Here is a 576716-nt window from a genome sequence, read left to right on the forward strand (position 1 = left end):
ATGAAGAAGAAGAAGGATCAACACATAGATTTGATTTACTGAAAGAGGAAATTCACAGAAGCTAATGAAATATTTGAACAGTTCCTGAAACCACAGAAACAACCGTGTAAACAACTAACTGATGTAAAACCTGAAGAAAATCAGACCTGTTTGGGAAACTTTCATGGTGAACCTTTCATGGTGAACATCAGAGTTTGGAAATGACTGATCTTTAATCTTTAGTTTGTGTGTTTGTCCTTTAAGGTCCATCCATCACATCACTACCTCAGAAGCTCAGTAATGTCAGTTGGTGGGGTTTGTTTGAAGATACCAACTTGACAGTTTTTACTCCCCATCAGAGGAAAGTCTGATTTATCTTCTTTTTTGGGCAGAAAAGGATCTGTGGGCAGCTGACATGGTGTCACTAACTGTCTGAGTTTGTCTTTTCCAGTGCTCATCTGTCCCTCTCAGGCTCCTGCCCTCTTCTGGATCTCTTCATCGCCTTCCCATGATGCTGATTCATAGCAGCACTGCAGGCGCTGACAGGAAAGCCCTGCAGCGCTCAGACACGGGTCCTGCTGTCCACTCAGTCTCTGTTTGTGTTTGTGGGGGTTATCTGTGCTGACCGGTACTGTCTGCCTTTTTTCACCTCTCTGGGTCACATCCCAGTCTGTAAAGCTCAACAGAAGGTCAAACGACAGAAACACACAGAGAACCAGAATAGACTGCTGGGTCATCCCCCACAAATACAAGAATATATAGCAAGGATACACTACTAAGCTAATGGAAACTACAGAAACATACATTAAGATTACAGTATGTAAATAACGAGTAAACTACAGCAGGAGAAATAAAGTTAAGAAAGGCTATGATAAAAAAAATCTAAGATAATCTAATATAAGGCAATGTAAACGAAATTAAGCAAAATTGAATCAGAATCAGAATCAGAATCAGAAAAGCTTTATTGCCAAGTACGTTTTTGGACATACAAGGAATTTGTTTTGGCGTAGTCGGTGCAATACAGTACAAATTAAACAGTACAAACATATCTACAATATAATATAAATATAAGTGCACAGTTTTAAGTGAGTGAGAGTAAATATAGAGCAGTATAAGATGCAAGAGCAATACAACAGTGCAGGTGATCATTGTGCAAGTAAAGCAGTGCAAGTAAAGCAGGAGTCCAAGCTGAGCGTTAATGTAACGCATAGAGTTACAGGTTACAGGTGTCCTGTCAGCAAAAAAAGGGGGGGTGTGGGGGAAAGGGGGAATGTCAGGGTGGTTTCTGGGCTTTGTTAACCAGGCTGGTGGCAGATGGGAAAAAACTGTTCTTGTGGCGTGAGGTTTTGGTCCGGATGGACCGCAGCCTCCTGCCAGAGGGGAGAGTCTCAAAGAGTCTGTGACCGGGGTGGGAGGGATCAGCCAGAATCTTCCCTGCCCGCTTCAGGGTCCTGGAGGTGTACAGTTCCTGGAGCGACAGTAGACTGCAGCCAATCACCTTCTCAGCAGACCGAATGACACGCTGCAGCCTGCCCTTATCCTTGGCTGTAGCAGCGGCGTACCAGATGGTGATGGAGGAGGTGAGGATGGACTCAATGATGGCTGTGTAGAAGTGCACCATCATAGTCTTTGGCAGGTTGAATTTCTTCAGCTGCCGCAGGAAGAACATCCTCTGCTGGGCTTTCTTGATGAGGGACCTGATGTTTGGCTCCCACTTGAGATCCTGGGAGATGATGGTTCCCAGGAAGCGGAAAGATTCCACAGTGTCAATTGTGGAGTCACAGAGGGTGATGGGGGCAGGTGGGGCTGGGTTCTGCCTGAAGTTCACAACCATCTCCACTGTCTTTAGAGCGTTGAGCTCAAGGCTGTTCTGGCTGCACCAGTCCAACAGATGGTCCACTTCCCATCTGTACGCGGACTCGTCACCATCAGAGATGAGTCCGATCAGGGTGGTGTCGTCCGCAAACTTCAGAAGCTTGACAGACTGGTGACTGGAGGTGCAGCTGTTGGTGTACAGGGAGAAGAGCAGAGGAGAGAGAACACAGCCTTGGGGGGAACCGGTGCTGATGGTCAGGGAGTCAGAGACGTGCTTCCCCAGCCTCACGCGCTGCTTCCTGTCAGACAGGAAGTCAGTGATCCACCTGCAGGTGGAGTCGGGCACACTCAGCTGGGAGAGCTTCTCCTGGAGCAGAGCTGGGACGATGGTGTTGAAGGCAGAGCTGAAATCCACAAACAGGATCCTGGCATAGGTTCCTGTGGAGTCCAGGTGCCGGAGGATGAAGTGAAGGGCTAGGTTGACTGCATCATCTACAGACCTGTTGGCTCTGTAGGCAAACTGCAGGGGGTCCAGGAGGGGGTCGGTGATGTCTTTTAGGTGTGAGAGCACAAGGCGCTCAAAGGACTTCATCACCACAGAGGTCAGGGCGACGGGTCTGAAGTCATTAAGCCCTGTGGTCCTTGGCTTCTTGGGAACAGGGACGATGGTGGAGGACTTGAAGCAGGCTGGCACATGACATGTCTCCAGTGAGGTGTTAAAAATGTCTGTGAAGACTGGAGACAGCTGATCAGCGCAGTGCTTCAGGCTGGCTGGTGAGACAGAATCCGGACCAGCAGCTTTCCGGGGGTTCTGTCTCCTGAAGAGTTTGTTGACGTCCCTCTCCTGGATGGAAAGAGCCGTCCTCGGCGTGGGTAGGGGGCTGGTGGGGGTTGGAGGTGCCAAGGCCCCTCTTGAGGTTGGGGAGGTGGGGGTGGTGGATTGTGGCTGCAGCTGTTGGGGGGCGTCGTGGGAGATGGTTGCAGGACTGTCCCTTTGTCTTTCAAAGCGGCAGTAGAACTCGTTCAGGTCGTTGGCGAGGCGTCGGTCGTTGATGGAGTGGGGGGCTTTCGGCTTGTAGTTGGTGATTTGCTTGAGCCCTTTCCAGACAGACGCAGAGTCGTTGGCTGAGAACTGGATTTGGAGCTTCTCAGAGTACAGTCGTTTGGCCTCTTTCACTGCCTTGCCAAACTTGTACTTAGCCTCTCTGTATATGTCTTTGTCCCCACTCCTGAAGGCCTCTTCCTTATCCAGTCTTAACCTTCTGAGTTTAGCTGTGAACCAGGGTTTGTCGTTGTTGTAACTCACCCTGGTGCATGATGGTACACAGCTGTCCTCACAGAAGCTGATGTAGGAAGTCACAGCCTCTGTGTACTCGTCCAGACTGTTGGTAGTAGTCCTGAACAAATCCCAGTCTGTACAGCCTAAACACGCCTGGAGATTCTCCACAGCCTCACTGCTCCACTTCCTTGTCGTCCTCACAACAGGTCTGCAGAGCTTAAGTTTCTGCCTGTATGCAGGAATCAGGTGGACCATGATGTGGTCGGATTGGCCCAGTGCAGCACGTGGGACGGCGTGATAAGCGTCTCTGATGGTGGTGTAACAGTGATCCAGAATGTTGTCCTCTCTGGTCGGACATTTTATAAACTGTCTGTATTTGGGAAGTTCGTGGGTCAGATTACCTTTGTTAAAGTCACCAGCGACGATTACTAAGGAGTCCGGGTTGGTCCGCTCCACACTCAGTATCTGGTCGGCGAGCATGCGCTGTGCGACCTGCACGTTAGCTTGCGGCGGGATGTAAACACCGACCAGGATGAACGAAGCGAACTCACGGGGGGAATAGAAAGGCTTACAGTTTATGATGAAGGATTCCAGGTCTGGAGAACAGTGCTGCTGAATCACTGTCACGTCGTTGCACCAACCACTGTTGAGGTAGAAACAGATTCCTCCACCTTTCGCTTTGCCGGAGAGTTCCGTGTCTCTGTCCGCTCTGTAGAGCTGGAATCCTGCCAGCTGCAGCGCAGAGTCCGGTATTAATCCACACAGCCACGTCTCCGTGAAGCACAAAACTGCCGATGAATAAAAGTCCCTGTTTTTCCCCAACAACAGTTGTAGTTCCTCCATTTTGTTGGGAAGTGAGCGCACGTTAGAGAGAAATATTCCAGGTAACGGTGTTCGTAGTCCACGCTGGCGAAGACGTACCAGCACCCCAGCCCGTTTCCCTCTCTTCCGGCGTTTCACCGCATGAACAAAGGTGAGCGCACCTTTGACCAGAATGTCCAAATATTCCAGAGCAGTAGGTAGAAATGTTGGAAATAACTCCTCTGGTGTAGTAGCCCTGATGTTCATGAGTTCTTCTCTGGTGAGAGAGCTCCGGGTACCATCACAGAAGACCGTTTTAAAGCAAAAAACAAAACAAAACTACAAGAAGATAAACTACAATAATTTTAGCTAATATAAAAGCTCAGATAATGTAAAGGTGAAATAAATGTTGCAAAGCTAAGGTAAATTAAGTTATGCAAGACTGATATAAACTAAGATAAACTAATGTTAACTTAGGTATGGTAAATTACATTATCATAAATTCAAAAATATCAGACAAACAAGGCCAACAAAACAAAGGTCAGATAAAATGTGAACAAATGCAACATACACTAATCTAAGAAAGAAAGCTAAATTAAGGTAAATTACAAACCTTACATAAACAATGCTAAGATAAATACATCTAAACTGAGCTAATCAAGGCCGAGACCAACTAAGTTAAGCTAGAGTGAACCACAGGAAGGTAAACTAGGAGAAGCTGTTGGTCCTTTCTCCAAAAATGTTTCATTGCCCGGTAGTTTGCAACAAACAGATCTAATATGTGCAGTCTGACATAAATGAGCATTTACTTTTCTGCCAGATGATAAACGCTCTTTCAGAGACACGTTGGTAACATCTACAACTATCCGCCAACACCAGAATGATGATACATGCATCATTCTCCACAGCTTACATGGTCCTTCCAACAGTTCTCATCATTATTTAAAAATACTGTAACTGACATCAGGCCACAAGTAAGAGGTGTACATTCTGAAACCAAGGAGCGTTCTGGAGCATCATAGATGCTCTAGGATTGGATGATGTGTGGTTTAACACGCAGCACAATCCTCTTTTATCAGGGCTGTGAATGCAGCAAACATGCTGCAAACAGTGGACAACAATGAACTCAACACAGACGGACACAGGAGCTATTCAGCTTCTCTCTGCACGCAGTGGAAGCTCTCCGCCTGCTGCTCTGCTCCCTGCCCCTGCATAATCCCATTATGTGTAGCAATGACCTGTCAGCATCAATTTGTGTTGTCATGCCATCCCTCCCTCTATGGGCCAGCCAGAGCACTCTTAGCCAATGAGAAGCCTCCCTGCTGATTAGCGGGTGGTGATCTCGTTACGACGCCCTGCCTGCTTTGAGAAGATATGCTGAAAGGATGGAGTGATGATGGATGGGAGGGTGGATACACAGAAAACAAGAGGATTTTCAGGTGAAGGCACACCTGCTGGAGGCCCGGTTGGAGGAGTCTCCTTCTTAAACCGTGTCTTGCAGTGCATTGAACCCAATCTAGAACGAGACTTGCAACCTTATCTGCAATGACTTGACTTTTCAGTCACTGCTGGTGCTTAAAGTTGAGAAAAAAAGTCTTTAGTTTGTTCTCTGCAGTGAAAGGTAGCTAAAGTGGAGTGGACTAAAACTACCCATCCCATTAGCACATAGAACATGCTCAGTCCGGTTCATCTTTAGGATGAAGGACTCTGGTGCTTGAATCCCAGATTTGGACAGCTTAGTTCTGCAATATAAAGAAAGTTTAGAATCCCATTTAATCTAACCTGCATGTTGTTGGGCTCTGGAATAAAACTATAGTACCTGGAGAAAAAACCAACATAGACTGACTCCTAGCTTTGACTCTTGTTTGGATCCTTCCTACTGTTGGTGGATTTTTGCTAACATACACCTAAAGATTACCTGGATTATATTTACAATATTATGATTGATATGTAGGCTGCAGGTGGTGCAGTTGGTAGCATTGTTGCCTTGCAACAAGAAGGTCTGGGTTTGACTCCCGCCCGGGGGTCTTTCTGCATGGAGTTTGCATGTTCTCTCCGTGGGTTCTCACCAGGTACTCTGGCTTCCTCCCACAGTCCAAAAACATGACTGTTAGGTTAACTGGTCTCTCTAAAGTGCCCTTTGGTGAGAATGGTTGTTTGTCCTATATGTCTCTGTTGCCCTGCGATGGATTGGTGACCTGTCCAGGGTGAACCCTGCCTCTTGCCTCTAGACTGCTGGAGAAAGGCACCAGCTCCCCTGTGATCCATTATGGAATAGGCGGTAAAGAAGAAGAAGATGAATATTATAACTGAAATATCCTGATCAATGATCAGTAATAATATTAGCTTGTAGTTTTATTGTCCCCTCCTTGAACCGCCACCTTAACGTGGTGGAGGGGTTTGAGTGCTTGAATGATGCAAGAGGCTATGTTGTCTGGGGCTTAAATGCCCCTGGTAGGGTCTCTCATGGCAAACAGGCTCTAGGTGACAGGTCAGACAAAGAGCGGTTCAAGAACCCCTCATGACAACTACAAAATTGAGGCACGTGACGTCGCCCGGTACGGCGGAGCCGGGATCCCACCCTGGAGCCAGGCCTGGAGTCGGGACTCGTCAGAGAGCGCCTGGTGGCCGGGTTGCTCCTCGCGGGACCCGGACAGGCCAAGCCCGAACGAGAGACGCGAGACCATCCCCCAGTGGGCCCACCACCTGCAGGGGGAACAGTGAGGGACCGGTGCAAAGAGGATTGCGCGGCGGACGAAGGTGGAGACCTCGGCAGCCCGATCCCCGGATGTTTAGGCTGGCTCTAGGGACGTGGAATGTCACCTCGCTGGGGGGGAAGGAGCCTGAGCTTGTGCGGGAGGTCGAGAGATATCGACTAGAAATAGTCGGGCTCGCCTCCACACACAGCGTGGGCTCTGGAACCCATCTCCTCGAGAGGGGCTGGACTCTCTTCTACTCTGGAGTGGCCCACGGGGAGAGGCGGCGGGCTGGTGTGGGTTTGCTTATTGCCCCCCAGCTCAGCCATCTCGTGTTGGGGTTTACCGCAGTGGATGAGAGGGTCGTTGCGCCTTCGGGTTTGGGATAGGTCTCTGACTGTCGTCTTGTCCTACGGGCCGAGCGGTAGTGCGGAGTACCCGGCCTTCTTGGTGTCCCTGTCGGGGGTGCTGGATGTATTCAACTCTCACCTCCGGGAGAGCTTTGACCAGATTCCGAGGGATGTTGGAGACATAGAGTCCGAGTGGACCATGTTCTCCGCATTTATTGTCGATGCTGCTGCCCGTAGCTGTGGCCGAAAGGTCTGCGGTGCCTGTCGCAGCGGCAATCCCCGAATCCGGTGGTGGACACCGGCAGTAAGGGACGCTGTCAAGCTGAAGAAGGAGTCCTAGGCGGCTGACGGGTACCGTGGGGCCAAGCGTGCCGCGGCCCGGGCGGTGGCAGAGGAAAAAACTCGGGCCTGGGAGGAGTTTGTGAGGCCATGGAGGACTACCGGTTGGCCCCGAAACGATTCTGGCAAACCATCCGGCGCCTCAGGATGGGGAAGCAGTGCTTCACCAACATTGTTTACAGTGGGGGTGGGGAGCTGCTGACCTCGACTGGGGACATTATCGGCCGGTGGAAGGAGTACTTCGAGGATCTCCTCAATCCTGCCATCACGCATTCCCTGGTGGAAACAGAGGCTGGGGACTCGGGGTTGGACTCTTTCATCACCCAGGCTGAAGTCACAGAGGTGGTTAAAAAGCTCCACAGTGGCAAGGCTTCGGGGGTGGATGAGATCCGCCCTGAGTACCTCAAGTCTCTGGATGTTGTGGGGCTGTCATGGTTGACACGCCTCTTCAACATTGCGTGGCGGACGGGGACAGTGCCTTTGGATTGGCAGACTGGGGTGGTGGTCCCCCTACAAAAGAAGGGTGACTGGAGGGTGTGTTCCAACTACAGGGGGATCACACTCCTCAGCCTCCCTGGTAAGGCCTACGCCAGGGTATTGGAGAGGAGAGTCCGGCCGATAGTAAGGAGGAGCAGTGTGGTTTTCGTCCCGGCCGTGGACCACTGGACCAGCTCTATACCCTCTACAGGGTACTCGAGGGTTCATGGGAGTTTGCCCAACCGGTCCACATGTGTTTTGTGGACCTGGAGAAAGCATTCGAGAAAGCATTCGACGGCACTAAGTCAGACCTGTTCCAGGTGCATGTTGGACTCCGGCAGGGCTGCCCTTTGTCACCGGTCCTGTTCATAACTTTTATGGACAGGATTTCTAGGTGCAGCCAAGGGCCAGAGGGGGTCTGGTTTGGGGACCAGAGGATTTCGTCTCTTCTTTTTGCAGATGACGTGGTCCTGCTGACCCCCTCTAGCCAAGACCTACATCATGCACTGGGGCAGTTCGCAGCCGAGTGTGAAGCGGCTGGAATGAAGATCAGCTCCTCCAAGTCCGAGGCCATGGTTCTCGACCGGAAAAGGGTGGCTTGTCCTCTTCAGGTTGGAGGGGAGTTCCTGCCTCAAGTGGAGGAGTTTAAGTATCTCTGGGTCTTGTTCACGAGTGAGGGAAGAATGGAGCGGGAGATTGACAGACGGATCGGTGCGGCTGCCACAGTAATGGGGGCGCTGTGCCGGTCCGTTGTGGTGAAGAGAGAGCTGAACCGAAAAGCAAAGCTCTCAATTTACCGGTCGGTCTACGTTCCTACCCTCACCTATGGCCATGAACTTTGGGTCATGACCGAAAGAACAAGATCCCGGATACAAGCGGCTGAAATGAGTTTCCTCCGTAGGGTGGCCGGGCACTTCCTTAGAGATAGGGTGAGGAGCTCGGCCATCCGGGAGGAGCTCGGAGTAGAGCCACTGCTCCTCCACATCGAGAGGAGCCAGTTGAGGTGGCTCGGGCACCTATACCGGATGCCTCCTAGATGCCTTCCTCGGGAGGTGTTCCAGGCACGTCCCACTAGGAGGAGGCCCAGGGGACGACCCAGGACACGCTGGAGGGACTATGTTTCTCGGCTGGCCTGGGAACGCCTTGGGCTCCCCCTGGAGGAGCTGGAGGAGGTGTCTGGGGAGAGGGATGTCTGGGCGTCTCTGCTGAGTCTGCTGCCCCCGCGACCTGGTCCCGGATAAGCGGAAGACGACGAGTACGAGTATGAGTACGAGTTTTATTGTGTGCTAATACATTAACATAAAAACCCAAAACAAGTTTGAAATGAATTCATTAACTTTTGTTTCAAAACAACAGGCTGATTTAAAAATAAATACTCTCAGTAGAAACAGTTTCTCAAGTCAACTCCAGCTTGGGAAAAATTACCAGTGCAGGAAAAGCTGCTGATTTAGTCTAACTGTCTGGTGATTCCAGATTCTGGCAATTTTTTAAAGAGGAACCAGAGAGTTGGGAATCAGGTTCAATTTAGTCCAGAGCAGAGCTGCGCTATAAAGGGACCCACAAAGGTCATCTAATTATCAGCATGTGTAATATCACAATCTGAACTGATAGGACGCAATGATTGCTAGACGGTTATATCTCAGGTTCTCTGCATCAAAATTAGCTTGGCTGAGCCGGGAACTAAGCTCCTCAGGGCCCCTAAATCATCAGGGGCCTCCCATAGATGCTTGAATTTTAAGACAGAGCTAAAATGTTTATGAGAATATTATTTCCTTTGATTTGAGATAAATTAAAAGACTTTAAATTGTTTAAAAGTCAGATTTAAAGGAAATTGGAAAGTTATTTTTAAAAGTGTAAAGAATAATCTTCATACTTTGGTTGATGCATTACCATAATTACCATCTGATGTTTAAAATTTTAAACATTTTAAAATTTAAAATTGCAAATAATAACCAAATATCCCTGATTGATTTTAAGCTCAGCTAATTAAACTCTGCCTCCTCTCCCAGACTCCACCAGACTTGCGTTAAAACGCTGTTAGTGGTGCTGATGCTCCGAACACAACGTAAGGTCCCAAATCAAATTCTGCTTAATATTTTACTGCTGATTTAGAAAAATGTTACAAAGATTCAGGACATGGCTGTTCTAGATCTGAATCATCAGGTTGTTTTCATCATTAATTCAACTCAGTTTTATTTATATAGCGCCAATTCACAACACATGTCGTCTCAAGGTTCTTCACAAAGCGATAGGAATGGTGCGGGTTGTTGGGGAGGTTAGATTAAACTACTGAGTGTTAGAGTTTGACCATTTTAGAATAAGCTATGTGTAGCTGTACTAAGTAAAATAATAAACTGATAAAGTTTGTCCATCTAGAGCCCACTGGTGGCCATTGTTATACTAAAAACCACAAGGATTGGGGGTTCGTCTCTCTGTCAGACTGATTATAACCATTGGAAAAGAGAAGGGGTCGCACAGAAAGCAGAAATTAAAGCTGTTCCACTGATAAACCAGTGCTGGTTCTGAAACTGGTTTATTTATATAGCAACAATTCACAACACGTCTTCTCAAGATAGTTTACAAAGTCAAATCAATTGAATCAGATTCAAGTCAAGTAAATACATTCCAGTTAATCCTAACTATAAAACAGTCAGATTCAGTTATTTATTCAAATTGGATAAAAAGTTTTTCTATCTAAGGAAACCCAGCAGATTGCATCCAGTCAGTGACTTGCAGCATTCACTCCTCCTGGATGAGCATGTAGAGACAGTGGACATTCAAATCATTCTGACACTAAAGGTTTCTTCCAGTAAATGTTTGGTCCTCCTAACTCTTGGTTCACAGACTATGTGGACATCACATCATAAAGCAGGGATCCGGAGGTAGCAGGATGCTCGCTGACTGGTGATACTGGGCTAACTGGGACGTTCCACTCAGGTGTTTATCTGTGTCAGCCAGACTCCGTCCTAATTGTGAAGACATCACACTCCACCTGTATGCTGAAAAGATGAAGTATTGAAGAAAAAGGTCATTTCTCCTGATGTCCAGACAGGAACTGGAGACTAAACCAGCTCCAGTTCGTTACGGAGTCAATCAGCCATCAGTGAATGAACGTGTTTGGCTTCTGGTGCCAATACGATTTGTTAGATGACCTGGAATCAGCTGCACACCTCAGGTTAAAGGTGATTCCAATCTGAAGATGATAAACGTGCCGTCACTCTGCTCCTGATGTCACTTCTGATGCCCTCTGGTGCCCTGTCCAAGACAACCATCTCCTTGTCAACAAAATCATTTCCATTTCTGTTGCTGGTCTGTAGACTGAATTACATCTACATTGGAGCGTTTTAGTTCTGGATCAGAACACCTGAACATGCTGCATATAAGCTGCAGATTTGTAAATAAATAGTTATTTCCTATCAGCAGATCAACCAAGGCTTTATAGTGCTTTGGGACAGATTAGTTTACATGTCCAATAAGTGACGTTTAGTTACAACTTGTGGCTTAGTTGCTTATGACGAAAAACAGAACATAGTATCTCAGAAGTGGTTAAAAAATAACTAACTATGTGTGAAAACTGTTGGACCAACATGCAGAACAATGGGAGCAGCATGGTCGGTTGTCGAGCTTTATTGTATAATATTCAGAATAATAGCAACAAGGAGAAAAACTTATGGATTGTGAATGTGTAGAAGCCAGGGTAGATTGCAGAAGGAACCAGTAGCAAACAATGAAAACCAGAGAGTATAAGTACTGAGGGAAGTGGAGAATGGGCCAATAAACTAGGGGAGCTAATCGGGAGAGAATCAGGAGCAGCTGGTGGAGAAGGTAACTGAGGGAGAGTGACTAATTAACACGGATGAGATGGGAGTGCAGGGAGGTAACAGAAAACATCTAAGCGAACAAAATAAGTAAACAATGACACTACCAAAAAACATAAACAGGAACAAAACAGATCTATAGGAAAATAGAAACTCAAACATTTAACATAGGAATCCAGGAAAGAAATAGATATCTAAACCAGAATCTAATAAACATGAATGAACTGAAATAAAGCATGTGAAGAATCATGGCAGTTCAGTGAAAGAAAGCCCCAAAACCTGACAGATTATGATAAGAACAGCCACAACCCAGCTTCATCTCTTAAGAAAACATGCTTCAAACTTTCTGTGATCATATTTATCTTCCTACAATATTACTGTGTTTAAAAACACTAAATGCCTCAGTTAATATTTCGTTTTCTCCAAATAGGGAAATTCTACATTATTTAAAGACACATTGAGAATAATGTGATATAATCTGATTTTCTGCTGTTTTAATTGCATTTATGGTTTAATGTTACTAACTTAAAGTTGAGTGATAAATAATGTGTGGCAGCTGGTGTGTGTGTGTGTGTGTGTGTGTGTGTGTGTGTGTGTGTGTGTGTGTGTTTGTGTGTGTGTGTGTGTGTGTGTGTGTGTGTGTGTGTGTGTGTGTGTGTGTGTGTGTGTGTGTGTGTGTTTGTGATAGGTCTCTGGAGATGGCCATTGAGTCAATAGAGACCATAATATTGTGAGTTTACCCATAATGCCCAGAGGAAGCATTCGTTAAATTGCAGGTTGATTGGTGCACTGAGTGGACACTGGGGACAAACTAAAGAAAACAAAAACATCGTCTCCTGCAGCCAGGAGGGTGGAGCTTAGGCCCCCAAACACCTTTGATACCCCACGAAGGCAGGAAATCAGCAACAGCAACTGCAACATCAGCTGCAACAGCAACTTCAACAGCAAAAGTAGCAGCAGCAACAGAAGCAGCCGCAGCAACACTTTTAGCAATAGCAGCTGCAACACACCAGCAACAGCAGCTGTAACAACAGCGGCAGCAGAAGCAGCAAAACCAGCAAAACCAACAGCAGAAACAGGAGCTGCAACAGAAACATCACCAACAGCAGCAGCAGGAGCAACAACGACAGCTGCAGTGGCAGAAGGAAGCAACAGCAGCTCCAACAACAACAACAGCAGCAGCAGCAACAGCAAACACAGCAACAGAAGCAGCATCAAGATCACAAACTGAAATAAAAACCTGGCTCCTTCACCAGAGAATGAGTCATCCCTGGGTCCTATGATCTCAAACATGAGGTCACATCAACACAGAAATGGTTCACCAGACACAAATACCCCTTTTCAACTGGTTCCTTAGCCGGACTCCGCTCCACTCTGCCTGCTTTGCAAGCATTTGCATGACTGTTTTTTCCATACCGATACTTACTTTTTTGGTCCCTGCTCCTGAGCAGATCCGACCAGGGCTGAGTAGGGACTACATGTGACGTGAACAGACTGTTGTTCACTGATTGGCCGTGGGACCAGGAGAAATTAGGTTTTCCAACAGGTAGTGCTGGGAAAGTTAATAAAACTGAAGAGTGCCTACAATAATGTTAAGGACCACAAGGGCCGGAGCATGTCAAACCCCAATATAATATTACTATCTACTGTTGGGGCAATCAGGATGCTTACATTATTTAATATTTTTATTGAGTTATAATTCGGCCTGTTATGCGTTGTCTAGTGAATACCAGCCCAATATGGTCGTGGTATTAGAACAATAGAGGGAAGGGTAAATCGAGCCGTGACATTATTGAACAGCTAAGCTCTGCACACATGTGGAATAAATTCACACAATTTCTTAAAATACAAGAATTTATTAACAAAAATAATTAAACTCAAAGTTAACATATTAAACATATTTCAGTTAAACTCTGCTATCCTAGAACAATCCAACTAAACCTACCAGGCAAAATGAAAGAATAAAGAAACTAATGAACTACATACAAATGAAGGAACAAGGGAATCAATAAAAGTGGTTAAAAACAATGACCAATAAAATTGTGCAATATTACCATTCAGTGTTATCTATGTTTGAGAACTAAGGATTATCTTGGGGAACCTGGAAATGAGGTTTGATTAGTCTCAGAACTAACTTGGAACAATAATTGGTTTGCCTTCAAACCACCAATACATAATGCAAGATCAGAAGAGCAGATAAAACATTATTTTAATAACATAAAACTTTAAAGAATGATTTGCTCAAATAAAAACCAACCTTCTGGATAATTAATTCTCAATGCTGTTTAAATAGCTCACATTTAGAAAATTTCAGTGTTCTGAAAATAAGAAAAATAAAGGTTGGGTCCAGATGAGCGGTGAGCAGCAGCAGCTGGGACCTTCCCAGGACGACTGTGATGGGATTCTTTCTGATCCTGTTTCCTCTTCGGATGAGGTTGGCTGCTGGGCGACATGATCGGACCCGGGGGAGTACTGATCTGGTTCAGTCCTGATCCATGAGGCTGTGCGGCAGGTCAAACGATTTTACCCCAAAGAGCTGTTGGAGTCCACCGCCTCTGATGTTAACATCATCACATCTTTATCTGCTGTTAGTCAAGCAGTCCATCAGAGGAGTTTCACAGAAGTCCTGACGCTCTCAGGGATGGGTTCACTAACGTAGATGATTACAGAACGTTTTTACACTGATGTGCAGTAACACTGACACATCATCAGCTGTTTGTGCTGATTAAAACACTTTCATCTGTTTTACATTTCAGCAGATGAATAAAATTAAACATATATTTGTTCTTTTTATAGCTGATCACATGATCAGATTTTACTTCTGCAGCGTTGAGTCAACTTTGACGTTTGTCCCTTAGGTTTTATCACCTGATCCAGTTCCAAAGATTTTTATTCAGGTGGTTGTGTTACATTTCAAACTGTGATTTAATATTTGTAATCTTATTTTATGTGATGGATGTGCACAGAATAATCTAAGTTGGTGAAGTGAAATGAGAAAAATATAAATGAAAAAGAAAAAGTGAAAAATTTACATGTGCATATGTATCCACGTCCCAAAATGTTCAGCAAAGATTGCACTCAAAGTTTGTGCAGTCTTAAATATAACATGATCTGTCTGTTTAGTTCTCTGAAAGGCCCCAGAGGCTGCAGCACTACCAAGCAGGAGGCATCACAAGTCAGGGTAGGGTTATGAAAATATCCAGATCTTTGATGTTCCCTCAGAGCTCCATGAGATCCATGATCTTCACATGGAAAGCACACGGTACCACAACAACCCTGCCAAGAAAAAACCACCACCAGAACACACAGACCGGGCGAGGAGGGCGAGGAAACCAAAGGTCACCCTGGAGGACCTGCAGAGTTCCACAGCAGAGACTGGAGTATCTGTCCACAGGACCACAACAAGCCTCTATATGGCTATGCTTTATGGAAGAGTGGCCAGAAAAAGCCATTAATTAGCGTTGACAGCAAGAAGGTGTGTTTCAGGTTTGCCAAAAGGCACTTGGGCAACTTCCCAAATTTATGGAAGTAAGTGCTCTGATCAAATGAGACTAAAACTGAACTTTTCAGCCGCCAATGAAAACGCTGTCTGGCTCAAACCCAACACATCCCATCACCCCAAGAAAACCATCACCACAGTGAAACATGGTGGTGGCAGCATCATACTGTGGGGATGTTTGTCAGCAGCAGGGACTGGGAAACGGGTCCGATTCGAGGGAAAGATAGATGGAGCTAAATACACGGATATTCTGGAGCAAAACCGGGGTCAGTCTGCCTGTGATCGGAGACTGAGATGGAGGTTCACCTTCCAGCAGGACAATGACCGGAAGCATACTGCTAGAGCAACACTCAAGGGAAACATTTCAACATGTTGGAATGGCCTATTCAAAGTCCAGACCTCAATCCAATTGAGGTCTGGACCATCCAAACAAACTGCAGCAAAGAAAACAGATAAAATAAGAAGATTTTAACCAAATTGGTTTTACTTTGCAGCACTGTAGGAGACCACGACAATAAGAGCTGATTTTCAACCAAACATTTCTTTCTGCAGTTATCAAACTTCTGGTTCACTTCATGTCAGTGAAGTCTTATAAGCTGTGGTTGATCTGAAGGAAATGCAGAAGAACAGGAGCAGCAGGATCTAAGTGTTAGCTAGCTGCTGTGGGATGTTGTAGTAAACCCCCAAGGAGACCTTGTCCTGCTGCCTGCAGGACTTAAAGGATCTGCTGCTAGAGGCTCTGAGCCTGATGACTCATGACATCTTGGAGAATCCTCTCCCTTATAGGTCAGAGGTCAGCAGAGATCTTCAGAGCATCAGGTTGGAGAAGACTGATGTCTGAGTTAGTTTGGGATATTTTTGGATGCATCAGATCACACATAACGGATCAACCAACAAATATGAGATGAAAGATCAGGAGATTAAAGAAATTATCTGTCAGCTGAATATTCTTTACTCTTCACACACAACACAAAACAACACATTGAAATGATCTGGATAATATTAAATCTAATCATTATGAACTAAACAATGACAGCAAAATCGTCACTAATCTGCAGTTTAGCTGAAACATGACTGATGTTTTGCTCAGTAAGAATCAGGCTCAGTTTTGGTCCCATTTAGGTCCAATAATTCAGGGACAGAAATACCTGAACTACCTAAAAGAGCTAAAATAAATAGTCTCTGACTACACTATATTATTGTTGTAATTAAAACTGTTCTTTGTCCGGTTATGTAAATCAATAATCTGTAGCGATGGGGGTTGTACATATTTTCATACCTGCTTATCCTTGCAGACTGGGTGGGGTGGGGGGTGGCGATGGTTCCTATCTCCAGAGGTCACCAGACCGTCACAGAGACAAACAACCCTGCATTGACACACTCACTCCTAAGGACAGAGAACATGCAAACTCCTGGAAGAAAGATTACTGGACCTTCAGGGTATCACTGTGCAACCATAAAATTATAAATATGTTCTAGAAACTTGATTCATAACAAACTTTAGTTTTAGCAACAATCCCTCAGATTAATGTAGAAGTGAATTATTTCACTTTGTTAAACTGCAGCACAGAAAACAGATAAAATATTTTTATTATAAATAAAATAAAGGCTTTTTAATCAAGTTGGTTCTACTTTCAGCTCTTCAGGAGAATATGACATAAGAGCGGATTTTCCTGTAAATTCATCCATCTGACTTTTTCTCTCATGTTTGGCTTTTAATATTAAATCCTGTCATCAGGTAAAGCTGCTCGTTCTGAACGGGTTCTCTTCTGACCATCTGAAAGCGTCCATAAACTCTGATTTACTGGATGAAAATCTTCCCTAAATAGAAAAATATTAAAGAGATGCCTGAGAACCATCCAATCACAGCGTCTCTTCAGATAAACAGGAAGGTTGTGGAGGCAAAGCTTTTAAATGATGTGGTTCTGTACTTAATAAAATGAAACTGGGTCCGGTTTTATCTGGGAGATGAAATGGAGATAATGGGTATGGAACAGAATGGATGTCTCATCATGGAGGGACACTCAGTGTGTCCCTCCATGCAGGTTGGTGAAAACCACGCAAATGGCTGAAATATTTTCAATTTCATTTAAAATCCTGCAGGAGAAGAAATCCAACCGATCCATCAGGGACAAAGCAGCTTTATCTGGGTTTTCTCATCTGCTCAATCCTCCCACTGTTTGGTTCTGATATTCATTCTCCTTCAACCCCGAGTCTGAAATCAGACTAACTAAACGCTGCTGTTGCTCTCCTTCCCCATCAGGTAAAACTGCAGAGAAAACCTCCAGTTTGGGTTTTCAGTCAGAACCACTCTGAGTTGAAGCCATCTGAGGAACCAGCAGCGAGTAGATGGTATCGGGTCAAACATGCGACCCAGCTGAAACAGAGGGCCGCATACAGCCGCAGGTCCCATCATGCACAACGCCACCAGTGTTCCTTCTGAGAACATGGGAGGAAATATTTGACATTCCTGAAGACAGCAGCCCTGGAGCTGGAATGTTTCCTAGAATCTGCGGCATTCTTTACTCTCTCTCTGGGTTTTGGTTTGGATCTTCAGTTCTCTGGGTCTGGGACATGATGAAGGTTCTGTATGTAGTTCTACAAAGACTTTCTAATTGGACCAACCAGTTCCCAGAGACCACCCTTTCTTTGGACCTGAGGAGTTCCTCAAACATAAACACTGTTCAGAAGAAGGTCCAGCAGAGGCTGAACTTCCTGCTGCAACACAGAAATACAACTTTCCACAATCTGGCAGTTTTGTCTCTTGGTGTCGGGGTTAAAAGTCCACTGGAGACATTCCTCTAACATGAACTTATTTTCCCTCTAACCGAATCTGATGGGTTACAATCGGATCCATTCATCCATGGAGCTGAGACATGGCCTCCATCCTTTACCCAACAATGCTGAGCTGTAGGACATGGAGGGAGATTGTGGAGCTTCCAGGCACCAGAAGAGATTTCTGATCATTTTAGTTATGCTCCTTCCAAAAACTTTTGTCCCTGAAGGAGAGGAAATGATCTTTTTGGTGCCAACATCTCAAGGTAGAATTCAGAAACAATCAAACACTTGTTCACAGTCTGACTTCGGTAAACTTTTACATTTTTCCTGTTATCGAGCAGATTTTAAACGCAGTGTTGCTTCAGCTTCAGGCAGAACTGCTGTCATCTTGTTTTTAACCCGTAAATTTAGTTCAAGCTACAAACCCCGAGGAAAACAATTTTAGAGCCTACTACACCTTTAAGGGAAATTATTTCATTATTCATTATTTAGTTCTGGATAGATTCTAAAACTCTAACAAAAAGATTTGATTTAATGTCCAATATTCTGCATTTAGTTTAAATCTGTTAAAAAAACTGTCTGATTTTTGTCACCGTTTCAATCAATCTGGAACCAATTTTATTTACTTTATGTTGTACAAAAAGGTCAGGAAAGGTCACTACTGATGTGGAGAAGTTTCAGACCGTTTCAGTACTCATTTCTGGATGTAGCAGCTGACTGCGCTGGTGACTCTGGTTCTCTGAGGTTCACTGGAGTCCATGTGGACCTGCTGATCAGAGGGACATGTCTCCTGAAGCGATTTCTAACATTAACACACTTCTTCATCTCTTTGGATCTTTACACCATACCTCACTTATCAGTGTAAGTAAAACGACCGCAGCTCTGCATTAGAGATCTTTAAATTGATCAATGATTCTGTGACAGATTGGTTGGTCTTGGTAGATCCACCTTCACCGCTCACCAAGTAACTATAACACAGCAGAACCTGAATGAGACTTTGTTCTAACTGATGCAGTCAGGTCCAAATAGAACTGTTTCTGGTATTCATCGTTTAACTGAAAAGAAATCAAACATTTTAATTATTTTATTCGTTTACAAAAACATCTTTTTTTACAGAAACAAATTAGAAAAAGTGAAAATGTTCAATATGGCAGAGAATTATTTTTTAATTACGCTTCAAAATGTTTCAATGGTTTAAAAAAAAAGAAAAAATCACAATTTTTATTCATCTTTAGTAAATATTTGAATCTTCCTGAAATTGACTTTTTTTGGGAATCTGGACGGAGATCTTTCCCTGAGACAAATTCAATTCTTGGAATATTTCAAATTCAAACAGTCAGATTTGAGAAAAAAAGGAAAGAAAACATAAATGAAAACACTGAAACAGAAATTTCCAACAATTAGATCCGTTTCAGAGATACCTTCAACAACACAGGGAGGGTTTAAAGGCACAGTTGGAAAACTCGCAGGAAGAAAAACAATCAGGAATTCATGTTTCCGATTCACATCCCATCGGATTCAGAGCCAAAAGATCCGAACGAACACGTCCGGGTTTAAAAGCTTTCAGCGGCTCAAGTCTCCGGTCTCTGCGGACCGATCTGCTGCTCAACTACCCGCTTTAACATCAATCATCAAACCTTCATCATGACTCAACAATTAGCGATTCAATACAAAATACTTCCATTTGCTGCATTTTTACATTAATGTTAGCTCAGAAGGTAAATATCTTCATGAAAAGGGACCAGAAAGAATGGTTATATATTCAAACTGGGTCACTCAGAACCTGAAAGACTTCCGTGTTCAGTCGAAAGACCAAAGCAGTCACGGTTTTAGGGATGTCTCTAAAACTCAACTTTTAACCCCCTCCGTCCTAAATTTCAGACAGCAGCTTCAGCTGCATTACAGGAGAACAATATTAAAGAATATTTAATTATTCTGAACCTACAGACCGTGCGGATCAACGCCTGAAAGTTTTCTCTGTCTGGGTGATGGAGAAAAACATGGATTCAGATGTTTTTCCCTGAAGACATAAATGGACTCAGATCCTGCAGGACATCGGGTTCCTTCCATACACACTGACTCAGCTATCTTCCCTCTGCGATTTGTTCCATGAAGCTTTGAGGCAGATTTTCCCTACTGGACATCTGTAAAATCCAGCTCACTGTTTTTAAATGTGGCTCAGTTAAAGAGTACAGAAACGTGGTCATGATGGAGATCTTATTCAGGAACCTGCAGACGTGAAGAACCACATGATCCGAGATGAAATCATCTTGCAGGTGCAGCTATTTTGTAAAAGTGTGATGAAACATGTTTCAGCTGCCAAGTTTGGATCTTTGGGTTCAAACTGCAACAGGAAAGCGGCAGAAAAGTTGCATCTAAATCAGAAATTAACGAGCCGGACCGACGCCGCTTTGTGAAGATCAAACACAAACTGCTGGAAACTAAAAGGAAAGAGTTTAGTTTTGTACGGATCGGAATGGATCATCAGAAGGAGAACTTGTTGAGATGTTGAATCTGACTGATGAAGAGGAACCCAGCTGAGTGGTTTTCAGTTTAAGACCTCCTGTCTGATCCGGAGAGATGACCTTTGACCTGGAGAACACCTGACTGGGCTTCAGGTCGGCGGTGGTCCGTTGACGTAGTTAAGAGTCAGGTGGAGGGACCGTGGCATCCTGTTGCTACGGTGACACGGAGGCTCCATGGCAACCCAGATCAGGCTGGCCAGAAGAGCAAGTACCACAGCCAGCAGCAGGTAGAGGAGCGCTGATGAAGAGGAGGAGGAGGGTCCGCTGTCAGAGGTGTGACTGTGAGCACAGAAGGAACAGGTCCTGGTTTCAGTGTATTTGCATTAAGATAAAGTTCTGGTTCTGTAAATAATCGAATATGAGTTTGCAAAGATTCAATCTGTTCCTTTACCAGAGAAATTAAAAGGAGAGCAGCTCCACTCACTGGTCCTGAATATAAACTTTGTTTGTTCTGTAGTTCCAGTAACATCTGAGTGTTTGTGTGTTTTCTTACCTCTGCTCAGAGAGAAGCAACTCCGTTTCTTCACAGCAGGACAACTCATCTTCATCCTGAAGAACACAAAGCTTCTGGTAATAACCCTGGATTTTATTTTCTGAGGAAAATCTGTCAGGATGCTGACTATCTGATGAACATGGTGCATGAGTTCTTCTCTGCCTTCTGGGGAGGAGTGATGCTTCCTGCTGAAAACGAACATCTTTAAATGAAAGCTGCTGGACTCACCTGCACAACTGACTTCTGAAGCTGTGTCACGTAATCAGCAAAAGCTTTTCCTTCCAGGTCCAGGGATAATTCAGACGGGACAGGAAGAGGATGCTGTGCGTTTTCATGACAACGCCGACTGTTGGGATGAAGATATGACTGGTTCACTACATCACTGTGGAGTCCGTCCTCATGGTACTAAACACAGCAGAAACATGAACGGTCAGATGGAGGTTCTTGATTGGACAGATTCTAACAGACTGAGGTTCCTGATTGGACAGAGTCTAACAGTCAGATGGAGGTTCCTGATTGGTCAGATTGTAATGGTCAGATGGAGGTTCTTGATTGGACAGATTCTAACAGACTGAGGTTCCTGATTGGACAGAGTCTAACAGTCAGATGGAGGTTCCTGATTGGTCAGATCGTAAGGGTCAGATGGAGGTTCTTGATTGGACAGATTCTAACAGACTGAGGTTCCTGATTGGACAGAGTCTAACAGTCAGATGGAGGTTCCTGATTGGTCAGATTCCAACAGGCTGAGGTTCCTGATTGGACAGATTCTAACAGGCTGAGGTTCCTGATTGGACAGATTTTAGTCTAATGCAGCTGAGGAATAATTATTTAATTTCCTGCTGATTCCATTTGCTCAGTTACTAAACAAATCCATTCTAAATTAGCTGATGTTCGATTCATTTTACTGTTGACATAATATAAACCATTAGCCCAGAATAAATATGACACAAGGTGCTACCAGTCACTCACAGATTTTCTCTCTCTAGGACCGAGGTCTGCAGACCGCTTGGCTACTTCATGACCTTAATCAAATTCTTCCACAGACTATCATGCTGGAAGATCCATGTATGAGTCATCTTTAGGCTTCTGGCTTCGACGGTTTTGTTGGATTTTATAATCTATTGGGTCCATCCATTGGCACCATCAGAGCAGTAATGTCATCCCACACCCTCAGCAGAAAGACAGTCCTACTGAATAATGCTTCCACCTCTGTGCATTGAGATGTTCTCTGGGAACCCAAAACAGGGCTGTAGATGTGCCTTCCACAACAAGGGGAGAGGAGATATAAGTCTATTATGTTCTAGTGAGCTACCACTGGTGTTCCTGGTCACTGTGGTCCAAATGTCTTTGGATCCTTCCCCGGCTCCACCTGTGCAGCTGTGGGCAGATCCCTCACCTTCGTTATGATCATTCTCACCCCATGAGCCAAGACCCTGCATGAAACTCCAGCCTGAGGACCGATGCTCATTATCTGATTAACGTTTGGTACAATCACTAAGCCAGTGCTACAGTGCTGGTAGACCCAGCTACAAAGAGTCAAAACAATCTGATAATCAGGAATTTCTCTGTCTTTCCTTTCAAACACTCAAACGGACAGCACCGAAGGCATTACTGAATGACTGGACCTACAGGAGCAGACCTACGGGAGCCTGAGTGTCCAAGAAAGGTGTGACCGGGAAAAAAAGAAGTATGTGTTTAGATGTAATGTTGCTGGAAAATGGGAAACAATCACTTGTTGGCGCCACAGAGCACTGATGGATTTTTCTGGACTGATGAAGGCAACAGCCCTGCTTTTTATTTCCTTCTCTTAAGATCCAGCAGAAACAAAACCTGACCCTAAACCAGGTGGAAGAACATGCTCTGCACATTTTCTGGAGTTATCCAAGAAAATCAGTCATCTGAAGTTATCTAAACTAAATCAACACAACAAACCCATCACGGATCATGTGTTCACATACAATGATGCGTTCAAGGAAGAGTAAAGCCTAAACCAGTGTAAAGATCCTTTAGCACCATGACCTGATCACCATCACAGTGATCATTTATTGGCTGGTTTTGGAAATGGAGTTTATTTCCTCCCCAGTTTGTTTTATATATGGTTTAACTGGTAATTAACTGATCAGATGATGTGCAATAAGCCACAAAAAAATAAAACAAAAACACATGGAGGACGCAGCGAGGGGGGAAGGAAGGAAACAGCGAGGGAGGAAGCCGTGATAGAGGAAAAATGCCACCATGGAGGAAGGAAGCAGCGAGGGAGGAAAGAAGCAGAGAAGGAGGAAGGGAGCAGCGAGAAAGGAAGGAAGCAGAGAAGGAGGAAGGAAGCAGCGAGAGAGGGAGGAAGCAGCAAGGGAGGAAGGAAGCAGAGAGGGAGGAAAGAAGCAGAGAAGGAGGAAGGGAGCAGCGAGAGAGGAAGGAAGCAGAGAAGGAGGAAGGAAGCAGCAAGAGAGGGAGGAAGCAGCAAGGGAGGAAGGAAGCAGTGAGGGAGGAAAGAAGCAGAGAAGGAGGAAGGGAGCAGCAAGAGAGGAAGGAAGCAGAAAGGGAGGAATGAAACAGTGAGGGAGGAATGAAGCAGAGAGGGAGGAAGGAAGCAGTGAGAGAGGGAGGAAGCAGCAAAGGAGGTAGTAAAGAGAGGAAGGGATGAAGGGAGGGCAGAGACTTTGTCTGACTTTACAGCGACTGTTAAATTGCAGACAGACTTGATGCATAAATCAGGGCTTTATGGATTCATCGGGTGGGCTGAGAGGCACGGCGCTGCACACAGGAAGAGGAGAATAAATAAATGCTTTCAGCAGTAATAAGAGAGCGGGGTACAAAATCAAGGCTAATGGGGAGAGAAACAGGAGAGGCTAAACAGAGGAGGACAGACATTCAGAGCTCCATATTTGCAGAGAAATCCTTGAAACTTTCATCAATTACAGAGAAAAATGCAGATATTGACCCGAAAACTGATTTATTCAGTCTGTAAGATGGAACTTTTTTATTGTTGTATAATCTCAGGCTCTGGATCCTGTACCAAACTGCAATCAGAACTTCTTAGGCCTTTTCTTCTTGTTACTCCTCCATAAGGCCCAGAGCATCTGACTAATAGTCGTCCTGTTGACAGATTCTCCCATCTGGAGGCTTCAAACCCGAATTATCCAAACCAAGGTAAAAGTCCAGTCTATTTCAGGTTACCAACTCAGATCAAACACATATTCCAAACCCAGGAGTCAAACCAGATATTCTGGCTTCACTAACAGAACACCATCACACTGACTGGTATCAGAACCAACAATGGATACTGAGCACAAACCCTGTCTGGTTAAACCCAAAATTATGTTCAAAGTCCTGAATGACGACTTTAAACAACCCAAACTAACTCCACCACTTAGACTAGAGCTAAATTATGACCTGCTTCAGAACCAGCATCCTGTTGGATCACTGAGCTAACTGAAAACAGGGAACCCACCTTCACGTCTCCATCGGTCTGCGCTGCTCTGGAACAGGAAGCAGTGTTCTGTGAAGGGGCGGAGCTCTGGACCCTCAGCCACGCCTTGACACGCCCTCCGTCAAACCTCATTGGCTCGTTCGCGTCTTCTTCAGGAGTTGAGGTGTTCCATTGGTCCTCTTCCCGACTGGTGATGACAGGTGAGAACAAACCAGGTTCTGTTTGGTCCAGCCCGTCCTGTGGACCCTGCAGAGACAGAGAAAGAACTATGGCATAAAGTCCATTCTTTAAAATGATTTTCCACAACAGTCACTGTAGATTAAATATCTTCTAACCAATGGACCAGAACCATCTGTACTGTAAAGCTTCCAATCTGAGGCTCTCATATTATTCTGAATTTCTGTGTGTAAAATATAAGGCGATTGATTAGAGACAACCACCCTAAATACCACAGCACTGCCTTAACAACAAACTCTACATCCTGTCATGTAATTTCAGCCAAAAAATGCTGAACATGACATTTTCACAGTTTCATCTGAGCATGTTTACAGCCCTGATTAAAGCCTTAGAGAAAGCAGCCTTTAAAAAGTCAATACGAGTCATTCTAAGAAAATCTGGTCTTTGTTGCTCAGATGATGTGTTTCTGCAGCAGAATAATCTCACACTAAAAAACCTGAAGAAAATCCAACCTTTGGAAAAGAGCATTTATTCAGTAGGAGAAAAATTCAACATTAGAAATAATTTGAAGGACGCATCTCTCTGATGTTCTCCTCTCTTCAGGGTTTCCACAGGATTCACGTCATTTGACTGAGATAGTCATGGAAGTAGATTGGCCCACCAGATGTTTAGAAGGTTAGATCAGTGTCTGCTGATATCACCTCATGGTCCTGCTAAAAGACAAAGATGACCCGTCTTCAGGTTTCTGCTAGAAGCCACCACGTTTTTATTTCCAGTCTTCCGGTATTTCAAAGAGTTTATGTCTCCAAGCGCTCCAACAAGCAGATCCGCAGAATCAGAATCAACTTTATTGCCCAGATTTGTGAGCACAATCAAGGAATACAACTTTGCTGTTCATCACTTACATCTTATATCAACATCAGTTCAAACAACCACATGTGTGTGAGGAAAGATCCCTGGTCCTGGTCCAGCCGTATTTGTCCCATTTCCAGTTGGTTCAGATGTTTTACTTATAGCTCTGACTCTAGAGAAGAGAAAGTTTCCTGCTGTATGAAGATCGGCACACACCTGCCTTAGTTGAATGGTAAATGGCCTGCACTTGTATAGCGCTTTATCAAGTCCCCAGAGACCCCAAAGCCCTTTACACTACAGTCATTAACCATTCACACACTGACAGCGGTGAGCTTCATTGTAGCCACAGCTGCCCTGGGGCACACAGACAGAAATGATGCTGCCTTTCACAGGTGCCACCGAGCCCTTGAATGGCATGTACTCCTATGTTTCCAAAAAATGGAAATTCATGCATTATTAATTAAAATTCCCATTGATTAATTAAAAAAAAACAAAAATACTAAAATGTATTTTATAGATTTGGGACACAGATTCATGGGTATTTTCCAGCTGATCAATGCTCTCAGATTAAATGTGGGAAATGATTCAGAGTGAGATTCTGCTGCTGCAGTAAAAAAATTCATTTCATTTAAACCAGGAGTTTTAGCTGGAGTGAAGCATGTTGTAAGTGTTGTAAATACAATTTAAAGCAGTTTGAGGAGGACTTTAACAGTCAGACCAGCTTCTTGTCTCAGATAAACACTGAGGCTGAGAAGCTGGGAATGATGGACACCAATTTGATGTTCCTGTTGAGATCCAATCAGCAGCCAGGTCAGTTTTAACTGTTTTCTTCCGCTTCTGATTTCCCAGATATTAATATATTTACAGTTAGGTAACCGATGATCCTGAGATGACTTTAAAACCTCTGTTGTGGTTCAGTCTGTCCCCTTCTATCTTCTCCATCTGACGTCTGCTGCAGCTAGACAGTGAAGGAGCCTGACCAACACAGAGGCGACCGCAGCCACAAAAACTGATCACCTTTGAGCTTCTGCCAGTCACAAAATCTAAAGTCAATCTAAGCTCCTGGCTGGTCCCAAGAACAGTCCATGGCCTTGGAGACAGTGAAGGAGAGTATGGGCAAAGCAAGTCAGAGATAAGGTGGAACAAGGCCATCAAGACATCTAAAAACAAATAAAATAAATTTAAAATCTGTGCTGTAGCAAACAGAGAGCCAGTGAAGAGCAGCAAGAACAGGAGGAATGTGTTTTGGTCTGTGTGATCCAGTCGCGAGATGAACAAGGCAAGAGATGGAAGCCTGTCTACCCAAAAATACAGCTTGTTACAATAATCAAGGTGTTAATGTGCTTCTCAAAATCCTGCCTGGACAACGTTGTCTCGATTTTAACAATTAGCTGCAGCTAGAAATAGTTTGTTTTTACAACAGAGCTGACTCTGGTGTCAAATCTAAGGTCATCATCCGATTTCATACTCAGTGTCTGAAATCAGTGGATTTTAAATATGGAGTCAAACAAACAAGATTCACATGGCGGGCGTCACACTTGGTCGGAATAATACGACCTCAGTCTTTTTATCCTTGAAGCTCAAAGCATTTCGGGTCGTCTAAGCTTCGATTTCATTCAAACTTCAGACAACCATCAGCAAAACGAAACAAAGAAATTCAAATGTCCTCAAAATGGAGCCCGAGAGCAGAAGATACAGAGAGGAAGATAGGGTCCTAATATAGACCCCTGAGGCATCCCACAGCCGACAGACACTGAAGATAATACAAACTAATTTATGCTGACATAAACACTTCTGTCATTCAGGTAAGACCAGAACCACTCCAAGGCTGGACCTCTAATAGCAACACAAGAAATTAAAAAGGTAATGATGCACTGTGTCAAAGGCAGCCGTAAGAGCAGATGTGGTGCAGTGAAGCTAAACCAGACTGAAATGCCACATGGATATCATCTCTCTCTAAAAATAAACTGAATAATGTAAAAGTAACTTTCTCCAGTATTTCTGAAGGGAGTTTGGAGGAGTTTGGAGATTGGTCTAAAATAAAAAAAACATTGATTGATAAGGAGAACATCATGTTCTCCCTCATTCCTATAACAAATGTCTCATGAAACTGTAAGGCAACCAGACCCACTCAGCTGTATCAGCTGCCAGAAAAGGCTCTGGTTGGCTGAGACGGATGCATGCCTTACTGAGATAAACAAATAAACTGATGAAATTAAAAGGATTTCTGCCTGCTAAGCTGAATCTGAATGAATCCCAGCTCTTTATTAATGTGGTCACAGTTTCAAGCTTTCAGGCTAAATCCTAAAAATGAAACAAACTTTAGCTACTTTTTACTTTGACTATAAAATTTAAAGTCATGTAACTCACCAGAGCTGCTTCCTGGTTTGTGATGTCAGTGCTGATGTCAGAGCGAGAGTCAAAGGAGCTGAGGTAGCTCCACCTCTTGGTTCCCTCTCTTTGACACACACCTGCACAGCAGAACAATCCTGAAGGTGTCTGCAGACCCCAATTATAATATTCAAAGGAAATTCAAGGAAAAATGTTGGACACCAACGTAGCAAATGAAAACTAAACATAAAATGCAATGAGATAAAACAGAACCATGTCGGGAAAAAGTAACTGGGTCTTTAGAGGTTTGTGGCTCTGCAACTGGACCAGAACATGGTTTAAGCCAGAACTGTGAACGTAATATAGATCCCATTGTCCGTGAAACACCTATGGACCCTCCAGGAGGAGCTTGAGAGTGTCACGGGACAGAGGAACATCTGGGTGGATGGATGGATGGATGGATGGATGGATGGATGTCCCAGATAAGGAGGGGTTAAATAAATGATTGTAAAACAGATTTTATTGTATTTGGAGAAACGTTCCTCCAATGGGATACAAGAATGTAAAAACTGAAGACAGAAAGTAAACTGATCAACAGGTCGACGGTCTCATGATCATGAAACCATTCTGAGATTTTTAGCTGTGATAGAAACACTGTGAGGCTTCCTACCTGTGCAGGCACTGAAGTACGAAGAGTCTGCATCATCATGAGAGACCGAGCGGCCAATGTCCACCGAGGGGTCCCACTCCAGTCCCATGTTGTCATGGGAAGGAGAGGGCGGAGGTGGTGAGGGTCGATGGGAGAGGAGGGTTGGTGCTGGATTCACTGACTGTCTGAAATCTGCAGGAAACAGCTTTAGGAACATCTATGGGGTCTTTTTGTCAACAATCTAGAACCTAAAGTCACTGAAAATAAGGTTCACCTCTGAGATGGGATGAAACTGAAGGGAGGTCCAGGTCGTATTTCTCCAAAACTCTGTCTTCATGCACAGATTCTGAGGGACACCCGGAATCTCTAGCCTGGGACAGCATCCAGTCATCTTCAAAGACCTGGAGAAGGAGGACAAATCATCATCAACTCCTAAAATTAATTCAGATGTTTTAAGAACGTTAAGAAAACATCAACTCAGTTAAGTTACAATTTAATGAGTCCATTAATAGGTGCCACAGGGATAAAACAATTTAGTTTGGACTATATGAACCATATGAACAGCAGGCATTACATGATTGAATAAAGCTGAGTCTAAGCTACTAGTTGGTTTATTTTTACATTTCTTTCCAGCTGCAGATCCTGAGAATCCAGTGAGGAAGCATGAGAACGCCATCAGAGACCTTCTACTTGTGTCATTTAATCAGTTTACCAAACACAGATGAACCAGATACCTTACTGGTTCCCCAGTCAACAAGCTCAGCTCCGATGTGAAGCCATTCCCAGTTTCAAGCCAAAAGGACCACTGGGAAAGATCTGAGTGACTGCATGAAATGTTCAATCAAGAGTCTGATGGTTACCAGTCTCATGCTGAGGAGCCGAGTGTGTGTCCGTGCGATGTTGTTGTAGACGTGGCTGCAGCGACGCAGCAGCTCCAGCAGGCGGCTCTCCACATGCTGAGCATCAGCCGACTCGCTGCGCTGGATGAGCTCCTCACCGCGCTGCAGCAGGTCGTTCACACGACCCGAGTTCTCGCACACAGACTGCTGGAAGGACTGAGCATACAAAGAGAAGTCACTCGAACTGAACCCACATTCAGTAGAAAATTATGCTAAGATCAGAAAATAACAGGTAAACTGAAGAAATTTTACCCCAGTTCATGATACTGCTGGGTAGGTTGGTTCTTTGGTGATGATTGGGGTTATTTTTTAACCAAATAAATATTCTCCAGATCACACCAGATTCTCTTATAATTTGTTGGAAGTTCTAGCGCAGCCAGGATGTTTTCTTAGAGGAAAAGAGTAACAGCGAGGCAACAGTGCACTTGTAGAGATGACCATAGATGTGAACCTCAGTAACCTGAGGTCAGACAGACCTTGATGTCGTGTATTTCAGAAATTGTACAAAGAGCATAGACTGTTCTTGTTCACCAGTTAGAAGTGATCTGTTCTCAGGTCAACTCCCAGGACATATTGTCAGGATTTAAGCCATTAGCTGAGATAAGGGTAATGTTCTGATGCTTTGTGAAGTCAACCAAACTATTTACCTGAAAGCTGCTCTAAAAATCATTTCTTCTGTGTTTTTCTCCAAACAAAACATGCGCACACCTGAAGCTGTCTCAGCTTCTCGCAGTTGTTGCCAGTCATGTGATCTATCTGTGTTAGATGAGCATCCAAGTCAGCCAACCAGAGCGCAAGCTCCTCCCTCTCTGCTTCAAACTCCTCCCACTCTGAGACAAAGAGCTGAGAGAGGGAAGAGGAAAAAAGTATGCACTTTAAAATACAATATAACACATTTAATACAAAAGCAACTGGTCACGAAAAGCTTTTGAATATAAATAATTCTAACAAATACATTAATACATAGAGGAATGTTTATTGTTTTGTTAATTAGGCCTAGATAAGAAACATATTCCCATCAGGAATTATATTATTATGAATGAATCAAAATTATCTTGAAACCTGAGAAAAACGTAATATATATGGTTTGGTTCCAACAGTAACATTTTTAAATAGTTCTAATTTAAAAATCAGAGGAAGATTTGGAGTCAAAGATAGTCCAAACTTTAGATCAAACTCATAAATACTGACCTGCAGTTGTCCTGCAATCGTTTCCAGTTTGGAGTTCACAACGTCCAATCGTTGGCCACATTCCTGAGCCGACCCCTGCAGCCGAGCCTGCATGGTGCCCTGAAAGAGCCGGGTCAAGGTGCGGTTCCTTCGGGTCAGGCTGTCCAGCTGGATGAGCTGAGATCCAGCCTCACACCGCAACCTCTGAACACGGTCACAAAATGCACACCATCGTCAGCATACAGCAATATTCTCGGCTCTTCTCATCATAGGCTTGAATGCAACAATTTGGGCTTTTAATTATTAATCTCAACTGTTCTTTTCCCAGAATATAATAATTTCACATCATATGAAATTTTTAAATCAAGAATTTGGGGCATACATTTTTATTTATTGCAGATTTTCTCTGACCCAATTTCTTTAATAGTGGTGAAGGTTCTAAAATGTGTTTCTAATTTGATGAAGACAATCTGGGTGGCTAAAAATCAAGTCAGAACCATTAACATCCTACTTGTCTTTCTCACCTCAAACTTCCTCAGCTCCTCTTTGGAGGTACTGTAGGTTATATTGGCAAGGTTGAAAGTGATGAGGGCCTGCTCAGCCAATCGCAGCCAGGCATCTAGGTGGGCATGTTCCTTCATAAACTCGTGCCAGAGAACCCATTTTCTTTCCAGCCTGCAGAGCAGAGGAGTAAAGAAACCCCAAGACCTGTAATATGTTCTGAAATAAAACAGTGAAGCTGCATAAAAGGAAACCAGTTTAAAGGATCGAACTATGTGAAAAGAAATGGAATACATCAGGTTTTCCTTGTACAAATTCCAGAATTTTCCAGGATGTACAAACTGGAAGATTAGATAAATCACACAGTGAAGTGAAACAATATTCATATTTAAAGCAACAATGGATTATGTACAGAAACACTTTGTGTTTTGTTGTTTTTTGCTTCCAACAACTGTGCTTCTACAGAAATACTGAAATTTTTGTTTATTGGTGAGTCTCCCTCTAATCAGGGTGTCCTGACATTTCTTAATTGTACATCTTTAACATTCCTCTGGACTCCAATAGTAGGACCACTACACTTCACTCAGTATGTAGATGATCTGTACAGGGATTTCTTAAATGCTGCATTCTACATTGTGCAGATGACAAGATGGCGCCGACGATGGCAGCCTCGGAGCTTCGCTCTCTCTTTGTTTTTGTATTTTGTGTGTTTTTATGTTTTTCGAGCCACAATCCTGTGGTCTCATTCAGTAGAGAGAATCTTCTCAGGCAGAATCTGCTTTTATATAAACGAAGGTTAGTGCAGAGACGTAAAAGTGCTGGAGAAAAACATGTAGTCCTGATCTGGAGTCGTTTTCCATAAACTGTAAGCCGTTTTATTCACCGAAAGAGTTTTCCTCGTTTATAATAATCGGCTCATATTTTCCACCGCATGGCTGCACTTCTGCTGCTGAAAAACATCTTGCTGAGCTGATTACAGACGTGGAGAAAAAACACACGGACTCTTTCATCATAATACTGGGAGATTTTAACAGAGCAAACCTCTCCAATGAACTCCCCAAATACAAACAGCATATTAAGTGTCCCATCAGAGACAAAAACACACTGGACCATTGTTACACAGCTTTAAAGGACTCATATCATGCTGTTACCAGGGCTGCTCTGGGTTTTTCAGATCATTCTCTTATCCACCTCATCCCAACCTACAGACAGAGACTAAGAGCTTCCAAACCTAAGGTTCACACTGTTAAGAAGTGGACTGAGGAATCAAAGCAGACGCTACAGGCCTGCTTTGAATGCACAGACTGGACTGTTTTTGAAACTTCAGCCACTGACTTAAACCAACTAACTGATGTGATGACATCATACATCAGTTTCTGTGAGGACATGTGTGTGCAGACCAAGACCTTCTGCACCTTTGGGAACAACAAGCCATGGTTTACTCCACACCTCAAGAATCTGCGCAGGGAAAAGGAAGAAGCTCACAGCAGTGGAGATTGGACGCGGTACAGGCAGGCCAGGAACAAACTAACAAAGGAGATCAAAGCAGCTAAGAGAAGCTACAATGAGAAGCTGAAGAACAGCCTTTCTACTGGTGACACTTCAGCTGTATGGACTGGTCTGAAAAACCTGACTGCCTATAGGAGCCCCTCCACCCATCCTGAACAGAGTCGTCTCCTGGCCAACCGTCTGAATGGCTTCTACTGCAGACATGACAAGAAGCCATTCACACCTCAAATCATCTCCTCCACATCCCATTCAGGAACAAGTTCTTCCCACAAAGCTACCAACCCCCTACCTTCAGATCCTCTGCCTGCACTAAAGATCTCCGAGGAAGATGTACAGGTCCTTCTCAAAATATTAGCATATTGTGATAAAGTTCATTATTTTCCATTATGTAATGATGAAAATTTAACATTCATATATTTTAGATTCATTGCACACTAACTGAAATATTTCAGGTCTTTTATTGTCTTAATACGGATGATTTTGGCATACAGCTCATGGAAACCCAAAATTCCTATCTCACAAAATTAGCATATTTCATCCGACCAATAAAAGAAAAGTGTTTTTAATACAAAAAACGTCAACCTTCAAATAATCATGTACAGTTATGCGCTCAATACTTGGTCGGGAATCCTTTTGCAGAAATGACTGCTTCAATGCGGCGTGGCATGGAGGCAATCAGCCTGTGGCACTGCTGAGGTCTTATGGAGGCCCAGGATGCTTCGATAGCGGCCTTTAGCTCATCCAGAGTGTTGGGTCTTGAGTCTCTCAACGTTCTCTTCACAATATCCCACAGATTCTCTATGGGGTTCAGGTCAGGAGAGTTGGCAGGCCAATTGAGCACAGTGATACCATGGTTAGTAAACCATTTACCAGTGGTTTTGGCACTGTGAGCAGGTGCCAGGTCGTGCTGAAAAATGAAGTCTTCATCTCCATAAAGCTTTTCAGCAGATGGAGGCATGAAATGCTCCAAAATCTCCTGATAGCTAGCTGCATTGACCCTGCCCTTGATAAAACACAGTGGACCAACACCAGCAGCTGACACGGCACCCCAGACCATCACTGAATGTGGGTACTTGACACTGGACTTCTGACATTTTGGCATTTCCTTCTCCCCAGTCTTCCTCCAGACTCTGGCACCTTGATTTCCGAATGACATGCAGAATTTGCTTTCATCCGAAAAAAGTACTTTGGACCACTGAGCAACAGTCCAGTGCTGCTTCTCTGTAGCCCAGGTCAGGCGCTTCTGCCGCTGTTTCTGGTTCAAAAGTGGCTTGACCTGGGGAATGCGGCACCTGTAGCCCATTTCCTGCACACGCCTGTGCACGGTGGCTCTGGATGTTTCTACTCCAGACTCAGTCCACTGCTTCCGCAGGTCCCCCAAGGTCTGGAATCGGCCCTTCTCCACAATCTTCCTCAGGGTCCGGTCACCTCTTCTCATTGTGCAGCGTTTTCTGCCACACTTTTTCCTTCCCACAGACTTCCCACTGAGGTGCCTTGATACAGCACTCTGGGAACAGCCTATTCGTTCAGAAATTTCTTTCTGTGTCTTACCCTCTTGCTTGAGGGTGTCAATAGTGGCCTTTTGGACAGCAGTCAGGTCGGCAGTCTTACCCATGATTGGGGTTTTGAGTGATGAACCAGGCTGGGAGTTTTAAAGGCCTCAGGAATCTTTTGCAGGTGTTTAGAGTTAACTCGTTGATTCAGATGATTAGGTTCATAGCTCGTTTAGAGACCCTTTTAATGATATGCTAATTTTGTGAGATAGGAATTTTGGGTTTTTATGAGCTGTATGCCAAAATCATCCGTATTAAGACAATAAAAGACCTGAAATATTTCAGTTAGTGTGCAATGAATCTAAAATATATGAATGTTACATTTTCATCATTACATTATGGAAAATAATGAACTTTATCACAATATGCTAATATTTTGAGAAGGACCTGTAAATAGACTCTTTCAGCGCATGAAAACAAAGAAAGCAGGAGGACCTGATAACGTCTCCCCATAAAGCCTGAAAGCCTGTGAAAATCAACTCGCTCTGATCTTCACAAGGATCTTCAACAAGTCACTGGAGAAATGTGAGGTCCCCTCCTGCCTCAAACGATCCACCATCATCCCGGTTCCCAAGAAACCCACCATCCTAGGATTAAATGACTACAGGCCTGTAGCCCTGACGTCTGTGATCATGAAGTCCTTTGAGCGGCTGGTGTTGAAGCACCTGAAAGACATCACAGGCCCCCTGCTGGACCCCCTGCAATTTGCTTACCGAGCAAACAGGTCGGCACATGATGCTGTTAACTTAGGTCTACACTTCAACCTGCAACACCTCGACCACCCAGGGACGTACGCCAGGATCCTGTTTGTAGACTTCAGCTCGGCCTTCAACACCATCATACCAGACATCCTCCACCAGAAGCTCACCCAGCTCAACGTCCCAGCCTCCACCTGTCAGTGGATCAACAGCTTCCTGACAGACCAACAGCAGCAGGTGAGACTGGGGAGCATCTTCTCCCGATCCAGATCAATAAGTACTGGTGCCACCCAGGGGTGGGTTCTATCCCCACTCCTCTTCTCCCTCTACACAAATGACTGCACCTCATCAGACTCGTCCGTGAAACTCCTTAAGTTTGCAGATGACACCACTGTCATTGGACTGATCCAGGACGGTGATGAGTCTGCATACAGACAGCAGGTGGATCGGCTGGTACACTGGTGCAGTCAGAACTACCTTGAACTGAACCCACTCAAGACTGTGGAAATGATGGTGGACTTTCGGAGAACACCACCCCTATACACCATCCTCAACAACACTGTATCGGCCGTGGACCACTTCAGGTTCTCAGGAACCACCATCTCTGAGGACCTGAGATGGTCTTCACACATAGTTCAGAAGAAGGCCCAGCAGAGACTGTAGTTCCTGAGGCAACTCAAGAAGTTCAACCTTCCACAGGAGCTGCTGGTCATCTTCTACACTGCTATCATTCAGTCTGTCCTGTCTTCATCCATCTCAGTGTGGTTTGACTCATCCACAAAACAGGACAGGTCCAGACTGCAACGAATAATCAGGACTGACCTTCCCTCCATCCAGGACTTATAGAGGTCTAGGGTCAGGAAAAGAGCTGCCAAAATCTCTGCCGACCCCACACACCCCGCACATAAACTGTTCAGAGCTTTACCTTCAGGTGGCGCTACAGAGCACTGTTCACTAAAACCAGCCGCCACAAAGACAGTTTCTTCCCCCAGGCTGTTTCTCTGATGAACATTCAATAGAGTACAAAACAACAGCATACAGATGTTGCAAATGCACCTTTTTTATTAGATATGTGAATATTGTACATTGTAAATTGTAAATTTGTATATTCTGTAATGCAAAAACAGAACAAAAGAGCAAGTGTACCAGAGGCATATTCCTTGTTTGTATGTACGAACTTGGCAATAAAGCTGATTCTGATTCTGACACCATTATCTATCGTGATCAGATTAAAACCATATAAGGGACCAAAACTGATATGTTGTTAATGTTCAGAGGAATGAACATGGTGTCTTATTCCAGGTGAGGAAACTCTGTTTTGCACTTATTGGGTTTTGGTAATCTGCTCTTTATGAATGTATCTGGCCCCTACCTAAAGAGCTTTGATACCGTTTACCATTACTTACGAAAGACTTTAAATTGTCTGAAGTGGTTACCATGGGGAGGTTTGAGTTCATTTCAATATGATGAGGGGCGAGTTCTCTTGAAAAGAGCGATTGATATCATTCCTGCTGCTTTTGCGCATGGTTTCATTGTTTATTTTTAGATGATGAACATCAGTTATCTATCTTTATATCAGATATGTCTTAGTAGCGTGTAGCTGTTATGTTATTTAACTGCAGTTTGTTTATGTTCAATGAATGGAGAGGCAACATATCAACCAACTCTGAGAAGATATTTTTGTCTCATGTTGGATTCTAATTACAGTATATTTTAAGCAGCACCCTAAAGCTGCAATCCATAAACTGGGGCTCATATATATCTTTTTAAACTGTTCATACGCTTTCATTTTAAAAGTTTCAGAGATCAGACACTGCAGATGAGTCAAAGCTGTAAATTGGATGCTGTACAGTATGCCTTTTTAAGATTAAAACAAGCAAGGAATGTAGTTGGAATGTTCTGCAGAAACATCAATAAAAATCCACTCACGGCCCACATCTCAGCTGGTCTCCATCTTGGTTCCAGCTGCTGTCCATTCGATACATCTTGTCCTCCAATGGAGAAGAACTGGAAATAAAAGGGTGCTGGATCAGATCCAGAAGCAGCTCTGGATCCATGGCTTCCTCTCCATGTTCAACGTTGCCGTTATCAAGGCTGCAGAGAGTGTATCCGTGGCGTTCCGAGGAAGGAGGGTTTAGTCCAGGCATCATTGCATCACCCTTTAATCTACCTGATGGAACACAAGCAGAAAATGGTAATTTTATTGACTAATTTATAGACAGAACCGTAATGGACTGTAACGGTCCATGTATTCATACAAAAACTATCCAGTACAGTCATGTCTGTTCGGTACCGAACAAATACAGCGTGGTTTTCTACGAGAACACACGCAGAAGGTTTATGAACTATGTGCTCAGTGCAATGTTCTGTAGGGCAATTTTAAAAGGTGACATCAAAACAAAACAGGGAGGACTCCACTCAACTCAGGTTTCTCCTGCAGCTACAGTGGACCGAACCAGAACTCTATGTCAGTGTACACATTTTGTTTAAACAGCAATAAGGTTCATGGCTCATTCTGTGCTTAACTGAATGATTCCCCTGAAACAATGCCAAGCAGAATGTAAACATCACTGGTTCTGGAGAAAATCAGCTAAAGTCCAAATCCAGCTGTCTGGAGCGTTCAAGCAGTCCAAAACACCACACAGCAAGAAACGCAACAACACACTGGTACCGTTCAGAAGCCTCTCTGGCCAAAGGGATTCTCAACAGCTGATCTTTTATGGTGCCTTCAAGTACATCTGGTACACTGGATTGTCTAAATATCAAAATAAAGTCAATTTAAAGCCGTTTTATTCTCAAATGTCCGAACAGTCTTTAAAGTGGCTAAACAACATTAATAACTCTTATGTGGTTTTACTGATGCGTTATCCACACATCCATCTAACCATCCATCCATCGTCTCTACCTGGTTATGCTTGAGCAATTAAAGAAAACAAAAAGCTTTTTCTTTTCTTACGATTGAAGCAAACCAAAACTAGCAAACCAGACCGTTACATCCATAGCTGATAACTGTCTGTATGCGTCTGATGACTCAAACCACAACATTTAACGTCAACAGCAGTTCAAGACGTTCGTGGGGAAAACTTATATGGGCCGCTTACATGACATTTTGGGAAAACTTTTATTATTTGTTATAAATTAGTTACTCTGTGTGGGGATTTTGTTTAAACAGGTTGAGCTTGGGAGACGGATGAACTGAAGAGGTGAGCTATGAACAGCTGTTGGTAGCTGATGCATTTCATGGAACTCTGAAGGTGGAACTTGGATCTGGAAATGGTATTTTGCTAAACTTACCGATTTTTAAGCTGCTAGTTGGAAAAACTGTTGGGTGTACCAACAGATGTGCATGGAAAACTCAGCGTTTGTATTTTTCAACACAGCAGCAACATGTTCACTAAATTTGTGATTATTAATTATTTTTTACAAATATTGCTGTTCTTTCAGCTGTTTTTACAAGCTTTAAATGGATTGCAGGAGTCATTTTGGATTTTGAGGTCAGGGTTAATGAAAACCTTGAACTTTCTGCAAGTTTTCCCAGTTTGGAGCAATGCATCTTTCAACTACAGCCTTTAAAATACTTCAGCTGTCAACATAGATCAAAATGATTCTTTTTTGGTTTGTTTACATTTTTCTTACCTGGAAACCATTTTATTTATTGAAGTGGTGTTTGTCATAAAAACTTTGGAAACCTCTGCTCCCAAACAGAAAGTTTACTGTTTTTGGCAACCCCTAGAGGCTCAAGTCCATCAGTTTATCCAAAGATGTTAGGAATGAGCCAGGTCTGCTGAAGGTTTACTTAAATTGATCACCTTCAATTAAAATGCTGTTAGTTTTTCTATTAATATTGTGTTTGTGATCTGGAGAGTCTGCGGTGGAGAAGACTGATCCAGATTAGAAAACCTAATCGAACATTTAAAAGGAGAAATTCTGCTGAGTGCAGCAGCAGCAAAAGTAATCTATTAAAGACCTGAAGAGACAGTCAACTATGGGAGATTTTACAGCTTAGGACAGATTTCGAGATTTTCTTTGCAAACAAACGGGCTCTACTTGCTGCTGCAGACACTTCCTCCAGAAACAGTCTTTTCCAGATTAGTGTCGCCTGCAGCAAACAGGATTCTTTGGGCATCGGAATCAGAAGACAAAACTTTACCATGAATATTAAAGAAACCTGTTGCCAAAAATAGATCCAGTCCAGCCAGAATGTGCATTTGACCTGAGATTTCAAGCCTAGGGGTCAGCATTTCTACAGGTGACTTTATCAGATCTGTTTGTTCTCAATGAGTTAAAAAGCAAACATGAAGTCAGCGTGTTTAATGGCACCTCCGTTTGTTTTTAAACACACAAAAAGGAAGCAGGGATTTACAATTATCACCTCCACACACTGAGTCAGAGAGCTTATTGCTTATTCATGAGATTCTGTGGATCTTTGAGTCGCAGCCAGAACTGTTCTCAATGAAAGGAGGAAGATATATTTACGTTCAGTTTCTGTTCACAGTCTGGGTGTAATTATCTCCTGATTTACAGATGCAGCAGCTGATTACACACTCAGCTTCACAGGCTGACATCAGGATCTGCCTCTGCAGCTCTAACACTGTCCACACACAGATCTGGGTCAGCTGACATCTCACTAAACTCATTTCATTAACATCTACAGCAGGGTGTAAGGTGAAAGAAGCCTCTAAAACTGAAACTGTTGCTGAGACTTAAGCAAATAACAGGCAGGTTGAGCAAAGTACAGCAACGTTGCTCCAGTTTCTCCTTTAGAGCTTCTACTCTCCGTCATGTCAACAGGCTGGATTTACAAATGTTGGGACAGGAGTCAGCAAACACAGGCTGTTGTTTATGGTTAGTAAACTAACTAATTGCACTAAACTCTAATCGAGGAGGCAAAGATTAATAGAACAATCAAAGTGTCAGATGTAGAGGAGTAAAACATAATATCTCTGGGCTTTGCATCATGCTTTACATGTTCTCTGGAGAGATGAAACACCTCTATGTCTGGTAATCTATAGATGAATCAATGAGTCAGGGTTTGGCAGCTGTCAGGAGAACAGCACTTCTACAGTCTGACTGCATTACATCAAGTGTAAAGTTTGGTGGAGGGAGGATGATGGCGTGGGGTAGTATTTCAGGAGCCGACTTCAACCCAGTAGAATGAACTCCTTTGGGATTAATTGGAGTGGAGACCGACTCTCTCGTCCAACATCAGTGTCTGACCTTGTGAATGCACTTCTGGAAGAAAGGTCAAAAATTCCTACAAATATAGAAGATCATCTGGAAACGTACTTTAGATTGATGGGATGAGGGACGGTCAGTCTGACTGTGGTTCTTCACACACACTCCACTAACGTTCCAGCATCATCTCTAGGAGTTTTCCATGAATCCCAGTTTCATCTGATCATCCACAGTCCATCACTGCTTCTCCTCAGCCAGTTTATTTAAGTCTTCTTGATGGTTCTAGTTTGGCTTCTCTACACTTAGTCAGTGCAAAGATTATGTTTGTTTTCAGCAAACACTCCTGTCTTCTTCGTCCTCAACCTCCAAACTTCTTTCTGTGCCTCAAAGTTTTTTGTTACATTTCCTTTATTACCTTTCATCCCATCCCTTCATCCCCATGTTTTCCTTGTCTCCTCCCATCCTTGGGCAATAAAAGATAACCGCCATGACCCCTGTGTGTGGGTGTGAGAAATCTTGTGTGTCTACCTGAGAACTTTCAGCTTACCAGACTCATAAATCAAGTGCTTCCTCTGGTCCCACAGGGGGCTGATGGGGCCAAGGCCTTATCCTCCAGACTCTTGGACAGAGAGTTTGCGTGAGACAGTGGAAGTAGAAGAGTGTGGAGGGAAAACGGCAGTTATGAGACCCTGGCTTAGGCCCTAAACCGATGACAGACCACAAAGATCCATGGTTCACTTCAAGAGATGTTGTCATTTTCTTCACAAAATATGATGAGGCAAAGAGGAATCCACTTATTTTCTATGGATAAATGAGGCATCATAGGGAAAACAGTCTTATTTTTTTCCATTATTGATATTAGTCAAAATATACTTTTAGTAGTTAAAATAACTACTGGCAGGATATTTCCTGTTAGTATTTTCTTTTTAAGATTTCACCTCAAGGTGCTGCAATGGCACCTTGAGGTAAAACCAGGTTCTTAGGGTGAGGAAAATGTTTTTCTAAGTGCAGCGTTTTACATCTGATTAGCAGACTGAAAGAATAACAGGGCAGCTGTTGGCAGAAGGCTAAGAAATGTCTGGAGATTTTAAAGGAATTTAAAATTAAAATGACTAAAGATGTCATTAATTAAAGATTAAAGCAGTTATTTGTGTTACTGTATTAGTAATCTAACCCACATTGGTGGACTGCTGTTGAGGAGAATGCATGAAACGTTTCATTGCAGAATAAAGTTCAGAAGATGCATATTGTTATGCACGTGCTGGGGAGGGCTTATGCTTAGCCCACATCTGTTACAGTACTGGAATTATTACAATATGATCAGAAATTACTGGCTCATGGATTTGAGAGGTTTTTAAAATATGAGCATGAAGGTGGAAAAAAGTCAGGTACCTGAATAAAAGCTCAGTTCTCTCTAGAGGACCTCAGTTTTTACCCGTTTGTAATTAACAGAATAAAACTTCTCCTTGCATAAAATTCTGTTCTGATCTGGGAGTTTATGTTGGGAATTTTTATGTTGGGAAATCTGCTACAGTTTTATGACCAACGGGGGGGATCAGCATTTTCCTTCTCAGTACAGCAATAAATCTTTAACAGATCATTTCCATCCTCCTTTCTGGCAAGCAACAGATTAAATGGAGCTCCTGGCTACTGAGAGACTTTATTCCTGCTCAGATGATGGTGTTTATCCCCTCCCAGCATCTGTTGAACATGTGGACACCCTCACCCAGACACAGTGTTTCTCTCTGTGTGAATGAAGCTTCATTTTGCACATCTAGCAGCAGACAGAGAGCGAGCATGTTGATGAGTCACCATCAACTTGCAGCTCAGCGCCACACTGCATGCTCACACTGCTGATTCAGACCTCCGTTTTCATTCATCACCGTTCTCCAAACCTTCTGCTTCCAAAAACACACTTCAGTCCTGAGCTTCGTCTCAGTTCATGCACTCCTGGTATCTGTGAAGGATTCCTCTCTCTTTGTACTCCACAATATTTCACACATTTTACTCTCAGGCCACTGAGGCCACTGAGTCTAAAGATCTATTATTTCCTCCGTAGTGAGTTTTACCAGGGAAAATCAGGCACCTTCAGAAGAATAAATATTACGTTTAGATAAAATGAAGCAGAACGTTAAATACTCATATATTTTAGGATAAATTATTAAGACTTAATGGTGCTGTGTTCTGGAGTGATAAGACCATGCACACAAAAACCTTTTTTAGCAGACTATTCCTAAAAAGAAAAGAGGAAGAAGTGTTATATCTGGAGTTCACGCCATCATCTGACTGTTTACAGCTTCAAATTAAAGCTTATTGCGAGCTGATAACTTCTGGGTGACCATAATGCTCGGCACCATGTCTGGAGAAAACCAAACACAGCATATCAGAACAAACACCTCACACTGAAAAAGCACGGTAGTGGACGAATGATGTTATGGACTTGTTCTGCAGTCACAGGAACTGGGAACCTTACGGTCATTGAGTGGACCATGATCTCCTCTGCAGATCACAGTATTTTACTGTCAAATGTGAATCCGTCTGTCCAACAGCTGAAGTTTGGTCCTAAATGGGTCATCAACAGAACCATGAACCCAAACACAGCAGCAGATATACAACAGAATGGATGAGAAGGACGAAAGTGCTGCAATATGTTACCTTGAGGTGAAACCAGGTTCTGAGGATGAGGAAAATAAATTTTTTTGGACCTGATGTTGACATGGAAAGGAAGGAAGAGATCAGGTTGAGATGAAAACTTAGACTCTAGCTTTTACAGCCAAACAGTTGAGAGCAAACGAACGTCCAGCAGTTTACATCTGATTAGCAGACTGAAAGAAAAACATGGCTAAGAAATGTGATCGATTCTTTGTTGCAACCACTTAACCAGCTTTAAAATGTAAAGCACAACAACTCGACAGTGAACCCTGCAGCAGGTACACAGTAAAACTCGGCTCGGCCAAGACTCGCGTCCCTCTAATAGATTAAGATGTATTGTGTGTCCTCCAACATGGCTGACAGGAACTTGGCTGATGTCATTTAAAAACACTATTGCAATATTATTTCTGCAAATTATTGTATTTTCCCCTCTTCGAGTACGCCTTTTCTCTGAATCACATGTGAGTCCACCTGATTGGCAACTATTTGCATGCAGATCGCGAGTGTACAAAGCTTGGAATAAAATGTGTAAATCTAAACCAAATCAAAGGGAACTTTACTGTGATGTTCTCCAATTACCTTTTTTAAAAGGCAGCGATTCAAAAAGACTCAATAGGTTTATATCTAAAAAATGATGCATTAAATATAATTTCCTCTGGTAATTGTGAGGCAATGAAAAATTAAAACACTTCCTTTTGACAATCATTTAGTTGCAGGCTGCAGCAGACAAAGACATCCTGAGCTTTTTTACATTTACTGAAATCTGAACATTTTTAGCTGTTGGCTAAAAAGACGCTTTTTGGCCATATCTATATGTAATGTAAAAACAGAACAAAAGAGCAAAGTGTACCGGAGGCAAATTCCTTGTTTGTATGTACGAACTTGGCAATAAAGCTGATTCTGATTCTCCCCACCATCTTCCTCCTCCTCCTCTTCTTCTTCATCCTCCTTTGCCCCCCAGAGTCGGCCTATTGTCTTCTCTAAACAAAAGCAGCCAGAAGGAGCACAAAAGTCGTTCTGTCTTCCTGAGGGACCCAAGATGATGTCAGTGCTGCTGGTGGGGTTGGTTGTGTGTGTGTGTGGGGGGGGGTAATAAAATGAAAATGAGATGGGCCGAATCTTAGGAAGGTATAGAGTTTAAATATTTGACAGAAAGAAACTCGGACAGAATAGCCACAAGGGGAAATAGAGACATCCTGTTTTGTACCTTCTGCCATTTCAGTTGGCTCCACCTGCAGATCTGCCTGCATGTTTTGTTTGAGATCTAAGGAAAAAGGAGAGTGAATTAAACCATTCATTAGCAACAGCTCCAGGCTAATTTATCCACCTTGGTTACTTCAGTGTTTCCTGTGTTGATCTGAGAGATTCAGGTCAATTTCATTAGGAAAAATACATTATTTTAAAGAGAGAAGACCAATTTATAACTTATATCAATGTCTCCAGTTTGGTTGCTATATGAAATGGATATACAGCCACTAAAAAGTCTAGAAAAATGTTTTACAAACAAGAGAAAACTGAATTCCTCTAACATGAGCATTTCGCCCCCAGTTTCCATCCAGAAACAGACATGTCAGACCAGATGGAAGCAAACTGTCTGAACACTGAAAAGGAAGTCTATTCAAGCCTTTCAGCTCCACAACACAATGACAGCCATTAATGTGACCTGCAATAACATGTGAGAGCTGTTCATAATACACAACAGAAAATCAGCAAGGGTTCATACTGGAAACTGTTTCACTCACTGTAAGGTGAGCCACGTATCTCTGCAGAGCAGCTTTCACAGGGAGGATTAGCACTACGCTGCTCTGGTGAAATATGAGCCGGCCTTAAATTAAAACTAAACTATGAAAATCTCATGCCTTGAAAAGCTTCAAGTAAAGCAGCCCAACATTATTTCTGTCCTAACTTCTAGAATAATATCAGATGTAAGTTCTGAAGCTTAGTGGATCATGTTAAATTGAGCTTCAGGTTAAAGAAGACTTTGAACTTCCTATAGGAGTCAGAAAAGCTTTAACACTGAGCAGATCCTAATCTGATGACCCAAATACATTTAAAGTTTCTCTTGGTTTAAACTAATTAAGCTGGAAGTGGCAACAATGTCTTAGAGAAAGGTGTTGGAGTTCAACCCTAGAACAGAGAAAATCAGAAATAAAAAAGGTAATCAACTTTAAAACCAGAGGAGAATGTGACGAAATAACGGATTCACTGCTGCCTCAAGGAATCAAGGATAAACTGTTATTTTAAAAACCGTATCTGTCTAGCATAATTTTATAAAGTCACCAATTTCCTGATCAAAGTATTAAAAGAACTCATTCAGACTGTTAATCATACTGTTAACAGCTTTTAACAACTCATTTAACCAATAGTTCAAATTAATGGCATTAAATCATGGTAGGCTACCCTATAGTTATATAGTATATTTTGGCTGAATAATAATGTTCAAGAACTTCATTTTCCACCAACACCCAACAAAGAGCCATCTTTTCTAGATTTTCTTCATCAGTACATATTAAAATAATCTAGTTGTCCATAGTAGACGTACTGGTAATGGTTTAAAGTTGTATTCTTTTATGTAGACATTTTAAAAAACGTTTGGTATAAACCTTTTATGATGTTATCAAAAGACATTAGCTCCTATATCTTACCCACCCATTCTCAAACCACAGTTTACAGGCAATATTTTTCCATTTTCTCCATCAATGACAAATGCTTAAAAAACCGAAATACTTTTAATCCTTTTTTATTTTTCCATTTAGAAACTAAATATTTACACCGTACTCCATTTTACCCAGATATAATTTCTTTGTTAAATTAACACACTTAGCTGAATTTCCTACAAAATGGGGAAATACGAACTGCACCATCAACCTGGAAAGAATATTCCCAACTGGGACAACCAAACTCTTGCCTTTTTTCCCTCTTGATTCAGGTCAATTCAACAGAGCGCTCAACTTTTTTAGGAAACCATTAAAGTTTAATAGCGTAAAAAAGGGAAATGCAGAAAGGAAATGTCTCCAACGTAGTTTTTAGCACAAACCTCATCATTTCTAAACATCTCAGTTATCTAAAACTTTTTTAAAAAACCACAGATGGTTTTAAAAATCTCCTTTTAAAAAAGCATGTTAAAAATTTCATTTTAAATAAAGTTATTTTTGTAACATATAGTTTTTAATGTGCAAAGGGACCAAACGGGAATGCCGATCCAAGTCAGGACCTGGCACCAAGCAGGTGCTGCTGGGTGCCATTTTTAAAGCTCTTCATACACCACCGAGGCTTGATGCCTTGAGGAAAACAAGAATTACACTGAATCCCTGCACACAGCATCAGGTGCTCTTCATACCAACTAACCTGCTTAGAGAGGAGAGTTAGGCTGGGAATGAATAAATTATATGTATTTGAGGTACAGTAGTGGCACCTTCTCTGGAAATACGTTGTTGTAAATTCTCCAGCTGCCTTCTATTAAAGCCATGAAGTACGTTTTCAGGATTTTTTCCCCTTTTTCCTCAGTTTCTTCCATAATTACAGCTAAACCATCTGGATAAACACTGTACAGGAAACAAATGTGGAGCATCTGACCCTGATGTCTAATCAGGTGAAAGGAGGACAGAGAACGTGCTGATGGCTGCAGGTAACAGGAGCCATTAAACGGAGATTGCTTAATGATGTAATAACATTATGTGTTATAATGGCCATCAGAGGGGACATCATCCTCCTGATAGCAGCGAGAGGAGAGGCAGATCGTCCTACCACCCCCTGTGAGGAGGATGGTGATGTTTACAACATGAGAAAGGTAATCTGAGTCATAATACGCCCTGACAGCCTCAGGAACAACTGTAAAACCCTACTACTTTATTAGTAGATACTTTATTAAACCCAAAGGGAAATTAAATGTTGTTGTAGCTCATATTCTGCAGGTTTCTTCAAAGAGCTGTTGTAGATGCTGATGACTGTGGTCAGGAAGGATCTCCTGTAGTACTCTGTCTTACAGCAGATCTGAAGAAGCCTCTGACTGAAGACACACTGTTGTTGTAGGACAGTCTCATGAAGAGGATGATCACGGTTCTCCATAATGTTCTTCATTTTATGAAGAATCTGTCTTTCCACAATGATCTCCAGAGGTTCCAGAGGAGCCTCCAGAACAGACTTATAGAAGATATGCAGCATCTTGCTGCAAAAACCAAAGGACCTAAGCTTCTTCAAGAAGTACAGTCTGCTCTGTCCCTTCTTGTAGATGGCTTCACAGTTGCATCTCCACTCTAGTCTGTTGTCCAGGTGAACAACGAGGTATTTATACTCCTCCACCACCTCCACTTCTTCTCCCATGATAGAAATAGTTTTTGACTTATTCCTGTTTCTCTTAAAATCTACAATCATCTCCTTTGTTTTAGTCATGTTCAAAATGAGATGATTGTTTCCACACCATGCCACAAAGTGGTCCACCACCTTCCTGTACTCAGCTTCTTGTCCATCTCTGATCCACCCCACGACTGCAGAATCATCTGAGTATTTCTGCAGATGACAGGAGTCTGTCTTGTACTGGAAGTCTGAGGTGTACAGAGTGAAAAAACTGCTTCATCCCAGAACCAGCTCTGTTCTGCTGCTTATCTCCCTTCTGTAGCTTTTATTTTTCCAGTCTATAAGAACACTCAGCTGTTTATTCTCTGGACTTTATGGTTCCAGTAACTGTAGCATAATCAAAGATTAGTGTTGGATCCTATCTTAAAATAAAACTCTTCTGGTAGTTCTGCTAAGACTGAAACAACAAATCCAGCCATTTTAAAGTCATTTAAAGAGAAATCCAAAAAAACAAACAAACAAAGTTTTTATTAAAAAGAGTTTCTAACAAATTAAAGAAAAATGACATTTGGGATGCTTGTTGCCTCAGGAAAAAAAAAAATGTATTTGAATTTTGGAGTCTAAAGCAGCGCCAGCAATGATGAGCGGTAACTCCTCCCATGTCAGCAGGCTTCCAACGCTGTGATTTTCTGCAATGAAACTGATGATTCTGTCGCAGTGATTATACTTTCTAGCTTATATACAGAGTCATTAAAACGTCCAGGAAAAGCAGTGACTGTACCATGTTCCACCACTACTGCGGAAAGAAGAGCAGGACTCGGAATAAAATCCTGTTGTTATAGACTGGAGACTATTTCAGAGCGTTCATACTGAGCACTAAACATCTAGGAAATCTAACAGGTTCAAACTGGACCTCGGATCAGCTTGAACTTTAATATCAGCAGTAGAAAGAACCTGCTGTTGGTCCCGTGATGATAGTTTAGGGCTTTTGGAGACTTCTTTTAGCATTTTGCGGTCTCCTTTTAGGTTGAACTTGAGCTTGGACATACATTACCGGTCAAACGTTTTAGATACACTTTCTGACTTAATGGGTCTCTTTATTTTCATGACTATTTACATTGTAGAATTTTATCAAAGGCAACACAACTATGACTGAACACACATGGAATTCTGTAGGAACCAAAAAGTGTGAAATAACTTTAAACATTTTTATATTTTAGACTCTTCCAAATAGTCACGCTTTGCTTTGATTGCTGCTTGGCGTTCTCTCCAGGAGCTTCATGAGGCGGTCACCTGAAATGGTTTTCCAAAGAGTCTTGAAAGAACTTCCCAAAAGTTCATTGAGAGACGGCCAAAGGTTAATATTACAGTCATCACATCAAAGGGCGGCTACTTTAAGGAATCTGAAATATAAAAACACATTTAAAGTTCTTTTACAATCTTTCGTTTGCTACATAATTCCATATGTGTTCATTCAGTTTTAATGCTTTCAGTAAGAATCTACAATGTAAATAGTCATAAACAAAAAGAAAACCATTAAATTAGAAAGTGTGTCTAAACCTTTTGACCGGTGATGTAGGCATGTTGCCAGATGTTCAGAATGTCCTCCACTTGTAGACTTCTTTTCAAACAGAAGAACAGATAATTTCAGATCATTCTGAGAACTCCTTAAATCCATGACCAGTCATGCGCTGCTCCAATCGTCTTCCTGAGGAGATCTTTGGATCTCACCATGGTCTTCACAGTCAGGAGCACCACACTAAATGTCTGAGGTGTAAATGGAGCAAACCTCCTTCATCATGCTGAGTAATGATGTTCTCATCATGTGGGCCTGATGTAATAACCTATGTGGGATTTTAGTCAATTTATGTGAAAACTGTTTTTTTAACATCTTAATATATCTTGTCTTCAGTTTTTATTGATTATTTGTATGACCTAAATTCCTCAGTGTTGTTAAAAAAGCACCCAGGCTGCCTCGGGGTGTCATGTTTTCCATGTCTGTAAACAGGAATGAGTGCTTTATGCTCAGACGACTTTAGCTCCCAGTTTCACAATGAAAGTGACCATTGTTGCATTCCTATCGTGGGAATTGTGTCAGACATTTCCTAATGAAACATTACTCCATCAGTAACTGCAACCATCCACAGCAGGTCACGTCACTGTTAAACACCTCAGATACTGAGCTGGTATCTTACAGGAACACAACTGGAGGTCTTCTAACCCGAGCCAACACAGATCACTTCGTCTGATCCAACAGGAACCATCCCAGGTCTCTGGATGTTTCTTCATTTAAGGCATGGCAGACGATCAGTCAGCAGTAGGACACTGAAAAACAAAGTGTGCTGTGGTGTGGTGGGGCTGACAAACATTCCTTCACTAAACCACAGCAGCACAGAACCCAAAAGAGTCAGCAGACCGTCCTGCTCTCACATCGTCCGACCCGCAGAGTCCACGGACCGCTCTGCTCTCACACCGTCCGACCCGCAGAGTCCACGGACCGCTCTGTTCTCACACCGTCTGACCTGCAAAGTCAACGGACCGCTCTGCTCTCACACCGTCCGACCCGCAGAGTCCACGGACCGCTCTGTTCTCACACCGTCTGACCCGCAAAGTCAACGGACCGCTCTGCTCTCACACCGTCCGACCCGCAAAGTCAACGGACCGCTCTGCTCTCACACCGTCCGACCCGCAGAGTCCACGGACCGCTCTGTTCTCACACCGTCTGACCCGCAAAGTCAACGGACCGCTCTGCTCTCACACTGTCTGACCCGCAGAGTCCACGGACCGCTCTGCTCTCACACCGTCCGACCCGCAGAGTCCACGGACCGCTCTGCTCTCACACCGTCCGACCCGCAGAGTCCACGGACCGCTCTGCTCTCACACCGTCCGACCCGCAGAGTCCACGGACCGCTCTGCTCTCACACCGTCCGACCCACAGAGTCCACAAACTTAATTTTTATTTTTTTTACACATATAAACATTAGATTGTTGTTTTATCAATCTGAGAATAAAGAATCAACTTCTGTCGTCAATAAATGTGGGTTCGCTGCTCATTATTCTGGTGCGGGTCACTGTTTTGTCCTGTTCTAGTTTTGATGCTTTCATACTGGACATTGAGTATACAAGGAAGCTGTCTCCTATGGGACAGTACCAACCAAGTATTAACTGGTACCAAGTATTAACTGGTACCGCTGGGGAGACGTTTGTACCCGTTTCATATCAGATGGTTTCAAGTCATTTTTGATCATCTGGTCAAAATCTTCTGTAAGTTAAGGTGGTTTGATGTCTCCAGAAACATCTATCTGCAGAAGCCCCTGAGGCTTATTTTAATTCGATCAGCAATCACAATCTGTCATATTTCATTAGCCCACTAGTCCAAAAGGACCAGAACCAGAACAGATAGGAACACAGTGATAAAGTCTTTACAAAATACTATGTTAAATTAATTAAGTGTAATTTCAGGATTCCATTCTCTTTAAGGCCCTCTGCTGAGGAACAGTGTTGATATTTTTAAAGCAAACTTGAAATACTTCTTTTCAACTTGACTTTTAGTTGAAGTTCATTTTTATTTGACCTTTGTTTTATTACAGTTTGTTAATCATTTATCCTAAGTTTGCTCTTATTTTAGATTTTATTACAAATATTTTGGTCTTTGAGTTTCTTTTGTTTGATGTTATTTTTACATTCGTATCTGTCGTTTCCTCATCTTGTAAAATATTTCTATTTTTTTTTTACAATGTTTGATTATTTCCTGTATTTTTTCAGTCTCTATAGAATACTTTCTATAGCACTGATCTGTATGAAAAGTCATGTGGAAATAAAATTTTTATGGATGTAGCCCACAGGTGCTGAAGTTTGTTAATTACACTCAGATGCTCTGCAGTTTTATTCAATTTAAAAATTTTAATATAATAAGGATGATATTTTTTGCCCCAGAAATCTTCACTTCCTGACCAGAGGATGAGCAGCAGCGATGTTTCCTGCAGGAAGCAGAGGTAGTAAACCTCGGTAAACACACTGGACCCACTGCCCAGCAATGAATGCATGCACGCGCGCACACATGACTCACACCTGGTGCACGCACGCGCAGACAGAGACCAGTTCCTGAGCTGCGCGGATTAAATGCGCAGCTTCATGGAAACAATGCGTTTAAAACTGCAGCAGGACGAAACAGCAACGGCAGGATTGGCGTCACAGATACGTTTAAAAGCCCAAATTGTGAGCAGAACAGGTGACAAGGAGGCGGAAGTGACCTCATTAAAACTGACAAACTTACCTGCTGCTTGATGAGTTCAGTTTGGGAAAACTGTCCGTCTGAGGACATCTGAGGAGGTCTCAGCAGAAGTCCGGATCAGCAGCAGAGAACCATCCTCACTGAACAGCAGGGAGAAACGAGCTGCAGGAAACCCGAAACTACCTGCTGCAGGTAGCCCACATGCCCCGCCTCCTAAGTCCTGTCCGCACGCACACACCTGCTGCTGCTCACCTGCATTACGTTGTCCTGCTGCTGCGGCTGCGTCCCGTTTCTGAGCTAAAGTCCTGCTCTGCTGCGGCCTGACTCCTCTCCTCTCACAGGAAGAAGCTCATTTGGAGTTTACCTCACTTTTCTGACTGGTTTATCAGTTTCTGCCTTGTTAATGACAGGTTTAATCAGCAGGTTGGAGAGTATGATGCCTGGAAAGGCTGCTGGGTTCAGAAATGGAACGCGGCCTCATGACTGTTGAGCTTTAAACCATAAAAACATTGAAGTCTATCAGTCTAAGAAGAACAAACAGAAGATTAATATTTGATCACAGGATAAAGCAGCTCTGTTTTCTGTTTGCTCACACGTCATAATGCATCATTTATAATCCCAAAGGTAATTATGAATGTTCACCAAACACCGGCATCTTCAAATACATGCCAAATAAATTCAGGAAATCAGGAAATCATCCACCTGGAAACAGAGTCAAGTAAACAAACCAGATCCAGGATGTTTTTAACACTCAAGATTTGTTGGTTTTACCAAATTATTTAAGATTGTGAACAGGACAGATTCAGAACTGGTGGTTTGTCTGGTGGTAGACCTGTCTTAGGTGTACCCTGCCCAGGGATAGCTAATCGGCTCAACGAGATAAAAATGTAAGAAGAACCAAGAAAACCTTTCTTGATAAACAATAAAAACAACAAGTGGCAACAACTGAGGTTAAGTCAAACAGATTTTTAGCCTTTTTCTGTAACTGACTTAAATATAACCTTTAACATACAATCAACATGTACGATTGTATATACAGGTCCTTCTCAAAAAATTAGCATATTGTGATAAAGTTCATTATTTTCTATAATGTAATGATGAAAATTTAACATTCATATATTTTAGATTCATTGCACACTAACTGAAATATTTCAGGTCTTTTATTGTCTTAATATGGATGATTTTGGCATACAGCTCATGAAAACCCAAAATTCCTATCTCACAAAATTAGCATATTTCATCCGACCAATAAAAGAAAAGTGTTTTTAATACAAAAAAACGTCAACCTTCAAATAATCATGTACAGTTATGAACTCAATACTTGGTCGGGAATCCTTTTGCAGAAATGACTGCTTCAATGCGGCGTGGCATGGAGGCAATCAGCCTGTGGCACTGAGGTCTTATGGAGGCCCAGGATGCTTCGATAGCGGCCTTTAGCTCATCCAGAGTGTTGGGTCTTGAGTCTCTCAACGTTCTCTTCACAATATCCCACAGATTCTCTATGGGGTTCAGGTCAGGAGAGTTGGCAGGCCAATTGAGCACAGTGATACCATGGTCAGTAAACCATTTACCAGTGGTTTTGGCACTGTGAGCAGGTGCCAAGTCGTGCTGAAAAATGAAATCTTCATCTCCATAAAGCTTTTCAGCAGATGGAAGCATGAAGTGCTCCAAAATCTCCTGATAGCTAGCTGCATTGACCCTGCCCTTGATAAAACACAGTGGACCAACACCAGCAGCTGACACGGCACCCCAGACCATCACTGACTGTGGGTACTTGACACTGGACTTCTGGCATTTTGGCATTTCCTTCTCCCCAGTCTTCCTCCAGACTCTGGCACCTTGATTTCCGAATGACATGCAGAATTTGCTTTCATCCGGAAAAAGTACTTTGGACCACTGAGCAACAGTCCAGTGCTGCTTCTCTGTAGCCCAGGACTGGGGAATGCGGCACCTGTAGCCCATTTCCTGCACACGCCTGTGCACGGTGGCTCTGGATGTTTCTACTCCAGACTCAGTCCACTGCTTCCGCAGGTCCCCCAAGGTCTGGAATCGGCCCTTCTCCACAATCTTCCTCAGGGTCCGGTCACCTCTTCTCATTGTGCAGCGTTTTCTGCCACACTTTTTCCTTCCCACAGACTTCCCACTGAGGTGCCTTGATACAGCACTCTGGAACAGCCTATTCATTCAGAAATTTCTTTCTGTGTCTTACCCTCTTGCTTGAAGGTGTCAATAGTGGCCTTCTGGACAGCAGTCAGGTCGGCAGTCTTACCCATGATTGGGGTTTTGAGTGATGAACCAGGCTGGGAGTTTTAAAGGCCTCAGGAATCTTTTGCAGGTGTTTAGAGTTAACTCGTTGATTCAGATGATTAGGTTCATAGCTCGTTTAGAGACCCTTTTAATGATATGCTAATTCTGTGAGATAGGAATTTTGGGTTTTCATGAGCTGTATGCCAAAATCATCCGTATTAAGACAATAAAAGACCTGAAATATTTCAGTTAGTGTGCAATGAATCTAAAATATATGAATGTTAAATTTTCATCATGACATTATGGAAAATAATGAACTTCATCACAATATGCTAATTTTTTGAGAAGGACCTGTATTTTCAATTTCCTGGGTTCACACTTTCCTGGTTAAAAGGTCTTGCCTTGGGGTAGGACTTTCAGACCCCAGGACGGTTGAGGTTGACTAACAGTGATTGGTGGAGCCTTTCTTGCAGTGTTCTGACTCACCTGCCATTTAAAAATGTTTTTAACTTTGTTTTAAAGCAGCTCAGGGTGGGAGCAGTCCTGCTGTGTACAGAGAGCTTATTCCAGATTTCTTGAGCAGAAAAACCAAAGGCTGCTTCAGGAGGCTTTGTTCTGATGTTGGAATGGAGAGTGGGTTGGATTCAGATTAATGGTCTTAATGGTTTATGGCAATGAAGAAGATCGGAGGTGTAATTTGTGCTCTGACTAGTCTGTGCTTTAGTGAGATGTTAAACTCTACTCTCTGACCAATGGGCAGCCAGTGGGACCTCAGAATGCTGAGCTCTTTTTTTGTTGTAAGGATTCTAGCAGCAGCATTTTGAACAAGTTGTAGCACTATTACAATCGAGTCTGCAGAAAACAAATTTTTTAGAGTCCTGTTGGGGCATGTGTCTAATTCTGGCAATAATTTTAAGGTGATAATATGCTGTCTTTATGATAAGTTTGATGTGGTTGTCCAGATTCAGAACAGGGTCCATAACCACCCCAAAATTTTTGGCTTTCTACGACCTTTTTAAACCAACGGACAGAAGGTGGGGACTGAAAACTAAAAGTTCCGTTTTATCTTTATTTAGCTGATGTTTTGACACATCTCACTGTTATCTGTCCAATACAATCAATAAGTGATTGTATTGGACTGTAATAATAATCATAATCTTTATTGGTCATTGCATATGTACATTACAATGAGATTTGTCCTCTGCATTTAACCTATATAGGGAGCAGTGGGCTGCCATTTTGCAGTGCCCAGGGAGCATTCTGGGACTAAGGGACCCAGAGTGGCAATCTGTGGGGTACACACCTGGCCCCTCCAGAACACAAACCTCCTGTTCTAACCACTAGGCCACCACATTTAATAAGGCCTCATCTGGGATTTGAACCCGGGACCTCTTGTACCCAAGTGAGAATAATACCCCTAGACTAACTTGCTAGGGGTATGTAGTCCCCTGGTGTGTCATCAGTATAATTTTCGTACTGTATCTTATTGTCATGCAGAATCTGATTTAGTGGAAGAATGTAAATATTGAAGAGGAGAGGACCAAGGATAAAACCTTGGGGAACACCGTAAATTATTTTATTTAGCTTAGATCTGTAGTTTCCTGTGGACACAAAAAGGTTCTGACAGGATTCGGGAAGACAGGATTTAGGTCATGTGAGCACTGTGCCAGAAATTTCCACCCTGTTTCTTGGCTGGATAATAACATGTCATGATCAACTGTGTCGAATGCTGCACTGAGATCAAGCAAAACTGCGCGATGAAACAGTTATGTGTTGTTGATGAAAACCTGATTGATCAACATCAAAACTGTTGTTCAAGGTTAAAAATCTGTTTATTTCTTCATAAACATTTTTTTCTAATATTTCAGCCAAGAATGGCAAATTTGATATTGTTTGGTCATTACTAAAAACTGATGAATTCAAATTATTCTTCTACAGCAGTCTTCAGAGCCTGTGGGAGGGAACGGTCCAGAGGAGGACATCTCAATAATTATTTGTAGATGGTCAGGAGCCAAAACATCTGAGACCTAAATAAACTGGTTGGTAGGAGATCAAGGCAACAGGAGGAGGACTTTGAGAGATATATTGTGTGATCCAGATCGGTTTGAGTAACTGGATAGTTAAAGTAGGTTAAACTTTGATTAGATGGAAACAGGGTTAACTGACCTGCAGCAGCTAAGAGGGAGGAGTTGAATGTTTTCCAATTTTTTCCAAATGTATTTTTTGAAAGTATTTTACACTCTAAATATTTAAATAATTCTGTACAATATTGTTTGTAATTTTGTTAACTTTTTATTCATGTTTATTTATTAATGTTTCTGTTATTTATTTTTCCTTCCTAATATTGCCTTACTAGAGGCTGACCTTTAACCTGTCCTGCTGCTGAAACTATTTAATTTCCCCCTAGGGGGATGATAAAGTTAATCTTATCTCTACATTAATAATTGTATGATTGTTCTAGAAGTTTATGTTCTCATTTACTCGACTGTTTAGTAAGTGGATCCCTGCTCTCTGAAGGCCTCAGGTGATCTGTGAATAACCTTTATCTTACCGAGGGAAAATTCTAAGAAAAACCTGAGAATTCGGGAAATTTTCTGTTAGTATTTGGGGAACAAAGATGTTGGATGGTGAGCTAAAACCAATGTGCAGGATTCAGATGAGTGCGTATTTTATGCATTAGGCTGGCTGCTTTAGCTCTAAAGATGCAGGCACGCTGGCGTTTTTCCACTTAGAGCTCCGGGTCGCACTTATTGTGCTCTCATGAAGTGAATGTTGACATTATCACCACCTACTGGTCTTGTAGGAAGTCATTTAGAAAATAGTTAGATAGTCCAAATCCTTACATTTGATTCATAACCTGTAATTAAAGCTTTAATTCACACGGAGCTAATGTTCACCAAGAAAATCCTTGTCTTCTGATATTGTTAGATGTTATAAAACTCAGCATCTCCATTCAAATCCATTTTTGGTTCTGTTTTGTTTTTTTTGTTTCAGTAAAGCTGCCAAAATGGTTGCAACAAGCCTCTCCCAAACTGGTTCAATTGTTGATAAGATTCCATGCAACCAGGACAGAACCTAAATATGGCCTCAAGTTTTACATGAAGGACATCTGATCGCATGATTAAACAAGTCACAAAAACAATCTTGTTTTTGATATGATTTGATTCATTTCTTGTTTTTAATTAAACGAATCGATAAAAGTCAGAGTGGAGAATCACCCTCCCTAAGCATCCCAACTCTTCAGTCAGACCCTCTATCAGAACATTGTCACTTCTGGGTTCATGCGGAAATAACAGGTTATCTGAGACCTGAACAGGTTAACCCAAAGAGCCTTAGAAACACTGGATTAGTGGTGTCAGACTTATTGCATGTCTCAGTTATGGAACAGCTCCAACTCTTTCAGCAAACAGCAAAACAATAAAAGCTGAGAGTGATGTCATTCAGACGACTGATCCCTCACTTCAGCTTCATCTGTTGTCTGTCTGAGAGTCTTTTCATGTTCGCATTGATTGTTATGTCACTAAAAGCAACACATCAGAGTTTATTCACATCCTTTAAGACTCAGTGATAGAGTTTATTATGGCGGTCAGTCCAGAGGAACAGGTTAGTGTTCCTCCATGCTCCTCTTAGCAACTATCACCGAGCACCAAGATATTTATGAAGCACGTTTAAATGTTGACATTTTAATTTTTACAAACTTCCTGTTGCTGTAAACACAGAACAACAGCCTTAGAGATACCAGTTAGCCTCTGAGCTGAGAAACTGAGAAGCTAACTTGGTGTCACAGTTTGGACTCAGTTTCTGCTACTGTTTTACTTCCCATCCTGTGGGGCATAAACTGAGGAAAAAGATAAACATCTCAACTATCTAGAACATCGAGAGGCAGAGCCTGAACAATACTTCTGGATTAATGATGTGATTGATTGTTACTGGACTCCTTGTCAGCGCCAGTAAAGGCAATAGGAATGGAAAGCTTCTTTCTAACTGCAGGTCGCAGCTTCTCTCAAGTCCAACGAGATTCTTCTGGATTGAGACAAATGGGGGCCTGTCATATTCTCCAAGAAGAAAACCTGCTATCATCCTGCGGTTTTAAACCACGATCACATGAATGTGCTGCTGAAGCAAAGATGAAAAAGAAAGGATCCAATGTCTTCCTGAATGAACACCTCATCAGGCAGAACACAGAGATGGAAGGCAAGAAGGTTAAGACGACAGAGGAAAACATCAACACTTGGACAGTAAATAGCAAAGTTTTCATTAAGATACCTGGAACACCAGAAGAAGAAACAGTGGTGATGATCAGAAAGGTGGAGGAGCTGAAGAAGAACACCTGAGCCCTGAGGCTGGATATGGAACAACTGGAAACAACAACACAACAAATCTGGACAGAGCTGACAACTTCTTCTAGACACTTCTTCTACAGAGAGAGAGTTTAACCTACAGGATCAGATGAAATGATCATCGGATCACACCGACTTTCCCACATTCATTTCTTCTCCACCACACACACCAACTTCTGCTGTGACACCAATGAACCATTTAATTCGACGTTCACATCCAAGGAACATCTGTTAATGATCCACTTTAACAGCTGACGTTTGATCGCATTAGAGAAGATTTACTCACATTTTCAAAACCATTCAATCTCATTAGAGCATCTAAAACCTGGCTGAATACAGACAAGGGGACAGATTTCACCTCCATGGTCATGAATTTAGATTTATCAACAGAAACAACAACATGGAGGAGTAGTGAAATATGTTAATAAGTCCTTGGACTTCAGACTGTAGGAGAACATGACATTGATAATGTTGTGAAATGTATTAAAATAGAAATATGTATGGCAAATATGGCCTTTGAATGTTTGGACCTGGCTCTTGGGGTTCCTCAAAGGTCAGTGTTAGGGCCTGAGTTATTCTTTATGTATAGAAATGACATATGCAATGTATGTGAGAATATGAGAATTGGATCATTTGCAGACAACACTGATGTCTTTTTGTTGGAGATGATCTGGAGCGATTGTTCAGTGATGTAACCAAAAACATGAACAAAATGAAATTGTTTTTTATGTAAAGATATGGGCAGAAATTACAGAACTTTATTACAGTCATTAATTGCATTGCCAAAACAAGCAATAACAATCATCAATAAGGTCCATTATTTGGATCACACTAACACACTGTTCATAAATCTAAATTATTAATATTTATTGACATAGTGGAACTACAAGCATCTAGGATCTTGTTTAAAGCCCAAAACAAATTCTGACCAGAAAACATTCAAAGTTTTCTTAAAAAGGAAGATCCTTCTCTTCCAGAAGCAAATGGAGTAGACAGGTGTGTCAGAGCCTCTCTCCCACCTTAATATCAAAATATCTCGTTCAAAACTCGTTAATCTGCTCACTGTTTTGTCAAAATAACTCATGAACGGGAGGAGAAACATGTCAAGCCATAAAAAATTGATAAAGATGCCCAAAGCTCAGGATAAAAGTGCCCAGATCACTAAAGCTAACACGTGTCTGAATCAAGCTAGCGACAGCATGGCTACCTCGGAGGCTGAAAGCACTGGAACGAACATGGACTCGGAAGGAATACTTAAGGCTATTGATGATTTGAAGAGTGTCTTGAAGGGGGATAATGCAAAGCTACAACAGAATATTGGCCATCTGGGATATGAGATCAACGGTAAGCTGGACAGTATTGCCACTGAGGTACAGGGCCTGGCAGAGCGGGTTGACGAGGCGGAGGCCCGCGTTCACCAAGTGGAGAATTGGGCAAAGGAGGCAACTGAGGCGCTGTGCTTCTGCATTGAACAACAGAGGAAAACACAGCTTAAAGTGCTTGATTTAGAGTCCCGTTCCAAAAGAAACAACGTATGTATCTTTGGGGTGCCAGAAGGTCAGGAGGGGAACTCCACTACGCGGTATATTGAAACGCTTTTGAGAAACCAGCTACAACTACCGGAGGACCTTGACCTGAAAATACAGTGCACACATCACACTCTGGCAAGTAAACCCCCGCCCGACTCACCACCGAGGGCTATTATTGTCAACTTTTTGGAATTTTCCACAAAAGAAAAGATCTTAAGAGAAGTGTGGAAAAAAGGCAAGATCTAGGTGGGCTCCTCAAATATTCACTTCGACCACAATTATGCAACTGAGATAGTGAAGAAGACCAGAGAATATAACGCTTTCAGGAAAGGGCTCAAGGTAAAAGGCATACGCTTTCAAACACCGTTTACCAACATAAGGATTCACTGGAAATCAGGAACTCGCACATATTCCAGTGCTCGGGAAGCCTACAGCGAGCTGAAGAGACGTGGAATCCAGGTGGAGGAACCGGCGACAGCTGACGGTGGTTCCAGAGTGGAGTCGTGTCTTCGGGAGCTACTGGGCTGGAAGTCGCCGAATAACAGCGGTGCTGCTGTGGCGCTGAGAGCGAAGAACAAACTGCATGATTTCCAGCGGAGCATGGCCGAGTGAAAATAGGCAGAACAACATGACATAACGCAGTATTATTTTGACCGGGCTCTGACCTACTATTTCGTGGGAGAGGACACTGTTTTTTTTTTCTACATTGGACTAAAAGGATGGACGTGTTTATTCCTAAAAGCGCTTCTACGGTCCTTTTCGGGCCCTCACATTTTGAGAGGTTTAACCCTCGACTTTCCAACGGGGTCACGAGTGAGAAGAGGGAGCTTCTTCTCACCTTGGAAGTCAGTTTGATATTGTTTTGTTCTGTTACAGTTCATGTTCTGGATTTAGGGGCCAAATCAGTCAAAGTATTTCTGTACATTACTGTCATATAATTTAAAAATTGCTTCCTTGAATGTAAACGTATTGAGTAGTCCAGTGAAAAGAAAAAGGGTCTTAGCCAAATTGAAAAAAGATGGGATACAAATTGCTCTTTTACAAGAGACACATATGTCTAAACAAGAACATGACAAGTTTAAGTCATTTGGTTACTCAAATACGTTTTATAGCTCTTGTAGAAATAGTAGAAAGAGGGGGGTAGTCACCCTAATTTCTAATTCACTGAACTTTGAATTGATATCTGAGAAGGGAGACAAAGAGGGCAGATTTGTTATTATAAAGGGGAGAATTGATAATGTTGTTGTCACGATTGCTAATGTATATGTACCGCCAGAGAGTGACAGGACTTTCTTAAAAACGTTTTTTGACACCATTATCTCATTTAGTGAAGGAGTTCTTGTTTACGCTGGAGACTGGAATACAATCCCTAATTATGCTCTAGATACAACAAGCTTTAAGAAACAAAAAACTGGTAGGTCAAAAGATCTAAATATTCTGATCAGGGAGATGAGCCTGTTTGATGTCTGGAGGGGTCTCCATATTAAAGAAAGATAATTTACACATTACTCTCCTCCACAAGGTTCACTCCAGGATTGACCTGTTTCTGATGAGCACCATTGATAGATCTAAAGTGAAGGAATGCTTAATTGGAACATCTGATATTTCAGACCACAACATTATCTATCTATCCATCGGTTTGTGTTATGATTTGGGGTTTTTTGGTTTCAGGTTTTTTCCTTATGTTTTTCACTGCTCAAGTTTTGAATCATGCTTTTGTTCATTATTTTTCTGGACATGTTTTAGTCTTGTTCATGTTTTGTTTGTATATTAGAGTCTCTGTTTTTGCCGCAGCCACGTTTTGTTCTGTCTGTCCATTAAGTTTATTCGGTTCACCTGCACCATGTTAATCAGTTTTATTTTCCACCTGTACCATGCTCCATTTATACACACCTGTTCAGTTGGTCGTCGCGGAAACATTTCTCATTCTCATGTCTTGTTCTTTAACTAAGTCTTGTCTTTTTGATCATGCCAGGCCTGTCTTGCCTGCCCGTTTGTTTTGTTCCTGCTGAGTGTGAGTTTTTGTAATTAAACCTTTTTTCACTTACCATCACGATGCCTGCTCGTCTGCATTCTGGGGTCCAATATCTCGCAAACCATAACAGGTTTGTCTAATAGACCTAAAACAACATTATGGCGCTTAAATATAGGTATCCTTAATAATGAAACCACAACAAAGGAGATTAGAAAAGAAAAATAATGGAATGTATAACAGACAATAATAATGGGCAGGTAAATCCCACCTTGGTCTGGGACACAGTTAAGGCAGTAATGAGAGGGAGACTAATTTCTAGAACTGCTTATCTTAAAAAAATAAAAAGGTTAAAATACAATGAATTGGAGAAAACATTGAGGAAATTAGAATTAAAACAGCAAATGACCAACAATGGAGAATTTTCAGAACAAATAACGAAAACTAAAAACAATATAAATGATATGATACTCGAGGAACTTGAGGAAAAATTCTCCAAACAAACATTTTATGAATCAGGCACAAAAGCTACATGAATCTTAGCTAAGCAACTTCGTCAACACCATTTGAAGCATTCAATTACCAAAATTAGAGAATCCTCAACTGGTAACTTAACCTTAGATAGTTATTGGACATTTGAAAAGTAATAAGTGCCCAGGTGGTGATGGGTTTCCAAATGAATGGTACATAATGTTCAGGAAGGAGCTTTCTCCTGTCCTGCTTGATTCTTTGAACTGGACATTGAACAGAGCTGAGATCCCACCATCTTGGAGAGAGGCTGTAATATCTGTCCTCCCTAAAGAAGGGAAAAATGTTGAATACTGCGAATCATATCGCCCAATCTCAATTCTGAATGTCAATTATAAAATTTTTACATCAATAATTTCTCGGAGAATGGAGTGTTACTTGTCTGATCTAATACACGAAGACCAGACGGGATTCATCAGGGGCTGACAAACTCATGACAGCATAAGACAAACATTACATATACTAGACCAAGCCAAAAGGCAGGGCCTCAGTGCTGCATTAGTTAGTCTGGACGCAGAAAAGGCCTTTGATCGGGTCAACTGGACTTTTCTATATAAGGTACTAGAGCGTCTGGGCTTTAATAACCAGTTTATTAGGTGTTTGCGGTCACTTTATGATGAACTACGGGCCAGGGTAAAAATCAATGGGCACCTAACAAGTAGCTTCCAACTACACAGAGGAACCCACCAGGGATGTTGTCTGAGCCCGTCGCTTTTTGCAATATTCATTGAACCCTTGGCACAGGCCATTAGAGAAGATGATGGGATAAAGGGTGTTAGTTTTGCAAATATAGAACACAAAATTGGCCTTTTCGCAGATGATGTAATCACATATCTCCAAAGTCCAAATATAACGCTCCCCAGAGTTATGTCGGCTCTAACTGAGTTTGGTCAACTGTCGGGCTACAGTCTAAACATTGCAAAAACACAGGTTCTGATGATTAACTACTCCCCTAGTAAATTTATAAGAAAGACCTATGGATTTAGGTGGGATGCCAAAAAGCTAAAATACCCAGGAGTATTTATTTCCTGAGATTTGGATGAGTTATTTTGTTTGAACTTTGGGAATCTTACTAAAAACATACAAAAAGACTTGACAGCCTGGGCAAGGTTACTGTTGGATTTCACAGCTAGAATGGAAATAGTGAGGATGAATCTGCTTCCTCGATTTTTATATCTTTTCATGTCATTGCCTATTAGAATATCTAGCGCACAGTTTCCTGCCTGGGACAGGTTGATCTCCAGATTTATTTGGTCCGGGACCAGACCAAGGATAAAATTTAAAACACTCCAAATTAATAGGGACCAAGGGGGGTTCCTCTTTTGTGGGCTGGAGAGATAAAGGACTTGTGGCTTTGTGCCAGTTTGTAGAAGGTGACACTTTAAAACATTTGAGCAACTGAAAAGTTGCTCAAATGGGATTATAATTTCCAAAGGGATTATAATCTCGAGAACAGAGATTTATTTAAATATTTTCAGGTAAGACATTTTTACAATACCAAAATAAAAAAAAGGTGTTCCTCCAGAAGGTAATACTATTGTGAACATTTTTACAAATGCTTATACTCACCTCCCGTGTAAAACTGTTTCCAAACTATATAAAGGGTTGCAGAAACATAATGGAAATGACACCTTGAATATTAAGTCTAAATGGGAAAGGGAATTGGGAGTAGAAATTACAGAGGATGATTGGCTTTCAGTGTGTGTGGCACAACAGACATCTACCAGCTCTAAAAGATGGAGGGAATTTGGATGGAAGTGCTTAATTAGATATTTTATTACACCTCACCTTACTAGTAGACATAAAGGAGAAGAACAGCAATGTTGGAGACAATGTGGCCATCAGAATGTAAATCACTCTCATGTATTTTGGTCCAGCCCAAAGTTGGCAACTTACTAGGATGGAATCTGTCAGACTACTGGGATAATTTTGGGGTATGTCATCCCCTGGGATCCCAGAGTTTTTCTGCTGGGGCTGATATATGAAGAAATGTTTCAAAAAGAAGATAAGTATCTTTTTAAAGTTCTATCAATTGCAAGCAAAAAGGCAATTACGCGGTCTTAGCTAAAGAAGCTCTCTCCCCAGCTGGACCATTGGCGGGAAGTCATGGAGGAGATTCACTCTATGGAAAAACTGACATATTTTTTACATATAAAAGGACATTTTTATAACAAACGCTGGTCTAAATGGCTGACATACAAGAGCAAGGAAGCATAACTATATAGGTGTAACACCTTGTAAAGTTTTTTTTTTCTTTTCTCTCTTCCTACTTAACTAAGAATCAGTGCCCCAAGTTCTGTGTGTGTTGTATGTCTTATTGTAATGAAAAATGTTAAATAAAGAGTATAAACAAAAAACGAAGAACTTTATAACTTAAGGGACAAATGTGAGTTTAAAACAGGGTTTTAGTAGATCTGTAGGTGGATGAAGTTATGGAACAGTTTAAATGTGGAGATCAAGTAATAAACATAAACAAAAAACATAAAACACTTTAAAGCTTTATTCAAGAACAAGGTCATCACAGCATATAAATCTGGGAAATCATTATTCATCTATTACTGCTCTTATTGTTTTTATTGGTGTTATTATTGCTGTTTTATAAGTCGTTGACATTATTTGCAGTTATTGTTTGTGTAATTAGCTCTGGACGCTTGGATAATTATCAGTGAAATATCTAATGCCTGCTTAATCTGCCATGTAAATAGTTTATAGATTTATGGAACGAAATTATTTATGATAAAAGTAGAATATTATAATTTTATATATATATATATATATATATATATATATATATATATATATATATATATATATATATGCTGGAAAAGGTGTGAGGTAAAAATAAATGTATACTCATATCCGCTCCTCTGAACATGGAAATATTCCTTGGATTTTACTGTAGTTCTTCTTTTGGATTGTTTGGTTTTTCCTTAAGTTGTATGTTCAGTAAAAAGTTTATTCAATTTCAAAAACCCACACTAGCTGGATCAGAGGGCTGCACAGCAAGGTGAAACAAACTAAGACACAAATATCACTAAAAGCAATAAAGAGATGCACGTTAAACACAACATGATCACACCAGGAGGTCCAAAGCTTCAGAAGAACCAAAAACCCAAAAGAAAAGATGGGTTTTCAGGAGGTTCTTCTAAGCTGTTTGGGCATCTGGAAATGGATCCAGAGGGATGTTTCTGCCACTGCAAACTGGCAGGGTAACACCATGTTCTGGTCTTTGGTTCCTTCAAACCTTCACACAAGGAGCTGCAGTGATTCCAAAAACCTCCGATAAGGAACCACGGGCCCAACTAAAGGATCTGGGTAATTATCAGAACTGGAGTTCTTAATTTAGGTGAACAAAGACGAAGTTGTGGGGAAAACAAAGCCCACAGTGACCACAGTCAGAAGGTGGTCCTACTGGGAACCTTTTTCACCAACACACTGTACACCTGCCTATAAAAGTGATTCAATATTCTTTCTCAGGCTCCAGACACACTGGATAAAGACCTCACTGGGAGAAATCAGCAAGAACATGGAGGAGATCTTCTGAAGAGTTTTAAGAACTCTTTGTTACAGAATAGTAGGTTGTGAGATCATGAGATCTTAATGGTCTTATTATCAGGGTTGCAATGCTCCTGATAGATCCCTCCACTGCTCCCATCACAACCAGTAGAATTGTTCCATGCAGCGGCAATGACCAGTCCATGCTCTCCACATGATTGCCCACACTGCTCCACTCTCCACTGTCCACTGGGAGGACTCTGAGGAAATTATGGAAACAAGCTCTGCAGATACAGAGCTGTGAAAAAGAAATCACCCCCTGGTTATGGTCTCTGATAACTGCTAATGTCTTTAATATCACTGTGGAATAATTTCGACCCACTCTGCTTTGCACAATTGATTAAATTCCTTGAAAAGAATATTTAAAACTCATTTAAAGTTCCTGATAAATGGAAACATTCAGTTATTTTACTGCTGCATTGTGTTTATGCCTCAACTGCCAAATATTTTTCATCCCATTTAGCTGAAAATGTGTAAACCTGCAGATTAATTTAAGTCCACAATTATAATCAACACTGTTATTAAAATCAACTGTTAGGAGCCAAATGTGTCCCTTAATAACAAAACTATAGAACAACTTTAATCTTAATTGAGTCAGTGAAACTTTATTTGTACTTCAAATAAACAGAAGTCTCAAGGTCCTTCCAGCAGCTTCTTCTTATGTTCTGCTGGCTCTGAGATAGTATTTCCTGGTTATTTTTCAGCTATTGTCTTCTGTTAGGATCCTAAACCCACCATTAATTCACCAGGTTTAGAGGCTGGACACAGCTACATGTTTTTGGAAGTTTCTACTGAACAAGCGATGTTGAGTTTGACCCACAGATGAGGATGAAAACCAACCTGCTGCAGCTGTGATGGTTGAAGGTTCTCAGCTTCAGGTGATGCAGGGTTGCTTCTTTGCAGCAGAACCACCATCATCATGTTTCTATTTGCACATGTGAACCTCATTTGAATGAACCTTTATTAGCGCAGTGACTCCTCCCTTCCTGACTGCTTACAGGCTTCCAGGAGGCTTGGCAGGAAATTACATAAAAAAGCTGCTTCTGTTGCTATTTACAGGAGTGATGAATGGAGCGCTGCCGAGACAACACAACAACTCTAACGCTGTCCTGGTTCTCCTGGTTCATTACCGCAGTTTTTACTCCTCAGATCAACCAGCAGTTGTTTTTGAATAATCTGATTTTCTACCAAACCTCAAATTCAGCAGAAATTATTTTATAAGTATCCGATTAAAGTTTCTGAGGATGTAAAACCTCTAAAACTGTTACAGTGTGTTATTATTTTCTCATTTATTTTTCATCCCAACAGTTTGAATTGTCAAGGTTTATTTGTATTTGTTTGCTTAAAAACTGAAATCTGCAGCTGATGGAAGCTGGTTCTTCCTCGTGGTTCTGATGATCTTAAGGATTTTTAAGCTGATACCAGAGAGGGAAAACTTGAACAGAGATTTGCACCAATATGTTCCTAAAGACTTCATTAAAGATCTCTTGGTAAATCACCAAAAACCTCCTGAAGGCTCTGATGATAAAGGTGCACATGGGTTTTCTCTGGGTGATCACCAGCAGCCATATTTGGCTGTGCCCTTTTAAAGGGGGACACGTTGTGCAAAATCCACTTAGCCCTTAAACATACTTTGTTGTGTATTTGGAGTCTGTAGGGGCAGAAACGTTGAATTTAGTCCCTCCAGGTGCTGTGTAGATATCGTTATATTTATTATATTTCGCGTATCCACCACTTTTATTTCTCGCTGCAGTTTTGTAGTCCAGCTCCAGTATGCCTACGCTGAAAGAGGATAAGTTTGGTTTGGTTTTTGGGTGTATTAACCCACACAATTCATGACACCGTCCCCCAGCATCAGAACCTCTTGAAATGTTCCCACATCAGTGGAAAAATTCCTGTTTCTCCGAACTTCAAGGACTTCATTAGGGATCAGTTCATTCTGTCTATGGAAACGACAGACGCAGCAAAGTAAGCGGCAAATAACGCTAAAATAACAACAAACTTTATGTTAGACATGAATTTACTGTGTTGAAATGACGTCCTTTGTTCTGATAGCAGTAGCACCGGGTCTTCTGCTGATGTTAGTGCTGTGTGCTGATTTTAGCTCCTGGAGGACAGAACCGTATTGCATGATTTAATATTATGACATTAACAGTTTAACATTGTTTTTGCCGTTTTGGTCTTGTTTCTGTGGCGCTAGTTAATTATCAAATTACAAAAATGGCCGAACAGGTTAACATGGAGTTGCTCTCAGACGCTCCTCTGAACAGGTAAAAGAGGAGCCTGTGGAGCTACATGTTAGGGTTTGTGAGATATAGGACCCCAGAATGCAGACGAGCAGGCAGCGTGATGGTAAGTGCAAAAGGTTTAATAAAAAAAACTCACTCACAGCAGGAGGCAGGAACAAAACAACAAACGGGCAGGCGAGACAGGCATGGCATGAGCAAAAAACAAGACATGATCTGTGAACAAGACATGATATGAGAAAAATGTTTCCGCAACGACTAACTGAACAGGTGTGTATATATGGAGTGAAAACCAGGTGGAGCAAGGAGGCAGATTAACTTGGAGCAGGTGAACCGAATAAACTTAATTAACAGAACAAAACGTGGCTGGAGCAAAATAGAGACTCTTGAACACAAACTAGAAAAACATGAAGCAAAAGCATAACCAGATCCAAAAACCAAACTTGACAAAACATGAACAAGACGACAAAACAAAAGCATGACCAGGAAAATAAACAGAAACATGATTCAAAACTTGAACTGTGAATAAGACCAACAAAAACCCAGAAACCAAAAACCAAACAACCCCAAATCATAATACTACAAGAACAAGGAGTTAAGACCAAAGCATTGAGGTTCCACTTTAAATAGACCACAACTGGATGATTAAAGGGTGAAAAGGAAGGATTTAAAAGCAACATATCTTCCCTTTAAGGCACCAGATTGGGTCAGTTATTGACCTAGGATGCTGCTGAGTCATCAAGGAGCCCATGGTGGTCTAATATAAGCTGTTGGGTTTAGATGTTCTGTTCGGTTCATTGAATGAAGACCAGTGAAACTTCATCATCTCTGGATGGAGCTAAAGCAGTCTGCTATAGCTGTTCTTCAGTAAGAACGTGTTTAATAAGGAGAACTCTGTGATAGAACAGGGATCTTCTTGTGTCTAATTAAAACTCTGTCAGTTAGTTTTATTTTGGTGAGGTTGGTTTGAAACATGAACACACACACCTCTGATGCAGCACACACTCCTACCGACACACTGACCCCGTCACCCTCCTGCCTCAATGCCCAAACGGCATTCTGTTGTCTAACAGGCCCAGGACACAGCCACTGCCAGCCTGTTGACCAATCACTGCTCCTGTTGTGATACAAACCAGCCAATCAGAGCACCACATGCTCCCCAAACCCACCAATCATCTGGCTGCACTATTTGTGTCTTTGTTCTTTTGTTTGTGTGGACTCTCAGACATGAGCTGTGCAGGGTGTGTGTTTGTGTTCATATCTGAGAGCGTTTCCTGACCTTTTCTCATACATCAGCTCCAACCTTTTAAACGACGGCGGGTGGGAACATTCGCCACTTTTATCTGACACACTAACAGCAGAGACGACAAAAAGGGTCAGATGTCTTGTTGCTGTTGTCCCTGTGGTTTAGAGCTGACATTTTCAGTAACGCTGCACCAACCGCAGGATTTACTTGGTGAACCGTGTTCCTGAGACAGAGCAGGAGGGCTATCTGCTGGCCCATTAGAACCTGAGATGCCACAGTACTGAACTCTTGAGCTTTAAATGAACGAGTGAACCCTTGCTTTTTATTGCTGTTTAAATACAGGTGCATCTCAGTATCATCAAAAAGTTTATTTCAAAGATTTAAATTCAAAACGTTAAACATGAGGTAGTCGTCCTGCAATCCAAAAGTTGTGGGTTCGATTCTAGCTTCCTCCTGCAACATGTTGACATGCCCCTGGGCAAGGCACTTAATCTAGAGTTTCCTACTGATCTGTGTATGAATGTGTGTGTTTGGGTGAATGTGGTTCTTATGCACAGTGTTTTGAGTGGTCGGTATGACTGGAAAGGTTCAGTCCATTTACCACATCATATAGCTGGGTTCATCACACACAGAGAACATCACATTTCAAACCTTTACTTCTGTGTATTTTGATGATACAACGTACTGCTAAAAAAAGCCCCAAATTCTGTTTCATAGACCAATAAAAAATTATTTATAATACAGAAATGTTCTGGTATGTTCTGTCCTACCAGAACATCTTCTCTACCTACTAGCACAGTATCTGCACATAGTATTGGGTCTGATTTGCAGCATCAGTGCGGTGTGGCATGGAGGAGAAACGCCTGTGGTTCTGCTGAGGTGTTCAGGAAGTCCAGGTTGCTTTGATAGCAGCCTTCGGGTCATCTGCATTGTTGATTCTGGTGTCTCTCATCATCCTCTTGAAAACACTCCATAGATGCTCCATAGCGTTTGTGTCAGACCAGTTTCCTTACAGTACCATGCTAATAGAAGCAAGTATTGGTACTGGATTTTAATAACTGGAAACGTTTAATACCGTGAAACATGGTTGTCGTTGTTGCAAAATGGATGTGATGTGGAGTAAAAATCAAAATTAAAATCTCAAATGAAGTTGCTTAGAAAGGTTTAGAGTGAGCTGTTTAAAATGGCATAACATTATGTCATCTCCAGGAAAACATGCCATGAAAGGAAGGTACTTGCAGATCTTTATGTGTTGATCTTCATCGGTGAGGAAACAGCTCCAGGAAATGGGCTGCAGACCTGAACTTGTCCATTTCTACGCTCAGATCAAACCGTTTAAACCAGCTGGAAATGAGTCCAGTTCATCTTCCACTACATACAGTGGACAGCTTGGAGTGGGACATGGAAACATCTCCAGCAGCTCAGTGTTAGAGAAACACATCCATGAAGCCATCCATGAGGTGTTCTCAGGGCCTTTAGAGGAGAACCTTTACAGAAGGCACAGCATCATGAAGCTACCATCCATGCCTGACATCTGTGGATATGGAGCTCACAGAGGTCCATCTCTAAAATGTCTGTTAGTGTGTTGGAGAAGGTAAAGGAGGTTATTCAGAATCTCTCTGAAGACATTCAGGATTCCTCTGAAGGATTTCTGTCTGATGGTTTTTAGAAAAGTTTGAAGTTCTTTAAACCTGTTTAGCCTGTCTCTGTCTCTTTGTTTCCCTTCCTTTGTCCTGATTCACATCTGTTTCATCACTCAGCTGTGAGCAGACCTGAGGGTGCATTTGATTTATCAAAAGAATTTTTCTGAGATCTTTGCAGCAAGAAAAATCCAGCAGAGTCGAGTTAAATCAGTTGCGCCTGAAGAGAGATCAGATTTTTAAGAGGAGGACTTGTGTACCACCTCAGGGGTGGGCTGCTGAGTGTGGTGCTGTGAAGGTCAGACTGCAGACACACGGTGTGTGTGTTTGTGGGGGGAGACAAAGAGTCAGGACCTGAATGTTTTTTCTGCTTTTTTAAAATCTGCCCTGACTCTAAAGAAGGAAACAGGAGGTTAATAAAAGGACAGAAAAAAAAAAGACAAGCCTCATTAAGAAAGAATGGAGTGATGGTGAGAGAGAGAACACACAGAATGACAGAGAAGTGGATGAAAACAGAGAAACAGGGAGGAGAAAGAGACGTTACATAATGGTTTTACCAGCTGTCTGTCTGCTCTCCCCCTGCAGCCCACAAAGGCGCACTGCAGCTCGGAAAATACTGTATGCAGACTCACGGATCATAAAATCATCCATCCATCCATCCATCCATCGTTTTCATCCTCTAAAACAGAGAAAGGAAATTTTGATTGAAAGCAGTTCTTGCATTTCCAGTTATGGACTTGCTGCATTTACTTGTTTCTCTTCATAAATACGATTAAAAATACTTAAAAATAAAGAATCCATCCTAAATTAAAGGAAAATGGTAAAGATTACATGCAGAAAAAGATGCAAAATGACAAAAAAAAGTTACTTTAGTGATTTCTTAATATTTATTTGGAGAATCCATTAAATTCCTTGAAGTTCCTTGCTGGAAACTTTCTTCACTTCTCAGTTTTGGTCATTTTTTCCAGCTGTGATTCAGATAAGCTCCAGACTTCTGGAACAATGTCCTTTGGATAGATGAGACCAAAACAGGGATGATTTGCCATAAGGCACACAACCATGTTCAGAGGAAACCAAACAGCTGACTGATAAGCATGGCGGTGGAAGGCTGATGGTTTGGGCTTGATTTACAGGCAGAGAGCTATGCACAATCACATGCTGGAAACCATGGGTGACCTGAGGCAAACGTTCTCTACAAGCTGCTGAAGGAAGTTCTAGAAGCTGCTGAAGGAGGTTCTACAGGCAGCTGAAGGAGGTTCTACAGGCTGCTGAAGGAGGTTCTACAGGCTGCTGAAAGAGGTTCTACAGGCTGTTTGAGGAGGTTCTACAAGCTGCTGAAGGAGGTTCTACAAGCTGCTGAAGGAGGTTCTACAGGCTGCTGGAGGAGGTTCTACAGGCTGCTGAAGGAGGTTCTACAGGCAGCTGAAGGAAGTTCTAGAAGCTGCTGAAGGTGGTTCTACAGGCTGCTGAAGGAAGTTCTGGAAGCTGCTGAAGGAGGTTCTAGTGGCTGCTGAAGGAAGTTCTAGAAGCTGCTGAAGGAAGTTCTAGAAGCTGCTGAAGGATGTTCTACAGGCTGCTGAAGGAAGTCCTAGAAGCTGCTGAAGGAAGTTCTAGAAGCTGCGTAAGGAAGTTCTAGAAGCTGCGTAAGGAAGTTCTAGAAGCTGCTGAAGGAGGTTCTACGGGCTGCTGAAGGAGGTTCTACAGGCTGCTGAAGGAAGCTCTAGAAGCTGCTGAAGGAAGTTCTAGAAGCTGCTGAAGGATGTTCTACAGGCTGCTGAAGGAGGTTCTACAGGCTGCTGAAGGAGGTTCTACAGGCTGCTGAAAGAGGTTCTACAGGCTGTTTGAGGAGGTTCTACAAGCTGCTGAAGGAGGTTCTACAGGCTGCTGAAGGAAGTTCTAGAAGCTGCTGAAGGAGGTTCTACAAGCTGCTGAAGGAGGTTCTACAGGCTGCTGAAAGAGGTTCTACAGGCTGCTGGAGGAGGTTCTACAGGCTGCTGAAGGAGGTTCTACAGGCAGCTGAAGGAAGTTCTAGAAGCTGCTGAAGGAGGTTCTAGAGGCTGCTGAAGGTGGTTCTACAGGCTGCTGAAGGAAGTTCTGGAAGCTGCTGAAGGAAGTTCTAGTGGCTGCTGAAGGAAGTTCTAGAAGCTGCTGAAGGAAGTTTTAGAAGCTGCTGAAGGATGTTCTACAGGCTGCTGAAGGAAGTCCTAGAAGCTGCTGAAGGAAGTTCTAGAAGCTGCGTAAGGAAGTTCTAGAAGCTGCGTAAGGAAGTTCTAGAAGCTGCTGAAGGAGGTTCTACGGGCTGCTGAAGGAGGTTCTACAGGCTGCTGAAGGAAGCTCTAGAAGCTGCTGAAGGAAGTTCTAGAAGCTGCTGAAGGATGTTCTACAGGCTGCTGAAGGAAGTTCTAGAAGCTGCTGAAGGAAGTTCTAGAAGCTGCGTAAGGAAGTTTTAAAAGCTGCTGAAGGAGGTTCTACAAGCTGCTGAAGGAGGTTCTACAGGCTGCTGGAGGAGGTTCTACAGGCTGCTGAAGGAGGTTCTAGAAGCTGCTGAAGGAGGTTCTAGAGGCTGCTGAAGGAGGTTCTACAGGCGGCTGAAGGAAGTTCTAGAAGCTGCTGAAGGAAGTTCTAGAAGCTGTGTAAGGAAGTTCTAGAAGCTGCGTGAGGAAGTTCTAGAAGCTGCTGAAGGAGGTTCTACAGGCTGCTGAAGGAGGTTCTACAGGCTGCTGAAGGAAGTTCTAGAAGCTGCTGAAGGATGTTCTACAGGCTGCTGAAGGAAGTTCTAGAAGCTGCTGAAGGAAGTTCTAGAAGCTGCGTAAGGAAGTTCTAAAAGCTGCTGAAGGATGTTCTACAGGCTGCTGAAGGAGGTTCTACAGGCTGCTGGAGGAAGTTCTACAGGCAGCTGAAGGAAGTTCTAGAAGCTGCTGAAGGAGGTTCTATAGGCTGCTAAAGGAGGTTCTACAGGCTGCTGAAGGAAGTTCTAGAAGCTGCTGAAGGAAGTTCTAGAAGCTGCGTAAGGAAGTTCTAGAAGCTGCGTGAGGAAGTTCTAGAAGCTGCTGAAGGAGGTTCTACAGGCTGCTGAAGGAGGCTCTACAGGCTGCTGAAGGAAGTTCTAGAAGCTGCTGAAGGATGTTCTACAGGCTGCTGAAGGAAGTTCTAGAAGCTGCTGAAGGAAGTTCTAGAAGCTGCGTAAGGAAGTTTTAAAAGCTGCTGAAGGAGGTTCTACAAGCTGCTGAAGGAGGTTCTACAGGCTGCTGGAGGAGGTTCTACAGGCAGCTGAAGGAAGTTCTAGAAGCTGCTGAAGGAGGTTCTAGAGGCTGCTGAAGGAGGTTCTACAGGCTGCTGAAGGAAGTTCTAGAAGCTGCTGAAGGAAGTTCTAGAAGCTGCGTAAGGAAGTTCTAGAAGCTGCGTGAGGAAGTTCTAGAAGCTGCTGAAGGAGGTTCTACAGGCTGCTGAAGGAGGCTCTACAGGCTGCTGAAGGAAGTTCTAGAAGCTGCTGAAGGAAGTTCTAGAAGCTGCTGAAGGATGTTCTACAGGTTGCTGAAGGAAGTTCTAGAAGCTGCTGAAGAAGGTTCTACAGACTGCTGAAGGAAGTTCTAGAAGCTGCTTAAGGAAGTTCTAGAAGCTGCTGAAAGAGGTTCTACAGGCTGTTTGAGGAGGTTCTACAAGCTGCTGAAGGAGGTTCTACAGGCTGCTGAAGGAGGTTCTACAGGCTGCTGAAGGAGGTTCTACAGGCAGCTGAAGGAAGTTCTAGAAGCTGCTGAAGGAGGTTCTAAAGGCTGCTGAAGGAGGTTCTACAGGCTGCTGAAGGAAGTTCTAGAAGCTACTGAAGGAGGTTTTACTGGCTGCTGAAGGAAGTTCTAGAAGCTGCTGAAGGAAGTTCTAGAAGCTGCTGAAGGTGGTTCTACAGGCTGCTGAAGTAAGTCCTAGAAGCTGCTGAAGGAAGTTCTAGAAGCTGCGTAAGGAAGTTCTAGAAGCTGCGTAAGGAAGTTCTAGAAGCTGCTGAAGGAGGTTCTACGGGCTGCTGAAGGAGGTTCTACAGGCTGCTGAAGGAAGCTCTAGAAGCTGCTGAAGGAAGTTCTAGAAGCTGCTGAAGGATGTTCTACAGGCTGCTGAAGGAAGTTCTAGAAGCTGCTGAAGGAAGATCTAGAAGCTGCGTAAGGAAGTTTTAAAAGCTGCTGAAGGAGGTTCTACAAGCTGCTGAAGGAGGTTCTACAGGCTGCTGGAGGAGGTTCTACAGGCAGCTGAAGGAAGTTCTAGAAGCTGCGTGAGGAAGTTCTAGAAGCTGCTGAAGGAGGTTCTACAGGCTGCTGAAGGAGGTTCTACAGGCTGCTGAAGGAAGTTCTAGAAGCTGCTGAAGGAAGTTCTAGAAGCTGCTGAAGGATGTTCTACAGGCTGCTGAAGGAGGTTCTAGAGGCTGCTGAAGGAGGTTCTACTGGCTGCTGAAGGAAGTTCTAGAAGCTGTTGAAGGAAGTTCTAGAAGCTGCTGAAGGAAGTTCTAGAAGCTGCTGAAAGAAGTTGTAGAAGCTGCTGAAGGAAGTTCTAGAGGCTGCTGAAGGCAGTTCTAGAAGCTGTTGAAGGATGTTCTACTGGCTGCTGAAGGAAGTTCTAGAAGCTGTTGAAGGAAGTTCTAGAAGCTGCTGAAGGAAGTTCTAGAAGCTGCTGAAAGAAGTTGTAGAAGCTGCTGAAGGAAGTTCTAGAGGCTGCTGAAGGAAGTTCTAGAAGCTGTTGAAGGATGTTCTAGAGGCTGCTGAAGGAAGTTCTAGAAGCTGCTGCAGGAAGTTCTAGAAGCTGCTGAAAGAAGTTCTAGAAGGTGCTGCAGGAAGTTCTAGAAGCTGCTGAAGGAAGTTCTAGAAGCTGCTGAAGGAGGTTCTACAAGCTGCTTAAGGAGGTTCTACAGGCTGCTGAAGGAGGTTCTACTGGCTGCGAAGGAGGTTCCACAGGCTGTTGAAGGAGGTTCCACAGGCTCTTGAAGGAGGTTCTACAGGCTGCTGAAGGAGGTTTTGTTGTTCTTTGGTTCTGTTTTTGTTCAATAAATAGATAAATAATGACTAAAATTTCACATGTGTTGGATTAGCCTTCAGGTGCAAATTTATTTTGGCTAAAAATATGTTTTAAGCTGTTGACAATCTAGAAAATATTTGAACGTTGTTTACAGATAGTTTGATTTTTCATAAATATTCGCAAAATAAAACAAACATCTAAGCCTGCAGCTAACAGTTATTTTAGTAATTATTATTCTATTGATTATTCTGACGATTCATCGGATAAAGATGGACACATTCTGCAGATTTATTTACTCAAGTTTATTTTATGAGAAATAGAAATACATGAAAGTCAAAATCCCTATAAACAAATAATGAGATTCTTTAAAAGGAAATCAGCATTTTATTGCTAAAAAGCTACAACGCAGCAAGTCTTTAATATCCACATGAACATTTGTAGCAAAGGACGAAGACTGCTTAATATTCTAATTAAAAATCTTCTACTTTTGAGGGGTTTAAAGTGTAAAACCTGAAGGATTCCTGGTAAAGAAATAAACAAACTGTTAGCACACAGTTATGTTCATAAAATGATTAATATGGTATAAAACTGCTCCTTACTGGAGCCGTCCGTCCGACTGACAGACAGGACAGAATGGAGACCGATCAGAATTCAACACCATGAAGTTTAAAAATGAAAGTTTGATTTAACAGAATTTATTCACCTTTATTTCAGACAATAAATCTATGTCATTAAAAAAGAAAACTCATAGAAAGACATGTAAACATCAACCTTCAAGCAGAACTATAGCAGAACATCCACCTTGTGTCACCATGTGTTCCAGCACTCAATTATTCAATTTCTTGACTCATTCAAACGACACATAAACTTCTAAACATCTAGCTGCAGACAGGAACAGCTGGGACATTACTCAAGACGTCCATCTTGGAAGCCTGAGGAAGAGTGTGAATGCTTCCTGAAAGCCACCTTCAGACCACCTGAGTTAAATAACAGTTTAAAAAATGACCAGCTATGTTTTTGGGAAAACCTGAAGGATATCTCTGACATCTTATTTTTGGACCTGGAACTGAGATACGTCCACAGATGAAAAATACAGAAAATATATAAGTAAATGTGACGTTTCTGAGACGCAGTGAAGATCTTATGCACTGTTTTTTAGTGTAGGATCAGATCTGATTTTCTGGATCATTGTGGTTTTCAAATGATCCTTATTTAAGGTGGTCTAAGTGTGTTTTTAGGTTTTCATAAATATAACAAAGGTTTAAGAAAAAACATAAAAACTTTGAAAGCGTTCGGACTAACTGAGCAGACTTGATTGTTGTGGTTTTTAACATGGATTTAGGAGACATGTGATTGATTCTCATTGCCTGTAAAAGTGGTTTAAGTTTTAAAAACAATAATGCATGTTTTATTTTATAAATTAGAAAAATCTTTTGGAACCACCTTTAATTTTCTGCTCTTTAAATTTGAGTTAATTTAAGGTGGTTCAGAATAAATACTGCAGTTCTTAATCCTGTTAGGTCCAGATTACTTTCCAAAAACCCATCAACTGGTAACTTTATCATATTCACTATAATGTCTGTCTTTGTGTTTTCACAAACAGAATAAGGTTCTGTTCAGAGAAGAACTGACCCATTTGAGTATTGTACTTTTTGATCCTGGTCTGACTCAAACTGTGAAATGTCTCTTTTCTCTGACGCCACTCTGTTCAGCAGGTGTGAATGGTTGAAATGTTGCTGCTGCTCGTTGATCTTCTGCAGTTTGTCTTTATTGATGCAAAGATGGATCAGATCAGAGAAAGTTCAAAGTGCGTTTTGATCGCTGATTGGTGGCTGATTGGTCGCTGATTAATGGCTGATTGGTCAGTAGTCAGACCGAGATCACTTCATTCACAGCAGGATTATTCAAAGATCCGGGAAGACTTTCATCTGAGTCAACTTCTTACAGATTAATAATGAATCAGAAAGAAACTGTTGTCATAGAAAAGCGTATCTGCTGCAAACAACAATCAGTTTTTACTGTTTAAAGTTTCAGTAGAGATCACGTGTTTTCACGTGTTGAGCGTTTTATCTACCGCGGAACAGACTGAATCTGTCTTCTGGAATTACCTGGAGTGTGTCGCCGCCTTTAGGCCGCGAAGAATCCCTGCAGATAAAGTTGTTAAAGTTTAATAATAACCTCTAAAAACAGACATGAGTACACCTGAAAACAGCGTCCGTCTCTCTGTCAGCCTTCAAGGAATATCTGCACAGAACTAATATTTTAATATAAATCCAGAACATTTTTCTGTGGATCTCTGTTTCTGTTGTTTTAATTAAAGTAAAAACTGAAGGTGTTATTCTTTTCCTTTTTCATCAACCTTTAAAACTTTGCAACAACTTTTTGTTTCTGTTTTGGCTCTGAAGACAAACCAACCTAGAAATTTATTTTTTTAAGTCACTTTGACTTTTTCAGCTTTCTTTCTTTATTTATTATATTATTGTCTTTACATTTTCTTTCGGTCTTTTATCATTAAAATAAAATGGCGTTATTAGAAAAACAGTACAAGCAAGTTTGACATGAAAAATGTTTTGGTCCACCTCTGAAATGGTCCTGAAGCTTCTAATATTAGAGTCTCTGTTGTAAATCTCCGAATAAAGATCAGAGTGGCTTATAATGAAGTTTATAAAGAATAAAGGGAGCTGTTAGAAGCTGAATAAGATCACATATTAAAGGATCCGTTTTTAGTCCCATCTGAAACCATCAGATTCTGATGGTTTCAGATGTTCTGAGGTCAAATCAAAGTCCAGACCTCCTCTGATGTCTGACTGAACTCTAAGCATCAAACAGCCTCATTAACACCTTCAGAGGTCTTCGTGGATCTGGTGGGGGTTCCTCTGCATAAAACCGGACCTGCACAACCCACAGGTCACCTGGAGCAGCCAGAACATGGACGGAAGCAGAATGTCCGATTTCAGCATCGAGCGCATCCTTTCCCCGCAGCTGGGCCGGAAACAGTTGGAGCCGGTACCGGACGGATATCTGTGGGGGTTCCAGGGCGGGTTCAACCTGAAGTCAAACAGCTCCTGGGTTCCCGTCATATTTCCTGTGCCGGTTCCGGGATGCCTGCAGTACCGGGGGATGTTCTTCGGAGACGGGTTCTGTCCGTGCTCCCCCGCGTTTCACCATCACCACGCAGAGATCAGCTTCTGCTCACATTGGAGTCCAAACATTGCAGGTGGGTCAGGACCTCCAGTTCTGAATCAGTTCTTTCAGAAAATAGACTTTTAGAAACTATATATTTATTGTTTTTCTTTGTTTTGATCCCAGACGTTTCTGATGCGACCCAGAACGGGTACCAGCAGCCCGGTGGCCCGCTCCAGTGCCGAAAGAAGGCCCGGATGAGGACGGTGTTCACCGACAGTCAGACCAAACAGCTGGAGGCGCTGTTCGAGCTCACCGACTATCCGGCGATGGAAGCCCGGACTGAGTTGGCCCGAACCTCTGGGCTGAGCGAGGAAACCGTCCGGGTAAGTCTCCACATAAGAATTAAAGCAATAATATCAGGTCGAGGTTTTTTTTCAGTTCTTTCAAGTCAGATTTTCTGTAGCAAATATTTCAAAATTCTTCAGATATTCTGAAAACTTGAAGATCCAAAGGGTGGTGGATACCTGAGGTTCCTGGGTTGGTTCTTCTGTCCTCTGCTTGTTTAGTATTTCCATTTATTATGTAAAGTTCAAACTGAGATCTGCTCAGGTTCTTCTGGAGTTGAACTGAAAAGAAGTGGAAGATCTGCCAAAGTTCCAAAAGCAACTGGAGAGGCCTTCAGTAAGGCTGGAGAACCATAACAGCAGGTCTAAATATGGTTCTTAAGGTTGACTAAGCAGGACAACCAAGCCTGGTGTTTAGGCTAAGTTTGGATGGGACATGTGGGTTGAAAAGTCCAGAACAACTGGCCAGTATCAACACGGTTTGTTTAAAATCTTTTAAAAAGATATAGGAACTAAGTTTCACAGTCAAGTTTTTCCTGCCATATTTGGGTTTGAAACTTGGATCAGAGCTTTTTTCTGTTTATATGATGCCGAGCTTCCACCTCTTCATCCAGAACAACAGTGATGTGTTCATTTGGTCTTTATGTTCCACCAAATCTGACGACTTGATCCTCAAAGTTCTCTGACACAAAGTTAGGAACATGGCAGACATTCGCTCCTCAGATCACTGATTCTGTTTTGTTTCCAGGTTTGGTTTAAAAATCGCCGCGCCCGGAGGAAGAGGCAGCGCAGCAGGTCAAAGGTCAAATCACCGTGTCCGTCACCAAGCAACATTGCCGCAGTGTAAAAAAAAAAAAAATGTAATTTTTACGGTAAAATACCGGCAGCTGTGGTTGTCAGAATTTAACCGTTAAAATTACAGTAAGAATTTTTACAATTGCTGATTCTACAGTAATAAATGGTGGTTTATTTAACCTTTTACTGTAAAAATTGCAGTTTTTACCATTGAAATTTATCAAGTTTTATCCTAAAATTTACATTAAAACAATATATAAAATACCAGTTAGAGCCATGAAATATGAAAGTATTTTGCTGTAAAATTAACAGTCTAAATTATAAAACATGTCACTGAATACAGGTTTTTGTCTGTATATTAAACGGTAATTAACCGGCAGCTGTGGTTGCCAGAATTTCACCGTAAAAATTACAGTAAGACATTTTTTACAATTACGGTAGATGAGTATTGGTGTTGCTGATTCTACAGTAATTAATTGTGTTTTTTTTAACCTTTTACCGTAAAAATTAGTTTTTACCATTGAAAAAAATGACATTTTGTCCTAAAATTTACATTTAAAGTATATATAAGACACGGTTCATGCCATGAAATTTGAAAACATTTTACTGTAAAATTAACAGTTTGAATTAAAAAATACATATTTACCATGTGAACATGTCCCTAAATTACTTTATTAATGCAAGTTTTGTCTGTATTTTTCAAAGGTAAAAAACTGTAAAAATGATGGGTATTTATCCTATACTTTAAATGGTAAAAGAGCACCAGTATTGTTGATTTTATGGTTAATTACAGACTTTGAAGCCATGTTATATAAAACTAAGTTTCTACCCTGGGGGGAACAAAAATAACTTTTCGGCTAAAAATTAACATTGAAACATTAAAGAAGTGTTTTAGTTAGTGTAAATTGTGAAATGGATTATCAATCGATTATAGCAGCTAAATAATGTGTTACCAGTTTTGTCTAATGGTAAAAACATGGAAAACTCTACATAAAATATCCAAAAACCAAACCTTTTTTATTGTAATTTTTCATTTAATGAAAATTTGTGAGGCGGTACAAACTTCTCACAACACTGTGAACACTCTGATTACAAAGAACTTGGAACACATCCTCCAAAATGCAGCATGCTCTTATACTAGTGCAAAGGTTTAACAGATATGACAACATTATCATTTCTACTCCGGTGCCATGTGTGTTTCAAATGAATAATCCATATCAGGTCATATGGAATTGGCACATACACAGTAATAAGAACTTTCTAACAACTGTTTTGGGCACCACTGTAGCCTTTCTGAAATAAAGCAAGTAAAAGCTAGAAATGCTACCAACTGTTCCCGTTTGTCAGATTTTTTGACTTGTAACAGTAAAATCACCACAGATTCATTAAGCTGTGACAGTGGTGCAGCATAAAACCTGTTTAAGTGTCATCTGCTATATACATATATAAAAAAACTAAATAATAAAAAAAATATGTCTCCTACATAAACAACCAGTCACCTCATTTGCAAGATTGTACATGAAGATGAAAAATGTGAAATCTTACAGTGTACACTGTAAATACCAATAAAATGCAGTTTTTAACATACCGCAACATAACAACATTACACCTCATATCACGTGACTCACAAAGTATGGTCTAAGTCCACTCATGGTCTGCAAGGTCAGCGATGAGTGTGAGGACTCTTGGGTTGACCGCAAAGATCTTCCTCCTCTTGCTCAGCTCAACTTTTGTTCCTCTTTCCGGATTTATTGAAAAGAAACACCTTGAAGAAAAGACATTTTATTGCATCTAATGTCATGTTTATAAATGACTTAACAGAAAGATATCACAAGATCTAGCTTTGTGGTGGCTGGATTCAGTGGCAGAGACGATGATACACTACACAACATTCACCAGAGGAATATTTAGTGACAGGCTTTTGTGTTTATCCTGCTTCACAAACAGACTGAAGAACTCTTCTGTCCCCATGGCCATAAAAAAATATACAATTTAAACACTGCTCAGCAACAGCAAAGAAATGATAAAACATTTCCACTGTTTCAATTATGAACATTTAGATGTAGCAGTTTTTCCCCTCCATTTAAATTGTCTTTTGTATTTATTATATTTCGGTAACTAATAACATTCTGATCTATATTGTGAATAATTTATCTTGCTGGTAAATATAGACTGCATGCAAGTATAAGAATTACCTCTGGAGGAACTCCAGTGTTGACCGCAGTCCCACTGGGTAGTGTATATTAAAACAATAGTAACTGCCAAACATCAGGCAGATGGCACAGGAGAAGGCAGTGATGTCGTCATTGACAATCTTCTGATCAACGCTCAACATGAAGCAGTCCGCAGTAAAGCAAGAGGACCCTGTGAATAAAAAACATGAAGAAATATGTATTACAAAAGGCTCCTGTGTCAACTATTCAACTACTTTGTAAACTTGGTTCAGACATACCACACACAACAAGGCAGGGTGTTGCTGGCACATCCTCCATCTCAACCTCTTCAGCAAGGCTCGTCTTCTCAACGTAGTGGAACATATGCTCTTCCTTCTCACCAAAAAAAGCAAGTAGAAGAAGAATCATCTCTGTACAACCACTGGACCGACCTTTTTCATTTGCTAACTTGAGGAGAGACTCCAGAACTTGGTTTTCTTTCTGAGCAAAAACAGTTTTAAGGAAATTGAGGATGCGCTCCCTCTTTTTATCCAGATTGGTGAAGAAGGCTTCCATCAGATTGATGCCAGTAAGTTGCTGGAAGTGTTCTGCCATGCCAGTTTTGTGGAACAAAAAAGGCCATTCTTGGCATAGCTTCAGGATGCTTGTATCTTTATTGATGTCCTTTCGTTGCGTGTAATAGGTGGACTTGATAAGTTCTTTCACATCTTCTGCAGTGTAATTTTTGTCTTTGAACATCTTTTTCATGTCTTCTTTTCTCTTAAGCTGACTCTCTACAGTCTCAGAAAGGGGCAAAAACTTTGGCTCCCAGTTGACACAGCCATACGTGTCTTGAACACTGGCTTTTTGCTCAGCAGGTATCTCATCAGTGTCGTTATCTGATTCTGCCTTGCGTTTAGTTATCTTTGGTGTGTATTGTCGTTTGACATTTTCAATTCTAGCCTGGAGTTGTTTTACCAGGGAATGATAACCAAGTCCAATAACGTCACCATCAATGACATCCTTAAGTGACTTTGGATATCTGCTCACCATCCTTTCTGCTATTTCAGTTGTGTTGCGTTTGGTTGGATTCTTGCAAATCTGCATCATTTCAGAGACAATAATCCTCACCATTTGTCTTCGAAGTCGTGCACTTGGCCTTTTCTGTCGTTCCAAAGTTTGTATCAGCTCTTCCGGGAGCTTCTGCCACGGTATCTGAAAACTGTCAACCCAGGTTGGCAAAACTGGGGAGCAGCTCAGTGAAGGTGATGAAATAGCAGCAGACGACGGTTGTGAAAGTGAGGCTGCAGATTGAGAGGACTGAACGGACTGTGGAGAAGAGGATGAAGCCATTGAGTCTGGAAAGGTACAACTAATGAAATTGAAAAACATTAAGTATACATTTTTTTTGGTACTCTGTAAAAAAAGACTTTTTTTTTTTTTTTATATCAAAACAAGATATTATACACAATATGCTTAAATCTCAAAACTGCAATTATCTTGAAATATCTTACTAACTGGTCATATCAAATGAAGTTATGCATAAATATATACAAGTACATGTACTTTTTACTGTTACAATTTTCATCTTTTAAATTGTGTTAGTGATATCAAATTTATCTGTGTAAAGTAATGTTAGGTAACTGTTCATGTAGAGTGTTTCCTTTTCTAACAGACTGTTGTCTGTCCCCTGTACAGGAACTACCAGGTGTAAATGAGAAGCTGTACATTGTTGTTCTTGTCAAATAAACAAACACATGAAATATGATTGAAATTTGTCTTTGTTGACCTTTCATTTTGATCTGTAGTTAGGTGTAAAGCACATTTTTATGCAAAAGTTACACAAGACTTTATGTCAAAATACTTACTATTTTGGGCCGACGCAGCAACCAGTCTTCTGGCCTGTATGGGCTTCAGTACAGGCAATAAGTCTCCTTCAGTGATATATTGTAAATCATCTGTGGTTGTAGTGCCGAGGTTCTCCAACACATCCTCTAAAGCAGCCAAAACTTCCTGTGAAAGGCCAGGAAGCACTGCTCGTATGGCATCACGGATGTCCTTTTGTGTATCCATCATATCTGTTGAAATACAGAAAACTAAAAAAAGGTTGATCTTTGACCCATTAATATCAAGCATTTACACTGACAAAACACTATGTTTTAATGCGACAAACTGATTCCCATCTTTTATGTAAGATGATAATGGCCACATGTCAATCCGTTTACTAATGTGTCTGCATTCTAATCTTCTTGTTTCATCCTTTACGAAGAACATGTGGTAGTGTGGAAGAAATTCTCCACCATAAACTCTCATCAGAAAATGAAGTGCAGATTCATCCTTCACCAAAGTGAGGATGAGTTCACCAAACTCCAGTGTCTCATCATTCCTACTGACTACAAATTGACCCTTCTTGTACGTTATTCCATTACACTGCACATCAACAGGAATCATTATATTTTTTTCAGTGAACCCAAAATGAAGAACTGCACCTTTAACTTCCTCACTGTAAAGTTCTGAATAAAATGGTGAGCCATCTTTTATTTGCAAGGTTGGGGGAGTCACTGTTCCAGCAGAAAGAAAGGCCTGAAACATTTGATGTCTCTCTGAAAGAGTCAAACACAGATTTTTGAAGTTCTTCAGATGTCTGGCACATCTTTTGAAGTAACTATGTTTGCTCTCGAACCGCATGGTCCAGAGCCTGATGAGTGGACCACATTTCAGAATCAGCCCTGGATAGTGCTGTAAATAATGATGTTTAGGTCTCAGTGCGTTATCTGGAAACAATGCCTTCCTGGTCTCCAAATATTCCTGGATGAGAACATTTAAATATGCAACCTGAGGCTTAGAAATTTGCTGAGCACAAATCAGGTCAACAATATCCTTAAGCTGCAATGTTAACTGCCATATATCATCTTGTGAATCCTGCACCTTATCACCAATGAACAGAGGCAACAGTCTCAAGAAATTCCAGTTTTGTACAGCTTGTCCACTGAGTTTCAGTGCTTTTGAAGTGACAGCACAAGGTTTGGAACAAGCATCTGTTGCATTGTATTTGAATTGTCGGATGCGCCTGTTCAAAATTGTGTATGTCAACCATTTCTTTTTGACAATCATGTATTTGAGATAAAGGGCAACATCATATGAGAGGACACCCTCGAAGATGTCATGGCCAAGACAAGGGGGCATGCCTGGTGAACAAACATTAAAGTTCTCTAAAGTATTAAACACTGACCTGAACTTAATCCCCTGTACTTCTGTCACATCCTCTCTCTCCAGCTGTTGAGTGGCAGATTGATATGTTTCTGGAGTCCGCTCTGGTCCAATGATAGCTGGATTTTCACTCTGAAATTCAGAACGAGTAATCAGACAATATCTGCAGAAGTACTGAGATGTACTGAAATTTTCCGTAAAACCCCCAATGCAGTGAAACCCCAAGTTGTCTCCAGCAATGCAATACAGAGCCCCTTTCACAACTGATTCATCTGCCATAGTTATCCCATTCTCCTCTAGTATTTTCAAGTCAGTCAACAGTTCTGAAAAAACTCTGGAATGGCCAAATTCCTTGAAATCCTTCTCTCTACACAACAAGACCAACTGCATATGATCAGTATTTGATCGGACATGGGGTGGCATGTTAAGTAGAGAAAAGTATACAGCCAAGACCTTGTGCTTTTTTTTTTGCAGATCCCAATGGGTTCACAACTTCGAATGCATCTTGATAGAGAACCAGCTTGAGACAACTTGGGTTTTCTTGAAAAAATATGTTGGACATAAACACCTTACCATCGTCACAGTCACAGAGAACATCAGCTTTTGAAACATCATGAGCCATCATTAGGCCCTGCCAATATTTGGAATCTAACATACCTTTTAATGTATTTGGCACAGGAACATAGTATGCAAATCTATCTTTTCTGTCCTCATCTTTGCCCAACAACACTTTTTTGGGTTCCCCATATTTGAACATGTCTTTAAAACACTGGACTCTTGAATAAGCAGTTCTCATGGGCCCTGTGTGACAAGCTGAGAACAAGTCCGACTGCTTTACTGTGTCACAGATTTTTGCAATGTCTTCATCTGCAAATGACATTTCTTTAAGAAGCAAGTTCAATCTATTTAAAGAGTATGTCTGTCCTAATTCATGTATATTCTGTATCTCTTCTACAATGTTTTGAATGGTAGATGATGGAAGAAGATGCTGACCCTGTAGTTTTATGTAAAACATGCATACGTTTCTAAGATACAAGTCACTGAAATTTGGTCCATCTATGACTGTGTCTTCTGCATCAGGCACACTGGAATCTTTTGTGGTAGCACTTGCAGCACTCGGAGTATTTTAATTACTTGTTTCACAAATCACATTTTCCAAATAATTTTTATGTTTTCTGGAGATGTGAGAGGTAAAGATTTTACACGGAACACAGAGGTGCACCTTCTCACAGGGCAAGTTACTTGGCGCCCCTCTACTATATGCTCCTTCAAGTGAACAACCAAACTTTTATCCCTTCACACTGCCATTCACAAAGTGCAACTGTGCATTTTAATTTCGTTAAACATGTGTCCAGAGCAACTGTTGGCATGCTATTATGATGACGATAGAAGTGTGCTTTTAATGCTGCATAACCAGTACACACTTGCTTGCAACTGGCTGCAACACACTTGAACATACGCCTCGGTTCGTTGCGATGCAGTTTGCAATGGAGAACAAAGGCTTTAACAGATTGAACTGTTTCTGCACACAGGTTGCATGAATACATCTTAAATATATTACTTCGATGGTTAGTTTACAGCAATGGCGATACGGAACAGATGTCAGCTACAGCTTGGAGAGGCTAACTTTCCACAACGTTTTTTTTTTTTCCTTGTTTCCCCTGAAATCTCTTTTCAACCTACCGAGTTTAATTCAAACCATTTGTTTTCTGAAATGTTCCGCAATATTTACATACCTGAGAAAGAGAGCCACTCTGATGGAGAAGGTTGGATGATGAAGTTTCTGCACAACCTGAGCGGGATAGCTGGAAAAAACGCGAACCACCGAGTGCGACGGGTCCTTAAATGCAGCGCGCTGATTGGTCCGTTCAAATCCACCGCTTCCAAAATACCGCCAGAGCTCCACTTCACCTGTCCGCGCAGACCAGGTGCAGGGGCCCCTGAAGGGCCATTAATTAAGACCAGGTGCAGGGGCCCCTGAAGGGCCATTAATTAAGACTGGCTGCAGGCTGCCTGCCAGGTCTACTTACTTACAGGCAGGAAACTTGACTTACGTGACTTTTGTTAAACCAAATAAATTATTTTACAATAGGCTACAAATATCTCTAAAACATTTTCAGTGACTGAGTACAGGACCCACAACTTAAACAATTGCACGAATTTGTTTATTTCTACATAATTTGGGCTTCCAGCTCATGAAACACACAAAACAGGAATTCAAAATATCAGAATACTGTGAAGAAATCAGCCCAAATTTTTATGGGCATGAATGATTAAAACTAAGTGCCACACGAATCATAAACTTAAAGCACCTTCACAGGTTTCCTCATGTCTCACTAAATTACTTCGGTTTGGTTCAAGTGTCTCAGCTCAGTTCAATATGGCAAAGACCATCATTGATACCCTCCATATGGTATGGGTAAGCCACAAATGTTCAGCCGGCTGTTCACGGAGTGCTGTGTCCAAGCACATCAATGGAATGTCTAGTGGAATGGCAAAAGGTGGCAACAGGTACACCAGCAAAATAGATGTCCGTGGGCTTCAATCGATTATCAGAGAAGATTCAAGAATCTGACAGTGTTCCAGAATGAGTTGAATGAGGCAGGACTCCACTTTAAGACACATCCAGGAGATGGGCTACAGCTGTCGGGTTCTTCAGGTCAAGCCACTTATGAACCTGAGCCAATGTAGGAAGCGTCTCAACTGGGCCATGGAGAAGACGGACCGGATTGTTGGACTGGACTGGATCTTTTCCGATGAAAATAAAGTATGCCTTTCAGTTGAAAATCAAAGTCCAAGGGTTTAGAGAAAGAAGGGTGAAAGACAGAACCCAAGCTGCTTGAGGTCCAGTGTGAAATATCCACAGTCAGTCATCATTTGGGATGCATTGTCCAGTGCAGGTGTTGGTAACCTCTGCTTTGAAAAATCCAAGCTCACCACAACAGTCTACCAGAATGTTTTAGAGGACTTCATGATTCCTTCTGCTGAGGATCTGAATGGAGATGCAGATTCCTCCTTCTAGCAGGACCTGACACCTGCCCATACCAGAAGCACCAAAACCAGGTTTGATGCCCATGCCAGCACAGTGCTTGACTGGCCAGCTAACTGCCCAGACCTAAACTCCATTGAGAATCTGGCGTATTCTCAAGAGGAAAATAAGGGGCACTAACAAAGAGGAACTGACCGTAAGCATCAAGAAAATCTGGGCTTCTATAACTTCCTGGCAATGCCACAGGCTAATTGCCTCAATGCCAAGTCTCATTGAGGCATTATGGCAAAGGAATTGCCAAACAAGTACTGAAGATCGACATATTGTTTTGGAAGGACCATATTTTAACTGATTTGATGTGATAATTTCTTTTTTTTCTGCAAAAACTGAGAAATAAATTGTGATTTATTCACAGTATTCTACTTTTTTACTTCTATTTTCATAGGTTTTATAAGCTGAAAACCCAAATCAGATAAAAATAAACACTTGAAATTCTATAGTCTATAATCTTTGAAAAGTTAAACTTTTTGAATGGAATTATTAAACAACTTTTCAATTATTAAAATGTTTTTGGAAAGTGTCTGTATATTTTTTCCCATAACCATACTTTTTACAGTTAAAGGCATTATTTCTTTAGAGAAAGTATGCGAGAAATGTACAGCATATTTCTGTTATCCCCATGAGCGTATGTAAATTTACAAGAATAAAACCCCAAAATTACAGTATTGACTCTTCAAATCCTTGCAGCATATTTCTGTAATTGCCACAACAGTATGCCCATTTAACAGTTACCAACTGTATTATTCAGGATAATTAAATGTAAATGTTACAGGATGCACCACTATAAAAATGACATTCTATTTTTTTATTTTTTATTTCCACAACAGTATGCATATTCAACAGTTTTGAACTGTATACTTTAGATTAATTAAATGTAAAAATTACGATATACACTGCTAGAAAAACTACAGTATATTTCTGTAATTGTCACAACAGTATGCACATTTAACAGCTACTAACTGTATTATTTAAGAAAAATCAGTGCAAAAACTACGGTATGCACTACTAGAAAAACTACAGTATATTACTGGTAAAAGTATTACAAGATTTGTTTTAACTGCAGGGCAATGTAAATTTTCTGAAGAAAACCCGTAAAAATTACATTTTTTCCTAATTATCTTATTTACGGTAATTACTTGTTAAAGAAACAGTTTAAAACTGATTTCCAATTTACGGTTTAAAATTTTCATGGTTTACTTTCTTTATCTGTAAAATTTACAGATATTTTTTACAGTGAGCATCAACAGAGAGGAAGACCTACAGCTCCTCCTCTGAGGTGGAGAGTCGACCCCCTGCTTCTGCTCAACGGCACTTCAGCAGGACAGAATTGCGGTCTCGATATCTTCAGCCTGAAGCTGCTGTTGGTGATCCAGTGACTCCGGATCGACTTACCATGAGATGTTTAAGGACAGTTTTCTACTTGTTGACATGATAATTTATTATTGACACAGAGGAACTTTAAGCATGAACAAAACTTTGGGCTTTTCAGGTTTTCCTGAGAATAAATTTACTATTCAGAAGAAAATATGATCCATGGTTCTGGTTTTATTAAACCCTGAAAAAAATAACGATTCCTTCTTCTCACAGTGTCACTACGGAGTCCATCCATCCATCCATTTCACCCTAAGCAAGAAGATATATAAGGCCATGGTATAAGAAAGGACACCCTTCTAAAATTAAATAATAAAAATCTTACTTCAGTTCAACAAAAACAGCAGATTCCACAGATTCATCTTCCAAAACCTCCTACAGCAGCCTGTAGAACCTCCTTCATAATAAATTATACTTTATAGATCTCACAATGGAGAAATTATCCTCTGCATTTAAGTCATCTCTTTTGGAGCAGAGGGCTGACATTGTGCGGCGCCACTCAGAGACACAGAGTGGCAGGCTGTGGGATTGAAACCAGGGCACTTGTGGCCTCTCCAGGGCGCAAATGCCCTGCTGTGTAACCACCAGGTCACCACTCCGCCTCTTTTTTAAAAATAATGTAAAACCTCTCTCAGCAGCATGTAGAACCTCCTCAAACAACCTGTAGAACCTCCTTCAGCAGCTTGTAGAACCTCCTCAAACAGCCTGTAGAACCTCCTTCAGCAGCTTGTAGAACCTCCTCAAACAGCCTGTAGAACCTCCTTCAGCAGCTTGTAGAACCTCCTCAAACAGCCTGTAGAACCTCCTTCAGCAGCTTGTAGAACCTCCTCAAACAGCCTGTAGAACCTCCTTCAGCAGCTTGTAGAACCTCCTCGAACAGCTTGTAGAACCTCCTCAAACAGCCTGTAGAACCTCCTTCAGCAGCTTGTAGAACTTCCTCAAACAGCCTGTAGAACCTCCTTCAGCAGCTTGTAGAACCTCCTCAAACAGCCTGTAGAACCTCCTTCAGCAGCTTGTAGAACCTCCTTCAGCAGCTTGTAGAACCTCCTCAAACAGCCTGTAGAACCTCCTTCAGCAGCTTGTAGAACCTCCTTCAGCAGCTTGTAGAACCTCCTCAAACAGCCTGTAGAACCTCCTTCAGCAGCTTGTAGAACCTCCTTCAGCAGCTTGTAGAACCTCCTCAAACAGCCTGTAGAACCTCCTTCAGCAGCTTGTAGAACCTCCTTCAGCAGCTTGTAGAACCTCCTCAAACAGCCTGTAGAACCTCCTTCAGCAGCTTGTAGAACCTCCTTCAGCAGCTTGTAGAACCTCCTCAAACAGCCTGCAGAACCTCCTTCAGCAGCTTGTAGAATCTCCTTCAGCAGCTTATAGAACCTCTCGAACAGCTTGTAGAACCTCCTCAAACAGCCTGTAGAACCTCCTTCAGCAGCTTGTAGAACCTCCTCAAACAGCCTGTAGAACCTCTTCAGCAGCTTGTAGAACCTCCTTCAGCAGCTTGTAGAACCTCCTTCAGCAGCTTGTAGAACCTCCACAGCCTGTAGAACCTCCTTCAGCAGCTTGTAGAACCTCCTTCAGCAGCTTGTAGAACCTCCTCAAACAGCATGTAGAACCTCCTCAAACAGCATGTAGAACCTCCTTCAGCAGCTTGTAGAACCTCCTTCAGCAGCTTGTAGAACCTCCTTCAGCAGCTTGTAGAACCTCCTTCAGCAGCTTGTAGAACCTCCTTCAGCAGCTTGTAGAACCTCCTTCAGCAGCTTGTAGAACCTCCTCCAGTAACTCCCAGCAGTTTCCTGTCTGACTTTATCAACCTCTCACATCTGTGCACGACTTCTAGTCCCCTCTTCTTTCTAAGGTTGCTTTAGCTTATGAAGGTTTATTTACAGCTCTGGCACCACCGCAATTCAATCATGTTGAAGTCTGGACTTTGACTATGCCACTGCAATATCTTGTTTTTTTAATGTTTTTTTTACAGACATTCTAATGTAGATGTGCTGCTGTATTTGGGATCATGGTTCCTTTGATGGTCTAGTTTGGACCAAGTTTCTGCTATTAGATCATGTTCCACTCATTGAGTGTAAGGTTGCTTTGGTCTCATCTGTCATAACAATAATCTGATTCCAAATCGCTTCCGAGTGCTTAAATGTTAAAGTAAAAACCAGCAGACATAAAAATTAGAAAAAAAACCATCTAATTCTTTATTATGTTTATAGTTAATATTTGAAGCATTTTCATGCTGATGAGAAGAAGATACAGACTGAAAATGCAACAATAAGAAAATACTGAAGGAGGTTACAGGCAGAGAGCATGCAGTGACTTTATCTGTTAGGAGTCATCTTCTTTCTCCTGTTTTAGCGTCAGGAACCGGCACCAAACAGGGCCAACCCACTCACACAGGCTGTAACCGAGCACACAATTAATAAAATACGAAAACAAAGGTACACTTAGTGAAGTTATCAAAATATAGGCTATATACTGTAGATCATTAAGACTTGTTCATGATGAAACAACCAGTGCTGAGTTAGTTCCTGTAAGAGGGACAGACGTTACCAGGACAGAACCAGAGGTTCTGATGGTTCTAGCCCAGCAGCCAAGGAACATTAATACTTTACTTTCCTGCTGGCTCAGTTGTCAATATTTACAGAGATCTTTAAAGTATGTAGAGTTTGTCCAGCTGCCTTTACTTAAAGACTCGATATATTTTTCAAGATCTTCATATTTTTCTATATCTGGGTAGAAATGAACCTGTTTGCTGTTAAAATGAATTGAGTGTTAACTGTTCAATCCCAGCTATAATTAGATACAGATTCCGATTCAATTAAGGGAATTCTGTTTGAAAATACTCAAATGGACCTGGAAATATTTTAAAACCAGACAGCAGGAAGGTAAAGTTTACAGTTTGGAGTTACAGAACTGAACAAGTTTGAACCAGTGGCAGAGCTGGTAAAAGCAGCAAATAAATGAACAGTTATGCAAAGTTCTTAGGTTAAATCGAGATTATAGTGACACCTGGTGGCCAAACCAGGGAAAAACTCCACATTTACAAAGTTGATAGTGAAGTGGATTCACTGGGACACATTGACCGTACTGTAACTTCACGTTTACTGTACAAAGACAAACTTCCACCATCACTGTGGCCCACAAACGCTAATGCTTAGCTTAGATGACAGAGTAGATCTGTTTAGCATTAGGTTTATACACAGCTGGACTGTGGCAAAACATCATAGTGGGTGAACTAAAACGGGGAACATATGTACTGTGTGGATTAATTTCAGGTTCTTATGCTCTGGGGTGGATTGAGAGAAGCAAAAAGAGTAGGAACGTAAAGCAGGGAGTCGTCTGCATATCGTCTGAGACAGTCTGTTGACGCGTGTCTGTTGAGTTTTGGATCAGTTATTTTTTAGGCAGAAAAGTGTCACAACCTTAAGCTTTAACCATGCAGCAAAAATGTTTAAGGCCAAATCTTCAAAAGAATCTGGTGGAATGAATTCTTTCACATTTTGTTTATGTGAAAATACAGAATAGCAGCTATTCTACTGGAACGACAAACTGCTTGTATCCATCAACTCAAAGTTAATAGATCAACCTTATTGGATCAGATAACATCCGGTCTGCCCCGTTTCAGCACCCGTTATCTCATTTTGGTGCAGAGCTCCAACATTAAATTCTGCAGTTGGTTGGGCTCACATGATGAATGTAAGCAGAAGCCCCGCAGATTATAATCAGCAAACTGTTGAAGCTTATTGTACAAACAGAAAGGTTATCTAGAGCTGTGTACAACAGCAACCACAATGTCTCCATCAGGTAAGGCTGAGAAGCATGGAGGGAAAACAGGCCCACATTGCTGGAACGTTACTGAGAACATTTTCAAAACGATTATATTATTATATTAGCATCGTGAGTCATTCAAGGATATTAAGAAAATGGGATTTTAAAGCTGTTCCTGTTTGTATTAGTAGCAGAGATTCAAAACCAGGAGAAGCTTGAGAGAAATGGAAGCATAAAGAAGGGAAAATCATGGCCTCCTTCAAAAGATTATCCTAAAGTGAGGACATGAAACCTTTTTAGATGTTTGAAAACTGTTTGATGAGTTGAGACAAAGCTGGATAAAGAATTATTTGTCATTATTAATAAGGTTTATTTTGAGATGATCAGGAATAGGGTTTAGATTGTGAAACTATGTTTGGCTCATTTAATGACTGTCTTTAAGATCCATATTTAAAGTAATGTTTAGCTTTAAAGTAACAGTTTTTACATGACAAGACACTGATCATGAAATTATTTTCTACCGTTCAGCTGCTATAACTGTGAAACAAAATAAACTAACTGAAACTTGGTCTTTGTAGGTTTGCAGAAGAAAATTTAGATGAATTTTCTGCAGAAATTATTTGTCTCACCTCTGAACAGCATACCTAAAAGGTGTGACCCCCATATGAAGATAAGTAGTTTTGGAGATGATTAACCCTGTTTCCTGATCAGATATTAAAGCCTGGAGGACACAGTAAGAAATGATGCACACATGGTGTTTAAATGTCACCAAAAGTAACAAATCAACAGCCATCTGTGGGTCCGATATCATCACCAAACAAGGTGATCTAATGCCGAACATGTTTGTGGACTTTCCAAACCGCACAGACCCGAAGCCGGCTACAGCAAAACAAAACCACGAGGTGGAGGTGAAACAAACACACTGACAGTCCGAGACCAGTAGGGGGCGCCAGAACAAGAGGACGGATTTCAGAGGGTTTACTCCCTCTGCGCTGGACTCTCAGTTAATTGAAGGAATGCAGGACGTTTCAATCAGATACAAGGCACTATAGATTTTGCTATAGAATGACTAAATTAGGAGGAATCGGGCTGAGAGAGTTTCACCACAAGGAGTTCAGGGACAGAACGATGGAGAGAAAGTAGAGCCGAGAGATCCATCCGGTGGAGGAGAACGATAGGAAGGGCGGGGCGTGGTTAGGACTGCATCTCAGCGCGAAGCATCCATGGAAACCAGCAGCAGAACAACAACCTGCAGCAGGTGGAGCGAGGAGATGTTTTAGTTCACATTCACAGCATCTGGGTCTCTAGAGTTACATTTCTGACAGACCTCATAAATAAATCCATCATCTCAGAACCTTTTCCATCTGTAGCATGCTTGCAGACCTTTCAACTGAAATTTAATTTTATTTCAGCTCCGTGTTTGTCAGCACAGAACGTCTTGATCAGATCAAACCATAATGGTTCTGAGTCAGTAACCATTATTCCTGGACTTACATACCAACATGTGAAATGAGCAGCACCCTAACAAACGGTGGATCTAAACATGATGGTGGCCACATGTTGGAGGTGATCAGACTGAAGCTAGAAGGAACAGTTCTCACCTGGATATGGAGCTCTCAGAGGTCAGGTCTTTAGGAGATCGCATTGTGTGGAAGTTTCGCTTCGGCTGGGACACTGCAGGGAGACAAACACACCAAAGCTCAATGATTCACCATCCCCTTATTATCAAAGGTTCTGTTTGTTTGATTTGGCCAAGTTAAAAAATAACTTTTATCTTTTTAATGATCTGAACCTGTCTCCTGTGGATAAAAGCTGTAATAAAAACTTACTGGAGACCTGATGAACCTTCTTCACCATGGAGCTGTCATTCTCTGAGCCTTCTTTAGGTCCTCCGATCCTAAAGAACCAACAACAACCCAAACTGTCAGTTTCCTGCTGATTTATGAACAAATAAATCACTTAGATCAGGTCCTGCTTTTATATTCTAATAATCCTAAAATGAGGTGCTGTTACCTCTGGACACGGGAGGGTGGAGCAAACACTCCATATTTGGGTAGGCAGCTGAAGTATCGGACCCCGAACACCGAGCCGTCATGTTTCCCAGTAGGCTGATCCAGCTCGACACCAAACCAGTGACCTGCAGGGACACCAGGAGACCAGTTCACACCAGTACAACTGGGTCAGCTCTTCTTCAGCTGATCTGCATGTGTCTATTATCTAATCTGGACCTCAGCATTGACAGGAACATGTTTCATTGTGTTGGTTTGATGTGCAGATTACAGAACAAATTGCATGGACCGGGTCAGTTGATCTTTAAGCAGAAACCTGACGTCAGCGTCATTAAACATCACCTCAGATCAGAGAGAGAAATACCTTCAGCTCCTTCATGAAGCTACCAGAGGTGAAAGAACCAGGAGAACACATACCTGGAGCAAAGTCCGTTTTCCCGTAGAAGCGAACAATTCCCAGTTTCTGACCCGCCACCAGAACTTGGTCTCCCACCTCCACGTTTGTTCCCTCTGGATCCAGACTGGCCACAGATGTCTTCTTCTTTTGGGCTGAGAACACCAAACAAACTCAGCCACATCTGCATAAGACCTGAACCAGCAGAAACCCAGTCAGAATTACAGTTTACTTACCTTTCTCCTTCTCCTTCTTCTCTTTCTCCTTCTTGGTCCTTCCGGCCAGACGGGAGGCCAGATCTATGCGGGGAGTTCTGGGGGTGGACGTGACAGATGATTGAGTCTGATCCACAGCTTTGGAAATCTTTGAAACAGGAGCAAAAATACCTGCAGGTCCAAAAATATAAAAACACGCTGATGAAGACAACTTATACACATTGATTAAAAACAGAACCAGGTCCAGGAATATTACTGGGTTACCGAGTTTAGGAGGACACGTGAAGTAGCGGACGCCGCCAACACTGCCCTCATTCTTCCCCTCCGGCTCGTCCAGCTCCACACCGACCCATTGACCGCTGGCAAACTCAGTGGTTCCACAGAACCTGAGGGTTCCAGTCTGACACAGAGATAGGACAAGGTTCTGAAATCAGTCTGAAATCATCAAACATCAACGTGTTTTAGCTGTTTTTTCTTTATGAAGCTGAGGAACCACAGTTACAGAAGACCGCAACAGGCCAGACCTTTATCCAGAGCATGGATTTAGAAAGAATTTCTTCTTGACCCGGTCCAAATTGTTTTCAGTAACTTCATGTGCCAGAAAACTGAAGTTAAACATCTTAGACAGAATAACCTGCAGGATGAGGTCAGCATGTTTCTGTAAGGAATCAGTGGTGGCGCTAACTGGCGCTGAACCCAATCTGGACCCAATCCAGTTTGCCGAAAAGGCAAGGTGGTACCATCATCAAACACCTGAACTCCACACACAAGGATTGTATTTATGGACTTTTTGTCTGCTTTTAACTCTGCAAATATCAGCATTTTATTGCAGGCCCTTTTAGACCTTCATGTTCACTGGTTTTATGGAAAGACCTGAGCAGAACAGATCTGTTTCTATGGTTTTAAATCAAGTAAGCTGGTTTTAAACAGAGGGCTTCCTCGCTTGGGCCTTGGTAGCTCCCATGACGCTCTGCCTCAGTACCAATAGGCAGTTAAAAGCTGAATGTCATAAAGACCAAAGAGTTCTGCTGCTGGAGAAGAGATAAAGATGCCAGGTCAACTTTCCTTCAGCCAATCAGCAACCAGGGCCAGCAGGTGGACCAGAAAGAGTCCTATAGATACAATGGGACAGAAAATGACACCCAGCTGTCTTTTAAAGAGCACACTGAATCCATTTTTAAAAACGCACCACAACGTCTCCACCTGCTAAGAAAACTGCAACCTTTTAAACATCCATCCATTAATCCATCCATTAATCCATCCATCCATCCATCTGTTGGAGTCATCCATTTTGGTCGCTCATTTTGACATGCGCAGCTCAACAGACATCGCAATTCTGACGTCACCGGGATTATAAATCCGCCGGAAAAAAAGTTGCGTTGCCATTTTCCGCGTGTCTCACGGGATGACGCAACGGAGGTGCGTATCTAGAGAGACGAAAGCTTGCAGGCGAACTTTTTCTCCACAAGGCCATTCCCAGAAGAGCTTGAAAGCTGGAAATCTGTCTGATACAAGAAGGTCAGAAGATTCATATGCCGATCGAAGACCACGCCAACACCTGGCGCAGGTGAAAATCCTCCTTGTTGATTCAGTCGACTAAACGGTTCTTCATATTTTACCCTCCTGGACGGATGAGAAGTTTACTGTTTTTTCTTGAGGTGATCACGGACGCGTGGTCCCCCTCCCTCATTTTTCTTCAGACCTGACCCAACCAAAGAAGAGAAGGAATCAACGTCAAAGTAATTTCGTTCTTTTTATATTAAACTGGATAGGTGCATTTAGAGGTCTGGGCAGGATGAGGCAGTTAAGGTGATTTAAAATCAGCAGTAGTTAATCTCAGGTATTAATTTGCTGCATGCAATACTGATTGAAGTGTTTTATGCTGAGCTGTGTTTTGATTTGCTGCTGAATCGTGCGTGTTCATATTTTGTCCGCCTGATCCCAAATCAGCCAGGAGTTAGAAGTTGGACTTTTAAAAGTTTTTCATTCAAAGCAACTGCAGGGTCTGTAGCTCGTGGTCCGATCACTCTTTGTTCCAGTTTTATTGCTGGAAATTTTCCACTGAGTTCCCGCCTCAGAGTTTTATGACTCTTTGTTCGAGATTTGGGGCAATCAGCTGGTTGTGGCTAAAGGGGCGTGGCCCCACCGTTTATCAGCTGATCGCTGCAATCGAGACATCAACACCAGGAGGATCTCTTTCCATTTAACCCAAATTACACATTTTGTCCATAAAACTACTGGTTTGATCTTCATAGACACTAAATGCATATATATTTTTCTTTTATTATTATTGTTAGGTAGTCATTTTTATTCCCTTTGTGTAGAATGGTGCTTGTTAGTTAGGTGATGGTTTTGGACCAGAATAATAGTCTATCAGGATTACTTGGCTTCAATAAATCTTTATATATATAATTAAGAGAAGCGTTTGTGTTTATTTCGTGCAAGAGTTATTTATCTATCAAAACAAGGTCGAAGTTCCCCAGCTTCGGTGAAGTGGTTGAATAAAGTGAAATTTTGTGGTTTTGGTTAATAATTTATCAATTATTAATGAATAGCTAATTGTAATTATTAAAGAGCTTTGAGCCCATAATCACAACCCCAGAGGGCATCTCTGATTTCTATTTGTAAGTAATGATTTTTGGTTAAGAAATAAAAAAAATTCAAATTATGACTTTAAATTATAATTCTTGATAAATATTAATTAATCAATAATCATAATTCTTACACATCCATCGGGTTCAATTTTTTTTTTTAATTCCTCTTCGGCATGAAACTTAAATCTAACCGTGCGATTCTAGGACCGAGTCCAAAGGACGATAAATAATCTGTCAGCCAACATGTTTGCAGATGGTTGCTTAGAAAATCAGAAGTAAAAATAAAGGGTCAGAAAAGGTTAAATTAACCTAAGTCTCAGCAGATAAGGGGTAATGTACAGTGAATAAACACTAACATTAGGAGGCGCAGTTTCTGGAAACATCAGAACATGTATAGTGATCACGTTATTGGATGATGATGCTCATAATGACAGTAGCCACAAACGACCCAAACATGAACTCCTTCAGTACCAGAACCAAATTGTTGTCACAGTGAAGTCGTGCCTTCATGTCATCGAGCACCACGCGGTCTCCCAGCTTCAGGCCCAACGCTGCCAGCATCAGGTTTCCAGGAATGTTGTCATAGTTCGGCAGGGTGGCCTTCGGAAGGTTACAGCTGAGTGGGACAGCGTCCTGCAGCAGCTGCTTCAGGTCTTTGGCCACCATGGCCGCCTCAGCTTTATCCAGACTCATGTCCATTGGGTCAGGAACCACCTCAGCTGGAACCTGGCCCTTATCGTTCTGCAGAAACAACCCAAAGGTGCACCAACAGGTTCAACTTCAGCTTCACCTTTGCAGAAAATCCATTTTTACACCTCAGGTAGGCCTGTTTGAATAAACAGAAGGTGTTGTTACCCTGACGGCGGGGTTGGCGCCGTGCTCCAGCAGACATTTGACAGCACTCAGGCACAGATTGGAGGCAGCAATGTGCAGAGCTGTACCATAGTGGAAGTCGCTGCATGTGGAGTTCAGCACTGAGAAGAAAGAAGAAGAAGCAGCTAAGCTCATCTCCTGGAGTTTAGCGTAGATCTAAAATGAAATCAGGATCACGTTGGAGAACTCACACACCTCTGGGTTTGGAGGCTTTGAGGAGGACTCGGATTAGTTCAGGGACGTCAAAGTAGGCGGCGTAGTGCAGCGCGTTCATGTTGGTCCATCGACTCCGCAGACTCACGTCGGCACCGAGCAAGATCAGCTGACTGGTGAGTCGCAGCGCCGCTGCCGGGTCGCCTGCACACACAATGAGGTTGAAACTAAAAGCTGCTCTGGGTGTGTACCACAACATAAGGAGAAGATGATCATGATCATGTCAATCTGGGGAATTCTTTCATTATAATAGAAAGAAAGAAAAAGGATAAGGTGGACCATCTAATACAGAAAAGTTGCTCACCCACTCCATGAGCTCCAGCCTTACAGCTGTAGTGAAGCAGCGTCATGTCGGTCAAACCGTCGCGGTCGTTGACGTGGCAACCACGCTTCAGGATCTGAGAGACACACACACTGAGTTAGTCACTTCCTGCTGAAAGACATCCTGCTGTGAGATCATAGTAGTATAGTAATAACTGAATGATGCTGAAGTCCATGAAGATGTTTATCTGTACAACTACTCTGGTAAAAACTAAAACTAAAATCAGAGGTTAGTTTCATCAGGTCCAAGGTTATTATCATTCAGGAAAACTAACGAAATAACGAAAACTAGAAGTAAAAAAACCATTTTCATTAACTTGAAAAACTGCAACTGCTGTTACGGTAGTTGGTCGCGCTGATGTTAACGTTACAGACAGAGTAGAAGAAGAAGAGCTGAGCCGCCTGATCCTGGCCGTGATGAAGGTTTGTTTGGCAGTATGAAACGTTACTAGTGTAAGAGCACAATTCCCTGATTTGGTAAAATATGGAGCTACAGTGTCAACAAAGATTCGTCCAAAGTAAGATTTTTTAGAATTGATTGGTGACCTTTAGTTTATATTTCCTGAGTTACTTAGTTGTTTTGCTACTCAGGCTGAGGGGTCTATTCCACTGAGTTTGGACATATGAAAGTTGCTGAAAGGAGTCAGTAACAAGGAAAGTGAATGAAGCACGAACTGCATGAACTGAGAATGATGAGAAGGGAGAGAGAATCACCTGGTTAAATGTGCATTTGTTCTGTTGTATGAGCCTCTAGCTCCAAGTAAAAATAGTTGTTTTTTTCTTTTAGCTAAATATGGCAATTTTGGTATTTCATCAACTGAGGTAAATAGGTAAATAATTAAAGAAAAGTTAATATTTAAAGCATTATCCTAGTTTCCTAGTTTCTAAAAATATCCAACTACAAAAGGGAAACAAAAATCGTATTTTATTTGTTAAATTGTAATTTTTCTGCATGTTAAACACTAATGTTTTTGGAGAGGATTGTGCTTATATTATGTCTCTTTTAGAATAGTGATTGTCTGATAGAAGAGGACACAGGAGGAAAATAGAAAGACTGATAGAAAGACGAGTAAAGCTAAGAGCAGAAGAGTGTTAGAAAAAGGAGGAGAGTAAAGAAGACAGACATTACTACTGCTATTTATTTGTTTTATTACTCTGCTAACAACAGTGTGGATACACTTTCCTGCTATTACACTTGATTTTTATAGTTTAATTATGAATAAATATTTTAGAATAAATGAAACTGTACCGATGTTTTCATTATATCTTGATAACATTTATTTATTTTAATCTCTGAGCTGGAAATGTCGCTGGATTTGATTTCAGAAAAATTGACTAAAACTATAAGTGAAACTTATAAAAACTAAACTGAAACTAAGCATTTTCAAAAAATAAAAACTAAACTAGACTAGCAAACAAATGCTAAAAACTAATTCAAACTAAAATAGAATTGAAAATGTGAAGTCAAAACTAAATAAAAATAACAAATAATGAAAATTGCAAAACTATTAAAACCTTGATCAGGTCCTGTCCTTGGAAGAAGGTAGGAAAGGTCAGCTGATCTCTGCAACATTTCTGTGTTCATGCACACACTTAGAATGGGAACACATTAGAAACAGTTTAAAGGGTGTGAATACTTTAGTCTGCGGTTGCAGCAGCTGCAGGACGGAGAGAGAGCTGAAGATGTTCACCAGAGCAGCAGAATCAAACCATTGTGTTTCTGATGTAACGCTGTTTAAAATGAGTTTGTTCTGATCGTTCCTGGTTCTGAGTCACGTGACCGAATGCTCCAGGATTTCTTCTCCCCTCCAGCCTGAATCAGCTTCATGCTGAGTCATTGTAGGGTCTGAATTACGCTCAGCTGCTTTGAATTTCCCTCGTGTCTCTCTCTGCCTGCAGCCATTTTATCTAGGCTGCTCTCTGACTTCATATTTCTGTATCCTGCCAGAAAGAATGCTCCAGAAACAGAAACAAGCTGCAGAGGTCTGCTCTGTCTCTAAGATTTAACACATTCATGCTATTTCAGGATCTTTCTTTTGATTTTTTGATGCATAATTTCCTAAAACATGTTCAGACAAAATATCTTACACTCTGAACCTGTGGTTAACAAATGACAATCTGTAGGGAAGATGATATTCTGCTTTAAAGGCAGATTCCCACAAAATGTCCCAAAAACTAAACCACCCAGAGAGAAAATGGAGGATTTCAATTCTGAATTCAAAGATTTAAAAAGTGCTGTTTCATTAATCTGGTTTCTGCTCTGAATCCAGGATGGTTTCCTTGAGAAATTAACTAGTTTTGTGGACAGACTGAGGGTCTTGTGGCCATGAAGGGAAGAAATACATTTTAGAAAATGTTTTGTAAGTATTTGGTGATAAAACACCTGATTGACACTTTCTACTTCAGACTTTTATGTAATATCTGATTTAGACTGAGTAAAAAAGAAGTCTGAAGAAGACCTGTGCAACACCTTCTGAAGGTCTGAGGAGCTGATGATCAGAACCCAGTTAACAGATTACAGGACAGTTTCACCGCTTGGAAGGAAAATAGGAAGAAATTAAGTCCCAATGTGTTGCTGTGAACTGGGACTGCAATGTTCATAGTATGTGTGCGTGTGTGTGTGTGCTTAGAGGACTTCATGTGGGTCAGTTCGTAACCCGGTGAGTCCAGCATCATGCAGTCAGACACAAAGACTCCTTGCTGCTTTGGTTCGGTCCTTCTCATGTCAGCTCAGTAGAAACAACTCAACCAGTTTAACTTCTACTGTTCTGACCCAAAACATCACAGAACCCTGAACAGAAAGAAACTTTTTTCTCACCTCGTTTCCAATGACGTCGATCTTGTGCTGCACCTGGGGGACCCACTGACGGATGATGGCAAACAGCTCAGGGATGGTGGTCCGAGGATCCGTGAGGATCTCCTGACATGCCGGGTCATTGGGGTCAAAGAAGGTGAACGCTGCAGACAGAAGCATCAGGGAAGAGTTGACAGCAAAAAGGGCGAGGACAGATGGAGCAGTGGTAGAGGGAAGGAAAGAGGATCAGGAGAAAACAGAAAGGATGAGCAAATCGATCGCTCCAGTTTTCTCTCTCAGTCATCAAAGCCGGGAGCCTGAACTTCTGTTTTCAGCAGATCTGACATGAATCTTATTACACTGGGACACTAACACAACCGTAACAAAATGCAGGAGTCCTTGGTGACCGGAAACTTGATCATAGCAGCTAAAAGCCACATAATGAGTTGTTAGTGAATTTAAAGTGTTGTTCTTTGCTTTCAACATTGTCTTTCTTGCTTCTTCTCTATAATTACTGTCTAAGTTGGCTTTTCCACATCATACCTGCCTGTGGATCAAGAACTGCCTGACAGACAGACAGACAGACAGACAGACAAACAGACAGACAGACAGACAGAGACAGAGACAGAGACAGACAGGTGCTCCACAGGGTTGTGTGCTCTCCCCACTTCTCTTCCTTTACACCAATGACCACACCTCCTCACACACCATTGTTAAGCTAACCATGCTTTCAGATGGCATGTTAGTCATCAGCTCGATCCAGGATGAAGATGAGTCTACATACTGGATGAAGGTTACACAGCTGGCCACATGGTGCAGCAATAACAGCATGAAGTTCAACACTTAGAAGACTGTGGGGATGATCAGAGCTGCAATGATTAGTCCATGTAATCATGAAATATTCTGAGCAAAATGTTGACTTGTCGGATAGAAAAACATCAATCAGTTGTTTTTATAACTGCGGTACCCTGCAGGACGTTGTGGGGGCAGCATCATCTCCATCGTCAGCCAGCACATTTGTCTGAAGTGACTGAGAACGTGAAACCAAAGCAACAACTTTCCACAGGAACACTTTTTTGAGGTAAAACTCATTGAACCTCAGAGACAAAGTGAACAACAGTAATTTAAAGGGCTATTTCTCTGTTTTTACAGAGGCTGGAGTACCTGCGGTTGGCTCTAGTTCAAATTCTGAACCATTCGAACTGGTCAAAATTGGACCGAACTGTTCTACACCAAACCAATGTTTTTAAAAACTGTTTTTTATCATTTGCTAACCATTTTTACTCTGTGGCTGATATGTTTGACCCTGTTCAACCGGGTCTACCTGCCAAATAATGCACCTAATTCACCTTTTCTCATGAAGAGAATAAATGTTAAGACGACACACTGCCTTTCAAGGAATCTGTAATCACAATTTTGTTACTGAATCATAATCTATTAAGTTACCCAATGAAAAAGACAAATTCATAAACAATTAGCTAAAACATTTATTTAAGGTGGTATGACACACTGTAGTCTATGACGGCATATTTAAGGTGGTATGGCGTACCGTAGTCTTTGGGCAGCGGCGCCTGGGCCGAGGGATGCACCATGGCTCGGCGGGGCGGGTCGTGAACCGGACTCTGATACTCAGACGCAGTGATCGGTTCAGTCACTGGTTCAGCAGGAGTATTCTCCTCTTCCTCCTGCTCCTCTCGCTGTACCAGGTCTTCCTCTTGCTCATCTTCCTCCTCGTTCTCCACCTCTGCCCTCTCCTCCTCTAGCTCATATTCCTCCTCTTCCTCCTCCTCAGTCAATTCCTCCTCTTCCTCCCTCTGAACCCTCACCTCCTCCTGCTCCTCGTGGTCATGCCTCTCCTTCTCTTGTTCCTGCACGTTTTCTTCTTTTGTCATGATGAAGGACGCTGCAGCCGGGCCTGTCAGAGGAAGACACATTAAACTGAGATCAGGACAAAAAATAGAGCATGCTTTGTATTCAGCCCCTTTATTCTGATACCCCAAAATAAACTGCTTTTATATGTTCAAAATTAATGTCCAAATATGTCTAATTTAATAATATGTTCTTATTTTAAATCGAGCAGTTCTGTGTTTGGCCCCAGAGGATTGTTGGAGAACATTAAAGAACAAACAGCATCACGAAAGCCAAAAAACAGAGCAGACAGGTTAATGAGGCAGGTGGGGAGAAGTTTGAAGCAGGGTTAGGTGGAGTTTTTCACTAGTCTGGTTTTCATGGAGGAGTGGTGAGAACAACAGCAGCAACTGTTGAAAAAAACCCAGAAGAAGTCCTGTTTGCAGTTTGCCTGTAGTCATGTAGAAGACACAGCACTGATGAGGATGAAGGTGCTCTGCTCAGGGGAGACCAAAACTGAACCTTGCAGCCTGAGATACATTAGATGGTGTGGATCAAAGCATTTCTATGTGTTAGAATGGCCTAGTCAAAGTCAAGAGAGAGAATCAGTGGCAAGATTTGAAAACTGACGTTCACAGATGTTCTCCGTCCAACATGACTGAGGTTCAGCTGTTCTACAAAGAAGAAAGATCAGAAACTTCAGTCTGCAGCTGTTCAAAGGTGGTAAAGACAATTGCCAAAAGACCAGCAGCCAAAGGTGGTTCTACAAAGTTCTGACTCGGGGGATACAAATGCACTCCACATTTTACGTCTTCACCACACAATTATGTCCTGCCTTGTGCTTCTCTATCAAAAGGCTGCACACTAAATCACGATTACAACCAATGCCTAAGATGCTAGAGGTCACAGATCCCAGAGGTGTTGGAAAAGATTTATCACAACTGAAGTCATCGCGGTTTCCAAAATGTATATTGTTTATGATTGTCTAAGGTTGTTGCAGCCCTGGTCTATCACATAAAATCCTGAAACAATACAGTGAAGATTATGACAGAAAAACAGTGAACATGTTTAGAAGTGTGGAGATGTGTGTGAGGAGCTGCAGGTTTAAAACCTCAAGCAAAAAACCTGTTTCTGTTTAAAAAGCTTTCGGGACCTAGTTTAGACTGAGGAGCCATGACGTAGATGCTGAATAAAATTAAACCTTGACCGAAGTCCCTTTACATGGCGACCGATTAAATTACCCACAGGGTTGTAATTTTTACATGGTCCAACGTTTCAATTGAAAAAACATTGTTTTCATTCACAGCTTAAAAAAATCTATATCCTCCTATAAAAGGTGCTGATGTGAGAACCATGCAGACATGATTACTGTGAACACCTCTATGAAAGCTGGAGTTTTCTAAAGTCTATCATTCTACAGAGAGAAAGATTATTCCCTAGAGGAACACATCTCAGACAGCTGTCAATCTTCCCAGGAGTGGACGTCCCAGCAGATTCAGCTCAAGGTCAGAGTGTGAAGCTCAGAAAAATGACCAAAAACCCAACAGCTCCATCTCAGACTCTACAGAACTCAGCTGGCAGGTTAAATGCTAAAGGTCATGACAGGACACTTAGGAAAAACACTGAACCACTCTGGCTGCTAAGAACAGTTGAAGAAGAAAGCTTCTTCTCTCTAATAACAAGACGGCAGCAGAACTTCAGTTATAAAGTTGCATCTGGATGAAGGACAAGACTTCTGGGACAATGTCCTCTGGACAGATGAGACCAAAGTGGAGATGTTTGACCATGATGGACAGAACCATGATGGAGGAAACCAAACACAGCAGATCAGCACAAACACCTCATCCCAACTCTGAAGCACGGTGGTGGAGGAATGATGGTCTGGGTTTGTTTTACAGCCACAGGACCTGAACACTGTGCAGTCACTGAGTGGACCATGGACTTCTCTGTAAACCAAAGGGTTCTAAAGTCAAGATGAGGCCATCTGTCTACCAGCTTGGTTCAAACTGAAAAACAATCCAAAAGAATCAGTGAGATGCAAACAGTCAAAGTCCAGATCTCAACCAGATTTACATGCTTGTTAAGATCTTTCTGGACAAAAATGGGAATCTTTGTCTTCCAGAACAGAAGTGGGTTGTTTAGTTTTTATTATCAGTCTGTCTGATTCTGAAGCAGTTCCAATACGCTGCCCTGTCTCAGTGACTCTGCAGTTCTAAATCAGCTGGTTCTGGTTCTCCTGCACCTGTTCTTGTTGTCTCTCATCATGATCAGCCATGTTTAGCTCAAGAATGTGATGGTGTTTGTTTTTGCAGAGACAGACGAAGAAATGTCTGGTTTGACCCTCAGTGTGTGACAGATCGCGGCAGCAGCCGACGCTGTCCATCATTATGTGTCGACAGACCGGACTGGATTTGTTCTGCTCTCCACTTTGCCAAGCGGACAAGATGCTGGAATCCGTTCAGCAGTCGCTCCCTCCATCACCGAGCCGTCCGTCTTCTCCTCAGTTCAGCCAGAGGGGAACAAGGAGGAAATTTACAGCATAGCTGAATTATACAGATAAGTACTGAAGATGTAAAATTTCTATCCCAATAAATATTTTTTAGTTGTCACCACCTTATTGCTGCAAAATATGCTGACAGCATTGGTTATAGACGTATTTCTAAACTTTTGAATATTCCAGCGTGTACCCTCCAGTTAGTGGAAAGAACATTGTTTCATCATCAACCAACGACAGCCAGGAGCTCCTCGCAAGATTTCTGACAGATACTCAGAGTTGTCCAAGAGCTAAAACAGCTTTTCCATAAAAATCAGCAAGGTAACGCTTTTGCCATGAAAACATGAAGTAATGCAGTCACTGTGCAAGACTCCACTGCTGAAGAAAAGGCTTGTTAAAGCTCCATTAAAGTTTTTGTAGAACATTTGGACCAGCAATGACATACTGGGAGAATATAGTCTGGTGAGAAAGGACTAACATTTAACTCTTTGGATGTCATTTCACACAGCATGTTTGGAGGATGAATGGTTCCAAACAGCATTAGCTTCCGGGTGGGGACCCCCTTTTGCCAACCCACAGATGATGCTAAAGAGTTTGTAAAAATCATCCACTTTTTAAAATGTCTTTTATTAACTATTTAATCATCAATACATTTCTTTAATGTAAGAAAATTGTTAAAATATGTTAACACCAATATAATCCCACTGAATAACATTCAACAAACAGTTGAGAATAAGAAGTGTTTTTTTAATCAGTCCCAAACCTTTCGGAGAACCAACTAGCGCCCCCTGGCGGCCGCCACTTTGAAAACCACTGCAGGACATCACCCCAGTCAGCAACATCATGGTGTGAGCCTGTTTTCTCTATACGATACAACCAGACTTCATAGTGCTGAAATGAACCGGGACATTCTGAAGATAAAACAAAGTGGATTCAATGAGACAATCGTCCCCAACACACAGCCAGGGCTGCAACCAACTATTATTTTAATAATCGACTAATCTATTAATTATATTTTTATGATCTCTATCATCACTTTCGAATTGAAACTGGAACTTCAGTGGCTTGTTAAAATGTTTTAACTCACTTCTAACTAACACACCTGTGAATGTCCTTTTTGTTGCCTCTTGTTGCTACTCTACTGAAACCCCATAAAATGTACATTTGAAATTCAACTGACTATTTATTTTTAACATAGTTATTTAAATAAAAATATTTATTTTCAACTGCTAAAATGTCAAATAAAGATACAAACGTATTTAAAATCGATATTTTCAACCTTAAGCTTTTAACGGATTTTAAAAAGAGTGAAAAGGTGAGAACATCAATATGTGCAGCAGTTAGGCTTGCTCTCTTCTTGGGGCAATGTTCCCAGCAACATCATCCAGGAATAAATATTAACAAATTATTATTTTCAATGAATCATGGGATAGGGTAGGCCACGACGCAGGCAATTGGAGCTTTATTGCCCTCCGCTGTCCCCTTAGTGAACTGCATGTGATTGCTAGCGCTTGCCACTGAAACTGAAATATTCAACATGGGTAATGTTTGTTAATATTTTTTAAACGACGCATGAATTGAAAATCTTTGGAAAAACTGAAGATCAGAGAGCATGGAAGAGGCCTATGGAACATTCATAAAAAATATATTTACTGGGAAAACATTGATGTGTCTGCTGTACCTTCTAAACATCTAACCCAACCTCTAAAACATTCAGTAAAACTGATCTGAAGACTAACGTGTTTTACCACCTGACAGCCAACATGTCCTTAAATGTTTCTTCAGATCTCATTTATTCCAGAGGCTTGGACCTTGTGTGTTAAACTCAGGACCTAAACTCAACACCTCAGTAACAAGCTGAAGGACAGAGTTTATTTTATGAGTGCAATCAGATCTGTTTTGGAGGGGGGGGGGGGGGATGGGGGGGGGGGGGGGGGGAGTTCTGACCAGTGCAGGAACCCAATTAAACCAGTCTCCTCCTTCATACTGTTATAGCAGACATTCACACTAACAGCTGCAGCTGAATCTAAGCTGCTGTTTGTTGCGTCAGACATTCAGGAAGAGAGGATACTGTTGCTGGAGGCCAACAACCACACGTATGTTGTTCGCAGGTGCAGAGACGTGCATGTTGCACCTGAAGATCAGAGCTGTTGGTTCATGTTCCCAAAATAAAACCATAAAAGACTGAAAATAAACCTTATCTCCATCCTTCCTGCAGCTAGTTAGTGTCGCTTCTGATCAGTCTCTGTGTCTGAACAACCTCTGTGTGATCACTGAAACAGCACTGAAACAGACTGCTGAGGTTGTGACAGAAGTTATGCAACACCACAACATGACTCTGCCTGGATGAGTGTACTGGTATGAAATGTGAACAAAACAAGATCCTCACAGCTGGTTTTTGGGCTGTTATTTGATCTTAATGTGTCTGCGACGGTAGCTCAGGTGGTAGGGTTTCATCCTGAAACTGGTGGGTTGCTGGTTCAAACCCTCACTCTTTCCTTCTCAGTTGTTGTGTCCTTGGGCAAGACACTTTGCCTGCTGATGGTGGTCAGAGGGCTCGGTGGAGTAATGTGACGTTCAGGAATGAATCGATTCTTTTTAAACGGCTCCTTATCTTGAACGATTGGTCTCAAGTCTTAGTTAGTGAGATCCGTTCTTTGTTTTTTACCACTTTGCTTACTTATAATGCTACTTTTTCATTTTAATTTAATTTGATATATTAAATATATATTATGTTATATTACTTAGGCGATGAACTACAAGACTGTAAGGGGGTAATATGAGCATACAGAGCACATGCTCATTGCTCACTGTTTGTCTTTATCTCGTATCATGGCGGCAGTATGTGACGCAGTGGGAGAGAGAGGAGGAGGACGGCCACAGTGTGCTCATTGCTTGAGGACAAAACAATGAGTGGCGCCACAAAAAGGTTACACATTTTATTTGGGCAATGTTTCCAGTTCAGTGTTGTTCACCATTAGCATTTTGTCTTAATAGTTATATTTATTAGTGCAGGAGTTGATTTTTATTTCTGCCAAAGCAACTCAAGTTCACTTTTTTCTCTTCTGTTTTGTTACATTTTGCTTTCTTTGTTTTGTTTCTATATTACACATAGCATTAAAATGGTATTAATGCACAGAAATCACAGTAAAAACTACATGGGTATTTGATATTTATGTTTTGATATTTTATACTTAGTTTTATTGAAAGTATATACATATAGAAATATTTTTTTGCACGAAAATACTGTGGTTCTGTTTTGAACCTTTTAAATAAAAATATTAATCTTACTTGTTTCAGATTATTCAGCTTTGTTGTAAATTTCACCCATTCATGCTAGGTTTCCTACCAATTAATATATTTAACACTATATTAAGAGTAAAATTGCTTGTTCTTAAAAAAATATGTAAATTTTTAAAGTTGGATTATTTCAACATCTCTTTTAAATGGCTCTTCGAAGTGAACAGATTCAAAGAGCCTTAAGTTCCATCACTAGACCCGATTGTATGGCAGCATCACTTCTGTCAGTCTGCCCCAGGACAGCTGTGGCTACAATGTAGCTAACCACTGTCAGTGGGTGGATGGGTGGATGACTGATTGTAAGGGAAAGTGCTTTGGAGTCTCTGGGGACTTGATAAAGCGCTATACAAATGCAGGCCATTCACCCTTTATATCATGTTTTCACTCATCAAATCTGAGTTTAAGCTAAACCTTGCTCTGATCTGAACATCTTATCAGTTTTCTCATCTTAAATCAGATTATGTTAGTATATATATATATATATATATATATATATATATATATATATATATATATATATATATATATATATATATGTGTGTGTATATAAAGTTTAAATTATGATTTTACATTTAATTTTTTATCAACCTTCATCTGGCCAGAGTTGCTGATTTACAACTGCTTGATTTATTTGCAATAACTATTAAACGCTGATGAACACTGGTGCCAAGCCTTGCCGCACACAACCCTAACCCTTCAACAAATCCTGGGGAAAGCTGGAAAGACCATCTCCAGACCAGGACAATTTACCTGTGAAAGTAAAGCCCCGGAAAAGTGAAATTACCCGGGTAAAGTTTTATCGAAACGCGAACGGGCTTTCTACAGAAAATGGAAAAGGTGCTATAGTAAAGTCGAAAGCAAAACAAACCCACAGCATGATACTGTCACCTCCATGCTTGTCAGTGAATGCTGCGTCGACTCTTCCAAACATACTTTTTGACATTGTGAAAAAACAGTCCAGTATTTGTTGTTGGAATTCGGGTGGCTGCAGATTTTAGGTTTCAGTTCAAGGTGATGTGGAGACACTGGTTGTCAGCAGCTTCCAGTTCTTGGCAGGCTCGAGTCTTAGTGGTTCCTGGGTTTTTCCTAACTATCTGTTCATCTGAGGAGCAGTTTGGGTCAGAGGGTTGACATCTGGATAGATTTGGGTGTTCCTACAGGAGAAGGATCCTAAACAGGGTTTGAAATGGATAAAGCAGCCTAGCATCAAGAGCTTTTACCTCAGTTGTAATGAAAATGTGTGGACTATGTTTAATATTGATTCCCACAATATAACATTCAGTAACTTTATGACCTTCTCATGCCTTCATACCAGAAACAGATACAGTTTAAACTGATTCTCCTCTTCTAGTGTTTATTATGTTTTGGGAGACGTCCGTCTCATTTCTTATGAGAAACAAACTTCTTGGTTGAAAGAAAATACATTTAAATCTAAATTCACCAATTAGGTAGGATCACCTGCAGTCCAGACTGCAAAAAACATAGAAATAGCACTTTAATTATATACCAACAGCAACACAGGTAGCACCTTTATGTCCCTTTTCCATGAGTACCTACTCTACTCTACTCTACTCGGATTTGATCGGGTCGGCATTACACAGTTTGGTTACAATTGGGTACCCTCTCAGTGCGGGTGGGATCATCAATAGCAAAGCCACAATCCGAAAAAGTAACATGATTTATAGACACAAACAGCAACAACAATGGAGGACCTGCTGCTCAATGGCTGCCATCAGGCTCAGAGTGAAAAGAGAGGAGGCTGCAGACAGTAAGATGAAGCATCTGGATCAGAACCAGAGAGAGAAGGAAGCCATGGAGCGGTACCAAACTGAAGGGTTCAAGGTAACCGTTACTAATGGAAAACCTAAAAACCGAGTAGAGGGGGTTCTAGTGTCACTAGCCACCCGTGGTGCACAGGGATACTTTCTAACAGTTCTGATACTGATTACACTGTGCACACCACAGGGGGCCGTTCACTACCTCATTTACTGGAAATGCAAAAAAGCAACAGAAAAGTAGTTTGGGGGAGAACTGACAGATAAAATTTAATTGTTATTTTAGTCGAGTGTTTTTGACTCCCCCTCGGCTATGGCGCCCTGGGCAGTCAGTCATCCTGCCAGTGACTGTAAACACCGGAGGAATTATCCTAAACTGTCTTTGATATAAATCCACCAGAACCTTTTCTGGGACTCTAATCGAACCAAATTGCCACAATCAGGACAGATAGGAAATCTGTCCAGAGCTGTTTTAGTCCCAGTCCAGCCCTGGTCACTGATCTCTGATCCATTTTAACTATTTCACCACAGCTTCATATTTTCAGATTCATCAGAATAATGAAGCTTCTGTTGAATAAAATAAATTTATTAAAATTATTGGTGTCTACTGGGTTTTATCCCCTCTGTACTGGCTGCCTAATAAACCCGACCATGTTGACCTTGTACTGAATCGGTGCTGGGAATACTGGTCCACCTGGAAACCAAAAACGAGATAAAATCTAGCATCTCAGGATCACATCTGCTTCTTATAGAATAATTATAGAGGCCTGATGCGAGGGAGCAGGTTGTGAGGCTGAGGCGGCCATGGCATCCTCGTCCTCCATCCAGCCTCCATTTTACAGCCAACCCAAACAGCGAGAAACATGCGCAGATACAGACAGAAAGAGCGTCTAAACCCGCTTGATCTTTTACCTGAATGTCGCTTTAACAACCCCGAGCCGTAAAAACAAATGTCGGACCACAAAAGCCTCTGTTTGCGGGTTTTTGTACCAATGTGCGCATTAACGAGAAAAACGCCCAGCAAAGGAACAACGATAACATGCGCACACGCTCGAAAACACGCATGAGCGAAACAAGAGGCTTAATCTGCGCCTCAGGTCTGGTGGATATGCCCAGAAAAGAGGTGAAACCTGCTGTGTGTGTATGTTGCAGAAAAACAAGTGGCGTATTCCAACCCCTGCTTCCTCACTCCTCCTCCTCATCTCCATCTCCATCCTCACAGACTGATAACACAAACCATCCGGTAACATGAACCAGGCTGAGCTTTGAACGTTCAGATCTCCGCAGGTCGGTATTTTTACCTGAAAACAAGCCGCTGGATGACGCTGAAGATGCCGATGAAGCTCCTCTCTGATGCTCGGCACAAACAACCCTGACGCTCCTCTGGTTGCTCCTCACGCTGCTGTACGTCCCCCTGCCCCAGCTGACGTATCTGACTCCTTCCACCGCTTCATGTTATTCTCTCTCCACCAGGCTCTCTCTAATTTAGCCCAGTTAGTGAGATCCTGCAGCCGCAACATCTCACTGATGAACATGAACAGATTTTCCGAAGAAAAACTATAGTTCTGAGGTCCGGAGCTGCAACAAAAATAAACTATTTTATTCTTCAGGTCCAGTTTCCCAGTCCCAGTTTAACAAGAGCGGCTGGCCAATAGAGGGCACTAAAACGCCGCCTCACCACTCACTACATTACATAGAAAAACAATTAATAAAAAAATGTTATTAAATAAATTGTTTCAAAATAACAAGTCAAACTTTTGTAGATGTGCAAGATAAATATTTTAGAGTTAATGATGAGTTTTGTTCATTCATGGATGTTGTCTGGTGACGTATTTCTGCTGGGGGCTCAGAAAGGTTTTATTTTTTTACTTATTTATTTTTTATGCTTTATCGAAACTGAACGTTTACAGATTAGTTACAGAAATGATGCAAAAAGCAATCATATTCAGTATGCTTGTTGGGAAACTAACTTTCAGACTATTGTCTGCTCTAAATGACTGTAAGAGATGAGGACATCACATTATTTACACTACATTAAAATAAAATACAATATAAAAATAAAAGGGAGCAATTGACATACAAGAAGGCACATGCAGAGACAACATGACTGATTACTGGAGCTCTAAATTAAATCAGCATAAAGGAAGATGTATCACCATAAATCCTTCTAGCGATTTTACTGGACCTGGTTTTTTAAGGGTTAAATAGAGTAGAAGGTTTTAAAATTATTAATAACATACCCAAAGAAAGGTCTGCTATATACAACAGTGTATTTGGTATTTATCCATGAGAATAATGATGTTATCAGTGATCGAAGAGGGCAGATTATCCATGTAAAACAGAATCCTATGAATATCAAAGGTGTGAAATATATTTTACATTTATATATAAAGCTGGTAGACACAGGGGACGAGAAAACATGTTGTAGAGTTTCCTCTTCATGACAAAAAGTACAAAGATCCGCATCAAATTTGAATCTTCTCTTTAGAATCTCAGCAACGCAGTAAAACTTCTGGATTATTTTACGATGAGTTTCTTTAACTTTTGTTTTACGAATCAAACAATCTGGATTTGAAGGCAGCACAGATATATATATTATAACATTTATTGCTATTCATCTTGTAATCATTGATGATTAAACTTTGTTAGGTCAGATCAACATTATAATCCAATTAGGTATTTTGGATGAACTGGATAAAGCAAATGGAACTGATTTACAAACCTGATTAATCTCTATAAGTACAGTTTAGATTATATTCATCTGAAAATGCTTTATAATCTATGAGGTTACCGTCCAACAGATCATATAGAAACATAACATCTGTACCACTTTTTTATGAACAAGGACTTCCTGTTGATTGTAATCACCCTGTTATTCCATAAGGTGGAGCTGTGGGGAGGAATATTATGAGTGTAAATAATTTTCCAATAATGGAGAATCTGTTTGTGAAAGTATAACTACTTAATTGGAATTTTGTCAACATCAAAATTACATTTTAACAACAACTCAAGTCCTCCTAAGTCCCTGAACTGAGACCTTGGTATGTGGAACCACATAGAGTCTACTTGTGAAAGACACTAAAGCTCTAATACCCCCTCATCATATTCTTTCACCATTTGTGATCTTTTGACAGAGTAGGTTTTATTTATGTTGTTGAACTCAATAATAAAGCATAATGTGATTATGTATTTTCCTACTCTCCCTTTGTCTTGAAAGACAAAGGGACAGTCCTGCAACCATCCCCCACGACGCCCCCCAACAGCTGCAGCCACAATCCACCACCCCCACCTCCCCAACCTCAAGAGGGGCCTTGGCACCTCCAACCCCCACCCTGAAGTTCCCCCCCTCCAGCCCCCTACCCACGCCGAGGACGGCTCTTTCCATCCAGGAGAGGGACGTAAACAAACTCTTCAGGAGACAGAACCCCCGGAAAGCTGCTGGACCGGATTCTGTCTCACCAGCCAGCCTGAAGCACTGCGCTGATCAGCTGTCTCCAGTCTTCACAGACATTTTTAACACCTCACTGGAGACATGTCATGTACCAGCCTGCTTCAAGTCCTCCACCATCGTCCCTGTTCCCAAGAAGCCAAGGACCACAGGGCTTAATGACTTCAGACCCGTCGCCCTGACCTCTGTGGTGATGAAGTCCTTTGAGCGCCTTGTGCTCTCACACCTAAAAGACATCACCGACCCCCTCCTGGACCCCCTGCAGTTTGCCTACAGAGCCAACAGGTCTGTAGACGATGCAGTCAACCTAGCCCTTCACTTCATCTTCCGGCACCTGGACTCCACAGGAACCTATGCCAGGATCCTGTTTGTGGATTTCAGCTCTGCCTTCAACACCATCGTCCCAGTTCTGCTACAGGAGAAGCTCTCCCAGCTGAGTGTGCCCGACTCCACCTGCAGGTGGATCACTGACTTCCTGTCTGACAGGAAGCAGCGCGTGAGGCTGGGGAAGCACGTCTCTGACTCCCTGACCATCAGCACCGGTTCCCCCCAAGGCTGTGTTCTCTCTCCTCTGCTCTTCTCCCTGTACACCAACAGCTGCACCTCCAGTAACCAGTCTGTCAAGCTTCTGAAGTTTGCGGACGACACCACCCTGATCGGACTCATCTCTGATGGTGACGAGTCCGCGTATAGATGGGAGGTGGACCATCTGTTGGACTGGTGCAGCCAGAACAACCTTGAGCTCAACGCTCTAAAGACAGTGGAGATGGTTGTGGAGTTCAGTTAGAACCCAGCCCCACCTGCCCCCATCACCCTCTGTGACTCCACAATTGACACTGTGGAATCTTTCCGCTTCCTGGGAACCATCATCTCCCAGGATCTCAAGTGGGAGCCAAACATCAGCTCCCTCATCAAGAAAGCCCAGCAGAGGATGTTCTTCCTGCGGCAGCTGAAGAAATTCAACCTGCCAAAGACTATGATGGTGCACTTCTACACAGCCATCATTGAGTCCATCCTCACCTCCTCCATCACCATCTGGTACGCCGCTGCTACAGCCAAGGATAAGGGCAGGCTGCAGCGTGTCATTCGGTCTGCTGAGAAGGTGATTGGCTGCAGTCTACTGTCGCTCCAGGAACTGTACACCTCCAGGACCCTGAAGCGGGCAGGGAAGATTCTGGCTGATCCCTCCCACCCTGGTCACAGACTCTTTGAGACTCTCCCCTCTGGCAGGAGGCTGCGGTCCATCCGGACCAAAACCTCACGCCACAAGAACAGTTTTTTCCCATCTGCCACCAGCCTGGTTAACAAAGCCCGGAAACCACACTGACACTCTCCCTTTCCCCCACACCCCCCCTTTTTTTGCTGACAGGACACCTGTAACCTGCAACTCTATGAGTTACATTAACGCTCAGCATGGACTCCTGCTTTACTTGCACTGCCATACTTGCACAATGATCACCTGCACTGTTGTATTGCTCTTGCATCTTATACTGCTCTATATTTACTCTCACTCACTTAAAACTGTGCACATATATTTATATTATATTGTAGATATGTTTATACTGTTTAATTTGTATTGTATTGCACCGACTACGCCAAAACAAATTCCTTGTATGTCCAAAAACGTACTTGGCAATAAAGCTTTTCTGATTCTGATTCTGATTCTGATTCCGATTCACAAACGCAGATTGACATTCACTTACTACTTGTGAAAGACCTTCATTTAATCGGTTTGCCTAACATAGCTACAGGTCTCCAGGTATCTACTAAGGATCTGTCTTTATTGGGGGATAAGACCTTGTTTGATTGTGAAGGGAATATTTTAAGAAGAAATGTTTCTCTAAGAAGGTGACGTAAAGTAATTCTCTACCATCTTCCAAAAGGTGGAGTAGAGCTCTACTGTTAGGACATCGATACCTGGACTTTTTCTGTATAATGGCTTTATCTAACTCTTCAACTTGGAGTTTATCTTCCATAAGTTGCTTAAAATCTTTGTCCATGGTCTTTTTAAATTTATAAATATCACCAGAAAACGTCTTACAGTTTTCTTTGGAAAAATGTAAATAAGTTACATTAAAGGATTCTAATTCCCCCTTTCCTTTGGCATGGTGATCAATTAAGACCCCATTAGCAAACAGTTTTTGGATCTTTTTCTTGGTTTTTCTTTCTTTTCTAAAATAAAAAGTGGAAGTTTTTTACCTTCTTCAATCTAACCAGCTCTTGAACGTATAAATGCTCCTTATCCTGTTCCCCTATATATAAATGATCTAACTGTGACTGGGGGTTCTATAATTTAACCTGTTTTTCCGATGATAGGTTAGTTTTCCCATATAATCTGTTCATGTCCATGGTAATATTCTGATGTTGCATCTTATTCTTTAACATTCTTTGATTAGAAATGTGTTTACATATTTGAACTGCCACCTCTCTGACTTAAGGTTTAAACCATTGACCCAAGGCGGACATATCTAGTAGTTAGTTTTAGTAGTAGTTGTTTTTGTCATTGTATGACATCCTTGGACTTGTTTTGTGTTTTTGTGTTAACTGTGCTTAGGTCTATGTTTTCCTTTATTGTTAATTAGTTCCACCTGTCCCTTATGCCTCCATGTCTCCTTGCCACACCTGTTCTTAGTTACTGTAATTACCTGCCTTTGTTTTCTCCCTGTATATTAGTTGGTCTGTGTTCTTTGTTATGCGCTGGTTCCTCCGTCACTATTCCTCGTCACACCCTGGTTTAGTCTTGTGTTTTTCTACTTGCCTGCAGCAGTGAACTCTCATGTGAGTTTTTGTCTGGACTCTTGTGATACCAGAAGTGACTTTTTTCTTCACCTGGAAATCACTTAATAAACCTCTTAATTCATGTAATCATGCGGCTCCCAAGCTCTTGTATGCGTATTGGTCCGATCCAAACTCAGAACGTGACAGTTTTACTTTTCTACAAAGTCTTTATCTTCAAAAAGAGAGTTGTTGAATTTTAATACTGAACTGCAGATATTCTCCAGCTTATACAGTAGAATAGATAAAGAAATTACACAGTGATCATGAAAGGTTATGCTTATATCATACACTCTAAAATGTCTTTTTCTAAAGTATCTGATAGTCTCTTCTAGAACACTGACCCTTATGGGATGCACTGAACCAAGTATATTGTAAGTAAGTATTATCTAACAAGTTAACCCTAGTCACCATTTCTACTAATCAGAATCAGAATCAGAATCAGAATCAGAATCAGAAAAGCTTTATTGCCAAGTACGTTTTTGGACATACAAGGAATTTGTTTTGGCGTAGTCGGTGCAATACAATACAAATTAAACAGTATAAACATATCTACAATATAATATAAATATATGTGCACAGTTTTAAGTGAGTGAGAGTAAGTATAGAGCAGTATAAGATGCACGAGCAATACAACAGTGCAGGTGATCATTGTGCAAGTAAAGCAGGAGTCCAAGCTGAGCATTAATGTAACACATAGAGTTACAGGTTACAGGTGTCCTGTCAGCAAAAAAGGGGGGGTGTGGGGGAAAGGGAGAGTGTCAGGGTGGTTTCCGGGCTTTGTTAACCAGGCTGGTGGCAGATGGGAAAAAACTGTTCTTGTGGCGTGAGGTTTTGGTCCGGATGGACCGCAGCCTCCTGCCAGAGGGGAGAGTCTCAAAGAGTCTGTGACCGGGGTGGGAGGGATCAGCCAGAATCTTCCCTGCCCGCTTCAGGGTCCTGGAGGTGTACAGTTCCTGGAGCGACAGTAGACTGCAGCCAATCACCTTCTCAGCAGACCGAATGACATGCTGCAGCCTGCCCTTATCCTTGGCTGTAGCAGCGGCGTACCAGATGGTGATGGAGGAGGTGAGGATGGACTCAATGATGGCTGTGTAGAAGTGCACCATCATAGTCTTTGGCAGGTTGAATTTCTTCAGCTGCCGCAGGAAGAACATCCTCTGCTGGGCTTTCTTGATGAGGGAGCTGATGTTTGGCTCCCACTTGAGATCCTGGGAGATGATGGTTCCCAGGAAGCGGAAAGATTCCACAGTGTCAATTGTGGAGTCACAGAGGGTGATGGGGGCAGGTGGGGCTGGGTTCTGCCTGAAGTCCACAACCATCTCCACTGTCTTTAGAGCGTTGAGCTCAAGGTTGTTCTGGCTGCACCAGTCCAACAGATGGTCCACCTCCCATCTATACGCGGACTCGTCACCATCAGAGATGAGTCCGATCAGGGTGGTGTCGTCCGCAAACTTCAGAAGCTTGACAGACTGGTTACTGGAGGTGCAGCTGTTGGTGTACAGGGAGAAGAGCAGAGGAGAGAGAACACAGCCTTGGGGGGAACCGGTGCTGATGGTCAGGGAGTCAGAGACGTGCTTCCCCAGCCTCACGCGCTGCTTCCTGTCAGACAGGAAGTCAGTGATCCACCTGCAGGTGGAGTCGGGCACACTCAGCTGGGAGAGCTTCTCCTGTAGCAGAACTGGGACGATGGTGTTGAAGGCAGAGCTGAAATCCACAAACAGGATCCTGGCATAGGTTCCTGTGGAGTCCAGGTGCCGGAGGATGAAGTGAAGGGCTAGGTTGACTGCATCGTCTACAGACCTGTTGGCTCTGTAGGCAAACTGCAGGGGGTCCAGGAGGGGGTCGGTGATGTCTTTTAGGTGTGAGAGCACAAGGCGCTCAAAGGACTTCATCACCACAGAGGTCAGGGCGACGGGTCTGAAGTCATTAAGCCCTGTGGTCCTTGGCTTCTTGGGAACAGGGACGATGGTGGAGGACTTGAAGCAGGCTGGCACATGACATGTCTCCAGTGAGGTGTTAAAAATGTCTGTGAAGACTGGAGACAGCTGATCAGCGCAGTGCTTCAGGCTGGCTGGTGAGACAGAATCCGGACCAGCAGCTTTCCGGGGGTTCTGTCTCCTGAAGAGTTTGTTGACGTCCCTCTCCTGGATGGAAAGAGCCGTCCCCGGCGTGGGTAGGGGGCTGGTGGGGGGGAACTTCAGGGTGGGGGTTGGAGGTGCCAAGGCCCCTCTTGAGGTTGGGGAGGTGGGGGTGGTGGACTGTGGCTGCAGCTGTTGGGGGGCGTCGTGGGGGATGGTTGCAGGACTGTCCCTTTGTCTTTCAAAGCGGCAGTAGAACTCGTTCAGGTCGTTGGCGAGGCGTCGGTCGTTGATGGAGTGGGGGGCTTTTGGCTTGTAGTTGGTGATTTGCTTGAGCCCTTTCCAGACAGACGCAGAGCCGTTGGCTGAGAACTGGTTTTGGAGCTTCTCAGAGTACAGTACTATAGATTATTCATAGATGTGACATTGACCCTTACATCGGATTAAGCCTAGCCAGAGATCAGGAACTAAGGGAGTAGTGGCCTAGTGGTTAGAGAGCAGGGCACTTGCGTACTGGAGAGGCCACAAGTACGCTGGTTTGAATCCCACAGCCTGCCACAGGGACTGGGTCCCTGAGCAAGACCCTTGGCCCCTGAATGCTCCCTGGGCACCGCACAAATAAAAGAAAAACAGCTTCACATTTCACTGTGTTCTTCAAACCCCTTTGCATTTAAGGATAAAAGGGACAGCATCAAACTCATGAAAAAAACGCTTCCAAAGTATCAGGCGAAAGTTATAATTAATCGCAGGTATGAGAAGACATCGTCTTTAACATGAATGTTTAGTGCAACAACTGTTTAACACCTAGAACAAAGCACACATGGTGCCAGTAACATCTGAGAAGCCAAATTAGCAGCTATAGTGGTCGCTACTCTGGGTAAATCCTTCTGTTGTCCATGGAAGCATAGCCTTATTTCAGGAATGCTCTTTGTCTATCTATCTTAGCCTCCTGAACCAGAGGCCACAGCTTGCCACGAGTCACCTGGCCCCAGTCTTCCTTGAATCAAATGTGCATCTCACTGCATACTCTTGCATCTCTCGATTTTTTCTGAACATCATCCAGAAGAATTCTCATACCATATTGGAATATTACTGCCCTTGGTATGTTAGAAGAGGCACTACTGCCGTTGGGTCCCAGACGATGGACTGTATCCACCATCTGTTTGCCTGTTTGCTCATCCAGAGCAAACAGACTCTGGGTGATGGGCCAGGTGGCTGGGTTACTCCTCACGGGATCTGCTGGCAGAGGAGGAAACTAGATAGACTTGGCAGGCCCAAGCGTGAACTGTGGGTCTGCTGGGAATTTCTGGTGAAGCCTTCAGTCAGGGATATATTCAACTCCCACCTCGGGGAGAGCTTTTCACAGTTTTGTGAGGAGGTTGGAGACACTGAGTCTGAGCAGAAAACATTCTCGATGCTGCCACCCATAGCTGTGGCCGTAAGGTATGCAGTGCCTGTCGCAGTGGCAATCCCGAACCAGTTGGTGCACACCCCAGTAAGGGATGCCATCAAACTGAAGAAGGAGTCCTCTCAAGCTTGGCTGGCTTGTGGGACTCTTGAGGCAGCTGACGGGTACCATAAGGCCAAGCACGCCGTGACCCAGGTACCAGTCAGTCTACCTTCCTATCTTCACCTATGTTCATGAACTCTGGGTCATGACCGAAAGAAGGAGATCCCCGATACAAGCGGCTGAAATGAGCTTCCTCTGCAGGGTGACCAGGCACTCCCATCCAGGAGGGGCTTGCAGTAGAGCCACTGCTCCTCCAAATCAAGAGGAATCAGCTGAGTTGGCTCGGGCATCTGTTTTGAACGGCAGCAACAAAACATTTTTGTTTCTGCTCCCATTTTCCATGAGCTGAACCCAAATGTCTCAGACTTTTTCTATAGACGCGGAAGGTCTAATTCTCTTAAAAAATGCCCACAAATCTGTCTAAATCTGTGTAAGTGAGCACCAGATAATCCATCCACCTCACGGGTGTGGCATGTCAAGATGCTGATAAGTGTTATGGATGTATGATTCTGTGCCTTTTTCTAATCATCTCTTTGCTGCCCTAATTAAATATATCTGCCCTTGTTTATCTGCAGCACCGCTCACTGCTACAGCTTACACAACATAACTGGTGATTTCACATAAGATGCAACACATAGTCAAGGATAAACTGATATAAGAGGATGAAACCCTTTAGGAAGTTTAAGAACAGGCATAGATAAAAGCAGGACTCACGCTCCATTCTTTACTCCTCTCAGTTCATCCCTAAGATGGGCTGAGGGGGTCCCGGTACCAAAGGTGAATGTCACTCTGTATCTGTTCAGTTGTATACTCTGTACACTGATCATTTTGGCATTAAATCTTGATTTTATACTTAACCATTTCTCATTATTTCACAAGGTAAATACTTTGCTGGTTTTACTGGTTGGGTCTCAGAACTCGAGAGAAACGGACCCGGTGGTGCACACGGAGGAAAGAGAGTAAAACTCCCATTTTACAACATAAGACAGCATGATAATTGCACAGGTGTGCCTCAGGATGGCCACAATAAAAGGCCACTCTAAAATGTGCAGTTTTACTGTATTGGGGGGCCTGGGGGGGTTCAAGGACCAGTCAGTATCTGGTTCAAGTTCTAGCACAATGGCAGGAAATGGAATACGCTGTCAAATACGTCAATCCAGAGCATCCCAAACATGCTCTGTGGGTGACATGTCCGGTGAGTATGCTGGCCATGCAAGAGCTAGGATGTTTTCTGAACTTCATGAATTGTACCTCCTGTTCAGTACTTTGGTAATGAGCAACCTTTTCTAGGTCATCTGTTTATATTATTCCAGCTGATATTGCTTTGCATACAGCAGCAGGAATACTTCCTAAATACTGACAGATTTCATATGTTGTAAATATGAATCTGAGAATATTATTTAATAATTAATATTAAACCACTGGAGACCATCCAGTGGCAGGAAACCACTGGAGACCCTCTGACTTCCAACATTTCTGTTAAGGTCTGTGGAAGTAAGTTGGATACTTTGGCTAAATTTAGAAAGGGGAGACTCTGACCTAGGTGCTGGATGCCTGCTGTTTGGGTCTGCCCCCTGCTGTGGCTGCTGCAGCTGCTGTGAGTGAAAATGCAAATTGGGTACCTGAGAGGTGGGGGTCTGTCCCCCCTTTTGGGATGAAGCTTTCTTGAGCTCATCTGCCTTCAGGTCCACTAACTTTGCTTTAGCTTTCTCCATCCTCTCCTCGGCTTTTGAGAACTCAAACTTCACAGCATTCTCTCTTTGAAGGGCCATCTGATGGTCAGTCTGTAACTGAGAATATCTTTTAGCTTCCAGTTGTGATTTCTGCTGATACAACAAGGTAAGCCTACCAACAACATCTGAAATCAGAATCTCTCTAGTTGGATTTTCAATTAGGTCAAGTAATTCTTGAATCTTTTTATCATATGCAGTAGGGTCAAACTGATTTAAAACATCCTGCTCATCTGGAGACAAATGGATGAGATCAGCAACCACCACCTTCTGCATCTCCACATCTGCTGAATTCATAATGGAGTGTGATTGCATCATTCTGGCAGACACTACAAAGCAACAACAAAGTTATGAGAATATTGCTAAAAGCAACAACATCTAACAAATGTATGTCCAGCTATATATGTATATCTGACAATACATACATTGGAAACATTTGATTGTAAAATGGGTGCACCAGTTGATCATTCAACCTGTGACTTATGACAATACTATGCTCCAAGTGTTACAATGCTACTCCTTTCTCTAAGGATATTTGTGATTTTAGTTAATTTTTCACCCTTCTTGGGAGGAGCTAGTGATTAGACACTACTCTTAACCTTTAAGGGAATTTTGTTTACAATGCAAAGGAAAAAGAAAATTGCTACACCTCCTAAGTGTAATAATTGCAATTTGATTTTTGATTCACCCCCCTTTATGGCAGGCAGTGTGATTAGATTAAATTTGGGATTTAATCTGGCAAAAATCCTGTTCTTTCAAAGCATAAAACAAACTATAAAGTTCCTGAATGGATACATGCATCAAAATTAGGTCAGATACTAAACTAACTGCAAAGTTAATTTAGTTTCAAATTGTGGTCTTACACAACACACAGCCTCTGGATACAGATGTGCAGCAACTGTTTGGACAGTGAGGTTAACTGAAGTTAAACCAAGTCCCAAGTTATTGCTTACACAAAAGAAACCAGACTGAGTCAGAACATCTAAAATTTTGCTTATGTAGCAGAGTTGATTGTTACTAGCCCGGAGATATTGGAGTTATTAATTTTGAGGAAAGTCTAAATTTTTGAACTCCTGGAATGTCACGAGTTATACTGTTCTCTTAAATATAATCAGTGACATCTGATGTTAGAACTCTGATGTTTTGAGTCCTATTGTGACCAGTGACAGCTGGTTTTAAGCTAATCACTTGGTACATCAATAATGTGCAGTTGTGGTTTATTCATTCACATTTATGTACAGTGTAAGCTGTTCATAATAATGCCCACCCAGGGACGCCACTATGTTGTAAATATGAATCTGAGAATATAATTTAATAATTAATATTAATATTTTAATATTTTATCAAATAATATTTCGGTGTGTTAAGGGTTGTCCTGTGAATACCAGCCCAGTAAGGCGATGGTATTAGGACAAAATAGAAAGGTGTGAGACTTTGCTCTGACATTATTGAACAGCATAAACTCTGCACATATATGGAATGAATTCACACAATTTCTTAAAATACAAGAATTTATTAACAAAAATAAGTCAACTCAAAGTCAAACATATTTCAATCAACAAACTCTTTACTATGCTAAAACAATCCAACTAAACTACCAAGCAGAATTAAAGAATAATGAAGACTAATGGGCTATGTACAAAATAAACAAGTTGATTAAAGATGATTGGAAATCATGACCAAAAAGAGTGATGCAACATTACCATGCAATGTTTATGTTTGAGAACCAAGGATTATCTTGAAGAATCTGGAAGTGAAGTTAAGTTAGTTTTGGAACCAACTTAGGCAATAATCAGCAACATCTAGACAGCCCTTCACACTGCAAGATCAGATAAAATATTATTTTAATAAAATAATGTTTTAAATAATGATCTGCTGAATAAAACCAACCTTCTGGATGACCATTTCACAACGGTGTCTAATTAGCTGCCTTTAGTTATTGAAATAATATTCGAAGAAATATTTAAAAAAAGGGTATTTTGGAAAAGAGCCAAATCTTTCTGGAGAAATGGGCTTAATGGTATTTGCTTAGTGCTACCACGTGTTCTTACCGGCTAGCCGTTGAGCTAACGAAGAAGCGGATAGCTTAGCACCAGAATCAACACATACCTTTAAAATACCAGGGTTTATAAAAAGGTTAAAATGCATAAGCGCAGATGGCGCGCTATGAGCGATCTTCTGTTTAAAATCAGCCTTCAAGTAAAGGTTATCTTAACTTTAAAACATACAAAGAACACAAACCGGATAGCATGCTACGGTGCCACGGTGGTGCAAGCCGTGGTCCTTCCTTCAGACTCGGCTTGTAGAAACAACTTCTCTGCCGGGGATCTCTCTGCGACACAGTTTTGCTTCTGCGGGACTTCGGAGAGAAAGGTAAGCAATTCTTACACCTTAATTTCCCTGTTCATGAATGAAAATACCGGATACACAGACAGTATTTCATCCTACTTAACTTTGCATATGATCGATGATCGTATGGCTTTGGATCCAGTTGAATTTATGTCTTTTTGCCAGCAAAAGACACCAGCGCGCTTTGTTCCCTCCTATCCCAATGGTCATCGGTGTGGAAGAGAAAGACTTGTGGAAAGGTGGGGGCTTATATGCGGGCACTGTCATCATGGGAAGTCCTCTGCTACCTCCCTTTTTCCCTTCGGAGTTTTAATGTTGAAATCCATGACTGTAGGTCCCAACACATAGGTAATATATATCCTGTTAAATCACCTACCACCATGTTTAAATTACAGTGTTTTGATATTTTGTTAAATGCTGTATTAATTTTTGAATCAGAAAAAACACAACTGGATGATGAGCAACTGTTAATATCATTCGAAACTGAGACTGAGTCTCAGTTTAGGAAAATGTATTCTTGATTTATTGATCATTCACTTGATCCAACTTTAGAACTGGAAAATAATTGAACTGAACTACATGGGTATAAACTGAAGTTAACTGGAATTTGAATCTGACCGAATTGGATTTAGTCAGAATTTAAATCTAAATAACTGGATTTAAACTGGCCTTTTTTCTATAAAATATCCACTCGAAATGGACTCTCTTTGTATGACCTCAACTAATGTTGAATACAATAGTCATGTATCTGGAAAACGTTTTCTCTGATCTTTTGGTAACCTTGCAGACAGGACCAGTAAGATCCAAATATCTTCTTTCTCTCACAGTTTATGAGTTCTTCTTCCATCATGGTTCAGAGATATTATAGAGGCAGCAGCAGAGCTCCATACCGGGGAGGAGCCCATGCTCAGCTGCCTCTGCTGCCAGGAAGGAAACGTGAAACCTAATATTTTCAAGCAGCTGCTTTTCGTGAGACAGAAAATAAGCGGTCCTCCAAACTCTCAGGTAAGATCTGGCTTTATTACCAAACTCCACCAGCATTGTACTCAACTTCATCTTGTCTTTTTGTTCCCAGTGTCCCTACAGATCCCAGCTTTTCAGAAAACTTGTTTTTATCTTTGTAGTGAATCAGCAACATGTTCCTTCTTACATAACTTTGTCTGATCATCGATATTCACATTCATTACAGTGCATCAAAGAAGGAAAACTGCATAAAAATGAGAGAAAGTAACAGAGAAAAAATGAGGAAACCCCCACAGTTGGCTCAACGGCAGCATATCCACACCCTAAAAAACACAACAAAAGGCAGAAAAACAATCGACAATTCGAAGAAAAACACTGAAATATATCCAGATTCGTCAAACAAAGAAATGACTCAATAACAGGCAGGCCAGACGGGTTTAAACCTGACATTTTCCACTTTGGAGACTTTTGAGTTCATGGAGGTTAACTTTCTAGTGTTCGGTTGTTGTACTGAGGCTAAATCCTGTTTTCATGTTGCCAGCACTTTCTCTTTCTGTGGCTGTAAATATAACCTTCCAATAAATGAAGGCGCAGATATTCTTTATAAAATCATTCTTCCCTAATCCTTTAATACATTTTGCTCTGTGTGTGTTATATTGCTGACCTTATTAGCATTTCATACATTTTAAAGGTTTTTGGTGACACAAACATCATGTTTATGCAAAGCATGAATATTTCCAGAATGTACCTTTGGTTTTTAAGACTTCTTCAGTTCATCCAGGCGTGTTGAACATCAGCATCTGGACCAGGACCAACTTCTAAATGACGTGACCAATTCTTGCTTTTTAATCATTAAACTGGATCTCAGTGGACATACGTTGGGGGGTTTATTGGCCTTAGAACTTCAATGTTATGAAGTTTGAGCCAATCAGTTCTCATCTTAATCATGTGAGATTAGCACCATCATGACTCTGGACTCAGAGTAGTCTTCATCAAGCTTGAGGTGACTCCATCTGGGAAAGTGACCCATCTGGTCTTGGTCCTTCCTGCCCAGTGTCAGTTTGTCCTTTATGTATGAAGATGCACTGACACCAGGCTTGGCTGGCCCATTGCGTCAATCCATCCTATTTAACACCTTTCACTTCAGTTCTGCTTTACTCAGACCAGGGGTCTGCAACCTGCGGCTCCGGGGCCACATAAGGCTCTTTAGGCCCTGAATGGGGTCTCAGTATACAACCCCATAAATGAACTTGGTGGTGTTAAAGGTCAAGATAATAAAAAGTCTAGTTTTAGCAGTTTTTTCTCTGTGCTTTCAAGCAATTTCTGCACAGAATGTCCACAACAGACAAGAAATTTGGGTTTTTGTTAACTCAGGAGTCTGTAGTTATAAATACCTATGAGCTATCTTTGTTTTCAAAGGGATCTTGCAGCTTTAGACAAATTTTATTTAGCTAGACTGAGGGTGTAAATGTCTCTCTGGACTGTAAAGGCTGCTGATGTCTGGTTTAGACAGAAGACAGTGTTGTATTTCCTGCGTCTATTCAAGGAAAATTAACTTAATGAGAAGCAGGTGAGGTGGTGGCTGGGCTTAAACTAATTACAGGTAAGGTTTTCAGGAATAAATACTTGTTTATATTCTTTATAATCTGTGCATCATTCATGCTTTTCATTTTTAATCGACAATTAAAATTAATAAACACAGGTTATTTAATTGTTCTTTATTGTGACATCAGAAAAGAAAAATGTAAAATCTAAATAAACTCAGAGATTTTTGCTGAAGTTCTTAAAAGCTAAAATGTGCTAAATATGTAAAGATGTAATTATTTTATGCTTGTTAGGAAACATGGATGATGGTGTCTGATCTGCCATCATTGACACCCTAGATGCTGAACTACAGTCTCAGCTCTCTTCTTCATCAATGAACCCTGAGCTAAACTAGATAAACTCTAAATTGACTTAAAATAAGTTTAATTTGTGATAAACGAGATTTTTCTGTCATGCTTGTTTGGTCCTCTCGGTGAATGACAATGATGATGATGATTTCTCCTTCAGATATGGCTTCAGTCAACACATCTCAGGACCAGTTTCAGTGTTCAATCTGCCTGGATGTCTTCAGTGAACCTGTTTCCACTCCCTGTGGTCACAACTTCTGCAGGAGCTGCATTAAAGACTACTGGGACAAGAGTGAAGTTAAGCAGTGTCCGCTGTGCATGAAGACCTTCCTCAGTGCTCCAGAGCTACAAGTCAACTCAGAGTTTAGAGACATTTTAGAGCTTTTTAAGAAAATTGGAGCTGTAGATGATGACAGCAGCTCTCCTGGCCACCCCTCACATGTGCCTTGTGACCTCTGCTCTGAGGTGAGGTGCAACGCTGTAAAATCCTGCCTCATTTGTTTGGCATCTTACTGTGAATCTCACCTGGAGCCTCATCACAGAGTTCAGGCATTAAAGTGGCACAAACTGGTCAGACCTGTGGTGTCACTGGAGAGCAGAGCTTGCAATAAACACAACAAGTTAAAGGAGTTCTTCTGCAGGAAAGAGAAGAGCAGTGTGTGCGCAGTGTGCATGAGGGACGACCATGTGATGCATGATGTTGTCTCTGTAGAGGAGGAGCTGGAGGACCGGAAAACTCAGCTGTCGTCAATGAAAGTTAAAGTCAACCAAAATGTGGAAGAGAAGACCTTCAGTGTTCAAAGAATTCAAACATCTGTTAAGCAACGTCGCCAAAAAGTGGACAGAATCAAAGCTGAAGTGATGAAGTCCTTTGCAGCTCTGGTGGCCTTGACTGAGTCTAGAAAGGAGAAAGTAATCGATTTACTGGAGCGGAAGCAAAAAGCAGCAGAGCAGGAAGCTGAAGTGCTCTTCAAACAGCTGCAGGCTGAAGTTGCTGAGAACCAGAGGATCAGCAAGGAGCTAGAAGAACTTTTACAGTCCGAGGATAACTTCAAACTCCTGCAGGGCATCCCATTTGTATCTGCTCAGACAGATTTAGCATCCTTCACTCCCAGAGACCAAATCTTCCTGCAGGTGGAGACTGTGAGGATGGCGGTGGCCAGAACTGAGGAGGTGCTCAATGAACAGGTGGAGAACATTATCAGAGAAGCTAATCAGACTGAGGAAGAGGAACCAAGAGATCCCCAAACAGACAAGGTATTTAATGATGAGCTTGAGAAAATCCAGCAGGAATATGCAACAAAAGTGACTCTGGATCCAAACACTGCACATCCGTCGCTCATCGTCTCACAGGACAGGAGACAGGTGAGGAATGGAGGCTACAAGAAGAAAGTTCCTGACAATTTCTCCAGGTTTGACAGTCTCCACTACATCCTGGGAAACGAGGGCTTTTCCTCCGGCAGGCTCTACTATGAGATTGCCCTGAACAGCCAAACGACGTGGGAGGTTGGAGTGACGAGAGAAACTATCAGCCGGAAAGGTTTGAATTTATCTCTCACTCCTGAAAATGGATGCTGGACACTGGGTTGTTACTGGGGACGATGCCAAGCTAACTCTAATCCTCCTGTGATCCTACCAAAAAGGCCTGAGAAGCTCGGCGTGTTTGTGGATTACAGTCAGAGTCTGGTCTCTTTCTACGACGTAAATGACAGGGTTCTGATTTACTCTTTTACAGAGTGTTCTTTCTCTGCAGGTACAGTAGCTCCTGCTGCTGAGATTCCAAATGCATCTTTCAAAAGCAGCTTATGGAAATGCCGGACTTACACTGGCACATCAACAAACTCCATGATCTACCCAATATTTAGACCCAGCTCTGAGGAGATGGGTGTTCCTCTGCAGATCCTTGCAGTCAGGTGCAAAAAGAGAAAATAATAAATCAGATCAACTCTGATTTTACCTGATCAATCATTTACCTAACCAAGCAGTTCAGTGATTTATTTTTCAAAAAACATATATCATGTGATGATGAAATCAATTCAAATTAAAAAATACTTTATTAATCCCAAAGGGAAATTAAATGTTGTTGTAGCTCATATTCTGCAGGTTTCCTCAAAGAGTCGTTGTAGATGCTGATGGCTGTGGGCAGGAAGGATCTCCTGTAGCGCTCCGTCTTACAGCAGATCTGAAGAAGCCTCTGACTGAAGACACTGTTGTTGTAGGACAGTCTGATGAAGAGGATGCTCAGGGTTCTCCATAATGTTCTTCATTTTATGAAGAATCTGTCTTTCCACAATGATCTCCAGAGGTTCCAGAGGAGTCCCCAGAACAGAGCCAGCCTTCTTTATCAGCTTGTTGAGCTTTTTTAAGTCCCTGGTTCTGATGCTGCTTCCCCAGCAGATGATGGTAGAAGAGATCAGACTTTCCACAACAGACTTATAGAAGATATGCAGCATCTTCCTGCAAACAAGATGAAGATAATGTGGATTTAAAAACCCTGAATAAATGTCTGCAGAAAGTTCATCTCCAGCTGAAAGAGCCTTTTAAATTTAAATTCATCTCGGTGTTGATCGCTCTTGTTGAACAAACACCAGTGACTGGTCTGCAGACGAATGCATCAGGGTTCATGACTAAGCACTGCCATCTTGTGGTCACTTTATAGAACTACATCTTTGTCTTTTCACCTCACAGAGGACGTTCCCGCTAAACATATCCACCTTTTACATATTAGAAATGATTAACTTTTATTTTCCTCGGTAAATAAGGACGCCACCTTTCATTGGTTCTTATATCCGGAGCATCCACGTCTACTCTGCCATTCTGTGATGTTAGATAGTTGGACTAATCAACAACAAAAATAAACAAGCTGATTAATTAAACTCTGCACTGTACCCTTATTTCTCATTACTGCACACTCAGTCAACAAAATGTTTTATTAATCTATTTTTAATTTATGTATTAACCAGGACAGTGCATGTTTATAACAGTACACCTGGAACACGCCAGAACTTGCCAAAGCCTAGTTTTTATCTGTAGTCCTGTGGGTCAGCTATACAGTGGCACCCTAGAAGAAGCATAAAATATTATAAACAATGAATCAAACAACAATAGAGGCAACATATTGAGATACAAGCAGCAGTACCACAGGGTATAGTAAAAGCATAATAGCAACAATGTAAGTATCGTGCAAGACAGGTTAAAAGATAGATGCAGAATAAAATAACAAACTTGCTTGACTGCTACATTTTCCATTCAGACAAAGATAACCTTAGTAAAAACAAAAGGCAGCTTTCAAATGATGATTTCATTTTTAAGGGTACAAATCTATCCAAACCAACCAGGTGAAAAACTAATCTGGTACATAAAAGTCATTTCCAAACATGTGTGTTTTCAAGCATTTCAAGGGAGATGAATGTTTTTGTACCTGCTAGATAAAAACTCCTAAATTATGTGTTAATAAAACAATAAGCTGCTTTGAAAACCTGTTAAAGCTCTCGGCTCACCAAATGTCTTAAATGGCCGTCAAATCCCTACGAAGATGGTGGACGCAATGACGTCAAGCTGATGCTGTGTGGGCGGGGCTTCCGCTCTCTGCGCCAGCGGGTTGTCAGTGTGGACTGGGGAAATAGATTCAGATTCACAGCGCAGCTATTCAGAAAGCAGGCCGGACATACTGCACTCATTGCTTAGAATACGGAACAAAATCCAAAGAAACCGAGAGCCAAGAAACAGCAGATAAGATGGCAAAATGAGCAACAACAAGACAAGTCAAATTTACAGTAAATACGAGCAAATCAGGAGCAAGACGTTTTATTAAACAAAAACTAGAGGAAAACTGGGAGAAAGAATGAAAGATGAAGAAATCTAAGGAAGATGGTAATGTGGAAGAGATGAGAACTGGAAGGAAAAACAGAAGAGAAATTATTAACAAGAGTAAGATCTGAATACCCTGGATTCAACAATACTTTATTCAGAATCTTCAACATCGTACAGGAAAATGTCAACCTTGTGGTGAGGCTGAGATAGAAAATGATAGAAAATGTCATTTTAGTGTCCGATATGAGTGAGACAAAATGATGGAAGAATTTAGAAAAAAAAAACAAAAAAACATTTCATGTAATGAATATACTGCAAAAACAATCAGTAAGTAAAATAATTCAAATTCTAATTAAATTCTTTGGGAAAACATCATTAATAGGATATGATAATGCCCTTTTATGACCAGCAGTTGGAGCAAGATCCTTTGTGTTTTTTTGGGTTTTTGTTCACAGAGCAGCAGCAGGAAAGTCATTAGTATGATAAAAAAAAAAAAGCCGTTTATCAACCTGTGTAGCTATAATCACCACTTAATTCATGGTCAATAATTTGACATTTTACATTCCAATTAAAGTAATTATTATTTTTATTAAGACTGTATGTTTTAATTTCTTTAGTATAATGTCTTAGGAGTATATTATTTTAATAAAGAAGATAATAATCATATTCTTCAAACATTTAATCGCTTTTAAATCCGTTGAAACCGAACCTCCAGCATTCAGTAAACGATTGACGAGGCCGATTGTTCCCTACCAATATGGCGGATGCATCGACGTGGGCGGGACTTCCGGGAGTTTCACCCCTGGCACTAATGCGCAGACTCGTGCTTCTCTCCGGTTCAATGGCGGCAGTTGGAGCGTCGTCCTTCGTGTTTTCTTGGGTTTTTGTTGACGGAGCAGCAGCGGGAGAGTTAATAAAGATGTAAGATAGAAACAGCAGCAGTTGATGAACTCTGGAAAGAAGAGAAACGGTTTGAAGCTCAGCAGGAACTGCTCAGTAACGGTTGAAGGAAAGTTTGGAGAGAGAAAAGCTACCAGAGATGTGGAGACAGCAGGTCAAACAGCGACTGGATGCAGCAGAGGAGCAGAGACACGAAATACTGGATGCTGCTTTCAGCCCCGAAGATCGGCTGCAGTCATTAGGTTTGGATGTTTTCATTGTTCCGAGCAGCTGAAGGGATGCTAGCTGCAGGTTAGCAGCAGCTTTACAGTCAAACAGCGGATGTTAGCTTGCAGCTAAATATGATCTCCACCAGTACAGGGTGTATTACGGTAGAAGTGCTGTATGGGTTCTGCCTGAGGAAGAAGGAAGCTGCGGAGGCATCTTTAGATTGATTTCTTTCTGACATTGAATCAGAGTTAAGATAAGAAAAGTCATGAGATTTTAATGTAAATTTAGCAAAACTGTTATGCTAATTCTTGTTTTTATACCTTGACGGCCTTTAATGTCAACCTTAGAAACAAAAGTAAGGCAAAACTTTAACTAGACCTTAGTTAAACATATAAAGTCTGCAGTAGCAATATTAGTTAACAGTTTTACCGATAAAATACTTTAACATCTGTCATTTTGACCAATTATTGGTCTTTTATTTATATAAGCTTCTGAAATAAAAATAGAAACAAGAAATGCTTTCAGTTTGGGTTTTTCTTTTTGCAGTGACACCAAACATGTACAGTCAGAGGATCTTCTCATGGGAACCGTTTTAGAGATAACTCAACATATATTTTCACCACTTGTAATCTGGAGCAATATGATCAATCTCTCAAACAGGTGTTCATTTAAAAGATAAAACCCCACAATATGGTGACATTATGGTTTACAAGGACCACCACTGTGTTTAGGGCTTTATTAAACTGACTTATTATTTTCCAAATACCATCCCAGGACACGCAAAAAGATACCAAAATGGGCAGAAGCAGCAGTCAGATAGCTACAATAATATTTATCCTGAACAAAATACAATTATTACAAGTAAACTTAGAGATATGAATGTTTAGATTATTAGTGGTAGAAATGATATTTTAAGTTATCTAGAATTCCAGCTGAAAGTTATTTCAAAATCCCAAATTTATCCTGTAAAGAATGACAGTTGAGTGTTAATAGGAAGAATTTCATTCTAGATATCTGAAAGTTTAGTTTTAAGTGAGTAGGAAGAATTGATTTATGCATACTTGTTGAAATATCTCCCTGTTATTAAATGTAAACCCGGCTTGCCATAAGGAATGCTGGGTGGCTCCATATAGTCAATGGAAACTCTGCTCACTCCTTAAATCTTTGGGACATTTTATTGAAGGGAATTTAATCTGTAAGAACCCTATGGCACAACTTATTAATGCTTTTAAAACTGTAACTTTTCAAACCTCTACTTTACTTGAGATCCCTAAAAGTCACTTTGTTAGCATCAGCTCCCATCCACAGGGCACTGTGAATTTATGGCAACCTGTCGTTGTGAATAAAAGATCTGGAGAACTTAGTTTAAGACGCATAGCAGTTACTGTTGTTCATATTGTGTTTAATTGTTGCCTGCAGATGTTCAGCAGATGCTGCTGGTTAAAGAGGCTCCTGAAGAACAGAGTCCTGGTGTGGACCACATAAAGGAGGAACAGGAGGAACTCTGGATCAGTCAGGAGGAAGGAGGGCAGCTCAGTGTGAAGGAAGAGACTGATGCCCCCAGGTGTCCAGAGACTCTCCACCTAAAGGAGGAACTCTGGACCGGTCTGGAGGGAGAGCAGCTCAGTGTGAAGGAGGCTGATGCAAACATGTTTCCATTAACTGCTGCTCCTCTGAAGAGTGAAGATGATGAAGAGAAACCTCTGTTCTCACAGCTTCATCAAATAGAAAACAGAGATATTCCAACCAGTAGCGTAGCTGACCAGATGAAAGTAGAACCTGATGAAGAGGACTATGGAGAAGCAGAATCCAACAGGAAGACAGATCTGAACACTCATGGAGACACTTTCAACTCTTCTGAGACTGAAGACAGCGAGGAAGATGATGTGAACCATCCTGACTCAGGATCTGAGACTGAAGACAGTAATGATGACTGGAAGGAGAGCAGGACTCGTGAGTCAGGTGGAAACTCTGTCAGCAGATCTATAAACTGCTCTGACTGTGGCCAACAGTTTGATACCAAGCTCTCTCTTCAGACTCACATGGCAGATCATTCACCAAATAGCTCTTCAGCTAATAGAAAATGTTTTAGCGAAAAGAAAAATGTAGACACACCAAAGAAAGACCAAAAGGGTTTAAAATGTGATGAATGTGGTAAAAGTTTTGAGAAGAAAAATCATCTAAACAAACACATGAGAGTTCACACTGGAGAAAAACCATTTGGGTGTCATCTTTGTGGCCAAAGTTTTAGTATTAAATCAACTTTAAACAGTCACATGAGGGTCCACACTGGAGAGAAACCATTTGGTTGTGATGTTTGTGGACATAAATTTAGCATAAAGTCATCTTTAAACAAACACATGAGAATACACACAGGAGAGAAACCATTTGCCTGTGATGTTTGTGGGCATAAATTTAGCGTGAAATCAGCATTAAATATGCACATAAAAACCCACACAGGAGAGAAACCATTTGGTTGTGATGTTTGTGGACAAAGATTTAGCCGAAAGTCAACCTTGAATTTGCACACAAAAAACCACACGGGGCAGAAACAGTTTGTTTGTGATGTTTGTGGAAAAGGATTTAATGATAATTCATCTTTAAAAAAGCACATCAGGATCCACACAGGAGAGAAACCATTTGGTTGTGATGTTTGTGGGAAAAGCTTTAACGACAAGTCGACTTTAAAAAAACACATGAAAATTCACATTGTTTGTAATATTTGTGGAAAAACATTTAACCAAGAGGCAAGTTTAAACATTCACATGAGAATCCATGCAGAAGAGAAACATATGCTTATGATTTTATTGCCATAGATTCTCATGTGTAAGCTAACTGTAGAGACTCTCCTTAAAGTCTCTGTTAGTCCAGCTTGGAAGGTCCAGGTTTTATGTGTGAAAAGCTACAAACTGAGGAGGGGGGGACTGCTGCTCACTTATAAAACTTATACATCTGATGCTAATGAAGGTATCTCATTTATTCATAATATAGTTTGAGAAATTGTAGTTACAAAGCTGCCGTAGGTAACCTTTGGTAAAATGTACTTTTCACATATTTGTTAAAATTGTCACTATTCCTAACAGTAGCATATAGTTAGATAATTTGTGAAAATAAATCAAGCTCTTCTGGTTCCTCCCAGTGGTCCAACTGTCACTTGCAGAAAACACTGTTCCCAGTCAAAAACAAACAATCAGAGCCAGGAGGAATTAGCAGTGTCAATCTTTCTGGTGTATGAGCTACACACACCCTCCCTGCACAGCACATACTGTTATTTAAGCTAAAGATTGCTGGTGTGGTGCAGCCCTGATAATATGGGCAGGCTAGTTATAGTGAGCCATATCATTAATGTTTTGTCTCTACCTGTGAATGTGCCATAGCTGTTTATCTGCCGTGATCTGTGGCCCTGCTTACTAGCCTTCATGGCAGGCTGAGCTGTGGGGGGAAGGCTGTAGCACAGCCGAGAGCAAGGGAGAAAGTCCTGTAAGGTGTGCTTGTTCAAATTTTCAGGCTAAGTCCATGATGTCATGGACCCCCGATGATGGCAGATAAACAGTTATGGCACATTTACTGGTAGGGACAAAACATGCAGTGGACTACAAAATCACAGCGAGAAATAGAAATGGCACTGGTCCAATAGTACATTCTCTGTTTCAACAGTTTAGTAGAATAAAAAAAATATTCACAACAGTATTGGAATTCATTTAAATTGAATTCTAACTCACCTAAAATCAGGTAAGTGAATCAGAAGGAACATGTGGATTTACAGAGGAAAGTCCAGATAGATTTTAAATATTTTAGCTGTGCTGATTGTTGGAAACGTTTTAGCAAGAAACAATATTTAAAAATCCACACAGATCCACAAAGGAGAGAAACCATTTGTTGAAAAGATTTAACTACAAGTCCCTTTTAAGAACACATGAAGTCCACACTAGAGGGTGACACGGGAGTGGATTTTCTCTCCTGTCCCATCCCGCTCCCACAGAAAAATGTCTTGTCCCATCCCAATCCCAGGCCAGCATAACGAAAAAAATCCTGTCCCGTCCCACTCCTGGTAAATTGACTCCCACTCCTGTCCCGCTCCCATTTTTGTTTTCTTCATTTAGTCTTTTGGTAATTTCTTTCTTTGAAGGACCAGTTAGGTCCCTGTTTTTAGCTGTAGTAAAGGCCAGTTAAAGTAAAAAGAATAATAATGAAGAAATAATAAAATATCAAACAAGGAAACAGACCATGCCTATCTTAGCTGAATAAACAAAATGTACATAGTTGTATTTTACTCATTTATTAAGTGATCGTTTCTTTTGAACAATGACATTATTTTTATGTTTCAAGTTGCTGAAATTAAAGAAAAATCCACCTAGTAAGAGAACTGTACTTGGTGAACAAAAGGCCAAAAAGGCATTACCTTCATAATTTAGAAACTGTACCTCAATGGTTCACAGTCCTGGTCCTCAGGGACCCCTTCCCTGCAAGTTTTAGATGTGTGTCTGCTCCAGAACACCTGATTTAAATTCTGACATGACCTCCTATACAGGCATCAAGAATGGAGGGTCAAACTGGACAAAATTAATACAATAAAATCATCATTAAATAAATAAATGTTGTTAATGTCCCATAAGTGAAGTAAATGTAACATGAAAGAAATGTAACATTAAATGTGCCATTAAATTAAAGGTACCATTTATTTATTTAATACATCATTAGAAATAATAAATGTACCATTATATCATGAAATGGACTATTATGCAATTAAATGTACCACTGAATATTTAAGTATAATTTTAAAGACGACATGACGTAATTAGTGGTACACTTAATATTTAATGATGTATTAAATAAATTGTACATTTAATGGTACATTCAATTTTTTTCTATTTCACAACATATTTATTTAATATCTTCCCTTTTAATCTTCAATAGTCGAGTGATGAAGCCTTTCTATACGGAGTCCGCGAGGGGACATGGGGGGGATGTTTCCTCTTTCTTTTTACGTTCTCACGCAATAGTCTTTGCGTTATTTAGCAATACTTTGTGGGATAGTTTCTAAACCCGATAACTGCAAAAATGAAACAAACACTACACCCGTTTTGAGATTTATTGAGTTTTATTTTGAAATCAGCATTAAATAAAATTATCTTCAAATCAGACTAAAAGACAGTTTTTATCCACAAGCTGTCAAACAAACTACTGAACAATAAAACTGCACAAAACCACATCTGACCCTTTATTTCCTTATTACTGCTGCATGATGTGTACTTTTTTTTACGCCATTAGTGTTTTTGTTTTTATCGTGACTTGAACGGTTCTTCTTATCCTAAGCATTTTATCGCACTGTTTACAGCGTGTTAACCTGCATATGACAAATAAACCATATCAATCACATATCAGTGTTTGTTTTATGAGCAGTTTATCATCTGTGCTGTTGCTCCAAAATGCCGAACGCAAAAGTATTGCGTGGAGACGCAAAATAAATAAATTTCCCCATGTCCCCTCACAGGCTTCTGTACCTTACCTCTTAAATCTTTAGCGCACATGCAGCAATTTTGTTGGTCAGATGAGACTTGACACATGTTGGTACTTTTGGTTTGATGAATGAAGAGATGCAGGACTGATTTAATCCAAAATGTCCCTTAATCACTGGTGAACTTGATTACAACTAAACACGTTTTACAAGCAGCAGACTGCGTGTTAACACCGCTACATTCAACTCTCCTGAAGTTCGGTAATATTTGCGACTTTCCTGTCAACTCTATGAGTTCAATAAATAAGTCCTTATTTCTGACTTTACGTTGCTAATCCAATTTTACCACGTCCAGTTCTCCACCTGCGTTTGTTCCCTCCATTCTGAACGCAGGTGGAAAACATCGATCAGAAGCACTGTTGGCTTGTGGGTCATGTAGTTCGTTTGACTCACATTATAGTATAGGCTTCTTGGAAAAAAACTACACAATGGCGGCGTCGATTCAAGTTTTTTTTTCTTAAAGTTTATAACAAAGTCTCAGTTTACATTTCCAAAGAAAACTGATCCTAGTTTATTTTCCCTCCTATTGGTTAGTTCCTGCTCCCGTTCATTTTTTATCCTGTACCGTCCCAATCACGGGATCTTTACTGATGCTGTCTCCCGTCCCGCGGGTTTCCCGTGGGAATCCCGTGACCTGTGGGACTCCCGAAAAAATGTCAGCCTCTAGTCCACACAAGAGAGAAACCGTTTTGTTGTGTTCAGTCTTGTAAGAGTTTTAACAAGAAACAATATCTAAAGAACAACCTGAGAATCCAAGCAGATGATAAACAATTTAGTTGTGATCTTTGTGGAAGATTTACCCACCAACCAAATTTAAGAAGACACATGCATGTCCACACAGAAGAGAAACCATTTAGTTGTGATTTCTGTCCACAATGATTTGGCTTTCAATCGAGTTTATACATCTAATAATCCAGGAGACAGACTGTATCATTGTGATTTTTGCAGGCTAGGATTTACCTGAAATGGAAAATTAAATGCGCATGTAAGGATTATGATTATTGATTAATATTCATCAAGAATTATAATTTAAAGTCATAATTTGAAAAAAATTAATTTCTTAACCAAAAATCATTACTTATGAATAGAAATCAGAGATGTCCTTTGGTGTTGTGATTATGGGCTCAAAGCTCTTTAATAATTACAAATTATTAACCAAACCACAAACTGTCAGTTTATTCAACCACTTCACCAAAGGTGGGGGAACTTTGACCTTGTTTTGACAGATAAATCACTCTTGCACGAAATAAACACAAATGCTCCTCTTAATTATATATATGAAGATTTATTGAAGCCAAATAATCCTGATATACTATTATTCTCGTCCAAAACCATCACCTAACTAACAAGCACTATTCTACACAAAGGGAATAAAAATGACTAACAATAATAATAAAAGAAAAATGTATATGCATTTAGCGTCTATGAAGATCAAACCAGTAGTTTTATGGACAAAATGTGTAATTTGGGTTAAATGGAAAGAGATGCTCCTTGTGTTGATGTCTTGATCGCAGCGATCAGCTGATAAACGGTGAGGCCACGCCCCTTTAGCCACAACCAGCTGATCGCTCCAGGTCTTGACAAGGTCATAAAACTCTGAGGCAGGAACTCAGTGGAAAATCTCCAGCAATAAAACTGGAACAAAGAGTGATCGGACCACAGTTGCTTTGAATGAAAAACTTTTAAAAGTCCAACTTCTAACTCCTGGCTGATATGAGATCAGCCGGACAAAACATTAACCACGCAGCAGCAAATCAAAACACCGCTCAGCATAAAACACTTCATTCAGTATTGCATGCAACAAGTTAATACCTGTGATTAACTACTGGTGATCCTACAGGGGTTGGACAATGAAACTGAAACACCTGGTTTTAGACCACAATAATTTATTAGTATGGTGTAGGGCCTCCTTTTGCGGCCAATACAGCGTCAATTCGTCTTGGGAATGACATATACAAGTCCTGCACAGTGGTCAGAGGAATTTTAAGCCATTCTTCTTGCAGGATAGTGACCAGGTCACTACGTGATACTGGTGGAGGAAAACGTTTCCTGACTCGCTCCAAAACACCCCAAAGTGGCTCAATAATATTTAGATCTGGTGACTGTGCAGGCCATGGGAGATGTTCAACTTCACTTTCATGTTCATCAAACCAATCTTTCACCAGTCTTGCTGTGTGTATTGGTGCATTGTCATCCTGATACACGGCACCACCTTCAGGATACAATGTTTGAACCATTGGATGCACATGGTCCTCAAGAATGGTTCGGTCGTCCTTGGCAGTGACGCGCCCATTTAGCACAAGTATTGGGCCAAGGGAATGCCATGATATGGCAGCCCAAACCATCACTGATCCACCCCCATGCTTCACTCTGGGCATGCAACAGTCTGGGTGGTACGCTTCTTTGGGGCTTCTCCACACCGTAACTCTCCCGGATGTGGGGAAAACAGTAAAGGTGGACTCATCAGAGAACAATACATGTTTCACATTGTCCACAGTCCAAGATTTGCTCTCCTTGCACTATTGAAACCGACGTTTGGCATTGGCATGAGTGACCAAAGGTTTGGCTATAGCAGCCCGGCCGTGTATATTGACCCTGTGGAGCTCCTGACGGACAGTTCTGGTGGAAACAGGAGAGTTGAGGTGCACATTTAATTCTGCCGTGATTTGGGCAGCCGTGGTTTTATGTTTTTTGGATACAATCCGGGTTAGAACCCGAACATCCCTTTCAGACAGCTTCCTCTTGTGTCCACAGTTAATTCTGTTGGATGTGGTTCGTCCTTCTTGGTGGTATGCTGACATTACCCTGGATACCGTGGCTCTTGATACATCACAAAGACTTGCTGTCTTGGTCACAGATGGGCCAGCAAGACGTGCACCAACAATTTGTCCTCTTTTGAACTCTGGTATGTCAGCCATAATGTTGTGTGCATTTCAATATTTTGAGCAAAACTGTGCTCTTACCCTGCTAATTGAACCTTCACACTCTGCTCTTACTGGTGCAATGTGCAATCAATGAAGACTGGCTACCAGGCTGGTCCAATTTAGCCATGAAACCTCCCACGCTAAAATGACAGGTGTTTCAGTTTCATTGTCTAACCCCTGTATATTGCAAATGACAATGTTTTATATGAGTCTGTCTTCTTTAAGGTTCATCCCCATCCAGCTCATCCACAAGGGCCACAGAGGTGCATAACGTCTTTGCAAGTTGTGTTGTAGAGGAGGAGAGGGAGGAGGACAGTGGCAATATGGAGTCACAGGACCGCCATTTGGTGCTACAGTACATGACTGACTCCAAGTGGACACGCTTCCAGTCTCTTTTCGACTTCTGGCAGGAGAGGTCAGGTGGGGTAGTGCCAGTTGCCAAGAAGCTGCTAGCAATCCCAGCAACAAGTACTCCTTCTGAGCGTAGTTTCAGTGCTGCTGGAAGACTGATTGAGGAGAGACGTTCCACCCTCAATTCAGAGAATGTAGATGCACTTTTGTTCCTACATAGCAACATATAAGGTTCCTGGACTCATTATCCAAGAATGTGTTTAATGTTAGATGGATGCGTTTATTCTTATAGTAAACCCTAATTAGTTTGTGGGTATTTTCTTGCAAATGGACAAATTCTAATATGCTTGCATCATATCCATCTTTATCTTTCACAAAACTGTGCGCAGTGGTTCTCAACCTTGCTCCTCAGGGACCATTCTACTGCATGTTTTAGGTGACTCCTTGCTGCCATACATCTGACTTAATTAAATGGGTGACATACAGGCTTCATCACTCGACTATTGAAGATTAAAAGGGAAGATATTAAATAATTATGTTGTGAAATAGAAAAAAAATTGAATGTACCATTAAATGAACAATTTATTTAATACATCATTAAATATTAAGTGTACCACTAATTACATCATGTCGTCTTTAAAATTATACTTAATTATTCAGTGGCACATTTAATTGCATAATAGTCCATTTCATGATATAATGGTACATTTATTGTTTCTAATTATGTATTAAATAAATAAATGGTACCTTTAATTTAATGGCACATTTAATGTTACATTTCTTTCATGTTACATTTACTTCACTTATGGGACATTAACAACATTTATTTATTTAATGATGATTTTATTGTATTAATTTTGTCCAGTTTGACTCTCCATTCTTGATGCCTGTATAGGAGGTCATGTCAGAATTTAAATCAGGTGTTCTGGAGCAGACAAACATCTAAAACTAGCAGGGAGGACCAGGGCTGTGAACCATTGAGATACAGTTTCTAAATTGTGAAGGTAATGCCTTTTTGGCCTTTTATTCACCAAGTACAGTTCTCTTACTAGGTGCATTTTTCTTTCGTTTCAGCAACTTGAAACATAAAAGTGATGTCATTGTTCAAAGGAAACAATCACTTAATAAATGAGTAAAATACAACTATGTACATTTTGTTTATTCAGCTAAGATAGGCATGGTCTGTTTCCTTGTTTGATATTTTATTATTTCTTCATTATTGTTCTTTTTACTTTAACTGGCCTTTACTACAGCTAAAAACTAACTGGTCCATCAAACACAGAAATTGCCAAAAGACTAAATGAAGAAAACTAAAATGGAAGTGGCACAGGAGTGGGAGTCGTTCTAAATGGGAGCGGGATGGGAGTGGGAGTCAATTTACCAGGAGTGGGACGGGACAGGATTTTTTTTTTTTATGCTGGTCTGGAAATGGGATGAGACAAGAGAGAAAATCCACTCCAGTGTCACCCTCTACTCTGGAGCGGTGTGGAAGGAGACCAGCTAAGACTGAAGGAGGCCAACAGGTTTACATCAACTGCAGTTCCTACAAAGAGTGAGGATGATGAAGAGAAACCTCTGTTCCTATTGCTTCCTCAAGTGCAAAGAGACAAAAAGTATCTTCCAACCAGCTGATCAGATGAAAGCAGAAACTGATGAAGAGGACTATGGAGGAGTAGAATCCAGCAGGAAGCCAGATCTGAACACTCATGGAGACACTTCCAACTCTTCAGAGACTGAAGACAGTGAGGAAGATGATGAAACTGTGAACCATCCAGACTCGTCAGACTTTGGGTCTGGAACTGAACGAAGTGAGGACGACTGGAAGGAGGACGGAGCTCCTGAATCTCAGAGTGGTAAACACTCGATTCAGGAACACATGATAAGTCATCCAAGAATGAGATCTTCAAGGTGTTCAGTTAATAGGACACGTTTTAGAGCGAGTAATGGTGACTCGCTGAGGGAAATCCAGACGGCTCTGAAATGTGTTTGTGGTGTCTGTGGTAAAAGTTTCAACAGAAAATATCTGAGTGTCCACATGAGGATCCACACAGGGGACAAACCATTTGGTTGTGATGTTTGTGGAAACAGATTTAAGCAAAAGGCACATTTACAAACCCACCTGAAAGTCCACACTGGTGATGAACCGTTTGGTTGTGATGTTTGTGGCAACAGGTTTAGGTTTAAGTCGACTTTAAAAACCCACCTGAGGATCCACGCAGGAGACAAAGTGTTTGGTTGTGATGTTTGTGGACAAAGATTTAAGAAAAAGACACATTTGAACCTGCACACCAAAATCCATACCGATTATAAGCTGTTTGGATGTGATGTTTGTGAACAAAGATTTAGCAAAAAGTCAACTTTAAAAGAACACCTGAGAATCCACTCAGGAGACAAACCATTTGTTTGTGATGTTTGTGGACACAGATTCCGATTGAAGTCAGCTTTAAACACACACATGAGGATTCACACGGGGGACAAACCGTTTGGTTGTGATGTTTGTGGACACAGATTTAAGCAACTTGGACATTTAAAAGCACACGCGAGAATTCACAGTGGTGACAAACCGTTTGGTTGTGATGTTTGTGGACAAACTTTTATTCAGAAGTCAACTTTAAATGGACACCAGAGAATCCACGCAGGAGACAAACCATTTGGTTGTGATGTTTGTGGACAAAGATTTAAATTTAAGTCGGCTTTAAACACACACCTGAGAATTCACACTGGTGATAAACCATTTGTTTGTGATGTTTGTGGACACAGATTTAAGCAGAAGGCACATTTAAAAATTCACATGAAAATCCATGCAGGTGATAAACCGTTTGGTTGATGCTTGTGAACACAGAGTTAGACATAAGTATTAAAAAGTCATATGAGAATCAACAGATGATGGGAAACCTGTAAATATTAAGAATATTGTTGGAGAAACAGGAATGTTCACATAAATCTAAAAACACTTTGTTTTTTTATTTGAAGCACTATTATTTTAACTGTTTAATTTATGCCAAACTCTGCATTTGAGTTGAAATGTAGATTTTGTTCGTAAAAACATTTGTGAGTCAAAGTCCAGACTTTTTCTAACATCCTTGTTATACTATATCAGCCTTTCATTTCAATGCAGTTAAAAGACTAGATGCCACATAAAATCTCCCTTTAACACCGTTAATACTATAGCAAACACTGTTTGATCTTTACATAAACTCGTCTGTCACGGAGTTTTAGGACCAGAATGTTTGCTCCGAGCGTTGCAGCTCTCACATGTCATGTATACTGCTGCATATTCCACGCTCTGCAGAGGCTTCATTCACCTGAGAATGCAGGAGAGTCAAAGTGAAACTGTTGTCATCACTCTGATTAATGTGGCTAATAATTATCTGACCTCGTATTGGTGCTGATAGAGCATTGAAATTTAATTCCCTGATGATCAGCTGATCCTTTAATATGAAATAATTCTAGAATTGCGCCGCTCAAGGTGGCAGCAGGTTGGAGTAGCTCTGTTACTTTTGATTCTGATTTATTCTTTTTTGGGAACTATTCCTCTTGTGGTGGATACAGTGGATTTTTTTTGGATGACTGTCCACTCCAGTGTCGGATGCTGTGCAGCTTGGAGGATTTTTTATAATACTTTCTATTTTTGAACATTTGTTATGATGCATTGCCATGGCAACGGGGTTGTTTCTTACAACCGGGAGCAGCTGATTAATATCTCAAAAGCTCAAATAATACTTCAACTACAACCCCAGATCCCTGATGAGTTGAAAAGGAGACGCCGTGGATGCAGAGCAGGAGCTAAGAGAAGAGAGAGAAGGAGGAAGTTCAAACAATCTCTTTCGTCGATTTTGATGGGCAATGTGAGATCGTTGGGAAACAAGTTGGATGAACTCCAAGTCCTACAAAGGACCCAGCCAGAGTACCTGGCATGCAGTATTATGTGTATTACTGAGACATGGCTGCAGGATCATATCCCCAACTCCAGCGTCTCTCTGCCGGGCTTTTTAACCATACGAGCACACAGAGATTTAAAGAGGAGCAGCAAATGTAAAGGAGGTGGACTGGCAGTACTTGTGAACAACAGATGGTGTAATCCAGAACATGTTACTGTGAAGTGTCATCTCTGCAGTCCAGATATTGAATTGTTGGCAGCAAGTTTTCATCCATATTATTTACCCAGAGAGTTCACCAGTGTTATTTTGGCAACAGTTTACTTTCCACTTTTAGCTGTTGCTGACACTGCATGTGATGCCATCAGCTCAGTTGTTGCTAAGCTACAGACACAAAATCCCAATGCTTTTGTGGCAATTTCTGGTGATTTTAACCATGCTTCACTCTCTGCTACACTTCCAACGTTTCAACAGTTTGTCAGCTGCTCTACCAGAGAAAACAAAACATTGGATATGTTTTATGCAAATGTCAAGGACTCATACATCTCTACAGCAATACCTTCTCTAAGCAAATCAGATCACAATCTTGTTTTTCTCTGCTCGAAATATAAGCCCCTTGTTCAGAGGCAACCTGTAATAAAGAGGACTGTGAGAAAATGGTCACAGGAAGCTGAAGAAGCTCTGCAAGGTTGTTTGATGCTACATACTGGGACGCACTGTGCCAGCCACATGGAGAGGACATCAATGCCATGACTGAGTGTGTAACCGACTAAATAAACTTCTGTGTGGATAACATCATCCCCACCAGAACCGTGAGATGCTTCCCCAATAACAAACCTTGGATCACCAGTGACCTGAAGGACCTGCTTAACAAGAAAACAAGAGCATTCAGAGAGGGAGACAGAGAATTATTGAGGAGTTTACAGAAGCAACTTAAAGTCAAGATAGAAGACAGCAAGGAGGTGTACAAGAAGAAGCTGGAGAGCAGCTCCAGCAAAACAATATCAGAGATGTGTGGACAGGGATGAAGAAGATCACAGGCTTCAAGCAGAAGGATGATCAGACAAATGAAGCTCTGGACAGAGCCAATGAACTGAACACCAAACAGACATTCCACCCTCCTTTGACCCACAGCTGTCCAGTAACATCTCAAATTCTTTATCTTCCACCTCAGCCCTAGACCCTTCTGCTTCTACATGTTTGCCTTCAACCATATCAGAAGATGCTGATGCTTCCTTTGCTTCCCCTTCCACCTGTGTGTCTCAGGAAGTCAGGTGAAGAGACAACTGGAGAGACTGAATCGGAATAAGGCTGCAGGTCCAGATCATGTCAGCCCTAGAGTCCTGAAGGGCTGTGCAGAGCAGCTCTGTGGGATTCTGCAGCACCTCTTCAACCTTAGCCTGGCCCAGAAGAAGGTTCCAGTGTTGTGGAAGACCTCCTGTCTTGTTCCAGTACCAAAGAAAACTGATCCATCAGTCCTCAATGACTATAGACCTGTTGCCCTGACATCCCACATCATGAAGGTCCTAGAGAAACTCCTGTTGGCCCACCTGAGTAAGCAAACAATAAACCCCCTTCAGTTTGCTTATCGCTGTGGAGTTGGAGTTGAAGATGCCATCATACACCTGCTTCAACAAACCCACTGTCATCTGGACAAAGCCAGCAGCACTGTGAGGATCATGTTCTTTGATTTCTCCAGAACATTTAATACAATCCAACCTGATTTGCTTTGTCAGAAACTCCAGAAGACTCAGGTGGAGGCCTCAACAATCTCCTGGATTAAAGACTACCTGACAAACAGACCACAGTTTGTGAGACTGAAGGGTTGTGAGTCTAACCAGGTAGTCAGCAGCACAGGAGCACCACAGGGGACTGTACTCTCACCATTCCTTTTCACTCTGTACACCTCAGACGTCCAGGACCAGACAGACTCCTGTCATCTGCAGAAATACTTAGATGATTCTGCAGTTGTGGGGTGGATCAGAGATGGACAAGAAGCTGAGTACAGGAAGGTGGTGGACCGCTTTGTGGCATGGTGTGGAAACAATCATCTCATTTTAAACGTGACTAAAAGAAAGGAGATGATTGTAGATTTTAAGAGAAACAGGAATAAGTTAAAAACTATTTATATCATGGGAGAAGAAGTGGAGGTGGTGGAGGAGTATAAATACCTCGGTGTTCATCTGGACAACAGACTAGAGTGGAGATGCAACTGTGAAGCCATCTACAAGAAGGGACAGAGCAGACTGTACTTCTTGAGGAAGCTTAGGTCCTTTGGTGTTTGCAGCAAGATGCTGCATATCTTCTATAAGTCTGTTGTGGAGAGTGTGATCTCTTCTCCATCATCTGCTGGGGAAGCAGCATCAGAACCAGGGACTTAAAAAAGCTCAACAAGCTGATAAAAAAGGCTGGTTCTGTTCTGGGGACTCCTCTGGAACCTCTGGAGATCATTGTGGAAAGATGGATTCTTCATAAAATGAAGAACATTATGGAGAACCCTGAGCATCCTCTTCATGAGACTGTCCTACAACAACAGAGTGTCTTCAGTCAGAGGCTTCTTCAGATCTGCTGTAAGACAGAGCACTACAGGAGATCCTTCCTGCCCACAGCCATCAGCATCTACAACGGCTCTTTGAGGAAACCTGCAGAATATGAGCTATAACAACATTTAATTTCCCTTTGGGATTAATAAAGTATTTTTGAATTGAATTGAAATAATATGAATAGAAAAACCAAACATTATGTAAAATAATATGCCCAGCCCAGACTCAGCAGAACACTGTGAATTCTACAATAAGCATGGTCCGAGATAATATGAAATTGTCATGGAATGATAACCTTGAGTAAAACAAAATACTGCTTCATGGTATTAACACAAATATGTACAACATGATCTATTTTCTTTTCATACAAAGAAACTACAGTTAATAAATTGCTGCTGTCTAAATAATATTGATTATTAAAGATATAATGTTGTTGAGAGCACATTGCAACACCTAATAGCAGATCACATCCATGTATTCTTGTCATGCCCAAGGCTGAATGTATTCTGGGAGGATGGACTCGAAACTTTCAATGCCAGCATAGCACCAGAGCCCAGTTTTGCATTGTTGGGTCTTACCCCAGAAGATCTGCTACTTAGATGGATGCTCTGTGACTTTATGACAACACACTTTTATCATAAAGTTGTTCCTTTTCTCTTTTTTGTGTTAGGATTATGATGATTGATTAATTAATATTTATCAATAATTATAATTGAAAATCATAATTTAACAAAATTAATTTCTTAACCAAAATCCTTATTTATGAATCGACGCCAGAAATGTCCTCTGGTGTTGTAATTGTAGCCTAAAGCCCTTGATAATTACAACCGTTAAATGCTCAATAATAATTGATAACTATTACTAGATGTCACTGTTTAATCAACTGTTTCTGCCGAAACGTGGGGAACTTTGACCTTATTTTAACAGACAAATCACTCTTGCACAAAACAAACACAAACGCCTTCTCTTTATCTACGTGAATATTTATTAAATCAACAGTCCTGATACAATCCGCTCTCCAATTCAATAATCTTCACCTAATCAAACACGCAAAGTTCTACATAAAAGGGTATAATATCTAACTAAACAAATAAAACAAAACAGCAGTGGATGTGTATGGAATCAAACCAGCAGTTATGGCAAACAAATGATAACGTGACACGGAGCGGAGTTTCGTGGAGGCCCCTCGGACCACAGGCAGTCATAAACTTTCCCCAAGCAAAGTTGTAAACCCAAGAAAACAAAGGGTAATAAACTGTTGGCGGCAAGCTAGTAACACGAGGTTGAAGACAAAGAAAATGGTGAATTTCACCATAAGGTTATTATAGCAGTCCAGTTTCACAGCGCACCTGAGCTTGCTCTCAGGTGTTACAACACAGCAAAACACACACAGCTGGGAAGCACAGCGGCTTTCAGATGTCCACAGCAAATCAAAGTTTCAATACAAGGTTGCATGCACATACAGTTTAGAACACATTAGACTAAGTGACGAATCTAATCGCGCTAAAACCTACTCTACCCTACCCACGCTATTCCTAATAAAGAAATAAAAATAAAATAAAAAAGGATGGATTTTACTTGTTGAAGTTTTCTTTCTGGGGCAGCGAGTGAGAGAAGGGGGGCGGGGGGATTACTGCGCATCCGCAGTCAAACTCCAAGAAGAGCGGTCAATCTCCATCCTCTGGCCTCCTTGGCGAAAGGGGAAAATATGATCTGACCGTCAACAGTCGACTGGAACAAAACAAGGGTGGTAATCCGTCTCCTTGAGAACTCCGTGGTTTTTTGGTTATGTGTTAAACTCACGTCTTTGATCGGCAAAGTGAAAACTTACAAGCCTTCTTATTCCTGTAACCTTAATTCACTTAGTTTTCTCGTTGGCCAACGAGGAGAATGAATTGAAATCCATGTGGGATCTCTTCTCCAGAATGCTGCTTCAGTTGCGTGGTAACCGCGTCTAGGTCCCAAGTTGAAAGCAATGGTGGGCCGTCTCATCCTCTGTTATATAGTTGGCTCTGGCGTCAGAACTGCAACGCCCCCGTCCTATCAGCCGCGGTGGCCACTGGCATTTGTAGTAGCGGACTGTCCTGGGATACAAACTGGCCGAAAACGCCGGAAGGCCTGGTGGCGTCCAGCGTGCAAATGGTCCAATATTCAACAAAACATGGTCCAACATTTGTTGTTAATAAATGAGAAATTAAACAAGATTTTGTTGTTGAAGAAACTTCTTGTCTTAGTTTTTACTTCATGTCACCAGTCGTAAAATATTGCATACTTTACCCTACCTGCTGCTAACACTAAGAATTTATAGATTTGTGCTGATGATACAAACCACTGTCAATGGTGGACATTAGCACAATGCCTAAAAAACTTGTAAGATGTGATCTTACAGTCTAAATGTCATTTATTTTTGTATTTGCCATGGTAAGAGAGTAACAGATATTTCAAACTTTAAAAGTCATAAGTATGATGCAAAGCAATTTATTAAGCTTGTAGCTATAGTCACTTGATCCATGGTTAATAGTCTGACGTTTTAATTTTCAATAAAACTAAAACTTTCTCTTTTTTATTAATTCTTTCTGGTCTTTTTTATTGTTTTAGCATAAGGTCTTAGGATAACATTATTTTAATAAAAGAGATAATAATCCTCTTCTTCAAATATTTAACTGCTTTTAAAACCGAACCTCCAGCATTCAGTAAACGATTGACGAGGCCGATTGTTCCCTACCAATATGGCGGATGCATCGACGTGGGCGGGACTTCCGGGAGTTTCACCCCTGGCACTAATGCGCAGACTCGTGCTTCTCTCCGGTTCAATGGCGGCAGTTGGAGCGTCGTCCTTCGTGTTTTCTTGGGTTTTTGTTGACGGAGCAGCAGCGGGAGAGTTAATAAAGATGTAAGATAGAAACAGCAGCAGTTGATGAACTCTGGAAAGAAGAGAAACGGTTTGAAGCTCAGCAGGAACTGCTCAGTAACGGTTGAAGGAAAGTTTGGAGAGAGAAAAGCTACCAGAGATGTGGAGACAGCAGGTCAAACAGCGACTGGATGCAGCAGAGGAGCAGAGACACGAAATACTGGATGCTGCTTTCAGCCCCGAAGATCGGCTGCAGTCATTAGGTTTGGATGTTTTCATTGTTCCGAGCAGCTGAAGGGATGCTAGCTGCAGGTTAGCAGCAGCTTTACAGTCAAACAGCGGATGTTAGCTTGCAGCTAAATATGATCTCCACCAGTACAGGGTGTATTACGGTAGAAGTGCTGTATGGGTTCTGCCTGAGGAGGAAGGAAGCTGCGGAGGCATCTTTAGATTGATTTCTTTCTGACATTGAATCAGAGTTAAGATAAGAAAAGTCATGAGATTTTAATGTAAATTTAGCAAAACTGTTATGCTAATTCTTGTTTTTATACCTTGACGGCCTTTAATGTCAACCTTAGAAACAAAAGTAAGGCAAAACTTTAACTAGACCTTAGTTAAACATATAAAGTCTGCAGTAGCAATATTAGTTAACAGTTTTACCGATAAAATACTTTAACATCTGTCATTTTAACCAATTATTGGTCTTTTATTTATATAAGCTTGTGAAATAAAAATAGAAACAAGAAATGCTTTCAGTTTGGGTTTTTCTTTTTGCAGTGACACCAAACATGTACAGTCAGAGGATCTTCTCATGGGAACCGTTTTAGAGATAACTCAACATATATTTTCACCACTTGTAATCTGGAGTAATATGATCAATCTCTCAAACAGGTGTTCATTTAAAAGATAAAACCCCACAATATGGTGACATTATGGTTTACAAGGACCACCACTGTGTTTAGGGCTTTATTAAACTGACTTATTATTTTCCAAATACCATCCCAGGACACGCAAAAAGATACCAAAATGGGCAGAAGCAGCAGTCAGATAGCTACAATAATATTTATCCTGAACAAAATACAATTATTACAAGTAAACTTAGAGATATGAATGTTTAGATTATTAGTGGTAGAAATGATATTTTAAGTTATCTAGAATTCCAGCTGAAAGTTATTTCAAAATCCCAAATTTATCCTGTAAAGAATGACAGTTGAGTGTTAATAGGAAGAATTTCATTCTAGATATCTGAAAGTTTAGTTTTAAGTGAGTAGGAAGAATTGATTTATGCATACTTGTTGAAATATCTCCCTGTTATTAAATGTAAACCCAGCTTGCCATAAGGAATGCTGGGTGGCTCCATATAGTCAATGGAAACTCTGCTCACTCCTTAAATCTTTGGGACATTTTATTGAAGGGAATTTAATCTGTAAGAACCCTATGGCACAACTTATTAATGCTTTTAAAACTGTAACTTTTCAAACCTCTACTTTACTTGAGATCCCTAAAAGTCACTTTGTTAGCATCAGCTCCCATCCACAGGGCACTGTGAATTTATGGCAACCTGTCGTTGTGAATAAAAGATCTGGAGAACTTAGTTTAAGACGCATAGCAGTTACTGTTGTTCATATTGTGTTTAATTGTTGCCTGCAGATGTTCAGCAGATGCTGCTGGTTAAAGAGGCTCCTGAAGAACAGAGTCCTGGTGTGGACCACATAAAGGAGGAACAGGAGGAACTCTGGATCAGTCAGGAGGAAGGAGGGCAGCTCAGTGTGAAGGAAGAGACTGATGCCCCCAGGTGTCCAGAGACTCTCCACCTAAAGGAGGAACTCTGGACCGGTCTGGAGGGAGAGCAGCTCAGTGTGAAGGAGGCTGATGCAAACATGTTTCCATTAACTGCTGCTCCTCTGAAGAGTGAAGATGATGAAGAGAAACCTCTGTTCTCACAGCTTCATCAAATAGAAAACAGAGATATTCCAACCAGTAGCGTAGCTGACCAGATGAAAGTAGAACCTGATGAAGAGGACTATGGAGAAGCAGAATCCAACAGGAAGACAGATCTGAACACTCATGGAGACACTTTCAACTCTTCTGAGACTGAAGACAGCGAGGAAGATGATGTGAACCATCCTGACTCAGGATCTGAGACTGAAGACAGTAATGATGACTGGAAGGAGAGCAGGACTCGTGAGTCAGGTGGAAACTCTGTCAGCAGATCTATAAACTGCTCTGACTGTGGCCAACAGTTTGATACCAAGCTCTCTCTTCAGACTCACATGGCAGATCATTTACCAAATAGCTCTTCAGCTAATAGAAAATGTTTTAGCGAAAAGAAAAATGTAGACACACAAAAGAAAGACCAAAAGGGTTTAAAATGTGATGAATGTGGTAAAAGCTTTATGAAGAAAAATCATCTAAACCAACACATGAGAGTTCACACTGGAGAAAAACCATTTGGGTGTCATCTTTGTGGCCAAAGTTTTAGTATTAAATCAACTTTAAACAGTCACATGAGGGTCCACACTGGAGAGAAACCATTTGGTTGTAATGTTTGTGGGCATAAATTTAGCATAAAGTCATCTTTAAACAAACACATGAGAATCCACACAGGAGAGAAACCATTTGCTTGTCATGTTTGTGGACATACATTTAGTGTGAAGTCAGCTTTAAATATGCATGTTAACACCCATACAGGAGAGAAACCATTTGGTTGTGATGTTTGTGGACAAAAATTTAACCGAAAGTCAACCTTGAATTTGCACACAAAAAACCACACGGGGCAGAAACAGTTTGTTTGTGATGTTTGTGGAAAAGGATTTAATGATAATTCAACTTTAAAAAATCACATTAGGATCCACACAGGAGAGAAACCATTTGTTTGTGATGTTTGTGGACAAAAATTTAACCGAAAGTCAACCTTGAATTTGCACATAAAAAACCACACGGGGCAGAAACAGTTTGTTTGTGATGTTTGCGGAAAAGGATTTAATGATAATTCAACTTTAAAAAAACACATCAGGATCCACACAGGAGAGAAACCATTTGCTTGTGATGTTTGTGGACATAAATTTGGTGTGAAGTCAGCTTTAAATATGCATGTTAAAACCCACACAGGTGAGAAACCATTTGGTTGTGATGTTTGTGGACAAAGATTTACCCGAAAGTCAACCTTGAATTTGCACACAGGAAATCACACGGGGCAGAGACAGTTTGTTTGTAATGTTTGTGGAAAAGGATTTACTGATAATTCAACGTTAAAAAAGCACATCAGGATCCACACAGCAGAGAAAGCTTTTGGTTGTAACGTTTGTAGGAAAAGCTTCAATGACAAGTCAACTTTAGAAAAACATATGAAAATTCACATTGGTTGTAATATTTGCGGAAAAACATTTAACCAAGAGGCAAGTTTAAACATTCACATGAGAATCCAACATATGGTTATGATTTTATTGCCATAGATTCTTCAGGTTTAAGCTAACTATACCAACTCTCCTTAAAGTCCTGCTGGAAATGTTGAAAAGTTTCCAATTGAGGAGGGGCTGCTGCTCACTAATAAAGCTTATACATCTGATGCTAATGAAAATATCATTTTTATTCATAATATTGTTCAAGAAATAGTATTTTTAAGAGAACCGCTTGAGCTTCTGTGAGAATTTAGTTGTTTTAACAATATTTAGTTTTCTCCATCAGACGTTTTCCACATATTTGCTAGTAATGACTTTTATCTTAAAATTCATATTTTGGATCCAGTTCAGTTGCATCGCTTCATGCAGAATATGGTCACCCCACAACCTGAGTGATCTCTGTTATATTGGAGCCATCTTGGATGAGTCATGTGACTCATAAACCATCAGTATCATCTGTGCCACTTTCCCCTCCGTTTTCACCTGAAGTCTTCCTGTTTAAGGTTCTCTCTTTTTGTGACCTTTGTAGCTCTTTAGCGCCCCCTTTCTGTGCATCATGTGTTTCTAGATTGAATTGCAGGCTCTGTCTCTTGGACCCTGCCTGCTGCAGTCGTGACATCGCTCTGTTCCAAACCCGCCCTCTGCTTCAGTAATAACAGAGTCTGTCACATAATCAGCAGCTGCAAATAAACTGAAGATTTTTACAATATTTCTGAGGTTCTGTTCATTTTTAATGGAAGAATGTTTCTATTTCTTTTACTCCTAATGAAGTTCTGTAAATATGTCTCCATGAAATGTCCAATATTTTCCTGAAACTTGACTTTATTCTCTTTATTACATTCTGTTATTTGTTGATATGTGAAAAACCCACTTCCCGTATGGTCCAACAGAGCTCGGCTTGGTTCTGTTAGAACCTCAGAGTTTGGAAACACTCGTCTGACGTCCAGACGCTCAACTCTGTGTTTCCACCTCAAAGCCCTAAGCTGTCAGCAAACTTCAGGAGTAAAGACTGGATCTGAGCTTCATCTGGTGTTCAGCAGATGTTAGCTTGCTGCTTTTTCATTGAAAACGTTGGTCTACTGTGTTATTGTTAACACATTTCTGGATAATATGAACGGATAATATGAAACGGATCCAAACTGAAATAATATAAATACGGAATAAAGTTAAGCCCAAAGAAAAACCAATAACTCGGGCAGATTTGGATTTCAAGGGATTTTAATTCAGTCAAGAACCAGGAAGGCATCTTTCCAATTATATCAATGAACAAGAAAAAAAAACGTTTTATTTACAGCACAAGATATGGTTTCCTTTTAATAACAGCAGTATACTTATTGTTTCAACACAGACCTGCCATAATTACACTGTTATTAAGAAAAAAAAAACATTAACAAAACTTTTAATATTTATAAGTCATCTACAAAGTGCCCAGCTTTGTTTTCTTTATCCATCTTTATCTGTTATATATGTATTTACATACTTACAAAGATCAGTCTTGCACAGCCAGCCAGCCAAACTTCTCACCTGATGATGTGTGGATTTTTACTACCTTTAGGGGCGGGGCCTGGACCACTTGTTTTTTATTTTCTATAGTTGGATGCGGAGCTGGAGATCTGTGGCTGCTACTTGCAGGAGAGTGCTGCTATCATCATAACTCTGGGGGCATTTAAAAAACGCAGATATTTTAGTTTGTTATGCAGGTACTGTGGTCTTTGTCTACTGGCGTGAATGTGTTTTCACCTGTGGGCGCGCACATTAGCACAGAACTCTGCGGCGAGTGATACAGAGACCTAAATATATCAAGTAATATTTCAGGGAACGAAATAAGGCAGTTATATTTATCCTGGCCACTAGATGTTTGCAAGGAATCAATTATCAGTGTCAGCCTCTGAGCTCTAAACGACTCTAAAGTCATCTGAGAATCATGTAAGCATGAGGAGTGAATCACATTCTTACCTGTGTTTCTACCAGACTTTGCCAGGTCCAGCACTAATTCTGTACTTCCTTCATCGTGGACAGATAAATTATCTCAGATTTGAGATAATCTCAATGTGAGAAAGCTGCAGTAAACAGCAGGTTTTCTGGTGTTTATTTTAAAGCTGAGCAGCATAGAAAATAAATGCTGCCTCTTTTGTTTAGTTCTGGTCCTGGAACCTCAGAATGAACATCTCTGATGATCTGACAGGTTTACAGAACATGGTTCATACCTGACAGGGTATTTAGGCCCATAACCAGTGATGTCCAAAAGTCCGGTGTCCTGCATGTTTTAGGTGTTCTCTCAGGTTCTATGTAGCAGAAATAAACAAGTCCATATTTGAGATAATCTCAATGTGAGAAAGATAGCTAGTTAGCATCAATGCTAACTGTGGTCTGCTTGGGTTTGTCGCTCGCTGTCTTTTCTGGCCCTGCACAATGTACAGCTTCAGCACCGGTTCCGACACAGCTAATATCCAGTCCAACTAAGCAAAGATACTCTCTAGTGATAGGACTTTAATATGAAGGAGTTCTGCGCCATATTACTATCTGTATTTCCTCATACCGGCCTAGTGTTTGATGGAATTTAATTTGTTTTAAAAAACAACTTCAGGTTCATAAATCTGTTGACCAAATCGTACTAAACCAAACATGATTCATCCAAATGCTGGTTTATTCTTTTAGCATTTCATTTGTCATAGCTTATATGCACACAACAAAAGTAGAGACACAAACATTTATTTTCAAAATTCATAGTGAGATACAATGATACATGTTTGGGCTCAAGGCAACAAGAGTATTTTTACATCAGCAGCACCAAGTTGTGATGCTGCCTCCAGGGAGATGTCCAGTACTCCTGTATTCTGAGCTGGTAGCTAGCTTCCACAGTGCAACGGTCCCTCTTTTCCTTATTGGCACACATTCGCTGAAAGTCGTATGTTGTCTCTCCAGAGTTGGAGCAGTTTGTTGCACAGGAAGCAGAACATTTGGTCAAACATCCTGAAGTTCTGCAACCACAGCATGTTCGTGAAACCGGGAACAATAATATCCCACCATTGGGAAGGCCCGGCTAAACACCCAGACTGACAGATACATTTGGCACAGGGCAGATATCTGAAACATAAACAGCATACATATTACAGGTCCTTCTCAAAATATTTCAGGTCTTTTATTGTCTTAATACGGATGATTGTGGCATACAGCTCATGAAAACCCAAAATTCCTATCTCACAAAATTAGCATATCATTAAAAGGGTCTCTAAACGAGCTATGAACCTAATCATCTGAATCAACGAGTTAACTCTAAACACCTGCAAAAGATTCCTGAGGCCTTTAAAACTCCCAGCCTGGTTCATCACTCAAAACCCCAATCATGGGTAAGACTGCCGACCTGACTGCTGTCCAGAAGGCCACTATTGACACCCTCAAGCAAGAGGGTAAGACACAGAAAGAAATTTCTGAACAAATAGGCTGTTCCCAGAGTGCTGTATCAAGGCACCTCAGTGGGAAGTCTGTGGGAAGGAAAAAGTGTGGCAGAAAACGCTGCACAACGAGAAGAGGTGACCGGACCCTGAGGAAGATTGTGGAGAAGGGCCGATTCCAGACCTTGGGGGACCTGCGGAAGCAGTGGACTGAGTCTGGAGTAGAAACATCCAGAGCCACCGTGCACAGGCGTGTGCAGGAAATGGGCTACAGGTGCCGCATTCCCCAGGTCAAGCCACTTTGAACCAGAAACAGCGGCAGAAGCGCCTGACCTGGGCTACAGAGAAGCAGCACTGGACTGTTGCTCAGTGGTCCAAAGTACTTTTTTCGGATGAAAGCAAATTCTGCATGTCATTCGGAAATCAAGGTGCCAGAGTCTGGAGGAAGACTGGGGAGAAGGAAATGCCAAAATGCCAGAAGTCCAGTGTCAAGTACCCACAGTCAGTGATGGTCTGGGGTGCCGTGTCAGCTGCTGGTGTTGGTCCACTGTGTTTTATCAAGGGCAGGGTCAATGCAGCTAGCTATCAGGAGATGTTGGAGCACTTCATGCTTCCATCTGCTGAAAAGCTTTATGGAGATGAAGATTTCATTTTTCAGCACCACCTGGTACCTGCTCACAGTGCCAAAACCACTGGTAACTGGTTTACTGACCATGGTATCACTGTGCTCAATTGGCCTGCCAACTCTCCTGACCTGAACCCCATAGAGAATCTGTGGGATATTGTGAAGAGAACGTTGAGAGACTCAAGACCCAACACTCTGGATGAGCTAAAGGCCGCTATCGAAGCATCCTGGGCCTCCATAAGACCTCAGCAGTGCCACAGGCTGATTGCCTCCATGCCACGCCGCATTGAAGCAGTCATTTCTGCAAAAGGATTCCCAACCAAGTATTGAGTGCATAAATGTACATGATTATTTGAAGGTTGACGTTTTTTGTATTAAAAACACTTTTCTTTTATTGGTCGGATGAAATATGCTAATTTTGTGAGATAGGAATTTTGGGTTTTCATGAGCTGTATGCCAAAATCATCCGTATTAAGACAATAAAAGACCTGAAATATTTCAGTTAGTGTGCAATAAATCTAAAATATATGAATGTTAAATTTTCATCATTACATTATGGAAAATAATGAACTTTATCACAATATGCTAATATTTTGAGAAGGACCTGTACAATAAGTAACATAAACGTTGGGCTTATTGTGTATATGACCACTATAGCAGGCTAGTATTAGGTAGGATTAACTTACTTTCTGCCGCGTCCTGGGCTGTGGCGTAGGCAACAACCCGGGCCTGGGAGGAGTTCCCACTGTTTACAGTTGGGATGGGGAGCTGGTGACCTTGACTGGGAACATTACAGGGCGGTGGAAGGAGTACTTAGAGGATTGAGGACCTCAAGTCTCTGGATCTTGTTGGCTGTCTTGTTGAGGCTGACATGTCGCGGGCCCTTTATTAGGGGCCATCCGGTCTCTGTACAAGCGGAGCAGGAGTTTGGTCCGCATTGCCGGCACTAAGTTGGACCTGTTCCTGGTGCATGTTGGACTCCGGCAGGGCTTCCTTTTATTTTTAAATTTCCCTTTTCGTTTATCATATGCAGTAAATTGCTTTTATAGGTTTTCCTTAATATCGTGCCCATATCTATATGTATTGGGTAATCTAAACTAAAACCAGATAAATAATTAATTTAATCACTTATTAATTTTGTTGATTAGCTTATTTAATGTCTTCTTGTTTCTTTTCAGGACCGGTCAGGCTAGTCTTTGGGGTTAGCCAATGTCCAGGCTGACTGGAGGTGAGGTTTCACCAGCCATGGACTTTAGCGTGTGAAAATGACAGACCTGCAGGACGCAGTGGTGGTCTGCAGAGGGATTGGCTATGGGCCTCCTTCAGTCCTCCAGGGGGCGCTCTACAGAGCTCTGGAGGATCCAGCATTGAGCTGGGAGTTCCTGTGTGAAGGCGGAGTCTGCTCTCCAGGGGCCTCATGTACTAAACACAACTTGCAAGACTCGGCAGCCTCTGAAATTCAACAGCAGTCAAGTTTAAAAGAAAAGGTTGCATGCACATACAATTCAGAACACATTAGACTATAAGTGGCGATTCTACATCGCACTAAAACCTCCTCTACCCTGCCCACGCTATTCCTAATAAAGAAATAAAAATAAAAGGTGGATTTTACTTGTCGTTGTCTCCTCTGAGCGTGAGGGAGGTGAAGAGTTCCACGCGTTCGCGGATTCTCAGCAAAGCAGTCCATTTCCTTCCTTGGTGGCCTCCGTGGCAGAAAGGTAGAAAATAATGACGGACTGTCGCTAGTCGACTCGTACAAAAACAAGGAGGAATAATTGCGTCTCCTTGAAACTCCGTGTTTTTTTTTTTTTTGGTTACGTGTTAAACTCATGTCTTCGATTGGTAAAGTTGAAAACTTACAAGCCTTCTTATTCCTGTAGGCTTCATTTGCTTAGTTTTCTCATTGGCCAACGAAGGAGAATAAAAATAAAATCCACGTGGAACTTTTTCTCCAGAGGGATGCGCCTCAGTTGCTGGTCCGGTTTCCAGCGTGAAAAGCAATGGTGGGCCATCTCATACTCTGTTATATAGTTGGCGGTGGCCTCAGGTCTGCGACGCCCCCATCCTATCAGCCGTGGTGGCCGCTGGGATTTGTAGTAGTGGACTGTCCTGCGGTACAAAATGGCTGATGACGTTGGAAAGGCATAGTGGCATTCAGCAACATGCCAATGGTCCAATATTCAGCAAACAAGTGGTCCATTGATAATCAAAGATTTACTAATTTCATTTAATACTTGTAGAAAATGGAAAATCATTATACATCATTTATTTGGATACACTTGTTGTTTATACTTCTGCAAAAGATAAGACAGTTAATATGTGGCTCCACACAGGCCCCTCCAGTCTCTGAGTCCCAGAATATAAGAACATGCTTGTTTCACTCTCCACTGCTTCAACTGTGTATTTTAATAATTGTTGCATGGATCACACATAAGGATATTTATTGTAACTTTTACGGATTTAACTGTGAGCAGTTAATGAATGTTTCATGGATTACATGGAAAGATCTCACCTTATTTTGACAAGAGAGGAAGGCTGGATAAAATGTTTTTACGTATAATGTTTAATATATCAGACGAAAACAGACTTTGGTTCAGTTAAAATTAAATGTGTGAAGCGACTCAGTTGCATAAACAGATATTTGTTAATACAATACTGTTATAAATATGTGCCTATAAGTTAGCGAATTTTACAACTAGGGGAGAAAGTCCTCCTGTAACTTAAGAGATAAGAAATAGTTGTGGTTTTCCATCAATAAGAGTTTAGGTCAGATCCCTGCATCGGCTGGGTGGGGACAGGGAGACAAGCTGCTAGCGAGCAAGCAATGCTTGAAAATCAATAAAACATCCAGCACTGTTAGCTCAGGAATTGTGGAGCTGAAGCCCAGCAGATGTTTCCCAACATCCCACAATCTCATGATAGCAGACTTTTCAAAATTAAAAATCCTCAATTCGAATCCGGGTCATATAAGTTTAGAAAACAGGAAAGCGAGCAAGCAATGCAATCTCAGCTAAAATGTTTCTAATTTGTTTTTTACTCACTAATGTGATTTATCCGATATTTTAGTACAATATACTACAATAAAAGCAAAAGTACAAGTTTTAATATTACATTTCCTTGGTTACAGTAAAGTAAATTTTTCAATAGCTGATGCCAGAATCCTGATCAAGAGAAATGGATCAAGCTAAGCCAACTTTATTTATAAGCACTTTAAAAACATCACAACTGACCAAAGTGCTGAACACATTTTATATATAAGCATTTGTTCTGAATCACATGTATAGCACTGAGTTGTCTTAGGCAGGGGTGTCCAAATCCAGTCCTTATAGGCCGGTGTCCTGCAAGTCTTAGATTTGTCCCTGCTCCAACACATCTGGTTCTGTTGTCCTCATCAGCATGTAGGCAAGTTCTGGAAAGGTCTGATAACTATGGACTCGTTTATTTCTGCTACATAGAACCTGAGAGAACACCTAAAACATGCAGGACACCGGACTTTTGGACATCACTGGTTATGGGCCTAAATACCCTGTCAGGTATGAACCATGTTCTGTAAACCTGTCAGATCATCAGAGATGTTCATTCTGAGGTACCAGGACCAGAACTAAACAAAAGAGGCAGCATTTATTTTCTATGCTGCTCAGCTTTAAAATAAACACCAGAAAACCTGCAATTTCATTTGAATTAGCATTTTAAAGCTTCTTTCTTTTATTTAATGCTGTAATTTTTATATTTCTTGTCTATGTTACACAAAGCACTATGAATAATCTATTTTCTGTATGAATTTTGATTAACAAATATTTTTTCTCAGTTTAAAATGATCAGATTAGAAAAAGAAAATCAACCACGTATGTGCCTACATGTACCTGAAATTAAATCTGTGTTGAATTATCTTATTTTCTACATTTCCATAAAATACCTTCTATATCTATTCCGGACAGAACGGAAGATGACGGGTACGAGTACATTCTTTATCTACAATGTTTTTGATGACAGCCACATGCTGAAACATTCTCTTGCTTTGAGTCTGTTGAGATTAAATTGTTAAATAATTAAATATTAACAGCGTTTCCCCTTCCATTGTCCAAGGAGGGCGTCCCACCCCACCAACAAGACTGCTCGCCCCTCCAAGAGGATCATGGCATAGAGTAATAATACGTTTTCACAGATAATGTCATTCATTTTATTCGATCTCGTCGTGAGCGATTTCTGGCCCTGTGTTGTCGCTACTCTACTTTCTATGGCCAAACTTGACAAAAGCAGGAAGAAATCATTCTCTGTGTCACCGACGCTGAGTTATGTACGCTCCCTGTCCCAACAGAGGACAGAAAAACATGTCGCTAAAACCTGGAAAGCAGGCAAGGATATCTGCGGTTTTAAAAAGCACCAAATTTAGTTTTGATGGCAGCACTTTCATAATTAAATACATGCAGACAGAGAAAGAAAGATGATAGATAAAGATGGATAGAGACAGAAACAGATAAAAGATGTGATAAAGAGAGACAACAAGATGAAGAAATAAGAAAGATGGAGAGACAGTTATGATATAGAAATGACATATAAATACAATATGTAGAAGATAAAGAAAGAACATTGTAGTTTTTTGTCCTTAGGAACAGGCTGCAGACTGTTCGAGCACCATTACAAACAATAAAGCGGTTTTAAACCTGTTAAAACACGGCAGCTCTCCTCTTCACTTAAGCGGTATAAAAGGTCGAATATTCCCTACCAATATGGCGGAGAGATCAACGTTTACGTGTTGCCTTTTGTGGGCGGGACTTCCGCTGCATGTCCGAGGGTCCAGCCCCTAACCCCCAGTGCGCAGACTCGTGTTTCTCTCGGTTCAATGGCGGCAGTTGGAGCGTCGTCCTTCATGTTTTCTTGGGTTTTTGTTGACGGAGCAGCAGCGGGAGAGTTAATAAAGATGTAAGATAGAAACAGCAGCAGTTGATGAACTCTGGAAAGAAGAGAAACGGTTTTGTAGCTCAGCAGGAACTGCTCAGTAACGGTTGAAGGAAAGTTTGGAGAGAGAAAAGCTACCAGAGATGTGGAGACAGCAGGTCAAACAGCGACTGGATGCAGCAGAGGAGCAGAGACACGAAATACTGGATGCTGCTTTCAGCCCCGAAGATCGGCTGCAGTCATTAGGTTTGGATGTTTTCATTGTTCTGCTAGCTGCAGGTTAGCAGCAGCTTTCAGGGACCTGATGGGTTTAGCTTGTTAGAACATGTGAAAACTATTCTCTGATTTTAATGTCTTTGTAGCTTAAAAGCATGGCTAATGTGTGTTCTTGTTTTGACATTAAAAGTGTAATGCAAAACTTTAACTACACTAAAACTAGTCAATGATTTTAAAGCCTTTTCTCCCCACTATGAACCTCTTTCAATATGTTGTGTATTATTGACTAGACAACAAGGTTCTGACAGCAGCTGAACAGTTAGTAGATACCAGGGATAAACTAAAAACAAAAATAATCTTAAAAAGCTGCTTAGACTACAATAATCATTAATGCGTTCATGCTTTCTGTGCCAGTCATGTATTTGGTGTGTGGTGTTTTTGTTTAATGCAGCAGATTTGTTTTAAACGCATTAAGATGTAGAGGTGAACTTATTAGGAAGCTTTTTCATGGAAAGCTTGTTCTATTTCATCCGACCGCCAGAGGCGGTGCTTCGGGCACTGAATGATCATTCTTGCGCATGCGCAGGTCGAGAATTTAATAACAACTTGGTCACATGTGACCTACCGGTGGCTCACGTGAGTCTATACAGTCACATGACACCGGGAGCCCAGTCCCTTCCTTCTTCTCGCGCGCAGGTTGATGAATGCAGGTGTTGACTTGTGTTCGTTGTTCCTCTTGCTGCTTGCTGCTAGAAGCCTTGTGATCGGTTGTGGTCGGAGCTGCGGATGGCTCTGCCCTCCAGAGGCTGCGCAAGCTGCTTTTTCTTCCATGTTTTCAGGTAAGTTTGTTAGGCTCGCCGGTAGCATTTTTTTCTGCTCATGCTGAGTCCGTTTAATTTTCGGCAGTGGTTTAATGCTCGCTTTTGTTTATTCCTGTTTGTCTGACTCGCTGGTGGCGTTTTCTGCTCGTCCTACGGCTCGTTGCTGTTTTTGCCGTAACAGGGTCTTGACGGCATTTTTTTCTGCCCGTTCGACCCCATCTGTTCCCATCTGTCCCTAAGTCATGGACAATCTTTGTTGTGCATCCTGTTCAGCTCCTCTGCAGCCTGAGGACGGTCATGACATGTTCCCTCCCTGCCTTGGGGTTGACCATCTCAGGGAGGCGCTTTCGGATCATGCCTGCTCTAATTGCAGCGTTCTGCCCGAGCAGTATGGTTGGCCTGGCTGTCCTCGGTGGAGCAGCCTGCTGACTGGGCGGTGTCTGTCCAGCGGGATCCGTTGCCTCATGGACAGGCTGCGGCCTCGACGTAGCGGTCCGCTGAGGATGTGCCTTTGGCGTCTGGGAGGAGAGCCAAGCGTCGCAGGCCCCTGGGACTGTCCGCTAGAGTGAATCAGCTTTCAACGGAGCTGGCCCAGACGAAGGCCTTCGTTCAGTCTCTCCGAGCGGATGGTGGCCGCGGCAAGGATGATGCTATTTCGGTTGCGGCCTCGGGCACCCTTTTTCGAGAGACCTTTCTGGAATTGGGCTCCCGGACCTCAGGTTGGGGCTCCGGTGCCTCTCAGGGAGGTGCAGTGGAACCGGTGTCTGCGGCTATTAGAACGGCTCTGGGCCGTTTGCAGCTGGATGTTCCCTCAGCCCAGTCTGCTCCATCTAGCGCCTTCTTTAGGCGTCGTGATGCCGAGGCCGCCTTTTTTGTTCCTCCCTCGGCGGAGTATGTCCAGGAGCTGCATGCTTGCTGGACGGACACGAGGGCTTTTTCCCGCCGACGGCGGTTGGCAGGGCCCTGGCTGCCATGCACGAGGCGCCCAAGTTTGGGTTGGGCTACATGCCTCCTGAGGGTTCTTCCAGGCACGGGGACTGTGGATCCTGCCTTATTTGGACAACTGCCTCATTTGTGCTGGGACCCGCGATCAGGCGATCCAAGACACTCGGACGGTGCTCGCCCACATACATCAGCTGGGTTTGAGAGCGAACCTGGAGAAGAGCAGCCTGATCCCCTCCCAGGTGACTGTTTTCTTAGGCATGATTCTAGACTCTGTTTCCATGACCGCCTGTCCTTCTGCTTGGCAAGTTGACGATATTCTGGGCATGCTTCCGTCTTGGCAGGGTTCCAGGGTTTGTGGAGTACCTGCGTCTTCTGGGCATGCTCACTGCTGCGTTCAGGGTGGTGCTTCTGGGGCTTCTTTCATTGTGGCCCCTGCAGATGTGGCTGAATGGGGTCGGCCTGGACCCCTCCCGGCGTACTCACAGGCTCCGACGGCTTCGGGTTGTGCCTCGGTGGCTACAGTCTCGTTCGTCCCCCTTCTGTGTCGAAGGGAAATCGTCCATGCGGATGCTTCCTCCAAGGGTTGGGGAGCGATTTGGCAAGACCTTGCGGCTCAGGGGGTGTGGTCCCTGCGGCAGTGCGGGGTCCATATCAACGTTCTGGAGCTGATGGCTGTGTTCCTGGTGCTCCGTGCTTTCCTTCCAGGGCTGCTGGGGAGACATGTGTTGGTTCGGTCGCACAACACCACGGTTGTCTTTCACATAAATCACCAAGGGGGGTCCAGGTCTCTGAGACTACTGTCCCTGACCTGCCGACTCCTGGTCGGGGCGGCGCCACGCCTTGCCAGCCTCAGGGCGGCCTATATTCCGGGTCCGCAGAATGTGTCCGCGGACTTTTTGTCTCAGCAGGTGCCGCTTCCGGGGGAGTGGCGGCTTCACCCAGAGGTGGTGGATCGCATTTGGGCGACCTTCGGCAGGGTGGAGATAGACCTGTTTGCCTCTAGAGATGCGTTCACTGTCCCCTCTGATTATCCCTGATGGACAGTGCCAGTCCTCTGGGCTGTGGCGCACGGGTGACCCTTCTCTATGCCTTTCCCGCATTCCCCCTGATCCCCCAGACGCTCCTGAAGGTTCTCCAGGACAGGCACGAGCTTCTGTTGGTAGCCCTGTTTTGGCCAGGGAGGACCTGGTTTCCTCTGGTGCGCAGGCTCTGCTCTGGCTCGCCGATGCACCTCCCCTCCAGGAGAGACCTCCTCTCCCAGATGGGGGGCTGGATTCTCCACCCCAATCCGGGCCGCCTAAAATCTGGCTTTGGCCGCTACAGGTGCAGGCTCTGCCTTCTCCCATTATAGGGGCAGGATGAGACAGATCATGACTGGCGCATGGGCACCGTCCACACGGGCCGCCTATGGTGCTAAGGGGGCGGTCTTTGCTGACTGGTGCCGTAGTAAGGGGCTGGACCCTGTTCGCTGTCCTGTTTCCCATTTGCTGTCCTTCCTTCAGGAGTTGCTGGATCTGGGGCGATCCCTTTCCACTTTGAAGGTGTATGTGGCAACCATTTCCCGTTGGCATGCCGGGTTTGGTGGTTGCTCTGTTGGCTGGCATTGGGATGTCACACTGCTCCTGAGGTGTGCCAGGCACTTGTGTCCACCCAGGTGCCCTGTGGCCCCTGCGTGGGATTTGTCGCTGGTGCTTGCGGCCCTTCAGTCTCCCCCTTTTGAGCCTGTTACGAGGATGGGCCTCAAGTGGCTCTCCCTGAAAACCGACTTGCTGGCCATAGTTTCTGCTAAACGGGTGGGGGAATTGCATGCTCTGTGTGTGTCTGAACCATGTTGTCGGTGGAACCCGGATGGCTCCGGTGTTACGCTGTGGACTAATGCTTCCTTTGTTCCAAAGGTGCCTGCAGTGGATTGCAGTGTTCTGCTGCTCCGGCTTTCCCGTTTTAATCCTGGTACCTCCTCTGAGCCTCTTTGCCCTGTCCGAGCGCTCGAGGCGTATGTCTGCTCCACAGCACCCATTCGTCAGACTGACTGTCTCTTTGTCTGTTATGCTGGCTCTCGGAAGGGTCAGGCTCTTTCTAGACAGCGGTTGGCACGTTGGATTGTGGAGATGATCTCTGTGACTTACTTCTTGCAGGACCGTCCCCTGCCGGGCGGCTTGCAATGTCGCTCCACTAGGAGCCTGTCCACCTCATGGCCTGCCATGACCGGGGTGCCTCTAGAGGCCATTTGTGAGGCAGCTTCCTGGACGGCGCCGAGCACCTTTGCCAGATTTAACAGAGTGAACGTCGCCACGCCTCATCCCCTGTAGGGCATACTGGAGCAACCGCCTTCTGCGTCCCGCTGAGGTTGGTGGGGTTGCTGTGTTTCTTGGGGTCTCCGTGGGATCCCTCGGGACCCTGTTGAAATATGTCATCCAGTGCTTAGGGATGAAATAAAACGAAAGTTACGACTGTAACTACGGTTCTATGAATCCCGATGACTGCCAGAGCGCTCGGTCCCTCAGTCTCAGCATGCTCGCCAGAAGATTGTCAAGACTGGGCTCCCGGTGTCATGTGACTATATAGACTCGCGTGAGCCACCGGTAGGTCACATGTGACCATGTTGTTATGAAATTCTCGACCTGCGCATGCGCAAGAATGATCATTCAGTGCTTGAAGCACCACCTCTGGCGGTCAGTAGGGATGAAATAGAACCATAGTTACAGTCGTAAATTTCGTTGCTGAGATGAGAGCGAACTGTTTCTTTCCAGTAGGCTGGACCGGTGGTTCCCAAACATTTCCATACCATGGCCCCCCAAACAGCATTAGTTTCTTAGCTATCATTTTTCTTGCCCTCGGTGGAAGACACACGCGTTTTCTCTCCCTCCCTGTTCTGCTTTTGTCTGTATTTTTCTCACAGCCTCGCTTTGCATATCCTCCAAATTTGTAAATTATGGATTTGGTCAGCTGGACTCTCAAAGTAATTGATCAAATGGTTTCGACGGGAAGACAGGCTAAAGGAGAACCCTCTTATCCAGACGGGACGTTCTTCTCTAGATACACAATGGATTCTTGGCAGCAGTGGAAGATTGTGTGCCTGACTACGATGTCGGTCGAGGACGTAGAAAATGTGTACATATTTGGACTTTTGATAACAGGATTTCTCCTTTTTGGAGTTGGTGGTTACCTGGCTTATCGAGTGATTTGCAAAACGTGGGCGGCTGTTCAAAGCATTCCAAAGCTACCTGCAATGTTGGATGGAATCTGTAGAGCGATCAACACTCAGAATGAAATGTTAAGAGAGCAGAATTGCGAGCTGGACACGATTCTTGAACAGAATCGCAGCCTGGCAGCGGTTAGACTCAGAGGTTAAAGGATATAATCTTGGAGAAGTTGTACGCTCGAGATCTGCGGAAAATACCAGAAATTTGGCTATTTGGATTCACAATTGAGACATACTTATAAAACTCTTAAGGTAGTTGGAAATTCACAACTGCCTGAACCACAACATTTATTGATTTTCTAAATCTGGCGCCCCAATGTGGTCTTGGCAACTGGCTATCGACAAAATATGTCCTGGATGTTATATAAACACGACGCTCTTCCCCAGCACTCCCCTACCAGCTGTGTGCTGATAGGACCATGCGGCCGATTGATAAAACTTCCACCTTTCTTCTCAAGGACAATGGCGCTTCTATCAGTGTTGACAGTCTAATTCTTGCAAACAAACTCAGACTTATATATTCACACCGTCAAGATTCCACCGTACCCTTGGGAAATCTTTACTTATGTGTATTTTGCTTACCCCTGCTGAGGTTTTTTGTACTATTTCAGACTATTCTGCTAAGAATAGTCTGAAATATGAACTTTTTCCTCCTATCTTACTTTACTAAATGAGTGATTTTGTTACTTTTCATAGATTTTCAGATTTCTCTGGAGGATTACCAGCAAAAGCCAAATATTATTAATATTTGAAAATTTGACTAAGCTGTTTTTACACCAATGTCCAGAGATTTCGAGATTTCTTAGAAGGATTCATAGATTTATTTTAGATTTCATAGAAGGATTGTATTACAACAATTTCGTACCAGTGAAAGCCAAACATTATTAGTATTAAAAAGTTTGGACCTACCAGTGACCCAGCTTCTCTACTTAGACTTCAGTGAGTGCCCATGACTGTTACAATTTGAATGATGGGACCACAGCTGCCTCATACCAGGGACCTCAACAATTAATATTATCAATTTTCTGCTAGCACAGGATGAATTCCTTACCACAGAGGACTTAATTAGCTAATTACCTCTATTAGAAAGATTGGATTAGAACCAGTTCTTACCAGTAAACTTCCAAGGATTATTAATGTCATTTGATTTGTTTTTCTGTGTTTGATTTTCTGTATCATTGTAATGTTTTTTCTCATGTACAGCGCTTTGAGTGCCTTGTTGCTGACAAGTGCTATATAAATAAACTTGACTTCTGGGCAGGGACCCTTTTTTGCAAACCCACAGACGATGCTAAAAATTACGTAAGAAACATAAACTTTTTAAGATGTCTTTTATTAACTATTGAATAATCAATACATTTTTTTATGTAAGAATATTATTAAAATATGTTACAATTATAAACCCACTGAATAACATTCAACAAACTGTTGAGAATAAGAACAGTGTTTTTTATCATCCCCCCAACCTTTCAGGCGCCCCCTGGCGGCCCCCACTTTGAAAACCACTGGGCTAGACTACTGACTTTCTGGGGTCTACATTTGCCTTAAACCCAAGTCAGAAAGACATGAACATTGTTTAAAGTTCTTCTTGATTATTTGAGGCCAATTTGTTACTGCATCATCTGCCAACATCCTTGCATGTTTTTTCTGCAGTGAGCAGTTTAAAGCCTTTATGCAACTTAGTATCTCAGGTTCACCAGTCCTTACTCACCTGTTGCGAGGTTAAAACAGATGGAATAACACATTTTCCTTGTTATAAAAACTGTGACAGCAACAGATGCAGATCACGTTTACCACTTAGATGTATTAATAGGTTTCATTTGTCCATGATGTACTTGTGTTTCAGTGGTCCAGTCAGATGTTCAGAAGATGGTGCTGGTTAAAGAAGAGGCTCCTGATGATCGGAGTCCTAATGGGGACCAGCAGGATTCAGAGTATCTCCACATAAAGGAGGAATGGGAGGAACTCTGGAGCGGTCTGGAAGGAGAGCAACTAAGACTAAAGGAGGCCAACAGGTTTACATCAACTGCAGTTCCTACAAAGAGTGAGGATGATGAAGAGAAACCTCTGTTCCTATTGCTTCCTCAAGACCAAAGAGACAAAAAGTATCTTCCAACCAGCAGCTCAGCTGCTCAGATGAAAGCAGAAACTGATGAAGAGGACTATGGAGGAGTAGAATCCAGCAGGAAGCCAGATCTGAACACTCATGGAGACACTTCCAACTCTTCAGAGACTGAAGACAGTGAGGAAGATGATGAAACTGTGAACCATCCAGACTCGTCAGACTTTGGGTCTGGAACTGAACGAAGTGAGGGACGACTGGGAAGGAGGACGGAGCTCCTGAATCTCAGAGTGGTAAACACTCGATTCAGGAACACATGATAAGTCATCCAGAATGAGATCTTCAAGGTGTTCATTTAATAGGAACACGTTTAGAAGCGAGTAATGGTGACTCGCTGAGGGAAATCCAACGGCTCTGAAATGTGGTTTGGTGGTGTCTGTGGAAAAGTTTCAACAGAAAATATCTGAGTGTCCACATGAGATCCACACAGGGGGACAAACCATTTGTTGTGATGTTTTGGAAACAGATTTAAGCAAAAGGCACATTTACAAACCCACCTGAAAGGTCCACACTGGTGATGAAACCGTTTGGTTGTGATGTTTGTGGCAACAGGTTTAGGTTAAAGGTCGACTTTAAAAACCCACCTGAGGATCCACGCTAGGAGACAAAGTGTTGGTTGTGATGTTGTGGACAAAGATTTAGAAAAAGACACATTTGAACCTGCACACCAAAATCCATACCGATTATAAGCTGTTTGGATGTGATTGTTGTGAACAAAGATTTAGCAAAAAAGTCAACTTTAAAAGACACCTGAGAACCACTCAGGAGGACAACCATTTGTTTGTGATGTTTGTGACACAGATTCCGATTGAAGTCAGCTTTAAACAACACACATGAGGATTCCACGGGGGACAAACCGTTTGGTTGTGATGTTGTGGACACAGATTTAAGCAACTTGGACATTTAAAAGCACACGCGAGGAAGTTCACAGTGGTGACAAACCGTTTGGTTGTGATGTTTTGGACAAACGTTTATTCAGAAGTCAACTTAAATGGACACCAGAGAATCCACGCAGGAGACAAACCATTTGGTTGTGATGTTTGTGGACAAAGATTTAAGTTAAGTCGGCTTTAAACACACACCTGAGAATTCACACTGGTGATAAACCATTTGTTTGTGATGTTTGTGGACACAGATTTAAGCAGAAGGCAGATTTAAAAATTCACATGAAAATCCATGCAGGTGATCAACCGTTTGGTTGATGCTTGTGAACACAGAGTTAGACATAAGTATTAAAAAGTCATATGAGAATCAACAGATGATGGGAAACCTGTAAATATTAAGAATATTGTTGGGAGAAACAGGAATGTTCACATAGAATCTAAGACACTTTATTTTTTTATTTGAAGCACTATTATTTAAACTGTTTAATTTATGCCAAACTCTGCATTTGAGTTGAAATGTAGATTTGTTCGTAACAAACTTTGTGGAGTCAAAGGCCAGACTTTTCTAACATCCTTGTTATACGATATCGCCTTTCATTTCAATGCAGTTAAAAAGACTAGATGCCACATAAAATCTCCCTTTAACACCGTTAATACTATAGCAACACTGTTTGATCTTTACATAAACTCATCTGTCACGGAGTTTTAGGACCAGAATGTTGCTCCGAGCGTTGCAGCTCTCACATGTCATGTATACTGCTGCATATTCCACGCTCTGCAGAGGCTTCATTCACCTGAGAATGCAGGAGAGTCGAAGTGAAACTGTTGTCATCACTCTGATTAATGTGGCTAATAATTATCTGACCTGGTATTGGTGCTGATAGAGCATTGACATTTAATTCCCTGATGATCAGTTGATCTTTTAATATGAAATAATATGAATAGAAAAACCAAACATTATGTAAAATAACATACCCGGCCCAGACTCAGCAGAACACTTTGAATTCTACAATAAGCATGGTCTGAGATAATATGAAATTGTCATGGAATGATAACCTTGAGTAAATAAAAAATACTGCTTCATGGTATTAACACAAATATGTACAACATGATCTATTTTCTTTTCATACAAAGAAGCTACAGTTAATAAATTGCTGCTGCCTGAATAAATTTGATTATTAAAGATATAATGTTGTTGAGAGCACAGCTAAATGTGGTGACGGTCGGCCTTTTCATATACTCATTACAATGAATTAGAACTAAGCTAAATATATTAAGCAAAGTTAAGCTTTACTTAAATAAGTATTCTATTAAAATTTAAGATGGTGTCATTTAAAAGATTTGTTAAAAAGAAGACTAGATCTGAATTTAGTAGACATTTAACTCTAGAATTGTATCACTTCTTGCTTCTCATGCAGAAACACTGAAAGCTAATATTAGCTGGTTAATTAGCCAGGCTCGGTCAGCTACATAAGAAATACTTCCTAACTAACAAGGTTGGTTTCATAACAGGAAGTTGCAATGGTTTTAATGCTTTTATTCCCTCTTGTCTAGAATATTTTTAACGCGCTTTTCTCATCTATCAACAATAAAGCCTTAGACCTCCTTCAGTTGGTCCAAAACTCTGCAGCAAGTCTCCTAACTGGCACCAAGAGCAGATCTCCCATCACTAAGGTTTTAATGTCTTTGCATTGGTTACCAGTTCATTTAGAATCCATTTTCAAATCCTGACTTTAACTCTCAGGCCCTGTGTGGTCTAACTGCTACCTGTATTACTGAATAGCTAAAGGATCCAACTGCAAATGGTGCCTTAGGTCCTCAAACCAAGGTCTGACCATAGTCCCAAGATCAGGTTTAAAACTGGAGGAGATCAATCTGTCCAGACTTTCTTTTTAGGTTGTCTGGATTCATTAAAAAAGCAGCTGAATATGTTCCTATTCAAACATGCATTTATTTAAATGTTATTGCATTTCTTTGATTATTTATATAATTTAGTTTGGTCTTTGTGTTTTAATCATGTTTTAATTTAATCAGGTTATAAAGTTTATGCTCTATTTTTGAAGCACTTTGTGCTTTTCATCAGCAAAATGGGTTAAATAAAGACAATTTACATGCTTTATAAACATGTCTGATAGATCATCTGTGGAGGGAGCTAAAAATTGGTGTGATGGGAAGGACGCCTAATGCAATGCAGTGTTATAGGCAGACTAGATGACATGCGTTTGATGAGAAAATGTTTGCAATGCTGACATGTGATCATCTGATCAGCCAAATGTAATAATCAGACAAATGTCTCATTATCAGCAGGCTTCTGTGCTTTAGTTGTCACTCGGTTGGTAGTTGGATTATTTTGGGTGGTTGTCCTTTTTGTTGTTGATGGGGTTCAACATGGTTTTCTCTTTGTTGTGATGCTACGTTCTTTCCTGTGTTCTTCATGAGTTGGTTTAAACTCTCATTTTAATATAGCAGTGGCTAAATTAAGTCTAGTTGTGGCATGATAAAGAAAAGTAAAGTAGAGGTGTATTACGGACTAAAATTTATGAATTTTAATATTTTAGGGCCGAACAACCCTCCTGTTGGAATAATGTAATTCTTTAACCCATTCATTGATGCACTTTGTCCTTTTTGGTCCATCTTTATTACCATTAAGTTAAACGTTTCCTCTGGGGAAGACGCAGTTCCGTAGAACTCTGCTTCTGTCCCGTTTTTAACAATTTCCTTCTGTCTCTTGACCGAACTTTCCTTTTACGTCTGGGTAATAGGGGTAATATTCCTCTAAAACTGGCAGACGTCTCTACAGGAGTTTAGAGCTTTCTGGCGCTCCAGTCGCTTTCCTCCTAGAAAACACATCTTCTCAGGAGAACCTCACTGAACCACCGAGGGGAGGGGTCTTTGCCAGTGAACCGCTGTTCTCCGCACACAGCCGGGTCCGCCCTGCTCAGCTCTAATGTAGAAACTCCCAAATCACCTCTGTCCCCAACACATACCTGTATTATAATTTAAACTTTTTGTCTGATTAAGACCTTTTAAACTTTTAACAGTTTTAAAGTTTTTATAATTTTGGGAGTCAATTCCTTAGAACAAAAATAATGTTGTAATTACTCCTAATGCGCTCATTTTATGAGCAGGAACAGAATTAGGAGTGGAACAAATACAATACAACTTTATTTATAAAGCACTTTAAAAAGAACAGTGGGGACAATAATGCTGTACACTGATAAAACTAAAGAAATAAATGTATGCTTAGCCGATCTAGCATGAATACAATAATTCTAGAATCACCCTATAAAACATAAAAACAATATAAAACAAACTAATAAAAATTGTTAAATTAATCAAATAAGAGTAAAAGACTAAGAGCCAATAGTGAAAAACCAAGGAGAAAAAAATGTGTTTTAAGAGAGGACTGAAAAACAGTCTGCTGGTCTAATTTGCAATGGCAGCTTATTCCACAATTTGGGGGCAGCAACTGAAAAGGCTCGGTCAACTCTCAACATATTTGTTGGCTTTGGGACAACCAGCAGTGACTGATCAACCGACCTGAGAGAGCGTGAGGGAACATACATTTGAATCAGGTCAGACAAATACTGAGGGGCAAGACCATTTAAACACTTAAACCTAAATAAAAGAACTTAACTGAAAAACCAGTGGAGAGATACCAAAACAGGAGTGATCTGTTCATGTTTCCTTGTGCCAGTTAAAAGGCGATCAGCAGCATTTTGAACCAGCTGAAGTCGATTAACGAAAACCAATGAGACCCGAGGAAATTAGATTAGATTCGTTTTAGGTTTATTTCACGCTGGAACAGTCAATACCGACAGCTTACTGGTGCACCGTTTCTTTTTTTCTTTGTTTTTACTGTTGTTTTTTTTTTTATTGTTGAAATAAACATTTTGTACCATACTCCTGCACATCCTGCCGTTTCTACACGATCAGTTTAGGGGACAATGAATCGACGGGCAAAATCACCTAAAATAAGAACCAAAATCCATATCAATCTCCATTTCACCTGTCATCTATTGGATCCATGAAGTCCTTTGGTCCGAATAACCTAGATATTAGTTTTAATAAATGGGCAGAATCCAAATGTGAATACATTCATCAACTGTTTGCTAGTGGTCAGTTGAAAACATCTGAGCGACTCCAAACTGAATCTAAACTCCCCAACACGGATCATTTCAGATTCTCACAGCTCAGATCCTGCCTGGTGTCACATAAGGGGTGGAGTACAATCAGAACTCCAACTCCCCTTGAGAAGGCTCTAATTGATGTCCAGGTAGGAAGAGCAGAAGGAAAATAAAGCATTTTATCCAGTATTTTGTGTCCATGAACCAGGTTGCTACTATAACTCAGGTAGCAATTCAGCAGAGATGGGAGGAGGAAATGGGCCTGAGGAAGACTGGGAGGCATTATGCACCGAAGCTCTTTTCATTACAAATCCACACACACGAAGAGAGTTTAGGTGGAAAACAATGAAGTTATTCAGAACTCTGAACTTTACATCGAACGGGCACGGCAGTGGCGCAGAGGTAAAGCCTGCGACCCGTTTACAGAGGCCTTAGTCCTTGACGCAAGCTGTCGCAGGTTTGAGTCTCGGTCCATTTACATTTGCTGCATGTCTTCCACCCCCCTTCTTGAACCTACTTCCTGTCAACTCACTTTTGAAAAAATTAGAAATAAAGGCTATTAGTGCCTAAAAAAATAAATAAAATCATCAAGGATGGGTCCAAATAATACCAGCTTATGCTGGAGAAATTGCAACACCTAATAGCAGATCACATCCATGTATTCTTGTCATGCCCAAGGCTGAATGTATTCTAGGAGGATGGACTCGAAGCTTTCAATGCCAGCATAGCACCAGAGCCCAGTTTTGCATTGTTGGGTCTTACCCCAGAAGATCTGCTACTTAGATGGATGCTCTGTGACTTTATGACAACACACTTTTATCATAAAGTTGTCCCTTTTCTCTTATTTGTGTTAGGATTATGATGATTGATTAATTAATATTTATCAATAATTATAATTGAAAATCATAATTTAACAAAATTAATTTCTTAACCAAAAATCTTTATTTATGAATTGAAGCCAGAGATGTCCTCTGGTGTTGTAATTGTAGCCTAAAGCCCTTGATAATTACAATTATTAAATTCTCTGTAATAGTTGATTACTATTATTAGATGTCACTGTTTAATCAACTGTTTCTGCCGAAACGTGGGGAACTTTAACCTTATTTTGACTGACAAATCACTCTTGCACAAAATAAACACAAACGCCTTCTCTTTATCTACGTGAATATTTATTAAATCAACAGTCCTGATACAATCCGCTCTCCCATTCAATAATCTTGCTCTCAGGCATTACAACAACACAGCAAAACACAGAGCTGGGAAGCACAGCGGCTTTCAGATGTCCACAGCAAATCAAAGTTTACTGCGCGTCCGCAGTTAAACTCCAAGAAGAGCGGTCAATCTCCGTCCTCTGGCCTCCTTGGCGAAAGGGGAAAATATGATCTGACCGTCAACAGTCGACTGGAACAAAACAAGGGTGGTAATCCGTCTCCTTGAGAACTCCGTGGTTTTTTGGTTATGTGTTAAACTCACGTCTTTGATCGGCAAAGTGAAAACTTACAAGCCTTCTTATTCCTGTAACCTTAATTCGCTTAGTTTTCTCGTTGGCCAACGAGGAGAATTAATTGAAATCCATGTGGGATCTCTTCTCCAGAATGCTGCTTCAGTTGCGTGGTAACCGCGTCTAGGTCCCAAGTTGAAAGCAATGGTGGGCCGTCTCATACTGTGTTATATAGTTGGCTCTGGCGTCAGAGCTGCGACGCCCCCATCCTATCAGCCGTGGTGGCCGCTGGCATTTGTAGTAGCGGACTGTCCTGGGATACAAACTGGCCAAAAACGCCGGAAGGCCTGGTGGCGTCCAGCAACGTGCAAATGGTCCAATATTCAACAAAACATGGTCCAACATTTGTTGTTAATAAATGAGAAATTAAACAAGATTTTGTTGTTGAAGAAACTTCTTATCTTAGTTTTTACTTAATGTCACCAGTCGTAAAATATTGCATACTTTACCCTACCTGCTGCTAACACTAAGAATTTATAGGTTTGTGCTGATGATACAAACCACTGTCAATGGTGGACATTAGCACAATGCCTAAAAACTTGTAAGATGTAACCTTACAGTCTAAATGTCAGTTATTTTTGTATTTGCCATGGTAAGAGAGTAACAGATATTTCAAACTTTAAAAGCCATAAGTATGATGCAAAGCAATTTATTAAGCTGTGTAGCTATAGTCACTTGATCCATGGTTAATAGTCTGACATTTTAATTTTCAATAAAACTAAAACTTTCTCTTTTTTATTAATTCTTTCTGTTTTTTTTTTTTTAATTGTTTTGGCATAAGGTCTTAGGATAACATTATTTTAATAAAAGAGATAATAATTCTCTTCTTCAAATATTTAACTGCTTTTAAAACCGAACCTTCAGCATTCAGTAAACGATTGACGAGGCCGATTGTTCCCTACCAATATGGCGGATGCATCGACGTGGGCGGGACTTCCGGGAGTTTCACCCCTGGCACTAATGCGCAGACTCGTGTTTCTCTCCGGTTCAATGGCGGCAGTTGGAGCGTCGTCCTTCGTGTTTTCTTGGGTTTTTGTTGACGGAGCAGCAGCGGGAGAGTTAATAAAGATGTAAGATAGAAACAGCAGCAGTTGATGAACTCTGGAAAGAAGAGAAACGGTTTGAAGCTCAGCAGGAACTGCTCAGTAACGGTTGAAGGAAAGTTTGGAGAGAGAAAAGCTACCAGAGATGTGGAGACAGCAGGTCAAACAGCGACTGGATGCAGCAGAGGAGCAGAAACACGAAATACTGGATGCTGCTTTCAGCCCCGAAGATCGGCTGCAGTCATTAGGTTTGGATGTTTTCATTGTTCTGCTAGCTGCAGGTTAGCAGCAGCTTTACAGTCAAAAAGCGGAATAAAAATAGAAACAAGAAATGCTTTCAGTGGGTTTTTTCTTTTTGCAGTGACACCAAACATGTACAATCAGAGGACCCTTTAAGTACCAAGGCTAAAATGCAGATTTTGACATATTTTGCTATTATGGCTGTAAAATGGCCAGGGAATGCCCCAAGTCTGAGATCGTTGGCCCCTCTTGCCAGGGGTACTTGAACTTGACTTTCCAACACCTGGTTAATGACTATTGCATATTATAAGGCATTGTCAGCTCTTTAAAAGAAGAAAAATGCAAAATCGAATTTGTTTTTTAAGGCTTTTATGAGAATAAATTTTACGATTGTTAATTAAGTTTTGATTTGACATTTGAAATGTGAGCCTACACATGTTCTGAACAATCACAGGTCTAGGACTCTGGGTGTGCAAAAAACAGTACAAAACATAACAATATACATAGGTGAAAATTAGGCCAAACAACATTACAAAGGTATATAAAATGTGTTATGAACATTCTCAAGTCATATATTAATATTGCACATGAACTCTTGATTTGAAACTTGAAATATTAACCTTTACATGTGTGCAAAAAACAGTGCAAAAATAACTATATACAAACACTGAGAAAAAAAATGAATTTTTAACATTCATAAGTCAAAAATAAAAACAATATGACAATGCTTTATTTATAACAACAGAACTTTGTACTATCGCTACTATCTACACAGCTGGTAGTTCCTTTCTGGTTGCAGACACAGTGGTGCATTACAACGTTTGCACATCCAGCTGGTGCACTTTTTGCAAAGTTTGCAAATACACCGTCCCTTGGTCGAACGCTGGGAAGCTGGATTTCCACTGCTTGTGGGGTCAGGGTAGTGGTTGGTGACTGGTGGGATGGGACGAGAGCATTTCAATTCAATTCAAGAATACTTTATTAATCCCAAAGGGAAATTAAATGTTGTTGTAGCTCATATTATGAGGGTTTCCTCAAAGAGCCGTTGTAGATGCTGATGGCTGTGGGCAGGAAGGATCTCCTGTAGCGCTCCGTCTTACAGCAGATCTGAAGAAGCCTCTGACTGAAGACACTCTGTTGTTGTAGGACAGTCTCATGAAGAGGATGCTCAGGGTTCTCCATAATGTTCTTCATTTTATGAAGAATCCGTCTTTCCACAATGATCTCCAGAGGTTCCAGAGGAGTCCCCAGAACAGAGCCAGCCTTTTTTATCAGCTTGTTGAGCTTTTTTAAGTCCCTGGTTCTGATGCTGCTTCCCCAGCAGATGATGGCAGAAGAGATCACACTCTCCACAACAGACTTATAGAAGATATGCAGCATCTTGCTGCAAACACCAAAGGACCTACGCTTCCTCAAGAAGTACAGTCTGCTTTGTCCCTTCTTGTAGATGCTTCACAGTTGCATCTCCACTCTAGTCTGTTGTCCAGGTGAACACCGAGGTATTTATACTCCTCCACCACCTCTACTTCTTCTCCCATGATAGAAATAGTTTTTGACTTATTCCTGTTTCTCTTAAAATCTACAATCATCTCCTTTGTTTTAGTCACATTCAAAATGAGATGATTGTTTCCACACCATGCCACAAAGTGGTCCACCACCTTCCTGTACTCAGCTTCTTGTCCATCTCTGATCCACCCCACGACTGCAGAATCATCCGAGTATTTCTGCAGATGACAGGAGTCTGTCTTGTACTGGAAGTCTGAGGTGTACAGAATAAAAAGGAATGGTGAGAGTACCGTCCCCTGTGGTGCTCCTGTGCTGCTGACTACCTGGTTAGACTCACAACCCTTCAGTCTCACAAACTGTGGTCTGTTTGTCAGGTAGTCTTTGATCCAGGAGATTGTTGAGGCCTCCACCGGAGTCTTCTTGAGTTAAATGTTCTGGAGAAATCAAAGAACATGATCCTCACAGTGCTGCTGGCTTTGTCCAGATGACAGTGGGTTTGTTGAAGCAGGTGTATGATGGCATCTTCAACTCCACAGCGATAAGCAAACTGAAGGGGGTCCTGATGGTTTACTGTTTGCTTACTCAGGTGGGCCAACAGGAGTCTCTCTAGGACCTTCATGATGTGAGATGTCAGGGCAACAGGTCTATAGTGATTGAGGACTGATGGGTGAGTTTTCTTTGGTACCGGAACAAGACAGGAGGTCTTCCACAAGCCATTCTTCTTGCAGGATAGTGGCCTCGCTCCTCCAAAACACCCCAAAGTGGCTCAATAATATTTAGATCTGGTGACTGTGCAGGCCATGGGAGATGTTCAACTTCACTTTCATGTTCATCAAACCAATCTTTTACCAGTCTTGCTGTGTGTATTGGTGCAATGTCATCCTGATACACGGCACCACCTTCAGGATACAATGTTTGAACCATTGGATGCACATGGTCCTCAAGAATGGTTTGGTAGTCCTTGGCAATGACGCGCCCGAACATCCCTTTCAGACAGCTTCCTCTTGTGTCCAAAGTTAATCCAGTTGGATGTGGTTCGTCCTTCTTGGTGGTATGCTGACATTACCCTGGATACCGTAGCTCTTGATTCATCACAAAGACTTGCTGTCTTGGTCACAGATGCACCAGCAAGACGTGCACCAACAATTTGTCCTCTCTTGAACTCTGGTATGTCACCCATAATGTTGTGTGTATTTCAATATTTTGAGCAAAACTGTGCTCTTACCCTGCTAATTGAACCTTCACACTCTGCTCTTACTGGTGCAATGTGCAATCAATGAAGACTGGCTACCAGGCTGGTCCAGTTTAGCCATGAAACCTCCCACACTAAAATGACAGGTGTTTCAGTTTCATTGTCCAACCCCTGTATGTGTGTCTTATAAATTGTACCCACCACCAGAAACGCGCAGAAACACACAGAAAACCTATATCACGTTATATAATGCTAGCTTACTCCTAATTCTTTCTCTCTCCTTTTCTCCCTGTTGTCTTTTTTCAAAGCTGTGGTTTTCGCGGTAGAGGTCACATTACCGTAATATACACCCTAGATTATACATGGACAGGAAGAAGTGATTCTCAGTTCTCTGTCAGCATTGTAATGTTTCACAATGCGCGAACTTTCAGTTAAGGTAATACTATTCTAGCTGCGCCAGGAACATAGCGCCGGCACTATGGCGGTACTTAAAGGGTTAAAAAATAAAACCCCACAATATGGTGACATTATGGTTTACAAGGACCACCACTGTGTTTAGGGCTTTATTAAACTGACTTATTATTTTCCAAATACCATCCCAGGACACGCAAAAAGATACCAAAATGGGCAGAAGCAGCAGTCAGATAGCTACAATAATATTTATCCTGAACAAAATACAATTATTACAAGTAAACTTAGAGATATGAATGTTTAGATTATTAGTGGTAGAAATTATATTTTAAGTTATCTAGAATTCCAGCTGAAAGTTATTTCAAAATCCCAAATTTATCCTGTAAAGAATGACAGTTGAGTGTTAATAGGAAGAATTTCATTCTAGATATCTGAAAGTTTAGTTTTAAGTGAGTAGGAAGAATTGATTTATGCATACTTGTTGAAATATCTCCCTGTTATTAAATGTAAACCCGGCTTGCCATAAGGAATGCTGGGTGGCTCCATATAGTCAATGGAAACTCTGCTCACTCCTTAAATCTTTGGGACATTTTATTGAAGGAAATTTAATCTGTAAGAACCCTATGGCACAACTTATTAATGCTTTTAAAACTGTAACTTTTCAAACCTCTACTTTACTTGAGATCCCTAAAAGTCACTTTGTTAGCATCAGCTCCCATCCACAGGGCACTGTGAATTTATGGCAACCTGTCGTTGTGAATAAAAGATCTGGAGAACTTAGTTTAAGACGCATAGCAGTTACTGTTGTTCATATTGTGTTTAATTGTTGCCTGCAGATGTTCAGCAGATGCTGCTGGTTAAAGAGGCTCCTGAAGAACAGAGTCCTGGTGTGGACCACATAAAGGAGGAACAGGAGGAACTCTGGATCAGTCAGGAGGAAGGAGGGCAGCTCAGTGTGAAGGAAGAGACTGATGCCCCCAGGTGTCCAGAGACTCTCCACCTAAAGGAGGAACTCTGGACCGGTCTGGAGGGAGAGCAGCTCAGTATGAAGGAGGCTGATGCAAACATGTTTCCATTAACTGCTGCTCCTCTGAAGAGTGAAGATGATGAAGAGAAACCTCTGTTCTCACAGCTTCATCAAATAGAAAACAGAGATATTCCAACCAGTAGCGTAGCTGACCAGATGAAAGTAGAACCTGATGAAGAGGACTATGGAGAAGCAGAATCCAACAGGAAGACAGATCTGAACACTCATGGAGACACTTTCAACTCTTCTGAGACTGAAGACAGCGAGGAAGATGATGTGAACCATCCTGACTCAGGATCTGAGACTGAAGACAGTAATGATGACTGGAAGGAGAGCAGGACTCGTGAGTCAGGTGGAAACTCTGTCAGCAGATCTATAAACTGCTCTGACTGTGGCCAACAGTTTGATACCAAGCTCTCTCTTCAGACTCACATGGCAGATCATTCACCAAATAGCTCTTCAGCTAATAGAAAATGTTTTAGCGAAAAGAAAAATGTAGACACACCAAAGAAAGACCAAAAGGGTTTAAAATGTGATGAATGTGGTAAATGTTTTATGAAGAAAAAGCATCTAAATCAACACATGAGAGTTCACACTGGAGAAAAACCATTTGGATGTCATATTTGTGGCCAAAGTTTTAGTATTAAATCAACTTTAAACAGTCACATGAGGATCCACACTGGAGAGAAACCATTTGGTTGTAATGTTTGTGGGCATAAATTTGGCATAAAGTCATCTTTAAACAAACACATGAGAATCCACACAGGAGAGAAACCATTTGCTTGTCATATTTGTGGACAAAGTTTTAGTACTAAATCAACTTTAAACATTCACATGAGGGTCCACACTGGAGAGAAACCATTTGGTTGTGATGTTTGTGGACATAAATTTAGCATAAAGTCATCTTTAAACAAACACATGAGAATCCACACAGGAGAGAAACCATTTGCTTGTCATATTTGTGGACAAAAATTTAGCCGAAAGTCAACCTTGAATTTGCACAAAAGAAAACACACAGGGCAGAAACAGTTTGTTTGTGATGTTTGTGGAAAAGGATGTAATGGTAATTCAACTTTAAAAAATCACATCAGGACCCACACAGGAGAGAAACCATTTGGTTGTGATGTTTGTGGACAAAGATTTAGCCGAAAGTCAACCTTGAATTTGCACACAAGAAAACACACTGGGCAGAAACAATTTGTTTGTGATGTTTGTGGAAAAGGATGTAATGGTAATTCAACTTTAAAAAATCACATCAGGACCCACACAGGAGAGAAACCATTTGGTTGTGATGTTTGTGGACAAAGATTTAGCCGAAAGTCCACCTTGAATTTGCACTCAAAAAACCACACTGGGCAGAAACAGTTTGTTTGTGGAAAAGGATTTACTGATAATTCAACGTTAAAAAACACATCAGGATCCACCTGAGATCCAACATATGGTTATGATTTTATTGCCATAGATTCTTCAGGTTTAAGCTAACTATACCAACTCTCCTTAAAGTCCTGCTGGAAATGTTGAAAAGTTTCCAATTGAGGAGGGGCTGCTGCTCACTAATAAAGCTTATACATCTGATGCTAATGAAAATATCATTTTTATTCATAATATTGTTCAAGAAATAGTATTTTTAAGAGAACCGCTTGAGCTTCTGTGAGAATTTAGTTGTTTTAACAATTTTAGTTTTCTCCATCAGATGTTTTCCACATATTTGCTAGTAATGACTTTTATCTTAAAATTCATATTTTGGATCCAGTTCAGTTGCATCGCTTCATGCAGAATATGGTCACCCCACAACCTGAGTGATCTCTGTTATATTGGAGCCATCTTGGATGAGTCATGTGACTCATAAACCATCAGTATCATCTGTGCCACTTTCCCCTCCGTTTTCACCTGAAGTCTTCCTGTTTAAGGTTCTCTCTTTTTGTGACCTTTGTAGCTCTTTAGCGCCCCCTTTCTGTGCATCATGTGTTTCTAGATTGGATTGCAGGCTCGGTCTCTTGGACCCTGCCTGCTGCAGTCGTGACATCGCTCTGTTCCAAACCCGCCCTCTGCTTCAGTAATAACAGTCTGTCACATAATCAGCAGCTGCAAATAAACTGAAGATTTTTACAATATTTCTGAGGTTCTGTTCATTTTTAATGGAAGAATGTTTCTATTTCTTTTACTCCTAATGAAGTTCTGTAAATATGTCTCCATGAAATGTCCAATATTTTCCTGAAACTTGACTTTATTCTCTTTATTACATTCTGTTATTTGTTGATATGTGAAAAACCCACTTCCCGTATGGTCCAACAGAGCTCGGCTTGGTTCTGTTAGAACCTCAGAGTTTGGAAACACTCGTCTGACGTCCAGACGCTCAACTCTGTGTTTCCACCTCAAAGCCCTAAGCTGTCAGCAAACTTCAGGAGTAAAGACTGGATCTGAGCTTCATCTGGTGTTCAGCAGATGTTAGCTTGCTGCTTTTTCACTGAAAACGTTGGTCTACTGTGTTATTGTTAACACATTTCTGGATAATATGAACGGATAATATGAAACGGATCCAAACTGAAATAATATAAATACGGAATAAAGTTAAGCCCAAAGAAAAACCAATAACTCGGGCAGATTTGGATTTCAAGGGATTTTAATTCAGTCAAGAACCAGGAAGGCATCTTTCCAATTATATCAATGAACAAGAAAAAAAAACGTTTTATTTACAGCACAAGATATGGTTTCCTTTTAATAACAGCAGTATACTTATTGTTTCAACACAGACCTGCCATAATTACACTGTTATTAAGAAAAAAAAACATTAACAAAACTTTTAATATTTATAAGTCATCTACAAAGTGCCCAGCTTTGTTTTCTTTATCCATCTTTATCTGTTATATATGTATTTACATACTTACAAAGATCAGTCTTGCACAGCCAGCCAGCCAAACTTCTCACCTGGTGATGTGTGGATTTTTACTACCTTTAGGGGCGGGGCCTGGACCACTTGTTTTTTATTTTCTATAGTTGGATGCGGAGCTGGAGATCTGTGGCTGCTACTTGCAGGAGAGTGCTACTATCATCATAACTCTGGGGGCATTTAAAAAACGCAGATATTTTAGTTTGTTATGCAGGTACTGTGGTCTTTGTCTACTGGCGTGAATGTGTTTTCACCTGTGGGCGCGCACATTAGCACAGAACTCTGCTGCGAGTGATACAGAGACCTAAATATATCAAGTAATATTTCAGGGAACGAAATAAGGCAGTTATATTTATCCTGGCCACTAGATGTTTGCAAGGAATCAATTATCAGTGTCAGCCTCTGAGCTCTAAACGACTCTAAAGTCATCTGAGAATCATGTAAGCATGAGGAGTGAATCACATTCTTACCTGTGTTTCTACCAGACTTTGCCAGGTCTAGCACTAATCCTGTACTTCCTTCATCGCGGACAGAGAAATTATCTCAGATTTGAGATAATCTCAATGTGAGAAAGCTGCAGTAAACAGCAGGTTTTCTGGTGTTTATTTTAAAGCTGAGCAGCATAGAAAATAAATGCTGCCTCTTTTGTTTAGTTCTGGTCCTGGAACCTCAGAATGAACATCTCTGATGATCTGACAGGTTTACAGAACATGGTTCATACCTGACAGGGTATTTAGGCCCATAACCAGTGATGTCCAAAAGTCCGGTGTCCTGCATGTTTTAGGTGTTCTCTCAGGTTCTATGTAGCTGAAATAAACGAGTCCATATTTGAGATAATCTCAATGTGAGAAAGATAGCTAGTTAGCATCAATGCTAACTGTGGTCTGCTTGGGTTTGTCGCTCGCTGTCTTTTCTGGCCCTGCACAATCTACAGCTTCAGCACCGGTTCCGACACAGCTAATATCCAGTCCAACTAAGCAAAGATACTCTCTAGTGATAGGACTTTAATATGAAGGAGTTCTGCGCCATATTACTATCTGTATTTCCTCATACCGGCCTAGTGTTACTCCTGTATTCTGAGCTGGTAGCTAGCTTCCACAGTGCAACGGTCCCTCTTTTCCTTATTGGCACACATTCGCTGAAAGTCGTATGTTGTCTCTCCAGAGTTGGAGCAGTTTGTTGCACAGGAAGCAGAACATTTGGTCAAACATCCTGAAGTTCTGCAACCACAGCATGTTCGTGAAACCGGGAACAATAATATCCCACCATTGGGAAGGCCCGGCTAAACACCCAGACTGACAGATACATTTGGCACAGGGCAGATATCTGAAACATAAACAGCATACATATTACAATAAGTAACATAAACGTTGGGCTTATTGTGTATATGACCACTATAGCAGGCTAGTATTAGGTAGGATTAACTTACTTTCTGCCGCGTCCTGGGCTGTGGCGTAGGCAACAACCCGGGCCTGGGAGGAGTTCCCACTGTTTACAGTTGGGATGGGGAGCTGGTGACCTTGACTGGGAACATTACAGGGCGGTGGAAGGAGTACTTAGAGGATTGAGGACCTCAAGTCTCTGGATCTTGTTGGCTGTCCTGTTGAGGCTGACATGTCGCGGGCCCTTTATTAGGGGCCATCCGGTCTCTGTACAAGCGGAGCAGGAGTTTGGTCCGCATTGCCGGCACTAAGTTGGACCTGTTCCTGGTGCATGTTGGACTCCGGCAGGGCTTCCTTTTATTTTTAAATTTCCCTTTTCGTTTATCATATGCAGTAAACTGCTTTTATAGGTTTTCCTTAATATCGTGCCCATATCTATATGTATTGGGTAATCTAAACTAAAACCAGATAAATAATTAATTTAATCACTTATTAATTTTGTTGATTAGCTTATTTAATGTCTTCTTGTTTCTTTTCAGGACCGGTCAGGCTAGTCTTTGGGGCTAGCCAATGTCCAGGCTGACTGGAGGTGAGGTTTCACCAGCCATGGACTTTAGCGTGTGAAAATGACAGACCTGCAGGACGCAGTGGTGGTCTGCAGGGGGATTGGCTATGGGCCTCCTTCAGTCCTCCAGGGGGCGCTCTACAGAGCTCTGGAGGATCCAGCATTGAGCTGGGAGTTCCTGTGTGAAGGCGGAGTCTGCTCTCCAGGGGCCTCATGTACTAAACACAACTTGCAAGACTCGGCAGCCTCTGAAATTCAACAGCAGTCAAGTTTAAAAGAAAAGGTTGCATGCACATACAATTCAGAACACATTAGACTATAAGTGGCGATTCTACATCGCACTAAAACCTCCTCTACCCTGCCCACGCTATTCCTAATAAAGAAATAAAAATAAAAGGTGGATTTTACTTGTCGTTGTCTCCTTTGAGCGTGAGGGAGGTGAAGAGTTCCACGTGTTCGCAGATTCTCAGCAAAGCAGTCCATTTTCTTCCTTGGTGGCCTTCTTATGAAGGGGGACCACCATCCCAGTCTGCCATTCCAGAGGCACTGTCCCAGACCGCCACGCAATGTTGAAGAGGCGTGTCAACCATGACAGCCCAACAACATCCAGAGATTTGAGGTATTCAGGGCGGATCTCATCCACCCCCGAAGCCTTGCCACCGCAGAGCTTTTTAACCACCTCGGTGACTTCAGCCTGGGTGATGAAAGAGTCCAACCCCGAGTCCCCAGCCTCTGTTTCCACCACGGAATGCGTGATGGCAGGATTGAGGAGATCCTCGAAGTACTCCTTCCACCGCCCGATAATGTCCTCAGTCGAGGTCAGCAGCCTCCCACCCCCACTGTAAACAGTGTTGGCGAAGCACTGCTTCCCCCTCCCGAGGTGCCGGACGGTTTGCCAGAATCGCTTCGAAGCCAACTGGTAGTCCTTCTCCATGGCCTCACCGAACTCCTCCCAGGCCCAATGTTTTGCCTCTACCACCGCCCGGGCCGCAGCCCGTCAGCCGCCTCAGGAGTACCACAAACCAACCACAGCCGATAGGACTCCTTCTTCAGCTTGACAGCATCCCTTACTGCCGGTGTCAACCACCGGGTTCGGGGATTGCCGCCGCAACAGGCACCGCAGACCTTACAGCCGCAGCTACGGGCAGCAGCATCGACAATAGATGCGGAGAACATGGTCCACTCGGACTCTATGTCTCCAACATCCCCTGGGATCTGGTCCAAGCTCTCTCTGGGGGGCAACAAGCAAACCCACCGCTGCTTCTCCCCGTAGGCCACTCCAGAGTAGAACAGAGTCCAACCCCTCTCAAGGAGATGGGTTCCACAGCCCACGCTGTGCGTGGAGGCGGGCTCGACTATTTCAAGTTGATATCTCTCGTCCTCCCGCACAAGCTCAGGCTCCTTCCCCCCCAGCGAGGTGACATTCCACGTCCCTAGAGCCAGCCTAAGCATCCGGGGATCGGGCCGCTGAGGTCTCTACCTTCGTCCGCCACCCAATCCTCTTTGCACCGGTCCCTCACGGTTCCCCCTGCAGGCGGTGGGCCCACTGGGGGATGGTCTCGCATCTCTCGTTCGGGCTTGGCCCGGCCGGGTCCCGCGAGGAGCAACCCGGCCACCAGGCGCTCTCCGGCGAGTCCCGACACCAGGCCTGGCTCCAGGGTGGGACCCCGGCTCCGCCGTACCGGGCGACGTCACGTGCCTCGATATTGTCGTCCTCATGAGGGATTCTTGAACCACTCTTTGTCTGACCCGTCACCTAGAGCCTGTTTGCCATGGGAGACCCTACCAGGGGCATTTAGGCCCCAGACAACATAGCCTCTAGGATCATTTGAGCACTCAAACCCCTCCACCACGTTAAGGTGGCGGTTCAAGGAGGAGGTTTTTACGTATAATGTTTAATATATCAGACGAAAACAGACTTTAGTTCAGTTAAAATTAAATGTGTGAAGCGACTCAGTTGCATAAACAGATATTTGTTAATACAATACTGTTATAAATATGTGCCTATAAGTTAGCAAATTTTACAACTAGGGGAGAAAGTCCTCCTGTAACTTAAGAGATAATAAATAGTTGTGGTTTTCCATCAATAAGAGTTTAGGTCAGATCCCTGCATCGGCTGGGTGGGGACAGGGAGACAAGCTGCTAGCGAGCAAGCAATGCTTGAAAATCAATAAAACATCCAGCACTGTTAGCTCAGGAATTGTGGAGCTGAAGCCCAGCAGATGTTTCCCAACATCCCACAATCTCATGATAGCAGACTTTTCAAAATTAAAAATCCTCAATTCGAATCCGGGTCATATAAGTTTAGAAAACAGGAAAGCGAGCAAGCAATGCAATCTCAGCTAAAATGTTTCTAATTTGTGTTTTTTACTCACTAATGTGATTTATCAGATATTTTAGTACAATATACTACAATAAAAGCAAAAGTACAAGTTTTAATATTACATTTCCTTGGTTACAGTAAAGTAAATTTTTCAATAGCTGATGCAAGAATCCTGATCAAGAGAAATGGATCAAGCTAAGCCAACTTTATTTATAAGCACTTTAAAAACATCACAACTGACCAAAGTGCTGAACACATTTTATATATAAGCATTTGTTCTGAATCACATGTATAGCACTGAGTTGTCTTAGGCAGGGGTGTCCAAATCCAGTCCTTATAGGCCGGTGTCCTGCAAGTCTTAGATTTGTCCCTGCTCCAACACATCTGGTTCTGTTGTCCTCATCAGCATGTAGGCAAGTTCTGGAAAGGTCTGATAACTATGGACTCGTTTATTTCAGCTACATAGAACCTGAGAGAACACCTAAAACATGCGGGACACCGGACTTTTGGACATCACTGGTTATGGGCCTAAATACACTGTCAGGTATGAACCATGTTCTGTAAACCTGTCAGATCATCAGAGATGTTCATTCTGAGGTACCAGGACCAGAACTAAACAAAAGAGGCAGCATTTATTTTCTATGCTGCTCAGCTTTAAAATAAACACCAGAAAACCTGCTGTTTACTGCAGCTTTCTCACATTGAGATTATCTCAAATCTGAGATAATTTCTCTGTCCGCGATGAAGGAAGTACAGAATTAGTGCTGGACCTGGCAAAGTCTGGTAGAAACACAGGTAAGAATGTGATTCACTCCTCATGCTTACATGATTCTCAGATGACTTTAGAGTCGTTTAGAGCTCAGAGGCTGACACTGATAATTGATTCCTTGCAAACATCTAGTGGCCAGGATAAATATAACTGCCTTATTTCGTTCCCTGAAATATTACTTGATATATTTAGGTCTCTGTATCACTCGCAGCAGAGTTCTGTGCTAATGTGCGCGCCCACAGGTGAAAACACATTCACGCCAGTAGACAAAGACCACAGTACCTGCATAACAAACTAAAATATCTGCGTTTTTTAAATGCCCCCAGAGTTATGATGATAGCAGCACTCTCCTGCAAGTAGCAGCCACAGATCTCCAGCTCCGCATCCAACTATAGAAAATAAAAAACAAGTGGTCCAGGCCCCGCCCCTAAAGGTAGTAAAAATCCACACATCACCAGGTGAGAAGTTTGGCTGGCTGGCTGTGCAAGACTGATCTTTGTAAGTATGTAAATACATATATAACAGATAAAGATGGATAAAGAAAACAAAGCTGGGCACTTTGTAGATGACTTATAAATATTAAAAGTTTTGTTAATGTTTTTTTTTCTTAATAACAGTGTAATTATGGCAGGTCTGTGTTGAAACAATAAGTATACTGCTGTTATTAAAAGGAAACCATATCTTGTGCTGTAAATAAAACGTTTTTTTTCTTGTTCATTGATATAATTGGAAAGATGCCTTCCTGGTTCTTGACTGAATTAAAATCCCTTGAAATCCAAATCTGCCCGAGTTATTGGTTTTTCTTTGGGCTTAACTTTATTCCGTATTTATATTATTTCAGTTTGGATCCGTTTCATATTATCCGTTCATATTATCCAGAAATGTGTTAACAATAACACAGTAGACCAACGTTTTCAGTGAAAAAGCAGCAAGCTAACATCTGCTGAACACCAGATGAAGCTCAGATCCAGTCTTTACTCCTGAAGTTTGCTGACAGCTTAGGGCTTTGAGGTGGAAACACAGAGTTGAGCGTCTGGACGTCAGACGAGTGTTTCCAAACTCTGAGGTTCTAACAGAACCAAGCCGAGCTCTGTTGGACCATACGGGAAGTGGGTTTTTCACATATCAACAAATAACAGAATGTAATAAAGAGAATAAAGTCAAGTTTCAGGAAAATATTGGACATTTCATGGAGACATATTTACAGAACTTCATTAGGAGTAAAAGAAATAGAAACATTCTTCCATTAAAAATGAACAGAACCTCAGAAATATTGTAAAAATCTTCAGTTTATTTGCAGCTGCTGATTATGTGACAGACTCTGTTATTACTGAAGCAGAGGGCGGGTTTGGAACAAAGCGATGTCACGACTGCAGCAGGCAGGGTCCAAGAGACAGAGCCTGCAATCCAATCTAGAAACACATGATGCACAGAAAGGGGGCGCTAAAGAGCTACAAAGGTCACAAAAAGAGAGAACCTTAAACAGGAAGACTTCAGGTGAAAACGGAGGGGAAAGTGGCACAGATGATACTGATGGTTTATGAGTCACATGACTCATCCAAGATGGCTCCAATATAACAGAGATCACTCAGGTTGTGGGGTGACCATATTCTGCATGAAGCGATGCAACTGAACTGGATCCAAAATATGAATTTTAAGATAAAAGTCATTACTAGCAAATATGTGGAAAACGTCTGATGGAGAAAACTAAATATTGTTAAAACAACTAAATTCTCACAGAAGCTCAAGCGGTTCTCTTAAAAATACTATTTCTTGAACAATATTATGAATAAAAATGATATTTTCATTAGCATCAGGTGTATAAGCTTTATTAGTGAGCAGCAGCCCCTCCTCAATTGGAAACTTTTCAACATTTCCAGCAGGACTTTAAGGAGAGTTGGTATAGTTAGCTTAAACCTGAAGAATCTATGGCAATAAAATCATAACCATATGTTGGATCTCAGGTGGATCCTGATGTGTTTTTTAACGTTGAATTATCAGTAAATCCTTTTCCACAAACCTCACAAACAAACTGTCTTTGTCCGGTGAGATTTCCTATGTGTAAATTCAAGGTTGACTTTCGGCTAAATCTTTATCCACAAACATCACAACCAAATGGTTTCTCTCCTGTGTGGGTCCTGATGTGATTTTTTAAAGTTGAATTACCATTACATCCTTTTCCACAAACATCACAAACAAACTGTTTCTGCCCTGTGTGTTTTCTTGTGTGCAAATTCAAGGTTGACTTTCGGCTAAATCTTTGTCCACAAACATCACAACCAAATGGTTTCTCTCCTGTGTGGGTCCTGATGTGATTTTTTAAAGTTGAATTACCATTACATCCTTTTCCACAAACATCACAAACAAACTGTTTCTGCCCGGTGTGTTTTCTTGTGTGCAAATTCAAGGTTGACTTTCGGCTAAATCTTTGTCCACAAACATCACAACCAAATGGTTTCTCTCCAGTGTGGACCCTCATGTGACTGTTTAAAGTTGATTTAACGCTAAAACTTTGTCCACAAAGATGACACCCAAATGGTTTCTCTCCTCTGTGGATTTTTATGTGCATATTTAATGCTGATTTCACACTAAATTTATGCCCACAAACATCACAACCAAATGGTTTCTCTCCAGTGTGGACCCTCATGTGAATGTTTAAAGTAGATTTAAAACTAAAATTTTGGCCACATAGATGACATCCAAATGGTTTCTCTCCTGTGTGGATTCTCTTGTGTTTGTTTAAAGATGACTTTATGCTAAATGTATGTCCACAAACATCACAACCAAATGGTTTCTCTCCAGTGTGGATCCTCATGTGACTGTTTAAAGTTGATTTAAAGCTAAAACTTTGGCCACAAATATGACATCCAAATGGTTTTTCTCCAGTGTGAACTCTCAGGTGTTGATTTAGATGCTTTTTCTTCATAAAACATTTACCACATTCATCACATTTTAAACCCTTTTGGTCTTTCTTTGGTGTGTCTACATTTTTCTTTTCGCTAAAACATTTTCTATTAGCTGAAGAGCTATTTGGTGAATGATCTGCCATGTGAGTCTGAAGAGAGAGCTTGGTATCAAACTGTTGGCCACAGTCAGAGCAGTTTATAGATCTGCTGACAGAGTTTCCACCTGACTCACGAGTCCTGCTCTCCTTCCAGTCATCATTACTGTCTTCAGTCTCAGATCCTGAGTCAGGATGGTTCACATCATCTTCCTCGCTGTCTTCAGTCTCAGAAGAGTTGAAAGTGTCTCCATGAGTGTTCAGATCTGTCTTCCTGTTGGATTCTGCTTCTCCATAGTCCTCTTCATCAGGTTCTACTTTCATCTGGTCAGCTACGCTACTGGTTGGAATATCTCTGTTTTCTATTTGATGAAGCTGTGAGAACAGAGGTTTCTCTTCATCATCTTCACTCTTCAGAGGAGCAGCAGTTAATGGAAACATGTTTGCATCAGCCTCCTTCACACTGAGCTGCTCTCCCTCCAGACCGGTCCAGAGTTCCTCCTTTAGGTGGAGAGTCTCTGGACACCTGGGGGCATCAGTCTCTTCCTTCACACTGAGCTGCCCTCCTTCCTCCTGACTGATCCAGAGTTCCTCCTGTTCCTCCTTTATGTGGTCCACACCAGGACTCTGTTCTTCAGGAGCCTCTTTAACCAGCAGCATCTGCTGAACATCTGCAGGCAACAATTAAACACAATATGAACAACAGTAACTGCTATGCGTCTTAAACTAAGTTCTCCAGATCTTTTATTCACAACGACAGGTTGCCATAAATTCACAGTGCCCTGTGGATGGGAGCTGATGCTAACAAAGTGACTTTTAGGGATCTCAAGTAAAGTAGAGGTTTGAAAAGTTACAGTTTTAAAAGCATTAATAAGTTGTGCCATAGGGTTCTTACAGATTAAATTCCCTTCAATAAAATGTCCCAAAGATTTAAGGAGTGAGCAGAGTTTCCATTGACTATATGGAGCCACCCAGCATTCCTTATGGCAAGCTGGGTTTACATTTAATAACAGGGAGATATTTCAACAAGTATGCATAAATCAATTCTTCCTACTCACTTAAAACTAAACTTTCAGATATCTAGAATGAAATTCTTCCTATTAACACTCAACTGTCATTCTTTACAGGATAAATTTGGGATTTTGAAATAACTTTCAGCTGGAATTCTAGATAACTTAAAATATCATTTCTACCACTAATAATCTAAACATTCATATCTCTAAGTTTACTTGTAATAATTGTATTTTGTTCAGGATAAATATTATTGTAGCTATCTGACTGCTGCTTCTGCCCATTTTGGTATCTTTTTGCGTGTCCTGGGATGGTATTTGGAAAATAATAAGTCAGTTTAATAAAGCCCTAAACACAGTGGTGGTCCTTGTAAACCATAATGTCACCATATTGTGGGGTTTTATCTTTTAAATGAACACCTGTTTGAGAGATTGATCATATTACTCCAGATTACAAGTGGTGAAAATATATGTTGAGTTATCTCTAAAACGGTTCCCATGAGAAGATCCTCTGACTGTACATGTTTGGTGTCACTGCAAAAAGAAAAACCCAAACTGAAAGCATTTCTTGTTTCTATTTTTATTTCACAAGCTTATATAAATAAAAGACCAATAATTGGTTAAAATGACAGATGTTAAAGTATTTTATCGGTAAAACTGTTAACTAATATTGCTACTGCAGACTTTATATGTTTAACTAAGGTCTAGTTAAAGTTTTGCCTTACTTTTGTTTCTAAGGTTGACATTAAAGGCCGTCAAGGTATAAAAACAAGAATTAGCATAACAGTTTTGCTAAATTTACATTAAAATCTCATGACTTTTCTTATCTTAACTCTGATTCAATGTCAGAAAGAAATCAATCTAAAGATGCCTCCGCAGCTTCCTTCCTCCTCAGGCAGAACCCATACAGCACTTCTACCGTAATACACCCTGTACTGGTGGAGATCATATTTAGCTGCAAGCTAACATCCGCTGTTTGACTGTAAAGCTGCTGCTAACCTGCAGCTAGCATCCCTTCAGCTGCTCGGAACAATGAAAACATCCAAACCTAATGACTGCAGCCGATCTTCGGGGCTGAAAGCAGCATCCAGTATTTCGTGTCTCTGCTCCTCTGCTGCATCCAGTCGCTGTTTGACCTGCTGTCTCCACATCTCTGGTAGCTTTTCTCTCTCCAAACTTTCCTTCAACCGTTACTGAGCAGTTCCTGCTGAGCTTCAAACCGTTTCTCTTCTTTCCAGAGTTCATCAACTGCTGCTGTTTCTATCTTACATCTTTATTAACTCTCCCGCTGCTGCTCCGTCAACAAAAACCCAAGAAAACACGAAGGACGACGCTCCAACTGCCGCCATTGAACCGAGAGAAACACGAGTCTGCGCACTGGGGGTTAGGGGCTGGACCCTCGGACATGCAGCGGAAGTCCCGCCCACAAAAGGCATCACGTAAACGTTGATCTCTCCGCCATATTGGTAGGGGATATTCGACCTTTCATACCGCTTAAGTGAAAAGGAGAGCTTCCGTGTTTTAACAGGTTTAAAACCGCTTCATTGTTTGTAATGGCGCTTGAACAGTCTGCAGCCTGTTCCTAAGGACAAAAAACTACAATGTTCTTCTAAATATTGTATTTATATATAATTTATTTATCTTCTATTATATATTGTATTTATATTCAATTCAATTCAGTTGATTTATATAGCGCCGATTCACAACACATGTTGTCTCAAGGCTCTTCACAACAGTCAGGTTCATATATTCCAATTAATCGTAACCATTGAACAGTGCAGTCGGAGTTAGCTTTTTATTCAAATTGGATAAAAAGTTTTTCTGTCTAAGGAAACCCAGCAGATTTAATCCAGTCAGTGACTTTGCAGCAATCCCTCATACTGAGCATGCATGTAGCGACAGTGGAGAGGAAAAACTCCCTTTTAACAGGAAGAAACCTCCAGCAGAACCAGAACCAGGCTCAGTGTGAGCGGCCATCTGCCACAACCGACTGGAGGTTTGAGAAAACAGAGCAGAGACACAAAGAGAACAAAGAAGCACTGATCCAGGAGTACTTTCTATGGGAAAGAAAAGTAAATGTTAATGGATGTAGCTCCTTTAGTCGTTTCATCTAGAAAGAAAGAACAGATAAACTCTGAGCCAGTTTTCAAGGTTAGAGTCTGAAAGAGAGCACATAGAGTTAGTTACAGTTGAAGCTCAGTCAATCGCCATGTCTAGGAGAGAGAAAGGGTTAAACACTGAAAGACAGGGCTATGTGGATCATTGGTAGAGGGTGAGCATTAAGTTGTTGCCAGCAGAAGCTCGGACGATGTCCCTCTCCAGGCAGGTGCCAGAGCTAAACACAGTCAGGCCAGGTGTAGCTTCTAGGAAGAGAAAAGAGAGAACAAAGTTAAAAACTGAAATAATAGCAAATAATGCAGAATTGGAGAGTAGTGTGAGAATGTAGCGAAGAGGGTGAAAGTGGTCATTATGTCCTCCAGCAGCCTAAGCCTATAGCAGCATAACTACACAGATACAGGTCCTTCTCAAAATATTAGCATATTATGATAAAGTTCATTATTTTCCATAATGTAATGATGAAAATTTAACATTCATATATTTTAGGTTCATTGCACACTAACTGAAATATTTCAGGTCTTTTATTGTCTTATTACGGATGATTGTGGCATACAGCTCATGAAAACCCAAAATTCCTATCTCACAAAATTAGCATATTTCATCCGACCAATAAAAGAAAAGTGTTTTTAATACAAAAAACGTCAACCTTCAAATAATCATGTACAGTTATGCACTCAATACTTGGTCGGGAATCCTTTGGCAGAAATGACTGCTTCAATGCGGCGTGGCATGGAGGCAATCAGCCTGTGGCACTGCTGAAGTCTTATGGAGGCCCAGGATGCTTCGATAGCGGCCTTTAGCTCATCCAGAGTGTTGGGTCTTGAGTCTCTCAACGTTCTCTTTACAATATCCCACAGATTCTCTATGGGGTTCAGGTCAGGAGAGTTGGCAGGCCAATTGAGCACAGTGATACCATGGTCAGTAAACCATTTACCAGTGGTTTTGGCACTGTGAGCAGGTGCCAGGTTGTGCTGAAAAAGGAAATCTTCATCTCCATAAAGCTTTTCAGCAGATGGAAGCATGAAGTGCTCCAAAATCTCCTGATAGCTAGCTGCATTGACCCTGCCCTTGATAAAACACAGTGGACCAACACCAGCAGCTGACACGGCACCCCAGACCATCACTGACTGTGGGTACTTGACACTGGACTTCTGGCATTTTGGCATTTCCTTCTCCCCAGTCTTCCTCCAGACTCTGGCACCTTGATTTCCGAATGACATGCAGAATTTGCTTTCATCCGAAAAAAGTACTTTGGACCACTGAGCAACAGTCCAGTGCTGCTTCTCTGTAGCCCAGGTCAGGCGCTTCTGCCGCTGTTTCTGGTTCAAAAGTGGCTTGACCTGGGGAATGCGGCACCTGTAGCCCATTTCCTGCACACGCCTGTGCACGGTGGCTCTGGATGTTTCTACTCCAGACTCAGTCCACTGCTTCCGCAGGTCCCCCAAGGTCTGGAATCGGCCCTTCTCCACAATCTTCCTCAGGGTCCGGTCACCTCTTCTCGTTGTGCAGCGTTTTCTGCCACACTTTTTCCTTCCCACAGACTTCCCACTGAGGTGCCTTGATACAGCACTCTGGGAACAGCCTATTCGTTCAGAAATTTCTTTCTGTGTCTTACCCTCTTGCTTGAGGGTGTCAATAGTGGCCTTCTGGACAGCAGTCAGGTCGGCAGTCTTACCCATGATTGGGGTTTTGAGTGATGAACCAGGCTGGGAGTTTTAAAGGCCTCAGGAATCTTTTGCAGGTGTTTAGAGTTAACTCGTTGATTCAGATGATTAGGTTCATAGCTCGTTTAGAGACCCTTTTAATGATATGCTAATTTTGTGAGATAGGAATTTTGGGTTTTCATGAGCTGTATGCCAAAATCATCCGTATTAAGACAATAAAAGACCTGAAATATTTCAGTTAGTGTGCAATGAATCTAAAATATATGAATGTTAAATTTTCATAATGACATTATGGAAAATAATGAACTTTATCACAATATGCTAATATTTTGAGAAGGACCTGTAGTTTCAGTTTCAGTTTATGTATTTATATAGCGCTTATTTACAACAATGTCGTCTCAAGGTACCCCACAAAGGGTCCGGAACAGTGCGGGGCCGCCGGGGAGGCCAAACCAAACCACCGAGTGCCAGAGCCCGGCCACCCCAGAACGGGCCACGTGTAGGGGCACTAAGTAAAATAATAAACTGATAAAGTTTGTCCATCTAGAGCCCACTGATGGCCATTGTTATACTAAAAACCACAACGATTGGGATACCTCTCTCTATCAGATTGACCATAACCATTGGAAAAGAGAAGGGGTCATACAGGTAGCAGAAATGGAGGGTGTGTTTGCACCTCAACCATAACTGAGCCGGTTTAGGCTAAACCTGACTCCCCCTTACTCCATCCAACAGGGAGGGAGGAGGGCGGAGGTAAAAAATAAGGAAGACAGCTCAGGATATAAGCTTCATCAAAAAGGAAAGTTTTAAGCCTAGTCTTAAAAGTAGACAGGGTGTCTGCCTCACGGACTAAAACTGGGAGCTGGTTCCACAGGAGAGGAGCCTGATAACTAAAGGATCTGCCTCCCATTCTACTTCTAGAGACTCTAGGAACCACCAGTAAACCTGCAGTCTGAGAACAAAGTGCTCTGTTAGGAACATATGGACCAATCAGATCTCTGATGTATGATGGAGCTAGATCATTAAGGGCTTTATATGTGAGGAGGAGAATTTTAAATTCTATTCTGGATTTAACAGGGAGCCAATGAAGGGAGGCTAAAATAGGAGAAATATGATCTCTGTTTTTAATTTTCATCAGAACTCTTGCTGCAGCATTTTGAATCAGCTGAAGGTTTTTAACTGCATTTTGTGGACATCCTGATAGTAAAGAATTACAATAGTCCAGCCTTGAAGTAACAAATGCATGGACTAGTTTTTCAGCGTCACTCCTGGACAGCATATTTCTAATGTTGGCAATGTTCCGGAGGTGAAAGAAGGAAACCCTAGAAACCTGTTTAATATGGGATTTAAATGACATGTCCTGGTCAAAAATAACACCAAGGTTTTTTACTTTATTACCGGAGGTCAATTTAATGCCATCCAGGTGAAGTGATTGACTAAGCAGTTTCTTTTTTAAAGACTCCGGTCCAAAGACGACAACTTCTGTCTTGTCTGAATTTAGAAGCAGAAAATTTAAAGTCATCCAAGTTTTTATATCTTCAAGACATGCTTGTAGTCTATCTAACTGGTTGGGCTCATCAGGATTTATGGATAAGTAAAGCTGAGTATCATCAGCGTAACAGTGAACATTTATCCCATGCTGCCTGATAATTTGACCTATTGGAAGCATATATAAAGTAAAGAGAATTGGCCCAAGTACTGAACCCTGTGGTACTCCACAATTAACCCTGGAGTTTAAAGATGATTTATCATTTACATGAACAAACTGGAATCTGTCAGACAGATAAGATTTAAACCAGCCTAGCGCTGTTCCCCTGATCCCTACAGCATATTCCAGCCTTTCTAAGAGAATATTATGATCAACTGGATCAAATGCAGCACTGAGATCTAACAGAACCAGAACAGACACAAGTCCATTATCTGAGGCCATAAGAATATCATTAGTGACTTTCAGCAGAGCTGTTTCAGTGCTATGATGAGCTCTGAAACCTGACTGAAACTCTTCAAACAGGTCATTGCTGTATAAATGTTCACACATTTGATTAGCAACTATTTTCTCAAGAATTTTAGATAAGAATGGAAGATTGGATACAGGTCTGTAATTTTTCAAGTCATCTCGATCAAGCGAACGTTTCTTAAGTAAAGGTTTAATTACAGCTAACTTAAAAGCCTGTGATTCTGATCCATTTACTAAAGATAGATTAATCATATCTAAAATGGGGCTGGTAATCAGAAGGAACACTTCCTTAAATAATTTGGTTGGGATTGGGTCTAACATACAAGTTGAAGGTTTAGATGAAGCTAATATTTCTGATAATTCAGGAAGCTCCACAGGATCAAAACAGTCCAAACACAGATCAGGTTCTGCAGTTATTTCCAATGTTGTCTCACTTGCTGAGGATGAAGTAATCATCTTCGGGAGTATGTCAAAGATTTTATTTTTAATAGAATCAATTTTATTTAAGAAGAATCCCATAAAGTCATGACTGCTAAGAGCTAAGGGAATGGATGGCTCAACAGAGCTATGACTCTGTAAGTTTAGCAAATGTACTAAAGAGAACATCTACAATGTTTTTGATGACAGCCACATGCTGAAACATTCTCTTGCTTTGAGTCTGTTGAGATTAAATTGTTAAATAATTAAATATTAACAGCGTTTCCCCTTCCATTGTCCAAGGAGGGCGTCCCACCCCACCAACAAGACTGCTCGCCCCTCCAAGAGGATCATGGCATAGAGTAATAATACGTTTTCACAGATAATGTCATTCATTTTATTCGATCTCGTCGTGAGCGATTTCTGGCCCTGTGTTGTCGCTACTCTACTTTCTATGGCCAAACTTGACAAAAGCAGGAAGAAATCATTCTCTGTGTCACCGACGCTGAGTTATGTACGCTCCCTGTCCCAACAGAGGACAGAAAAACATGTCGCTAAAACCTGGAAAGCAGGCAAGGATATCTGCGGTTTTAAAAAGCACCAAATTTAGTTTTGATGGCAGCACTTTCTCTCCTGCGAGCCGCCCAAGTATTTCATGCCCTGCCCCTGACACACAGCTAAAGTCCAGTCACCACAGAATAAAAGGTTTTGACCAGTCTAAACTGTCAATGTGAAATTATCCCCCTGGCTCTATAAGACTGAGCTTCATAATTAAATACATGCAGACAGAGAAAGAAAGATGATAGATAAAGATGGATAGAGACAGAAACATATAAATACAATATGTAGAGGAACATTGTGGTTTTTTGTCCTTAGGAACAGGATGCGGACTGTTTAGGCACCATTACAAACAATAAAGCACTTTTAAACCTGTTAAAACACAGCAGTTCTCTGTCCAAGCTACCACATCTTGTTGGTGGTCAGACGCCTCGGAGCTCCTCCGGTCCTTGGTCCCCAGAAGCAATCAGACTCTATCTAAAGACTCTTAAATAAACGACTCTCAACCAGTTTCTAACTTTTAGCTCCTTTAATCTAAATTAAGGCAGAGGAATGATTACAGAGATCAGCGCTGAGGCTCCCGTCTCTGACCGTCGCCGTCTGTTAGAGGATGACGAAGAGCCTCGATAGAAGGTCACATGTAGTTTTATATCTGGGACTCCAATGCAATGGATGTTTCCTCCCTCAGTGATTATCAGTAGATTAACCCCTAACCCTATGTGTCACCATTGTGGTGTCTATCTGGTAGATTGTGTAGTAGCGGGTCTCTATCCTTAATCTAAGTGTGCTGTAGCTTTCTAATCAACCCAGTTATACCAGCTGCTCCACCATCAAACCCAGTGCCCCAGCCTCGGGTCATTCATGACAAACCTTGGGCCATTTATCCTTGTACTGTGTGTCAATGAGCTTCTTATCCTATTGTAACAAAAGGGAAACATTAGAGCTTATGGTTTATTTCACTACGGTATAAATGGGAAAAACAGCCATGGGTCATATTAATAAATGTTATTCCTAATATCTCCTCTTCATTTAAGCGGTATAAAAGGTCGAATATCCCCTACCAATATGGCGGAGAGATCAACGTTTACGTGATGCCCTATGTGGGCGGGACTTCCGCTCCATGTCCGAGGGTCCAGCCCCTAACCCCCAGTGCGCAGACTCGTGTTTCTCTCGGTTCAATGGCGGCAGTTGGAGCGTCGTCCTTCGTGTTTTCTTGGGTTTTTGTTGACGGAGCAGCAGCGGGAGAGTTAATAAAGATGTAAGATAGAAACAGCAGCAGTTGATGAACTCTGGAAAGAAGAGAAACGGTTTGAAGCTCAGCAGGAACTGCTCAGTAACGGTTGAAGGAAAGTTTGGAGAGAGAAAAGCTACCAGAGATGTGGAGACAGCAGGTCAAACAGCGACTGGATGCAGCAGAGGAGCAGAGACACGAAATACTGGATGCTGCTTTCAGCCCCGAAGATCGGCTGCAGTCATTAGGTTTGGATGTTTTCATTGTTCCGAGCAGCTGAAGGGATGCTAGCTGCAGGTTAGCAGCAGCTTTACAGTCAAACAGCGGATGTTAGCTTGCAGCTAAACTTAGCCCGTCGCAAACATGGTTCATTACGGTAGAAGTCAGTTGGGGTTTCACTGTGTGACATCAACCTTATCAGCCTAGCCTTTCCGGATGCCCTTTCATTGAACTCGGAAGTAATGGGATTAGAATGCGTCTGGAAAATATTTATTATCTGTTATATTCACTTCATAGCCTGAAAAAAATAAATTCATACCGCATTGGGAAGTAAAATGAGAATAATGACAGTTCTATACAACCGTCAGGTGTTGTTTCTGTGCGCAAAGTTTCACCAGAAACAAGCGACAGGCAGGGGACCAGAAATCTTTCACAGGGGGGGCCACATGGGGCCATTAAGAATCTCGGGGTAACACACCAATGAGTAGGCGCTTTTTTTAAATGACTTCAACTGCCATTGTGCTGCACGGTGGTGCAGTTGGTAGCACTGTTGCCTTGCAGCAAGAAGGTCCTGGGTTCGATTCCCAGCTGGGGGTCTTTCTGCATGGAGCTTGCAGTCCAAAGACATGCCTGTTAGGTTAATTGGTAACTCTAAATTGCCCTTAGGTGTATGAATGAGTGTGTGCTTGGTTGTTTGTGTGTTGCCCTGCGATGGACTGGCGACTTGTCCAGGGTGTACCCGCCTCTCGCCCTTTGACTGCTGGAGATAGACACCAGCTCCCCCACGACCCACTATGGAATAAGTGGTAGAAAATGACTGACTGCCAATGTTTTCTGACTTAACAGGCAGAGCTCTTCGAATCATAAAACATCTTGTTTGCTGAAACTGGGCAAGTATTGGCAGAGTTATGACTGATAAGTCAGGATAGTTGCAATTAATGACAGTAGAAAATCAATTAGAAATTAACTGAAAAATATTTACAGAATAAAGGCCACATCAAAAAGCTTTTACTTTTACTTGTCCAGTTATTCATGTATTTATATATTAATTTATCTTAGTAAAAATCAATGACAAATAAATATATATTTTTAAGAATTTGTGCTCTAGTTTAGGTCAGAAGAGCCAATCAACAGCTGCCGGTGATGTGACATCAGGACCAGAAGCAGAATATTCCTTGAAAAAAACTAATTTAAAAATTAATGCAAAAATATAAAATAAATGACACTAATTAAGGTGCTGCGGGGCATCAGATTTCCATCAAAATGCTTTAAGGTGCTTTATTATTCAAACAACCTGCCTGAATGATTTATTTTAATGCTGGGGATGCTGCACTATGTGATATTTTCTGTTAAACCCTATCTTACATGTAAAATCCGTGGAAAATGATTAATACCTCATTCATTTATTTAAAAAAAAGTAAAAATCCTTTACACAATCCTTAGATGTAAAACATCTGCTCTGTCAACTAGAAAAAAAAACACAGGGTGCACTCAAACGTATTAATGTTAACAGTTAAAAATGAACCACTGAAAAAGTGACGTCAGCTTTGCGACTCGCTGGCTTGTGAGGATCACAGTTTAATCAATTGGTACGATGACTGACTTTACTAATAATATGAACTACAAAAAGCCTATCATAGGCCTTTGTTTTGTTTTTACAAATTTATGTTTCAGACTGAAAAGAGCATTTAAAGTTTCTCTAGAATAGAATAGAGTTCTTTATTTGTCATTGCTCCACATGGGTGCAACGAAATTTTCAAAACAAAACAGAACAAAAACAGTGCAGGCAAGTAGTGCAAATTAAAGAAAATAAATATTAAAAAGTTCTAAAAAGGTTCTAAAAAAAGTTATAAGAAGGACTGCGCAGGTGGAAAAAATATATATACAAGAATATTTACAGGTTGTTCCAGTATTGCACATGAGGTAGCATATTGAACTTAGTGTTGAAGAAATTGCATGGAAAGTATTTACTGTTTATGTTGTTATTGATAGTAACAGTTGTTACAGTGTACATGAGGCGTTCAGGGCAACAACAGCTCTCGGAAAAAAGCCGTTTTTCAGTCTGTTTGTTTTTGTCCTTATTGCCCTGAAACGCCTCCCACAGGGGAGCAGTTGAAAAAGATGGTGACCGGGGTGTGAGGGTGTAGAGCAGGGGGCTCAGCACACAGCCCTGTGGAGAGCCCCTGCTGGTCCTCAGTGGAGAGGACAGGTGGTGTCCTACTCTCACCCTCTGGGAGCGGTCTGTCAGAAAGTCCATAATCCAACTACAGGTGCTGTTGGGGAGACCCAGGTGTCCCAGTTTGCTCACCAGCCGGCTCGGGATGATGGTGTTGAACGCCGAGCTGAAGTCCAGGAAGAGCAGCCTCGCGTAGCTCCCTCGCTGCTCCACGTGGGTCAGAGTGGTGGCGATGGCATCCTCCGTGGACCGGTTGGCCCTGTAGGCAAACTGGTGGGGGTCAAGTGTGGGGGGGGGGGCAGGTGTGAAGTGATATGACCCCCGTACCAGTTTCTCGAAGCACTTCATGACGATGGGCATGAGTGCTACTGGCCGGTAGTTGTTCATGCTGGTGATGTTAGTCTGTTTAGGCAGAAGGACGATGGTGGAGGACTTCAGGCAGGGTGGAATGGAGCATCTAGACCTTGACATAAAAAAAATCACAGAAGAGAGTCTCTGATGGGTCCAGGTATTCATTTCTCCTTTACAGAAGGTCCAGGATAATCGTTTCATCTCCAGAACACTTTCCAGCACATTGAAAACTACAAATAAAAATAAATGGAGGTTCATACAGTGTTTGATAAACAAGGTTCTAAACATACCTGAATGCATTAACTAAGATTAATGTCTAGTTTATGGTGATGATTGTAGAGTGTACACTGGTTAAATGCCTGTATGACCCCGTGGGTCTCTCACAGCTGGAAGCAGCATGAGAGCTAAAATACCACATGGATGCAAGGTGTAAATACGCATATAGACGGTCTGGATCCGTTTCAAAGCGAACCTATTAGACCCAGCAACATAACTGACAAACACCACCAGTCTTTCAGACAGAAAAGACTAAACAAATTACTTCAACTCACAGGATGGATCAGAACCTTCTGCAGCCCTCTGCATGACCACTTTTCCCTAGAGAATACTGAGCTCACCCTCCTCACCGTGTTATACTTGTTACCGGGCCGACCGCTCAAACAACGATGATTTAAAGAGACAGAGCAGTGGTTCATTACACTACAAGTAGAAACAAGTAACTGAAAACATTATAAGCAGAATAAACTATAACCATCGTTTGATGCTGCATTCACTAGTAATTGGAAAAGGCAGGTGTGTTCGTTGACACGTGGACGTGGGCAACGGCTTGCAGAGGACCCTAGGAGCGTTACAATGTAAACATTTAAGATCTGAATTTTTTTTAGAAAATATTCTAAATCCATCAGAAAAAGTTTTGAGAACATGGCAGTAGTGTGATCTAACCAGTTTCCTGTCCAAGATCCTAATCGCTTGGTTATGAATCATTCTGAGGGGCTTAATAGTTGTTGGGGCTGCTTGTGACCAAGAGGTTAAAAAGTCGTTTAAATGGAAAGAAAATCATTCAGTGCAAAAAACATTCCCAGTCTAAAAGTTTGTAAGTTTGCTTTCGCAGCCCTGGCTTGTATCCTCGTTCTGATCTAGTCCCCTGTTGTAATGGACAAATGAATCACATGACTTTTCTCTTATTTAATTGAATTGAAGGACTACAAATCCCATCGAACTGCTACACAGAAACATAAAGAAAAACTGGACTATCTATAGATTAGTTATCTAGAAAAGTAAATTTTTTTATTACGTTTCCAGCAGGATGTTGGTCTGCAACAGTGTCTTCTGCAAATAAAAAAACATCCCTGCTTTAAAATGTCACTTTATTATACTCACATTTTAATATCAAACACACCTGCAAATAACTGAAAAATTTCAGAACATGTCGTCTTTTTGAAAAGCAAAAAGAGAAATTAGAACAAATTTGGAATAAATTAACACTAAATAAAAAAAGATGGCACTATTTATAAAATATTTTAGTACTATTCCTATATTATTTACCTCTAAGTCAGATTGGACCATATCATACCGACCAACCCAACAAAAAATACAAATACAAAAATGATCACTTCTGTTTTATCTCATTTAGAAAATAATGCATCTTATGTTATTTTAACTGTGAAGAACCATTGGCTCACAGTTTCACCTGTTTTCTGTCATAAAAAGCATCGACTATATCAGAAAAACGTGATAATATTTGTTGAATGTCGTGATAATGGTAGGACTTGTAATAAATGAATAATTACAAGGCTTTGGTTTCATAGCAAACATGGACCCCAGGTAACGAGTTGACTTTGCAGCTGCTGGATGTTTCCATCAAAGCAACAAGGTTTCATTGAATAAGTTGCTCCTGGCTGACCTCTGCTGGGCTGGCATTAAAACAACTTATTTGTAGTTTGACTTTACCCCAACTTTACCTTTCAAAACTATATATTACAGGCACAGAGAGCCAGAATTATGTGGTTCTTAAATAATAAGCCAACATTTAGTACAGTCAAGCGGTTCCTGTCGATGTGCATATAGTGTAAACTGTTACTGCAAAAACGAAAACAATATATTGAAATGTGAAGTACATGAGACAGACGTTCATCAGCTAACCATGATTAGCTGATGATGTTGGCTTATTCTTGTTCTCCCAAAAAATGTTTGCTGCAGGACATCCTGAAGGTGGAGCCGAATAAAAAGACTGGCCAGGAAACTGAGCTCCACTGTGGCTGAGACTAAGGTCTACTTGAGGGAAGAACCACTCTGAACACATTGTTCCCTTGGAGCATCTAATTTACATCCTTCAGGACCCCCAACAAATCCATTTTAAATTACAAGTAACACACCCAGTAGAGCTGGGGGATAACATTTATTTTTTGATCCATCAAGATGTGAACGTGGATGATTCTGACTCAATTAACAAATGTCAAAACTCGATTATCTTAATTTATGACCCAATTTTAAAGGACCCAGAAGGTGGAACTCAGAAGTTTGCATGTGCAGCACCCAGACAGTTTATAGTGAACGCGCAGGGCCACGTGGATCACATTCAGCCCCCCCCCCCCTACACCAGGGGGAATATATCCAGCCAGGGCAACACTAAACATGACAAACAGAACATGGTGACAGGTTGAGGAGCTCTTTCCATGGTTTCATCAGGTCTTGGACCAGGGGCCCATGAGGACTAAACCTTCCAACCCTAGGCTGAGGGGTGTAGGTATTTAATGTGGCTGCTTTCATCAACTACAGAAGGAAAGCATGTGGAGCTGGCAGATAACTTCAGATGATGAAACTTCATCCATGACTTCCTCATGCTGAGTGACTGAAGTGAGACAGACTAGCTGTTTAAACTGTGTTTAACACAACCTGGCAAAGTTGAGTACAATTATTATTATTAGCTAAATTATAAGAGTGAATAAATATCAGCTGACTTCATTGTCTTTTCCATCATATGAGCTTCGTCAGAGGTCCACCAGATCTGCTGCTGGTCCCATTTTTGAACTGGAGCCACCTGCTGGGGAATAAAATCTGCTTTTAGGTGCATCACAAAGACGAGGATGATCCCTTGAGGTAAAACGAAAGGTGAAACACTTCACGGTGAACACCTAGCAGAATCCTGAGGAGATGTCTGAGCAACAAACCACCCAGAGGAGAAGCAGCTGATCATGGCGGCCAACCATAGGACCATCGAGCCAGTGATGTCAGAGTCATTGTGTACATATGAATGAGGAATATTAAAATTAATCTACTATAGAGTTCAGGAAAGATCTTTGAAATCATTGAATATTAAAAAAAAATGTTCAGATGGGAATTAATCATATCACGTGTGGATGTACAGTGATAGGAATATTAACTTGTAAAGGGATGGAAAAATATTTTGTTTTTATGGGACTGTTACAATATTATCACTGTGGTAACTGGGATTAGAAAGCATGATTGTATTTCTTCACCAGATTTCTTTTTCCATTGGAATTTATTTTGAAGAGGATGATCTTTAATACTTCCTTCCTTTTTTGTTGATGAGTAAAAGTGGATCTTTAAAGATCGAATGTAGTTCAGGGTCAGATTTAATGTCGCTGCGGTCTAAAAGCTGGCCTGATGCTGGGAGAATGACCCGAACACTGAGTAGTAATTTTCTTTCTAGTTTAAATAAATCTGAGCGCTCTTTCTTCAGAGCCAGTCTATAAGGTCTTCTAAGCCACGAAGATGGGTAACTTCACTGTTCACATCTGTTTTTACATGTTCAACGCTCAAGAGGAAATGACTGTTGATGGTTAGAAAAGTGAACCTTTCTGCTGCTTCCATCACCCCTGTTATGTTTTACCCAACCACCGCATGCTGGTACGGGAACTCGTCCCGCAGATTTCTGAGGCCTGACATGAATCAGGGCAACATTAGTCTAAACCAGGCAGAAAAGAACAAGTTTAAGAAGTAATCTGTACCTCTGATGCTCCTGTGGTAACTTGCAGAGCATCTTTAATCTCATTGCACGATGTGAGGTGCACCTACAAGATGAGGGATGATCTGAGGAGCCATGTCCTCTGCTGCTCCTGTTGGTCCTCTTTATCAGGTCCGAAGCCAGAGCAGCCATCTACCAGGACGTTTTAGAGCTTTTCATGCTTCCCTCTGCTGAGAAGCTTTATGGAGATGCTGATTTTATTTCCCAGCAGGACTTGGTACCGGCCCACGCTCCAAAAGTACAAATAGATGCTTTAATAGTCAATAGGAAGATGAGAGACACCAGAACCAAGAATGCAGATGACCTGAATCAGGGGTGGAAATTAGTCACCTTAGCTGGTGGAGAAAACTTTTAACTAGCCACTCTTTTTTCTTTGTTTAACATTTGCCCTGGTTATGAGAAATGCTCAATAGTAAATGCTTATATGATACAGAAAACTGAGGAATTTAAATGACTTCACTTCATTTTTACATATTTTCCACAAAACTTGAGGTGTCACAGTTGTTTAAACATACATCATGTGCTTCCCTGCAGATGGTCATCACACTCCCTTGGTTAAAGAAGACGCTCCTGAGGAACACAGTTCTGATTTGGACCTGCAGGACCCCGAACCTGTCCAAATAAAGGAGGAACAGGAGGAGCTCTGGGCCAGTCTAGAGAGAGATAAGCTCGATATGAAAGAGGACACTGATGCCAGCAGGCTTTCTTTGTCGCCAGTTCATGTGAAGAATGAGGATGAGGAAGAGAAACCTTCGTTCTCACTTCACCAAGACCAGGCAGAACCTGGAGATCTGCCAAGCAACAGCTCAGCTGACCAGATGAAATCAGAAACTGATGAAGAGGACTGTGGAGGAGGAGAATCGAGTAGAAACCTAGATCTAAACACTCATGGAGACATTTCCAACTCTTCAGAGACTGAAGTCAGTGAGCCGGAGGATGATGACGATGATGACGAGAACTATTCTGACTCTCAGCTCAAACCTTTGTCAGACTCTGAGGCAGAAACTGAAGAAAGTGAAGATGAATGCGAGGATGGCAGCGTTCCTGAGTTGGATGGAAACACTCGTAGCAAACCTTGGAGCTGTGCAGAGTGTGGTAAACGATTCGTTAGCAAGCGCTCCCTTCAGAGTCACATGGCATGTCATTCAAAACTAAGATCTGATGTGAAAGTCCAGAAGGATCAGAAATGTTTTAGTTGTGATGTCTGTGGTAAAGGTTTTAAGAGAAAAAGTCATCTAAACCTACACACAATAATCCACACTGGAGAGAAACCTTTTGGTTGTGATGTTTGTGGACAAAAATTTGGTCGAAAGTCTCATTTGAACAGACACATGACGATCCACTCAGGAGAGAAACCATTTGAGTGTGATAAATGCACCAGAAAGTTCGCTAGTAAATGTCGTCTTAACTCACACCAGAGAGTCCACTCAGATGAGAAACCATTTGGCTGCGACTTGTGTGAACAAAGATTTAAGGATAAGTCAGCTGCTAACAGACATATGAAAGCCCACCTAGGAGAGGAACCTCTTAAACAGAAAGAGTTTGGGTGTGATCAGTGCAGTAAGAGGTTCACAAGTAAAAGCTGTTTGAATTCACATCTAAGAATCCACACAGGAGAGAAACCATTTGTCTGTGATCTCTGCGGACAAAGATTTTTCTACAAGGCAAACCTAAAAGCACACATAAGGATTCACACCGGGGAGAAACCGTACAGCTGTGATGTATGTGGACAAGATTTTAGATCTAAGTCCCATTTAAACACCCACCAGCGAATCCACACCGGAGAGAAACCACTGAACTGTGATGTTTGCGGACAACGATTTAGCCGCAAGTCACATTTAACTAGACACATGAAGGTCCATACTGGAGAGAAACCGTTTGGGTGTGTTCAGTGCAGTAAGAGGTTCACCAACAAAACTGATCTAACTTTCCATCTGAGAATCCACACTGGAGAGAAACCTTACGCCTGCGATTTCTGTGGGAAAAGATTTATGGTCAAATCAGCTGCAAACAAACACATGCGAGTTCATTCAGGGGTAAAACCATTTGGCTGCCATCTTTGTGGACAAAGATTTACAGCCAAGCCCAGCGTGAAGAAGCATATGATAATTCACACTGGGGAGAAACCCTTCCGATGTGATGTCTGTGGGTACAGATTTAACCTTAAAACCAGTTTAGACAGACACGTGAGAATCCACACAGGAGAAAAACCGTTTGGCTGTGATGTTTGTGGACGACACTTTAACCGCAAGTCCACCTTAAATACACACATGAAAATCCACAAAGAAGAGAAAGTGGCTTAGAGAAGTAGTTCTAGAGGAAATATGATTTCACAACTAATTGAACCAATAAAGTTTACAATGTTTGCATCTTGGGAGCAGGGACAATATTCCATACATGGAAGATGTCCGGTTGCTTTGGGGTTCATAATGCATTCATACCTATTAAATAAAATAGATGGTGGATCATTTTAGCTGTGTAGCAGGTAGGCCAGGTGTGTATCTGGGAAAATATAAACTGTTTTAGTTTTATAATGTGTTCATTTCATGCAAATGGTCAAATCTGAAAGAGAGAAAAAACGTATGAATCATTTACTTATGAAGGTGAAGACTAGTAGCACTACCTGAGCCACAAACAGGTTTAAAAGGATGCAGTCCATCCTTTCAACCACAGGTCCATTTGAATTCATGTAGAGATATAACAGAAACCAGCAGGTCACATGTGGATTGGATCAAAGCTCAGGACTGACTGTTTTAGGGACGGATCAGTGCAGTGAATACTGAGGTTTGAACCGGTCACTTCAGGGTTTCTGACTTTGTTCAAACTAAACTAGTTTGATCTTTATTCTCTTTGTTTGAAGGCATCTGGCTGTAACTTGTTGCTCTGACCATAAAGCAGCAGACATCAGAAAATCTTCCATTCAGAGGCCAGGTTCTGGTGTAGACGATTAGTTGCAGCTTATTACTGCTACCACAAGGTGGCAGTAATGCTCGGGCTAAAGAAGACTGAGGACTGTAGTCCTGTGTTTGACAGTTTAAGTTTTAACTTGTAAATAGTTGCTGTTATTTGAACCGTTTCAGCGTTTTAATTTGATCATTTTAGTATTAAAGTCAAATCGTAGTATTTAGATTTAGTTTCATAACTAGGTTCTTTAACTGTTGACAGCAGCCTGAAAGGAACATGGAACATCTGCTTTGGTCAAGATCATTAATGAGTGTGTGTTTAAAAATATTTAAACAATAATGATGATAATCAGAAGGTCCACTGAGAGCACAGTAGATCTACATCTGGGACTCGCAGCTACAGCGGTTTTATAAGAAAAACCGAACTGGTTACCGGTTTTACCGACATTCATGTGGAACGGACCAAAATCATGCCGGTTTTCCCATCCTCCGTTGTCCAGCAACTTTGGTCCTGATTCTGATAAACTTCTGAAACATGCCTGTTCAATAGTGTGTGGACGGGAGGCCATGTAAGGCCCGACCTGGGTAGCGGCTGAGTAGAAGGTATTGTTTAGCTCAGATTATCTTTGGACCCACTGAATGGAACCAAAGGCAACGCTTCCCTTTCCTGGCAACAGAACTTCAGATGAGTAACTGTTTAGGTTCTGCCTCTTCACCTCTGGAGCCCTGCAGCCTCTAGAGGTGAAGAGGCCATGTTGGATAAACTTCCACAGTGACTCTGGTACCGACTTGTTCTACTTGTTTGGATTTTATCTTAATGTTTTAGATTAAAAACATAAAATAAACCAAACACATTTCTAATATTATCCCTCCCTCCAAAACAAATGTAATAAATTAATGCTCGCAAAAAATGCTTGTCCTCTGCCATCGATGTAAGCCTTATTTTGGCTCAAATCGTTGTCAACTACAGCAGGAACAGTTTGTTGTTACATTGACACATTTTATCTGTAATAATGCTTCAGATGGGCAGGGTGCAGTCTTTGAAGCAGAGATAAGAGAAAAGCAACTGCATGAGAATCATTCGTAGCTCAGCTCCAGTAATCCTCCACAGCAGTTCGCTGTGTGTATTAAATGATGTGCATGTGTGGCAGCAGCAGAACATGCTCTAGCGTTGGGCAGTAATGCAGTTGAAGGATATAAAGTTAGTGATTGTGTTGCAGTCATGAACACATTTGATGTGTTGAGTTCATTTCCTGTAATCATTTCTTCTGTGCTGCTATTGGCCCTTAGAAACAGCACTTTCTAAATAAAGCTTCCTTGAGTTATGCTGCATTCAGTTTGTCTCTGCCACAAGCTAAACACACGACTCCCCGAAGCATTGTGGGTAATTATGGATTACAGCTAAACAAAGGTTTTCTCAGCTGTTAATATATTGATGTGGAAACCCATGAGTGGTTCTGTTGTGGAACTATGTTTAAATTCAAGCATGAAATAATGTGAGTCCAGTTTCCAGTCCTGGTTCTAATGTCGACCCGACCAACAGCCTGATAGGACAGTATCAGGATGTCTTTCCTGCAGACCTACTGTTCTGCTCCAACACCTGAAGTAAATGGCTGAATTCCCTCACCAGCAGTCAGTCAGCTCTGCAGACACCTGCCAGTGAGTCATTTGATTCAGGTGTGCTGGACAAGCAGCTAGAAGCTGCAGCCTGCATGTTGTAGATGTTTCCCTGCTTTTCCACACCTGACTCAGGTGATCGCAGTTCAGCTAAAGCCTGTTAATCAGCCATCAATAGAAATTGGGTGTGCTGAAGCAGGGAAACGTCTACAACATGCAGGGGCTCCAGCTCTCGAGCATCGAGTTTAAACATCCCTGATCTAGAGCACTGGACTGGGGTGTGAAATCACCACCTTGGTTTGTTAACCATCGGTGCTTCAGTCCTCATCAGTTGATCTCTGATCAGGACCAGCAGCTGGAAAACAGTTGAACAACTTTTAGAGAAAGACTTGAGTCACCTAGAGATGTTAAAAGACCAACAGTGTTAAAGATCTGAGTCCAAAGTACACTGCCTCGCTAAAAAAAAGGTCACACTCTAATATTTTGTTGGACCGCCTTTAGTTTTGATTACGGCTCCATTCGCTGTGGCTTTGTTTCGAAGCTTCTGCAATGTCACAAGATTTATTTCCACCCAGTGTTGCGTTCATTTTTCACCAAGATCTTGCATTGATGATGGTAGAGTCAAAGTCTTCTCCAGCACATCCCAAAGACTCTCAATGGGGTTAAGGTCTGGACTCTGGTGGCCAATCCATGTGTGAGAATGATGTCTCATGCTCCCTGAACCACTCTTTCACAATTCGAGCTCCATGAATCCTGGCATTGTTATCTTGGAATATACCCGTACCATCAGGGAAGAAAAAACCCATTGATGGATAACCTGGTCATTCAGTATATTCAGGTAGTCAGCTGCTGTTTCCCATGAGCCCGCCCCTACCTGTTGACGAAGGTGGTTCTTTGTACTGGCCCGTTGTTAGTGTGCTCTAGTTAAGCACTGGAAGCAGTTAGGTGGAAAAGATTGTCGTCATGTTGAAGCTTCTACTCCTTTGCTCAGAGGTACTCAAGCAGGACTCTGTTGCTGCTGGATTACTCCTGAAGAACGCTAATTAAAACGTGGAAATTAGTCAGAGGAAACGGCTCATTTGTGCAGCAGCTGTTTGCTTTCAGTTATTTGGATCAAAACATAAACTTCATGATTAAATCTTGGTTGTGAGTCCATTGTTATGTTCTGTTTGAGGCGGCCATGACAACATGTACTAAACTGTAGTTTCCATGTTTTACTTTGGTCTTACCTAATTAGTAGCTATGTGCGAATAAATAGTTATGAAGAAGGACCACCTCCCTGAAGCAGTGACTCAGGGTTCCCCTCAGACGCAGATACAGAACCTTCATCCATTAAGGTTGCATTTCTACCAGATACTTCATGTTCCTGTTATGTTTGTGGCTGGAGGTCATGGTTGGGTTGTGAATGCAGAACAACTATGAGCTGCTCCAGTCTTCTTCCTGAAGGCCTCAGCCAGATCTTAGGATTTCACCATGGTGTCCACTCTCACTTCAACAGTCAGGAGCACCAAACTAAATGTCCGAGGTTTAAACAGGACAAGCTTCCCACATTATGCGGAGCCATGATGTGATCAACCTGTGTGGGTTTTGTATCATTCTTGTTAGGAATACATTTGGGGGTGTACTAATTTATTCCTCAACAGAAATCCAGTTTTTCAATATACATCTCAATGAAAATGTCAAATGTTATTTTTACAGTTTTTATTGGTTGTTTATATTATTTGAATCTAAGAGTTTTGGTCAAACTTCAGTCAAATGTGTTGAAAACTGCACAGACTATCTTAGGGTGTCCTATTTTTTCATTTAGTTTTTACATGACTAGGTCCTCCTGTTTAATGTCTCGCTAACACAAATATTAACTCAGCCAATCACGTGGCAGCGACTCATTGCATTCATGATCACATTTCTTAATAAAAAGTTTGTTTTAAAGTGCATATTGAGTATGTTTTTAATTAAAGGTAGACATCAACATTTTGATTCCGATACATGTCCCACGTTGTCCAGCACTAACGTGATCTTTGTCCCACATTTTGTCAGAACCCAGTAGAAAACCAACATTCCTACTGGTTTCAAATCCAGGACATTTAGATTGTACCCATAAAAGCCATTTCTCCTTACAGGAAAAATATAACAGTACAGACCTGGTCCACATCTCGGGTCACATCTCCAGAAAAATAAAGAAACTCCATTCCTCCACCTAGTGGCAGGGTCTGGAAGGGGACATGTTTTACATCCAGTGTGTTTAATAACAATACAGGTCCTTCTCAAAATATTAGCATATTGTGATAAAGTTCATTATTTTCCATAATGTAATGATGAAAATTCAACATTTATATATTTTAGATTCATTGCACACTAACTGAAATATTTCAGGTGTTTTATTGTCTTAATACGGATGATTTTGGCATACAGCTCATGAAAACCCAAAATTCCTATCTCACAAAATTAGCATATCATTAAAAGGGTCTCTAAACGAGCTATGAACCTAATCATCTGAATCAACGAGTTAACTCTAAACACCTGCAAAAGATTCCTGAGGCCTTTAAAACTCCCAGCCTGGTTCATCACTCAAAACCCCAATCATGGGTAAGACTGCCGACCTGACTGCTGTCCAGAAGGCCACTATTGACACCCTCAAGCAAGAGGGTAAGACACAGAAAGAAATTTCTGAACGAATAGGCTGTTCCCAGAGTGCTGTATCAAGGCACCTCAGTGGGAAGTCTGTGGGAAGGAAAAAGTGTGGCAGAAAACGCTGCACAACGAGAAGAGGTGACCGGACCCTGAGGAAGATTGTGGAGAAGGGCCGATTCCAGACCTTGGGGGACCTGCGGAAGCAGTGGACTGAGTCTGGAGTAGAAACATCCAGAGCCACCGTGCACAGGCGTGTGCAGGAAATGGGCTACAGGTGCCACATTCCCCAGACCTGGGCTACAGAGAAGCAGCACTGGACTGTTGCTCAGTGGTCCAAAGTACTTTTTTCGGATGAAAGCAAATTCTGCATGTCATTCGGAAATCAAGGTGCCAGAGTCTGGAGGAAGACTGGGGAGAAGGAAATGCCAAAATGCCAGAAGTCCAGTGTCAAGTACCCACAGTCAGTGATGGTCTGGGGTGCCGTGTCAGCTGCTGGTGTTGGTCCACTGTGTTTTATCAAGGGCAGGGTCAATGCAGCTAGCTATCAGGAGATTTTGGAGCACTTCATGCTTCCATCTGCTGAAAAGCTTTATGGAGATGAAGATTTCATTTTTCAGCACGACCTGGCACCTGCTCACAGTGCCAAAACCACTGGTAAATGGTTTACTGACCATGGTATCACTGTGCTCAATTGGCCTGCCAACTCTCCTGACCTGAACCCCATAGAGAATCTGTGGGATATTGTGAAGAGAACGTTGAGAGACTCAAGACCCAACACTCTGGATGAGCTAAAGGCCGCTATCGAAGCATCCTGGGCCTCCATAAGACCTCAGCAGTGCCACAGGCTGATTGCCTCCATGCCACGCCGCATTGAAGCAGTCATTTCTGCAAAAGGATTCCCGACCAAGTATTGAGTGCATAACTGTACATGATTATTTGAAGGTTGACGTTTTTTGTATTAAAAACACTTTTCTTTTATTGGTCGGATGAAATATGCTAATTTTGTGAGATAGGAATTTTGGGTTTCCATGAGCTGTATGCCAAAATCATCCGTATTAAGACAATAAAAGACCTGAAATATTTCAGTTAGTGTGCAATGAATCTAAAATATATGAATGTTACATTTTCATCATTACATTATAGAAAATAATGAACTTTATCATAATATAATAGTATTTTCATTTGAAACACAATTTTTAATATTTACTACAAAATAATGTACACTGAAAAAATCTGACTGGAGACTTTTGCACAGCTATTCTGGCTAAAAAAGACACATCAGTTGTTACTTCCATAACTTCCATAAAAATGGTTTACAATTATACCCAGTGTTAAATGGTCACGTTTAAAATGTCCTTTTCATTATTTGAGTTGAGATAAACCGACATTTTCCTTACACTTCTTTCTCTCATCATAATGTTCTCATTACTCCCCGTGAACCTTTGCATCTTGGCCGCAATCATCTAAATCAGATGTATGGATCCTCTGCAGTGATTCTATCCAACCAAGCAGAGGAATAATGGACACACAATGTAGAATTGAGCCTTGCTTGAGGTCCAATCCAACTTTATTTATAAAGCACTTGAAAGCACCATACAGGACCAGCATGGTGTGTATATTAAAAATATTAACTAACAAACATAAAACAGGGATAAGAGCAATCTTACAATTCACACAAAACAGGTCAAACAACAAAACAGTAAAAATCTGTATCAACTGGTGTCAAAGGTCAGCAAAGACATGAGTTTCAGGAAATGATTTATAGTAATTTGCAGGTTGGTAGGTTGTTCCACATCCTAGGAGCTACAACCGAAAAAGCCCGGTCCCCTGAGTTTACGTTTGGTCTTTGGAGCACTGAGGACTGGCTGATCAGCTGACCTGAAAGAACCAGAGGGTGTATCAAGGTGGAGCAGCTCAGAGAGGTAAGATAGGCGAGACCATGGAGGGCTTTCAAAAACTAATAAAATGATTTTAGAGTGAATCCCAAAATGTACGGGCAGCCAGTGGAGAGAAGCTAAAATGTGCTGATATTTACTTGTGTGAGTTAAAAGACGCGCAGCAGTCTCTAGAAGAACCACTAACTCTTACATAACCTACATTGCAGTAATCAAGATTGGTGGAGACAAATGCATGTGCCTCTGAGAAAGAATTGGTTTTATTTTAGCCAACTGGCTGAAATGATGTCTGCCCTGATCTGGGTATCAAATTTAAGCCCTCTTGTCCATTTTACCCCCAACATTAGTGATAGCTGTCTTAGTGCAGTTGGCCAAGGATTCTGTGTCTACAGAGAGATGTTACAGGCGTGGTAATGATATTTTGAATATATTGCAATAACAATCCCAGGTGTTGGAGAAGGATAGTAGGTCTGCAGGGCTGGTGTACTAGCGCATCTGTTTGCAGAGATAAATTATAACCTATGTGGTTAACTCATCTCCATGCACAATAATCCTTCACTGAAACCCAGAATAAACAATCTCTAGCTGATTCACTCGTAGGTGGACCTCCAATATGAACCTTGTTCAGGTGCTGGTGGATATTTGAGAGGTTTTGCTGTGTTCTGTTCAGGGTTTACTAACTGGTCTTAATATGTCATCTAAATCATTGCATGTAGTCTTTATATATCATTATGATGACCCTCAGTGCAACTTTATGGTTTTGTTTGTTCTTATGTATGCTGCTCAAAACAAAACTATATTAAAGCAGAACTAATGTAACATCACAATATCCCATCTCAGAAATCAGACTTTTCATCTGTCCTAGCTGAAGGTATTTTTATTGCTGCTATATAATAATACACTTCACATCCTCCTAGATTAATTTTGTATCTATTTAATGTAAAAATATAGTAAAATGTACATAGATAATGCAATGTTATTTATTAATAACTAAAACAAAAAGTAAATGAATCACAGACTTCTTTATTATCAACAAATACAGTATGTCACATGGTATTTCATGATAAATAACTAAAGTGTAATCATGAAGTGGTATTGAACTGTTGTACCCGTTACATTAGTAATATTTTACTTTAAAATACATGCAACCAGTGGCAGCTTTATATCTCCACTCTTAGGGACTGAAATATATCCTCCCACATGCCCTTAGAGGTTGACACTGGAGTGGATTTTCTTTCTTGTCTCATCCCAATTCCAGGCCAGCATAAAAAAGAAATCCTGTCCCGTCCCACTCCTGGTAAATTGACTCCCACTCCTGTCCCGCTCCCATTTTAGTTTTCTTCATTTAGTCTTTTGGTAATTTCTTTCTTTGAAGGACCAGTTAGGTCCCTGTTTTTAGCTGTAGTAAAGGCCAGTTAAAGTAAGAAGAACAATAATGAAGAAATAATAAAATATTAAACAAGGAAACAGACCATGCCTATCTTAGCTGAATAAACAAAATGTACATAATTGTATTTTACTCATTTATTAAGTGATTGTTTCCTTTGAACAATGACATTACTTTTATGTTTCAAGTTGCTGAAATTAAAGAAAAATGCACCTAGTAAGAGAACTGTACTTGGTGAACAAAAGGCCAAAAAGGCATTACCTTCATAATTTAGAAACTGTACCTCAATGGTTCACAGTCCTGGTCCTCAGGGACCCATTCCCTGCAAGTTTTAGATGTTTGTCTGCTCCAGAACACCTGATTTAAATTCTAACATGACCTCCTATACAGGCATCAAGAATGGAGGGTCAAACTGGACAAAATTAATACAATAAAATCATCATTAAATAAATAAATGTTGTGAATGTCCCATAAGTGAAGTAAATGTAACATGAAAGAAATGTAACATTAAATGTGCCATTAAATTAAAGGTACCATTTATTTATTTAATACATCATTAGAAACAATAAATGTACCATTATATCATGAAATGGACTATTATGCAATTAAATATGCCACTGAATAATTAAGTATAATTTTAAAGACGACATGATGTAATTAGTGGTACACTTAATATTTAATGATGTATTAAATAAATTGTACATTTAATGGTACATTCAATTTTTTTTCTATTTCACAACATATTTATTTAATATCTTCCCTTTTAATCTTCAATAGTCGAGTGATGAAGCCTTTCTACGAGGTCCGCGAGGGGACATGGGGGGGATGTTTCCTCTTTCTTTTTACGTTCTCACGCAATAGTCTTTGCGTTATTTAGCAATACTTTGTGGGATAGTTTCCAAACCAGATAACTGCAAAAATGAAACAAACACTACACCCGTATTGAGATTTATTGAGTTTTATTTTGAAATCAGCATTAAATAAAATTATCTTCAATCAGACTAAAAGACAGTTTTTATCCACAAGCTGTCAAACTACTGAACTCTGGACCATAAAACTGCACGAAACCACATCTGACCCTTTATTTCCTTATTACTGCTGCATGATGTGTACTTTTTTTTGTACGCCATTAGTGTTTTTGTTTTTATCGTGATTTGAACGGTTCTTCTTATCCTAAGCATTTTATCGCATTGTTTACTGCGTGTTAACCTGCATATGACAAATAAACCATATTAATGACATATCAGTGTTTGTTTTATGAGCAGTTTATCATCTGTGCTGTTGCTCCAAAATGCCGAACGCAAAAGTATTGCGTGGAGACGCAAAAGTAATAAATTTCCCCATGTCCCCTCGCGGGCTTCCGTACCTTTCCACTCTAATGTGGCAAAAGCTCTTAAATCTTTAGAGCAGCAGTTTTGTTGGTCAGATGAGACTTGACACATGATGGTACTTTTGGTTTGATGAATGAAGAGATGCAGGGTTGATTTAATCCAGAATCTGTTTTACAAGTGTCCCTTAATCACTGGTGAACTTGATTACAACTAAACACGTTTTACAAGCAGCAGACTGCGTGTTAAAACTGCTACATTCAACTCTCCTGAAGTTCAGTAATATTTACGACTTTCCTGTCAGCTCTATGAGTTTAATAGATAAGTCCTTATTTCTGACTTTACGTTGCTAATCCAATTTTACCACGTCCAGTTCTCCACCTGCGTTTGCTCCCTCCATTCTGAACGCAGGTGGAAAACATCGATCAGAAGCACTGTTGGCTTGTGGGTCGTGTAGTTCGTTTGACTCGCATTATAGTATAGGCTTCTTGGAAAAAACTACACAATGGCGGCGTCGATCCAAGTTTTTTTTTCTTAAAGTTTATAACAAAGTCTCAGTTTTACATTTCCAAGGACAATTGATCCTAGTTTATTTTCCCTCCTATTGGTAAATTCCTGCTCCCGCTCCCGTCTGGTCCCGTTCATTTTTTATCCTGTACCGTCCCAATCACGGGATCTTTACTGATGCTGTCTCCCGTCCTGCGGGATTCCCATGGGAATCCCGTGGGATTCCCGAAAAAATGTCAGCCTCTACATTCCCTTGCTCATCTTTATCAGTCTGGTATCCTGAACTCAACCACAGAGTCAGAGCAATGGCTGAAGAATGGGATGCCATCCCACAGCAGTGTGTGACCAAGTTGGTGACCAGCATGAGGAAGAGGTGCCAGGCTTTTGTGGTTGGGTACGGTTCTTCCATCCACTGCTGTTTATTAAATGAATGAATTGCTAAACTGCCAATATGTCTCATGTCATCCAGTCTAATAAATGACACCAACCAAGAGTTAAAAGCAGAACACACTGTTTGCCATTGGTCAGGAGGATGTGATGAGTTTTTCATGGGCGCAACTCATGTACCCTACTGTGCTGTACAGCCCAACTTATAAATCTGGCAACATTTAAAGGGAAATAAACAGGCAGAACCCTAAACTGTGTGAGGTTTACTGTTAATACAAAATATTCAACCAAAGCATTCATAATTTTTTTGTTTAAATAAAATAAACAGCTGCAGCAACTAAAAATCATTAAAAAGACCAGAATTTGAGTTCTGCTGCACTGACATTGCAGATCACTGACTAGCAAACACAACTGAGGCTAAAATGCCTTAGAAACCTGCTGCCAAAATGCCATATAAATCTAGGACATTTTGATCAGACAGAACACCCTGGACAGGTCGCCAATCCGTCGCAGGGCAACACAGAGACATACAGGACAAACAACCATGCACACACCTATTCACTGAGGGCAATTTAGAGAGACCAATTTACCTAACAGTCGTGTTTTTGGACTGTGCAAGGAAGATGGAGTACCCTGTGAGAACCCATGCATGCACAGGGAGAACATGCAAACTCCATACAGAAAGACCCACGGCCAGGAGTCAAACCCAGGACCTTCTTTCTGCAAGGCAAAAGTGCTAGATATCTCAAATTAACTTTATGCGTAGTCATAATTTAATTGTTGATATCTGAAATATATACATTTTAGATAGTCAATAATGTCTCGCAGATTTCTTAAATTGGAGCCTCCATACAACTTATTTGTATATCTGGCGTCACATATACTAGTCAAAATGTAATTAGAGATATCTTAATTAACTACTATGCCTAGTCATAAATCAATTTTAGATCTCTGGAATGTAAGTTTAGTGAAGCCAATTGTATGTTAAATTGGCCTTCCATAATGACCGCCCTTTGGGCATGTTACCATCAAGCATCATGGCAGCTTTTCTTTCGCAATCGAAGGTCAGGCAAACTTTCACTTCTGATTGGTTCAAATTCTATTTCACCCGCCCTCCCTCTCACCAACGTGACCATACGCTTTTGTGGCTGTATCTCGCGACTGCCAGTCAAATGGGCTCCAGCCAATCGAAAGCTCTGTCCTTTGGCCTTACGTCACAGGCGCTCACCGGCAGCTAATGCTAGGATCCAAGATGTCCGCGATGTTCCCCATGTGTGTGAGAGCCAGCCGGAGCGTCCTGCGGTTCAGGAGCGGGACGTTAGCTGCCTCCAGTCCGCAGCAGGTGCTGGATATCATCCGGCCTCTCTCTACAGAGAAGAACCCAGCCGGGACGGGCGGTGCGACCGGGGGGCTAGCTCAGGCTATCCTCCAGGAGAGGCTCCAACAGCAGCAGCAGAATCAGGTGAGGTGCTCGTTTTACTCTACAGGCAGTAACGTCGGCGGGGGCAGCGGTTTTCAAGGGTGTCTCCGCCCTTCTGAGTTGCTTCGGTGATATTAATCGAAGCCACTCCTAGCCCGGGTCGTTTTTGACAGCTAAACGAGACGGTGCTGATTTTTTATGTCTGCGCTCGTCATGTTTTACATTTCCAGGATAATTCCTGCTATGTGTGTGTTTTCTTCTCGGTCCGTCTACACCAGACAGTTCCTCCTGCTGTTAGCTTCCTGTTAGCTAGACGGTGTTAGGTGGTCAATGTGACAGAAGCTCAGAGCCACAGCCATGAAGCGGCCCCTGTTTCGATTTCTTTCCGTCTGTTAGAGATAAATGGCCAAGGTTTGTTTGATGTGAAGGTCAGAGAAGAAGACCTTTCCCTCCTCTTCATCATCTCCTCCTCATGGTTGCTTCAAACATGCCCCATTAAACGAGGGACATGAAGAAAATGACCTCCTTCAGTAGTCATGTACAGGTCCTTCTCAAAATATTAGCATATTGTGATAAAGTTCATTATTTTCCATAATGTAATGATGAAAATTTAACATTCATATATTTTAGATTCATTGCACACTAACTGAAATATTTCAGGTCTTTTATTGTCTTAATACGGATGATTTTGGCATACAGCTCATGAAAACCCAAAATTCCTATCTCACAAAATTAGCATATTTCATCCGACCAATAAAATAAAATTGTTTTTAATACAAAAAACGTCAACCTTCAAATAATCATGTACATTTATGCACTCAATACTTGGTCGGGAATCCTTTGGCAGAAATGACTGCTTCAATGCGGCGTGGCATGGAGGCAATCAGCCTGTGGCACTGCTGAGGTCTTATGGAGGCCCAGGATGCTTCGATAGCGGCCTTTAGCTCATCCAGAGTGTTGGGTCTTGAGTCTCTCAACGTTCTCTTCACAATATCCCACAGATTCTCTATGGGGTTCAGGTCAGGAGAGTTGGCAGGCCAATTGAGCACAGTGATACCATGGTCAGTAAACCATTTACCAGTGGTTTTGGCACTGTGAGCCGGTGCCAGGTCCTGCTGAAAAATGAAATCTTCATCTCCATAAAGCTTTTCAGCAGATGGAAGCATGAAGTGCTCCAAAATCTCCTGATAGCTAGCTGCATTGACCCTGCCCTTGATAAAACACAGTGGACCAACACCAGCAGCTGACACGGCACCCCAGACCATCACTGACTGTGGGTACTTGGCACTGGACTTCTGGCATTTTGGCATTTCCTTCTCCCTAGTCTTCCTCCAGACTCTGGCACCTTGATTTCTAAATGACATGCAGAATTTGCTTTCATCCGAAAAAAGTACTTTGGACCACTGAGCAACAGTCCAGTGCTGCTTCTCTGTAGCCCAGGTCTGGGGAATGCGGCACCTGTAGCCCATTTCCTGCACACGCCTGTGCACGGTGGCTCTGGATGTTTCTACTCCAGACTCAGTCCACTGCTTCCGCAGGTCCCCCAAGGTCTGGAATCGGCCCTTCTCCACAATCTTCCTCAGGGTCCGGTCACCTCTTCTCGTTGTGCAGCGTTTTCTGCCACACTTTTTCCTTCCCACATACTTCCCACTGAGGTGCCTTGATACAGCACTCTGGGAACAGCCTATTCATTCAGAAATTTCTTTCTGTGTCTTACCCTCTTGCTTGAGAGTGTCAATAGTGGCCTTGTGGACAGCAGTCAGGTCGGCAGTCTTACCCATGATTGGGGTTTTGAGTGATGAACCAGGCTGGGAGTTTTAAAGGCCTCAGGAATCTTTTGCAGGTGTTTAGAGTTAACTCGTTGATTCAGATGATTAGGTTCATAGCTCGTTTAGAGACCCTTTTAATGATATGCTAATTTTGTGAGATAGGAATTTTGGGTTTTCATGAGCTGTATGCCAAAATCATCCGTATTAAGACAATAAAAGACCTGAAATATTTCAGTTAGTGAGCAATGAATCTAAAATATATGAATATTAAATTGTCATCATTACATTATGGAAAATAATGAACTTTATCACAATATGCTAATATTTTGAGAAGGACCTGTATATCCTGGCCTGATTCCTTCCCAGGGAGCTAGGTAGGAGATGTCTGCATTTATAAAATGTGATTGTGGTGTAAACCCAGATGGTGTTACTGTAACTTCAGGTCCACACTGAGCTGAAAGATGAAGGATGTTTTCATCCCACTACCCTACATGGACAGGACTCACGGTACAGTTCTTCTCTGGACAGTCCTTGCTTTGTCCCAGGTGTTTCAAACAGTCTGAGTGAGGCATTATTAGAAAAATAAAAAACTTCATCCCAGTCATCTGCAGTCCAGACCTGGTTCTACCTGGAGAACACCAATCTATCCTCCTCAGTTTTCTGGGAGACAAATTTCTTCGCCACCCATCTTCTCTGAAATTCCAGCCTCAGCGTGCATGCAGACTCTCACTACCGGCTACTGTTTCTGCGCAAGCTCTGCTCTGGTGGCAACATGACCCCTTACTACCATGGTTCTCAAGCTGGGCCAGAAGTACTACCAGTGGTACATGGCTGGGTTTTAGTGGTACTTTGAAGTATTTAGCGTGGAAATGCTTTCCAAGGTAAATACTGTGGAAATGAATTGACTGTGATGTAGTGGATAAGAGTGAATGAGGAACAAGTGGTGGTGGCTGCTTATGGTGTGTTACGTTTATCTGTGAAGTTCTAGCTTGGACTTGGGAATGACAGTAGGGCTGCAGAACGTCACGGAAAACATTGGTGGAAGTCACAGTGACGATTATAGAGCTATTATGCAGATACTATAAAATAATTAAACACATTATTTCCTTTCCAACAACATGGATTTATTAATAAGATTTTGCACCTGGCTACAGCTGCTATGTTGGAATCTAAAGATCTTTGTTACATGGATCTATGGTTTCATATGGACTTTAGCAGAACATCTTGGTGCAAACAATTAATTAGCATCCAGAGCATGAGTCCATGGCAGTTATATAGTAAATGACAATCATTGCTGTCGGTCAAACAGTTCTTTGCAATATTCATATTGAACACACCAATATTTTAGATACTTTGTGCTGCCTTTAATGACATCAAATCCAACCAAACTGTGTTCTGGTTCCACGTAGAAGAACCAGTTGGATCATTGGTGTTCTCCTTGGCCAGGTTAACTGCAGTTAGCAACACAAGCTGATTTTTTTTCCAGGATATTGTATAAACCCATTAAAAGTGCAAACAAACATTTTTACTGCAGCTACTCCTAAGTTTTATGTGCAACGTAGCTTATTGGATTTTAAGGTCAGAGTTGGAAAGAAACTTCAGAAATTCCAACTTCTACGAAACTTTCTGTTAATTTTTCCAACTTTAAACATTAACATTTAAACTTTGGACTAAAAATGAAACAAAAGATGACACTGCATATGTCAGCCAGTCAAGCAGTGCCAGTAGATTTTTGCTTTTTTTAGTTTTATGACAACACACAGGAAACTGAAGGGGTCCAAGTCCGGTTGTTCTGAAAAGAGGGTGGTACTATTTACTGCTGTGGTTCTTGTTGAGTCCTCTTCAGCAGACGGTTCTGGAACTCGCTGGATTCAGCTTCCCTCCCTAAAGTTTCTTAATGTTTTAGTAAATGTTGTATTTGTCTGCGGTTTACCTGGGTGTAGGATGTGATTATAATGCAAAGATGATGACAGCATGTGTTTCTGTGGAGGTAGCCATGGCTTCTGCTGCTTCGGTTTTTTTTATGGTGGTTGGTAAACAACCTCTAGGCACATTAGCGCCACCTACTAGATTGGAGTGTAGTCCTCGTACCATTATTTTATTCTTCTAAAAATTCAGTTTCTTTTAAAAATTAAGAATTTCAACAAGAACTGTACCAGTGACCTTGGCTGGGAAAGGAAGAAGGATTTCAAGCTGTAGCCTCCAGTTCTTCTAATCCAATCAGAACGACAGATTGATGTCAGCTGACCTGCAGCATTAAAACTTTCCACCAAGCGAACCTTGAGATGATGCTAGCTGGGCTAAAGCACAGCAAATAGTTCCAACTAAGGCTCCTTCTTTTAAACCCTCCAATCAAATATCTGCAAATAAAAAAATAAATAAACTGGATGAAAAAAATATGAACCATTCAAACATGTATTTACATTTGTGCATATTATTAAACTGTTAAACTGACTAAATGAAAAATCAGTTTGGCTGCCATCATCGGCCAGGATTCATCCTGAGGCAGAAAAATGACCTGTTCATTGAGACTTTGCTCATTTTAGGTTATTCAATTCGATTCAATTCAATTCGATTCAAAGATACTTTATTGATCCCCGAGGGGAAATTATAATTCCAGTAGAACCCATCCAAACATACATCATGACACAAGACAAGGGGGAGACGGGTCACCGAGGCTTTGCTGCCCACTCACAGGTGCTGCCCTTGTTAGATGAGAAAAGAGGCCACATTAGGTAAGTAGAGGGAAAAAAATCATATTTCACACTTTATCCTTAGCAGGATACAGTTTGAGATTGTAAAAAACCTCAGAACAAAGAAGCAACAAGTTGACAAAACAACATAATGCTGGGAACGGTGAAGGTGGTGTGAGGGGGTGCATATGTTTATCTTGAGCATGTGTGTGTGTGCTTGTGAGTGTGTGTAAGTAAGTCCATGAAGCACTGTCACAGAGGCCATTGTCCTTACGTTGGAATGTTCATCAACCGGCCACAAAGTTCTGAGCAGGTCCACAGATGTCCTCAGGGAAGGGAGGGAGCAGAGCATCATGTTTACATAACTTCCAGGAGAAGTTGAAGATAACCAGCCATCAAGGCCGTGCAGGGAAGCCAGATTCAGAAAAACAATAATTATTTGGGTTAGGCTGACTCTTAATTTTCCATCAGCCTTGAGAGTCTCGCTGGTGCTTCTCAAAGGCGAATCCAAACAGCCAAATTCCTGGTCTTTCGCCAGATCCGAGCGAACAACTTTCTCCAAGATTTATCCCATTTCACCCCTGAGTCCAGGAACCGCAACCTGCCTGCGATCCTGTGTAAGGATCACATCCAGTCTGCGATTCAGCTCACGTAACATCTCAGTCTGAGTGTTGATTGCCCTGAAGATCCCATCACACATGCCAGGCAGCCTCACAATGGCCAGAACAGCTGCTGACATTCTCCGAATTTCTCGATATGCCAGGTAACCGCTGACTCCAAAAAGGAGAAATCCTGATATCAAACATCCAATTATATACAGGTCCTTCTCAAAATATTAGCATATTGTGATAAAGTTCATTATTTTCTATAATGTCATGATGAAAATTTAACATTCATATATTTTAGATTCATTGCACACTAACTGAAATATTTCAGGTCTTTTATTGTCTTAATACGGATGATTTTGGCATACAGCTCATGAAAACCCAAAATTCCTATCTCACAAAATTAGCATATTTCATCCGACCAATAAAAGAAAAGTGTTTTCAATACAAAAAACGTCAACCTTCAAATAATCATGTACAGTTATGCACTCAATACTTGGTCGGGAATCCTTTTGCAGAAATGACTGCTTCAATGCGGCGTGGCATGGAGGCAATCAGCCTGTGGCACTGCTGAGGTCTTATGGAGGCCCAGGATGCTTCGATAGCGGCCTTTAGCTCATCCAGAGTGTTGGGTCTTGAGTCTCTCAACGTTCTCTTCACAATATCCCACAGATTCTCTATGGGGTTCAGGTCAGGAGAGTTGGCAGGCCAATTGAGCACAGTGATACCATGGTCAGTAAACCATTTACCAGTGGTTTTGGCACTGTGAGCAGGTGCCAGGTCGTGCTGAAAAATGAAATCTTCATCTCCATAAAGCTTTTCAGCAGATGGAAGCATGAAGTGCTCCAAAATCTCCTGATAGCTAGCTGCATTGACCCTGCCCTTGATAAAACACAGTGGACCAACACCAGCAGCTGACACGGCACCCCAGACCATCACTGACTGTGGGTACTTGACACTGGACTTCTGGCATTTTGGCATTTCCTTCTCCCCAGTCTTCCTCCAGACTCTGGCACGTTGATTTCCGAATGACATGCAGAATTTGCTTTCATCCGAAAAAAGTACTTTGGACCACTGAGCAACAGTCCAGTGCTGCTTCTCTGTAGCCCAGGTCTGGGGAATGTGGCACCTGTAGCCCATTTCCTGCACACGCCTGTGCACGGTGGCTCTGGATGTTTCTACTCCAGACTCAGTCCACTGCTTCCGCAGGTCCCCCAAGGTCTGGAATCGGCCCTTCTCCACAATCTTCCTCAGGGTCCGGTCACCTCTTCTCGTTGTGCAGCGTTTTCTGCCACACTTTTTCCTTCCCACAGACTTCCCACTGAGGTGCCTTGATACAGCACTCTGGAACAGCCTATTCGTTCAGAAATTTATTTCTGTGTCTTACCCTCTTGCTTGAGGGTGTCAATAGTGGCCTTCTGGACAGCAGTCAGGTCGGCAGTCTTACCCATGATTGGGGTTTTGAGTGATGAACCAGGCTGAGAGTTTTAAAGGCCTCAGGAATCTTTTGCAGGTGTTTAGAGTTAACTTGTTGATTCAGATGATTAGGTTCATAGCTCGTTTAGAGACCCTTTTAATGATATGCTAATTTTGTGAGATAGGAATTTTGGGTTTTCATGAGCTGTATGCCAAAATCATCCGTATTAAGACAATAAAAGACCTGAAATATTTCAGTTAGTGTGCAATGAATCTAAAATATATGAATGTTAAATTTTCATCATGACATTATGGAAAATAATGAACTTTATCACAATATGCTAATATTTTGAGAAGGACCTGTACATATCTTCCGCATCCTCAACTGACATTATCGACAGACACACAATCCTCCACTTCTGCCAGGAGTCCATCGTGTATCCAGAGAAAAACGTCCAGTCCGGGCAAGTTGGGCTCTCCTTCACCCTGTCTTCTCCTCGAGAAAATTTGATCAATTGCTTTGAGAAACCAGCTGACCAAATCCATAACTAAGAATTTGGAAGATATGCAAGAAGAGGCTCCAAAGACAAGACACAGAGCTGAAGCAGGGCAGATATGGGAGGGGGTGGGAGACAGAGAAAAAACATCCTCCTCCACCGAGAGCAGAAAGAAAAAAAAAAAAAAAAAAGGTTTATGAGAATGTTTATTAATCTTAGATACGTTTGATTAAATCCTGGAAGCTCTGAGTTGGTCTGAAGATTCAGTCACTGATGCAGGACAGGATTGAAAAGGACAGAAACGCTGCAGGTTGCAGCATTGCTGCCCTCGGCCCCTGAGTTCACAGCCAGGTTCAATTAAACTTTGTGTTTTTGTTCCAGGAGGGCAAGCCAGGTGAGAAGGACGGAGAGCAGGCGGAGGACAAGAAACAGAAGGAGAACACGGCCTATGCTAAAAAGATGGTGCTGCGGCTGGCCGGACTCATGGGCCTGGGCGGGGCGGTCAGCCTCGTGTATATATTTGGTGAGTGAGGTGAAATCCAGACTTTCTTTAGTATCTCAGCATTTTGGACTTCAAGGCTCTAATATCTGATAAACTGGGAAAATGTAGGAAAAGTCCAGCTGACCTTGGGAAAGGCTAAAGATCAGAGACTACAGGAAAGTCTGGATGGTGGGAAGGAATCAGGAATGAGGCTGGATCAGGAGTTTTACACAATTTCAGGATTCATTTCGCATCATTTCTTCCTTTAATGTTTATATTTTTGTGTTTGGGTTTTAAGCTATCATTTACATCCACCTGTGTGATGTCACAGTAGTCCTTCAGAACATCATCTAGGTTTGGTTTTCTGGACAACACATTTGGAAATCTTTCCTTTGTTGGTTCATCTGAGATTTCTGACTTGACTCTGGATCCATCAGAGTAGGGATGTGTGGAAGATGTCCACAGACTGCTGGACGGGTCAGTTTACACATTGGTTTGGTGATTAGAAATACAGTTCAGGGGCCTCATGTACAAAAGATTGTGCAGTTTTCATACTAAAGGTTTCTGGTAGGGAGAAATAATGAAACTTGTGGCGCACAAAGAAAATTCAGATGTACAATAAATCCAAACGGCGCCATCTAGCTGCAGCACTGAGCTCATTCATAGCTCAATGCTAATCATAATGACGTGAATATGCCTCTCATATTTCTATTACGAAGACTGTCACCACACACACACACACACACACACACACACACACACACACTATGTGAAGTACTTTAAATCATTGCAACTATGCAGGACGTCACATAAAAAATAGAAAATCATCTAGAAGTCAGCTATCGCCACAGAGGTTTGTTGCCAACACAACTATTACTACTCGTACTCGTCGTCTTCCGCTTATCCGGGACCGGGTCGCGGGGGCTGCAGACTCAACAGAGACGCCCAGACGTCCCTCTCTCCAGACACCTCCTCCAGCTCCTCCAGGGGGAGCCCAAGGCGTTCCCAGGCCAGCTGAGAGACATAGTCCCTCCAGCGTGTCCTGGGCCGTCCCCTGGGCCTCCTCCCGGTGGGACGTGCCTGGAACACCTCCCGAGGAAGGCGCCCAGGAGGCATCCGGTATAGATGCCCGAGCCACCTCAACTGGCTCCTCTCGATGTGGAGGAGCAGCGGCTCTACTCCGAGCTCCTCCCGGATGGCCAAGCTCCTCACCCTATCTCTAAGGGAGTGCCCGGCCACCCTACGGAGGAAGCTCATTTCAGCCGCTTGTATCCGAGATCTCGTTCTTTCGGTCATGACCCAAAGTTCATGGCCATAGGTGAGGGTAGGAACGTAGACCGACCAGTAAATTGAGAGCTTTGCTTTTCGGCTCAGCTCTCTCTTCACCACAAAGGACCGGCACAGTGCCCCCATTACTGTGGGGGCCAGCAGGACCACGTCATCTGCAAAAAGAAGAGACAAAATCCACTGGTCCCCAAACCCGACCCCCTCCGGCCCTTGGCTGCGTCTAGAAATCCTGTCAATAAAAGTTATGAACAGGACCGGTGACAAAGGGCAGCCCTGCCGGAGTCCAACATGCACTGGGAACAGGTCCGACTTAGTGCCGGCAATGCGGACCAAACTCCTGCTCCGCTCGTACAGGGACCGGATGGCCCCTAGTAAAGGGCCCCCGATTCCATACTCCTGGAGCACCCCCCACAGGGCATCACAAGGGACACAGTCGAATGCCTTCTCCAGGTCCACAAAACACATGTGAACCGGTTGGGCAAACTCCCATGAACCCTCGAGCACCCTGTAGAGGGTATAGAGCTGGTCCAGTGTTCCACGGCCAGGACGAAAACCACACTGCTCCTCCTGAAGCCGAGGTTCAACTATCGGTCGGACTCTCCTCTCCAATACCCTGGCGTAGGCCTTACCAGGGAGGCTGAGGAGTGTGATCCCCCTGTAGTTGGAACACACCCTCCGGTCCCCCTTCTTATGAAGGGGGACCACCACCCTAGTCTGCCAGTCCAGAGGCACTGTCCCTGACCGCCACGCAATGTTGAAGAGACGTGTCAACCATGACAGCCCTACAACATCCAGAGACTTGAGGTAATCAGGGCGGATCTCATCCACCCCCGAAGCCTTGCCACCGCGGAGCTTTTTAACCACCTCGGTGACTTCAGCCTGGGTGATGAAAGAGTCCAACCCCGAGTCCCCAGCCTCTGTTTCCACCACGGAATGCGTGATGGCAGGATTGAGGAGATCCTCGAAGTACTCCTTCCACCGCCCGATAATGTCCTCAGTCGAAGTCAGCAGTCTCCCGCCCCCACTATAAACAGTGTTGGCGAAGCACTGCTTCCCCCTCCCGAGGCGACGGACGGTTTGCCAGAATCGCTTCGAGGCCAACCGGTAGTCCTTCTCCATGGCCTCACCGAACTCCTCCCAGGCCCGAGTTTTTGCCTCTGCCACAGCCCGGGCCGCAGCACGCTTGGCCTCATGGTACCCGTCAGCCGCCTCAGGAGTCCCACAAGCCAACCACAGCCGATAGGACTCCTTCTTCAGCTTAACAGCTGACAGGCACCGCAGACCTTACGGCCACAGCTACGGGCAGCAGCATCGACAATAGATGCGGAGAACATGGTCCACTCGGACTCTATGTCTCCAACATCCCCCGGGATCTGGTCAAAGCTCTCCCGGAGGTGGGAGTTGAATACATCCCTGGCCGAGGGCTCTGCCAGGCGTTCCCAGCAGACCCTCACTATGCGCTTGGGCCTGCCAAGTCTGTCCAGCTTTCTCCTCCTCCAGCGGATCCAACTCACCACCAGGTGGTGATCAGTGGACAGCTCAGCCCCTCTCTTCACCCAAGTGTCCAAAACATGCGGCCGAAGGTCTGATGATACGACAACAAAGTCGATCATCGACCTCCTGCCTAGTTTGTCCTGGTGCCAAGTCCACTGATGGACACCTTATGTTTGAACATGGTGTTCGTTATGGACAATCCATGACTAGCACAGAAGTCCAATAACAAAACACCACTCGGATTCAGATCGGGGAGGCCATTCCTCCCGATCACGCCTCTCCAGGTGTCACTGTCGTTCCCCACGTGGGCGTTGAAGTCCCCCAGCAGAATAATGGAGTCCCCGGGAGGGGCACTATCCAGCACCCCCGACAGGGACGCCAAGAATGCAGGGTACTCTGCACTGCCACTCGGCCCGTATGCTGAAATGATAGTCAGAGACCTCTCCCCAACCCGAAGGCGCAGGGATACGACCCTCTCATCCACTGGGGTAAACCCCAACACGAGACGGCTGTGCTGGGGGGCAACAAGCAAACCCACACCAGCCCGCCGCCTCTCCCCGTGGGCCACTCCAGAGTAGAACAGAGTCCAACCCCTCTCAAGGAGATGGGTTCCACAGCCCACGCTGTGTGTGGAGGCGAGCCCGACTATTTCTAGTCGATATCTCTCGACCTCCCGCACAAGCTCAGGCTCCTTCCCCCCCAGTGAGGTGACATTCCACGTCCCTAGAGCCAGCCTAAGCATCCGGGGATCGGGCCGCGGAGGTCTCCACCTTTGTCCGCCACCCAATCCTCTTTGCACCGGTCCCTCACGGTTCCCCCTGCAGGTGGTGGGCCCACTGGGGGAACCCACTATTACTATTAGATTAATTATAATTACTTTTATAGTATTAAGGAATCATAAGCTGAGGAGGCAAATGTGCCACTGCATTAGTGAGACACATTACTGCCTCATAAATAGGTTGAACATATATTGAATTCAATTTCTCTTCACAAAAGCATTTTCACTTACAGTTTAGGAGAACTTTCTATATCTGAGCAACATCTGGATGAGGCCGACCCATAAGGCTGGCGTGGCCCGGCTCAGGGATGACTGTTAAATACCCAACTTGTCAGTCAGCTCCCTCTGAAAACCTCCGGTTGAAAAGGCCGCAGCGTAGTGAGAACTTGAACTGGTACCGGAGAGCCATGGTTCCTCCTGGTTTCCCTCGCTCCTTCTAATTTCTTCCATTGGTGATGTCCTCCAGCTGAGCCAAAGCTGCCATCGTTCCACAATAACGCAACTTTAGCAGCTATTTATGGACATGTGTGATTCTCTCCAGCTTGTCAACCTTAGGAATCATCAAACCTGACTTCATAGGAATTAATCTGCTACAACATAGCTTTCCTTTCAGTGAGAATGAAAGTGTCCCTTAGATGATTCTCATGCATTTTCTGCTCCTCAGCGCTCAGACCAACGAGCATTTCCATCTGCAGGTGACAGAAGCAGAGGAAGTTTCACAGTTTCCATCCGACTGAGGTGGCTTCCATCATTTTCTGAGGTTGTTTCCATCATTTTCTGAGGTTGTTTCCATCATTTTCTGAGGTGGTTTCCATCATTTTCTGAGATTGTTTCCATCATTTTCTGAGGTTGTTTCCATCATTTTCTGATGTGGTTTCCATCATTTTCTGAGGTTGTTTCCATCATTTTCTGAGGTTGTTTCCATCATTTTCTGAGGTTGTTTCCATCATTTTCTGAGGTTGTTTCCATCATTTTCTGAGGTTGTTTCCATCATTTTCTGAGGTTGTTTCCATCATTTTCTGAGGTTGTTTCCATCATTTTCTGAGGTGGTTTCCATCATTTTCTGAGGTGGTTTCCATCATTTTCTGAGGTTGTTTCCATCATTTTCTGAGGTTGTTTCCATCATTTTCTGAGGTGGTTTCCATCATTTTCTGAGGTTGTTTCCATCCTTTTCTGAGGTGGTTTCCATCATTTTCTGAGGTTGTTTCCATCATTTTCTGAGGTTGTTTCCATCATTTTCTGAGGTTGTTTCCATCATTTTCTGAGGTTGTTTCCATCATTTTCTGAGGTTGTTTCCATCATTTTCTGAGGTTGTTTCCATCATTTTCTGAGATTGTTTCCATCATTTTCTGAGGTTGTTTCCATCATTTTCTGAGGTTGTTTCCATCATTTTCTGATGTGGTTTCCATCATTTTCTGAGGTTGTTTCCATCATTTTCTGATGTGGTTTCCATCATTTTCTGAGGTTGTTTCCATCATTTTCTGAGGTTGTTTCCATCATTTTCTGAGGTTGTTTCCATCATTTTCTGAGGTTGTTTCCATCATTTTCTGAGGTTGTTTCCATCATTTTCTGAGGTGGTTTCCATCATTTTCTGAGGTGGTTTCCATCATTTTCTGAGGTTGTTTCCATCATTTTCTGAGGTTGTTTCCATCATTTTCTGAGGTGGTTTCCATCATTTTCTGAGGTTGTTTCCATCCTTTTCTGAGGTGGTTTCCATCCTTTTCTGAGGTTGTTTCCATCATTTTCTGAGGTTGTTTCCATCATTTTCTGAGGTTGTTTCCATCATTTTCTGAGGTTGTTTCCATCATTTTCTGAGGTTGTTTCCATCATTTTCTGAGGTTGTTTCCATCATTTTCTGAGATTGTTTCCATCATTTTCTGAGGTTGTTTCCATCATTTTCTGAGGTTGTTTCCATCATTTTCTGATGTGGTTTCCATCATTTTCTGAGGTTGTTTCCATCATTTTCTGATGTGGTTTCCATCATTTTCTGAGGTTGTTTCCATCATTTTCTGAGGTTGTTTCCATCATTTTCTGAGGTTGTTTCCATCATTTTCTGAGGTTGTTTCCATCATTTTCTGAGGTTGTTTCCATCATTTTCTGAGGTTGTTTCCATCATTTTCTGAGGTTGTTTCCATCATTTTCTGATGTGGTTTCCATCATTTTCTGAGGTTGTTTCCATCATTTTCTGAGGTTGTTTCCATCATTTTCTGAGGTTGTTTCCATCATTTTCTGAGGTTGTTTCCATCATTTTCTGAGGTGGTTTCCATCATTTTCTGAGGTGGTTTCCATCATTTTCTGAGGTTGTTTCCATCATTTTCTGAGGTTGTTTCCATCATTTTCTGAGGTTGTTTCCATCATTTTCTGAGGTGGTTTCCATCATTTTCTGAGGTTGTTTCCATCATTTTCTGATGTGGTTTCCATCATTTTCTGAGGTTGTTTCCATCATTTTCTGAGGTTGTTTCCATCCTTTTCTGAGGTGGTTTCCATCATTTTCTGAGGTTGTTTCCATCATTTTCTGAGGTTGTTTCCATCATTTTCTGAGGTTGTTTCCATCATTTTCTGAGGTTGTTTCCATCATTTTCTGAGGTGGTTTCCATCATTTTCTGAGGTGGTTTCCATCATTTTCTGAGGTTGTTTCCATCATTTTCTGAGATTGTTTCCATCATTTTCTGAGGTTGTTTCCATCATTTTTTGAGGTTGTTTCCATCATTTTCTGATGTGGTTTCCATCATTTCCTGAGATTGTTTCCATCATTTTCTGAGGTTGTTTCCATCATTTTCTGATGTGGTTTCCATCATTTTCTGAGGTTGTTTCCATCATTTTTTGAGGTTGTTTCCATCTTTTTCTGAGGTTGTTTCCATCATTTTCTGAGGTTGTTTCCATCATTTTTTGAGGTTGTTTCCATCATTTTTTGAGGTTGTTTCCATCTTTTTCTGAGGTTGTTTCCATCATTTTCTGAGGTGGTTTCCATCTTTTTCTGAGTTGGTTTCCATCATTTTCTGAGGTTGTTTCCATCATTTTCTGAGGTTGTTTCCATCATTTTCTGAGGTTGTTTCCATCATTTTCTGAGGTTGTTTCCATCCTTTTCTGAGGTTGTTTCCATCCTTTTCTGAGGTTGTTTCCATCCTTTTCTGAGGTTGTTTCCATCATTTTTTGAGGTTGTTTCCATCATTTTCTGAGGTTGTTTCCATCATTTTCTGAGGTTGTTTCCATCATTTTCTGAGGTGGTTTCCATCTTTTTCTGAGTTGGTTTCCATCATTTTCTGAGGTGGTTTCCATCATTTTCTGAGGTTGTTTCCATCATTTTCTGAGGTTGTTTCCATCATTTTCTGAGGTTGTTTCCATCCTTTTCTGAGGTTGTTTCCATCCTTTTCTGAGGTTGTTTCCATCCTTTTCTGAGGTTGTTTCCATCATTTTTTGAGGTTGTTTCCATCATTTTTTGAGGTTGTTTCCATCTTTTTCTGAGGTTGTTTCCATCATTTTCTGAGGTGGTTTCCATCTTTTTCTGAGTTGGTTTCCATCATTTTCTGAGGTTGTTTCCATCATTTTCTGAGGTTGTTTCCATCATTTTCTGAGGTTGTTTCCATCATTTTCTGAGGTTGTTACCATCATTTTCTGAGGTGGTTTCCATCATTTTCTGAGGTGGTTTCCATCATTTTCTGAGATTGTTTCCATCATTTTCTGAGGTTGTTTCCATCATTTTCTGAGGTTGTTTCCATCATTTTCTGAGGTTGTTTCCATCATTTTCTGAGGTTGTTACCATCATTTTCTGAGGTGGTTTCCATCATTTTCTGAGGTTGTTTCCATCATTTTCTGAGGTGGTTTCCATCATTTTCTGAGGTGGTTTCCATCATTTTCTGAGGTTGTTTCCATCATTTTCTGAGGTTGTTTCCATCATTTTCTGAGGTTGTTTCCATCATTTTCTGAGGTTGTTTCCATCATTTTCTGAGGTTGTTACCATCATTTTCTGAGGTGGTTTCCATCATTTTCTGAGGTTGTTTCCATCATTTTCTGAGGTGGTTTCCATCATTTTCTGAGGTGGTTTCCATCATTTTCTGAGGTTGTTTCCATCATTTTCTGAGGTTGTTTCCATCATTTTCTGAGGTTGTTTCCATCATTTTCTGAGGTTGTTTCCATCATTTTCTGAGGTGTGTGACGTTATTGAGGCTGAATGTGATTTGGTTTCATCACGCTGGTTTAAACCATAAAAGCTCAAAGTCATGAAGAAACATCAGCTTTGATGCTCCATGAATTAAATACAGCTGAATGGAGTCATATTTCAGTGGATATAGGAGTGAGTTTTGTTTTTAGTGAGTTTTACTTTTCTGTAGTTTATTATTGATTGAAAAAGTTTGCGTGGCTTCCGCACACTTTCACGTAACGTTCATTTTAGTACATTGTGCATAAAATGTTGCGCTGCAAGATTTTTGTGTGCAAGTACGCTTCGTACATGAGGCCCCAGGTCTTTAGAGAACATTAGCCTTAACTAGATGTAGCTGTGGAACCTCTACAATCAGGTTAGAGAAGGTTTTAACAGCAGGTTTCTGGGAAGGATAAACCGTCTGGATCCGAGTTCTGCAGTCCGATGAACCCGTCTCGTATGCAGCTCCACGGATGGTTGTTGGTCACACAGTTGGGTCTCCAGCTTTCAGTTAGACTCTGTTGTGCAGTGAGATATTTCAGTCCCTTTATAGTCTGCTTCCGGCCTTATGAGGAATGTTTGAGCTGCGTCTGCTGTGAAACGGGTCCATCCTTGGAGATATTCTGGATCTTTATCAGCTTTGGGAATATGAATGTGTTTCTCAGCTGCTGCTTTGGTATTTTATTTTGCACATTTATCTTTTACAGGAGAAGATTTTTCTGAAAGTATTCCTTTGACTTGAATAACTGAACTGTTAGTCTGGTGGATGTTGGTTGGTGATTCCTCTGAAGCCCAACTTGCAGATTCTGGTGTTTTCCTTCTCAGGACTGTAACGCAGCCAAACTACTTGTTGTTTTAATTCCACGTCAGATTAATAACCAGAGATTTCCATCTACAGGTTCCTCGGTAAAGGGACTTGTTTTGGATGAATTTTAGCATCTGTGCCAGACACTTCATCTGATTTAAAGGTGACCGTAAAACATTTGGGATAGGTCTATGGCCTATACAAAACATGTTAAATGCATTTTTCACACAAAATCATTCTCAGATAATGAGATTTCACCGCCTCAATTTCCCCTTTTCTGAGCTCCTTTCAGAATGAGCTGTTTTAGGGCTCTGCCACTTTTATGCAAATTAGCTTTATCTGGCCACGCCCCCAACCAGCACTTCGTACATGTGCAAATAAAGCTTATAAGACACAATAAGTACTTACATTTCTGTCATCTGCAGATTTGCCACCAACAGCAGGGACTGAATTTTTCTTCAGTCTTTCTGTAAATCCTGACATGTTCTGACCTGAGTTCAGTCGGTGGTGAAGTGATTCACACAAACTAGTAATGTCTACGGCAATGTGGCTGGAACATTGCCCTCAAAAATAAAATGAGGCCTTGAATCTCTGTAATCTGACAGAATGTGCATGGACACATGTGGGTCTTTGCAGCCAACAGAACATCTGCCTCTGAGGGCAGCCGTTGTAAAGCACCTGTAAGGTAAAACCAGCCGGCGGGACGTTCGAAAAGGGAATTTTGCGTAATAGGTCCAACAAACAGATCATCAGACCCAACAATGAGTCCAACTTGAGTCCATCGTGGAGTAGGTGACACTGAGTCAAAGACACAATAATAAGACAATAGGGATGAATTCTAGACCTTTTCCAGATGTTTCCCTCAGATTCTGAATGTTTCTGTGGTTGAGATGAGACATGATGTCTGAAGGACCCTGATTACGGGTGGGGCATAAACCCCCACCCAGACTACACCTGTCAGCGCTCTGATCCAAATCCAGGTAGATCCCAGCTAACTGGTGAACCACTTTAAATTGTAATCGTGAGATTTTATTTTTGTACGACCAGAACCAAAACAACTCTTTGGTTTGGATCTCTGATTCTGTTTGAACCCAAACATCAACAACAAATCTTTTTTTTTCCTCTTTAGGCACAAATTCAGTGGATGAGCAAGGAGCCAGGGTGAGTTGATGGATTACACACACACACACACACACACAAACACACACACTCTCACACACACATTCTCACACACACACTCACTCTCACACACACACACACACCCTCACACACATACACACTCTCACACACACATTCTCACACACACACACACTCACACACACACACATACACATTTTCACACACACACACACACTCACACACACACTCTCACACACACACACACACCCTCACACACACACACACACACTCACACACACACTCTCACACACACACACACACCCTCACACACATACACACTCTCACACACACACTCTCACACACACACTCTCACACACACATTCTCTCACACACACACTCACAGACTGATTGATGGTTCTGTCCTCTTCACACCATCCAAGCAGGATGTTCTGGTCACAGTCGTGTTTTCATGGATCCACCCGAGCTGCTTCTGTCCATCACAGCTGATTAAAGATCTACTTGATGAAGATCCCACCTTTAAATTTCCCAGCCTCATAATAGTGGGTCTCTGACCATCAGAGGAACCTGAGGTTCTGCCCAGGGTTCTGTGATGTGTTTGCGTGTCTGACAGATGTGTGGTTGGACTCGGACTCGGGCTGATGTTCCTGTCAGAACCCCCCCTCCCCAGGGGCTCATTGTCCTGCTGCAGTTTACAGACACACTTGGCAGATAATTGAGAACACTGATGAAAGAATCTGTGAATTTATCTGAGCTGTCGCTCCAGAATCAAAGAAAGAGCCCAAATAACTGTGTGGCTGGTTCCGATGCTGCACTGGTTCTAAAGTAAAATCAGAAGTGATTCCCATTGTTTCATTTCCACCACAGAGAGCCAATTGGCCTGGACCTTATGGTCCACCTTCGGTGTCTCTGCTGCAGCTCTCAGACAGGATTTGGTCCCAGAGGTGTCGGTCTGGGACCAGACACTTCAAAGGGCACACTTCTGTTACATGAGGACCGTTTTACTGGGTCCAGATGGTGACAATCGGCACACTTTGCTCACCGTCGTCCTCTTGGGGAGCATTTGCTGAGCAGGAGGCGTGTGTCGCTCGTCTCTAAGGTGTTTCACTGGGAACCTAAAAATAAGCTTTTCACACGACCCAAGAATCCAGAACTTTCATTCAGCCTCCAGATTTAATCTGATTCCTAGAAATAAAGTAACAGGGATATTTGGATTTAATCTAAATTTTAGTTTTGATTCACAGAGAAACATGTTAATACACTAGTCATTGTAATCACATATTTTGTGCTTATTTATTTGTTCTAAATATTTTTTTTACAGTTTGAAGCAAAATATACTTTGAAAAATAAATGTTTTATTAGGCAGGCAGATTTTTATCATGATTGATTTCATTCCATCTAAAAAATTAATAGAATATTTTATGTTTTGTTTATTGCTGTGCAGCTAAAATAAAATATTTTTGTATTAATAATCTGAGGATACATCAGATAGTTTCCCTCAGAATCTCCTTAGAGAAAGTCAAACCTGGACCGAACTATTGTACAGTAAACGGGTCGGCTGTAGAACACAGATAGTGATGACTGAAACCTTTTATGTATTTGTTAAAAAGGCATAATAAAAGGCTGCATACAGACTGTTTCAAACTACCTTGTTTAGTTTTGAATAATTCAGCTCCAATTTGACCAGTTTAAGTGTTTTAGATTTTGGACCAGAGCTGAACAAAGTCAGTCCAGATTCTTTAGAAACAATGAAATGGTTCTTCAAGTGCTGAGTCAGATGCCAACTTCAGGCTCGCCACTACTTCAGTGCCGTTTCTGACCCAAACAGAAACAATATTTTCCAATTAACTTTCAGGTCTCGTTTATTCTGATCCTAACCAACCCGCTGAGTTTGCTGAAGCTGAAGACTGGAGCAGCTAATTAAATCTGTTAGTTGACGTTTGAGATGTTTCACTTCTGCTTCTTAATGAGATGTCCACAATCCTTCTAGGTTTTATTCTGTTTTAATAAAACCAAGAAACTACCCCCTAGAGTTTGTCCAACCAGAACCACACTGATCAGGAGGAGGATGGCGGCACCCAGTATGTGGTGAACTAGGAAGTTTAATTAGACAGTTTCACTGTCACATTGGAGGCCTTTAAAACATGGCAGGAGTTTTATAACAACGATAAAACCATAGATTCATAAATCAGCTCCACGCTGGCCAGGTTTGATCAGGTATGAATCATTTTTTCCAGGGTTATTTATTTGATCCATTTTTCTCAGTATGGAACAGACTCTAACTGACCTGTTTAGGTAATATTATTCAAATAAGGATAAAAATGTGCATTTTATTTAGTTTCATGTAAACCTAAGGAGCAGTTTTCTTTCAGAAAAACATCTAGTTGGTTTTGCAGGTTTTTATTTGTTTGTTGATGGAATGAAACATCTCTGGGTTTGTCCTAAACTCTCTCTGAGAGTTCCTGCTCGCTGCTATTTAATGACATTTTACTCCATGTTACGAATAAACTCAAAGCCGTTCTGTGCAAAAGCATTTAAAATAGAAACGTGCCTTTAAACCCTCATTTGGTTTCAACGGGCCGTGTTGGTGTTGCAGGTGTAAGTCCGATGAGCTGTTTTTGTCCCATTTAGCCTGCTGACATGATGATGATGATGATGCTGTGGTGTTATTCCCATGCAGAGTGAATGCAGGCCCTCCTGCTGCTCTCCCTGCAGTTGATGCTCCTTATGAGCTGTTTCACACCTCGCTCTGCACCGACACATCGCTGCACCACGTGTTCCTCTGATGATCATCATTACCATCAGGAGGACTTCTTGAAGTTTAAGACGAACAACTTGAGAACCGCATCGGTCCAAATGTGGAGCTGTTGACATGATCGGTTTAATGACTCGGCTTTATGATCAGTGCTGCAGAGGTTCTGTTTCCTGCAGAACCACTGAGCTCAATGGACATTCCAATAAGTGGATCCTGCACAGGGTTAAAGATCAGCTGTTGAACTCTTTATGTTTATATAAAAGGTTGCATGGTGCATGGTGCATGGTGCATGGTGCATGGTGCATTCCCACCAGAGGTTCTCTGGTGGGAATGCATTTCTGCATCTCAGCCACAAGGTGGAGCCCTTCACTGCAGCTCCAAATGGTCACCCGCTCTGTCCTGACCTTTTTAAAGCTCTTTGTAAATTTTAGTTTTTTTGCGACACTTTTGTTATTTATATTATGTCACTTGTTATTTTTCCAAAGTAGTCAGACAGGAAGTTGGGTGGAGAGAAGGAAAAGACATGAAACCTGGGTGTCCTGAGTCGGGACTTGAACCCAGGACTGCCACGCGCCGCACTGCTCCCCTGACTTTTAAAACACCTTTAACTCAGAATGCAGTAATGAACCAGTTTGTAATTTTATTTTTTTCCTGCTGGTTTTTCATATTGCTGCTGGCTTAAATGAGGAGCTCCACCTCCTCCCCGTCTGTTTCATGTCAGAGCGAAGCTGCAATAAATGAACATGTAGATTATTATGACATCATGCTAATAAACGCACAACAGAGATTTTCCTCTTATAAAGGAAAACACCTGAAAATGTTCTCCACTTTTTCAGCTAAAACATAAAATTCTTGTGTATTGCATTTAATCATCGCCGCTGTTTTATGGTTTTACTCTAATTATTCAAATGATTTCCAGGCAGATTTTATTTATTCTTCTGTTCTTTTTCCTGCAGATTCCAGATGAGTTCGACAAAGGTGAGTGGATTTAATTTAGATGTTTTTGTGTTTTCAGAATCAGGACCAGCTCTATTTGCCAAGTTTAACACAAGTTATTTGACTTTGGTTCCATCTTGTCCTCAATGAAGACATTTTAAATACAGTGTTGGTGTCAAAATGCCTGAAATGGATCTGAAACTCTGACTGTCAAGCGTTCATCAGAGAAACAGCCTGGGGGAAGAAACTCTCTGTGGCGGCAGATCTCTGCTAACAGCACTCTGCAGCGCCACCTGAAGGTTAACGGCCAAACAGTTTGTGTGCAGGGTGTGAGGGGTCTGCAGAGATGTTTGCTGCCCTTCTCCAAACTGTAGACCTGTATAAGTCATGGATGGAGAGAATATCAGCCCTGATGATTCTCTCTGCAAACCTGGACTTGTCCTGTTTGGTGGATGAACCAAACCACACTGAGATGGATGAAGACAGGACAGACTGAATGATGGCAGTGTAGAAGATCACCAGCAGCTCCTGTGGAAGGTTGGACATCTACAGTACAGTCTCTGCTGGGCCTTCTTCTGAACAGTGTCTATGTGGGAGGACCACCTCAGGTTGGTTCCAGTAGTGGACCACACTAGATGCAGTGTTGTTGAGGATGATGGGGGGAGGTTCTCTGGAAGTCCACCATCATATCCACAGTCTTTAGTGGGTTAAGCTCCAGTTGTTCTGACCGCACCGGTGTACCAGCTGATCCACCTCCTGTCTGGATGCAGACTCGTTGCCCTGGATCAGACCAATAACGCTGGTTTCATTTGCAAACTTCAGGAGTTTCACAGACGAGTCCACTGAGCTTCAGTCATTGGCGTAGAGCGAGAAGAGGAGTGGGGACAGAACACAGCCCTGGGGGGTGCCGGTGCTGATGGTTCTTGTGGAGGAGAAGATGCTTCCCAGTCTGTCCTTCCTGCTTTTAGTGATCTTGTTGCTTTGTTCAGTTGTTGTTGAAGACTGTGGGAATCACTGTGTCCATGAAATACCTTCAAGGTGAAATGGTCTATCCAAAGATCGGCCCACAGCCCAAAACCACGACTATTGATGGCCACAAATTCTGTGCTGTAAAATTGTCTGTTAGCTTTGTAATTAGCTTCAGCTTTTCTGAGTTAGGGAAGCTCTGACATCACTTTGGTACGATCGACCTTCTGGTGGAACTGTGTAATGTTTTTATGTTGCTTGTGGAGTGATGGCTTCTTCCTCTCTGAGTGGCCTCTCAGCCCCTGATGGTCTAGGACTTGTTTCACTGTGGATAATGACCCTCTACCCAGCTTCAGCAGCATCTTCACTAGGTCTCTAGCTTCTGTTCTGGGGTCCGTTTGCTCCTTAATTAACTGGACTAAAACAGGACGTTTGTCTGATTTGATGCCAGACAGGGAGGGTAGAAGGTGATGGGTTTTATTTTTAGTAAACAAGAAAGAGCTCATACTTATGTCGGCTGAACAGAACCAAGCTTTGTTCTGCTGGAAAACCCAAATCTGAATGATGTCTGAGTATCTGTGGAAATGTTTGAACAGACTGTGTGTGTGTGTGTTTGCTTCGGTGATGGGTCACTTCAGAATCTGGACGGCGCTCATAAATGCTCCCCTCCTATTGTACCAGCCTTCGGCCCATATGGCCGCATCCCATCATTCATCCTCCCAAAGCGATCCAGAACCCGCTGACTTGACAAACGTCCAGATGAAGGAAATGGACCACAACATGCTAAAAGACGTCTCCATAACATTTACAGTGCTGATCAAAAGTTTTCATACACCTTAACCCTTATTTAGTCTCGTTCCAACTGAACACAAAGTAGCAGAATGATGAAGTGGAAGGAAAATTATTTTTAACAAAATACGCCTGAAAAGTGTGTACATTTATTTTTAACCCCTCTGAGTCAGAACTCTGTAGAACCATCTTTGTCTGCAGGTCCATCGCAGGTCTTGGGATTTGTGTCCACCAACTTTGAACATCTACAGACTGTTTTACCCGTTCTTGTTTGATAAATAGCTAAAGCTCAGTAAGATTAGATGGAGAGTGTTGCATTTAGGTCTGGACTTTGACTATGCCATTCCAACATTTGATCTAAACTATCCTATTGTATCTGGCTGTATGTTTAGGGTGGTTGTCCTGTTGGACTCTGGCCGCATTATTAAGTGATTTCTGAAGGCATCTGGTTGCTCTGGATTTATTTGGGGCAATCAGAGTAAAAGGGATAAAAATGCATTCCACACTTTTCAGATCTTTATTTGTAAGAGTCCTTCAGCTTCACTGGTATGCACCACTTTGTGTTGGTCTTTCACAAAATCCCCATAAAATACTCAGAGGTCTGTGGTTGGAACGGAGCTAAATGTGAGGAGGGTGTATATTTAGGATGGTTCGTGATTCTCCTCCTTCGTATAAATCTAAGGGTTTAAAAACAAACGGATTTATTGGCGACAATCTGAGACCTCATTCTTCAACAGGTGTTTCTTCTGGCTGCTTTTCTGCTGCAGATCGTTTAATTGTGAAAATCATTTAGAGCAGAGTGAGATGTGTTTGCTCTGATTGAAACACTGACAAACTGAACTGAAACCTGAAGATGGGTCAACATGAAACACAGACCTTTCATCAGCTTTTAATCTTCATCTTCAACATGGAGCTTCTTCATGCCGAAGATGAACTGAAAGGTTCATTCATATGTCTGTCCAAGAGGTAAACTCTGTTCCTCCTCGTGTCCAGCCTTCGTCTATCTGTCCCATTAAACTCCCAGAGGTCCACTTCCTCCTCCTCCGTTTGTAGACCCGTCTGTAACTCTACCTCCTCCACTCCTAGCTCTCCATCTGTCTCCTGCTCTGTAAAAATGTCTGGAGATCTGCAGGAATCACAGCCTGGTTTTATGAATGGAGGTGCAGATGGGCGTATTGATTGATGAACAGAAGGATAAACAGCTCCGTCAGAACTGGACCTCAGGGACTTGGTTGCATTGATTGTTTATATCAGCAGGTGATTGGAAGTTAACAGCTTCAGATCGACCCGGTCGGTCTGAAGCTGCCAGATGTCCATCACATCCGGTCAGAATGGTTTATAGCAGCAGTTGGATCAAACTAAAGATTCAGGATTTAAACCGGCTTCCAGCTGCAATGTCTGCAAACTGGAAGTAAACCAGCATCTCCTGCTGAATGTATGCTGACCTGCTGGAGGGAAGCAGAAATACATAAAAATCCCTCTTAGGTTGTCTCTGTGTAGACCTGCGATGGACTCGTGACCTGTCCAGGGTGTACCCTGCCTTTTGCCCGTAGACTGCGGGAGATGGGCATTCATAGCAACCAAAAATGGGACCCAAACTGCCTGCTTCTCACATGTTTATCAGCAGGATGGAGAAGGGATGATTAAAGGAGGTGAATGTGTTTTACATGGTTCTATTCCACCCTTCATCTCATCTTTCTCCTATTTTTATCCAGTTTTCCTTGGTTTTAATCCTCCTTTCATCAGTTAGATTCCCCTGTTTTCCTCTCTCTTTGCTCCTTTACTACATCAGATCCTTCTTCTCTGCTTCCTCTTCATCTTTGCCTCCATTTGGTTGTTTCCTGATTTTTATGAGGCATTTCCAGTCTTAGTTTTTCCCCTCCTTCATATTGTTCCTGGTGTTCCTCTGCCCTGTTCTTGTTCATTGTTCCTCTTTACGAGCTGACCTGGCTCGTCTCTTCGGGTATTTTCCATCATGTGTTTATTCCCTCCGTTAATCCCTCCATTCCAGCACATTGCTGCAGTAAAACACACTGATGGGAAAAATAATGGAGCCTCCACCTTCAAACCTAAAAATGTATTTTACTGATGATGAGTAGTGGGTTAAAAATGTCAGCTTTTATCTGCAAACTGTCCGTCCATCTGGTGTCACACCAGCCTTCCTTCGCAGCGCGTCAGAGACGGGGCTCTCTGTTGCTTCTACAGGTCCTTCTCAAAATATTAGCATATTGTGATAAAGTTCATTATTTTCCATAATGTCATGATGAAAATTTAACATTCATATATTTTAGATTCATTGCACACTAACTGAAATATTTCAGGTCTTTTATTGTCTTAATACGGATGATTTTGGCATACAGCTCATGAAAACCCAAAATTCCTATCTCACAAAATTAGCATATTATTAAAAGGGTCTCTAAACGAGCTATGAACCTAATCATCTGAATCAACGAGTTAACTCTAAACACCTGCAAAAGATTCCTGAGGCCTTTAAAACTCCCAGCCTGGTTCATCACTCAAAACCCCAATCATGGGTAAGACTGCCGACCTGACTGCTGTCCAGAAGGCCACTATTGACACCCTCAAGCAAGAGGGTAAGACACAGAAAGACATTTCTGAACGAATAGGCTGTTCCCAGAGTGCTGTATCAAGGCACCTCAGTGGGAAGTCTGTGGGAAGGAAAAAGTGTGGCAGAAAACGCTGCACAACGAGAAGAGGTGACCGGACCCTGAGGAAGATTGTGGAGAAGGGCCGATTCCAGACCTTGGGGGACCTGCGGAAGCAGTGGACTGAGTCTGGAGTAGAAACATCCAGAGCCACCGTGCACAGGCGTGTGCAGGAAATGGGCTACAGGTGCCGCATTCCCCAGGTCAAGCCACTTTTGAACCAGAAACAGCGCAGAAGCGCCTGACCTGGGCTACAGAGAAGCAGCACTGGACTGTTGCTCAGTGGTCCAAAGTACTTTTTTGGGATGAAAGCAAATTCTGCATGTCATTCAGAAATCAAGGTGCCAGAATCTGGAGGAAGACTGGGGAGAAGGAAATGCCAAAATGCCAGAAGTCCAGTGTCAAGTACCCACAGTCAGTGATGGTCTGGGGTGCCGTGTCAGCTGCTGGTGTTGGTCCACTGTGTTTTATCAAGGGCAGGGTCAATGCAGCTAGCTATCAGGAGATTTTGGAGCACTTCATGCTTCCATCTGCTGAAAAGCTTTATGGAGATGAAGATTTCATTTTTCAGCACGACTTGGCACCTGCTCACAGTGCCAAAACCACTGGTAAATGGTTTACTGACCATGGTATCACTGTGCTCAATTGGCCTGCCAACTCTCCTGACCTGAACCCCATAGAGAATCTGTGGGATATTGTGAAGAGAACGTTGAGAGACTCAAGACCCAACACTCTGGATGAGCTAAAGGCCGCTATCGAAGCATCCTGGGCCTCCATAAGACCTCAGCAGTGCCACAGGCTGATTGCCTCCATGCCACGCCGCATTGAAGCAGTCATTTCTGCCAAAGGATTCCCGACCAAGTATTGAGTGCATAACTGTACATGATTATTTGAAGGTTGACGTTTTTTGTATTAAAAACACTTTTCTTTTATTGGTCGGATGAAATATGCTAATTTTGTGAGATAGGAATTTTGGGTTTTCATGAGCTGTATGCCAAAATCATTCGTATTAAGACAATAAAAGACCTGAAATATTTCTGTTAGTGTGCAATGAATCTAAAATATATGAATGTTAAATTTTCATCATTACATTATGGAAAATAATTAACTTTATCACAATATGCTAATATTTTGAGAAGGACCTGTACACCATGAATCTGGAGGTGATGAATCATGTTGGTTGAGCTATCTCCTTATCATGATCTCATCTCGTTGCTCTGAGCCAACGGGTCATTTCTTTCATTAAAGATTGATCGCCGTTGCACGCACACTTACTCCGGATTCTTCTTCATTGGTATTTGGCTTATTCTTCGGTCAGCAGACTAGGCATCAAAACTAGGAATCGAAATGTAAAAATTTGAAGGATTTTGGGAAAATCAGAATGTTAGTCCCGGTTCCACTAAAATTCCCCATAATAATGCCTCTTTGGCAGGCCGTTTTAACATTTATTGCATTGCTTTAATCATTATTGGTGAATTTTGTTTCACGCTTCTCTTCTGCTACTTACATGGATGTGCACAGCATCAGCACACGCTCACACACGTGTGGACAGCGTGTCATCACTGCAGGAAGATGGCAGATGGCCATGCTTCCGCTTCAGTGTACTGCAGTGAACTCTGGGGGATTGAGTCCCTCGGGAGCAGAGCTCACAGCTCCTCTGTGTGGACGCGTGTGTTTAGAGACGGAGGACATAGAAAGCTAGTGTGTGTTTTTCTTCCTACTGGGCTCCCATTTGCATTAATGAGCCGAGGGCCTCATGGGAAATGTAGTTTTTATTGTCAACATTAGTCTGCAGCTGGATGTGTTATTGGCTCGGGTCTCATCTCTCAATCATTGACTGGTCTTTAATCGCTGCACTGATCCATCGGAGATCCTCCAGGTTCTGCTCCAGTCCCGGTAGAAGGTTACCAACATTTGTTAGAAGAACCTGATCCAAGTTATCTCCTCGTGTTATGAAGACCAGAAACACAATGTGTTTCATAAAATCTAAATAACTGATCAGATGTTGACTTCTTGTTCCGATTCAGACCAGAGTGTTATAATTCACACTTGTAAAATAGAACCGGCCCGGTTGTTCTGAGGGATTTAAAGGAGACACAAACCGTTGTAATTAAATCAAACCTTTATTCGTGTTCCTCGTAAGAAGGAAACTGGGAAGAAATGATCAAATCTGAGGCCATCAGCTCATCCTCCTGGTGTTGCTCAGATGTGATCAGCTGGTGGAGATGATGCTGCCATCTCCTCCTTTCGGTCGTTGGTTTTAGGAGCGTCGCCTCTGCAGCTGGGTCCTGATACAGGAGATCTTACTACTCTACTGACCTCTCCTCATGGTGCTTTTATCATTTTTACTACTCATCCATTCACAGCTTCCCTGAGATACATCCAAAAACACTGGACATGCAAACATGTGAGGACATCAGAGCTCAGACTGGTGTTCCTAACACTGCTTCAAAACCTGAGCCAGACAAGAGGAGGCCGATTAGTGAAGGGTTCCTTTAGGTCATCTTCTAGTCAGAAGGTGACTGCAGACGTCCAGTCAGGACATGATTTCAGCCTCCAACATCCAACGTCTTTAATGTCTTTGCAGCAAATGAATAACAATAGAGATCATGAGAGGTTACTAAAGGTAATGAAATAGTGATGCTCCAGGCAGCTGATACGGTCAAATACTGAAAAAATCAGATTTTCAAACCTGGCAAAGGTTGAGATGCTGTGATGCAGGACTGAGAATCATCATGTCATCTCCTCCATCCCTGTTGCTTTCCAGCCTGCTGCATCGGGTCCGTTTCTGCTCCACGTTCATTTCCGTTTCCATCAATGATGATTCAAAATACTGGAAAAACCATCAGAAATCTGTAGAAATCGGTTTTATTTTTCTTCTTTTTGTGAAAGTTTTTGTGGGAACATGAGGAGATGAAGAAACCTTGTGATAATGTTATCAGTTATGGACCCGTTCATCCGGGTCCTGATCCCACTGATCAGACGATCAGGAGTTTAAATGTAAGGTCAGAGGTGCTCTCCAGGATTTACCTGTAAGTTCTGCTTCTCTTACCTTCGAAAAATCATGAAGAAACAGAACCGTCAAGCTGCTGTTGAAGGTTGTTTTAGCAGAACATATTTGAGATGTTTTTAATGGACTTGAATGTTCTGTTTCTAATGATGGAGCACTGTCTCCTCTGTTTCAGATCCTCCCGTCATCCAGCAGTTAAAAAGAACCTACAAATACTTCAAGGACTACAGACAGGTGAGGAGAACCTTCATGAGCTCAGACGCAGCCGAGCCGCTGCTTTGACCCGAATCATACATGGAACAGAAAGCAGCAGAAACACCTGACCTTCAGGCAACTGGATCAGAGGTCCAGTCGGTCTGTTTATTAACCAGCTGCTGCTGAACAAAATAAAACAAACAGCAGTAGAATGTAGTTCTGACCCAATCATGAATCACCGGGACGGACCCGGCCACACCCTTAAAGAGATGCTTTGATCAAACAGCTGCGATCCGATGGCCTGGTAGAATTTTCCATATTTCCATCCTTTAGCTAAAACCACAGCTAGCAGAGTAGCTTCAGAGGACCTCACGGTAGAAGGTACCAGTCAGGAGAAGAGTCCAGAAGGTTCTTCAGCTGGAGTATTCACCATGGCTCAATAACTGGAGAAGATATGGAACAACGGTGACGTTATCACAACTGGACTTTCTTTTTAATGAAACTGAAAGAAAACCAGGCTGAACGGGCTTCATGAACCAGTACCGGTTGTGATCTCCTGTCTTCTCCGTCAGTCTGAAGTAAGCAGTAAACATCAGAACACTGGACCCCCAAAATACCACTGAGCTGAGTCGGCTACAAACGGTGGAGGTAGCAGGACCAGCTGAACAACGCATGTGATGTTCAGATGGATCAGAACTTTCCATCAGTGGAGTTAACTCAGCAGATGTTGTGCTTTTCCCCGAGTTAACAGCAGAAACTGTTGAGAGTTTCGGACTGTCAGGAAGAAGTTCAGGAACATCAGATTAAAGATATTTTATCTTTCTGATCTCAGATGATCATCGAGCCGACGAGCCCGAAACTGCTACCCGACCCGCTGAAGGAGCCATACTACCAGCCACCCTACACGCTGGTTCTGGAGCTGACTGACGTCCTGCTGCACCCGGAGTGGTCGGTACGTTCCCTCGCTGTTTCTTCTCCACATGTTCAAACCTGACCTTCTATAACAGCAGCGGTCAGGTGGATCATGACGATCAGGTTTTCTCCTCGGAGGTCCCAGGTTTGTCCCGTAATCTGTGAAAGTGATCTGACCCACAGTTCTGCTGCGTTTTAACCGATCCAGACCATTTTCAGAGGAGTTGATGTAACTGACCCATGAAGGACCTAGGTCCAGTCACCTGGTGCTCCTGTTTTGGACCCATGGGCTCAATTAGAGTGTTTTTCTCTTGGTATTCTATTACACAGAATGCAGCTTAATTATATTTGAAGCTTATTTCCATTTATTTTGGTTCTGGTCCCATTTGGACCAGCTGACCCTTTGAAATATGACCCATGATGACCTTTGATTAACCCAGAGTGTTGGAGAGACCTGCTGAATGTAGGTTAATGGTTTCACAGGACAGGTGGAGGGTGTGTGTCCCTCCACCTGTCCACCTGTCTCTGGTCGGTCCATTTACCTGACAGGTGTCCAGCAGGTGAAGCTCCACACCTGCTGCAGCAAACAAAGACACACTCCCACCTTCTGTCTTATTGCTCAGTCACACCTCATGGTGTCAGACAACACGCGCACACACACACACACACACACACACACACACACACAGTTTTCAGGTAAGAGAATAGAAACAACCTGTACTGTCCCACAGTCGGGGAATTCAGGTGTACCAGCAGCAAAGTGAGAGTTGGGTTGAAGCACCAGGACTGTTTCTGTGGATGTTCTCTCCGTGTTCTTCAGGGTAATGAGGGATTTTTCTGGATGAACCTGCAGGGAAACAGATGATCAGATAACTCCAGGATTATCTGATCATCTGACCTCAGGTTAGAAGAGTGTGGATTTTTACCAGCTTCAGGTCTGGAGAAGAACGGAAAAATGAGCTGGAGTATTCCCAGTTCCTGTTGTCTACATGGTGAATGTGTGGCTGTATTAAAATAAGTTGATCCCAGTCACCATTTACCAGCCTCTGAACTCCTCCGGGTTCTGTTCTGAACCCGTTTCCATTGGGGACCTGTAACCTGTTTGTTCTGCTCTGTGTGCCCAGCTGTCCACTGGGTGGCGCTTTAAGAAACGACCAGGCATCGACTACCTGTTCCAGCAGCTGGCGCCGCTCTACGAGATCGTCATCTTCACGGCTGAGACGGGCATGGTGAGAAACACCATTACATCTGGTCAGATGTTTTAGAGCCAGGAGCTCCATGAGGACACATGTAGGTTCAGTCAGATCCAGGAAAGTTTCCAGGAGATCAGGAGGACAGATCTCATGTCTCTTATCTTCCATACCAAAATAATCTTAAACCTGAAATTGATGCTGGCCTAATTATTCTTAATTTTCTCCATGTCCTCCATAGAAGTTTAGGAGATGTTTCCAGCAGCGCTGCTGTCCTGCAGACCAGCTTCTTTCAGATAAATCATTTCGATTTGTTGCTTTTCTGAAAAACCAGACGGCTGTTTGTAAAACTGCCCGTTTTTATTTTCTTCCTGCTGTTTGAGCAGACGGCGTATCCTCTGATCGACAGCATCGACCCCCAAGGCTTCGTCATGTACCGTCTCTTCAGAGATGCGACGCGCTACATGGAGGGCCACCATGTGAAGGTACGGCTCTGGTCACAGTTTTCTGACGTCAGCCATGTTGAGCTTTTATTAAATATAAACTGAAGCTGCAAACTCAGCTTCTGCTCGGGGTTTGTTGGTTCTGACTGAACGAACAGTGGCAGGTTTTCATTGGGGGAGCAGGAGGAGGTTGGATGGTCCCGCTCCATCTGTCTCCACCTCAGAGGAACCAGCTGGGCTGACAGAGAAACTCTGAGGCTCTTTATGCTCAATGAATGTCAGGAGAATAAAGTTGTTTACTTGATGATGCAATTAGAGGTCAACATTGCCCCCCTCAGATTATTGGGGGAACTGGTTTTAAAACATCTTCAGACTGATTCTGACCCGTTTCTGTCTCTGTCAGGACGTGTCGTGTCTGAACCGGGACACCAGTAAGGTGATCGTGGTGGACTGCAAGCGGGAGGCGTTCCAGCTGCAGCCCTTCAACGGCATGGCTCTGAGGGAGTGGGACGGGAACTCTGACGACCGGACGCTCTATGACCTCGCCAACTTCCTGAAGAGTAAGAGTCGGACTGAGGCGTTCCGTTCACGTTCCGACCGGAACATTGAGATCCAGAAAATCCTTGAAGACAGCTGTTAAAACACTGAGATCTGGAGAATCCTCCTAAATATCAATTATAACAATAACATAACTTGGATCAAATGAAAGATTAAGATCAAGTTCGATCTCCTTGAATCCTAAATATGTTTAAACCAAACAAACAAACTTTGGATGAATAAATTCTCAAAGTTTAGGTTCAAGATGAAAATCAGGAACCGTCTCAAAATTCTGATGAACGCAAAATATTTCCCCAACTGACAGGCAGATCAGATCAGACAGAATATTTTTTAAGTTTTTAATTTATTTCATTTAAACACTTAAAATCTAAAGAATCTACAGAGCTGGAAATGAGTGATAAAAATGACCTGATGGAAAAATAAATTCAAAATGGCTTCAAACCTCCGAATATTTTCAAATTTAAAAAAGATTGAGATTATTATAGAACCCAGTTGGCACGGGTTGGACCCACATGAAAACTTCATATTAAGATCAGTTAAAACTGTCAGAACCAGTAACTCTGTTACTGCTGTTTCTATAGGGTTACAGAGGAAAAGAATCGGCTGGCAGCTGCTGATCAGATGCAAACATTAACTGCTCATCAGGGTGAGGAGAACCTTTCTCGGGTCAGTTTGCTGACCTGTAGCATGAAGGTGTGTGTTAACACAATGCCTGGGTGGAAAGATATCAGCAATGACCTTAGACAAGCAGCTGCTGCTGTCCATCAACCTGGGAAGGGTTAGAACATCATCTCCAAAGCATCTGAAGTCCATCATTCTGCAGACAGAAAGATTATTTCCAGTTGAAAAACATCTCAGGCAGCTGCCAATCTTCCCAGGAGTGGATGTCTCAGCAGATTCAGTCCCACATGAGAGCGTGAAGCTCAGAGAAATGACTCCAAAGGCCTCTGTTAGCAGGTTAAAGGTCATGACAGGACAGTTAGGAAAACAGTGAACTAGTATGGCTGCTTGGAAGGGTTGAAGGAGAAAACATCTTCTCTCTAAAAACAAGATGGCTGCAGGACTTAGGTTAGCAAAGCTGCATCTGGATGAAGGAGAAGAGTTCTGGAACAATGTATTTTGGACTGATGTTTGACCATAATGCACAGCTCCATGTTTGGAGATTACCAAACAGCAAATAAGCATGGTGATGGAGGAGTGATGACGTGGGTTTGCAATGCAGCCACAGGACCTGGGCTCCTTGTGGTCCCTGAGTGGACCAGGACCTCCTCTGCATGTCAAAATATTCTGGACTCAAAGTTGAGGCTGTCTTTTAGGGTTGGATTAGGTTTTTCCGAGAATAGATCATTGTTCATGTCCTTTTACATAAAAACAACTGCTAAAGGGTGTACTTTCTTTTTTCCATGAGTGAAACCATCAGGAAGAAGTCTTTCCTGTCTGCTGTTATGTAATTCCTGCCTCTCCTCTCCGTCAGCCATCGCTCTGAGTGGCGTGGACGATGTTCGGAGCGTTCTGGAGAACTACGCTCTGGAGGACGATCCCATCGAGGCCTTCAAACGCCGGCAGGCCCATCTGGCCCAGGTAGGAGGAGAAATCCGATGCACTTGTGTGATTTGGTTCTGGGTGTTCTGGGTTCTGTTCTGACCTCATGTCTCTGTCTCCCACCATGCAGGAGGAGGAGCAACGTCTGGCTGAACTCTCCCAGCAGAAGAAACAGGGACTCTCTCTAGGTTCCATCACATCGCGGTTCTGGCGCTCCAAACAGCAGTGAGGGTCACACAGAGCCCCACCCACCCACACTGTTCCACCAATCACAGCCTTGCAGGAGGTGAGGGGCGGGGCCTGTATACTGTAGCTGAGCAGCGTCCGCCATCACGAGTCAGAGGGCGGGTTCTGGACACAGAGCGAGGGCATGAACATTGGTCGGCTCTGGACCAGTCAGAGAGAGCGGGGCATTGAAGCCTCTCCCTTGGTCATCTTGGTGTCACCTGATGGTTTTGTAAGCTGCTGATTGGTTTAAATAAACTGAGAATCCGGTTAGTTTGGACCTTGTTGTTGGTGGGCGGAGGCTGATCCAGGACCAGCGCTGCTATCGCCTCTCCATCTCTGGTTCTCTCATCCGCTCACAGGACCGGACCTGACATCAGTTTACTTCCTCTTCCTGTAGAGGGCGCCGCTCACAGAACCAGAACCCTTTGTAACTCTGAAAATAAAAGAAATCATTGATGTTTAGAGGAGTGTGTGAGAGCGTTCTGCAGCGGTTCTGATGAACGATGGACTGAAGACCGGAGCACCTGCAAACATCTGGGAGCAGGAGGAGCTTGTTGTCTGTTACTGATGAGCCTTATGATGTCATCTTGTTTTATATTCATCTCCTCCTGCAGATAAACTCATAAACCTCTAACAGCACCAAGCAAACCTGTCCTTTGATTTTTGACCAGCAGGAGAAACTTCTGCAGCTGTGAGAAAAGAGGAGTAGTTCAGTCAGAGGAAACCTTCCAGAAGGTATCTACAGCTAGAAAATCAGGCAACCATTCCTTTATTTCAGCCCGTTCAGAAAGTCCAATGGTGGTTCTGGTTTACAATTAATGGAAACCCGAAATTCAGCTTGGAAGAAAATTAAAATATAAATATTCAGACCCATACTGGGTCACGGTGGCGCAGTTGGTAGCACTGTTGCCTTGCAGCAAGAAGGTCCTGGGTTCAATTCCCGACCGGGGGTCTTTCTGCATGGAGTTTGCATGTTCTCCCCGTGCATGCGTGGGTTCTCACCAGGTACTCCGGCTTCCTCCCTCAGTCCAAAAACATGCCTGTTAGGTTAATTGGTCTCTCTAAATTACCCTTAAGTGTATGAATGAGTGTGTGCTTGGTTGTTTGTGTGTTGCCCTGTGATGGACTGGTGACCTGTCCAGGGTGTACCCTGCCTCTCGCCCATAGACTGCTGGAGATAGGCACCAGCTCCCCCGTGACCCACTATGGAATAAGCGGTAGAAAATGACTGACTATTCAGACCCATAAAAATAAATACAGAAATGTTATGTGATGATCATTGATTGGCTCACAGAATCATCAACTTTCATCTGAAACAAGGACTTGGACCACTAAGCAACAGTCCAGGGCTTTTTCACCTTAGTCCAGGTAAGAATCTTCTGATGTTGTCTCTGTCTGGTTCAGGAGTGGCATGACACGAGGACTGTGGCAGCTGTATCCATTTACTGGTTCTGTCTGTGTGTGGTGGCTCTTCATGTTGCAACTCCAGCTGCTGTCCTCACCTTGTGAATCTGTTCCAATCTCTTGAATGGGGTTGCTTGAAAGGACTCTCAGGGCTGCCGTCATCCCTGTTGCTGGTGCACTTTTTCCATCCACTCAATTTTCCACGAAAATGCTTGGTTACAGCACTCTGTGAACAACCAGTTTCTTTTGCAATGACCTTTTGTGACTTCCCCTCCATCTGTCCAGGCAGCTCTCTTCTCCATGATTGTTGACCAGAGCATGAACATACCAGAACATTTCTGTTTTAACATCCTTTTTATTGGTCTGATATAGTAGTCTGAACAATATTCTGATATGTACTAAAATAAATGAGATTTTCAGTAATATTCTAATTCTTTGAGTTGTATCAGATCAAACTCTGTTCCTCCCTCAAGATGACATCCGTCCTCAGCAGTGAGACAGGTCCTCCTGTCTTCAAGCCTAAAGCTCTGCCTCGGTCTCAATAAACAAACCTTCCCTCGTGTGCTTCGAACTTCTCTCTGGGTTTGATTTCTTCCATGTTCTGCAGTAGAAACCTCAGCAGGAGGCTTTTTATTAGAAGTGTTTCCACTAACTTAAAAAATAACTTTAAAACTGTTTTACTAGCTGTTTTTTTTTCACCGTTTATTGGCTGTAAATCTCAGCATTTAGAAACCTTCTACGCCTGTTTCTATGATTTATCGTCAGGGTGGTGGACATTATAGGAACATTTCTGCTTTGATCAGAAACTAAAGTGAACACAAGCGGGTCGGACTTTTGTTAAACTGTATCTGCAGCCAAACATCTGGATTTAAAGCTGAAGTCCTGCTGCGCTTCAGACCAGGAGACCTGTTTCTGTTTTCTTCTCTGCTAACCACACCCCAGATTTACAGTCCCATGAAGGTGTCGAGACGCCTCTGAGGGTCCCATCACACAAAAGGTGAGTCTTCTGTCAGCTCCAACACCTGAAGCTGGGATTACTTTGGAGAACATTTGTCCAGTTTAGAGTTCCACTCACAGGCTTTACTAAGCAGAGAAGAAGCCTGATGTTAACTTCAGAGGAGACAGCTTCTCTGGGCTCAGAGGCTTCTTGGATGGACCATCACACAGTGAGAACATGGATGTGATGGATCAGTTCTCCAGGTGTTGGTTGAAAATGGACCATCCAGCCTGCAGCCAGGCTCTGTGATGGTAGGAGGTTGTATCATGGTATGGGCTTGAATCACTTCTGCGAGGTCCAGAAAAGTCCAGCAGAGATTCTAGAGCAATGTCTGCTGCCTTCAGGACCACATCTTCTCACCAAGACGATGGAGAGCCACAACCCAAAGGCCTGGCTGAGGAAGAGGAGGGTACAGCTGCTGGACTGGCCCTTTACCAATGGAGAACCAGATGGACCGACCTGTGTTGGGGGGATGATGCCTTCCTGCGTATTTTATAGTTACAGTTGGACCAAAGAACACCTGGAACGCTGGATGGGAAACAGAAAATGAAGATTAGAAAGAGGGAAAAACTGCAGTAAAAACATAGAAGTAGATAAATATTGAATGAAATGAGACTGAATGAAAACATGGTTTTCTTTTTAAACATGCATGTTTTTAGGACATGGAAACACTTTTGGAAATGTATTCTCCAACATGTCAGGTGACATGTTCTCCATCGTTTTCACCTCCAGCTTTTTGGATCTGTGTTTAATTTACGGTTGATTTGACTTAAATTTAGACATTTTTATGGATGTCAAACTGTTTCTGTTATCAGGTTTAACTAAAGTAAGAACATATTTATGACATTAAGCTGTGCAACTGCAGAATATTTATTCAATAAATCCTAAATAAATGAGATTCTATTATTTTCATCGCCACATTTAAAGTTGGGTTTTACTATTTCACTTTAACTGGGTTTTTAAAGTTATCGATAATATAAAAACTACTGGACCAGATGTTCTGAGACTTGAGGTTCTGATGGAGCTTTAAAGGATTGGTCAGGTCCTGGTCAGAACCTGAGTGAAAAAGCTGCCAAGGTCCAAAGGAAACCAAAACTTTGGAGAGCTGCTGATCCAGATAAGAGGAACATCTGGATTACTGAAGAATTATTTAGCAGAACTTTCTGCTGTTTCCCGATTTTAAATTCACACACTGCTGGTGTTGTTGGATTTTTGGCTCCAACAGAATCTCCCTTTTAATGAAGGATTTAATATTAGCTGTTTGAGTGGTTCTTGGCAGGATTTGGATCGACTGTTTTATAACAAAGTTGCTGTAGATATGAAGGAAAGTGATCGTAAATCTTTTTCATATGGTCTGGGCCTTTTTCTTTTTTTTTTTTGAATAAATACTTCTCTCTGCTGATTGGACCTGCTGATTTAGTTTGTTTAGGTTGAAATGGACCTGGAGGTTTCCTTTGTGTTTATTTTGGGGCAAAATGACATGATTTGAGATTCTGTCTGAAAAATGAGGAAAATTAAATTAACTTTTATTAAAATGTAATCTACACTGTAAAACTGTGTGAGGCTGGAAAACAAAGAGGATATTTTCCTCTGAAACTGAACCCATCCTGGTTTCCTATGTCACTGCAGTCGGAAAGCAAACGGGTTGCAGGTTTCCCAACACAGAGCAGAATAGGAGGATTCCTGCTGGGACTTTATGAGCTTTAAGGTATTTACTGGTTGGAGGCAGATGGACTAGACTTCCCAGGATAGGTCCAATACCTCGGAGTAAAACAGCAGAACTCTGATTAACTGTTGGACCTGTAGGGGTCAGTTGATCTGTTTAGATTGTTTATCTGAGCTGGTTCTGTGAACCTTCTGGAAGCCTCAGGTCTTCTGGGGGTAGAACCTGAATGCTTCTGGTTCTTATGCTGTTGTCAATAAATTAAATTAGATTGAAAAGTTTTTTTATTTAATTCAACATGTTTGATTTATTCATGTTCACTAGCATATCTATGTTAATTTTCATGGTTATAGCTTACAGCCAATGAAAACCCGAAGTTTAGTTTCCCACAAAATAAGTCAAATAAAAAACATTTTTAAAACAGAACCGCTAGGTTCTGTTCAGGTTCTGGTCTACACAGTCATGATGAAAACTACTGACCCGACACAAGAAGCCACAAAAGGACATCGTTAAAGAAGCTGGATGTTCAGAGTTCAGTATCCAAATAAATTAATAGAAAACTTAGTGGAAGGAAAAACTTACTAAAAAGGTGCACAACCAACAAGCATAATCAGCACCTTGAGAGGATTTTGAAGCAAAGTCCATTCAAGACTTGGATTCAAGTTATGAGGAATCCCCAAAAAACTTCAGCTGATCCTGAATGCTGCAGTTCTGCTGGATGTCCTCAGGACGTTTACACTGAGCCCGGTTCTGTTGGAGGTTTCTTGTTCAGAGGGAGTTGTTCCTTTTCTACTGTCACCACGTGCTTGCTCAGGAGAAGGAGTTGCTGCAAAGTCAAAGAATCAATTAATCCAGCTGGGCAGATAACCTTCCAGCTGGCTTTATTTGGTCAATGGATCTCAATCTGTTTTTATGGAATGAGCAGAACCAGACAGGATTCTGTTCTTGGATCAGTTTGTCTTGAGATGTGGCGCTGTTATTAAACCGAATTATAGGCAGATGCCTCAGCTGATTGATCAGGTTTCCCCAAATGATGAAGTTTCCACTTCAGTCCATCATATTCCACGTGTTCCTCTGGGTCCAGATAAGACGGAACCCAAGGTTACTCCGACCGGCAGCCCAGAACATGGCAGCTGCAGGAAGGAGCAACTTGGACCAGCTGCTTTTTCTGTTTTATTCCAATTAAAATATACTAAAGGAGATAAATTTTATTCCATGAATTCATCAGAAACATCAGGGATAGTTTTGTGTTGTCCAGCAGAGCATACAGATAAAAACATAACTTCTGTTAATAATTCTTTACAGTAAATATATTTATTTATTTATTTTGTTTTAATGTAACAAACTGCTGGAAATGTGACAGAAGTCCAGATTCTAAAATCTGGATAAGAAGGACCTGTTGAAACAGAAACTAAGCAGAAAAACTGAATGATTCAGGAAAACCAGACACAACCAGATGTTCTGGGTAAGAAGGACTGACTTTGGTGGTTTTTAAAGTAATAAGGTTCCATCATTTAAATTTAAATCAATTTAAGTCCGTTTCTTTCTAAACTGACTATTCCCTACAAACAGTTCTGATTTATATAGAAAATAATCAGATGAACCAGACTCAAATTCAACTGCAAACATTTGATTCCATCTTAATTGTATTTCAATGAGGTCAAATTCATTTCTAATGCCAATCTTTAATTTTCGAGACAAATGTATAATTTTCCCAGCATTTTCTTTAATGTTAATAATTGTTTATTTTAAGACACGTCTTTATTTTAGCTCCACGCTGAGATGAAGCCATAAATCGCCATATTTTCCATTACATTTATTCTAGTTCTGCACTTAGAGCACATTAGGACAGAAGTTCTGGTTCTGAAGACAGTTAACTGTAACACATCCAGTCAGTGTTAGAGGTGAAAGTTTTCCCATGAAAGCTCAGAATGACGCGGTGAGGAAAACTCTGGGAGCTGCTGCAGGGAAACAAGCGGTGGGAGTCAGGAAGCTCCACACGTTCCCAGGTTCACACCTTCAGGTCCCCCTCCTCCCGCAAACAGCTGCAGCCGCGCACAATCTGCGCCAAACAAAAGCCGCAATTTAACATGAAAGGGAGGACTGCGCGCGCCGCCGCGGGGATCATTCAAGGCACGTGGTCGCGTGTCGGACAAGGAGGAGGAGGAAGGAGGCTCGTGCGGCTTTTTGTCACCTGACAGACGGTCAGCGGGTGGGTGTGAGCTCCGCTGCTCCTCCTCAGGTTCAGTGTGAAGCGCATCATTAACATGAATTTAGCTCCACTCCCACGCTGAAGGAGGGGAGGAGAACCAGGTTGCTTACCTCGTTACAACTTCATCAGATCGGAACCGTCCTGACCCAACAAACACGTGTGTGTCTGAGATGGATGGAGACTGGACACAACCCATGTCAACAAATCCAGTTGGGCACCTACAGGTCTTAACTGGACATTGGAAGGTTCTTGTATAATCAGTTTCATTTGACAGGACAGGTTTACTGCTGAAGACCAAGAAGCTATCCTCTGCTACACACTGTGCATAAATCCCAAAACATCCTTCATTTCTTCATTTCTTTATACCAAGCAGCCAGACCTCCCTGTGTTCCTACGAAGCAGAAGTTGTCAGTAGTTCCTTCTTTGGCCCTTGGCTGCTTTTTCACTTAGTCTTATTCCAGTTGGGTCTTAGCAAATGTGGGCAGGTGTTCAGAATAGCGGATGAAAAGTGGCAAAAAGCTCTGAGACTCAGACTCTTCATCCTTCAGCAGATCATCTACTGCATATGTTTTCATTTTGCTGTCTGTTATCTTTGGGATGATAAAGGCTTTTTTTCTGTCTAATTGATTCATATTTCAGAGTTACAACAAAAAAGATCAAGTACACGACTGAAATTAGGTGAAAACTCTGTTAAAGTCCAAAGAAAAACTCTCAAATATCTCCAGAACTGCTCATCTGGATCAGTTTAAAATATTAAGGGAAGCATGCATCACAGGTTGTAAAAAACAAAGAAAGAAGAACTGGTTATCTAGCTGACAGTTACATATGGCCCCATATGGTTAGAAATGGACTGAAAAAGTGACCTTAAATGTGACCCTGTGGGCTCCCTGAAACGTGGTGGTGGCAGCATCATACTGTGGGACAAGGAAGCTGGTCAGAGTTGATTGGAAGATGGATGGACCTAAATCCAGGACAGTCTTGGAAGAAACCCTATTAGAGGCTGTAGAAGACCTGAGGCTGAGGTGGATGTCCACCTTCTAGCAGGACAATCACCCTGAACCTACAGCCAGAGATACAATGGATGTTTTAGATCAAAGCTGACTCATGTGTTAGAATGGTCTAGTCAAAGTTAAGACCTGAATGCAACACTTTGCATCCAATCTGACCATCAGTCTGTATATGTTCAAAGCTGCTGGAGACAAACCCCAAAGACCTGCAGCTGGACCTGCACACAAAGGTGGTTGTACAGAGTTCTGACTTAGAGGGGCAGAATATGAATGCACGCCACACTTTTCAGATATATATTGTTAGAAACCTTAGAAAACTGCATCATTTTCCTTCCACAAATGTGGAATGTGTGTTAGAATGGCCTAGTCAAAGTCCAGACCTAAATCCAGTCCTGATAATCTGTGGTAATACTGATGTTCACAGATGTTCTCCAAGCAGTCTGAGTTTTGCGCCGCTCCGTTTGTTTGACGCGCTTATGTCTGTTCAGGTGTCGGATCTAACGCCTCAGGAGACTTTCCCACCATCTCCAGGGCAACCACCGCCTCCCCCTGAGCGGACACGAGCCACACACCGTGGGATCTCTCGCCTCAACAAAAGCTCGTGTCACCTTCTCTCTTCGGGCCATTTGCGCGTGTGTGAAACAAACGGCGCAGTGATGTGCGCCACTAGTTTTAACAACTACAGAGTGGAAGTGAGATGGAAGCGGGAAATCTATAACCAGAATATGCAGTAAAGGAAAGCAGGCTGATTAACAGCCAATCAGAGATTAAGCTGATTTCATTCGTCTTTTTTTGCAGGTTTTACATCAGTTGAACATCAAAGCGCTGACGGGGCTCGCAGCACGTGCTTTTAGAGGCGGGGCTTTACATCGATCAGCAGGTGGCGCGCGATCGAATATGTGCAAATTATCAGAGGACGCTTCCTGGTGGCGCGTGCACGCTGCTCAATCCCCGGGAAGCCAACTGCACGCGCAGATACACGTCGTCATCATACAAGTGAAGTGGTTCTGCTGGCCGATGAACCAGTACCACTGATGACGTTCAGAAATGAGCCCACCCGAATCACGAGTGGTTCCAGCCGCACGCGACCTCGGATCAGAGCTTCACCATCTGAGACACTTTGGTTCACGTGGGCGTGTGAGCGCCGCGTGCCGTGGCGAGGGGGCTAAAGGCAGGCGCGCAAGTTCACTAGAAAAATATATATTAAGATGAAAGTTTATGAGCATGCGCACACACGTGGTTTGCCTGTGTGGAAGCTCACCTGGTTCCAGAGTAACGGTGATGTTCAATCTGATTAGATAACATGACCAGAACCAGTCCTGATTCTGTTGGTTCCTGCCAACAGAACCAGTCCTGATTCTGTTGGCAGGAAGTTCTTTACAGAGCCACGTTGAGAACACGTTTCTACCTGAACGTTTCTGTTAGAACAGCAGCTGAAGCTCAGAGTTGAAGCGTGTTTCTCGCTGCTTCGTGGAAAAGCTTCGTGGTCCTCCCTGAAACGGATCTTCAGAACTGGGAGCTGCTGTTTTGGGCCAAACGTCCATCAGAATGCTTTTTCCAAGCCGGAGCTGGGACATGATTTGGTGATTTATGTTGTTCAGATGAAACAGAGACGTTTCATTAATTTATCTTTACTGCACATTAAAAAGAAAATCAACAAGCCAAACAAACAATAGAACCCGTTTAAGTTCTTATTTTCTTCTCCAGTCCAAAAGCAGAGAAAAGCGTTGGGTTTTAATGAACTGGTGGTCGGAGCAGTGCAGATATGAAGAGGTAAACTAAAGCACCAACATCCCAGTTTGGATCTTAGAACATCCAAAAGGAACCAGTTGGTTCGCTCTGTGGGAGGAAATCAGAGGTCAGATAAAAGTGAGAAGTGAAGGAAGCCTGAGATCTGATTTAACGGTTCTGTGTTCTACAGACGAGCTGCAGGGTTCTGGACAGAATCATAATGCTGCAGGAGGCCTGATCCAGACACACATACTGAACATTGCTAAAGTCCAGATGAGACTGAAGCTTGAAGAACCTTCTTGTGATCTTTTACGGAAACAAGTGCATCATTTTAGCATTAACTAGAACTAATCTGTCAGATTTCAGTGTTCCAGTTCTTCATCCAGATTCTTGGCAGCAGAGTGAAGGTCCAGAAGTCCTCACTGATTCAGAGCAGTTCCCCACAGTGACCTGCAGAGAACCTGCAGAACTGGCGATGAAACCCACATCACAGCAATCATTGGGAGGAAGATGAATATTAAACCAGACTCCCCAGAACCTGAGCAGAACCGTCCAGCTCCCTACTGGTAGGCTCCTCACTGCTGACATTCAGAACTGAACCAGCAAGTTCTGCAGAGTGGAAGTGGGCTGCAGGCTCAGAAATGTTTACACGAGAACTGCTTCTTGATTGGCTCTCTGTGTTTACAGGATGTTTGTCAGTGTCTGGAACATTTGATCGCTGCGTTTCACTGTAAACACTTTATGTTGCTGTTTGTTTGGGACATAATTCGGAACATGACGTCCCAAACCGGACCAAACCGATCCACAGTCTGGGTTCTGCTGCAGACGCACAGAAAAAGAGTCTGTTTCCAACAACCTGGGTCCATTCTGCAGACTGGACCTCTTCTTCATTTATGGTTTTATTTTAATTTCTTTAATGGAGACTAAACTCTTTTCCTGATGTCGGTGCTGCGGAGAACCTTTCTGTCTCTGAGGAACCCATTAGGTCCAGGAAAGGCATCTACTCTGCTGGTCCACCACAGCCAGCCTTCCCTCTGCTTATAAACATCAAAACATACTTTTCTACTTCCTGCTCCTTAATAATTTAAGTGTTTTTACGAGTTATTGTTGTTGGCCTGATGTTGATGTGAGCAACGGAAAACTTGGCCAATAAAGTTCTGGTTCTGATTAAATCTAGAGACGAATTAATTTCAGCAGATGTAAAGAAAGGGCTTTCATCGCAGTGATGTGGTCCGAAAGTGATCAGGTCCTGGGTCTCCCTGGTCCGGACCGACCAAGATGAGGAAACTTGGGAGTTTGTTTTATCGTCCCCCCCAAACCCCTTCAGCTTCACACTGTAAGAAACGTCCTCATCCATCTTCTGTCCTCCAGTATACAGGAGGAAAGTTCAGCTTCATGTCCGTGCAGGTCCAACCTGCACGGACTGAACCCAACAGAACCAAAACACGTTAACCCACAGTAACTCCTCTCCCCCTCTCCTCCTGTCTCCGCCTCGCCTCCTTCTCTTCCGGTTTGATGGAAGCCTGTTTCAGGAAACCCTCCCTCAGGTGGACACTTTTTGCAGCGGCCCCCTGCTCCTTCCCGCTCCTCCTCCCTCTCCTCCCCCCTCGGTATAAAGCGGAGGTGAGACCGCAGCTGCCGCAGTCCAGAGTTCAAACAGCAGCAGTTTAGTTTTCTTTTAGCACAGAAAGCAGACAGAACAGTTCGGACCCGAAACCCGTTTCTCCTCCCACACAGCGGTTCGTTTTTTCTTCCTCCAGGAGTTGTCGCTGTTTTGGATTTTACGCGCAGACTACTAAGCATCGGGCTGCGGCGCTCCGACATGGCGCATTTGTTCCTACCGTGGCTCCTGCTGGCCGTGTCGGCCCAGACGGTGAGTAGCTCTGACAGCCCACCCACCCCCGCTCTCTGTACCTATGGAGCTCCGCTGCTTGGTGCTTCCGGCCGCAGTGGAGTTGTGCGCTTTTACGCACAACTCTCTGATGTTTTCCCTGCAGTTTCAGATCCACAGAGCTGGATTTAAACGTTTTGATGTCAGAGAGGATCAAACAGAAGCTGACAGTGTCAGTAGTGCCAAAGATTTTTACAGAATATGAAAAACTTTCAGGGAAAATGTTTGTTTTTCCTCTCTGCGGAAATCATCAAACTTTTATTCAACCTTTTTCTTCACTATTCTCCGACCTTTCCTCTTCACATTAACAGAGTTAATTATCCAGAGTTTATTCTGTCGTTAGACATTTCATCTCTTGTACATGAACTCTCTCCCCATCAGGTTCTCACACAACCCCCAACCAAGGCGGTATTCGAGCTGAAGGTCCACTCCTTCAACAGCTCCCGCAGCATCTGCCGCCAGTCCCAGGACTGCCGCATCTTTTTCCGCATGTGCCTCAAACATTCGCAGAGCATCATCAACCCAGAGCCGCCGTGCACGTACGGGAACGCGAGCACCGACGCGCTCAGCGCAGACTCCATCTCCATCTCCGAGAGCGCGCCCATGAAGGTGAACGTTTCATTTAAGTGGCCGGTAAGTGACCCGAACCACACAGACTGTTTGCAACCAGCGGCCCACGGTGACTGTGAACTGAGGATTTACCACGGTTCTGATTTAGAGAGGATTCTCACTCAGATTTATCTCTGATTCATGGAACAAAAATGGTTTAAAAGGAGAAATGATTTCACATGTTTGGATACCAAAATGACCTGTCTGACCTCAGCCTGTCGGCGGGCCGCTCATAAACGCGTGTAATTATTCATCAGCTGACGGATGTAGTTATTAATGATTGTTTCCTGATTCGTTGCAGGGCTCCTTCTCCCTGATCCTGGAGGCCTGGATCACAGACTCTTCAGGTTTAAAGTCCACAGGTAAAACAAACTGCGGCGGCTGCTGTGCCGCGCCTTCACCGCCAGGCGGCGACAGAAAGCATGTTTACGTCCTCCATTCAGGCTCAAAAACACGCACCAAACGTTTTAAACTTTTATTTGAGTATATTTAAAATACTTATATAAAACAAAACCCGTACATTTTCCAAATAAAAATATTTCCAACCAAACAAAAATATTTCTAACATTTTTAGAGGTTCAAATAAAAAGATTACATTACATTGGTTGTGTTTATTTGCTTGAACATTTGTTTAAACCTTTTTTATGTCAGTTTTGGTTAAATGTTTGACTGAGGTGAAGATGGACAGAGAATATTCCCAGTAAGAAGTGGAAAACCCAGCATCTGCGACAGGACGGACAATCAGACCTGCAGATACAAAAGAAGATGTTGGAATTTTGGAGAGATGTTTGCTTCCATTAAGGATTCATCTTTTCCCAGGAGCTCTGGAGTTAATTCTTGATGTGATTCTGCAGTGTGGCCTCAGTGGCACACCGTCTGTGAGCTCCTCTGTCTATCCCAAAGCCCAGATCCATCTCCAGTTGGACATGTTTGGAACATCTTTAGGAGAATCAGACAACAATGAGCAGAGTGTTGAGATGCTGAACTCTGCGGTTCAGAAGGAATCGACACAGATTCCTATGGAAAACTGCAACAGTTTTATGCTCCTCAGTTTGTAAAGGAATAAGGTAGCACATAAAGAGAAATAAGTTTATTGCTGCATCATTTATATTTTCTGAAAAAAGTTTAACATCTAAGACACAGAACCTGACCCGGTCCACCCTACTGGATCTGGTTCTTATTTCAGCGTTTGGAAATGTGATTATTGTACAAATGTTTATAAAATCCCTTTTTTCCCACTTGTTGATCCAGGAGACCAGAACAACCTCCTCAGCCGTGTGGCGAGCCTCCACAGGCAGACCGTTGGGGACCAGTGGTCCCAGTATGTGCACCAGGGCGACCAGAGCAAGCTAGGCTTCTCCTATCGGGTGGTCTGCATCGAGAACTACCACGGTGAGGACTGCTCAGCCTACTGCCGGCCCCGGAACGACACCTTCGGCCACTTCCACTGTGACAGCGAGGGGAGCCGCCACTGCCTGGAGGGCTGGAGTGGACAATACTGCACGGACCGTGAGTTCTCAGCACAGTTTCATCTCTGGCTCCAAGAACCCCTAACATCTCAAAGGTCTTCCTTGAGTCTGTTCTGGTGTGTTAGTTTGAATCAAGGTGCACAGTGAGCTGCCAGTCTTCCTCCTGCACCTCCTCTGTTTCCATGTCAACATGTCTGTAGGCAGTTAGAGGAAAGCTCTGCTTCATTTTTTGTGCTGCAGCCTTGAAATTGTTGAGCCGTCAAAGCCGCCATCCCCCCTGGTGGCTGCAGAGGACAAAAAGATCTCAGCGCTTCTGTCGTTTCAAGCATGTGTGTGAATGTGTGTTTGGCTCTGAGGTCTGTTCCTTTTGTTTTGGGCTCAACAATGGGCCCCCGGTTGGGCCCCTGGTCGGCCCCCGGCCTGCTCCTTTAACAGGGACACGCGCTGGAGCTTAATGTGTGCTGCCGTGCGTGAAAGAAGATGGCATGTGTTGCTTTTGTTGTGTGAGCCAGCTGCTTCGTCCAGCACTTACCAAGCACTTGTTGGGGAGGTGTGTGTGTGTGTGTGTGTGTGTGTGTGTGCATGCGAGGGGCCCTTACAGGGAGGGAAGCTGTTTTCTGACTCTATCTCTGATGTTCTCCTGGTAATATTCTCTCCTCCTTTCTCCCTTTCCCTCTCTGTCTTCTCCCTCCTCCTATTCCTCCTCCCATCAGCCATCTGTGCAGGAGGCTGTGGCGAAGACCGCGGCATTTGCGAGTCACCCGGGAAGTGCAAGTGCCACGAGGGCTGGGAGGGGAAGCACTGCGACATGTGCAAGCGGCACCCGGGCTGCCTCCATGGGACCTGCCAGCAGCCCTGGCAGTGCAACTGCAAGGAGGGCTGGGGAGGCCTGTACTGCAACCAAGGTGGGTTTGACCACAGAGCGGGCTGGCCGGTCCGGTTAACGTGCAGCTGAGCAGTTTGTTTGCTGGATCACACTGTGACCCCACCCCCACCTGCTGTGGCTGGTTTTCTCCAGAGTTTCAGCAGAAAAATGGTGCAAGTGCTGCCCTCTGAGGAGACTGCATACAGCAAACACGATGTGTGGGTTGATTTTTATGAAGAGCACAGAACAGAACAGCAGGTCCAAACTGATCACACCATGTCGGCTTTCATTCCATAAATCTGATGCAGTGGCTCCTGCAGACGGAAAGTGAAGCTTTGATACAAGAATCAAACCCAACAAGGGATCATGATCACATTATTGTTTGGTTCTTCTGTGGTTTTAACATTTCCAGCAGCATCCTGGAAAAGTCCTGATCCAGATGTTCCTTCCTGGCAGCCAGATGTTCATATAAGCTGCAGACTCCAGACTTTATGGTTGTTTTTCATTGGACTCTTTTGACTTGCACCATTTAAGTCCAGTCCCTCATGCAGTTTTTTGTTTGTCAAGCAGCTCCAGAACTACAGGTCCTTCTCAAAATATTAGCATATTGTGATAAAGTTTATTATTTTCCATAATGTCATGATGAAAATTTAACATTCATATATTTTAGATTCATTGCACACTAACTGAAATATTTCAGGTCTTTTATTGTCTTAATACGGATGATTTTGGCATACAGCTCATGAAAACCCAAAATTCCTATCTCACAAAATTAGCATATTTCATCCGACCAATAAAAGAAAAGTGTTTTTAATACAAAAAACGTCAACCTTCAAATAATCATGTACAGTTATCAAACCTCCCCTTCATTGGTAAGATTATTGAAAAAGCTGTATTTCAACAGTTAAACAACTTCCTAACAACGACCAACCGCTTCGATGTCTTCCAGTCAGGCTTCCTGCTCACCACAGTACAGAGACTGCTCTTGTCAAGGTGTTCAATGACATCCGTATAAATGCAGACTGTGGAAGAACCACAGTGCTGGTATTATTGGACCTTAGTGCAGCATTCGACACTGTTGATCATTTTATTAGAGCACCTGGAAAACTGGGTCGGCCTTTCTGGTACAGCACTCAACTGGTTTAAATCCTACTTGAAGGACAGGGACTTTTTTGTGTCAGTAGGTAACTTTACATCAGAGACACAAAAATCACATGTGGCGTTCCCCAAGGGTCCATCTTAGGGCCCCTCCTATTCAATATCTACAGGTCCTTCTCAAAAAATTAGCATATTGTGATAAAGTTCATTATTTTCCATAATGTCATGATGAAAATTTAACATTCATATATTTTAGATTCATTACACACTAACTGAAATATTTCAGGTCTTTTATTGTCTTAATACGGATGATTTTGGCATACAGCTCATGAAAACCCAAAATTCCTATCTCACAAAATTAACATATTTCATCCGACCAATAAAAGAAAAGTGTTTTTAATACAAAAAACGTAAACCTTCAAATAATCATGTACAGTTATGCACTCAATACTTGGTCGGGAATCCTTTTGCAGAAATGACTGCTTCAATGCAGCGTGGCATGGAGGCAATCAGCCTGTGGCACTGCTGAGGTCTTATGGAGGCCCAGGATGCTTCGATAGCGGCCTTTAGCTCATCCAGAGTGTTGGGTCTTGAGTCTCTCAACGTTCTCTTCACAATATCCCACAGATTCTCTATGGGGTTCAGGTCAGGAGAGTTGGCAGGCCAATTGAGCACAGTGATACCATGGTCAGTAAACCATTTACCAGTGGTTTTGGCACTGTGAGCAGGTGCCAGGTAGTGATGAAAATTGAAATCTTCATCTCCATAAAGCTTTTCAGCAGATGGAAGCATGAAGTGCTCCATAATCTCCTGATAGCTAGCTGCATTGACCCTGCCCTTGATAAAACACAGTGGACCAACACCAGCAGCTGACACAGCACCCCAGACCATCACTGACTGTGGGTACTTGACACTGGACTTCTGGCATTTTGGCATTTCCTTCTCCCCAGTCTTCCTCCAGACTCTGGCACCTTGATTTCCGAATGACATGCAGAATTTGCTTTCATCCCAAAAAAGTACTTTGGACCACTGAGCAACAGTCCAGTGCTGCTTCTCTGTAGCCCAGGTCAGGCGCTTCTGCCGCTGTTTCTGGTTCAAAAGTGGCTTGACCTGGGGAATGCGGCACCTGTAGCCCATTTCCTGCACACGCCTGTGCACGGTGGCTCTGGATGTTTCTACTCCAGACTCAGTCCACTGCTTCCGCAGGTCCCCCAAGGTCTGGTTTTCTGCCACACTTTTTCCTTCCCACAGACTTCCCACTGAGGTGCCTTGATACAGCACTCTGGGAACAGCCTATTCGTTCAGAAATTTCTTTCTGTGTCTTACCCTCTTGCTTGAGGGTGTCAATAGTGGCCTTCTGGACAGCAGTCAGGTCGGCAGTCTTACCCATGATTGGGGTTTTGAGTGATGAACCAGGCTGGGAGTTTTAAAGGCCTCAGGAATCTTTTGCAGGTGTTTAGAGTTAACTCGTTGATTCAGATGATTAGGTTCATAGCTCGTTTAGAGACCCTTTCAATGATATGCTAATTTTGTGAGATAGGAATTTTGGGTTTTCATGAGCTGTATGTCAAAATCATCTGTATTAAGACAATAAAAGACCTGAAATATTTCAGTTAGTGTGCAATGAATCTAAAATATATGAATGTTAAATTTTCATCATGACATTATGGAAAATAATGAACTTTATCACAATATGCTAATATTTTGAGAAGGACCTGTATCTATCAGGTGCTGGAAGTAGTTTCTTCCATAACAAACCAGTTCTAGCTCTGATTTGGTGACAGTTGTTGTTTCCTGACCATTTCGACCAGCAGAAGCTCTACTCTGTCACCAGAAGTACCAGGTGTTTGCTGGTCCTGAGAATAGAACCAGTTCTATCAGTTATTGGAGGCAGGCTTGTACGGGTCAGTAACCAGTTAAAATGTGGTGCGCTCCAGGTCAGGAACCACATGAAGTCGTGTCTCTCATCTTCCTGTTTGTTTTATTATTGCCCAGTAAATTTCAACATTTTCAGCCTTATAGTTTCGGCTGGAAACGTCTGCTTGGTACTGACCAGGCATCGGTTCGGACCTATCAAGGACGTTTTTTAAGTGATGTTTGACTTTTCTACAATCTGCTCATAATTTATATAATATATATAATATAATAATACTAATAATATCGACCAGTATCAGGTCACTGAGTTAGTTTAGTTAGATCAGGAGTGAAAATCTGTCATAATTCATAAGAGTTAAATGGTCCAATCAAAGATCAGAACCAAAATAGATCGAAACCGGGTATAACATAAAATGTGAGGAAAATTATAGGTTTAAATTAAATTCAGTTAAATGTGAGAGTTGATTATTCTGACTGTTTATCTCCATAATTCCTAAAAATATTTCAGAGGTATCAGTTAATGATGAAGCTTAGGAACAAACAGTCTGGTTTTAGACCACAATAATTTATTAGTATGGTGTAGGGCCTCCTTTTGCAGCCAATACAGCATCAATTCATCTTGGGAATGACATATACAAGTCCTGCACAGTGGTCAGAGGGATTTTAAGCCATTCTTCTTACAGGTTAGTGGCCAGGTCACTACGTGATACTGGTGGAGGAAAACGTTTCCTGACTCGCTCCTCCAAAACACCCCAAAGTGGCTCAATAATATTTAGATCTGGTGACTGTGCAGGCCATGGAAGATGTTCAACTTCACTTTCATGTTCATCAAACCAATCTTTCACCAGTCTTGCTGTGTGTATTGGTGGATTGTCATCCTGATACACGACACCGCCTTCAGGATACAATGTTTGAACCATTGGATCCACATGGTCCTCAAGAATGGTTCGGTAGTCCTTGGCCCATCTAGCACAAGTATTGGGCCAAGGGAATGCCATGATATGGCAGCCCAAACCATCACTGATCCACCTCCATGCTTCACTCTGGGCATGCAACAGTCTGGGTGGTACGCTTCTTTGGGGCTTCTCCACACCGTAACTCTCCAGGATGTGGGGAAAACAGTAAAGGTGGACTCATCAGAGAACAATACATGTTTCATATTGTCCACAGCCCAAGATTTGTGCTCCTTGCACCATTGAAACCCACGTTTGGCATTGGCATGAGTGTCCAAAGGTTTGGCTATAGCAGCCCGGCCGTGTATATTGACCCTGTGGAGCTCCTGACGGACAGTTCTGGTGGAAACAGGAGAGTTGAGGTGCACATTTAATTCTGCCGTAATTTGGGCAGCCGTGGTTTTATGTTTTTGGATACAATCCGGGTTAGCACCCGAACATCCCTTTCAGACAGCTTCCTCTTGCGTCCACAGTTAATCCTGTTGGATGTGGTTCGTCCTTCTTGGTGGTATGCTGACATTACCCTGGATACCGTGTAGGGTTGGGCGGTATCCAAATTCTGATATCTTCATACCGTCTCCACATTTTACCTCGGTAAACGGCATTACCGTGACTAATTAAAAATTATGACTTAAGGCTGAGACGGCATCACCAAACTGTTGACTTGTGCCTACTTGTTCAGAAATTAAATACCAAACACTAATAATGAAACAATAACAACATAATGTGCACAATATTAACGTTTATTAGAAACTGCTTAAAAAGTACAAATATAACAGTCAAAAAAATTAAATTACCCTGACCACCCAAAATAGTTTTTGCGCAGAATGCGCAGACAAATCAATTAAATTAAATCACAGCCTGAACAACTTTAAATAACAAAAAGAGCGACCTTTAAAAAAGTGGTAAAAGTAAAAGAAACAAATAATAGCAGTGAGCTGGGTGGCAAGTGTCAACAGGTTTAGTCAAGATTTTTAGCCAGAAAAACCAGCATGTTAACTTTTTCTGGATTTAACAGGGAACGTTGGGGACTTACAACTTTTCCCGCGGTGCTGAAAACCCGTTCCGATGGCGAGCTTGTGGCACAGACGCACAGGTGCTTTCTGGCCACCCGTGACATCAGGGGAAAACGCCGGGCAGCACATTTCCACCACAGAAGTGGGTCTTTGTCTGCTTGGATAACGGGCTCCAAACAGTAGGCTGTTATTTCAGCTCCAACTCGGTCTTCTACGCTGCCGATGGGACCTGCCACTGCATCGGCTTGTTTTTGCAGAAGACTTCCCAGAGTCACCCTTTTTCGTGGGGGTTTGGGTTGCGCCTCTCCCTCTTCCACTCTGATGATGACCACTGGACCTGCTGGTGCTTGGTTCTCTAAGCTCACGATCTCAGCCTGTAATTCTGCCTTGGTCTCAGCCAATGCGCTGGCATCAGTCTCATATCCTCCACGGTAACGAGGGTCGAGGAAAGTGCATTTTCGCATTAATTTGCGCACTGAATCGGATTCATATTTGGCCTCTAGCTTTTTTAGAATTCCAGTTTTGATTGACTTTGTTAGCTGGAGGTCGTATTCTGACAAAGCCAACACATTGTCCCTGCATAGCTGGAGTATGGGGAGGATAGAGGAACTGGTCACATAATGTTCTCCTGACAAAATATCAGTGAAGTCACCGACTGGTTTCAGTGCGTCGTGAACAGCTTTCAAGACGTCTGTGTCCTGCCAGGTCAGGAACAGGCTGCTCCTTCTGTCGTCAGACAAGACGTGTCTGGTCCCCTGGGCCTGCTCCAGGATGCGCTCCACCATTGCCAGTTTGGAGCCCCAGCGAGTTGCGCAGTCCTGCCGATGGATGAATGAATGAATTAATAAACAAATGAATTAATAGATGAATAAACAAATGAATTGATAAATAAATAATAAATAAGCCCCTTAATGTATATGATTATATTTTTAGTTTGCCTATGTTATAACAGATTCAGATTTTTAGATACAAATTTCTGCTTACCGTTATGAGGCTATGTTCTGGGAGTCCCAACTCCACTTGCTTCTTGTGGAGTTCACTCTTACATTGCCAGCTGTGTGAAAAGGCCCCGACAATACAACGGCACACTCCGAGGGCGCGCTCGGTTTTTTGCCTATTGTCATGCATTGCATTTGTGACAGCCAGGTTTAGATTGTGACCGAAGCAGTTAAGCCACGGCCACTCCAGGGACCTGATTGCGGCAGAAATGTTGGCAGCGTTGTCAGTGGTTATGGCTGAAAGTTTTTTCTCGTCAAGTTGCCAGTCCTGAAGTGCAACTCTGAGCGCTGCAGCAAGGTTGTCCGCCGTATGACTCTCAGGAAAATACGTTGTTTGGAGGCATTTGGATTCAAGTTTCCTCTCAGGTGTAATGGTGTGGACAGTCAGGGACATATATGGAGTCATGTTAACTGATGACCACATGTCAGTTGTTAAAGAATAACTCTCGGCCTCTGACAGCAGTACTTGAACCTCGTCTCTAACTTTAATATATAAATGTGGGACGGCTGTTTGTGAGAAATGTTTCCGTCCTGGTAGCTCGTACTGGGCATCTAGGACCTTTACCATGTCCTTAAAGGACTTTTTTTCCACCGTGTGGAAAGAGACCATTTCCTTTGCCAAGTATTTTGTCACTGCATCCGTGCAGGTTTTCCAACGGACACTGTCCCTTTTGTACTTCGTTGTTTTCCCGAAGGCCCCTATTATTGTCGACTGCGTATAAGTGGCGGTGGACTTAGTTGTTGTTGGTTTTGGTCCTGCATCGGTATCAGCGGGAGGTGTTGAAACTGTTGCGCTTATTGAACTCGGGGCCAAATGCATCCTCGCAGCAGTGAGTGGATGGTTAACTCTGAGATGCATCCTTAGGTGTGACGTGTTTCCGTCCCTTGCAGTCACCTTTTTATCACATAATTTACATATTGCCTCATCAGTATTTACTGGCTCCCCCTTCTCATTTGCTAGGAACCCGAAGTATTGCCAGACTGCAGATGTCGTGTTCTTCTTAGCGATGAGTTCATACGGTGCGCGACTTGCCATCTTTCTCTCTCTCCTCCTCCTCGCTGTCACGTGGTGACGTCACGTTCATAAACATCAAAAGTCTCACTACTGTGGAAGTAAAACTGAAAATTCAACCACATATAAGTGCTGCTGGACATAGATTAATTTTTAGACATTGATTTAATTATCTTATATTTAATCCTTATCTCCTATATTTTTTAATGATGTAATGACGGTATTGAAACTGATACCGTTGCTTTTGAAAGATACCGCAGATATACCTTATTACCTTATTACCGCCCAACACTAATACCGTGGCTCTTGAAACATCACAAAGACTTGCTGTCTTGGTCACAGATGCGCCAGCAAGACGTGCACCAACAATTTGTCCTCTTTTGAACTCTGGTATGTCACCCATAATGTTGTGTGCATTTCAATATTTTGAGTAAAACTGTGCTCTTACCCTGCTAATTGAACCTCCACACTCTGCTCTTACTGGTGCAATGTGCAATCAATGAAGACTGGCTACCAGGCTGGTCCAATTTAGCCATGAAACCTCCCACACTAAAATGGCAGGTGTTTCAGTTTCATTGTCCAACCCCTGTACAGGTCCAATATTAGCATATTGTGATAAAGTTCATTATTTTCCATAATGTAATGAGGAAAATTTAACATTCATATATTTTAGATTCATTGCACACTAACTGAAATATTTCAGGTCTTTTATTGTCTTAATACGGATGATTTTGGCATACAGCTCATGAAAACCCAAAATTCCTATCTCACAAAATTAGCATATTTCATCCGACCAATAAAAGAAAAGTGTTTTTAATACAAAAAACGTCAACCTTCAAATAATCATGTACAGTTATGCACTCAATACTTGGTCGGGAATCCTTTTGCAGAAATGACTGCTTCAATGCGGCGTGGCATGGAGGCAATCAGCCTGTGGCACTGCTGAGGTCTTATGGAGGCCCAGGATGCTTCGATAGCGGCCTTTAGCTCATCCAGAGTGTTGGGTCTTGAGTCTCTCAACGTTCTCTTCACAATATCCCACAGATTCTCTATGGGGTTCAGGTCAGGAGAGTTGGCAGGCCAATTGAGCACAGTGATACCATGGTCAGTAAACCATTTACCAGTGGTTTTGGCACTGTGAGCAGGTGCCAGGTCGTGCTGAAAAATGAAATCTTCATCTCCATAAAGCTTTTCAGCAGATGGAAGCATGAAGTGCTCCAAAATCTCCTGATAGCTAGCTGCATTGACCCTGCCCTTGATAAAACACAGTGGACCAACACCAGCAGCTGACACGGCACACCAGACCATCACTGATTGTGGGTACTTGACACTGGACTTCTGGCATTTTGGTATTTCCTTCTCCCCAGTCTTCCTCCAGACTCTGGCACCTTGATTTCTGAATGACATGCAGAATTTGCTTTCATCCGAAAAAAGTACTTTGGACCACTGAGCAACAGTCCAGTGCTGCTTCTCTGTAGCCCAGGTCTGGGGAATGCGGCACCTGTAGCCCATTTCCTGCACACGCCTGTGCACGGTGGCTCTGGATGTTTCTACTCCAGACTCAGTCCACTGCTTCCGCAGGTCCCCCAAGGTCTAGAATCGGCCCTTCTCCACAATCTTCCTCAGGGTCCGGTCACCTCTTCTCGTTGTGCAGCGTTTTCTGCCACACTTTTTCCTTCCCACAGACTTCCCACTGAGGTGCCTTGATACAGCACTCTGGGAACAGCCTATTCGTTCAGAAATATCTTTCTGTGTCTTACCCTCTTGCTTGAGGGTGTCAATAGTGGCCTTCTGGACAGCAGTCAGGTCGGCAGTCTTACCCATGATTGGGGTTTTGAGTGATGAACCAGGCCGGGAGTTTTAAAGGCCTCAGGAATCTTTTGCAGGTGTTTAGAGTTAACTCATTGATTCAGATGATTAGGTTCATAGCTCGTTTAGAGACCCTTTTAATGATATGCTAATTTTGTGAGATAGGAATTTTGGGTTTTCATGAGCTGTATGCCAAAATCTTCCGTATTAAGACAATAAAAGACCTGAAATATTTCAGTTAGTGTGCAATGAATCTAAAATATATGAATGTTAAATTTTCATCATAACATTATGGAAAATAATAAACTTTATCACAATATGCTAATATTTTGAGAAGGACCTGTATCTATCAGGTGCTGGAAGTAGTTTCTTCCATAACAAACCAGTTCTAGCTCTGATTTGGTGACAGTTGTTGTTTCCTGACCATTTCGACCAGCAGAAGCTCTACTCTGTCACCAGAAGTACCAGGTGTTTGCTGGTCCTGAGAATAGAACCAGTTCTATCAGTTATTGGAGGCAGGCTTGTACGGGTCAGTAACCAGTTAAAATGTGGTGCGCTCCAGGTCAGGAACCACATGAAGTCGTGTCTCTCATCTTCCTGTTTGTTTTATTATTGCCCAGTAAATTTCAACATTTTCAGCCTTATAGTTTCGGCTGGAAACGTCTGCTTGGTACTGACCAGGCATCGGTTCGGACCTATCAAGGACGTTTTATAAGTGATGTTTGACTTTTCTACAATCTGCTCATAATTTATATAATATATATAATATAATAATACTAATAATATCGACCAGTATCAGGTCACTGAGTTAGTTTAGTTAGATCAGGAGTGAAAATCTGTCATAATTCATAAGAGTTAAATGGTCCAATCAAAGATCAGAACCAAAATAGATAGAAACCGGGTATAACATAAAATGTGAGGAAAATTATAGGTTTAAATTAAATTCAGTTAAATGTGAGAGTTGATTATTCTGACTGTTTATCTCCATAATTCCTAAAAATATTTCAGAGGTATCAGTTAATGATGAAGCTTAGGAACAAACAGTCTGGTTTTAGACCACAATAATTTATTACTATGGTGTAGGGCCTCCTTTTGCAGCCAATACAGCATCAATTCGTCTTGGGAATGACATATACAAGTCCTGCACAGTGGTCAGAGGGATTTTAAGCCATTCTTCTTGCAGGATAGTGGCCAGGTCACTACGTGATACTGGTGGAGGAAAACGTTTCCTGACTCGCTCCTCCAAAACACCCCAAAGTGGCTCAATAATATTTAGATCTGGTGACTGTGCAGGCCATGGAAGATGTTCAACTTCACTTTCATGTTCATCAAACCAATCTTTCACCAGTCTTGTTGTGTGTATTGGTGCATTGTCATCCTGATACACGACTCCGCCTTCAGGATACAATGTTTGAACCATTGGATCCACATGGTCCTCAAGAATGGTTCGGTAGTCCTTGGCCCATCTAGCACAAGTATTGGGCCAAGGTAATGCCATGATATGGCAGCCCAAACCATCACTGATCCACCTCCATGCTTCACTCTGGGCATGCAACAGTCTGGGTGGTACGCTTCTTTGGGGCTTCTCCACACCGTAACTCTCTCGGATGTGGGGAAAACAGTAAAGGTGGACTCATCAGAGAACAATACATGTTTCACATTGTCCACAGCCCAAGATTTGTGCTCCTTGCACCATTGAAACCAACGTTTGGCATTGGCATGAGTGTCCAAAGGTTTGGCTATAGCAGCCCGGCCGTGTATATTGACCCTGTGGAGCTCCTGATGGACAGTTCTGGTGGAAACAGGAGAGTTGAGGTGCACATTTAATTCTGCCGTGATTTGGGCAGCCGTGGTTTTATGTTTTTTGGATACAATCCGGGTTAGCACCCAAACATCCCTTTCAGACAGCTTCCTCTTGCGTCCACAGTTAATCCTGTTGGATGTGGTTCGTCCTTCTTGGTGGTATGCTGACATTACCCTGGATACCGTGTAGGGTTGGGCGGTATCTAAATTCTGATACCTTCATACTGTCTCCACATTTTACCTCGGTAAACGGCATTACTGTGACTAATTAAAAATTATGACTTAAGGCTGAGACGGCATCACCAAACTGTTGACTTGTGCCTACTTGTTCAGAAATTAAATACCAAACACTAATAATGAAAGAATAACAACATAATGTGCACAATATTAACGTTTATTAGAAACTGCTTAAAAAGTACAAATATAACTGTCAAAAAAATTAAATTACCCTGACCACCCAAAATAGTTTTTGGGCAGAATGCGCAGACAAATCAATTAAATTAAATCACAGCCTGAACAACTTTAAATAACAAAAAGAGCGACCTTTAAAAAAGTGGTAAAAGTAAAAGAAACAAATAATAGCAGTGAGCTGGGTGGCAAGTGTCAACAGGTTTAGTCAAGATTTTTAGCCAGAAAAACCAGCATGTTAACTTTTTCTGGATTTAACAGGGAACGTTGGGGACTTACAAGTTTTCGCGCGGTGCTGAAAACCCGTTCCGACGGCGAGCTTGTGGCACAGACGCACAGGTGCTTTCTGGCCACCCGTGACATCAGGGGAAAACGCCGGGCAGCACATTTCCACCACAGAAGTGGGTCTTTGTCTGCTTGGATAACGGGCTCCAAACAGTAGGCTGTTATTTCAGCTCCAACTCGGTCTTCTACGCTGCCGATGGGACCTGCCACTGCATCGGCTTGTTTTTGCAGAAGACTTCCCAGAGTCACCCTTTTTCGTGGGGGTTCGGGTTGCGCCTCTCCCTCTTCCACTCTGATGATGGCCACTGGACCTGCTGGTGCTTGGTTTTCTAAGCTCACGATCTCAGCCTGTAATTCTGCCTTGGTCTCAGCCAATGCGCTGGCATCAGTCTCATATCCTCCACGGTAACGAGGGTCGAGGAAAGTGCATTTTCGCATTAATTTGCGCACTGAATCGGATTCATATTTGGCCTCTAGCTTTTTTAGAATTCCAGTTTTGATTGACTTTGTTAGCTGGAGGTCATATTCTGACAAAGCCAACACATTGTCCCTGCATAGCTGGAGTATGGGGAGGATAGAGGAACTGGTCACATAATGTTCTCCTGACAAAATATCAGTGAAGTCACCGACTGGTTTCAGTGCGTCGTGAACAGCTTTCAAGACGTCTGTGTCCTGCCAGGTCAGGAACAGGCTGCTCCTTCTGTCGTCAGACAAGACGTGTCTGGTCCCCTGGGCCTGCTCCAGGATGCGCTCCACCATTGCCAGTTTGGAGCCCCAGCGAGTTGCGCAGTCCTGCCGATGGATGAATGAATGAATTAATAAACAAATGAATTAATAGATGAATAAACAAATGAATTGATAAATAAATAATAAATAAGCCCCTTAATGTATATGATTATATTTTTAGTTTGCCTATGTTATAACAGATTCAGATTTTTAGATACAAATTTCTGCTTACCGTTATGAGGCTATGTTCTGGGAGTCCCAACTCCACTTGCTTCTTGTGGAGTTCACTCTTACATTGCCAGCTGTGTGAAAAGGCCCCGACAATACAACGGCACACTCCGAGGGCGCGCTCGGTTTTTTGCCTATTGTCATGCATTGCATTTGTGACAGCCAGGTTTAGATTGTGACCGAAGCAGTTAAGCCACGGCCACTCCAGGGACCTGATTGCGGCAGAAATGTTGGCAGCGTTGTCAGTGGTTATGGCTGAAAGTTTTTTCTCGTCAAGTTGCCAGTCCTGAAGTGCAACTCTGAGCGCTGCAGCAAGGTTGTCCGCCGTATGACTCTCAGGAAAATACGTTGTTTGGAGGCATTTGGATTCAAGTTTCCTCTCAGGTGTAATGGTGTGGACAGTCAGGGACATATATGGAGTCATGTTAACTGATGACCACATGTCAGTTGTTAAAGAATAACTCTCGGCCTCTGACAGCAGTACTTGAACCTCGTCTCTAACTTTAATATATAAATGTGGGACGGCTGTTTGTGAGAAATGTTTCCGTCCTGGTAGCTCGTACTGGGCATCTAGGACCTTTACCATGTCCTTAAAGGACTTTTTTTCCACCGTGTGGAAAGAGACCATTTCCTTTGCCAAGTATTTTGTCACTGCATCCGTGCAGGTTTTCCAACGGACACTGTCCCTTTTGTACTTCGTTGTTTTCCCGAAGGCCCCTATTATTGTCGACTGCGTATAAGTGGCGGTGGACTTAGTTGTTGTTGGTTTTGGTCCTGCATCGGTATCAGCGGGAGGTGTTGAAACTGTTGCGCTTATTGAACTCGGGGCCAAATGCATCCTCGCAGCAGTGAGTGGATGGTTAACTCTGAGATGCATCCTTAGGTGTGACGTGTTTCCGTCCCTTGCAGTCACCTTTTTATCACATAATTTACATATTGCCTCATCAGTATTTACTGGCTCCCCCTTCTCATTTGCTAGGAACCCGAAGTATTGCCAGACTGCAGATGTCGTGTTCTTCTTAGCGATGAGTTCATACGGTGCGCGACTTGCCATCTTTCTCTCTCTCCTCCTCCTCGCTGTCACGTGGTGACGTCACGTTCATAAACATCAAAAGTCTCACTACTGTGGAAGTAAAACTGAAAATTCAACCACATATAAGTGCTGCTGGACATAGATTAATTTTTAGACATTGATTTAATTATCTTATATTTAATCCTTATCTCCTATATTTTTTAATGATGTAATGACGGTATTGAAACTGATACCGTTGCTTTTGAAAGATACCGCAGATATACCTTATTACCTTATTACCGCCCAACACTAATACCGTGGCTCTTGAAACATCACAAAGACTTGCTGTCTTGGTCACAGATGCGCCAGCAAGACGTGCACCAACAATTTGTCCTCTTTTGAACTCTGGTATGTCACCCATAATGTTGTGTGCATTTCAATATTTTGAGTAAAACTGTGCTCTTACCCTGCTAATTGAACCTCCACACTCTGCTCTTACTGGTGCAATGTGCAATCAATGAAGACTGGCTACCAGGCTGGTCTAATTTAGCCATGAAACCTCCCACACTAAAATGGCAGGTGTTTCAGTTTCATTGTCCAACCCCTGTACAGGTCCAATATTAGCATATTGTGATAAAGTTCATTATTTTCCATAATGTAATGAGGAAAATTTAACATTCATATATTTTAGATTCATTGCACACTAACTGAAATATTTCAGGTCTTTTATTGTCTTAATACGGATGATTTTGGCATACAGCTCATGAAAACCCAAAATTCCTATCTCACAAAATTAGCATATTTCATCCGACCAATAAAAGAAAAGTGTTTTTAATACAAAAAACGTCAACCTTCAAATAATCATGTACAGTTATGCACTCAATACTTGGTCGGGAATCCTTTTGCAGAAATGACTGCTTCAATGCGGCGTGGCATGGAGGCAATCAGCCTGTGGCACTGCTGAGGTCTTATGGAGGCCCAGGATGCTTCGATAGCGGCCTTTAGCTCATCCAGAGTGTTGGGTCTTGAGTCTCTCAACGTTCTCTTCACAATATCCCACAGATTCTCTATGGGGTTCAGGTCAGGAGAGTTGGCAGGCCAATTGAGCACAGTGATACCATGGTCAGTAAACCATTTACCAGTGGTTTTGGCACTGTGAGCAGGTGCCAGGTCGTGCTGAAAAATGAAATCTTCATCTCCATAAAGCTTTTCAGCAGATGGAAGCATGAAGTGCTCCAAAATCTCCTGATAGCTAGCTGCATTGACCCTGCCCTTGATAAAACACAGTGGACCAACACCAGCAGCTGACACGGCACCCCAGACCATCACTGATTGTGGGTACTTGACACTGGACTTCTGGCATTTTGGTATTTCCTTCTCCCCAGTCTTCCTCCAGACTCTGGCACCTTGATTTCTGAATGACATGCAGAATTTGCTTTCATCCGAAAAAAGTACTTTGGACCACTGAGCAACAGTCCAGTGCTGCTTCTCTGTAGCCCAGGTCAGGCGCTTCTGCTGCTGTTTCTGGTTCAAAAGTGGCTTGACCTGGGGAATGCGGCACCTGTAGCCCATTTCCTGCACACGCCTGTGCACGGTGGCTCTGGATGTTTCTACTCCAGACTCAGTCCACTGCTTCCGCAGGTCCCCCAAGGTCTAGAATCGGCCCTTCTCCACAATCTTCCTCAGGGTCCGGTCACCTCTTCTCGTTGTGCAGCGTTTTCTGCCACACTTTTTCCTTCCCACAGACTTCCCACTGAGGTGCCTTGATACAGCACTCTGGGAACAGCCTATTCGTTCAGAAATATCTTTCTGTGTCTTACCCTCTTGCTTGAGGGTGTCAATAGTGGCCTTCTGGACAGCAGTCAGGTCGGCAGTCTTACCCATGATTGGGGTTTTGAGTGATGAACCAGGCCGGGAGTTTTAAAGGCCTCAGGAATCTTTTGCAGGTGTTTAGAGTTAACTCATTGATTCAGATGATTAGGTTCATAGCTCGTTTAGAGACCCTTTTAATGATATGCTAATTTTGTGAGATAGGAATTTTGGGTTTTCATGAGCTGTATGCCAAAATCTTCCGTATTAAGACAATAAAAGACCTGAAATATTTCAGTTAGTGTGCAATGAATCTAAAATATATGAATGTTAAATTTTCATCATAACATTATGGAAAATAATAAACTTTATCACAATATGCTAATATTTTGAGAAGGACCTGTATCTATCAGGTGCTGGAAGTAGTTTCTTCCATAACAAACCAGTTCTAGCTCTGATTTGGTGACAGTTGTTGTTTCCTGACCATTTCGACCAGCAGAAGCTCTACTCTGTCACCAGAAGTACCAGGTGTTTGCTGGTCCTGAGAATAGAACCAGTTCTATCAGTTATTGGAGGCAGGCTTGTACGGGTCAGTAACCAGTTAAAATGTGGTGCGCTCCAGGTCAGGAACCACATGAAGTCGTGTCTCTCATCTTCCTGTTTGTTTTATTATTGCCCAGTAAATTTCAACATTTTCAGCCTTATAGTTTCGGCTGGAAACGTCTGCTTGGTACTGACCAGGCATCGGTTCGGACCTATCAAGGACGTTTTATAAGTGATGTTTGACTTTTCTACAATCTGCTCATAATTTATATAATATATATAATATAATAATACTAATAATATCGACCAGTATCAGGTCACTGAGTTAGTTTAGTTAGATCAGGAGTGAAAATCTGTCATAATTCATAAGAGTTAAATGGTCCAATCAAAGATCAGAACCAAAATAGATAGAAACCGGGTATAACATAAAATGTGAGGAAAATTATAGGTTTAAATTAAATTCAGTTAAATGTGAGAGTTGATTATTCTGACTGTTTATCTCCATAATTCCTAAAAATATTTCAGAGGTATCAGTTAATGATGAAGCTTAGGAACAAACAGTCTGGTTTTAGACCACAATAATTTATTACTATGGTGTAGGGCCTCCTTTTGCAGCCAATACAGCATCAATTCGTCTTGGGAATGACATATACAAGTCCTGCACAGTGGTCAGAGGGATTTTAAGCCATTCTTCTTGCAGGATAGTGGCCAGGTCACTACGTGATACTGGTGGAGGAAAACGTTTCCTGACTCGCTCCTCCAAAACACCCCAAAGTGGCTCAATAATATTTAGATCTGGTGACTGTGCAGGCCATGGAAGATGTTCAACTTCACTTTCATGTTCATCAAACCAATCTTTCACCAGTCTTGTTGTGTGTATTGGTGCATTGTCATCCTGATACACGACTCCGCCTTCAGGATACAATGTTTGAACCATTGGATCCACATGGTCCTCAAGAATGGTTCGGTAGTCCTTGGCCCATCTAGCACAAGTATTGGGCCAAGGTAATGCCATGATATGGCAGCCCAAACCATCACTGATCCACCTCCATGCTTCACTCTGGGCATGCAACAGTCTGGGTGGTACGCTTCTTTGGGGCTTCTCCACACCGTAACTCTCTCGGATGTGGGGAAAACAGTAAAGGTGGACTCATCAGAGAACAATACATGTTTCACATTGTCCACAGCCCAAGATTTGTGCTCCTTGCACCATTGAAACCAACGTTTGGCATTGGCATGAGTGTCCAAAGGTTTGGCTATAGCAGCCCGGCCGTGTATATTGACCCTGTGGAGCTCCTGATGGACAGTTCTGGTGGAAACAGGAGAGTTGAGGTGCACATTTAATTCTGCCGTGATTTGGGCAGCCGTGGTTTTATGTTTTTTGGATACAATCCGGGTTAGCACCCGAACATCCCTTTCAGACAGCTTCCTCTTGCGTCCACAGTTAATCCTGTTGGATGTGGTTCGTCCTTCTTGGTGGTATGCTGACATTACCCTGGATACCGTGTAGGGTTGGGCGGTATCTAAATTCTGATACCTTCATACTGTCTCCACATTTTACCTCGGTAAACGGCATTACCGTGACTAATTAAAAATTATGACTTAAGGCTGAGACGGCATCACCAAACTGTTGACTTGTGCCTACTTGTTCAGAAATTAAATACCAAACACTAATAATGAAAGAATAACAACATAATGTGCACAATATTAACGTTTATTAGAAACTGCTTAAAAAGTACAAATATAACTGTCAAAAAAATTAAATTACCCTGACCACCCAAAATAGTTTTTGGGCAGAATGCGCAGACAAATCAATTAAATTAAATCACAGCCTGAACAACTTTAAATAACAAAAAGAGCGACCTTTAAAAAAGTGGTAAAAGTAAAAGAAACAAATAATAGCAGTGAGCTGGGTGGCAAGTGTCAACAGGTTTAGTCAAGATTTTTAGCCAGAAAAACCAGCATGTTAACTTTTTCTGGATTTAACAGGGAACGTTGGGGACTTACAACTTTTCCCGCGGTGCTGAAAACCCGTTCCGACGGCGAGCTTGTGGCACAGACGCACAGGTGCTTTCTGGCCACCCGTGACATCAGGAGAAAACGCCGGGCAGCACATTTCCACCACAGAAGTGGGTCTTTGTCTGCTTGGATAACGGGCTCCAAACAGTAGGCTGTTATTTCAGCTCCAACTCGGTCTTCTACGCTGCCGATGGGACCTGCCACTGCATCGGCTTGTTTTTGCAGAAGACTTCCCAGAGTCACCCTTTTTCGTGGGGGTTCGGGTTGCGCCTCTCCCTCTTCCACTCTGATGATGGCCACTGGACCTGCTGGTGCTTGGTTTTCTAAGCTCACGATCTCAGCCTGTAATTCTGCCTTGGTCTCAGCCAATGCGCTGGCATCAGTCTCATATCCTCCACGGTAACGAGGGTCGAGGAAAGTGCATTTTCGCATTAATTTGCGCACTGAATCGGATTCATATTTGGCCTCTAGCTTTTTTAGAATTCCAGTTTTGATTGACTTTGTTAGCTGGAGGTCATATTCTGACAAAGCCAACACATTGTCCCTGCATAGCTGGAGTATGGGGAGGATAGAGGAACTGGTCACATAATGTTCTCCTGACAAAATATCAGTGAAGTCACCGACTGGTTTCAGTGCGTCGTGAACAGCTTTCAAGACGTCTGTGTCCTGCCAGGTCAGGAACAGGCTGCTCCTTCTGTCGTCAGACAAGACGTGTCTGATCCCCTGGGCCTGCTCCAGGATGCGCTCCACCATTGCCAGTTTGGAGCCCCAGCGAGTTGCGCAGTCCTGCCGATGGATGAATGAATGAATTAATAAACAAATGAATTAATAGATGAATAAACAAATGAATTGATAAATAAATAATAAATAAGCCCCTTAATGTATATGATTATATTTTTAGTTTGCCTATGTTATAACAGATTCAGATTTTTAGATACACATTTCTGCTTACCGTTATGAGGCTATGTTCTGGGAGTCCCAACTCCACTTGCTTCTTGTGGAGTTCACTCTTACATTGCCAGCTGTGTGAAAAGGCCCCGACAATACAACGGCACACTCCGAGGGCGCGCTCGGTTTTTTGCCTATTGTCATGCATTGCATTTGTGACAGCCAGGTTTAGATTGTGACCGAAGCAGTTAAGCCACGGCCACTCCAGGGACCTGATTGCGGCAGAAATGTTGGCAGCGTTGTCAGTGGTTATGGCTGAAAGTTTTTTCTCGTCAAGTTGCCAGTCCTGAAGTGCAACTCTGAGCGCTGCAGCAAGGTTGTCCGCCGTATGACTCTCAGGAAAATACGTTGTTTGGAGGCATTTGGATTCAAGTTTCCTCTCAGGTGTAATGGTGTGGACAGTCAGGGACATATATGGAGTCATGTTAACTGATGACCACATGTCAGTTGTTAAAGAATAACTCTCGGCCTCTGACAGCAGTACTTGAACCTCGTCTCTAACTTTAATATATAAATGTGGGACGGCTGTTTGTGAGAAATGTTTCCGTCCTGGTAGCTCGTACTGGGCATCTAGGACCTTTACCATGTCCTTAAAGGACTTTTTTTCCACCGTGTGGAAAGAGACCATTTCCTTTGCCAAGTATTTTGTCACTGCATCCGTGCAGGTTTTCCAACGGACACTGTCCCTTTTGTACTTCGTTGTTTTCCCGAAGGCCCCTATTATTGTCGACTGCGTATAAGTGGCGGTGGACTTAGTTGTTGTTGGTTTTGGTCCTGCATCGGTATCAGCGGGAGGTGTTGAAACTGTTGCGCTTATTGAACTCGGGGCCAAATGCATCCTCGCAGCAGTGAGTGGATGGTTAACTCTGAGATGCATCCTTAGGTGTGACGTGTTTCCGTCCCTTGCAGTCACCTTTTTATCACATAATTTACATATTGCCTCATCAGTATTTACTGGCTCCCCCTTCTCATTTGCTAGGAACCCGAAGTATTGCCAGACTGCAGATGTCGTGTTCTTCTTAGCGATGAGTTCATACGGTGCGCGACTTGCCATCTTTCTCTCTCTCCTCCTCCTCGCTGTCACGTGGTGACGTCACGTTCATAAACATCAAAAGTCTCACTACTGTGGAAGTAAAACTGAAAATTCAACCACATATAAGTGCTGCTGGACATAGATTAATTTTTAGACATTGATTTAATTATCTTATATTTAATCCTTATCTCCTATATTTTTTAATGATGTAATGACGGTATTGAAACTGATACCGTTGCTTTTGAAAGATACCGCAGGTATACCTTATTACCTTATTACCGCCCAACACTAATACCGTGGCTCTTGAAACATCACAAAGACTTGCTGTCTTGGTCACAGATGCGCCAGCAAGACGTGCACCAACAATTTGTCCTCTTTTGAACTCTGGTATGTCACCCATAATGTTGTGTGCATTTCAATATTTTGAGTAAAACTGTGCTCTTACCCTGCTAATTGAACCTCCACACTCTGCTCTTACTGGTGCAATGTGCAATCAATGAAGACTGGCTACCAGGCTGGTCCAATTTAGCCATGAAACCTCCCACACTAAAATGGCAGGTGTTTCAGTTTCATTGTCCAACCCCTGTACAGGTCCAATATTAGCATATTGTGATAAAGTTCATTATTTTCCATAATGTAATGAGGAAAATTTAACATTCATATATTTTAGATTCATTGGACACTAACTGAAATATTTCAGGTCTTTTATTGTCTTAATATGGATGATTGTGGCATACAGCTCATGAAAACCCAAAATTCCTATCTCACAAAATTAGCATATTTCATCCGACCAATAAAAGAAAAGTGTTTTTAATACAAAAAACGTCAACCTTCAAATAATCATGTACAGTTATGCACTCAATACTTGGTCGGGAATCCTTTTGCAGAAATGACTGCTTCAATGCGGCGTGGCATGGAGGCAATCAGCCTGTGGCACTGCTGAGGTCTTATGGAGGCCCAGGATGCTTCGATAGCGGCCTTTAGCTCATCCAGAGTGTTGGGTCTTGAATCTCTCAACGTTCTCTTCAAAATATCCCACAGATTCTCTATGGGGTTCAGGTCAGGAGAGTTGGCAGGCCAATTGAGCACAGTGATACCATGGTCAGTAAACCATTTACCAGTGGTTTTGGCACTGTGAGCAGGTGCCAGGTCGTGCTGAAAAATGAAATCTTCATCTCCATAAAGCTTTTCAGCAGATGGAAGCATGAAGTGCTCCAAAATCTCCTGATAGCTAGCTGCATTGACCCTGCCCTTGATAAAACACAGTGGACCAACACCAGCAGCTGACACGGCACACCAGACCATCACTGATTGTGGGTACTTGACACTGGACTTCTGGCATTTTGGTATTTCCTTCTCCCCAGTCTTCCTCCAGACTCTGGCACCTTGATTTCTGAATGACATGCAGAATTTGCTTTCATCCGAAAAAAGTACTTTGGACCACTGAGCAACAGTCCAGTGCTGCTTCTCTGTAGCCCAGGTCAGGTGCTTCTGCCGCTGTTTCTGGTTCAAAAGTGGCTTGACCTGGGGAATGCGGCACCTGTAGCCCATTTCCTGCACACGCCTGTGCACGGTGGCTCTGGATGTTTCTACTCCAGACTCAGTCCACTGCTTCCGCAGGTCCCCCAAGGTCTAGAATCGGCCCTTCTCCACAATCTTCCTCAGGGTCCGGTCACCTCTTCTCGTTGTGCAGCGTTTTCTGCCACACTTTTTCCTTCCCACAGACTTCCCACTGAGGTGCCTTGATACAGCACTCTGGGAACAGCCTATTCGTTCAGAAATATCTTTCTGTGTCTTACCCTCTTGCTTGAGGGTGTCAATAGTGGCCTTCTGGACAGCAGTCAGGTCGGCAGTCTTACCCATGATTGGGGTTTTGAGTGATGAACCAGGCCGGGAGTTTTAAAGGCCTCAGGAATCTTTTGCAGGTGTTTAGAGTTAACTCGTTGATTCAGATGATTAGGTTCATAGCTCGTTTAGAGACCCTTTTAATGATATGCTAATTTTGTGAGATAGGAATTTTGGGTTTTCATGAGCTGTATGCCAAAATCTTCCGTATTAAGACAATAAAAGACCTGAAATATTTCAGTTAGTGTGCAATGAATCTAAAATATATGAATGTTAAATTTTCATCATAACATTATGGAAAATAATAACTTTATCACAATATGCTAATATTTTGAGAAGGACCTGTATCTATCAGGTGCTGGAAGTAGTTTCTTCCATAACAAACCAGTTCTAGCTCTGATTTGGTGACAGTTGTTGTTTCCTGACCATTTCGACCAGCAGAAGCTCTACTCTGTCACCAGAAGTACCAGGTGTTTGCTGGTCCTGAGAATAGAACCAGTTCTATCAGTTATTGGAGGCAGGCTTGTACGGGTCAGTAACCAGTTAAAATGTGGTGCGCTCCAGGTCAGGAACCACATGAAGTCGTGTCTCTCATCTTCCTGTTTGTTTTATTATTGCCCAGTAAATTTCAACATTTTCAGCCTTATAGTTTCGGCTGGAAACGTCTGCTTGGTACTGACCAGGCATCGGTTCGGACCTATCAAGGACGTTTTATAAGTGATGTTTGACTTTTCTACAATCTGCTCATAATTTATATAATATATATAATATAATAATACTAATAATATCGACCAGTATCAGGTCACTGAGTTAGTTTAGTTAGATCAGGAGTGAAAATCTGTCATAATTCATAAGAGTTAAATGGTCCAATCAAAGATCAGAACCAAAATAGATAGAAACCGGGTATAACATAAAATGTGAGGAAAATTATAGGTTTAAATTAAATTCAGTTAAATGTGAGAGTTGATTATTCTGACTGTTTATCTCCATAATTCCTAAAAATATTTCAGAGGTATCAGTTAATGATGAAGCTTAGGAACAAACAGTCTGGTTTTAGACCACAATAATTTATTAGTATGGTGTAGGGCCTCCTTTTGCAGCCAATACAGCATCAATTCGTCTTGGGAATGACATATACAAGTCCTGCACAGTGGTCAGAGGGATTTTAAGCCATTCTTCTTGCAGGATAGTGGCCAGGTCACTACGTGATACTGGTGGAGGAAAACGTTTCCTGACTCGCTCCTCCAAAACACCCCAAAGTGGCTCAATAATATTTAGATCTGGTGACTGTGCAGGCCATGGGAGATGTTCAACTTCACTTTCATGTTCATCAAACCAATCTTTCACCAGTCTTGTTGTGTGTATTGGTGCATTGTCATCCTGATACACGACTCCGCCTTCAGGATACAATGTTTGAACCATTGGATCCACATGGTCCTCAAGAATGGTTCGGTAGTCCTTGGCCCATCTAGCACAAGTATTGGGCCAAGGTAATGCTATGATATGGCAGCCCAAACCATCACTGATCCACCTCCATGCTTCACTCTGGGCATGCAACAGTCTGGGTGGTACGCTTCTTTGGGGCTTCTCCACACCGTAACTCTCTCGGATGTGGGGAAAACAGTAAAGGTGGACTCATCAGAGAACAATACATGTTTCACATTGTCCACAGCCCAAGATTTGTGCTCCTTGCACCATTGAAACCAACGTTTGGCATTGGCATGAGTGTCCAAAGGTTTGGCTATAGCAGCCCGGCCGTGTATATTGACCCTGTGGAGCTCCTGATGGACGGTTCTGGTGGAAACAGGAGAGTTGAGGTGCACATTTAATTCTGCCGTGATTTGGGCAGCCGTGGTTTTATGTTTTTTGGATACAATCCGGGTTAGCACCCAAACATCCCTTTCAGACAGCTTCCTCTTGCGTCCACAGTTAATCCTGTTGGATGAGGTTCGTCCTTCTTGGTGGTATGCTGACATTACCCTGGATACCGTGTAGGGTTGGGCGGTATCCAAATTCTGATACCTTCATACCGTCTCCACATTTTACCTCGGTAAACGGCATTACCGTGACTAATTAAAAATTATGACTTAAGGCTGAGACGGCATCACCAAACTGTTGACTTGTGCCTACTTGTTCAGAAATTAAATACCAAACACTAATAATGAAAGAATAACAACATAATGTGCACAATATTAACGTTTATTAGAAACTGCTTAAAAAGTACAAATATAACTGTCAAAAAAATTAAATTACCCTGACCACCCAAAATAGTTTTTGGGCAGAATGCGCAGACAAATCAATTAAATTAAATCACAGCCTGAACAACTTTAAATAACAAAAAGAGCGACCTTTAAAAAAGTGGTAAAAGTAAAAGAAACAAATAATAGCAGTGAGCTGGGTGGCAAGTGTCAACAGGTTTAGTCAAGATTTTTAGCCAGAAAAACCAGCATGTTAACTTTTTCTGGATTTAACAGGGAACGTTGGGGACTTACAACTTTTCGCGCGGTGCTGAAAACCCGTTCCGACGGCGAGCTTGTGGCACAGACGCACAGGTGCTTTCTGGCCACCCGTGACATCAGGGGAAAACGCCGGGCAGCACATTTCCACCACAGAAGTGGGTCTTTGTCTGCTTGGATAACGGGCTCCAAACAGTAGGCTGTTATTTCAGCTCCAACTCGGTCTTCTACGCTGCCGATGGGACCTGCCACTGCATCGGCTTGTTTTTGCAGAAGACTTCCCAGAGTCACCCTTTTTCGTGGGGGTTCGGGTTGCGCCTCTCCCTCTTCCACTCTGATGATGACCACTGGACCTGCTGGTGCTTGGTTCTCTAAGCTCACGATCTCAGCCTGTAATTCTGCCTTGGTCTCAGCCAATGCGCTGGCATCAGTCTCATATCCTCCACGGTAACGAGGGTCGAGGAAAGTGCATTTTCGCATTAATTTGCGCACTGAATCGGATTCATATTTGGCCTCTAGCTTTTTTAGAATTCCAGTTTTGATTGACTTTGTTAGCTGGAGGTCATATTCTGACAAAGCCAACACATTGTCCCTGCATAGCTGGAGTATGGGGAGGATAGAGGAACTGGTCACATAATGTTCTCCTGACAAAATATCAGTGAAGTCACCGACTGGTTTCAGTGCGTCGTGAACAGCTTTCAAGACGTCTGTGTCCTGCCAGGTCAGGAACAGGCTGCTCCTTCTGTCGTCAGACAAGACGTGTCTGGTCCCCTGGGCCTGCTCCAGGATGCGCTCCACCATTGCCAGTTTGGAGCCCCAGCGAGTTGCGCAGTCCTGCCGATGGATGAATGAATGAATTAATAAACAAATGAATTAATAGATGAATAAACAAATGAATTGATAAATAAATAATAAATAAGCCCCTTAATGTATATGATTATATTTTTAGTTTGCCTATGTTATAACAGATTCAGATTTTTAGATACAAATTTCTGCTTACCGTTATGAGGCTATGTTCTGGGAGTCCCAACTCCACTTGCTTCTTGTGGAGTTCACTCTTACATTGCCAGCTGTGTGAAAAGGCCCCGACAATACAACGGCACACTCCGAGGGCGCGCTCGGTTTTTTGCCTATTGTCATGCATTGCATTTGTGACAGCCAGGTTTAGATTGTGACCGAAGCAGTTAAGCCACGGCCACTCCAGGGACCTGATTGCGGCAGAAATGTTGGCAGCGTTGTCAGTGGTTATGGCTGAAAGTTTTTTCTCGTCAAGTTGCCAGTCCTGAAGTGCAACTCTGAGCGCTGCAGCAAGGTTGTCCGCCGTATGACTCTCAGGAAAATACGTTGTTTGGAGGCATTTGGATTCAAGTTTCCTCTCAGGTGTAATGGTGTGGACAGTCAGGGACATATATGGAGTCATGTTAACTGATGACCACATGTCAGTTGTTAAAGAATAACTCTCGGCCTCTGACAGCAGTACTTGAACCTCGTCTCTAACTTTAATATATAAATGTGGGACGGCTGTTTGTGAGAAATGTTTCCGTCCTGGTAGCTCGTACTGGGCATCTAGGACCTTTACCATGTCCTTAAAGGACTTTTTTTCCACCGTGTGGAAAGAGACCATTTCCTTTGCCAAGTATTTTGTCACTGCATCCGTGCAGGTTTTCCAACGGACACTGTCCCTTTTGTACTTCGTTGTTTTCCCGAAGGCCCCTATTATTGTCGACTGCGTATAAGTGGCGGTGGACTTAGTTGTTGTTGGTTTTGGTCCTGCATCGGTATCAGCGGGAGGTGTTGAAACTGTTGCGCTTATTGAACTCGGGGCCAAATGCATCCTCGCAGCAGTGAGTGGATGGTTAACTCTGAGATGCATCCTTAGGTGTGACGTGTTTCCGTCCCTTGCAGTCACCTTTTTATCACATAATTTACATATTGCCTCATCAGTATTTACTGGCTCCCCCTTCTCATTTGCTAGGAACCCGAAGTATTGCCAGACTGCAGATGTCGTGTTCTTCTTAGCGATGAGTTCATACGGTGCGCGACTTGCCATCTTTCTCTCTCTCCTCCTCCTCGCTGTCACGTGGTGACGTCACGTTCATAAACATCAAAAGTCTCACTACTGTGGAAGTAAAACTGAAAATTCAACCACATATAAGTGCTGCTGGACATAGATTAATTTTTAGACATTGATTTAATTATCTTATATTTAATCCTTATCTCCTATATTTTTTAATGATGTAATGACGGTATTGAAACTGATACCGTTGCTTTTGAAAGATACCGCAGGTATACCTTATTACCGCCCAACACTAATACCGTGGCTCTTGAAACATCACAAAGACTTGCTGTCTTGGTCACAGATGCGCCAGCAAGACGTGCACCAACAATTTGTCCTCTTTTGAACTCTGGTATGTCACCCATAATGTTGTGTGCATTTCAATATTTTGAGTAAAACTGTGCTCTTACCCTGCTAATTGAACCTCCACACTCTGCTCTTACTGGTGCAATGTGCAATCAATGAAGACTGGCTACCAGGCTGGTCCAATTTAGCCATGAAACCTCCCACACTAAAATGGCAGGTGTTTCAGTTTCATTGTCCAACCCCTGTACAGGTCCAATATTAGCATATTGTGATAAAGTTCATTATTTTCCATAATGTAATGAGGAAAATTTAACATTCATATATTTTAGATTCATTGGACACTAACTGAAATATTTCAGGTCTTTTATTGTCTTAATACGGATGATTTTGGCATACAGCTCATGAAAACCCAAAATTCCTATCTCACAAAATTAGCATATTTCATCCGACCAATAAAAGACAAGTGTTTTTAATACAAAAAACGTCAACCTTCAAATAATCATGTACAGTTATGCACTCAATACTTGGTCGGGAATCCTTTTGCAGAAATGACTGCTTCAATGCGGCGTGGCATGGAGGCAATCAGCCTGTGGCACTGCTGAGGTCTTATGGAGGCCCAGGATGCTTCGATAGCGGCCTTTAGCTCATCCAGAGTGTTGGGTCTTGAATCTCTCAACGTTCTCTTCAAAATATCCCACAGATTCTCTATGGGGTTCAGGTCAGGAGAGTTGGCAGGCCAATTGAGCACAGTGATACCATGGTCAGTAAACCATTTACCAGTGGTTTTGGCACTGTGAGCAGGTGCCAGGTCGTGCTGAAAAATGAAATCTTCATCTCCATAAAGCTTTTCAGCAGATGGAAGCATGAAGTGCTCCAAAATCTCCTGATAGCTAGCTGCATTGACCCTGCCCTTGATAAAACACAGTGGACCAACACCAGCAGCTGACACGGCACCCCAGACCATCACTGACTGTGGGTACTTGACACTGGACTTCTGGCATTTTGGTATTTCCTTCTCCCCAGTCTTCCTCCAGACTCTGGCACCTTGATTTCTGAATGACATGCAGAATTTGCTTTCATCCGAAAAAAGTACTTTGGACCACTGAGCAACAGTCCAGTGCTGCTTCTATGTAGCCCAGGTCAGGCGCTTCTGCCGCTGTTTCTGGTTCAAAAGTGGCTTGACCTGGGGAATGCGGCACCTGTAGCCCATTTCCTGCACACGCCTGTGCACGGTGGCTCTGGATGTTTCTACTCCAGACTCAGTCCACTGCTTCCGCAGGTCCCCCAAGGTCTGGAATCGGCCCTTCTCCACAATCTTCCTCAGGGTCCTTGCTTGAGGGTGTCAATAGTGGCCTTCTGGACAGCAGTCAGGTCGGCAGTCTTACCCATGATTGGGGTTTTGAGTGATGAACCAGGCTGGGAGTTTTAAAGGCCTCAGGAATCTTTTGCAGGTGTTTAGAGTTAACTCGTTGATTCAGATGATTAGGTTCATAGCTCGTTTAGAGACCCTTTTAATAATATGCTAATTTTGTGAGATAGGAATTTTGGGTTTTCATGAGCTGTATGCCAAAATCATCCGTATTAAGACAATAAAAGACCTGAAATATTTCAGTTAGTGTGCAATGAATCTAAAATATATGAATGTTAAATTTTCATCATTACATTATGGAAAATAATGAACTTTATCACAATATGCTAATATTTTGAGAAGGACCTGTAGGTACGAAGCAGGGGGTCAGATGTATGGGTACCAGTTGGTTACGGAGCAAAGTGACCCAGAACCACTAAATGTGGTTCAAACTAAAGCAAACTAATTAGTGGACCTGATGCTAAACAAGCATTGGTACCAGTTTAAGACTGAAACAAGTTTAAGACTGGTACCAGTCCAGTGGGAAAACTCCTATATAAAATCTCTGTGTTATCAGCAGCAGCTACAAAGACTTAGTTTCATTTCTACAGTTTGACTCCTTAAAAAACCCAACATTATTGTAGCTCCAACAAGACGATCACATGAAGCTGCTGCATCTCTCAAGTTTTTGCTGGATTCCTGCATCATGTTTATGGACATGGGGTTTGAATACCTTTAATCTAATGTTCACTTCTTCATGATCCCACTTCCACTTCCCCCACGTGGACCCACTGACCCCTAATCTGGAGATACAAACTTTTAGAGGAATGTTGTAGTGAGTTAGAGTCTGAAAACCATCGGCTGCTGCAGGTTGATTTGCTCTAAACCCACAGCAGGGTTCTGCTGGACTCTATCTGGCTACTTTAATTGAAACAGACATTAGTAAACAGCATATTGTTTTTTGCTTCTTATGGAAGATCAACCATAAGGGCTGTGTTAGAGGAGAGGAAGGGGTGAATTTGGATTCATGCTGCAGGATCTGAGCTGGTCCACCATCAGTTCCAAGGTCCAGTCTGATGTGCCGTCATGTATTACGTTGGATGAACTGTGGTCCACTGTTACAAGCAGAGATACCCAGCCCATATGGGCAGGTGCCTCTCATCATTAGGTGAAATTCATGCATTCATTTAATACAATATTTGTCACCCTTTTTGTTTTTTGTCCCACTTAAATATTTTACATCAATGAAAAAATGTTAATATGACACAAACATAATCTGAATAAATCCAAAAACATTTTTTCAGATTATATTTTCATGTAGCTATCTGTCATACCTACAGTCAAACACGGTGGTGGCAGTGTGATAGTCTGGGGCTGCTTTGCCGCTTCAGGATAATTTAAAAACTGCTTTTCATATTTCCTCAGGTTATTTTTGTGTTTTCTTGATGCTCTGAAACATTTAAGTGAGACTAAAACAGAACAGAAGACATCTGTAAGGGGAGGGAATACTTTTTCACAGCTCTGTTTAACCCCTTAAGCCCTAGGGTCTAAATGCACTTTCATAAGACATTTCTCAACGTGTACAATGCCTAAACTGCTAATCCTGGTAGCAAGTAACAGAAAGGTTCTGGAGGAGGATGTGGATGTGAAAATTGGAGAGTAAATTATTCTGGGCCTGAGTAAATGAGGTTTGAATGCAAAAAACTAAATTCTGCCTGACAAAAAACAGATGTTTACATACAAAAGCTCTTACTCTTGCTGTAAAGAAGGAAATAAACACAATAAATTGTAACTACAACATCTGAGTGACATCTGTAGTCTGGTGTCAACACAACAAGCAATTGAAAAGTCATAAATGTTTAGACTTTTTTGCATGGTGTTGGAGCTGTGGTCAGTGGATGTAAGTGAAAGTAGACATTTTCGTTAAGGAGTCTCAGATGAAGATCTCGACATATGACAAGTTTGTGCCAGTCTCAGAGTTAGTAAGCCACGGGCGTGTTATTGTCGCTAAAGAGGCCAAGTCAGTAAGGGGACCCTAGGGCTTAAGAGCATAAAAAGTTTTACACACAGTGATATAAATCCAGTTTTTATTCCTGTTGGTGATTATGGCTTTCTGCTGATGAAAACCTAAACTACAGTTTCTCTGAGTATTAGAACAGGACATCGGACCAATGAAAAAGGATTTCAAATGTTCAGGTCTACACAATCATGGATCTAGATGTCCAGAAGACAGTCATGGACACGTTCCACAAAAAGGGGATGCCACAAAGCTTATTGCTAAAGAATCAGGTTTTTTACAGGCTGTATATTCATAGAAAGCTGAGCGGAAGGAAAAACTGAGCACCCTTTTACATTTTTCTTTTAACCATATTAACATGTTTTCCACTTCTTTTAATGAGATTCTGGAGGATGTTGATCTATGGCCAGTTTATTCAAAGCATACAAAGTACATGAACTAGGATTAAAATGAGTAAAAAAGCTGGTAACGTTCCCAGAAACGTTTTGAAAGATCATCAGAAAGTCCAAACGACTGTTAATCAAGAGAACTTTAAGAGATTACAGGAATATCTGGGTGCCTGAAGGAAATTACACTGCTCCAAAGAATGAAAGGAACACTTTTTAATCAGAGTATAATATCAGGTCAGTTAAACTCCTGGAACACTGGAGTTATCTGGCCAGTTCAGTAGTAGAGTGGTTGTTAGTCAGTGTCAGCTGGTTTGGTTTTAATGAAATTAACAACAGGTGCACTAAAGGGGCAACAATTAGATGACCCAAACACAGGAATGGTTCTGCAGGTGGAGGCCACAGACATTTGTCCCTCGTTTCATTCGCCTGTCAGGGTCGGTGTCACTACTTAGGCGATATCTGGACCCTGCAGAGGTTGCACAGGCAGTCCAACTCCACCAGGGTGGCACATCAAGACGTGCCATAGCCAGAAGGTTTACTGTGTCTCCCAGCACAGTCTGAAGAGCATGGAGATCCCAGGAGACAGGCAATTACTCTAGGACAGCTGGACAGGGCCGTCAGAGGTCCTTAACCCATCAGCAGGACCGGTATCTGCTCCGTTATGCAAGGAAGAACAGGATGAGTACTGCCAGAGTCCTACAAAGTGACCTCCAGCATCAATGTCTCTCACCAAACCATTAGAAACAGACAGGGTTCCTCCAGGAGCATGATGATGCCCAGCCTCGTGTGGCAAAAGTTCACAGACAGCGGGAGGATGAATGTAATTATACCATTGACTAACCTCCATGCTCCTCTGATCTAAATCCAACAGAACATCTCTGGGACATCATGTTTAGGTCCATCAGACACCACCAGGTTGCACCTCAGACTGTCCAGGAGCTCAGTGATGCCCTGGTCAGGATCTGGGAGGAGATAGCCCCAGGACATCATCTGTCATCTCATTAGGAGCATGCCCTGATGTTGTCATGGATGCATACAGGCACCTGGAGGCCAAACCATCTGGAGTTGCTGCAATGATGTTTCAGCAGATTAGACCAGATGGGACCAACCTGCTGCATCAGTTTCCGGTTTAAATGTCTTGGTTACTTCAGATTAAGCTGTCTGTGTTGATAGTTTTAATTTTCATTAAATGATGTATCATCATTTGCCAATATCAGGATGGATATCCAGCAAGGTTTTTTTCTGATTCAAATCTGATGTGTTTTCAAAGTGTTATTTGCTGATTCAAGACTTTTGCACAGCTTTGTAGTTTCTGAATAACTCCGATCTTTATGGTTTCATGATTTGCTGTTCAACTGAAACATCAGAAAGCTAAATGTTCCCTCTGAAGTAGAAGTCGGCTGCATTTAGTTAGTCATGGTATGAGTGGCATACAGTGGCATTCAGCTCTGGTGATGAGAGTGGTGGTGAGAGAAGATGGTCTGCCATCCTGTGGTTGAACATCTCTACCCTGATTCACAAGATCCACCTTAGCACAGGACCATCTGTCATCAAACCAGAAGAAAATATTCTGTGTGTCCATCACAGCCACTAGATCCTGTGGAACTAAACCCCAGTGGAACAGGAAGTCCTCAGACATGTAAGATCAAGGCAAAGGAACCCCAACGCTGTGGTGGCAACAAACTAATGTTGGACTTCATGTTGCTTTTTTAAAGCCTACAAAGTGTTTCTGATTTGGTGAAAGTCTTATAAACACATTGTTCTTCTTCCAGGGATTTCTTTAGGTAAGAATCTTCTGGAACCGCAGCAGAAGAGCTTTTAGGCTTTCTTTGAACATCACTGAATGCAATGTTTCCAGACAAGATCTGATGGATCAGCTGTACTCTGCTGCAGTAAAGGGTCTCTGTGAGAAGATAGCTGTTAGTCTCCATGCAGCAAACAGGAAGAAGAAGACACATTTCTAACTGAGGACGTCTGCAGCTCCTGATGAAAGCAGTTCTTTCCTCTGACCCACCAAACACTTGGTACCAAGCCAGAACCAGTGGCACAGTACCAGAGGAGGGGGAATCACTTTACTTTCCAACCAAATCAGTCCTAGAAACAACCCTAGGGCTTGCTGGAATCCAGAACCTTTCTGTTAATTACAGCAAAACATCAACTCTTTGGCTAATGTCCCAGAACTACAGACTGCTTTGGCCCAGGGGAAAGATCTGCTTAATCAGGAGCTGAATTTCTAAATGCTGTGCAGGTCATTTATCTGCTGATGTCTATAAACCTTGTAAAAAACAGGTACAGAAATGATAAAACTGATATTCAATCGAATAATCCAGAGGTCAGAGTAGATCTTCTCTCCCTACACTGTGGTCCCCACAGAAACTCGGTGGAAAACCCTGCAGGTTCTTTGCTGTTTTTATAGAACCAGTTAACAGGTTCTTTGCAGTCTCCACCTTGGACCTTTCTTCTTCAGCTGGTCCTCAGATGTTCTGCCAGCAGATCTTTGGAACCACCACAAGTCCTATTTTCTGACTCTGAAGTAATGGTTCTTTTTACAGGCTGGTGGTAACAAAGAACCCAAAGGTCCACATGGAGTAATTTCTTCCCCAAGTGGTTTATTGAGCTGACCTAACGCTGGTTCATCCCATGAGTTCAGGACCATTTTAAAGGAGAACAGAAAGTTCTGGCTGCCTGGAAGGAAAACATGAAAGAAACTGTGGATGAGTTTAGACTTTTGCACAGTGCTGGATGTCACATGAACAATGATCTGCAGCTTTTACTTTTTTATCTCCCACATGTTCAGCGGTGATCCTTAGAGCTCCATTTTCTTTAAGAAAATGCTGAACCGATGAGCTCATGGTGGCTGGAACAGCTCGGTTCTGTACCAACCGGGTTTTCTTTGGGTTTCCTCCCACAGTCCATAATCACTAATGGTTCTGTGTGCCTGGTTGCTTGTTTTGGATCTGTTAAGCCCTTCACCTGCTTGAGTAAACTCCTGTTCCCTGAGGAAGAGTCAGCAGAACATCCCATTAAAGCTCTGGTTAATCTGAGTTGCAGGTTGGTCATAACCCGAGTTTAGAAAATAAAGATCAAGAAATCTCTTTTTAGCCTCATGTAAGGAGCTCAAACCCAGGAACAAGGAAGTTCTGCTGCTTGTAATCCAAAGTTCTTCATAAATCACCTTCATCAGAGCTGGTTGGAGTCAAACGGTTTAGAGAAGCAGTTTAAACTTCTGACCTCTGACTGGAGTGGTCTGTTCAGCTGTGCTTGGCAGTTTAATGTGTTGTCTCAGGAACTGTCAGAGAGCTCTCTGTCCTCATGGATCTCCAGCTTCCGGGCCAATGACAGTTTATGAGCAGAATCCAGTGAACTGATCAGAATCTGCAGTTTGAGTTGTTTTGGGTTTTCACACACACTTTAAAGTTTTATTTGTGTAACAAGGTCTGTTTTTCAGTGTTAATCCTTAACTGTGTATTTCTATGCATGTTGATAATGGTGGCTTCCTGGCAGGGTGGGAATTTCAGCTGAGTAAGGTCAGCCTGGGGTCCTAGGTGTGTGTCTGGACCACATGTTGCTCAGTAGACCATCTTACCCAGCAGTGTGAAGAACATCAGATCCATGTGGCTGAGTTCTGAGTTTTCAACTGATGCACACGTGTTCATGTCTGCTGATGATCCAGCAGGAAGCCTTGCTTCTGATTGGCTCATTTAAATAATTTCTCCCTTTTTTTTCTCTCATCAAACCAGACCTGAACTACTGCACCAACCACCGGCCGTGCCAGAACCAAGCCTCGTGCACCAACACGGGTGAGGGAAGCTACACCTGCACATGCCGACCCGGCTTCTTGGGCTTGAACTGCGAGATCGAGACCAACGAGTGCGACAGCAACCCATGCAGGAACGGAGGAAGCTGCAAGGTACGTCCCAGTACCACCTGGTTCTGTTTGCACACAGAAACATTATCAGCTCAAACATTTGAGTCAGTCAGCCTGATGGACCGCTGTGACCCATCAGGGAAGGAAGATGGGATGCTTGTCTCCCAGCAGATTCCTGGAGTCCTGTGGGTTTGAGACCCACGTTGGTCAGTTCTGTTTCTTTAGGATCCTGCTGATGCTGGATCAGATCTGGATCTTTGTAGTTTGCATGTTCTTTCTTTTTCATTGTGCCTTGAGGTCTGCAGTGCCGCTTCCAGATGCTTGGGTCTAGTTACATGGTCTCTTTGGACCTACAGTCTTCAGCTAAAGAAAATAAACTTTAATTGTTCCTTCATGGTCTGCTTAAGGAAAACCCAGAACTTCTTCCATGAAAGGAAGACAGATAATTTCCTCCAAATAGGTCTCTGCAGATCCATTTTGGACATTTTGAAGCTTTGAACAGTTCTGTTCTAGGTTCTGTCTGTGAAAGAACTTCACAGGCATCTATCAGTCCTTGTAGATCTTCTTTTTAATGATATTTAGAAAACGACTCTTTTAGTGATGCAGAACCACACCAGAACTTGCTGTCACTATGTTCCAGATCCTGCTGCAGTGCGTGAATTTATTCATTTGATTTGATTTGATTTTACTGGGCTCAACAACAGTTTGGTACTGCTGTTCCAGGGTGGGTCTATCACCTTTTATTCCCATTAAAGCCCCCATTCCACACAGACCACGAATAACACGAATCGCCAACAACTGCCGAATATTTGGATTCTTAGTGGAATCGAAATAAGTTCCTGAATTCCTAACTAATTCATATTTTATTCTCAGTTGGTTCTTGCCATTCCCGAAACATCTTGAATTTCAAAACATTTGGTGCCAAACTCCAGAATCCAAAAAATCTCAGGTAATTCGAACAAAATCATAGTTCATTCTTTCCTGATTAATTCCTGATTCCTGATGGATTCTCAGGCATTCCTGTATGTTCTTAACTCAATCAGAGATTCATGAATCATTTCCTCGACCTCTCAGGGCCACTGGACCCTAAAACCTCCCAAATCTAATAAGAAATTTGGAAAATAATTAATAAAAAAGTAAAAAAACCTCTGAAGCTTCTGAAAACTTCTTCACATCTGTGCTTCTTTCTTCAGCATACAGCAACATGACCTCTTCAACTATTCTGAGGCCTTCAGCCTGATCCATGAGAGCTGTGATAAAAAGGCACGACACTGTAGTATAGGAAACATTCCCATATCATGATACCTGACACACACAGTGTACAGACTTGTCTGTGACTCCCAGACCCAACAGAACCACAGATAACCACAGACCCAAACAGAACCACAGATAACCACAGACCCAAACAGAACCACAGTTAACCAAAGACCCAAACAGAACCGCAGATAACCACAGACACTAACAGAACCACAGATAACCACAGACTCAAACAGAACCACAGATAACCAAAGACCCAAACAGAACCGCAGATAACCACAGACACTAACAGAACCACAGATAACCACAGACCCAAACAGAACCACCGGGCTTTCTTTAGTCTAAAAATGTTGCTCCAGTATTGCTCCCAATCATTCGGATTGGCTTCTTGCAGAAGGTTTTAATTAATGACCCAGTTCCACAGGATTAGCAGCATGCAGGTCACGACTGTTGGGTCGGTTGGCAACTGATCTGGTCAGTGATGTTTCACTGCTGTTATGTTGAACACAACTGAAGGTCCAGAATGAGCTGGTTTCACATTTGGACTGAGATTAGAAAGCACACATTTGTTAATGAGGACTGCTTTCCATTCCCGCTTGTGTGAATTCTGGTTTTTAGGTAGAAGGTGTGGAGAACCAGAACTTCATCTAAATGGGACGCAGTCATTGTGAACACAACTATGTTACCTGCATGTTTAGGTGAAAATGTTTGCTGTGAAAGAGGCTAAAGTACTGAACAGGAACAAGAAGACTGATGCTTTTCTTTCCATGTCAACAAGCTTCTGTGTCAGTTTGACATTCCCACGCTTCTGGCAGCCTCTCAGGAATCTTTTCTCCCATCTTCCCTGCAGGATCTGTTGAATGGTTTTTCCTGCGCATGCCCTCAGGGCTTCTACGGGAAGAACTGCGAGATCAGCGCCATGAGATGCGCAGACGGGCCATGCTTTAACGGAGGAACCTGCGTGGAGGCCGACACCGGCGGGTACAGCTGCCGTTGCCCAACTGGCTTTATGGGGTCCAACTGCGAGAAGCGGATGGACCGATGCAGCAGCAGCCGCCCCTGTGCTAACGGTACAAATCATGTTTAATATCTGCACCTGCTGCACCGCTTTTATTATAAATTCAGGAAAACTCATCACTGATGAAATCTAACAACCTCCTAACAACCTTATAATTAGTCTTATAAACTACCATAATTAATTGGATATTAATTAAAAGATGGGTAAAATAACAAAATCAGGTAAGTTGGACAATGTTCATCGGTGTTCAACTCCAACTGAAGGTAATCGGATCAGAGAGAACAGAAGAATTATAGAACTGATTTTGTGAAAAGACAACCTGAGAACAAATATTACATAAGTAGAGACCCGAGGACAGAGCTCTGAGGGACACCACTGGTAACGGATGAGGTGTCAGAAACATGTAATCTGTACAAGCAGACTGCAGCCAGGGAGGTCTGTAGTGAACCAAGTTAGGGAAGAGAGTTTAATATTGATGGTCAGGAGACGGTTGGTTGGCCCAGTTCTTCAATCCCGAGGTTCTCTCACTGTGTGTGCTCACAGGAAACAGGCTGTATAAAAAACAAAATAAGAACAAGGGAGACGCACATTGAGGGACAATTTGAGTAAAAAAATACTGCATTTATTAAAAATACCGTATTCACATTAAAAGCAAGGTACAGCTGAGTGGGGTGATTGTAAAAATGTGCAAAACATGCATTTATAATTGTGCATAAAAAGCGACAACAGACTATTCACAAGAAATGGATAAAACTGTGCAAATAACAGCAGGGGTGTGAAGACTTCTTAGGCTTTTTGGGACCAGTGATGGTTATAAAGTCTGCTGGGAGGAAGGACCTATGATTATGTTCCTTCATGCACCTAGGATGCAGCAGTCTATCACTGAAGGAGTTCTCCAGTTCTGCAGCAGCTTCATACATGGGGTGGGATGTTGTCCAACAGTGATGTTGTCTTTGCTACAGTCCTTCTGTCTCCCACCACCTGAACTGGGTCTAGGGTTAGGGTTAGGGTTAGGGACCGCCCCCTTCACTCCAAAAGCCTCAGTCTCCTCAAATGGTAGAGTCTGCTCTGATTCCTCCTGTAAAGCGCATCGGTGTTGTAACTACAGTCCAGTTTATAGTTCGGGTGAGCACCCAGGTACTTAGAAGCGTCCACTATCTCAGTCAGTTCTCTGGATGTTCACTGGTGTCAGTCTGGTGGGTCTGCGCCTGCAGAATTCCACCTTCTTATTTTTTCCTGCGTTGATCAGGATGTGGTTCTACTGGAAGCAGTCCACAAAGTCTTATGTCCACCGTCTGTTCTCTGAGTCGTCCTCACCTGTGATGAGGCCAACTACAGCAGAGTCTGATACGGACCGTGCAACAATTTTTCCAACCTGTTCTGGTCCAGTTCTGCTTGGTCTGTGTGAATTGGAACATCAGTTACCTGCTCTTAGCTGAGAGCAGCGGCTCCTGGAGTGGTCTTCTGCTGCTGTAGCCCATCTGCCCCAAGATTTTAGATGTTGTATCTTCAGAGATGGTGATCTGCATACCTTGTAGGGACCAGTGCTTATTTGACATCATGGAGATGTTGTTCTCCACTCAGTGGGTATGTTCTCTTCTTCAGACCAGTCTCTGAAAACCTCAAATATGGTTGTGCGTGAAACTCCCAGCAGATCAGCAGGTTCTCAGATCCTCAGACCACAATGAGTTCAAAGTCACTTAAAATTCCATTCTCCCTACTCTGATGCACAGTTTGAACTTCAGGAGGTTGTCTTCCCCCATGTGACTGGCTGATTCCCTATTTGTGCTAAACAAACAGTTGAACAGCTATACCTAATAAAGTGGCTGGTGAGTCCAGCTGAGGAGCAGAAAATGCAACAGAAATGCTGAAATATCCACATTATGCCAGCAGGTGATTACTACGTTCCCATAAAAGACATCAGAATATCAAGGAAGTCAGTTTATTTTTCCAAAACACCTCTGACTGTTCACCATCCAGGCGTGAAGGTGCACAGAGCCTGGAGTTTCAAAGCATCCACATGGATCCTCCAGAAACATCTCAGTTATTCTCCCTAATAAACTCTGTTTGCATGTGGCATCAGGTGCAAATGCTGCAGAAAAGATGCAGACCTCCGTGTTACCAGGAACCACCTCTTTATCTTATGCATCTTATGCATATTTATGCATCACACAATACAATAAACAACATCAGAGTCCAGACTCACAGGCGCCTGAAATTCAATGTCTTCATGAAGTCAGTGGAGCATTTCCTTCATGTCAGAAAACACTCCTGATTGTTTACAACGGAGCAGCAGGGAAACCGGTGAGCCGGGTGAGGGGTGCGTGGTCAGCGGTGATGAACTCTGCTGAAGATGGTGCTTCCTGAGTGCAGGAGCTGGAGGAAGAGATCCTGTCTGACTTCTTTTCTGTTTGCGTTCTGCTACAGATCTGTTGAACGCTTTCACTGTGAACCTGAACACCTTCAACCTTCAATGCTGAGCGCCTTTTTATTGCCGCTGATCTCTGACAACAGCCATGTTGTTGTTGTGCAGCTGAAAGCAGCAGAATCTGGTCAGGGATCAAGATTCGGATTGGGAGTCTGAGAGAGGGACAGAAACACCAGCAAACTCAGCTTTGTTTTGGCTCTTTGTATCTGATAAGACGCTCCGTTGGTTCAGCAGCTCGTGTTTGTTTGCTTCACGGTCTTGCAGTTGTGCTTGTTTTTCCTGACGCTCAGCCTTCTGTAGGGTGTTCGTGTGGTTCAGGTGTTTCTGTGCAGCTCAGTGTGGCTGCAGCAGCTCTGGGTTCTGTGTCTGAACATCTGCTCAGCCTGAGGACTAATATGAGCCAGTTAAACATTTATTTATCCACTGTTAAATAACATTTAGGTGTACTGATCACCTGCTGCCACTGGATCAATAACACAACATTTGAATCTGCAGTAGTCCTACCTTAACCTTCCCTGTTTGAGTCTTTAGGGTTCTTCAACAGCTTGGAAATGTTCCATCTGGGCTTCATCAGGTTAATTTTGCTGATGTCATAACATTAAACTTGAATCTGTGCGTTTTTTTTGGTCTAAAGGTGGTCTTAGATCAGTACTGTTTCCCTAGAACTGAACACGTTGTTTTGGACCATGTTGGGTCTCAGGATACGCACAAGCAGATCCAGTTGGTGTAAAGCAGGGGGGAAAGTAGTTTTTAAATTCTTGCCTGTACTTAGGGGCGGAGCTAGAGGGGGGGCTGGGGAGGCACTGGATGTACACATATATATATATATATATATATATATATATATATATATATATATATATATATATATATATATATAATGTGTGGTGTTGTAATTGTTACTCTCATCTGTGGCCCCCTCGAGATCTCTCTCTCTCTCTCTCTCAGCAAAGTCCAAACTCAAACTCATTAAAATGTATCAATATTTTACTTTACTGTAGGCTGTCTGTATAAGGCAGAAATTAGAATCACTTGACAATGAAATATATATATTAATTGTTAAAGAACTGCCATGTATGAAACAATGATAAACCATTTTCTGATGCATAACTTTTCATCTTCAGTTTCCGTCTTTTCTTTTGACCAAAGAAATTATTGTTCTCTGTATTTTGGTCAAGTTTTGATTTCATTTAAATAAAAAATTTGACAGTTCGGTTGTTTTCGCGATTTTATGTAAATGTCTGTAGATGCTAAGTGATTTATTGTTCTGTCCTAATGCAAGCAGTGGTTTTTTATGTCTGTGCACCACCTGTGTAAAATCTCCCAGTCCATTAAATCGAACGCACCGATTTCCTTGGTAACCGTTCTGTTTTGGAGGTAAGCGCGCATGCGTTCTCGTGTAGTGTCTGTGAAATCTCTGGTCATAAGCAGTGTTTTCAAGCTGTACTGTGTTGCTGTAATTCAGCAAAATAACATGAAACACAACTAGTTACTCCATCTTTGCTTTTAACTGGGGTATTTAGCAGACAGATATTAAACGTAGCGGTGCTCGTTTTAAAGGCTGGCGGTTCACAAAAACCTCGAGCTCTGAGGGGAGAGAAACAAAGCAACAGCACTGAGGCTCCATCATAGCAGAACAGTTCAGAAACTATATGGAATGAGGGGGAAAAAAAGCTATATTTATGTTTTAGACTGGCTTTTGGTAGCGGATCTGATCTTCTTTGTTTGCTTGTGTATTTTTGCAGCCGTAACTGGTTCTGGATGACGGCTTCATAGCAGACAGGCGTTCTTCCCGGTACTGTGTACCAGCGCAGAATCTTTTAGTGGTACACAGTACCGGACTGTACCGGCTCACTTTCACCCCTGGTGTAAAGGGGACCAAATTCTGATGAGTTGTTAATCAGCGTTTAAGGTGGAAGGACCTGTTAAGGAGGCCTCTGCTGTTACATTTTCTCTGAAGGTGTGCAGGAGCAGGTTAGGCTGGTGCAGGAGCAGAACCGTGTTAAAGTTCACCTTCAGTTAATGTGTCAACAGAGATCCACAGAGAGTTAATCTGTAAACCCACACGTGTTTTTAAAGCGACAACAACCCAAAGCAGGAGAGGAAATATTTCTGATCACACAGTTACCACAACGTCTGAAGAGCATGTTAGATACAGCCTGGGGCAGGAGGTCCACGGTGCTGATCCAACGTGTCTGTTCTGGTATCTTCATAACCCTGCATGTGTTTGGCATCGTTAAGCTCGGTAATATCTTGTGAAGCATTAGAGGAAAATATTTCTTCATGCAGTTATTTTTATGATGAGATACAGTACAGACCAAACGTTTGGACACACCTTCTCATTCATAGAGTTGTCTTTATTTTCATGACTATGAATATTGTAGCTTCACACTGAAGGCATCAAAACTATGAATTAACATGTGGAATTATATACTGAACAAAAAAGTGTGAAACAACTGAAAATATGTCTTATATTCTAGGTTCTTCAAAGTAGCCACCTTTTACTTTGATTACTGCTCCGCACACTCTTGGTATTCTGTTGATGAGCTTCAAGAGGTAGTCACCTGACATGGTTTTCACTTCACAGGTGTGCCCTGTCAGGTTTAATCAGTGGGATTTCAAGCCTTATAAATGGGGTTGGGACCATCAGTTGGGTTGTGCAGGAGGTGGATACAGTACACAGCTGATATTCCTACTGAATAGACTGTTAGAATTTGTATTATGGCAAGAAAAAAGCAGCTAAGTAAAGAAAAACGAGTGGCCATCATTACTTTAAGAAATAAAGGTCAGTCAGTCTGAATAATTAGGAAAACTTGGAAAGTGTCCCCAGAGTTCTAGCAGCAGACACATCTCTAGAACAACTGTTAAGAGGAGACTGTGTGAATCGGACCTTCATGGTAAAATAGCTGCTAGGAAACCACTGCTGAGGACAGGCAACACGCAGAAGAGACTTGTTTGGGCTAAAGAACACAAGGAATGGACATTAGACCAGTGGAAATCTGTGCTTTGGTCTGATGAGTCCAAGTTTGAGATCTTTGGTTCCAACCACCGTGTCTTTGTGCGACGCAGAAGAGGTGAACGGATGGACTCTACATGCCAGGTTCCCACCGTGAAGCATGGAGGAGGAGGTGTGTTGGTGTGGGGGGGCTTTGCTGGTGACACTGTTGGGGATTTATTCAAAATTGAAGGCATACTGAACCAGCATGGCTACCACAGCATCTTGCAGCGGCATGCTATTCCATCCGGTTTGCGTTTAGTTGGACCATCATTTATTTTTCAACAGGACAATGACCCCAAACACACCTCCAGGCTGTGTAAGGGCTATTTGACCAAGAAGGAGAGTGATGGGGTGCTTCGCCAGATGACCTGGCCTCTACAGTCACCGGACCTGAACCCAATCGAGATGGTTTGGGGTGAGCTGGACCGCAGAGTGAAGGCAAAAGGGCCAACAAGTGCTAAGCATCTCTGGGAACTCCTTCAAGACTGTTGGAAAACCATTTCAGGTGACTACCTCTTGAAGCTCATCAACAGAATACCAAGAGTGTGTAGAGCAGTAATCAAAGGAAAAGGTGGCTACTTTGAAGAACCTAGAATATAAGACATATTTTCAGTTGTTTCACACTTTTTTGTTCAGTATATAATTCCACATGTGTTAATTCATAGTTTTGATGCCTTCAGTGTGAAGCTACAATATTCATAGTCATGAAAATAAATAAAACTTTTTGAATGAGAAGGTGTGTCCAAACGTTTGGTCTGTCCTGTACATCCACATAAAGGACAGATAGCAGATGATGCAGTCCCCACCATTGGTTCTCATTAGACATCTCTCAGCCTGTCCTTCTCCCATCTTCTGATGAAAACCTTTCATTTGGATAACATTCATTATTTGATCAGCTCTGCCAGGAACCTGAAGACGGTCGTGTTTACTTTTGCTACAGTGAAGCCTCACTTTGACTAACAGTCCAGATCAGAACCTCTGTTCTGGTACCAGTTGGGCTTATCTCCATGTGGAGCTCAGCTTTGTTGGAACCAGTCTGGTAAAGTTGCTTTTCACCAGGACTCCTCTGGAAGACCCCACTCCTCAAACCATCTGCAATCTGCACAAACCTAGACAAAATTATTTGCCTTTTAGAATCAATACCGACACCACCTGACACCACCCTACATTAAAGTCATTATTATGGGATTGCTGTGAAAACTCGATTTATTGCTTGTTGGCAAAAGCACAACCCATTTACATCTTAATGCTAAACTGCAAATCATTGTAAAAAATACAAAAAATATTCAGCAAAATAGTCATCTGCAGGGCCGGATTTAATCATTTTAGGGCCCAGGGCTTTAATTTCCCTGTCGTGAAGTTTCCACCTCTGTGTGTCTCGTTTGGGTTGTGAAAAACTATTTGCTCTTTTACAGATTTCCCGTGTTTTTTGTAACATTTGCGTGTTTCAAGTAGAAGCTGGTTTTTAATGTTGCTCATCGCTACTTGTTGAAACATACCTGTGTTTTACAGAAAAATACAGGGGTTGGACAATGAAACCGAAACACCTGTCATTTTAGTGTGGGAGGTTTCATGGCTAAATTGGACCAGCCTGGTAGCCAGTCTTCATTGATTGCACATTGCACCAGTAAGAGCAGAGTGTGAAGGTTCAATTAGCAGGGTAAGAGCACAGTTTTGCTCAAAATATTGAAATGCACACAACATTATGGGTGACAATCCAGAGTTCAAAAGAGGAGAAATTGTTGGTGCACGTCTTGCTGGCGCATCTGTGACCAAGACAGCAAGTCCTTGTGATGTATCAAGAGCCACGGTATCCAGGGTAATGTCAGCATACCACCAAGAAGGACGAACCACATCCAACAGGATTAACTGTGGACGCAAGAGGAAGCTGTCTGAAAGGGATGTTCGGGTGCTAACCCGGATTGTATCCAAAAAAACATAAAACCACGGCTGCCCAAATCACGGCAGAATTAAATGTGCACCTCAACTCTCCTGTTTCCACCAGAACTGTCCGTCAGGAGCTCCACAGGGTCAATATACACGGCCGGGCTGCTATAGCCAAACCTTTGGTCACTCATGCCAATGCCAAACGTCGGTTTCAATAGTGCAAGGAGCGCAAATCTTGGGCTGTGGACAATGTGAAACATGTATTGTTTTCTGATGAGTCCACCTTTACTGTTTTCCCCACATCCAGGAGAGTTACGGTGTGGAGAAGCCCCAAAGAAGCGTACCACCCAGACTGTTGCATGCCCAGAGTGAAGCATGGGGGTGGATCAGTGATGGTGTGGGCTGCCATATCATGGCATTACCTTGGCCCAATACTTGTGCTAGATGGGCCAAGGACTACCGAACCATTCTTGAGGACCATGTGGATCCAATGGTTCAAACATTGTATCCTGAAGGCGATGTCGTGTATCAGGATGACAATGCACCAATACACACAGCAAGACTGGTGAAAGATTGGTTTGATGAACATTAAAGTGAAGTTGAACATCTCCCATGGCCTGCACAGTCACCAGATCTAAATATTATTGAGCCACTTTGGGGTGTTTTGGAGGAGCGAGTCAGGAAACGTTTTCCTCCACCAGTATCACGTAGTGACCTGGCCACTATCCTGCAAGAAGAATGGCTTAAAATCCCTCTGACCACTGTGCAGGACTTGTATATGTCATTCCCAAGACAAATTGACGCTGTATTGGCCGCAAAAGGAAGCCCTACACCATACTAATAAATTATTGTGGTCTAAAACCAGGTGTTTTAGTTTCATTGTCCAACCCCTGTAGATTTCCATTCTCTTCCTCTGTAGCTGAGGATGTTTACAGTCAGGAGACAGAACTTGGAAAACCTGAACTATCTCTTCAACGGTTCTGTTTACATATGAACATCATATGTCTGGATCAGCGGTTCTGTTCAAGGACCATCTTACTAATGGATCTTTCATATTGTTCTGTTAATGTGAACAATTCTGTATTGTAAATGTAAAACATTCTTATCCATCGGCACTGTCTGATTGGTTGATGGATGGAGTTTGATTAAGTTTTATTTTTGCTCAAACGTTTGTTGCTGAAAAAATTAAACAAAAGTTCTTGGAAGTCAGAATTTAGAGGAAAGAGAAGATCCAATATGGCCGTCTTGCAAATGAAATCGTATCTTTAAAAAGCAACTTGTGTTTGTTAAAATTTATTTAATTTACATTGCTGTTTTTAATTCATGCTGTTAGATATAAATGACCACATTTATAACTAAGTCAGAGATGGAATTCTGATGTTGCTGCTAATAAAAGCTACGATCCTCTCAGGAACCAAACCTTAAACCATTTAATCTCTACCGCTTCTTCTGGCGTCCAGGCTAATTTTTATTATTTATTTGGGTAAAAGCAACTTAATCGGTTGAAATCAAGCATCTTTCTCAACACAATATAATATTTAGTTTATTTAAACAGAACCAGTTTTTATGACATTCTAAGTTGCTTTTGGACTTCTCTGTTTATATGAAGCTGCCTGCAACTGCATTGGACCTATTAATAGAGGCCAAACAGGATCTCATGAAAGCTAAACACTTTTAATTACAAAAGCTCATAACGAAGGGCTGTGTCACATCTGAGTTTCTCACAGGGAAGAACTCTGATTGGCTCATTCCAGAAAACCTTCACCCTATTGGCTGGACCTCAAACAGACTTCTTATAACCAGGGGTGAAAGTGAGCCGGTACGGTCCGGTACTGCGTACCACTAAAAGATTCTACGTCAAATGGCTGTCTGCTATGAAGCCGTCATCCAGAACCAGTTACGGCTGCAACAATTCCCGAGCACACAAAGAAGATCAGATCTGCTACCAAAAGACAGTCTAAAACACGACTTAATCTGTTTATAAATATACAGGTCCTTCTCAAAAAATTAGCATATTGTGATAAAGTTCATTATTTTCCATAATGTCATGATGAAAATGTAACATTCATATATTTTAGATTGATTGCACACTAACTGAAATATTTCAGGTCTTTTATTGTCTTAATACGGATGATTTTGGCATACAGCTCATGAAAACCCAAAATTCCTATCTCACAAAATTAGCATATCATTAAAAGGGTCTCTAAACGAGCTATGAACCTAATCATCTGAATCAACGAGTTAACTCTAAACACCTGCAAAAGATTCCTGAGGCCTTTAAAACTCCCAGCCTGGTTCATCACTCAAAACCCCAATCATGGGTAAGACTGCCGACCTGACTGCTGTCCAGAAGGCCACTATTGACACCCTCAAGCAAGAGGGTAAGACACAGAAAGACATTTCTGAACGAATAGGCTGTTCCCAGAGTGCTGTATCAAGGCACCTCAGTGGGAAGTCTGTGGGAAGGAAAAAGTGTGGCAGAAAACGCTGCACAACGAGAAGAGGTGACCGGACCCTGAGGAAGATTGTGGAGAAGGGCCGATTCCAGACCTTGGGGGACCTGCGGAAGCAGTGGACTGAGTCTGGAGTAGAAACATCCAGAGCCACCGTGCACAGGCGTGTGCAGGAAATGGGCTACAGGTGCCGCATTCCCCAGGTCAAGCCACTTTTGAACCAGAAACAGCGGCAGAAGTGCCTGACCTGGGCTACAGAGAAGCAGCACTGGACTGTTGCTCAGTGGTCCAAAGTACTTTTTTCGGATGAAAGCAAATTCTGCATGTCATTCAGAAATCAAGGTGCCAGAGTCTGGAGGAAGACTGGGGAGAAGGAAATGCCAAAATGCCAGAAGTCCAGTGTCAAGTACCCACAGTCAGTGATGGTCTGGGGTGCCGTGTCAGCTGCTGGTGTTGGTCCACTGTGTTTTATCAAGGGCAGGGTCAATGCAGCTAGCTATCAGGAGACTTTTGGAGCACTTCATGCTTCCATCTGCTGAAAAGCTTTATGGAGATGAAGATTTCATTTTTCAGCACGACCTGGCACCTGCTCACAGTGCCAAAACCACTGGTAAATGGTTTACTGACCATGGTATCACTGTGCTCAATTGGCCTGCCAACTCTCCTGACCTGAACCCCATAGAGAATCTGTGGGATATTGTGAAGAGAACGTTGAGAGACTTCAAGACCCAACACTCTGGATGAGCTAAAGGCCGCTATCGAAGCATCCTGGGCCTCCATAAGACCTCAGCAGTGCCACAGGCTGATTGCCTCCATGCCACGCCGCATTGAAGCAGTCATTTCTGCAAAAGGATTCCCGACCAAGTATTGAGTGCATAACTGTACATGATTATTTGAAGGTTGACGTTTTTTGTATTAAAAACACTTTTCTTTTATTGGTCGGATGAAATATGCTAATTTTGTGAGATAGGAATTTTGGGTTTTCATGAGCTGTATGCCAAAATCATCCGTATTAAGACAATAAAAGACCTGAAATATTTCAGTTAGTGTGCAATGAATCTAAAATATATGAATGTTAAATTTTCATCATTACATTATAGAAAATAATGAACTTTATCACAATATGCTAATATTTTGAGAAGGACCTGTAGTTATTTTCCCCCTCATTCCAGATTGTTTCTGAACTGTTCTGCTATGATGGAGCCTCAGTGCTCTTGCTTTGCTTCTCTCTCCTCGGAACTCGAGGTTTTAATGAACGGCCAGCCTTTAAAACGAGCACCGCTACGTTTAATGTCTGTCTGCTAAATACCCCAGTTAAAAGCAAAAGGAGAGAAACTAGTTGTGTTTCATGTTATTTTGCTGAATTACAGCAACACAGTACAGCTCGAAAACACCACTCATGACCAGAGATTTACCTCCGAAACAGAGCTGTTGCCAAGGAGATTGGTGCGTTTGATTTAATGGACTGGGAGATTTTACACAGGTGGTGCACAAACATAAAAAAACGCCGCTTGCATTAGGACAGAACATGAAATCACTTAGCATCTACAGACTTTTACATAAAAACCGCGAAAAAGACCGAACTGTCAAATTTTTAATTTAAAAGAAAAGATGGAAAAGATGAAGATGAAAAGTTATGAATTAGAAAATGGTTTATCATTGTTTCATACATGGCAGTTCTTTAACAATTGAAATATATATATATATATATATATATATACAACCCCTAGCTCCGCCCCTAAGTACCGGCAAGAATTTAAAACTACTTTCACCCCTGCTTATAACTGTTAGGAGGGTTTTAATGATCTTAATTCCTCCCTTAAGTCTCACTGCTTTGCTTTAGCATTAATTTCAGTAGTTTTTCTTCATGATGTCTAGATTTATTCTTTCAATGAATTTACATATTTAGGAAAATCTTCCCTTGAATGCAGTTGTGTAAAACTTCATCAAAAATTTGAAAATTCATTTTCAGAAGAAAGTAATTGGATTAATCAGCTATGACTGATCTACAGTTGTGTTCAAAGTAACCGCTGTCCAACTAGAACAACCAGATCAGTCTCTGTTCTTGGTAGAAATCATATCACTACAAGTCAAATAATTCACTAGTAGGTATAGTAGAGTCATAGAAACCCAACAGGACCAGCATTCATTCTCTGCATGCTCTTGAGTCTGAGTAAATGAATAATTGATTGAAAGAGGCATGTTTGAAGTAACAACAGTATGGAGTTCAGTAACAGAGGTCCCATTCTGTGGAGAACCAGGAGTCAATCAGGTGCTCCTTATTTAAGGATGATGCCAGCACAGGTTGAACACACATTCTCTCTGAAAACCTGACAAAAACGGGTAATTCCAGACATTGTTCAGAAGAACTTTGATGAGGACGTTGATTGGAGAGGGGAAAACATATAAAGAAGTGCAGAGAATGATAGGCTGCTTGGCTAAAATGATCTCCAAGGCTTTAAAATGGAAGCAAAACCAGAGAGATGTGGAAGAAAACCAAAGACTATCATTGGAATGGATGGAACAGCCAGAATGACAGAGACTCAGCCAATGATCAACTCCAGGGTGACCAGAGAATGTCTGAAGGTAACGGTGAGAACTGGGATAATTAGAAGATGTCTGTATGAAGCTAATCTATTGGCAAGAAGCCCCCGCAAACTCCCACTGTTAAAGGAAAGACGTGCTGAGGAGGAAGCAATGTGCCATCTGTCTGAGGAGACAAGGAGAAACATTTTGTAACGTTTTATATGAGTGGTGGTCTCCATGTTGAATTTAAACTCGGGACCTCCAACATTCCCATTCAGAATTCCGACTTCAGCAGCCATTCTGTTAGATTTTCCAGATTTTGGTCTCCACAGTAGAAAGAGACACCTAAAGAGAACCATTAGCGGTTTTGACACTAGGCGTCCTAGTGGTGGCGGACGAATATCGCAGCTTCACCCAACAGGAACTTTGCACTGAAAAAAACTAAGCAACTAGGAACATTTCTTTATACTTTAAAAGGGGAATATCCCAATGAATGTCTTCAGTAGCTTTGACATTATATAGAGGAACACATGAATTTCTGTCTCCAGTTTAGCATTAGCCCTGTAGCATAGCTAGCCTTTGGAGAACTGCGGTTCCCAAAGATGGCATCTTAAATCTATAAGTGAGCGGTCCTTAGATCCTCATCAGAAAACAAACAAAATAAAAATGGATGTTACTATAATGTGACAGTCGAGGTCTGAGGTTTTATCTCTGGTGTGTCTGAAGCAGAAATAGTTTGGGAACCTCCCAGTAGCCATCAGGTCAAAAGCAAGGCAACATTAATATTTATTTTTGTTTACTGATGTTCTTCTCCATGAGCTCTCTTAGTTTTTAACCTGCTAACATGTTCCTGATATTGTTTGAAATTACTTTTTCAGATTCAGCATTATTGACCAATATTGTGTGCATAAACAAGGAATTTGACTTTGCTTTCCAGTGCTCAAAGAAACATACAGTAAATATAAATATGTAGGCTTAACAGGAAATGAAAATAGGAAAATAAACAAGCAGCATGTACATACATGTTTCTGTACAGCTGTTGGAGCCATCCATTTTGGTCGCACATTTTGACATGCGCAGACCTCACTGCTCTGACGTCACTCTGGACTGTAAAACCCACAGGAGGTGAAGTTTCGTTGTTATTTCCTGCGTGTCTCACAGGACAGCGCAACGGAGTCGCATATCTGGAGAGACAGAAGCTCGCAGGCGAACTTTTGCTCTACAAGGCTTGAAAGCTGGAAATCTGTCTGATACAAGAAGGTCAGCAGATTTATTAGCCAATCGAAGACCACGCCGACATCCGGCGCAGGTGAAAACCCACAAAGGTTTTATGTCCAAGGAGATGAGTTTCCTCCTTGATATTCAGTCGACTAAACGGTTGTTCATATTTTCCCCTCTTGGACGGATGTGAAGTTGCCGTTTTTTCTTCTTGATTTGATTATGGACGCATGGTCCCTCCCCTCATTTTTCGTCAGACCTGATCCACCCTCAACCGGTGGAGAGAAGAAATCAACCTCAAAGCAATTTCGTTCTTTTTATATTAAACCGGATAGGTGCATTTAGAGGTCTGGGCAGGATGAGGCAGAGTGAAGGTGATTTAAAATCAGCAGTAGTTAATCTAAGGTATTAATTTGTTGCATGCAATACTGGTTGAAGTGTTTTATGCTGAGCTGTGTTTTGATTTGCTGCGCAAGCAATCGTTCATGTTTTTTCCGGTTGATCCCAAATCAGCCAGTAGTTAGAAGTTGGACTTTTAAAAGTTTTTCATTCAAAGCAACTGCGGGGTCTGTACCTCGTGGTCTGACCATTCTTTGTTCCAGTTTTATTGCTGGAGATTTTTTTCCCCACTGAGTTCCTTGTAGAGGCTAGAGGCTAAAGGGGCGTGGCTTCACCGTTTTATCAGCTGATCGCTGCAATCGAGAAATCAACACACCAGGAGGACTTCTCTTTCCATTTAATCCAAATTACACATTTTGTCCATGCCAACTTGAGTCTCTTGCCCAAGGCATGGAGTATTTTGACCCTAATAACGAGGAATCAAACATTAATGATTATCTTAGGGAAGTCGAATGCTGCCTTTTAGACCTGTGCTGCCCATCAGCACGGGAAAAGTTGAAGCTCATCTGGAAGACAACATCCAGGAGCGTCCTTGTTTTCATGGAGAGCCTGCCGTCTAGAGTCCGAGACCATTATTCAACCCTCTGTGAAGCTTTAAGGGAAGAATATTCTGTTTACACTGACCAGGCCTCCACAACACTTGGTGCTTTGGCTATCCAGCAAAAGAAAAGCGAAGCACCCAGAGTGTATGACCAGCACCTGAGAGCTGCTTACTTCCAAGTATGCTCCCAGCATAATGCTCCCAACAGAGGAGAAACATGCTTTTAAATCATTATTCCTCCACAACCTTCATGAAAGCGTACGTTACGACGTTGGACAAAAACCCTCACCATGCAAGAGATCCGTAAATACGCTCAGATGGCGTGGGAAACACGTGCAAGCCCTACTAATGGATCAGAAGGTGAGGTTAGAGTTTTACAGGTGCACACAGAAGAAGACAGTCTTGCATTAGAAGGCAGAGAAATACCTTCAAACAGAACCCATGTTAAGAACAGGTTAAAGGGACAATATATGTTTGGACAGCTGGACCAGGGGGGTGGTACTGAGTACCAACCACAGTCAAAGTTGCCGGAGCACTTCCAGTCGAACAGACGACCTGACCATCACGTGAGGCCCAAAGGTAAGCCTGATGGTAAAGGGTGGAGTCAACATGCAGGATGTAATCTGAGGAGAATGATGGAGGATGCCTTCCGCAAGATTCTGACAGAAGCAGTGCACCAGGCATGCGCCCAACCTCCACCATCATTAGAGGCAGCTGACCCTCCGGTGAAACCGGATCCAAAACCCCGGCCAGCATGACTAGGCGTGGACCCAGTCTCCACAGCCATAAGAGTCTACCTGCATGGATGGGGAGACAAACCTGGGAAACTCCGAGAACCCCTTGGAACCTCTCCAGAAGAAAAAAAAACAAACAATTTTTCCATGGTTTGTAGGTAAACTGAACCAAAATGAACATAGAGGTTACCTATACTATCCCACCAGTGTAGGATTACGTGTCAAACTGAGGTTCCATTTTAAAACAGGATCAGAGATCAACCTGATGTGCTCAGTCTTGTTTGAGGAGGTGAGTAGAGCCATGCTCTCCCTCAGTAAACCATTTCAGGCCGAATCGTGTGATGTAAGCATCACCAGCCGCACCCAAGACCGATCGTGCATCACTAGTTAGAAAAACTTTTTATCCAATTTGAATAAATAACTGAATCTGACTGCAGTGTTCAATGGTTAGAATTAATAGGAATGTATGAACCTGACTTTTGTGAAGAGCCTTGAGCCAACATGTGTTGTGAATTGGCGCTATATAAATAAATTGAATTGAATTAAATTGAATTGAATTAAATTGAATTGAATAGTTGGGTGGAGCTGGACATCACACTCAAAGATATGACTCTGGTGCTTCCCATCTACAGGTCCTTCTAAAAATATTAGCATATTGTGATAAAGTTAATTATTTTCCATAATGTAATGATGAAAATTTAACATTCATATATTTTAGATTCATTGCACACTAACTGAAATATTTCAGGTCTTTTATTGTCTTAATACGGATGATTTTGGCATACAGCTCATGAAAACCCAAAATTCCTATCTCACAAAATTAGCATATTTCATCCGACCAATAAAAGAAAAGTGTTTTTAATACAAAAAATGTCAACCTTCAAATAATCATGTACAGTTATGCACTCAATACTTGGTCGGGAATCCTTTGGCAGAAATGACTGCTTCAATGCGGCGTGGCATGGAGGCAATCAGCCTGTGGCACTGCTGAGGTCTTATGGAGGCCCAGGATGCTTCGATAGCGGCCTTTAGCTCATCAAGAGTGTTGGGTCTTGAGTCTCTCAACGTTCTCTTCACAATATCCCACAGATTCTCTATGGGGTTCAGGTCAGGAGAGTTGGCAGGCCAATTGAGCACAGTGATACCATGGTCAGTAAACCATTTACCAGTGGTTTTGGCACTGTGAGCAGGTGCCGGGTCATGTTGAAAAATGAAATCTTCATCTCCATAAAGCTTTTCAGCAGATGGAAGCATGAAGTGCTCCAAAATCTCCTGATAGCTAGCTGCATTGACCCTGCCCTTGATAAAACAAAGTGGACCAACACCAGCAGCTGACAAGGCACCCCAGACCATCACTGACTGTGGGTACTTGACACTGGACTTCTGGCATTTTGGCATTTCCTTCTCCCCAGTCTTCCTCCAGACTCTGGCACCTTGATTTCCGAATGACATGCAGAATTTTCTTTCATCCGAAAAAAGTACTTTGGACCACTGAGCAACAGTCCAGTGCTGCTTCTCTGTAGCCCAGGTCAGGTGCTTCTGCCGCTGTTTCTGGTTCAAAAGTGGCTTGACCTGGGGAATGCGGCACCTGTAGCCCATTTCCTGCACACGCCTGTGCACGGTGGCTCTGGATGTTTCTACTCCAGACTCAGTCCACTGCTTCCGCAGGTCCCCCAAGGTCTGGAATCGGCCCTTCTCCACAATCTTCCTCAGGGTCCGGTCACCTCTTCTCGTTGTGCAGCGTTTTCTGCCACACTTTTTCCTTCCCACAGACTTCCCACTGAGGTGCCTTGATACAGCACTCTGGGAACAGCCAATTCGTTCAGAAATTTCTTTCTGTATCTTACCCTCTTGCTTGAGGGTGTCAATAGTGGCCTTCTGGACAGCAGTCAGGTCGGCAGTCTTACCCATGATTGGGGTTTTGAGTGATGAACCAGGCTGGGAGTTTTAAAGGCCTCAGGAATCTTTTGCAGGTGTTTAGAGTTAACTCGTTGATTCAGATGATTAGGTTCATAGCTCGTTTAGAGACCCTTTTAATGATATGCTAATTTTGTGAGATAGGAATTTTGGGTTTTCATGAGCTGTATGCCAAAATCATCTGTATTAAGACAATAAAAGACCTGAAATATTTCAGTTAGTGTGCAATGAATCTAAAATATATGAATGTTAAATTTTCATCATGACATTATGGAAAATAATTAACTTTATCACAATATGCTAATTTTTTGAGAAGGACCTGTATATGTGCACCTTGAACGCAGAGCTTTTTATTGGTGGCCAGGACCTGCTGGACAGGCTGGCCCCACTCATTGACTGCCACCAGGAACAACTCTGGGTCCAGGCAGAGGTGCAAAAACCACTGGGTGCAAGCAGCAAACCATCCTTTGTGACCAACCAGGTTGCCAGCTTAGAGGAGCCCAAAGAACCTCTCAGGTCCTTGTCGGTGCCAGACATGGGCACCTCTGGGACACAGCTGCACCCAGCCACCCAGAACACTCCTCCCAGATGCAGTCAGGCATAATTTCATTGCTCTTTAAAGAACCCAGGTTTGAAAACTTAAAACCGCAAAGTGGTGGAAGGTGTACACCTGGAAACCATGTTCATACCAGAAGTGCTTCTAGCTTTCTGGCTAAGGAAATTATCAACTGGTAGAGAGCTGTATGACCGCTTGTGCCAAGAAAGTCCCCTTTTAACTGAGGCACAACACAGCCACACACTCCTCTTAGCAGACGGGCTCCATCCTCTCCTTAAAACAGCCACAGTGTGCAACTCCAGTGTGCAGATTGGTATCAAACAGCTCTCCCAAGCTTTCAGCATTGTTCCAACAGACCAAAGGGGGGTCACATTAGCCTACGCCCATTACTCTCCTGTAGGGGGCCATAGGAGCAACAAAGCCACACTCCACACCCTCCAACAGATGGCACACTGGCCTCCAACGTCTCACGACACTACACTGGCACTACATCAAAGGATGTTTAACCTGTTGCCAGTTTCAGCCATCCCAGCCAATCAGTCAACCTCCGCTTCAGCGAAGGGGGGTTACATTACCTTGGTTCCACCTTCAGACCAACTGGGTTGAACCAGCTCCAAAATTAGCAGGAGGTAACAAATTCCTCCTGTGACATGAAGCTTCATTAAGTGGGTTGGATGCTTGTTAGAGAAAAAAAATGACACCGTCATCCCAGCTGCTGCTCTTTTGCTGAACCAGATGAAGTTCTACATCGAACTCTCCTCCCCAAGAACAGAGCTTGTCTCCATGTCTGGGAAAGGAGAGACCAGTGCGTAGGACCAGTTTAAAGAGGTGCATGTTTCAAAACTCCCACTAACATGCACTAACCACTAACAACTTTCTCCAACAGGAACTGTTAAAAATATAACTACCTGTCAGGTAGACACAGTGTTAAACAGCAATTTTTCCATTAACCCTCTGCATGCACTGCAGACCCTCACAGAAGTGATTAAGAATGATTTAATGGACACACATGCTGCCAGAGATTTCATGCAAAGTCTTATTAAGAGAGGTTGGTTCATCTCTAGACAGCCCCACCGAGGCACGGATACCTACTTGCCGAGTTCTGCTGGATTTAGTAGAGAAAATCCTAAAGTCCACCACAGCAGACACCTCCACAAACACACCTGGCTGATAGCCTATGTAGTGCAGTTCTATTGTTTTTTTTTCTTTCCACTACCTTTTTCGATCTGAAAGGTTTAGAGACAGGAGTTATGTTAAATCCCATCATTATTTGAAAGAACTAATGTGTTTAAACCTAAACTCATGTTAAACATTGGATTCTGTTAAGATAACACACTGCATAGTTGGTTACAAACCAGGATTGACTCCTTCACATTTATTGACCCATGGTTCATAGCGCTACCTTTGCCAATGCCACAGGCTGATTCCCGTGCCTGACTGGAATTGGACGACTAAGCTATGACCCCATTATTTGGTTATCTTGTTTTTCCTTCTTTCTGTTTATTATTGTTTCACTTTGTCTCAGGGTTACCAGAGCTGATGACCAAAAGAATGTGACGATGATGTGAATGTATTGTTTTTGTATTTTTTTCATTAAATGACATAGACAGGTGTGAGTTAGTCAGAGTTTAGTCCTGCCCAGGCTAACCTTGTCCTGCCCAGTCATAGGCCTTTGAGAAGCGAACTGAACTGTGAACTCCCGTTCCTGCCAAGAGGAACATAGGGAGAGTATTTTTGTTTTTTATTTTTGCTTCTTCATGGATCATGGATCATTGAGTCTCAGCTCCTATGATGGATGGACCCAGTAGCTTCGAAGACTGCGATTAATCACACACTTTGAACCTAGGCGGGATGTTGGGGCCATCCATTTTGGTCACGCATTTTGACGCACGCAGCTCAACAGACGTCGCTGCTCTAATGTCACTCGGGACTGTAAAACCCACAGGAGGTGAAGTTTCGTTGCCATTTCTATCGTGTCTAACAGGACAGCGCATCGGAGATGCATATCTCGAGAGACAAAAGCTCACAGGCAAACTTTTGCTCCACAAGGCCATTCCCGGAAGAGCTTGAAAGCTGAAAATCTGTCTGATACAAGAAGGTCCGCAGATTTATTTGCCGATTGAAGACCACGCTGACACCAGGCACAGGTGAAAACCTACAGAGGTTTTATGTCCAAGGAGATGAGTTTCCTCCTTGTTGATTCAGTTGACTAAACGGTTCTTCATATTTTCCCCTCTTGGACGGATGAGAAGTTGCCGTTTTTTTTTCTTGATTTGATTACGGACGCGTGGTCCCTCCCCTCATTTTTCATCAGACCTGATCCATCCTCAACTGGTGGAGAGAAGAAATCAACGTCAAAGTAATTTCGTTCTTTTTATATTAAACTGGATAGGTGCATTTAGAGGTCTGGGCAGGATGAGGCAGTTAAGGTGATTTAAAATCAGCAGTAGTTAATCTCAGGTATTAATTTGCTGCATGCAATACTGATTGAAGTGTTTTATGCTGAGCTGTGTTTTGATTTGCTGCTGAATCGTGCGTGTTCATATTTTGTCCGCCTGATCCCAAATCAGCCAGGAGTTAGAAGTTGGACTTTTAAAAGTTTTTCAGTCAAAGCAACTGCAGGGTCTGTAGCTCGTGGCCCGATCACTCTTTGTTCCAGTTTTATTGCTGTAGTTTTTTTTCCCCACTGAGTTCCCGCCTCAGAGTTTTATGACTCTTTGTTCGAGATTTGGGGCGATCAGCTGGTTGTGGCTAAAGGGGCGTGGCCTCACCGTTTATCAGCTGATCGCTGCAATCGAGACATCAACACCAGGAGGATCTCTTTCCATTTAACCCAAGTTACACAGTTTGTCCATAAAACTACTGGTTTGATCTTCAATTCAATTCAAAAATACTATATTAATCCCAAAGGGAAATTAAATGTTGTTGTAGCTCATATTATGAAGGTTTCTTCAAAGAGTCTTTGTAGATGCTGATGGCTGTGGGCAGGAAGGATCTCCTGTAGCGCTCCGTCTTACAGCAGATCTGAAGAAGCCTCTGACTGAAGACACTCTGTTGCTGTAGGACAGTCTCATGAAGAGGATGCTCAGGGTTCTCCATAATGTTCTTCCTTTTATAAAGAATCCGTCTTTCCACAATGATCTCCAGAGGTTCCAGAGGAGTCCCCAGAACAGAGCCAGCTTTCTTTATCAGCTTGTTGAGTTTTTTTATGTCCCTGGTTCTGATGCTGCTTCCCCAGCAGATGATGGTAGAAGAGATCACACTCTCCACAACAGACTTATAGAAGATATGCAGCATCTTGCTGCAAACACCAAAGGACCTAAGCCTCCTCAAGAAGTACAGTCTGCTCTGTCCCTTCTTGTAGATGGCTTCACAGTTGCATCTCCACTCTAGTCTGTTGTCCAGGTGAACACCGAGGTATTTATACTCCTCCACCACCTCCACTTCTTCTCCCATGATAGAAATAGTTTTTGACTTATTCCTGTTTCTCTTAAAATCTACAATCATCTCCTTTGTTTTAGTCACGTTCAAAATGAGATGATTGTTTCCACACCATGCCACAAAGTGGTCCACCACCTTCCTGTACTCAGCTTCTTGTCCATCTCTGATCCACCAACGACTGCAGAATCATCCGAGTATTTCTGCAGATGACATGAAATAGACACTAAATGCGCATATATATATTTTTCTTTTATTATTATTGTTAGGTAGTCATTTTTATTCCTTTTGTGTAGAATAGTGCTTGTTAGGTGATGGTTTTGGACCAGAATAATAGTATATCAGGATTATTTGGCTTCAATAAATCTTAATATACATAATTAAGAGAAGCGTTTGTGTTTATTTCATGCAAAAGTGATTTATCTGTCAAAACAAGGTCAAAGTTCCCCCACCTTCGGTGAAGCAATTGAATAAACAAAGGAGACATACAACGGAGAATAACAAAGGAGATGATTGTAGATTTTAAGAGAAACAGGAATAAGTCAAAAACTATTTCCATCATGGGAGAAGAAGTGGAGGTGGTGGAGGAGTATAAATACCTCGATGTTCACTTGGACAACAGACTACAGTGGAGATGCAACTGTGAAGCCATCTACAAGAAGGGACAGAGCAGACTGTACTTCTTGAAGAAGCTTAGGTCCTTTGGTGTTTGCAGCAAGATGCTCCTTCCTGCCCACAGCCATCAGCATCTACAACGGCTCTTCGAAGAAACCTGCAGAATATGAGCTACAACAACATTTAATTTCCCTTTGGGATTAATAAAGTATTTTTGAATTGAATTGAATTGAATTAAACAGTGAAATTTTGTGGATTTGGTTAATAGTTTGTAATTATTAAAGAGCTTTGAGCCCATAATCACAACACCAGAGGACATCTCTCATTTCTATTCATAAGTAATGAGTTTTGGTCACGAAATGAATTATTTTTTTAAATTATGATTTTAAATTATAATTCTTGATAAATATTAATTAATCAATAATCATAATCCTTACACAGCCAAATCTTTATATATATATATATATAAAAATGAAAGGCAGGTTGTGCAAATATGCTGATTTTGTTCCACAGCAGACTATCTGACTGCTCTGTCTGTCAGGTGTTCATTGGGTCCATCAGAGAAACTGTCTCTGTGGCGGCTGGGTTTAGCAGACAGCGCTCTGTAGCGCCACCTGAAGGTACCAGTCTAAACAGTTTTTGTGCAGGCTGTGTGGGGTCTGCAGAAATTTTAGCTGCCTTTTTGCTGACCCTGGACCTGTATAAGTCCTGGATGGAGAGAAGGTCAGCCCTGATTATTCTCTCTGCAGACCTGATAGTTCATTGCAGTCTGGACCTGTCCTGTTTTGTGGATGATCCAAACCACACTGAGATGGATGAAGACAGGACAGATTGAATGATGGCAGTGTAGAAGATGACCAGCAGCTCCTGTGGAAGGTTGTACTTCTTGGGTTACAGCAGAAAGTACAGTCTCTGCTGGACCTTCTTCCCAACAGTGTTTATTTGTGTGGACCACTTCAGGTCCAGAGAAACTTTGGTTGAACTACGTTATAGTTTGACTGAACTAAAACTTTGAAACATTGGTTGGGGGTTCTGTTTCTAGCTACTGTGAGGTCCAACAACCCAACTTTCAGCGAGTGTGCTTAGATGCTTGTGTTCATATGTTTTTTATGTAAATTATATAGAATCATGCAGAAAAACCCAGATAATTCTCATACTTGTAGCAGATTTCGCCACAGAACTTCATTAACTAGCTGTAGGTGTGTGTGACTGCAGCCTGCAGTAGCTGAAGGTGTTGAGCAGGTTGTTGCTTCATCCAGAATCATGAACTCCACAGTGAGCACATCAGATATGATGAGATATTAACCAATCAGACAGCTGCATGGTGTTGCCGTTCGGGATTCCAGGGAATCATCAGGTCGTTTCACTGAGCATGCTTCTGCTTCATGAAGGTGGATGAAGGTAGCAGAACAAAATGTTCCCGTCTGAGCCGGTGAAGATTGATGGTCTTCACCTACTGCACCCATGCTTCATTTCTTCCTGCAGATGCAGGCAGCATGTTTTACGTGTTAGCTGTATAACTGAGCCTCTGTGATGCACTAATGTTTGGTGGCCCTCTTGGAGCTAGTATTGGGGCAACTCTTTAGTTTTACATGTTTACTGGACACTATTCAGAGCAAGTATCACATTTTCCTTAGCTCTCTTCCTAATTCTCCCTGCAGAAACTGAATACTTGATGCTGAAATAATTTATCACACTCATCACTGTTGGTTAAAACAACAAACTGTCTCCAGATGGCAATTTCTGTTCAGCTTTGTCCTGTTTTTTAGAACTAGGAGGGATTTATCCAAATCCTGATTTATAAGCTTGCTCTCACAGCAGCTCTGCTCTCACAGCAGCTCTGAGGCTTTCCAGTTGTTACAGCAGGAGCTCTGTTGAAGTGGGGCTGTGTGGAGTAGTTACTGGTTGTTGCTATCTTACCCTATGTGTCCTTTCAACTTCACAGGCCTGAAAGGTGGTGCATCTGCCCCGATTTACAGGTTTAGATTTATTGTCCTAGGTTACGGAGCTGAAGGTACCCAAATCACAAACTGATGTGAACCCGGACTTGACTGTGATTATGTTGCAACTACTAATAGCTGTGCTCAATAATCAGGCTAAGTGTAGTTAGCCACACAAGCTAATAATGACGTATTTCTTTGCATTCTAGCAGTATAGGAACATGTTTACTAACAGGTTGTACAGTGAATGGTAACAGAGGCCGCCAGACAGAGTAAACTATTCATTACTACAGCTATCACCACAGATACCATGTTGGATTTAGAGGTCATGACAAAATTCCAATCCAAGATGGAAAGTTCTGGGAATTTTGTTTTCATTTGGAATTTTTGAAGTCTGGTTGTGTGAAATACAGGGGTTGGACAATGAAACTGAAACACCTGTCATTTTGGTGTGGGAGGTTTCATGGCTAAATTGGACCAGCCTGGTAGCCAGTCTTCATTGATTGCACATTGCACCAGTAAGAGCAGAGTGTGAAGGTTCAATTAGCAGGGTAAGAGCACAGTTTTGCTCAAAATATTGAAATGCACACAACATTATGGGTGACATACCAGAGTTCAAAAGAGGACAAATTGTTGGTGCGCGTCTTGCTGGCGCATCTGTGACCAAGACAGCAAGTCTTTGTGATGTATCAAGAGCCACGGTATCCAGGGTAATGTCAGCATACCACCAAGAAGGACGAACCACATCCAACAGGATTAACTGTGGACGCAAGAGGAAGCTGTCTGAAAGGGATGTTTGGGTGCTAACCCGGATTGTATCCAAAAAACATAAAACCACGGCTGCCCAAATCACGGCAGAATTAAATGTGCACCTCAACTCTCCTGTTTCCACCAGAACTGTCCATCAGGAGCTCCACAGGGTCAATATACACGTCCGGGCTGCTATAGCCAAACCTTTGGTCACTCATGCCAATGCCAAACGTCGGTTTCAATGGTGCAAGGAACACAAATCTTGGGCTGTGGACAATGTGAAACATGTATTGTTCTCTGTTGAGTCCACCTTTACTGTTTTCCCCACATCCGGGAGAGTTACGGTGTGGAGAAGCCCCAAAGAAGCGTACCACCCAGACTGTTGCATGCCCAGAGTGAAGCACGGGGGTGGATCAGTGATGGTTTGGGATGCCATATCATGACATTCCCTTGGCCCAATACTTGTGCTAGATGGGCGCGTCACTGCCAAGGACTACCGAACCATTCTTGAGGACCATGTGCATCCAATGGTTCAAACATTGTATCCTGAAGGCGGTGCCGTGTATCAGGATGACAATGCACCAATACACACAGCAAGACTGGTGAAAGATTGGTTTGATGAACATGAAAGTGAAGTTGAACATCTCCCATGGCCTGCACAGTCACCAGATCTAAATATTATTGAGCCACTTTGGGGTGTTTTGGAGGAGCGAGTCAGGAAACGTTTTCCTCCACCAGTATCACGTAGTGACCTGGCCACTATCCTGCAAGAAGAATGGCTTAAAATCCCTCTGACCACTGTGCAGGACTTGTATATGTCATTCCCAAGACGAATTGACACTGTATTGGCCGCAAAAGGAGGCCCTACACCATACTAATAAATTATTGTGGTCTAAAACCAGGTGTTTCAGTTTCATTGTCCAACCCCTGTATGTCAGCTGTGCTGTTTTTAAAGTGCTTATAAATAAAGTTGGCTTGGCTATTATTTAGATTTTTTGTTTCTGTACATGAATTAGATCAGTTTGTGTTGTAACGGGCCTTCAGACAGGTAAATTAAATGTTCTTTAGGAAGTTAAACTGATAAACTGACTCAGTGTGAATACTGGGTAGAACAGGCAGGGCCAGTAGGGCCTAAGCCCTACACTTTAGGGCATCAGATGTAAACACAAGCAGAGAAAGAAAAACACCAAGCTGGATGAAGGAAAAACAAGTTCATGTAGATGTTTTGTCATCAAAAGCCCTATTGTGCCCAGAGAGCCAGAAAAAACCAACAGCACTGCATGGGTCATGTGACCTGAGGTTTCCCACACCAATCATTGCATACATTTTCTTCAGGCAGTGTCTCCACATCTCTTCCTCCATCTATCCAGACTGTAAACATCTGATGGGTTCTTCTGTGTGAAGGCTTTAATTTAGGGAACTGGATCAGAGTGTTAGGAACCAGTCCGTGATGGACTCAGTGTTACAGGGTTTTGCCATGCCAGCTCTGCTGTTGAGAGGCACCCCTGATGTCTCTTTTCCACTGGTCTCTACTCAGCATCGTTCAGTTTGGCTTTACACGCTTTTTTGGCATTTCCATTTGTAACGGTGCTGTGGAACTGGTGGGACTTTCATCCTTAGGGATGAAATCACTTGAACAGTTAGTAAAGAAGGAACTATTGCAGACGGTGCAGAAAAAACGGACCCATTTCAGTTTCCTTATTAGGCAAGAAAAGGGGCTGATCTTTGACTGCATGCAGCCCCACACCCTGGCTGATCTCTCTGTAACATTAACACTATTTGTTGGCTGGTGCATTTTTTTGACAAAGGTCACAGGGAACAGGCGCCAACAGCACTTTTTCTAAGCCATTGATCTACACTAACGTGTGTGAGAGCCAAATCCAGTCGAGTTTCATTATTAAATTTGTAGACTACATTTTATTTGTTAGCATCCATGTTAGTGGGTCATGGTAAACTTTTATACTAATTCATTCAATGGTGCAACAACTCATACTCACCTAAATATTAACAAAATGAAAACACTTAAAGACATCCACCTAGCATGGTACCAACACTCATTAAAGGTACAGAGGCTGTTCTTTCTAAGGAAACTAAATGGTTTTAATGTTGATGAATCTTTTTAAAATGTTTTATTGTTCTTTTGTTGAATCTGTTTAACTTTTAGAATGGTGTGCTGGTTTGGTAACCTCAGCATGGTAAATAAGAAGAGGTTAATGAGTGTGGTTAAGGTCTGCACAAAGATTGCTGGTGCTGAATTGAGAGACCTTAACCAGATCTTCAGAACAAGAGTCACTAAGAGGGCAACATCAGTCCTTAAAGATTAAACTGGTACCTGAGGTCTTTGATTCCATTAGCAGATGGATTTTAAATTATTATTAAGAATTGTGAGCCTCCAGTCCTGATAAAATCCTTTAAATGTTTCTGATTGTTTCATTTATTTACCTTGGTATTGTGAGAGTTTATTGCTGTGGAAACTTTTTGGACTCTGCTGTAAATAAATTGAATTAATTTCAGGGAAAAGTGTTTAACTTCAACTCATCTCAGGGAATATATATTCCGAAAGCTCCATGTTTTCAGTGCACAGCCTGTACAGCTTAAATGTTTATCAAACAATTATATTACCATTATTATATTTATCACTACTTTATATATTTCCGTTCCTTTTCCTGCACAATAGTATTATTATTTATTATCACACCACTTTCAGCACCACTGAAAATAGGATGAAACCAATTCATCCTAAATCAAATGAGGTTAAAGTTTCAGCTTATGTTTTCTGTCATTTTTTGCCTGGTTTACTAAATGTTTTGTGGACCATCTAAGCTTAGACCAACTCAAGACTAGACAGCGTTGGTTGCTCTAACCCTAGATAAAATACAGAGCAGGTCTAAATCAAGACTAGCTATGGACATAAGGTTGGGTCAAGTCTATGTGAGGGCTACTTGTAGCCTTAACGGTTAAATCACGCCTGATTTAACTGTTAAGGTGAAGGTGCACCAAAATAAATTCACAGAAACACTGTCAGCAATTAGGGGAAGGTATTATGCTTGAACCGTTAGGGAAGGTTTGATGGTTTTTGGTAATAGTTCACAGAAGTTTGAAAATACCTCTTGAAAGGATTTTTCTCCAATACTCCTCTGAATGTTGTGCTTTGCAGGCAAGATACTGACTACTGATACTGACTACTGACAGGTACGGGGGTTGGACAATGAAACTGAATCACTTGGTTTTAGACCACAATAATTTATTAGTATGGTGCAGGGCCTCCTTTTGCGGCCAATACAGCGTCAATTCGTCTTGGGAATGACGTATACAAGTACTGCACAGTGGTCAGAGGGATTTTAAGCCATTCTTCTTGCAGGATAGTGGCCAGGTCACTACGTGATACTGGTGGAGGAAAACGTTTCCTGACTCGCTCCTCCAAAACACCCCAAAGTGGCTCAATAATATTTAGATCTGGTGACTGTGCAGGCCATGGGAGATGTTCAACTTCACTTTCATGTTCATCAAACCAATCTTTCACCAGTCTTGCTGTGTGTATTGGTGCATTGTCATCCTGATACACGACACCGCCTTCAGGATACAATGTTTGAACCATTGGATGCACATGGTCCTCAAGAATGGTTCGGTCGTCCTTGGCAGTGACGCGCCCATCTAGCACAGGTATTGGGCCAAGGGAATGCCATGATATGGCAGCCCAAACCATCACTGATCCACCCCCGTGCTTCACTCTGGGCATGCAACAGTCTGGGTGGTACGCTTCTTTGGGGCTTCTCCACACCGTAACTCTCCTGGATGTGGGGAAAACAGTAAAGGTGGACTCATCAGAGAACAATACATGTTTCACATTGTCCACAGCCCATGATTTGCGCTCCTTGCACCATTGAAACCGACGTTTGGCATTGGCATGAGTGACCAAAGGTTTGTCTATAGCAGCCCGGCCGTGTATATTGACCCTGTGGAGCTCCCGACGGACAGTTCTGGTGGAAACTGGAGAGTCGAGGTGCACATTTATTTCTGCCGTGATTTGGGCAGCCGTGGTTTTGTTTTTTGGATACAATCCGGGTTAGCACCCGAACATCCCTTTCAGACAGCTTCCTCTTGCGTCCACAGTTAATCCTGTTGGATGTGGTTCGTCCTTCTTGGTGGTATGCTGACATTACCCTGGATACCGTGGCTCTTGATACATCACAAAGACTTGCTGTCTTGGTCACAGATGCGCCAGCAAGACGTGCACCAACAATTTGTCCTCTTTTGAACTCTGGTATGTCACCCATAATGTTGTGTGCATTTCAATATTTTGAGCAAAACTGTGCTCTTACCCTGCTAATTGAACCTTCACACTCTGCTCTTACTGGTGCAATGTGCAATCAATGAAGACTGGCTACCAGGCTGGTCCAATTTAGCCTTGAAACATCCCACACTAAAATGACAGGTGTTTCAGTTTCATTGTCCAACCCCTACATATAAGCATTAGAACACAAGTACAAAAAGTCACATCAAAGATGTTAAAAAACAACTCAAATAATTAAATGAGCTCTCTCATGCTGGGCTAAAATCAAATGAAAAAACTGGAGACTGGTTTGCCCCCCTTTACCAGTTAAAAGACGTTCCAGCTGCATTCTGCACCACCTGGAGATGAGACATGAATGTCTGTGGGACACTATAGTATTCAGAGTTAAGGTAATCGAGGCATGTTGTGATAAATGCATGGATTATAGTTTGAAAGCCTTGTTTCAAAAGAACATTTTGCTAATTGCCTTAGTTGATACAAACTGGATTTTAACCCTGAGCTGATCTGACTGTCGTCCTAAGGTTAGTGACAGTAAGTTCTACAGAGGACGACCCACTAGAGAACCAGGAACTAAAAAGCTAAACCTTTGCCTTCCTGTCATTAAAATAAGGAAGCCAGGAGTCATCCAGCCTCTTACTTCTTTAAAGCGCCATTCTAACAATGACTGCATGGGGTAGGAGTCCTCTCGTTTAAAGGGGAAAACAAACATGGCAGCCATCAGCATAAAAATGAAAGGCACATTTGTGCTTCCTAAAGATGGAGTCCAAGGTAAATACAGGTCCTTCTCAAAATATTAGCATGTTGTGATAAAGTTTATTATTTTCCATAATGTAATGATGAAAATTTAACATTCATATATTTTAGATTCATTGCACACTAACTGAAATATTTCAGGTCTTTTATTGTCTTAATACGGATGATTTTGGCATACAGCTCATGAAACCCAAAATTCCTATCTCACAAAATTAGCATATTTCATCCGACCAATAAAAGAAAAGTGTTTTTAATACAAAAAACGTCAACCTTCAAATAATCATGTACAGTTATGCACTCAATACTTGGTCAGGAATCCTTTGGCAGAAATGACTGCTTCAATGCGGCGTGGCATGGAGGCAATCAGCCTGTGGCACTGCTGAGGTCTTATGGAGGCCCAGGATGCTTCGATAGCGGCCTTTAGCTCATCCAGAGTGTTGGGTCTTGAGTCTCTCAACGTTCTCTTCACAATATCCCACAGATTCTCTATGGGGTTCAGGTCAGGAGAGTTGGCAGGCCAATTGAGCACAGTGATACCATGGTCAGTAAACCATTTACCAGTGGTTTTGGCACTGTGAGCAGGTGCCAGGTCGTGCTTGAAAAATGAAATCTTCATCTCCATAAAGCTTTTCAGCAGATGGAAGCATGAAGTGCTCCAAAATCTCCTGATAGCTAGCTGCATTGACCCTGCCCTTGATAAAACACAGTGGACCAACACCAGCAGCTGACACGGCACCCCAGACCATCACTGACTGTGGGTACTTGACACTGGACTTCTGGCATTTTGGCATTTCCTTCTCCCCAGTCTTCCTCCAGACTCTGGCACCTTGATTTCCGAATGACATGCAGAATTTGCTTTCATCCGAAAAAAGTACTTTGGACCACTGAGCAACAGTCCAGTGCTGCTTCTCTGTAGCCCAGGTCAGGCGCTTCTGCCGCTGTTTCTGGTTCAAAAGTGGCTTGACCTGGGGAATGCGGCACCTGTATCCCATTTCCTGTACACACCTGTGCACGGTGGCTCTGGATGTTTCTACTCCAGACTCAGTCCACTGCTTCCGCAGGTCCCCCAAGGTCTGGAATCGGCCCTTCTCCACAATCTTCCTCAGGGTCCGGTCACCTCTTCTCGTTGTGCAGCGTTTTCTGCCACACTTTTTCCTTCCCACAGACTTCCCACTGAAGTGCCTTGATACAGCACTCTGGGAACAGCCTATTCGTTCAGAAATGTCTTTCTGTGTCTTACCCTCTTGCTTGAGGGTGTCAATAGTGGCCTTCTGGACAGCAGTTAGGTCGGCAGTCTTACCCATGATTGGGGTTTTGAGTGATGAACCAGGCTGGGAGTTTTAAAGGCCTCAGGAAACTTTTGCAGGTGTTTAGAGTTAACTCGTTGATTCAGATGATTAGGTTCATAGCTCGTTTAGAGACCCTTTTAATGATATGCTAATTTTGTGAGATAGGAATTTTGGGTTTTCATGAGCTGTATGCCAAAATCATCCGTATTAAGACAATAAAAGACCTGAAATATTTCAGTTAGTGTGCAATGAATCTAAAATATATGAATGTTAAATTTTCATCATGACATTATGGAAAATAATGAACTTTATCACAATATGCAAATTTTTTGAGAAGGACCTGTAGATACAATGACAAAAAACAGAGACCCAAGACCAAGCCCTTCAGGACCATATGGGAATGGGAAATCGAGGAAGATTTAAAATAGCTCATACTGATACAGAAAGTCCTTTCTGTGAAGTAGGACTGCATGTTTCCAGTCATTTGAAGCAACATCGGCGGTGAGACTACTGTTAATAACAGCAAAAAGAGAAGGTCCCAAAGTAGAAATAACCTCCTTAAAGACCTAGGTGGGAGTGCATCCATAGGAGAACCTGAGGGCTTAAGTTGATCAGTAATCTTATTAAAACAGTTAAAAGTCACCTGCACGAACTTAGTGAGAAGTAGCAGAGCAGGAAACTAAGAGTGGTGGGGCAGAGGTAGGGGGAGATATTTGAGCACCAACATTTGCTACCCTGTCCACAAAAAAGTTCAGAAACTCTCCACATGCCTCAACGGAGAGTTCAATGCTGACAGTTTGTGAGAACATAGTTAAAACATTTAGCATCTCTCAGAGCTGTCTGATGGCGACGCAAACAGTCCCTTCAGTTTTGAAATTACACTTGAAGTTTATCCTTCTTCAACTTTCTGTTTGCCTTTTCACACTCGTGACTACGGGTACGAGTTGATTTAGCCGGCCAGCAAACATGTATGTTAAACAATAACCAACAATAACAACTCTGTCATATTTGGTCATTATTTCAGCTAAATGTTCAGAAGAATCCTTTAAAAACATTTTGTGATGTTTGGGTGATCGGTAAATTACTGCCCACAATGTTGTTTTCCATTAGAAGACATTCAAAGCTGAAGAAAGATGATGAGAGAGGATGTTGCTTACATGTGATCCCATCCTTAAAAACAGTCGCTCTTCCTTCTCCTCATCCCGACATTCATGGGGAGTTAAAATAGCCGCAATCTAGTGGCAACAATTCAGAAAACACACTAGTCTCAACAGCATTCATCCATGTCTCCATCAAGCAGAGAAAATCCAAACCTCTTGAGGTGAAGAAGTCTTTGAGGATGAAGACTTGTTACTCCTTGACCTGGCGTTGACCAGTCCAAACCTGACAGGAGCTGGCCCAACTGAAGCACTGACAGTCCGAGGATCTTTACGGAGAGTTCCCAGGATTCCCAGGTTCACCCCACGCTGCCGTGGATGAGGAGAATGAGTACGGGAGGAAGAATTAAACTTTTTATTTCTTCTTTTATTACTGTAAGTTCCCAAGTTAAACAAAGACATGTGGAAACGTCCGAATCTTGGCTGAAAGCTGATATAAATAATGTTTACGAACACCGAACACAGTTCAAACTACAAGCAGCTGAATCAGAAAGTAAACAAACCCAAAACTGTATCACAGTTTAAAGTGGATCTCTATTGTTCACCAAATGGCTTCAAGACAGAACCAGCAGGTCCGCTGGAGGCAGAGATCTCACAGAGTCCAAAAATAGGAGTTTTATCACAATGCACCCAGGATTTACTCAACCAGCAGCAAAGGACCAGAATTATCAGTTACATATGAAAATGATTAGCATAACTATTATTTAAATAGAGTTTCTAATTTCTGAGAAAAACTCGATTAGATTTTGGCGTTTTATTTAGAGCACAAACCTCACTAAAAGCCCTTAGAGCTTAAGAGGTTAAAACATCTGTTTGCTGTCAAAACTACATTTCTGCAGATATTTCAACCAACCACAGGGGGAGGACGTTGAAAGGAGGTCATGACGTGGAAAATTTAATTATTTCCACACCAGCTCTGATCTGATTCCAGCATCATCCAGTACCAGGATGTGGTCTGGAAGGGACAGACAGATGGGTCTATTTTCCTAATGTTTGCTGGCTCAAACAACAGGCGGCTCCTCTGATATCACTGAATGAATCCATATCTATAGTTATTTCTTTAGCTGCTGAGTGGAGTCCTCTGAGGTACCTCTCAGACCTTCAGTCCTCTATCTGGACTTCGTTAGTGTGCAGAAACTGCCTCCTCGTTATCTCCAATCTGCCATCATTTTTAGCTTCGCAGTGAGCTGCTTCGAGCTGATGGTTTCAGCTCTGCTTGGTTTGCGATGTTGCAACACAGCAGCTGCACACCTCCAAATATGGAGCTGCTTTCAACTTTTTGTTTAGTTTGAGTTGGAGCTCTTGACCTGAAATAAACTTTCACTTATAGATGGATTCAGCTATGCAGAGAAACCAGATATGGAGCTCTGTTTCCACCAGCACTGAAATCCCTTTAACATTCTTTAGAATCTTTGTTAAAAGGAAGATGTTTTTTCAACTTTTTCTTACTAGTAGACTTGTTTGGTTGTCCTAACATCTACAGAAGATCCACTGCTTCATGTCCTGCCGTCTGTCTTGTCCTTCCCTTGGTCAGTGCAGTAGTCATGCTTTAAGGTGCAGCCAAACCAAATCTGCATAAACTAACTGCAAAAAACCAGTTGGAGCCAGTTTGCTGTTTGTTGTATCATGTATATTTAAATACTTCACAGTAAAGTGAAATGTTCTGATCATGTGGCTGGTCATGTGACTTCCTAAAGAAGGAAACAGCCTGCTCAGATGTTTCTGTTCTGATGAGTGGACTCATGGTTCTGTTGTTTCCTCCACCGAAGCCTCTGGACAGATTTGTCTTCTGTTTCTCTGCTGCAGCATGGAGAGCAACGGAAATGTTTGATTGCTGTAAATTGTTCTCAGACTACCCAAGCATCCCACCTCCCAGTATGAGCTCCTCTTCCAGCTTTCAGCTTCTCTCTGATGATCAACAGCCCGGTTTCAGTAAAGTTTCCCATTGCAGCTGTGTTGGACCTGGTCCAGATTAACGCTGTTACCTCTAATTTCTGATTTCAGTCTAACAGTTCTGATAAACAGAAGAGCAAAGTCCCCAATAACAGCTGAAGGTTTGACCTTTGAACCAGTTTTTCCTGCAAGACAAAGATGGTTTCAGTTCTTCCAGAAATTCCGCATGTTTTGGGTTGAAGCTTCAGGTCCGGATCAGAATCCATCTTGTTGTTGACATCCTACTTCATGCTGTTGGAGATCTTTAGTGGTTCCCACCTTGCTAAACTCTGATGCTAAATAATGACAATATAGATGAGATGTTTACTGTTCTTCCATATTTAGTGGTCAGAATTCCTCTCAGATCTGTTTTTGTTTAGAAACTCGGATGTTAGAGAAAGTATTCCTGGTTCACGACAGATTGTTGCTGGTGTTAACTCATGATAAACGATACACACAGAAACTTTTACTTAATACAGGAGTGAGAAAAAAAGCCATTCTAAGGTTAGTAGAGGCCTTATAAGAGCCTTACAGAGGTCAGGCTAATGTTGAGACCCCTTCCTTTAAGGCGGTGGGTGCCAAAACTTTTTATCACGTGGGCTGAAATGGTCAAGTCAAAGGTTCTCATGGATCTAAAATCTATAATTTCTAAAAAAAAAAAAAAAAAAACTACGATCACAAAAAAAATAATCTTGTAAACCTTTTTTACCTGTAAATATTGAACTAAGCCTAAAATATTATAATTTAACAGATAAAGTAGTCGGATTGTTTTGCAGGAAAAGGATGAAAGGAAAGGGATTAATCTTCTTTTGGACTTGATTGAACAACTTTAGTCTATTCTCAGTTATCAGAACAGGATTTGGGTCGATTTTGCTTTCAAAAATCCTTGCTGTACTTATTCAAGTTAAGTAAATTAATCAAAAGCAGATTTGGGAGCAACAAGTTGTTGGATTAATGTGGTCCATTTACTTAGTGTGAGAAGATTAAAATTTTTCCCGAATTAAAACTAAAAGGTCTCCATCTGCATCAACCATCTGTGCTGGAGGCCAAATTTATTTCATTCTTGAATTAAAGTCAAGGCCCACACAGAATAAGTCCAGGGCCCACAAATGGCCCTAGGGCCACACTTTGGACATGCCAAAGTGGAGATTTTTGCTTATAGCTAAATTATGCTTAAATTACAGGTCCTTCTCAAAAAATTAGCATATTGTGATAAAGTTCATTATTTTCCATAATGTCATGATGAAAATTTAACATTCATATATTTTAGATTCATTGCACAGTAACTGAAATATTTCAGGTCTTTTCTTGTCTTAATACGGATGATTTTGGCATACAGCTCATGAAAACCCAAAATTCCTATCTCACAAAATTAGCATATCATTAAAAGGGTCTCTAAACGAGCTATGAACCTAATCATCTGAATCAACGAGTTAACTCTAAACACCTGCAAAAGATTCCTGAGGCCTTTAAAACTCCCAGCCTGGTTCATCACTCAAAACCCCAATCATGGGTAAGACTGCGGACCTGACTGCTGTCCAGAAGGCCACTATTGACACCCTCAAGCAAGAGGGTAAGACACAGAAAGACATTTCTGAACGAATAGGCTGTTCCCAGAGTGCTGTATCAAGGCACCTCAGTGGGAAGTCTGTGGGAAGGAAAAAGTGTGGCAGAAAACACTGCACAACGAGAAGAGGTGACCGGACCCTGAGGAAGATTGTGGAGAAGGGCCGATTCCAGACCTTGGGGGACCTGCGGAAGCAGTGGACTGAGTCTGGAGTAGAAACATCCAGAGCCACCGTGCACAGGCGTGTGCAGGAAATGGGCTACAGGTGCCGCATTCCCCAGGTCAAGCCACTTTTGAACCAGAAACAGCGGCAGAAGCGCCTGACCTGGGCTACAGAGAAGCAGCACTGGACTGTTGCTCAGTGGTCCAAAGTACTTTTTTCGGATGAAAGCAAATTCTGCATGTCATTCGGAAATCAAGGTGCCAGAGTCTGGAGGAAGACTGGGGAGAAGGAAATGCCAAAATGCCAGAAGTCCAGTGTCAAGTACCCACAGTCAGTGATGGTCTGGGGTGCCGTGTCAGCTGCTGGTGTTGGTCCACTGTGTTTTATCAAGGACAGGGTCAATGCAGCTAGCTATCAGGAGATTTTGGAGCACTTCATGCTTCCATCTGCTGAAAAGCTTTATGGAGATGAAGATTTCATTTTTCAGCACGACCTGGCACCTGCTCACAGTGCCAAAACCACTGGTAAATGGTTTACTGACCATGGTATCACTGTGCTCAATTGGCCTGCCAACTCTCCTGACCTGAACCCCATAGAGAATCTGTGGGATATTGTGAAGAGAACGTTGAGAGACTCAAGACCCAACACTCTGGATGAGCTAAAGGCCGCTATCGAAGCATCCTGGGCCTCCATAAGACCTCAGCAGTGCCACAGGCTGATTGCCTCCATGCCACGCCGCATTGAAGCAGTCATTTCTGCCAAAGGATTCCCGACCAAGTATTGAGTGCATAACTGTACATGATTATTTGAAGGTTGACGTTTTTTGTATTAAAAACACTTTTCTTTTATTGGTCGGATGAAATATGCTAATTTTGTGAGATAGGAATTTTGGGTTTTCATGAGCTGTATGCCAAAATCATCCGTATTAAGACAATAAAAGACCTAAAATATTTCAGTTAGTGTGCAATGAATCTAAAATATATGAATGTTAAATTTTCATCATGACATTATGAAAAATAATTAACTTTATCACAATATGCTAATATTTTGAGAAGGACCTGTATATCTTTAATAATCATAGTCATGTAGGAAGTTTTGCCTGGAAAAGAAAACTGTTCCTTCCCCCTCCTCTGATTATATGAGGATTCGTGCACTGGCCGTGCACCACCTCACCATCCCTTCTTATTACACTTAGGTGCACAAGGCTCCAGGGTGATGCAGCTGATAGCGCTGTTGCCTTGCAGCAAGAAGGTGTCTGGTTCAAACTCTGGCCTTTCTGCGTGGAGATGGATGTTCTTACCTGTTCATGGGTTCTGACTTCCTCTCACAATACAGAAACATGCATGTTCTGTTAACTGACCGCTCTAAATTGCTCTTAGGTTGTTGAGTGTGTGCTTGCATGGTTGTGTCTCTGTGGTGTCCTGTGATGGGACGCTGGACAGGTCGCCAGTCCTGTTTGACAGGACAGTTGGCCATGGTGACATCAGCCTATACTAATCTATACATCTGTTCTCCAGGTGTGTGTTTCTAGCTAACCCCCGTTTCCTCCTGTCTGCAGGTGCTCAGTGTCTGGACCTTGGTAGCCGGGTCATGTGCCGGTGTCGGCCAGGGTTCACTGGTGCTCGCTGTGAGACCAACATCGATGACTGCGCCAGCAACCCCTGCCACAACGCCGGCACGTGCATGGATGGCATCAATGACTTCACCTGCACATGCACTCTAGGCTTCTCTGGCAAGGACTGCTTGGTGCGCAGGAGTCCCTGCGACTACTTACGCTGCAACAATGGGGGCACGTGTTACACCCACTTCACCGGCCCCGTGTGTCAGTGTCCTTCAGGTTTCATGGGTGCACGCTGTGAGTACTCCCTCACCATTCCCTCTTCAAGACCTCCAGAAGGCGGAGACGGCTCTCCGGCGCTGATCGCAGCCATCGCACTTGGTCTGGTGACTATGTCACTGCTGGTGTGCGCCGCCATCCACCTCTTGCGTCAGCTCCGCCGGGGCAGGCAGCTAGCAGCCATCTCGAGGTCGGTAAAAAATGACCTGGAGACAGTGAACAACCGCAATGCTGTGATTGGTGGGGGTGGACCCAACAACGGGAGTTTAATGGGAGTGTCACTGTGCAGCCTGAAGGAGAAGGAGGCCTTTCTTCTCCCCGGAGGTCCATTTAAAGTGTCCAACAAGGATGCAGAGCTGGCAGAGAAGAGCAGCGACATGTCCATGTTCAAAAACAAAATGGCCGACTGTAACCTGGTTAAAGAGGAGCACCGCCTGGAGAAGAACAAGTTTGACCCGTAAGGCTTTGACAATGTGATGGTTATCTTTGTGTTTCCTGGTCTGTCTCAGCTCCTGTTTTTGTTCTGTGAAGGCAAGTAGAAGCATGTATGTTACCTGATGTTTGGAACGTTTCGCTGAACATGTCTGAATTAAGCCTCTGTCTCTCTAGAAACTGTCAGAAACACGACTCCTCCATCATCATCCCACCTCTCAGTTTTGCGAAGGACGGTCTGTATCATCCGCTGTTCATCATCCCCGAGCCCGTGGATCAGTGTGTGTTTGCCACAGAGGTGAGGCCCTAACCAAACGTTTTTTCCTCCATTCAGCAGCTAATCCCAGCCAGGTTCCTCAAGCTTCTTCATTCAGAGGATGGAAGTGGTGGAAGTAGAGTCTGATCTGGACATTGAACCTGTTAGAAATGAGGGCAGGTAGAGTTAGGTTCAGAATAACAGCAGTGTGTTTAAAAATGTGAGCTGCTTCAAAGTTCCAAATCCTTAGAATAGTTTTTATTTCCATTCTTTGGGAACTTTTCTTCTAAATCAAACCGTGAAGAAAAATGAACACTGGTTCAGCATAATAACAGCATTTGCATTTTTCTTTAAAGGCTGGAATATTTACTGTTTAAAATGAAACTTTTTAGGATTCACTGAACTAATATTTAGTTGTAGAACCACTGGTTCTGAGAACTGCTTCAGGTCTGTGCTGTATGGAGTCGACCTGGTTCTGGCTCCTGTGAACAGGTATTCTAGCCCAGGGTGATTTGACAATATTCCCGATTTCTCTGCGTTTCTTGGTTCTGCCTCAGAATCAGCATTCATGATGTCACAAGTTTTCAACAGGATTAAGGTCCAAGGATTAGACTGGACACTCCAGAACTTTGGTTTTGAATCTACGTCCGCCTCTTTGCCTGCTTTCTCCTAAGCTCCCTGCTTGCTTGCATTCTTTTACTCCTAACTTTTTATCACAGCCAAAATTACAGAAATATTGGACTAAAACTACTTCTTACCAGCGACTCCCAGGGATTATTATTATTTTTATGTTTGTTCTAGAGGATTTTGATGTTTTTATAATTGAACCCAAAAGAAGGACAAGTTGACGCCAGCTAATCAGCACAAAATGCCTCCCTTCACCACAGAGGACTTTGACAAACCTTTACAGAAATTGTCTGTTTTGGAGATGAAAATCCATGGACTAGAAGTGAATGTGGAGGTGAATATGAGGTACAACGATGATTCAACTCTGCCTGTGATCCCAAACAGTGACAGCCAGCTCAACAACTCAGCCGGCAATCAGAACACTGAGAATAAACCTACCGGCAGACCCCCCTGGCATGTTTTAGGGGCATGCCCAAAAAATGAAGGTGGACGACTCACTGGAAGATCTCAGCAATTAAATAAATTAGAATGGCCAGAATTACAGAGAAATGCCCCAGTTTCCCCTGGGAAAAGGAGACTTCGACAGCAAGCTGCTGTCACAACAACTGATAGGAGTGAGACAGCTGGAAATACAGGTCCTTCTCAAAATATTAGCATATTGTGATAAAGTTCATTATTTTCTATAATGTAATGATGAAAATTTAACATTCATATATTTTAGATTCATTGCACACTAACTGAAATATTTCAGGTCTTTTATTGTCTTAATACGGATGATTTTGGAATACAGCTCATGAAAACTCAAAATTCCTACTGTGGAAGAACCACGGTGCTGGTATTATTGGACCTTAGTGCAGCATTCGACACTGTTGATCACTCCATTTTATTAGAGCGCCTGGAAAACTGGGTCGGCCTTTCTGGTACAGCACTCAACTGGTTTAAATCCTACTTGAAGGACAGGGACTTTTTTGTGTCAGTAGGTAACTTTACATCAGAGACACAAAAATCACATGTGGCGTTCCCCAAGGGTCCATCTTAGGGCCCCTCCTATTCAATATCTACAGGTCCTTCTCAAAAAATTTGCATATTGTGATAAAGTTCATTATTTTCCATAATGTCATGATGAAAATTTAACATTCATATATTTTAAATTCATTGCACACTAACTGAAATATTTCAGGTCTTTTATTGTCTTAATACGGATGATTTTGGCATACAGCTCATGAAAACTCAAAATTCCTATCTCACAAAATTAGCATATCATTAAAAGGGTCTCTAAACGAGCTATGAACCTAATCATCTGAATCAACGAGTTAACTCTAAACACCTGCAAAAGATTCCTGAGGCCTTTAAAACTCCCAGCCTGGTTCATCACTCAAAACCCCAATCATGGGTAAGACTGCCGACCTGACTGCTGTCCAGAAGGCCACTATTGACACCCTCAAGCAAGAGGGTAAGACACAGAAAGAAATTTCTGAACGAATAGGCTGTTCCCAGAGTGCTGTATCAAGGCACCTCAGTGGGAAGTCTGTGGGAAGGAAAAAGTGTGGCAGAAAACGCTGCACAACGAGAAGAGGTGACCGGACCCTGAGGAAGATTGTAGAGAAGGGCCGATTCCAGACCTTGGGGGACCTGCGGAAGCAGTGGACTGAGTCTGAAGTAGAAACATCCAGAGCCACCGTGCACAGGCGTGTGCAGGAAATGGGCTACAGGTGCCGCATTCCCCAGATCAAGCCACTTTTGAACCAGAAACAGCAGCAGAAGCGCCTGACCTGGGCTACAGAGAAGCAGCACTGGACTGTTGCTCAGTGGTCCAAAGTACTTTTTTCGGATGAAAGCAAATTCTGCATGTCATTCGGAAATCAAGGTGCCAGAGTCTGGAGGAAGACTGGGGAGAAGGAAATGCCAAAATGCCAGAAGTCCAGTGTCAAGTACCCACAGTCAGTGATGGTCTGGGGTGCCGTGTCAGCCGCTGGTGTTGGTCCACTGTGTTTGATCAAGGGCAGGGTCAATGCAGCTAGCTATCAGGAGATTTTGGAGCACTTCATGCTTCCATCTGCTGAAAAGCTTTATGGAGATGAAGATTTCATTTTTCAGCACGACCTGGCACCTGCTCACAGTGCCAAAACCACTGGTAAATGGTTTACTGACCATGGTATCACTGTGCTCAATTGGCCTGCCAACTCTCCTGACCTGAACCCCATAGAGAATCTGTGGGATATTGTGAAGAGAACGTTGAGAGACTCAAGACCAAACACTCTGGATGAGCTAAAGGCCGCTATCGAAGCATCCTGGGCCTCCATAAGACCTCAGCAGTGCCACAGGCTGATTGCCTCCACGCCACGCCGCACTGAAGCAGTCATTTCTGCCAAAGGATTCCCGACCAAGTATTGAGTGCATAACTGTACATGATTATTTGAAGGTTGACGTTTTTTGTATTAAAAACACTTTTCTTTTATCGGTCGGATGAAATATGCTAATTTTGTGAGATAGGAATTTTGGGTTTTCATGAGCTGTATGCCAAAATCATCCGTATTAAGACAATAAAAGACCTGAAATATTTCAGTTAGTGTGCAATGAATCTAAAATATATGAATGTTAAATTTTCATTATGACATTATGGAAAATAATGAACTTTATCACAATATGCTAATATTTTGAGAAGGACCTGTAAAGGAATTTCCCTCCAAAACAGATTTGCTCCACTACAGAATGAAAACCAGGAAAATGATCCATCTTCTGAGAACAATAAAAGATTTGATAACAACCTTCATTCTAAACAGTCTTCTCCTAAGCTGCCAGAGAAAAAGCGCCCCACCGGACCAAGAACCCTAATAGTGGGCAATACAGCTGTGGATGGGATTAAAAACTTCTGCAACAAGAAAAACACAGAAGTTCTGATTGGTACCAGTAACGTGGTCTCTGATATCTCAGAGAATATTCTTGCAATCACTGAAAAGCGCCCGTCTCTAGAAAACCTTTTATACACTGTGGAGCCATGGATGACGTGGCTAAGAAAAAATCAGAAGGATTGAAGGAGGATTTCACTCGTCTTCTGACTATTGTTGGAGGTCTCAATATCAAGGTGTTTCTCAGCGGACCCTTTGCACCAATTTTCTGTGGAGATGAGATTTTTTCCAGACTTCTGATGATTAATAAGTGGTTGAAAAAACTTTAAATTTATGGTTACATGAATTAAATGAAGCTCCCATTCTGATAGAGGCGACGCCTCCGAACTACAATTTTCTTTGTGAGAGCAGACAGCAAAGAAAAGGTGGAGGGGCCACTGTGTTTAAAGATTTATTAGAGTGTAAAAATTTATTTCTGGGCAAATTTGACTCTTTTGAATGTTTGGCTCTCCAGGTAAAGAGCCCGGTCCGAACCATGTTCTTGAATATTTACAGGCCTCCTAAGTCCAAAACAAACTTTTTCATTGATTTTCATGAGCTTTTATCTGTGATTTGTGTTGATTATGACTGTTTAATTATTGTGGGAGACTTCAACATTCACATGGACAATCCTGAAGACAGAAGTACAATAGATCTATGTGACACTCTTAGAAATGTTGGTTTGACTCAACATGTTAAACAGCAAACGCACAAACAGGGACATATTTTGGACTTGATCATCACTAAGGGTCTAAACATTTCCAAGGTGTCTGTAACTGATGTTCTTCTATCTGACCACTTTTCTGTTATTTTTGAAACCATCATCTCTAATGACTCAGTTTGCCAAAGAGACATGATAAGAAAACGCATCTTTAAGGACGGTGCTGCTGAAACCTTTAACCAGATTTACTCTTCTACCTCCACTTTGCCCTGTAACACTGTAGATGAGCTGGTAGATAACTTTCATTCTAAAATCTCGGACATCATTGATTCAATTGCTCAAATTAAAGTGAAAGTCATTTCTGGGAAGAAAATGTCTCCTTGGAGAAGTGCTCCACCAGTCAGAAGTGAAAAAAAGGAGTGTTGAAAAGCTGAACGCAGGTGGAGAAAGACTGGACTCCAGGTTCACTATATTATCTATAAAGAGATTCTATACAGATATAACCTACAACTGAAAAATGCAAGGGAATCTTTCTTTTCTGAGATCATCAGTAAAAACATTAACAATGCTGGTGCATTGTTTGCCACGGTCGACAGGTTAACAAACCATCCTGTAACTGTAGCATCTGAACTCCACTCTACCAGGGCCTGCAATGAATTTGCTAAATTCTTTACTGAAAAAACCCAAAAGATCAGAGGGGCAGTCAGAACATCCACATCAACTCCAGTACCAATGTTGTCTCCAACTAGAACTGATTTTGACAAAATTTCCCAATTTCACCAAATAAACTACAAAAACTTAGAAGAAATCGTACAGCAACTAAGCTCTTCTTCCTGCTGTCTCAATGTTTTACCCACAGCTTTCCTTTAGAAAGCTTTGCCTGTAATAACATCTGATTTAACACAAATAATAAACACGTCCCTTTTGTCAGGTGTTTTCCTCCAGGCCCTGAAAACAGCAATTATCAAACCTTTATTGAAAAAGAACAACTTGGACAAGCTGCTACTACAGAACTACAGGCCTATATCAAACCTCCTCTTCATCAGTAAGATTATTGAAAAAGCTGTATTTCAACAGTTAAACAACTTCCTAACAACAACCAACCGCTTCGATGTCTTCCAGTCAGGCTTCCTGCTCACCACAGTACAGAGACTGCTCTTGTCAAGGTGTTCAATGACATCTGTATAAATGCAGACTGTGGAAGAACCACGGTGCTGGTATTATTGGACCTTAGTGCAGCATTCGACACTGTTGATCACTCCATTTTATTAGAGCGCCTGGAAAACTGGGTCGGCCTTTCTGGTACAGCACTCAACTGGTTTAAATCCTACTTGAAGGACAGGGACTTTTTTGTGTCAGTAGGTAACTTTACATCAGAGACACAAAAATCACATGTGGCGTTCCCCAAGGGTCCATCTTAGGGCCCCTCCTATTCAATATCTACAGGTCCTTCTCAAAAAATTAGCATATTGTGATAAAGTTCATTATTTTCCATAATGTAATGATGAAAATTTAACATTCATATATTTTAAATTCATTGCACACTAACTGAAATATTTCAGGTCTTTTATTGTCTTAATACGGATGATTTTGGCATACAGCTCAAGAAAACTCAAAATTCCTATCTCACAAAATTAGCATATCATTAAAAGGGTCTCTAAACGAGCTATGAACCTAATCATCTGAATCAACGAGTTAACTCTAAACACCTGCAAAAGATTCCTGAGGCCTTTAAAACTCCGGGCCTGGTTCATCACTCAAAACCCCAATCATGGGTAAGACTGCCGACCTGACTGCTGTCCAGAAGGCCACTATTGACACCCTCAAGCGAGAGGGTAAGACACAGAAAGAAATTTCTGAACGAATAGGCTGTTCCCAGAGTGCTGTATCAAGGCACCTCAGTGGGAAATCTGTGGGAAGGAAAAAGTGTGGCAGAAAACGCTGCACAACGAGAAGAGGTGACCGGACCCTGAGGAAGATTGTGGAGAAGGGCCGATTCCAGACCTTGGGGGACCTGCGGAAGCAGTGGACTGAGTCTGGAGTAGAAACATCCAGAGCCACCGTGCACAGGGGTGTGCAGGAAATGGGCTACAGGTGCCACATTCCCCAGGTCAAGCCACTTTTGAACCAGAAACAGCGGCAGAAGCGCCTGACCTGGGCTACATAGAAGCAGCACTGGACTGTTGCTCAGTGGTCCAAAGTACTTTTTTCGGATGAAAGCAAATTTTGCATGTCATTCGGAAATCAAGGTGCCAGAGTCTGGAGGAAGACTGGGGAGAAGGAAATGCCAAAATGCCAGAAGTCCAGTGTCAAGTACCCACAGTTAGTGATGGTCTGGGGTGCCGTGTCAGCTGCTGGTGTTGGTCCACTGTGTTTTATCAAGGGCAGGGTCAATGCAGCTAGCTATCAGGAGATTTTGGAGCACTTCATGCTTCCATCTGCTGAAAAGCTTTATGGAGATGAAGATTTCATTTTTCAGCACGACCTGGCACCTGCTCACGGTGCCAAAACCACTGGTAAATGGTTTACTGACCATGGTATCACTGTGCTCAATTGGCCTGCCAACTCTCCTGACCTGAACCCCATAGAGAATCTGTGGGATATTGTGAAGAGAACGTTGAGAGACTCAAGACCCAACACTCTGGATGAGCTAAAGGCTGCTTTCGAAGCATCCTGGGCCTCCATAAGACCTCAGCAGTGCCACAGGCTGATTGCCTCCATGCCACGCCGCATTGAAGCAGTCATTTCTGCAAAAGGATTCCCGACCAAGTATTGAGTGCATAACTGTACATGATTATTTGAAGGTTGACGTTTTTTGTATTAAAAACACTTTTCTTTTATTGGTCGGATGAAATATGCTAATTTTGTGAGATAGGAATTTTGGGTTTTCATGAGCTGTATGCCAAAATCATCCGTATTAAGACAGTAAAAGACCTGAAATATTTCAGTTAGTGTGCAATGAATCTAAAATATATGAATGTTAAATTTTCATCATTACATTATGGAAAATAATTAACTTTATTACAATATGCTAATATTTTGAGAAGGACCTGTACATGCTCCCCCTAACTCAGATTTTAATAAACAACAACGTAAGTTATCATAACTATGCAGACGACACACAGCTATACGTTATGATGTCACCAGGTGACCATTAACCCATTCAGGCACTGGGTAAATGCTTAGAAGAAATCAATGCATGGATGGGCCAAAATTTTCTTCAGCTGAAGTAATAATCTTTGGACCAAAGGTAAAGCGTTTAAAAGTTAGCACACAGCTTCAGTTAATACAGCTGGAAACCACCAGTCAGGCTTGAAACCTGGGTGTGTTGATGGACTCAGACCTGAACCTTCAGAGGCACATAAAGACAGTAACAAGGTCGGCCTTCTATCACCTAAAGAACATCTCCGGGATTAAAGGACCTTGAAAAACTAATTCATGCGTTCATCTTTAGTAGAATTGATTACTGCAACGGTGTTTTCACAGGTCTGCCTAAAAAGTTGATCAGACAGCTGCAGTTGATCCAGAACGCTGCTGCCCGCGTCCTCACTAGAACTAAGAAAGTGGAGCACATTAGTTCTAAAGTCCCTACACTGGCTCCCTGTAGCTCAGAGAATAGACTTTAAAATACTTCTGTTAGTCTAGAAATCACTGAATGGCTTAGCACCAAAATACATTACAGACTTGTTGTCAGTGTATCAACCACCCAGACCTCTCAGGTCTTCTGGCTCAAATCTACTCTGCAGAACCAGAACCAGAACCAAACATGGAGAAGCAGATTTAGTTCTTATGCTCCACTAATCTGGAATAAACTCCCAGAAAACTGGAAAAGTGCCGAAACCCTAAGTTGCTTTAAATCAAGATTAAAAACTTATTTGTTTAGAGTGGCCTTTGACTGGGCCATCTAAACATTATTAGTTACGTTTTCAGTCCAATTTTCCTTTCACTTTCTTATCCATCATTCTATTCTCTTTATTTTATTTTATTTTTTAAATTACCTCTGTTGTTTGATTTTCTGTATTATTGTAATATTTTTCCTCATGTACAGCGCCTTGATGCCTTGTTGCTGAAAAGCGCTAAATAAATAAACTTGACCTGACTTTTGTTGGTCTTGAACCAGGATGCTGCTGGCTTACTGGTGTGTTTGGGTTGTTGTCTTGTTGAAACATTCATTTCCTCTTCGGCATCAGGCAACGTGGCCTCTTGAAGTATGTTGATATAGCCTGATCCATGATTCTTTGTATGCGATGAACCAACCTGACTCCACAGTAAGAAAAACACCCCCACATCATGATGCTTTAACCACCGTGCTTCATTGTCTTCAGAGTGGAATGTGGCTTCAGTTCAGTGAATGGAGGCTTAATTCATGAATGGGGTTGTCCAATGAACTGTCTTCTGTTCTTGGACTAGGAGAACAATCTGACCTTCACCCATTTACAAAATGTTTCTCCTTGTCTCCTCAGACAGATGGCACATTGTTTCCTCCTCAGCACGTCTTTCCTTTAACAGTGGGAGTTTGCGGAGGCTTCTTGCCAATGGATTAGCTTCATACAGACGTCTTCTAATTATCCCAGGTCTCACCGTTACCTTCAGACCTTCTCTGGTCACCCTGGAGTTGATCATTGGCTGAGTCTCTGTCATTCTGGCTGTTCCATCCATTCCAATGATAGTCTTTGGTTTTCTTCCACATCTCTCTGGTTTTGCTTCCATTTTAAATCCTTGGAGATCATTTTAGCCAAGCAGCCTATCATTCTCTGCACTTTTTTATATGTTTTCCCCTCTCCAATCAACATCCTCATCAAAGTTCTTCTGAACAATGTCTGGAATTACCAGTTTTTGTCAGGTTTTCAGAGAGAATGTATGTTCAACCTGTGCTGGCATCATCCTTAAATAAGGAGCACCTGATTGACTCCTGGTTCTCCACAGAATGGGACCTCTGTTACTGAACTCCACATTGTTGTTACTTCAAACATGCCTCTTTCAATCAATTATTCATTTACTCAGACTCAGGAGCATGCAGAGAATGAATGTTGGTTCTGTTGGGTTTCTATGACTCAACTATACCTACTAGTGAATTATTTGACTTGTAGTGATATGATTTCTACCAAGAACAGAGACTGATCTGGTTGTTCTAGTTGGACAGCTGTTACTTTGAACATAACTGTAGATACCAAAATGGCTGCCAGTTGTGTTAATCTACAGGAAGACAAACAAGAACAGACCTGCCTTCACAAGAACAGCCCTACAGATTTCAAATGTTTGATCATTAGTGGCAGGTAATTTGAAGAGTCCATTGTTTTGTGTCCATCACCTGCATCACGGTGAAATTAGGTTGATCTTATTTAGAGCAGAAGAAGAAGAAACATCTAGATTACTTTATTTTGTCGGTTTAGTCTTTGATTATGAGTAGACGTCCTCTGTTTTTTATTTAATTTATGTAGCTCCTTATTGCAGCAGGTCTTCTTCAAATAAATCAATTTAGTATCATTTTATTTTCTAATAGCATCAAACGAAATGAGGCGACATTTTTTCAGCAGATTAGTCCAAGAAATTATTGAAGAGAAACAGATAAAACATAACATAGGCACAATAATAAAGAACAGCATAATCCTACATTTAGTTCATGCAGAGGGTATGAGGATCTTTCACAATGTTCAGAGTCTTTGTTCCTGCAGGGATCCTGGACAGAAGATAGGGAGGCTCCAATAACCTTCTCAGCTCCCCTCACTATCCTCTACAGGGCAGAAAGGAAGCAGGAATGAAATCTCATTGTCCCGAACATATTAAGATTTGATGCCTTAAAGTGAAATCTTTGAAGGTGCTTAAACTCTGAGTTGTCTGAATGTAGCAGCTTGGAGAGCTAACAAACAGGCAGCTCATGGATGGATTTAAAAGCTTTCTGTGGTGAGCCCAGCCTGCCTTTAGTAAACCATTGCGGGGAGTGTGCTTTAGTTCTTAGCTTCTCCTGAACCCAGGTGGAATCCTGAGTTTTGTTTTAATATCCTGGGACAGAGAAACTGTTTTAGGTGGGTCATCCATCTACTTCTCAGTGAAGTTTTCATGCATGTATGAAAACTTCACTGAGTCCATTTCTGTGTCGACAGTAAGCGAACACACATCCATTCAACATGTTCCCCTTTAAAGTTAGTTTAGTCGTCAGTTTGTGTCTGGTGTACAAGAGTCCAACCACTGCTGATTCAGTTTACACGTCATCATCCATATATGGTTCTCATTTCCTGTTTTTAAGAGAGGCTTTTTTGTTGTAAAGAAGTTCTTCAAAAATTACTTTGTACTTACAATTCAAAAGTGGAATATTATTTATTTATGCATCATACCTTCAGGATTTTTAGGCTTTAAGCCTCAAATGTAAATTACCTTTAATCTGAGGTCATTAGTGATGATGGTAAAACATTTTCCACAGAGAAACTGAGTGAGACAAGGTAGGTCTTCAACATTCCCACCATGCTTCTTTGTTCCTTTCTGTGTTCTTACACACAGTAAACGGTTGACTATGATGATTCGCCCGTTAAATGCGGCTCCGCCTAAATCTGTGAATGTTTTTATAACAGAAACTGGAAAACCCGATTCTACCCAACAACCTGTTGGATAAAGAGTTTGGTGTGGAACCGATTACCAATCATAATGAGTGATCTGAAAATCAACATAATGTAGAAACACACTCATTAGACCCTGCACGTTGAAGATAAGCCCATCATCTGCATACAGGTCCTTCTCAAAATATTAGCATATTGTGATAAAGTTCATTATTTTTCATAATGTCATGATGAAAATTTAACATTCATATATTTTAGATTCATTGCACACTAACTGAAATAGTTCAGGTCTTTTATTGTCTTAATACGGATGATTTTGGCATACAGCTCATGAAAACCCAAAATTCCTATCTCACAAAATTAGCATATCATTAAAAGGGTCTCTAAACGAGCTATGAACCTAATCATCTGAATCAACGAGTTAACTCTAAACACCTGCAAAAGATTCCTGAGGCCTTTAAAACTCCCAGCCTGGTTCATCACTCAAAACCCCAATCATGGGTAAGACTGCCGACCTGACTGCTGTCCAGAAGGCCACTATTGACACCCTCAAGCAAGAGAGTAAGACACAGAAAGAAATTTCTGAACGAATAGGCTGTTCCCAGAGTGCTGTATCAAGGCACCTCAGTGGGAAGTCTGTGGGAAGGAAAAAGTGTGGCAGAAAACGCTGCACAACGAGAAGAGGTGACCGGACCCTGAGGAAGATTGTGGAGAAGGGCCGATTCCAGACCTTGGGGGACCTGCGGAAGCAGTGGACTGAGTCTGGAGTAGAAACATCCAGAGCCACCGTGTACAGGCGTGTGCAGGAAATGGGCTACAGGTGCCGCATTCCCCAGGTCAAGCCACTTTTGAACCAGAAACAGCGGCAGAACGCCTGACCTGGGCTACAGAGAAGCAGCACTGGACTGTTGCTCAGTGGTCCAAAGTACTTTTTTCGGATGAAAGCAAATTCTGCATGTCATTCGGAAATCAAGGTGCCAGAGTCTGGAGGAAGACTGGGGAGAAGGAAATGCCAAAATGCCAGAAGTCCAGTGTCAAGTACCCACAGTCAGTGATGGTCTGGGGTGCCGTGTCAGCTGCTGGTGTTGGTCCACTGTGTTTTATCAAGGGCAGGGTCAATGCAGCTAGCTATCAGGGGATTTTGGAGCACTTCATGCTTCCATCTGCTGAAAAGCTTTATAGAGATGAAGATTTCATTTTTCAGCACGACCTGGCACCTGCTCACAGTGCCAAAACCACTGGTAAATGGTTTACTGACCATGGTATCACTGTGCTCAATTGGCCTGCCAACTCTCCTGACCTGAACCCCATAGAGAATCTGTGGGATATTGTGAAGAGAACGTTGAGAGACTCAAGACCCAACACTCTGGATGAGTTAAAGGCCGCTATCGAAGCATCCTGGGCCTCCATAAGACCTCAGCAGTGCCACAGACTGATTGCCTCCATGCCACGCCGCATTGAAGCAGTCATTTCTGCCAAAGGATTCCTGACCAAGTATTGAGTGCATAACTGTACATGATTATTTGAAGGTTGACGTTTTTTGTATTAAAAACACTTTTCTTTTATTGGTCGGATGAAATATGCTAATTTTGTGAGATAGGAATTTTGGGTTTTCATGAGCTGTATGCCAAAATCATCCGTATGAAGACAATAAAAGACCTGAAATATTTTAGTTAGTGTGCAATGAATCTAAAATATATGAATGTTAAATTTTCATCATGACATTATGGAAAATAATGAACTTTATCACAATATGCTAATATTTTGAGAAGGACCTGTATAACCTAATGTTTTATATCTACCATCAACCAATAACTGAACCTGGGAAATCCTGATGCTCAAAGGTTGCTCAAACCTTTATCAGATCTATTGTTATTGGTACCACAATAACAATAGATCTGCTTTGGTTATGCAAAGTTCTGTTTAGGCATAGAGCATCTTGTTACTGGTTGGATCAGAGTCACCACCAGACACCTACCCTTCCATAGCGCTATTATCTCTTCCCAACGGTAGATTTCATGAAATGTGCAGAACCTCTTTGGTTATTTTCTAGTTTATCCTTGTTGCAATATATATTAAATCATCATTGTTTTCACAACATCATTCTGTACAATATCGCAGTCCCAAAGGACTGGTTCGACATATTTGATGGGACATTTTTCCTCTAACTGCATTCAGTCTTTATCTTCTGCAGCTGAAATATTATAAGGCTGAGAAAGTGGTGAGACAGGGTTGGGTCGTCAAGAAGCAAAATTACAATTACATTTTTTCCTGATATTATTCAGCCGTATTTTCCCTGATCAGCGCCGGCTCAGAATTATACATACAGGTTCTTCTCAAAATATTAGCATATTGTGATAAAGTTCATTATTTTCCATAATGTAATGATAAAAATTTAACATTCATATATTTTGGATTCATTGCACACTAACTGAAATATTTCAGGTCTTTTATTGTCTTAATACGGATGATTTTGGCATACAGCTCATGGAAACCCAAAATTCCTATCTCACAAAATTAGCATATTTCATCCGACCAATAAAAGAAAAGTGTTTTTAATACAAAAAACGTCAACCTTCAAATAATCATGTACAGTTATGCACTCAATACTTGGTCGGGAATCCTTTTGCAGAAATGACTGCTTCAATGCGGCGTGGCATAGAGGCAATCAGCCTGTGGCACTGCTGAGGTCTTATGGAGGCCCAGGATGCTTCAATAGCGGCCTTTAACTCATCCAGAGTGTTGGGTCTTGAGTCTCTCAACGTTCTCTTCACAATATCCCACAGATTCTCTATGTGGTTCAGGTCAGGAGAGTTGGCAGGCCAATTGAGCACAGTGATACCATGGTCAGTAAACCATTTACCAGTGGTTTTGGCACTGTGAGCAGGTGCCAGGTCGTGCTGAAAAATGAAATCTTCATCTCCATAAAGCTTTTCACCAGATGGAAGCATGAAGTGCTCCAAAATCTCCTGACAGCTAGCTGCATTGACCCTGCCCTTGATAAAACACAGTGGACCAACACCAGCAGCTGACACGGCACCCCAGACCATCACTGACTGTGGGTACTTGACACTGGACTTCTGGCATTTTGGTATTTCCTTCTCCCCAGTCTTCCTCCAGACTCTGGCACCTTGATTTCCGAATGACATGCAGAATTTGCTTTCATCCCAAAAAAGTACTTTGGACCACTGAGCAACAGTCCAGTGCTGCTTCTATGTAGCCCAGGTCAGGCGCTTCTGCCGCTGTTTGTGGTTCAAAAGTGGCTTGACCTGGGGAATGCGGCACCTGTAGCCCATTTCCTGCACACGCCTGTGCACGGTGGCTCTGGATGTTTCTACTCCAGACTCAGTCCACTGCTTCCGCAGGTCCCCCAAGGTCTGGAATCGGCCCTTCTCCACAATCTTCCTCAGGGTCCGGTCACCTCTTCTCGTTGTGCAGCGTTTTCTGCCCCACGTTTTCCTTCCCACAGACTTCCCACTGAGGTGCCTTGATACAGCACTCTGGGAACAGCCTATTCGTTCAGAAATGTCTTTCTGTGTCTTACCCTCTTGCTTGAGGGTGTCAATAGTGGCCTTCTGGACAGCAGTCAGGTCGGCAGTCTTACCCATGGTTGGGGTTTTGAGTGATGAACCAGGCTGGGAGTTTTAAAGGCCTCAGGAATCTTTTGCAGGTGTTTAGAGTTAACTCGTTGATTCAGTTGATGAGGTTCATAGCTCGTTTAGAGACCCTTTTAATGATATGCTAATTTTGTGAGATAGGAATTTTGGGTTTTCATGAGCTGTATGCCACAATCATCCGTATTAAGACAATAAAAGACCTGAAATATTTCAGTTAGTGTGCAATGAATCCAAAATATATGAATGTTAAATTTTCATCATGACATTATGGAAAATAATGAACTTTATCACAATATGCTAATATTTTGAGAAGGACCTGTACAGAGTCAAATGTCCACAGACACCCCCACAAATGTTAAATGTCCCTTTGCAGATCCCAGCCATCAACCAGATTCTGTCTTTTTACTGGCTCATATTTGACCAAGTTCTTGGCAGAATTGGTAGTTTATTTAAACTTGTTGGTTTCCTGCCACAGGCCAGATTTTACCCGTTGTCATCCATTCCTAGACCAGCTGCGATGATTGTTTGGGATCACAGCCAACTGTGTCCACTTTTCAACCATATAGCTGTTGATTTGATGTCAAGACTTTGGAGATAGCCCTCTGTTTTTCAGACTCTACCCACTTTGTTGTTAGGTAAAAACAGTATATTTAAGCTTGTGAACCCAGTTCCTGATTTCAATAATCCCTGCTGTTGTGTGTTGTCTCATTGTTTCCCTATTTAAGCTTCAACGCAGGCTACACATGTTAGCTGTTAAATGAAGAAGTTTCTTTTCCTATTTTTTCAAAACATCTTTCTGCAGGATATTAAACTAGTGGGACATTTTTCATATTTAGCAGCTACAGGGGTTGGACAATGAAACTGAAACACCTGTCATTTTAGTGTGGGAGGTTTCATGGCTAAATTGGACCAGCCTGGTAGCCAGTCTTCATTGATTGCACATTGCACCAGTAAGAGCAGAGTGTGAAGGTTCAATTAGCAGGGTAAGAGCACAGTTTTGCTCAAAGTATTGAAATGCACACAACATTATGGGTGACATACCAGAGTTCAAAAGAGGACAAATTGTTGGTGCACGTCTTGCTGGCGCATCTGTGACCAAGACAGCAAGTCTTTGTGATGTATCAAGAGCCACGGTATCCAGGGTAATGTCAGCATACCACCAAGAAGGACGAACCACATCCAACAGGATTAACTGTGGACGCAAGAGGAAGCTGTCTGAAAGGGATGTTCTGGTGCTAACCCGGATTGTATCCAAAAAACATAAAACCACGGCTGCCCAAATCACGGCAGAATTAAATGTGCACCTCAACTCTCCTGTTTCCACCAGAACTGTCCGTCGGGAGCTCCGCAGGGTCAATATACACGGCCGGGCTGCTATAGCCAAACCTTTGGTCACTCATGCCAATACCAAACGTCAGTTTCAATGGTGCAAGGAGCGCAAATCTTGGGCTGTGGACAATGTGAAACATGTATTGTTCTCTGATGAGTTTACTGTTTTCCCCACATCCGGGAGACTTATGGTGTGGAGAAGCCCCAAAGAAGCGTACCATCCAGACTGTTGCATGCCCAGAGTGAAGCACAGGGGTGGATCAGTGATGGTTTGGGCTGCCATATCATGGCATTCCCTTGGCCCAATACTTGTGCTAAATGGGCGCATCACTGCCAAGGACGACCGAACCATTCTTGAGGACCATGTGCATCCAATGGTTCAAACATTGTATCCTGAAGGCGGTGCCGTGTATCAGGATGACAATGCACCAATACACACAGCAAGACTGGTGAAAGATTGGTTTGATGAACATTAAAGTGAAGTTGAACATCTTCCATGGCCTGCACAGTCACCAGATCTAAATATTATTGAGCCACTTTGGGGTGTTTTGGAGGAGCGAGTCAGGAAACGTTTTCCTCCACCAGAATCACGTAGTGACCTGGTCACTATCCTGCAAGAAGAATGGCTTAAAATCCCTCTGACCACTGTGCAGGACTTGTATATGTAATTCCCAAGACGAATTGACGCTGTATTGGCCGCAAAAAGAGGCCCTACACCATACTAATAAATTATTGTGGTCTAAAACCAGGTGTTTCAGTTTCATTGTCCAACCCCTGTAGGTGGGCTTTGCAACCATTAGTCTGATGATCAAAACTCAAACCCTGCATGCAGATATCTACTTTGGTCATTTCTGTGTTACTCTTTCTTTCTTTTTACTGCAACATTTGCTGCGATTTTCAGTTGTGCATCAAACTTCAGTAAACTGTGGTTACTGCAGGCTGCCAGCAAAAACAGGGAAATCAGATAGTGGTTAAATTTAAAAAAAAGTAAAATCAGTTTAAACTTTCTGGAAACGTGTAACTATGTGAAAACATTATTTTACAGCGACATCAAACTCCAATTTTTTCTCAGCGGTTACCTTCTAAAGCATAGAAGGGTAAGCAGTGGCATTTGGATCCTCTCTATCAGACCCCTGCTGTCCTCAGATTAATAATACAAAATGCCCTAAAATAAGCCAATAATAAAACCAACCAAAGAAAGCAAAATCTAATTATTTAAAAGCCAGCGTTTGTGCTGGCAACAAGCGTCACGTTATTAGAAAAGAAAGTAAGAAAGCCTAAATGTATTCCTAAATATCTGCCGTAAAGATTATAATTTTTGATTCAATTTATGGCAGCCATGGTTGTTTAAATATGGTCCAGTTGGAGCAGATAGTTGTTTAAAACATCAGTCCAAACCCAAAGGAAATGTGTCACATTAACAGATTTTTAATAAATAACTCTTCCTTGACAGGAGCCCAACTTCTAGGCTTATAAGAGCAGAAAGCAGCAATATGCCTCAGTTTTTTTCAAATTAAAAAATCTGCCAATCTGTCATAGTGTGTTGTGGTTGTTTGCTTTTGTGATGACGGGAGCAAACAATTAGCCTCAGAAAAACAGTTTCCTGAAGTATTAAATCAAATCTGGTTCTATATTTCTTCCTGGGTTCAGGTTTTAGAGGAGTTTATTCGGCTTAAAAACGGACGATTTATGAACATGTGTACACAGTTTCCAAATGTGTGGCCAAATGGCAGAATTACAGAAACAACTCCCAGCCATCCAGGGGTAAACCCTGTGTTCAGTTTTAGGTAGGTTTGTAAAAATAACATCTTTCTTCAGTTAGTGTCAGATCCCGTAGGTTTTTGCTCCTGGTTTTAGCTGAAAAAACAAAAACCTTTCCCAAGCAGAAACCTAAAGTCCTGCAGATTACTGAAAGAACTTAGCTCCAAAAGCAATTCAAAACATTGTCTTTTTCTTCACTTTTTCAAGCCATTCTAAGTTTTTAAGTTCTTTAAATGTGTATTATTCTAATCTACCCATTTAAACATACATACAACCAAGTTTTTTGTATGTTTTTTAGATTTGAGCATGAAGAAGTAAAGCTATACGCTGATGACTAACTGCTGTTTCTGTGTCTTGTTCTCAGGTATAACCTTGAGTTTTCAGACCACCAGCGGAGGAGCTTTCATGCTGGAGGGCAAAACAACAACAGGATCTAATCTACACACACGTTTATATTTAATATTTATTACTGCTGCTCAATGGAAACAAACAAACACCACAAAGACTGTTATTCTGCTTCGATAGTGACAATGTTCGGATGACAATGAGAGAAGAAGAAAACCTGAATGTCCCGCGTCATTTGCACTATTTATCTTTTTTATACTTTAAAATCTAAATTTAACTTCTTTGCTTTCTTTGAACATGAACAAAAGTAGAAATTGTCCTTCAATCAGAAAATCCTTTTTGACAAGAACAATCAAATAATCACATCACCTGTCTGATGTTACAGGAGTTGAAACTGTGTTTGAACAATCTGGACTTTATAACGAGTCGTTTTAAGTGACTCTGAATGTTTTCTGATTGCTTTCTTCTGGAATCAGTTATCCCATGTGGCCTGTTGGAAAAACACCAACACTGACCTCACAATCACTGTACAAACCGGAAAACCTGCAAGTGTCTTATAAAAAAGCAGCTAAAGGACGTAAAACAGCAGAATTGCAGAGTTTAGTATAAACTGGATTTGTTTTTAACTGCAACAGGTGTTCAGTTTTTGTTTTCTCGTCTGGTAACCAAACATCCACCAGACCTGAGAAATCCCTCTGCTTTAAATCCTTCTTCAAGTTCGGAACTATCCTGAACTTCTCCAGATCTCCTATCCGAGAGTTTATTCTAACTCTCCCAGATAGTACAATCTATGAACTCATGAACAGATAATCAAAGACGTGTTGACAATATTAAGATGTGATAGAAAGCTCTGCAGGGATCCAATTTCTTTGCTCCTTTTTTCTTCCAGTGATCATCCCAGGTCTTTTCCCACACCTGCACAGGGCTGTTTATAGAATCAAGAGGAAAACTTGCCTTTTTACTGCCTTTTATATTTTTACCTGCTACAGTAAGACCTATTAGATAGTAAACATGTTCAGTTTAAATAGCTATGGTGTTTTTTATATTTGGTGTGCCAGTCAAGATCTCCAAGGGGAGGTTTTTGTTTTTTTCTAAATACTACATTTGAAACCAAAAAGTTGTATTTCCTGTGCAGTCATGCTGTAATTTAAACAGAAAACAATGCAATGTGTACATATCATCCAGATGACAGTTTTCCTATTTAATTTTGTCTGTTGTAAATAATTTTGTATTTAAGGAAGAGAATTGTATATATGTTATTTCTAATGTTTCAGTCAGAATCAAGAAATATATATTTTTTTCATAAATGAATCAGAAAATATTTCTCTTTGTGTTTATGCTTCCAATTTTTACTCCAGCGTTTCCTTCTCAGGGAACCAAAGACCAACAAAACTGGATTGGTTCTCCACTTCTTTAGAACTTTAGAACAAGCTGTGTAGCTGATTGATTAACCCGCTGCGTAGAAGGATGGTAGTACGCTAATGGGAACGTCTCTGCAGCCTTAAATAATGCTTCTTTTTAGAGGAATGAGCTTGTAAGGAGAAAGCAGATGTTATTCTGCTGATTTAGAGAAAACCTGTTTACAAGCGGCTTTTTTACCTTGTTTCCATCTCCATCAACGCTGCTTACTTTGCTCTTTCTCATGGTCAGCTAGATATCTCCTCAGCAGCTTGCAGTAGAGCTCCTCCATATGAGGAAGTGTGTCCTCTTCCACAGTTTTAGGCTGATCTCAGTTTCCAGCAACAATCCTCCATGTTTCAGAGAACATAAACGAAACTCCTTCCTCCTGCACAGGAGCAGCTCATACCAGGACCAGGACCACACACAGTGAGGAGGATGGTGAGGAAGGTGGAAACATCTCTAAATCTCAATGTTGGAGAACTGCAACAAGGAGCGGCATCTTGTGGTCATCAAGCCTCAACCTTTAGCTTCTATTTTCATAACTGTCAAAAAGCCTTTTCTGTCTTTAGTCAGCTGAGACTCAGCTTGAGCTTTTTAGCAACAATCGGATGGATGGATGGATGTTAAATACACAAACAGTGAATGAAACCTCTGAGTTGCTTCCAAATAAACCTGTAGATCTAAAGTTTAAACCAGATGTTTTACATACACTAAAAAACAACACATAGCCTTTTTCCTCCCTGACATTAAACCACACAATACATTTCCTGTTTTAGGTCAGTTGGGATTAACAAAATTATTTCTATTTGCTAAATTACAGAACAATGGGGAGATTTTAGAGATTTTGTCTTTACTTTTTAAAATGTTTCTATCTATTTCTTCAGCATTTCATAGAATTTCCTTTAAATAGTTTGACTACAGTCAAATGTTTTGGGTTTCATTTCTCAAAGCTCTTGCAACAGTTTGCTTGGATCTTGGCCCATTCCTCATGACAGAACCGGTGTAACTGGGTCAAGATTGTAGGCCACCTTGCACACACAGCTCTTCAGCTCTGTGTTTCTCTGGGACTGAAATCAGGACTCTCTGATGGCTGCTCTAAAACACAGACTTTGTTGTTCTTGGACCACTGTAACTAATCTGGTGACATGCTGACGGACATTGTCCATCTGGAAGAGCTATTTGTGTCCAAACTTTATCTTCCTGGCTAAGATCTTGAGATGTTGCTTCACTTCAATGTGGCTAAATTCTGTTGGGGTGGGGTGTGTGTGTGTGTGTGTGTGTGTGTGTGTGTGTGTGTGTGTGTGTGTGTGTGTTTGCATTAACAGCAACTGGTGTAAGGACGCCACAGAGGTCAGAAGCCATTGCTCCACAGACATGGAGTTTTTGACCACAAAATGTAGACTGTTCTACCAGCCCAGGGATTTCTCCATGGTCAGCATTTCCACTGTTCCTCCAGGCATTGACACAAAGAAAGCCCTGAACGAACTGTACCCCTCCATTATTGAAGTGCATACCTGGAGCCGGTTTTTATCGTTGCAGGAGATTTCAATCCAACAAACATGACATCAGCATGTGGATTTTGCCACAGGGGGAATGAATACTTTGGATTTGTCCATCACAAACTTTAGGACAGCATTTTAAGCAGTTCCTCACCCCCACCTGGGCTCCTCAGACCATATTTCTGTGCAGCTGGTCCCTGCATACAAACCCCTGCTCCTCACAGAGAGACCAAGTAAAGCAGGTGAGAACCTGGCCCAAGGAGGCTAAGGATGCAGCATCAACTAGGAGTATGCTGTCTCTGCATACATCCAGAAGTGCATGGAAGATTTGTGTGTGATGTGTGTTGGAGCACATCACCTTGGTTCTAAAGTCCCTACACTGGCTCCCTGTAGCTCAGAGAATAGACTTTAAAATACTTCTGTTAGTCTAGAAATCACTGAATGGCTTAGCACCAAAATACATTACAGACTTGTTGTCAGTGGATCAACCAGCCAGACCTCTCAGGTCTTCTGGCTCAAATCTACTCTGCAGAACCAGAACCAGAACCAGAACCAAACATGGAGAAGCAGCTTTTAGTTCTTATGCTCCCCTAATCTGGAATAAACTGCCAGAAAACTGGAAAAGTGCCAAAACCCTAAATTGCTTTAAATCAAGATTAAAAACCTATTTGTTTAAATTGGCCTTTGACTGGGCCGTCTAAACATTATTAGTTACGTTTTCAGTCCAGTTTTCCTTTCACTTTCTTATCCATCATTCAATTCTCTTTATTTTATTTTATTTTATTTTATTTTTTTTAATTACCTCTGTTGTTTGATTTTCTGTATCATTGTGATGTTTTTCCGTGTGTGCAGCACCTTGAGTGCCTTGTTGCTGAAAAGCGCTACATAAATAAACTTGACTTGACTTGTGATCAAAAACATCACCACACCAGCGAATCAAAAATCCTGGATGACCTAGGAGCTGCACTGCATGCTGAAGGCAGGGAATGCTGCATTTAAAATGGGGGATGCAGCTTCTCTGAGGTCATCCCTGGCTGACCTCAACCCTGCCATCAGTGTTGCAATAAACACCTACAGCCAGAAAGTACAGCGCTTCTTCCATGACCTCAAGAACCATAGGCGGATGTGAAAGCGATCCAGTCCATCACAGATAATAAAGGACCTTAACCAAAACCCTATAACCACACAGACTTGAACTCAGTCCATACCTCACCTGAATGAACCAGTTCTCAGGCTTGAGGTAGCGGATGTTCGGAGGACCACAAGAGAAGTTAATATCCAGAAAGCTGCAGACCTTAAGTCCAGCGTAGGCTGGCTCAGGTTGTTCCAGACATATTAACACCTCGCTGGATTAGGCCATCGTTCCATCATGTTTCTAGTCTGCCACCATCATTCCACCATCAGCAGCCTGTTTGACTCTGCCCAGTAACCTTTAATACCATCATCCCCCAGCACCTGGTCATCAAACTGCCCACCCCCGGTTTCAGCACCCTTATGGGTAACTGGCTGCTGGATTTTCACACCAACAGATCCTGGTGGGTGCAGAACAACACCTCCAACCTTTTCTCCTTGAGCCCCGGTTCTCTTCAGTGCTGTATCCTGAGCCCACTGTTGTTCACAGTGAGGACTCGTTTGGAAGGTTCTGACCAGCTGGCTCAAAACTGATTTCATATTGACATTAAATTACAGACAGGTGGAGTCTATTTATTGATCCTAAAAGCTCCAACAAGGTGGGAGACACACCTCGAAAACATCTAAAAGATTCATTTAAATCAAATGATGTTAAAAATCAAAGTTTCTAACATGAGGTGGGAAAGTCAGTAAAATAGCGGCGTGCATGAGTGAAGAATGTATGAGTAACGTGTTGTAACGTGCAAAATAAATAGACAGAGAAACACAATGTGACTGCATACCTGTGGAGGAGAGCAGGCAACAGTTAGTGATCCTTTATTTAGGTGAGTTGGAGTAAAGAGGGCTGGAAACATAAAAACCTGTTTTTATTTGTTTCATGTCCTAGTTATGTTTTAGTTTGTGTTGGTCTGAAACATGGAATCTCAATAAACAGATTCAGGTTTGTTGTTGGAATGTCAGAACGAGACAGGAATCCTTTTTCAGGCAGCGAAGCTGAACTTTATCTGGAAACGTTTTCAGCTTCCCAGATAAAACTGAGTGAAACAGCAGAAAGAGTCCAAAAAATCCTTTGGAGAACGTTTGATAAAAACCTTGAAAAACATCTCAGGAGGTTCTGACTGTTTGGAAGCAGAAGCTGAAGACCTGAGCCCTGGATGAACAGTGAGGGGTTTACAGATGAAAGAAGAGTGAGAGTGAAGATCTTCCACAGAGGAAACCAACACCTGTCATCACTCCGTCACCGTCTGCGACCTTTGACCTGCTCCCGTTTTTCCCTGCTTGTTTTGGAAATGAGCAGTGTGTCTGCGCTCAATGCTGACTGACGTGAAATGTGTGTGTGTGCGTGTGTGTTAGGGACAGGAATTAAGTGTCCTTCTCCTCCTTGTCCTCGACCTCTCAGACATACAGGAACTGCAGCTCCTTCCTTCATGGTGGACGAAACATGACCTTCTCCTTTTCTCTGGATGGTTTCAGCTTCATATCCACGTCATTGGTAATATTTATATGTTCCAGTCATTTAAGGTTCTTCTTATCATGCTTTTAATTGACTAAAATAGGATATCATTCATTGATTCATCTTCTATACCGCTTCTTCCGTAGTGGGTCATGGGGGAGCTGGTGCCTATCTCCAGCAGTCTATGGGCAGGAGGCGGAGTTCAGCCTGGGCAGGTCGCCAATCCATCGCAGGGCTAAAATAGGATATGAAGGAGCAAAGTAACAGATAAAACTTTGGTATGTTTGATTGAACAGTTGATAATAAACATAAGTTAAATATCCTGGAATGTTTAAATGTATTTTTACTGGGAGAAAGAGACACATTTTAATTGGAAGTGCCAGGAAATAGCAGGATCCCACAGTTATGGCAGGAACTTTTCTCTTTTAGCTTCTCATGGAACAAAAAAACATTTTTTCTCCTTAGAAGAGAAATCTCAGTTAATAAAACCTCTGGATTGATGTTCTTATTTCCAAGTCAGAACTAAAAACCAGTCTATGGTTTCACTTTAAAAACCTTCTTTTCTGTTAGGTTTCCAGGAACTGAAAACTGGTTCGAGTCGACAGAGCATGTTCGAGCTGGGCCACCATCAGATGGATGTTGGTGTGTTCAAAGGTTAATAAACCGAACAAAGGAAACAAAATGCTGGATTCAGACGTGAATTTCAAATTATCAAACATTCTGTAGTGAGATCTGGACTGCAGGCAGGTCACTCCCCTTCTTCCTCAGTCATGTCTTGAAAAGATGTGGTTCCGAGGCTCCATCCATCCATCCATCCATCCATCCATCCATCCATCCATCCATCCTACTGTGTTTGTTGGGTCTCTGGACCAACTGTTCCAACATGTCTCCCAGCTTGGCTGACAGTGAACATCTTGGCACAGCAGCTGTTTGAACTAGCCTGAAGGTCACTCAGTGCCAGTGAGGCAGTAGGTGGTTTTTCTTCCCAGTGCATTAGTTTTCTTCTTCTTTTTTCTGGCAGTATTGGTGCCGCAGAGGTCTTTGGGTCTGGACTCGAACTTGGGACTGCATCAAGGATCGAGGCCTCCTTATTTGGGTCTACTGCTACGACATGTGCCGCGTTGCCGTGTTAGATTTCTGGACGGTTTTCCAAATGAGTTAAATCTGGAATTCAATTGGATGCAAAGAGAAAAAGAATGCTTAAAGATAGCAAACAGGAGACACTGCACACACATCTGAGGAAACTGGATCCTTGCACAACTTTACACCTAAGTAGACAAATGCAGTGTAGCATACGGTGTAAACAGCGAACAAACAAATCTGACTAGCAGATCCCATTTGGTTCTGACCCGGCAGATTAAGGCTTCTTGATGATTCTGTGGTTCTGTATTGTTCAATATAAATCTCAGTTCTAAGCTAATTTTGAAGACAGCAACGTCCAATAAGGAACTGATTTGGGAAACGTGCGAGCCACACTGTCCTAGACTGTCATTAGAAAAAATAGGTTCTGATAGTTTTAGTATCAGTGAGAGAACCATCTCCAGGCTGGAGCTGCTTTCACATTCAAGATTTCCAATATGTTCTAATGAACAAACAAGCTCACATTCAGACTTGAACACATGATTATTATAACTAATTAATTCTAGTAAATCTTTTTGAATTTCCAAACTAGCACAATAAGATAATTTAAAGATATTTGATGATTACTGACACTCAGACAGGACCAGAGGTCATAAAAACATTCCTCCTCGGGAAGACCCAAGACTCCAAAAGAGGGCATTTTGAGGGTACACGGAGAAAAGTAGTTCCTGTTGGTGAAAGGTCAAATTTTGAGTGTTGTTGTCCCTTTAAGAAGTTTTGCTCCTTCAACACCTGCAGGAAAATAAAGTGTATCTTCTCAGTCTCAGGTGGTGTAAGAGCTGTTCTGTTCTTGGTAGCCTTTTAACTCTTTAAAACTGAGATTTTATTTTCACTGCAGACGTTTCAAGTCTTTTTGGATCAATAAACCTTTGATCCACTTATTTACATCTTATTTGCTCAAACTGCAACTTTCTCTGACTAGAGGAGACATAACCTCTGAGGCTGAAGGATCCAAAGCACCTTTGATATTAACTGAGGCATTTTATTAGACCTATACAGACACTGAGGTGGTTGAGCAATGAAGACCTTCTCCTGCTGCTTTTTGTGGTGAAGTAATGAATGCTCTCCGTATCTCACAGCCCTCCATGAAGGGTACAGGGTGACCGAGGATCCTCAAAGCCCCTAAAATGAGCTGTTGTGACCCGGGGGGGGGGGGGGTCAAAGGTTGTCCAGGGAGGAAGTGACAGAGTCATCTGATGAATAAACTGTGTCAGAGGTCAACAGTCTGACACTTTCTTCTCAGCACCAAATTTATGTGACTCTACAGAAAATAAGGTGGTGAAATGTTCTCCCAGAAACCAGCTTCTATTATAATTAAGGTCCACAGTAGAAGACATGAAACATCAAGTTGGCTTTAAATGTGTTTAAACATGTAATGAACAGAATAAATTATGTTAATTCAGTCAGCATTCTAAGGAACCTTCAGTGAAAGCTGAGCTAATCTGAGAGTCATCTTTCTCCTAAGATCATGTCCATGTTTTCAGCTGGTAGCTCCAGAAGGAATCAGTTTTCTAAAGTCAGATGTGTATCTCCAAGGATTTATTTCATTTAATGTCATCTTCTCACTCTCAACACTTAAAGGAGCTTGTTCGATGAGGGGACCATGCCATGAAGATTTCCAAGTGTTACTTTGTCCCATTTGTCTTGCCTGCTGCCATTCCTGGCCAAGCCCTGCACTGGTGGAAACCCATTCTCTTTGGTGAATCCTTATTAAGATTGCAGATTGCTTCTTTTAAAGACCAGGTCATTAATAGGCGAGTATTATCTGGATTGACTCCACCAAGGAATAAGGTGAGAAGGGAAACCTCCATGTCTGTAGAAATCAGATTTTCTGTGGTTTCCTTGGACCCGTTTTCGCAGCACGAAGATCAATGAAGCAAAACCTAAATTCTTATATAGAGATAAAGAGTTGAAGGTGAAGAGGGCAGACTGAAAATATAAATTTTTCACGCTATGCTGCAGAGGTGCTTTGGTGGTACAGTGGCTAACCCTGCTGCCTCACATTAACATAATCCGGGTCCAATCTTTCTATGATGAGGTTGCAGATTGTTCCAGTGCATGCATTGAGGGTTAGGGTTAGGGTTAGGGTTAACCCTAACCCTAACCCTAGATGTCCACTTCAGAATTTCTCCCACAGTACAAAAACCTGCATTTCTTTTGGTTAATTTGTGGCTCTAGGTTAACTGTAGGTGTGGACATGTGCTTCCTTGGTTACTGTGATGGTCTGATAACTTGTCCAGGGTGTCCTCTGCTGGAAATGCCAGCTGCCCCGTGCAACCCTGAACAGGATTAGTTGGTAAATGGATGGAGGAACCCCAGATGTCTAAACTGCAGACATCAGTTTTGTACTCAAATGTCTGCTGGATGTGTTTTCAAGTTCTTTTCCTCCTTTTAGCTCTAATTTCAACAAGCTAACCATCATCAGAGTGTGAACCTCTGCAGAGATGTCAGGTTAGTCCAACTATCACAAGATTTTAGAGGCTTTATTAGAGATTACATTAAAAACTGTTTTGGTGTTAAGCTGTGTCCTGGTTCATTTCTCAGGGCTTGGAGATTTTCTTATGCTTTAATGTATGATGGACCTGAGTTCAAAACATTCCCCTGAAAATGTTTTTTAAAGCACTAATACTAAGAAAAAGAGCTGTTAATCCAGACCATTTTAAAAGGACATAGAAAAAGCTGACTGCTTAGAATAAATAAATAAGCTGGTTCAGGAGTTTTGCACAGAACTCCCCTACTCTCATGGGATTGCTATAGATTTCCCAGCATCTTCCCTCCCTAATTTGATATCAGCTCTGTGACCTCACATCCACCTCCTCCTCTGAACGACCCGGTTGGTCACAGCTGGACCTCGTTGTTTTCAGTGGGTATAAATCTTTCTAACAGACTCAGGGGCCACCCGGCCCTCTGCAGGTTGCTGCACGGGAATCACAGGAGAGAGAAAGCTGTGTTTATCTTGCAGGCGTAATGTGCAGACATTCCTCTCTGGATCTGAGATAACTTCCTCAGCAAGTGACAGCTGCCAGAGGCTGATCCCACATGCAGGAGTTTTTGTGTTCAGTGATGTTCACAGCTTCTTCGTTTTCAGAATCACATTTTGAGCCAAAGAAACAACGATCTCTTCCATTTTCGCGTCTCCCTCCTCCTTGTTTCCGTCTTGCAGCCGACCTTTGACCCTGCCCACCGTGGGAACTTCGTCAGGAGGATGAGCTGGTGTGACGACCAGGGGGACATTACCACGGCGATGATGAGCCTAACAGACTCCCCAACACCTGTCGGGCCTCTCCCACACCCAACACAGACAGTCAGACAGGAGGCTGAAATTTCAAACTCCAAGATCTTAAAACATCAGAGCTGAAGATCCTTCTTCAGGATGTGGAAGATCACTTCATCCTACCTGTTTTTTACTGATTAGAGAGGTGCATTTGTGGAAACGCTGCAGGGATTGTTCCTCAAAAATCATCAAGAAAAATGTTTTATTTCAGATTTATTTGTTTTCATTTCTTTTATTGCCTTCAAAATAATCTGAATTTTTCACACTGTAAAAATAATCAAGAAAAAACAATGTCCTTCTGGACAGTTTTCCTTATTAACTTCAGAAATCAGAAAATTTTTATTTAAATTATTGTGGTTGTGATGTATTTAGTTTTTATCTTACGGAGTCTGGAATATGCTTCTAACAAGCTCTATTTGTGAAATTTATTCTCTCTATAATAATAAAAATAATAATGAATCATTTTTTTTCTTGTTAAAATAAAGCTATTTTGTTGCCATTCTGAATGCCATTTGACTGGCATTCAGTTTGTGATTAAACGATAGAGACAAGGTAAGAATGAAATGATCTGTTTCTGATCAGACCTGCAGATGAAGAACTTCTCCTTGTTTGAAAATGAAGCGTCTGTTTGTGTCTCGCAGCGTAACTCGACTCCATGACTCGGCCCGGGGACGACAGCAGAAAATTTACAGCCTGCAGTAAATCCCCAAAGCATGAGAAGAACAAGGAGACCCCCTGAGATGTTTGACCAGCAAAGCAGCCCTGAGTAGGAACCACTCCTGAGATGGACGGGATCAGAGCGGTTCCGGGTTTATACACATTCTTGGATTAAAGGCAATGAAACAATCTGAACAACTAGAATCTGGATGTTTAAACTGATTTTTTATTCCTCCCTCTTCAAACTCACATCTGTAATACCTAAGTCCATCATCACTCCTTTCATTTCTTTCGAATTTAAGCTCTTTAAATTTCATATTGAATGTTCGTAAAGTCAAGATTTCTTTGTTTAGATCAGTGGTTCCCAGCCTTTGTCCTCAGGGATACCTGTCCTTCATATTTTAGCTGCGTCTCCGCCCCAGCACTGATTCAGCTGCCACCAAGCGCTGCAAAAAGCTGGTAATCACCTATTTATTTACACCAGGTGTGCAGCAGCAGGGAAACACTTGAACCAAGGTGCCTCAGTTCTCCAGAGCTACCATCCTGCTGCCTTTAGATCAGGGGTGGGCAACTCCAGTCCTTAGGGGCCGGTGTCCTGCAACTTTTACTTCCTCATGTACAGCGCTTTGAATGTCTTGTTATTGAAATACGCTATATAAATAAACTTACCTTACCTTTTAGATGTCTCTGCTTCAACACACGTGAGTAAAATAATTAGGTCATTAGAAGAGATCTGGAGAACTTGACTGCTTCCTACGGAGGTAATGAAGCTGCTTGATTCAGGTGTGTTGGACCAAGGACACTTCTAACGGTTGCAGGACACCTGTGGTCGTAGCTTGGAGTCTGACCCCTGCTTAAGATCCATCTCTTCTCCAACACACCTGAATGAGATGAATATCTCCTTACCAGGCCTCAGCAGAACTGAATGCTGATGAGGGAAATCAGGTGTGTTGGAGAAGGATAGCAGGTCTCCAGGACTGGAGTTGGGAACCCAAAGTGGGTCCTGCGGAACGGCTTGGAGACCCATTAATATAAATGGTTTCAGATGGATTTTCTTGGATTACACTGTTATAATACAGCAGCCATGTTTCCCACAGGTCCACTTCAGCTCTGACCCGTCAGATCAATCACTCGTCCTGAATCTGATTTATGACGTTTGTTTATCGTTGAGAGAGGAATGCTGGGTGGAGCGCAGAGTTTATACAGCAGAAAGCAGCTGTCTCTGGATCTGACCCCAAACCTCCCTGGGGAAGATTCTTCAAACCCATTTTGAAATGGGCCTGAACCAGAACACAATGACAGAACCAACACACAGATCTATCATCACTGGTGGTGTTTAACAAGGAGCTAGTTGGCTGGAAGACGGCAGGGATTTCTCCTCAGGTTAACTTGGACTGATGGTGAGAGCTTCCAGAGAAACAATGTCCTGAGTGGGTCAGTACCACAAAATGATCAGCTGAGGATTTCACCAGGAAAGGCTGAAAATCAAAAATCCATCATCAGGTGCAGAAATCTTCTCTGTTTCATGTTCGAATTTAGTTACTTTGCACACCAGCAATAAGAGGTCCCTGAACCAGAAACCAGAACCTGAACAGGACCTAAGAATCAGCCGTGGAACCTTCTCTCACTAATCTACCAGTCAAACTGGTAAACTTGGACAAAAGTGAAGTTCACAATGGTTTAGAAGCTTCAGATAATATTTTTTCAAAGGTAGATGAAAAGGTTTCCTTTGGTGTGACCTGAAGTTAGGTGCAGAAACAGATGGAAAGTTCTGGTAATTCTTCTCAGGTTGCTGCAGATCAGAGATGTTTCATCACCAGATAGTGTGCAGCCATCTTAAAATCGTACACCCAAAAATATTGACACCCTGCTAGCGAAGTATCCAACCCTCTTTTACCAGCAAGACAGCCCTTGGTCTTCTCTACTAATGTTTCCCAGTGCTGGAGCATTCAGGGGCTGAACATCAGGGTTCTTCATCCATTCCTCCTAATCCTTGCACAATCTCTGTAGATCATCCAGAGTCCGGATTCTTCTCTGATGCTCTCTTCCCTTCAGGGTTTCACTCAAGGTTTAGATCTGTGGGTTGAGGTGTCTACGGAGGATGGCTGTTCTTTGGAAGAGAAACAGGCCCACAGCATCACAGATCTTCCACAATACCTTATTAATTCAAAGCTCCCAGCTCCCAGTTAAGGTCCCAGCTGTTTCATTAACTCCACATGTTTATATTTGTGATGGTAGGACAGGAAAGGCTTTTTCCTGAAATCACACCAAAACAAGAAGAGTTTCTGATTTTTGTTTTTATCTTCATGGTATGTTCTCTGGTCTTACCCATTTTGAAAGGTGAAAATAATAAGCAGCAGTTATTTAGTAGGAACTGTTAGGACCGGCAATAAGTTTGGTACCAGACACTGTGTTACAAATGCAGGATTTAATTCCTGTTCAAATTCACTTCTGCTCCAGAACATCTGTGGAGTTGACGTCTGGACACAGAATCTGGGAATCAGGAGGAAGGGTGTGAGAACTTTTGCAGCAGTGCACAGTGCTTCCTGTAAAAGTTTGGATACAAGCAAATTCAGAGATTATGTTTATTTCAGTTTTGAGCCTTGATTTCCAGTAATGTGAGCTCAGCAGAACAGAGGAAACTGCTCCACCTTGGACTCCGCTGATAACCTCTCTGCAGACACTCAGCAGTCCCAAACAAATGTGCTGAGGTGAAATCATGAAGGATAACATCCATCATGAACCCTGCAGAGAGGTGACCTGGAGATGACTGATTTCTCAAAAATCATGCTCAACCTTCAGTTATAAAAACATGAGGAAATAATCATCAAATATTTACTGAAGTGAGCAGATAGTGTGAAGGAGCTGCAGCACATTTAGACACAGTAAGAAAACAGGAAGAACAGCGATAAAATCAGCTGCAGCTAATGGAGGGGTTTTCTACCGCAGCAGCTTCCTCTGAGGGACTCTGTCCATGAGAGATTTCCTCTTCACTTACTTCTGTCTTTCTGTGGGACTTTGCAGACTCTGGGTTTTGGTTCTGCTCAGAATGATGTCAGGTTTGGTTTCTGTGGAGAAAGATGGCTGTTGGCCATAGAAGAAAGGAGTAGGTTCAGGACCAAAGAGATCCAGAAGGTCTGCTCAGATTAGTTCCTGGTGGTTCCACATCACAGCGAGAACATCCTGGCAGCCTGGAAACTTACTGTCGGGGCTGGAGTTTCTGTTGTATGTTTTTGTCTGTGTTTTTTCACTCCCAGTAGGCGCTAGTGCTCAGCAGTGGTGGAGACAGGTGTTTTCCATCTCGGTGATCGAGTCCTGGAGTACTTAAGCAGGAAGCAGCCAGCAACACTATGACATTTACCTCCTAATGAAACCTTTGCTTTTAAATCATAGTTTGTATTAAAATGTTAATTAGAATAATTTCACAGGAAGAATAATTTCCTGTGAAAAACATGATTTGTTGATTTGTTTGATGAAGTCACATTTTATTCAAATTCAAGCCAATATTCAGAAAATACAAAATAATTTTTATAGATAAAATGTTCACATAATAAATAAAATACATAGAAACCATCTAAAATGAATTAAAAGACAACTAGAATAAAGCAGGAAAATAGAAGTTGCCCAGCATGTGATTTTAAGATCTGTGAGGTTGTTATCAAATCTCCTGAATTTTCATTCAAACGTCACAAGTCGAATATGAAAAATCTAAAAACACTTTTCAAATGACTTTCAGGAATAAAATTAAAGTTTTGAAACTATAAACTTTTTTAAAATAACAGCCTGGAATAAAATAAGTACAGATCCATACATTTACTAAACTGGGTTTGCTGGTAGAAATGTGGAACACCAGTACTTCTTCTGGGTTTTAGGATGTTTTGTTAAATTAACAGTGGACTCATTTATTCAAAATAAATATTTCAAATTTTTTATTATTTTTCATAAAAAACGGAATCATCTAATTGAAGCTCAACTCGCTTGCCAGAACCAGGACCTGTAACCGGGCTGTACCTGGCTGAGGTTTGCAACTGCGGACCTGCTGAAGGATCTTGCTGAGTGCTGGACGGACCTGTTTGAGGATCTCCTCCTGTCCACTACTGCAGAGTCTGAAGATAAGAAAATGTTGCAGAGGTTGGAACACCTGGAGTGGATGAATTCCGTTGAAGGTTCTGGACATTGTCCAACCGTCATGATTGACAGTCTCTGTGGTGTTGCATGTGAAACTGGACCACCTGAGGTGTAGAAGACTGGGGGAGGACCAGAGAGAGTTTCCCGGAGACCAGAGGATCCCACCTCTTTGGGAAATCTTAGTCCAGGATGACGGAGAGGAACCTCGGACTGATTCAGGAGGAACATCAGAATTTCACCAGGTCTTTGAAAGTTGTACCGCATCTTTCTCCACTAAACCACAGCACATCAGCGGTAATGATCAGCACCAAAGTATTGTTCTGTTGGAACTTCCTGTACGTCCAGGAAAAGTCCCAACCTTCCCAGCACTGATCCAGTTAACGACAAGTCCTTCCTACTGAACCACCGCCCCAGCTGTTTGGTTCAGTCTGGGCTCCATAAACTATTCAGCGTGTGTGAAAAATGAAATAAAATAAGTTACTCATTTAAAATGTGTCTGAAAGAAACATTAGATGGTTGTAGAGCTTTGAACTAAAGGCAGGTGGTTCCAGTAAGTCTCTTATTGTTTGTTCATTAGTGGAATTTAGTGTAAATTGTGTAAATTTATTTGATTCCTTACCAGGAATCCACTCAACATCCCAGAACTCAGTCTGGCCTGAACTCTACATCAGAAAACCTGATCTCTGCTCAAAGAACTTGAAACTGTTTTACTTTCCTGAACATGTTCTGATCCGAGGTCTATTGTTGTGCAAACTGCCCCAGCTTGGCTGACCTCCCTGTGTCCACAGCAACAGGTTACTCTGGACATCCTGTCCAATGGAAGCTATTGTCCACAAGTCCTCAGCCTCCTTTTGCTTTCTGTTTGTCATCATGTCTTTCAGAACTCGACTGCTTCAGCTGCTGCATTTCAGAAGGTCCTAGTTGCTGTTTACCTGAAGATACAGCTTCAAAATGTCCACTGGTGGGTCAGTTGGTAGAGTGGGGACCATGTGCAGAGGCCATAGTCCTCAACATGGTTGTCCTGGGTTCAGTTGCTGGTCTCGGGCCATTTGCTGCATGTCTTCTTCACCCTCTTTCCTGTCTGATTCTCGTTCCTGTACAATAAATGGCACTAATAATGCCCACTCTCTCCAGAAGAAGTGGTCTGAGCTGCAGGTTATATGGATGACGGGATGTGTTGGGTTTGAGCCTTACAGCTTTTTCCTTGAGGGCTGAAAAGTTCAATTTTAGTCTCATCTGACTAGAGCTCCTTCCTCAGTATATTTGGGTAGTTGCTCATGTTCCTTTTGGCAAACTCAGAACATGCCTTCTTGTTTTTAACACTAATTAATAGCTTTTTCTGATCACTCTTCCATAAAGCCCAGCTATATGGAGGCGTATTGTGGTCCTGTGGACAGATATTCTAGTCTCTGCGGTGGAACTCTGCAGCTCCTCCAGGGTGACCCCTTGGTCTCTTTGCTGCCTCTCTAAATAATGCCCTCCTTGCCCAATCTGTGAGTTTTGGTGGGCTTTTCTTTCTTGGCAGGTTTTTTGTGGTACCATGTGCTTTCAATGTGAAGATGAGGGATCTCATGGAGCTCTGGGGAAACATCTGGATATTTGTATAACTCCACCCCGACTTGTACTTCTCAACAACTTTGTCCCTGACTTGTCTGGAGAGCTCCTTGGTCTTCATGGTGTGATGCCTCCTGCTTGGTGGTGCTGCAACCTCTGGGGCCTTTCAGAGAAGGTGTTTTACTGATCATGGGACACTGAGACTGCACACAGGTGGACTTCATTTCACTAATTATGGGACGTTTGAAGGTAATTGGTTGCACCAGAACCTTTTTGGAGCTTCACAGCCTCTATTTATTTCTCTCATTTCACTTCACCAACTTAGACAATTCTGCGCAGATTCATCACATAAAATCAGATTAAAAACCGTATGGGAAGAAACTTGTGCCATCAGAAACTGAATTTGAATTTCTCAGACTGAATCTGTATTTGTGTAATTTGAAATTAAAGGCATTGGTTTGAAAATGAATTTCACTTAATTGAAACTGAATTAATTTGCTCTGAAAATGTATTTTGTTGAACTGAAAATTCAGTTTCACTACTTTTACTTTCAGTTCTAAAATTCAGTTTTTGTGTCACACATCTCGGTCCTTGAAGCCACAGATTAATCAAACACAGATTCACGGATGTCATTCACTATTGCTGCGTCCAAATTGAGGGGCTGCATTCTTTGCAGGACGCATTTGTTGGCCGATTACATCATTGTGAGGCAATGAAGTCTACAGCTTCGCAGGCTCCTCCAAATAGGGCCGACAAATGCGTCCTTCTTTTCCCCAGATATGAAGGATGAGTCCGGTGTATCCTTCGTGGGCCACTCTATCCCATGATTCATTGCGGGTCAAAGTAGATTGCGCTAACGGAAGTAGCAAAGCCTGGAGGAGAGAGAAAAGTTGTGAATAAAATTGGACATATTGCGCTTTCTGTGGAACAAAATGAACTTGTTTTTAGACTAGAATGTAGCTGTGTAAACCTGAAATATCTGCTCGGTTTATCAAGATTTTGCTTAATTCCACACGTGCTCCGACGTGTTCGGAGACGTGCGGTTCTGCTGCCCTGACACCGGGCTCACTGCCGGCTCGCCTCGCCAGCGCACAGCTGACCGGGGGGTTGAGGTGTGATGAACCCCGAGAGATCAGCTGGGTTTCCCCGATGGATGGAAGTTAAACACAGATATAAATCAGTCAGATTATATCTAATGTTGATGTTTGGTTCTTTTATTTTTATGCTCTACAAATAAACTGATTTAAACGTTCCTAAAGTTAAGATGTTAGTGTTTAAATTGTTACATTTTTACAAATAGATTTACAAATCGATTTTGTATTTTTTTTAAATCTATGAACACAAAACTTTAACAATTTAAATGGCTGAATAATAAACAATATTTTAAAACAAGAAAATGAGCCATTAGGGCTCCATTTGTTCGGCTTCACAGCTCTGTGCTTCACGCATGTTGCTAGGTAACATAAGTTACGCTCAGGTAAAGGCGGGAAACGCAGACCGACGTAACACCGGCCGCACCATGCTGATCTGGCATGTTTAGCTAACAGCTACAGGTAGCATAAGTGTTGCTGTTTGACCATCATTTGTTTACATGATTTCTTATAGATACTCATTTGACTTGACTGTCATCCGCCAAGCTCATGTAGCTGCACTGCTGCAGCTCAACATGCCGTAAAGGAAGTTTAACCTGATGTGAAACGTAAATTGATGAATCTGTGTTTGATTAATCTAAGGCTATCCTCAAGGACCCGGATGTGTGACACAAAAAACTGAATTTTAGAACTGAAATTGAAAGTAGGCAAACTGAATTTTCAAAACAACTAAATACATTTTCAATGCAAATTAATTCAGTTTCAAACCATTAAATTCAGTTTTCAAACCAATAAATTCAGTTTCAAATCAATGCATTTAATTTCAAATTACACAAATACAGATTCAGTCTGAGAAATTCAAACTCAGTTTCTGATGGCACAAGTTTCTTCCCATAAAACCGTTTCAATTACAGGTTGGAATGTAACAAAATAGGTAAAAATGTCAAGGGGGTGAATACATTTTTTCACACCATTGTAGCTGTTCTATGCCTTTAATATCTGTATTTTAACATTTATTTCTTTTATGCAAAGTTTTTCTGCTTTGTTGTTTTCTCACTGTCTTTCCTTTGGCATCCTGTAAAACTCTTTGGATCGCCTTGTGTACAAATCGTTCTGGAAAAGTTAACTTACCTGTTGTAGTCCCATAGTGTCCAAACATTTTGTCAAGAGTACCAAAATCTTGAAGTGAAAGGGACAGGAACTCGACAAAAACTCTTTCTAGTTTTAAAATTGGAAAACTCATTTTATCACAGTTTTTCTTGCATTTTTATCTGCCCAGCAATAAACTCATGAAGCAACATTTTAATAAAAAGGAACAAAGTTGCTTAATGTTTTGTAGATAATTAGGTGACTTTTAGCTGAATGTTATCTCCAATGTTTGCCTTAAGAAAATAAATGGCAGAGTAAAGCTCAGAGAATTGTTGTCTTCCTGTTTAACAGGAAATTGAAATAAAAGCAAACAATCTGGTTAATAAAAGACAAATAGTTTGTGTTGCTTCTAACATTTTTCTTTCCAGGAACATTTTAATCTTTGAGTGAAAATCTCTCCAGACAACAAAGTGTTAATTTGCATGAACTGCCTGTTCTGGGGGGTCAGGGGCCACATAGAAACATTTAGAGGGCCAGAATTGTCCCCTGTGCCCCATTTTGGACACCCCTGGTATACTGTGTGTTTGTACTCTCCTCTGCATCATTCAGGAACATCTCCAACTAGCTCTCATGCCTGCATGCAGAGGGCAGAGTCAAACACGCAGGGCATATTACCACCTGTTTGGATCTGTGAGTGAGGGTGTGTCCAGGGAGGGGTCAGGTATCCCCTCACTTTCATGTGGACTGAGATGTATGAAGGAAATGTGCTCCTCGGATTCATCAAAACACAGCTTCAGACATCTGGATTTGTTTGCGCTTACACAGTTTTCCTGATTTCAACCTACACCCTGTTTCCGTGGGAAATCCCTGTAAGACACAATCACTTATCCTCAATCAAAAACCTGACCATTAGTAAACTCCCAACCTCCACTCAGAGCTCAGTTTTCTTAATGAAGCTCTTTATGCCTGCTGCACAGGTCATGAAACAGTTGAATAAGACAACTTCATTACTGAGGACCTCCACGCAGATGTGGAGCAAACCCCTCTTTAATGGACTTCTGCTGCTCCTCTTCTGCAGCGTCTAACAGTTTTTCTTCCAGGAATTTCCTGGATTTAGCTCCATCCATCTTCCCATCAACTCTGACTAGCTTCCCTGTCCCTGATGAAGAAAACCATCCCTACAGTCAAACATGGTGGTGGCAGCATTGTGCTGAGGAATGCTTTCCATCAGCTGGGACAGGGAAGCTGGTCTGTGTGGAGAACAGGTGGAGCTAAATGGTGTATTGATGATGATGCTGGGTGTCAGTTTTCTGCCACAAAGGTTTTGCTTGAAGCCAAAAAGATCAGTTTTGGTCTCACCTGAGTAGACCACCTACTTCTACATGTTTGACGTATCTCCTAGATGCTCTCCTTGCCCAGCCTGTCAGTTTAGGTAGACCTCCATGTCTTGGTAGGTCTGCAGTTGGTCCATCCTCTTTCCATGTGCAAATGATGGGTTTAATGAGAGCTCTGGGAGATGTTTAAAACTTGAACACACACGCATATGATAGTAAAATCACATATTTACATATAAAAATAAGAGAAATGCAGTATTTTGAAATCTTGGTTGCTAAATTAAAAAACATGTTGTAACACATCAAATCATCTGAACTGTGTGGTAAATAAAACCAACAAACCATAAACTACATTGTTTCATTTCTTTTTAAACCAGAGCTAAAAGTTATAAAGCTATGGAAACATCCCTAAAAATAAAACTAGTTATGTTTTGTTGTGGCAACTCCTCCTGTGGCTCCCATCAGGCCACCCATGAAAAAACGTCTTGGAGGCGCCCATGTGGTGCCGACCAACGGAAGCCAAACTTCTTTCATTTTCATACGTAAAAGAAGTTAAAACCTCAGAGTTGTCCATATTATGCCTTTCTTTGTGTTGGTGTGCAGTTTAAGGGTTGTTATGTGACAAACAGAAGTGTATTGGCCAGTTTGGTTAATATTATAAAATGATAAATGGGTAGAATATTCTTTAGCACATGAGCAGACCCAGTTTTAAGTGTGAATTGTTGGGAGTATGAACTGGAGCCTCCATGCTCTGATAAAACAGGGCTAGCCACTACACCACCATGACACAGTGGGCATAAAAAATCAGCATCACCGAATCATTAAAGGTCATAATGAGAAGCCAGAGTCTGGCTCTGTCACTTCATGAGAGGTTACAGGGAAAGAGGAACCTCCCGGTCCACTCTGACCTTCAGTCTTCATGTTGAGGTTCTTGTTTTTCCTGGAAGGCTCGGTTTGCAGTTGTCACTGTAACGTTTCCCGTGCATTTCTGTACTGCTGCAGTAGTTTCCCAATCTCTGACTGAAACTGGAGATATCCTATTTCCAGCAGGTCTAAACGTGCAGCACCAGTCGAGCCAGAAGTCCATGAAGGAAACGTTCAGTGTTACATTCCTCTGCTGAACGGGTCGAGCCAGAGTTGCTCATTTATTGGATCAGGTGCCTATCTTCTTGAGGCTTTGTTGATGGATCCTTGATATTTTGCTGCTCATGAGCTGTTTTTGAAGCTCACTGAAATCCTTCTCATGAATGGATCATATTACAGCAGAAAGGTTAAATGTCCCACACACTTTCTGTATCCATTAGGCTCCTGGCATCATTCAGGCTCTTCTTATCAGAAGTGATGGTGTTTATTTAAATTGGTTGGTTTTCACAATTTTAACAGGATTAAGCTTAGAAGTTAGTCTGGTTTATCCATTTCACAACCAGCTCGGATGAATGTGTCTGGAATCGTCATTTCTGAACGCCCAACTGTCTCCAACTTTCAACCATAGTTGCTGATTTGAGATGAAGGTGAAGAATGTGGAGGCAGTATTAATTAATTCAATTCAATGTTCAATGCAATTCAGTTTATTTATACAGCTCCAATTCACAACATATGTCATCACAAGGCACTTTACAAAGTCAGGTCAGATTCTAAGCCAATGACATCCATTCAGCCAGATTCCTAGAAAGAAGAGCAGCTCCATCCAAAGTGGGATGGATGCCGTCTCTCCGGATCAGACCAGGTTTTCTCCAAAATGTTCGCCAGTTATAAATGTAGCCCACATCGTTTTCTGGACACCACCTAGACAGCCAGCGGTTGAATGACAGCCTGCGGCTAAACATGTCGTCACTGGTCAGATCAGGAAGGGGACCAGAGAAAAGAGTCCAACATTGTTTTGGCAAACGTACACACCGAAGCAACACTAACTTTGGTGACCTCCGATTGACGTAACCGGGTGTCATTACCACCAGTGTGAATAACAATCTTACTGTATTTACGCTGATCCTTAGCCAGCAGTTTCAGGTAGGATTTGATGTCGCCCGTTCTGGCCCCTGGCAGACATTTGACTATGGTCGCTGGTGTCTCTAGTGCCACGTTTCTGACTATGGAGCTGCCAATTACCAGAGTTGGCTTCTCAGCGGGTGTGTTGCTGAGCGGGGAAAATCTGTTAGAAACGCAGATGAGTTGGTGGTGACCTGTGGGCTGGGATCTAGGACTATGCTTTCTACGTACCGTCACCCAGCCAGCCTAAGGCCCCGGCTGCGCGGGCTCTGCTGGAGGACTGCTACGGGGAGCTACCCTTGGTGGCTCCGCGCTGGCTAAGGGGCCTCGGCTATCTGCTGGTTTTTCAAGAGTTGATGGGGAGATTCCAGAACCAGACCCCCGACACAGAGACTGAGGTCTCTGGCTTTTCAGTCAAAATCAGGAATATTCAGGTAATCTCCAGCATAAAGAAATGTTTTCCACAGTGTAAATTGTGATCAGAGATTCAATTTTAGCACACTGTTATCAACTATTATATATTCAGCCCGTTGAAAAAACCTTACTTGTTTTTGAGAAGTAAAAACTATACACTTACGTAAAGATATACATTTTAACCCTGAAATATGAATATGGCTGAATATAATAATCTTTGTGTTAACAGTTGAAGCAAAAATCGTATTTCTATTTAGGCTACATGCAGATTACAGTTAGAAACTTAATTATTATAATAATTTTGTTATTTCACCAAGATAACTCACAAAGATCCATTTATTAGGGAATTATTTCAGTATTTATGTACAGTTATATTCTTTTGTTTTATGTAGTTAGTTAATAAAAAATGTTTATATGCCTTAAATCTTTGTCCTTTGTTTTATCATAATAATAATCAACTAACCAAAGGCAAAATCATGAAATTATTCAAAGATCATAACATTTCAAGTAAAGTATCGGAATCGGCGATTCTAGCCTTGTATTTATTTGGAATTGGATCAATACCAGAATTCCCAGTATCGCACACCTCCAAAGAAAGCCCAGACTGAATGGGCTATGATTGATCCATTCACTGCACTGTCTGTTCAGAGCTCAGTCTAAGTTCTGCAAAGTTGTTTCGGCCTTTTTACAGCTTGGTGGACAAAGTGCATGCTGGGATTACAGGATCTTCCCCCTTTTCCATTCCTTAATGTGTAAAGAAACAGGCTGAGAAGATGAGGACATCAGAAGGTTGGAACTGTTGGAACCTTTTCCATTCTAGTATATTGGTCGGTTATTAATAGAAATAACATTGATTTGGATTCTGCTGTAAATCCTCGGTCAGCAGCCACAGGTAGCCGTATGTAGCAGAATTAAAGCACTTATATTTAGAGTGATTTTTTTTTCTTCCATGTTCCTTGTATTTATCATTACGTACATCAGGAAACAGCATGGTTAGGCTAGGATGGATACGCCTGAACACTTGTCAGTTTGGGGTCAATGCTTCCAGCAGGACGCAACATTCTGTCCATCTGAAACATGCGTTGGGAACCTGTACAGCAAAGAGTTAAATCATAAGATGTGATTCCAGGGGGCGCTGTTGAGTCTGTCAGACTAAAATATTCAGTCATAATTCTGTCATCAGAATATTATTCTGATGACTGTTTCCAGAAATGTGATCATACTGGATATTAAATCTTAGTAATCACAACTAACTTTCTGACACTTCAGAGTATTAAAACTTTAAACACTGACAACCCTGAAATGCAGAGGGTTACATTTTGTGAAAGCTTTTATCAAATGTGACCATCATGACACGGAAAGGAAAAGGGTTTGAACCTCAAAGCAAACCTAAAAATTTCATGGCTGCCTTTCCTCTCTTTTTGTTGTAGAAAAAAACATTTTCAGCATTAAAACACTGGATTTCTGTTGGTAACCGTCTCAATTAGGTTCCACTTGGGTAACTCGTTCACATAACAGCTATCAGTGTCAGCGATCCTTTACATTTCAGGGGAACTTTAGGGGTCAGCAAAATAAACATAAGTACATTTCTATAAAGTTGTTGTCCCACTGAAGTTACATTAATTTCAAAAGCTTCTGCGATTTGGGTCAAATGCAGAAGTTTAATTTATGTATTTGGCTAAATCTTTGCTTTATTAGATTAAACATGCTTATGTGTTAGAATAAGACAGAAATGTCACAGTCAAGAGAAATCAGATCCAATCAGGAGAACCTGACACACCAAACAAGCCACCGAGTGCAACAGTGAAAACAAGAACTGAGGCAATACACCTTACCCAATCAGGATCTTTATTAATGAAATGATAAAACTGGCAGCCCCATAGGATGATGCCGCCACTACCATCCTAGACATGTAAATGTACTTCTTGCCATCGTCTTTTCTGTAGATTGTACACCTGACCCATTCTTCCTGCGTTTAAGCTCATCTTCTTTTAGGATAAAACATCTGAGTTAGCTTTTTCTTTAACATAGAAAGTACTCCTGGATCAGTGCTTCTGTGTTTTTTGTGCGTCTGCTCTGTCGTCTCAAACTCCCAGTTTGTCCGTTCACACTGAGCCTGGTTCTGGTTCTACTGGAGGTTTCATCCAGTTAAAGTAGTAGTTTTTCTTTCCACTGTCTCTACATGCTCGTCCAGGAGGAGTGAATGCTGCAAGTCAGTGACTCGTTGCAATCTGATGGGTTTCCTTAGACACACCTGTGTATTCTCAGTCATCCAGCATCCTAAATGTTTTAGTAGAAGGCAACTGAACTTCTTCTGTTGTTACCTAAAAACTTTTCACCTCTCATAAGTTGTAGTCAGAACAATCACTAATGGGACCACTGAAGTCACCAATTAGGACAAGTTTCCTTAAAAATTTTTATCGCTTGAAAAAAAAAACTGGACTTGTCTGATGTGGTTTATTCCTGTGATTTTATTGTAACCTAACCAGAAGAGGATGGAGTAGTTAATACGTGTACTCAATTAAGAGTAAAAAAGTATTTGGCCAATAGGCTACTGAAGTACTGAGGAACTGTGTGATCTAATTATATTTGTGAAAAAAAAGAAATCAGCCTGACAAAAATATCAAATTATATGCATATTCTGGTGCTTGATCTTCATTCATGAAGTAACTAGTGGGGGTCAGAGTAGCCTTACTAAAAAAGTACAGTGCAGTAAAACTACTGCTTTTTCCAGGAAATGTAATTAATTACTACCCAGCTGTCTGTGTGACTGGACTCAACTGACTTTATATTTCTGAGTGTAAATTGGACCTGTTTGTTTTGTAAAGTGGGCTGCAGGGTGGTGCGGTTGGTAGCACTGTTCAACTCCTGGCCGGGGGTCTTTCTGCATGGGTTCTCTCCGGGTGCTCCGGCTTCCTCCCATAGTCCAAGAACATGACTGTTGGGTTAACTGGTCTCTCTAAATTGAGCTTTGGAGTGAATGGGTGTGTGCATGGTTGTCTGTTCTGTGTGTCTCTGTGTTGCCCATGATGAGTGGACGTCAATGTCTCACTGGAGATGTTAAAAAAATACACCGTTAGATGCTGAGCAATAAGAACAACAGAGGCTTCAATAGAGCATGAAACAATTTCTACCACAGTTTTTCTTTCCTCTGAACTTTCCATTATCATGATTGGATTCAGAACAACCACCTTCTTCAGCAAAAATCTTTTGTGGCTCCGCATGGAGGAGGTCAGTGACGGTTCTGAGAAGCTGAATGTTGGGTTTTTAATTAACTGTAAGCGAGAATCATCACTCACAGCTCACTCTGTAATGAATAAATCTGTAAAATATGCTTTATTCTCTGAAATAAATGACTGTAATAAAGTATCTTTTCAATTAGATTCCAGCATTTATGATAAATGTGATGTACAAATCGTAAACCGACTTCTCTTACAAGTCAAAATCAAAACAAGTTTAGGACTGATTAAAATTCTGTTTTTCTGTGGGTTCTTTGGCTCTGACAGAAAGTGGAGCATTTGTTCCACACTGACATCCAAAGCATGCGTGTAAATACGTTGTTCCTTTTTTTTTTTTTGATGGTAACATCTAAACAAACAGAGGAAAACTGAAACTGCTTCAGGGAATCTGAAGTATTAAACTGAATCAACCCAGAATGAAGCTCCTGAATGAGAGCATGTCATCAAACCCCTGACACAGTTTACAGGACCAACCAGCTCAGTGTGAATGTGAGCAGTTTATCTATGTTCTCTGCAGATGCTTTCAGGGATCTGGTCTACAGAGATGTTCAGGAGAATCAGACATGGAGGATGTCTGCAGACGTTCCTCACTGAAATCTTTAGAAAGTGTCTGAGCCACTGAATGCAGCTGATAAACCGACCGCAGAGAAGCATTCATATGGTTTCTGCTAACCCTACCTTCTGTTTGGGGGACACCATCTTCAAACATATATGAAGATGGGACCCAAGTATGATGACAAACCAGCTAGAAATGTAGAAACAGCTGGAAACCCTCACAGAGAGCTGGATTCTCTTGGTTCTGGTTCACTTGTCGGTTTCTGAATCACAAGCAGGAGGCTGAGATTTAATCCAAAACCACAGAGAAAGCAAGAGAGAACCTCCATCCTGAGTGAGGAGGACACAGGATCAAGCAGCTTCTGAGGCTGAAACCTCCAGATATCTCTGGATCCCTAATGGCTGCACCAGATCATAAGGAAGGTTTTGTTGTTGCTCGACTCTGGGTTATTGCTTGTTCAGATTCTTCAGAATGACGTTGGCACCTTTCTTCTAGAGAATCGGAGAGCTGAAGTGATGGAACAGGTGGAAAAATGCCAAGGACCATAAACTTTGTTGTGTGACTCTGCAGGGATCTTCTGGCTGGGGTTCAGCTGTCATCATTCAGTTTTCCTGTTCAGACATGTTTCTCAGTGATTTCCATGTAACACAGGAGTTCTTTGCTTTTGGACTGGTGCCGTTTTTACACAGCTGTCTTCATCCTTGGTCAGTGGGATGCACTCTGACACCTTAATGGTTCAATCATCTGTAAAATCGTCTTCCTCTTTCAGTTTAACATACATCCCCCTCCCCTGCAGCACCCCCCAGCTCAGTCTGGGGGGTCCCAAGGCTTTCCCAGTCTGGAAGGGATATACAGTCACTCCAGAGAGTTCTCCAGCCAGTGGGACATGCCCTGAAAACCTCCAGAAGGAGCCATCCAAGCAGCATTCTGTTTAGATGAAGCATCTCAACTAACCCCTCTAGCTGCAGAGGAGCAGCAGGTCTACTTTAAGCTCCCTCTGGATGATGAAGCTCCTCACTCCGTCTCTAAGTGGAACCACCCTACCGAGGAAGAGTATTTCAACTGCTTGTATCTAGGATCTGGTTCTTATATTCATCATCCATACTTGATGACCATAGCTGAGGGTTGGAAAGTAGACGGACCGGGCTTGACTCTACTTACCATCAAGACCCCAAGACCTGGCCCCCAACCCTTAGGGATCTGGGTGAGAATCATGACCTTGGATGGAGAGGAGTTGACTCATCCTGAAGCTATTGGTCTGTAGATGTCAGGAGCACATAATCTGCAATAACCAAACATCCTCCTCTGCATGAAAACACGTTGAGGTCCAGTCCATGAACAGTGAAACCAGGACCAGGGAGGAGCTTTGCTTCACCTGAGGCAGCATGAAGGAGAAAACGGACCATCAGCTGCAAACAGGTCCGACTCTGATAACACACTGAAAACAGGTCCAAACCAACTGAAAACATTTCTTCCTGTAAATTTCTTATGATTCTTGGGTGTTTGGGATTTGATCACTTTTAAGTTTTTAATTATTGTTACAATGGTCTTGCCGTATTCAGTTAATTTCTCTGTGTTCATTATTGTTAGGGAGGTCTTGTCATAGAGGTTCATTCCTTTAGGTTAATTTTCTTATTTGTGTTCTGTTCTCTGTATGTTTTAGTGTATTCTCTTCAGTCAGTATTGGTCTTGGTTCAGTAGCATTAGTATTGGTATTAGTCTTTGTGTCCCTCTGTCTTAATTAGTCTCCTTCCCCCAGTCCTTCTGCTCAGCACTCTCCACATTCTCCTGATTAGCTCACCAGGATCCAGTGTTATTCTCCACGCCTCCCTCAGTAGATGAGCTCTCTGGTCTTCTCTGTTCATTTCTGGTTCCTTCTGTTAAGCTACATGTGCTGCATGCCCTGCTCTCCTGATTCCTGGTACCTTCTTGTTAGTTGCCACAGTCAATCGGTGCGTTTGGGTCCTTCTCTAACCATAACCATGACACTGACGTGTTCATGTGTGGGTGTTTCTGGTGAAAAGTCAGAGTAAACAGTAGAATGCACTTTTAGGTTCTGAGCTCATATGTTGTGTTTGTGATTAAATATTTATCCCCAGTGAGTCAGATGGAAACTGCAGAACACTTGACATTTACTGAGTCCAGAAAATGATCAATCCACTGTCATCTGCAACTTGTCTTCATTCCAGTAACATTTAAAATACAGACGAACAGATGATTAAACGACTGGTGGACAAAGAGAGCAATGGGGCAGACGGAAGACAAGCTCACAAACCGAGTGTGTACCTTCAATCATTTCCAATAAAAATATTACCTATCATATAAAAAAGGATGGACAATATTCCCTGTAGACAATTTTCCAGGTATATTTGCACTGTGTTTGGTCCTTTTTTGTTTGCAGTGCACCTTTAATAATCGTTCTGTGCTTTATTCCTAAAGGTACCATGTAGGCCAGAGTCAGTTTAGGACCGATGTGGAACAAATATTATCTGTTACATATTCATTATTTGATAAATAACACTCATTGTTTTTTACAGCCAATCACCTCGGGGCCTGTTCTGTTGCAGACCCCTGGATTACAACGCCTGACAGTCTCAGCTGAGGGCACAAAGATGTTAGATTTAGAGCAGAAACAAGTTAGTTTAATTTAAGTTAGTTTTACATTAATGTCTCCATTGAATCATGTTTGATGTTTTTCCTGCTTTCCTCCAGATGAAACCTTTGCTGCATGAATCATCTGAAGTCTGAGATGAATGTCTGTTTATGAGAGCCAGAGTGTTCACCAGAAAAATGGATGCTTCCTACATGCTGGAGAGGTTTAGGGGCCAGTATTTCATGTGGTAAAAGTTTATTTTTCATTCCCGTGTAAAGTTATTGTTCAAAAGATCAGTTATAATAATACATATATTTATAATGCTCAAATCTTAAAGTGCTAAATGAATTACTGACAGCTTCATCAATCTGAAGACAACAGGTATACATTTATAAAATCTATGTACCAGCTGTTGTTTGTGTTGTCCTGTGTATGAGAAGCAGAAATATTTGGGGACTGTTGAGTTTCAGGGTGCTTTTCCTGTTTCCTCTCCAGGAACTTCCCTGGGTCTAAACTCGGGTCAGGGGACCATATTTACTTCCAAAAAAACCTAAACATGTTAAGGTTCAGGTCATTTCTAGAACCTGAGAATAACTGAGAATCTTTAAGGACTCATTATTTAGTTTATTCAAATCACTTTAGGTTTTGAGTCATTTTTGGTTTGGTTGATCTGGTTATTCGGAATCTTTTCGGACCTCTGTGGATCTCTTGTGTTTTCTCTGCTCAGTCAGCCTCCTTTAGTAGCCTCAGTCTCCTGGTTCCTCTCAGCTGTTTCTGTTCCGTTAACTAACCTCACCCGGTTCTCGTCCCAGTAGTAAGCGCTCCCTGTCCTACTTATCAATATCTGAAGACCAAGAATAAATGTACAAGTATTCAGATTTCCCATAGCTGGATCAAAACCAGAAGAAGCAGCTGCAAGAGCTCAAACATGCAGTTAATCTTCTGACCAGCAGTTTAAGACCACTGGCCAGAACCCCTATAACCTAAAACAGAACTAGTACGCAGCCTCAAAGCTAGGTTTTAGATCAGGGCAACATGCAGGATGGTCCAAAAGAGGACATTATTCTCCTGGAAGAAGTCCTTGAAAAACCCACAAAGAATGAAGGTTCTCAGTCCAGACGGACGCCCACTGCCTCATCTCCACATAGCTATTTAAACCCCCAGTGCTCATGTCAGAGATTATGCAACCTGTATCCATTTGTCTGTTCATTGAGGGATTGCACAAGAACAAAAGTGGCAGTGATGACAATAATCAGAGCTGAGTCATCGTGTCACACTGAAGCTTATTTAATTATCATTTTCATCTGTCATTATCTGAATAGTGAGTAGATAAACTGTGCATAAGTTCATCACAGCTGAGTGAAGCTGACACCCCACCCACATGAGGAATTCCAGTAAACAGACAGAATGGTTAGTGCTTCGTTTATGCAGGTTTGTGCTCTTTATGAGATATGAGTTTTAATTTCAGAAGATCAAATGATTTCACCTGAATTAATTAATTACATCCGTCTGTGCCAGACAACGCCAGCTTGTGTGGGAATGATTTCAGCAGCAGCCTACCTTGATAGGAACTGATGACGTCTATGGCCTGCGACCGTTATAATGTAATGTTTATAACATTTATAAAAACTAATATCTGATGCTGCTCAGCTTGTTGTCTTCTTAAAATTACTTTATGCTTTAGTGTGTAAATTTGTTAAATAAAGTTTGGTTAAGAAATATATTGTGTATAATGTACTTTTACTTTAATCAATGACATTTGTAATGCATTGTTTTATTTTTACGTTGTCAATCACATTTCTGTTCATAATTAAATGTCTTTAAGGTTTATGAAGAAGAGCGTTTTTTGCAACTTTAATTATAATTGAAGTTCTCACCCAGTGTCTGCTGTGCTTGGATTGTAATCTGCCCCGGATTAGGAGAGACAAATGGGTGGATGAATAGTGTACTCATGCATTCAAGTAAATACATAACTGGTAATATAGTTTGATCTCCACACTTTTGATACATGTTGAAATGAAGACTCAGCTAGGCTTTGTCTCACAGATATGACATTTATATTCATTCATGGTGTCATTGTTTTCGTGATAGATCTGACCCACATACAGAAGAACACTCTGAGGAACAACCAAATCAGTGAAAGGTGTTTTATTTACAATAGGTGAGTCTAGAACATGAACGGGTGAATCGCCAACTGTATGAAAAGAGGGGGAAGAGAACTGGTGAAACAGGGAACTTATAATATTGCAAAATAACGAAAGGTAACTATTGTAATCAGAAGAGCGGCTTACCAAATGAGTCCAGTCAGGTCGCCAGGGGTAGAGGGAGTCGGGAACAAGGTGTGCGAAGCGGAGAAAATCCAGATGGTTTTACTTGAGCTGCAGAGTGAGTTCTAGTGAGTTCAGGAGTTAGTTCAATGTTCAGGTACTTGCGTTGGAGGGTGGACAGGATACGCTTCTGCCTTGGTTCAGGAGACGGAGGATAATAGGAAGCTGCCAGCTTGGTCCTTGGAAACGAAATCCAAACGAAAATCCACCAAACGTAGGTAATCTCGATCGTCCAGAAACTTCTGGAACCGAAGTTAAAGTTTAGAAGTGGCTGAGCTTGTTACGACTGAAGGCAAACACTCTGGCATCAATGTGCTGGCAGCCTCCTGCTTAAATACTCCTCAAAGCAATCAGCAGATCAGTTGCACCTGTCACCCAGCACACCTGAGAAACTCCAGCACCATCTGGAAACTGAAAACAAAGTCACAAACAAAGCACAACACACACACTGAACCCAGAACCCCGACACATGGATGCTTTGGAGCTTCTGTGACCTCAGAGGGCTAAGGAACGTTTTCAAAATTGAACAGGTAAAAATAATAATGCATTTTACTTGGTGGCATCTTTCAAGACACCCAAGAACACTTTCCAAATTTATAAACAATAAACAAATTATAATAAAACAGACTGAAATTAAGAACTATTAGACATGGCTAAGAAATGCAAGTGAGAATGCTAACTTGAACAGAAGGTTTTTGGGTTGTGATTTGAAGGTTGTAAGTAGGAAGTATCCAGAGATTGTTGTAGATTGATATGTTTTTTGGCTCCAGACAGATTATGTAGACCAGAATTAATCTTTTGATCAATGCTAATCATAGCTTTGCTTTTTTTATTCTTTATTTATATGCCCCAACAGCCATTGGTAGACTTTTTGCAGTACTCTCAAAAAAGGCCATACTCCAAAATGCCAAAAGAGCCACTCCACCTCCCACTGTCTGGACACATCTGAGTCAGCAGCAGGAACACAAATTGTCTGCAAAGGCCCTGTATACTTTGGTGAAATTAAACAGACAGTAGGCATCTGATCATCTTTGGAAATTAGGGATCAGGAAAGTGATGAAAGTAGTGTTGACACAGAGTTAGACTCAGGTTGCATATCTTCCAGAAAAGTTCTCTATGAATTTAAATTTATTCCTGAAAAAGTAGCATACAACAAGCTATCTCGACTGGGAAGGGAATACACAACTTTGAAACCTGGCACTTGGACTCATGTCACAACTGATCAGATTTGAAAGAAGGTCACATGTACATTTGTGTTCCAAAGAGCCGAGGTCTATCCAACTGTCAGCAGTACCTACATAGAGACCAGAGGCTCCTGTAATGAGTATCATGGACATGTTGAAATGACAGACAGCCAGCAGTTAACAGCCCAATGGTGCTCCAATGTTCCATCGAAGTGCAACCGTTTCGCTTTGGTTACTCAGGTCCTTTTATTCCAGGCAAAGAGATTCAATCTACCCTTTAAAGTTTAAATGATATATTACAATTCTGTAAATGCATTTTAAATACTTTATATAGATAAGCAGAAAAATAGTAGAAACACGGTACCGGGGGCCCAATCCTACTCCTCTCGTGGTTGAAGGTGGAACACACCGAAACAAAGAACACTCATCACTAAATCCTCTGGGCGCCACCTTGTTACATGAGACCGAGCACAAACCTCAGTGTATCAGTAAATTTATGCGTCAGCCTTAAGCGGCTATAACTGAACTGAGCAGTGTGGTCGGTTGGTGTGATGAATCTTAATTTTGTGTGCATGCAGCAATAAAATTTCTAATAAAGCATTCAAAAAGCATGTTACATATTTTATTCATATGTTCCTGTAAGGAGATGCAGGTAGCTTTAAGAAAACTCTAAGAGAAGACCGGATATCTACAGCAGCCATTCCAAGTGGTTACTGTCTGGAGACCTGCAGAAGGGCTGTGTGGTGGCAGGATGGAGCCAGCTGTTTGGAGGTCAGCAAAGGCAGCAGATCTGATGGATGTTGGAGATCCTGAGCCAAGCCACCTAACTAATTTTGCCACACTGTGGAAAGTCAAACAAGAGAGAAACAATTTGGAATTAGGGGACAAAGGTCATCGTATTTTTGCAAGTACTAAAGTATAGCACACCTCACAGTGGAAGCATTGCAGATATTGGACTGGACAAGTTTTTCTGTTACCACTGGAGTCATACTCAGCTGCATGTGTGCAAGACATTGATCAGAAAATGTCCTACAAGTGGCTGCATAAAATACACATAAACAACGTCATGTGACTGTTCTTCCTTCCTGCATTGGTAAAGTCCTGTGATCGTCTGAGATTAAAATTTATATCTCATAAACGGCACAAACCTGCACAAATGAAGCACTAACCATTCTGTCTATTTACCGGATTTTTTCATGTGGGTGGGGTGTCAGCTTCACTCAGCTGTTCATCACACCACCGGTTCAGCAGCAACCACTAATACTGTGAATGAATAAAATCTGAGTCTAATCTTGGCTTTAATCCAGCAGTGCAGTCCAGATGATGGAAATAAAAACAGATTAAATAATTTCCTTGAAATGTTTTTGAAACCATATAAACAAAATAAACCAGACAGTCATTACCTGAGAAGAGTAGGTAGGAGTGTCAGCATCTGCCATGAGGTGTTTCTATTTCTTTGGGTTTAGTAGTTACGTTTGTTTATTAGACATCAGCAATGACCTTAGAACAGCAACATTTGCCGTTCGTCTATCTGGGTTGTGTTCAAAGGTAATTTCCAAACAATCTGAAGTCTATCATTCTCCAGAGAGAAAATATTTTCCCAAGAGGAAAACATCTCAGAGAGCTGCCAACCTTCACGGGAGTTAACGTACCAACAGATTCAGCCCAAGGTCAAAGCGTGAAGTTCAGAGAAATGACCAAAAACCAGAGAGCTCCATGTCAGACCTACAGGTCTTACTGGCCTCAGTTAGCAGGTTAAAGGTTAGAGGTCATCACAGGACAGTTAGAAAAACACTAAACCTGTATGGCTGTTTGGAATGGATGAAGGAGAAATCCTCTTCTCTCTAAAAACAAGATGGTGGCAGGAATTAGGTTGCAAAGCTGCATGTGGATGAAGGACAAGACTTCTGGAACAATGTCCTCTGGACAGATGAGACCAGAGTAGAGATGTTTGAGAATATGCTACTTTCTTTGTTTTTCGAAAAGTAGGTCTGAATTTATGAACTTCACGTAAAAAAAATCAACTGTTATAAAAGGTGAAGGTAGAATATAAACTCTGTGTGTGTGTGTGTTATTGTAAGGACATTTTGACAAAGTGAGGAGATTTTCCTGGTCCTCACTTTTCCAAGTTCCATTCTTGGGACAGGGGTTAGGTTTAGGCCTGGGGTATGAATTGAGTTATGGTTAGGGTTAGGTTTAGGGTCAGGGTTAGGCACTAGAAATCAAGAAAAGTGAATGGAAGTCAATGGAAAAAACTGAAAAATCCTCATAAAGATGGTAAAACACTGAAGAGTGTGTGTGGGGGCAGCAGTGTGTTTTCACATACGTGGCTTTAATTGTTGCTGCACAGCAACAAATGTAATCTAAAGATCATCAACACCACCAGGTAGCGCGTCATTCCTCAACTGTTTTCTTTCTGCCCTGTTTCTCTGTGAGACTCGTAAAGAAAGAACTTTTCCATGAAGTTTCCAGAAACAAACTGTAACGATGCGAGTATTTTTCCTCGTGATGAAATCTGACCTTGTTGTTGGGAACAAGAGAGATCACATAGATTGTTGAATTGTTCTCCTTAACTCCCAGCTGCTTTGTCTAAACATGTTGCTGGTCGGAGATCTGCTGGTTTGATTATCAAACCAAATTTGAACAACATTTCTTAACAGAAGCAGCTGGAAGCAATGAATTGAAACTTTTGGGTAAAGCCCTTTTTTTTTTTTTTAATGATGTGATTTAGGTTACCTGTGTAGAAACAGTTAAAACTCCAGATCTGAACTTCCCCGAAGTTGTCTGTAAAAACAACACATCCTGGCCTCCGTTTGCACTTTACAGAATTAGGGGGAAATGTTGTTAGCAGAGCAGCTATTCCCAATTTGCAGAAAAATTCTCCCTACAGGTTAGAGAAAACTGAGCACCAACACTGATGATTATTCAGCTGCATTTAAAATAACAATGAGACCAGTTTTCTCGGGGTTGTTGTCCTTGGACTAGAACCTCCGAAAAAGAAACTGCATAGTCAATCAATTAATGTGGATGGCATTAAATTGACCTCTGGTAAAAAAAACAAAAAAAAAACTTGCTGTTATCTTTGACCAGGACATGTCATTTATCTATCAGGATGTCCACAAAATGCAGTTAAAAGCCTTCAGCTGATTCAAAATGCTGCAGCAAGAGTTCTGATGAAAATTAAAAAGAGAAAGTGTTGGCAGAGCTCCAACAGGAAATAAAGTGTTACTGGCTGAAAGAACCATGACCCGATCTGAACTGAGCCAACCTGCTTTGATTCAGACTGAAACAAAAAACATCTAATAAGAAAAGTAAGATTTAACAAACTTTGTTTCAGGGAACAATGGTGCCTGATCTGATCTGTAATCCACGTTGAAGCGTCATATCACCAGCCTTTGTCCTGCAGTATAAAGATCTGCAGAAGCTTGTTCACCAAACTCTGAACGTTAGGAACTGAAACCTGCTTGAAACATCTAAGCTGCTGGACAGCTCCAGTTTATCTGGCCTGAAATCACTGAAACACCACTGGAAGGATGGAAGGAAGGAAGGAAGGATGGATGGAAGGAAGGAAGGAAGGAAGGAAGGATGGATGGATGGAAGGAAGGAAGGAAGGATGGAAGGAAGATATCTAGTAGTAGTAGACAATGCAGCCCCCTTAAAAAAGAAGGTAATCACTAATAGCTCCCTGGTTTAATTCAGAGCTGCGTACTTTAAAGCACAATGTTAGAAAATTGGAGAGAAAATGGCGCTCTACACATCTAGAGGATTCCTACTTAATCTGGAAAAATAGCCTACTGTTGTATAAAAAGAAAATCTTTGACATACTCCTGAAGATGATTACTTCATCCTCAGCAAGTGAGACAACATTGGAAATAACTGTAGAACCTGATCTGTGTTTGGACTGTTTTGATCCTGTGGAGCTTCCTGAGTTATCAGAAATATTAGCTTCATCTAAACCTTCAACTTGTATGTTAGACCCAATCCCAACCAAATTATTTAAGGAAGTGTTCCCTCTGATTACCAGCCCCATTTTAGATATGATTAACCTATCTTTAGTAAATGGATCAGAACCACAGGCTTTTAAGTTAGCTGTAATTAATCCTTTACTTAAGAAACCTTCGCTTGATCGAGATGACTTGAAAAATTACAGACCTATATCCAATCTTCCATTCTTATCTAAAATTCTTGAGAAAATAGTTGCTAATCAAATGTGTGAACATTTATACAGCAATGACCTGTTTGAAGAGTTTCAGTCAGGTTTCAGAGCTCATCATAGCACTGAAACAGCTCTGCTGAAAGTCACTAATGATATTCTTATGGCCTCAGATAATGGACTTGTGTCTGTTCTGGTTCTGTTAGATCTCAGTGCTGCATTTGATCCAGTTGATCATAATATTCTCTTAAAAAGGCTGGAATATGCTGTAGGGATCAGGGGAACAGCGCTAGGCTGGTTTAAATCTTATCTGTCTGACAGATTCCAGTTTGTCCATGTAAATGATAAATCATCTTTAAACTCCAGGGTTAATTGTGGAGTACCACAGGGTTCGGTACTTGGGCCAATTCTCTTTACTTTATATATGCTTCCAATAGGTCAAATTATCAGGCAGCATGGGATACATTTTCATTGTTACGCTGATGATACTCAGCTTTACTTATCCATAAATCCTGATGAGCCCAACCAGTTAGATAGACTACAAGCATGTCTTGAAGATATAAAAACTTGGATGAGTTTAAATTTTTTGCTTCTAAATTCAGACAAGACAGAAGTTGTCGTCTTTGGACTTGAGTCTTTAAAAAAGAAACTGCTCAGTCAATCACTTAACCTGGAAGGCATTAAATTGACCTCTGATAATAAAGTAAAAAACCTTGGTGTTATTTTTGACCAGGACATGTCATTTAAATCCTATATTAAACAGGTTTCTAGGATTTCCTTCTTTCACCTCCAGAACATTGCCAACATTAGAAATATCCTGTCCAGGAGTGACGCTGAAAAACTAGTCCATGCATTTGTTACTTCAAGGCTGGACTATTGTAATTCTTTACTATCAGGATGTCCACAAAATGCAGTTAAAAGCCTTCAGCTGATTCAAAATGCTGCAGCAAGAGTTCTGATGAAAATTAAAAAGAGAGATCATATTTCTCCTATTTTAGCTTCCCTTCATTGGCTCCCTGTTAAATCCAGAATAGAATTTAAAATTCTCCTCCTCACATATAAAGCCCTTAATGATCTAGCTCCATCATACATCAGAGATCTGATTGGTCCATATGTTCCTAACAGAGCACTTCGTTCTCAGACTGCAGGTTTACTGGTGGTTTCTAGAGTCTCTAGAAGTAGAATGGGAGGCAGATCCTTTAGTTATCAGGCTCCTCTCCTGTGGAACCAGCTCCCAGTTTTAGTCCGTGAGGCAGACACCCTGTCTACTTTTAAGGCTAGGCTTAAAACTTTCCTTTTTGATAAAGCTTATAGTTAGAGTGGCTTAGGTTATCCTGAGCTATCTCTGTAGTTATGCTGCTATAGGCTTAGGCTGCTGGAGGACATAATGACCACTTTCACCCTCTTCACTACATTCTCATACTACTCTCCAATTTTGCATTATTTGCTGTTATTTCAGCTTTTAACTTTCTGTTCTCTCTCTGTTTTTATCTTCCTAGAAGCTACACCTGGCCCGGCTCTGTGTTTAGCTCTGGCACCTGCCTGGAGGGGGACATCGGCCATGGTTCTGCTGCCAACAACTTAATGCTCACCCTCTACCTATGATCCACATGGTCCTGTCTTTCAGTGTTTAACCCTTTCTCTCTCCTAGACATGGCTACTGACTGAGCTTCTACTGTGACTAACTCTATGTTCTCTCTTTCAGACTCTAACCTTGAAAACTGGCTCAGAGTTTATCTGTTCTTTCTTTCTAGATGAAACGACTAAAGGAGCTACATCCATTAACATTTACTTTTCCTTCCCATAGAAAGTACTCCTGGATCAGTGCTTCTTTGTTCTTTTTGTGTCTCTGCTCTGTTCTCTCAAACCCCCAGTGGGTCGTGGCAGATGGCCGCTCACACTGAGCCTGGTTCTGGTTCTGCTGGAGCTTTCTTCCTGTTAAAAAGGAGTTTTCCTCTCCACTGTCGCTACATGCATGCTCAGTATGAGGGATTGCTGCAGTTAGGATTAATTGGAATTTATGAACCCAACTTGAAATCTGTATGATTCCACTGAATTGACTTGAGCCTTGAGACAATTCATTGTGTTGTGAATTGGCGATATATAAATGAACTAAATTGAATTAAAGTTCAAAACTGCAGTGAAGTTAGTTTTAATGTATATAATATTGGATGTTCTTGCTCCGGGAGATCAGCGGGGACTTCCTCACATTTGACCTGATGCAGGCAGTCTTATTATGAACAGTTGCTCTCTGCATGCTCCCTCCTTCTGCAGACGCTGTCCGTTACTAAACTTCAGAACCAAACATGCTGTTTTCTGGTGGTTTTGTTTTGTGTGTTTTGGGGGAAATGTTTGTATGTCTGATCAGCTGGTTTAGGATGTTATTAAATACAGCGCCCCCTACCTGCGTGTGATTCAGAAAGCTGATGTGTCCTTTTCTTTCAAAGCTTTTAAAGCTTATGAGACTTAATTCACAATGTAAATTAAAGTTTCAAGCTGCCATCAAAGCTGTAACATTGGAGCTTAGTTGTGTTCACACAGCTCAGCCCAGTGAATCTGTCAGAGCTTCCAGCACCTGCTCAGCAGATCTTAGCAGGCCATGCTGTGGCTCGCCTTGCCTGCTGATGGTGGTCAGAGGGCTCCGTGGCGCCAATTATATGGCATCCTTGCTTCTGTGTGCCCCAGGGCAGCTGTGGCTACAATGTAGCTTACCACTGTCAGTGTGTGAATGTGTGGATGATTGTAGTGTAAAGTGCTTTGGAGTCTCTGGGGACTTGATATAGCGCTATACAAGTGCAGGCCATTCACCATTTACATGGTAGCACACAACATTATTGTAGAGATTATTTTACGGTTCCAGGCAGAAGTAAATCCCAAGCTTCCTTTTCTGGATCTGATTATCACTGTTATGTTCAGTTTTTTTCTAGACAGATGTTAAAAACAATGTTGTTTTTAGTGAGCTCAGTCCTGAAGGCAAAATAATAACAAAGCAACAATAAACACGATTTTTCAGATCAGATTTAAAACACAGATTACAGAAAACATTAAAATTTGTATTGAGGTGTTAAATTTGATTTCAAAGTTGAATGCAGCCCCCCTTCTGCTGGTGGACACTAAATAAGGCGTGATATAAGGCTGAGAGCTGGGAGAAAATAAAGAGGAATCAGAGAAAATATGAAATATTTTAGAGTTTCCTCCATCTGCTCTTCTTTAAATTCACATCCTGGTTTCTGTATAGCTTTGCATACAGGCCTGGCAAAGTTACTGTAGTGTTTGGATCCATTTCTGTGTTTCCATTTGGATAGAGACATTCCTAGAAACTATTTTGTTTACAAGGAAACTTTAGAAGCAACTTAAAGTATGTTGTGCTACAATTGCTTGGTTTGCCTATAACTATTAATAAATTCCAAATGCAATTATTAATAAAGTTTTGATCAAATGACTAAGTCAGACTGACAGGAAATAATAGCCAATCAGCTCTCAGTCTCTGTCAGGTTCTGTTCTATGAATACCTGAGGTGTGGTTATAGAACAATAGATGAAGGAGTGAATTCATGCTCTGGTGTTCTCAGCCAGCCTTGAACACATGTACAGAATAAACATCTCTCCAAAGTGCATGAATTTATTAACAAAATACTCAAACTTCCAGTTAAAATACTTCAGTCAAGAAACTCTTTAACTAGACCAGTAATGTTCAACTAAACTACTGAGTACAAATTAGAAGAATAAGAAAAACTAATAACAATGGGGGGAAAATGGTAAAAAGGACCAACTAAAAATGAAACTGAAACCAATAACACAATGCAGTGATGTAACGGTTTTGAGGAAATGGGAATGATGCCAAATTACCTCTGAAAGATAACAGAGAAAAAGAGCTGCTAGGTGTTCAAACAACCAGATAACAAAGTAGTGGAGTAAATTATGTATTTTTTTAATAAATAAAAATGAAATTGTAATTTAAAAAAAATAACGTTTTGAAAGTAATTAGCTAAAGTAAAGATCAATAACCTTTTGCACAATTGATTCTTAATGTGGCTGCACGGTGGTGCAGTTGGTAGCACTGTTGCCTTGCAGCAAGAAGATCCTGGGTTCAATTCCCAACCAGGGGTCTTTCTGCATGGAGTTTGCATGTTCTCCCTGTGCATGTGTGGGTTCTCACCAGGTACTCCGGCTTCCTCCCACAGTCCAAAGACATGTCTGTTAGGTTAATTGGTCACTCTAAATTGCCCTTAGGTGTATGAATGAGTGTGTGCATGGTTGTTTGTGTGTTGCCCTGTGATGGACTGGTGACCTGTCCAGGGTGTACCCTGCCTCTCACCCATAGACTGCTGGAGATAGGCACCAGCTCCCCCACGACCCACTATGGAATAAGCGGTAGAAAATGACTGACTGACTGATTCTTAATGTTGTGTTAACTAGCCGCCACAGATTCAATGGAGTGAAGGACCAGCAAGATGGGGGCAAAAAAACCTTTTTTGACTCACAAGATGGCAAACAAACAGACAGACGCTGCCTTGATGTCACATCTGGAATTAGCAGTTCAGCCAACAACAAAAAATAGCACCTGTGATGTTATTTAGTGACCCTCTAAGTCCCACATGTACCTTTAAGTACCACCAGTATGAGTAGAGCTAATGCTAGCTACTGTCTTATCATTAGCAGAGCTTTAGCTTTAGCATTAGCTGATAATGGAGATACAACTTGGCACATTCAGGGGACTATGAGGACATATTTGATGCAGAGTGCTCACCTTATAGGAGTGAAGACATTTGTAGCATTAAAATAATATTTAATTCTTTTACCCTGAATTCATTTGTTCTGCCCAGACACAGCCTCTTCTGTGAACAATTTGGATGAACAGGAGTCAGAATACACAAATAGCAGACTGTGCTTTACTTTGTATCCAAGGTTTTATGAAGATTCAGTGTTTTACTCGGCCAGCGAGATCCAGACATTCACACCTGTGTCCTCCCCAGACAGGCAAAAAGGAAAAGATGCATAGAGGTTTGTGGCTCATTGACATCACTGGGATTTCAGTGACTCCTCCTTCCTGGAAGCTGTGCATGAGAATGTAAGCAAGTAAGATCATTGCAATGAAACTGTTTACAGACGGACAGATCCTTCAAAACTGTTAATAAACAATCGGGTATTTAGTTGTTTAGATATACAGAACATCCTCATGGATTTCTTCTCGTTTTGTTTTACCGTCTTACTTAAATGTTTCAGGTCATCAAACAAATGTTAATTTCAGACAAAGATAACCTGAGTAAATAAAAAAACAGTTCTAAATTATTTGTTTATTAACTGAATAAATGTATCCAAAACTAACATGGCTCTATGGGGAAAGTAATTAGTCCTTAAACCCCTTAAACATTATAACTGGGTGTTCCACCATTGTGGATCAGTGTTTCTGACAGCAAGTCTGCAAAGCAGACCCGCTCTGCTTTGCAGACTTGTTTTAATTCCAACACAATGGAGAGTTTTCCAGCATGAACAGCCTGTTTTAGGTAATGCCACAGCATCTCAACCATCTGGACTTTGACAAGGTCACTTCATGTCCTTCATTTAAACCACTCAGAGGGGACTTGCAGGTGTGCAAATCAAATCTCAAGACTCTAACAAGTTAAATAAACATTCTCTCATCAAATCCCCAACATCTAGGTCCCCTCTAACTCAGCATAACTGTAGGTTAGGAATCCAAACCTGTGCTGTTGGTCCTCATGTCTAAATTATTACATCTTTTTCTGTCTTTTAATCTTTAAACATTTATTAACTGTTTTGTTTTCTTTTAAAATGTAGTTATCATTATATTATTTTGAAAATTAATCAGATCTAATGTTTACCCAATTAGAAACATAAACAGGCATTTATGCTTTGAGAAAAATAATGGAAAGATGTTGACAAATAACTTTGTCATGTAGATTTGTTGAAAAACATAAAACATTCCATTTTATTGTGATTTGTTGTCATGTTTGTCCCTGTCTCCTTATTGTCCTCTTCTTCATTAGATGTTGCACTAAATCTGGTCTGGAGGGTTTTCTTCTCCTCATTCTGAGCTGCAGCAGTTTTAACAATATTAGGAAACCATTTTCTTAATCCACATTAAAACCTTTGTTCTCAAGTTTAAATAGTTAAGAAGTTTAAATGTAAGGTATAAATTACAATATGATGAAGTGTAGTAATGATATATAAATGAGTGATAAACGTCTGAATTAATCGAACAGGAATGCTTTTATTTTTTGAATTTCCGCAGGAAGTGTCTTTGTAATGTAGCAGCTAGAATTGCAGCAAGAGAAAGTCGGAGGGAAGTTATGTTTTATTTTGTTTCCTAAATCATCTAAAGTCATTTATTTCAGCATTCAGTTGGAGAGGCATTCATATGGTCATTATTATGAAACAACAGCTAACATGAACAGGTTGTTATGAGCCATGAACTTCCCATAATAATCCACAAACATCCCTCTCTAATAATCAAGCTCATCCTTTCACAGTAAAACATGCAACGCTGCAGTCTGGAGCTCACAAACTGGCTTCTTTCACTCTTCATTACAGGAGATAAAAACTGGAACATGACTCGAGTCTCAGACCACGAGTCTAAGTCAAGCCTTAAGGTGGGTGTGGTGAGTAAAACTGAACTAAAAATCTAACTGATCACAGTTAACCCAGGATTTAAAACAGAGGGCCTGTTATATTTTCACACAGGGCTAGGTTGGTTTGGAGCTTTTTTCTCTAAATAAATTAATCCATCATCTGAAAACAACTTTTTGTATTTACTAACGTTGATTGCGGTAGTCTAAGCCCACCTGAAGTTATCAACTGTAAGTATGAATGAAAGAAGGATTCTTATATGAAGCCCCTGGAGAAGGTAGTTGATACATGTCATTGAGGATGATTTTAGTGGTCCTGGTGGAGGGGAAAGAGATTAGAAATAGATGGATTTATTCATTTTACCTTTCCATTATTATTATTATTATTATTATAATTATTATCATTCATCCATTGTCTATACCTGCTTCTTTCATATAGGGTTGTGGGAAAGCTGGTGCCTTTTGTAGTAGTAGTAGTAGTAGTAGTGGTGGTGGTAGTGGTAGTAGTAGTAGCAGCAGTAGTATTACTAGTGGGGGGAAATCATGGTAGTTAGACAGTGGAGTTTGCTGAGCTGCACAATGTTGAGCAACCATAAACAACAGTTAATACGGAAAAGAAGACGGCTACTCCATGCAGGAACAATGGGATGTTTTCATCTGCATATGTTCAGCATCAACGAGTGTAACAGAAACCAGTTGTTATACAATGCATGTTTAGTTTGTTTTGCAAACATAAATAATGTTTATATGATATGTCCTTCCTCTTTGCCGTCGTATTTGCTGCTTCTATTGTCTGCAGCTTCGACCCGCCCATGGTGATGTTACGGTTCGCACAGAAGAACCAAATATTCTGCTGTGCCCAAGGTGAACCAGACTTTGCGCTTTGGAACCACTTTTCATTGGTAGAAACGCGTCAAAATCACTTTCAAGACCGGAACGGGCTTCGAACTGCATTGGTGGAAAAGGGGCATTGGTGTATTAATCCATTTTGGCCCCAAACAGTTAACCACAAATATGACAAAACTTGCTGTTCTGAAGCGGAAAAACAGGATATTGCCCTTAATCTGCTGATGGTTTCTGTGTGTATCACTATGCATGTTCTTCATTCCTCTGCCTTCACTATTTATCTCAGTTTGTCCCTCTGAAAGAGTTATTACACTTCCTCCCCCCCGTTGGAATCATTGACCTCCGACCTGACATCCTGTTGTGTGTCAGGTTGTGATGAAAATGGGTCGAGCATCTCGAGGTGAAAGGAAGGAAGACTTTCGTATCCTCTCTACAAACGGAGTTGCAGGAATGTTGCAGGACCAAACCAGCCAAAAATAAACAGTTTCACACTGAAAAATCCTTGCTACTCTGACACTTTGTGTTCTGTTTGTTTGTCCTTTTATGAAACTGAAATATCTATTAGGTTCAAGACATTTATAAATGCTGCCAAATCTCCAACAAACCACAGTCTGCAGGCTTCACAATCGGTGAAGGATAATTTCAGCTCTAAGGGAATAAACTTTAAAGGTGACCTTTTATACTTCCTTTTAAACACTTGGGATAGGTCTATGGCCTATACAAAACATGTTAAATTACATTTTTACACAAAGTCATTCTGGGCTGCACGGTGGTGCAGTTGGTAGCACTGTTGCCTTGCAGCAAGAAGGTCCTGGGTTCAATTCCTGGCCTGGGGTCTTTCTGCATGGAGTTTGCATGTTTTCCCTGTGCATGTGTGGGTTCTCACCGGGTACTCTGGCTTCCTCCCACAGTCCAAAGACATCCCTGTTAGGTTAATTGGTAACTCTAAATTGCCCTTAGGTGTATGAATGAGTGTGGTTGTTTGTGTGTTGCCCTGTGATGGACTGGCAACTTGTCCAGGGTGTACCCCACCTCTCGCCCATAGACTGATGGAGATAGGCACCAGCTTCCCCGCGACCCACTATGGAATAAGCGGTAGAAAATGACTGACTGACAAAATCATTCTCAGATAATGAGATTTCACTGCCTCAATTTCCCCTTTTCTGAGCTCCTTTCAGAATGAGCTGTTTTAGGGCTCTGCCACTTTTATGCAAATTAGCTTTATCTGGCCACGCCCCCAACCAGCACTTCGTACATGTGCAAATAAAGCTTATAAGACACAATAAGTACTTACATTTCTGTCATCTGCAGATTTGCCACCAACAGCAGGGACTGAATTTTTCTTCAGTCTTTCTGTAAATCCTGACATGTTCTGACCTGAGTTCAGTCGGTGGTGAAGTGATTCACACAAACTAGTAATGTCTACGGCAATGTGGCTGGAACATTGCCCTCAAACATAAAATGAAGCCTTGAATCTCTGTAATCTGACAGAATGTGCATGGACACATGTGGGTCTTTGCAGCCAACAGAACATCTGCCTCTGAGGGCAGCCGTTGTAAAGCACCTGTAAGGTAAAACCAGCCAGCAAGACGTGATCCTCTACTGGAAATCAAGTGGGTGGAGCTCCGCTTCAGTTGCTAGTCAGGGGCGGGACTCAGGTAACATTGCTAGGTGCCAGGTGCCAATTACATAGCTTTTAAAACCGTGGGTTTTCTAGAAAAAATAAAACATTGATTTATAGCCACAAAACGGCTGAATGTTTGTTTGTCTTTGAACTGAATTAGAGACCCATAGGAAAGAATAAAAACAATCAAAAAGTGAATTTTGCATAATAGGTCCCCTTTAAGTAACAGAAGAAATGTTTCCTGTGAACAGCTGTTCAAAAGTTCTCACACCCTGAACCCTTACATTTTGTCTCATTTTAATCATAAACCTTAATGCATTTTATTGTGATTTTATAAACAAAGTCCAGCTGTGTGTAATTTAACCTGAGTGTAACTGCAGCGGTTCTTTTTCTGGCTTCAGAGGTTTGTTAGAGAACAGAACAAACCACATCAGGTCAGGGAGAAAGTTCTGGTTCAGTTTAAAGCAGGGTTCATCTGAACATGGAGAGAGGATGGACAAACTGCAGAGCTACCATGACATGGATGTTCACCTAAACTGACAGGCTGGGCAAAGAGGGCATTAATCAGAGAGGCAGCAGAGAGGCAGCAAAGACCTAAGGACATTGGAGGAGCTGCAGATGTTCACACCAGAGACTGGATTATCTGTCCATAGGACCACATTATGCCTCCATATAGCTGGGCTTTATGGGAAGTGGCCAGAAAAAAGCCATTATTTAGTGTTAAAAATAAGAAGGCCTGTTTTGAGTTTGCCAAAAGGCACGTGGGCAACTCCCCAGATGTATAGAGGAAGGAGCTCTGATCAGATGTGACAAAAATTTAACTTTTCAGCTTCCAAGGAAAACGCTGTCCGGCTCAAACCCAACACATCCCATCACCCCAAGAACACCATCGCCACAGTGAAACATGGTGGTGGCAGCATCATGCTGTGCCAGCAGCAGGGACTGGGAAATGGGTCCGAGTCGAGGGAAAAGATAGATGGAGCTAAATACAGGGATATTCTGGAGCAGAACCGGGGTTAGTCTGCCTGATATCTGAGACTGGGATGGAGGTTCACCTTCCAGCAGGACAATGACCGGAAGCAGAGTCCTAGAGCAACACTACAGTGGTTAAAGGGGAAATGGCCTAATTAAAGTCCAGACCTCAATCCAACTGTCAATCTGTGATTAGACTTGAAGATCACTGCTTACAAGTGAAAACCATCCAACATGAAGAAGCTGGAGCAGCTTCGCCTTGAAGAATGGGCCAACGTCCCAGTGGTAGGATATGGCGAGCTCATAGAGACGGATCTAAAGCCAGAAGGCGGTTCTATAAAGTACTGACCTTAGAGGGGTGAACAGTTATGCACACTGATGTTTTCAGTTATTTTGTCCTATTTGTTGTTGGCTTCACAATAAAAAAAATAATACATCTTCAAAGTTGCAAACTGTGAAATGATCCATTTTAAGTTCAGCTTACAAAGCTGTCATGATTAATAATCATTATGAAACTGGATCAAATTCAGCAAAGACCAGAGAGATCCATCATCCTTCAGCTGATCACCATCATTTATGAGCACAATCTTGGCCAATAAAGCTAATTCTGGTTCTGATTCTATTCATCTGTATTAGACGTTTTCAGCTAACAGCTCTTTGGGAATCATCTTGTTAGAGGTCATGATCTGGGGTCCTCCTTCTTCCTTCCACTGTCCAAGAACATGACTGCTAGGTTTCTCTTCGCTGGCATTATGAGTGCATGTGCATGGTTGTGATGTCCTCGGATGGACTGACAAACTGTCCAGGGTGTAGCCCCCGTCTCACCAAGTGACCCCTAGAGGTATAGACAACAGACCTCCTTCAAAGCCTACATAGAAAATGGGTAAAGATGATGGATGGATTATTTGTTTGCACCGTCTGCAAATTTGTTTTGCCTTTTGCTTTCTGCATGTTGCACTTGAAAACAAATGATGGCTTGCAGAAGCTTTGATTAAAACTGCACTTCTTCATTTCCAAACCTATGGAGCTTCCTGCAGATGATCTAAGCCATTAGTTTCTTCTTCTACCTAGCGCTTGGTAGCTGGAACATCAGTGCATGTGCACAGTGTCTGCATGGATCATCATTAAAAGGCTTCTGCTAAAGCCTGAGGCAATTCATTTCTGCAACCAGCATCACATTTCATATGAGAGCCATGGTCACATGGGTGGTGTCACAGGGCGGAAAAATAAAAGAACAGAAATATTCTTAATTGACCCTCAGTAGGGAAAATAAAAACAACTCTACAACAAAAACTAAGAAATAATAAAGTGAAAGAGCTCATTCTAATTTTAATTATCAATATATTTCCACAAATTGTTTTCCAGTAAGTAAAACATTAATTACTTTTGGTATTTCTTCAGTTATTTTCTGAGAGAGGTCATGTTTTTGGACTGTGGGAGGAAGCTGGAAAGCTGGAGTACCTGGAGAGAACCCAAGCATGCACAGGGAAAACATGCAAACTCAGATCAAACATTTGCTTTTTAAAGTTTCGGCTTCTTAAACCTTTGCCGTCTGTATATCAGTAGCAGCAAACAGGTAACTATACATCTATACAGACGTAATCATATAGAGTTAAAATAAATATAACAAATATGTGCTCATGACTGAAATGCCTGTCTGTTATAGAGCTCAGGGGGGGGGGAGTTTTACAGTTGGTTATGGTCATGCTGCTCAGCACAGCAGCTTTCTCTGCAGGAAAGAGGAAGTTATTAGGATCACCTGTTTCACCTGTCTGTCAAACCAGCAGCAGCTCGTAAAACCACAGTGAGACAAGAACTGGAGAAACAAGAGATGAGTTAAACAGGGAGGGAATCAGGCTGAAACTGAACTCAGTCAGAATGGAAATCTCACATCTTACAACAGCTGAGCTGCTGCTCAACCTACAAGAAGATCTGATTTCAGACGGCGCTGCAGGAGCTGAGAGAAAAAGGAACGTTACACTGACACTGGCTGTGCAGCACAGTTAAATAAGGACCAATGCTAAAGTACATCTAATGTTCTGCACAACTATTCAGAGAAACTCCACCTGCACACATTTACTTCAGCTTTTGTTCAGTTCTATCAAAACGAGCAGAACATTTGCAGCAAAACAGTTCAGATTTAAGGTCTCTCCAGTCAGACTAGTTGAGCTGACAAAACCGAGCTGGGAACCTGTCTAAGACGTTTGAGAAAGGCAGAAACAGGCTAAAACAAGAAGGTAGAATGGAGGCAAGCAGCAGCTGAGAGGACTCACATATTTCCTCATTTCCTTCATCAAGGCTGTGCTCAGAAACTCTGATGAACCAATCAGCAGAGGGTAAGCAAAGAAGCTGAGGGAAATGTGCAGAATATCTGTCAGAGCTAATAAAAACAGGACCCACTCTGCCTGGTTTCCTGCCAGCTTTCATTCAGCAGGTTCATTAGTAAATGCTAAAAAAGAAAACCTCCATCTTCCTGTCTTTTGTACCCCTGGTTGTGAAAGGTCACGTCCTGCTGGTGTAGAGGTTGACTGATCAGCTGCTCACAGCTTTGAGGGTAAATCTGCATCTGAAGGTCAGCAGAAATGGTTTCTCTGGTGTTCTTTGGCTTCATAAGACCAACTCTAGCATAAACCAATTTTAATCATTGTTTATCATCTATTTCTGGAGTTCCAGAAAGCTCAAATGAGTGCATCAATGAATGGGTTAAAGAATTACATTTTTCTGACAGGGGAGTCGTTCAGCCCTAAAATATTAAAAGTCATTCATTTTCGTCTGTAGTACAACTTTATTTTGTTTCATCATGCTACTGCTCTATATGTTTTATGTTCTTTTTGTCACTGCAAAGTATTTATTTCCATCATGTAAAGCATGTTGAATTGCCTTATTGCTGAAACGTGCTAAATAAATAAAGGTCCTGTTATGTCATTCGACACTGTCTTCTACGGCAGACAAAGATGATGATTCCTGAAGCATCTGCAGCTGGAGACTTCTCCGTGACCCGCTCTACACGTGGTTACAGTTGGGGAATAAAGTGAAGCATGATGGGGAAAATTCAAAGCTCACTGTCTTCCTCATTTAACTCTTACTTTAATGTTTGTTGTGATTCTGAACAGATTTAGAGTTCTGAGAATTAAATTCATTCCTACAACCTTACCTGCTCACGTTGGCAGCTTTGCAGTGTAGCCCGCAGGTGAGTTGCTTCAGAGGTTTCTGCTGGTGCTGCTGCTGTTTCTCCGCCTGGACTTGACCCAAATCAAGCCTGTAGAGGCTTCATGTGTGTGCATGTCCCATCACGCCTGAGCTCCTCTCAGCTATGCAGCCCTGCCAGTTTGAACCTGAGCCTTGCTGCAGCAACAGCAGACCTGCAGCCTTACAAAGCATGCTGTAAAGTTGTGCCTGCTGGCTAGGACAGGTTTAAATGTTTCAGTTGACTTAGATGGGACCTTTGCCTCACTGAACATAAACAGGGAAGCATCTGAGGAATGATTTCATCATAATCCACTTCAGACCCCTTTAGTTAAACCTATCAGGCTTTGTTTGTCAAATAGATTCAAAATTGTTATTTCACCCCAAGATCAAGTCCCTGACATGCATCAGTTTCTGGGGTCTGTTTAATTAATATTGTTCTCTAAACAAAATAATAATAATAATAGATTTTATTTGTAAGGCACTTTAAATTTCCAACAAAAATGCTACAGTCCTTAGAAAGAGCGAAACAACTATTAAGATAAAAACAGGACATTAAAATGCAGATAAAATGCAAAAGTAAAAGTCTTTAGGCCATTAAATGCAAAAGTAATAAAAGCAAGACAAAGCTTTTAATCATTGAGTAAAACGGAAGGTTTTAAGTCCTGTTTTAAAAAGTGTTGGGGTGTGTGGAGATGTGGAGGTAAATTGTTCTGCAGCCAAACTCTCCTGACGGGTTCAGGGCAGTGAGAGCCAGAGACATGGGACATCTAAATGGGACGTCTGTGTCACGGAGTGACATTTTTGGACTCTGTTTGTGGCTTTGTGTTTGTTTACCTTTTGCTTAGATTTTTCTATTTTGGTTTTTGTATCATGTTTTTCTTTTCTCCCTCTTCCACCTCCTAGTGTTTACTATTTAAGTTATTTTATGGTTGTTTTCTTATTACTTTGTATGGTTCATTATTATTATTATTGTAATTATTATAGTTCTTGGTCTTCCCTGGATTCTCTAGTTTTATTTCTCTTTAGTATCTTTGTGGTTAATTGTGTTTTATTTGTTCCTTTGCACTCTTCTTGTTTACTAGTTTATGAGTTACTTTGTCCATCCTCAGTCTTTGTATCTGTTTCACATGTTCCTTCTGCCTCCTTGTCACACCTGTTCCCTGTTTTCTCTGCTTACCTGTCCTTTGTTATCCCTCAGTATATAAGTTGGTTTTGTGTCATTGTTTGTTGCTGGTTCCTTGTGTTTATCATACCCCATTCTCAACCCACGTATTCGTGCTGAGTTTTTTCTATGTGCCTGCAGAACCTCTTGTAAGTTTTTGGATCAGGACTTTGTTTGTATCTGCAGTACCTTGTTTGGTTTCTTTTGAAAACCTCTGGAAATAAAGCTAAAACCTTTTACAACATGCTGCTGCCCAGCTCTTGTCTGCACTTTGGTCTGCCCGCAAACAATATGACAGTCTGAGGCTCACAGCAGCAGGACACAGAGACGGTTCAGAAACATAAATAGCTGCAGGATTTATCGGAAAACATAGTTTTCGTCCTAATCTTTAAAGGAAAATGTTCACCTATAACCCAGGCGGAGACCAAGACCTTTCACCCTGCCTGTGGCTCTTTGCGGGAGTGACTTTAGTTTGGACTCATACTGCCTGCATGGTGTTAAATGAGAATGAGAGGAGTCATTTATGGAAGGACCACAAGTCTGGTTGCTCCTCACTCTCCTTTTTTGGACACTTAACTTTTTTATATCTTGTTGGATAACTGCCAGCAGTTGTATAACATTCATAAATAACTGGAAATGATGCAGATGGGTTTTACTTTATGAAATAAAGCAAATTATACATAAAACCATGTTGGAAACAATCGTAATTTATTAATCATTTAATGCTTCATTTCATGGCTGACCCAAGTTTCTGTGGGGCCTAAAGCAGAACCTTTCTTAGGCCCCTCTTCCTGTTGAGAACATCAGCACCAGTAACAGGAATCTGGGAGAGGGGTAATGTTTTGTTGGCTGAGCCTAAATGCAGTTATCAGTCAGTCATTTTCTACTGCTTATTCCATAGTGGGTCATGGGGAAGCTGGTGCCTATCTCCAGCAGTCTATGGGTGAGAGGTGGGGTTCACCCTGGACAGGTTGCCAGTCCATCACAGGGCAACACATGAACAACCATGCACACACCTAAGGGCAATTTAAATTAACCTAACAGGCATGTCTTTGGGAGGAAGCTGGAGTACCTGGTGAGAACACACGCACGCATGGGGAGAACATTCAAACTCCATGCAGAAAGACCCCTGGCTGGGAATCAAACCCAGGACCTTCTTGCTGTAAGGCAACAGTGCTACCAACTGCACCACCATGCAGCCCCTAATGCAGTTATGAATAATTAAACATGTAACCATGGTAACACAACAATCAAACAATGAAGATTATTGTTTGCACTTTTATAAATTTGCCAAATCCTTTAAATCTAAAATTTTAATTTGAAACAGTTAAAAATATTTTATGTCTGCTGAAGCTGTCAAATACATTTTTTAAATAAAATTCTAGTTCTCAATAAACAAATAAAAACCCTTTTAGATCTAAGGTCTGTTGCAAAGTTCAAGTATTTATGGAAGTCCCCTAAGCTGCTGGTTTGGGATCCCTAACCAGCAGCTTAGTTCGGTTCTGCCTTGGGCCGGCTCTGTCATGGTTTATAACGCAACATGTCATTTGGTGTGTCTTCACACAGAATAAACTTTCTGTAATTAATGCCATTTCACAGATCAAGGTTACAGAGCAGGTTTTCCCACCACTATGGTTCCGGTTCTGGTGGTGGAGGTGTTTCTGAGCTCATTCTGTGGAACCGAACAGCTGGAGAGTCAGCTCAGATCTCTGGTTTTCGCCTGTAAAGATCATCTGATTTATAAACTGTTTCACGTTTACCTGTTTCTCAGTGTTTAAAAGCTGCTCTGCAAACAGGAGAAACTAATGTTTGATGTTTGAGGCGTTTTGAGGCATCCAGAAATCTCACATTCAAAATAGAACAATAATTTCTTTATATATTCTTTAATAAGTAAAAGAAAAACCAACTCCTATCATGCCAGTGGGTGAGTTACTTAGCATAGAGAAAAATAAAATAAAAACAAGCTCCTAAAGAAAGCAATCTGAAGTCTGAGTTCTGCAGAAAATTCCTGCATGTTTTGGATGAACCATTGACCCAACATTAGAAGTTAAAATACAGCAGCTCTGGATTTCAGACTGGGCCATTTGAAAACTTGTTTTGCAGCAGAGAGAAACCGGGTTCATCAACTTTGACTCATGTTTAACATCCGTCTGCTCGCCTCCTACAGCTCCGACATTCCTCCATGTCTTCATTGTCACCCTGTGATGAAAAGTGACATCTCCATCGCCCTCAATAATTTTTATCCTAAATCTCAGTCCTTCAGACAGCTTCCAGAAATTTAACAAGAGGGACAGCAGGGAGGGGAAATCTGCTGTCTCTTCGTATTTCCCTGTCAGATCCGAGGCTTTCCTTACATGAAACAACTGAGCTGCTCCACGGTCTGCCTCCATCACTGCGCTTATCTGAAAGCAGTTTGTAGATCAACCTCAGCTGTACACCTTCTATGGACCAGGACTTCCACAGTTTGTTTAAAGTTGGATTTAGTTCAGTTTTATTATAAATATTCACAACAAAACTCATTCTGGAGACGTGAAAAGGAATGATCTACTTCAAGTCCAGTTAGAGATGTTGCAACCTCTGGTGAAAGTATTCATCTTGTATTCCACATCATTGGCATGCTGCTGTTAACACATTTAACACAATGGCCTTTCTCACTTTCACACTAAATAAACTACCTTGAATTAAAGTTAGGATTTTTCAGTGTAAAAGATTAATTTATTTTAACTTCTTTCACACACACCATTAAAGCACCAACATGGAGAACATCTGTCTTAGATGCATCTCTGCTCCAACACACTTGAATTACCTCATCAGCATTTAATCATTCAGCTGTGCAGAGGCCTGCTAACGAGACATTCTTCTGATTCAGGTGTGAAGGAGAAGAGATTCATCTAAAAGCTGCAGGAAAGTAGCTCTGGGGGACCGGAGATGGACACCTACTAAAAGTCACATTTTGATTTATGTCCAGGTAAAAACATCCCGGTTGAATTGAAGTTTAACCAAATATGGTCACATTTGGATGATTATTTAATGCCACAATGTCAGCTATGGGAATAAATGAGCTGAAGGCGTCAAATGTGGAGTTTGCAGAAATTCATCATCCTAAGCAAACATGAAACAGCAGTGGGGAGGAACCAGGAGCTGTGAAGAGAAACCAAAGTCTCTCCTGTTTAATCTGACCTATTTTATGAAAGAATCCCAACCCGTTAATGCGTCTCCTTGTTCTGAGGCATGCTGCAGCTGGGAACCATTAAACAAAAGGTGTATGACTCTGCCTCTCTGTGTTAATATTCAACCAGGCTCCGATCTCTACTGCAGCTAAGGTTTCTGTGATTCATTCAATCAAACTTTTCCTTTCGCTGCACAGGTGAACTGTCCTTGCAGCTCAGGTTCACAACTGATGAGGCAGCTGTTGACTCAGGTGCTTCATGAGTCAGTGCATCAACTTTAAACCTGACAGCAGGGCAGGTGGAGTGTGGGGGGCGGGTTCAACAGGTGCTTTGGCTGAAACTAATCATGACTAAGGAGAAACACTAACCCTCCCACACAGAGACTGGAGCTGCAATGCAACACTAACGTGCAGCAGCAAGGTCTGCATGCAGCCTCTGTTCATTCCTGATTCTTTAGCTCAATCTGGGCAGCGAGACCAGCAGATGAAAAAGCTGCAGCTCCTCTGACTGGTGCATGAATCATTTCCAAACTATAAATCTAAATGGTAAATGGACTGAACTTATATAGCGCCTTTCCAGTCATACAGACCACTTTAAGCTCTTTACACTAGAGCCACATTCACCATCATACACCGATACACAGATCGGTAAGCAACTTGAGGTTAAGTGCCTTGCCCAGGGGCACATCAACATATGGCAGGAGGAAGCTGGAATCGAACCCACAAGACAACTACTCTTCCTAATGAGCCACAAAGAAGATGAAAGTAGCACAGCTGGACATGAAACAGCAGATTTAAGCCAACAAGGTGATTCCTAAATACCAGGCCAGTTAAACCGAACTGGAAACAGTATTTAAAAGAATTCAGAAAACAGGAAAAACTCCAAATACAGTTACCTGACGGTGTGACAAGTGACACATTTCTGACAAACAACAGGCATTGTGACATCTCCGAGCAAATCCAACTGATGGGAGGTTCTGGAATTACCCCCACCTACTTGGTATGTCATCTGGTAAACACCAGGAGCTTCGACCCTGACAGTAAACTCTTCATGCTTGTTTATATATTATTCTGAGAACGACTGAAACAACCCGACGTTCGGTGCTTCCAGTACAACTCACTGACTGGTCATAAACATTACCTACAACACCTACACACACAGAGAAATACATAGAAGAGACCCTTTTATATGGCAATATACTGATGTGGGCCTGACTTTTTGATTAACTTTATTTTCTCCTAAGCTAATTATATAATTAGTTAAATTATCATTTTCATGTGTGTGTTTTAAATTATGAAGCTATAAATATTCTTGGAAATTGGTTATAAATGTGTTTCTTCTTGTTGAAAGAATTTAAGAATTGCTGACTCGGACTACTGGGATAAAATAATCCACTTTATTTTCCAACAATGTTTTTGTAAATCATGACAGTTATGTTAATGTGCATGTCCAAAACTGAGAAATATTTATAAAGATGGAGTGACAGGAAAAGAGAAGCATTAGGGAAAGCAGCTGAATTTGCTGAAGACTGATGATGTTACATATGAATTGCTGAACTAAGGCATCAATGCAAAACACAAGGTCACCCCACAATAAAAGAAGAGATGGCAATATCTGCAGCTCAAGTATAAGTTTAAATAGAGAAGATCAAAATGGTTATTTATCCAGCGAGGGTCAGGTGTTGAGGAAAAATGATGTCTAGGACACCAGATTCACCCACATATTTAAAAGTGTCTGAACTGCCTGTAAGTCACAATGTCATTAAAAACACCAACAGTCTGGAGGCATTCAGGTTAAATGTTGCAATTCTTGCAACAGTTATGACCAGCATTGTTACCCCGATGTCCTACTACGTCCCCCAACAACTGTCATCTTCCCTACATTAGCGAACCATTTCAGGTGTAAGGGTTTAACTGTGTCACAACGCTCAACCTTTCAGTCCATGTAAGGTTAGATCAATATTAATAATAATACAAATAATAATGATAATATTGATATACAATCAGATCATTGCTGGACTCGGACTCTTTTGTTAATCTGGTTGTTTTGGCTCGGATTATGTGAAAATAACTTCTTCCACAGAGTTCAAACACATTTTCCCAGATCTTTCCCAGAACCCACACATGCATGGGGAGAACATGCAAACTCTGTGCATTAAGACCCCACGCCAGGAGTTGAACCCAAGACCTCTTGCTGCAAGGCAACAGTGACATAATCATATTTCATATAAATTTTAAAACCTGAGTCAAATAACCAAACATTTAAATGTGTGACCCCTTCTCTTTTCCAATGGTTATAATCAGTCTGACAGAGAGAGGTATCCCAATCCTTGTGGTTTTTAGTATAACAATGACCATCAGTGGGACCCTTTGTGAGGTTCCTTGAGACGACATTGTTGTAAATAAGCGCCGTTTAACTAAATAATCTGAACTGAAACTATCTCTGTAGTTATGTTGCTATAGCCTTAGGCTGCTGGAGGACATAATGACCACTTTCACCCTCTTCGCTACATTCTCACACTACTCTCCAATTCTGCATTATTTGCTGTTATTTCAGCTTTTAACTTTGTTCTCTCTTTTCTCTTCCTAGAAGCTACACCTGGTCTGGCTCTGTGTTTACCTGTGACACCTTTCTGGAGAGGGGAATCGTCCGAGCTTCTGCTGGCAACAACTTAATGCTCACCTTCTACAGATGATCCACATGGCCCTGTTTTTCAGTGTTTAACCCTTTCTCTCTCCTAGACATGGCTACTGACTGAGCTTCTACTGTGACTAACTCTATGTTCTCTCTTTCAGACTCTAACCTTGAAAACTGGCTCAGAGTTTATCTGTTCTTTCTTTCTAGGTGAAACGACTAAAGGAGCTACATCCATTAACATTTACTTTTCCTTCCCATAGAAAGTACTCCTGGATCAGTGCTTCTGTGTTCGTTTTGTGTCTCTGCTCTGTTCTCTCAAACCCCCAGTCGGTCGTGGCAGATGGCCGCTCACACTGAGCCTGGTTCTGGTTCTGCTGGAGGTTTCTTCCTGTTAAAAGGGAGTTTTTCCTCTCCACTGTCGCTACATGCATGCTCAGTATGAGGGTGTTAGGTATTATTTAGTCAACTCAGAGGTAAGAACGATACAGTCATAGTTACTTGCAGCAAGGGTAGCCCACTTTGCAGTGAAACTACAAAGTTTTTGACACCCTATCTCTTTATTTATATGCACAGTTCAACAGACAGTTCAGACAGGGTGTGTGTATGTGAGACAGAAAGGAGGCTGGTTCACACAGAGATAACAATGATCTCACACACACAGGGAGGAAGGCATAGTGCAGGTGCCTTGCAACACAAAGTTTTTACATGAGTGATAACAAGTTTTTTGCACCCATCCAACAGTCCCTCCTTTTATCACAAGTAAAAACATTTAATATAAAAACGAGTAAGAAAAATACTTTGTATGAGCGAAAACCCACGGACGGTAAACAGATTATATTTTGTGGGAAATACTCATACGGTCCCGCCGCCCTCGGCGACCATTAAAAGTTAAATGTTGATTAATACTTGAAATCATAAAAATAAAAGAATAATACTTGAAAACATAAAAATAAAAGAATAATACTTGAAATCATAAAAATAAAAGAATAATACTTGAAATCATAAAAATAAAAGAATAATACTTGAAATCATAAACATAAAAGAATAATACTTGAAATCATAAAAATAAAAGAATAATACTTGAAATCATAAAAATAAAAGAATAATACTTGAAATCATAAAAATAAAAGAATAATACTTAATGAAAACAGTGAAACATAATAAAAGAATTTAAAAATCTGCCCTGTTTATGTCATCATTGTACTTTTTCTCATTTCACTTAAGCAACAACTTCTTCCGATTTTCTGCTGTAAGGTCATTTTATGAAATACAATGTATGAGTTCACTCAGGCTTTTGATGTGATTTATTTACAACATGTCATCATAATCGTCCCCTTCATTTTCGTGCATTTCTACCTGGTTCAGTGTTGCATATGCCACCATGAACAATACCAGAAATTCTGTAGGAATGGATGTGCGTCATGTTCTTCCATCAGTGTTCTGAGATGGGTCCCGTCTGATGTCCATCTCTTCTGGTTCGGTATCACCTCCTGTGGATCCTGCTTTAGACAGAGAAAGAGTCCTGCTACCAGAATTAAGCTCAGGCTTATCAGTCCTGTCCACATGTTACAGAGAGCCATTTTATAATTGGGCGCAGATCAGCTGTTTTCTTCACCGGTTTGAGACGCTGGGCCATCTTTGAACCCGGACTTCCTCTGCTACCCCGTCAGTTGATCTGGCTCCTGTAACGGCAAAACTGGCTTACAGTGGCTTTTATGGATCCAGGAAGGCCTCTCTGCTATTTTCAGAGCTGTGGGCGTTGTTAGGAGTATTTGAAACGGCCCTTTCCACCAAGGAGTGCTCCAATCCTTCCGGTGGAGTGTCTTAATCAGGACCAGGTCTCCAGGCCTCAGGTCGTTCTGTGGGATAGGAGCAGAGATTATCGGCAGACCACTGGACATTTGTTCTTCTTTTGTCTGCAACATTTTATTCATCCACTCAGCTAATGAAGTTTCCTGTTGTGCTTTCTCTATTTCATTCATGTCAGAGGGCAGAGAAAACGGTCCGCCATGTACTATTTCTTTGAGAATACAAATTTATATCAGCAACTTGGTGTCACGTGATCTCAGGCTCAGAACACAGTGGGTGGAGTTATACAATGATGTACAGTAGGTGGCAAATGGAGTAAGACCAGTTTGATTTGGAGTTATTCTCATCCATAATTTAACCAGGGATAGGCATTCGGGCCATGGCCTCCCTGTTTCTTCCATTGTTTTCCTTAATCTTTAACTGAAACCCTAATGCATTAGAACTTAGTTCTATTAATTTATTTATAAAATGAGTTCCATTATCTGACCTTATAATCTGTGGGATACCATATGTGGGGAAGAAATGTGTCACTAGGTTCATCTATTACAACTAGGCAATATTTCTTTCCCCGTGTTTGCAACAACTTATGCATGATCTGCAAAAATGATTTGCATAGTCAGAAAAATTTATAGTGTAGCATTAATGCTTTACCAGATGTGACATATTCCCCCCTTGACACGTGGGTCTTCCCAATGTGTCACTGTAGCCGCTGTGTTGTATAAATGTTTTTGGGAGGATTGGTTTATCTTCTATCTGATAGATGTCATCTTTTCTCTGTGCTCCTTTCTTTAGCCAGGCCTTTATTTCTGTCTTGGGTGCTGACTGTTGGGCGTCTTTCAGCTCGTCTGTGTATATAAATAGCAGATCTGACATTTTCTCTTTAATAGGTTGAAATGAGTTAGTTCTGTCCCTGATGATGTTTTAAAACCTCTATTTTGCCAAATCTTAGCATGGTGATGTACTGATCTGAAAACGTATTGGCTGTCTGTGTATATAGTAAGTATTTGTCCCTCATGTAATTCACATGCTCTTACTACAGCATATAATTCTGCTGTTTGGGCTGAGCATGTATTGGGTAGAGATTTAGCTTATATTATCCTATCGATGGTTGTTACTGCATAACCAACTCTATTCTTTCCATATTCATCTTTAGATGCTGAGCCATCTACAAACACAACACATGAATCTGGTATAAGGGTTTGAGAAATGTCTTGTCTGGGTTTTGTGTCTTCTTCAACTTTTGCTTTATAAGAATGTGGTTTTCCATCTTCTGCAGTAGGTATTAGAGTACTTGGATTTAAAGGGCACATCTTTTTAGAGTTATGTTTGGCTGTGATAATAATAGCGATGTCAGTGTGATATGCCTTGCATGTAGCGTCAGGTGCTTCTCTTAATATTCCTGACTTCAACATATCTTGTATTACTGGCTTAGTACCTTCTTCAGCTTCTGGCTTTAAGGGGTATTGGCGGACTAATAGTCTTTTTTCAGATATTAGTTTAACCTTGTATGGTGGGAACCCCTTTATAAGCCCTACATCAGTTGATGATTGGGACCACAGTTCAGGTGGGACAGCAGCTAGGGCAGGATGCATGTTGCTCTCTTTGCTCTCAGCTAAACCCTGTATTTGTCCCTCTGCCTCATCTAAATGTGTCCTTGGATGGACTTTGACTGTCCACCCTAGAATGAGCTTCCAGATTCCTGTATTAGGATCCACTTTTGACAGTGTCAGTGCTGTTCCTGCAGAGGTTTAAAGCCTCTGTTTTTCCAAATTCTTAGTATTCTTTTTTATCATATTTTATAAAGTAAGTCCTTATTACATTTAAAAATGAGATCAATATTTTTGGTAGTTGCTATTATTATAAATAATGCTTGGTTTAGTTCTTATTAAAAATAAAAAATAAAAACTCACTCACTGATGAACACAAAAATGAAGGGCATATTATATCTTATAATCTTAGTTTATCTTACCCAGTTTTATAGATACAACATACAGTTTCAGTCAGCTTTGTATTTAGTTCAAGTAACTAAAGTTTGTTTCAATTAACTCAAGTTTTCTCTATTTCAGTCCAGTCCAGTAATTCTGTTAAGGTTAATTTCATCTTATGTTAAGTTTGAGTCTAATTCAATCATTTTGAACCTGACTGGAAAAAGTCTAAACATCTGTTAAAATCTTTTTGTTTTACCATAGAGAACTGACCTAATATTATTATGGTATGTTGAGGACTCTAATTTTTACATAACATGAAACAAACATTTATTTAACAAAAACAGAAAGTCAAATACAGACATTTGGCCACATGAAAGTTTAAATAACCTGTTTGTAAAAGAATTATGAAAAATTGAAGACGGATCTATGAACTTTCTTATGGTTATCAGTATTTTTAATACAGGTAGAACCTTTGCCATCTTTATATGATTTTTCGGAAAAGATTCTGGAAACTCTATTAAGATATAAGTTTGGCAAAGATCATCAGAACATCAGACCTTTATTAGCGCTTTTAATGTCCCTCAAAGATGCATTACAATGAAATCAGTCATTCCCATTCACACACATTCACACACTACTTACTTATTTCTCTGTCAGAGTCATTTTATTTGCAAAAACATAATTTGACTTCTATTATTCTTAAAATGCACATTGTTTCCTCATAACCCCTTTTGTTTCCACAAGGTCTGTTTTGAACGCTTCAATTCTTTTTTTTTATTCACCAAGAATCAATAAGGTGGTCTTAGTGGGTCCACCTTAAAGGTGTTCTCTGTTGGGTGTCATGTTATCATTGTCAGGTCAGTGAGGTTCATAAGTCAGTCAGAACCTTGGTCATTTGTTCTGTGCTCATCATGTTTCATAGATCCAGTCTATGATTAGTCAGCAAAACTTCCACCTATAGGAGAAAAATTGATTGTTAATGAATGAGCTGCATTTCCTAGGAACACTGTCTTCCTCCTGGATGAGCATCACCTGTTGAAAAACTTTCATCATTGTTTGTTTCACATATTCAATCAGATCTTTATATTATACCAGTAGGTGAAGTTGTTAGTATCTCATGTAGACTGACATATACTGTTGCATTTGGAGAAGATCTCAGATTAAATAAACTTAGTTAGAGCTTCAATCCAAGTTCATTTTGTGTCTGCAGACTTTAGCCAATTTATCTTTTTATTTTAGACATAAAGAGCAAGATTCAAAACATTTTCAAAAGGCAGATTGTGGCAGAATGTAGACAAAACTGCTTATTGATTGACAAAATAACATTCAAGCACACAATCACCATATTAAAAGGCTCTACTTCTAGAGAATCACTAAACTTCTGAGGTCCGGTTTTGGCCCGCGGACCTTGAGTTTGACACATGCAGGGTAGAGTTACAATTTTTTTTTTTTTTCAGACCTTTCAGCAGAGACAGGCTTCTGCTGTTTGCAGAAGTTTTATCTTTGTTTTCAGGCAGCTGCATCTCTTTGTCAAGTTCGTTTCACAGAGCTGAAATTTAACTTCTCTCAAAGAGGAAAAATCAAGAATGCAAACAATCTGAGCCAAATATGGAATTATTTCCCTGTAAAATGAATCTTTTGCATTTTATCATGATATTGTTGGTAGTATAACACCATAGAATGATTTTTAAAGCACCTGTTTCTCACTAATGCTTGCCTACAAAATCTTTTACTCTCAGATTACTTCTTTAACAACTCTAGTCATTGTTCACTGGGTTGTCCAGTTGGACAGTTTCCATGTTGTCCACATTGTCACCTCCTATTTTAACTTCTTTTACCACGTCCTCTAAAACCACCTCTTAGTCTTTATAATTTGGGGCTACCTTGGTATTCTAAACTGGGATGGGTGGCGGTCCGCCCCCCTTTATTTGTTTTCAGTTAAGCTGAAAGTTTTTTTCTGTGCTTTTCTTAAGGCCTCAGTATTATGGCTATGTCAGTTAAAAGCTGCTCTTATTGTTGTTTTTTTAATTAATCTTTTTGTTTTAATCTGTTTATCAACTGTGAGCACTCAGGGACTGAAAAGTCCCCTTTGAAATTATAATCTGGCAAGGTTTTTTATTGTCTCTTGAATCTTTTGAATGCATAATCTCCAGTTTAAGATCCCCGTGTAGTTTTAGGATTTCAGTGATAATTAAGTTACCTGAAAATCCGTATTTTTATGCCATCGTGTACATATTTCTGTTAAATCAGAGATTTTTCTCTGTTCTTTCCCCATTGTTCTTTGTTATTTTTCTCTTTTTAGTTTTCATTATTGCTAATTTTAGATCCACTTGTAATTTTAAGACATCCTTTGTATCTAATTTGCCCAAAAACCCATGTTTTTTATTTTTTATTCCATCTATGACAGATCATACCTGCTCCTTTTACATAGTTCTCCATAAACTTTACCTCCCCTTCTAAGTCAATTAGTTTACTTTGTTTCTTCCCCATTATGTTTTATGTTAGTTTAATTATAGTATAAATGTCCCAGATAAAAGGTCACTGGCATGAGACTTTAAGGAGAGGACATTAACACGCCCTTCTACTGCGACTAATTCGCAGCGGTGTTAATTTTCTGGAATGAAATCCGACCTGAATCTCCAAAGTCACCAGTATGTAGTTTTAATCTGGGCAAAAGAAAACACAGGACTAGCAGAATCCTGCTATGATTCTATTAAAATGCTTAGTCCTCCATACACACACAACACAGTCACACAGTTAGTTTCAGGTACCTTGTAATTTTTCTAAGTTAACTTGGTGTTATTTTATGAGCTCAGTTTACTCCGTTCTTTTTACTTTTATAGCGCTTATTCTATTCCCTCGCAGGGGAATAACCCTTAGTCGTTTTATTTGGCCCCCTTCTTGGCGGGGCCCTACCTTAATTTGTCACTATTCCTTTCACGGTGGAATAAAACCATCCCAATGCAGCGTCCTTACCGGCGACGCACTACCAACGACTGTTAAGTACTTTTCTTCTTTTATTTATATAGCGCTTACTCTATTCCCTCGCAGGGGAATAATCCTCAGTCATTTTCTTTAATCCCCTTCACGGCGGGATTGTACCAAATTTGTCTCTATTCCTTTCACGGTGGAATAAAACCATCCGAATGCAGCGTCCTTACCGGCGACGCACTACCAACGACTGTTAAGTACTTTTCTTCTTTTATTTATATAGCGCTTACTCTATTCCCTCGCAGGGGAATAATCCTCAGTCATTTTCTTTAATCCCCTTCACGGCGGGATTGTACCAAATTTGTCACTATTCCTTTCACGGTGGAATAAAACCATTCGAATGCAGCGTCCTTACCGGCGACGCACTACCAACGACTGTTAAGTACTTTTCCTATGAACTGTATTTTAAAACTGTCTCACCTCGGAGTTGACTTCTTGGTGACTCTCTGGACCCTGTGAGAGTCACCCGCGCCGAGGAAGGCGATAACCCACTGGCCAGGTGTGAATTCACACACACCGGGACTTTCAGCCACTCCGGCTAATGGAGGCTGTGCAGCGGTGCTTCGCTCGACGTCAGGCTTCCCCCACAGATCCCAGAGTCACTGTTAAAGCAAAGAGAAATAAGGTTATTGGATTAATCTGGCTACGAAGGACCAATAAATGTTAGGTATTATTTAGTCAACTCAGAGGTAAGAACGATACAGTCATAGTTACTTGCAGCAAGGGTAGCCCACTTTGCAGTGAAACTACAAAGTTTTGACACCCTATCTCTTTATTTATATGCACAGTTCAACAGACAGTTCAGACAGGGTGTGTATGTGAGACAGAAAGGAGGCTGGTTCACACAGAGATAACAATGATCTCACACACACAGGGAGGAAGGCATAGTGCAGGTGCCTTGCAACACAAAGTTTTTACATGAGTGATAACAAGTTTTTTGCACCCATCCAACAGAGGGATTGCTGCAAAGTCAACACCAGTGACTGTCCACAGTCTCTACATGCTCATCCAGGAGGAGTGAATGCTGCAAGTTACTGACTGGATGCAATCTGCTGGGTTTCCTTAGATAGAAAAACTTTTTAGCCAATTTGAATAAATAACTGAATCTGACTGCACTGTTCAATGGTTAGGATTAATTGGAATGTATGAACATGACTTTGTGAAGTGCCTTGAGAATGCATGTGTTGTGAATTGGCGCTATATAAATAAAACTGAATTGAATTGAATTGAAAAAAAAACGACCCTTTAAATTTTGGCAAATGTAGGAAATCAAGCAAGTTCACCCTAAGAGCAGACCGCAAGATCCTAAAAGAAGTCTCTAAAAGCCATAACCTTTGCTCTCTTGGACTAACATAAACATCATATACAACATAAAATAACATAAACGTCAGCCTGAAGTTTGCCAGAGAGAACATAGGAAAAGACCAAGGCTTCTGGAATCAAGTTCTGTGGAGCAGGACCTAACCAGCATACCATCATAGAATCCACCATGCATGAAGCACAACTGGACCCTGTGACATGATAATGGCCCAAAACATTGAAGTTAATCCACCGAAGACTGTCTGAGAATTAAGAGATAGAAAGTTTCCTACGTAGTCAAAGCCCAGATGTTGATCCATTGAAATGTTGTGTAGTGACTGTAGCAACATTTTTGATTTATGAAATTAAACAATACTAATAAAACCGAGCAGCTGTAAGAATATAGGTATTACAGGTTGGCTGAAAATATTTGTACCAATTTTAAATGTATTTTAACGGTTTTAAATTTACTTAAAACCTTTAAATGTTCAAAAGTAGGTTATTTATCTGGTTCATCCAGTTTTATAACTTCTGTAATTTAATTAGGATTCCATGACGGAGTTTATTTTCCTCAGAAAAAATACTTCATTGATGATTTACATCAAAAATCTTTTTATATCTGAAATAAAATAGTGGGAAACCTGAACGGAACATTATTATGTTGCATACTGAATAAAACATGGAACAAAACTTTGATTCTTTAATAGAGAATTATTCTGTATTTTGTGGGACATGTGACAACCCTAAATTAGTGACAGTACTGTGCTTTTCTCGCACTCGTCGTCTTCTGCTTTATCCGGGACCGGGTCGCAGGGGCAGCAGACTCAGCAGAGACGCCCGGACCTCCCTCTCCTCAGACACCTCCTCCAGCTCCTCCGGGTGGAGCCCAAGGCATTCCCAGGCCAGTTGAGAGACATAGTCCCTCTAGCGTGTCCTGGGCCGTCCCCTGGGCCTCCTCCCGGTGGGACGTGCCTGGAACACCTCCAGAGGAAGGCGTCCAGGAGGCATTCGGTATAGATGCCCGAGCCACCTCAACTGGCTCCTCCAACTGTGGAGGAGTAGCGGCTCTACTCCGAGCTCCTCCCGGATGGCCGAGCTCCTCACCCTATCGCTAAGGGAGAGCCACCCTACGGAGGAAGCTCATTTCCGCCGCTTGTATCCGGGATCTCGTTCTTTCGGTCATGACCCAAAGTTCATGGCCATAGGTGAGGGTAGGAACGTAGACCGACCGGTGAATTGAGAGCTTGGCTTTTCGGCTCAGCTCTCTCTTCACCACAACGGACCGGCCACCGCGGAGCTTTTTAACCACCTCGGTGACTTCAGCCTGGGTGATGAAAGAGTCCAACCCTGAGTCCCTAGTCTCTGTTTCCACCAGGGAATGCGTGATGGCAGGATTGAGGAGATCCTCGAAGTACTCCTTCCACCGGCCAATAATGTCCCCATCGAGGTCAGCAGCTCCCCACCCCCACTGTAAACAGTGTTGATGAAGCACTGCTTCCCCCTCCTGAGGTGCCGGACGGTTTGCCAGAATCGATTCGGGGCCAACCGGTAGTCCTTCTCCATGGCCTCACCGAACTCCTCCCAGGTCCGAGGTTTTGCCTCTGCCACCGCCCGGGCCGCGGCCCGCTTGGTCCCACGGTACCTGTCAGCCGCCTCAGGAGTCTCACAAGCTAACCACAGCCGATAGGACTCCTTCTTCAGCTTGACAGCGTCCCTTACTGCCGGTGTCCACCACCGGGTTCGGGGATTGCCGCCGCGACAGGCACCGCAGACCTTACGGCCACAGCTACGGGCAGCAGCATCGACAATAGATGCGGAGAACATGGTCCACTCGGACTCTATGTCTCCAACATCCCTCGGAATCTGGTCAAAGCTCTCCCGGAGGTGAGAGTTGAATACATCCCTGGCCAAGGGGTCCGCCAGACGTTCCCAGCAGACCCTCACTATGCGCTTGGGCCTGCCAAGTCTGTCCGGCTTTCTCCTCCCCCAGCGGATCCAACTCACCACCAGGTGGTGATCAGTGGACAGCTCAGCCCCTCTCTTCACCCGAGTGTCCAAAACATGGGGCCGAAGGTCTGTTGATACGACAACAAAGTCGATCATTGACCTCCTGCCTAGGGTATCCTGGTGCCAAGTGCACTGATGGACACCCTTATGTTTGAACATGGTGTTCATTATGGACAATCCATGACTAGCACAGAAGTCCAATAACAAAACACCGCTCAGATTCAGATTGGGGAGGCCATTCCTTCCGATTACGCTTCTCCAGGTGTCACTGTCATTTCCCACGTGGGCGTTGAAGTCCCCCAGCAGAATAATGGAGTCCCCAGGAGGGCCACTATCCAGCACCCCCGACAGGGATGCCAAGAAGGCCGGGTACACCGCACTACCACTCGGCCCGTAGGCTGAAATGATAGGCAGAGACCTCTCCCCAACCAGAAGGCGCAGGGATGCGACCCTCTCATCCACTGGGGTAAACCCCAACACGAGACGGCTGAGCTGGGGGGCGACAAGCAAACCCACCCCCGCCCGCCACCTCTCCCCGTGGGCCACTCCAGAGTAGAAGAGAGTCCAACCCCTCTCAAGGAAATGGGTTCCATACCCCACGCTGTATGTGGAGGCGAGCCCGACTATTTCTAGTTGATATTTCTCGACCTTCCACACAAGCTCAGGCTCAGCGAGGTGACATTCCATGTCCCTAGAGCCAGCCTGATGGTGCGTTCACACCAAACGCGATTTCTGCGAATTTTTCGCCTTATTTGTGTGCTTTTGCCCGCTTCACATTCCGTGTGAACTCTGCGTTGGCATTCGGCAACAAGCGGCAACGCTTCGCCGCGTCATCAAATAGGAGGAGTTTCCATCTGCTGCTTGCTGGTTTCAACTGAACATGGCGGACATGGATTTCACGGATAATCACGGTGTTTTACCTGTGGAGAGCCGAAAAACGCAGCCGACGTCAACATCCCTGGGTTCACCAAATTCTTCAGGGACGGGAACAGTTCGGAGAGTACCACCACCTACTCCAGGAGCTGCGTCTGGACGACGGTCGATTTCAGCGGTACTTCCGTCTATCCAGGATCCAGTTCGACTATCTACTGCCCCGCGTTGGGAGACGAATCGGCCTCCGGGACGCCAAATACCGGCGACCGCAGTGAAGCCAGCCCGAAGCGGGACACCGGACACTCAAGCTCCGTGGAGCCAGCGGCATCCAGCCCACGACCAATCTGCGTCAGGCACCCAGATTTCGGCTAGTTGCTCTCTGTTGCTCCCTCTTCTGACGCGCAGTGGTTCACTAAGGACCGTCAATAAGTTTCCGAACCAAACAATCGTGGAAAATCTGAGTGCCTGAATTGGATCAACGTTGAGCTAGATGCCGCTAACTCCGCGGAGCTTGAACATCCAACTTCAAACTAACTTCATCGCGGTTTACCGGCACTGTATCCCCGCTGCTGAACGCCCGTCCATCTGTCTTCGGTGAGTAAATAAATCTCAGCTCAGTAAAAAAACAGCCGATTTTTAATGTCCACATCTCCTAAATAGAAGATATTTGTGCCTAAACATAACCAGGCCAGGTCCTTTCTGTACTTGTCTCAGTAAAAGTAATTAGTTGAGTCATACAACTCTGGCATGCCGCACACCGCCACTATGATCTGGTCCTCCATCTTCACTGACAACCGCTTCTTCTCCACTTTGGTCCTTCACCCTACGTCACAGCCACATCCAGTCACTGATTGGTTGACGCGACGCGAATTTAGGAAAAAGTTCCGATTTTTCAACTCGTCCATCGTGCCGCTCCGCTCCCGCTTCGCTTGCCACGCCTTCCGCGCCGCGCCCTCCGCGTCTTTCGCACCGCACCGCGCCGCTCCGCTCCTGAACGCACCTCTACATAGGGATAACATGTAAATTGGCCGCTCCTTTCGCAGAAATCGCGTTTGGTGTGAACGCACCATAAGCATCCGGGGATCGGGCCACCGAGGTCTCCACCTTCGCCTGCCGCACAATCCTCTTTGCACTGGTCCCTCACGGTTCCCCCTGCAGGTGGTGGGCCCACTGGGGGATGGTCTCGCGTCTCTCGTTCGGGCTTGGCCCGGCCGGGTCCCGCGAGGAGCAACCCAGCCACCAGGTGCTCTCCGACGAGTCCCGACCCCAGGCCTGGCTCCAGGGTGGGACCCCGGCTCCGCCGTACCGGGCGACGTCATGTGCCTCGATTTTGTAGTTGTCATGAGGGGTTCTTGAACCGCTCTTTGTCTGACCCGTCACCTAGAGCCTGTTTGCCATGGGAGACCCTACCAGGGGCATTTAAGCCCCAGACAACATAGCCTCTAGGATCATTCGAGCACTCAAACCCCTCCACCACGTTAAGGTGGCGGTTCAAGGAGGGGTACTGTGCTTTTGTGTTGTTTTTTTTTTTAAATAGTCTCCAAACTCTCAATAAAAATTGCTAAAATAACAAAATACTGTGCTTTTGTGTTTTTTTTTTATTTTAGCAATTTTTATTGAGGGTTTGGAGACTATCTTTATTCCTAAATATGTGCTAGACTAAAAACAAAACAATTTCAATAATCAGGAAACAAAACTAGCTTAGATGAAGCTAATTACTGTTTCAGGTTAGCCTTTTGGTAGAACTAACTAGGGTCTCGGCCCTAGCTAAAGCTAACTACTGTCTTGGGTTAGCCCTAGCTAAAGCCAACTACGGTCTCGGGTTAGCCCTAGCTAAAGCCAACTACGGTCTCGGGTTAGCCCTAGCTAAAGCCAACTACGGTCTTGCGTTAGTCCTAGCTAAAGCTTACTACTGTCTTGGGTTAGCCCTATCTAAGGCTAACTACGGTCTTGGGTTAGCCCTAGCTAAAGCCAACTACGGTTTCGGGTTAGCCCTAGCGAATGCTAACTATGGTCCTGGGTTAGCCCAGGCTAAAGCTAACAACGGTCCCGGGTTAGCCCTAGCTAAAGCTAACTACAGTCTCAGGTTAGTCCTACCTAAAGCCAACTACGGTCTCAAGTTAATCCTAGCTAAAGCTTACTACTGTCTTGGATTAGCCCTAGCTAAAGCCAACTATGGTCTCGGGTTAGCCCTACGGTCTCGGGTTAGCCCTAGCTAAAGCTTACTACTGTCTGGGGTTAGCCCTAGCTAAAGCCAACTACGGTCTCGGGTTAGCCCTACGGTCTCGGGTTAGCCCTAGCTCAAGCCAACTACTGTCTTGGGTTAGCCCTAGCTAAAGCCAACTACTGTCTCGGGTTAGCCCTAGCTAAAGCCAACTACGGTCTCAGGTTAGCCCTGGCTAAAGTTAACTACAGTCTTGGGTTAGCCCTAGCTAAAGCCAACTACGGTTTCAGGTTAGCCCTAGCGAATGCTAACTATGGTCCTGGGTTAGCCCTAGCTAAAGCTAACTACGGTTTCAGGTTAGCCCTAGCGAATGCTAACTATGGTCCTGGGTTAGCCCTAGCTAAAGCCAACTACGGTCTCGGGTTAGCCCTACGGTCTCGGGTTAGCCCTAGCTCAAGCCAACTACTGTCTCGGGTTAGCCCTAGCTAAAGCCAACTACTGTCTCGGGTTAGCCCTAGCTAAAGCCAACTACGGTCTCAGGTTAGCCCTGGCTAAAGTTAAGTACAGTCTTGGGTTAGCCCTAGCTAAAGCCAACTACGGTTTCAGGTTAGCCCTAGCGAATGCTAACTATGGTCCTGGGTTAGCCCTAGCTAAAGCTAACTACGGTCTTGCGTTAGTCCTAGCTAAAGCTTACTACTGTCTTGGGTTAGCCCTATCTAAGGCTAACTACGGTCTTGGGTTAGCCCTAGCTAAAGCCAAATACGGTTTCGGGTTAGCCCTAGCGAATGCTAACTATGGTCCTGGGTTAGCCCAGGCTAAAGCTAACAACGGTCCCGGGTTAGCCCTAGCTAAAGCTAACTACAGTCTCAGGTTAGTCCTACCTAAAGCCAACTACGGTCTCAAGTTAATCCTAGCTAAAGCTTACTACTGTCTTGGGTTAGCCCTAGCTAAAGCCAACTACGGTCTCGGGTTAGCCCTACGGTCTCGGGTTAGCCCTAGCTAAAGCTTACTACTGTCTGGGGTTAGCCCTAGCTAAAGCCAACTACGGTCTCGGGTTAGCCCTACGGTCTCGGGTTAGCCCTAGCTCAAGCCAACTACTGTCTTGGGTTAGCCCTAGCTAAAGCCAACTACTGTCTCGGGTTAGCCCTAGCTAAAGCCAACTACGGTCTCAGGTTAGCCCTGGCTAAAGTTAACTACAGTCTTGGGTTAGCCCTAGCTAAAGCCAACTACGGTTTCAGGTTAGCCCTAGCGAATGCTAACTATGGTCCTGGGTTAGCCCTAGCTAAAGCTAACTACGGTTTCAGGTTAGCCCTAGCGAATGCTAACTATGGTCCTGGGTTAGCCCTAGCTAAAGCCAACTACGGTCTCGGGTTAGCCCTACGGTCTCGGGTTAGCCCTAGCTCAAGCCAACTACTGTCTCGGGTTAGCCCTAGCTAAAGCCAACTACTGTCTCGGGTTAGCCCTAGCTAAAGCCAACTACGGTCTCAGGTTAGCCCTGGCTAAAGTTAAGTACAGTCTTGGGTTAGCCCTAGCTAAAGCCAACTACGGTTTCAGGTTAGCCCTAGCGAATGCTAACTATGGTCCTGGGTTAGCCCTAGCTAAAGCTAACTACGGTCTCAGGTTAGTCCTAGCTAAAGCCAACTACGGTCTCAGGTTAATCCTAGCTAAAGCTTACTACTGTCTTGGGTTAGCCCTAGCTAAAGCCAACTACGGTTTCAGGTTAGCCCTAGCGAATGCTAACTATGGTCCTGGGTTAGCCCAAGCTAAAGCTAACAACGGTCCCGGGTTAGCCCTAGCTAAAGTTAACTACAGTCTTGGGTTAGCCCTAGCTAAAGCCAACTACTGTCTCAGGTTAATCCTAGCTAAAGCTTACTACTGTCTTGGGTTAGCCCTAGCTAAAGCTAACTACGGTCTCGGGTTAGCTCTAGCTCAAGCCAACTACTGTCTCGGGTTAGCCCTAGCTAAAGCCAACTACTGTCTCGGGTTAGCCCAAGCTAAAGCCAACTGCTGTCTCGGGTTAGCCCCAGCTAAAGCCAACTACGGTCTTAGGTTAGCCCTAGCTAAAGCCAACTACGGTCTCGGGTTAGCCCTACGGTCTCGGGTTAGCCCTAGCTAAAGCTTACTACTGTCTGGGGTTAGCCCTAGCTAAAGCCAACTACGGTCTCGGGTTAGCCCTACGGTCTCGGGTTAGCCCTAGCTCAAGCCAACTACTGTCTTGGGTTAGCCCTAGCTAAAGCCAACTACTGTCTCGGGTTAGCCCTAGCTAAAGCCAACTACGGTCTCAGGTTAGCCCTGGCTAAAGTTAACTACAGTCTTGGGTTAGCCCTAGCTAAAGCCAACTACGGTTTCAGGTTAGCCCTAGCGAATGCTAACTATGGTCCTGGGTTAGCCCTAGCTAAAGCTAACTACGGTTTCAGGTTAGCCCTAGCGAATGCTAACTATGGTCCTGGGTTAGCCCTAGCTAAAGCCAACTACGGTCTCGGGTTAGCCCTACGGTCTCGGGTTAGCCCTAGCTCAAGCCAACTACTGTCTCGGGTTAGCCCTAGCTAAAGCCAACTACTGTCTCGGGTTAGCCCTAGCTAAAGCCAACTACGGTCTCAGGTTAGCCCTGGCTAAAGTTAAGTACAGTCTTGGGTTAGCCCTAGCTAAAGCCAACTACGGTTTCAGGTTAGCCCTAGCGAATGCTAACTATGGTCCTGGGTTAGCCCTAGCTAAAGCTAACTACGGTCTCAGGTTAGTCCTAGCTAAAGCCAACTACGGTCTCAGGTTAATCCTAGCTAAAGCTTACTACTGTCTTGGGTTAGCCCTAGCTAAAGCCAACTACGGTTTCAGGTTAGCCCTAGCGAATGCTAACTATGGTCCTGGGTTAGCCCAAGCTAAAGCTAACAACGGTCCCGGGTTAGCCCTAGCTAAAGTTAACTACAGTCTTGGGTTAGCCCTAGCTAAAGCCAACTACTGTCTCAGGTTAATCCTAGCTAAAGCTTACTAATGTCTTGGGTTAGCCCTAGCTAAAGCTAACTACGGTCTCGGGTTAGCTCTAGCTCAAGCCAACTACTGTCTCGGGTTAGCCCTAGCTAAAGCCAACTACTGTCTCGGGTTAGCCCAAGCTAAAGCCAACTGCTGTCTCGGGTTAGCCCCAGCTAAAGCCAACTACGGTCTTAGGTTAGCCCTGGCTAAAGTTAACTACAGTCTTGGGTTAGCCCTAGCTAAAGCCATCTACGGTCTCGGGTTGGCCCTAGCTAAAGCCAACTACGGTCTCGGGTTAGCCCTAGCGAATGCTAACTACGGTCATGGGTTAGCACAAGCTAAAGCTAACTACAGTTCCGGGTTAGCCCTAGCTAAAGCTAACTAAAGTCTCATGTTAGTCCTAGCTAAAGCCAACTACGGTCTCAGGTTAGTCCTGGCTAAAGCTTACTACTATCTTGGGTTAGCCCTAGCTAAAGCCAACTACGGTCTCAGGTTAGTCCTGGCTAAAGCTTACTACTATCTTGGGTTAGCCCTAGCTAAAGCCAACTACTGTCTCGGGTTGGCCCTAGCTAAAGCCAACTACGGTCTCGGGTTAGCCCTAGCGAACGCTAACTATGGTCCTGGGTTAGCCCTGACTAAAGCTAACTACAATCTCGGGTTAGTCCTAGCCAGGGGTGAAAGTAGTTTTAAATTCTTACTGGTACTTAGGGGCGGAGCTAGAGGGGGGGCTGGGGAGACACTGTGGGCATATAAACATGCATTTATATATATATATCTAAATATAAATATATATCTAAATATAAATATATATATATTTATATATATATATATAAATCCAAGATGGTGCCGACGATGGCAGCCTTGGAGCTTCGCTCTCTCTTTCTTTTTGTATTTTGTGTATTTTGCGGGTTTCGAGCCACAGTACTGTGGTTTCATTCAGTAGAGAGGAACATCTCAACATCAGAGAGTCCTCTCTTGGGATTTTTTCACCATCTTTCATCGATCCGAGGTTCACTGAGCTCCTGGCAAGTGGAGCAGCGGCACTCTACGGGATACTGCTCCAAAAGCGCCGGAGGGGAAACTGTGCTGGCGTGCTGGTAAAGCACCAAAGAGGACTTCGCACACCACTGCCTTCAATCCACCTGGCAAATGTCCGCTCTCTAAACAACAAGATGGACGAGCTGCTTCTTCTCACCGGTAAAAACACGGACCTCCGCGGATCAGCGGTTCTCTGCTTCACCGAGACATGGCTGAGTGAAAACATCCCAGACTGTGCATTGCTGATGCCGGGCTTCCAGCTGTTCAGAGCGGATCGCAGCGAGGAGCTATCGGGGAAGAGGTGAGGAGGCAGAATCTGCTTTTATATAAACGAAGGTTGGTGCAGAGACGTAAAAGTGCTGGAGAAAACATGTAGTCCTGATCTGGAGTCATTTTCCATAATCTGTAAACCGTTTTATTCACCGAGAGAGTTTTCCTCATTTATAATAATCGGCTCATATTTTCCACCGCATGGCTGCACTTCTGCCGCGGAAAAACATCTTGCTGAGCTGATTACAGACGTGGAGAAAAATACACTGACTCTTTCATCATAATACTAGAAGATTTTAACAGAGCAAACCTCTCCAATGAACTCCCCAAATACAGACAGCATATTAATTGTCCCACCAGAGACAAAAACACACTGGACCATTATTACACAGCTTTAAAGGACTCATATCATGCTGTTACCAGGGCTGCTCTGGGTTTTTCGGATCATTATCTAATCCACCTCATCCCAACCTACAGACAGAGACTAAGAGCTTCCAAACTCAAGGTTCACACTGTTAAGAAGTGGACTGAGGAATCAAAGCAGACGCTACAGGCCTGCTTTGAATGCACAGATTGGACTGTTTTTGAAACCTCTGCCACTGACTTAAACTGATGTGGTGACATCGTACATCAGTTTCTGTGAGGACATGTGTGTGCAGACCAAGACCTTCTGCACCTTTGGGAATAACAAGCCATGGTTTACTCCACACCTCAGGAATCTGCGCAGGGAAAAGGAAGAAGCTCACAGCAGTGGAGATTGGGCGCGGTACAGGCAGGCCAGGAACAGACTAACAAAAGAGATCAAAGCAGCTAAGAGAAGCTACAGTAAGAAGCTGAAGAACATCCTTTCTACTGATGACACTTCAGCTGTATGGACTGGTCTGAGAAACCTGACTGCCTATAGGAGCCCCCCCACCAGCGGCTGGTGTTGAAGCACCTGAAAGACATCACAGGGCTCCTGCTGGACCCCCTGCAATTTGCTTACCGAGCAAACAGGTCGGCACATGATGCTGTTAACTTAGGTCTACACTTCATCCTGCAACACCTCGACCACCCAGGGACGTACGCCAGGATCCTGTTTGTAAACTTCAGCTCGGCCTTCAACACCATCATACCAGACATCTTCCACCAGAAGCTCCCACACCTCAACGTCCCAGCCTCCACCTGTCAGTGGATCAACAGCTTCCTGACAGACCGACAGCAGGTGAGACTGGGGAGCATCTTCTCCCGATCCAGATCAATAAGTACTGGTGCCCCCCAGGGGTGTGTTCTATCCCCACTCCTCTTCTCTCTGTACACAAATGACTGCACCTCATCGGACTCGTCCGTGAAACTCCTTAATTTTGCAGACGACACCACTGTCATTGGACTGATCCAGGACGGTGATGAGTCTGCATACAGACAGCAGGTGGATCGGCTGGTACACTGGTGCAGTCAGAACTACCTTGAACTGAACCCACTCAAGACTGTGGAAATGGTGGTGGACTTTCGGAGAACACCACCCCCATACACCCCCCTCACCATCCTCAACACTGTATCGGCCGTGGACCACTTCAGGTTCTTAGGAACCACCATCTCTGAGGACCTGAGATGGTCTTCACACATAGACACTGTTCAGAAGAAGGCCCAGCAGAGACTGTACTTCCTGAGGCAACTCAAGAAGTTCAACCTTCCACAGGAGATGCTGGTCATCTTCTCCACTGCCATCATTCAGTCTGTCCTGTCTTCATCCATCTCAGTGTGGCTTGGATCATCCACAAAACAGGACAGGTCCAGACTGCAACGAATAATCAGGACTGCAGAGAGAATAATCAGAGCTGACCTTCCCTCCATCCAGGACTTATACAGGTCAAAGGTCAGGAAAAGAGCTGCTAAAATCTCTGCAGACCCCACACACCCTGCACATAAACTGTTCAGAGCTTTATATATGTGTATATTGTACATTGTAAATTGTAAATATGTATATTCTGTGATGCAAAAACAGAACAAAAGAGCAAAGTGTACCGGAGTCAAATTCCTTGTTTGTATGTACAAACTTGGCAATAAAGCTGATTCTGATTCTGATATATAAATGTGTGTGTGTTAATTGTTACTCTCATCTGTGGCCCCCTCAAGATCTCTCTCTCTCTCTCAGCAAAGTCCAAACTGAAACTAATTAAAACTTTACTGTCTGTATAAGGCAGAAATTAGAATCACTTGACAATGTAGAAAATATATATATATATATATATATATATATATATATATTTCAATTGCTAAAGAACTGCCATGTATGAAACAATCATAAACCATTTTCTGAAGCATAACTTTTAATCTTCAATTTCCGTCTTTTCTTGTTGAATAAAGAAGTTATTGTTCTCTGCATTGTGCTCAAGTTTTGATTTGATTTAAATTAAAAATTTGACAGTTTGGTTGTTTGTTGTTGTCCGGTTTGCAGTTTTTATTTAAAAGTTTGTAGATGGTAAGTGATTTGTTGTTTGTCCTGTCCTAATGCAAGCGGAGGTTTTTTATGTCTATGAACCACCTGTGTAAAATCTCCCAGTCATCGATCTCCTTGACAACCGCTTTGTAGTGTATGTGAAATCTCTGGTCATAAGCGGTGTTTTCGAGCTGTACTGTATTGTTGTAATTCAGCAAAATAACATGTACCCGCCTCTCGCCCATAGACTGCTGGAGATAGGTCAGCTCCCCCGCGACCCACTATGGAATAAGCGGTAGAAAATGACTGACTGACTGACTGACTGAACATGAAACACAACTAGTTTCTCTCCCTTTGCTTTTAACTGGGGTATTTAGCAGCGAGCAGACAGACATTAAACGTAGCGGTGCTCGTTTTAAACGCTGGCCATTCACAAAAACCTCGAGCTCCGAGGGGAGAGAAGCAAAGCAAGAGCGTTGAGGCTCCAGCAAAGCAGAACAGTTCAGAAACAATCTGGAATGAGGGGAAAAAAATATATTTATAAACAGATTAAGTTGTGTTGTAGACGGCCTATTGGTAGCGGATCTGATCTTCTTTGTGTGCTCGTGAGTTTTTGCAGCCGCAACTGGTTCTGGATGACGGCTTCATAGCAGACATCCACACCTCCCTCTTCCCAGTACTGCATACCGGCGCTGAATCCTTTAGTGGTACGCAGTACCGGACCGTACTGGCTCACTTTCACCCCTGGTCCTAGCTAAAACTGACTACTGTCTCGGGTTAGCCCTAGCTAACTACTAACTACTGTCTCTCCTGGTGCACTTTAGCTTTTGTAACACTCAAAACTAAATAAATGACTGCATGAATGATTTATAAAGCAATTGTAAACTTTAACAGAGCATTAATGTGATGCAAAGCTCTACAAAGTGGTTAATAGTAGATGGAGGGCTGGACATGGACTCTGCTGGACATAAGGGTGAATTTCATTTTCTTCAAGCTGAAACAGTAAAGAGACCAATCAACAGTTGCACTCTGCAGCATTTGTTTTCACCTCCGAATATCATGAACATCACATCGCACACTGGAACATGCATAAAAACTACACGTTTAGTTAATACTGATGGTAGTTTAAACCCAAAGCAAATGTCTGAAATGACTGAAGAGCCTAAGCAGTTACTAACATGGCCACAGCATTTTGCATGACTTGAAAACTGAATTAGTGTTTTGACTTATGAAACAACATACAGCTGAACAGGTTAGGGTGTTTTCTCACCTAAAGGGCTTAGTCTGTTTAAAACAAACCAACCCCCCCTTCCCCAGACTACCTCCTCCAAGTGGTCTCGATACGGTTCCAAGCGAACTCTAGAGCGGTTTGTTTATGGTGTAAACGTGATCTGACCTCGATCTGACTTCGCTATCCCACAAGACGCATTGTTTAGATCAAATTAGATTAGATATCTTCATTGAATGTTGTAAAGTACAAATAAAATGAAGTGATTAACATTCAAATGAAGGGGTACAAGAACAAACTTATGGGGGTTTGATGTGGGACGCAGTAGAGTAAATAAACTCCTTAATAATGGTGGTGCGTCTTTTCATTAAAGCATTAAGTCCCATCAAACCTTCAAGTCATCTTCTCAAAATCATTTGGTGTACTGCTCAAATAATTTTAGAATAATTTTGGAATAAAACCCAGAAACCCATTAATGATTTGAATAAATCCTCCATGTTTTCACCAGATCAGAACACAGCATCTGCTTCCTGTATCTACATTTGGTTCTCCCACCCCAGACTCATCTGAACCAATAAACAATGTTCTCGCCTGGTGTTTAGTGACAGGTTCTGGTTTGCTTGGAGTTTTCTGTGGGAAAACTTACAAGCTTATTTATTATTACTTTATTTAACAAGAAAATACCCACTGATATTTAAAATCTCATTTACAAGGGTGACCTGGAAGGCTTATAAAATAAAAAAGATAGTTTAGAAAACTTGTGTAGTTTTGAAGGCATGAACGACTAAATATCGTCAACATACAAATGACTGAATTTCCCGCTAAGATAAGTGAAAAACATGAAAACAATAATGGACCAAACTATCAAAACATGAGGAACAGGAAGGAAACAACAAAATTGCCCAGTTAATTAGGATTAGACAGATATGCTGGTGCCAGACCAAACAATGCTTAATAAGGTGAATTCCAAACTCAACAGAAAAAGGAATCCAAATAAAACAGGATCGATGCGAGCTTTCTGTTTATAACGTGTTTGGAACAATTTATGCCGATCTGTTGCTGAGTCTATTCCAGTAAACCTGTAGACAGTGAAATAATTCAATAATTCTGTCTGCAAACTAAAAACTAGTCCCAGGTTACAACAACATTGGATTTGGTGGATGTACATTAGGAAGCGATGATATTAAAGAGGATTCAGAAAAGGAGCTATGGTGTAACTGGAAAAGCAGTGAAGTGACATTTGTCAGAAGCTTCACCCAAGCTTTCTGTCTGTAGAGGATAAATACAGGTTTACAGTAAACAATTTTAAATAGTCCATACATTATAAAACAAGTGCATGGTTTGCATTTATTAACTGCATATAGTCCAACCGGAGCAAATTTCTGGGTCTACGTTCACCTCCATCTAAATTCAATAGAATTTAGATGGAGGTGATTATAGACCAGTCAGTCCCTCAGTAAAGTTGGACAGTCAATACTGATTGAAAACCTGTAAACATATGAATAAAAACAAAGCACCAACTGAGCATCATTTGTAGAAATTGTTAGATATAACTGCTAATGGTATGAAATAAAAATAACAATGGACCAAGTACTGAACCTTGCAAAATCAAAGGTTAAAGCTTTTCACTAAAATGTATTTGCTGGTTTTATAGAAAATCTTGTTTACCTGCTGTGGATTTATTTCTTAAGATGAATTTGTTTCTGTTTTGTTTCATGGTTTCTGCTCAGATGAATAAGGAGTGTGATAAGTGAATTACACCTTCATTAATAACATTTTTTATCATCAGGCTTTAACAAACGCCACCTCAGCTTTCTGTTTATCTTGGCTAATAAACTGCAATGGCGCTATCAGATCGGTATTTGGGGTTTACCAGACTTGGTCACTTATTAGATTTGAGAGGAATTTGTCACACAACGTTCATGTTTGTCCGTGAGAACAGCTTTCAGCCCTGTGGTTTCCACCTGCCGGTTTGCAGCGAGGACATTCAGCGACGCTGCGGACCTGCAGTGTTTGTGGTGGCAGGTTTAAAGCTTACAGCAGAAATATGTCCGGTTATGCTTCTGTTTGTTGGATCTTTTCCAGTTATTGGAAATAACGTCAGGAAGCCGTTGCTCCGTTCCTGTATATGCATTTAGATTTATTGACGTAAAAACCATAAAAGCCATTTTTATAGAGCTTTGGTGGGATTCTGATCTCTGTTCACCTCGAGGTTGTCACCAGGTTTAAGTTAAGGTGTCGGCTAATTTAATGACTAACCATGTTTCTTTTTAAGATTACAGGAATAACATGCCTCACTAATCTTACTACTTAGTTTCAATATCATTTTCAGTTTATAGAAGACTTGATTTTCTGAAATGTTTGTGACATGCTGACAATCATAGTTTGTATTTATAGGTTGATAATAAACAAAAAATATTAATTTCCTAAGTTAAATGTGTACAAAATACAGCTTATAGCTGCAAGCAGGATAGCAAATCTTCACAAAAATCTATTTAGATTTATAAATGCTCAACAAGAACATTGGGACAAACTTTGTTTGTTAATTTCTATTTATGCTCTGTTTGTCTAAATAAAAATAAAAATGTACATGTATTTATTTTTTGAGCTAATAACAACAGGTTGGGCTCATCGGACTGACCCGAGTTTCCTTCTACAACACATCTACTGAATTTTTAAATTACAGTTTACTATCAATTATTAATTAACAGCACCACTCTGTCAGAGTTCTGCAAAGCTGCTCACAGCTGCTGAGAAGAAAGCTCCCTGAAAGTCTGCACATCTAAATGCTGAAACGAGCCGACCCAGCTGAAGTTCCCCTGAAACTATTCTTAGAAAATGAGAATGATGCAGAAAAAGAAAAACTGCAGCATCAGTAGTTTTAGCAAACAATGAAAAACTGTTTCTGACAGAAACAAGCCCAAAACCTTCTGACTAGCTCTTAAGAAAAAGTCCAAAGCAGGTTTTGTTCATCTGTTTCTGGCTTATTGAGAAAAAGGTTCTGACTCCAGGTGTTTGATGCCATCAGCAAAAATATGCTAAACTGATTATTGTTGTTTTTTAGTAGCTTTGACCTTTGTTTTTTCTTTTCTTTGAAGTTCAGATTCTGTCAGGATTAATCGGTTTGGTTTTTGTTCTGTTGCTTGGCCTGGTTTCATTCTCATGTTGCATCACTGAGTTTATTAGTAGAACATTGCAAACATATGTTTTAAATTCCTAAACCTTTTTTTTTGGACTGGCTAGTCTGCCAGTCACCCTAACCTTCAAGCTGGACTGAATTTTTCAGCTGCTTGCATGAACACGCCTGATGTCTTCTGGAGAAACATTTAGCAGTCAGACAAGTCGAAGATTCAACTCTTCGGTCACAATGATAGGAAATGAAAATGGTACCAACTGTCAAGCATGGTGGTGGTAGTGTCATGCTGTGGGGTTGTTTCGTTGCAAATGGCACAGGTGCATTGAGGTGAAGAGAGTAAAGAAGGAAGCTTAAATCATCAAATAGATGGTTGAAACCAATGTGGTTCTGGAACATATCAGTCAGACTACGATCAAGTATTCAGGTGTCCTTTTAGAGACTGAGGTCATAAACTTAATAAAGTAAAACCCAAAGTAAATATTTGCACTGACATAATCAGAGGCTATGACTGTTGCATTTTCAATCACATCCTTACTTATTCCATCAGACAGTAATTACAGCTTCTAATTCACAGTCTGCGTCGTTTACTGTCTGAGAAACCAGTTAAATGTTCAACAAAGGAGCATTTCTGAACATTACAATGGCTGCTCCAGACTTCCCCAGAGATTTCAGAATCAGCTTTATTGCCAAGTTTGTTCAGACAAGCACGGACTTTGACTCCGGTACACTTTGCTCTCAATAATAAAGAATATCAAACGTTTTAGATACATTTTCTCACTTAATGGGTCTCTTTATTTTCATGACTTTTTACATTGTAGATTTTCACCAGAGACAACAAGACTATAAATGAACACACATGGATTTATGCAGTAAACAAAAAGTGTGAAATAACTAAACATTTTTATATTTTAGATTCTTCCAAACAACCACCCTTTGCTCTGATGACTGCTTTGCTCTCTTAGCGTTCTCTCCATGAGCTTCATGAGGTGGTCACTTGAAATGGTTTTCCAGAAAGTCTTGAAAGAACTTCCCAGACGTTCATTGAGAGACGGCCAAAGGTTAATATTTCAGTCATCACAGCAAAGGGCGGCTACTTTAAGGATTCTAATAAATAACATATTTAAAGTTATTTTACAATTTTGTGTTTGCTACATAATTCTATATGTGTTAATTCACTGTTTTGATGCCTTCATTGAGACCCTACATACAATGTAAATAGTCATAAACATAAAGAAATCCATTGAATGAGAAAGGCGTTCTAAAACCTTTGACCGGTAGTGTACATTTATACACAACCGACTTTATAATAGAATATAATGTGAGATCAGTCCAGGTATGCAGGTGTTGTTGAGAAACTGACTGTCAAGTGTTCATCAGAGAAACAGCCTGGGGGAATAAACTGTCTCTGTGGAGGCTGGTTTCCGATAACAGTGCTCTGTAGCGCCACCTGAAGGTAAAAGCCTAAAAGCTTTGTGTGCAGGGTGTGTGGGGTCTGCAGAGATGTTAGCTGCCCTTCTCCTGATCCTTGACCTGTATAAGTCCTGGATGGAGGGAAGGTCAGCCCTGATGATTCTCTCTGCAGACCTGATTGTTGGTTGCAGTCTGGAAATTTAAATGAAATTTGCATATTAATGTTTGCAGCATAATCAAAGTTCTTGCCTTCTGATCATTGCCAGGAAGTTGCTGTTTGCGTAGGATTTCAGTCACATCACTAAGATCGGATCTTCCAACTACATGCTTCAGTGAAAAACAAACTTGCGTTGGACTCATAAAGATAAACAGTAACTTTCCGTTGATGCACAGCTGATATTCATCAGGGCCTAAAAGGTGGAAAAACCTGAAAAAATTTTGTGAAACTGGATATTTATTCTAAGGTCTCTTGTTGGTTCATTACAGCGAATAAACCCGTCTGGGTTAGATGGACTTCATGAAGGGATTTATGGGACACAACCAGGGTAAAACAGGGTCACTGTTGGGTAATTTATGCACAGGTTTTAGTGAGACCGGGGGAAACAAGCCAGTGTGATCCATATGGGCCAGAAACACATCAGTGTGTGGAATTCATTTGAACATCAAGAAGCTGGACTTTTTACTTGGACCTTTTCCCAAAGTAAAGCAAGTTCACATCCCATGTGCCTTGTTTCATTCTGTTTTGGTCTTTTTGTTTCGGACCTCGGTTATCAGAGGATGTCCTTGACGGACGGTGAGTCAAAGATACTCCGCTTAATGAAAGGAAGGAAATCTAAAACTAAACAGCTGAGCGAAGACTCAGAAGGTTTTTTAAATGATTAACTCTGTAGTTAATGACGGTAAAACGGGTCTCAGCGCTCAAAACCATTAAACAAAATTCTTCAGTAACCAGGAAAATGGAAACTCCCAAAACTGAGGTGGAGATGGAGTCCTCGGGGTTTTCAGCAGGGAAACTGAAGTCAGATAAGAAAGTTATTTAAACTTAGAACTGATGCCTATCTGCTGCAGTTACACAATGCTTGTTTTCAGATGATTCAAAGGAAAGGACTGCACACTGCTGCCAAGGTTATGCGGAACAAGTGTGACACCGATAAGGGTGTAATATGGCAACCTTTCCTGGTAGTACTAAACCCATGGAGAAATGTCTCCAACACTTTCTCTTTTACTGCTTTTGTCACTTTTAGCAACTGGGTTTGGTGGAGTCCCACAGGGCTGGGTCTATGGGTTCCTTCTGTTCATAATAAACTGCAGACTTTCATATTTATGTTGACAACTTGTTTTAAGGGTGTAAAGTTACCGTACAACCTAACATCACTTCTGCAAATTTCCCTCTCCTAGTTTCTGTAAAAATTAGCTTTTGAACATAAAAGAACAGGAAGATGATCCTTTCTGAGTCAGAGGTGCCAGATGTTTGGTGATTTGTCTGTTGTCCTTTGTGTCTCTCCTGAAAAGTAAGGTTAGTTTTTTCTTCTAAAACTATTTCCTGTAATTATTGCAGAAACAAAGTGTATTTAAATCATTGTGTTCGTTGGAGTCCCAGGTCCAAAGGTGATTTTAACCTCCTATCAAAGCCGTTATTGATATTATTTTACTATCTATCTATTCTGAGAACTTCAGTCTGACAGCCATCTATGGTTGAAAGCTGAAGCCACATTTGTAAACCTGAAACCGGACCAACTTCCTCGGTATTTTCAGAAATTCTCTGGCTGAAGACAAAGCTGTTAAATGATCTGGGCTTTTACCTGAAGCCATGATGTCATTGTTGGCTTGTGCACAACTAATGTGGGGAATACCTGCTTCTCCAACAGAACAGGAAGCAGCAGGGCTGTCTGACCTTGTGTTGAATTAACAGATCAGTGACCATTAGGTCAGTGCTGCAGCTTCCTGTGCAGCTGCAGCAGCATAAATATGGATGCTTCCACCAGCAATAAACCTACTGACTGATGTAAACGCTGCACTGGGAGCTGATCTGTAACAGTTCGACATAGTTCCTGTAAAGCTAGAGTGATACGGCTTGATTTTCCATCAGTACAGGTCTTTCAGGTAATGCATCACCCACCATGTTACTGTGATAGGCCAACACAGTGGCAGGAGGCGATGCAAAAATTAGAGCATAATGAAAAAAGTTGAACAAAAGCTAATTGGAATAAAAAATGAGAGACTTTAAGGGTTTCAAAGTGACCTCTGAAGTGTGAGACCATGTAATATGACAATACCTGATATGGCTGAATAACATGGCATGCATATAAACCTGTGCTGCTTCTGAAGTCAGAGACGATCTTATATATTTGAAGTTTTACATATAAACTCAATTGAATGTGAAATTCTCTTCACATACTGCTTGAAATTTAAAATTGGAATAAAAAACTACTCCAAGATATTTAAACTGTTCAACATGTAATCCACCTCCTTTGACTAACACAGATGGTTGCTCGCCCTCTGCTCACTGCCGAGAGAAAAACACACAGACTGTTTTTTTAAAGTTAAAAAATAGGCACTAGGTCATGGAACCAGTGAGAACAGCGGCAGCATCACTTTTTGTTTTTGCATGAACATACAATTGACATATTGGGAGGTAACTTTCTGACCCACATGCAGAATCACGAGCAGACAACCAAAACAGTTTGTAACTTGTTTATTTAATACGCTGGGGTGAGTCTGGGATTGGTACTGGTCGGGGCTGGAACCTAGAGCTTTGTGAAGGATAGTCGGGATTAGCAAGGGAAGATGAGGAGTTGTGCAGATCACTGACTGTGTGGAGGAAAAGGAGAGGGCTTACGGTGCTGGTCAGAGAGGAAAGATGGGAGGTACGGTCATCGATGTAGAGGTTTGTTCCGGGAGTCTAAGTAGGTAAGTCCGTGGGCAGCGTTGGAGAGCGAGCGGGCTGGCGAGCACAACTTGTCCGAGAAGGGGAGTCCGTGGGAAGCGAGCAGGGCGTCGGGCACAGGCAGGAGCTACAGAGTGAACTGCTGGGCTTGGTTTGTCCGGTTGGTTATGTTCTTCGAAGAATGAAGATGGTCTCCAGAATGCAGACAGCTTACAGGACCTGGGGTTTGCAGCACAGGTAATCTTAGGACAGACTGAACAGAGCTTAACTGGTCACTAGACAGGTTTTTCAAAACGAATGACATGGAGGCTTGAGGTTACCACTCATGTGGGATCATCATGCGATGAATGCATGTCCTGCAGCTCCTTATAAGCGCCTCCGTCTGTATTGCCCCCAGGTGTGCGGCATTAAGCCCATCACCGCTCATAAGTGACTCTCCTCATGACAGACAGACTCAGACAAACACATAATAAATCCCACAACGTGACAACTATACTGTTTCATCGGCCATTAACATAAAGGCTTGAATAAAACTGGTCCCAGTATTGAGCCCTGTGGGACTCCAACTGAGCATGTAAGAATAATAGATTTTCTATTTAAGCTGCTTGTTTTCTGCCAGATAGGTATGATTTCATCCAGAAGAGGACATTATTAGAGATATTAGAAACAGTTAATTTAGCTTGCAGAACTTTATGATTGATGGTATCAAAAGCACGTTTCAGATCAAGTAATACAGCACCCACGAAGCCACCCTGATCTAGCTGGTGTTTTAGTTTATCTAGAAAGTAACAAGTGGCAGAATCTGTGGAATGATGCTTCCGAAGATTTCTGACATGATCTGTCAGAATATGACATTTTTGGACTTAGTTTGTGGCTTTGTGTTAACTTTTGTTTAGTATTGTATTTATTTATGGTTAGGTAATTGTTCTCATTCCAGCTTTAGTTATTGTTTACGTTTGGGTTGTTTACTTTGTAAATCAGGTTCTCCTTATGGGCTCTTTGTTTGTTCTTAGGTTGTTGTTGTTGGTGTTCCTATGTTTCCCTCTAGTTTCTCTGTTTACTTTAGTTTAGTTATTCTAGTTTCCTCATTCCTCCTCTGATTAATTATCATGCTTAGTCTGTGTTTTCTGTTTATTGTTTATTATTAGTTTTTTCACTCTTCCTCAGTCTTTGTATTTGTTTCACCTGTTCCTTCTGCTTCCCTGCCTTCTTGTCACACCTGTTCCCCATTCCTTTGATTACCTGCCTTTGTTATCCCACAGTATATTAGTTGGTTTGGTGTCTTTGTTCGTCGCTGGTTCCTTGTGTTCATCACTACCCCGTTCCCTACCATGACTATGCTTTGTTTTTGCTTCGCTTGCAAACCATGCTACGTTCTTGCTACGTTTTTGCCTTGAATAACCTGAAGAGTTCAAGTAAGTTTGGACTGTACTTATGCTTCGTACCTGCAGTGTGTTTTGCTACGTTTTTGCTCTCACCTTGCAACCTCTAAATAAACGAGGATAAATTCAGATGTGCCTCCCAAGCTCTTGTCTGCACTTTGGTCTGACCCAAAACCCCATCATGACATGATCATGATTTTTCCAGTACCTCATTTACATTTCTCCTTTTCGATTTGCTCCTTTTACAATTTCAATGTAGAAAACACCTTTAGCTTTACGTAAATGTTTTATCACGTCGTTTCTAAGTGATGTAAAAATCTGCAGATCAGCTGTAATTCCATTATTCTCTCTGCAATCCTGATTATTCGTTGCAGTCTGGACCTGTCCTGTTTTGTGGATGAGCCAAACCACACTGAGATGGATGAAGACAGGACAGACTGAATGATGGCAGTGTAGAAGATGACCAGCAGCACCTGTGGAAGGTTGAACTTCTTGAGTTGCCTCAGGAAGTACAGTCTCTGCTGGGCCTTCTTCTGAACAGTGTCTATGTGTGAAGACCATCTCAGGTCCTCAGAGATGGTGGTTCCTAAGAACCTGAAGTGGTCCACGGCCGATACAGTGTTGTTGAGGATGGTGAGGGGGGTGTATGGAGGTGGTGTTCTCCGAAAGTCCACCACCATTTCCACAGTCTTGAGTGGGTTCAGTTCAAGGTAGTTCTGACTGCACCAGTGGACCAGCCGATCCACCTGCTGTCTGTATGCAGACTCATCACCGTCCTGGATCAGTCCAATGACTGTGGTGTCGTCTGCAAACTTAAGGAGTTTCACGGACGAGTCCGATGAGGTGCAGTCATTTGTGTACAGGGAGAAGAGGAGTGGGGATAGAACACACCCCTGGGGGGCACCAGTACTTATTGATCTGGATCGGGAGAAGATGCTCCCCAGTCTCACCTGCTGCTGTTGGTCTGTCAGGAAGCTGTTGATCCACTGACAGGTGGAGGCTGGGACGTTGAGGTGTGGGAGCTTCTGGTGGAGGATGTCTGGTATGATGGTGTTGAAGGCCGAGCTGAAGTTTACAAACAGGATCCTGGCGTATGTCCCTGGGTGGTCGAGGTGTTGCAGGATGAAGTGTAGACCTATGTTAACAGCATCATGTGCCGACCTGTTTGCTCGGTAAGCAAATTGCAGGGGGTCCAGCAGGAGCCCTGTGATGTCTTTCAGGTGCTTCAACACCAGCCGCTCAAAGGATTTCATGACCACAGACGTCAGGGCTACAGGCCTGTAGTCATTTAATCCTACAATGGTGGGTTTCTTGGGAACCGGGATGATGGTGGATCGTTTGAGGCAGGAGGGGACCTCACATTTCTCCAGTGATTTATTGAAGATCCTTGTGAAGATCGGAGTGAGTTGATTTGCGCAGGCTTTCAGGCATGATGGGGAGACGTTATCAGGTCCTCCAGCTTTCTTTGTTTTCATGCGCTGAAAGAGCCTGTTTACCTCTTCCTCAGAGATCTTTAGTGCAGGCAGAGGATCTGAAGGTAGGAGGTTGGTAGCTTTCCTAGGATTAATACATCTGCTGGCCAGCCTGTTTCCTGCTGAATCCTTCCCAAATGATCACAAACACATTTTCACCAAATTCCAGAAAAGAAAACGAACCTAGAATGAGTTTTGCTTCTTGTTCCAACATGGAGTTTCTCATTGTCGTTCAACCTGGACTCAGTGGGATCTTCCTCCTCCTCCCCCTCCTCCTGAGTCTTTCCCCTGGTGGAGAATGGACTCCCAGCCATCACCTCTCATTTGTCTCTGGAAACAATGGCACAGTTATATAATCACATTCCACACATCCTTTCACAAAAAAAGACACATTTTACTCAGGTGGATGAATGGTCTTCCCCTTTGGGAGCAGACCAGTATGACCATTTCATATTTCTTTTAGAACTGTTTTTAAGATTTGGTTTTTAAACATCTAAATGCACCTCCTTACCTTTAAGAGCCTTTACATCCACACATCCCCAGTAGATCTCTAAGATATCAAGAGCAGAAGCTCTCAGCTGAGGGCCTGGGGAGACGGAGCTTTTTCAGCCACAGCTGCTGGGTTCTGGACCAGTCTCCCTCTTTCTCTGGGGTCTGCTGGAACTTCACACAACTGTAAATCTCTTATAAAAACTCAACCTTTTAACTAGACTTTTACCTCCAGAGAGCAGGACCACCAGGCCAGTCCTGGTTTCTTCTATGCCTTTTATTGCTGATTTTTTTAACTTTTATAACTATAATAATAATATTAATAAGTAGTCCAGCAGTCATGATACCTTATCTTTTCACATAACCCAGAGGACACGAAGATGTCAGAGTAGACATCAGTCCTCAGAAACTATCAATTAATTCTTGATTTTTGACCAAATTACCCATCAAATTTCTTTCTGCAAAAGATATTATCATTAAACCTCAACACCTTCCAAAGACTTTGGAACAGAAGCAGTTTTAGGTAGACATCACACACATCATTGGGACTCCAATCACTTCAGCTCTTTAATTTCTAACGGTTTTCTGAGAACACGGCTGCTCCTTGCAGACAAAATTACCAGAGATAAACTTTCTAAATTTAATTTGAAAGGTTCCAATGAGGAACATTACGACTGATAACAACAGAAGGGGTTCCAGCATCCTGATGTTCCTGAGTGATGGCAGGATGGAGCAGCAGATGTATAAAGGGATCAGAGCATCATCTGCAAGTGAAAGTTTGGATTTACTGCTCCATCTACCTTCTAACCCTCACTTGTTGTCTGCCTTTATGATAAGGAGATGAGCTCCATCATCTTTATCTGATTAGGGTGCATCCTTCACTGTGAGACCTCGGGGCAGAACCAGAACTCATGGCAGAGTACAATGGATGGTCGGTTTAATGCACCTTTTTATATCTCTTTGAGGTCAGACTTACATAAGGATCCAATTCAATTCAGTTTTATTTATATAGCGCCAATTCACAACACATGTTGTCTCAAGGCTCTTCACAACAGTCAGGTTCATACATTCCAATTAATCGTAACCATTGAACAGTTCAGTCAGATTCAGTTATTTATACAAATTGGATAAAAAGTTTTTCTATCTAAGGAAACCCAGCAGATTGCATCCAGTCAGTGACTTGCAGCATTCACTCCTCCTGGATGAGCATGTAGAGACAGTGGACAGTCACTGGTGTTGACTTTGCAGCAATCCCTCATACTGAGCATGCATGTAGAGACAGTGGAGAGGAAAAACTCCCTTTTAACAGGAAGAAACCTCCAGCAGAACCAGAACCAGGCTCAGTGTGAGCGGCCATCTGCCACGACCGACTGGAGGTTTGAGAGAACAGAGCAGAGACACAAAGAGAACAAAGAAGCACTGATCCAGGAGTACTTTCTATGGGAAGGAAAAGTAAATGTTAATGGATGTAGCTCCTTTAGTCGTTTCATCTAGAAAGAAAGAACAGATAAACTCTGAGCCAGTTTTCAAGGTTAGAGTCTGAAAGAGAGAACATAGAGTTAGTTACAGTAGAAGCTCAGTCAGTAGCCATGTCTAGGAGAGAGAAAGGGTTAAACACTGAAAGACAGGGCCATGTGGATCATCGATAGAGGGTGAGCATTAAGTTGTTGCCAGCAGAAGCTCGGACGATGCCCCTCTCCAGAAAGGTGTCACAGGTAGACACAGAGTCAGGCCAGGTGTAGCTTCTAGGAAGAGAAAAGAGAACAAAGTTAACAGCAAATAATGCAGAATTAGAGAGTAGTATGAGAATGTAGCGAAGAGGGTGAAAGTGGTCATTATGTCCTCCAGCAGCCTAAGCCTATAGCAGCATAACTACACAGATAGTTTCAGTTTCGGTTAATTTATTTATATAGCGCTTATTTACAACAATGTCGTCTCAAGGTCCCCACAAAGGGTCCAGAATGGGGCCGCCGGGGAGGCCAGACCAAACTACCGAGTGCCAGAGCCCGGCCACGCTCTACCCATCTAGAGCCCACTGATGGTCATTGTTATACTAAAAACCACAATGATTGGGATACCTCTCTCTGTGAGACTGATTATAACCATTGGAAAAGAGAAGGGGTCATACAGGCAGCAGAAATGGAGGGTGTGTTTGGACCTCAACCATAACTGAGCCGGTTTAGGCTACAAATGACTCCCCCTTACTCCATCCAACAGAGAGGGAGGAAGGTTCCCTCCCTCATAAACTAAGCCACTCTAACTATAAGCTTTATCAAAAAGGAAAGTTTTAAGCCTAGCCTTAAAAGTAGACAGGATGTCTGCGTCACGGACTAAAACTGGGAGCTGGTTCCACAGGAGAGGAGCCTGATAACTAAAGGATCTGCCTCCCATTCTACTTCTAGAGACTCTAGGAACCACCAGTAAACCTGCAGTCTGAGAACGAAGTGCTCTGTTAGGAACATATGGAACAATCAGATCTCTGATGTATGATGGAGCTAGATCATTAAGGGCTTTATATGTGAGGAGGAGAATTTTAAATTCCATTCTGGATTTAACAGGGAGCCAATGAAGGGAAGCTAAAATAGGAGAAATATGATCTCTCTTTTTAATTTTCATCAGAACTCTTGCTGCAGCATTTTGAATCAGCTGAAGGCTTTTAACTGCATTTTGTGGACATCCTGATAGTAAAGAATTACAATAGTCCAGCCTTGAAGTAACAAATGCATGGACTAGTTTTTCAGCATCACTCCTGGACAGGATATTTCTAATGTTGGCAATGTTCTGGAGGTGAAAGAAGGAAATCCTAGAAACCTGTTTAATATGGGATTTAAATGACATGTCCTGGTCAAAAATAACACCAAGGTTTTTACTTTATTATCAGAGGTCAATTTAATGCCATCCAGGTTAAGTGATTGACTAAGCAGTTTCTTTTTTAAAGACTCCGGTCCAAAGATGACAACTTCTTGTCTTGTCTGAATTTAGAAGCAAAAAATTTAAACTCATCCAAGTTTTTATATCTTCAAGACATGCTTGTAGTCTATCTAACTGGTTGGGTTCATCAGGATTTATGGATAAGTAAAGCTGAGTATCATCAGCGTAACAGTGAAAATGTATCCTATGCTGCCTGATAATTTGACCTATTGGAAGCATATATAAAGTAAAGAGAATTGGCCCAAGTACTGAACTCTGTGGTACTCCATAATTAACCCTGGAGTTTGAAGATGATTTATCATTTACATGAACAAACTGGAATCTGTCAGACAGATAAGATTTAAACCAGCCTAGCGCTGTTCCCCTGATCCCTACAGCATATTCCAGCCTTTCTAAGAGAATATTATGATCAACTGGATCAAATGCAGCACTGAGATCTAACAGAACCAGAACGGACACAAGTCCATTATCTGAGGCCATAAGAATATCATTAGTGACTTTCAGCAGAGCTGTTTCAGTGCTATGATGAGCTCTGAAACCTGACTGAAACTCTTCAAACAGGTCATTGCTGTATAAATGTTCACACATTTGATTAGCAACTATTTTCTCAAGAATTTTAGATAAGAATGGAAGATTGGATATAGGTCTGTAATTTATTAAATCATCTCGATCAAGAGAAGGTTTCTTAAGTAAAGGATTAATTACAGCTAACTTAAAAGCCTGTGGTTCTGATCCATTTACTAAAGATAGGTTAATCATATCTAAAATGGGGCTGGTAATCAGAGGGAACACTTCCTTAAATAAATTGGTTGGGATTGGGTCTAACATACAAGTTGAAGGTTTAGATGAAGCTAATATTTCTGATAACTCAGGAAGCTCCACTGGATCAAAACAGTCCAAACACAAATCAGGTTCTGCAGTTATTTCCAATGTTGTCTCACTTGCTGAGGATGAAGTAATCATCTTCGGGAGTATGTCAAAGATTTTCTTTTTATACAACAGTAGGCTATTTTTCCAGATTAATCCTTCCTTCCTTCCTTCCGTCCTTCCTTCCTTCCTTCCATCCATCCATCCATCCTTCCTTCCTTCCATCCATCCATCCATCCATCCATCCATCCTTCCTTCCTTCCATCCTTCCATCCATCCATCCATCCATCCTTCCTTCCTTCCTTCCATCCATCCACCCATCCATCCTTCCTTCCTTCCTTCCTTCCATCCTTCCATCCATCCATCCATCCTTCCTTCCTTCCGTCCTTCCATCCATCCATCCTTCCATCCATCCATCCTTCCTTCCTTCCTTCCTTCCATCCATCCATCCACCCATCCATCCTTCCTTCCTTCCTTCCTTCCATCCTTCCATCCATCCATCCATCCTTCCTTCCTTCCGTCCTTCCATCCATCCATCCTTCCATCCATCCATCCTTCCTTCCTTCCTTCCTTCCATCCTTCCATCCATCCATCCATCCTTCCTTCCTTCCTTCCTTCCTTCCTTCCATCCATCCATCCATCCATCCATCCTTCCTTCCTTCCTTCCTTCCATCCTTCCATCCATCCATCCATCCTTCCTTCCTTCCGTCCTTCCATCCATCCATCCTTCCATCCATCCATCCTTCCTTCCTTCCTTCCTTCCATCCTTCCATCCATCCTTCCTTCCTTCCTTCCTTCCTTCCTTCCATCCATCCATCCATCCATCCATCCTTCCTTCCTTCCTTCCTTCCATCCTTCCGTCCTTCCATCCATCCATCCTTCCTTCCATCCTTCCATCCATCCATCCTTCCTTCCATCCTTCCATCCATCCATCCTTCCTTCCATCCTTCCATCCTTCCAGTGGTGTTTCAGTGATTTCAGGCCAGATAAACTGGAGCTGTCCAGCAGCTTAGATGTTTCAAGCAGGTTTCAGTTCCTAACGTTCAGAGTTTGGTGAACAAGCTTCTGCAGATCTTTATACTGCAGGACAAAGGCTGGTGATATGACGCTTCAACGTGGATTACAGATCAGATCAGGCACCATTGTTCCCTGAAACAAAGTTTGTTAAATCTTACTTTTCTTATTAGATGTTTTTTGTTTCAGTCTGAATCAAAGCAGGTTGGCTCAGTTCAGATCGGGTCATGGTTCTTTCAGCCAGTAACACTTTATTTCCTGTTGGAGCTCTGCCAACACACACACACACACACACACTCTTCCATGCTGTGCCACAAAGCTGTAACTGTGTCAGTTATTAATCAATCAACCAAAGTGGGCGGGGCTTTGATTAGTTTTTTTTCGGCCCTGCAGACCGTTTCTTCGTCTTTCTGAACTGCTCCACAGATTCCTGCTGATGTTTCTGCTCTGCAGCTGCAGCAAGGTATTAATAATTACTCCATGACCTCCTGTTTTAAAGCTTAGTCCAGCGTGCAGCGTGGGTGATGTCTGCAGAGGAACAATCCTGACGGGTTCCATATGCAACGCTGGCTGTGTGACCGTGTGCTGCAACACTTACAGGAAAAACAACCGTGCAATCAGCATCAATCATCCTTACAACAAACAAGGAACTAATTTCTTCCTGGAATCACTTCAGCTGCTTCATTTTCAACTGAAATGTCATCAGAGCTTCTGGTGATGTTAAACCTCCCCACCGGACCCCAGCCACACCAACAGATGATGTCTTTTTTTATTTTGATGTGTGAAAATTTTAGCCACTTTTTCACTCAGATTTCTGCCTTTTCTGACCTGTTGTAACTTTTGAGTATTTAATCAAGTCACTATGTGTTTGCAGCTTTAATAAAACATTGTTATGGTGCTGTTGTGTTTTTGTTTGTCCATCTGTTTTGTTGTATTGTTCCTGAAGCTTTTTATGATCCTGTCCATGAAGAGCATGAATCTATGGTTTATTGTGTTCTTTGTGGCTCTGTGGGGTGTTTTCCTGAAAATCTGAAGCTCTCTGCAGCGATGTGGCATTTTCTCCTGACTGTGTCGCTGTTAACGGACATTTTCTGCTCTCTGGAATCATCTTTTTGTGTCCAAATATAGTTTTATTGCCATTTTGCGTGTAAGACCATTTTTTGCAGTGCTAAATATTCATCATACTGAGTTGTGGAGGAGAAGCCTGGCTTACTGCTGAAAGCTCATTTTGGATTTAATTATAACTTAAATCTTTGCTTCAGTCCTCATTTCCTTACACCTATTTGACTCTGAAGAATGGCTGACACATGATCAGGTCTTAGATTCACATGCTAACAGGAGCTTTCACTTCTTCCACCCTTTGACCATATTTTGGTCCTTCAGCAGTCCTGCGGACACTGTGGACGTCAGGACGTAAAATGTTCCTTGGCTCCCCAGGGCAAACACCTCGCCACGCGTCCCTTTCTTTTATCTGTCGTCTCTGATCCCGCCCGCGTGTCATCTGTCACCTGTCGCCACCACCACATTCCTGGCCTTTTCTTACCAGGCCTGGAAATAACCGCAGCACAGACTGAAACTGACAAGAAAAGGAGGCGTCGATTCCAGTAAATGAAAAACCTGATCAGCATTACGACCGTTAGAGACGATATTAAATTACACAATGTTTTTTCAAGCTTGATCAAGTTCAAAATAATTATTTACTTTCTTTTGAAATTTTAGAAATCCAAAAGAAATAAGAAAGAAGCTGTGAAAAAAATTAACTGTAATCCTGATTTTGTCTAAAGCTAGGACTTCTAAGGATCTCCATTTTCAAAATGAGTGAGAAAATCATGACTTTAATTGAAATAAAATTCCTCAGAGAAAGTTGGGAAAGGATTAACATATTTCTTTCTCTGTGGACAAAAAATTAGGAAACCATTCAGGGAATCTGGATAGATTTCATGGAGCAGCTTCAGCTGGAGAGCCAGGATCTCTGATCGGTTCTGCATCAAGAACCATCATCCATCAGCAGCTGATTGAACCTGGATCAGGTGGATCAGTACTGCAGATGTCTGTTGGAGACATGAAACAGCAGCCAGGGTCTGTGTTGGTCGGAGGTTGTGTCATGGTATGGGCTTTTATCACTTCTCCTGTCAAAGCTCGTTAACTCTTCTCAGATGGCAGCATTAACACAGATAAGTCCAGCAGAGATTTTTCAGCAACATCTGCTACCTTCTAGAACACATCTGTTCCAGCGATGTCCGTGCATTTTTCACCAAGACCATTGAAAACTACAATGCGAAGTCATTTCAGAGGCCTGGCTGAGGAAGAGGAGGGTACAACTGTTACAGGAGTAAATGCACTTATTATTAGAGTCGTCTAAAGAGAGTCAGGTGGAGGACGGAGAAGGTGGAGGAGGTTGAAGCTGAGCGAAAGAGGAGAAGAATGTGGCATTGGGTTTTCTTAGAAAATATCTTGCAGGTTGCCTTTGGTCACACTTAACAACTACAGACCAGCCTGAACAGCTGATCATTACACCATGTGAGCCTGAAACCGAGGATGGAGCCTTGGGGAACGCCACAGCCCAGAGAGGCTGTTAGAGATGCTTGAGGCTTGTGTCTGACGTGTCTTTGAAGTAAACGCTGACTGCATTGTTTTCAGGATCCTGATCCGATGAATGTGTTATTCCTGATGTATTTCAGCACAACAGGGTCTCAGTCTGACTCTGAAATATTCTGATGGTTCTGTGAGAAATGTCCGTCGTCATAAACACTGAACGTTATGTGTTGGAGACTTTCTGCTTATTTTCTGCTTTCTAAACGTCTTGTGTTTCTACAGTCTGAACAGCCATGAACAGAAGAGTGAAACTGAAGCTGCGATTTGGCTGTAAATGTTTGCCGAGAGGAATGTGAAGCCTTTGACACGCTGCCAACTGAACTCTGTATGAGATTATGAGTTGTAAACTGGGCTGAGTCCAAAGGGAGAGAGCAGATAATTACTGATAAAACATCATAGTTCTGTAACACGCACTGATCTTTGAATATATAAACTCTGCAGCCGCACAATTGGACCTCTAGCTGTAACAACATGTTAGTACCATGTTGGATGTGACCCACGGCTCTGCAGAGGTCAGGGTTTAACCTCTCTCTGAACAACAGATGTTTTGGTTCCTCATGATGCTTCTTTCTAACAGAACCCTGCAGTTTTTATAGCAGTTCTGAGCTGGGTCTGTTTGGTCAACTGCCCTTAAGGGTCTCAAATAGAGACAAATTATGAATTTAACTGAAAAATGAGAATGAAAATGCCTGCTTTGAGGTTCACAGCAGAAGGTTGGAAAATTAATACATAAAATATAAAAGGTATGTTTAAAAGGTGCTTATAAATTCTACCTTCATGCAGAGTTTTAGATGTAACAACATCACTTCCTTAATATCCACCTGATTAATCATTCATTCATTCAGACGAAAACAAAGTTTTCTATGTGGTAAAATGTTGATTAATAAGACGGAAAACCTGACCTGTCTGAAGACTGGAATGGTTTCTGACCAGTGTGGGATTTACGGGGAAACAGCACCACCTACTGTCCGCCCACAGGATGACAGATGAAGGTGGCAGCAGTTAGTCTGCCAGATGTTCATCAGCAGCATCAGCAGCAGCAGCAGAGAAGTGTTTAGAAACAGAGTAACAGTAGGTTCAAAATCAAACCAACTGTCCTGATTGGTCCAAACACAAATCGGCTCAGTTTTTCCGCTGCAAACAGGTTAAACATCTAATTATTGGCTAAACATCTGTAGCGTGGCATATCTGAAGAGATAAATATGATCCCCCATGAACATATTTCTCTGATGTTTCCAGATCTCCACCACTGGAGCTCTAACTGGTTTTGAAGCAACCTTAAAGTGCTCCAGATGCTGGTTGATCGACCAGTGAACATTTGAGATCGTGTGAGATGGAACATTTTCTTTGTGGGACTGTGTCTAAAATACATTAAACCTCCTGAACAAGCTGCCATTTTTATTTTTTCTTCCTGTGATCCAGAGTTCCCAGGGAATTTACAAAATGGTTTGGATCATCTGTAACTTCACATTGACAAATTAAAAACTTAAAACTGTCCTGCACAACGAAGCAGCATTTAATAAAATAACACTAATCACAAAAGCACTTTATTAAAAACAGTTACAAAGATGTAACAATAAAAACATTAATAAAAACTGGATCACATGTATTATCCTCCTGGTTAAAGAAAACTAGAGCAACCTCCCTGCATACAGGATCACAGAACTGAACCGGTTAATGACACTGAGCACTCATTAATGAGCCTAACTGATGACATGATGAATGAATGTTTGGACTGGTTGTGTTTAGAGAGGAAAATCTGGACCTTCTCCTGAATTTGGTGATGTTTAATTGGAGTGCAGAAGGTGAGAAGTATCTGACCATCACACTGCCACCACCATATCTGACTGTAGGTAGGATGTTCTTTTTCTGACATGCTGTTAGTTGTTCACCAGATGAAAAAGCATCAAGATGTTGTTTGGCAAATGTGACATGTATCTTTGTGTTTTATCGGGTCAGCTGTGGTTCCGGTCTTGGAACCCAGTCTCTCTTCCTTATTGTTGAATCATGACCAGCTGAGTAAGTGAGGCCTGCAGAGCTTTAGATGTTGTTCTGGGTTCTTCTGTGACCTCCTGAATGAGTTGTTGGAGTAATGTTGATCGGTCAGCCAATCCTAGGAAGGTTCTCCACTGTTCCATGTCTTCTCTGTGTGTGGATGATGGTTCTTACGGTGGTTCTCTGGAATCACAAAGCCTTAAAAACGGATCAAACTGATAGCTGTTAATGACTCTCTGTTTCATCTGATCTTGAATTCTTTACCTCTGATGTCTGGCTGTGTGACATATTGATGACTACTTCATGTTGTCAGACAGGTTGTATTTAAGTTATGCTGATTTTGAAGCCCACTGATTGTTGTGCTATAAATAAAGTTTCACTTTGTCAATTAATGATTTTTATTCTGCAGTGATCCAGCCAGGTGTGGTTGGTGAAACTGAACTCAGCTTTCTAAACGGATGGTTCATTGCAAACATTTCAAAATGCTTTTCATCATTTGAAAACAATTTTTTATATTTACTCAGGTTATCTTGTCTGGTATCAATATGTTTGACGATCTGAACCACTGAAGTGTTTCAGAAAAACAGGAGAAACCTTCTTCACAGCTCTGACTCTTCAGCTCACCTCCTGCTGCAGACTCACGGGTCTTTCTGAACATTTTTAGAGTGGATTGAGATACGATTGGCTGAGCAGCCTGTTTGTCCTGCCGTATGTAGGGAGGAGGTGGGGGGGGTGGTCAGTGTAGAAGGCAGAGACCCCCCCGACACACACACACTGTGCAAACAGCTGCTGAAAGCCTTTAAGAAGAGCAGCCGGCAGCAAGATGGGCTCCAGCAGCTCCCGTCTGAGCAACATCCCAAATGGCCAGGAGCTCATGCAGGAAACAGGATGTGAGTCAAATCTTTCTGTTTTATTTAGTTTGTTTTGGGGATAAACAGACATGGAAATGAGATCAGATATGGGAATCAGATTTATCCTGGTGAGGTCTGAAGATTTGTTGACTGTTGTCCGTGACAAGAAACATCTGCAAGATGAAGACCCACGGCTGCAGTAAACACTCCTGTTTATCTGAAGACATAAACTTACAAATCTAGCATTGCAACAGTTAAAACATAAATATTATTCAGGAGATCTTAGACAGGCGTGATTACGTTCAAACTGCTTTGGTAGCTTAGTGGGAAAAAATGCATGAATAAACCTCCTTAAAGCGTTTAATCATCTGCTTTAACCATGGAGGATGTTTCTATTCCAAAATATTAACAAGAGCATGAAAAAGGCCAAGCATAGACCTGCAACAGTCATCAAAAACTGTGTTTTATACAGTTTTATTTAACATGTTGTTCTAATTGAGCTTTTTAAAAGATGTCCAACAAGGACAGTGAGCTGGAAGAACATTTCTGCAGAGAATCTGCAGCTCACTGTGTCAAACCTTCATTAATAAATTAGTTATCAGGATAAAGTGAGAGAAACTGAAACTTGAAACTTTTGTCAGGAGGTCTGACTCCTTTAAGTGTGACTCTGTTTTTCTGGATCTGGTTGGTGTGTGAGAGCTCTCATTACCAGTCCTGCAGGACTCATCAGGGTGGTTGATCTGCGTCTCCTCCCTAAACTGTCCTCGCTGATAGAGACGCTGGAGACGTGGAGAGAAGATAAAAACTGTTTTCCTGCTTCTGTTTATGGTCGATACTGCAGTGTCTGTGTCTCTGGAACCTTCAGCAATAATCAGAAGACTTTTCCAAAGCAACAAACAATATTTTATTTCTTCACGAACCCTGTAATGAACATCAGGCATTTATTTGAAACTTCAGGCCGTCTGCAATGATGACTGCAGGAGCAGTAATTAACACAAAACATTATTTTATAATAAAGAAATCCATAAGAACCGCTCAGCAGGATGTAAAGGTAAATACAGGTCCTTCTCAAAATATTAGCATATTGTGATAAAGTACATTATTTTCCATAATGTCATGATGAAAATTTAACATTCATATATTTTAGATTCATTGCACACTAACTGAAATATTTCAGGTCTTTTATTGTCTTAATACGGATGATTTTGGCATACAGCTCATGAAAACCCAAAATTCCTATCTCACAAAATTAGCATATCATTAAAAGGGTCTCTAAACGAGCTATGAACCTAATCATCTGAATCAATGAGTTAACTCTAAACACCTGCAAAAGATTCCTAGTGCCTTTAAAACTCCCAGCCTGGTTCATCACTCAAAACCCCAATCATGGGTAAGACTGCTGACCTGACTGCTGTCCAGAAGGCCACTATTGACACCCTCAAGCAAGAGGGTAAGACACAGAAAGACATTTCTGAACGAATAGGCTGTTCCCAGAGTGCTGTATCAAGGCACCTCAGTGGGAAGTCTGTGGGAAGGAAAAAGTGTGGCAGAAAACGCTGCACAACGAGAAGAGGTGACCGGACCCTGAGGAAGATTGTGGAGAAGGGCCGATTCCAGACCTTGGGGGACCTGCGGAAGCAGTGGACTGAGTCTGGAGTAGAAACATCCAGAGCCACCGTGCACAGGCGTGTGCAGGAAATGGGCTACAGGTGCCGCATTCCCCAGGTCAAGCCACTTTTGAACCAGTAACAGCGGCAGAAGCGTCTGACCTGGGCTACAGAGAAGCAGCACTGGACTGTTGCTCAGGGGTCCAAAGTACTTTTTTCGGATGAAAGCAAATTCTGCATGTCATTCGGAAATCAAGGTGCCAGAGTCTGGAGGAAGACTGGGGAGAAGGAAATGCCAAAATGCCAGAAGTCCAGTGTCAAGTACCCACAGTCAGTGGTGGTCTGGGGTGCCGTGTCAGCTGCTGGTGTTGGTCCACTGTGTTTTATCAAGGGCAGGGTCAATGCAGCTAGCTATCAGGAGATTTTGGAGCACTTCATGCTTCCATCTGCTGAAAAGCTTTATGGAGATGAAGATTTCATTTTTCAGCACGACCTGGTACCTGCTCACGGTGCCAAAACCACTGGTAAATGGTTTACTGACCATGGTATCACTGTGCTCAATTGGCCTGCCAACTCTCCTGACCTGAACCCCGTAGAGAATCTGTGGGATATTGTGAAGAGAACGTTGAGAGACTCAAGACCCGACACTCTGGATGAGCTAAAGGCCGCTATCGAAGCATCCTGGGCCTCCATAAGACCTCAGCAGTGCCACAGGCTGATTGCCTCCATGCCACGCCGCATTGAAGCAGTCATTTCTGCCAAAGGATTCCCGACCAAGTATTGAGTGCATAACTGTACATGATTATTTGAAGGTTGATGTTTTTTGTATTAAAAACACTTTTCTTTTATTGGTCGGATGAAATATGCTAATTTTGTGAGATAGGAATTTTGGGTTTTCATGAGCTGTATGCCAAAATCATCCGTATTAAGACAATAAAAGACCTGAAATATTTCAGTTAGTGTGCAATGAATCTAAAATATATGAATGTTACATTTTCATCATGACATTATGGAAAATAATGAACTTTATCACAATATGCTAATATTTTGAGAAGGACCTGTACATTAATCTGGAACCGCCACAGAACAGATGTCCCAATCTTCAGCCTGGAGAACCACCGACCTGAGAATTTTAGATGTACTTCTGCTTCAACACACCTGAATCAAATGAATAACTCGTTGGCAGGGCCTATGCAGAACTTGGTGACCTGCTGAGGTCATTCAGCCATTTGGTTCTGGTGCAGGACAGAGGTTCTCGAAAGACTGGAGATGGAGACCTCTGGTCTGAGGCATGCCAGTCACAGGTGAACCAGAAGAGGGCGCTCACATGTGTTTCTACTGCTTTTTGTTAAGAGCTATGACAGCAAATGAGTAGATGATTTTATCTAAAGCTCTCCACACTGAAGCAATGCAGGAACAGGTAAGGATGGTAATCAAGAGCTCTCTGGCCAGGGAGAGTGATACATATATGGCAAGTCCAATACTCATATACTCATATGCTTAGCAGGTCTTACTGTAGCCTGACAAAACTGGCTGAATATGCCAACAGGTGTTTAAAGGGCACACCCGGAGTGCCATTTCAGGTTAGCAGGGAGTGCTCCATATTTTAGTTTCATGTTAAAACAAACTGAATGTAAAAAGTTGAGCTTAGATGTTATATAGGTTAATTGTAGAAAGTGTTAGATTTAAAGTTCTGTTCATTTTGATGATTATGGATCACAAAGGTTTCTTGCAAGCTTTAAATGGTTGCATATTGAGTTAAATCGTGGTCCACTGAATTACAGGAAGCAAATGATTGGTTGGTTGCAAACAGGTGATTTCTTCACACAGGTAGAAAAGAATGTATTAGTTAACATTAGAGCGTGTATAATTAAACCCACAGGGAACGTAGAATATGTCACTCATGTCTGACTGGTGAAGAGTTGCCTCCAAATGCAACAAGAAAATAAATGATACAATTAACTTTCCAGACTAGGAACCAACACTGCACAACCTGGCTGGAGCACCAGTGCAGAGCTTACTTTGACCATGCTGCCATTCTCAAGTTACACAGAACATCAAGTCCATCAGAACCCCAGAATCAAACCTGATTCAGTTTAACTATTTCTATTTTCAGTTTCTGATGCCCACCTCCTCCGTCTCTATGAGCGGTTCCAGTTTCTGGACAAAGACAACAAAGGACACCTGAGGTTGGTCAGCAGGACATCATGGTTCTGACAGCTGGAGCAGAAACTGGGCTTAATTTGTGAGCAAAGACAGATACAGTAGCTTCATGGTTCTGCACTTGAACACTAATCATTTTAGAAGAAATTTCTGGATTTCTGATGTAACCTGAAACTAAAAGTCTGCATAATTCTGACTAAGTTCGGAAACATCCCTGGTTGCCGTTTTATCTGCTATGCGCAATCATCAGGAGGGATCAGATTATCCCAAATAACAGAACACACTGCTGAAGGTAGAGGTGGAAGTTAGTTTGACAACCCAAACCAAATCTAAAATGATGTCAGAATCATCTAGAAGCTCAGAAACCCAGAGACCCGATCTGAACACCACACACAGTCAGAGACAGTTGTTTCAAACCAACGAGCGTCTGAATTCCTGAGAGAAAACAACAGGAAATTACCTGGAACCACCAGACAAAGCAAAACAGAGAGAAAACGTACGTTTCTAGAATCCAAAATCCAGAAACAAACTAAAAATGCTGAAAAGATTCTGTTTCAAACAAGAACCTTTTAATTTCCTCCTTGCTTTCTGGCTGTCTGTTTCCAGGAGTCTACGATAGTAAAATTCTTTTATCTGCCTTTAGAGTCTTCTCTAAAAGGCAGAACCAAACATGGAGAAGCAGCATTCAGGTCTTCTGCTCCACTAAACTGGAACAAACTTCCAGAAAACTGCAGCGATGCTGAATCCATGAGTTCTTTTAAATCAAGGTTAAAATTATTTGAGTTTCTTTTGTAAACTGTCAACTAAAACATATGAGTAAAAGATTTTCCAGACAGCACGAAGGACCTCGCTGCCCACAGTGAGAAGCAGCTCACTGTTAAAGACCCCTTCCTGACAGACCGTGGCTGACCTGGGCGGTTACGAGGAAGGTCTCTGACTGTCGATCCAGATGTGGACCGGGTTTGGAAGGAATATTCCCTCATTATGGAGTGAAAATAGTTCTAATGAGCTAACTCCCCCAGGGAGAAACGAGCAACAGTGTTTCAGTCTGTAGTCCAACTCCTCTTTACTTTCCTTCATCATGACTGCAACATTACTTCATCATGTAAAGCACTTTGGTCTTGTAGCTGAAATGTTCTATAGAAATAAACTTGCCTTGCCTATAAAGGCCAGACCTATGAGGTCCTGAATGACACTGTCCTGTCAACCTATTATCCCACCCGAGCTGTGGATCTCTGCACCTCCTCCAGAGCTACCATGGATCTCTTGGCTGCTTCTCTGAATAATGCTGTCCTTGCTGTCAGTTTAGGTCGACGTCCATGTCTTGGTAGGTCTGAAGTTGGTCCATCCTCCATGTTCAGATGATGAATTGAACAGAAGTCAGTGAGATGTTCAGAGCTTGGGGTGGTTTATTGGTTTTACTGTGTTTTATTTGCAGGAATCAGAGTAAAATGGGCTGAATACAAACTCTGGATAATGAGAATTATTCCTGCTGTTGGTTTTTTTATCCTTACATGTCTTTCTGCGGGCTCCACGCTGGTGTCTTTTCTGCATGATGTTTGCATGTTCAGCCCATGCATTCCTGGGTTCTCTCTAGGTTCTCCGACTTGAAAGGATGCATTTCTTTCTAAACTTCAACTAAATCTGCAGATGTAAATTCTGGTCCTTCAGCTGCAGAACTTCCTGCACAATTAACACATAATAAAGATGGGGACATCATAGATCGCTGATGACGCCTGTATTTAATGGAAGAAGCAAGTAATACAGTGTCAGCTTAGCTTCCCAGTCACTCAGTTTCATTCTGCTTGTGTCTCAGGTCCGAGGATTTTGAAGCAGTGCGGGAGCTGTCTAAGAACCCCATCGGTGACAGAATCGTTGAAGCCTTTTTCCTTCCAGGGTACAGCATTGGACCTCTGCTCCTCTCAGTGAATGCAGTAATTATAGCCATGCTGTATTTACAGTAGTTGGTCTAACTTTTAACCTTCCTTCCTGCAGACAGGAAACGGTGGACTTTCCCTCCTTTGTCAGAGTTCTGGCTCACTTCCGTCCAAAGGAGAAAAACCGGACCAGAGAGGGAGCGCAACAGGAGCCTGAGCCGGCCAACAGCAGGAACCAGAAACTTAAATGTCAGTCTACGTTTCTCGTTTTCTCTGACACAACAGCAAGCATCCTAAAAAGAGACAATCATTCAGAAAATGTCTCTCTTCAGTTGCCTTCCGGCTGTATGATCGGGACAGAGATGGGAAAATTTCCAGAGTGGAGCTTCTTCAGGTCTGGGACTCTCGTTTTATTTCTTTTTGTAGATGTTCAGAACATCTCACTGTTCCTTCTGTCTGTGGTCCATATTATAAAACTGGTGTACAAACAAAATGCTCTTTCAGGTCCAGAGTTTTACCCATCAAGACATGACAACAATAATCTGGTCTTTTGCTGGTTCTGAAATGATTTAAATCCAACACCAGCAGTTCCACTGTGTCTGATCCAGCAGCCTCCAGAACCTCCTTCAGCAACAGTACTTTATCCATCTCTCACAATGTTGTGGTCCACTCTTCTCCCGGCTCAGCTCCCTGAAAGTCCCACTGCAGCATTTTAATCAGGTTCAGGTGTGGACTTTGACTAGGCCATTGCAAAACCTTGGATTCTTCTTCGCTCCAGGCATTCGGTTGTAGATCTACTGCAGTGGTTGGTTTGGGATCGTTGTTCTGTGGATGACCCAGTTTGGAACAAGCTTTGGCTGTTGGACAGATGGGCTCACATTTAATTCTAGAGGACTTTGGTAGACAAAGGAGTTCCGTCCACTCAGTGCAGAACAGGTCCACAGCATCAACCTCTGTGATGACCCGTTGTGCTTCAGTGTGTCCCGGTCTGGACCGCCACACTAATGCAGACTCTGCTGTCCCTGTCTCTGAGCTGGGGGAAGCATGAAGATATTGAATAGAAAGGGTCCCAGGATGGAACCTTGGGGAACCCCGCTTGTGATATTTTGTCAACTCTGATGGGAAGTTACCTACTGACACAAGAAGTCCCTGAACTTCAAGCAGGACTCAAACCAGCCAAGTGCTGTACCAGAAAGCCCAAACCAGTTCTCCAGTCACTCCAGTAATATACCGTGGTCAACAGTGTCAAATGCTGCGCTGAGGTCCAATAATACCAGCTCTGTGGTTCCTCCACAGTCTGGATTTATGTGGATGTCATTGAACACCTTGACAAGAGCAGCCTGGGTTCTGTGGTGAGCGGGAAGCCTGACTGGAAGAAGCTGGTCATTGTTAAGAAGGTATTTAACTGTTGAAACAGCTTCTTCAATAACCGTACTGATAAACGGGAGATTTTAGATGGACCTGTAGTTCTGCAGTAGCAACTGGACCAGATTATTCTACTTCAACAGTGTTTTAATAGTTTCTGTTTTTAAGACTTGGAGGAGAACCGCAATAAAACAGAAAAGATACAGAAAATGTAGCCCAGAATACAACTAGACACTTCTTTAGAAAAGCTGCCATGAGACACGATTATGGACCAAATTGGTGCTGTTCCTGCCAGGTACTCAGAGAAATGCTGGGCATGCAGGTGACGGAGGAGCAGCTGCAGAGCATCGCAGAGAGAGCCATTCAGGAGGCCGACTTGGACAAGGATGACACCATCTCCTTCGATGAGTTCAGAAAGGTGAGTCCACTTCAGCCGTAGCCCCTGGAACAACTTGGTTTGATTTTATCTGTGAACAGTTTGGGTTTAAAACCCACATTCATGTGTTCACGGTGAGGTTTCCCCTCAGTCATCATCAGGATGGGATGGTCCTCTGTCTCCTTCCTAGGTATAAACACCAGTTGGAGGTGCCATGCAGCTAATGGTTGCTTAAATAAATTAAATGACTTCTGAACTGTGGATTCTCCACAGCAGACACAAACTAAAAATGAAGACTAAGTAACATTTTCTAACCTGAGAAACTTCTTTATAAATGATATTTTCTTTCCTGAGACTATAAGATCAAACATTGGGAAAGCTTTATATGTCTCTGAGATAAAATGAGCATAAGTTAGTAGATATTTTCTCTTAAACTTCTTTTCCAAAACAGCAATAGCATGTTGCACTTTAGTCAAGTCATCACAGTCACTGCAAAGCAGCTTTTCATTGCTTGAAACAGGAAGAGAAGGAAAAGTGGATTGAGCATCTGTATGTTAATGTGTGTGTGTGTGTGTGTGTGTGTGTGTGTGTGTGTGTGTGTGTGTGTGTGTGTGTGTATGTGTGTGTGTGTGTGTGTGTGTGTGTGTGTGTGTGTGTGTGTGTGTGTGTGTGTGTGTGTGTCTAACTGAGAAATAGGACAGCTAGGAAAAGAGTGTGGAGCAGTTGGGTGTGTGTTAAAGAGGTGTGGTACCGCTTTGAGGAGACGGCTGACACTGTGGTGGGCTGCCTTGGTTAGTTAATCAGCCTGGTAAGATGCAGCCTCAGCTGGGTAGGAACATTGATCCCTCCAATGTCCCTTTCTGCCACACTTGAAACAGGCGTCTGTATCACAAAAACGTCTTCCCGGACCTCTCCGTGGGCCTCGCTTTCGTTGACATCCTCCATCCCTATTCCTTCCCACATTTTGGTACATCGTAATCGTGGCTAGATGCAGTTCTTTGCCAGATGCTTCTTTTTTTACTCCGCTGCCATTCTTCAAACATGAGTTGAGGATGTTTGGCATGTCTGCGAACATCAGCAAGGCGAGGATGATCAGTCCAGCCCACATATGCCCCCTTAAGATGTTGTGGTAAAAGTGGAAGCATTCCTTTTATGACCGCATCACAAACAAGGGTCTTCCAGACCCCTGCTTCTGTACCCACTTCTGTGGGTGTTTCTATTCCACTGTACTTGGTCACTGCTTCAATCACTCCGGTGATGAAATCGTTAGTGTCTTCATCACCTTTCTGTTTGCAGGCATAGATGTTAGTTTCCCCGAAAGATCAATATGACTTTCTTTATGGCAACCGCCAGGACAGTAACGGCATTCCTGTATTCCATATTTGAAACATCATCCCAAACTTCATTTTTCAAAAGTAGGTTTGGAACAAGGAGCTTGTTATGGATTTTTGCGATGTCAAACGCAGTAATTTTACGTGTCAGGATTCTGCGTATTTCTGCACCAGTAGGACGATATTCCTTGCAAAAATCAGAGAAACTGGTGGAAAAAACTTCACCTGACTGAGATGGGTCAGGGAGACGTTTTGCGCACTCCTCGATGGTGCAGGACCGGATAGCCAGGTTAGGTCCATTTGGACCCATTACTTCCACCATAGGTGCAGTGAGAGTGTCCCTGAGCCTGTCCCTTCTGTCTGGTATGAGAAAACGGAGGGCTGGAGCTCGGACCTGGCAGTGAATCAGAAGGATCTGAGGAGCTGTACAGCTGTGCAGATGTGGTGTTAGAGCTGTCTTCCACCTTCAGTGACTGCTGTTGTTCTAATACTTTTGTCAGTTCCTGTAGAGAATCAAGGAGCAAATCAAGCATGGCACTAAATATTTCTATAACACCACCAACATCCACAGTCACCTTGATGATCAGGCTGCTGAACTGTGTTCTTCCTTCTTCTGCAGCCAAGATTCTCCAGGAAACATGTTTCATAAACCTATGAAAAGAAGAGTTTGGCAAGAAAGCAGCATTAGTACTGAAGGCCAAGTGTCTAGCAGATGATCCAGTCTGAAGAAAACTTTCCTGAGATTAAAGGTTTAAACAGAGAAAGGTGCGCCTCACCCTGAGAAATATGAGCTAATGCTAAAAAAGAAAACATAAAGCAGAAAGTGGAGATTTTAACCAGATATGGACCTAAATACTGATTTACAGAAGGTAAAGTTTACAGAAGTGGCCTCTTGTTGACAATTGATTTTATCAGATATATTTATTATAACCTAAGATTTCAGTCATCAGTTTGGGGCTCATGATTTACTGTTCAATGGCCAAAAGCTAAATTATGTTAGAAAGTAAAACAAGAACTGATACAGAACCTAAATGTACTGTTTTAATGATCTGATTCAACTGAATGGTCTGAGTATTTCATTGAATGCAAATTATAATAATTTAAAAGAGAGGGGAGGTCAATTCTTTAAATGTCCGTTTTGTTCTTCATTTTCAGTCGCTGGAGAAAGTGAACATCGATCACAAGATGAGTATTCGCTTCTTAAAATAAAGACTCGATCTGAGAAGACAGGGCTTCAACCTGGGTTCTGATGGGATATGACTCGTTCTTAACAAGTCAGACCTGCTGCTGCTTCAGACCCATCCACCCATTTCCTAAAACTGCTTCCTCCTTTCTCCAGAGTGGAATAACCCAGCATGCATGGCTTTAGATGCTGGGAGGAGACATCTCAAAAAACTAGATTATCGTTTAAAAGATCAATATTTTTGTCCCTAATTAATGAAAGTGAAACTAATCTATTATATCCATTCATTACATATAGAAAGAAATATTTTAAGGCTTTGTTTCTTGTAATTTCAATGATTGTAGCTTACAGATGATGAAAATCCAAAGTTCGGTGTCTCAGAAAATCAGAATATTGTGAAAAGGTTAAATATTGGAGACTGACAGAGGACAACCATGGACACCTTCTACCAGGAGGGGAAGCTACAAAAGTTTATTGCTAAGAAGCTCGTAGAGAGATGCTGTACCCAATTAGATTCAGAGAAAGTTGAGTGGAAGAAAAAGTGTGTAAGGAGAAAGTGCACCAGGAACAAATCCATTCACAAGGAGTGGACTGAGGCTGGAGTCAGCGCATCAAGAACCAGTACACAGAGACAGGTCCTACACATGAGCTACAAAGGTCTGATCTGGGCTGAGGAGAAACAGAACTAGTCTGTTGCTCAGTGGTCCAAAGTCCTGTTTTTAGATGAAAGGAGAGTTCTCGTTTCATTTGGAGATCAAGGTCCCAGAGTCTGGAGGAAGAGTGGAGAAACACAGAATCCATGTTGCTTGAGGTTCAGCGTGAGCCAGAATCATCAAAACTACAAGAAATAAAGGCTTGAAATATTTTACTCTGTGTGACAAATCTAAAATAATAAACAGGATTCACTTTCTGAGAGGAGGGATAAAAATATTGAACTATCAGATGATATTCTAATTCTTTAGATGTGCCTGAATGCAGACATGGTCGCCTGAGCAGGATCCAAACTAGGACCCTTATTGGTGCAACCCAGGTAGACTTTTCTCAGAGGTCCTAACCAAGTTCTTCTGTTAAAGAAGAAATCTTTATAGAAAACAAGTTGACTGGTTAAGATGTTTCATGGAGACACTTAGTGCTGTCTCTTCTCATATCTTCATCTGCCAAGACCCCCTCCAGCCCTACCCATCACTGAGCCTAGTGGAGAAGGCTCCAGTTCAAAGCCATCACAGGGTGTTAAATGTGTCCACATGGTTCCAGTCAAGATCTCTGCATGGAGATGCTGCTGCAGACACTGTTCCAACAGCTGAAGCATCAAAACTGTCAGTAGTTCTTTCCAGATGTTTCCTTTGTGAAATAAATCTTTGGTTTAAAACTGTTTGTTGCAAAGCTCATTACTCACTTGAGGAGGTGCTGATAGTTACCATGGCAATGCACAAGGTGGCGCTGAATATGGAGCAGAGGAGCACTCAGTCCGACAGTGCAGCACCAGAGACGGTTAACAGGTGGTTAGAGGCTCCTGAGGGACGTCCGACGTCTCCTGGAGATGGTCAGGGTTTAGCCAGGGTACTAAGCCCAGAGGGTCCAGCATCCATCGACTGAAGTCAATCCATGACATGTTGGAGGGCATCAGAAGCTCACACTCAGAGAGAGGTCCCACCTGCTGGGCCAGCCCAGTCAACTCTTCATTAACTGGTTTCATTTGCTGGTATATGATGTAAACTGGAATCAATTATTGGCATCAATGTTTTAAAAAGGTCCAGTTAGAAGCACACCAACATCTTCTACAACATATTTCCTTCAGGTTAAAGACGTTTAGGTTCTCTGAGACCTGAGTAGCTCCAGGCCAGCTCCTCCCTGTACTGGTTTGGGCTTGGTACCAGCTCCTCCAGCACTTTCCTCTGGTTTATTAGAACAAAGGTCCGCGGGTTAAGAAGTTCCAGCGTGGAGACTAAAACAGCTCCGCCCAGGCCAGTATCTGGATTCTGGTTAAGCAGATAAACCAGACCCATAGAAGGGTTCAGTGAGGAACAGAACCATACAAATGCTGATCAGGATCTTGTTCTTTGGAGCAGAATTTCTAGGTTTGATGAGGATACAAACAGAAGATGGTCAGAGATGTTCTTGATCAACCAAACAACTCATTGGAGCATCAGTGGATTTCATCTCCATCTCTATGGAGGTTCTCCCTGCAGGTTTCTGATGGGAAAGGAGCTTCTGTTTTGGGTTTGCTGGACAATAACTGGGACCATTTCTACAAAATGGAAGAGGAGAGGAACCTCAACTGGACCACCCTGGCTAAATGTCAGCTTCATTAGTTTATTTACTAAGAAAAACCCAGAATTTCATGACAGATTTATTTATTTTGCTCCATTTTATTTCAGGTCCTTTAATATTTAATACTTTAATCTGATAACAGAGAGAGAACAAACACTTCTTTTCAAACAATATTAGTTTTACTTGGATGTAATAAATTGCTCTACTTTGGTTAAACGTTGGCAGACCCGTTTTATGCACCAAACATTCCTTCACACATCATCACATTCATAGTTGAAGCTTTTTCTCTTTCTGCAGAGAAGACGGACTGCTGGGAGACATCAGAGCTTTCAAAGGCAAATGAATGAAGATCTGCTGAAACCAAGGAATCCATCTTATGGAAACCAGGAGAACCTGGAGATAATCAGGGTTCATTCCCACACAAACATCAGACAACAGAGCAACTCCGACCTGTTAGAAACCACGGAGGGAACTGAGGCGGTTCTTCACAATGGTTCTCAACAGCGTCATAATTATATTAGAACATATAAATACAAATATTATTTTTACAGCTAGATAATAAAGAATGGATGCAACAAATCATGTGGCTGTTGTAGGTTTCACCACCAGCCAGAATAACTGGAGTTATGGTGACTTCCCAGGAACGTCTGGCTGTTGCCTCTGGGTCCTACAGCCAGATGTTGGACCACAAGCAGAACGTTATTTCTGTCTGGTGTGGATTTTCATGTGAATATTTAAAGTCGACTTCTGGCGAAATCTCTGCCCACAAACATCACAGAAGAACGGCTTCTCCCCCGTGTGGATTCTCAGGTGATCGTTCAAACTCGTCTTCAGGCTGAACCTTTGCTCGCAAAACTCACAACAAAACGATTTCTCTCCTGTGTGGATTCTCATGTGTCTGTTTAAATTGGACTTCCTGCCAAAACTTTGTCCACAAAAACCACAACAATGTGGCTTCTGTCCCGTGTGGATTCTGACATGTATGTTTAAATTGGACTTTCGGTCAAACCTTTGTCCACAGACGTCGCAGCAGAACGGCTGCTGTCCTGCGTGGACTCTCATGTGTATGTTTAAATGAGTCTTTCGCTCAAACTTTTGTTCACAAACCTCACAAGGAAAGGTCTCCTGTCCCGCGTGGATGGTCACGTGTCGGTTTAAAGTGGACTTCTGTCTAAATCTTTGTCCACAAAGGTCACAGCGGAATAATTTCTGTCCCGTGTGAATCTGGATGTGTCTGTTTAAGGTGGACCTCAGGCTGAATGTTTGCCCACAGACATCGCAGTTGAAAGGTCTCTGTCCTGTGTGGATTCTCTGGTGATCATTTAAAGTCTTCTTCATGGTGAAGCTCTGGCCACAAACATCACAACTAAACGGTTTCTCCCCGGTGTGGATCCTCAGGTGGTCGTGCAACGTCCTCTTCAGGCTGAACCTCTGTCCACAAACATCACAACAAAACGGTTTCTCTCCTGAGTGGTTCCTCACGTGGACGTTTAAACATTTCTTCAGGCTGAACCTCTGGCCACAAACGTCACAGCCGAACGGCCTCTCTCCTGTGTGGCTTCTGATGTGCTCGTTCAGATGATGTCTCTTCTTAAAGGTTTTACCACAGTCATCACAGACGAAACACTTTAGCCTGGCGGCGGTTCCACCCGACCCAGGAGCGCTGCTCTCCTTCCAGTCACTCATCACGTCTGCGGTTTCAGAGCCATGATCTGACAGCGGGTTCAGCTGTGAGTCAAGACGCTTCACACCATCATCCTCTTCATCACTGATTTCAGTCTCTGGAGAGTTGGAGGAGTCCCTGTGAGTGTTTAGATCTGGGTACCTGCTGGATTCAACTCCTCCACAGTCCTCTTCATCAGTCTCCGCCTTCATCTGCTCAGCTGAGCTGCTGCTCGGAAGATCTTCGTCTTCTGTTTGGTCGTGATGAAGTTGTGAGAACAGAGGTTCATCTTCCTCATCCTCACTCTTAACAATAACTTTAATGACTGGAAACTTGGCGGCATCAGTGTCGTCGTTCGCATCTAGGTGCCCTCCCTCTGGACCGATCCAGAGCTCCTCCTGTTCCTCCTTTATGCGGACAGTCTGTGGGTCCTGCTGGTAGACATCAGGTTCTTCAGGAGCTTCTTCTTTAACCAGCAGTCTCTGCTGAACATCTTCAGGGAACACTGAAACACAGGATGAACATCATGAAAACATCTGGTTGTATTAATCTTTTAGAGAAATTCCAGTCTGGTTTCTGTTCTCTCTAGTTCTGACAGAGCGGTGGTTAAAACAAATAATGATCTGCTCTTTGGGGCCAGTTCTGGACTCTCATTGCAGCCTTTGACATGATTTCCCATTACATCTATTACTGGTATATCTAACAAACTCTTGAACTGGTTTCAATCATCTCTCTCTGGCTGTACTCAGTCCATCCTGGTCAAATTCTTCCAGAACTATTCATCTCCTAGGATAACAACAAGATGAACATTTCTCCTTCTCTACTCTTCATCTCAACCTTCTGTGCAACTGCCTTCCAAGATATCAGATACTGATTTTCCACCAGTATCTTAAAACCTAACAGCAACAGAACCAAAGGTCAACAGAATCTGGCAGTTTTTGTCAACTAGTTTGTTACTCTCTCTCCTAAGGATGAAGAGTCTGGGTGTCACCCTCTGCCTTCCTTCACCTCCTCTTCTTTGTTCTGTCCCCTGTCACTACAGGTCCTTCTCAAAATATTAGCATATTGTGATAAAGTTCATTATTTTCCATAATGTCATGATGAAAATGTAACATTCATATATTTTAGATTCATTGCACACTAACTGAAATATTTCAGGTCTTTTATTGTCTTAATACGGATGATTTTGGCATACAGCTCATGAAAACCCAAAATTACTATCTCACAAAATTAGCATATTTCATCCGACCAATAAAAGAAAAGTGTTTTTAATACAAAAAACGTCAACCTTCAAATAATCATGTACAGTTATGCACTCAATACTTGGTCGGGAATCCTTTTGCAGAAATGACTGCTTCAATGCGGCGTGGCATGGAGGCAATCAGCCTGTGGCACTGCTGAGGTCTTATGGAGGCCCAGGATGCTTCGATAGCGGCCTTTAGCTCATCCAGAGTGTTGGGTCTTGAGTCTCTCAACGTTCTCTTCACAATATCCCACAGATTCTCTATGGGGTTCAGGTCAGGAGAGTTGGCAGGCCAATTGAGCACAGTGATACCATGGTCAGTAAACCATTTACCAGTGGTTTTGGCACTGTGAGCAGGTGCCAGGTCGTGCTGAAAAATGAAATCTTCATCTCCATAAAGCTTTTCAGCAGATGGAAGCATGAAGTGCTCCAAAATCTCCTGATAGCTAGCTGCATTGACCCTGCCCTTGATAAAACACAGTGGACCAACACCAGCAGCTGACACGGCACCCCAGACCATCACTGACTGTGGGTACTTGACACTGGACTTCTGGCATTTTGGCATTTCCTTCTCCCCAGTCTTCCTCCAGACTCTGGCACCTTGATTTCCGAATGACATGCAGAATTTGCTTTCATCCGAAAAAAAGTACTTTGGACCACTGAGCAACAGTCCAGTGCTGCTTCTCTGTAGCCCAGGTCTGGGGAATGCGGCACCTGTAGCCCATTTCCTGCACACGCCTGTGCACGGTGGCTCTGGATGTTTCTACTCCAGACTCAGTCCACTGCTTCCGCAGGTCCCCCAAGGTCTGGAATCGGCCCTTCTCCACAATCTTCCTCAGGGTCCGGTCACCTCTTCTCGTTGTGCAGCGTTTTCTGCCACACTTTTTCCTTCCCACAGACTTCCCACTGAGGTGCCTTGATACAGCACTCTGGGAACAGCCTATTCGTTCAGAAATGTCTTTCTGTGTCTTACCCTCTTGCTTGAGGGTGTCAATAGTGGCCTTCTGGACAGCAGTCAGGTCGGCAGTCTTACCCATGATTGGGGTTTTGAGTGATGAACCAGGCTGGGAGTTTTAAAGGCCTCAGGAATCTTTTGCAGGTGTTTAGAGTTAACTCGTTGATTCAGATGATTAGGTTCATAGCTCGTTTAGAGACCCTTTTAATGATATGCTAATTTTGTGAGATAGGAATTTTGGGTTTTCATGAGCTGTATGCCAAAATCATCCGTATTAAGACAATAAAAGACCTGAAATATTTCAGTTAGTGTGCAATGAATCTAAAATATATGAATGTTAAATTTTCATCATGACATTATGGAAAATAATGAACTTTATCACAATATGCTAATATTTTGAGAAGGACCTGTACATGCTAGTTTGAGCTTGTTAACCATGATAATCATCCACAAAACAGGACCGGTCCAGACTGCAACCAACAATCAGGTCTGCAGAGAGAATCGTTAGGGTTGACCTATTTTCTCCTGTTAATAAATGAAATCATCATTTGAAAACTGCTTTTTGTATTGAAAGGATATCTCTGTCTGATATTAACATTAGTCTGATGATCTGAAACATTTATGCAGGACAGAAAAGCAAAACAAAAAAATTAGGGCTCAGAACGTTTCCACAGATCTGTACTTGTTAACAGCTTGGACTTTATTCTTAGCATTTAGCTGCTTCTCTTCCTCTCTGTAGGTCCTTTGTTTTAACTGACCTCCTTCGAGTTTTTCCACGGCTGCAGTTTACCTGTGGGATGCCGAGTGAGCAGCAGTTGTCCTAAAACTCTGAAACTTAACCTTCTGGGGATCATCTGCCCTTTCTTACATTCCTTTTGTTCACAATAATCTAGTCCGACATTCCGATGTCCTCGCTGTATATCCTGGTCTGCTGGATCAGTGAGTCCATTTCAGGCATACAGCTTCATGTCATCCATGTCAAAGAGGCGAGTGATGATCGCTCCACTTTGAAACAGGTACTCATAGCCACTCTTTGAGATGATCTGGCTGAGAAGGTTCAGACCTCTGCAGAGCAGTAGTGGAGACTGAGCATCACCTTGTATATTCTGCACTTGATGTTGATTTGAGCAGCTGCCTGTAAATTGACCGCCAAATATTTCTTTCACACTGGTTTCTCCATAAAGGCTCTTGGTGTCCTTTGGATCTAATACAGACCCAAGCAGTCCAGGATCCATGGTGGCTGCGTTTGCTCATAGGCTATCTGGTAGCCAATCTGGGCAGTCTGGGCTGACTGCTCTGTCAACCAGCTTGGCCTCCCTCCCGGGCCCCGTGCATCCAGCAGAGGCTTGTTGTTAGTCAGTAGTTGGATTTCTGAGCGATCCTCAATGAGTTAACACCCCTTGAGAGTCTTACTGGTAGACGTTAACAAAGCTCTAGAGTATGTAGAACATCAAGCTGAAACATGCCATAGCAACAAAGATCTTTGAGATGCTTGGCTGAAAGACACAGGTCACCTCTCTAAAGAGCAGCGTCCTGTATGCAGCTGGTTTCTGGAACATCACGAGTTCACAGTTCTCCAATGGTCTCCACAGTCACCAGATCTCAGGCCAGATAAGCAGCTTTGGGAAGACGTAGTAAAGGAGATCCTCATCATGGATGACTGCGTGATGTCATCAAGTCAATATGGTCCAATATATCTGAGGACTGTTTATGACACCTTGAGGGATCATATAACCTGAAGAATTAAGTCAGTTGTGAAGGCACAAGGGGGACCAACCTGAAACTAGCAGGATGGACTGAATGAAGCAGCCGGTTGAGAATAAGAAAAACATGGCAGTATGTTGCCAAGAGGCGCCGCTGTGCTTTAGAGTTCACTGCTACAATCTTCTCTCTGAATGGGGCTGCAGAATCCAACTAAACTATTGATTTTCCTTAAATGTTTCCAAAGCATCACCTGGAAGGCTGAGGTTCAGTCCACCCACATATCGTGATTTGTTGTCACTGTTAGGAGACAACATTAGTTGTAGTGTTTACCCCACCATTATCCCCCCACCAACAGGACCACCCCCCTCTAAGAAACATGACACATGAGAAGTGGTGTCTCCTAGTTTGATTGTGCAACCTCCAGCCCATAGTCCACATGGTAAAGGTCACATGTTAAAGGTGATCAAGCTACACCTGCCTGCCACATCATGCATCCTGCTTTTATCCGTCAGACTGTTTCAGTCTTCATTGCCCAGCCTGCATCTTAGATCCCGTGTAGTATGGTGAACCAGGGGAGGAAATTAGCAGTGTTCATTTACTAAGCTGGGATATTCTAAAATACACTCAAATGCTGCCAATGTCCGTAGCAAGCGTTGCCCATCTGGATCTCATTTCTTAGAGCCTCTCTGTGCCTTTCTGGCCTGAGGGCTTCAGATCCTGTGCTTCTCTGCAGACAGACCTCCATGTCGGGTGTGTTGCAAGGTTTCTACCCTTCACCCCATTCTAAGGTGACAAATTGGTACAAAAACGTGCTTCCAGGAAGACATGGCAGTTTAACGGGAATTCAACACCAGGAAATATAAAATATATACATGCCTTTGAAGAGGTGGGGTACAAAATAAATGCGTGTTGAGAATGAGTGGATGGAACAAAAAATACTAAAGCTGACCTAATTTTTTCTACCAAGCATCAACAGTTAAAGAAAAATAAAATTCAAAACACCAAAAAATGTCCCATGAGAGTAATTATACTCGGTAAGGGTCTGTTAAAGCGTCGCAGATTGGTTATTCTGTCCTAACTGGGTTCGGAGATACAGCTGATCTTATACTAATAATCACAGCTTCTAGTACTGATATCAACATATTTTTCTATACAACAATGACTAATAAAATCTAATTCCTGTAAACGTCTGTTTTTTTTAATTTCCCAACATCCTGGTGTTGGTTTCCAAGGAGACCTGCAACTCACAATATGGCGGACGCGCTGACGTATCAGTTCTGCAGAGCAACAAAGGCTAAGCAGCGTCTGCTCGGTTCTCTGCGTGTGTAAATCTGTAGCTAACATCCAGCCAGCTGAGGTGAATAATTAAACCATACAGACCCAGTCTGTGCAGCCGATCTAACGGATTATAATCAGCCTCCTGCTCCTCTGCTGCATCCAGTCGCTGTTTGACCTGCTGTCTCCACATCTCTGGTAGCTTTTCTCTCTCCAAACTTTCCTTCAACCGTTACTGAGCAGTTCCTGCTGAGCTTCAAACCGTTTCTCTTCTTTCCAGAGTTCATCAACTGCTGCTGTTTCTATCTTACAGCTTTATTAACTCTCCCGCTGCTGCTCCGTCAACAAAAACCCAAGAAAACACGAAGGACGACGCTCCTCCATCTTTTTGCTTAGCATCTTCTTTGTGTTTAATGGAGGGTTAGAATGCCGAGCTTAGGTGCACACCGCCCCCTACCGTACCGGGGTGTGTAGGACAGGATCGATCTAAAACTATCCTACAAACCAAAGATAAAAATAAAAAGTCAGGGAATTGTGTATGTTCTGTTTCAATTGCCAAGAAAGGCCAATGACCATTTATTTAAATCAGCCTGATGACGTATGGGGAAGTTGAGAAGAGAACTGCAATACACCTTCATTCCAGCAGATGGCATTAGTTCTTCACTCAGTTTAAAACACTGTTGGCTAATAAATATTTTGTTGTTTCAACTTTCAAATAAAAGATGATTAGCAGCATTAGAGTTACACAGGTAATTACTTCCTTCTATTATTCTTTAAGTTGCTCTGGATCCATAAGAAGGAAACGTTTAAATCATTATTTCACATTTGTTTACCAACCTGCATCAGGCCAGAGTTGTTGCTTTGCAACTGCATGATTTATTTCCAATAACTATTAAATACTGATGAACACACTTATTTTTCTTTTATTATCTTCAGATAATCTCATGTTAGATAACTACAGCACAAACAGAACAATGTTTTAGTAAAAATTGTATTTGCTAGATTAAAGAAACAGCTGATCAGTCCAGAAGCATATGAATTAAAACCTTAATACCTTAGAGAAATGTGTGTTTTTTATGTACATGGAAAACTTAAATTGCTCTGACCATCAGTACTGCATTAAAATATTTGTCTTACAGAACTGTAACGAAGTGGTGAACTGATGAACTAACTGCACGGATGAAGTTTTGAGGTGTACTTTCTCGCTTAAAAACATGTTAAAACTACTTTTGTAACAAATGAATGGTATAAAAACAATACATTTGAATACTCACTGCCACCATTACTGCTGGTAGTGGTGCCATGCCCTGCTGCACACAACCCGCCACTTCAACAATCCTGGGGAAACTGGAAAGACCTCCCTTAGATAAGGATCTTTTACCTTTGAAAATAAGGGAAAGTGAAAATACCCGGATAAATTTGTACCGAAACGTGCCCTGGACTTTCAAAATCACTGGTCTATAGTCTCTTTTTCACACAATTAAACTGTAAATCTGGAATACCTTTTCCCTCTGTAGATCAAACTGATTGAACAGCAGAAAAAACGACTCTGAACGTGGACATAGCTGGGGCTCGAACCGGCAACGTCAGGGCCACCATAAAGCTTGAGACGTACAACTAACACCAAAATATAGCTGAAGCTCTACTGGTTCAGTTAAATGCTAACATTTGCTACTTTTGAACGAATAGTGATGTAAATGTGATCTAATTGCTGTTGGTATCAAGTCAAAGATATTATTTATAATACAAACCCAGAAAGTGCAGAATTGAACCTTGCCCTAACCCTAACCTTGCCAAGTAGGAATCCACGGCGTCAGTGATCCTGCGTTGGTGGTGGAGGTATGTTGATCTGGACTTTAGTTCAGTGTGTGTGTGTGTGTGTGTAGGCTCACTGGCTGTTGCACCAACAAGAACCAGAGGGTCTGGATTGACCGAACCTGAGAAGGTCCTTCTCTTCTTCTGTTGGATTCCCTTCAGGACTGAGCTCTGCCCGTCAGAGCAAAGAACTCTTACCGTGAGCTTCTGCTGGGTTCTGAGCAGGATCCTTAATGAAGCTTTCCACTAAGATGTGGACAGGATGAGGGAAATTTTGCTAATTTTATAACATTTTCTTTGTGTGAGATTGACAGCGTTTTATGTTTGTTATGACATACAAATAAATTATGCTGAAGGCGTTTAAATGTTTTTTACTGAACTACATCAAGTTATATACTCCTAGCCTGACCCTGCTTTCAGGACTGACATATTGAATACAATGAGTACTTCAGTAATATGAGATAGAAACAGTTTATTAACATTCAGCATTAAAATGCTCTGTTGTTGGAGGTATTATTCTAATAGAGCAGAATGTAACACATGTAAGGCTTTATTTTCTAATCCCAAACAGCGTGACAAGCTGCATTAAATGTACAACAGTTGTAGACTGATATGTCAGAAATCGGCATCTACAACAGCATATGTCATAACTTTGTGGTATTGCTCCTAATAGACAGTTGCATGGTAGGTCAAGCAATGAAATGATTTCTGGTTCTTGCACATGGTGAAGATCCAGCAAGGTTCTGGCTGTGTTGTACTTGTCCTTGTGACACCGGTCCTTTACCCTTTCATATCTGTTGTAATAAGAAGGAAGAGAGCATAATGCTATTATCAATAGAGAAACAGAAATAATGCAGATATTAAAGCACAACATCAATAAATAGATCAAATATGTTGTTGGTTCCAGCCATGGATAACATTTAAAGGCCAGTTTGACCTTTTCTGGAATTCTCAAAATAAATAAATAAAGCAACCTACGTCCAGCACAGCCAGGAACAGAAGGAGCAGATTTCTCGTGATGTCACTGTTTGAATAAAAACCCTGTGTTCCAACAAACAGATCTCTTTCCATGCGGATCCCCACAGGAACCGGACAGGAGAGGCACGAGCATGTCTCCTTGAAGGCAAGCAGACATAACTCTTTAAACTGGATCCAAGAGTATCATACGGTAACACGATCATATGCACTAAGTTAAGTAGGAATGAATTCCTGTTTGTGTATCCGGTATTCATTCATGAACGGTAATTAAGGTACAAGCGTTGCTTGACTTTTCTCTCTGAGGTCTACAGAAGCAAACTGTGTTCCAGAGAGTTCCCAGCAGAGACCCTGTCTCTACAACGCCGAGTGGAGCAGTTTTTCCTGGTCTGAAGGAAGGACAACGGGACCGCATCACCGTGGCAACAGCAGTAACGTGCAGTTTGGCCGACCCAGCAGAACAAGCCGCCCCACCCTGCTACAGAAGTTAGCTGCAGTTAACCCTTTGTTTACCCACACGTGGATGTTTTCCTCAACGCCCAGGACAACTTCTCCTCAGCATGGTTCATGTAAGAGGTTGTGTTTGGGCAGAGACGATTAGTTTAGAGTTAAATTATCTAAATAATGTTCATTTAATGATGTTTGTTTATGTATATTGTACATAGCCTATTAGTTTTCGTTATCCTTTAATTCTGCTTGGTAGTTTAGTTGGATTGTTTTAGCAAAGTAAAGAGTTTGTTGATTGAAATATGTTTGACTTTGAGTTGACTTATTTTTGTTAATAAATTCTTGTATTTTAAGAAATTGTGTGAATTTATTCCATATATGTGCAGAGTTTATGCTGTTCAATAATGTCAGAGCTCGTCTCACACCTTTCTATTTTGTTCTAATACCATCGCCTTACTGGGCTGGTATTCACAGGACAACCCTTAACAGACCCAAATATTATTTGATAAAATATTAAAGTATTAATATTACATAATATATTCATATTCATCATCACAACAATGTCAAATAATGCTTTACACCATCCTGACTGAGTGATCAGCCTTTTTTCTTTTTTCCTAATTATAATGCAATGTAGTTTATTAATTCAACATTAATCATTACTATCACAACAGCATTACTACATAAACTGATTCCAGATACATAATGTCAGGGACAGAGCCAGTACCTTTTCACATTAGTTTCATAGAGTCTTGGTTTGCGGTCCGTTTCTGAGGGAGTTGCTGTGTGAGCCAGCGTCCCGGGTCAGCCTCCCGGTAGGGGCCCAATCTGTGCTGGATCTGTTATACAAGTCTGCAGGTTTACCTACAAAGTACATATTTTACAGCAACCAGTTCAATACACTACTGACTGACCGACAGCGGGACAGTTTGGTTCTTGTCTGAAACATTTGAAAATGTCCTCACTGCTAATAAAGTGACCAGAGCAAATCCGCGCCATATTCGATGCCTTGTGTTTGCTCTGTCTATTACCCAGACACACTCATCAATGCTTATTCACAAAGTTTGCTCACCTTCACTTCTTCTGATTCTCGGCACGTAATAAAAACTTCTTTACTGCAATATTGCCTTTGTTTTTACACCCTTAAACCCAACAATACACAACCATCGTGGTTCTCTTGCGTGCGACCAAACAAAGTGGAAAGGTGCTTCCGTTCCGTCACAATGGCAGCAGAGCACCCGGATGTAGGACGTGTGACGTCATGTGGGAACTATCGATTGTGTATTTCATATATATTGCACACAGTGTGATGTTGCCTCTGTTTCTCATGTAAATAGTTACTGGCTGTGAAAGTCTGATAAAGAAATAAAAAATATTCATTTCTTTTTGAGAAACAGGCATTTTTTTTCGCTAAAGCTTCTAATCAAGCTTCACTTAGCTTTGCAAGAATCATATTTGATCTATTTACTTGATCAGTTCTCAGCTAACTTATTTTATTTTTTGCATTTTAATGGTTATTGTTCCTTTCACTTTATGTAACATTTTACAGTAAGTCTCTTAATGTATTTCACTTTCACACCACTATGAATAAATAAACTTACTTCTATTCACAGAACGGCATTAAATCTTAAAAACAGATCTTGTGTTTTTTGACCTCAGGCGCCACCCATACAGAGCATTAACCGTAATGCACCGTGAACAGGTGCATCACACCAACCTGCTAACCTGCAGCTAGCATCCCTGCAGCTACTCTGAACAAAGAAAACATCCAAACCACTTCCACCTCTCTTCCTGCTCAGACGCTTTTCTCCTAAGCTCCCTGCTTGCTTGCATTCTTTTACTCCTAACTCTTTATCTCTTAGCCAAAATTACGGAAATATTGGACTAAAACAACTTCTTACCAGCGACTCCCAAGGATTATTATTATTATTGTTATTTTTTTTTTTTTTTAAAGGACTTTGATGTTTTTATAATTGAACTCGAAAGAAGGACAAGTTGACGCCACCTAATCAGCATAAAATGCCTCCCTTCACCACAGAGGACGTAGACAAACTTTTACAGAAATTGTCTGTTTTGGAGATGAAAATCCATGGACTAGAAGTGAATGTGGAGGTGAATATGAGGTACAACGATGATTCAACTCTGCCTGTGATCCCAAACAGTGACAGCCAGCTCAACAACTCAGCCGGCAATCAGAACACTGAGAATAAACCTACCGGCAGACCCCCCTGGCATGTTTTAGGGGCATGCCCAAAAAATCAAGGTGGACGACTCACTGGAAGATCTCAGCAATTAAATAAATTAGAATGGCCAGAATTACAGAGAAATGTCCCCGTTTCCCCTGGGAAAAGGAGACTTCGACAGCGAGCTGCTGTCACAACAACTGATAGGAGTGAGACAGCTGGAAATAATGGAGTTCTCCTCCAGAACAGATTTGCTTCACTACAGAATGAAAACCAGGAAAATGATCCATCTTCTGAGAACAATAAACGGTTTGAGAACAACCTTCAGTCTAAACAGTTTTCTCCTAAACTGCCAGAGAAAAAGCGCCCCACCAGACCAAGAACCCTAATAGTGGGCAACACAGCTGTGGATGGGATTAAAAACTTCTGCAACAAGAAAAACACAGAAGTTCTGATTGGTACCAGTAACGTGGTCTCTGATATCTCAGAGAATATTCTGGCAATCACAGAAAAGCACCCGTCTCTAGAAAACCTTATTATACACTGTGGAGCCATGGATGACGTAGCTAAGAAAACATCAGAAGGATTGAAGGAGGATTTCACTCGTCTTCTGAATATTGTTGGAGGTCTCAATATCAAGGTGTTTCTCAGCAGACCCTTTGCACCGATTTTCTGTGGAGATGAGATTTTTTCCAGACTTCTGATGATTAATAAATGGTTGAAAAAAACATGTGCTACTACATCTGTGAACTTCATCGACAACTTTAATATTTTTCGGGGAAAAAGACAACTCTTCAAGCAAGATGGTTTCTGTTTGAACAAGCCAGGAGCCAGACGTTTCACATCTAATCTCTTCTATTCAGTAAATAATCTGCCAGCAGCTTCGACCTTCAGCAGAGAACATGGAGTATCAACAACAATGATAACGCTGCCTCCAACAGCTCCAGCAGAAACAATCAGCCAGTTGGCTGAGAAAGAGAGGTCATCACAAAAGGTCTCCCTGTCAAAATCCACAGGAGAGGTGAACCCCCCCAATTTCACCAAATAAACTACAAAATCTTAGAAGAAATCGTACACCAACTAAGCTCTTCTTCCTGCTGTCTTGATGTTTTACCCACAGCTTTCCTTAAGAAAGCTTTGCCTGTAATAACATCTGATTTAACACAAATAATAAACACGTCCCTTTTGTCAGGTGTTTTCCTCCAGGCCCTGAAAACAGCAATTATCAAACCTCTATTGAAAAAGAGCAACTTGGACAAGCTGCTACTACAGAACTACAGGCCTATATCAAACCTCCTCTTCATCAGTAAGATTATTGAAAAAGCTGTGTTTCAACAGTTAAACAACTTCCTAACAACGACCAACCGTTTCGATGTCTTCCAGTCAGGTTCCTGCTCACCACAGTACAGAGACTGCTCTTGTCAAGGTGTTCAATAACATCCGTATAAATGTAGACTGTGGAAGAACCACAGTGCTGGTATTATTGGACCTTAGTGCAGCATTCGACACTGTTGATCATTGTATTAGAGCGCCTGGAAAACTGGGTCGGCCTTTCTGGTACAGCACTCAACTGGTTTAAATCCTACTTGAAGGACAGGGACTTCTTTGTGTCAGTAGGTAACTTTACATCAGAGACACAAAAATCACATGTGGCGTTCCCCAAGGATCCATCTTAGGGCCCCTCCTATTCAATATCTACATGCTCCCCCTAACTCAGATTTTAATAAACAACAACGTAAGTTATCAGAACTATGCAGACGACACACAGCTATACGTTATGATGTCACCAGGTGACCATGAACCCATTCAAGTGCTGGGTAAATGCTTAGAAGAAATCAATGCATGGATGGGCCTAAATTTTCTTCAGCTGAATCAAAACAAAACTGAAGTAATAATCTTTGGACCAAAGGAAGAGCGTTTGAAAGTTAGCACACAGCTTCAGTTAATACAGCTAGAAACCACCAGTCAGGCTGGAAACCTGGGTGTAGTGATGGACTCAGACCTGAACCTTCAGAGGAACATAAAGACAGTAACAAGGTCGGCCTTCTATCACCTAAAGAACATCTCCAGGATTAGAGGACTAATGTCTCAGCAGGACCTTGAAAAACTAATTCATGCGTTCATCTTTAGTAGAATTGATTACTGCAACGGTGTCTTCACAGGTCTGCCTAAAAAGTGGATCAATCAGCTGCAGTTGATCCAGAACGCTGCTGCCCACGTCCTCACTAGAACTAAGAAAGTGGAGCACATCGGCCCGGTTCTAAAGTCCCTACACTGGCTCCCTGTAGCTCAGAGAATAGACTTTAAAATACTTCTGTTAGTCTATAAATCACTGAATGGCTTAGCACCAAAATACATTACAGACTTGTTGTCAGTGGATCAACCACCCAGACCTCTCAGGTCTTCTGGCTCAAATCTACTCTGCAGAACCAGAACTAAACATGGAGAAGCAGCTTTTAGTCCACTAATTGGAACCTTTTGCTCCACTAATCTGGAATAAACTGCCATAAAACTGTAAAAGCACCGAAACCCTAAGTTGCTTTAAATCAAGATTAAAAACATATTTGTTTAGAGTGGCCTTTGACTGGGCCATCTAGGCATGATTAGTTGCGTTTTCAGTCCAATTTTCCTTTCATTTTCTTGTCCATCATTCTATTCTCTTTATTTTATTTTACTTTTTTAAATTACCTCTGTTGTATGATTTTATCATTTGATTTGTTTTTCTGTATCTGTATCTGTTTATTTGCTTTGTGATTGTATTGTAATTGTATGTACAGCGCTTTGAGTGTCTCGTTGCTGAAAAGCGCTTTATAAATAAACTTACCTTACCTTACCTAATGTGTGCAGCCGATCTTCGGGGCTGAAAGCAGCATCCAGTATTTCGTGTCTCTGCTCCTCTGCACCATCCAGTCGCTGTTTGACCTGAATGCGATGAAGACCCATGAAATGAGGTCATGAACTCCTCATCATTTTTGTTAATTCATAACTCTATTCATAATCATTGACTATTTGTGATTATCTTTGCTATTTTGGTTAAATATAATCCCAAATATTACATTAAAATGTAGAAAAAAAGGAAAATACTGAAATGTCTAATGCAGGGGTAGCTATAGCGCCCCCTGGCCCCACCACTCATTTAGACTCCTAAACTCACAATCAGCTTTATTACCAAGTTTGTTCAGTGTCAGTTTGTCAAGTGTTCATCAAAGAAACAGCCTGGGGGAAGAAACTGTCTCTGCTGGTTTTAGCAGACAGCGCTCTATAGCGCCACCTGAAGGTTATAGCCTAAACAGTTTGTGTGCAGGGTGTGTGGAGTCTGCAGAGATGTTGGGTATGTCTGAATTCAGGGGCTGGATCCTTCGAAGGACCCGGTCTACGTGGGCTGGGTCCTTCGTTGACCACTAAAACCACGGAGGCCAGAAGTGAGCAGCTGCGAATTGGGATTGTCTTGCCCCACTGCCGGGAAGGCTGACGAGGCAAGCCGGCAGTTACTACGGCGGGAGCGGAAAACTCCAAAACCGTCTGAGTACGATTGAAATTAAACGATGTCTCAAGCAGATATTTCATGTCTACACAGTTATATTCCCGCACTAAAAACATTGTAGAAGTTCATTTGTGTCACAGAAAGTGTAATTTTTCACAATTTAATTTAATATTTTAAAACTTATTTATTCTCAATCACACTCTCCAGCGATACGGTAGGATTACATAAAATTGTCCATTTATTCAGGTTAACTTTAATATCACCTGTAATGTCAAATCGACTTACATGATCAAATGACACAATACATTAAAATAATACTAACATAAACTGTTAGAAATCACTTGTGTTTAACGTTCACTGTCATGACTGGCAGCAGGAGCGCAGTACCGATAGTCCGGTCAGATCTCTACCGGGTCTAGCTCGCCCCACCGTCGGTAGGGCTGGCGAGGCAAGCCGGCAGTTACTACGGTCGGAGCGGAAAACTCCGAACACGTCGAAGCACGTTTGAAATTAAGCGATGTCTTGATGAATCAAGCAGATTTTTCACGTCTACATAGTTATATTCCCGCACTAAAAACATTGTAAAAGTTCATTTGTGTCACAGAAAGTGTAATTTTTCACAGTTTACTCACAGCTTTTGCCACTGTGGTCCACCATGGCTGCCCCTGCTTGACCAAACCGCTTCGACACGCAATGAATAATGGGAAAAGATGGACGGCGAAGGATACTCACAACTCATCCGTCAAATCGGGCAAAAGAAGGACACATTTGTCGGCAGCATCTGACAGACCTTACGCGCCGCGCTGTGACGTAATCAGCCAACAAGTAACGCACTTGGAAGGATCCAGCCCCTGAATTGGACACACCCTCGGCCTGCACATGGATCCTCCTCCTTCCTCTATATTGACCAATAGGAGAGGAGCTGGAGAGAAGAAGGCAGCCCTCCTCATTTGCATAATAAAGGAGAAATGCATACGGTAAAGGAAAAAGAGAGACGAGGAAATGTAAAAAGAACAAAGGCATGTTTACGGAAAAGGAAAAACAAAATATATACATTTCTGCTTTTATTTTTTATTTTGTCAGGATCGGTCCTCCATAGAAAAACAGATAGACTGACAGAAAACAGGATTTTAGGTCCAACAAGGTGACCATCAAAGGTTTTCCTTCATAAATCTCTGTGTTTCCTGGAAATGTTTATTGTTTCTCGGCTGAAGAGTCACAGTAATGGTTGCTGTATGTTAGTCAGAGATGCAGGTTTTGTCTGGTAAAAGACTTGTGAACCAGCTTTAGCTACGATAGAATGATCTGTGTATAAAGAGTCCTCGGAACACTGTTCTAGACCCAGAACTGCCCTTTCACCGGAGAACAGTCACTCCTGCAGCTGTTTTCACCATTTCAAGCAGACACACTCTAATATTCTAAAGATATATTTAAAGCTTTCCTCTGGTTTGATAAGGGTCTTTATTCTGACGCCTTCTTCTTTCTACCGTTTTGAAGGCTTATTTTTATAACATGAGCAGAAACAAAACAGACACAAGCTAAAACTCTGAGCAAGTTTATTTTGTCCTATTCTCAGATGAGCATCAGTGCATCCTGCAGAGATGAATGAGAGTTACAGTGAAATCACACACAGGAACTTCAGTGTTAGGCTGGGCTGCATGCTGCAGATCCCATCCGTCTCCGTCTTTATCCCTTTTTCTGGGGCATCGAGGCAAGAAGCAGCCAGTACAGAGAGTAGCATGTTCCTGCAGAGAACACAGAGACACACTGAGGTAGAACCTTGTTGTTTACTGCTCTGCAGCATCTGAACTCCTAGAATTTCATGTAGATACAAAGAAGCAGCTGAACAAGAAGCACAACTAAAGTCTGTAAATCAGGAACAAGACTTGGAACTGAAAACCTCACGTCCAGTGTTTTCAGCTTCCATACCAACATGTTTGACTGAGAGCTAAGAAGGGAACAAAATGCATACTGTTTGTACACATAAACGAGGCATTACATTATGACCACTGGACTAATACTGTTCTGTTTCCCCTTTTGTTGCCATAACAGCCCAGACCCAAAAAAAGCATAGACTCCATCAGACCTCTGAAGGTGTGCCGTGATATCTGGCTCCAGGCTGTTAGCAGCAGATGCTTTAAGTTTTGAAAGGTGGTCCACCACTGTTTCTTGGACCACTCTTGATAGGTACTTACTTGGAATGCCCCAGAGAGCTGCAGCTTTTTGAGCGGTTCCGACCGAGTCGTCTATCCATCACAGCTTGCTTCAAACTCAGATTGTTATACTTCCTACTTATTCTGTCTGTTTGCATGTTGACAACAACAAATTGTTTAGATGAAATGTCATAGGAACATGAACTTGAAACAGGCAGCGCAAAGATAACAAGATGCCTCCTGGATATCATGAAGGGCAGAGTTGAATTTGTAAAATAAAGCTGCCAATAATTCTTCATGGATCATAAAATCCAACCGCAGTGGCAAACCAAACGGCTCATGAACATGTACAGCAGAGAGGAACACAGGATTTTCCAGAACTTAGGCGTTTCCAGGACACTGTGCCTCCAAATACCAGAGGTGGGGCCCATTTCCTCTGCAGGATGTTATTTATTTTCTGGTTTTGTGTGACTTGTGTTTTTCAGGTGAATCTCTTTCAGTTGGAGCTTTCTTTAACGTCCCCACCACTCGGTTGGAGCTCGTCAGCAGCTCATCTGACCAACCTATTGAGATTATTGTGGGAAACATCTGGAGGTTACCTGCAACAGTCAGTGCCATGGTTGTCCTGTAGAGCAGGACGTCACCGGTTCCTCCTTTGATGTGGACGGGCAGCCCGTTGTCTTTCTGTAACCATGGCAACAACAACAAGGTAATATCCGACCGCACCGTGGCGTTTAAAAAAGGAAATATTATTATTTTCAACATTTGTTTAGCTATTCACAAGCTAAGAAAACTAAAAGATTTACAGGCCTATACCTCAGTTTATTATCAGGCTTCTAATTTCCACCAACCCAAACCTCCTTCTGACAGGGGATCCCCTGTCAGAAGGAGACTCTTGTTAGAGAACAGCTACAGACATGGACACATTTGTTCGCACTAAAAATGGATAAAAAGCTTTCGGTTCATGTTATAAATTCATATTTCATTGCAGCAGCGCAACCTTAAATGAAACATTTTGCAAAATTAAAAGTTAGTTTGAGTACATTATAAAAAAAATAGAAAAGAGAATAAATGGTAAATGGACTGAACTTATATAGCGCTTTTCCAGTCATACAGACCACTCAAAGCGCTTTACACTAGAGCCACATTCACCCAATCGCACTCACTAACGCTCACACATTCATACACCGATCGGTAGGCAACTCGAGGTTAAGTGCCTTGCCCAGAGCACATCGACATATGGCAGGAGGAAGCTGGAATTGAACCCACAACTTACTGATTGCAAGACAACTACTCTTCCTACTGAGCCACAGACTAATAACATCAAAGTGGAGAAAATTATTGATTTGCCTATGAGGAATTCTCAAATTTATATTTTACTTTTTGATTCATTAGAATTTAAATAAATCAATATGATGCTACATAGGCGCCCGCTTCTGTCAGCCAATCATCACTAGCCTGGACAAGGACACCTTTTCACCACCCACAATGAGGAGGATGGATGAAAAAGGAGGTAAAAACATGCAGTAAAAAGCAACGTCTTCATAACGACCATTAGACCTGATCAACATACTAACCGGTCATTTAGAAGGAATATCTGTCCTACCATCACAAATGTAAAAAGGTGGAGTTTGCTGAACTCTATGTGGAAAGGCATCTTATACCCACTGTTAAGCTCGGTGGAGGATCTGTGATGCTGCGGGCCTGGTTCTTTTCCAGAACTTTGTTACAGTTTCTGGCATCTTAAGCTCTTTGAAATACCAGAAGAATTTACATACAATTCTGGTGCTTCTGCCAGACATCTGGAAAAGGGTTGTCTTTGAGTCTTTCAGCAGGAGAGTGATCCAAACCAAAGGGGCACATCTACACAGAGACGGTTTAACAGACAATAGTTCAACCTCCTTCCATTACCATGGAAGGCCGCATGACCGTGTTAACGTGCAGTGTGGTTGGCGGACACAACAAGCCGTCTTTCATCCACAGCTACAGAGGTTAGTTGGAAGCTAACCCCTTTTGTTCACACGAGCCACACCTTCAAACCTCTCCGCAGGTAATGAGGTTAGCTGTAGCTAACCATTGTTCACTGTGGATACCTTCTTCAAACTTCGTCGTCACTCGGACAACTCCTCAGCATGGTCAGAGGTTAGGTTTGGGCAGAGCAGAATAATATAGAAGTGATTTAGATTGAAATTATCTAAACGTTTTTCACTTTATGAAGTTTGGTTTTGTTTGTGTTGAACTCAGCTATCTTGGTGCTAGCAGAATATCTGCAGCACACATGTTCAGTCTTGTGTTCTTTGTCTGTGTGTTTTTAAGGTTAAGACAAACTTTATTTAAAGGGTGATTTTAAACACAGAAGATCGGCCATAACGCACCGTCCGCGCTTATGCATTTTAACCCTTTTATTAACCCTGGTATTTTAAAGGTATGCGTTTGATTCTGGTGCTAAGCTATCAGCTTCTTTTGTTAGCTCAACGGCTAACTGGTGAGAACACGTGCTTGCTGCTAAAGAGTATTTAATACTCCCTTAATAATATTTATTTATATATTATTTTAATAAATAAAGGCAGCTAATTAGACACCGTTGAGAATTAGTCATCCAGAAGGTTGGTTTTATTCAGCAGATCATTATTTAAAACATTATTTTATTAAAATAATATTTTATCTGATCTTGCATTGTGAATGGTTGTTTAAATGTTTGCTGATTATTGCCTAAGTTGGTTCCAAGACTAACTTAACTTCATTTCCAGATTCTTCAAGATAATCCTTGGTTCTCAACCATAAACATTGCATGGTAATGTTGCATCACTCTTTTGGTCATAATTATCAACCATCTTTAATCAACTTGTTTATATTGTACATAGCCCTTTAGTCTTCATTATTCTTTAATTCTGCTTGGTAGTTTAGTTGGATTGTTTTAGCATAGTAAAGAGTTTGTTGATTGAAATATGTTTGACTTTAAGTTGACTTATTTTTGTTAATAAATTCTTGTATTTTAAGAAATTGTGTGAATTCATTCCATATATGTGCAGAGTTTATGCTGTTCAATAATGTCAGAGCTCGTCTCACACCTTTCTATTCTGTTCTAATACCATCACCTTACTGGGCTGGTATTCACAGGACAACCCTTAACAAACCCAAATATTATTTGATAAAATATAAAAATATTAATATTAAATATTAAATAATATTCTCAGGTTCATAATCCCAACATTGGCATCCCTGGGTGGACATTATTATGAACAGCTTGCACTGCACATAAATGCGAATTAATAAACCACAAATGCACATTATTGATGCACCAAGTGATTAGCTTAAAACCAGCTGTCACTGGTCACAATAGGACTCAAAACATCAAAGTTCTAACATCAGATGTCACTGATTATATTTAAGAGAACATTATAACTCATGACATTCCAGGAGTTCATAATTTTAGACTTTCATCAAAATTAATAACCCCAACATCTCCGTGCTAGTAACAATCAACTCTGCTACATAGGCAAAATTTTAGATGTTCTGATTCAGGCTGGTTTCTTCTGTGTAAGCAATAACTTGAGACTTGGCTTAACTTCAGTCAACCTCACTGTCCAGACAGTTGCTGCACATCTGTATCCAGAGGTTGTGTTTTGTGTAAGACCACAATCTGAAACTAAATTAACTTTGCAGGGAATTTTAGTATCTGACCTAATTTTGATGCATGTATCCATTCAGGAACTTTATAGTTTGTTTTATGCTTTGAAAGAACAGGATTTTTGTCAGATTAAATCCCAAATTTAATCTAATCCACCCTGCCATATAGGGGGGTGAACCAAAATCCAAATTGCAATTGTTACCCTTAGGAGGTGTAGCAATTTTCTTTTTCCTTTGCAATTTTAACCAAAATTCCCTTAGAGGTTAAGAGTAGTGTCTAATCACTAGTTCTCCCAAAGAAAGGTGAAAAATTAATGCTAAAATCACAAATATCCCTAAAGAAAGGAGTAGCATTGTAACATAGGGTTGTCATAAGTCACAGGTTGAATGATCAACTGGTGCACCTGTTTTACAATCAAATGTTTCCAATATATGTATAGTCAAAAATACATATATAGCTGGACATACATTTGTTAGATGTTGTATCTCTGAGCAATATTCTGATAACTTTGTTGTTGTTTTGTAGTGTCTGCCAGAATGATGGAATCAAACTCCATTATGAATTCAGCAGACGTGGAGATGCAGAAAGTTGTTGTTGCTGATCTCATCCGTTTGTCTCCAGATGAGCGAGATGTTTTAAATCAGTTTGACCTTGCTTCATGTGATGAGAGGATTCAAGAATTACTTGACCTAATTGAAAATCCAACTAGAGAGATTCTGATTTCAGATGTTGTTGGTAGGCTTTCCTTGTTGTATCAGCAGAAATAACAACTAGAAGCTAAAAGATATTTTCAGTTACAGACTGGCCACCAGATGGCTCTTCAAAGGGAGAATGCTGCATAGCTTGAGCTCTCAAAAGCTGAGGAGAGGATCAAGAAAGCTGAAGCAAAGTTAGTGGACCTGAAGGCAGATGAGCTCAAGAAAGCTTCATCCCAAAAGCAGGAACAGACCCCCACCTTTCAGGTACCTGAGTTGAATTTTCACTCACAGCAGCCACAGCAGGGGGCAGTCTCAGACAGCAGTCATCCAGCACCTAGGTCAGAGTCTCCCCTTCCTAAATTTAGTCAAAGTGTTCAACTTACTTCCACAGACCTTAACAAAAGTGTTGGAAGTCAGCATGGTAATGTTGCATCACTCTTTTTGTCATAATTATCAATCATCTTTAATCAACTTGTTTATATTGTACATAGTCCATTAGTCTTCATTATTCTTTAATTCTGCTTGGTAGTTTAGTTGGATTGTTTTAGCAAAGTAAAGAGTTTGTTGATTGAAATATGTTTGACTTTGAGTTGACTTATATTTGTTAATAAATTCTTGTATTTTAAGAAATTGTGTGAATTCATTCCGTATGTGTGCAGAGTTTATGCTGTTCAATAATGTCAGAGCTCATCTCACACCTTTCTATTTTGTTCTAATACCATCGCCTTACTGGGCTGGTATTCACAGGACAACCCTTAACAGACCCAAATATTATTTGATAAAATATTAAATTATTAATATTAAATATTTAATAATATTCTCAGATTCATAATTCCAACATCTAAAAGCTCAAGATCTTTGCTGAGCAGCTTTTTATCTTTGTTGCTGGTTTGATGAAGATCTGCGGAACTCCTCAAGGATCTGAAGTTTTAGGGACGTTATTTGGACCCTCAATGCTGAATTAACATATTTACTGTTTTTGTTTTGGATCAGAGGGTTCCCGGTTACAATCCAGATCCATTTTAAAATCAAATCAGCTGAATAATTGGTGTAACTGGTCATCAGGATGTTAAACATGTGTTTGGTCAGATGTTACAGGAGGAAAGATGGTGACACTGTGAATGAATCTCACCTGGAAGAGTTTCTGGGCCTCAGGAACTTTGTTCTTCAGGTTTCTGCTGGAGCTGCTGAAGGCCCGGCTGGCCAGAACAGGAATTTTCTGGAAACACAGACAAACCCAAACTTGAAAATCACTTTGGAACCATTTCAGATAAATGCAGTAGCTGCACAAAGTCTACAGACTCCCACTAATCTGAATAATTTCTCAGTTTTCTGCTCTTGTTGAATTCATTTTGTGTTTGATTATTTTCTCTGTGGATCATTTTGTGGGTTTTTTCTGTCCCTCTGCAGCAGCTTACTCTCCTTTTGGAAAGATTTCATGTTGAGCTGCACTAATCAGGCTTTTCCTAAAGACTATGATGCATAAAAGAGAAAAATGTGGTGCAGATTTTTTAATACAGGTTGTGTAACAGAGCATTTTTATGCACTAAAACATCCATAACCTGCAGGCTGTTGGTTTATGTGTCTAAATCCTGAAACAGCAGCAAAAAGGTAAGAAAAAACTGATTTTTCATTGACTGATCTGCAGATCATTGGTTGGAGCCAATCATAGATTAGACCAGGTCATCAATCACTGATCAGAGCCGATCAAGAGAAGAATAGTCCGATTCCGCTCTCAGGCCAATTAATCGGTGCTTCACGCATTTCCTGTTTTGCTGGTGTCTCTGGCAGAAGTTTTTTGTTCTTCGCTTTAGTTTTGTGAGCCTGAAGATCTTTTTGGATCAGTTGGTATTTTGGAGTTTTTGTGTCTGTTCATTTTTCTGCGTTTGAACCATTTTTTATTTGTTCAGGATGATTCTGGATCTCTTTTAAAAAATCATTTGAAATAATTCATCTTTTAAATATTTGTCATTTATTTGTGTTCAACTTGACAGTTTATGTTGTCTGTCTCTTTAACAAACTGCTGTGAGGTTCAGCTGGACATGGCCGACATGTCTTCTTGGACTTATATTTCTTTCCCCTCCTGATGTCCTCAGTGAGTCTTAGTGTAGTTAGCTCTCTCAGACCATTCATTCCATGACTTTTAATGAGAACCTTAAACCTGATGTTTTGTTCTAGTCAGTAGATCTCCTGGGTTCTGTCTCTGGAGCTTCAGCAGCCTATTGAAGGAAACAGTTGGACACACGTTCCAACATGTGACACCAGAATCGGAGGAGGAAGAGAAACCAACTCTAAGGTATCGGTTCAGTTTTCCAGGCTGCTGGCAGCTGGCAGTTGGCCATTTGCTTCCAGGTGTTCTGGTTTTGGTGGTTTTAAACCTCAAATAGTTGCTTATTAAACACAAGCTGAAGATGCCTCTCTTTACTCCATCAGATAAAAGGTCTGACCTGCAGCCTGAAGGTCAGAGGGTATCAGTAAAATGTGATGAATGCAGGTGATCAGCTGAGGGATGATGGATCGCTCAGGTTCTGTCAGATCATTGCTGGATTTAAAGTTTCATAAACACACAATCTTCACATTCGATTCTTCGTCATCCAATTTGCTGTTGGTTTTAATCTCCTACATGATGCTGGCATATTCCCAGTTTTCAGCTAACAGCTGAAGAAGCTGGTGCTATCAAAGAGCTTAAAGATCGGGGCTCGTATTCCCAAAGAATCCTGAGACTAAAAGTAGCTCCTAGTGGCGTCATTTAAAAAAAAAATATCTGGGAATTTCTCGAAGATAGATCTTAGAGTTTCCCTCGGTAAGATAAAAGTTATTCACAGATCATCTGAGGCCTCCAGAGAGCTCCTAACATGAGGAGATGTTAGGAGCAGTGAGGAGGACCTTTAGTGAACCTAAGAGTGTCTGAAGCAGAGAAGATGGAGGAAAGACAGAGAGAAAGGAGAGATCTTCTCCTCCAATGAACAACAGTGAATGAATAAATGTAATTAAAAATTAAAATGAAAAATAACCTTGGTTCAAACATGTTGATGGTGTGTGATAACTAATTTTGTTAAGTTTTATCATCATGATTTGACAATTTCTAATCCAGTCTGAATTCTACCATCGGTTAATTTCTCTCCACTGATTACTGGGAGCAAATTTACTGTTTGTTTGGTGTTTCTTTTAACAACCAATCACAGCTCTTAGAAGACAGCGTCACACCTAGCAACAGGGTCAACCACCACCTTTTTATCACTCTGAAGCTGAGACTCTGTGGCAGGAATGTTTAGGCTAAGATAGGAGCTCTCTGGGAGACTCTGAGGATCTTTGGGAATTCGGGCCCAGATTCATGCCTGTCCCTCTGCTAAGTTGTCCCCATAACACTGGTTCATCTCTTCAGTTTGGATCTCCGGCGTTGTATGTAGCTGATATTTGCAGTCGGTCCAACTTTGGCAGATGTCCTGTCTGTCTGCTCCAAATACTGACTGGATTCTTCTGTTTTGTTTTATGGAGTTGAAGAAGGACCAAGACACATACTGGAACGATGATGCAGCATAGTGAGGATTTAACAATAAATGAAACCACAAACTTACCGAACATGGGGGGAACAACAGGACATAGAGGATGGGCAGAGAAACAGAGAAATCCAGCAACGAAGGACCAGAAACCAGGAACTAAAATATATCCCAGATGTGAAGAACTACATGAAAATCAGGTGAGTGCAAATAACAGAAACACAAACAGGTGCCAATCATGACACAACTGGATCGAACATTTCTAAAAGGAAGATTTTAACTTGTCACTGAAAATCTGCTCTCCATCCATGTCAGCCATCTTTGCTGGTCGGGCAAATCTGTACCGCTCTAACTGCAGTTGCGGGCCAGAGAGTTATTCTGAGGGCCATAAATGGCCCACGAACCTGAATGAACCTGCACCAGACTGTAAATCTGAAGCTGTGAAGGTCCGACTGACGTGTTTAATGGCATCAGAATATTAAACAGCAATGAACCTTCCTGAAAGATACCGGCAGCATGAGGTTCTGTGGTACAACTGGCAGAACTTTGAACTTCTAGCTAGACATGGGAGGAGATCTTTAAGAATTGTGGTTCCGAGTTCTACCAGAGTCCATTTTGTTTAAGGAACTGTAGTTTTTAGGTTGTCGAACTAGCAGTATATATATATATACTAGCTCAATATTTGTACCTTTTTCACTTCACTGCAGTCTGTTTAAAAGGAAAAGGTAAAACAAATTACGACTTTTTTAATCAAAGTGCCTTCTAGCAGAGGAAGCGCTATCCTTCAAGCTTTACAATAAAGAATTTATTCAGAGGTTGTGGGTTCAAGTCCCACCATTTTCAGCTTTTAGAAACATTCAATGCATTGCCCTGTTTTAAATGTTCAACATGATGTTATTTTAATTTTTAACATCCTCAGCTGTCCCACAGTTCTGGGATGTAACACCACTGACACTAAAACGGACCTCAATCAGAACCCTGAACAGCTCAGAAGAACTTCTGCAAAGAGTGAGCAAATGAGTCGATGCTGAAGATATTGCTAACAGAAGTGGTTGTTTCTTTCACAAGATTTTCTTCTGGGTGTGTGTGAAAGAAGGGATGAAAGCAGCAGACTCTGGCATGATGGACGGGGCTTTGGACTTTCTGCTAAACAAAGGGGGAGCTACTCAAAGGTCGTGGGTTCAAGTCCCAACAGACTCTGAGTCTTTAATGCAACCACTGATAAAACTGATTCTTACATGTCAACACAACAGTGGTGGAGCTCCTTTATACCTGAAACATTCACAGAGCAGAGACTCAGGGGTGTCTGCAGAAAATCAGGGGGCCACACTTTCATTAATAAAAGAGTGCCTGGTTGGGGGGCAAGTTTGGCTTAAAGAAAATATCGTCTGAAAATGGGCAGGTGTTGGACTGAAACTTAGTGAAAGTCCTTTGAAAGACCCTCAGAAAGTCTGGAGAACATTTGATCGGGACCATTTTAAAGGATTGCAGGAAAGTCTGGCTGTCTGGAAGGAAAATAGGAACAAATGTGGGTCGGATCCGAAATAAATCCTCAGCAGAGCATTGACTGTTATAAAAGCAAAACATGTAGAACAATGAGACTTTCAACTAAGAGGATTTTCATCTGGTGATCAGACATGGTGGAGAAAACTGGGATGTATGAGGACTTTGGTGATGAAGCTCTCTGGATTTGACTGAACTAAAAACATCATCTTGGTTCTTTGTCTCCTTCAAAGGCAAATCAGAGGACAGCTGAGGAATAAAACCCATGAAGCAACTTTTACATGACATGTTGGAGTTGACCTATTTCCTATTTACATCACAGGTTAATTCAACTCTTCCTGTCACTTTCTGCAATGTTTCTAAATTGACTTTGTGTTTCTGACACAAACTGATATAAAGAGACATTTCATGACTCTTGACACAAACTGTAAAAACTTTCAAAAACTCAGGAGTCCTTCAGGTGGGCAAGAAATGTTCTTTGACTTTGTCTAAAATTACTAAAGTAAGAGAGGACCTTACGTCTGCTTCATCTCAAATGTATGAGTTTCAGAACTTTTATTGTAGCTTTGTGGGACTGTAAGAACTCTGGGTGAATTTTTCTCCTTCATTTTGTGCAAATAAACTATAGCATCCATGATGCACTGTGACTAAGTGGTCCGAACTGGGTCATCAACAGGACAATGATCCCAAACACAGCAGCAAATATACATCAGAATGGCTTGAAAAACAGAATCAAGTTTCTGCAATGGTCTAGTCAAAGTCCCGATTAAAAAGCTGTGGTGGGACCTTCAGGAAAGAGGAGTGGCCTTCCAGCCACAGTGTCTCTTACTGCATGGTTGTTTCCATTTCCAGCAAGGTCACACTGGAAAGCTCAGGGCGGGACTTTCTGCACCCAGAGCCAATCACATCCTTGCAACATGATACCTGAACCAATCAGGGGGGAGAACTCATAGTGATGAAGGACTGAAGGGTGACACAGCAACACTTCCAGCATGAACTAAGAGTCATCAGTTGAATCACATTAATAGTTCTCATCTCTCTGGTTTACAGAAACAGAAAAATTATATTTTTTTAACTTTTAAAAAGGTGATCATTAACTTAAAGGATATGTTTGAAATCAAAATAAACATTTTAAGATGCTCCTTATTTTATGGCAAGAACTGCAGTTTAAATCAGAAATCCGATTGTATTCACATTTATTAGAGAATTTCAGATGAAAAGTTCCTCCTTCATTTACTTCAGAGGCTTGATGGACTTTGCTCTGTCAACATGAGACGATGATTAACAGAAGTTAACCCTGCAGATCCTGGACTTTATGATCAGACACAACTCTACGACGTGCTTGGTGGATCGTCAGCAGGTCAGAACATGAGCTGAAGAACCTGAGCCGAAACGTGCAGATTTACCTGAGTTTAATGGAACAGATGGTCTGTGACTGATGGGTGAGAAACCTGCAGGAGCTTTTAGAGCTGATGTTGACTTTGGATGCAGCGATGCTCCTATGTATGAGACTGCAGCATCTTAAAGAAGGAATTTTATTCCAAATTAGGATCTTTTTCATTAAGGCATTTGTAAAAATCTGTGGTTTTCTAAGCAACTTGTATTCAGATCTTTTAAGGAGAAAAGTCACTAAAATAATTTATTTATCATGATGATTTATGATACATTTAAGGCCTCCATCATATTCCACATAAAATTTGAATGGATCGTCACACAGTGAGAACATGGATCAGATGCTTTGTTGGAAAAGTCCAACAGAGATTTTAGAGCAACATCTACTGCTTTCAGGACCTTAAAATCTTTAAATCCATGCTTTTTTACCAAGATAATGGAAAACCACATTCCAAAGGCCTGGCTGAGGAAGAGGAGGGTACAGATGCTGGACCAACCTTTCCCCAACAGAGACTGTTGGAGACCACCCTGTATTATTGGACACCTTAAGACGTGTTTGCAGGAAGAATGGTACAGAATAACACCTGGAACTATTCAGTGATTGACACCCTCTAACCATGTCCAGCTGAAAACATAAAATATTTCAGCTTCATACAGAAAATAAAACTCACATTAATCAAAGTAACGGAAACATATTTGACATGAACTTTTCCCCACAGCCGTCTCCTGCTGAGAAAGGAATGATGTGACTGCTGCCATTGTGTACGTGCTGAGCTGCACTCTCAGGCCAACAGGTGAGCAACAGGTGTGTTTCTGTGGCTGAACCATAAAACCTGCAGCCGGAGCCCTAGTTAAGTCTGTACACATGGATCATATCTCTGCACACTTCCCTCCAACACACAAACACAGCTTGAGACGACCCCAGAGGTCAGACATGGTCAGCTATCAATCACTAATCTAATCGGGTCCGAGTTCAGCTCAAACAGCTCAACAGACATGAAAACAGACAAATAAGAGCTGTACTCACCAGAAGGCGATTCATGTCGAGCTGCGCTGCCTGCTTTTACCTTCACAAGGACACACACACACACACGTCCTGGCAGTTGGAGTGTTTTTGAACGTCTGCCAAACTACGATCAGCTGTAGAGGCCAAACTGCCTGCAGGACGTTTGCAGCTCTGGCTGCACCAAGAGCGTCTCAGATCTCACAGCAGACACAGTTTGGGTTCAACTCTGACTGCAGCCGAGCTTCATATTATCTGAGGGCAACACTTCCCTGAGTGTCCCTGCTAGAGACACTCTTCACCCTGCAGGGCAGCTCAAAACAAGGTCGTGACTTAAACAGTTTAAATGACCTTGTTGAACCTGCAGGACTCTATGTGGGGTTTTATTGCTGTGTTTGGTTTCATTTCCTGTAATATTTGTGCATTTCTGTAGTAAAGCAGCATTTGTGTCACGCTGTGCATGCATGAGGTAACACCAGGAGCTTTACAGAGAACATAGAAACGCTGTTAAAGAACTAATTATTTCAATGACAGCGAAGAATTAAAAAAGAAAATAACAATAATAACAAATATAATCCCTGCATGAAAAGAATCAGTAAACACATCCATCCATCTATACCTGCTTATACATGCAGGGTCGCAGGGGCTGATGCCCAGGGCCAGGGATCACTGAGAGATGGGGTACACCCTGGACAGGTCTTAAGTCCATCACAGGACAGACAACCATGGAGAACCCGAAGAGAACCCGAGAACCCCAGCACAGGGAGAACATACAAACTCCATGCAGATAGACCCCAGGATTCCAAGTCAGCTTCCTACGAGCACAGAGTCGGGAATAATAAACAGCGTTCAACTGTGGAGCTCTGATTGGATGATTTAGAAACAGGAAGGAGATGAAAATATTATAGATTTATTCTCAGAGTCACTGAAACTGTTAAAAAGAAATAAATATAAAAACATCAAATTATTATATTGGAAGTTATTAGTGGAATCAGTTATCAACCTTTTAGTCACATTAATATGTTTCAATGATTAATTAAATAAAAAAATAAAATAAACATGAACTCCAAGCATTTAAAGGGACATTTTACAGAAACTGAGGCTGAATGTTTAGAGTCTTTATAACAAACTCAGTAACTGTTTCCATCCTGTTGATGTTTACACATGTTGAACATTTTTAAATTATTCTACTCAGCTGCACATTTCTATTAATCTGAGGATGTTACCTTTAATAACTGTTTCTTGGTCTTATTTCTTCTTTTTACATTTTACCTTATTATGAATCTGCCTGCTTCCATCTGCTTTCACTGCTGCTACACCTGAATGTCCCCATTGAGGGACAATAAAGGATATTTCTATTCTATTTTCATGAGTTAGATGTGCAGAACTGAAATGATGTGAGTTCTCCTTCTAGTCTGCAGGTGATGAAAGAAGTTTGTTGCATCGCTTTCTCATGAGGTATAACCAAGTGTGTTAAATGCAGAAGAAAAACAGCTAAATAATAAAAACAATCAAATCCAACATAGACAGAATAAAAGCAGGCTGGTGGTTCTGGTAGCCGGAACTGAATGGAACTCTACTCAGGACCTCAGTCAGCATTGGTTCATATTTTAAAGGAAAAAGGTGATTTTTGTTTTCTGAGTAAAACGTCCTGTTTTAGCATCTGAAAGTTGAGGTGAAAGCAGAAGTCCTCCCAGAGAGAAACACTGACCTGAAGCATGAGAGGTGGAGGAAGCAGACGGCTGAACATCTTTCACTTCTTCATTTCCAGCTGCAGCAGAGCAGCACAGAGACGGCAGCTCAGAGCAGACGTCTGGTGAGTCTTCTTCAGCTTTTCTTCACCAACATGAACAAAAGCTGTTTAACTGAAACATTTTCCCTTGTTGCTGCAGATCAAGTCCAAATCAAACCTCTGGATCCATCCTGCAGTTCTGCATCTTTTCCTTCTGAGCAGAAAACCTTTTTGTTAACCAGAATCAGAAGAGTCCTGAAGACCTGATGATCACAACCTCCGCAGAAGACCAGAAGAAGGTCAGACTCCTTGGAAAGAAAAGGAGATTGGATTAGGACCTTTGATCAGGGCTATGGTTAAAAAGATTATGTTACTATTTTATGAAGAACTTTGTGACACAAACTAAAATAGTACCTTAACTAATTTGCAAAAAATTGCAAATGTGTACGTTAAATTACCATAGAAATCAAGAATCAGTCTTAAAAAAGTACCTAAACTACAGAACTAAAGACAAGTCAGTTTTTAGTCACAGTTGAACCCAAATTTATTTAAACCTTTCAGATTTAGGCTTAAACTTCTTTTTATTCAGCAAGGAAGCTTGTTTCTGACAGGGAATGATACAGATATCCCTCAGAAGGTAAGAAAACAATGAAAAAGGAGGATCCACTTCCAATTAAATAGTTGATCTGCTTTATTTACATTTTAATAAAAAATGTCATGTTGAAAATTATTTTCACTCATCTAATCGGTGAGCATCTTTTTCCATGTTTCCGGTGCTCTGATGATTTATCTTTGGTGACTCTGTGAGGTTGGAATGCCTCCTTACCATCACCCTAATCTGCAGTTCCCTTCTCAGAGTCTGTTTCAGATTGATGCCAGGACTGTCTGGACCACTCCAGAACTTTAACAATACTTCCAGTCAGTAGAAATATGCTGGTCAAATGAAAGGAGCACTTTAAATCAAAAGAGGAATCATTTTAAGCTGAACTGTAAATTCTTTCTGAATCATTTTACACAGTCGTTTAACTTGTGTTTTATAAATGAATGTCATCCTGCAGACTGAGATGTCCTGCACAGTGCTGCCCCTGCTGGTCACTCTGAGTCCTGCACTTTTCTTCCTGCTGCTCCGTGATGTCTCTGTGACGCAAGGACTCTGGGAGGACTACAAATATGGCCGCCACAGCTCTGAACTGCTGCACCAGGAGCACAACTGCAGCTGGACATGCATGCTGTTCACCCTGCAGTGGCCGGGGGGGTTCTGCCAGGTGAGCTCCATCATCATCATCATCATCATCATCATCATCATCATTACTCAGTGTGATCTGAAAAGCAGCCGAGTGAAACATTCCTGCAGGTTTCCAAACATTCGGAAACAGACAGAGAGGAAAATGAGTTTGTATAAACACGAAAAATGTTCAGAAAGGAAATTGAATGAAGATGGTGGAAAAGGAGGAAGGATAGGAGGAGGAAGACAGCAGTGAATGAAAAAAATGAGACAAAATAAAGAAATGTTGCCAGCGAAAGACAAAGTTTCATGAATCCGTGGAAAAACCAAAAGAAACCAGAACCAAACCTGCTTCATCAGCTGCTGTTCTTTCATCTTTGCATCTTGTTTCACACACCAACATAGAACATAACAACCATACATGATGTAAGGAAGTATTCGCTCGCCTGATTTCACACACGTATGAACCTGAGTGACATCCCATAGTTCATTGACCCGTCCTTCACTGCTAAAACAGCTTCAGCTCTTCTGAGAAGATTTTCCACAAGGTTTAGTGCAGTGAGAGAATATCTGAGCATTCTTCCAGAAACCCATCTGTGAGGTCAGGCACTGATGTTGGACAAGAAGGTCTCTGCTATAATTTATCTGAAAAGGTGTTCTATCGGGTTTAGGTCAGAACTTTGTGCATGTCAGTCAAATTCTTCAACACCAAGCTCCCTCATCCATGTCTTTATGGACCTTGCTCTCTGCTGTGGACCCACGATGGAACAGGAAGGAACCTCCAAACTATTACCACAACTATGATGTTGTCCAAAAAGGTGAGCTTTATTGCATCTGAGGTTTGCATTGTTCTTAGTGTTGTAAGGCTTGGATGCAGAAGCTAAGCAATGGAGACCCATATCATGAAGCTTTGTTCCCAAGCTGATCATGAAGTTTGGAGGTCTGAACTTATTGACTGCAGTAAGTTAAAGACCTCTGCGCCCAATGCTCCTCGGGATCTGCTGACCCTGCTCTGTGATTTTATGGGCTGAGTTACTGTAGCTCCCAGTTGCTTTCCACATTGTTATGATACGACTGACAGCTGATTATTACAGAGGTGGCCTCCTATCACAGCACCAAGCTGGAATCACTGAGCTCCTCACCCATTCTTTCATGCTTGGAGAAGCCGTGTCTTCCATGGCACCTGTGGCCATGAAGGTGACGTGAACATCTGAATTCAATGATTTGGAGGGATGAGCAAATACGTTTGGCAGTATGATGTCACCAGTTTAATCAGCTAGCTCCTGCAGCATTCTGCAGGTCCAGCCCAGCTGCTCTGCACCATTACATGGACTCCACAATCAGGCCGTCTCCTCCTGGCTTCTTAGGAGACATGTTGAGGAACATGGATATGTGAGGACATCAGAGCCTAGACCCTGAAGCAAGGGTCTGGGCAGACTCGCTTCTCCACACGAAGCAAGTCTGCTGATGTTGATGCTGCACTGGAGCCGACCGACATGTTAACGGTGTTTCATCCCCTTCTAACGAGCCGGTTAATTACAGACTTTATGTTTCATAAGACAGTTTCACATCTAGAGAGCTGCCGACAGACTGAAACTCATATTTTACATGCATGAAGATCACAAACAGGAGACATTTGTTAACATGCTGTCTGTCTGTCTGTGTTCATCAGTCTTTGTACAAAGAGACTCAGTGCAAGATTCCTCAGAACATCAGCAGCTGGACCATTCACGGCCTCTGGTACCATCACACACTCTTCTTTCTGTTTAAAACAACCTTACTCTTTAATTTCCTGTGTTTAATGTGGAACCTGTCAACTTTACAACAGTTGGATTGAGTATAAAGAATAAAAGTCAGACTTTATTCATCAGTCTGGATGCTGCAGAGACAACAAGGTCCTAATGTTCCTGTTGGCTTATTTCCAGGCCTCTCCATGCTCAATGGTGCTGCAGCTGCTGGCCGTTCTTCCACTCTGATGTCCAGGTGATTCCAGGCTAGGACCAAGTTTCCTACTTTAGAAACATGATTTATCAACCAACAAACGTTTGTTCCCTTTGTTCCAGGAGCTGAAAGAAGAGCTGACGGAGTACTGGCCGTCGCTGCTGAAAACCAAATCTAGCTTTCATTTCTGGTACGCTTCACTGCTTCTGTAGATCCACAGCCTGCCGGAAGAGGGCGCTGTTTCTGTAGTTTCTGTCTCTGCCTGTAGAGGATAATATTATCCGCCCCAAACCATTAATAAGAAATCTTTAACAAACTCACACTGATGCTCTGATGAGTGAATCATGGGTGGGATTTAAAAACCATCCACTTCCTGTTGCTGGTTTTTGAACTGAAATTACTCCAGTTGAGTCACAACAAATATAACCAGAACAAACATCTCATTTATATCCTTACATTTCAGGTAACATCGGTGAAAAAGGTTGACTGATGGTTATTTGTCAGTTTTAGATATGACAGCTTTATTTTTTTTTCTGCTTACATCTGTTGTTTTTATGAATAGAATAAAGTTTTCTTTCATTCATTAAATAGGAATATTAGTTTTTCTGAATGTTTTCTGTTGCAGGAAGGAGGAGTGGATCAAACACGGGTCGTGTGCTGCTTGTGTTGAAGGATTCAACTCTCCTCTAAGATACTTTCAGATCTGCCTGAAGCTTCGACATCAGTTTGATATCTACAAGTGAGCATTAGGAGAGCACCCCCTTGTGACCATTGGAGATACTGCAGAAAGCATCGTTTGTTGTTTAAGTTACTTTTAGCTGAAAATGAAGAAGTTTAATGATATTAAGTTAAAATCTGAGCAAGTCGAGGTTTTTCTGCTTTGTGCTACAGACTGCTGGAGGATGCAGGCATCACTCCGTCCTGCGAGCGACTCTACAAGGTAAAAACGGTTCTGCAACGAACCCGTCTCAACCACTGCATCATTTCTATTTGTGTTCTCATGCCTTCACCACAGACTGCAGTTTGTTAATATGAGCCTGCAAAAAATGATTCAAAATTAACCTGACAATTGCATAGAAACAAAATCTAAGAACACTTTTTCCTAAATGCACACTTTGCTTTTAGAAATAGAAATTACAGTATTTTCTAGTGTTTAGGCTGACATTTTTAGATCCAGATTTTTCCTCTATTCTTTTGTTAAAATGCAAGTTTTTTTTTTATTGGAGACAAAACATAGAATCAGTTTTATTTTAAATTTTTGAAAATGAAACGTTTTTTCTGGTTAATTGTCTGCAAACAGAAACCTTCAGACATTTAGAGATCTATAGATGTCTGCAGCTGATGATCATTGTTTTGGTCCCTCTCTCTCTCTCTCTCTCTGGGGGTTCAGGTTGCAGAGGTGCAGAAGGTCCTGCTGCCCCACATCGGAGAAAAACACGAGGTCCAATGTGTCCAAGATCAGAAGGTCGGGTCATCTAAAGCAGAACATTTATGAGAGGAAACCTGCTGGTGTGTCAAACATGAGCAGCAGTTTCCTCAGGAGCAGAGGAACATTCAGACGATCATAAAGCTGGTTCCTAAAAACTTTAGAAATGATTTAATCATCCAGAATCTGACCGGATGTAGCTGAGCTGCAGGATGTTTAGTGATGAATGAGAACCTGCAGCTTTATCTTGATCTCCATATAAAAAAATCACAATTTATAAGAAAAGAATAAAAACGTTTCACTTTTTTGAAATGAGGTAAATGTGCTGATCCGTCTTCTTACTGAGCATCAGAACCACTGCACAGACACATTTCCATGGATCTGCAGTAAAATGATGTCCAGCATGTTTCCTTCAGATCAGATTTCTCTCTCTGAGACTCATCCTTACCTGCTGGTTGGACCTAAATCCCAACCCAACCTCATAAATCCTGCTGCCAACCCGACCGAACTGCTGTTAATGAGCTCAGGCTGGCCCAGACCCGCAGGTTCTGCTCTGCAGCTCTGTTTGTGTTCTGGGTGGCACCAAGGAGGGCTGTGATGAGACCAGGCTGGTTAACATGGAGCAGAAATAGGAACATTTTAAGTTTTTCTGTTATTTTTTCATGCAATATTTATGGATCCAAAAGACAAGCTGTTAATATTTAGGAAGCGAGGACAGACACATGGTGTTGGTTAAATATTGGCGCCAGGATTTAATTTCCCAGAAAACAGTCAGAGTTTTGATGGAAAAAAGCATCAGTTTACATTCCCAAACAGGCTCCTCGTCTGGTGGATCGTTCATCTGACCATCCTGGCTTCCCTGAGGTTTGATCGGTCCTAGATCTGCTCCAGGAAGATGTTCCTGAAGTTTAGCCGAGCATTAGAACCCATGAGCTTTAGATGTCAGGAGGACCTTTGATTAATCAGGGATGATCTTCTCCAACTCAGAACATGGAGTCCATTGGAGTCGGGCCTTGGAGATGAAATCTGGTTTTCATGTGATGCTAACCCCTTATCCATAAGGAACCCAGAAGGAGCCCAGGAAGGAACACACCTGCATTAGTAGCCCGTAGAACCATCTGAAGCAACAGAACCTTTCTGCTGCAGAACAACTGTGCTAACTACAAACCCAGTGTGCAGCCCACTGACCGTGCAGATTCAGAATCAGAACTCTTGGATGACAGCTGATATCATGGAGAACCTAATTTGACTTTAAACTCCGAGGTTAAACACAAAAATTTCCCCTAACAGAACCAGAACCTATTTAGTTTACAGTCAGGTTAAAAATTGACAGCAGCATCTCCAAAACAATCTAAAATCCATTCCAGAACCAGGACTAGATGGTACCTGAAAAGGTCCAAACCCTAGCTGAATCTTCCTACTTTTTCTCTTTCTTCAGGACAGACAGGTGCTGTTCCAGGTGAAAGTCCGGCTGTCCCGTAACCTGACCATCGGCTGTGATCACCATGGAGACACCAATGTGGACCTTGCAGTTGGGCTGGGCCCTGGACAGGGACCCTCTACTGGGCACCCCTGCCCCCCAGATGTTCCCTTCTACTACTTCCCAATAAACCACCAGGAACCTTGGCGACCTTGCGGTTGATCCAAGATGTTCTGAAATGTTCTGCTTCTGTTAACCTCCAACGCCCTGAATCTGTTCCGTCTTACTTTCTGCTGCTTTTTCTTTTTCAGAGTTTGGACTCAGAAGCACTCAGATAAATGCATGAGTAAAGATTCCCATAGTAACCTTGGAGCAGAACTTTGGCGGACATTTAAAGGTTGTGTAACTGTACTGAGCCCTGATGATTAAACTGTGAAATATCCCCAGCGTCCAGTCCACTGTTTGTTCTGACAGAACTTCAAAAACATCTCCAGACTCCAGGCTCGTATTCCCAAAGAATCCTGAGACTAAAATTAGTTCCTAGTGATGTCATTCTAAGGAAAATCTGGTAATTTCTCAAAGGTTTTTCTTAGAATTTTCCCTCGGTCAGATAAAGGTTATTCATGAATCATCTGAGGTTTTCAGAGAGCTCCTAACGTGAGGAGATGTTCAGAGCAGTGAGGAGGACCTTTAGTGAACCTAAGAGTGTCTGAAGCAGAGAAGATGGAGGAAAGACAGAGAGAAAGGAGAGATCTTCTCCTCCAATGAACAGTAAATGAATAAAACGCTCCATGGTGCAGAGATCCACCTCCTAAACAGTCGAGTAAATAAACTTCTAGAACAATCATATAATTATTAATATAGAGATAAGATTAACTTTATCATCCCCCTAGGAGGAAATTAAATGGTTTCAGCAGCAGGACAGGTTAAAGGTCAACCTCTAGTAAAGTGATATTAGGAAGGATCAATAAATTGTAGAAACAATAATAAATAAACATGAATAAAAAGAACAAAATTACAAACAATATTGTACAGAATTATTTAAATATTTACAGACTGTAAAATGCTTTCAAAAAATACATTCGGAAAAAAATTGGAAAACTCTTAAATAAATAAATATATAAATAGAAAGTGTCTCCAACTGTCCAATAATCTGAGCTCTATATCCAGAGCAGGAAGATGTAAATGAGGTGAATCTGCTGTAATGTTCATGATGATGTCAGCAGCCTAAATGATCATCTCCAACATCTGTGGAGAAGTTCTCTGGTGCTGCTATCTCCTCTCTAGCTTCTGAATGCAGCAGGAACCAGAACTCCTCACATTCCAGGCTGGTGCTGAAAGCAAAGGGAACGACGCATTGATCTACTGGGAACGTCTGTTGGTTCCCACCGTGATCCCAGAACCAAATCTACCTTTAACACTCCTCTCTTCTCCTCCACCAGCAGGCTCTGCTCCTCTGTTCACTTCACTTCTCTCCACCTTTTGTTCTCCGGTTTGTTTTGGTCGTTTTACCAAATTAAACCTCATTAAACAAGGAGATCGCAGTAAAATGCTGAATTTAATATTAATATGAAATTAATATGAAATAGATGCAGAATGAAAACGAGCAGCATGGAGAGTAAACATAATAAGCAAATCAGAATAATGAGCATTTAAATAATCTACGTTCAAACATGATGCTGAGTGAAATTCATTTAATCTTGCGAAGTTTCATCATCATGATTTAAATATTTCATTTTATCATCGGTTCATTTCTCTTCATTGATTACTGGGAGCGCTTTTTGTTTCTTTTAACGACCAATCACAGCTGTTAGAAGACAGCAACAGGGTCACGGGGTCAACCACACCTCCTCACTAAGATAGGGCTCTCTGTCGTCTCCTCGCTCAGAGTCGCTCTCAGCAGGAAAGCTCTGAGAGACTCGGAGGATCTTTGGGAATACGGACCCAGATGTTCCAGCTTTGGTCTGACATCCAGATAGTTCTGGTTGACTGTGAGCGTCTCCGTTTTTCACTAAACAGAATAATTATGTAATAAACAGATAATTAGGTCCGAGCAGGAAGGCTGCAAGGGTCTATTAAGGATTCTTATTATTATTCCGGGGACTTTTGCCATGGATGAAAACGCGTATAATTTTACCCAAAATTGTCCCCCGCGTGAAATTGTTCTTATTTAATGTCGCCGTCAGTGGGCGTGGCCAAATCACTTAGCCACGCCCCCAAACGTGAGATAGGCCGAACCGTAAGTCGTACAGATCTGAAATTTGGCCTCAAACCAAGAAAAAAAAGTCTCTTGGGGGTATGCCCTAAAACGCACAGGAAGTCGGCCATTTTGGGTCAAAGGCCAATTTTTGGCCGTTTTTCACTTTTACTCACCTCGAACTTTGACGAACTCCTCCTAGGGCTTTGGAGCTATCGGCTTCATATTTGGTCAATATGCAGAGAAGACATGGGGGATTAAAAGTTATCAAAACCATGAGTTTTCGGCCATGTTTAGGGGCAGACATTAAAAAACGAGATTAAACGTTAACAATAAAGTGTAAATGTCTTCTGACTGGGGAACACCTGGAGATCCTCCTGAATGAGCTGGAGAAGCTCCTTGAGGAGAGGTTTCCCCGTGATCCTGATCTCAGGTGGAAACTAGATATTCTCCTCTGGGATTTGAAGGTTTTCTCTGGATCACGATCAGTTGAAGTTAGTGACTGATCAAACTGAGGCTCCTCACAGTAAACTAAGGAGAGCAGTAGACCAGATCTTCTCAGCGGGCCGAGGGTTCTTCTGTTTTACAGTAACTGAGTTGTTTTTCAGCCTGAGGACCAAGTCTCCACCATCACAGAAGAAGCTGGACCAGCACAGGAGCTCTTCACCCTGGAGCCAGAGGTTATGAAGAAGGAAACAGAGGAAACAGAACCGGTTCACAGTTTATTGATAGCACACATTTAAGTTTGGAGCCCAGAATTCAAAGACCTGAAGAACATGAAGAGCACTAAAAGCAGAAGAGAACGTAAAAACTAAGAAGGAGCAGAGAAGAGCAGCTGGCAGCCGGCTCGGCCCTCAGTGCTCCAACCGGCCCAGGAACCGCAGGTTGAGGATCTTCAGCTGGTCGTCCAGCTCCATGCGGACGATGCCGTCGTCTCCGTCGATGCTCAGCAGGATCCCAGTGGCCTCGCGATCTTCTCCCAGAATCACCTTCACCTGGAAACACGTACAGAAAACGTTCAACCCGAGCCGGTTTAGAGGGCCTGGAGGAAACCCGGTTCTGATCAAATACATAAACATGAGCTCCATGTTGCTATCTGTAACCATGGTGACAACAGAAGAAGAGTTGATGCTGTGCCATATGAGAGTCTGGGAGAACATTCAGAGATGATCTCCAAACATCTGAGGAGGGAAATGTTCCATCTAAACGTGGAAAAACCAGAAAATGATGAAACTCTGAAGCAAACCGGTTTACAGAAGAAAACGACTGAACATCAGCAGGTAGAGATTAGAGCGCCACCTGCTGGCACCATCACTGGTGTCCACCTAAGGTAGATTCCCTGGATCAGGGATCTTCTCTGTGCTGACTTCAGACCAGTTAACGTCAGCTGGACAGAGCTGCATCATGAAGCAGCCTGGATGAGAACAAGCACCTAGAAATCCGAGGTCATGGTTCCCAACTGGAGAATTGTTGGAGGATTATTTTTGGAAATTTAAGGAGCTCAGAAGATCTTTCCTCCTGCAGTAATCCTGGGATGCTCCACACATCCCACCTCATGCTGACGTTTCACTTGAAACAATAGGATCAAAGTGCAGAACCAGAACATTTTGAGGTAAAGCTGTGACTTTAAAGTCCAGCTCAGGCTCTGAGGTTGTGGACTCACCTTGTTGTTCTTGGTCGGGGTGACGGGCTCCAGATGATCGCTGCTGATGCTGACCACCTTCTCAGACTCCTGCATGAACACGGAGCACATCCCTCCCTGCAGACACACAGTTAAAAGGCCCAGTTCAACATCAGATGACGGGCCACAGAAGGTCCATGGTAGGTTTGGAAACAGAACAGTGGAAAAAGAAGCTGCTGGAATTCATTTTTTTCTGGACCTCTCACTGTTTGCACTCACTAGTGTTTAAAACAGCTGATCAGAAGCAGAACCTGAATCATAACTGGTTTTGTCCAGATTCTGCAGCTGGAAACCATTTCAGTCTTCACAGATCTGAGGCCCACCATGAAATCCTCCTTAAACATTCCTTAATCAGCAGCTTCATTCCTCCGAGCTCCCAGAACCAGGGGAGCAGCAGAACCTGGCGACAGAACACCTTTCATAAGCCTACTGAGGGAGAGACTGGGAGCGACCCAGTTGGATGGGTTTTAATGCAGCCAACAGTCCTGGCCTGTACTGAAAGCTCGGATCTAGATGGGGAAGATTTATGCTTATATCTCCTGATTAAGAATGAGGGAAAGCAGGTTCAGACGCTGCGTCTCGGCCCGACTTGTCATCAAACCAAATATTTATTCAATTTTTTCCTCCTCGTATTTCAACTTTAATGAAATGATAAAGAACAGCAGGTCTGGTTCACTTTTCTCCTGCAGTTATTAAAAACTAAAGGCTTCTACTTGTTTTTAAAGTGACAGCGACCCATTTAGGATCAGAACTTCATGAATCCGCCTCAAACTGACCACAACACCAAGGAGAGTCCAAACCTATTTAAAGAGTTTAACTTTAGACAATTTTTATACAAACACGTATAAAGTTGCAATAAATTTCTGTAAATCCTTAAAGTTTATATTTAACCTGTGATAAAATGTTGGTAAGTTTCCGTTTTGTTTTCTCCCGGTGCCGGTCGGGCTCAGAGAACACCAGGTAAAAGATCTCACCGTGACGCTCCGGATCACTCCGATCTGTCCCATCAGGTCCATGAACGAGTCCTTGACCCGGACCAGGATGTCTGTGGTCACCCAGTCGCCGCTGCCTTGCTCGATGTTGGAGCCGGGGGTGTGAGGGTTGTAACCTCCAGGAGAGGGCGCTCCAGGCGTCATCGGACTGTAACCCACCGGGCTGGGACTGGGACTGGCCTGGGGGGAATAAAGACGGGACACACAGGGAGTGTTTATAGAGACGGAAGCAGCTGTAAACATCTGGGAACATTTCAGTCCGGCTCTGATCCATAAAGCCTCCAGAGGATCGCTACAGTTTCTCCTTATTCAGCTGAAAGAACCAGGAGCCGCTGCAAGAGGCAACGAAGCCACAAGTTTCCCACCTGATAGGCCATGGGGGAGGGAGTGGGGTGGTAGCTGGCCGGGGAATGTGTGTTCTGGAACCCGACGGGAGATGGCGCCACCTGGTGGTAGCTCTGCGGGCTGGGACTGGGCTGGTAGGAGCCCTGTGGAGACGGAGCCGCATACGGAGAATACTGCTCCGGGTTGTACCTGAGCACGGAGAAAAATGGCCGTCAGAGGGAGGAAATCCGACCTCCGAGGAGTTTCCAGGAGCAGACGAGGAGCTTCCTGAGCTGAAAACATTTCAGCATCGGTGAGGACCCTGCAGCGCTCAGACCGTCTACACAGCAGGACCCATACTCACATAGCAGGCGTTCCAGGAGTCTGAGGATTGTACTGAGGGTTGACTTGTGGCGAGGGGACCTCAGGGTAGCCCGGGGTCTGGGGGTTGGGGGTCCCACCGTAGCCCTGAGGAGACGGCGAGGGCTCATCGTCGAACCCAAAGTCGTATTCTTCATCGTTCCTGCAGATCAGAGCAAAAACATGGTGGATGAAAACGGAGCGGTTTGGGTTTCTGTGTTATTCCTGTAGGTGTTCGTGTTACCTGGAAGGTGTGTTGGGGTTACTGGGGTCCCAGGCTCCGCTCTGACCGGGGGTCCTGCTCCCATCATGCAGCGGGGTCTGAGAGCCGTAGTGAGGCGTTCGGTTTCCTGTCAGAAAGCAGGAAAACAGAGTTCCTTTCAGACCAGGATGCTGGGATACAGATTTCCTGTTGTCTGAATAACTCTGAACACAGGAACCCTGAGATGCTCAACGGGTCCATGAGTCCGTGTTTGGAAGCAGATCAGAATCAGCTTGCTGATCAGGAACTAAACTTCTCACCTCATCAGTGGAAACTGAGTTCTGCTCATTAATTTCTGTTGATCTGCAGAAATTCAGCTTTTCTCACTTTTTAAATGTGTTTTTATAGAAATCAGTTCCTACAGCCTCCTCCATACCAGCAACTAAACGGACTGCTGGTCCAATCTAAAAAAAAAAAAAATCATTCCAGAAAATGCCAGAAAGGCTTTACCACAGGAAACAGAACCACGTGTTTTTGTAACAACAGAACCAATCTGAACGGTGCTTCAGATGGTGAAATGATTTTTTTCTTCCACTGGGAAAACGTGAATCCCAGATCGCAGCATTCTGTTGGGATTTACTGGATTTCAGCAGACAGCTGTCGCCTTACCGTCGTGCATCGGAGTCTGGGATCCGTAGATGGGCGTCCTGGAGCCGGCGCCGTACATCGGAGTCTGGGAGCCAAACATGGGTGTGCGTCCGTGGGCGGAGGTTGATCCGGTGTGTCTCTTTGCTCCCCTGGTTGGAAACAAGACGGATTACATCACAAAACTAATAAAGGTAGTAATATCCTGGGAATATGACAGTAGGCCATTAATACTGGGGAGTTTATATAGACGTAATAATGTGATAACAACATAAATGTGGTTAATGTCTCTAGGTGAGCGGAGGAAAGAGTTTTAGTAAATTTTAAGCTCAATGTCGGCTCGGCTCCAGAAACATCAAAATCAAACCGGTGCCTAAAAGTCTGGAGGAGCAAATAAATACCGCAAGTTATCAAAATATGAAACAAAAATGTTCCAGTTCAGCAAAACATGACATGTAGAGTCTCGACCTAATATCTTTGAACAGAGCAGAACATCCATCAGTTTTGACTTATTTTAGCTTTTGCACCAAATCAGGAACACAAGGTGTTGCTGAACAGAAATACCGACGATGTTAACAACTCTTAGAACCAGGTCCAGTAGTGATCCAGACAGCAGGATGCCTGTCCAGACACAGCAGCACCACCAGCTGAGGTTTTATGACTTTACCAGAACATCTTAATGCTCTCCAAAAACACTACTGCATTGGCAGGAAGCACTGAATACATACCTGGCACACAGAGCACAACTGTGCTGCATTTCTATAACCCACTCATTTATTGCTGCTGCTGTGATACTGGAAACACTTTTAAGTTGCCAGGACACCAGTTTCCCTCCAATAACTTGCACCATTTAAATGTCAGTACATGAAACTACTGGTAAATATTATAATGATAGTTTTAGATGCATTAAACCCACATTTTCTTCAACATTCTGCATGTTTTCGATGATCGTGATCTGGACCTGCATCACTGAACTTCATGTAGACCAAATGGACACTTTCCTTCAGGTTGCTGAACAGAACCTCAGGGAGAGTGATCTACAGACACCGATAAACTGAGCCGTGGGTACGTACATAGTGGTCAACCTCTGCCGGTCCACAGAGATCGTCTGACACGTGGAGTGCAGCTCCACTCGGGCCGTGGACTCTGTTGCATCCTTAACCACACCGATGTATCCTGGGAAACGGAGGCAAAACCCATCAGAAGAACTACAACACAGAGCGGACCTGATGACAAACTTCATCTTCAGTCTGACCTTTGTAAGGACCCTGGGAGATGCGCACCGTCTGACCAATCAGCTCGTTGTCTCTGCGTCCTCGACCACGCCCGAATCCTCCTCCACCTCCTCCTCTCTGCTGAGCACCTGCAGGACGAAGACAGCAGAAACTTTTCATCGGAACGCTGCTGACAGCTAGCGGAAGCTAGAGCGGCCGCCTGCTGGTGAAGGACTGAACTGCAACACCTCCACTCAGATTTACTCACTGATTTTCTGGTTAAAATCGCCTGCAGAATTATTTCTTATTTCTTTAAATGCTAGTTTCACAAAGCTTGAAGGTTTAGTTGTCGAATGTGATTTATTTCTTCATATCTTCATCGTTCTCAGTTCTTCCAACTGAATAGAAGCTCTGATTCACTCTTGGAACTGAAGAACACAGTAAATGTTGGCGCTGGAAGGTTCTAATGAAACCAAACCAGTGAAGATTCAGAGAAGTAAAACACAACTAAAAACCTAAGAGGAAGATCTGCTTCTTCATCAGTTCACTCCCAAGTGAGCGTCTGGAGGAGTTTAAGTTGGATTTAGACCCTAATGTAGAACATTTCACTCTAAAGACTCAGTGAAGAAGGTTTTTATTGCAGCTGGATTCAGTCACCTACCTCCTCCGCCGTGGTGCATGGGGCTGCTGATGCGGGGACTCATCGGAGCGAAGCCGCCCACTGTGAAGTTGGTCACGTCTCGAGGCTGAAAACAGCCGAAACATCTAATGTCAGGAGGTTTTTATAGAGGTCAGTTAAACAAAGAAGAACTGAGAAGTTTGGATTTTAACTCCTTGTTTGGGTCATTTAGCTGCATGGAAATGTGCTGCAGAGGGAGAAGAAGAATGGCTGAAGTCTCAGTCTCCACAAGTCACAGTTTTACAGTTTCTGCCACATCTTTCTCCTCACAGCTGAAACAGAGTTAGGGTTCTGATGTAAAGTTCTCCAGACACCTGAACTCACTGCCTCATGTTCTGTGTTTCTGTATAAAATGACTGTTAGTTTTTATGGACCTCAAAGGGAAGATGTCTGAGCAGGGCAGCCTACCTTGGAGCCTCCAGCCAGCACCAGGTGTCTGGTCTTGCAGACGAACATCCCTCCGTTCTCCACCAGCTTCTTGCAGTGCAGGAAGGCGAAGCCTCGGAACAGGTGACGGATCTCACCCTCGCGGCCCTGGAAGAAGGAGAAGCTTTCAGCTGCTTTTTTCTCTGCAGCAGGACTTCACAGCAACAGCGAAAGGAAAACAAGCAGCAGATAAGAAGCAGATGCAGGATGATACAACCATGCACACCACAATGAAAAACTGAAGTCCAATTTTTGATCCAGCCAGTGACTCATGGGTCAGAAACGCTTGAATCAAAGCAGCTGTAGGATCAGAGTAAATGTTCAGCAGAACAACATGAACGTTTCATCACGAGAACAGGAAGTAGATTCAGAGGTTGTCCTCACCGAATGCGGCCCGTCGATCACCTTCACGATGTCTTTGACGTGGATGTTGTTCTGCTCAGAGTCCAGCGCCACGGCGAAGCGGTTGTCCTTCCTGCGGTTCACCGCCTGGTGGCGCACCGTCAGAACCTTCCCGTGCATGTTGAGCACCTGAGAGGCACAGCCGTCACACACGGTCACCGTTTAAAGCCGAGACCTGTTCTGTGTGTCCTGCCGGAGCAGACTGGTACCTGGAATGTTTCTCTCTCCAGTCGAACGATGACTCCAACGGTCTGCGGGTCCAGCTGCACCAGTTCCCCCCACTCATGCTGTCCCCCCACGTCCACGCCGGACGCCGTCTCTGAGCAGAGCTGCAGGTCTCTGGGTAACACCTTCAGCTGCACGCCGCAGAGTGAGACGGATGTCAGGACGAGCGAGGAGCAGCAACGGAGGAATCAGAAAATGTTGCCCTCATCTCACCTCGTGCATGGTCAGGTCAGAGAAGAGGATGACGAAGTTCTCCTCCACTCTGACGATGAGCCCAGTGTCACCCTCGTACCGTCCAGCAATCACCTTCACGTGGTCGCCCATCCGGAAATATTTCCTCAACTCGTGGGCCGGGAACTCCAGAGGATCCTGCTCAGGAAACAGAGACCCATAATGAGCTGGAGGAGAACGATGCTGAGCCATTACTACCTCTGTGTGTGTTCAGGTGTGAGCACCTTCAGGTCTTCATGTTTGGGCATGATGGTGATCTTGTTGCCGTCCACGCTGAGGATTTTGCCCTGCAGATTGATCAACTCTCCCTCACAAACCTCCACGTTGTCACCGGCCTGCAGGTTGTGTTCACGCTCCTTACCTGCGCACACACACACACACACACACACATTTACACTCCTATCCATATCAGTACCATCATGAAACCGCTGACAGGTTCAGGTAAACTGTCACCACGCTCCGCTACGGTTCCTAGAGGAGGAAACCAGCTCCAAGCTCGTTCTTCCTGGAAAATCTTCCCTGCTGTTTTTATTTTTTTAAGAAGCAGTAATGGAAATAATTAGTTTAACATAATTTGGACCAGCTTACTCTGGTTGAATGGTTCTGAAAACATCTGACTTGAGGCAGCAGCTGAAAATATCTGAAAACCTCAAACACCTTTACTGCAGTTTGACTTTAATTATGATATTTACAGCAGGTCAACAAATAAAATATAAAAACTTCCTAACAGCTGAAACTGAAAGGGTCCACATCACCGTGTGGGTTTTTAAAGAACTGCGCAGTTCTGAGTGATGATCAGAAGAGAAGTTCTGTGTGTATTTAGAGACCATCCTGAAAGACAGCATACCTGACTCAGTGACCACCTCCAGATCGATTCCCTCAGGCTGATCTTCAAACTTCTCCAGCTCTGACAGGGTGGGCTTCACTCCGTCTGTGATCTATCAGAAACAAACCAGAACCACCTGCTGAGGATTTTCTGTTGGGAGGTTTCAGGCTGTGTCCCAGCTTCAGAAGGTTGGCGTGCTTGGGACTCACCACAGCGGACATGGCGAAGCTTTTAAACAGAAACCCTTTGCGGCTGTACCGGTTCCCCTCGAAGATCATGAAGTCTCCATCATGGCTGACCTCCCCACCCAGAGATCTGCCACAGAGTTCATCACATTCAGCTTGGACTTTAAAAGCCACTTAGCAGAGACAGGAAGTGTTGCCGTACCTGATCTTCTCAGCATCAAACAGTCGCTGCGCAGGCCTCTTGAACTTCTTCCTCTTAGCAAACCAATCTTTCTACAAACCAACACAGGTCTAAGTCAGAAATCAGCTCCATGCGTCCACACAGGAGGAAAACATCATGAACATGAGCTCGTCCCACCAGACTCATCTTGGCCTTGATGCGGTCCAGGTCTATCCGAGGAATCATCTTCAGGGAGATGGTGTTCTGACTGGGCTCCACGTAGTCCACCTGGAAACCAACAGATAAACAACAAGGTTCCACCACATTGTTCCAGGTCAAATTTCCAGAGTTCTTCAACCTTTTCTTTACATTTTTACAACACAAAAGTTCCTTAAATTAACGGCAGAAGGTCTTCCAGAGGTCAGGTTTTAATCCTGGAGAATGAACAAGTGGAGACACGGAAGGATGGAAGGAACTATGGTTGGGAGCATGGAAGGATGAGGATGGGTATATACGCTTGGAAGGAAGAATGAAGGATTGCAAAGATTGAATGGATGGATGATCCATGAAATGACATAAGGAAGGAAGGAAGGAACATTTGGGATATGGGAATAAAGTCTGCAAATGGAAGCATTGCTTCCATCTTTTCTACTCTAATGAGGATCTAGAAAATATTTTCCATACTCTTCCAGACTGTAGGAACAAGCAGCTAAATTCTGCACCAAAAAGCACAGATACTGAAGTCCTACATGTTCCTCAGAATGAATAACATTTAAACTTTATTTAGAAACATTTGAATCTCTATAATTAAATAAATATGTCAGTCTTTATGATATTCTTGCATTCTGGATGCTTCTGAGCTAACAATTAACAGGAGAAACATGGTATTCTGCCTGTAGGTCCTCCAGGCAGGTGGGTCAGGGGTCCTGCCAACAGATTAGTGAGCCAAGGAATCAAGTTCTTACCTGAGCGATGTCATCCTTGTACAGGCCTCTCTTCAGCCGGACCCAGGACTTGGGTTTCAGGTTGGTCACCTCTTTGACCACCTTCAGGACATCCGTCATCTCTTTGATGGGAACCATCTGCTGGTTCCAGAAGCCCATCCTCAGATTACCGATGCCATCGATGGCGGCCTTGACGTGCGTCTGCTTGTACGACTCCACATAGATGTAACCTTTGACGTGATCGGGCGCCACTACAGACTTGATCTGGAGAGGCTGCAGGGTGATGGGAGGGAATGAGGAATCAGCAGCCATGTGGGTCTCTTCCACCCTCTTAGCCTAGCTGCTACTTCCTCATCATTTTACTCCGTTTGAAACGTTTCCAAAGGGGAAACACCTCTCTAATCTAATTTCTTTTCTTAAAAACTGTAAGCAAGCTCGTTAACAGAGTCTTTAAAACTAAGAAACACCAATCAGAGCACAGCATGCAGTCAGGTGACATGTTGAGTCTTACTGTGTCAGTAAACTGGTAGGCGATGAACTTCCTCATCAGAGCAATGGCCGTCGCTCTCTCCTCCCCGATCTGCAGACAGGAAACATGGATGAACGCATCCTTTTCTTGATTATTGGTGTGTGTGTGTGTGTGTGTGTGTGTTGGATCATCTATGTGTGTATTTTCACACCTTACACTTCACAGTCCACAGATTTGGATCCCTGGACACAGAATAAAAAACAAGAATGAAAACCTCTGTGTGACATCAGCAAGGCTATTGATGCTGATTGGTCAAATGAGTGTCTACATACTTGACTCCAGGAAGTAGCTGCTGCTGAGTGATGTCATCAGAGAGCTCCTCTGGACCTCTTGCATAACTGTAACCACAGAAGAACAAAAAGATGGCTGTTTAAACCTCTATGTTCTGTAGCTGTTTGATTAGAAAAGTCTCCAAAATAAATCTACAGTGGGATTAATGTGAGTTCCTTCTTTCAAGTAACTTTCTTTGTACGATTCATGTTTTTGTTCAGACGGAGATTTGGAGTGAAGTTGAACTTTTCTAGCCTCCAGCCTTTGTTCCCGAGCTACATGATCAAATCAGTGTTTCTGTGCTGACAGGACAAGACGTGACATGCCTTTCTACATGTGTTCACTGACATGAGAAGCAACACAGAGTCTCCGTCGCCTGTCTGAGGAATAATCTCCTGGTGCTTGGTGTGTCAGGAACGCTGCCAACCCACTGAGGACTGAGGACAGACAGATGATTACTGGGTGCAGTTGTTCTTCAGGGAACAACGCGATGACTCCCACCAACAGCCTCAGCGTAGAATGAAGCACTGAGTCACCAAACCTTAATAAAGTGACGTCAGCAGCTCACCAATGAAGGACTCCTGAGCTCTTCTGGAAAGAGGTCCCAGATATTGTCCCCCCCCACACCTTGTTTGGGTGCACAGATGACCCCCAGGACCACTCAGGTCACGACTCTACAGATTCTTTATTTCCTCAACTCTGTCAAGCAGTTTGTGCTGCATTGTTTTGTGTATGAAAAAGATGTCCTCTTTCAGGCCTTGGTATCTCTCTAGCTCCTCCTGCTCCTTCTTCTCAATCCTGAAGTTGCTTGGGATTGCTACAGCTATATCCACTGCTCTTTCTTCTGCTTTGTCCATCACCACCATGTTGTGTTGATACCCTGACTATCAGCCTGGATCTTAATTTCAACTTGCCCCAGCAGAGAAATGTTCTTCCTCTGAAAAGCGTCTCAGCCTGAGAAGATTCTGATGGATTGAGTTAGAGCCCATCCAAACACAGGAAATCCTTGCAAAGAACTGAACTGATGCAGAAAATAAAAATAAATGTACTGACAGGAGTCAGATCATTGAACCAAAGATCTAAGAAAAGTCTCCTTACAGCTTTAACAATAAGACTCCTCATATTTATTGGGACATTATGGCTCCTAATGAAAGAAATCCTTCAGCAGCTCAGAGGTTTGTACTCACTGTTCTCCAACAGAAGACTTGGCGTATTTCCTCATGTAGTATTCACCCAGCGCCTCCTCCCTGGAGTCTCTGAAACAGCAACACACACAGTTAGCCATGAGTGAACACTTTTCTGTGGAAGAGCAAAGTATAGAAAGGTGCTTCTGAGGAACTAGAGAAACAGATCGCTTGTTTTTCCATCCTGACTGAGAAGATAAGAGCGTCAAACACACATTCCAGGGGTTTATGAAGGGAAACAACCTCCTGACACATTCGTTTGCTTTATTAAAGCCTATTTATCTTTCTGTTATCTCAATAGTTCTTATGTTCTGAAAACCCATGATGGTGTGTAGCTGGTGTGAGTGTGTAGCTGGTGTGAGTGTGTAGCTGGTGTGAGTGTGTAGCTGGTGAGTGTGTAGCTGGTGTGAGTGTGTAGCTGGTGTGAGTGTGTAGCTGGTGAGTGTGTAGCTGGTGTGAGTGTGTAGCTGGTGTGAGTGTGTAGCTGGTGAGTGTGTAGCTGGTGTGAGTGTGTAGCTGGTGTGAGTGTGTAGCTGGTGTGAGTGTGTAGCTGGTGAGTGTGTAGCTGGTGTGAGTGTGTAGCTGGTGTGAGTGTGTAGCTGGTGTGAGTGTGTAGCTGGTGAGTGTGTAGCTGGTGTGAGTGTGTAGCTGGTGAGTGTGTAGCTGGTGTGAGTGTGTAGCTGGTGTGAGTGTGTAGCTGGTGTGAGTGTGTAGCTGGTGTGAGTGTGTAGCTGGTGTGAGTGTGTAGCTGGTGTGAGTGTGTAGCTGGTGTGAGTGTGTAGCTGGTGAGTGTGTAGCTGGTGTGAGTGTGTAGCTGGTGTGAGTGTGTAGCTGGTGTGAGTGTGTAGCTGGTGTGAGTGTGTAGCTGGTGAGTGTGTAGCTGGTGTGAGTGTGTAGCTGGTGTGAGTGTGTAGCTGGTGTGAGTGTGTAGCTGGTGTGAGTGTGTAGCTGGTGTGAGTGTAGCTGGTGTGAGTGTGTAGCTGGTGTGAGTGTGTAGCTGGTGTAAGTGTGTAGCTGGTGTGAGTGTGTAGCTGGTGAGTGTGTAGCTGGTGTGAGTGTGTAGCTGGTGTGAGTGTGTAGCTGGTGTAAGTGTGTACCTGGTGTGAGTGTGTAGCTGGTGTGAGTGTGTAGCTGGTGTGAGTGTGTAGCTGGTGAGTGTGTAGCTGGTGTGAGTGTGTAGCTGGTGTGAGTGTGTAGCTGGTGTGAGTGTGTAGCTGGTGTGAGTGTGTAGCTGGTGTGAGTGTAGCTGGTGTGAGTGTGTAGCTGGTGTGAGTGTGTAGCTGGTGTAAGTGTGTAGCTGGTGTGAGTGTGTAGCTGGTGTGAGTGTGTAGCTGGTGTGAGTGTGTAGCTGGTGAGTGTGTAGCTGGTGTGAGTGTGTAGCTGGTGTGAGTGTGTAGCTGGTGTGAGTGTGTAGCTGGTGTGAGTGTGTAGCTGGTGTGAGTGTAGCTGGTGTGAGTGTGTAGCTGGTGTGAGTGTGTAGCTGGTGTAAGTGTGTAGCTGGTGTGAGTGTGTAGCTGGTGAGTGTGTAGCTGGTGTGAGTGTGTAGCTGGTGTGAGTGTGTAGCTGGTGTGAGTGTGTAGCTGGTGTGAGTGTGTAGCTGGTGTGAGTGTGTAGCTGGTGTGAGTGTGTAGCTGGTGTGAGTGTGTAGCTGGTGTGAGTGTGTAGCTGGTGTGAGTGTGTAGCTGGTGAGTGTGAGTCTAAGCCTTCTGGGAAAAAGTGATTGCTCCCTAAACATAATCAGTAGTTAGCTTAGCAGCAACATCTGGAACCAAGAGTTTGAGAAAACCTTTAATGATTTAATGAACATCATCACTGAGGAACATCTGCCCACTCTGGTCTCACTGAACTGGTTTACTTCATCCACCTTGGAGGGTTTTCCAGTATGAACAACCTGTTTAAGGTCATGATACAGTATACAAAATGGATTTAAGTCCAGACTTTGACTAGGCCACTCCAAACCCTTATTTTGTTTTTTAAGTCATTCAGAGGTGGCCTTGCTACTGTGCTTTGGATCATTGTCCTGCCTCAGAACCAACATGTGATTGGACTTAAGGTCTGGTCCTGGTGGCTGGACATTCTCCTGCAGGATGTTCTGGTAGAGAACAAAATGACTGGTTCCACCAATTATGGAAAGTCGTCCAGGTTCAGAAGAAGCAAAGCAGCCCCAAACCATCACACTACCACCACCATGCCTGACTGTAGGTATGATGGTCTGTTTCTGAAATGATGCGTCAGGTTTAGGTCAGATGTCACATAAGGTCCACTTCTGTCTCATCAGTCCACAGAGTTTTTTTCCCCCACCAGTCTTGGTGAAAATGTTCTACCTCCAGAGGTTCTGCAGCCGCCTTGATCCAGAGTAATCTTCATCCAGAGCCACATGACCGAGGTTGGTAACTGGGGAGAATCAAGGTGGATGTCTTTTAATTATTTCTGTTTCTTAGAGCCAAATTATGCAATAATCAATATCTGAGATAAAACTCACCTTCGGCCTCTTCTGCTCAGGACCCACCAGCGACGGAGAAAACAGAGGAAGAGGAAAAGGAGGAAGAATAAAGAGAAGAGTCAACAAACAAGAACAGATCAGAAAAAGGTTTCAGGAGAGGATTGTGATGGAGGCAGGAAGCACGAGACGAAGCACAATGAGAGGAAAACAAAGTGATTAAAGAAGGTTTATGATGCTGCAGCAGAGAAGCACTGAGGTTCCACATGTCCTCAGAGAGTCCAATCGAGTTTCAGAACTTCTGATATTATGATATGAAAGCCCGTTAAACCAAGATGGTTTAGCAGGATGTGACCAAGTCACCACCTCTGAGAACGTTAGTCGTTCTGCAAACAGAATAACAAGTTGAGTTCCTTTTTACTCACCAAGGTTCTGGTTCTGTAACATCTGCAGGTGAACTACGTCTTCAAACATGACATTTAGAGGAGCTTTTTTGTTTTAGAATATGTTTCATTCATTCCTTCTGCTAATTTGAACAAACTGAGTGAAAATGATGCTCAAACCAAACCAAGACTTCTATGAGGATTTACAGCTGCATTCCAGCAGAACTTTATGACCAACGGACCCGACCAACTTCAGAAGCTGAACACAAGTAGATCAAAGTTTCCTCAAATCAGAAAAAAAATTAATCAGCTTTAAGCAGCCACAACATTATGAACACATCTTATTTTAGTTGTTAACACAAACAGGATGTTTAGGAGACTTTGGAAAGACTGATGAAGCTTTCATGAAACCTGTGGTAGCAGAGAGTCTGAGCCAGGCTAGGACCCCGGGCCCGCACCGGGCCCCTGGGGCCCGCACCGGGCCCCTGGGGCCCTGCTGCAAACTACTGATGGTAGGCTCATCAGGAAGGGTTGCTGCAGGAGTGCATCGTCCTATCCAACTTCTGTGAGCACTAAGGGCATAGCAGCAAGACCACCTTCGTACTGAAGCAGGTGTCCCAAATCAATTTATTAATCAAATGTTAACAAAATAAATCCAGCTGATAGCTCTGAGATTAAAACTCACAAAGCAAAACTTCATCTGTGTACCAGAGACATTAAAACATCATACTGGTCGTCTTTCCACTTTATACGGTACCGGTGGCAGGGGCAGCAGACTAAGAGGACGCCCAGACTTCCCTCTCCCCAGACACCTCCTCCAGGGCGTTCCCAGCGTGTCCTGGGCCTCCTCCTGGGCCTTCTCCTGGACCTCCTCTTGGTGGTATGTGGCTGGACCTCCTCCTGGACCTCCTCCTGGGCCTCCTCCTGGGCCTCCTCCTGGGCCTCCTCCTGGACCTCCTCCTGGACCTCCTCCTGGTGGTATGTGCCTGGAACACCTCATGGGGGAGGCGTCTGATAACAGAAGCCTGAGCCACCTCAGCAGACTCCTCTGGATGTGGAGGAGCAGCGACTCTACTCCGACCTCCTCACCCTAACTCTAAAGGAGTGTCCGGCCACCCTGGGGAGGAAGTTCATTTCGGCCGCTCGTATCTGGGATCTCGTTCTATCGGTCATGACCGAAACCAGGCTTTGCTGGGTTTGCTTGACATGAAAACATGAATGTGTTTAATGTGACAGACTAACACACAGCAGCACATATTCACCCAGTGGAAGGAAAACGAACAGCTGAAACATGTGGCATGCATCTGTGTTCAGCACCCCTGAGCCAGAACGCTGCAGAACCACCTCCTGCTGCAGGTCTTTTAAGGTTTATCTCCATCAGCTTTGAACATCGACAGATTGAAGTTGTTTTCCATCCTTTGTGAAACATCTCAAGCTCAGTCCGATGGGAAGGAGAACATCTTGGAACATCAGTTTTCTAGTCTTGCCACAGATTCAGGATTTAGGTCTGGACTTTGACTAGGCCATTCTAACACATGAATCTGCTTTGACCTAAACCATCCATTGTAGTTCTGGCTGTATGTTTAGGATGGCTGTCCTCCTGGAAGGTCAACCTTGACTATGTCGGTCTAGATGGGCGTACTGGGTTTTATTGACGGCTCTCAGAGTAAAGGGGGCTGAATACAAACACAATTTTTACATTTTTATTTGTAAAAACGTTAAACCTTCTATCGTTTCTCTTCCACTTCACTACTATCAGTAGTTTTTGTTGGCCAGTCTCCTAAAATCTCATTAAAACGTCTGGTTGGACGTGACAGAATAAGACAACGTTAAAGAGGACTATTTTCTCTCTTGGTTGGATGTTTATGCTGCAGCAGAAAATTGTTCCAAACATCATCTATTAAATCTATTATGACACAGCGTGTCAACATCTTCCATCATGGCACATTAAACCTTCATGATTTCTACAACTAAGGCGTTCCTCCACCTTCAAAATAGAGGTCTCTGGTCACAATGTTGTGGCTGATTGCTGTAATTAGATAATTAATTTAAAGTCAAACCCTCACCCAGGTGCAGCTGTGCTGAGATGAGGTGATGTTGACACATTGAGGGATGAGGGTTTTATTAAATGGATGAGAGTTATGATCCATTTATTTTAATGGGAGTCAATGACAACAACAGAGCTGGAGAGCATCTCCAGCAGAATTACCGTTAACTGGAGACCGCATGCATGAGAGCGAGGGCCGTTGTGGGACAGAGAGAGTTCAGTTAGAGCTCAGATCAGGCTGCAGCTTCAAACATCATAACACTGCACACAAGCACACACTTCAGAGAGCTTTACAGGATATTTACAGAGTGATACTCAGTGTTTATTCCTGGGAGTCTAAAGAAGACACTGAGTATAACTCAGAAAAACAACACTGCTTCAAAACCATTAAACATTACCATCCTGTTGTTCCTGTGGTTTAAACTCAGTTTCATTAAATTAGATCCTCCCTCCTCCACCTGTTACTGTGAGCTGTCAGTCAGTTGTGTTTCATGGCAGAAGGAGCTGAGCGTTTAAAACTTTTCCTGGTAGCAACAAACAATCATAACGTGGATGTGAAATGAGCACCACCTATCGCCCTTCCAGGGTAACTGCTCTCAAACAAAGGTTACCAGGTCAGTTAGCGCATCAGCTGATAAAACAAACAGTTCATTACAGTTATAGAAGCTGATGATCCAAATAATTACTTGGATATTATCAACTAGCCCGAGGTGCTTCAGTGGGGGAGAGTAGCTGTCAACTGGAGGTTGAGAGTTTGATTTTCAGGCTGACCCAGTGTCCTTGGGCAAAACCCTGACCCTGCTGTTGTCTGCTCATCTGTGTCTGAACATGACCTGCTGATGGGGTTGGTAGTAAAACCGTATATGAAAACATTAATGCTCAAAGCTCAAAGTCATTGAGGGAGCCACTCAGTAGATCAAATCCATCCGCCTCATCTCAGAATCAGAATCAGAACCAGCTTTACTGGTTCAGGTTCTGGAGTTTTGTCTGCAGAAACAAGCAATTCGATTTCAGTTTCAGGCACTCACGCCATACAGACATTATAATGTCTATCTTCATCTCTTCCAAGCTTTAAATCATGCTCCACTTACTGTAAAGAAATAGAAAATCTAGTTTTCTTTCTGCTTTGCCGCTCATTTCCTGTTTAAAGAGGGCCTATTTTACCAGAGAAAGCTGTTAAAACAGGATCAGGCTCTGCCTGATTGTTAAGGCAAACAGAATATCTGGGACGTCCTACCTTTCTCCAGAATATCCTCGCCTCCTTCGGACCACCGATCCTCGTCCTCATCTTCATCATCCACATCTGCATAAACACACGGAGGAACAGGTGGGTGTTAGAGCTCCGCCCATCCTCAGACAATAGAACGACTGTCCACATAAAACAGAGGAGGAGCCTCGCACCGGCTTCGTCCAGGATGAACCCTCCGTGTTTCGGCTTCTTTCTCGGCCGGTCATCATCTTCTTCGTCCTCCTCTTCGTCATACTCCTCCTCATCCTCGTCCAGGTCCTCTCCCTCTTCTTCAGCTACTTTATCACTGCCAACAGGACTGGCTGGCTCCTCCTGACGGGAATCACAACAAAAACAAACCCAACAGTAAACATCTTTAATGAGGTGTAGAAATCCCAGACATATTCAGCCTCTGCATACTCAGCACAGAAACTAAGATGAATATAAAAGGTAAATGGACTGAACTTATATAGCACCTTTCCAGTCATACAGACCAATCAAAGCGCTTTACACTAGAGCCACATTCACCCAATCACACTCACACATTCATACACCGATACGCAGATCGGTAGGCAACTTGAGGTTAAGTGCCTTGCCCATGGGCACATCGACCTATGGCAGGAGGAAGCTGGAATCGAACCCACAACCTACTGATTGCAAGACGACTACTCTTCCTACTGAGCCAGAAAAATCTTTATTGCCAAGTAATGTTTCACACGTACAGCTGACATAAATAAATCTGGAAATTTGTAGTTAAAAACAAAACAAGTTGTGCAGGAATGTTTTGAGAACATTTGAGAACGTGGCAAATGTTAAAAATATACAATAACTACAATATAGAATTAAATGAAATTGTATTTACATGTGCTGAGATATTCAAACTATTTGCAAGGGGCAAGTGTCAGTGGGGGACCAGGGCCTTGTTATGAGGCTAGCTGCAGACGGGAAGAAGCAGTTTTGTGGCGAGAGGTTTTGGTCCTGATGGACCGCAGCCTCCTACCAGAGAGGAGAGTCTGAAACAGTTTGTGTCCAGGGTGGGAGGGGTCAGCTGCAATCTTTCCTGCTCGCCTCCAAGTCCTGGAGGCATGCAGTTCCTCAAGAGAAGGAAGATTGCAGCCAATCACCCTCCCTGCAGAGCGAGTGACATGCTGCAGTCTGCCCTTGAATGTATTTTGTCTTTGGCAGGCTGAACCTCATCAGTTGCAGCAGGAACTTATTCACTATTCATTTTTTATCAGTTAATAGAGAAACCACCAACACCACCAATTATGATGTCATATTAAGAATGAAGTTCTGTTTTGTTCCGTGACTTTATAAAACACATTTTCCTATGAAGTATTTACCTGTGTTGTTTTTCATCTTATTGGTTCAGGATGTCTACAGCATCTTTGCTGCTTAAATAAGAGAACACAAAAGTGTTGATTTTTGTTACGAACAAATAATTAAGGTTTCCGAAAACGATTAGATTTTACTGTGTTCATGGACATCAGAAAGTGTCGATTTGGATTGTTTAATTCCAATAAATGATAAGCGGGTATGGTGAATATTAAAAAAATATATTTAAAGATGTTGTTTAGGATCTTTTGAATAATACTAGGTCAATATTTAAGAATCATAGGATTTTGGACCAGTTGGTCAGAATGTGTGCGTGTAACGCCCCTCTCCATCAGAACCATAAGAACGCTGTCACAAACAACGTGTATGTAAAGACAGAAATGTGTGCATATTAGTCAACAGTTGTGCATAAGTAAAATCCAAAAGAGGTATTGTATATTTTCTCTGTAAGAATACAAAATAAAATGTTACAGCTTCAAGAAATTACAAACACAAAGTTCAAGTTTACAGTTGTGGTTTATTCTTTATGAATACAATATGCTATAACAGTTTGTGAATACGATTTATTTTCTATAAGAACACGAATTTACATCAGCGACTTGGCATCACGTGATCTCAGGCTCAGCATATAGTGGGTGGAGTTATACAATGATGTACAGTAGGTGGCGGTATGCACCTCTGAATTTGTTGCGAACCGCCAGCAGAAGAAGAGAAGAAGAAGAAGCAGCAGCATTAGCGCCAAGATGACGGACCAAGAGCATATATTAACGACATTAAGACAGATATAAATTTTTTAACATTATCTTGCTTAGTACCATACTTTCTTGGTCCGTTCTTTTGGCTTCATCTTCTCTTCTTCTGCTGGCGGTTCGCAACAAATTCAGAGGTACATACCGCCACCTACTGTACATCATTGTATAACTCCACCCACTATATTCTATGTTTTAGTTTTGTATTTCATGAAAATAAGAACACTGCTTTATTTATAATACTCCTGATTCCCCCACCTATCTCCCCTCTATTCCTAATATTCCTTTTAGACTGAATTATCTCCCATTCCGGCACTACGTTTACTGGCGGTGAGGAGTGTGACAGCGCATGCGCAACACAAATCGACTAACTCTGTGCTCCACTAACCAGCCTGAGATCACGTGACACCAAGTCTCTGATGTAAATTCATATTCTCATAGAAAATAAATCGTATTCACAAACTGTTGTAGCATATTGTATTCATAAAGAATAAACCACAACTGTAAACTTGAACTTTGTGTTTGTAATTTCTTGAAGCTGTAACATTTTATTTTGTATTCTTATAGAGAAAATATACAATACCTCTTTTGGATTTTACTTATGCACAACTATTGACTAATATGCACACATTTCCATCTTTACATACATTGTTTTTGACAGCGTTCTTACCCCATAGAACCAGCTCACCTCATTGTCATCCACCTCCTCGGCCTCCCCGTCGCTGCTCCGCTCACTCTGGTTGTCAGAGAAGTCGCTGTCCTCGCTGTCAGACATCCTGCTGTAACTCTGGACAGACTTCAAGACAGGAAACATCATTAAACATCTGAACAGAACCGAAATCCCGCTGAAAAACACAGACTCGAGCTAAGCTAGGCTAACAACGCATGCTACCATAGTTAGCATGGAGATACCAAGCCTCATAACAACAGTCAGTTGTCATAAAACCACCCTGAAGCCCGCCTCTCACCAGCTTTTATCCTCTGTTGCAGGTTTTGTCTCGCTAAAAGATGAATAAAAGGTAAACACCAAGTATTTCAATCTCTGTGACGACAGGGTTTCACAGAAAGCCGCGAGACTTCAGAAAGCTGCGCATGAACTCTCGCGGGTTTTGGGTTGATGATAGCTAAACAAATAAAGATGCATCACTCTGCATTTTTTTCTTACGTATGAGACAAAGGTTAAGAGAAAAAACAATCTACACTTGTGACATCCTTAATGTTATTATTAATCCATCCATCTATAGTCTAGACATCCTTATCCGTGGAGAATCGCAGGGGAAGACATGTTTAATCATTATTATTACTCTTGTTATTATTATTAATTATCAACATTTTATTGACTGATGCGTTGTACAGAAAAAACGACCTAAATGAAGTGTAAAACAAATGATCTCCACCTATAAAGAAAATTTCAGCAACATATAGGGAGCACTTCATTGGCTAATCTGAAAATATCTGTAACAAAAAAAAGAACTGCCACACTAACAATTATTTTATTTTGGTTGTATTGTATTATTAGTACTTTTTTTTGCACATTTATCTTGTTCTTGTTTGATTGCACATTTTTTCATAACTATCTGCATCCCACTTGTGTATTACTAAGAGCTGCTGTAAACAAGTTAATTTCTCCATTGTGAGATCAAAAAAGTCTATCTTATTTTATCTTATCTTAGAATGACAAAAAAAAACATTTATTCTTAAAACAAAAACTAAAAGTTGTTTGTGGCCGACAAAAAGTAAATACCATAGAAAATATTGTTGAGAAAACTATCATAAGTATTATTATTATTATTATTATTATTATTATTATTATTATTATTATTATTATTATTAACCAAAAATACTCTATCAGAGTGGCTACTCTGTCTGCACATATCTCTATTACGTCGCGACGTGCTTACGCTAGTCTACGACTGTGTCAAGCAGCCAATCCCTTGCAGTGTTAAAGGACAGTCAGCGTGGTTCCTGCTGCTCCTGGAGCACCCTGTAGGAATAATAAATCCCGTCGTTGGATAATCTCCCTCTGCGGTGTGGCCTGCTTGGATCCCCGGAGATGAACAGCGTCGGGGAGGCCTGCACGGAGCTGAAGCGCGAGTACGACCAGTGCTTCAACCGCTGGTTCGCGGAGCACTTCCTGAAGGGGGACCGGAGCGGGGACCCGTGCACCGAGACCTTCCGGAAGTACCAGCGTTGTGTGCAGAAGGCCATCAAGGAGAAGGACATCCCGATCGATGGGGTGGAGTTCATGGGGCCCAACAAGGACAAACCTGACAGCTGATGGAGCTGATGGACGGGTTCTGGTCTGGACCCGAGGCCATGAGGCCTGCATGGCAGAGACTGCAGCTGTGAGCTCTGACCTTTGTGTTGGAGCTGAATTCGCTGCAGCTTTGAACTGCAGTTTATTCAGATATTTTCTTTAGAATAAGGAATGAGACGCAGCTTTCTGTCCAGATCTCTGACACCAACCCTGGACTCGGTTCCAGGAAGGAGTGTTATCTGACACAAATAATGTCTCTGTTACTCAGCTTGATTTTTTTTTTTTCATTAAAGACGGAAAAATCATATTTTTCAACTCAATCATGCTGCACTTTGTGTTTTCGTTGTTGCAGCCAGACGATCTCATTGGGGACAGATTCTGTCCAACTTATGTATAAATGAGTGAAATCTGCATGTGGAAGATATGAATGCAAACCCATCTTGATTGACACTTTGTAGATACATCTGCTCAGAAGTGACAACAAAATGAAGCTTTACTTAGAGTTTAACAGGATGAACTGCAAACAGCTCAGATGGAAAATTAAATGTTTGAGTTTCAAACCAGAGACCAGAACAGCGTCACAATTGTGGACAGAATATTTCTCCTGCCTTTTCCATCCCAGCAGGTTTAAACTTCTTCTTTATACACCACTTCATATTTTTTTGTTTATTGTTTTGTTTGTGTGATTAAATTTTTCCAAGGATCTGTTGGAGCTGCTTTAGCACCTCCTGAGAGCCACAAGCTTTCAATGCTGTAGATGGTTGTTTTTTTTTTACCACAGATCAGAAGCTCCATTGACTCCATCCTGCTCTGGGATCAGTTTTCCAGACTGAAATGTGAATGTAAAGCTGTGGGAATGGAAATGGGTAACTGATCAGTGGTTTAGGAGCTTCAGCTGGTTGTTGATAGAAAAAGCATCAGACTGGAAACATCAACAGGACTTTCTGGCACCATCTCTCCTGTTGCTTCACTAATTTGCAGTACATTCAGTTTATCTACTAAGTAATCTATTCATTTAACAGAGACATGTTAATAGTGAAAATGATTCATTATTGCAGCTGTGCTGGTGGAGAAATGTCATGCAGGTCTTCTCTCCATCTATCCACTCATCCACCCACTTGAGGACTAGTCCAGGAGGCAAAACCATCCTTCTCAACACCACTGTGAACTTTATCCTGTGGGTTTCCAGACCAGAAGGGACTTCTAATCCGTTCGGCGAGTGCTGGGCTGTCCTCCCTGACCGATATGAACAGAACACCTCCACAAGAGACGAGTCAAGGAGGAATCCTGCCGCCAGCTAACTCCTTTCTATCTGGAGGAGCAGCAGCTTTCCTCTGAGCTCTTCAACTTATCTCTGAAGATGAGCTCAGCAAACCTGCAGAAGATCATGTCAGCTGCTTGCCTCCAATATCACCTTTCTTTGTTCATGATCCGTATCTCCTTGTACGTATTTAGGTGATGCAGATGGAGCAATAAACCCAGACCAGAGCATTTACTTGTTATTTCTCAACTGGAAAAAGGTGGAAGGCTTCCTCCAGGTTGGAGGTCAGTCTCTGCCTCAGTGGGTGGAGGAGAAGGTGGATGTGAGAAATCAGACAAGTTGACAAAGGTGATACTCCTCTAAAAAGAACCGGCTCCTGCTCACAGATCAGAAATGAATCCAAAAAGTCATGTTTTAGATATTCTTTCAATATATGTTTTACTTTGTTGCACTTTTGTGTTTAAAGAACTTGTAGTTTATAAATAAAATGCCTGATATCTTGGTTTTCAGTGAAAATTTGTTAAGTTTCTTTCTTTGAACAAATTCTCAGCTGTCAGTTTTGCTTTTAGTTTAAGAGTCTAAGGTTTTTACATGTAATGCTGCAGCTTTGAGCAGTTTTTGTTTCACTTTGCATTGAACCCTAAAGCTCAAACGGATGCACTCATATTGTATGATTGTTTGACTTTCCCTCAGCCCAAATCTCTAAATCTTTTTTTTTTCTTTCTTGGGCTTAAAGCTCCCAAGTTGTTCTGTTTCTCTTCCTGACAGGCAGAACGGAGGGCTGAAAAGCCCTCACATTTCGATGACGTCTGGTTTTACACCAACAGCTGGAATAAAATCTTCCTCCAGATTTAGATCCAGAAACCTGTTTATGTTTATGGATGTTTTATTGGATCTATCAGTATTGGATACACTTTGCCCTGAGCACTGACTGGCACACTGCCTGTAGGAGATGTTTTCTTGGACCTAAGTGTGACTTGTCCAACAGACACACCTGGGCTAGACAGGTAGAGAGGATATTTGAGGGGACTGATTTTCAGTAGTTACAGAAATAGGCTGAGATGTGATATACAATAATATGTAAATTAAATATCTTCAAAGCCTATAAGTGTGAATGATCTAGTGACATTTTGTGTAAACCAAAACCTCAAACTTATATTTCATTTAAAGATGTTTATGGTCCAGAGCCTCATGTGACATCTCATTTAACCCTGAGGTCAGTATGTGCACAGCTCAGATGTTTGATGAAGGATGTTGATGTTGGTCTCTGTCTTTTAACCATGAATATGATCGTGTGTCTTATAAGCCCATGAGGGCTGGGCACCTTTATGGTGTATGCCACAAAAGAAAAACTATTATACCTATTTATGTTCTACTGTTATGTTGTGGGTAAAATAACATCTGTTCAGGTGTTTCTGTGGCTTAATAAGGTCATTAGGAGTCATTAAGATTCAAGCTAAGAGCTAAAAACAGCCAAAGGAAGTCAGGAGGAACGTTCTAATCACACACAGCAGACATGTTTTAGATGAATCTTTATTAGAAACATTTCTGTTCAAACTAAAGTTCTTTTGGCCTTTTAATTTTCAAGCTGTGGAGCAGACACGAAACTGTTGGTTTGTGCAACATTCCCACCCACACAACAAATCATTTTACTCCCTGTGGAAGAGCCAGGGTCACTCTGGAACAAACTACGTTGGGACTGAACAACCAGACCTTCTTGTGTTGCGTCTGTGAGGAGCATATGTCGGTTCTTTTCCTTTCTGTCCCATGTTGGGCACTAGAGAAACTCCATCCAACTTTCTGATCTGATTCTGTTCCAACAAAGAGAACCTACACATAGGAACCTACAACATGCACACTGATGAGCTTCCCATCACATGGTCTTTCAGCAAAACACCCACTGAGCTCGCAGTTTGTGCAGATTCGGAACCAAACAGAACCAGAGCAGTCATGGCTCAAACCTTTATTTTTTACTTCTTGTTCTGGATCCAAAAGGGATGTTTCTGTACCCCCAAACTTCATTCTGCAGGCAGTCCGTATCACCAGTCGCCTCCCACACGGATGGGCTTGTTTTTTTTCGGTAGCACTTAGGTTCTATGCTCTTGGCAGAACTCTGAATTCATCAGCCAAAGAACCTCCTGAAGAGCTTCGAGGAGACCATCTGCACTTTCCTCCTTGTGGAGTTCACACTGATGGCAATCCGACTCCGGCTGGGACAGGAAAACAGACAAAACAGGAAAGTTTTATTAGTTAAACACCATAAAGAGAGAAAGACCAGAATAGAATGTGGTGCACTGATACCACAACATTCCCAGAACTTCACACAGAAAAAGCAGGCAGAAAAACATATCAAATACTTACATAACAGCAAAATCTTCCAAACTGACCCTCCCTCTGAGCTGTAATGGAAAAAATGAGCCCCAGCGGCATAATCCAATAACAGTGATTAATATTTAGTTTCAATCATTATGTTTTGCACATTTTAACCCTCCTGTTATATTTGATTCCCAGGAACATCAGGAAATGCCAGTTTATTTAAAAAGGAAATTAAAACAGCATCCAGGCCAACAGAGTGCTGGACCATAAAACGAACCAGCAGGACACAGAACTAAATACATAAAACAGCAGAGGTCAGAAAGAGAAACAATCTCAATAGCTAGAATAATAAAAACACAATGAGGTCAAAGGCCAGGGAGTTAAATGTGTTTTTAAATGAGACTTAAAAAGGTGAGAGAGGGAGCCTGACTGACACGCAGTCTGGTAAATCATTTATCAGTGTAGCATCAGGCTCGTATTGTGTGGAGGGATCAGTAAAAACATCTGATCTGCTGATCTCATAGAGCTCTGAGGGACACATGGCTTCAGCAGATTAGAAATAACAGGTGCCAGAACTGATAAGACTTAAAAAAAAAACAAACAAAAGGATTTTAAAATGTATTCAGAAGTGAACCTGAAGCCAATGAAGAGATGCCAAAACCGGAGGAAAATGCTCTATTTCGTCTGTAGAAGTTACAAATCGGGCTGTGGCCTTTTGAACCAGTTGCAGTGGAGATCTGACTGATTCCATTAACAAAGTCATTACAGTAGTCAAGCCTGAATGCTATGCAAGCAAGCTTTAGTGTCTCAAGATTTCTAGGAGACAGTTTGAGCTCCAGTTAAGTCCATCAGCTCAACTGGAAAAAGCAATCAAAGACGATGTCTAGAGGATGTATGCTGTCTGGAAATAAACTCAGTTTGTGGGAAAATGACTGAAAACATGGAGAATCTCCAAGATTTGTTCCAAATGGGGTCTGAAACAAGCACCTAGTATGTGCATGTGTGTGTGTGTGTGTGTGTGTTGCAAAGCACATCTTATTAGATGCTTCTGATCTCTTTAACCTCCACCTTGACTGCTGGGTAAAATCAACCCAAACATTATCTATGCTGTATAAACGTGCAGGTAGTTTAAAATATGTCAAATAAAAAAATTTTACTTCTAATTATTAAATATAATTGTGGTGTAATCAACATTAAAATAGAATTCAAATAGATGACAACACTTATTAGGCCAAGCAGCTAAATATCTCTTTCTTTCTTTTCTCTCTCTGAGTCTCCTCCTCTCTCCTGCTCTTCAGTTACTCCTCTGCCTCCTTTAGTGATAATGGGACGTGTAATAAATGTAGCATTTTTGTAGCTTTGGAGGCGAGGGTGTCGGAATTGACCTTTCGCAAAACCCCGCCCCCAAACGGTCCTTGTCCAATCACACATCATTAGCATTTCTAACTATGTAAGCTAGGTCCGACATTCCCCAAGATGGTGAAGCAATGCGCCTATGGTTTATGTAAATCAGACAGTAGGTATCCCAAGAGTTTGTCTGGGGTAGTTGTGTTTTTTCCCTTCCCAAAGCCAAAAACACAACCGTAGCGGTGCCTACAATGGATAAAACGGTGTGGAAGGCCTCACTCCCAGCTGAATGTCTCGAAAATTAACAAGCATATGTACGTCTGCTCAAAGGTAAGGCAAGTACAGGTCCTTCTCAAAATATTAGCATATTGTGATAAAGTTCATTATTTTCCATAATGTCATGATGAAAATTTAACATTCATATATTTTAGATTCATTGCACACTAACTGAAATATTTCAGGTCTTTTATTGTCTTAATACGGATGATTTTGGCATACAGCTCATGAAAACCCAAAATTCCTATCTCACAAAATTAGCATATCATTAAAAGGGTCTCTAAACGAGCTATGAACCTAATCATCTGAATCAACGAGTTAACTCTAAACACCTGCAAAAGATTCCTGAGGCCTTTAAAACTCCCAGCCTGGTTCATCACTCAAAACCCCAATCATGGGTAAGACTGCCGACCTGACTGCTGTCCAGAAGGCCACTATTGACACCCTCAAGCAAGAGGGTAAGACACAGAAAGAAATTTCCGAACAAATAGGCTGTTCCCAGAGTGCTGTATCAAGGCACCTCAGTGGGAAGTCTGTGGGAAGGAAAAAGTGTGGCAGAAAACGCTGCACAACGAGAAGAGGTGACCGGACCCTGAGGAAGATTGTGGAGAAGGGCCGATTCCAGACCTTGGGGGACCTGTGGAAGCAGTGGACTGAGTCTGGAGTAGAAACATCCAGAGCCACCGTGCACAGGCGTGTGCAGGAAATGGGCTACAGGTGCCGCATTCCCCAGGTCAAGCCACTTTTGAACCAGAAACAGCGGCAGAAGCGCCTGACCTGGGCTACAGAGAAGCAGCACTGGACTGTTGCTCAGTGGTCCAAAGTACTTTTTTTGGATGAAAGCAAATTCTGCATGTCATTCAGAAATCAAGGTGCCAGAGTCTGGAGGAAGACTGGGGAGAAGGAAATGCCAAAATGCCAGAAGTCCAGTGTCAAGTAACCACAGTCAGTGATGGTCTGGGGTGCCGTGTCAGCTGCTGGTGTTGGTCCACTGTGTTTTATCAAGGGCAGGGTCAATGCAGCTAGCTATCAGGAGATTTTGGAGCACTTCATGCTTCCATCTGCTGAAAAGCTTTATGGAGATGAAGATTTTATTTTTCAGCACGACCTGGCACCTGCTCACAGTGCCAAAACCACTGGTAAATGGTTTACTGACCATGGTATCACTGTGCTCAATTGGCCTGCCAACTCTCCTGACCTGAACCCCATAGAGAATCTGTGGGATATTGTGAAGAGAACGTTGAGAGACTCAAGACCCAACACTCTGGATGAGCTAAAGGCCGCTATCGAAGCATCCTGGGCCTCCATAAGACCTCAGCAGTGCCACAGGCTGATTGCCTCCATGCCACGCCGCATTGAAGCAGTCATTTCTGCAAAAGGATTCCCGACCAAGTATTGAGTGCATAACTGTACATGATTATTTGAAGGTTGACGTTTTTTGTATTAAAAACACTTTTCTTTTATTGGTCGGATGAAATATGCTAATTTTGTGAGATAGGAATTTTGGGTTTTCATGAGCTGTATGCCACAATCATCCATATTAAGACAATAAAAGACCTGAATAATTTCAGTTAGTGTGCAATGAATCTAAAATATATGAATGTTAAATTTTCATCATGACATTATGGAAAATAATGAACTTTATCACAATATGCTAATATTTTGAGAAGGACCTGTATATACATTAAATGTTTATTATGATCACTCACATATATTTCTTGTCTATTCTAAAAGGTCACATGCAGATGTGACCCAGCGTTCTGAAACATTCTGCATTCACATGTTATTTTGGTCTATGTGTAGTTGGTTTCACAACATCCGAAAGCAGAACCAACTGCTTTCCACTCTCTAACTCTGCCTGACCTGTCTTGCAACCCTATTTTGTGACCTGATATGTCTGTTTACTTTGCTGTATAAAATAAACTCCGTCGGTGATCACACCTCTGTAGTCCACTGCAGATCAGTGTGATTACCCTCGCTGTGAGTAGAAAGAGTCTCTGTGTCGTTCCTCTGAGTCTGACTGTTGGTTTGAGCTGATCACTCATTCCACACCCCAATAGTAGCTAACATGGACCAACGTTCAAAGCTGCAACAAACTTTCAGAAAGTTTACATTTATATGTAAATTTATATTATCTCCAGTAAAGCATCTGAACGCAGTAAAGCATAAATCGCTACGATCAATGCTCGCAGGTCCGACTCCTGACTCGGCACAGGAGCGCGTGTCTGAGATGGTTTTATACCCGGACGTGGGACTGTGACGTGGACATGGACCAAGCTTATTGTTTCAACCAATGGGAAAATATGGTAAATGGACTGAACTTCTATAGCACCTTTCCAGTAATACAGACCGCTCAAAGCGCTTTACACTAGAGCCACATTCACCCAATCGCACTCACTAATGCTCACACATTCATACACCGATTTATAGGCAACTTGAGGTTAAGTGTGAGGTTAAGTTGCCTTTCTCCTGATCCAAGTCACACTTTCTGAATCTCTTCTGCTGATTTGTTTTTGTCTGCCAGCAGGTGTAGTTACAGGGGTTGGACAATGAAACTGAAACACCTGGTTTTAGACCACAATAATTTATTAGTATGGTGTAGGGCCTCCTTTTGCGGCCAATACAGCGTCAATTTGTCTTGGGAATGACATATACAAGTCCTGCACAGTGGTCAGAGGGATTTTAAGCCATTCTTCTTGCAGGATAGTGGCCAGGTCACTACGTGATACTGGTGGAGGAAAACGTTTCCTGACTCGTATAACACTCACGTGTTTACAGTTAATAGAACAGACAATAGGACCAGTGCTAGGTTCGGCTACGGGAGTAGAGAAATGCGTAAGTGTATTAATGACCACAGACCCAAAAAATAAGTTTAAACTGCCAGCTTCTTATTTGTTGAGGGAAAAAAAAAACAATATTACAACAGTGGACGTACAATGACACAAAATTCAATCCAAAATAGTTTCCCCATTTCTTTTGGAATATTTTATTTAATCCCTGTCGAAATTTAAACCTAATGTCAGGTATTAAAAGGATCCTATTTATTTAAACCTAGGTTATAGCTCTATTTAAGTTCAAGTTGATACTGTTAATCTATTTCATTCTCAGTTTGTGTGTTTTTTAATCTGTTCAAATCTATTTTAGTTTAGTGTTCTTTTTAAGAAGTTAAGTTTTTTTTAATTTCCTGTTTTATCCATTTCTTGTCTCTATTATACCCCAAATAGACCATTTTACATTCCACACACTAGCAATAGATATTGGATGTGGTTCAAGAAGAGGAAAAAAACAATACAACACAACAGAAACAATCCAGCAGAAAAAAACCCGAATAACTTGTGCTTCAAATCAATGTCTTTCCTCTCTGATGCTTCTGAGGGGTTAATCCCGTTTCTCTGAATCCAATGCTCTTTCTTTAGGAAAGCATGAGCAGGTCATACCAGTTTGGATGATTCGCGATGTCCAGCAGATGTGTAGCTCCTGCTAGACGTTGGTTACAGGGTTCCTGGGTTACGGCTCGCCATCTTGTTTCTCACTAGCGAATCCAACTCGGTCCAATTTCCTTAAAGGCCTGGTTTAATAACCAACCAAGCATAACAAAAGCTCTTTTAACTTTACTTTGTACTGAATAAAATAATATTCTGGTCGATATGGCGGCTGAACATTGTGTGTGTGGGGGGGGAAACGTGCTTCACCCACACCAGCTCATCCGTTATTTCCACAGTTTTATTTTTTTTATAACATAAACATAAATGTCCTACTTTAGCTTTCCGTTTCAAAAATAAAACTATCTTACAAATAACATCCTTCATAGTAAATAAAATACACTTTTTAATTCACCAAGTCCAGTTCTGTAACATATAACACTCCAAACGCAGTCAGAAAAAAAAATACGGAAAGCTCCTCCTCCAGAAAATGGAAAAAATTTCCAGACAGCAGGTAGACTTTTAATCATCAATTTTCTCTTATCTTTCTCTCTTTCACAGCACAACTCTTTTAGCTTCTTCGTTCTATTTCATCCGACCGCCAGAGGCGGTGCTTCAAGCACTGAATGATCATTCTTGCGCATGCGCAGGTCGAGAATTTAATAACAACATGGTCACATGTGACCTACCGGTGGCTCACGTGAGTCTATATAGTCACATGACACCGGGAGCCCATTCCCTTCCTTCTTCTCGCGCGCAGGTTGATGGATGCAGGTGTTGACTTGTGTTTGTTTGTTCCTCGTTCCTCTTGCTGCTGGGAGCCTCGTGGTCGTTTGTGGTTGGAGCTGCGGATGATTCTGCCCTCCAGAGGCTGCGCAAGCTGCCTTTTCTTCCAGGGTTTCTGGTAAGTTTGGTCGGCTCGCCGGTAGCGTTTTCTGCTCGTGCTGAGTCCATTTACTTTCTTCGGCAGTGGTTTGCTGCTCACTTTGATTTGGCTTGCCTGGTTGTCTGACTCGCCAGTGGCGTCTTCTGCTCATGCTGAGTCCGTTTAGTTTTCGGCAGTAGTTGCTGCTCGCTTATGTTTATTCCTGTTTGTCTGACCAGCCGGTGGAGTTTCTGCTCGTGCTGAGTCAGGGTCTTGACGGCGTTTTTTCTGCCCATTCGACCCCATCAGTCCACTGGGTCATGGACAATCTTTGTTGTGCGTCCTGTTCGGCTCCCCTACAGCCAGAGGACGGTCATGACATGCGCCCTTCCTGCCTTGGGGTTGACCATCTCAGGGAGGTGCTTTCAGATCATGCCTGCTCTAATTGCAGCGTTCTGCCCCGAGCGGTGCGGTTGGCCCGGTTGTCCTCGGTGGAGCACCCTGTTGACTGGACGGTCTCTGTCCAGCAGGATCCGTTGCCGCTTGGACAGGGTGCGGCCTCCACGAAACGGTCTGCTGAGGATGTGCCCTTGGCGTCTGGGAGGAGAGCCAAGCGGCGAGGGCCCCCAGGACTGTCCTCTAGAGTGGACCAACTTTCTACGGAGCTGGCGCAGATGAAGGCCCTCCTTCAGTCTCTCCGGGCGGATGGTGGCCGCAGTGAGTCTTCCCCTCCTGAACAGGGCGGGTCCTCGCATTGCGAGGATGATGTTATTTCGGTTGCGGCCTCGGGCACCCTCTTTTGAGAGTCCTTTCCGGAATTGGGCTCCCGGACCTCAGGTTCGGGCTCCGGTGCCTCCCTGGGAGGTGCGGGGGAACCGGTGTCTGCAGCTATTAAAACGGCTCTGGGCCGTTTGCAGCTGGACGTTCCCCTGGCCCAGCCTGCTCCATCTAGCGCCTTCTTTAGGCGCCGTGATGCAGAGGCCGCCTTTGTTGTTCCTCCCTCAGCAGAATACGTCCAGGAGCTACATACTTGCTGGACGGAGACAAGGGCCTTTTCCCGCCCGACAGCGGATGGCAGGGCCCTGGCTGCCATGCACGAGGCACCCAAGTTTGGGTTGGGCTGCATGCCCCCTGTCGAGTCTGCCATTGCCTCCCTCATCGTTCCTCCCGATGAGGCGTTGAGGACTAATACCTGTTGTCCACGACCGCAATGCCATGTCATGGACGATTTGCTGTGTAGGGCCTACGACTCAGGTGCCCGGATGGGCCGCATAGGGAACTCACTCTCCCATCTGATGTTGGGCCTCTCCTCTTCGTTGGATTCGGTTCCCTTGGACCATTCAACTCAGGGCTTGTTGGACGCCTCTCTGCAGGCCTTCGCCCTGATGACGTGTGAGTTTGGACGCACGCTCTCTACAGTGGTCCATGCTCGGCGCCAGGTGTGGCTGGCGCAATCGCCCCTGACCGAGCCTTGCAGGAGAACGCTGAGGGCTCTTCCTGTGGTTCCGGGGGAACTCTTCGGTTCCGCCGCGCTGGAGGCCTTGGAGCGTACAGCCCAGGCCTCAAGAACACAGCAGCAGCTGGCGGGTCTACATAGACCTCCCCGCCGGCCAGTTGCTGCTAGGGCAGCTGGAAACTCGTTCCGGGGTTCCCTCCCCCCTCCTGTCCCTTTCTTGGGGTCCACAAGCACGGCTCCTAGACCGAGACCGACTAGGGCCCAAGGGGACCATGGTGGGGCCCAGGGTTTGCGCCCAGTTCGGTCTGCTCATTCCGGTCGGCGTTTCCCCAGGCCCTCCCGGGGCCAGGGTCCCAGCCGGTGATGTTCTGGAGCCGGCGGTCGGGTTTTTCTCCCCGGGCCAGCTCTGTTATTGGGCTGTTCACGCCCCAGACTTGTGGGTGTTGTCCACTCTGTCCCGGGGATACCGTCTTCAGTTCCGCCGCCGGCCTCCTATCCCCAGTCGAGCCAAGATGACGGTCATCTGCGACCCGATGAAGGCTCGGGCCCTGGACTGGGAGATCTGCACCTTGCTGGCCAAGGGTGCGATTGTTTTGGTGGACCCTCTGCGGGATCCGGGGGGGTTTTATTCAGTTTATTTTCTGGTTCCCAAGAAGACCGGCGGTCTTCGTCCAATTCTGGACCTCCGGGGTCTGAACATTTTCTCAAGGTTCTGCCTTTTCATATGTTGACCACCCGGGAGGTCCTGCAGGCGATCTCCCCGGGAGACTGGCTCACGGGTATTGACCTGAAGGACACCTATTTTCATGTCCCCATTGCTTCGGATCATTGGCGGTTTCTCCGCTTTGCCTTTCACGGGAGGCACTTCCAGTTCCGGGTTCTTCCCTTTGGTCATTCCCTTTCTCCTCGGGTGTTCACCCGGTGTGTGGCAGCGGCCCTTTCCCCCCTGCAGGCACGGGGACTGCTGATCCTGCCCTATTTAGACGACTGGCTCATCTGTGCTGCAACCTGCGATCAGACGATCCGAGACACCCGGACGGTGCTCGCCCACATACATCAGCTGGGTTTGAGGGTGAACCTGGAGAAGAGCAGCCTGATCCCCTCCTGGGTGACTATTTTCTTAGGCATGGTTCTAGAGTCTGGTTCCATGACCACCTGTCCTTCTCCTCGGCGCGTCGGCGATATCCTGGCCATGCTCCAGAGCTTCTGTCTTGGCAGGGCTCCACGGTTTGTGGAGGCTCCACGGTTTGTGCAGGCTCTGCTCCAGCTTGCCGATGCGTCTCCCCTCCAGGAGAGACCTCCTATACCAGATGGGAGGCCGGATTCTCCACCCCGAACCGGGCCGCCTGAAACCCTGACTTTGGCCTCTACAGGTGCTAAATGTCTTTGCCGGCTGGTGCCGTGGTAAGGGACTGGACCCTATTTGCTGGCCTGTTTCCCATTTGCTGTCCTTCCTTCAGGAGTTGCTGGATCTAAGGCGATCCCCTTCCACCTTGAAGGTGTATGTAGCAGCCATTTCCCATTGGCATGTTGGGTTTGGTGGTTGCTTTGTTGGCCAGCATGGGGATATCGCGCTGTTCCTGAAGGGTGCCAGCCGCTTGTGTCCGCCCAGGCGCCATGTGGCCCCTACGTGGGATTTGTCGCTAGTGCTTGCGGCTCTTCAGTCCCCCCCTTTTGAGCCCGTTACAAGGGCGGACCTCAAGTGGCTCTCCCTGAAAACCGCCTTCCTGTTGGCCATAGTTTCTGCCAAACGGGTGGAGGAATTGCATGCTCTGTCTGTGTCTGAACCATGTTGTCGGTGGAACCCGGATGGCTCCGGTGTTACACTGTGGACTAATGCTTCCTTTGTGCCAAAGGTGCCTGCAGTGGCTGGCAGTGTGCTGCCGCTCCGGCTTTCCCGATTTAATCCTGGTGCCCCCTCTGAGCCTCTTTGCCATGTCCGAGCGCTTGAGGCGTATGTCCGCTCTATGGCACCCATTCGTTGGACTGACTGTCTCTTCGTTTGTTATGCTGGCTCTCGGAAGGGTCAAGCCCTTTCTAGACAGCGGTTGGCACGTTGGATTGTGGAGATGATCTCTGTGGCTTACTCCTTGCAGGATCAGCCCCTGCCGGGCGGCGTGCGCTGTCACTCCACTAGGAGCCTCTCCACCTCGTGGGCTGCCATGACCGGGGTGCCTCTGGAGGCCATTTGTGAAGCTGCTTCCTGGTCGGCACCAAGCACCGTTGCCAGGTTTTACAGGGTGAACGTCGCCACGCTGCATCCCCTACAGGGAATACTGGTGCACCCGCCTTCTGCGTCCCGCTGAGGTTAGCGGTGTTGCTGTGTTCTCCGTGGGGTCCCTCGGGACCCTGTTGGTATGCGTCATCCAGTGCTTGAAGCACCGCCTCTGGCGGTCAGCCGGGATGAAATAGAATGAATGTAACTACGGTTCTATGAATCCCGGATGACCGCCAGAGCGCTCGGTCCCTCGGTCTCCGCGTGCTCGCGAGAAGATTGTTGGGACTGGGCTCCCGGTGTCATGTGACTATATAGACTCATGTGAGCCACCGGTAGGTCACATGTGACCATGTTGTTATTAATTTCTCGACCTGTGCATGTGCAAGAATGATCATTCAGTGCTTGAAGCACTTCCTCTGGCGGTCAGTAGGGATTCATAGAACCGTAGTTGCATTCGTAACTTTCGTTCTCTCTGCTTCTTCTTCTAGCGCCAGAGAACGTAGCAAACCAGTTGGCTGGAGCTAGTCACATGGTCAGTCAGTCAGTAATTTTCTACTGCTTATTCCATAGTGGGTCGCAGGGGAGCTGGTGCCTATCTCCAGCAGTCTATGGGCGAGAGGCGGGGTACACTCTGGACAGGTCGCCAGTCCATCGCAGGGCAACACACAAACAACCAAGCACACACTCATTCATACGCCTAAGGGCAATTTAGAGAGACCAATTAACCTAACAGGCATGTCTTTGGACTGTGGGAGGAAGCCGGAGTACCCGTGAGAACCCATGCATGCACGGGGAGAACAAGCAAACTCCATGCAGAAAGACCCCAGGCCAGGAATCGAACCCAGGACCTTCTTGCTGCAAGGCAACAGTGCTACCAACTGACTACCAACCACTTGACTGTTCTAGCTGCTGACAAAATAAAACTCTGTTTTATACAGATTGTTTTTTTAACCAAATAAAATATCATAACATGAAATACAGCATTTTTAATGTTTGTAATTATTACTTTTTATATCAATATTTTTAACTATTTTAAGACTTATTTATTCTCTATTTATTCTCCTATTTATTTATTTCCTATTTATCCATTTTATAGCTATTTTTATGAAAAAGCTTATATTTAGTGAAGGTTATTTAAACCTGGGTTACACTCGCTCCTCCAAAACACCCCAAAGTGGCTCAATAATATTTAGATCTGGTGACTGTGCAGGCCATGGGAGATGTTCAACTTCACTTTCATGTTCATCAAACCAATCTTTCACCAGTCTTGCTGTGTGTATTGGTGCATTGTCATCTAGATACTCGGCACCGCCTTCAGGATACAATGTTTGAACCATTGGATGCACATGGTCCTCAAGAATGGTTCGGTAGTCCTTGGCAGTGATGCGCCCATCTAGCACAAGTATTGGGCCAAGGGAATGCCATGATATGGCAGCCCAAACCATCACTGATCCACCCCCATGCTTCACTCTGGGCATGCAACAGTCTGGGTGGTACGCTTCTTTGGGGCTTCTCCACACCGTAACTCTCCCGGATGTGGGGAAAATAGTAAAGGTGGACTCATCAGAGAACAATACATGTTTCACATTGTCCACAGCCCAAGATTTGGGCTGTGGATAAAATGGAAAACATGTTGAAAGGATTAATCATATTTTCTGCTGAGGTTAACACTCACTCAACTTGTTTACTTTGAATTCTTTCCTCTGGAGACGAAAATAAATAGTTTTGACCAGAAGTTATAGAATCTATTGTTTCCATCTTAATAACTTTAAACAATCTTAAATGTCAACGGGTTGAAACTGTCCCGGCTTCTGTGTGCAGGTGAACGGTCATTAGTGAAGAAGAGCGATAATAAGAAGAATGGAGGGAGACGATGATGCACTGATCAGCAAAGCACAGAAACAAGCTGGGTCCAATCCAGTCTACAGACAAGTTTGATCCACTTTTTAAAAATCTGATTCTGTTGTTTTGATTTAACCTAATGGTCTTCAATCTTTCAGCAAGATGGTTGCTTACAATTCAGTTCTGATTTCCAAGGAACAATCCGAACCACAGAGTTTCTCTCCCTGCCAAAACAGCTCTAGAATCCTTAATATTTGCCTTGGATCTCATTGTGCCGCCTCTCAGTTGGACTGGATCCTTTGAGCTGTGGTTCTGAATGTTCTCCTCAACACAGTGCATGGGGAATCTCTCCATGACTCGGTTAGGAACAGTTCTTGGCTGGTGTGTCTCGCATCATTGAGTCCATCTGTCTGGCTCTGTCCTCATGTTCTCATCACTCCGCTGCATCCTGCTCATCCCTGCCTCAGAAGCACACACAGCTCAGGGATTTCACGGCTACATTACATAGCCGTTAGGGAAAATTGAGTCCTATTCAGTGTTTCAGAGAGAGACTCAGCTCCAGAACATTTGGACATCAGAACATCAGTGTCTAGAGTCACTCTAGTCCTTCTAGATCTGACAGCTGCCCTGAGATGGTAAATGGCCTGCACTTGTATAGTGCTTTATCAAGTCCCCAGAGACCCAAAAGGCTTCCACTACAATCAGTCATTCACACATTCACCCACTGACAGTGGTGAGCTACACTGTAGCCACAGAAACGAGGCTGCCATACATCGGTGCCACGGAGCCCTCTGTCCATCCGCAGGCAAGGAGGATGAAAGGTCTTGCCAAGAACACAACTGGGACAGACTGAGTGGGGGTTCAAGCCAACAACCCACCAGTTACATGATGAGATGTTCTTTCCTGAGAACATCTCAGGAAAGATGGAACAACCTTCATTCTGCTTTAACCTCAGCAGGAAAAGATGCATTTAAATTTGACTAAACGTTCTGGACAATCTGACGAGCAAAGTTTATGGAATAAAAAAAGTGTTTAGGTGAATCTAATGTAGCCTGAAGATTATTTCAGCACTCTGGGTCAGAACAATGTTCAAGCTCAGTTTCTGTGTGGTTCTTAATGATGCATCTACCTTTAGTGGAGAATATGATCAATATTTACATTTGTAAAAAACTCACTTAGATGAACATTTTATTCACCTTTTTATGGGTCTTGAAAAAAGACAATAATATAGAAAAATAGAAGATAAGTAAATAATAAATAAGACAGTTTTGATTGTAGACAGAATTGCCAGCTGAAACAGAGCAAAACTCACAACACTCACATTATTCACTTCCATCTCCATGGAAACATCACTGTGGAACAAGGAACCAGGCCACTTGGACTCCTCCAGCTGAGCCATATGCTGACCCATGAATGTTTAACAAGGCGGAGCAACCCACAAGGCAGTTTTCCTTTGTGCCCATGTGCACACAACGTCAAGTTGTATAATGGTCAGGTTGTACAACAAGATCACAGAACTGCTCTTACTCTGAACCCTCCACTTGGGACAATTTGCCATTGGTGACCCTACCAGAAGCTTCATGCCAGACCAGTCCCTTCAACCTCAAACTCAACTTGTTTCAGGATATTTCCTTGTCGGTACAAAACAGGACTCTTGGCAACATTCAACTTTTTTTTAAATCTCTGGATGGTCCTGTCTCCATCTGTCTCAGGCTGCAGGGAGCTAAATATGAGAGAATGCCTTTCAGTCTACAGTCTTGGCCTCACCGTGTTTGCAAAAACACTTTATGTTCACGTAGCTTTGTGTGCCGGATGTCTCAATACAATTCTGATGTCAAGATTATCACTTTGAAGTTTATACCTTCGCTTCCATTCCATCAAATCGGAATAACAAGAACAGCCTAAAGTTCAGACAGCAAGCCGACAATACGTACTTTTTTTTTACTGGTTTTCCAGGTTCAACACTGTAAGACGCAACCGGCTTCAGGGTGATTCTGGGCAGTCAGTAGCCCGTATCATTGGAATTACCTTTCGAACACTGGCGAGAGTCTGGTGAATGAGCCTCCTTCAGTTACTGTGCTTTTTTCTCCTCAAAACAATTGCTTGTGGCAACTTTAAAATATTTTTTTAGCAACAAGACAGCAAACACAGCGACTGGTCCATTGTTGACCCGTCACTGGTGACACCAGGGCCCGTATTCACAAAGAATCTCAGAGTCTCTCAGAGAGCTCCTATCTTCACACCCAGTGAAGAGTGATTCAGTTCGCTGCTGAGAGCGACTCTGAGCCTGGAGACGTCAGAAATTCTTATCTTAGTGAGGAAGTGTGGTTGACCCCGTTGCTAGGTGTGGTTGACCCCTTTGTGTGACGCCATCTTCTAAGAGCTGTGATTGGTTGTTACGAAACAAGGTGCTCCTAGTAATCAAAGGAGAGAAATGACCAATGATAGAATTTAGACTTGATTAAGAAATGTGTAAATCATGATGATAAAAGTCAGCAAAAGTAATTAATTGTAACACAGCATCAAATTGTTTGAACCTTATTTACATGCTCATCATTATTCTGATTTGCTTATTATCTTTAGTCACTATTCTGGGGATTTTCCTACTTCATCTGCTCGTCGTCTTCTGTTTTATCGGGGACGCCCAGACTTCCCTCTCCCCAGACACCTCGTCCACCTAACCAGGGGGAGCCTGAGGCATTCCCAGGCCAGCTGAGAGACCTCTAGCGTCTCCAGGCCACCAGGAGACACCACACCTGACTCCTCTTAATGTGGAGGAGCAGCGGCTCTACTCCGAGCCCCTCCTGAATTTAAAATGCTCGAGGAGTTGGGTTCTGGAGCCCACGCTGTGCGTGGAGCTGAGCCCGACTTTTTCTAGCCTTTGCAGCTATCCGGTTCCCCCTGTAAGTGGTGGGCCCACTGGGGCATGGCCTCACGTCTCACGCTTGACCTGGCCGGGTCCCGTGAGGAGTAACCCGGCCACCAGGCGCTCGCCAGCGACCCCAGGCCTGACTCCATGGTGGGACCCTGGCTCCGCCGTTCCAGGCGACATCATGTGTCTCATTATAGTAGTAGTATGAAGCCATCTGAACCTAATTCATGTATTTGATATTAATGTGGACACTCAGCTGTCAGCATTTTACTGTGATTAACTTGGGATGGTAAAGTTAATCTTATCTCTATATTAATAATTGTATGATTGTTCTAGAAGTTTATGAGCTCATTTACTCGACTGTTGAGGGGGTGGATCACTGCACCGTAGAGCCGATAGCGTTTTATTCATTCACTGTTGTTCATTGGAGGAGAAGATCTCTCCTTTCTCTCTGTCTTTCCTCCATCTTCTCTGCTTCAGACACTCTTAGGCTCACTAAAGGTCCTCCTCACTGCTCTGAACATCTCCTCACGTTAGGAGCTCTCTGAAGGCCTCAGATGATTTGTGAATAACTTTTATCTTACCGAGGGAAAATACTATGAAAAATCTTAGAATTTGAGAAATTCACAATTTTTCTTAAAATGACATCACTAGGAGCCATTTTAGCCTTAGGACTCTTTGTGAATACGGGCCCAGGTCGTTGTGCTTGTTAGTATTGTCATATCTGCTGCTCACCTGTTTGAACGATTGGGCCAGCCTCTTTAACATTCTGTTGAGACTCAAAGCTAGATCATATGTGAGGCCGCTGATCTTCAACTCCTCGGAGAGGACAATCATCTCATCGGCGAAACATTTGAAGGCTGCGCTGGGACATTTCTGCTGGAAGAAGACAAAGAGTGACTCAACAAAGACAGAAACCTCTGAGATCTAATCTGGGCTGCATGTGGAAACAAAGTCATACAGTGGACAAAATATCAAACGCCTGAGTCACACAAAGCTAAAAGGAGTAGAGACATTCTACCATATTGGATCCAGAAGGGTTTTTCACTAGGGATGGTTCTGGGTAAGACAAACCAGTCTCATACAACATTCATATAGGACTAAATCTATTGTCAAACCTGAATTAAGTCTAATTTTGTGAAGTAGTGAAGGAGTTGCTTTTGATCATCAGAAAATCATCAAATCATATTTCCAGTCTGTTAGATTGTGTTAGGATTTTTAGGCTAAAAATTGAAACAAGTTGTATGTCTATGGCAGTTTGCTGCTAATGAAACCCTAAAGAACCAATTAAAAAATTTTAATTTGGTTAGCTAAAGTAAGCTACAATAAAATAAGCTAAACCTACTTCAAGTAAACCAATTTAAGTTTAACTAAGTTAAGATAAACTAAACCAAGTTAATCTAAAACGAGCTAATATAAACTCAGCTAACCTTTAGTTCTAGATAAAGTATGCCAAGATCAACTAGGTTAAACTCTAGTTAACAAAATTAAGCTAAAGTGAGCTAATATAAACCAATCTAAACATTAATTAGCTAAATTATGCTAAATTTGTGTTTTTATTTTGTTCCTATCTGCTTCTAGTTCAGAAACAAATGTCAGTTAATCTTAATCAAGCATGTGATGTTTTACCATCAATTGGTACGTTACCTAAAAAAATACTAATTTACATTAGTAAATGCCTTGCATCAAGAAGGTGCCCAGGTTTTCTCCGGTTACTCGGGTTTCCTCCCACAGTCCAAAGACATGCCAGTTCAGTTAATTGGTCTCTCTAAATTGCCCTTAGGTGTGTGAATGAGTGTGTGCATGGTTGTTTGTGTGTTGCCCTGCGATGGGCTGGCGACCTGTCCAGGGTGTACCCCGCCTCCCGCACGCAGACTACAGGAGATAGGCACCAGCTTCCCCGCGGCCCAATATGGAAGAAGCGGTGTAGAAGATAACCGACTGACTGAGGTTGTGGAGTGTTTTAAAGTAAAACAGAGATCATCCTTCGTTTGATGCTCTGCAGAAAGTGTTTGCAACTTGTGGCTCTTTGGACCATATATATACACCCTCATGAGGACTATACGATCGAGGCACGGAGCCGGGGTCCCACCCTGGAGCCAGGCCTAGGGTTGGGACCCGTCAGAGAGCACCTGGGGGCTGGGTGGCTCCTCGCGGGGCCTGGCCGGGCCATGCCCGATGGAGAGATGCGAGGCCATCCCTCAGTGGGCCCACCACCTGCAGGGGGAACCGTGAGGGACAAGTGCAAAGAGGATTGGGTGGCAGACGAAAGTGGAGACCTCGGCGGCCTGATCCCCTGATGCTTAGGCTGGCTCTAGGGATGTGGAATGTCATCTCGCTGGGGGGGAAGGAGCCTGAGCTTGTGCGGAAGGTCAAGAGATATCGACTAGAAATAGTCGGGCTCGCCTCCACGCATAGCGTGGGCTCTGGAACCCATCACCTCAAGAGGGGCTGGACTCTCTTCTACTCTGGAGTGGCCCACGAGGAGAGGCGGTGGGCTGGGGTGGGTTTGCTTGTTGCCCCCCAGCTCAGCCGTCTCGTGTTGGGGTTTACCCCAGTGGATGAGAGGGTCGCATCCCTGCGCCTTCGGGTTGGGGACAGGTATCTGACTGTCGTTTCAGCCTACGGGCCGAGCGGTAGTGCGGAGTACTCGACCTTCTTGGCGTCCCTGTCGGGGGTGCTGGATAGTGCCCCTCCCGGGGACTCCATTATTCTGCTGGGGGACTTCAACGCCCACGTGGGAAACAACAATGACACCTGGAGAGGCGTGATCGGGAGGAATGGCCTCCCCGATCTGAATCTGAGTGGTGTTCACCATGTTCAAGCATAAGGGTGCCTATCAGTGCACTTGGCACAAGGACACCCTATGCAGGAGGTCGATGATCGACTTTGTTGTCGTATCGTCAGACCTTCGGCCGCATGTTCTGGACATTCGGGTGAAGAGAGGCACTGAGCTGTCCACTGATCACCACCTGGTGGTGATTTGGATCCGCTGGAGGAGGAAAAAGCCCGACAGACTTGGCAGGCCCAAGCGCATAGTGAGGGTCTGCTGGGAACGTCTGGCAGAGCCCTCAGCCAGGGATGTATTCAAATCTCACCTCCAGGAGAGCTTTGACCAGATTCCGAGGGATGTTGAAGACATAGAGTCCGAGTGGACCATGTTCTCCGATGCTGCCGCCTGTAGCTGTGGCCATAAGGTCTGCGGTGCCTGTCGCGGTGGCAATCCCCGTACCCGGTGATGGACACCGGCAGTAAGGGATGTTGTCAAGCTGAAGGAGTCCTATTGGCTGTGGTTGGCTTGTGGGACTCCTGAGGTGGCTGACGGGTACAATGAGGGCAAGCGTGCTGCGGCCTGGGCTGTGGCAGAGGCAAAAACCAGGGCCTGGGAGGAGTTCGGTGAGGCCATATAGAAGGACTACCAGTTGGCCTCGAAGCGATTCTGGCAAACCAGCTCAGGAGGGGGAAGCAGTGCTTCGCCAACAATGTTTACAGTGGGGGTTGGAAGCTGCTGACCTCGACTGGGGACATTATCGGGTGGTGGAAGGAGTACTTCGAGGATCTCCTTAATCCGGCCATCACGCATTCCCTGGTGGAAACACGCTGGGGACTCAGGGGTTAGACTCTTTCATCACCCAGGCTGAAGTCACCGAGGTGGTTAAAAAGCTGCTGGAAGGGCTTCGGGGGTGGATGAGATCCGCCCTGAGTACCTCAAGTCTCTGGATATTGTGGGGCTGTCATGGTTGACACGCCTCTTCAACATTGCGTGGCAGTCGGGAACAGTGCCTCTGGACTGGCAGACTGGGGTGGTGGCCCCCTTCATCAGAAGGATGACCGGAGGGTGTGTTCCAACTACAGGGGGTTCACACTCCTCAGCCTCCCTGGTAAGACCTACACCAGGTTATTGGAGAAGTGAGTCCGGCTGATAGTCGAACCTCGGCTTCAGGAGGAGCAGTGTGGTTTTCGTCCCGGCCGTGGAACACTGGACCAGCTCTATACCCTCTACAGGGTACTCGAGGGTTCATGGGAGTTTGTCCAACTGCTCCACATGTGTTTTGTGGACCTGGAGAAGGCATTCGACTGTATCCCTCATGATGCCCTGTGGGGGATGCTCCAGGAGTATGGAATCGGGGGTCCTTTATTAGGGGCCATCCGATATCTTTACAAGTGGAGCAGGAGTTTGGTCCGCATTGTCGGCACTAAGTCGGACCTGTTCCCGGTGCATGCTGGACTCCGGCAGTTCTGCCCTTTGTCACCGGTCCTGTTCATAACTTTCATGGACAGGATTTCTAGGCACAGCCAAGGGCCGGAGGTGGTCTGGTTTGGGGACCAGTGTATTTTGTCTCTTCTTTTTGCAGATGACATGGTCCTGTTGGCCCCCTCTAGCCAAGACCTACAGCATGCACTGGGGTGGTTCGCAGCCGAGTGTGAAGCGGCTGGGATGAAGATCAGCTCCTCTTGTTCACGAGTGAGGGAAGAATGGAGCGGTAGATCGACAGACGGATTAGTGCGGCTGCTGCAGTAATGGGGGCGCTGTGCCGGTCCGTTGTGGTGAAGAGAGAGCTGAGCCGAAAAGCGAAGCTCTCGATTTACTGGTCGGTCTACGTTCCTACCCTCACCTATGGCCATGAACTTTGGGTCATGACCGAAAGAACAAGATCCCAAATACAAGCGGCTGAAATGAGCTTCCTCTGTAGCACTTCCTTAGAGATAGGGTGAGGAGCTCGGCCATCCGGGAGGAGCTTGGAGTAGAGCCGCTGCTCCTCCACATCCAGAGGAGCCAGTTGAGGTGGCTCGGGCATCTATACCGGATGCCTCCTGGACACCTTCATCGGGAGGTGTTTCAGGCACGCCCCACCGGGTAGGAGGCCCAGGGGATGACCCACGAAAAGCTGGAGGGACTATGTCTCTCGGCTGGCCTGGGAACGCCTTGGGGTCCAAGGCGCTGGAGGAGGTGTCTGGGGAGAGGGATGTTTTCTCTGTGGTTTGGTGGAATATCTGCATAGAACCTACAGAACAGAATGAAACGTATGGAATAAGAAACAAATGTTCTTCATTTTCTTAACATTTTTCTTTCTCAACATGGAACCTTCTATTTAATCAAACCAATGGATTGTTATCTCTGATGTAAGTGAGCATAAACACCAAACAGATGAAATATAATAAGAGTAAGGTCGGCATTCAACAGCTTTAGGCAGGTGCTTTGTAGATGCCTGGTGGATCTGCTTGTTGTAAAAGTTGAATGTACATTGTTCTAAAATCCCAAAATAGGAATACAACTCTGGTTCTTTAATTTAACTGTAAAAGGCAAATATTTTGTGAAGTAATTTTACAGAAAAGTTGACATTATTCCAAAGCCTTTTACGGCTCTAGAGAAATGTATTTACATAAATTAGGGCAAAAATGGCTTTTTGTATTGAAATGGTTGCTGACTTCTGCCTTCCGAGTTTGTAGTGTGGAAATCATCTTTTCTGTTATCCCCAAACATGACAAAAAGTGTTTTCTTTGGGGATTTTTGTACAATCAGTTTTTCAGGTAACCTCTTTACTTTAAAATCAACGAATTCATGTGCCGTACAACTCCCCTCTATAAAACAAAACAGCCCAGTCAGATTTAAAAAATCTCATTGTAAACGGGACAAGCAGGTTTAGACAAAGGATGGATGGAAAGTTATTTAACTGGGTTAAATATTTCCCCAAAACAAACTCATTTCCACAATACTGAAAATCCTACCAGAGACGTCCCAGGAGATGTTCATGGAGCAGATGGACTGCTTTGCTCAGTAAGTCAATTTTATCACATTGCTTCACAAGAATAAAAGCAATGATACAAACAAATAATTTAGTAAAAGCTTGTCTAATTAAGTATGCCATTAGCTGTTTAGCTGCTCTCTGCTGAGTCAGTAGATACTGTGGAGCGTAAAGAGTGGAAGGGACTTCCTGAGCCTCCACTGAAAGGTCCGATCTCCACAGGTCTTGAAATGAGTCCAGGGAACCACCAGCAGCAACTGGTTAGATGATCTAAGTAGCCGGGAAGATGACAGAGAGCCCAATAAGTCCGGAATATATTTGTGGGCTTGGCCATAGAGTGCTCTAAATGTCAAGACGAAAATCTTAAACTGGATTCTAAAATGAACAGGGATCCATTGTAACGTAGCAAGAACTGGGGTAACGTGGTCTCTGTTTTTAGGCCCGGTTTAAAGCCTTGCCGCAGCGTTCTGCACAGTCTGAAGGTGATTCCTGACAAGCCCTGTTAAAACAGGTAAAAAAAACTAGCAGTACTCCAAGCGGCACAAATAAAAGCATGAGATAATCATTTCTAGTTCTATTTGATACAAAAGATCTTAGATTAGAGATGTTTCTTAGGCGATAAGATGCTTACAGTGAGTCATGAGACACAAAGAGCTGTCAAAGAAATCAGCCAAACGTTTGGCACCATCTCTCAGATAAAACGTCACATGCTGCCTGATGACCAGGATTTTATCATTGGGAGCTATGATCAGGGTCCCTGTCTTCAGTACAGCTAATAGGATCAAAATCTGCCCATATGTGTTTTTATCAGGATTTTGAATCATATTTGTCCTTCCATATTTACTCTTAACAACACAACCATGCACCGTACATAGAGAATGCTGCAGAGGTTTGGCAAATTCAAAACGAACCAACTTTATGTCCTGCCTGGAAATGCAATGCTGACGTATCGTCCAACAAGGCAGCCACCAAGGAGACAGACTGAAAGCTGTTCCAGTACAACCGGTTACCCCACCATGACGGCACACAATCATAATCCAAGATACGTTGTTAATTACAGCATAACAAAGCACATCAAAACACACTGCCCTGTGTTTACATACAGCGTTTACATGTGGTGAACATGTAAACAGACTGAAACCAGTTTAGGTTCTGAAGATGATGATCATCCTGGCTTGTTTCAGCCTCAGCTTCCATGTTAGCAGCCATCATGGCTGGTGGATCATTAGAGTCATATTCTGGCCCAAGCCCTTAAGGTTGAAGCCCTCAGGGCTCTCTGATCACCGTTCCCTACTCCATCTATGTGGTATTTCTGCAGGGAAAAGTCTGCGCTCATGTTGGAATGCATCTAAAGACACTCTATCAGCACAGTGTTTACTAAAACCAACAAATCATCCTGAAACTTTCCATCCCAGCTGTTTACAACTATTTCTGCAGGAATGGTCAGACCTTTTGACCCCTGTGACGTCAGGTGAGCCAGATGTTGGTAAATGATAAATAAATGATAAAACTTTATCAGGTCTGAGGACCCCATGTCGCTCTACACTTCAATCATTCATCCACTCATTCATACACTGACAGTGGTAGACTACATTGTAGCCACAGCTGCTCTGGGGCAGACTGACAGAAATGAGGCTGCAATAGAAGGCGGCTTGTTCAGCAGCTTTCACAGGATTATATTTATTCCAGCAGAATCTTTAACTGTCATTACAACTACGTCTTTTACAGCCTCGTAAATTCATGGGCGTGTGGATTAAAGTGTTTTATGGAAGACTTTATTTTGATGTTACAGAGGATCCAGGGGATCCTGAGCTGTCAGACCATGTAAGCCTAATCTACATCAAACTGATAGTGAGAGCCTGAAAAATCACTCAGGAATGAAGAAATGGACTGGCTCCAATTGGAAAAACTGCAGTGGTAAGTTGTGTTTGTTCTTCACTGATATGCTCTACGTCTTCTTCTCCCTGTAAATTTAATCACGAGTTTTACAATTTTCTGACTGTATGAGAAAAACTGATTAGTTTCATTCAGTATAAAAGCTGCTGATGATCCAGACAATAAGGCCGTCACACGAGGTGGATTCTCAGACCAAACATTTGCTTGGCATGAATAAGCTTTACTGGGTAACAGCTTGATCTCCTGTTCCTGCAGAGCTCCGATCTGATAACTTTTAGTAAAAAAGAAGAAGCAGCGGTCTTCAAGAAATCACCAGGAAAAGGTTGAAGCAGGAAAGTGATGCAGTGCGGCTCACCTTGTAGTCCTCAATGGTGGGCGTGTAGAGAGTGCAGTTCACCAACGTCTGTGGAGAAACACATAGTTAGCTATTTATACTTACCTCATAATAAATTCAAAATGAACTATTTTTAAAAACACCGGATAAATACTCCGTAAGAACAGACTGTGGCGACAGCTCTTGGTTTGACCGCAGAGGAACCAGATAGCCCTTAAAAGTGTCCCAGAAACACTATGTTGCTGCAGCGCTGGAGGAGGACCAGCTAAATGTATCCAGTTGAAATCCAGTGACCTGATCAGCACCTCTCTGTGGGTAAAGATCTTGTATAAAATCCCAGAACCCAATCAAATGCCTTTCTGCTTCTCCTAAACCCAGGGTTCAACAATCAGTCGGAACCAAGCGTAATGTTTTACTTGGAGATGAAGATGTGTGAACTCCTGATAGTTCAAAGAACTTCACCCAGACCTTTGACTCCTCCATTAAACAGACTAGTGTGACAGCACCACTACAGTATGTGGAGAATTTTCAGCACTGTCAAACTTTTCATTTTTGCTGAAAGTTTTGGCTGTGGTCTAAGATCAAGTCCTTGTCCCTGGTCTTAAAAAGGTTTGGTTGAAAACATCCAGCTGTGGCAACAATAGTCTCCAGGCTGCTCCGAGGAGAAGTTCCTAAAGGGAGCAGAGAAAGCTTGATGGATTTCTGCTGACAGGAACTTATCACAAGAAAAACAACACTTTACAGGAAACTGTTTAAAAGTGTATCAAGTAAGCCTTGGTTTGGCATTCATTGATTGGTGCCATTTCCCCCATAGTTGTCTTTTGTTTTCAGACCTAGGAGCAGACTTGTCTCTGCATGTGGTCTCATCAACGTTTATCAGCTCTGAAGATGCAAATAGTTTAGATATCTGCTTCAGATAAGACAGGTCTAGATCTGTCCAATAGACGGTGGTTTAATTTAATGGCTGAAGCTTGGTTGCTCAGGTTTCTCTGCATAAGGACACATGGAAACAGACTGTTTTCGGCTTGTCTCCAATAACAGCTTCAGTTTCACCTCATGTGCATAAATTCAAATAACAGCAACAATCAGCCTGAGAAAATTCCCAATTTGGGGAAACTGTGGCATTTTTTAAAATTGTGGATAAGGCATCATGAGTGGTTGAAAACACAGGTTATGTCATCTATGCCCCAAAGAGGTTTTTATAGATTAAATCCATGTGTTGTCAACTCTAGGTCGGTGCCCCTTGGGCAATTAGAGAAATGTTCACCTTTGGGGGCTTTAGTTAATTCAACCAATCATTATTCATATTGTTTTAAAAAATAAACTGAGTCGTAGCGGTAGACTGGGTGCCCGGATATGGAGGGTAGTCTTTGAGGCTGCTGTCTGAAGCTATAAGAAAGCTCAAGTTTTAGGTGAGATAACGGCAGATGGAGATTCAGGTCCATGGCTCTAGTTGGAAAGCAGCCCATACAAAGAAAACTAACTTGATTGCAAAATGTTTGCCATTACTGTGAAAATTTGAACTGACTCCAGAATCATTGTCTTTCAGTCAATAATTACTTTTTAATAATTGACTGAAAGGCAGATAATGATTCCCTGGCATGAATAAAATGTTTAACAGAAGCTGCATTTTTTGCTACCATGCATTAAAAGTAAAGCTGCAATGTGATGCTATAGATGATGAAGATGGAAGGTGCAAAGATTCCAGAGCTCCATCCGAATAAATCCGAAGGCTTGTCCATCAGTAAGTTATAAGTGTGGATTTCTAGGCTTAGACACTGATAATTATTCAGCTACGGAGTCATACGTCTAACTCTGAGCTGCAGAACATCAAGTTAAGTGTTACTACAGACGGACTGGAGTTGTGCTTAAAGTAGGCCCTCAGACAGAAACTTTAAACTTGGATTGAATTTGGTCCAAGTGCAGACCTGTGATTTTCGAGAAGCTGCAATGTCTTAAACAGCCACCAGAGGGCACAATCTGTGGCAGCTACTGGAGCCTTACCAGTACCTGATGGCGTCAATACAAGTCTTGTGTTGGGCTTTGCATCAGTTTACCTGATCCTGTAATGGAAATGCTTATTTGTGCTGTTGGGTTCTACTGGTTCCAACATAAGGTGAGGTCTGCACCCCCACATACCCGTTCAGCATCTGGCCGTAGATAAACCCATGATGATCTGGAGATCATTTACAAACATCCTCTGGTCTCCAGACCCTCATTCCTGTTCTGCCTGAGTGACTGCCTGATACCACCGGGCCACTTTCTGTGTCCACACAGAGGTGCCAGGTCTTCGCGATGTGGTCTGCGTGAGGACCAAATTATGCGCAACGGGACCGTTCCTTCTGGGTTCTGAACTGGTTTTTTGTCAGTGTGAATTTTCTGGATTTTGGGTCATAGTGTGTATTAAAATGAAAGCCATTTATTGGAGGTCATAGTTTGCTCCAAAACTGGACTTCCAGGTGGAAGGGAAGTAACCTGAATGTCTGAATGGATTAATTCCTTAAAGAACAAGCCTGGTTCTTTCCAGGTTCCTTCAATATCACAACATTATGCTGAGAACTTGCAGCTTGAGTCTCAGATGATCTTTGCACTCCATGAGGACCTCAGATCAATGTTTATACTGTAACTCATTGATCTAACCCAAGCTCTATAAAGATATGCATCTGGTAAATTACTCAGTAATTCATGCATATCTCAAGATAAGTCATCTAATAAATCTACAGAACTCTAAGGCCCGGTGAAGACCCAGTGGGTGAAGTGGACTTTGTCTGAGTCCTACCTGGTTTAGAAGACTCTTCTTGAGTGAAGTCACCTTGATGATGATGTCTTTAGAGCAGGGTCTTTTTTTGGAGGGAGCTGGTGATCGGGTCAGAACCACAACCAGACACACAGAACACAGAAACACACTCACGAGAGCTGAACTGCCTCTCAGCATGGCACGAGCAGCAGAACCATCATCTACGTCGCATTATCCTCAGACGCCTGCAGTCCCTCACTTCCACATCTTGAGCTGCACCAAATGGTGATCCAGTTTAATCCCAGAGCAGCAGGTGGTTTTCCTGTGGAGTTTAACCGAGCCCTGTCTGTCGAGCACCTGAACAGAAGAGAAAATGGGTCCGTCTTTTTTACTGGGGCAAAATCCTCTCCTTACTGAAAAACAGAATGCTACAGAACCTTTTTGACTAATTCCTCCTTCCCACAGGATCCACTGCTGCTCCAGAGAAGCCCAGCTTCTATTGATGTTCCAGCAAGATAAAGCTCACTTTGCTGTGCATGTCCTCTTCCCAGGCTGATGTTTTCTGTCCTCTGTGCAGGTCTTTGTCTTCATGTGGTCCCAGCTTTAGGAGGAGCAGGGGACAGATGAAGAGACAGCTTGGAGACAAGCTTTCTGTACAGAGCTTCTCTCCCGTCTCACTCTGTCACGTTTCCTTTTCAAGTTCTGCAGCTTTTACTCCTCCTCTTCCTCCTCCTCTTCCTCCTCCTTCTTCTGGTGCTGTTTAGTACATTTCAGCTCAGTTGTATCACTTCCCGTCTCTTAATCTGTTTTTCCTCCCATTATGCTACTCCCAGCTCGGCTGGGACCAAATCTAACAACATTTATTAAACAGAACCGCAGATTATTTTATTAAAACATTTCTAGTAAAATTATCATCTGTTCTGCACCATAATATCAAACACTATATAAAGTACAGAGCTGGAGCAAAGGGGCCCTCAGTGGTCTTCTCCTAACCACACAGGACTTAAAGATGGGCCCCAGATGGGTTTTATTGATCTTGTTTGGGGCCCACTCTGTCCATAGAAGTAAATCTAAAATATTGTTTTATTGAACATGTAATAAATACAAGTGCAGTTAAAGAGATGTATAAACATATATTGTCTCCCCCTCTTTTCCACATTATTTTGTCTCAACATGCTTCTGCTTATTTAAGTATAACGGTTAAGCCCTGAGGGGTTTTAGAGTAGATCTGCATGCAAATTTTTGGTACCTCTGTAAAGGTAAGACATTAAAGAACAGTGAAACCATTATTGCAACTGTTACTATGTCTGATTTATTTGTGATTAAATAAAGAAAGAAATCTAATTTTTTGAGCCTTGCCAAATGTTTTGGTAAATAAACTTTGCAAAACACCATGAAACGTCTTTGGAAAGCCTTGGAGAAGCCCCAAGTTGTAATTATCCATATCTTAACTATTATTGCAGCAAATTTGGACTGAATCAGTTGAAGCATATTTGTTCCACAATAGATTTAGTGGGCAATGTGCCAGGCAGAGCTGGGATTTCGGTACAATTTAGCCAAATGTGCCAAATGTGTTTTTCATAAAAGGGAATCTGGTGAAATAAAAGTGCTGATTTCCACTGTAGGACTCCTTCTGCATATGACATAGCCTTTGGTCAAGACATTTACCCTGTATATCATCAAAACGTACAATTGTGCACAGCATAAAAGTAATATAATGAAGAAATCGAACTACATTGTAATATTATATCTCCAACTGGAGGAATTGTATTGAAAAAAAAGAATTAGCAGCGAAAAACAATATAAACAAATGTGCAAAAAACAACCATCAATAAAAACTATTGGTGAACCAGAGGAATTTCTTGCCAGCTGAAATGGTCCTTTGAACATTTGAATTGGTATTATTGATTATGCTCTGGATGGTTCTTGCACTAAAAAAACAGTTTCCACAGGGTCAGCGGTGACCTCAATGTCAGGCTCACCTGGAGAGTGCCACTTGTCCTCGTCATCACCAGGTCTAGAGGTAGCCTGACTCGCCTGCTTCCAGAGTTGTTTTCCTCTCTTTGTTGGCTTGGATGAGCTGCTCCTTTTCCTTGGGACAGAAGCTACCTTGTGTTTCATGGGCCTTGAGGCACTATGTAGCTGAAGGGCAGGTGGCTCATACTCCTCATCTTCTTTGTTTTCTGCACCATTGTCACTGCAGAAACAGAAAGATATCTGCTGAAGACTAAATTTATCTAAGTCACATTCTAAAAATGAAGTTGCATCAGACACTGACATGTAACAAGCTTAGGAACATAATGGCAACAGTGTAATGACACATCATGTTTATTATGTAACCATAACCGACTTCTCACCTTGAAGAAGAGGATGTACCCTCAACCCAAGTAGTGGAAGGCTGAGTCCTTTAGGTGCCTGCCTCCTCCTGGCTGTAAAAATACAGAAAATAAATCATTTCCTACTGAACTCAAAAAATAATAAAATAACATACAAAAGCAATGATGTAATTCTGTAACAGTAAAGTGGTATTGGAAAATGTCAATGATATAACAGCTACATAACAGACCTACAACTACTTCCACAAACAGGCCTTGCAGTCCTTTTGTTCTAAAATATAACCGGTTGAATCTATCACAAATAAAAGCAGCGACGCTCCACACAACAGTAATTACAAACGTAAGCAGCGGTAAAGCATTGTTCAAATAGCTGACATGTAATGTAAAATTGCTGGAACTAAAAAGTAACACTAAAACTTACTAGTGAACCTGGTCCCGAAGAAGAAGATCCTCATCTTCATCCACTTCAAAATCCATGCTGCTATCTGAAGAAGGTCTACGAGGTCACTGTTCTGCAAAATGGTTTCTGAGGCTTCCAGATTGTTTGTTTTATTCTTCTGCAACATTATAATGTTCAAAATTCATGGAAAAAGCACGAAACAACAAGCAAGCTATGTGCGAAAGTTGCTCCCAGATTTATAACTTCAGTTAGGCACAGAGAATTTCGTGACCGGAAAACGTCATACAAAGATGTGCAATAAGTTCCCCACAAAGGTGGGATTCCCTACTGTCCATTGATACCAAAAACACGGGGTGGGAAACAGAATATGTGTTTCCTGTAGTATTTTACATGTGGATATGCCAGAAGGACCTTCATGTTGTGTGTTCAAATTCCTGTAACACAAAGTATTTGTGAAAAACAAATTTGATGATTTGTTTTAATAAAGCTTTGTAATGGAAATTCTTTTATTAAGTGCTCCAAAGTGTATGACCTTTAGGTTACCTCACTCCTCAGAACATCTGTGTTAGAGGAGTAAAGCCATTATCAGAGGTTTAATGGTTAAAACCCATCATTTAGGGTGATGCCTCAGGAAGAGCAGATGGGTTTGTTCCTAGATAACTTTGTCACCTCTGAACCCGAGAAGGGTTTGGGTCATAAAACACAGACTCTTTGAAGTTGAGATAACACTGTCATGTTCTGGTATAAATACTGTGTGTAAATGTTGATCAGGGCTCTGTTTCACTGACTAACCTCAGTGTCAGGGTCTTCAAACGCTGAATGCCTTTGAATAAAACTTATAAAGACAAAGTCCGGATTTTCTCTTGTTGTGAGTCAACTTCTACCCACTTTGATAAGAAAATTCCACTACAGCCTCCTCCGAGATATTTAGGGAAGAAAGAAATCCTGCTTTTAGACGGTGAAAAATGGGCGTAGCTCAACCCATACCGGTACCGGTATGCTCGGGCTTAACAATTTTACACGATTCCCATAAATCCATTACTCCTTATATTTCCAGATCTTTACAGTGTATATAAATCCACATTTATTGGCATCTTTTTGTGGCTTCCCCTTCTTATGGATGCTGTCCATGACTGTCCTCTGGACATCTGTCCAGTCAGCAGTGTTCCCCATGGTTGTGTAACCTATGACCCAGAGTGAGTGACCGTTTAAAGGCTCAGGAAACCTTTGTGGGTCTTTGGAGCTAATTGGCTGATTAGGTGTGACACCAGGAGCTTCTGATGTTTAACTTTTTCACAATATCCTAATTTTCTGAGACATTGAATTTTTGGTTGTTAGCTGTAAGCCATAAAGATCAAAATGACAATAAATAACGGATGGACATATTTGACTTTGTGTGTCATGAATCTATATCTGAGTTTTACTTTCTGAAATGAGGGACAGAAAACATTGAACCTTTTAACAACATTCTAATGTTTTGAGATGTACCTTAGTTGATCTGCTTTGACCTTATCCTGACGATTTCCTCGATGTCATTAGGAAACCTGCGGAGAATCCCACTTAAATAGTGGGATTCAGTCCCACTTCTTAGCCTCTTCTTGACCTTGGACATGTGTGAAAACAAGACTCCTGACTTCTGCGAGCTTCTGAGAGTTGAGTCGGAATGAGGATGAAGAGGAGTAGTCTTGTAATTTATCTCTGCTGAAAGCGTCACATTAAATGTAATAATATTCTCGATCTCAATAACAAATGTAAAGATTTAAGAGTTTTCTGATGGTTTGGGGACCCCAAGCAGCCGTTTACTTCACGTATACCTTGGGCCGGCTCTGTCAGTGCGATTACTAATAGTTTAATGATTCTTTTAGTGACTGAATGCAATGATTCAAGTGTTAATATTGTGGTTGTGAGATATTTTGCTGATTCATTTAATTGCGTTTTGTATTCAGGCTCCATGACGCAGAATTCAGACAGAGATGTGTAACATTTCACCCGGATGAAAATACGACTGTATTTAATGAGGCTGAAATCATTTTAATACATACTGATGCTACCCATGCAAAAAGCAGCAAGCAGAGTTCGATTGTTGTAATGCTTAAAAATATTTGTACTCTGATTATTAAGAAGGCTCTAAATCATTTTTAGAATGCATTTTATATTAAAATGTAAATAAAAACATAAATTCTCTTAATTTGATTATCTTTTTACACAGATTTTTATCTTCTTAAAGAATCCAGAAATTTTTTTTTGGTTTAAAACCATATAAAATATATATCTGCCAAGAATACAAATAATTTTGGGCTTAATTGTAAATATCCATATTAGGGAAAATATTTCCATCAGTTTTCTCAAACAACATTAAGTAACTTTAACCTTTATATACGGCAAGCCATATTTTATTTTATTACCCTTAACCCTTTTTTGCCAGGTAAAGTATCACCTACTCATTCAGAGCTAGTTGGACATTTACCTGAACAGGTTCATCTTGTTGCACCAGTTCCAGTAACACTCTTACTGGGAGCAGTTTACCTAGTGAGACTGAACGTTTTATTAGTCTGCCAAAGTGCTGGACTAGTACCAAAAATCCAGCTAGTTGGCTTTACACTAGCTGACCACTGGACTGTACTAGTTAACTAGTTGCCATTCTTTAGTCTCAAACACAGCGAAGGCTTCAGCTAGTTTCTCATTGGACGATCTGAACATCAGTTCATTCAGGTTTTCCTTGTACCTCATTCAGATGCCTGCCCAAGTCCTGTTATCATATTTCTATGATAACAGGACTTCAACCGTTCCAAGCAGCCATACTGGTTCAGTGTTCTGTCATGACCTTTAACCTGCTAACTGCAGCCTGCAGAGCTGGAGCTCCTGGGTTTTTGGTCATTTCTCTGAGTATTACTTTCCAGATTAATGGGCAGCACCGCCGACCTTAATGACCATAGTTCTATGAAACAGACAAAACTAGGATAAAGCCTGGATGAAACCTGTAAACAAATGGGCCAAAACCAGGAAAAATGTGAAATGAGGATAAAAAGATCAGATTATGATAAAGACATGAGAAACATCCTAAAACTGTTAAAATAAGACCCATCTGTGCACACTTCCATCACCACCTGCCAGGACAGAGTCCTTCACCTAAACCGAAGAACCAAAAAGCTGACCCAGACAGACCCGAGCCGTGAGCTGCTGAGCAAACTGCAGGTTAAAGTGTACAGGGCGTGACGTAAAACTGAAACTGGTGCACATTATCAGAGCTTCAGGGTTCAGTGTCCTTTCACACGCAGTTCAACAGCCAACATACACGACGCCTGTCAGGATTATCAGCTGGAGAGGTGGATCCCAACCCCTAACGGCTGTAGCATGGAGCTGCGTGGCGTGGTGTACAGGCGGTGCAGCGCTCAGGTGGATCCTTCTGGGGTTAATCTCCGTCATCTGTTACACAAATCATTAAAAACTTGGAGACCCTAAGGACAAAGATATTACTTTTTATTTCATTCTTCTCACAGCTACCAAACAAAGTTCATCCCAGTTGTCCCTTTGTTGGTTTCATCCGTTCCCAGTTTGTCTCCAGCATAGACATCAAACCTCCACCATATCAGAACAAATGTTCTGTTTAGTGAAATGTGGTGTAAACCAAAATTGTGACACTATTTATTAACACAGCTGTCGGATGTGTGGTGGCATGTTTATGAACTGTAATCAAAGATCTGAGTGGGCATCTGGAGACTTCGAGACCATCGGACTGAACTGGGAGTAACACGGGAACAGAAACAGCGATAGGTTTGGTATGAAGTTCTCTGAGAACCTGCAGACACGTCATTCCAGGAAACTGAAGCGTGTAACTGAGGACGCTGTGCAAAAACACCAACATGACTTTAAGGAGATTAAGTGCCAAAAAAAGATGAGACTAACTTCATAAATAAAACTAAAATAAGATGAATAAACAGATGCAGATTATTACAGAACACATAATAAACTCTGGCCTCGATAAAACATCACAAAACTGTGGTTTCACACTTGACCTTCAACAGGTCCGCATATCAGAGGTCCTCCTGCTCTCTAACATGAGCTAAAGAGCTTTTTAACCTCCAGAATATCTGCACAAAATCAACTTTCAAACTGTTCATGTCCAGTTTCGGGTTGTCTTTTTATTTCTTACATTATCTGGATTGTTTTTGGATCCCAAAAGTCCAAAAGCTACGTGATCCATGTGCAAGTAAAATACTTTAAAGGTTTTTATCATCCAAAATGTTGTAATAATTCAGAATCCTGGAAATCTCAAAGTCTGCATCAAATGTCTGACTTTCATCAGGTTTGATCTGATTTAAGTCAAATTGCACCATGCTTTTTTGTTTGTGGACCCGTAGACGTTTTGAAGTCCAGAGCAGGACCAGGTCCAGACGGTTTGGACCAGCAGCTGTTTGGGTAAGTGCACTTTTTCCAAAACCTTGTGTTTTCTGTCCTGTTTGCCTGCTTGTTCTTGTCAGAAATGGATCCACGGCCACCGTTCTTCCCTTCACAGCCTGTTGCACCTTTGAGGAACAGGTGAGAGTCCGTTGATGCTCACTCTCCTTGCCAACTGCTCCTGGCTCCCTGGAGGACCAGCTCCAGCCTGCAGGGTTTGAGTCAGGCTAACTTGGGCGGTGCTGAACGAGGTTATTCGCCCACTTCCAGCGATCTGGAGGTTCACCGTTGTGGCGTAACTGGCCTTTTGGTTCCCCTGTTTGGACAAAGGGGATGATCCCAGTGGTGAAGAAGAGGGCACTGCGGATGCAGGGGGTGAGGTGGTGACCTGAGGTTCACTCTGGGCGTGGAGGTTGTACTGCTGGTGTAATTCAGGTGAAGAGGAGGTCAAACCTGTGGGGGATAAGATCAGGCATGAGGAGGAGGAGACATTTTGTTGGTGAGAGGGCCGGGCAACATAAGCGCAGATAAGCTGATTGCGACAGGTTCCCTCCTCCAGTTCTGGACCCACCCACTCAGACTGGCTGTCTGTTGGACCTAGGGAGGAGATACGGTGTACTGGAGACAAAGGAGCAGTGGGAGTCACGCTTGTTTCTGGACTGTCGGTTCCGTTGTATTTGGTTGACAGCTCTTGGACATCTGGCCAAGGTACACTGGTGAAATGTTGCCCGCTAATGGCGCCCTTACCTGGGGTAAACCTGTTGGGAGAGAGTGGGGACTGCAGACAGGCTCGAGGGCTAAGGCAGGACGGGGAGCTGCTGTGGGAGGACCACCCACTGCTTGGACTAATCGGACAGGACTCCAGCTGTTCAAAGGATCCTCGGACGTTACCAAGGAACCCGAGGGATCTTTGGCCGAGATCCACCCAAGAACGACGCAGTCCGGTCCCGTTGGTCCGCGGTGGACTTAAAGGTCTGTCTGCCAGGCTGGCAGAAAGGGGCCAATGGACGGTTTGGGAGGGAAGAGGGGAGGATCCTGAAATGGATGTCCGTCCTGAGGTGGAAGAAGACATCCTGTGTGTTTGAGAGCCTAAAGTGGACGAAAATAAAGAAGGGGAAGTTGAATATCGAGGGTTCCTGGGTTGAGGTGCTGCTACATTATTTGTCCAAACTGGCACACCGATAGGAGGAGGGGAGAGTATCTGAGGGCTCACACATGCAGAGGAATCATCAAAAGTGGAACCTTCAGAGGAAGCCCTAGTTAGGTCCAAATGAAGAGCCAGGTAATTGTGGGAACCTCCTACCCGTGAACTACGAGGGTGGGGGGGTTTGTTTGCCATGGAGGAGTAATTATGCTGTGGTGGGGAGCCGAGGCGGACAAACAATGCTGGAGTTGGGGAGGGAGTCGGAGAATGAACTCGTGAGCTGGGCTCAGATGCAGAAAATGGCTGCGCTACACGGTTATGAGATCCAGACCACAGTGGATAGTGACTCTGGTGGGTTTCTGTGCTGCCTTCAGCCCCCGAGCAGCCTCTGTTACTAACAGCACCACCAACATACGCACTACCTATGGACAAACCAGCAGTGTTGTTGTTGTTGGTGTTTTTGTTGCCAAGATGTGGTAAATCAGTTTTGGAGTGAAGGAAGGAGGAGCAAGGTGAAGTTGAGGAGGAGGAAGAGCAATGAGGCTGACGAAGGCCTGCAGAAGGAGAGGGAGGGCACTGAGACAGAGAAGATGGAGACAGACATGAGGATCGAAGAGAGGACGAGGGACATCTCGGATGTTGATACCCATTTTTAATGCACCCCAACTGGGCATAGGCAGGTGTGCCCGTGCCTTGCAAAGCTGGAGGAGGGTTTGGCGAAGGGGTGCGTTGTCGCATAGATGAAGTGGAGGAGGAACTTTGATTCACCAGTGTTATGGTCGGTGCTTGTTGTCGTGCCATGTTGTTTTTAGCCATGCTCTGACTGATAGACTGGCTGATGTGGGAGGCAGCTAAAGATCTGGTAAAAGCAGAGGAGGAAGGGGACGAACATGTGGAAGAATGTAAGTTGGATGGAGGCGTGGGGGAGGAAGAAGGTCCTCTTGATAATGAAGAGTCTTCAGATAAAAGAACGGATGGAGTTGGGGTTCTTCCAGAGGAAACAGTAGAGGGAGTAGAGGATAAACAGGACAGAGCTGAGGTAAATTCTGTAGGAGATACTGCAGTTGAACAGGATACTGGGATGACCCTGAATGGTGAGGAACAGGGAGGTGCTTGGACTGAGGAGGTGGTGGCAGATCTTAGAGGAGAAGGGGACCGATGGATGAGGCTGGGGCTGAAGACTGAAAGGACAGGGCTTGAAATCCTGAGGGGCAATCCTGAGACCGGCTCATCTGGCTTCCTGAAAATGACAAAAACACAAATTAAAAATATCCTGAAGTGGGTAACTGAGGTACAGGACAGATTAAAACACACTGATTTCTGTTGTCTTTCCAATCACTCATGCTCTCCAGTAAATGTGGTCTTTTACTGTGGCCAAGATCAGTAGCTCTTGGCTGCTTCCGACCCAGTTTCAGTCTAGGACCTGAGTGTTTTCCAGGATTCTGAAATTGTTTTGTTGGTTTGGCCTCCTAAGTGTTTCTGTCTTCCTATGAACCACACCTAAAGTCCGTGGATGAGTCACTGTTGAGTCACTAACCATAGCTTAGCAACAAGTGAACCATTGTCTGAAAATATGAAACACAGCTCTGGATTTTCTGGTCCATCTACATTCCAGCTCTCACTTCTTACCTGTGTAAATAAGTTGTAGAGACTGCTTTTCAGGATCGGTTCTGCTTCTACATCAGAGGTTCATTAAATAAACTGTTCTATATTTAGAGCTTCTCCTCCACTGCATGGATGGATGGATGATGGATGGATGGATGGATGGATGATGGATGGATGGATGGATGGATGGATGATGGATGGATGGATGGATGATGGATGGATGGATGGATGGATGTGTGGATGGATGTGTGGATGGATGGATGGATGGATGGATGATGGATGGATGATGGATGGATGGATGCTTGGATGGATGGATGGATGATGGATGGATGGATGGATGGATGATGGATGGATGGATGGATGGATGGATGGATGGATGGATGGATGTGTGGATGGATGGATGGATGGATGGATGGATGGATGCTTGGATGGATGGATGGATGATGGATGGATGGATGCTTGGATGGATGGATGGATGATGGATGGATGGATGCTTGGATGGATGGATGGATGATGGATGCTTGGATGGATGGATGATGGATGGATGGATGGATGGATGGATGGATGGATGGATGGATGATGGATGGATGGATGGATGGATGCTTGGATGGATGGATGATGGATGCTTGGATGGATGATGGATGATGGATGGATGGATGGATGGATGCTTGGATGGATGGATGATGGATGCTTGGATGGATGGATGATGGATGGATGGATGGATGGATGGATGGATGATGGATGGATGGATGCTTGGATGGATGGATGGATGATGGATGGATGGATGCTTGGATGGATGGATGGATGATGGATGGATGGATGCTTGGATGGATGGATGGATGATGGATGCTTGGATGGATGGATGATGGATGGATGGATGGATGGATGGATGGATGGATGGATGGATGATGGATGGATGGATGGATGGATGCTTGGATGGATGGATGATGGATGCTTGGATGGATGGATGGATGATGGATGGATGGATGGATGGATGGATGGATGCTTGGATGGATGGACACAGAGAGCTTCATCACATCTAATCTCAATGCAGCCCAATGGTCCCTATAAGGGATGGGTTAAATGCAGAGGACAAATTTCGTTGTAATGTACATGTGCAATGACCAATAAAACTGATTATCAGTTGTTGAAACACTGGCTCTCACTGTAGAAATGTAAATACAGAAAATTGGCAGCATGCTATTTTAACACTTGAATGAACTGAAGTCAAATTGTTTCTCTGCTTTCAGCCAACAGCTCCTCGACAGCTACTGCAAAAAGAAACAAGGAAACTGCTGCTTGTAAACAAAGAGAGAGCCAACAGACACAGCTGTCATGCAACATTTCATCTGAATATACTCATCCTGTCATTATTTTCAGCTTCAAACCATGAACTGAGTTATTTTCCTGTTCAAAAGGCACAAACAAATGTCCGACTGTGTGAGGGGCTCAATGTTGGGAGAAAGTCACAGCAGAACAATTTCCCCAGCTGTCCTGTGGATGCCTTCAGAGATATTTCACTGTTTTAGGCCCATCTTTACACAGAAGTAACCTCAGGACATGAATGAACAGAACAGAGCTGCAGTCAGTTGAGAGCTTCAGGAAATTATTTGGTCCAAAGCAAAAGATTCATTTTGCAATCAGTCAGTTTGGCAGAAGGTGGCACCAGAAGGCAGAGGTGGACCCATGATACGGCACCAGGCAGTTCCTTCAGCATCTGACAGCCAGAACAGTGAGTGAAGGGTGGAGAGGTATGTGAATGGATGTCTCTATTAGCGTTTTCCCACCGAAGGAACTCTCGTTCTTGAACCGGTTTGATTTGCTTGCCTTCGACCAAGTGTGAGTGATCAGCAGGGGACGTTACACAGCGCCGGGGGGAAGCTTGGTAGCGAGACATCGGAGCTTCCTGAGCTACGTGCAGTGTTCGTTTTAAGGCAACATCAGAGCATCCATAAACAGAAGTTATGCTGAAACTATGGTTCTGTGAATTTCTGGATGACTGCCAGTCACACTGGTCACTCAGAACTTCTCAGCGAGAAGATTCTAGGAGACCAGAGCTACTTATGGACGCAGCAGCCAGGTAGGCTGTACGTCACGTACGCGACTTCGTTGACATAAAACCTCAACCTGCGTGGAGCGTAAGGAGATATATCTACCTTTTTTACTGCCAATGGCAGTCAGGAAGGAATGAAACAGAACTAGAACTTTGTTTACTAAATATTTTATGCATAATTTCTTTCCACTTCACATAAAATCTAAGTACATCAAGAGAATAAGTGCGAGGGGTGTGAATACTTTTGAGAGGTTCTATGTTTTACTGGTTTGGACTTTAAGGACTTCTGGCATGGAACAGGACAGCTCCAGCCAGAAGGTTAGGGGGACCTCCCCTGGTGAATGTGAGCATCAGAGATACATACCTGTGGCCAGTCTCAGGTGTGCTGCTGATGGTCCAGGGCACTGATGAAGCCCGTTTGACGCCAGCCAGCAGGTCCGTTGGCCTCTGGTTGGTGAACGTTGGCAGCGAGTCTTCAGACGTTGGAGTGAATCTTAAAACAGATGAACTGGATGAGGCTTCGTCTTTCTGAAGATACTTAAAGGTCTCCTTGATAGTTGTATCGTTCATCAGGTTCACGCTTATTGAGTCTGAAGGTAGAATGAAATGTTCTCTTGATGCACAGATATCTGCAGAACTGTCTTCATTTGCTCTTGAAGGTTCAACTATCTTCTGCCCCCTAGTGGACCCCACTGATCCGGTCACTTCCTCTGCCCATGTTTCTCTTTGGGAGGGTTCTTCGTCCAGTCCTGGATGAGACACCCAGGCTATTCTAGACTGTGATGGAGTGTGAACTAACCCAGTGGAGGATCCAGATCCTGAACAAAGACTCTGGTCTGTCTCTAAGACCTCCTGGTCCTCATTTTGTCCCATGTCATCATGTTTATATCGTGCAACTGCTACATCTCGCTCGTGTCCGTCTGCATCACTTCTCTTGCTGGAAGCTTTGGTCTGCGTTATGCAGGCCTCAGAGTAAGCCGGCTGAATGGAGAAGTTTTCTGATGTCCAGTCTCCTCTAGCTGAGTAAACACAGCGTCCTTCATCTTGCTCGAGCCTGCTGAAAGAAGCAAGGCATGATGG

General features: G+C 42.5%; 21 protein-coding genes and 7 long non-coding RNA genes across 48 annotated transcripts in view; 15 read left to right on the forward strand and 13 right to left on the reverse strand.

Moving 5' to 3' along the window:
• Positions 1-19006: 19006 nt before the first annotated feature.
• Positions 19007-51216, reverse strand: si:ch211-137a8.2 (uncharacterized protein LOC777613 homolog). Its single transcript, XM_047390811.1, has 13 exons — positions 51018-51216; positions 36548-36788; positions 30882-31032; positions 30379-30561; positions 29896-30030; positions 29149-29343; positions 28563-28689; positions 28310-28480; positions 27679-27779; positions 24301-24525; positions 21078-21254; positions 20850-20905; positions 19007-20635 (listed from the first exon to the last, which is right to left on the reverse strand). Exons 2-13 carry the CDS (start codon positions 36766-36768, stop codon positions 20446-20448), a joined length of 1932 nt encoding a protein of 643 aa, XP_047246767.1. The 5' UTR covers positions 36769-36788; positions 51018-51216; the 3' UTR covers positions 19007-20445.
• On the forward strand, positions 21176-21611 carry LOC124883634. The gene is made up of 3 exons (XR_007042259.1): positions 21176-21289; positions 21322-21461; positions 21566-21611. It is a non-coding gene; the product is annotated as an uncharacterized LOC124883634 (long non-coding RNA).
• A 24613-nt stretch (positions 51217-75829) lies between the features above and the next one.
• Positions 75830-81303, forward strand: dharma. Its single transcript, XM_047390845.1, has 4 exons — positions 75830-78493; positions 78586-78785; positions 79495-79587; positions 81170-81303. Exons 1-4 carry the CDS (start codon positions 78205-78207, stop codon positions 81212-81214), a joined length of 627 nt encoding a protein of 208 aa, XP_047246801.1. The 5' UTR covers positions 75830-78204; the 3' UTR covers positions 81215-81303.
• Positions 80540-87859, reverse strand: LOC124883653. 2 transcript variants are annotated; one of them, XM_047390843.1, is made up of 6 exons: positions 86641-87859; positions 84927-85036; positions 83563-83772; positions 81994-83023; positions 81737-81905; positions 80540-81306 (listed from the first exon to the last, which is right to left on the reverse strand). In XM_047390843.1, the coding sequence occupies exons 4-6, from the start codon at positions 82826-82828 to the stop codon at positions 81180-81182; spliced, it is 1131 nt and encodes a 376-aa protein (XP_047246799.1). In that variant the 5' UTR covers positions 82829-83023; positions 83563-83772; positions 84927-85036; positions 86641-87859; the 3' UTR covers positions 80540-81179. The 2 variants fall into 2 exon arrangements, with proteins under 2 accessions (XP_047246799.1, XP_047246800.1); XM_047390844.1 differs by having other exon boundaries at positions 83563-83790.
• Positions 87860-91495: 3636 nt separating this feature from the next.
• clip3 (CAP-GLY domain containing linker protein 3) lies at positions 91496-113376 on the reverse strand. 3 transcript variants are annotated; one of them, XM_047392127.1, is made up of 15 exons: positions 113221-113344; positions 107608-107755; positions 104052-104417; positions 102527-102666; positions 99692-99785; positions 99370-99531; positions 99157-99275; positions 98806-99042; positions 95972-96107; positions 95729-95878; positions 95516-95647; positions 95103-95226; positions 94919-94986; positions 94691-94763; positions 91496-94338 (listed from the first exon to the last, which is right to left on the reverse strand). In XM_047392127.1, the coding sequence occupies exons 2-15, from the start codon at positions 107687-107689 to the stop codon at positions 94284-94286; spliced, it is 1938 nt and encodes a 645-aa protein (XP_047248083.1). In that variant the 5' UTR covers positions 107690-107755; positions 113221-113344; the 3' UTR covers positions 91496-94283. The 3 variants fall into 3 exon arrangements, with proteins under 3 accessions (XP_047248083.1, XP_047248082.1, XP_047248084.1); XM_047392126.1 differs by having other exon boundaries at positions 98773-99042; positions 113221-113343; XM_047392128.1 differs by lacking the exon at positions 107608-107755 and having other exon boundaries at positions 98773-99042; positions 113221-113376.
• A 13308-nt stretch (positions 113377-126684) lies between these two features.
• Positions 126685-130825, forward strand: LOC124884244 (E3 ubiquitin-protein ligase TRIM39-like). Its single transcript, XM_047392053.1, has 2 exons — positions 126685-126817; positions 128828-130825. Exon 2 carries the CDS (start codon positions 128830-128832, stop codon positions 130597-130599), a length of 1770 nt encoding a protein of 589 aa, XP_047248009.1. The 5' UTR covers positions 126685-126817; positions 128828-128829; the 3' UTR covers positions 130600-130825.
• Positions 130826-130997: 172 nt separating this feature from the next.
• Positions 130998-133366, reverse strand: LOC124884025. Its single transcript, XR_007042368.1, has 3 exons — positions 133234-133366; positions 132168-132281; positions 130998-131728 (listed from the first exon to the last, which is right to left on the reverse strand). It is a non-coding gene; the product is annotated as an uncharacterized LOC124884025 (long non-coding RNA).
• On the forward strand, positions 133306-137559 carry LOC124884023 (zinc finger protein OZF-like). Its single transcript, XM_047391611.1, has 2 exons — positions 133306-133622; positions 135010-137559. The coding sequence occupies exons 1-2, from the start codon at positions 133520-133522 to the stop codon at positions 136404-136406; spliced, it is 1500 nt and encodes a 499-aa protein (XP_047247567.1). The 5' UTR covers positions 133306-133519; the 3' UTR covers positions 136407-137559.
• A 6359-nt stretch (positions 137560-143918) lies between these two features.
• On the forward strand, positions 143919-145546 carry LOC124884024 (zinc finger protein OZF-like). The gene has a single exon (XM_047391612.1). It carries the CDS (start codon positions 143942-143944, stop codon positions 145208-145210), a length of 1269 nt encoding a protein of 422 aa, XP_047247568.1. The 5' UTR covers positions 143919-143941; the 3' UTR covers positions 145211-145546.
• A 5944-nt stretch (positions 145547-151490) lies between these two features.
• Positions 151491-184793, forward strand: LOC124884019 (gastrula zinc finger protein XlCGF57.1-like). 2 transcript variants are annotated; one of them, XM_047391605.1, is made up of 3 exons: positions 151491-151918; positions 153306-155084; positions 184649-184793. In XM_047391605.1, the coding sequence occupies exons 1-3, from the start codon at positions 151816-151818 to the stop codon at positions 184672-184674; spliced, it is 1908 nt and encodes a 635-aa protein (XP_047247561.1). In that variant the 5' UTR covers positions 151491-151815; the 3' UTR covers positions 184675-184793. The 2 variants fall into 2 exon arrangements, with proteins under 2 accessions (XP_047247561.1, XP_047247560.1); XM_047391604.1 differs by lacking the exon at positions 184649-184793 and having other exon boundaries at positions 153306-155765.
• Positions 164062-184793, forward strand: LOC124884021 (zinc finger protein OZF-like). Of its 2 annotated transcripts, none has more exons than XM_047391609.1 (2): positions 164062-164221; positions 183022-184793. In XM_047391609.1, the coding sequence occupies exons 1-2, from the start codon at positions 164119-164121 to the stop codon at positions 184638-184640; spliced, it is 1722 nt and encodes a 573-aa protein (XP_047247565.1). In that variant the 5' UTR covers positions 164062-164118; the 3' UTR covers positions 184641-184793. The 2 variants fall into 2 exon arrangements, with proteins under 2 accessions (XP_047247565.1, XP_047247564.1); XM_047391608.1 differs by lacking the exon at positions 164062-164221 and adding an exon at positions 178707-179084.
• LOC124884028 lies at positions 164887-171466 on the forward strand. Its single transcript, XR_007042371.1, has 3 exons — positions 164887-165030; positions 168093-168303; positions 171006-171466. It is a non-coding gene; the product is annotated as an uncharacterized LOC124884028 (long non-coding RNA).
• Positions 184794-192412: 7619 nt separating the features above from the next.
• LOC124884022 (zinc finger protein OZF-like) lies at positions 192413-196399 on the reverse strand. The gene is made up of 2 exons (XM_047391610.1): positions 196201-196399; positions 192413-194813 (listed from the first exon to the last, which is right to left on the reverse strand). Exons 1-2 carry the CDS (start codon positions 196301-196303, stop codon positions 193234-193236), a joined length of 1683 nt encoding a protein of 560 aa, XP_047247566.1. The 5' UTR covers positions 196304-196399; the 3' UTR covers positions 192413-193233.
• LOC124884027 lies at positions 196167-196446 on the forward strand. The gene is made up of 2 exons (XR_007042370.1): positions 196167-196308; positions 196391-196446. It is a non-coding gene; the product is annotated as an uncharacterized LOC124884027 (long non-coding RNA).
• A 6653-nt stretch (positions 196447-203099) lies between these two features.
• LOC124884026 lies at positions 203100-203379 on the reverse strand. The gene is made up of 2 exons (XR_007042369.1): positions 203238-203379; positions 203100-203155 (listed from the first exon to the last, which is right to left on the reverse strand). It is a non-coding gene; the product is annotated as an uncharacterized LOC124884026 (long non-coding RNA).
• LOC124884020 (gastrula zinc finger protein XlCGF57.1-like) lies at positions 203213-216285 on the forward strand. The gene is made up of 2 exons (XM_047391607.1): positions 203213-203345; positions 210366-216285. The coding sequence occupies exons 1-2, from the start codon at positions 203243-203245 to the stop codon at positions 212132-212134; spliced, it is 1872 nt and encodes a 623-aa protein (XP_047247563.1). The 5' UTR covers positions 203213-203242; the 3' UTR covers positions 212135-216285.
• A 7390-nt stretch (positions 216286-223675) lies between these two features.
• timm50 (translocase of inner mitochondrial membrane 50 homolog (S. cerevisiae)) lies at positions 223676-257847 on the forward strand. Its single transcript, XM_047392710.1, has 11 exons — positions 223676-223948; positions 231268-231409; positions 241002-241033; positions 244721-244742; positions 252307-252365; positions 253159-253278; positions 254363-254467; positions 254815-254913; positions 255275-255431; positions 256904-257010; positions 257102-257847. Exons 1-11 carry the CDS (start codon positions 223724-223726, stop codon positions 257198-257200), a joined length of 1167 nt encoding a protein of 388 aa, XP_047248666.1. The 5' UTR covers positions 223676-223723; the 3' UTR covers positions 257201-257847.
• A 9971-nt stretch (positions 257848-267818) lies between these two features.
• Positions 267819-364365, forward strand: dlc (deltaC). The gene is made up of 10 exons (XM_047392668.1): positions 267819-268086; positions 268486-268737; positions 269015-269075; positions 269965-270222; positions 270896-271087; positions 304780-304949; positions 307015-307234; positions 344296-345031; positions 345184-345304; positions 363064-364365. Exons 1-10 carry the CDS (start codon positions 268036-268038, stop codon positions 363067-363069), a joined length of 2067 nt encoding a protein of 688 aa, XP_047248624.1. The 5' UTR covers positions 267819-268035; the 3' UTR covers positions 363070-364365.
• Positions 364366-367846: 3481 nt separating this feature from the next.
• On the reverse strand, positions 367847-376856 carry LOC124884530. Its single transcript, XR_007042458.1, has 2 exons — positions 376598-376856; positions 367847-368763 (listed from the first exon to the last, which is right to left on the reverse strand). It is a non-coding gene; the product is annotated as an uncharacterized LOC124884530 (long non-coding RNA).
• An 18846-nt stretch (positions 376857-395702) lies between these two features.
• Positions 395703-412576, reverse strand: LOC124884638. The gene is made up of 2 exons (XR_007042481.1): positions 412430-412576; positions 395703-395935 (listed from the first exon to the last, which is right to left on the reverse strand). It is a non-coding gene; the product is annotated as an uncharacterized LOC124884638 (long non-coding RNA).
• A 48722-nt stretch (positions 412577-461298) lies between these two features.
• chp2 (calcineurin-like EF-hand protein 2) lies at positions 461299-483867 on the forward strand. Of its 4 annotated transcripts, none has more exons than XM_047391865.1 (8): positions 461299-461494; positions 465179-465251; positions 467042-467122; positions 467221-467351; positions 467435-467496; positions 468763-468885; positions 483343-483451; positions 483565-483867. In XM_047391865.1, the coding sequence occupies exons 1-7, from the start codon at positions 461428-461430 to the stop codon at positions 483418-483420; spliced, it is 615 nt and encodes a 204-aa protein (XP_047247821.1). In that variant the 5' UTR covers positions 461299-461427; the 3' UTR covers positions 483421-483451; positions 483565-483867. The 4 variants fall into 4 exon arrangements, with proteins under 4 accessions (XP_047247821.1, XP_047247820.1, XP_047247822.1 ...); XM_047391864.1 differs by having other exon boundaries at positions 483573-483867; XM_047391866.1 differs by lacking the exons at positions 483343-483451; positions 483565-483867 and adding an exon at positions 471330-472729 and having other exon boundaries at positions 461311-461494.
• LOC124884155 (zinc finger protein OZF-like) lies at positions 473707-484918 on the reverse strand. Of its 2 annotated transcripts, XM_047391863.1 has the most exons (5): positions 484778-484918; positions 484433-484569; positions 483262-483399; positions 480574-483077; positions 473707-475796 (listed from the first exon to the last, which is right to left on the reverse strand). In XM_047391863.1, the coding sequence occupies exons 4-5, from the start codon at positions 480659-480661 to the stop codon at positions 474328-474330; spliced, it is 1557 nt and encodes a 518-aa protein (XP_047247819.1). In that variant the 5' UTR covers positions 480662-483077; positions 483262-483399; positions 484433-484569; positions 484778-484918; the 3' UTR covers positions 473707-474327. The 2 variants fall into 2 exon arrangements, with proteins under 2 accessions (XP_047247819.1, XP_047247818.1); XM_047391862.1 differs by having other exon boundaries at positions 480574-483399.
• A 5993-nt stretch (positions 484919-490911) lies between these two features.
• On the reverse strand, positions 490912-503445 carry LOC124884590 (cytochrome c oxidase subunit 7A2, mitochondrial). The gene is made up of 4 exons (XM_047392588.1): positions 503277-503445; positions 496987-497073; positions 492125-492209; positions 490912-491117 (listed from the first exon to the last, which is right to left on the reverse strand). Exons 1-4 carry the CDS (start codon positions 503289-503291, stop codon positions 491059-491061), a joined length of 246 nt encoding a protein of 81 aa, XP_047248544.1. The 5' UTR covers positions 503292-503445; the 3' UTR covers positions 490912-491058.
• Positions 502169-511438, forward strand: rnaset2l (ribonuclease T2, like). Of its 5 annotated transcripts, none has more exons than XM_047392586.1 (14): positions 502169-502299; positions 502683-502819; positions 502969-503054; positions 505024-505068; positions 505145-505283; positions 506043-506249; positions 506881-507027; positions 507882-507949; positions 508135-508192; positions 508273-508340; positions 508776-508889; positions 509042-509090; positions 509541-509615; positions 511015-511438. In XM_047392586.1, the coding sequence occupies exons 5-14, from the start codon at positions 505251-505253 to the stop codon at positions 511216-511218; spliced, it is 1023 nt and encodes a 340-aa protein (XP_047248542.1). In that variant the 5' UTR covers positions 502169-502299; positions 502683-502819; positions 502969-503054; positions 505024-505068; positions 505145-505250; the 3' UTR covers positions 511219-511438. The 5 variants fall into 5 exon arrangements, with proteins under 5 accessions (XP_047248542.1, XP_047248539.1, XP_047248540.1 ...); XM_047392583.1 differs by having other exon boundaries at positions 502969-503043; positions 503888-505068; XM_047392584.1 differs by having other exon boundaries at positions 502969-503043; positions 504913-505068.
• Positions 511439-513902: 2464 nt separating this feature from the next.
• Positions 513903-533975, reverse strand: supt5h (SPT5 homolog, DSIF elongation factor subunit). 2 transcript variants are annotated; one of them, XM_047392259.1, is made up of 31 exons: positions 533823-533975; positions 533543-533650; positions 530944-531103; positions 530780-530845; positions 529705-529710; positions 527155-527166; positions 526997-527066; positions 524676-524744; positions 523491-523556; positions 523370-523400; positions 523201-523269; positions 522711-522962; positions 521944-522033; positions 521788-521858; positions 521610-521715; positions 521422-521512; positions 520799-520935; positions 520557-520712; positions 520328-520474; positions 520101-520247; positions 519699-519824; positions 519273-519357; positions 518653-518760; positions 518471-518573; positions 517422-517549; positions 516795-516900; positions 516555-516713; positions 516232-516400; positions 515849-516046; positions 514857-514952; positions 513903-514188 (listed from the first exon to the last, which is right to left on the reverse strand). In XM_047392259.1, the coding sequence occupies exons 2-31, from the start codon at positions 533627-533629 to the stop codon at positions 514048-514050; spliced, it is 3252 nt and encodes a 1083-aa protein (XP_047248215.1). In that variant the 5' UTR covers positions 533630-533650; positions 533823-533975; the 3' UTR covers positions 513903-514047. The 2 variants fall into 2 exon arrangements, with proteins under 2 accessions (XP_047248215.1, XP_047248216.1); XM_047392260.1 differs by lacking the exon at positions 529705-529710.
• A 791-nt stretch (positions 533976-534766) lies between these two features.
• On the forward strand, positions 534767-536888 carry triap1 (TP53 regulated inhibitor of apoptosis 1). Its single transcript, XM_047391855.1, has one exon. The coding sequence runs from the start codon at positions 534908-534910 to the stop codon at positions 535130-535132; it is 225 nt and encodes a 74-aa protein (XP_047247811.1). The 5' UTR covers positions 534767-534907; the 3' UTR covers positions 535133-536888.
• A 999-nt stretch (positions 536889-537887) lies between these two features.
• Positions 537888-565885, reverse strand: il15l (interleukin 15, like). 5 transcript variants are annotated; one of them, XM_047392554.1, is made up of 6 exons: positions 565683-565843; positions 564138-564456; positions 563743-564057; positions 560985-561032; positions 553722-553865; positions 537888-538582 (listed from the first exon to the last, which is right to left on the reverse strand). In XM_047392554.1, the coding sequence occupies exons 3-6, from the start codon at positions 563896-563898 to the stop codon at positions 538460-538462; spliced, it is 471 nt and encodes a 156-aa protein (XP_047248510.1). In that variant the 5' UTR covers positions 563899-564057; positions 564138-564456; positions 565683-565843; the 3' UTR covers positions 537888-538459. The 5 variants fall into 5 exon arrangements, with proteins under 5 accessions (XP_047248510.1, XP_047248513.1, XP_047248511.1 ...); XM_047392557.1 differs by having other exon boundaries at positions 563875-564057; positions 565683-565837; XM_047392555.1 differs by having other exon boundaries at positions 553722-553862; positions 565683-565835.
• Positions 565886-569899: 4014 nt separating this feature from the next.
• plekhg2 (pleckstrin homology domain containing, family G (with RhoGef domain) member 2) overlaps positions 569900-576716 on the reverse strand; it is a 110168-nt gene continuing 103351 nt past the window's right edge. For 2 of the 3 annotated variants that reach the window (XM_047391852.1, XM_047391854.1), the window contains 2 exons: positions 576001-576693; positions 569900-573218 (listed from right to left, as the gene is read on the reverse strand). In XM_047391852.1, coding sequence (XP_047247808.1) covers positions 570947-573218; positions 576001-576693 — 2965 coding nt within the window. In that variant the 3' untranslated portion in view covers positions 569900-570946. The remainder of the gene's footprint in view (positions 573219-576000; positions 576694-576716) is intronic. The other variant, XM_047391853.1, reaches the window with a different exon arrangement.

This window comes from Girardinichthys multiradiatus, chromosome 18, assembly GCF_021462225.1.
Source record: "Girardinichthys multiradiatus isolate DD_20200921_A chromosome 18, DD_fGirMul_XY1, whole genome shotgun sequence".
Taxonomy (NCBI): domain Eukaryota; kingdom Metazoa; phylum Chordata; class Actinopteri; order Cyprinodontiformes; family Goodeidae; genus Girardinichthys; species Girardinichthys multiradiatus.

Excerpts from the sequence above, each read along its gene's own strand:
- si:ch211-137a8.2 (XM_047390811.1), bottom strand. The coding sequence starts at position 36,768 with ATGATGCCTGGACTAAACCCTCCTTCCTCGGAACGCCACGGATACACT. Across the intron at positions 28,481-28,562 it reads AGTTTCATCCCATCTCAGAG|ATTTCAGACAGTCAGTGAAT; the intron begins GTGAACCTTATT and ends TGTTTCCTGCAG. Across the intron at positions 20,636-20,849 it reads TTGCTTCTCTCTGAGCAGAG|TCACACCTCTGACAGCGGAC; the intron begins GTAAGAAAACAC and ends CTGTGCTCACAG.
- dlc (XM_047392668.1), top strand. The coding sequence starts at position 268,036 with ATGGCGCATTTGTTCCTACCGTGGCTCCTGCTGGCCGTGTCGGCCCAG. Across the intron at positions 268,738-269,014 it reads ACGTTTCATTTAAGTGGCCG|GGCTCCTTCTCCCTGATCCT; the intron begins GTAAGTGACCCG and ends GATTCGTTGCAG. Across the intron at positions 271,088-304,779 it reads AGGCCTGTACTGCAACCAAG|ACCTGAACTACTGCACCAAC; the intron begins GTGGGTTTGACC and ends TCATCAAACCAG.
- chp2 (XM_047391865.1), top strand. The coding sequence starts at position 461,428 with ATGGGCTCCAGCAGCTCCCGTCTGAGCAACATCCCAAATGGCCAGGAG. Across the intron at positions 467,352-467,434 it reads CAGGAACCAGAAACTTAAAT|TTGCCTTCCGGCTGTATGAT; the intron begins GTCAGTCTACGT and ends GTCTCTCTTCAG. Across the intron at positions 468,886-483,342 it reads CCTTCGATGAGTTCAGAAAG|ATCTCTTTCCATGCGGATCC; the intron begins GTGAGTCCACTT and ends TCCAACAAACAG.
- LOC124884023 (XM_047391611.1), top strand. The coding sequence starts at position 133,520 with ATGTGGAGACAGCAGGTCAAACAGCGACTGGATGCAGCAGAGGAGCAG. Across the intron at positions 133,623-135,009 it reads AGATCGGCTGCAGTCATTAG|ATGTTCAGCAGATGCTGCTG; the intron begins GTTTGGATGTTT and ends TGTTGCCTGCAG.
- LOC124884022 (XM_047391610.1), bottom strand. The coding sequence starts at position 196,303 with ATGTGGAGACAGCAGGTCAAACAGCGACTGGATGCAGCAGAGGAGCAG. Across the intron at positions 194,814-196,200 it reads AGATCGGCTGCAGTCATTAG|ATGTTCAGCAGATGCTGCTG; the intron begins GTTTGGATGTTT and ends TGTTGCCTGCAG.
- LOC124884244 (XM_047392053.1), top strand. The coding sequence starts at position 128,830 with ATGGCTTCAGTCAACACATCTCAGGACCAGTTTCAGTGTTCAATCTGC.
- LOC124884019 (XM_047391605.1), top strand. The coding sequence starts at position 151,816 with ATGTGGAGACAGCAGGTCAAACAGCGACTGGATGCAGCAGAGGAGCAG. Across the intron at positions 151,919-153,305 it reads AGATCGGCTGCAGTCATTAG|ATGTTCAGCAGATGCTGCTG; the intron begins GTTTGGATGTTT and ends TGTTGCCTGCAG. Across the intron at positions 155,085-184,648 it reads CATTCACATGAGAATCCAAC|ATATGGTTATGATTTTATTG; the intron begins ATATGGTTATGA and ends CTGAGATCCAAC.
- LOC124883653 (XM_047390843.1), bottom strand. The coding sequence starts at position 82,828 with ATGGTGAGGATTATTGTCTCTGAAATGATGCAGATTTGCAAGAATCCA. Across the intron at positions 81,906-81,993 it reads ACCCTGCCTTGTTGTGTGTG|GGTCCTCTTGCTTTACTGCG; the intron begins GTATGTCTGAAC and ends TTTTATTCACAG. Across the intron at positions 81,307-81,736 it reads ACACTGGAGTTCCTCCAGAG|GTGTTTCTTTTCAATAAATC; the intron begins GTAATTCTTATA and ends CTTTTCTTCAAG.
- LOC124884024 (XM_047391612.1), top strand. The coding sequence starts at position 143,942 with ATGATGAAGAGAAACCTCTGTTCCTATTGCTTCCTCAAGTGCAAAGAG.
- LOC124884020 (XM_047391607.1), top strand. The coding sequence starts at position 203,243 with ATGTGGAGACAGCAGGTCAAACAGCGACTGGATGCAGCAGAGGAGCAG. Across the intron at positions 203,346-210,365 it reads AGATCGGCTGCAGTCATTAG|ATGGTCATCACACTCCCTTG; the intron begins GTTTGGATGTTT and ends GCTTCCCTGCAG.
- timm50 (XM_047392710.1), top strand. The coding sequence starts at position 223,724 with ATGCTAGGATCCAAGATGTCCGCGATGTTCCCCATGTGTGTGAGAGCC. Across the intron at positions 223,949-231,267 it reads AACAGCAGCAGCAGAATCAG|GAGGGCAAGCCAGGTGAGAA; the intron begins GTGAGGTGCTCG and ends TTTTTGTTCCAG. Across the intron at positions 241,034-244,720 it reads TGGATGAGCAAGGAGCCAGG|ATTCCAGATGAGTTCGACAA; the intron begins GTGAGTTGATGG and ends TTTTTCCTGCAG.
- LOC124884021 (XM_047391609.1), top strand. The coding sequence starts at position 164,119 with ATGTGGAGACAGCAGGTCAAACAGCGACTGGATGCAGCAGAGGAGCAG. Across the intron at positions 164,222-183,021 it reads AGATCGGCTGCAGTCATTAG|ATGTTCAGCAGATGCTGCTG; the intron begins GTTTGGATGTTT and ends TGTTGCCTGCAG.
- LOC124884155 (XM_047391863.1), bottom strand. The coding sequence starts at position 480,661 with ATGTGGAGACAGCAGGTCAAACAGCGACTGGATGCAGCAGAGGAGCAG. Across the intron at positions 475,797-480,573 it reads AGATCGGCTGCACAGACTGG|TGTTCCCTGAAGATGTTCAG; the intron begins GTCTGTATGGTT and ends CCTGTGTTTCAG.
- triap1 (XM_047391855.1), top strand. The coding sequence starts at position 534,908 with ATGAACAGCGTCGGGGAGGCCTGCACGGAGCTGAAGCGCGAGTACGAC.
- supt5h (XM_047392259.1), bottom strand. The coding sequence starts at position 533,629 with ATGTCTGACAGCGAGGACAGCGACTTCTCTGACAACCAGAGTGAGCGG. Across the intron at positions 531,104-533,542 it reads AGGAGGTGGATGACAATGAG|GAGGAGCCAGCCAGTCCTGT; the intron begins GTGAGCTGGTTC and ends GATTCCCGTCAG. Across the intron at positions 514,189-514,856 it reads CCCCGACCAAGAACAACAAG|GTGAAGGTGATTCTGGGAGA; the intron begins GTGAGTCCACAA and ends ACGTGTTTCCAG.
- rnaset2l (XM_047392586.1), top strand. The coding sequence starts at position 505,251 with ATGATCACAACCTCCGCAGAAGACCAGAAGAAG. Across the intron at positions 505,284-506,042 it reads CCGCAGAAGACCAGAAGAAG|ACTGAGATGTCCTGCACAGT; the intron begins GTCAGACTCCTT and ends GTCATCCTGCAG. Across the intron at positions 507,950-508,134 it reads TGGACCATTCACGGCCTCTG|GCCTCTCCATGCTCAATGGT; the intron begins GTACCATCACAC and ends GCTTATTTCCAG.
- dharma (XM_047390845.1), top strand. The coding sequence starts at position 78,205 with ATGGACGGAAGCAGAATGTCCGATTTCAGCATCGAGCGCATCCTTTCC. Across the intron at positions 78,494-78,585 it reads TTGGAGTCCAAACATTGCAG|ACGTTTCTGATGCGACCCAG; the intron begins GTGGGTCAGGAC and ends TTTTGATCCCAG. Across the intron at positions 78,786-79,494 it reads TGAGCGAGGAAACCGTCCGG|GTTTGGTTTAAAAATCGCCG; the intron begins GTAAGTCTCCAC and ends TTTTGTTTCCAG.
- clip3 (XM_047392126.1), bottom strand. The coding sequence starts at position 107,689 with ATGATGTTGCTGACTGGGGTGATGTCCTGCAGTGGTTTTCAAAGTGGC. Across the intron at positions 99,532-99,691 it reads GGCTGGAGCTCATGGAGTGG|GCGACCCGGCAGCGGCGCTG; the intron begins GTGAGCAACTTT and ends TTGTGTGTGCAG. Across the intron at positions 99,043-99,156 it reads GCGCCAACCCCGCCGTCAGG|AACGATAAGGGCCAGGTTCC; the intron begins GTAACAACACCT and ends TTGTTTCTGCAG.
- LOC124884590 (XM_047392588.1), bottom strand. Across the intron at positions 492,210-496,986 it reads AGGCCCAGAAACTCTTCCAG|AAAGACAACGGGCTGCCCGT; the intron begins GTGAGATTCATT and ends CCATGGTTACAG. Across the intron at positions 491,118-492,124 it reads CATGGCACTGACTGTTGCAG|GAACATGCTACTCTCTGTAC; the intron begins GTAACCTCCAGA and ends TGTTCTCTGCAG.
- il15l (XM_047392554.1), bottom strand. The coding sequence starts at position 563,898 with ATGCTGAGAGGCAGTTCAGCTCTCGTGAGTGTGTTTCTGTGTTCTGTG. Across the intron at positions 553,866-560,984 it reads CCACCATTGAGGACTACAAG|CAGAAATGTCCCAGCGCAGC; the intron begins GTGAGCCGCACT and ends GTCTTCTTCCAG. Across the intron at positions 538,583-553,721 it reads TGGCCCAATCGTTCAAACAG|CCGGAGTCGGATTGCCATCA; the intron begins GTGAGCAGCAGA and ends TTCCTGTCCCAG.